At 47.2% G+C, this 576,716-nt stretch overlaps 1 protein-coding gene across 3 annotated transcripts; it reads left to right on the forward strand.

Moving 5' to 3' along the window:
* Positions 1-3,219: 3,219 nt before the first annotated feature.
* On the forward strand, positions 3,220-476,442 carry LOC144817763 (transcription factor COE3-like). Of its 3 annotated transcripts, XM_078674554.1 has the most exons (17): positions 3,220-4,051; positions 162,163-162,319; positions 166,632-166,695; positions 168,963-169,018; positions 185,339-185,412; positions 188,867-188,935; positions 349,950-350,031; positions 368,350-368,467; positions 370,279-370,412; positions 371,419-371,545; positions 406,002-406,090; positions 449,402-449,467; positions 455,589-455,766; positions 462,881-463,066; positions 465,914-466,117; positions 466,895-466,970; positions 472,138-476,442. In XM_078674554.1, the coding sequence occupies exons 1-16, from the start codon at positions 3,918-3,920 to the stop codon at positions 466,963-466,965; spliced, it is 1,809 nt and encodes a 602-aa protein (XP_078530680.1). In that variant the 5' UTR covers positions 3,220-3,917; the 3' UTR covers positions 466,966-466,970; positions 472,138-476,442. The 3 variants fall into 3 exon arrangements, with proteins under 3 accessions (XP_078530680.1, XP_078530681.1, XP_078530683.1); XM_078674555.1 differs by lacking the exon at positions 466,895-466,970; XM_078674557.1 differs by lacking the exon at positions 466,895-466,970 and having other exon boundaries at positions 370,282-370,412.
* Positions 476,443-576,716: the final 100,274 nt, after the last annotated feature.

The following is a 576,716-nucleotide window of genomic DNA, read 5'->3' on the forward strand; positions in this document are numbered from 1 at the left end:
TCATAGACGGGGTGCCGAAGCACCTCGTATAAACTGCTGCAAAAGTTTTTCCCCAGCTTTCACAGTCAGCTAGTTCAGGAGTAATATCCTTCGGTAGAGTAATCGTCAACATTCTATGTTTATCAGCAGGAGTAGAATTCGGAAAAACCGCCTCCAGTTGATCAAACTTCTCTGCTAGCCAGAATGGGAAGTCATCGTTGTCAACAGGACGCGCACCAAAAACCGAATTTACCATCACTGGATTGAGACGCATTCCGCCTCGTTCCATGGGAGCGGCCGCACCCCCCTGGGGACCACCAGGAAGATGTCGACCAATGTATTGCACTAAAGCACGAATCACGGAAATGGAAACTACATGTAGCCTGCGAATTTCTGCCAGGGTACAAGCCCCGTGATTCGGGTGCGGGGTAAAGCCACCCAATGCAGGCCAATTAGTACCTGGAATTGAGAGTGGACCTAACCTCGCACGGGACAAAGAGTGGGGGAGGGCGCCATCAAACCAAACTCGATGCTGCCAATGATCAATAGGTATTTCCAATGCCCTGTATGGCGTATATTCAGCCGGGACATCCGAGGCGGTGTAGGAGTGGTACAAACCAGAATTAGCGTCCACAGCCGGAAACGTAACCCAAGAGTAAAACAACTCGTAAGGAAACGCCGGATCTGCACTTACCACGAAAATCACAGCCATCCCATCTACTGGGACCTGGTACGTCTGAAGATGGTTGCGTACCGCTACGCGACTATGCTGTGCAATAGCCACCGCAGCCGCCATCACAGAATCGGAAACAAGAAAACACAAAGAATACTTTGTAGCACAACTGGGTAGTAATTCAAAGAAACCGTTTAAGTAAGAATCAAGCTTGAATAAAGACCTATTTCAAAAAATAGGTAGGTTTCACCAACACCCCGTTTTCCGGAAACGGACGTGAAGGGGTTAAGGCATGAACGATAAACTACTCGAGTGTCATGATATAAGACCACCGAAACCGTTGGGCGCCATGTTGCAGGGTTTCTGTACTCACACAGAACTGTGCACAGAGGAGTGGAACCTCGGCAAATTAGGATGTCCCAAAACTTACCTTAGCAACCAACTCACCCCTTACCGAGCTAGCTACAGTGTCTCATTGGACATATCAAACACCCAATGTTTAGACAAACCAGAACATGAACTTACAGTACCTCAGGGTACGTGGGACTCATGAACACTCTTTCGTTATATTATCATTACAAACCAGAACATGGAGTAAAGAAGACACATGTGCATTTGAAATGTTTATTTACTAATGCCTTCTTCTCAGGCGCAGTATCTTTGATAATACAAGTATACTTATTATCAGTAGCAAAATTATCAGCATAGTTACTAAGACATAAAAAGCGAATGGTGACAGCATGTTAACATGCTGTAATGAATAAGAGTTAACAACACTTATATCTCACCCTCCCTGACACATATATTATATTATTAGCTAAGAAGGTCTCTTTGGGTTGTTTTAGGGCGGGCCCATACCTTAGTGTCCTAGCATGAAGGAATCACATCAGCATACACCAGCTCTCTCTGCATGTGCACCGCATCAAGTGTGTTAACAATTCTCGTGCAAAGCAATATCAATCCCGCCTCAAGCCCAAGTTGGCAAAGGCTGCACTTGTGTTATGACTATGAAGGCGTGGAGATCAGACCTCATAACAATTCCATATCGTGTTGCTCCTGAAACTTCAGCACTCTCCGTGCAGACATGGTTTATTAAACAAAACTGATATCAGAGCAATAACATATTATTCTCACATACACCACGGCAAACCACTAGGTTGAAAGCTAAGTCAACAATTAAGGGTCGTGTGCAGAAGTTGCAAGAAAGGAAAAATGGCGTTTAAATCTCAAATGTACCTATGCTAACTTAACACGATATAAGGATATATAGGAGCTATACAACAAGGGATACGAGTGGATATACTCTAAGAGTCACATAGGAATGGTGGTGAGTACAAAGGTCTACTGCATATACTAGTGATTAGAGTTATCTCTATATACATAAGGAAGGGATACGAGTGGATATACTCTAAGAGTCACATAGGAATGGTGGTGAGTACAAAGGTCTACTGCATATACTAGTGATTACAGTTATCTCTATATACATAAGGAAGGGATACAAGTGGATATACTCAAAGAGTCACATAGGAATGGTGGTGAGTACAAAGGTCTACTGCACATACTAGTGATTAGAGTTATCTCTATATACATAAGGAAGGGATACGAGTGGATATACTCTAAGAGTCACATAGGAATGGTGGTGAGTACAAAGGTCTACTGCATATACTAGTGATTAGAGTTATCTCTATATACATAAGGAAGGGATACGAGTGGATATACTCTAAGAGTCACATAGGAATGGTAGAGAGTACAAAGGTCTACTACATATACTAGTGATTAGAGTTATCTCTATATACATAAGGAAGGGATACGAGTGGATATACTCTAAGAGTCACATAGGAATGGTGGTGAGTACAAAGGTCTACTGCATATACTAGTGATTAGAGTTATCTCTATATACATAAGGAAGGGATACGAGTGGATATACTCTAAGAGTCACATAGGAATGGTAGAGAGTACAAAGGTTTACTACATATACTAGTGATTAGAGTTATCTCTATATACATAAGGAAGGGATATGAATGGATATACTCTAAGAGTCACATAGGAATGGTGGTGAGCACAAAGGTCTACTGCATATACTAGCGATTAGAGTTATCTCTATATACATAAGGAAGGGATACGAGTGGATATACTCTAAGAGTCACATAGGAATGGTAGAGAGTACAAAGGTCCACTGCATATACTAGTGATTAGAGTTATCTCTATACATATATATACAAATAGTAGATTTTCTCTGGATTCCATGTCACCAGCGGTGCGGGTGCTCGTGGGGTCGGGACCAGCCGCCCCTTCCCTACCCCTCTCGGCCGGAGGGGGCGCCCGGCCGCTGCTCCGGGAGGATGGATGGATGGAGGGGGGGGGGTGGATGGAGGAGGGAGGGGCCGGGTGAGCTCCGGCAGCAGCAGCAGCAGCGGCTCCAGCTGCAGCTACCCAATCCCCGGCTCCCCGGGGACGGGCGGCTCGCAGAGCCCCGGCCAGCCCAGCCTCCTCCCCCCGAGGCGGCAGCAGCAGGCTGAGCCCTGCATGGTAATGATCGGCGGCGGCAGAGCTGCTCCGCACTCCTCCAGGCAGCAAGCACCTCTCCCCGCTCCCCCTCCGGGCACAGCGCCCCCCGCCGGCCGCAGCACCCCTGCGCCCGCACACTTCCACAACTCTGGCCCAACTTCCCCGCCAGGGTGCCGGCGCGTTATCCCAGGGGCACACAGTGCGTCTGCGGACAAGTTCTGGTCCGGAGGAGCGTGAACGTGGTCTCCACGCCCCACCCAGCAGCCTTGACGCCCCCTCGGAGCCACCCCAGGAGCGCTGCTGAGACATCCTGAGAGCACGGGGCAGCTGAGACCTCCAGCGACCTCCAGAGACCTCTGCAGCCCAACCCTGGTGCCCCCGGGGCACTGATGAGACCCCCGTGCAGTGTCCGGAGACCTCAGCAGAGCAGGCTGGAGGCGGCCAGGGCGCGATCCTAGGACCACCACAGACTGCTTCGAGACCACCGCCGGCAGCCTTGACAGCTCCAAGACCTCCTCGTCCAGCGCCCTGAAGACCACCGGGGCACCTCGGCGCGCTCCCGGAGGCGGCCCCTCGTCCGCCGTGGAAAGGATCTGGGTTGGCTTTGGGTGGGAGAGACGGGGCCGCGCACAGAGGGGACCCCGCGCGCCCGGACCGTCCTGAGTGCGGAGTTCACCCAGGCGCTCTCTTCTTCCTTTGTGGGATTTGCTTCTTGGCGCTACTTTGGTTCACTCGGAGACACGACCCCGCTGGTTTGATGTTCTCTCTCCAGGATACTCTTCCCCGAGGGGGGCTGACCATGAAGGAAGAGCCGATGAGTGGGGGGCTGACCTCCGTCCGCTCCTGGATGCAGAGCAGCGGGATCCTGGACGCCAACACCGCCGCCCAGAGGTAAGGACTGCGGAGCCCCCCACCCACCTCCCGTGGGTGGGACCCTCACGGCGCCCCGTGTGACCTGTGAACGGCTCCCGCTGCACGTCACTCCACGCCCAGACCTGACAATACCAGCTTGAAATAGCAATGTGCATAGAAGTGGAAGGCGCTTTCTACTTTAAGGCGCTTTGCAGGGCATTTTCCTGCCTGGGGTCACGTATTCACTATTATCTTTCAGTAACAGAAGAGAGGCAGAAGCTCTGCCAACTTCATCCCAAACTATGCACTTGTTTTCCCTTTTGATATATTTGACCCACTGTTAGTATTTTCAGAACAAATACATTGCATTTATATAGCGCTTAATAACTCTGACCAAATGTTGGAGCGCTTTGCAGCGAGCAGTAAGCTATCCAAGAACTCTTTGCCGCTCTCCATCACTTTGTGTGTAGTTGATAGGCTGAGCAGATCCGCACCGCCAAGAAGCCAATGTCACCATAATCTAGCGCTTAAGCACAATACCATCGTAACCGAGCGCTTGAGCACAATGTGGTCAAAACCGTGTGGTTTACGCTATAGTATGTGCTACACACACTGATTTGATTGCGTTTCTTTAATATAGCCCCTGTGACCTCCTTGTCGGTGCTTCAGTGCGCTAATCTGTAACATTACTTGGCAAAAGAGCAGTTGACTCGAGCGTTATAGTTTTCTGTAAAATTAAATGACTTTCTCTATTTCAGTAAAAAATTAAAGAATAAAATCATACAAAATAAATTCTAAATGTGTAGACACTGTCTACAAAACAGTGTCGGTGAAGAAGTTATCTGAATTGTCTGGAGCTCCGCGTGTCTTGTGCCCGCAGGGTCGCTGCTGTCCCGCGCGCCTCTCCCAGAGCTTGGCGAACACATCTCTGGGAGTCTAGCGCTGCCGGCGGCTGCAAGAGGCTGCCAGGCGCTGCTTCTGGAAGGCATCAGACTTCCGCCCCCCGGAGCGGCATCGCGTCTGCTTTATTAGGACCGCATCTTTCAGGCAAAGTCACTTTTACTTGTTACAGCTCTGTCGGCGCTATACGCGCGCCGACATCAGCGCCACTCGCTTCAAACGTACATGAACGGAGCAAAGCATCCTTAAACAAGCGTGGCAAATGCAGCAGCCTTCGTCCAGCACATGCAACACAAGGGGGCAAATGTCACGAATCGGGTGGAAAATCCGCTGCAGCACTAGGACTTCTAGCCGCTTCTCGTAACAATCTGGGGCTCTGGTTCCAAGCAGCGAGGTGTGTTCCGGTCCTTTTACGCTCGCCTCCAGCAGTGAGGGGCAGCTGCGCGGTACACGGGGGGGGCGCTCTCTCCCTTCTGGTACCCCCAGCTTCTCCTAGTTTGTGGGCAGCTCAGGTTGAGCTGATTCTTCCAGTGAGAGAGAGTGATGTGCGCGGATTTCTGTCGGTTTTGCGCACCTCCCGTTAGAGCGCAGGCACTGCGCGCCCGCGGATGCTCCCAGGAAGCCCGCCCAGGGACGCTCACTTTTCGGGACTGTGAGACTGTCGTGACTGACGGACCCTTCGGGGGTCCGCCTGGACGGAGCGCCCCCCTCTGCGCCGGCCCTGCGACGCGCATCTCAAAGAGAGCGCAGGCGGGGGGTGGGTCTGAGGGGCGCTGTCCAGGTACAACTGCGGAAGTGATATATCTGATGATGCCACTTTACCGATGGAGTATAAATCAAGTGAAACGTTTCAGCCTCTCCAAGTCACTACATCAAGGGCGAGGCGCGCAGCCGCCCTGCGCGCCGAAGATGGGCTGAGGGGTCCGAGCGCTGCCTCTGACAGAGCACTCACTGTGCGCGTCTGTCGTCTACCCTTGTGTCCTAAAGAAGTTTTGAGTGTTGCTTGTCATGTTTGTTTTGTATAGTGCTTACTTTTGGTAATTAACGGGTTTCTAAGCACTCCTTCAGCACTTCAGAGGAAAACTGGTGACCGGAAATGAAGGAAAGTGGTTAAGATCACACGATAAAGTAAAATTAGGAAGCTGGGATTAGAAATCAGCCCCCCACGCCGTTGCACAGCTGGAAACGTCACCGCTTCTTCTCCCAGCCTGTGCCCAGAGGCTGTGAAGTCTGTGGCGGGCGCTGCACCCGTGGACGCGCTCACTTGGCTGGCACACTGCGCGCGTGGGGACCTTTCACTGCAGGCTGCCCCCCTGCACCGCTGTGCCAAGCACGCCCACCGCTGCATCTCACCAGCACCCGCTGCTTGCTGCCGGCATTGCACTGGACGGGACCTATTATAGCTAGGTCGGGGCTAGCAGGCAAGGGCGCGTCTTCAAACCCGCTGCATTTGCCCAGAGCGCCGAAAGTGCTGCTGAACGCTGCGTACTACCCGTCCCTCGCAAACAAAACCCGTCCCTCGCAAACAAATACACCTTTACAACGTAAATGCCCGTGGACCAAAATGCGTGTGCCCGCCAGGTAGTTGTACACGGAAGCAGCCTCGCTGGCACGTGGCGCTATAACAAACACACGAACTTTTAATTAAATAAATCAAATTCTTCAATAACACTGCAATGTGTGTAAACACAGTGCTCCATGTTCAGTGCACAATTTAAAAAGACGGCAGATAAAATGTACAACGTGGGAGTAAATTAATGGTGCCCATGCGCTATCCAAACGCTTATAAATTCACTTCGAAATAAACAAACAAAAAAGTCTTTCGCGTGGACTATTTAATCCCCACTGGACATTGCAGCGCCTGCATACCTTGCATTTGAAGTAACTGTGCTTCTATGCGCTGATCTAATGATTTTTGCTACACGTAGCGCTCAACCGCCAACCCAGCTTTGTTTCTAAACACTCTCAATTGCTGCAAATGAAGCCCGTTCATGATGCAATTTGCCCAGGATCACACCATTTTATAAGCAGGGAAAGCCGGGATTGGAGGTCCTGTTTGCTCGACTCCCTGCTGACAACATTCTCCCATGTTTTACTGCTTTACAATTATTGTCAGGGTAACACGAACAATATTTTGTTAAGAACAGACGTGCAATGGGGAACCCGCGAGCGAGTGAACAGAGTATTATTGCCGCGACAGAATGGGGGCGCTTACATAGTTTAGAGCGCACGTCCACCCCACTCTTAGTGAAGTAGGGGTGTTCTTTGCACCCCTCCCCATCCTGCCAGCACCCCAGTAAAGCATCTCAAACTTCGACACTCAGGGGATTCTATCCAGAAAAAAAGTTTCTTGAGCTCAGAGGCGTCGTTTCATCTTCACCCTTGTACAACTCCCTAACGGAGTGTGATATATAAAGGGATACCACCCTTCATAGCGCACACCGCAGCACTTCAGCGCATGTAGGCGCTTCAGGGAGATAACCAGATGGATTCGATGCAGGTGCCTGGCACAGTGCATTGACCCTTCGCCCTTATGTATACATTATTTTTAGCGGCACTCATTTCATCATTGGCAAAAGGATGAAAGGTGAGTTGGCTCTGACTGAGTTCAGACCTGGGGGCTGCACGCGCCCCCTCGGCGGCGGGTGCTGATCAGAAGCAGCCCCCTGGCTCGGAGGGCACCCCGTGCCCCCGTGTGTGACTGGCACAGTCCGTGCCACACTCCGCTGCCTCTGGAGGGAGCCCTGCGCCCCCGCGGACGGGCAGCTGTTGCCATTTCACACCGGAAGAAAATACCAAACTCGTCCTTTTAAAACGTCCCACAACATTTCTGAAAAGTCGGCAGTTCGCAGACCGACCCGTAATTTATTTACTTTAAAAGACAAGCGAGGGGCGTACTTGCATCTGTGAGTGCGGGAGACCAGGACCTCAGAGCGCCCACTGTCCGGGCCGAGCTGCTCTTTCGGGCTTCTAGGCGCCAGCGGACCCGCTCTGGGATTCGACTGGATACAGAGTCTTGTTTCAAGCATTAACAGCTGCCTTTATATAGCGTCTCACACCCCAGTTCGAAGCGCTGTAAATATCATGCGTTACACTTACCCAGCTAAGGGGCCTGCACCTGCTGACCTTGGAAGCATGGACGCCTAAGCAGGCCCCGCCTAAATGTAGAATGTGCAGCTCAGTCACTTCACCTCACTGAAGTAACCTGCCAACTTTAGAGCCGTAGAGTCTACTGGTGTGCCCACGTGTGTGTGCGCCGGGACCACCGTGCCCCGTGGTCGCAGCCGCGCCTCGGTCCGGGGAGGGTTCAAGCTCTACAGTATTCATGGAGCAATGCGCCTCGCAGACACGGAGACGTTCTTAGCGCTGGCTGCAGTCATTCTGCCCGTGGAAAACATGTCTTACCCTCGCCCTCTGCCCACAAACATGAGTGCACACAATGGTTTGTTGACGAGCAAAATCAGCAGTTTGCTTTGATAATTTCACATCTGATATCTGATTCACAGACTCTGGATTAGGGGAATTAAAAAAATCTGAAGTTTCACTCTGCGGCAGTGGATGAGGCCCAGCGCAGCCTTCAGAACCCAGGGCCGCCCGCCCGCCTCGGCGCCGCTTCAACATCGTGTGATTCTGGGCACATCACTTGACCTGCCTGTACCTCAAAGCGTGCATTTTAATGCACGAGCTGTATTTGTTTGATGTACACAATCTAATCTTCCACCCCCCAGTAATGCAGCGTCCTCTTAGGCAAGAGACGTTTTTGGAATCCCTGGTAGTAGAATTTTATTTTGCATCTTGCTGAAGCCACCAAATAAACTTTTAGAAAGGGTTCACACAAAAAATGCTGAAATACCTGTATCCAAGGGACCTAAACAAATCTTAAAATAATTCTAGGCAAATAGAAGCAGGGTCAGAGCTAGGCAGAGAGATGGGGAGAGGCGGAGATGAAGAAACAAAGGTGAGCTGGAGCGGGAGGGGGTGTCCTTTCCCTGGGGCGGCCCTTGGAATGTGGGGCCCGGGGCATTTGCCCACTTTCGCCATGCCTTAAAATGTCTCTGAAGTAATGTACAGTGCTTCATTTGAGCCGGGGGCTGCAGTTGGGACCCACCGGCTCTCATGTTTGGGGGCCCAACTTTTTTCCTCCAGCAGAAGAGAGATAAAAACACAGAAGGAAGAAGAGAATGACAGAATAACGGAGACACAGAAAGGAAATAGGAGTGAAAAAGAACCTAAAAGAATGAGTTAAAGGGGCAGTGAGTACCTGATGGTGGGTGAACGAAGGATGACGTGGAATCCAAACTCCCCAGCCTTAGTATTCAGCACCCCAGACATCCAAAAGCCCCGGCCATTTCGGAGTAAAGCTTTGAGCCCTGGTATGAATTATTTTTTTACAAATAAAGCACTGCCGACCCCCTCATGTAATGTATAGAGCTCAGTTATTTCTGAGCTGGGTTTGCTCTTTATATATATATAGATACCAGTGCACACAGGGGCAGAGTTTCCTATGTTTACAGCATAGCAGAAGTGGTGAGGTTAACTTGATTCTGAAAGGTGTAGGGGGCAGCCAGGTGAGTTGACAACGTTCACAAACATTTTACAGGTTGTCTCTTAGGGAGTGGGGCAACCCTATGGTTCACAGGACAGCTGTATAAAGGGGTTCTCGATAGGGAAATGTTCCACCGTGGAGGCAAGTGCACTGCCATGCGTCATAATCACCTATAGATTTTCCTCCTGGTGGAAAATGCACTCAGCTACATTTACGTTTGTGCAGTTCTCTTGGAAATCTGTGGCTGATACAGGTTTTCGGGGGTACCCTGGCAGTCCTTAAATACATTTCACAGAGCTTTTTCTGTGAGTTGTGGTTATTCCATGCATAGGTGTCACATACTCCTGAATTTCCAGGAGTAAAACAGAATTATTCACAGCAAACAGCTTTGTGAGTCAGCGGCCTTGAGCACGTGACCCCCCAGGCTGCGGTGGGACTCGGCTCCTCATAGGAACGGGTTTTGAATCAGGCTGGGCGGTCAGGCGTAAATCACACCTGAGGCAGGAGGAAACCCAACTACTCACACCAAATGCTTTCTGAGTTTGGCCTTGAAGTCCAGGGGTTCGTCACACCTAAGACAGAGCAGCGACTCAGAACCAGTTCCAAAATGTAGAATACATTGTAATGGAACACTGATCCCATATTACGGCCTATAGGTCCCTGTCACACTCAACACCCCCACAACAGGACTGCAGTTTATCAGAAGTGTTGAGTGACAGAACAACTGAAAGTTATTTTATAGCGTAAAGTACTCTCTCCTGGGTGTCTAGGCGCTTTACAAAATATATGAATCTGTATAACAGAAATTCTGTTATTCGCGGAGATTAAAAATATTTTTATTGACAGCAGTACAAGGAAGTCAGGAGTCAGGCCCGCACGCCACCCCCAGGGGTCGCACAGGTTCCTGCAGCAGGCGCAATAGCCCGCTGCACTATTTTACAGGCAGGATAAGTAGTACACCCGTGCCACCAAGAACGCATACATGTCTGCATTAGGTGGACTAGCCCGCTGCGCTAGTCTACAAACAGGATGAGTGCACACGTGTCCGCTTCAGGTGACTCGCAGTGCTCTGCAGCAGGAGCACTAGCCCACAGCACTATTTTACAGCCTGGATGAGTGCGCTTGTGTTAGCTTCAGGTGACGCACTCATTTCTGCAGCACGTGCGGGAGCCCGCTTCACTAGTTCACATGCAGGATGAATGAACTCATGCCACCTTCAGGTGACGCACACATTTCTGCAGCAGGTGCACCAACCCGCTGCACCATTTTACGCACAGGATCAGCGCACTCGTGGAATGTCAGCCGCTGCAACCAACTACAAGCTATGGAGATCGGAAGGCGGAAGTGACGTTCATGTAAACAATAACGCTGTCGAGATTAAAGCATGAGATGAGTAGCAGTAGGTAATGTGAATACATGATTGGATGAACCAAGTGTGTAGTGTCTGGCGCGGGCCTGTCGCTGCCACAGGGCTGCCACCCTTGTAGAGGCACTGGATACCCAGGAAGTTTCTGCCCCCAACCCCTGCACACACCTTTGGTGAAAGGCGTGACGGTGCTGTTGTAGGAAGTGACGTCAGAGGCCCCTCTGGGGCAGGGACCGGGCAGCTAGGGGCCAGTGCTGACGGAGGAGCGCCCCTAGGGGTGAAGCTGTCCCTCTGCAGGGCGGCTGTGCGCAGCGGGAGACCCGCACACGGTGATGACGCGTTTCATATTATTATTACTTAGGGCGATTCAAGACGGCCCCGCTCTTTCAAAGTCCAGACTCAGCCCCAGCCCTGAAGAGTTGGACAAGGCCTAGTGTCTCCTACGTCTTACAGAGCAGTGCGACAGCGGTGGAGGCCAAAGCGCTTCGAGGCCATGGGGCACAAAGCGCTGCAGGAGCCTGCTGGCCTCGCCCCGGTCTCCCGCCTTTACACATATAAGATGCAACCATTTGTGTTTACATTTAAACTTCATATATATAGCGCTTACTAACCCGGACGACCTGGCTTCACAGCACTACAGCGGGGCCTGCAATCATGTTCACATATGCACGTCCATATATTCATTCTTCACCCTGTCCAACATTGCTAGTGTAAATAATATCCATCCATCCGTCCGTCCGTCTGTCCGCCCATTATCAAGCGGGTTTTCTATCTAACCGCCCATCCGTACACCAGCCTGGTAGTTTAGCTGTCCACCCTTCTGTCCATGTGGTTAGCCTGCCTCTGTCTGCTCACCTATTGCAGCCTTTGTCTGCTTGTCCGGTTCGAATTCTATCTACCAGTTACCTATCCGTCATGCTTCTGCCTGTCTGTCTGCTCATCCACCTGTCTGTCTGCTCATCCACCTGTCTGTCTGCTCTTTTGTTTGTCTGGACTTTGGTCTATCTGTACCGACATTTGTCGGTCTGTCCATCTGTGTATCCCTCCCGTTGTTTATGTGCCTATCCATCTAGCTATTCACCTGCCCGTATGTCCACCCGTCTGTCTACCCGGTCCGTATGTTGTCTGCCTGGCCATTTATCCATCTGATCATTCACCTGCCCGTATGCAAGCATTGGAATTATGCGGCAATGGATGGCCACACTACTTGGCAGTGTTGAGTAAATTATACGGAAAGAAAGTGAAAATTATGCGACGTAACGCGGTACATTTGTTGCTAATAATACTTCATTATTTTGTACTTTTTACACTTGTCACCAATGCCTGGGCATTGGGTGCAGCTCATTAGTTCCAGTTTAACACCAAATATAGCAACCGTCACCAAGGGCCTTCCACCGCAAGGCAACGGATTTTTAGTAACTTTTGAACTGTTTGAGCTAGAAATTTTTTTTTGTGTTAAAATCTGCAGATTATGCAGCAGATGATGGAGTAAGTAGCAACTGCAGGAAATCTATAATTATGCAAAAATCACCACACAACTGCATAATTCCAGTGGCCCTGCCCATATGTCCATGTGTCTGTCAACATCATCCTTATTTAGTCTGTCTGCCCGTATGTCCACCTGTCTCTCTACCTGGTCCATATTTTGTCTCTCTGCCCATCTACCCGTCTGGTCATTGATTTGTCTGTTGTCCGCTTTGTCTTTCCGCTGCCCTGTCCACCTCTCTCTTCCGTTGTGTATTTCACGGCTGTTGCGGTGCCGTACCCTTTTCTTGTAGTAGACATTAGATTCGGTCACACCTGGACCGAGGCCCGCAGAGAGGAGCATGTCCTGTCTGGACATCCTCCCGCTGACCACAGAAATAAACAGAACACTTGACGCGTCCAGGAAACTGGTCGCTCACCTATTGGGCGCAGTACCGGAATATTGTAACCGAACTATCGTCTGTCAGAAATATTGTGTCCTAAATATTGTTTACAAAAAAATCACAGCATTTGAGTTAATAATAGAAAATCTACTCTTAGGCCCTGATTACGAGTATGGGCGCTGTTTATCGCACCTGATAAATTACATTACCACGGGGTACGTTATTTAACGGGTGTGATAAATAGCACATATTACGTGTTTTTGGGGAATAACATGCAGATTTTGGTGTTGAACGCAGTAGAATCGGTGAGATATAGTAAATATTGTTCGCCCTTTCCACCATCAAATTTTGGCAGGTTTGACCTACTGAAATTTAACGTAAATTAAGGAATTTAACACATCCAATAATTATCAGATATATTAAATACCTAACAACTCGTAATTCCGACCCATACGTAAAAAAGCCTTTGTGCGTGGGTCAGAATACACCGACCAATTCGTAACCGAGGCCTCAGTGGGAGGACGCTTTAAGCCAGATGTTTGCTTCGCTAAGGATATTCTGGTGTACCACCCACCGCGGTGCTTCGTGTGTACCACATAGTGCCTTTCTTCTCCTAGCGATGGGGCGGACCTCTCTAAAGCTTGGCCTCATGCAAGCACCACTGGACCCCCCCATACACGCCCCTCTCATGGTCTTAGGGATCTAAAGGGTTCTTAATTCTACTGACTTTCACCCTGCTCATTACCTCTCTGCTCTGATTCGCTCTTTCACCCAGCCCCTCTCATCCTTCCATCTCACTCTCCCTCACTTCACCCCATTCTATAGCTCTAATTTCAACTCCCCCTGTCCCCTCTACTATTCCTCTTTTCCTTCCCCCATCACTCATGTAACACAATATTTCTATCTTCTTTTTAATTTTACTGTTCATTGTCAATTATATATTGTATCTTAATATGTTCATGTTTATCACTATGTAAAGCGCTCTGATACTCTTGGGTCCAGCAGCGCTATCTAAAACCTTTTAAATAAATAAATAAAAATAAAAAAGAAATGTCGCGGAGCCTGAGCACTTCGGCCCATCTCATCTGGAGCAGCACGTCATAGAAAGTGGAATCACCAATGAACGACTCCCTTAGGGTTCGACTGACAAGTGTTTCTGTGAACAGCTGTGTCCTACTTCTGACTAAGGGTATCATCACAAAACCCCTGTTTTACTGACAAGTGATACAAGTGGGCACTGCAATTAAGCTGCGACAAGGGCCAAATTATGTGGCAGGGTTGAGTAAATTATGCTGCAAGAAAAGAAAAATTATGTGGCATTATGTATCACATTTTGGGATAGTACTACTTCATTATTTTGTCATATTTAAACTTGTTAAGACTGCCTGGAAATTAGTTTCAACTTATTAGGACCAGTTTAACACTCAAACAAAGCAATAAGCTACAGAGAAGTGACCAATCAATCTTTGCAGAGGGTCTTCCACTGCGCAGGAACATATGTCGATTAATTTTTAGTAACGTTTGAACCGCTTGAGCTAGAAACAAAATGTTTTCTGTTAAAATCTGCAGATTATGAAGCAGAGGATGGATTATGTGGTAAATGCGGCAAATTATTATTATGCCAAGTCGCCACGGCCGCACAATCACATAATTCCAGTGGACCTGGTGATACAGCACCACTAAAAACAATACCATTTTATTCTCAATTTGCCTGTTCAAAATCGGGCATACCGTGCGGAATTTGAGGTTTACTCGCCGCTACTGCATATTTTACCCCTTCCAGTAGTTTTCTCTGTTGGCATTTCGCCTGGTTTGTTTTTTGGGGTGAAATGTAAACTGCGGATATTCCCGGATGCTCATATTTTCCCGCTCAAGTTACACTTCCCATTCATGTGCAAACTTATGCTCTCCAATGAGACCCTGAAGTGTGACAGGCGCAATTTGTCCCAGAAATAAGTTACACAGAGGTATATTTTATTTAGATACTATCAACACGTGTACCTAATGTACTAGAAGTGCTATGCGTCTAGTTAGACACAGAGGCAACCGAGAAGGGGTGGGCAGTTAAGGGTATGTACTGATTGCTACATACCATTGCACTGTGCATATTAGGGTCAGACTGGGCCAGAATATTGGCCCGGGCGGCAATATAAAAGTGGCCCCCATTAGTAAATCAGAAAGCTAGTAGAAGTGGCCCAGGTGTGCAAATCAGGGCTTTTTTTATACTTGTAAAAATATGCTGTATAGGTGCTTTACAAGGTATAGGATAAAATGCAATAGTGCTTGCAGCATGCAATGCTTGTTTTAATATCAGAGGAATCAACAGTAAAAGCTGGCCCACCAGATCACAAAACAAGCCAACAAACCACCAAAATGAGACCAGCCCTTCTGACATTGCCCGACTGCCTTAGGCAGGGCCACTGGAATTATGCAATTGTGTGTCTGCTGCAATGCTTGCATGGTTCGCGTTTTGCCGAATTTGCAACATAATTCATCCTCTGCAGATTTAACTAAAAGAATTGTTTCTAACTCAAACAGTTCAGAAGTTACTAAAAATGGTGCAACACGACAAGTGTTACTGCACGGTGGAAGGTCCTTTGCGAAGCTGGGCTGGTCATCTTTCTGTTGCTTATTGCTATATTTGGGTGTTACACAGGTTCTAATGAGGTACATCTAATAGCTAGACAGTGTTATCAAGTTTAAAAAGGACAAAAAACCAGAATACTTAAAAAAAATATGCCATATTATGCTGTATATTTTGCCTTTTCTTGCTGCATAATTTACTCCACCCTGCCGCATAATTTGTCGCTCTCCTACCGTAAAATTCGAGGGGCCCTGCTGGAAGGCCAGTCCGATCCTGACACTCAGCTGGGGCAAGGGCTGCGCTGGAGCGGGTGAGAGTCTTACAGGGGCTTAAAAGAAAAATAAACACCTGTTTGGCTGAGCCAAAGCTTGCACCCTGCTAAAACCAGAATCACAGACCAGCTCTGACATCCGCCCCCCTGCCCCACCGGGAAAGAGTGTCAGGTGTAAGCAATACCGAGCCCCCAGGCTGAGCTGACGTCAGCTCAGCGTTTGATGAGCAGCGTCACAGCCAGGCGTGGGGTCACAGGTCATGCGTCGACAAATAGCGCCAAAGCAGCCACGCCCTCACCCCCATGGTTTCATAAGCGATACACGGGTCAGGGTCTGGATACCCAGCAGCACGCGAGTCTGGTGCCCCTCCTCTCTTTCAACAATTACCACCAACAACATGGTCGTGCCGTGGCCAATCAGGGCCACAGACAGGACCGGCGCCCCCTAAACTCTGGACAGCAACACCAACCGGCCCAGAGTCAGCTCTTTGAATAGCATCACCAACAACATGCCAGGTACCACGACTATACTTCCACCAATCAGCATCACAACCAGGCCTGATGTCATGTCCACCCATTGACCAGTCAGCATCACAGCCAGGCCTGATGTCATGTCCACCCATTGACCAGTCAGCATCACAGCCAGGCCTGATGTCATGTCCACCCATTGACCAATCAGCATCACAGCCAGGCCTGATGTCCTGTCCACCCATTGACCAATCAGCATCACAGCCAGGCCTGATGTCATTTCCACCCATGGACCAATCAGCATCACAGCCAGGCCTGATGTAATTTCCACTCATTGACCACCAGCATCACAGCCAGGCCTGATGTCAGTCCACTCATTGACCACCAGCATCACAGCCAGGCCTGATGTCATGTCCACTCATTGACCAATCAGCATCACAGCCAGGCCTGATGTCATGTCCACCCATTGACCAATCAGCATCACAGCCAGGCCTGATGTCATTTCCACTCATTGGCCACCAGCATCACAGCCAGGCCTGATGTCATTTCCACTCATTGACCACCAGCACCACAGCCAGGCCTGATGTCATGTCCACTCATTGACCAATCAGCATCACAGCCAGGCCTGATGTCATGTCACCAATTGACCAATCAGCATGACAGCCAGGCCTGATGTCATTTCCACTCATTGACCACCAGCATCACAGCCAGGCCTGTTGTTATGTCCACTCATTGACCAATCAGCATCACAGCCAGGCCTGATGTCATGTCCACCCATTGACCAATCAGCATCACAGCCAGGCCTGATGTCATTTCCACTCATTGGCCACCAGCATCACAACAAGGCCTGATGTCATTTCCACCCATTGACCAATCTGCATCACAGCCAGCAGGGGCGGCCTTAGGCATGTGCAAGCTGTGCACCTGCACAGGGCCACCAAACCACGGGGGCCACCATACCAATATTTATCCTTAATATAATAATCCTCTGAGTATGGATACATATTTGCGTGGCGGCCTTCGGCTCTGTTCCACTTCCAAACACACTGACCCCACCCCTCTTCACTGACCTCCTCGCTCCGCCCCACCCGGATCCCCTCTTCTGGGGCCCCCTACCTACGCTCCCTGCCCAGGGCTGCCATGAGCCTAGAGCCGGCCCTGCAGCCAGGCCCGGTGTCACCTCCATACTTTACAGAAACAGCACCACAGCCAGCGGAGTTGTGACTCCACTCTTTAAGCAGCACCCTATCCACCCTGTCGTGATTACAGGAGGCGATGGGGATTACACAAGGGTGTGTGTGTGCTGTTATCATCCTATACAACAGCACTCATTTTATCAGCCTTCCTAGGGGTCCACCCGTCGGGGTTTGGAGCCTGTTAGTGTTAGCTGCAGTTGTTTTATTCTTTTCTACCTCCGAGGCGAGGCTAACTTTACACGTTTTCACTCACTTTCTAATGGAGCTGCGAGGCGCGATACACACATTCCCTATTGTCAAGAAGCGCCGAATCAGCGCCTATTTTTATATTTCATATTATTATTTTATATGGCTGGGGTCTGACAAAGGCCACATATTTTTCTTTTTCGTTGATGCTGACACTAACTGCAAAATGCAGTTGTTAAAGCCCGGAAGAAGGCCTATTATCCCTCAGAAAGCGTCCCCGCCCTGGCTAATGAGGCTATTAAGGTAAAATGTAAGTCTGGGAGTCCTGGTGGTTTATGAACCAGGGGGGCAGGAGGCGAGGCCGAGGCTGTAATTGCCTCCGTCCGCTCCTCGCCCAGCACTTTATCATTCCTGCCCTGGTCCCGGAGGGCCCTCCCAGGAGTTTGCCGCATTATTTGGTGTCGGTCAATTAAAGTTGGGCTTGGCAGTGTGCGCTTAACCAGGTGGGATGCTGGGAGCTTTTTTTCTCGAGAGTGAGCGGGATTTTTACACCTTGAGCAAGTGATTCATGCCTTGGCCAGCCAGAAACCTACTTCGGAGTCCTACCTCAGGATGACGAGGTCAGGGCGACGGACAACAGACAGGGGTTAATTTGTAAAAATATAAGTTCCAGGGCCCACGTCAGTAGAACACTGCAGCTTGCATCACCCATTGCCCTGCCAGCGCTGCCAATGAAAGTACCAACACAACTACGAACCATCACAGACCTACAAGTGTGACAATTCAGACTTTTCCAGCCCCCCAAAGCTATAAGAATATCTTTGGTGGCAGGAAATTTCAAATTAAGAACTGTGGCAAGAATTTTCTTTGGTTACCCTGTGGTTGAAAAGAAATGAGAACTGTTTTGCCCAGAAGAAACCATGAAAAAGGAACAATAATAAAGAGAAGAAAAGAAACTCAATATGACTGAAGAAAGTCTGTTATTGATATGTACATTGATTTGTGCTAGCTTTGCTCAGATTGGAAACTATGATGGTGGCAGGTAATAGTCATTTTTAACGTCTAGTGAATTAATAATTAACTGTTGTTGTGGTCATTTCTAAATTAGCCAGACGGTGCCATCTTGTGGCAGACTGTCAGAAGCACTGGTGTAACCAATTAAGTATAGGTGCGGAGCACCGGAAACCACTGGCTCAAATTAAGCACTGACCACAGTCTAGCATGTCTGGCCTGCTGTCAGGGTCTACCACCTGTAGGTTGCTGGCTAAGGACTTCCAAATGTCCTTAGAGACCAAAGTCCCTCATTGGGAACGGTACCGCGGGTAATGGGTGCGTTTGATTGTCTTGGCTCTATGTTGACCTTGGTTGTCTCGGCTCAACTTTGGGCTTCGTGAGATATGATATTGATGCTATTTAAGGTGTTAAATCCACCCGGAATGTTGCTATCTTGGCTCAATATTGATTTGGGGATCTTGGTCAATATTGCGCTTGGGTGTTTTGTACCAACTTGGGGGTTGGTGTTAGCGCAGCATTGAGTTTTGTGGTCTTGGATTGAGATTCAGTTTGGTGGTTTCTCACTAGCAGTGGGTGGTGGTAGTTTAGCTTGTTCTTGCATGGACACTGACTTTGGTGGTGTTAGCTCAACATTTAGTTTGATGTTCTTGCACCAACACTGGGTGTGTTTACTTCAGCATGGAACTTGCTGGTCTTGCACCAACACTGGGTGTGTTTACTTCAGCATGGAACTTGCTGGTCTTGGACGCGCACTGGGTTTGCTGGTTTTTGGTATGACAAGGTGATTGCTGTTCTTGTACAGACACAGTTTGAGGCCAGATCCAATCCTGAGGTGCAAGGTCTTTGATCAGCCTGGAGTTGGTGTTTTTGAGCACCCCGGTTCATTTTCAGGAGTTGAGGTGGCTTATTGGATCACTGCAGGTGATGTTTAGATGAGTTTTTGGATCCTTAAAGATCCCTTATTCACCTCTGGCAGTAGCAAATATGTCAACGCCTCCACCAAGGGCCATATTTTCGCCAGTGGAATCAGGAGAGCCAGGATTCTAATCCCAGCTGTAACATTTTGCCTAGTTGCGTGATCCTAGTAAAATCACTGGAACTTCGATTAATGGATAGGCAACTTTTAAAGCGCGAACTTAGCCCAAGGGCATCAAGGCGCTAAAACAGACATCATGCAGGCAAAACCAATTCCCAATCAAACCGACCCTCAGGGGAACAACCATGTCTTAAGGGCTTTACGGAAAAGTGAGTGTTCCAGTTGCCCGAGAGAGAGTCCGGGAGAGAGTTCCAGGCACCTGCAGATGAAAAGGCCCTCCAGCCCCATCTCATCTTTTTAACCCTATTATATCTGCGTACCTCAGTTTTCAAATGTGTGAGCCTTTGTAGAGAGGTCAATCAGTGGTATTTAGCAAGATAGGGGCTGTAAATATATGGAGGAACCCGCGGCCCCCCTTGAACACTCGCGCTAGCTCACTGAAAACATTTTCTTGATAAATTGACGATAGTTGCAGAACTGCCTTCATGTTTCTTTCTGATCACAGCCAGACAGAAGACACAGGCCTTGAACCACCGAGAGCGAGAGAGAGCACAGACATATCTAACACCATAGAGTGTCAGAGACTGCAGAATGAAACTTTAAACCGTAGGGTGTTAGAGACTGCAAAAAGTACAACTAAACCACCATGGTGTCTCATATCCCAGAGAGAGGCCTTAAACCACGCCAGGGCAACAGCGCGAGCCCCGCAAGAAGAGAGCGAGAGGCGACAAAGGGTGTTCGTAGATCATGTGCTTTCAAAACAATAAGATAAGATCATGTTTTATTGCACAATGACTTAAAATCATCGCAATCATGTTGGGTTAAAATCAAAATATCAATTGCATGGTGTATGACAGTATTAGGGGTAGGCAAAATTTGCGTAATCGCGTTACACAAATCTCTGCAAAACGGTAAAAAATCTCTGCGAATACGCAGAAATTCAGCGAACACGCGTAATTGCTTGTTCGCGATGCTTTTTTACTGTTTGCGATTGCTGTTTGCATGCTCTGGGGGAAATATCTCACGAACATGCATTTTGAGAAACCGAACAAGCAAAACATTTTGCAAAGTTGCGGAACGCAGAATTTTGGCCAATTTCACGTTCTCTGCGGAACGCAAAATTGCACAAATTCCGCAGGCAGAATGCAATTTGTCACCCAGGCCTAGACAGTATGCTTTCAAAGCAATACTTAATTCATAGAGTGAAAGGAACTGAAAAGAGTTTGCCATTAAAAAACAGTCTCGCGCAGAACCCTCAAGGCATGGAGTGTCTATTAAATCATGGGGTGCTATGGGTAGCAGAGAGCACCTTTGAGGGACAGCAAAGAACTCCTGTAACCCCTCCTGGGCCACAGACTGCAAAGAGAGAGCCCTCTTAAACTACAGTGTCAGAGACTGCAAAGGCCACTCTCACATGGTGACCCCAGAGGCCAGAGAGAGAGCATCTTCTAACTATGGACCAGGAGGCGGCAGAGAGTCCTTTCCGTAGAGTGTTAACGGCGACAGGAGACGCCGGCGTATATGGAGAGAACCGCTTATACTAAAGCGCGTCATACCTCACAGAAATCACTGTCACTATGGTGTGTTTCCACCGCAGAGAGCACACTCAAACCACAGAGATGCACGGACTGCAGGAAGCACACATACCATAGAGTGCTACAGACCACAGTGAGCCCCTTTGAATCATAGAGTGCTATGGACACCAGAGACCATACGTAAACCATAGAGCACCTGGTGTTGCAGGAAGCGCACATACCAAAGAGTGCTACAGACCACAGTGAGCCCCTTTGAACCATAGAGTGCTATGGACACCAGAGACCATGTTTGAACCATAGAGCACCAGGTGTTGCAGTAGGCTCCCATACCATAGAGTGCTACAGACCACAGTGAACCCCTTTGAACCATAGAGCACCTGGTGTTGCAGGAAGCACCCACACCATAGAGTGTTACTGACCACAGTGAGCCCCTTTAAATCATAGAGTGCTATGGACACCAGAGACCATGTTTGAACCCTAGAGCACCAGGTGTTGCAGTAGGCTCCCATACCATAGAGTGCTACAGACCACAGTGAGCCCCTTTGAACCATAGAGCACCTGGTGTTGCAGGAAGCACCCACACCATAGAGTGTTACAGACCACCGTGAGCCCCATTGAACCATAGAGCACCAGGTGTTGCAGTAGGCTCCCATACCATAGAGTGCTACAGACCACAGTGAGCCCCTTTGAACCATAGAGCACCTGGTGTTGCAGGAAGCACCCACACCATAGAGTGTTACTGACCACAGTGAGCCCCTTTGAATCATAGAGTGCTATGGAGACCAGAGACCATGTTTGAACCATAGAGCAACTGGTGTTGCAGGAAGCACCCATACCATAGACTGTAAAGACCATGGTGAGCACTCTTGAATATAGGGTCACCAGAGACCATACGTAAACCATAGAGCACCAGGTGTTGCGGGAAGCACCCATACCATAGAGTGTGGAGACCACGGGGAGCCATTTGAATCATAGAGTGCTAGGGACACCACAGACCACCCTTTCAATCTTAGAGTCAGGACCGTTGGGATTATGTGGCAGGGATGGGTCAAATTATGCGGCAGGGCTGAATAAATTATGCAACAATAAAAGGCAAATTATGCAGCGTAATTCAGCATATTTTTTAATAGTAATATTCCATTCTTTTTTTCATTTTTACCTTTAGTAACACTGTCTGGGCATTGGTTGCACCTCATTAGTACCATTTAACACACAAATATAGCAATAAGCTACAGAAAGATGACCAGCCGAACTTTGCAAAGGGCCTTCCGATGGGCGGCAGCTTATCACAGTGTTGAACCGTTTGAGCTAGAAACTGTTTTTTGTGTTAAAATCTGCAGATTACGCAGCAGTTGCTGGAGTATGTGGCAAATCTATAATTATGTGAAAAATGCAGCTGCGGCACAATCACATACCAGTGACCCAGCCTAGAGTGGTGGGAACAGCAGTTATAACCCTAAAGCCACATAGTGTCAGGGCCGGCAGAGTGCACACCTCAGCTTCAGTCTCTTTTATCAACTCAGTACAACGAGAACCTCATCCATTGTACACTCTTACCTGCTTTTTTTTAATATATATATATAGTTTAATTCATTTAAATAACATTTTACCTGTGCTGTATAGAAAGATACACAAACAGTAAGTAAACCATATGTCCAAATTAAAATATGACAAATAGAATGGGAAGGAGAGAAGTCTCTTTGTACTCTCTGAAGATGCGTTTGTGCATTCCTCTTGTAAGGTATATACAGTCCACTGGAATAATGCAATTCTGCAGCTCTTTTCAAACACGTTTGGTTTTGTCACATTTTCCACATAATCCATCATCTGCTGCATAATCTGCAGATAATAACCAAAAAAAGTCGTTTCTAGCCCAAAGGGATAAAAAGTTACTAAACACATGGAGAAATGCGTTTACACACAGTGGGGGGGGTGGCGTCACACAGAGTTAATGGTCACATTTCAGATATTTATTTCTGTATTTGATTACTAAACTGGTACTAATGAGGTGAATTATTTACCCAGAAAGTATTACTGTGTGTAAAAATGACGAAATAATGAATTATTCCTCCCAAAAAGTGTGCCGCATAATGTGCCATTTCCTGCTGGATAATTTAGTCAACCCTGCCGCATAATCTGGTGCTCCCCAGCCGCATAATGCCCTTGACCCTAGATATATAGCTGAAGACATATTTAGGAGTGGGTCACTTTTTATTTTAAGCTAGCTGCTCCTAGATTTGTTGACATAAAGATAGAACAAAGGATTGAAATACAACTCATAGAGAAATAGAAGTGAACAATTAAAAGAGTGAAGGGTAGAGGAAAGTAGGCAGGCAAGACGAAAGATAAAGCATAGATAGAAAGACAAGGTAAACAAAGGACAGAGTCAGTGTGGAAAGTGTGTTTGTATGCATGAGGTGTAAAACATGGAGGTCCCTGCAGAATAAACTGGAAACAAAAAGTAATAAGATGACATAGGAGGACAAAGGAGAGAGAAAGAGCAGTATATCAAGTAAGAAAGCTAGAAAAAAGAAATTGATAGAAAAACAAAGAGTAAAATGACAATGTCTACATAAAACAACAAGCTTTTGTAATGCAGGAGGTCTCGCATTTACGCAAGTTTAAGCTATTGCCATTGTAAATGACAATGCCTTTTATTAACCCCTTGCATGCTGGTGACGAACCCCAGCCGTCACGCTCCGCGGTGCTCATGTGCGGATGACGGCTAGGGTTCGTCACGGCCCCGCCCTGTTCGTTTGTTTACCGCACAGCGGCGGAAACGGGCCAGCATCGAAGGGGTTAATGCTTTAAAACGAAAACAAAAATAAAAGGCAGTTATTTGCAATGTCAATAGTACAAACTTGCGTAAATGCACGACCTATTGGATTGCAAATGCTTGCTTTGTTTGCACCCATTAGTTCGGCTAGTTTCCTCTGTACATTCTCAAGTCGGCCAGTGCTCTAACACCTTCGGGCCAAGTTAACGCTATATAAAACTGCATTATCCCAGTCCTTAGTTTTTCTTGGTGGTTGAAATTACACGATTATTGAGTGGCAAAACAATTCATTTTGTATTGTGTGCCTCACAAATAGCCCTAACTAGTGCAACACATCAACCAACATAAGTGGAATGCTTTACATATAAAATGCTTTAAATAGGCATTTTATCCCGAGTTAAACCCTGGACCGAACATATCTTGCTGTCCAGAGTTTTTGTACAACCATTATAACACACATACTCTTCACCTTTCTTATTCTTAATAATGTAAACCACTTTAATGTCTGGCTTTATCTCTTGATTAACTTGTTAAGTCACAAGGCAGTGCTCAAGTGTGTTCCCTGTAATAGGATAGAAGCAAGGACATGACTGTCCCGGGTTGTGCTCCCTTAGACTTTGACACCTGCTCTTACCAAGGGCCCAGGTGACAAAATGAATTACTGAGTTGTGGTGCAGTTGTGGTACTGCACGTTTTCATCACTGTCATGTGGACTAATGAAAGCACCTGGGCCCCAGCAACCATTTGGGCACCCTTAATATTCTGTACCCTGATTTTAGGCTGGACTGGAAACCAAAGCCAGCCCTGGCAAAAATGTTTTCACCAGTTCCACACTGCAGGAGGCTGCTACTAAAATTGTGTAATGGTGGGATCATAGCAGCCCTTCTAGCTCTAAAAAAACGCTCCATAGGCCGAAGCCGACTTCCACAACAGAAAGCCAATCAGCGCACAAAGCCACACCAAGATACAATCGCTCAACCCCTGGGTCAACAAGATCCACCGCAGAAAGCACAGGGAAACTCTAATGCCAATCCCCACTCAAAGGGAAATAAAGGAGTCAGGGTGGTGGATTTTTTTAATCTACTTAATGGGAAGTAAACCTTCCAAAAACTACTTGTCATGTGAAATTAGTTTCGCTAACACACACATACTAGGATTTATAATTTGTTTTATTGGAGCTGCCAATTAAAATGAATGTTCTGTAACGATCCTAACGTGAAACTTATTTTTTATTTGGAAAATATATCTGAGGAGGAGTTTGAGGTTGCCTTGGTTGTGACGTGGTGCATTTTTAAAGAACGTGTTTCAGTTTGTTTTTTAATCTCCTCGTTATAATGCCTGGCGTCTATCGATATAGAGCCGATACTGTAGATAGGGTATCTGTTTCACTAGGACTGACACCCGTCAGCTACAGGTTTCACAGCAACAAGTGCAGTGGCTGCATTCATCCACTCCCTACTTCGATTAGAACTTGTTATCACCAGCTTACACTCTGGTCTCATTTGGTGGCGTTTAGGAATTCATCTACTAGTCCGATACTCAGCAGAATATACTCCAGTCAGACGTGACCCGGATAATTGCCCCATGAGGCCCTCATTATTTTTAGTAAGGGCTATGCCTTTAAAAAATATATTTAAATAAACATTTAGCCATGCTTCGGAACAAGGACGTAATAAATCATAGAGCACACAGCAGGTGGAGGATTGTAAAACAAGAGAAGTGCAGCAACAGTCATTATATATTTTTTTCATATATTTCTTTATTAATTTTATTCGTGACATATATCGTTCACCGTAACATATGGCAGTACAATCGTGGAGTTTAATCTGACCCAGATGTTCCGTCGCTATTGTATCCATATAGTACTGAAAGGAGAAACATCATTCAATGTTAACACTAGCATCAGAACCATGCATCTAAATAAGGAAGAAACAATGATCAACAATACAATCACCTTCGCTCATCTTCCCATCTCACCCCCTCACCCTAATTCCCAGTAAAAGAAGAGCAATATCACTCTAGCGGCATACAACAACGCCTCAAGGGCATCAGCGTTGGAGATCCTGGCTGGGCCTCTGCAGGCTGTTCGGCAGGGCGCCAGTAAATCTACATTGCGTTGTTTCTCTGCGCTATATCTACTGGCGTTAATTGTGTGAAAAAATATAATGAAGCAAGAAAAGGAAAAAAAAACTTCGATCTAGCCGGAATCGTATAAGGGATTGGTGTATAGTTAACATGTTTGTGGTGGGGAGGGTCCGCCTGTATTTCTCGAGTGTATTCACCCGTGCAACAAGAACACGTCAACCAGGCCAAACCTAAACAAGGCAGCATGACGAGTTGCCATGACAATGGAAAGCACGCGTTCGGACAAAAAATGTGTGTGCGTGTGCACAGCCCTAAGCTAATGAAAATAAGCAAAGATGGAGTCGGGCTGTCCACATGTGCGTGAATTTTTTTGTCAGTACGCGTGCATGTTTAGCGTGGTGGATGGCGAGAGCAGCCATTTTTGTCCATCTGGACGTGTGTGCATTCAGCTTTGGCTGATTACAAAAGGTCCTCCTATGGCGAGGACAGCGCATGCGCTGCTTTCGCCCGGCGAGACCTAAAAATGGAAACTCAGTGATATTGAAGGTGTGAAGTAAAGAGTAGTTAATCAGAATAAAGATCTGAAAATATTGAGAAAGAAGTGATAACAAGAGCATAAGAGAAAAGAAAGAAGATTGAAAAAGGAAAAAATAAACAAGAGCGGTGAGAAGAAAGAGAAAAGAAGGAAAGAAACAAAGAAGGAAAAAGTGAGTTCATGAAGAAAGAACAGAGGATGAAAAAAACATAATATTTAAGAAAGTGCGAGATGAAAGGGAATTAAATAGGAAGAGGAAGAAAATAGAGTGAATCAGAGTGAGGGAAGTATTCAAAGAGACCGTGGGAAAAAACCAAACATGAAAGAGGATTGTAGTGAAGGAAGAGAAAAACTAGTAGAAATGAAAGAGGGGTAAAGGATGGTAGTACAAAAAACAAGTGAAGAACGGGAGAAGACAGGAAGAAAGAAAAACAAACGATAAAAGTGGATTCAGAAAAACAGATGAAAGAGAAGTGGACTTGAGGTTATGGAAGGGATAGAAATGAATGGCTGGATAATCTAGAAGAGAGACATGCTAGTCGAAAGAAAGGAAACCGAAAGATAGATACACATGATGAATGAAATCTGACTGAGGAAACGTAAAAAGCGAAAGTCAAGGAAGAAAATAATGAACAACAGGGACGGGCAGTGGAAGGACTGAAAGAGAAATATAATTGAAATACGACAAAATATTAACGAGAAAAGGTACGAAGTGTAACGATAAGTAATTAAAAACAGGCTACAATATGGAAAGGGAGAAGGAATATTGAAGCAAAGAAAAGGAATTTAAGAAAAAAAGAAGAAAACAGGTCGAAAAAGCAGTAGGAGAAATTAGAGAAAGTAAAACATAAAGGAAGAAAAAGAATAACAAGAGTGAAGGTGGAGTGAAAAGAGAACGTTAGCTATCATTGCCTTCATAAAGCCGCTTAACACCAAATAAGGGCTGTTCTTTCTGTGTATTTATTTATTATAAAGCGCTGCGAGTGGCTAATAAGTGACATCTATATAATGTGCTTCTTATGTAAGCCCCCCCGCCCACTTCAGGAGCTCCCAGAGCCGAGAACCGCAAAACACAAACCAGAAACGAAACACCCAAAATATGTCTAAACGCAGCGTGTCTTGTCCTCGGGAATAAAGTTGTCGCGTTCCCAGTTGGCTAATGAACTGGGGCGCGTGGAGCAGCCACCCCACCCCCCTCCTCACCCATCTGTGTTATTGGGGAGGCAAGAGAGGGTGGTCTCGATTACGTTTTTCTTTGAAAATAAGAACAGCATCTGCAGCCCCTCCCCCCTTCCAGCCACCCGTTAAAAATCCAGTTGCAATAACTTTCTGAGTATTACGATAACCTGCGGAATTTGGAACAAATAAGGAAAGGAGAAGGAAGGGAAAAAAGACAACGAAACGAAGGAAGAAGAAGAAATAAGACGAAAACATGTGCAAAGAAAAATAAACACATTATGACATGGCTAAGAAACGTGGTAATAAATGAATTTAAGAGCGTTAACAGAGCACACATTGGAAACATATGGAGCACATGTGAAGAGAGGAGTCTACAACAGCAGGAGAAGGAGAGTCATACATGGCAAAACAGACAAAGAAATATACGAAGAAAGCAGGGTAAAAGACCGGCACGCGGGAACTATGAGAAAGAAGGCAGCGAGTATTCAAGAGGAAGGACAAGAAAGAAAGAAAGAGGAAGAGAGACTGAAAGTAAGAGATAGAGAAGCAAATACACATAAAGCAGAGGAGAAAAGAAAGTAGAGGAATGAGAAGAAATGAGACCTCGAAGAGTGAACGGGTGGGAGTTTGTTAAAGTGGCGCACACGGCGCATTGAAGCCGCCTGTTTAGGAGCTGCTGGGCTTGGCCTGCTAGGAAGAGCGCGCCGTGAGCTCTGGGGCATCTTCGGTCGCGGGTCCTAGAGTTTACTTTCGCTTTTAACGATCCACTGTGTTTCTGTTTATTTCCAAGTACTCGCCATGAATACACACCGCCGGAAAAACACAGAGAAATACAAAAGAAACAGGGAGTAGGAGAAGAGAAACGGTCACCCACTTCGGATCTAAATCGTGGGAAAAAACATGAAAGCCCGGGTACATCTAGGTGCAGTAGGGGTACCCCCGTACACTGCACGGTTTTCCTCCTCTCGGTTATCCATAAAGCCACAGGCCTGCTCCAGGGACTGCCTCCCTCCCCAGAGGCCCGGCGTGTGCCTTTCAACGCCAGCCTACGACGGGCTGACTCGAGGTGCAAAGGTTAGAGTAAAAATGCAATCCGTTCCTTTCTTTTCGTCAACTTTGAAAATAATCTCTTAAAAATGGGGAGTTCTTTCCTAAACTGTTGCATCACTTACGCTAAATAGGTGAAACTTTTAAAGTACGGTAAATAGGAAATGTTTGTGAACACACTACAATGTTGCGACTTTGTCAGTGGCACGCCTGTCCCCTTTTGCATCCAACACATTTTTGTGGCTGTGAAACATCCCTCCAGCAGGTGGGATTCCCAGAGTGAGGAGACCTGCGGCTGTAGGGCTCTGTGATAGGCGTTTAGTGACTCAGGATCTGTCGTTTGTGGGGGTCACATTATGTGTGAGACGTCTCAGGCACTGGGGCAGAAGCTTCAAAGAATCAGACTGGTGAAGTGTTTATTTACAGACAGTTCTTGTTGACTAGCATCTCACCAGCTCATTGGTGGAACCGCTTAACATAGGTAGTTCTTGTTGACTACCACCTCACCAGCTCAGGTGTGGGACGGCTCAACATAGATAGTTCTTGTGGACTACCACCTCACCAGCTCAAGTGTGGGACCGCTCCACATAGTTCTTGTTGACTACCACCTCAGCAGCTCAGGTGTGGGACCGCTCCACATAGTTCTTCTTGACTACCACCTCACCAGCTCAGGTGTGGGACCGCTCCACAAAGATAGTTCTTGTTGACTACCACCTCACCAGCTCAGGTGTTGGACCGCTCCACAAAGATAGTTATTGTTGACTATCACCTCACCAGCTAAGGTGTGGGACCACTACACAAAGATAGTTCTTGTTGACTATCACCTCACCAGCTCAGGTGTTGGACCACTCCACAAAGATAGTTCTTGTTGACTACCACCTCACCAGCTCAGGTGTGTGACCACTCCACAAAGATCGTTCTTGTTGACTATCACCTCACCAGCTCAGGTGTGGGACCGCTACACATAGTTCTTGTTGACTACCACCTCTCCAGCTAAGGTGTTGGACCGCTCCACATAGTTCTTGTTGACTATCACCTCGCCAGCTCAGGTGTTGGACCGCTCCATATAGTTCCTGTTGACTACCACCTCACCAGCTAAGGTGTGGGGCCGCTCCACAAAGATAGTTCTTGTTGACTACCACTTCACCAGCTCAGGTGTGGGACCGCTCCACATAGTTCTTGTTGACTATCACCTCACCAGCTAAGGTGTGGGACCACAACACAAAGATAGTTTTTGTTGACTATCACCTCACCAGCTCAGGTGTGGGACTGCTCCACAAGCCCTGTGGGACTTACGGACAAGACATACCTGTGGCCCTCTGGAGACAAGGCCCTGCCAATTCAAACACCCGATACTCAGGAAGAAACACGCTCTGGTGGCAGCCATCGTCACCTAGGCATAGTTTGAAATCTGCCTTTTTGTCGATTTATACTCCTAAAATATTATCATCGATTTTCAGAAACATAGTAAGTTAGTAATATTAATGACAGAAAATATTGACCGTAAGCATGCCTGCCCCTTAACCCTCAATGGCTGATGACGAAGCGGCTCTGAGTTGGGTACCTCGGGTCTAAGGAGCCCACCGCGATGGGCAAGTAGAGTTTCATCATGTTAGGTCATCGAGGAAGAAGCAGTCTTACCTCCCAGGACATCTCCCCTCTCTCATTCTCACGTCCTACCTGTCTGCAGTGAGGGATTCCTGATAACTGTCTCTTTGAAGTGTGGTTCCCATCCCTACACCTGCTCTCCACCCCTCAACCTCCTCTACCTGTCTTTTATCTCTACCACCTGACATTGCTTCTTTCCCTCTGCTCTCTGTAAATTTGTAAAGTCTCTGATACTCACAAGGGGCAAACTATCAAAATAAATAAATGAACATGCTACGAACGTGAATGTGGACGCCCACCTACTCCCTGTAGGATCTTATGCTGCCCTACAGACTCCTGAGGACCTGCTCTGGTCTGATTGTCTTCTCTGTACATTATATCTAGTTTATAGCACATGCCTTCCCCGTGCTGCTATAGTGTACTGTAGCTGCTCGGTAACAGGCTGGACATTCGTTGCTATATATTTATTATAAAGAGGCCATCTAGAGAATGATGTCATGTTACATTTTAAAACTCAAGCTGACGTCATCAACAAGGCCACATTCTAGAACGCCTTTTGCCGGTGATTGTTAGAGATGCAGGCGGTTGATATTAGTTGTGTGTAAATAATTTGCATAATTATGCAAAATTGTGCAAAATGACACGTAATTACAAAAAATGCTAATCTGTCATTTAGATCTATATTTGAGCACACAGTGATTCCTTGCATCATTTTAAAGGAAATGTAAGTCTAAAAAAATAGTGCAAAAAACAAACAAAAAAACAGAGCATCCTGTTGTTTCTGCGCGCTCGTTGTACATTTTCCCTCTGAATGGCACGTATGGCAAAGTTGCATAATGATGCGATTTCTGGAATTTGCATAACAAGGAATTACACAATTCCTAAAATGACGTAAATGATGCCAACGTAATTTAAATTTCTCCCAGACGTATGTGATATCCGGTTGCTGCTACTGTAGGTATGGTACATGGGTGCTTCTGTGGTTTACTGTTAATGTAATGTTACATTGTTTCTGCTATGGCATATCATTTCTGGTCTTATACATTGTTGCTGCTGCGGCCACAGTGGTACACAAGCTTGCTACTATGTCCTATTGCTATGATACATTGTTACTGCTATGGTATGTTGATGCTGACACTGTGTGTTGACGCTATTTTTGTATGTGGTACGAGTTTGTAACTGCTGGGATGGAGCTTGATCTTACTGTACTCTTTGGCAGCCCTGGTATTTTATTGCCGCGCTGGTGTAGGGCTCTTTCCACGATGCTTTGCTGCTAGTATGGTTTATGACTGCTGACACGGTATCCTGCTTCCCCTAACAAATATAGCTGCTGTTGTTTGCTTTTATGGTACATTGTTGCTGTCAGGGAATATAGTTGTTGCTTTGGTTAATTGCTGCTGGTATAATATACGGCAGCTGCTATGATACATTGTTTCAGCTATGAGATATTGTTTTTGTTGTGGTAGATGGCTGCAACTATGGCATACTTCTGCTCCTGTTTTGTATGGTTGATTCGTTTTTATATTGTTACTCCAATTGTTGCTATGGTATACACTTGTTGCTATGGTACAAGGTGGATCTAGCGTTTTAAATATTGCTGCTATGGTACGAGGTGGATCTAGCATTTTAAATACTGCTGCTATGGTATACACTTGGTGCTATGGTACAATGTGGATGTAGTGTTTTAAATATTGCTGCTATGGTATACACGTGTTCCCATGGTACAAGTGAAATCTAGTCTTTTAAATATTGCTGCTATGGTATACACTTGTTGCTATGGTACAAGTGAAATCTAGTGTTTTAAATATTGCTGCTATGGCATACACTTGTTGCCATGGTACAAGTGAAAGCTAGTCTTTTAAATATTGCTGCTATGGTATACACTTGTTGCTATGGTACAAGGTGGATCTAGCGTTTTAAATATTGCTGCTATGGTACGAGGTGGATCTAGCATTTTAAATACTGCTGCTATGGTATACACTTGGTGCTATGGTACAATGTGGATGTAGTGTTTTAAATATTGCTGCTATGGTATACACGTGTTCCCATGGTACAAGTGAAATCTAGTCTTTTAAATATTGCTGCTATGGTATACACTTGTTGCTATGGTACAAGTGAAATCTAGTGTTTTAAATATTGCTGCTATGGCATACACTTGTTGCCATGGTACAAGTGAAAGCTAGTCTTTTAAATATTGCTGCTATGGTATACACTTGTTGCTATGGCACAAGGTGGATCTAGTATTTTAAATATTGCTGCATCAGGCGTGGTATATTGTTGGCCCAGACAAAATGTATATAAAGTCAATGCCATTTGCATATTTTCAGTAATTTGCATTACACTTATTACATGAGATTCCTGGAATTACACCATTATGCTACATTGAGTAATTATGCCGTACTTTGTGGCAAAATTATAGAAAGACAGTGTGGGACCAATGCCTGAACGTGAGAGGGTGTGGTACGCAGCAATTGGGATTTTTGCACTGTGTTGTACTTCAAAAGAGTCCTCCGGTCAAAGATTGACACGAGGAGGCAATTCATGCTAATATATAGCACTAAATGTCAGCTTTCTTTTTTGCATCAGGTCCGCTTAAATTTCAAGTAATTTTCCCCAAATTTCACACTATTACTGGAAAGAAAATAACTCCTGTGTCACACACTTCTAGTATCTCTCTGATGCTGTTCTTTAACGTATTAATTTTAGTATCATTCTGCGTGCAAATATTTTATGGAAATGTCTTGAAAATCTGGCATGGATCTGGCCCTCCAGAACTCATTTATTTTGTATTAATTTTATGGATTTATAAAGCACATGGCTACCCTAAGGCTTCTCAGCACTAGAGAGACATAAGCAGAACACCAGAGTGAGAAGACTGCAGGGAGAGATTACTGAAGGAAGAGCCGGTGCCTTGAGCACTTTATGTTGGACACTTGGGATGAGAAGATGCTGTTCCTGCCACTTTAAGGCTCCTTATGACTCTGTAGACATACAAAAATGCAAACACAAATGTGAATTTAAATTAATTGTTGCCTTGGTGGAGGGTACATAGTCCCCCTGGGGGACCTGGTCTTCCCCCATCATGCTTCTAGTAAAGAGTTGAGGGTTTGTGTATGTGGATAGACACCGGGATCAATCCCTAAAGCCACAATCACTCCTGACGGTGTTGATCTGTGGCGGCCAGGGACCATGAGCAGTTGGTACACTCTTTAGTCTTATAAGGCTGTCTCTATGATGCCCACCATCCCAGGAGATCTCAACACTGACAACATCCTCCTTACAAGCCAGAAATGGGTGGAGATGGGGAGGAAGGTCGGGCAAGAGAACACTGTTTTATTTTTTTCTTTATTTTGCTGTTCACTCATTTACTTCTTGTCATATATTGGGCTGGACTCAGGTCTTTAAAGAGGACCAGGAGCCCCCAAAAGAATGCTGGCCCAAAATTAAGAGTGGTGGCTGTGAGGCTATGAATTTGTGGCGGTGAGAAGAGAAATCAATGGCTGTGTTTGTTAAAAGTTTCATCTGAAAAGCTGTCCAAGGAGAGAGGAGACCTAGGCCCTCACCAGAGTGGGTGTTCTTAATGAAAATTTACAGCAGATGAGGGGAATTGGGTGGGTGAAGGGGGGGTCAGTGGAGGCCTTGAATGCAAGTCCTGGTTATTACTTTCAGTGGACTGCCTTCTAATCAGGACAACAGGAATTATGCAATTGTGCGGCTGCTACGATTTTTACATAATTATAGATTTACCACATTTACCACATATTACATCATCTGCTGCATAATCTTCATATTTTTACTAAAAAAATTGTTACTATCTCAAATAGTTCAAAAGTTACTAAAAATGCAGCAAAATGTGTTGTTGCATAGTTGAAGGCCCTTTGCAAAGCAGGACTGGTCACCTTTATGTTACTTATTCCTATTTGCTATATTTGGATGTTCAACTGGTACTAATGAGGTGCAACCAATGCCATGCAGTGTTACCAAGTTTAAAAATGACGAAATAATGAAGTAACAGTATTACAAAAATGTACCATATTATGCCACATCATTTGCCTTTTCTCGCCACATAATTTACTCAACCCTGCCGCATAATTTGCCTCTCTCCTGACGTGTAATTCCAATGATATGCCGATAGGGAAATAAGTAGATTTCTGTAGGACCCCCCGCAGGCTGGTATTATACGGCTGACATTAGGTGCCTGCCTATCAATCAATCAATCAATCAATCAGGTCATTTGTATAGCGCACTACTCACCCGTAGGGTCTCAAGGCGCTGGGGGGGGGGGGTGCCGCTACTGCTCGAACAGCCAGGTCTTGAGCTTCTTCCTGAAGGAGAGGTGGTCTTGGGTCAGGCGCAGATTGGTCGGAAGTGAGTTCCAGGTCTTGGCGGCCAGGTAGGAGAAGGATCTTCCTCCTGTTGTCGCTCTTCGGATGCGGGGGACGGCGGCGAGGGCGTGGTTGGTTGATCTGAGGAGGCGCTTGGGAGTGTAGAAGTTGATCCGGTTGTTGAGGTAGCTCGGGCCTTGGTCGTGTAGGGCTTTGTGCGCGTGGGTGAGGAGCCGGAAGGTGATTCTCTTGTTGACCGGGAGCCAGTGCAGATCTCTCAGGTGTCCGGAGATGTGGCTGCGTCGGGGGATGTCGAGGATGAGTCTCGCCGAGGCGTTCTGGATTCGCTGGAGTCTCTTCTGGAGTTTGGCAGTGGTTCCGGCGTAGAGGGTGTTGCCGTAGTCCAGTCGGCTGGTGACGAGGGCTTGGGTGACCGTCTTCCTCGTCTCGGTGGGGATCCACCGGAAGATCTTACGTAGCATGCGCAGGATGTTGAAGCATGACGAGGAGACGGCGTTGACTTGTCTGGACATGGAGAGGGAGGAGTCCAGGATGAAGCCCAGGTTGCGTGCGTGGTCCGTCGGTTTGGGTGCGGTGCCCAGGGCGGGGGGCCACCAGGAGTCGTCCCAGGCGGAGGGCGTGGAGCCCAGGATGAGGACCTCCGTCTTGTCTGAGTTCAGTTTCAGGCGGCTGGTCGTCATCCATTCGGCTACGTCTCTCATCCCTTCGTGCAGGTTGGCTCTGGCGGTGGCGGGGTCGTTGGTCAGGGAGAGGATCAGCTGGGTGTCGTCGGCGTAGGAGATGATGTTCAGGTTGTGTTGGCGTGCGATGGCCGCGAGGGGGCTCATGTAGACGTTGAAGAGGGTTGGGCTCAGCGAGGATCCTTGGGGTACGCCGCAGATGACTTTGGTGGCCTCTGACTTGTACGGTGGTAGGCGGACTCTTTGTGTTCTTCCGTCGAGGAAGGAGGTGATCCATTCCAGTGCCTTCTCCTGGATTCCGACGTTGCTGAGGCGCTGTACTAGGGTGCGGTGGCAGACAGTGTCGAAAGCCGCGGAGAGGTCCAGGAGGATGAGGGCCGCTGTTTCTCCGTTGTCCATCAGAGTTCGAAGGTCGTCGGTGGCGGCGATGAGGGCGGTCTCGGTGCTGTGGTTCGCTCGGAAGCCGGACTGTGAGGGGTCGAGGGATCCATTCGTCTCGAGGAAGGCGGCCAGCTGTTTGTTGACGGTCTTCTCGATGACTTTGGCCGGGAACGGGAGGAGCGAGATGGGACGGTAGTTCTTGAGGTCGGTGGGGTCTGCTGTGGGTTTCTTGAGGAGAGCGGTGAGTTCGGCGTGCTTCCAGCTCTCAGGGAAGGTGGCGGAGTCGAAGGAGGTGTTGATGATGTCCCGCAGGTGGGGTGCGAGGACAGCGTCGGCCTTGTTGAAGACGTGGTGAGGGCAGGGGTCAGTCGGAGATCCGGAGTGGATGGAGTTCATGGTGCGGATGGTGTCTTCGGTGCTGATCGGGGTCCAGGTGCGGAGGGTGGTGGATGGTGGCGTCGTTGCGGTTGTGGCTTGCGTTGGTTGGTTGTTCACCTGTATCAACGTCCTATGTGGTGAAAGCAAGGATACCCCTCCAGCCCCACAGGTGGGCATCAAGCATCACTTGGTGTAGTCTGCTTTGAGAACACCAAAACACATCCCTGCCTCTATGGTAATTCTGTCTCATTACACCTTATTTTATTCCCCTACTCAGAATCTCTTCAGGTTTCTTAGCCCCATCGCGAAGAGTAACAAGCACTTTGTGTTCACTCTTCTCACCCAGGCCTGAGGCTGATTTCCCTCGTGAGCAGCGTCTGGTGAACGTGCGTCACTCAAAGATGAGGACACATCAAGGGTTAGTTTAAACTCCCTGAGACGTCTGTAAGATGGGGGAAAGACACAGGCTGACTGGCAACACACAGAACTAGATATAATATCAATCTCATTCCAAATTATAGTTATCAAAGCAAGTCAAAGGCAAAAGACCATCGTTTAAAATATTCCTAAAAACTCGACTAACACATTGAGGGCCATATGTACGACATTTCCATTTTGAATTTCCTAAATAGTGAATCCAAAGAAATCGCTATTAAGGAAATGCAAACTGGAATGTACAAGAATAGAGATTTCCTATTTGCGATTCCTAAAGTAGGGATCACTATTCAGGAATTGCAAATTAGGAAATGCAAAACTAAAGTTGCATATGGGCCTACGGCCCCCCTTAATGCACCCCCAAAAAAGTGGTGCACATGTAAAGCACATAAATGCCCGTGGGGCATGTGCGTGCTACATGGCACTTTTAAAAATGCATTCTGGGTGCATTTCTTTAAATTACACATGGTTACCATGGACTTAGAGTCAATGGTAAAATAATTTACTAAATTCCCATTTCGCATTTAGGAAATGCTTCGTAGATGTGCTTAGGTTATTGCAAATAGCAAATCCCTATTCGCGATGTCGTATTTAGGGAATAGCAAAAATTAGATTTCTACAGAGTAGAAATCGCATTTTTCTATTCCTTATCTGCCTTTGTACATATGAAAAGGCAATTTAACATTTCTTAACGGACCGGAAATGCAATTTAGTTTGTTAAGAAATGCTAAATCCGTTCGTGGACGTGGACCAAATGCTTTAAAAATACAGAAAATGCTGAGGATAATTCCATAAAACATTCAAACACTTGGAAAAAAACACAGTTCATATTCAGTACACAATTAAAATATTCACAGTTGCAGCCAACTCAACAGACACAATATCAGTCATACACGCAACACAAACGCACCACAGGGACAGGAGGATGCCGGATACACACCAAAGGGCAAATTAACCCACAACACCCTATGTAAAAAAATCCTGTTACACGATCTTTAAAGAAATAATTTTTTTAAAATAAATGAACACAAATTATGCTGCATCCCTACTGAAATGTGGGCATTCTCTAACATCTGCCACGCGGGTCCCACTTGGGCCTGACCCCTTTTATGCCAATTGCAGCACAGCTCCCCTTTTTTCCACCGGGCAGTCCCCTAAAACATGAATTTTGTCCTGTTGATTGGGGTTTTTATTAACATTGTTATTGTCTTCTCTGAAGTGCACTGTTACCCCTATAATCAGGGACCCGATTTCTGTTACATTAATAAAATAGCAAATGAAATGAAAATAGAAGAACCCTATAAATTTGGTTTGTTAACACGGATTCATTACTTTATGAGTCCAGGTCATTCCCGATGCAGCCCAGCAGATTACTCCGAATAAGGGGCAGAGATGTACTCATTGGACCATCAGTTACTGCAAATAAAGCCTTTTTGAACATACAAACCAACTTTTCTGATTTTGTACCCTATTACCGACTCACAAAATGGGTTGGAGATTCAATATTAGGAAAGGGCGTTTTAAGGGCGTCCCGTCCTAATAGCGACTCGCAGTGGAATGTGTGCATGTTTTGTGAACGAAAAGTGGTTGCAAAACATACACATTTTACCATCTACTTCAAGCAGGTGGTAACCCATTTACAAATGCTTTGTAGATGGTTTCAATAACATTGGTTTCAAGAGCAGGCTGTGATCCCGCAGACCACTGCCTTGTCTTAAAAAATACAAACAAAACGTTTCATTTTTTATTGTTGAACCGCATCTCAACTAGAAAAAAATACCTTTGTTAAAACCCAATCACAGACATGTTGCTCTTCTGACCCCAGCAGGCCACCATCCCTGTGATGGCTGCGAATCCTAATGTGTAGCAAACTGTGACCTACCTCATTAATAGTCATGAGGTAGATCGGTGTGCGACCCACAGGAATCACAAGTATGAAACAAAACGTTTCATACGTAAGGAACAGCAATTTCCAAATAGCAATTCGGATGAAATCGCTATTCCTGTTCTATGGACATGTGGCCCTAAGTGTGATGTGCACCTGGGGCCAATGCAGAGTGAGGCCCTGAAGGGGCCCCTGCAGATCTGGTGCTTGTTGACACTGGTGGTAGTTACGAGGCTATGAGGCTGATTTATGTAAATCGTTCAGAAATTAATTATGCCCAATGGGATTTTTTGCAGAGAAATATTTAGTATTGGCTAATTTACAGGTATTTTTAAAGAAAGCCCACTAGACTCATAACAGCCCCATTTGTTGATATTTAAGAGGTCACTACCGAGAATGTACCATATTCGAAATTGCAGGTGTTTCTTTTTTCAGAGATAGCAGTAGGTTCCTAGGGGGTCATTACAATGGCAGGAAGTCTGCCACCGCCGGGCTGGTGGTGAGGACCACCGGCCCGGCGGACTTCCCGCCATCACCCTGAATATTGCCACTGCCAAATTAGGATGGTGGTCGGAATGGGAAACGTACCGCGGCGGACGGAAAGACCATTCGCCGTGGTCCCGCAAGGCGGGCCTTTTCCACCCGCCTTGCGGGACCAGGTACAATGGGGTAATGCACCGCCATGGGTATTAGGATTTCTGTCTTTTGCGGCGGAGTTTCTGCCGCAAAAAGACAGGCAGAGAATGCCTTTGGGGGGCTGGTTGTGGGCCCCCGCGGGATGGTGGGTGCGGTGCTGCACGTGGGGGTACCTATGGTACCCCCCTGCATGTGCATGTAAAAGGTGGCAGGCTCCGCACTGTGCCTGCCACGTTGTACATGCACATGCAAACCTGTATTTTTACATTTTGGCGGGTGCTGCCACCCGCCGCAATGTAAACATACAGGATGCGCCTGCCAGTGTGGTGGGCACATCCTAATTCGTTTTGCTGGACCGCCGCACCTATGGCGGGCGGTCCCTTTTGCACCACCGATGGCGGGCGGACAATCGTAATCGGCCCCTATGTTTGTAAAGATGGATGAGGGTTCTAAATGTGCAGAGCAGCACCCCTTCTTTGAAATGTGTTCAGTGCACACCATCCTTGCTTTAATTAAACAGCACCCCGCGCATGACCACATCACGTCAGATAGCGCCCCTGGACAGACGCCTCCACTCTGACATGTTCTCTGCGTGGCTTTCTGTCCTGCAAACCCTCCTCTTAATTCTATGTTTCCCGTACACATGCACATGGTCGTCCGTGGGGGGGCAAGTGGGCTCTTGTCCCCCCATGGATTTTTCACTTGCCCTTTAATGACTATGCCCCCACCATTTGTAATTGTCAAAAAGGGTCGAAGGATAGATAACATTAAAATGATGCCCCCCTTGAAAAAATGTCTGCACTCACCCATGGACATACACCTTTTGTATGGGGATGGCATATCGATTGCCTTGTACATGGGACACCTCCCTCCCATTCATGGCACCGAAATGGCAGCCTAAGGGCCAAATTGTTGTTTGTAGGTACAAAATATCACCTCAAACCATATTTATTAACTAAACAAAACAAATTCAAATCTAGGCATCACATACGTTGGCTTGTAACACAACTGCTACACAAATTCCTTTCCAAAATACATAGTTTTTTTTTTTTATTTAGAAAGTTTTATATAGCGCAAACATGACCCTTGAGGGTATTAGATCGCTTACAAATGGTCAGAAAAGAAAGGAGTAGAGCATAACAACAGCATACTCGCGGAAGGTACAGTATGTAGCAACACCCAAGGCGAAGGAAGAGAGTCCAATAAGCACCAGGCTGGCAAATCAACAAACAAGAAGATAACCTGCGAGTGCTAAACATGGGTGTAGACACCACACCACGTTGTGGCCTGGAGAGTAGAGTTTGTGGGTTCTTGGTCAGAAATATGTTTATCTGTACCACTTTAACTTCTTTTTTAATGCAGCAGATGAGGGATTCAGTCTAGTTTCAAGGGGCAGGGAGTTCCAGATTCTAAGCTAGTAAGCTAGACATCGAGTTAACAACAAGCCAGTCCCTCCCTAAGCATCAGAACATTTTTGTAAACTTGTGGTTTGCCTTTCCACCTGGGCTCCCTGGGACCCACAATCCTTCAGGGCCCACAACGACCCCCGAACACAGACCAAAAGAAGCAGGGCCGGACTGAGAACCAAATCTCCCCTGGAAAACGCTCGGCCGGCCCCCTGGGGGTGCGACCGAGCTCTTTGTTGGGCCGGTTTTCGGCCGATTTTGTTACAGGGCCGCTTTTGCAGCTATGCTGCAAAAACGGCCCTGTAACAAAAACGGCCTCCTGGGCCCAAACCCGTCCCCACCCTTGCGGCGCACCGGGGGAATGCCTGGTGCCCGCAACGGCCAGTCCGGGCCTGAAAAGAAGTCTGCTCTTATGCGTACCCAATCTCTTTTCACTTATGCTAGAGGCCCAGCGATGAAGAGCCACCCACCTGGGGTAGACCCAGCACCCACCAGAAAGATGGTCTGGGCAACGGGGCCGTAACTTAGTACCATGGTGCAGCCACATTCTTCACCACCCAAAGCGCCATAGAAAGTTAGAGCGAAGAGCGGGCATTGAAGGCTGGTGAGGGCTGCATAAGTGAGTGACTCAACCCCCCCGGCAAAAGTGCAGTGTGATGAATATGCCCCCTTTGACGTCCTTGTAAAACTTCTACTCTATGGGCCAGATGTAGGTAATCTCGATTTACCTACTCTTAAATACCGAATCATACCGATTCGGTATTTAAGAGTAGGTAAATGGGATGTAGGTAATTTCTCTTTTTAAATTACCGAATCGGTAAGATTCGGTAATTACCGAAACGGTATTTACCGATTCGGTAATTGCCATTCTTTCCTATGGGCCTGCAGGCCCATAGGAATGAATGGCAATTACCGAATCGGTAAATACCGTTTCGGTAATTGGGGGAAACATTGAAGGGTGGCAGGGTGTCACTTTGACACCCTGTTGCACCCCTCAATCGTGTATGGGTGCACATGATGCAGACATACATGCCCTAAGGGCATGTATGTCTGCAACATGGCAGCGTTTGAAAAGCAAAAAAATGCTTTTTCAAGGCTTTTCATTATTTACCACCAACTTCTAGTTGGTGGTAAATAACGAATTCTTAAAGCCCTGTAGCACTGATTACAGTGCTACCTACATCTCATAATACAGATTCGGTAATTTTAAATAATCTGTAATTTTACCGAATCTGTAAAATTACCGAATCTGTAAAGTTACAGAATCTGTATTTTAGGTGGCCCTACATCTCATTTTCCAAATACAGGTCGGTAACGGCCGAAATTACCGAATTTCGGCTGTTACCGACCGGTATTTGCCTACCTACATCTGGCCCTATGTGCCTTATGCCGAGTGAGATGGCAAGGGGTCTCGAAACCCATGAAATCACTTTACCCCATTACGACAAGAGGCAGAAAATATATCATACAACTTTTTACGTGCAAGGAACACATATAAAACCTATTACCTTTAGTATACACCCTAAAGACTCTGTTATACAAGGTATATGTGGGTGGGAACAAAGGAATACCCCGTCCACAGCTGCTTTCGAGTGACAGCTGCAGGAGTCACATCGGCTGCATGTGGCAGCACGTCGGCGACGAGGGCAATATTAAAGAGACAGAGCCCTCTGTCCGTGTAATTGTATTTAAATAGCATTTGCTACTCCTGAAGGACGTCGAAGCGTTTTTTGGCAAGTAGCACGCTACTCTGGAACCCAAAAAGAATTTGTTGTAGATTAGTATAGGGAAATATGAGTTAATTTGATCAGAGGACATGTGAGTATTTTTAGTTGGATTGAATAGGTATACATCCTTTACAACGCAACTTTTACCACGCAGTGCCTTTACGACGCAATTTTTACAACGCAAACCATTACAACGCATTGCGCTGGGGGGCGCTCTAGGATAGGGAATAGGTTTAATGTACTATCCTACACCTTCCCTACTATCCACGGGGACTGGAGTTGGAATAGTAAATTAAACTATTCACTATCCAGCGCCCAAAAGCACTATGCGGTGTAATGGTATGTTTTGTAAAACGTGCGATGTAAAGGTAGGCGTTGTAAAAGTATGCGTTGTAACGTCATACATCCGATTTAATAGGATAATGAAGGGAAGACTCTAGAAAGTATTATTTGGGAGGTCATAGTAAGATGAGGTTTGGGATGAGTCAAATGTGAGACGGAAGAGGGAAGAGTCTCTAGAACGGGGTTAGAGAGATGATTGTAGTAGAATGAGCTTTGGGATGTGTCAAAGGAGTGATACACGAGAGAAGAATTTAGAACGGTTTGTTTGGGAGATCCTAGTAGCACAATGAGGTTTGGGTTCAGCCAGGGAGGGATAGAGGACAGAGAGTATAGAAAGGTTTTTCTTAGATCATAGTAGTAGAGTGAGGTTTGGGATGAGCCGGAGGAGAAGCGTGGCTCAGTGGTTAGAGGCGGCAGACCCGGAAGCTGAGATCGACCATGGACCAGGGTTCGATTCCCCGCCTCGGCGGGTCTCGGGCTCAAAAATTCCACGGACTCGACAATTCTCGCTCTGGTGCCTACTCAACTCACGGGGTCACACTCTGCGACTCTGGGCAATAGCTTGCTTAATCTCCACTACGGCCCCTTGCGGTGGGATGCCTGGCTTTCACCTTGTGGACACCCTGCCGGGGTTTCTCACAGGGGAATACCAGGACGGGTTCCCTAAGCAAGCGCCGGGACGCTTACGGGCAGCCGTGCGCTTTACAAGTCCAATACATTTACATTTACATTTACAGAGTGGAGGTAGATGATATATTGAGAGGTGTATGGGGTGAGACATAGAATAGTGCATTGGAGAGAGTCAAAGGTTCCCCCCCTACTTCTACAGTAAGAGTAAACTAATAAATATATAGAAACATAACTACATAATAAGGGTATACATGTATAAGGAAGATATTATATAGAGACAGAATGTTGTATTGTATAAACTCTGACTTTCAAGTGTTGCTGTACTTGAAGTTAATTTATATGTGTTTTGTATACCAGTTTTTTTGTTTCATCATTTCCTCAATATGTCAATAGTGAAGAACTTGTAGATAAAAGAGTTATGATAATATTTGCATATTGTAACAGATAAATCAAACAGAGAACCATAAATATTCAATAAAATAACTTATATGAAAATTATGCAGTGACCTACAACCATAGAATCATAATATATATGTAGCCAAACGTGATGTATACATTGTTAAGCAGACCTAAGAAGCATCTTTATATTTTAAAATCCATAGTTAATATATTTGCACAAAGAAATATGCATATCTGGCTACATACATATAATCAAATTGTAAATTCTTACAAACACTGGTATGCTGTACATTAGTGTTGGCGTATTATGGTTATGTAGGAAACAGACAACTCTTGAGTAGTCTTCTGAAAGATGAGATCGTTCTCCTTGGATCTGATGCTTGGGGTTATAAACTTCATAATCTGGCTGCTTGAACGGAGAATGATGTAACACCCCTTTGTGTTTTCTTATATTGTGGGTTTTGAAGTGATATGGCAATCTTCAGTGGGGGTTCCATTGCTGAATGTATGCTGGTGATTTTATTCCTGATGAAAAGCAGCCCTGTATTGTTTGTGGTGATACAAGGTGGATTAAAGGTGGATCTTCTGGCAAAAGGAAACCAATGTAGGGCCCTAAAGGCCTATAAAGGTGGGGGGAGACCACACCAGCGCTTAATTTGAGCCAGTGGTTTCTGGTGTTCGGCAAAGGCACTTCATTGTCAGCACCAGCGCTAATGACAGTCTGTCACAAGGTGGCGCTGTCTGACCAATTTCGAGATGACCACAACAATAGTTGTTTATTAATTTAATCTACATTGAAATTACTATTACTTGCCACCCAAGCCATTCTTAAGAGCTTTGGGGGCTGAAATAGTCCATATTGTCACACTTGTAGGAGTGTGATGGTTTGTAGTGTGTTGTTACTATCCCGGGCAGATCTGGCAGGGGTGATGTGTGGTGCAAGCTGCTGTGGTGATGAGCCCTGGCACTTGTGTTTTTTACATATTGAACTCTGGACCACGCCCTGCCGCCCCCAGCTGTCTCAGGACTCCCACTGAACCGGAAGCAGGGTGGGCACCAGGTACAGGATGCTCATCCTTGCTTGCCCCATCTTGCCTCTCCCAGCCCGCTGCACCCTCCAGAGCGTCAGCTCTCCCCATTCAGAGTGTGTGCTCTTGGACATGCGTGCACACATCTCTCCCACGTCACAGTGCATCCCCTGTACCTCTAGCAGGGCCCCTGCCTCATGGTTTATATCCATCAATGTGTCTTCTTCTACACTTTACCTGTGTCCCACGTGATTGCAGCAGGTGATTGTACAATGAAGTGACGGCGCGGGGTGTTTCATCCTGAGTACGGTGAAAGTTCTGTGGTTGATGGTCAACGCACTAGCAGTGTGTGTGACTCAGTGGCTTCGGTGAAGGTGTCTGTCTCCCAGGTGATTACAGCAGAGGTGTTTGTGACCTACAATGAGGGTGTCCCTGTTTTATCCTGCGTACAAGTAGGACAAAGAAGAGAAAAACTATTATCTTTGAAATCTGTGAATAATGAGAAACTCTATGTGTTAGGTTTAACTATGATGAAGTAATATTGAGTCTAATTACTCTATACTGCATCAAGCAATGAGTTGCATGTACATATGGTGTACACATTTATATGTTTTGTGTACATAGATGTTGTGTATAAACTAATGTGTTGTATATATAGAGATTGTGTTTAGATAAGAATTAAGGGGAGGTGATTATATTTTTGAAATGAAGGAGATTCTTATTGTGTATATCTAAAAGTGAAAATAACGAAAAGTTATAAGTTTCAAGCCCAAGGTCAAATAAAGATACTATTGTGGCAACAAATAAGTATTCAATCTATGGTGTCAGAGGTATCATTGTTTATAAAATAATGTTAAAAATTAAGATGGCCGTTTGTACCCAGTGTTATGGTATCAAGTATTGATTGTGGGGTTGTTTCATGGGGGCGGGGCTGGGAGCATCCAAGGGGGTCCGGGCTCTACAGTGAAAGTGTTAGTGGTTCCTCGTGATACAACAGCTGCGGTGTAGTCCAGGGCACAAGTCCTAAACAAGCATTGAAAATGCAATAGGTCTCGCAATAGAAGAGTTTGACATTTTTCGTTTTGCATATAGATGAGTGGCGTTGCGTGGATGAGTGGCGTTGCGTGGATGAGTGGCGTTGCGTGGGTGAGTGGCGTTGCGTGGGTGAGTGGCGTTGCGTGGGTGAGTGGCGTTGCGTGGGTGAGCGGCGTTGCGTGGATGAGCGGCGTTGCGTGGCTGAGCGGCGTTGCGTGGCTGAGTGGCGTTGCGTGGCTGAGTGGCGTTGCGTGGCTGAGTGGCGTTGCGTGGCTGAGTGGCGTTGCGTGGGTGAGTGGCATTGCGTGGGTGAGTGGCGTTGCGTGGGTGAGTGGCGTTGCGTGGGTGAGTGGCGTTGCGTGTGTGTGTGGCGTTGCGTGTGTGTGTGGCGTTGCGTGTGTGTGTGGCGTTGCGTGTGTGTGTGGCGTTGCGTGGGTGAGTGGCGTTGCGTGGGTGAGTGGCGTTGCGTGGGTGAGTGGCGTTGCGTGGGTGAGTGGCGTTGCGTGGGTGAGTGGCGTTGCGTGGGTGAGTGGCGTTGCGTGTGTGAGTGGCGTTGCATGTGTGAGTGGCGTTGCATGTGTGAGTGGCGTTGCATGTGTGAGTGGCGTTGCATGTGTGAGTGGCGTTGCATGTGTGTGTGGCGTTGCGTGTGTGTGTGGCGTTGCGTGTGTGTGTGGCGTTGCGTGTGTGAGTGGCGTTGCGTGTGTGAGTGGCGTTGCGTGTGTGAGTGGCGTTGCGTGTGTGAGTGGCGTTGCATGGCTGAGTGGCGTTGCGTGGCTGAGTGGCGTTGCGTGGCTGAGTGGCGTTGCGTGGTTGAGTGGCGTTGCGTGTGTGAGTGGCGTTGCATGTGTGAGTGGCGTTGCATGTGTGAGTGGCGTTGCGTGTGTGAGTTGCGTTGCGTGGCTGAGTGGCGTTGCGTGGCTGAGTGGCGTTGCGTGGCTGAGTGGCGTTGCGTGGCTGAGTGGCGTTGCGTGGTTGAGTGGCGTTGCGTGGTTGAGTGGCGTTGCATGTGTGAGTGGCGTTGCATGTGTGAGTGGCGTTGCATGTGTGAGTGGCGTTGCATGTGTGTGTGGCGTTGCATGTGTGTGTGGCGTTGCGTGTGTGTGTGGCGTTGCGTGTGTGGCGTTGCGTGTGTGAGTGGCGTTGCGTGTGTGAGTGGCGTTGCGTGTGTGAGTGGCGTTGCGTGTGTGAGTGGTGTTGCGTGGGTGAGTGGCGTTGCGTGGGTGAGTGGCGTTGCATGTGTGAGTGGCGTTGCATGTGTGAGTGGCGTTGCATGTGTGTGTGGCGTTGCGTGTGTGTGTGGCGTTGCGTGTGTGTGTGGCGTTGCGTGTGTGAGTGGCGTTGCGTGTGTGAGTGGCGTTGCGTGTGTGAGTGGCGTTGCGTGTGTGAGTGGCGTTGCATGGCTGAGTGGCGTTGCGTGGCTGAGTGGCGTTGCGTGGTTGAGTGGCGTTGCGTGTGTGAGTGGCGTTGCATGTGTGAGTGGCGTTGCATGTGTGAGTGGCGTTGCGTGTGTGAGTTGCGTTGCGTGGCTGAGTGGCGTTGCGTGGCTGAGTGGCGTTGCGTGGCTGAGTGGCGTTGCGTGGCTGAGTGGCGTTGCGTGGTTGAGTGGCGTTGCGTGGTTGAGTGGCGTTGCATGTGTGAGTGGCGTTGCATGTGTGAGTGGCGTTGCATGTGTGAGTGGCGTTGCATGTGTGTGTGGCGTTGCATGTGTGTGTGGCGTTGCGTGTGTGTGTGGCGTTGCGTGTGTGGCGTTGCGTGTGTGAGTGGCGTTGCGTGTGTGAGTGGCGTTGCGTGTGTGAGTGGCGTTGCGTGTGTGAGTGGTGTTGCGTGGGTGAGTGGCGTTGCGTGGGTGAGTGGCGTTGCGTGGGTGAGTGGCGTTGCGTGGGTGAGTGGCGTTGCATGGGTGAGTGGCGTTGCGTGGGTGAGTGAATGGTTAGCTGTTGCTTATGCGACGTATAGCACTTAATACTAAAGTAGGCAGACCTTCTTAGCCTTTGTGAGAATAATAGCAAAATAAAAATAAAAACCAGATCAAGTCAAGGACGCAAACGGCACCATGCTATTGTTTATTTACTCAGATGATTTGCATAAAAATGTAACTTGTGAGCACGTTTCTCTAACTCTCCAATAATCCCATTACAACACTTTGTACAAATGAGATTGGGACTCATCCTTCCGAAGTCGAGAAAAATGTGCAACGCTGTGTTGAAGTTAATTTTTTTAATTAACAAAATGCAAATAATGTGGAGAGATTTCAAGTGATTCAGGAATGGGCGCCCTTGTAAAGAGAAAGTACGGCCGGCCTGGGCAGTGATAGGGGAGGAGGGAGGAGAAATGCGAGTCACGGCAGCAGCAGCCTTTGATGTGCCTGCCGGCCGGCCGTGAATAATTAGGGGGTGAGAAATGCGCTCGGAGGGCTGCCTTTGATGTGGTAATGCGAGGCAGGCAGGCAGGCGGCTGGTGGCATTGTGCACGCGCTTTTTAGGGCTTGCGCAAGCGCAATGACCTAAAAAGCACATGCACTTGAAGGAATCGCCAGTGGAATCGCCAGTGGATAAACACTGGATAAGCCCCTATAGAGCTTCGCCAGCTATGCGCTGAAGCGCATCAGCAGGCGAGCCCTAAAAAAGAAGTGGGGGGACGCTGCCGCCGGAAGTGACATCACGACAGGAAGTGACGTCACGGAAGGTGCCGAGCTCCTCGTCCCAGAGAGGCCAAAGAGTGAAGTCCAGCTGCTTGGCAAGGGGGATGGTGTCCCCCCGGTAAAATAAGTGGAGAGACGCCGTCCACCTGCGTGGTACCCCGACTCGTGCCCTGGTGTAGCCTCCAATAACCCTCCCTCCCCTCCCCCTGCCAGCACGTGAATCTGTGTCCAGCTGCCCGGGGTGGACAGAGGCATTTAGGGTTAGTGACTAATTCTTGCTTTTTGTACCTCAGACGCCCGGGACTAGACACGGCCGCCCCGAGCCAGGACTTCACGGTTTTAATTTTGAGCCTTCACTCTCGCCCCCCCCCTCCCTCCTCTTCTCCTACTTGTCGTTCACTCCCATCCCGTCTCTTCTTTCTCCTTTATACCGCCCTTCTTCTCACTTTTCATCCTCTCTCCCAACACCACAGCCATTCCCTTCTCACTTTTCTTCACTCCTATCCGTTCTCTTTGCCAGATATGTTGGCTCAGTGGACTATAGGAATTTGTTTTTGACAGTTTTGCCACATGTTAAATTCTGAAGGGCCGCTCCGCCATTCATCTTTCCGAGGTCGATAAAAAAAATACCATTGAGCTGCGGAACAATAAACATCTGGTATTCCATCACCCAGAGGCGAACGTGCGCTTCACCAATGCACATATTATGTTTATATTCTCAGCCCTCCGCTAATCTTCTCATTTTTTCTCACTCTCATCTATTCTCTCTCAATGTGTTCCGTTCCTCTCCTTCTAGGCGCTTCTTGAGCACAGCCTCTCTCCTTTCACTCCACCCCTCCGCAGCGTCTTGGCTTCATCAGTAACTTACTTTACGTCCTTCTAGGCGCTTCTCGAGCTCAGCCTCTCTCCTTTCGCTCCACCCTTCCGCTGCGCCTGGGCTTCCTCAGTAACTTTACTTCCTTCTAGGCGCTTCTCGAGCTCAGCCTCTCTCCTTTCGCTCCACCCCTCCGCTGCGCCTGGGCTTCCTCAGTAACTTTACTTCCTTCTAGGCGCTTCTCGAGCTCAGCCTCTCCCCTTTCGCTCCACCCCTCCACAGCGCCGTGGCTTCCTTAGTAACTTTACTTCCTTCTGGGCGCTTCTCGAGCCCAGCCTCTCTCCTTTCCCTCCACCCCTACACAGCGCCGTGGCTTCCTCAGTAACTTATCGTCCTTCTAGGCGCTTCTCGAGCTCAGCTACTTTTCCAAAGCTGCGAATAATTTTACATTTTACAACATTCGGAAAGGTCTTTGGAAAACTTTGTAAGGTCACAAAAACTGAAAAGCATCACGATCACATATATTCACATTAAACTAGAATAAAACAATAATATATAATTCCAGCAAAAAAAGCTTTCTTCTCCTCTGCAATGACTTTATGGATAGAAAAGCTTAAAAAAAGATAAACTTGTCGAGAATAATTAATTTCATTTTCGCAGTGCAGTCATTCACTTCTGTTTGTACCAGCCCCAGCAGTTATAATCAGAATCACCATCGTCAGCGTATCGAGTCACTAGTGTGAATCACAGCAGGACTGACTCCACAGTTCAGCCTTCTGAAGATGACAATATAAGTGCATTTGGCTTAGAAAATAGTAATTTTCTGGTCCACGAGGGCATAACATTAAAGACTGCGATTAAAAGCCATCATCTTTCACTACTGTGCCCTTCTCCAGCAGTCTTAGTCCATCCTTTTAAGTTTTGAAAAATAGAGATTTTATTGAAAAGAAAAAGAAAGAAGAGAGGGGGGGGTGAAGGGAGGGGAAGATGTAGCAAAAATGCATACACATTACTTCATTGAAATCTTAAAAATACATGACTAAGAAATCTTATAACAATATACAGAAGATATATAAGTATAGAATACAAATCTGGTCAAGAAACTAAAAATGCAAAAATACAGTGAAGATGTCAGTATAAACAGTAATATAAATAAGAACAAAACAGAATGTCAAGGAGGTTTCGACACTTCTTGCTTAGAAACTTTACACGTGTACTGAATTTCAGCTTGTAATAGCTATTTTGTCAAATTTATGATGTATGACTTTGACAAGTTTTAAGTTTACTTCTTTTAAGCTGCATACAAGTAAGCACGTGTGTCACTGCTGATTCCGCTGATAGCTCAGGATTATGACTTCTGAACCAAAACTGTTATGTGGTTTCTATATTGTTACGTGAAAAATCTGGGAGTGGTGCTTGATGATGATCTCTCCTTTCGCCCCCATATCATGGGGATATCTGGGAAATGTTTTGGCATCCTCAAGATGCTGAGGAAGTTTCTTCCTCTGCTGTCCCTACAATATCGGAAGACAGTAGTCCAGGCGTTAGTCGGATCTAGGTTAGATTACGCCAATGCGCTCTTTGCAGGTCTGCCCAAGTATCTTTTGGCCAGACTGCAAATTGTCCAAAATTCAGCGGCCAGAGCTATCTTCGGCCTGCCAAGGAGAGCCAGCGCTCAACTGCTTCTGAATAGGCTGCATTGGCTGCCTATTTCTAAAAGAATCAGATTTAAAATTCTTACGCTGGCCTTCAAAGCCCTTCATTTCATCGGTCCTAACTATATTAGGAAGCGGGTGGCTTTCTATGTGCCGCGGAGGGTGTTACGATCTGCCGATTTGGCTAAACTGGAGGTGCCCCCGGCTAAGCGTGTCCGGATGGGAGAACGATCCTTTCAATTTGTGGCAGCTCGATGCTGGAATGAGCTCCCTCTCCCCCTACGCAAAGCTACGAACCTCCTGGCTTTCAGGAAAGAGCTTAAGACTCTCCTCTTTTCTGTGTAATTTTGTGACAGCAGTGCTGCTTCCCTTTATGTTTTAGGTATCAGGCCTCTTTGCCAAAGTGCCGGGACGCCCTTTTGGGCAGCCGTGCGCTCTAAAAGTACGGCCTTAACATAACATAACATAACATACTTGGTGACTTTTTTCCGTTCCTGGCTTTAATAGTTTAACTACACAAATTGTGCTGGAAAACGCATGAGCTCGCAAAGTCGTAAATGTCTCCCTCTCCAAACTGCATGAATTTTTAAAAATGTTTTTACTTGGCAATCTGTGTGAACTTCACAAAGGTTTAAAGCTGAAAATTAAAAATAGTGAGGCAAAAAACAAAAGACTTGCCAAATATGAGGGCATATTATCAACAAATAGCGATATTTATCGCTAAGTAGGTTTAGCGGCAATTTTTTTATCGACACGCATCACGGGATTTTATTGCTGAGATAACGTGCTATTAGCAACGTTTATCTCAAAAGCGATAATATTCCCGGCGATAGCGGCAAAATCCGTGAATATCGCTGATAATACAGAGATATTCACGCATTATCGCTAACAGGGTCTTAGCCATGTTATCCACCTCCCATTGGATATAATGGCTAAGAACTGGTCTGAGCAGGTGTTAGTTTTTGGCGATATTCACGCTTAGCACAAATATTTCCATCGCTACGCCTGTGTTGGCAATAGGGGATAGCGATGTTAGCGACTGCTAACAGGTTGGGTACGCCCACTTTGCATGTCATTAGCGATAAATATCGCTGACATGCAAAGCGGGCCCCAAACCGCTCGCTATTGCCTACAAGCTGTCGCTAACCCACTGTTAGCGACAGCTTGCTAATAGGGCAATAGTATTATCGCCGCTTAGCGGACGAAAACGGCCGCTAAAGCGGCAAAAATTGCCTATCAACCCCCTTGATAATATGCCCCATGGTTTGTGGGAAAAATCCTTATCCCCCAAAATGCAACTTTTATTAAAGTTTTCAACTAAAAAACGTTTAAAAAAATATATATATATTCTTGCAAGTGTTTTAGCCGGCAGGCGGAATCCTACACAATTCATGAATTTGGCACACTTGTGTGGATGCAGTTTGTCACCTTCATTAGACGTTCCTGACAAAGGACCATTTTGTGCATCACCCAAGTTAAACAAGACAGGTACAGTTGTATTTTGTTATGTTAGTGGCACTGGTGTCACCCATAGGGTGCTTCACGTGCTTTCTGGTGTCGTTTGTTAATCAGTGTGCCCTCCATATGGTTGAAAGATTTAAATCGCAGATCACCGTCTGAGCGGCCTTATGTGACGACATTTGTTCAGTGTCTCTGTTCTAGTCAGCCTCTCGCCTCTGTACCAATATCTAATTCAATGAACTGGGTATTGTGTGTCACTTTATGGCTGTAGTGATGCTGACGCGTAGCTTAGGTTGATCAATAAAATTAGATGCACCTTGGAGGTGATGGGAAACAATACAAATATTTTTCCGTAAGGATCCAATAAGTTGACTTAAATCCCAGTTCACCCATTTCTTATAGAACACAAAGAAAAAAAGTTGCTCAGTGTATCTTCACAAGGTTTATTCTTCTCAGATTGACATCAGATAATCTTCACAGCCAGCCGACGTGTTTCAACCACACCTCTCTTTTTCAAGGCACCTGATGATGAGCTCAAAATATGCAGGGTACAGCCTTAATTCTGCAAATCTCTATTATTTATTAGCAAACACCACTTGTAAATGTATTGTATTTATATAGCGCACTTCTACCCAGAGGCCTCGTAGCGCTGTATTCATACCGCTGTGGAACCCATCCTGGCTTTCCTTTGAAATGTCCACTCCTGGGCACCCCCAAGGTGAAGCCAGGCATCCAAGCGCCGTTGTGGAGATTAAGCAAGCTATTGCCCAGAGTCACAGAGTGGGACCCATGATTAGAATAGGCACTGAGGCGAGAATTATCAGGTCCGGGGAAATTGAGTCCAAGAGCCGCCGAGGCGGGAATTGAACCCTGGTCCCGGGCCAGCCCTCTGCATCAGTGTCTGCCGCTCTAACCATTGAGCCACGCTGAATCTTCTGTCAAGGGCGTAGGAAGGGGGATGCAGTGGGTGTGGGGCGCTGCGGGTGTCATCACTGAGGGTGGTTACAAAATGACAAAAATATGTGTTTTTAAAATGTAAACATTTTTTGCGGGGCTCACAACAGTTTTTGGGGAAAAATAATATTATTTAAAATGAGTTTAATAACTTCGTCTGACAATTAATTAACCTCAAGTGGGGGTGACAAGACATTTTCTGCACCGGGTACCACCCGACCTTGCTACGCCATTGTCTTCTGTTTTGTCCTCAAGTAGGATCATCCATTTGTAACTCTTAGAAAGCTTTGAGTTTCATCTTCATATTAATCTATATCTGTGATTCAAGCACTGGAACGCCTTGCAGCAAGGGGGCCTTTTGGCGTCTATCAGTGACGGGAACATACTTTACAATGCGTATGTTACCCCGCAGTGCAGTTACGACGCGTCTTTTACAACGCAAGTCGTAACCACGATTTGCGCTGGAGGGAGCTCTAGGCTAAGGAATAGTAGATTTACTATTCCAACACCTTCCCTACTGTACGTAGGCTGGTGTTGGAATAGTAAATTTAACTATTTCTAAGTCCAGCACCCCTACAGCGCAAGTCGTTGTAACGACTTGCGTTGTAAAAGACGCGTTGTAAAGTACCGCAATGTAATACATCGCATGGTAACAACGTACATCCATCAGTGACCACATTTTTTTCCAAATTGCATTTAATTTGATTAATACTACAATCTCGCCAGCGGGTAACTATCGATTTGGGAGGTGAAACACCATGTTTTTTCTTGGTTTACCCCACTGGGTTTAGTAAACGCAGCTTTGGTTGTTAACCTGTTCATTGCCCGTCTGTTATTGGCAGTCTAGACCTAGAGTTGATATCTGTGTGCCGTTGGATCAGGCCGACTAGTAACCGCGTGTGCTGTCTGTTGCGAGAAATAGTGTGGGCGAAGAACATGCAGGGGTTGGGATCCAGCCCATTGCTTGCAATTGGGTGACTTCCTTGTCAATCTCTTTTGCCTATTTCCTATTGATTGGCTTGCCATGTCCTTCTTTTGTCTGTCCTTCCCATGGAGTATTGCCAATTTACTTGTGTCCTTTCACTGCTCACTTTGAGGGACTTACTTTTTTGTTTTCTGTTGGGTATGCCATGAGAGTGCATGTATTTTCCAGCTGTCTCCTCAGTGTGCTTCTCTTCCCCCTCTGTGCTCAGTGTTGCGCTCTCTCGCCCATGCACTTCTCCAGCCACCCTTTCCACTCTGCTCTCTCACCCATTGCTCCCGCCCACCCGTGCCCTGGCTCAATGTTGCTTCCTCAAACCCTTCACCGCCTTCTCTCTCGCTGGTTGCTTCTCCTCTCCACCCTGCACCCCTGCATTCCTTGCCTGTGTGCCTCTCCCCTGCCCACTCCACGTTGCTCTCTTGCCCATTTTTTCTCACCCCCACCCCCTCCCTCCATGTTGCTTCACCCACCCACACCCTCTTGCTCTCTCTCCCTTGGTTTCCGCCTCTTGCGTTGCTTCCCCCCACCCGGCCCTCCATGTTGCTTGGCCCCGCTCCAGCTCTCCGTGTTGCTTGCCCCCCACCTCCTCCCCCTGCGTTGCTTCCCCCCACCCAGCCCTCCATGTTGCTTCGTCCCACTCCAGCTCTCCGTGTTGCTTGCCCCCCACCTCGTCCTCCTGCATTGCTTCCCCCCACCCGGCCCTCCATGTTGCTTGGCCCCGCTCCAGCTCTCCGTGTTGCTTGCACCCCACCTCGTCCCCCTGCGTTGCTTCACCCCACCCAGCCCTCCATGTTGCTTCGCCCCGCTCCAGCTCTCCACGTTGCTTGCCGCCCACCTCGTCCCCCTGCGTTGCTTCCCCCCACCCGGCCCTCCATGTTGCTTCGCCCCGCTCCAGCTCTCCGTGTTGCTTGCCGCCCACCTCGTCCCCCTGCGTTGCTTCCCCCCACCCGGCCCTCCATGTTGCTTCGCCCCGCTCCAGCTCTCCGTGTTGCTTGCCCCCCACCTCGTTCCCCTGCGTTTCTCCCCCCACCTGGCCCTCCATGTTGCTTGGCCCCACTCCAGCTCTCCGTGTTGCTTGCCCCCTACCTCGTCCCCCTGCATTGCTTCCCCCCACCCGGCCCTCCATGTTGCTTCGCCCCGCTCCAGCTCTCCGTGTTGCTTGCCCCCCACCTCGTTCCCCTGCGTTTCTCCCCCCACCTGGCCCTCCATGTTGCTTGGCCCCACTCCAGCTCTCCGTGTTGCTTGCCCCCTACCTCGTCCCCCTGCATTGCTTCCCCCCACCCGGCCCTCCATGTTGCTTCGCCCCGCTCCAGCTCTCCGTGTTGCTTGCCCCCCACCTCGTCCCCCTGCATTGCTTACCTCACCCAGCCCTCCATGTTGCTTGGCCCCGCTCTAGCTCTCCGTGTTGCTTGCCCCCCACCTCCTCCCCCTGCGTTGCTTCCCCCCACCCAGCCCTCCATGTTGCTTGGCCCTGCTCCAGCTCTCCATGTTGCTTGCCCCCCACCTCGTCATCCTGCTTTGCTTCCCCACACCCGGCCCTCCATGTTGCTTCGCCCCGCTCCAGCTCTCCGTGTTGCTTGCCCCCCACCTCGTCCCCCTGCATTGCTTACCCCACCCAGCCCTCCATGTTGCTTGGCCCTGCTCCAGCTCTCCGTGTTGCTTGCCCCCTACCTCGTCCCCCTGCATTGCTTCCCCCCACCCAGCCCTCCATGTTGCTTCGCCCTGCTCCAGCTCTCCGTGTTGCTTGCCCCCCACCTCGTCCCCCTGCATTGCTTCCCCCCACCCAGCCCTCCATGTTGCTTGGCCCCGCTCCAGCTCTCCGTGTTGCTTGCACCCCACCTCGTCTCCCTGCATTGCTTCCCCCCACCCAGCCCTCCATGTTGCTTGGCCCCGCTCCAGCTCTCCGTGTTGCTTGCCCCCCACCTCCTCCCCCTGCGTTGCTTCCCCCCGCCCGGCCCTCCATGTTGCTTGGCCCTAATCCAGCTCTCCATGTTGCTTGCCCCCCACCTCGTCATCCTGCTTTGCTTCCCCACACCCGGCCCTCCATGTTGCTTGGCCCCACTCCAGATCTCTGTGTTGCTTGCCCCCACCTCGTCCTCCTGCGTTGCTTACCCCCACCCGGCCCTCCATGTTACTGCACACCGCTCCAGCTCTCCGCGTTGCTTGCCCCCCACCCTCACCCCGTCCCTCTGTGGTGCAACTTCGTGTTGCCTGCCCACCTCCACCCCCACCGGGCATTTGAATAAAAACAAATCTCTTGTGTCATTTTCTAGAAGTGCTCATGCGTGGTGCAAAATTACTTGGTCTCTGCATCATAGTGCCTTTTAAAGTTTCTTTCCTTTAGCCATGCTCCATAGCCTCAGGGATGCTCTGCTGTACGGCTAAAAACCATTGGCAAACCCAGAGGTTTCAAAGGCGAGACCTATTGGCTTTGTCAGTGCTTGTTTTTAACCTGTGTTGTACACGTGTGTTGTGTTACGAGAGGGCTGTGCTCTAAAGGTGTATACGAGAGTGTAGGGCGTTGTGCCTAATGTGTTCTGTTAGGAGTCTGCGCGTGGTGTATCTTACTAAGTGCTGTTGGCTTTAAAATGGAACTGGAAAGAGGGGAGGGGTGTAAAAAAACACGAGAGACGAAATTAGGCGAGAGGGAGACGGGTGACACTCGAGGGTAGAGGCTTGGCAGAGTTTGGACTCACAGTCCACCAATAGAAATACTTTTCGGGAGGCCATAGAACGATCCCGTGGGGGTCAGTGTCCACCTCTCTGGCTCCAGAGTGTCATAAACCCTCTTCTCCTGTTCACACATTTAAAGGATTCAGAAGGCATGGAGGGTGCCAGAACCTTCCTCCCTGACCCAGGTGTTCGGGCCTTTAGAAGGACAGGTGTCCTGGGGTTAGGACAGGAGTAGGCCTGGGCGGTAAATTCCGTACCTGCTCGCAGAATATGTGGAATTTGGGGAATTTCACGCTCCGCGTAGAACGCAAAATTGCCCAAAATTCTGCGTTCCGCGACTTTGCGAAATTTTTTGCTTGTTCGCGTTATAAAAATACACGTTTGCGAGATATTTCCCCCAAGCACGCAAACAGCGATTGCAAACAGTAAAAAAGCATCGCAAACAAGCAATTCAGCGCGTTCACGGAATTCCTGCGTGTTCGTGGAGATTTTTACAGTTTCGCGGAGAGTTGCGCAACGCGATTACGCAATTTCCGCCCATCCCTAGACAGGAGCCTTCTGCCGGGGGCTGATGGGTGGGCCTACAGTGAGCTGCCCCTAGCTCCCAGAAATGAAGGCCTCAGCCCAGGTGTCCACACTGGCCTTTTCAGAGAGGCTACCTGTGCTTACCCTGCACAGGACGAGTGCTTTCATGCACAGGGCACAGAACCCAGCCCTGTACACAGCAGGATTTCCAGGGTGCAGCAAGTGGGCAGATTTGGCAGACCTGGAGTTTACCAGTGCTTAATTAGTAAATGAACAAGTGCCAGGGCCCAATGTATGACTCAGGAGGTCACTGAGGGTGCACTACAGACTGGAACTGCCATTGCTGCCACATGCCAGTGTAAACACTCCCTACTAAACATCACACTCCTATAAATGTTACAGCTTGGACTCTTCCAGGCCACCCAAAGCAGTAAAAATGGCCTGGGCGATCTAGAATTATTTGCATCTAGAATTATTTTTAATCGTGCATTTAATTGTTAAGGTAATGTGCAAAAACAGACAGACAACGCCACCATGTGGTGGGCTGCCATAAGTAAGTGCAGGTATTGACAAGTGCCACACAGGTAACCACCATCACAAATTAAGCACTGGTGCTGATGCTGCTCAGACTTTTGGCACAACTGAGGGAGGGCATAATTTTGCAGTACGACATTCCACAATGAAAGGGACTTCATTGGGTTTAGTGATATACTGGTCCAAGGAGCTAAATCTAATCTGAGGACCATAGATTGCTTTGAGGCGCTAACACTGCTATGAAAATATATCACTGGTCTGAGGAGCTAGCCATGGTCTGAGGAGCTAGCAATGGTCTGAGGAGCTAGCAATGGTCTGAGGAGCTAGCAATGGTCGGAGGAGCTAAGAATAATCTAAGGTGGTCAGACTTGTCTAAGGAGTTAGAACGGGTCTAAGGTGCTAGGGCTGGAACAAGGAGCTATCAGTGGCCTAAGAAGCTAGCAGTGGCCTACGGAGCTATTACTGCTCTGAGGAATTAGCAGTGGTCTGAGGAGCTAACACCGGTCTGTGGAGCTAGCAATGGTCTGAGGAGCTGGCATAGGTCTGGGAAGATAGCATTGAAATGAGGAGCTAACGCAGGTTTCAGGAGATAGGACTGATTTGAGGATAGGACTGGTCTGAGGAGATAACACTACTATGAGGAGACAACACTAGTCTAAGAAGCTAGCAGTGGTTTGAGGAGCTAGGATTGGCCTACGGAGCTATCACTGCTCTGAGGAATTAGAAGTGGTCTGAGGAGCGAACACAGGTCTGAGAAGTCAAGACTGGTCTGAGGAGTTAACACCGGCTCAGGGGATGGGAATTTTCTGAGGAACTTTAATTGGTCAGAGGAGCTAAGACTAATCTGAGGGACTAAAACACCTTTGAGGAGGTGGGACTGTTCTGCGGAATTAGAACTAGGCTGAGGAGCATGGGCTAGTACTGGTCTGAGGAGCTGTGCTTGGTCTGAGGCGCTAACACTAGTCTAAGGAGCTCGGATTAGTCTAAGAAGGTAACACTGTGGAGCTAAGATTGTTCTGATGAGGTAAGACAGGAGTCTTACCTCATCAGAGGAAGGATTGCACTGTGGAGCTACAATAGTCTGAGAAGCTCAGACTGGACTGTGGCGCTAACATTGGTCTGATGAGCTAAGACTAGTCTGAGGAAGTAGAACTGGTCTGAGGAGCTAGGGTTGGTCTGAGGAGGAAGGACTGGTCCGTGGAGCTAATATTAGTTCTCCCTTTTTTATCAGACAGTAGCAGGAAAACGGTGGTGACAGCACTTGTGCTGTCCCGCCTTGATTACTGCAACAGTCTACTTTTGCAAGCCCAGCAAGGTCTCCTTACTAAACTTCAGACGTTGCAAAATGCAGCTGCGCGATTAATGTCTGGCTTGCCTAAGTTTGCACCGGTTGCACAGGAACTGAGAAAATTGCACTGGCTACCGGTACGCAAGCGGATTATGTTTAAATCACTGTGCATGGTGTATAGGGCAGCGAATGGACTAGGTCCTGCATTTCTCCAACAACACTTTCAACGATATACACCGAGTAGACAGCTAAGGTCGGCTAATAAAGTTCTAGTTAAGACCTGTAGGATTAGGAAAGCACGATGGGGAGGCCGTAGTTTTATCTCTGGAGCCTCCACCATCTGGAACAAATTACCCCTGGCCTTGAAACAAAGTACTACTGTGATGGCCTTTAGGAGAAACATCAAAACCTGGCTTTTTAGCCTTTAGAAATCTTTGGACACCTTTGGGGAGATATTCAGCGCCAGGACACCGCCCGGTAACAGCGCGCTTAACAAGTGGTATAATAAATAAATAAATAAATAAATAAATAAATAATGAGCTCGTACTGGTGTAAGGAGCTAGGACAAGTGTGAGACGCCAGTACTGGTTTGGGGAGCTAACAGTGGTCTAAGAAGCTAACACTGGTCTGAGGAGCTAGGATTGGTCTGATGAGCTAGGATTGGTCTGAGGAGCTAGGATTGGTCTGAGGAGCTACGACTGTTATGTTAAGGGGGTTCTTGTAAAGCGCACCGTCACCGTGGGTATCATGGCGCTGAGGGGGTGTTAAGAAGAAACAGAGGGAATTTAGCTAGTTTGTGGAAAGAGCCAGGTTTTTAGAGATTTACGGAATTGGATAAGAGTACCAGAGATCCTAACTGAGAGAGGGAGGGAGTTCCAGAATTTGGGGCCGAGGAAGGCGAATCTTCGACCACCAGATCTATAGAGTTTAAAGGAAGGGACCACCAAGAGATGTAAGTGAAGTGATCTAAGATTACGCGGAGGACAGTAAGGTCGAATAAGGGATTTCAAAAAAACGGGACGAGAGCCAGAGAGAGACTTAAAAATAAGGCAACCAAGCTTAAAGGCAGCCCTTAGGCTGACAGGGAGTCAATGCAGTTTGGTGAGGAGGGGTTTGGCAGACTGCCACTTCGGAATCCCGACGGCCAGTCTCGCTGCCTGGTTTTGAATGATTTGCAGCCTGTAGATGGAGCATTTGGGCAAACCATAATAGATGGAATTCGAGAAGTCCAGGCGGGAAAGAACGAGGGCCATAATGACTTGCAACAGGGCATCGGTGTGAGGAGGTAGGCCACCTTCCTAATCCTGCGTAGCTGGAACATGCAGGAGGAGACCACCGTCCCCACCTGCGGCCCGAGAGAAAGCCCAGCGTCGATAGTGACCCCGAGACTTTTCACCGAGGCCACCGGGGTAGGAGGGGAGCCAAGCTCTGCTGGCCAGAAATGTGGACCCCAGACTGATCTGAGGAGCTAGGAATGGTCTGAGGAGCTACGACTGGTCTGAGGAGCTAGGATTGGTCTGAGGAGCTACGACTGATCTGAAGAGCTAGGATTGGTATGAGGAGCTAGGATTGGTCTGAGGAGCTACGACTGGTCTGAGGAGCTAGGATTGGTCTGAGGAGCTACGACTTGTCTGAGGAGCTAGGATTGGTCTGAGGAGCTACGACTGGTCTGAGGAGCTAGGATTGGTCTGAGGAGCTACGACTGATCTGAGGAGCTAGGATTGGTCTGAGGATCTAGGATTGGTCTGAGGACCTAGGGTTGGTCCGAAAAGCTAGGATTGGTCTGAGGAGCTACGACTGGTTTGAGGAGCTAGGATTGGTCTGAGGAGCTACGACTGATCTGAGGAGCTAGGATTGGTCTGAGGAGCTAGGATTGGTCTGAGGAGCTATGACTGATCTGAGGAGCTACGACTGGTCTAAGGAGCTACGACTGATCTGAGGACCTAGGGTTGGTCTGAGAAGCTAGGATTGGTCTGAGGAGCTACGACTAGTCTGAGGAGCTAGGATTGGTCTGAGGAGCTACGACTGATCTGAGGAGCTAGGATTGGTCTGAGGAGCTAGGATTGGTCTGAGGAGCTACGACTGGTCTGAGGAGCTAGGATTGGTCTGAGGAGCTAGGATTGGTCTGAGGAGGAAGGACTGGTCCATGGAGCTAATATTAGTCTAATGAGCTCATACTGGTGTAAGGAGCTAGGACAGGTGTGAGATGCCAGGACTGGTTTGGGGAGCTAACAGTGGTCTAAGAAGCTAACACTGGTCTGAGGAGCTAGGATTGGTCTGATGAGCTATGACTGGTCTGAGGAGCTGGGATTGGTCTGAGGAGCTACGACTGGTCTTAGGAGCTAGGATTGGTCTGAGGAGCTACGACTGATCTGAGGAGCTAGGATTGGTCTGAGGAGCTAGGATTGGTCTGATGAGCTACGACTGGTCTGAGGAGCTAGGATTGGTCTGAGGAGCTACGACTGGTCTGAGGAGCTAGGATTGGTCTGAGGAGCTACGACTGGTCTGAGGAGCTAGGATTGGTCTGAGGAGCTACGACTGATCTGAGGAGCTAGGATTGGTCTGATGAGCGACGACTGGTCTGAGGAGCTAGGATTGGTCTGAGGAGCTACGACTGATCTGAGGAGCTAGGATTGGTCTGAGGAGCTAGGATTGGTCTGAGGAGCTACGCCTGGTCTGAGGAGCTAGGACTGGTCTGAGGGGCTACGACTGGTCTGAGGAGCTAGGATTGGTCTGAGGAGCTACGACTGGTCTGAGGAGCTAGGATTGGTCTAAGGAGCTACGACTGATCTGAGGAGCTAGGATTGGTCTGAGGAGCTAGGATTGGTCTGAGGAGCTACGCCTGGTCTGAGGAGCTAGGGCTGGTCTGAGGGGCTACGACTGGTCTGAGGAGCTAGGATTGGTCTGAGGAGCTACGACTGGTCTGAGGAGCTAGGATTGGTCTGAAGAGCTAGGATTGGTCTGAGGAGCTAGGAGCTAGGACTGGTCTGAGGGGCTACGACTGGTCTGAGGAGCTAGGATTGGTCTGAGGAGCTACGACTGGTCTGAGAAGCTAGGATTGGTCTGAGGAGCTAGGATTGGTCTGAGGAGCTAGGATTGGTCTGTGGAGGAAGGACTGGTCTGAGGAGCTACGACTGGTCTGAGGAGCTACGACTGGTCTGAGGAGCTAGGATTGGTCTGAGGAGCTACGACTGGTCTGAGGAGCTAGGATTGGTCTGAGGAGCTAGGATTGGTCTGAGGAGCTAGGATTGGTCTGAGGAGGAAGGACTGGCCTGAGGAGCTAGGATTGGTCTGAGGAGCTAGGATTGGTCTGAGGAGGAAGGACTGGCCTGAGACGCTAACACAGTGAGTGATGGTAGAGTCACTAAAGGCCTGTGATTTCTAGATACCGGGGGCGCATATAGCACCAAAGGCCAGTCTTGGAAACCACCTCAGCTACGTGAAATAGGCCGGACTCTAGGCAAATGTAGCGATTTCAGCACAAGACGAAACGCTTAATGGCTAGGAGGGCTGGGGCAGAGTCATAGACAGGGAACAGTGTGATTTTAATATAAGATATGACCTCTACCATCCAGTAGGGCTTCGGAAAAAAAGACAGCTATTTTATCTTTTAGAAAGAGACAATTTTTAGGGTTGTTGTCTGGTAGCTTTGCAATATTCTGTTTGTTGTAATGCACGGTAAAGGAATAGTTATTTTCAAAGTTCTTTAATGCGAAAAGGCGTCATATTTTAATAATTGTGGGTCATATTACCTAGCAATAGCGATATTTATCGCTAAGCAGGGTTAGCGGGAATAATTTTATCGCCGCGCTACGACGATTTTTATCGCTGAGATACCTTGCTATCATCAAGTTTTATCTCAGAAATATAAAAATCATTCGAAATGCGTGAATATCGCTGGAAATACAGCAATATTCACACATTATCGTGACAATGCTCTTAGCCATGTTATCCACCTCCCATTGGATAACATGGCAAAGAACTGCTCTGGGCAGGTGTTAGCTTTTGGAGATATTCGCGCTTAGCGCGAATATTTCCAAAACTACGCCTATGTAGGTAATAGGAGATAGCGATGTTAGCGACTGTTTTCAGTCGCTAACATCTTGGCACGCCCTCTTTGCATGTCATTAGAGATAATTATCGCTGACATGCAAAGCGGGCCCCTAAATACTCGCTATCTCCTACTAGCTGTCGCTCACTGGTGTGAGCGACAGCTTGGTAATAGGGCGATAAAATTATCGCCGCATTAGCAGGAAAAAGTCCCGCTAAAGCGGCGACAATGACCCCTGGTAATATGCCCCTGTGTTCCTCTTTTCAACGCTCCTATTTAGCACTGCTTAAATAAATATCGCAGAATTACAGGCCTGCTATTAACTGGCGTTCATTTCCACCATATTCGAACCATTTCTAGACTTTGGGGGATTATTTATCAGGCCAGGCTGCAGGTCTTTCAACCAAATCTTCCTCTGCGCTGCAGCGTATGTGCCTCGATATCTAATCGATACCCTCCATAAATACAATTACTTCACAATACTGTATAATAAGCAATGTTTCTGTCGGTCATTAGCACAAAGCTGCCTGGCGAGAAAAGGCTGCCACAGAGCTGAGAGATTTCCGGCTACAGCCGAGGGTGTGGCCTAATACCGGCACGACTCCGAGTCATTTCCAGAAATGTTTGTATCATTTCAAATTGCCAGTAACCCAATTAACAGACACTTTCCCTTTCTAGCACTACTGGCATGATTAGAATGAAGCTCTAAAGCATTTTTGTGGATTTTAGATTCAGAGTATGTTTTATGCTTTTTCCGGTTGGAATAATGCCTTGTTTTCAAGGGTGGTGGTGCTTGCTTTGGATTTTATCCCAGACTATACTGCACTCAACGGTGTGACGTCATCTTGACAATACTGCACGCAGCGGCCTGACGTCATGCACCGCCCAGTGGTGACGTAATTACGGCACCCCTAATGTTTATAGTATCACCGGGAAAGAGCACATGAAAAAAAAGAACTTTTATGAAACATCATGTTGACTTAAAAAATAGTAAACTCATTTTGTTGCCAAGTTTGTTGCCAGCGTCTGTGAGATCAGGAACTGGGCTCCTGGGGGCCGAACGACAAAGTCATTTATGTTTACAAGAAGGGGTTCAAAAGGAGTACTCGTTAGGTACTCTTAAATTTCTTTGTTGATTGGTCTTCAACTCCATTTTAATAAAGGTGCAGAGAACACAGCCCTTTCTATTTTTATTAATTTTATGTGAGTATTTCCTGAATAATAGCCTTTAAAATGTGTTGGGGCCAATTTACACGGCATGTACGAGTAAGTTAACAGGTATTATGTGCGCCAACATACCTTTTTGAATTGACTCCCTGAATCATTGTCCTCCAATCAACCCTCTTGATCAATTGTGTGATCTTTGGCAAGCTAAAGATGTGTGTTACCTCCCTCTGCCTTGGTTCCCGTATCTGCCAAAACTGTGTAACCAGGTCTGGATTAATGTCAGTGTTAAATGGCTGACTACATTTACCTAAATCGGTAGAGCTTTAATTAATTTTTGTGCTATCTTAAGCACCTCTGTGGCAACAGGGTCACCGTGTTCGTCTGAGCGCCTTTTAGGATCAGAATAGAAACTGTGCTTGGTTACTGTTTGTTCACCACTTACCACTGGCTTTCAGATAGTGGCAACTGTCCAGATTTAACAGGAGAAATAAGCATTGGCAAAGCCATTAGTTCACACGTTTATAATTCGAGTAATGAGTGGTTGGGTTTGCCAATGTTTGTTTGTATTGTATTGTTTAAAAAAGGTAAATCAATTCTAAATACTGCAGGAAAAGCATGTGCATAGCATAAGGGATTTAAAAACTGTACATTGAGTTCAAAGTTCTCAATTTTTTATAAATGACCTGATTGACTTTCCAAATAATTTTTGCTCAGGAAACACCAAACAGAATTAAAATAAACAATAAGGGTGTCTCAGAATGTAAAGGGAAACACTTGTCAAGACCTAATTAACTTTCCTCAAGATGTAGCCATTTGGCCCTCTGCAGTAGCCCAGGGAGCAGATTTATGGGCCTCAAGGGGAGGAACGTATGAATAATGAGCCCAGTGTCTGGGTTCTTGGACCTGTCTTGTTTCTTGACCGGAAACAAAATAATATTTGATGTGGTCAGAAAAGAAAGAAAAAATGTCTTTCTTGAGTCCCCTCACTCACCGGAGTTTCCTCACGGTGACATGCTTCATCATTGGGGCCATCCCAGTTCTCTACGAAAAGGGGCGTGCTGCGACTTGCGAGTTACGTAGGAGCACTGTAATGTGAAGGACTATGTGTGGTGCAAAAAAGTGTTGTGGGGTGGAGTGGGTGAGTAAGTGAATTAAAAATACTGTGCTAGTGGGCCTCAATTTTTTATTCTGCTCCTAGACTGGTATATTAAAAATGGGGTGATACTGTGGACCGATCAGTTATGGAGGAGGGTTCAGTATGTGGTCAACATGTTTCACGCTACCCCGAGCGTTTCTTCAGGACCATACAGGGACCAGCGCTGTATTTTCCACTCCTAAAAACCTAAATTCAGGTTAAGGGTTATTAACAGATAAGGTGGTGATAATCGCTGTTCACTAGGTAAACATGCGGAGGTTCAAATAACATTCATACGTGGTAAACTTACTGACGTATTTGTTGTTCACTGAAGAACATCTCAGGGTGCTTATTGGCACTTCATGGTCTCAGAGAGGGCGGCGTCGCTTCCGTGGAAGCAATGTTCCTAATCAGCAACGCCGTACGGAAATACCTATCTGCTTCCCCTCGGACCACATCAAATATTATTTTGTTTCCGGTCAAGAAACAAGACAGGTCCAAGAACCCAGACACTGGGCTCATTATTCATACGTTGCTCGAGGAGGACGACCTGCTCTTTATTACCTCCTTTTTCCCTCTGTTTTTCACATCCTCAAGGGGAGGAGTCATGCTTCTGCCTCAGCTGCCTGGAGAGTGAGTGCTTAGATGGCCCTTCCACAGCGCTATAAAAGCCTCTGTGTGCGGAAGCGTGTGCTTCTCTGCAATATGTGCAGTGCTAGAATACGTTGGCTCTGCAGCCGTACACGGATAAAATATCCCTGTTGTTGTCCTTTTACAGACAGGGTGTGACGGGTAGGGAACAAAACAGTGTTGATGGAGACAGGTAGGGGGGAAGCAGCACACGGGTCAGAGAGCTAGAAAACACATGCACTCTTATGTAGTGCTGAATGGAAATGAAAAAATAGTTCCCTAAATGTGAACAGTGGAAGGATACATGTAAACCAATCAGAAAGATTGTAAAGAGGCTCCAGGGGAGGGGCAAACACAAGAAGAGGAAGGTATGCCATTGAACAGGAAACACATGAGAGTGACAATAAAGCCGGCCAATGGCAATAGCTGGGCGGGCCGAAAGCCCACTGGAAGCTAACAACAGGTTGTTTGCAATCCGAAGCTTGCCCTGTTTGGAAAGGTACACCTAATGAGTTAATATTAATTGTAAAATGGGTGTCAATACATCTTAGTCCTCTTTCTTTGTCATGATCTGTAAGTCAAGTGGAAAAACCATGCAAGCTTGGACCACAAGTACCGCCCACGGGCATTATTTTGCATGTGACATCACCGACTAGGCATGAATGACTTAAAAACATTAACCGCCAGGCACGTGCTTTGGAATGCTACCAGCTGTGAACTTTTGGAGTACTTCTGAGAAGTTATTCCCTGACTGCTTGTCATGTGATTATTTCTGGCATTAAATCTACCAGGGGCGGCTCTAGCCTCATGGCAGCCCTGGGTAGGCAGCGTAGGTAGGGGGTCATGGAAGAGGGGGTCCGGGCGGGGTGGAGCGCGGAGCCAGTGAAGAGGGGGTGGGGGGGGTCAAGGTGTTAGGAAGTGGAACAGAGCAGGAGACCACCAAACCCCTGCCAGGGGCCGCCACGCAAATATGTATCCATCCTCTGAGGGTTATTATATTAAGGATATATATTGGCGTGGCAGCCCCTGGGGTTTGGTGGCCCTGTGCAGGTGCACAGCTTGCACACGCCTAAGGCCGCCCCTGAATCTACATTTAACATTACTTTTCTTTTTTACTTGAATTGCTGAGCCCTTTCCAGTTGTTTCTTTATTGTGTGCAGCTACACTACTGGTATAATTGTGCCTCACACAGGCACCCTAGAGCAGGTGGTCTGCTAGTGATAAGAAACACCTAGCTCCAACTTCTTGCACCAGGATCAGAGCCTGATAGTATTTTGCCACCAGCTCACACAGAGTGTCAGAGGTAAACTAGTTCAGCGGTTAAGTCAGTGCAGTTAATATTGTGTTACCGTCCTTTCCATAGTGCACACATGCTGTCCGTGGTATTGCGTGTTGTGTACTGTGTTGTGGGTGGCCAAGCTGTGTTCAGTGTGTAGTGTGACATGTCCACTGGATTCATGAGTGGGCATGACAGACGGTTGGCAGGCAGAGGTGGGCCACTGGAGGTAGTGTTTGCAGGGGTAGAGGAGGGAGCAGAAAGGAATCCCTGTTCGTGGAGGCTTGAGGTTCGCATGCGATGCGTGGCCGTGGAGTGTGACACTCCGGTAGCGCAAACTACAAAATCATATCTATGAGGTCACACATGTTGACAAAACTATACGCTTCCTCAGCGGAGGCACAATTAGGAAAGATAACTTTATTTCTCCTCATTTGTTTCTCTTACCATGTGTGTTGCATTATGCAGCACGCATAGAAAGAGGAAAAAGCCTCCCAGGATTGCTTTTTTTGCAGGAAAGTGCCCCTTCCTACGCAAAAACAATGCTGCCACTAGACAGGCACCATGGTGCAAGGGTGCCCGAGTTAACGCTATGCTGTTGAAACAGCGCAAGGGGAAAGGACATGAATGCTCCACATTGGATAAATACGATGGACTACTGCCCTTTCACTTTGACGTAGGGAAGCACAGCATGGTGACTTGGTGGCCTGCCCTGTGCCAAAACCCCATAAATGCGGCCCACAGTGCCTTATTGTTTGAGTTGTGAGTTTGTATCAATATTCTGCACGTGTGACTAGAGTTTTCTGTTTCTTTTGTTACTTCCGGGTTTAGTGGGGGCAGAGCTATCATAGTGCCGCAGGTGCAGTGGCACAGAGTGTGAAGGGCCATCTGCACCCCAAAGAAGCTGCCAATCTATGGACGAAAACCACATTTTCATTGCTTGAATTAAGTCCCATGGCAGCTTTGCTACGTCACTAGTTGAGTGTGTATGTGGGGGGATGGGGCTGGTTGTTGGGTTTGCACAACTGGTTAATTTATTTTCATCTCAATTGCTTTTTGCGTTGCCATGGGAACGGGTGACTGTCAAACAGAACTCCGTCCTTAGTGGGCCAATGGCGCAGGTCCAATCATCTGTGGTGTTATGGACTGGGTCGTATAGGGCAGACGAGGTGCTGACATTGCAGAGGGCCTAGAACCACCCTTCGAGGAGCCTCTCAGTAAATTGATACTTGTATAGAGCACTACTCACCCGCAAGGCTCTCAAGGCGCTTGTACGAATACCGCTGTGGAACCCATCCTGGCTTTCCCTGTGAGGTGTCCACTCCTGGGCACCCCCAGGGTGAAGCCAGGAATCCTAGCGTTGTTGGGGCCGTTGTGGAGATTAAGCAAGCTATTGCCCAGAGTTGCAGAGTGGGACCCATGATTAGAATAGGCACAGAGGCGAGAATTATCAGGCCCGCGGAAATTGAGCCCAAGACCCGCCGAGGCGGGGAATTGAACCCTGGTCCCGGGCTAGACCTCTGCATCAGGGTCTGCCGCTCTAACCATTGAGCCACACTTCTCCACCGAGGGCCTCTCAGTGGGCGCTGCCTTTGACAAGGTGTTTGGTGGCCGCACTGTCCACCACTGATTGGTCATTGAGTCTTTCCTCTGGAATCAGAAAAAGTAAAGGTGTGAACTTCTATTGGGCCATGATGCTTGACCTCGCCCGTGACCTTGCTCTGGTACGCTTTGCTTCCCCTGGGTGCAGGGTTTGCAAAGCAAGGCAAGAAGTCAGTATCTCGTGTATGTCTTAGACATGTTTTTGCACCACTGATGCATTTCATGGATCCAATTTTTGTTGCACACTTTTGCTAGCTAACATTTGTCGTGCAGATTATTCAACTTAATTTTTGCTCCTTTTTTATGTCAAGCCTTAGAGATAGCTGTCTTGCCACACTATTATTTAAAAAAATAAAAATAATAATAAGTTACATAATTAGAGGGACTTTTGGTCATTAGAAGTCATCCACTGGTCTGTTGAAGTGTCATTCAGATTCTGCTTGCACCCACCACTGCTAATAGTGTGGGCGAGGAGTCAGCCCACTTTACCCATTGGCTTTCTTCTCTTTGAGTGACTGCATAAAGCTTGTGCACATTGTTCAAATCCACTCAGAAATAGTTTCTTTCAAGTCAGACGCAAAGCTCTTTCGAAGTATTGTTTTCAGTTTCATTTTTATACAGTCCTTAAAAATTGCTATTTATTTTGCTGCCACTCAGATGCCCAGTTAGATAATGATTTATGTCCTGCCTCTTTTTTCTGTCTGGTATTAGCCAAGGCCTTTTAATTTTAATAAAATGATACGTATCATATAATTTCTGATCACTTTCTTCATTCATTGGTCTGTTAGTGAGTCATTTACATTTTAGTTCTGCCCATCGCAGCATACAGCATGGGGCACAGGGTTAGCCCAGTTGAGCCAGTGACTTACCGCTCAGAAAGGGACACCATTCTACTCTATCACAACGTGCACTAACCCACAAAGAGTAGTGCCCTCACACAGTTTTACAAAAAATATTTACAAACATTAGCAAATTCAAAATCCGTCAGGCAGTGCAGACCTATTGGCTTTGCCAATGCTTGTTGAAGTTACTGTTAATATGTTTTTATGTGAGATTGTAGTTACCTGCAATTTGAGTGCTTCAGTGGGTGATGATTTCTTCTCACCTTCATGAAAATGAATAGTAACATGCATGGCCCACCCGAAAGTTGTTTATTAAAAAAAAAAATACTAAAATAGTGATATCAGTAATTTAAAAAAAATTTCATTTAACATTTTTATCACACAAATATTGTGACCACATTTATTTGGAAGTCTGTATTCTTTTCTTTCTTTTTATTTTTGTGGCATATGCTTGCTATAATAAATGTATATGCCTAGCATTGGTTTTGTGCTGCAAGGGCCTGCGTAGACATACTTTGAAATGTTCCCATAGGTGAAATGAAACCATTCCTCCTGGCCTGCACCTGCCTCCAGGTGGTATTGTATGACACCAAGCCCTGTCTACCATTGTTAATAGATCGGGCTTTGCATCAGAAAGCCAAGGGCCTCATTTATGAGGCCTTGCATCAGTTTTGCGCCGCCGGTGCGTCACTTATTGTGATGCACCAGTGGTGTAAAAAATATGCCTTGTTGCGCCATATTTAAAAAGTGACGCATCTAGGTAGATGCGTCACTTTTTAAACCCCTGTGCCACATTATACCTGCGTCAGGTATAATGTATGCAAAGGGGGCGTTCCCCCACAAAAAGCCTCGTAATAGTGACGCAGTGAAATCTATGAGATTTCACTGCGTCACTTTTAGGACGCTGTTGCGTTAAAATCTTGCGCCTGCCTCACAGCAGGCGTAAGACTGATGCAGGCCCTTTCACTTGGGGCTTGCCCCATGTGAAAGGACGCATTGCTGGAGTTGCGTCACTTTTGTGACACACTGCAGCAGTGCGTCACTTTTGCACTTACAGATACGTCAGAAATACTGACGAATCTGTAAGTCCTTGCGCACTGATGCGTGATATTGTAAATATGACGCATCATTGGGGTCGCAAGGAGGGCGCAATGAAAAGTGACGCATCACTGTTTTCTCGCAGCGATGCGTCACTTTTCATAAATAAGGCCCCATGGGCGGTAGCCTGGGAATGCCCATGTACCACGCAGAGGGCGCCCTTTTCTCACAAAGCAGCACAAAGCATGCAAAGCGCTATTCGTGTTACTTTTTGGGCAACTTTCTGGTGCAAAAATTGTTTTGCACTGCAAAGTAAATGGATAATCAAGACTTTGCACCAGTTTGTGTCTCTTTTTGTGACTTTGCAGTTGTGCAGATTCTTGATTATCCCGCCTTATTGTGAGCATGTTTTCGGAATGTTGTCTGTGCACAATGCTGAGATTGTGTGTTGTTTACTTGTTTCTTTGGGAGCAGTGGGGCTTGATTCATCACATGAAGCCACCACTTGCCAGCCATACCTGAAAGCAGCCTTCTAAAGAACACTCTGCTGACCAGGATCCTAACGCTGCCCATACGGGAATATAGGTTAACCCCGGGCGTAGTGGGCGTAGCGGGCTACGCGGAGGTCCACGGAGTTGCAAACAAACTCCGTGGAACTCCGCTACGCCACCCGCCTCCACCCCCCTGCATTATCAATTAAATCTACATTACATATTAGTAAATTTAAACCACTTACCTGGCGTGCGGTGTCCCCGGGCTGCCCACCTCTTCTTCCTCGCAGGATCGGTAATCCTTGAGAAAACTGCGCATGCATGCACGTCCCCCCACATGCATATTTCTTGTGTGAAATTCGCATGCGTGGGCGCCCGCACATTTTTCTCAAGGATTATCGATACGGCGAGGAAGAGGAGGAGGGCAGCCTGGGGACACCGAATGCCAGGTAAGTGTTTTAAATTTACTAGTATGTAATGTAGATTTACTTGATAATATAAGGACGGTGGAAGCGGGGCTGGCCTACTCCGCTGCTCTGCGGAGTGTGCGGAGATTTGCCTTCTGCGCGTTCTCCGCGTAATGCGGAGGAGACAAACAGCTAGATTCATCAAAGACCCGTTTTGCGAGTCTTTAATAGCGATTCATAAGGAATCGCTATTAAGGACTTGCAAAACGGGATTCATGTAGGATTTGCAAAATATATTGCGATTCCTACATCTTCCTTATTTGCGATTAGCAATTTGCTAATCGCAAATAAGGAAGCGATTTCAAGGGTGCCAGGGGTGTCCAAAGGACACCCTGTAGCTCCCCTGAAAAGCAAATGTAGCCAGATGTTGCGCACACACATGTCCAAAGGACATGTGTGTGTGTAACATACCACTCAGAAAAAGGCACTAAAGTGCATTTTTCTGAGTTTTTGCTATTTACACGAAGTTACAATTCGTGGTAAATAGCGGCTGGATATTGCGAATTCGCATATTTTAAAAGTTTCATGAATTGCATTTAAGGAATCTCAAATAGAGATTACTTAAATTCAATTCCTCGCAAATATGCGATTTCGCTAATAGCTTTTTTTGCATTTGGGATGATGCATCCCAAATGCAAAAATTGCGTTCGCAAAGGGCCAGATTCTGCGAATCTGGCCCTTTGCGAGACGATTTTACGTTCATGAATCTAGCTGAAAATCTCTGCACACTCCGCAGTCGCAGCGAAGGTCTCCGCCCAGGGTTAATATAGGTCTCCCTGGAAGAGCATTCCCCCAGGTCATGGACTGTGCAGGCCATGTTAATATCCCTCACAATCGGCAGTGCACCTTGTATGTTGTTGCTGTTGCCCTGCACTGCTGCTTCAGAGGCGAGTCCAAGAGCAATTTTTCTGCAAAATGCTATAAGAGCATGCAAAGAGGCCCTGACATATATTTCACATCAGTTGTCCCAATGGAACCAGCATCGATCAGCAAGTTTTTTTGCTATTGCTCGAAAGCTTTTGCGAGATGTCCACCCACCCTTTGGGAGGGCCGCTTGACGGCCAAGTATGAAGTTAGAATGACATTGATTGATATGATAGATAACCTGGTGCTTTGCACTTTGAAAGAAATGATTGTCTATAAGCAGAGCCGCACCTTCATTATGTCTTTAACAAGCTGTGTTTGTTTACAAACCTCTGAGCCAGCATGTGGCACTTTAACGACATAGCACCCGCGTCCTGCAAGCGGCTGCCCCAAGGCGCGCTCCGATTTGACTCACCTGATTGGTTTTGACATCGCGGCACTGTGCACTTTGACTGGTATGCACGTTTACAAAGCGCTCTTGCCCCAGCACGTGGCACTTCAGCAAACAACTCTACAACTTGGCTCCTCGTACTTTGCAAACATGTGCACGCTTAAAGATTGCTCTTGCACTGGCGCGTGGCACTTTAGTGAACAGCTTCTCAAACTTGGCTCGTTCTTCCTAGTAAACATATGCTTGATATGTGACACCCTGCACTAGGCACTTTGAAAGAAAGTCTTGCTCACAGTTGTTGTTGAATCTTCACGTAACACTTCAGCGAGCTTGCACTCTTGTCACTTAGGTCGAAATCTGAAATCATTTGAAAATGCCCTCCCCTGCTGTTTCTTAAAGTGTTAGTGCGATACACTGTGGGGCATATTACCAACGATTAGCAATATTTATCGCTAACTAGGCTTAGCAACACATTTTTTATCGCTAAGCATAGCCGGAAATTATCGCTGAGATAACTTGTTATTAGCAAGGTTTATCTCCAAAGCGATAATTTTTCTGGCGATAGCGTGAATATCGCTGAAAATACAGCGATATTCACGCATTAGTGACAAAATGTCCTTAGCCATGTTATCCACCTCCCATTGGATAACATGGCTAAGAACTGGTCTGAGCAGGCGTTAGTTTTTGGAGATATTCGCACATAGCGCGAATATTTCCAACACTACGCCTGCCTTGTTAATAGGCGATAGCGACGTTATCGACTGCTTCCAGTCGCTAACGGGTTGGGTACGCCCACTTTGCATGTCATTAGCGATAAACATCACTGACATGCAAAGCGGGCCCCAAACCGCTCGCTATCGCCTAAAAGCTGTCGCTCACATCAGCTAGCGACAGCTTGATAATGGGGCGATAGAATTATCGCTGCTTAGCGGCCGAAAACGGAAGCTAAATCGGCGATAATTGTATATTGCCCCCCTTGGTAATATGCCCCTAAGTTTTGTGACTCCTGTTGTTGGTCTGGCGACTCAGGAAGTAGGTATTCGTCGTGCGAAGTTTTGAGCCACTCGAAAAGCTCTGACCATCTGGCACTTACACTTTAAATATTAAGACTGCTTTTTAAGCTCTACCTGAAATGTTTACTCCCTTGTGTTGTTATTCTTTTGTGATGTTTATTTCATAATTTGCTGACCAACAGACCCTCTGTACTATGCACTTTAAAAGAAATGCTTGCCTACAATTGTTGGATCTGCACATGTCACTTTTGTGAACTTCCACTTGTCACTCATGCCGAAATCAGAAATTATTTTGGATGTGCCCGCCCAGTAGTTTCTTAAAAGGCTGTTGCGTTAGATTAAGTATTGCGATTCTTGCGGTTGGTCTTGCCACTTATTCTAAGTTTTGAGCCACTCGAAAAGCTCTGACCATTTGGCACTTTTCCCTTTGAACATTATGCCTGCTTCTTAAATCTTATCCAAAATGTTTACTCCCTTGTGTTTTTAATCTTTTGTGATGATCAATTTTATGACTTGCTGACCAATGGGCCTATGCCCTATGTGTTGCCAGTTTTTTTTAGAATCTCAGGGTCCGAGTGTCAGGGCCTCATTGCGATGCCGGTGGGTCACTTCTTTTAACCCCTCCCATGCTCATGATGAGCTGAGCTCGTCATGAGCCACGGTTGCGCTGTGCTCATGATGAGCTGAGCTTGTCATATCGGCCGCGGCGCTCACACGCAGGGATAATTCACCCGCTGTGCTGAGTGTTCTGAGGAAACGGGCGTGGCCCTTACGGGCTCAGCTCGTCATGAGCACAGCGCCACCGTGCTGTGTGATGAGCTGAGCTCGTCACGAGCACCGGGGCGCTGTGCGCGCCCTCCTCCCCCCAGCACAGCGGGGGAATTACCCCCGCGGCCAAGGGGTTAACGCACCGGGTACACAATCGGCTTGCCCATATTGACAAGACCACGTAAAGTCACCCGGCGTGACTTTTCATGGCCTTGTAAATATGGTCCCCTTTCATGCATTACTCTGCGTGAAAGGGGCGTTCCATGAGTGTTGCTGTGGGTGTTCCCATAGAACCTGACGCGTTCCCAGATTCACAAAGTTTTGTTAAGGTGGGAATGCGTCAACATCCTATGCTTCCACGGGGGAGGCGTAAGGAGGCGCAACCAGGAGAAATACTTTTATTTCTCCTCCTTTTTTCCCCTTTCTATTCCTGCTACGTTCTGCAGCGCGCATAGAGAGAGGAAAACACCATCAAGGATTGTTATTTTTGTGCAAGAAGGTGTCCCTTCCTAGATAAAAACGATCATCCCCGCAGCTCAGGCCCCCCTGCAACATGACACAGGGGTGCCTGCGCTGCCGAGCGGCAGCCAATCGTGCGCCAGCACTAAGGGAAATCACACCGATACGTTGTATTGTTGGTAATACGATGCATGCCTGTGCTTTTAAAATGACGCAGCTCGGCGCAGCAAAATGGCTTGTCATTTTGTAGTAAATGAGGCCCTTGGATGGGTGTTTCATATCAGTGGTATATTTTATTCCAAAGGTGATCATTGGCCCTCTGATGGAATTGTAAAGTTTGTAAGTAATCACACAATAAAGCACTAATGACTGACTGACTTTCATGTGTTCCCTTGTGCCGTCCTTCTTTCCTCATTACACTCGGGAGATAGGTATGGGTTGCTCACTGTTGTTCACTATTGATGAAAGGTTGGGGAGAGGAGTTGGCCTAACGGCTAGGGTGCTCGACCTCGGACCTGTGGATCTGGGTTTGAGTCTCGGTAACGACGCCAAACCTCCTGTGATTCTGGGCAAATCACTTAATCTCCCCGTGCCTAAAGATGAAAGTGTAACGTAACTGGAAAATATGTAAAGCGCTCTGATACCTGATTCGGTTTGGGTCTAGTTCGCGCTATATAAAACTCTGCCCAAAAAAAAAAAAAGTGCCTGAAATCGACCTTTCTCACTCCCTAGAGAGTGCCTCGAAGTCCCTTCACTGGCTGCAGAGCACTGGATGCACAGCTGTCACTAAATCACAATAAATGGAATCTCTTAATGTCTTTCTGACTGAGTGAGTGTCTCTTTTGAGTGAGAGTTTCTGTGACGTACGGAGTGTGGGCTTGGCTCCCTCAGACTGCACCGGTGAATAGAATATAACATAACATAACATGTGTTTTTGTAGAGCGCACGTTCACCCAGGGGCATCTTGACGCTGAATAACAGATGTTTGTTGTTACCCAACTCAATGCTACTCATTTTATCGACCTCAGATGGATGTAAGGCTGAGTGGACCCGCCGGCATTTGAACCTGTGACCATGAGGTCGAACACAGGCCCCTGCAGCAGATGCATTAGTCCACTGGGCCACCAGACCGGTGAATAGAACAGCTGGATGGATGTCTGACCGAAGTCAGTGAAATGTCTGGATAAAGATTTGGCTGAATGTTCACAGCCTGAAAGTATAGCCAAGAAACTGAATGAAAGGATCAGCCTTATACTGACTGAAACCCGGTGTAACTAACACCTTTGAGTCTGAAACTAAAAGCAACATTTCCCTTGCAAGAACTATTAAATTGACAAAAACAAACTGATGAAGACAAATAAAAAAAGATAAAAATGAGAAATGGTTATGTAGCACAAGGGTAGAGAATTTAAGGAGGAAATAGAAAGTAGCCACACTGGGCTCTTAATTAAACAAGCATTAGAAATGCAATCGGGCTCGGATTTATTTGAGTTTGAGCTAATGGCATTGTAAATGCCAATGTATTGTTGCTATGTGTTATGGAATGTGTTCATGTGGTGTGTACTGCCAGTGATCTCCTATTGAAATCCAAATAGATCTGTTCAGGAAAAAGCATCAGGTCACTTGATTGTGTTGGATGCTACACTGCTGCCAAGCTTCTTGGAAGAGTTGGCAAGGCTGACCCTGAGACTGCACGGCTGTGCCCTCCTCCTCCTTCACAATTGTGGAACACTGTGTTCCACGAGGGAGACAAGACTACCACACCGAAGGCAGACGAATGTTCGCTCTAGAAGGTTTAGGGAACTGACAGCTTCCAGTGATTTAAAAAAAAAAAACTCAGACTAATAAATGTCTACCATGCTTGGTATCCATGTTGTGCACATTTACTGATGCAAAGAACTCCGATACCGTCGGGTCTAGCTAACATTATACAAAACTCTAAAATAAATAAAAATGAATAAGTTAAGTAAACGAATGGAAGGATGAATAACAACAGAAAAAGGCCTACAGTGAAATTGAACCGACTCCAATACTTTGAATATGGGATATATGTATGTGTGTATATATATATATATATATATATATATATATATATATATATATATATATATATATATTATATATATATATACACACATACACACACACACACACACACACACACACACAGATGTGAATGGTGTTAAACTGAAATACTAAAGTGCTGGCCTTCGTAGTCCGATGCTGAACATCGATGCTATAGTGTAACTACGTGATTTTATTTATTTATTTTGCTCTTCCAACACTTCATCACAAACATATAGCACCAAAAAAGCAGCTGGGCGCTATACAGAGATCGTGTCTCTTGCTGCAGGAACCAATGTTGGGACAGAGTACAGTATCCAGTGTGACATTTTCAGCTGAGGCCCCATACTAGGGGAAATACATATGAAATTGGGAGAGTACAGGAATATGCAACAGGGCAACTGTAGAAGGTGCTGTTTACATTTAGTGTGGGTACTACAGTACTACATTTACATAACACAATAACACATATTTCGAAATGTGGCAGTTTAAGTGATGTGCCCAGATTCACACATTTGTTACTTGGTCAAGCGGTGAAGCCGGAATTAGAACTGCGGTCCCCGGGCCCCCGGACCAGCAAGTTAGCCACTGGACGGCATCTGTGCCATAATTCCAAACCCGTGGGCGCGAGCAGGAGCACACAGGGCCCTTTCGGTGCAGGCCGCAGTCCGAGGTGGAGTCTGCGATATTTGAGGATGTGAAACAGACCCGCACAGTTCTGCCTGAGGCCATTTAACACAAGGCTGCTTTCCAGGCACGAGCGCGAGGGCACAGAGCTCGAAGTGTGAGAGGATAAACAGCGAAAAGGGACTTATCTGTGTTATTAATGCCTCCTTATATGAGGCTGAGGGCAATACCTGGAAACAGCATGTTAAATATCACATTAACGGATGAGTGCGAAATACACTGTCTGTAGAAGAAATATTCACGGAGTTGAGGACTAAGAAGGGTTTCCCTGCAAAAAAAAAAAGAAAATGCGCTCACCCACAAGCCTGGAAACATTTCAAGAGGGCTGCCAAGTGTGGGCTCAAAGTTCTACCTTCACCAGAAGAAACTGCCTCTGAATTGTAAAGAAAAGAAGTCGACTTTAGACGGAAACAATGCTGCTCGCCGCTCGGTCGCCCGTACTCTGCAGAGAGCGGCAGAGCAGCTCCCCGGGCCGGCAGGAAGGAGCCGCACACGGCGTATATGCCTGTGTGCACGTAAGGAGGAGGACGCGCGCCCGACAAACACACTGCTAGATGGTGAACGCGCGCGCACCATCTGCAATGCATTACACGGCCACCCTGACAGCTCCTAATTATAATTAATGTACTTCTTTGCGCGAGCACGCACGAAATATGCCTCAAAATGGCGGAACAAAACTACATTTACCCTATCACTTCAAGCCTATTAAAAAGAAAACACAAGGAAGACGAATCACTGACCAGATGACAGAAAACGCTAAGGAATGTCTGGAATTTCTCTCTCCAAGGCCCTCTTCTTCTTTTTTTTCTCCTTTAACATTAGTTCTCAAACTCCTCCCCTTCAGGGGGAGGAGTCCGAGCCCTAAAAACTCTAGGGCCAGGTGTAACGTGCGTAATGTAGCATAATTAGGCAAAATTAAAAGACAATTATGCAAGATTACATCGATTTACTTGAGGAATGTAACCCAGCATTCAGCGCTATTTTTTAGCGCAATGCGGACCCTGGACCTGGGGGTGTATCTTGTGCTAAGTAAATAGCGCTAAATGCGACAGAACTGAACCAACAGCAGCTATCCGCTGCTTGCGCTCGCCAAGTTTGTTGTTCCTGTGCCCCTGCGGTAAGATTTTTGTGAAAAATTACTCACAATTACGGGTATCATCACGTAATATTTGGTACATTTGCAGAGTAATGCAAAATTACCGAAATTACTCCAAGTTCTCTGGTATTAGTACAATGTTGCCAAGGCCTTCTAAAAAACATGAAGCCAGGGAGACTTGGGTCTATCTATCCCCTCTCAATTAAAAAAAAAAAAATAGCTTCATGATGGTATTAGTCCGGCTCCAGATCTACAGAGGATCACAAGGATCCAGGATGGGGTGGCGTCAGAGGACGGGATGGGATGCCGTCAGAGGTCCGCAAGGCCCCGGGCGGGATGACGTCAGAGGACGGCCAGGACCCGCGATGGGATGACGTCAGGGGTCCGCAAGGCCCCTGCTGGATGCCGTCAGCCCCCCTCTCTGCTCGCCCCTGCGGCCGCCTCTCCCTAAGAGGCCTCTTAGCGCCGGGCCTGTTCCGGGCAGAGCGCGGCCAGAGACGGCTGTAATTGCATCAGACGGCTCCTCGCTCCGCGCCGGAGAGGGCCCGAGCTCAGGAGGCCGCTGACGGTAACCGCCGCGCTCATTTCCCGGCCTCATTTACGAGGAAACGCTGCGATGAGCTTCAATAATTAATGGCGGGCCCATCACCGCACTCTGAGCCCCCGGCAGCAGATGCTGTTACTCCAGATGTATCTGCGATCCGAGCTCTCTGTCCCCCACAACCCCTGTCTGCAACCCACCCTGGTGCTGTATCTGCGATCTGAGCTCTCTGCATCCCTGGCCTCCATCCCTCTGGTCCCTTCCTTCTGCGATCCGATCTCCCTCCATCCCTGGCCTCCATCCCTCTGGTCCCTTCCGTGATCCGAGCTCTCTGCATCCCTGGCCTCCATCCCTCTGGTCCCTTCCTTCTGTGATCCGAGCTCCCTGCATCCCTGGCCTCCATCCCTCTGCTCCCTTCCTTTCATGATCTGAGCTCCCTGCATCCCTGGCCTCCATCCCTCTGGTCCCTTCCTTCTGTGATTCGAGCTCCCTGCATCCCTGGCCTCCATCCCTCTGGTCCCTTCCTTCCGTGATCCGAGCTCCCTGCATCCCTGGCCTCCTTCCCTCTGGTCCCTTCCTTCTGTGATCTGAGCTCCCTGCATCCCTGGCCTCCATCCCTCTGGTCCCTTCCTTTCATGATCTGAGCTCCCTGCATCCCTGGCCTCCATCTCTCTGGTCCCTTCCTTCCGTGATCCGAGCTCCCTGCATCCCTGGCCTCCATCTCTCTGGTCCCTTCCTTCCGTGATCCGAGCTCCCTGCATCCCTGGCCTCCATCCCTCTGGACCCTTCCTTCTGTGATCTGAGCTCCCTGCATCCCTGGCCTCCATCCTCCCCTGGTCCTTCCGTGATCTGAGCTCTCTGCATCCCTGGCCTCCATCCCTCTGGTCCCTTCCTTCTGCGATCCGAGCTGTCTGTCCCCCACACCCCCTGCCTACAACCCACCCTGCGCTGTATCTGCGATCCGAGCTCCCTCCATCCCTCTGGTTCCTTCCTTCTGTGATCCGAGCTCCCTGCATCCCTGGCCTCCATCCCTCTGGTCCCTTCCTTTCATGATCTGAGCTCCCTGCATCCCTGGCCTCCATCCCTCTGGTCCCTTCCTTCCGTGATCTGAGCTCCCTGCATCCCTGGCCTCCTTCCCTCTGGTCCCTTCCTTCTGTGATCTGAGCTCTCTGCATCCCTGGCCTCCATCCCTCTGGTCCCTTCCTTCCGTGATCCGAGCTCTTTGCATCTCTGGCCTCCATCCCTCTGGTCCCTTCCTTCCGTGATCCGAGCTCCCTGCATCCCTGGCCTCCTTCCCTCTGGTCCCTTCCTTCTGTGATCTGAGCTCCCTGCATCCCTGGCCTCCTTCCCCCTGGTCCCTTCCTTCTGTGATCTGAGCTCTCTGCATCCCTGGCCTCCATCCCTCTGGACCCTTCCTTCTGTGATCCGAGCTCCCTGCATCCCTGGCCTCCATCCCTCTGGTCCCTTCCTTCCGTGATCCGAGCTCCCTGCATCCCTGGCCTCCTTCCCTCTGGTCCCTTCCTTCTGTGATCTGAGCTCTCTGCATCCCTGGCCTCCATCCCTCTGGTCCCTTCCTTCCGTGATCCGAGCTCCCTGCATCCCTGGCCTCCATCCCTCTGGTCCCTTCCTTCCGTGATCCGAGCTCCCTGCATCCCTGGCCTCCATCCCTCTGGTCCCTTCCTTCTGTGATCTGAGCTCTCTGCATCCCTGGCCTCCATCCCTCTGGTCCCTTCCTTCCGTGATCCGAGCTCCCTGCATCCCTGGCCTCCATCCCTCTGGTCCCTTCCTTCTGTGATCTGAGCTCCCTGCATCCCTGGCCTCCATCCTCCCCTGGTCCCTTCCTTCTGTGATCCGAGCTCCCTGCATCCCTGGCATCCATCCCTCTGGTCCCTTCCTTCCGTGATCCAAGCTCCCTACATCCCTGGCATCCATCCCTCTGGTCCCTTCCTTCCGTGATCCGAGCTCCCTGCATCCCTGGCCTCCATCCTCCTCTGGTCCCTTCCATCTGTGATCCGAGCTCCCTGCATCCCTGGCCTCCATCCTCCCCTGGTCCCTTCCTTCCGTGATCCGAGCTCCCTGCATCCCTGGCCTCCATCCCTCTGGTCCCTTCCTTCTGTGATCTGAGCTCTCTGCATCCCTAGCCTCCATCCCTCTGGCCCCTTCCTTCCGTGATCCGAGCTCCCTGCATCCCTGGCCTCCATCCCTCTGGTCCCTTCCTTCTGTGATCTGAGCTCTCTGCATCCCTGGCCTCCATCCCTCTGGTCCCTTCCTTCCGTGATCCGAGCTCCCTGCATCCCTGGCCTCCATCCCTCTGGTCCCTTCCTTCTGTGATCTGAGCTCCCTGCATCCCTGGCCTCCATCCCTCTGGTCCCTTCCTTCCGTGATCCAAGCTCCCTGCATCCCTGGCATCCATCCCTCTGGTCCCTTCCTTCCGTGATCCGAGCTCCCTGCATCCCTGGCCTCCATCCCTCTGGTCCCTTCCTTCCGTGATCCGAGCTCCCTGCATCCCTGGCCTCCATCCCTCTGGTCCCTTCCTTCCGTGATCCGAGCTCCCTGCATCCCTGGCCTCCATCCCTCTGGTCCCTTCCTTCTGTGATCTGAGCTCTCTGCATCCCTGGCCTCCATCCCTCTGGTCCCTTCCTTCCGTGATCCGAGCTCCCTGCATCCCTGGCCTCCATCCCTCTGGTCCCTTCCTTCTGTGATCTGAGCTCCCTGCATCCCTGGCCTCCATCCTCCCCTGGTCCCTTCCTTCTGTGATCCGAGCTCCCTGCATCCCTGGCCTCCATCCCTCTGGTCCCTTCCTTCCGTGATCCAAGCTCCCTGCATCCCTGGCATCCATCCCTCTGGTCCCTTCCTTCCGTGATCCGAGCTCCCTGCATCCCTGGCCTCCATCCTCCTCTGGTCCCTTCCATCTGTGATCCGAGCTCCCTGCATCCCTGGCCTCCATCCTCCCCTGGTCCCTTCCTTCCGTGATCCGAGCTCCCTGCATCCCTGGCCTCCATCCCTCTGGTCCCTTCCTTCTGTGATCTGAGCTCTCTGCATCCCTGGCCTCCATCCCTCTGGTCCCTTCCTTCCGTGATCCGAGCTCCCTGCATCCCTGGCCTCCATCCCTCTGGTCCCTTCCTTCTGTGATCTGAGCTCTCTGCATCCCTGGCCTCCATCCCTCTGGTCCCTTCCTTCCGTGATCCGAGCTCCCTGCATCCCTGGCCTCCATCCCTCTGGTCCCTTCCTTCTGTGATCTGAGCTCCCTGCATCCCTGGCCTCCATCCCTCTGGTCCCTTCCTTCCGTGATCCAAGCTCCCTGCATCCCTGGCATCCATCCCTCTGGTCCCTTCCTTCCGTGATCCGAGCTCCCTGCATCCCTGGCCTCCATCCCTCTGGTCCCTTCCTTCTGTGATTCGAGCTCCCTGCATCCCTGGCCTCCATCCCTCTGGTCCCTTCCTTCTGTGATCCGAGCTCCCTGCATCCCTGGCCTCCATCCTCCCCTGGTCCCTTCCTTCTGTGATCCGAGCTCCCTGCATCCCTGGCCTCCATCCCTCTGGTCCCTTCCTTCCGTGATCCGAGCTCCCTGCATCCCTGGCCTCCATCCTCCCCTGGTCCCTTCCTTCCGTGATCCGAGCTCCCTGCATCCCTGGCCTCCATCCTCCCCTGGTCCCTTCCTTCTGCGATCCGAGCTCTCTGCATCCCTGGCCTCCATCCCCCTGGTCTCTTCCTTCCGTGATCCGAGCTCTCTGCATCCCTGGCCTCCATCCCTCTGGTCCCTTCCTTCCGTGATCCGAGCTCCCTGCATCCCTGGCCTCCATCCTCCTCTGGACCCTTCCTTTTGTGATCTGAGCTCCCTGCATCCCAGGCCTCCATCCCTCTGGTCCCTTCCTTCCGTGATCCGAGCTCTCTGCATCCCTGGCCTCCATCCCTCTGGTCCCTTCCTTCCGTGATCCGAGCTCCCTGCATCCCTGGCCTCCATCCTCCTCTGGACCCTTCCTTCTGTGATCTGAGCTCCCTGCATCCCAGGCCTCCATCCCTCTGGTCCCTTCCTTCTGTGATCCGAGCTCCCTGCATCCCTGGCCTCCATCCTCCTCTGGTCCCTTCATTCTCTGATCTGAGCTCCCTGCATCCCTGGCCTCCATCCTCCTCTGGTCCCTTCATTCTCTGATGCGAGCTCTCTGCATCCCTGGCCTCCATCCTCCCTCTGGTCCCTTCCATCCTTGATCCGAGCTCCCTGCATCCCTGGCCTCCATCTCTCTGGTCCCTTCCTTCCGTGATCCGAGCTCCTTGCATCGCTGGCCTCCATCCTCCCTCTGGTCCCTTCATTCTCTGATCTGAGCTCCCTGCATCCCTGGCCTCCATCCTCCCTCTGGTCCCTTCCATCCTTGATCCGAGCTCCCTGCATCCCTGGCCTCCATCTCTCTGGTCCCTTCCTTCTGTGATCCGAGGTCCCTGCATCCCTGGCCTCCATCCCTCTGGTCCCTTCCTTCTGTGATCCGAGCTCCCTGCATCCCTGGCCTCCATCCCTCTGGTCCCTTCTTTCCATGATCCGAGCTCCCTGCATCCCTGGCCTCCATCCCTCTGGTCCCTTCCTTCTGTGATCCGAGCTCCCTGCATCCCTGGCCTCCATCCCTCTGGTCCCTTCCTTCCGTGATCAGAGCTCCCTGCATCCCTGGCCTCCATCCCTCTGGTCCCTTCCTTCCGTGATCCGAGCTCCCTGCATCCCTGGCCTCCATCCCTCTGGTCCCTTCCTTCTGTGATCCGAGCTCCCTGCATCCCTGGCCTCCATCCCTCTGGTCCCTTCCTTCCGTGATCTGAGCTCCTTGCATCCCTGGCCTCCATCCTTCTAGTCCCTTCCTTCTGTGATCCGGGCTCCCTGCATGCCTGGCCTCCATCCCTCTGGTCCCTTCCTTCTGTGATCCGAGCTCCCTGCATCCCAGGCCTCCATCCCTATGGTCCCTTCCTTCTGTGATCCGGGCTCCCTGCCTCCCTGGCCTCCATCCCTCTGGTCCCTTCTTCTGTGATCCGAGCTCCCTGCATCCCTGGCCTCCATCCCTCTGGTCCCTTCTGTGATCCGAGCTCCCTGCATCCCTGGCCTCCATCCCTCTGGTCCCTTCCTTCTGTGATCCGAGCTCCCTGCATCCCTGGCCTCCATCCTCCCCTGGTCCCTTCCTTTTGTGATCCGAGCTCTCTGCATCCCTGGCCTCCATCCCTCTGGTCCCTTCCTTCTGTGATCCGAGCTCTCTCCATCCCTGGCCTCCATCCTCCCCTGGTCCCTTCCTTCTGTGATCCGAGCTCCCTGCATCCCTGGCCTCCATCCCTCTGGTCCCTTTCTTCAGTGATCCGAGCTCCCTGCATCCCTGGCCTCCATCCCTCTGGTCCCTTCCTTCCGTGATCCGAGCTCCCTGCATCCCTGGCCTCCATCCTCTGGTCCCTTCCTTCTGTGATCCGAGCTCTCTGCATCCCTGGCCTCCATCCCTCTGGTCCCTTCCTTCTGTGATCCGAGGTCCCTGCATCCCTGGCCTCCATCCCTCTGGTCCCTTCCTTCTGTGATCCGAGCTCCCTGCATCCCTGGCCTCCATCCCTCTGGTCCCTTCCTTCTGTGATCCGAGCTCCCTGCATCCCTGGCCTCCATCCCTCTGGTCCCTTCCTTCCGTGATCTGAGCTCCCTGCATCCCTGGCCTCCATCCTCCTCTGGCGCCTTCCTTCTGTGATCCGAGCTCTCTGCATCCCTGGCCTCCATCCTCCTCTGGCGCCTTCCTTCTGTGATCTGAGCTCCCTGCATCCCTGGCCTCCATCCTCCTCTGGCGCCTTTCTTCAGTGATCCGAGCTCCCTGCATCCCTGGCCTCCATCCCTCTGGTCCCTTCCTTCTGTGATCCGAGCTCCCTGCATCCCTGGCCTCCATCCTCCTCTGGCGCCTTCCTTCTGTGATCTGAGCTCCCTGCATCCCTGGCCTCCATCCCTCTGGTCCCTTCCTTCTGTGATCCGAGCTCTCTGCATCCCTGGCCTCCATCCCTCTGGTCCCTTCCTTCCGTGATCCGAGCTCCCTGCATCCCTGGCCTCCATCCCTCTGGTCCCTTCCTTCTGTGATCCAAGCTCTCTGCATCCCTGGCCTCCATCCTCCCCTGGTCCCTTCCTTCTGTGATCCGGGCTCCCTGCATCCCTGGCCTCCATCCCTCTGGTCCCTTCCTTCTGTGATCCGAGCTCTCTGCATCCCAGGCCTCCATCCCTCTGGTCCCTTCCTTCCATGATCCGAGGTCCCTTCATCCCTGGCCTCCATCCCTCTGGTCCCTTCATTCTCTCATGCGAGCTCTCTGCATCCCTGGCCTCCATCCCCCTGGTCCCTTCCTTCTGTGATCCGAGCTCTCTGCATCCCTGGCCTCCATCCCTCTGGTCCCTTCCTTCCGTGATCCGAGCTCCTTGCATCCCTGGCCTCCATCCCTCTGGTCCCTTCCTTCTGTGATCCGATCTCACCATCCCTGGCCTCCATCCCTCTGGTCCCTTCCGTGATCTGAGCTCTCTGCATCCCTGGCCTCCATCCCTCTGGTCCCTTCCTTCTGTGATCCGAGCTCTCTGCATCCCTGGCCTCCATCCCTCTGGTCCCTTCCTTCCGTAATCCAAGCTCCCTGCATCCCTGGCCTCCATCCCTCTGGTCCCTTCCTTCTGTGATCTGAGCTCCCTGCATCCCAGGCCTCCATCCCTCTGGTTCCTTCCATCTGTGATCCGAGCTCCCTGCATCCCTGGCCTCCATCCCTCTGGTCCCTTCTTCTGTGATCCAAGCTCCCTGCATCCCTGGCCTCCATCCCTCTGGTCCCTTCCTTCTGTGATCTGAGCTCCCTGCATCCCTGGCCTCCATCTCTCTGGTCCCTTCCATCCATGATCCGAGCTCCCTGCATCCCTGGCCTCCATCCCTCTGGTCCCTTCTTCTGTGATCCGAGCTCCCTGCATCCCTGGCCTCCATCCCTCTGGTCCCTTCCTTCTGAGATCCGAGCTCCTTGCATCCCTGGCCTCCATCCCTCTGGTCCCTTCTTCTGTGATCCGAGCTCTCTGCATCCCTGGCCTCCATCCCTCTGGTCCCATCCTTCTGTGATCTGAGCTCCCTGCATCCCAGGCCTCCATCCCTCTGGTCCCTTCCTTCTGTGATCCGAGCTCCCTGCATCCCTGGCCTCCATCCCTCCCTCTGGTCCCTTCCTTCTGTGATCTGAGCTCCCTGCATCCCTGGCCTCCATCCCTCTGGTTCCTTCCATCTGTGATCCGAGCTCCCTACATCCCTGGCCTCCATCCCTCTAGTCCCTTCCTTCTCTGATCCGAGCTCCCTGCATCCCTGGCCTCCATCCCTCTGGTCCCTTCCTTCCGTGATCCGAGCTCTCTGCATCCCTGGCCTCCATCCCTCTGGTCCCTTCCTTCTGTGATCCGAGCTCTCTGCATCCCTGGCCTCCATCCTCCTCTGGTCCCTTCCTTCCGTGATCTGAGCTCCCTGCATCCCTGGCCTCCATCCCTCTGGTCCCTTCCTTCCGTGATCTGAGCTCTCTGCATCCCTGGCCTCCATCCCTCTGGTCCCTTCCTTCTCTGATCCGAGCTCCCTGCATCCCTGGCCTCCATCCCTCTGGTCCCTTCCTTCCGCGATCCGTGCTCCCTGCATCCCTGGCGTCCATCCCTCTGGTCCCTTCCTTCTGTGATCCGAGCTCCCTGCATCCCTGGCCTCCATCCCTCTGGTCCCTTCCTTCTGTGATCCGAGCTCCCTGCATCCCTGGCCTCCATCCCTCTGGTCCCTTCCTTCTGTGATCCGAGCTCTCTGCATCCCTGGCCTCCATCCTCCCCTGGTCCCTTCCTTCTGTGATCCGAGCTTTCTGCATCCCTGACCTCCATCCTCCCCTGGTCCCTTCCTTCTGTGATCCGAGCTCTCTGCATCCCTGGCCTCCATCCCTCTGGTCCCTTCCTTCCGTGATCTGAGCTCCCTGCATCCCTGGCCTCCATCCCTCTGGTCCCTTCCTTCTGTGATCCGAGCTCTCTGCATCCCTGGCCTCCATCCCTCTGGTCCCTTCCTTCTGTGATCCAAGCTCCCTGCATCCCTGGCCTCCATCCCTCTGGTCCCTTCCTTCTGTGATCCGAGCTCCCTGCATCCCTGGCCTCCATCCCTCTGGTCCCTTCCTTCTGTGATCCGAGCTCCCTGCATCCCTGGCCTCCATCCGTCTGGACCCTTCCTTCTGTGATCCGAGCTCCCTGCATCCCTGGCCTCCATCCCTCTGGTCCCTTCCTTCAGTGATCCGAGCTCCCTGCATCCCTGGCCTCCATCCCTCTGGTCCCTTCCTTCTGTGATCCGAGCTCCCTGCATCCCTGGCCTCCATCCCTCTGGTCCCTTCCTTCTCTGATCCGAGCTCCCTGCATCCCTGGCCTCCATCCCTCTGGTCCCTTCCTTCCGCGATCCGTGCTCCCTGCATCCCTGGCGTCCATCCCTCTGGTCCCTTCCTTCTGTGATCCGAGCTCCCTGCATCCCTGGCCTCCATCCCTCTGGTCCCTTCCATCCGTGATCCGAGCTCCATGCATCCCTGGCCTCCATCCCTCTGGTCCCTTCCTTCCCTGATGCGAGCTCCCTGCATCCCTGGCCTCCATCCCTCTGGTCCCTTCCGTGATCCGAGCTCTCTGCATCCCTGGCCTCCATCCCTCTGGTCCCTTCCTTCTGTGATCCGAGCTCCCTGCATCCCTGGCCTCCATCCCTCTGGTCCCTTCCTTCTGTGATCCGAGCTCCCTGCATCCCTGGCCTCCATCCCTCTGGACCCTTCCTTCTGTGATCCGAGCTCCCTGCATCCCTGGCCTCCATCCCTCTGGTCCCTTCCTTCCGTGATCCGAGCTCCCTGCATCCCTGGCCTCCATCCGTCTGGACCCTTCCTTCTGTGATCCGAGCTCCCTGCATCCCTGGCCTCCATCCCTCTGGTCCCTTCCTTCAGTGATCCGAGCTCCCTGCATCCCTGGCCTACATCCCTCTGGTCCCTTCCTTCAGTGATCCGAGCTCCCTGCATCCCTGGCCTCCATCCCTCTGGTCCCTTCCTTCTGTGATCCGAGCTCCCTGAATCCCTGGCCTCCATCCCTCTGGTCCCTTCCTTCTGTGATCCGAGCTCCCTGCATCCCTGGCCTCCATCCCTCTGGACCCTTCTGTTAAAACCTGAGGCGGGTCGGGGGCAATCGATATTTGCCCGGCGGTATTGCCTCTGTGACCCTCTAGTTATTTAATCAATGAAGAGGCAGGCGCTGGAGACTGGAAAGCAGGAAACAAGGTTTTTATTCTCTCCGGAGGAGAACACAACGAAACGGACAGAAGGTATCGTTCTGAGGTGCTCTAGATACATTTCTGAGGCCTGGCCTCTTATACCCTGGTTTATGACTTTATTGTAAATTACACATTCATGTTAAAGCTTTGATGTATGGAAAAGACATTCCCGGAACTCCCCGTCGGGCCCGTTCCCACACACATTTACAGTTGAAGTCCCCACCCTAGTCACAACAGGTGACGAGTATCACGCAGCTGGATATTCCGCCGATTCACGGGATGTGGGGGGTTTGATCGGATCTCATGGAGTGGGGGCTTTGATCAACCCGGGGATCCTTTGATGGGGGAAGCTTTCTATTGTACGGGGAGGGGCAAGGAATGGTATCGGCAGAGCTGGGTGTCGGCCTGGGAACGGGGAAGACAAAACGGGCACACGGGGAAAAAGGGGGTTTGCATCTAAGGGCCGGAGATCATGAAAGGGAAGCAGGGAGGTGTCGCGCTGGGAACAGGATGAGGGCCTGGGGCAGAGCAGCGCCGAAGAGGGGTTTATGACTCAGGGCAGGTGCAAGCAGGGGGGGGGTCAGCGTGCAGGCTTAGTGAAGGCGAAGGGCTACGTCAGGGGCTAGCAGCATGCAAAAGGGTTCGTTCTGATCGGGGCATCTTAAAAAAATGGCGGGCGCGCACGACAAAAGTGTGGCATCAGGGGAAGAGACAAGATGGCGCAGATAATGTTCACCAAAACGTACTAATTTTCAACAGTCCTCCCTTTAACATATTCAAGACATCTTGCTGGTTCATTTTCTACTCGGTTCTATTGTGGTGGGTATGAGAAAGAAAACGGTAGGAACCTTAGAGGAAAAGAGTTGTAAACAATACATTTTAACATTTCTAGTTTTTAGGAGGTGGGCCTATTTGATAAACTTTGATCAATTTGTTTAGCAGGAAAGTCATAGGAGTGTAATACAAAAACGATTCTGTAGCGAGAGCAGCAAGCATATTTCATACTGGCAGGTTATTACATATATATCAGGTTCGGATTGGAGCATGATCAATATAATGGCGGCTGGGAGAGAAATGAGGTCGAGCAGAAACGGCGATTGGGGATGTCAAATGTTCGAAGTTTAACAAGTTCTCATCATTCTTTGTTGCCTTTCGTTGGCGCTGTTGAGCACCGGCGGTGGAGCTACAAGTCCAGCTCTGTTCTAAGTTCTGCGTTGCAGGGCACGACCCTTTCCTCGCGTTTCTGGTCGGAAAGGTCCTTTTCGCCCTGTGTCCTTTGAGGTGATTGTCAGAAAGTTCGGATGGAAGAGGAGCGTACAAAACAGTCCATAGGGTAGGTCAGAGGAAAAGGGGGATGGAGCAAGGCCAAATTGGGAACAAACTAGGGGAACGAGAGACTTCAAATAGGCGGGCGTGTGACCGAATTCAGAGAGCGGGGACTTGTCGACAGGCACTGGACATCGAGCAGGGGCATCAGGTCGACCCTTTCTTCTCATGTTGTCGAAAACAGTGCCTCGTCCTGCAGCTCTTTTCTGTCGTGGTCTCGCCTTGGCTAATGTCGCAGGTGTTCCTTAGTCTGCAGTCAGGCCTCGTGCTCCCACATCCGGTCCTTCTCTCCTCCAACAGCAGTACCCTTAAACAAGTTTGAAAAGACAGTTCTTTAGAGAATTTGCAGATGAAGATAATCAAAAAGTCTATTTCTCTCCCAGCTCCAGGCAAAGAATGAAAATGCCCGTTATATTAGTGTTCACAACTGGCATATGAATGACCGGTGACGGGCTTGTTGGATTTACTATGACTTTCCTTTACAATTATTTACTACACAGGTATTTTGCTGAGAGACGAACATGGCTAAACATTTCCTTTCTATTGATGCATCCTGCTTTTCAACTACTACGGGGTTCATTTTGATGATTTCTTTACCTTGGATTAGTCTGTTAAAAACATCATTCTGGATCCTACGTAACCTTTTACAGCCCGATTACTTAATTAGGAAGGACAGGGGTTTTATGGGAAACAATCAGGGACATAGGAAACTTGTGGTAAGGGCATAAATCGACCCATCTCTCACAACCGGAAATGAGGGGTAGTTTCATAATTCCAGTTTTGGGCGGCTGATACAGGGGAGGTAACCGGGGTAATCATTTTTCCGGTTTTGGGTATTGCGACAATTCGGGGAGGGGAGGGTCGCGTATTCTGAGGTCCTTGTTTTATACCATAGGAGCCGTTGACATGTAGTTCCCTTATTTCGGGTCAGATTAGGGAACCTCTGTCGTCTTACCTGTCCTTTCCCTTACGGCCCAACCTCGGTTCATTGACTTCTAGCGGAAAAGGAGAGGTAATGACGCGGCCTCAGGGTGATTGTATTAAAGACAAGTTTTTGTGCAAATACTGACGGTATTTGAAGCCAATTAGGTGGTGTGCTAGGGGTGGCAGTCTGCCAATTTTGGGGCTAATCACTCGGAAGAGTGGGAGTGCAAAAATAGAGGGAGAGAGAGAGAGAGAGAGAGAGAGAGAGAGAGAGAGAGAGAGAGAGAGAGAGAGAGAGAGAGAGAGAGAGAGAGAGAGAGAGAGAGAGAGAGAGAGCGCAACGGCAGGCTAAATAGTACACGTGCAACAGAGAGGGTGGCAGTGTATTCAAGAAAGGCTATTTAGTGCATTACACAGTAAAGGGCATTCACGGGTCTGCGTTAGAATCTTGTAATCATGCAGTTTGAGCATTAGACAGGGTAGAGGGGACATGCCTTGAGAAAAAGGAAAGAAGAAAGGAGGTACCATTTTGTCGCACTTTCTCGCATTCTCGGTCCTTCGACCAGTTGGGCCAACGCCTCAGTCACACACACACACATTCCCTCATAGTTTCGCATCATACGTGACATGGGTTCATTCGTCCGGTCTGGTTTAAGGGTGATCACTTTTTATCAGGTTGTGCTAATTTTTCGGGTTTGTTCGATACGTGAGTAGTTTGCAGGCGTGCTTAGACACCACCTTGCGGCGCTAGTCCGCTTCGTGTATTAGACATGGCAAGGCTTCAGATCTTCGCCACACCTCGGCTGTAATCTCTGATGTAACCTGCAGAGGGAGGAAAAAAAGGGGGGGTGGGGGAGACAGCATTCGCGCATATTCAAATACATGGATTCATAAGTTCTTTACTTACCTCTTACTCGTCTTTCCTCCTCGGGGCAGAGTCCCCGGGGACATGGTTTCTGGAGTCGGGGGGGTAGTGCGCCCATATAGGTCGTGTGCGGGGAAACGTAAAAAGGAAACCAGAGGTGCCTAGTGCGAGGTATCTAGTCAAAAGGACGTATCTCGCTATCGGGATCCTTAAACCTCTTTCAACGCTGTGGCGTTCTAAGGTTCTTCGGTTCTTGGGTCAGCTCCGTTCCCTGATACTTTGGAACGTTGTACTTTATCACATTTACATTATTTCATTTCACCCTCCTTCTACATTCCCTCATTTACACCGTTCGTTTTACCCATCCTTGGAAGTCAAGGTCTTCCTCTACGCGAGAGTTCATGAGTCAGTCGCGTACTTTGAAGGCGGAGTGTCGTGTTGTCGATCCGATCCGTCCTCCAGGGCTGGGCAACCATCTTCTTTTAACCTTAAAGAGAGAGCAGAGTAGGGTGCACAGAAAAGAACTTTCCCACCGATCCCACATTTTTTTTAAAATAAAGCATGCAATACCCGTCGATAGTTTCAAAAACTTTATTTTGCAAAATCATTTCAGCATGAGGATTATGAGGGTGCAGTCGTATTTGGCCGGTCGTGGCAATGGCTAAAGTGCGTACAGTGGGGGGGGGTGTCGTTTGCAGCAATAAAAACATCGGAAAGTTTTACTCATTCATTTGTAAGAGACTAAAACGTCTATTAATTGGCGGGGGGTTCGGGGGCATTTATTTTCATAATTTAGAAGCATAATCATAATAGTGGTAATCAGATTTCCTATATGCATACCGTACGTGTGCGTCGTAAATGAGGTTTACATCAGTTATAAAAATATAATACATTGTACATTTGTAATCAACGTTTGTAACGGGGATCCTTTCATACTGTTCGTCGAGTGAGTTCTCCTTGTCTTTTCTAGCCAAGTGTACAAAGGATCATATAAAATCTCAGAACATCAAGTTTATATTAGTGCGAAGGAACACCACGAGGTGTTCGTAAGTTCCGATTGATACCAGCGCCATTTTGGGCGGGGCCGGCTCAGTCCGGAAGCAGCATCAGGGGGAAATGTTTCCCATTACTGGCAGTTTGGACCAGAGTCCTTTTCGGCAGTTCTAGAATTCATGCTAACAGAAGGAGTGGCAATGTCATGTTTGTTTCGTTGGCGATCGAGGCAGCCGTCCCTTACCGGAAGCCTGCAAAGGCCGAAGGTTCCGCCGGGGACCTTTTTAGGATCTTCAAGGCTGCGGAGATGCTGTCGGAGATGGGGGCTCGTGCTCCAAGGGGCAAATGTTCGAGTTATATTGCTGGTCAAAGTTACTCTAGTGGCCGGGGCCCGCCTTCCAGCGGACCCAGACGCCATTTTGAGGCCCTACAGGGGCCACTCTCGTCGAGTTTGCAAGAGTGGGAGAGATCCTTCGGAGTGAACGGAAGAGGTCCCTGTTGTGTGAAAGCGGGACGTTCAGCTGGGGTGCAGCTGTGATGCCCCCACCTGGGGGGGGGGCGAGGGAGACTCGTTCGCGCCGTCTCCTTCTCCCGGTGCACTCCATGCCGTTCCTTTTCATCGCCCCGCATGAAGGTCTCTCCACATCCGGCATTCCCCAAGTCCTGTGCTCAGTGCTGTGGGAGCATGGCCACCTGTGGCGCGCATTCGGCGCGGCACGAGTATCAGTGCAGTCATTGCAGGTTCGGTGTTCCGAAAATATGGTCACCATTGCACGTTCGGTGCTGCGCAAGTACTGGGGTGCCACCATGGTGTGTTCGGTGCTGTGGAAGTATTGGCACCATCGCCTGACTGGGGGTGTTCGGCGTCGGGCCGGGGGCTGGGAGACCTCCTATCGGTGGAGGTGGGAGAGGCTCGTCCGCGTCGCCTCTCCCTCCCAGCCCAACTTGGACAAATTGTTGTGGAGGTACGTGCAGGACATCCCGCCGTCCAGAGCTGCTGCGGCTGTTACGGAAGAGAAAAGGAAAAAAGGTGCCTCGTTCTCCTCTGGACATGTGGCGGGACTACTTAAGTCTATCCAGGCCCGTTGCGGCTGGCTGAGGAGACATGTGGCGGGACTACCTACAACTGCCCGGGCTGCTGGCTCCTGCCTCTCCTCCGGCTCCCCCATACGTTAAGATTTCCTGACCAAGAGTTGGCGGCCGGGCCCGCCTTATATGGGTTGCCGTTGGTTGGGCGTAGCCGTAACCCTGCCCTACTTTGGAAGGTTCCAGAATGAGGGGGGGGCGAATGTTCTGTTTGACTTTCATTTTCTACAGTTTACCGTTATTATTCCTTGTTTGTTGTGTTAAATTAAAAGTTCAAGTTCATTAATGGTCTACGGATTTTGTTTTACCATTTCTTTCTTTTCAGGTTGTTTTTATGCTAAGTTTCTGCTAACAGAGGTTGAGTAACACGGAAACACGTGTAGAGGGATGACGCAGATTTGTACATTACATACACACAAACTCAGACGGGGGACAGTACAAGTACGACATACAAAGACCCAAGACGAATATAAAACAGTTATTGGTTATAATTATCTCTTTCCGTCTGTGAATTTGAAACGAGGCTGGGTTCCCGTCTTGTCGTTGCCCGACCTAGGAGAACTTGAGCATGCCGCTGAAATTGTCCTGGCGAAATCTGTGCCATCGGGCATAATCAAACGTGGTGGTTCTGTCTGGTCTGTCTATGTAAGTCGGGTTCTTCTTTGTCTCGCGCTTTTTCTCGTACTGCCGGTCTGTCGTTCCTGTCGGCCCTTTGCCTTTACTCACGCTCAGTAGAGTCGGGCATTGGGCTTTCCAGTGTCCGACATACCTACAAAAAGCGCATTGGTCTGGCCCTAAGTCTGGTCGTCTTTTGCATAGTGTCGGGGGATAAGTCGTGGGTAGCGATGTCCTGGGGTTGTCCTGTCGGTATATTTCTCTACTTGGTTTGTCCTCGTCTTTTCTCTGTCGTTGCATAGCCTCTCTACGCCACATACCGAGACTGTCGAGCATAATTGGCGTTGTCTTATTATTTCGAAGGGCTATTTCTAACGTTTCTATTTTATCAAGGTCAAAGGATCCTGCCAGTGGCCACTGTTTGTCTTGACTCTCTTCGGTATACCTGTGCCACAATTTATTATAGGCTATGGTGACTAATCCATAGTTTATGAACATGTCCTTATTAGGGGTGCCTTCTAGTGGAGCTATATGGTCCACCTCTAATACACGGTCCGGGCTAAACAGGCTATTAATCAGTGGGGAGAAGACAGACATGACGGCTCGTAACGAGGGACTAAAAAGTCAGCACTGCCTATCTTATCACTAGGTGCAAAGACTGGACAGAATATTTCTATTCACCGTTGTTTGCAGGCAGTGAATACCTCATGGATCAAAAATAACAAAAAGACCAATAAATAACAATGGGGAGAATGAGTAGGTCCGCAAAGATCTGCGTTACCTACCCTTTTCACTATCTGCAAAAAGGGTGGTCTCTTCCCTGTTTGCAGACAGGGAATCTCCAGGAAACAATAGTTTTGCGAACAACAGTTCAGTTTCAAGTAATTATTGAGTGGGGGAGAAAAAAATAAGCACGGCTACTGCCCTACCTATCCTCCACTGCTTGCAAAGAGAGAGCCCGTTGTTTCTCCGTTTGTAAACAGTGAATCTCCAAATAAATAAAGAGCAATACTAGTATTTTTAAACAATCAAGCAATCAAGCAATTATTTCGCAACTTGTCGTGATTACACGACCTTACCCGGACCATGTGGACAGTTTCCTGTCTTCCGAATCCAGCGCCCGATCGTCCTCTTTTTCTCGTATTTCTCACGGCACTCCTGATGGTCCCCAGTCAGGACCGTAGATCACTCGAGAGAGGTCTGTTCGGAACTAGTGAAGTTCGGATGATCGGCTGCCAGACGAGGGTCTATTGGGCAAGAGCTCTCCCGATCGTTGCAGTCGTTCACTCTGTCGTCGGGACCTCTCCCACTGGATCCACGAGTCGCTGATGGGCCCCACGCTTGGGACGCCAATTGTTAAAACCTGAGGCGGGTCGGGGGCAATCGATATTTGCCCGGCGGTATTGCCTCTGTGACCCTCTAGTTATTTAATCAATGAAGAGGCAGGCGCTGGAGACTGGAAAGCAGGAAACAAGGTTTTTATTCTCTCCGGAGGAGAACACAACGAAACGGACAGAAGGTATCGTTCTGAGGTGCTCTAGATACATTTCTGAGGCCTGGCCTCTTATACCCTGGTTTATGACTTTATTGTAAATTACACATTCATGTTAAAGCTTTGATGTATGGAAAAGACATTCCCGGAACTCCCCGTCGGGCCCGTTCCCACACACATTTACAGTTGAAGTCCCCACCCTAGTCACAACAGGTGACGAGTATCACGCAGCTGGATATTCCGCCGATTCACGGGATGTGGGGGGTTTGATCGGATCTCATGGAGTGGGGGCTTTGATCAACCCGGGGATCCTTTGATGGGGGAAGCTTTCTATTGTACGGGGAGGGGCAAGGAATGGTATCGGCAGAGCTGGGTGTCGGCCTGGGAACGGGGAAGACAAAACGGGCACACGGGGAAAAAGGGGGTTTGCATCTAAGGGCCGGAGATCATGAAAGGGAAGCAGGGAGGTGTCGCGCTGGGAACAGGATGAGGGCCTGGGGCAGAGCAGCGCCGAAGAGGGGTTTATGACTCAGGGCAGGTGCAAGCAGGGGGGGGGGTCAGCGTGCAGGCTTAGTGAAGGCGAAGGGCTACGTCAGGGGCTAGCAGCATGCAAAAGGGTTCGTTCTGATCGGGGCATCTTAAAAAAATGGCGGGCGCGCACGACAAAAGTGTGGCATCAGGGGAAGAGACAAGATGGCGCAGATAATGTTCACCAAAACGTACTAATTTTCAACACTTCCTTCTGTGATCCGAGCTCCCTGCATCCCTGGCCTCCATCCCTCTGGTCCCTTCCTTCCGTGATCCGAGCTCCCTGCATCCCTGGCCTCCATCCCTCTGGTCCCTTCCTTCTGTGATCCGAGCTCTCTGCATCCCTGGCCTCCATCCCTCTGGTCCCTTCCTTCCGTGATCCGATCTCCCTGCATCCCTGGCCTCCATCCCTCTGGTCCCTTCCTTCCGTGATCCGGGCTCCCTGCATCCCTGGCCTCCATCCCTCTGGTCCCTTCCTTCCGTGATCCGAGCTCCCTGCATCCCTGGCCTCCATCCCTCTGGTCCCTTCCTTCCGTGATCCGAACTCCCTGCATCCCCGGCCTCTATCCCTCTGGTCCCTTCCTTCCGTGATCTGAGCTCCCTGCATCCCTGGCCTCCATCCCTCTGGTCCCTTCCTTCCGTGATCTGAACTCCCTGCATCCCTGGCCTCCATCCCTCTGGTCCCTTCCTTCTGTGATCCGAGCTCCCTGCATCCCTGGCCTCCATCCCTCTGGACCCTTCCTTCTGTGATCCGAGCTCCCTGCATCCCTGGCCTCCATCCCTCTGGTCCCTTCCTTCCGTGATCCGAACTCCCTGCATCCCCGGCCTCTATCCCTCTGGTCCCTTCCTTCCGTGATCCGAACTCCCTGCATCCCCGGCCTCTATCCCTCTGGTCCCTTCCTTCCGTGATCTGAACTCCCTGCATCCCTGGCCTCCATCCCTCTGGTCCCTTCCTTCTGTGATCCGAGCTCCCTGCATCCCTGGCCTCCATCCCTCTGGACCCTTCCTTCTGTGATCCGAGCTCCCTGCATCCCTGGCCTCCATCCCTCTGGTCCCTTCCTTCCGTAATCCGAGCTCCCTGCATCCCTGGCCTCCATCCCTCTGGTCCCTTCCTTCTGTGATCCGAGCTCTCTGCATCCCTGGCCTCCATCCCTCTGGTCCCTTCCTTCTGTGATCCGAGCTCCCTGCATCCCCGGCCTCCATCCCTCTGGTCCCTTCCTTCCGTGATCCGAGCTCCCTGCATCCCTGGCCTCCATCCCTCTGGTCCCTTCCTTCCGTGATCTGACCTCCCTGCATCCCTGGCCTCCATCCCTCTGGTCCCTTCCTTCCGTGATCTGAACTCCCTGCATCCCTGGCCTCCATCCCTCTGGTCCCTTCCTCTGTGATCCGAGCTCTCTGCATCCCTGGCCTCCATCCCTCTGGTCCCTTCCTTCCGTGATCTGAACTCCCTGCATCCCTGGCCTCCATCCCTCTGGTCCCTTCCTTCCGTGATCTGAACTCCCTGCATCCCTGGCCTCCATCCCTCTGGTCCCTTCCTTCCGTGATCTGAACTCCCTGCATCCCTGGCCTCCATCCCTCTGGTCCCTTCCTTCCGTGATCTGAACTCCCTGCATCCCTGGCCTCCATCCTCCTCTGGTCCCTTCATTCTCTGATCCGAGCTCCCTGCATCCCTGGCCTCCATCCCTCTGGTCCCTTTCTTCCGTGATCTGAGCTCCCTGCATCCCTGGCCTCCATCCCTCTGGTCCCTTCCTTCCGTGATCTGAACTCCCTGCATCCCTGGCCTCCATCCCTCTGGTCCCTTCCTTCCGTGATCTGAACTCCCTGCATCCCTGGCCTCCATCCCTCTGGTCCCTTCCTTCTGTGATCCGAGCTCCCTGCACCCCTGGCCTCCATCCCTCTGGTCCCTTCCTTCTGTGATCCGAGCTCCCTGCATCCCTGGCCTCCATCCTCCTCTGGTCCCTTCCATCTGTGATCCGAGCTCCCTGCATCCCTGGCCTCCATCCTCCCTCTGGTCCCTTCATTCTCTGATCCGAGCTCCCTGCATCCCTGGCCTCCATCCCTCTGGTCCCTTCCTTCCGTGATCCGAGCTCCCTGCATCCCTGGCCTCCATCCCTCTGGTCCCTTCATTCTCTGATCCGAGCTCCCTGCATCCCTGGCCCCCATCCCTCTGGTCCCTTCCTTCCGTGATCTGAGCTCCTTGCATCCCTGGCCTCCATCCCTCTGGTCCCTTCCTTCTGTGATCTGAGCTCTCTGCATCCCTGGCCTCCATCCCTCTGGTCCCTTCCTTCAGTGATCCGAGCTCCCTGCATCCCTGGCCTCCATCCCTCTGGTCCCTTCCTTCTGTGATCCGAGCTCCCTGCATCCCTGGCCTCCATCCCTCTGGTCCCTTCCATCCGTGATCTGAGCTCTCTGCATCCCTGGCCTCCATCCCTCTGGTCCCTTCCATCCGTGATCCGAGCTCCCTGCATCCCTGGCCTCCATCCCTCTGGTCCCTTCCATCCGTGATCTGAGCTCCCTGCATCCCTGGCCTCCATCCCTCTGGTCCCTTCCTTCTGTGATCCGAGCTCTCTGCATCCCTGGCCTCCATCCCTCTGGTCCCTTCCTTCTGTGATCCGAGCTCCCTGCATCCCTGGCCTCCATCCTCCTCTGGTCCCTTCCATCTGTGATCCGAGCTCCCTGCATCCCTGGCCTCCATCCTCCCTCTGGTCCCTTCATTCTCTGATCCGAGCTCCCTGCATCCCTGGCCTCCATCCCTCTGGTCCCTTCCTTCCGTGATCCGAGCTCCCTGCATCCCTGTCCTCCATCCCTCTGGTCCCTTCATTCTCTGATCCGAGCTCCCTGCATCCCTGGCCTCCATCCCTCTGGTCCCTTCCTTCCGTGATCTGAGCTCCTTGCATCCCTAGCCTCCATCCCTCTGGTCCCTTCCTTCTGTGATCTGAGCTCTCTGCATCCCTGGCCTCCATCCCTCTGGTCCCTTCCTTCAGTGATCCGAGCTCCCTGCATCCCTGGCCTCCATCCCTCTGGTCCCTTCCTTCTGTGATCCGAGCTCCCTGCATCCCTGGCCTCCATCCCTCTGGTCCCTTCCATCCGTGATCTGAGCTCTCTGCATCCCTGGCCTCCATCCCTCTGGTCCCTTCCATCCGTGATCCGAGCTCCCTGCATCCCTGGCCTCCATCCCTCTGGTCCCTTCCATCCGTGATCTGAGCTCCCTGCATCCCTGGCCTCCATCCCTCTGGTCCCTTCCTTCTGTGATCCGAGCTCTCTGCATCCCTGGCCTCCATCCCTCTGGTCCCTTCCTTCTGTGATCCGAGCTCCCTGCATCCCTGGCCTCCATCCCTCTGGTCCCTTCCTTCCGTGATCCGAGCTCCCTGCATCCCTGGCCTCCATCCCTCTGGTCCCTTCCTTCCGTGATCCGAGCTCCCTGCATCCCTGGCCTCCATCCCTCTGGTCCCTTCCTTCCGCGATCCGTGCTCCCTGCATCCCTGGCGTCCATCCCTCTGGTCCCTTCCTTCTGTGATCCGAGCTCCCTGCATCCCTGGCCTCCATCCCTCTGGTCCCTTCCTTCCGTGATCCCAGCTCCCTGCATCCCTGGCCTCCATCCTCCCCTGGTCCCTTCCTTCTGTGATCCGAGCTCCCTGCATCCCTGGCCTCCATCCCTCTGGTCCCTTCCTTCCGTGATCCCAGCTCCCTGCATCCCTGGCCTCCATCCTCCCCTGGTCCCTTCCTTCTGTGATCCGAGCTCCCTGCATCCCTGGCCTCCATCCCTCTGGTCCCTTTCTTCCGTGATCCGAGCTCCCTGCATCCCTGGCCTCCATCCCTCTGGTCCCTTCCTTCCGTGATCCCAGCTCCCTGCATCCCTGGCCTCCATCCTCCCCTGGTCCCTTCCTTCTGTGATCCGAGCTCCCTGCATCCCTGGCCTCCATCCCTCTGGTCCCTTCCTTCCGTGATCCCAGCTCCCTGCATCCGTGGCCTCCATCCTCCCCTGGTCCCTTCCTTCTGTGATCCGAGCTCCCTGCATCCCTGGCCTCCATCCCTCTGGTCCCTTCATTCTCTGATCCGAGCTCCCTGCATCCCTGGCCTCCATCCCTCTGGTCCCTTCCTTCCTTGATCTGAGCTCTCTGCATCCCTGGCCTCCATCCCTCTGGTCCCTTCCTTCCGTGATCTGAGCTCTCTGCATCCCTGGCCTCCATCCCTCTGGTCCCTTCCTTCTGTGATCTGAGCTCTCTGCATCCCTGGCCTCCATCCCTCTGGTCCCTTCCTTCCGTGATCCGAGCTCTCTGCATCCCTGGCCTCCATCCCCGTGGTCCCTTCCTTCTGTGATCCGAGCTCCCTGCATCCCTGGCCTCCATCCCTCTGGTCCCTTCCTTCTGTGATCCGAGCTCCCTGCATCCCTGGCCTCCTTCCCTCTGGTCCCTTCCTTCCGTGGTCCGAGCTCCCTGCATCCCTGGCCTCCTTCCCCCTGGTCCCTTCCTTCTGTGATCCGAGCTCCCTGCATCCCTGGCCTCCATCCCTCTGGTCCCTTCCATCCGTGATCTGAGCTCCCTGCATCCCTGGCCTCCATCCCTCTGGTCCCTTCCTTCCGTGATCTGAGCTCTCTGCATCCCTGGCCTCCATCCCTCTGGTCCCTTCCTTCTGTGATCCGAGCTCCCTGCATCCCTGGCCTCCATCCCTCTGGTCCCTTCATTCTCTGATCCGAGCTCCCTGCATCCCTGGCCTCCATCCCTCTGGTCCCTTCCTTCCGTGATCCGAGCTCCCTGCATCCCTGGCCTCCATCCCTCTGGTCCCTTCCTTCCGTAATCCGAGCTCCCTGCATCCCTGGCCTCCATCCCTCTGGTCCCTTCCTTCTGTGATCCGAGCTCTCTGCATCCCTGGCCTCCATCCCTCTGGTCCCTTCCTTCCGTGATCCGAGCTCCCTGCATCCCTGGCCTCCATCCCTCTGGTCCCTTCCTTCCGTGATCCAGGCTCCCTGCATCCCTGGCCTCCATCCCTCTGGTCCCTTCCTTCTGTGATCCGAGCTCCCTGCATCCCTGGCCTCCATCCCTCTGGTCCCTTCCTTCCGTGATCCGAACTCCCTGCATCCCCGGCCTCTATCCCTCTGGTCCCTTCCTTCCGTGATCTGAACTCCCTGCATCCCTGGCCTCCATCCCTCTGGTCCCTTCCTTCTGTGATCCGAGCTCCCTGCATCCCTGGCCTCCATCCCTCTGGACCCTTCCTTCTGTGATCCGAGCTCCCTGCATCCCTGGCCTCCATCCCTCTGGTCCCTTCCTTCCGTAATCCGAGCTCCCTGCATCCCTGGCCTCCATCCCTCTGGTCCCTTCCTTCCGTGATCCGAGCTCTCTGCATCCCTGGCCTCCATCCCTCTGGTCCCTTCCTTCTGTGATCCGAGCTCCCTGCATCCCCGGCCTCCATCCCTCTGGTCCCTTCCTTCCGTGATCCGAGCTCCCTGCATCCCTGGCCTCCATCCCTCTGGTCCCTTCCTTCCGTGATCTGAACTCCCTGCATCCCTGGCCTCCATCCCTCTGGTCCCATCCTTCCGTGATCCGAACTCCCTGCATCCCCGGCCTCTATCCCTCTGGTCCCTTCCTTCCGTGATCCGAACTCCCTGCATCCCCGGCCTCTATCCCTTTGGTCCCTTCCTTCCGTGATCTGAACTCCCTGCATCCCTGGCCTCCATCCCTCTGGTCCCTTCCTTCTGTGATCCGAGCTCCCTGCATCCCTGGCCTCCATCCCTCTGGACCCTTCCTTCTGTGATCCGAGCTCCCTGCATCCCTGGCCTCCATCCCTCTGGTCCCTTCCTTCCGTAATCCGAGCTCCCTGCATCCCTGGCCTCCATCCCTCTGGTCCCTTCCTTCCGTGATCCGAGCTCTCTGCATCCCTGGCCTCCATCCCTCTGGTCCCTTCCTTCTGTGATCCGAGCTCCCTGCATCCCCGGCCTCCATCCCTCTGGTCCCTTCCTTCCGTGATCCGAGCTCCCTGCATCCCTGGCCTCCATCCCTCTGGTCCCTTCCTTCCGTGATCCGAACTCCCTGCATCCCTGGCCTCCATCCCTCTGGTCCCTTCCTTCTGTGATCCGAGCTCTCTGCATCCCTGGCCTCCATCCCTCTGGTCCCTTCCTTCCGTGATCTGAACTCCCTGCATCCCTGGCCTCCATCCCTCTGGTCCCTTCCTTCCGTGATCTGAACTCCCTGCATCCCTGGCCTCCATCCCTCTGGTCCCTTCCTTCCGTGATCTGAACTCCCTGCATCCCTGGCCTCCATCCCTCTGGTCCCTTCCTTCCGTGATCTGAACTCCCTGCATCCCTGGCCTCCATCCTCCTCTGGTCCCTTCATTCTCTGATCCGAGCTCCCTGCATCCCTGGCCTCCATCCCTCTGGTCCCTTCCTTCCGTGATCTGAACTCCCTGCATCCCTGGCCTCCATCCCTCTGGTCCCTTCCTTCCGTGATCTGAGCTCCCTGCATCCCTGGCCTCCATCCCTCTGGTCCCTTCCTTCCGTGATCTGAACTCCCTGCATCCCTGGCCTCCATCCCTCTGGTCCCTTCCTTCCGTGATCTGAACTCCCTGCATCCCTGGCCTCCATCCCTCTGGTCCCTTCCTTCCGTGATCCGAGCTCCCTGCATCCCTGGCCTCCATCCCTCTGGTCCCTTCCTTCTGTGATCCGAGCTCCCTGCATCCCTGGCCTCCATCCTCCTCTGGTCCCTTCCATCTGTGATCCGAGCTCCCTGCATCCCTGGCCTCCATCCTCCCTCTGGTCCCTTCATTCTCTGATCCGAGCTCCCTGCATCCCTGGCCTCCATCCCTCTGGTCCCTTCCTTCCGTGATCCGAGCTCCCTGCATCCCTGGCCTCCATCCCTCTGGTCCCTTCATTCTCTGATCCGAGCTCCCTGCATCCCTGGCCTCCATCCCTCTGGTCCCTTCCTTCCGTGATCTGAGCTCCTTGCATCCCTGGCCTCCATCCCTCTGGTCCCTTCCTTCTGTGATCTGAGCTCTCTGCATCCCTGGCCTCCATCCCTCTGGTCCCTTCCTTCAGTGATCCGAGCTCCCTGCATCCCTGGCCTCCATCCCTCTGGTCCCTTCCTTCTGTGATCCGAGCTCCCTGCATCCCTGGCCTCCATCCCTCTGGTCCCTTCCATCCGTGATCTGAGCTCTCTGCATCCCTGGCCTCCATCCCTCTGGTCCCTTCCATCCGTGATCCGAGCTCCCTGCATCCCTGGCCTCCATCCCTCTGGTCCCTTCCATCCGTGATCTGAGCTCCCTGCATCCCTGGCCTCCATCCCTCTGGTCCCTTCCTTCTGTGATCCGAGCTCTCTGCATCCCTGGCCTCCATCCCTCTGGTCCCTTCCTTCTGTGATCCGAGCTCCCTGCATCCCTGGCCTCCATCCTCCTCTGGTCCCTTCCATCTGTGATCCGAGCTCCCTGCATCCCTGGCCTCCATCCTCCCTCTGGTCCCTTCATTCTCTGATCCGAGCTCCCTGCATCCCTGGCCTCCATCCCTCTGGTCCCTTCCTTCCGTGATCCGAGCTCCCTGCATCCCTGGCCTCCATCCCTCTGGTCCCTTCATTCTCTGATCCGAGCTCCCTGCAATCCTGGCCTCCATCCCTCTGGTCCCTTCCTTCCGTGATCTGAGCTCCTTGCATCCCTGGCCTCCATCCCTCTGGTCCCTTCCTTCTGTGATCTGAGCTCTCTGCATCCCTGGCCTCCATCCCTCTGGTCCCTTCCTTCAGTGATCCGAGCTCCCTGCATCCCTGGCCTCCATCCCTCTGGTCCCTTCCTTCTGTGATCCGAGCTCCCTGCATCCCTGGCCTCCATCCCTCTGGTCCCTTCCATCCGTGATCTGAGCTCTCTGCATCCCTGGCCTCCATCCCTCTGGTCCCTTCCATCCGTGATCCGAGCTCCCTGCATCCCTGGCCTCCATCCCTCTGGTCCCTTCCATCCGTGATCTGAGCTCCCTGCATCCCTGGCCTCCATCCCTCTGGTCCCTTCCTTCTGTGATCCGAGCTCTCTGCATCCCTGGCCTCCATCCCTCTGGTCCCTTCCTTCTGTGATCCGAGCTCCCTGCATCCCTGGCCTCCATCCCTCTGGTCCCTTCCTTCCGTGATCCGAGCTCCCTGCATCCCTGGCCTCCATCCCTCTGGTCCCTTCCTTCCGTGATCCGAGCTCCCTGCATCCCTGGCCTCCATCCCTCTGGTCCCTTCCTTCTGTGATCCGAGCTCCCTGCATCCCTGGCCTCCATCCCTCTGGTCCCTTCCTTCCGTGATCCCAGCTCCCTGCATCCCTGGCCTCCATCCTCCCCTGGTCCCTTCCTTCTGTGATCCGAGCTCCCTGCATCCCTGGCCTCCATCCCTCTGGTCCCTTCCTTCCGTGATCCCAGCTCCCTGCATCCCTGGCCTCCATCCTCCCCTGGTCCCTTCCTTCTGTGATCCGAGCTCCCTGCATCCCTGGCCTCCATCCCTCTGGTCCCTTTCTTCCGTGATCCGAGCTCCCTGCATCCCTGGCCTCCATCCCTCTGGTCCCTTCCTTCCGTGATCCCAGCTCCCTGCATCCCTGGCCTCCATCCTCCCCTGGTCCCTTCCTTCTGTGATCCGAGCTCCCTGCATCCCTGGCCTCCATCCCTCTGGTCCCTTACTTCCGTGATCCCAGCTCCCTGCATCCCTGGCCTCCATCCTCCCCTGGTCCCTTCCTTCTGTGATCCGAGCTCCCTGCATCCCTGGCCTCCATCCCTCTGGTCCCTTTATTCTCTGATCCGAGCTCCCTGCATCCCTGGCCTCCATCCCTCTGGTCCCTTCCTTCCGTGATCTGAGCTCTCTGCATCCCTGGCCTCCATCCCTCTGGTCCCTTCCTTCCGTGATCTGAGCTCTCTGCATCCCTGGCCTCCATCCCTCTGGTCCCTTCCTTCTGTGATCTGAGCTCTCTGCATCCCTGGCCTCCATCCCTCTGGTCCCTTCCTTCCGTGATCCGAGCTCTCTGCATCCCTGGCCTCCATCCCTCTGGTCCCTTCCTTCTGAGATCCGAGCTCCCTGCATCCCTGGCCTCCATCCCTCTGGTCCCTTCCTTCTGTGATCCGAGCTCCCTGCATCCCTGGCCTCCTTCCCTCTGGTCCCTTCCTTCCGTGGTCCGAGCTCCCTGCATCCCTGGCCTCCTTACCCCTGGTCCCTTCCTTCTGTGATCCGAGCTCCCTGCATCCCTGGCCTCCATCCCTCTGGTCCCTTCCATCCGTGATCTGAGCTCCCTGCATCCCTGGCCTCCATCCCTCTGGTCCCTTCCTTCTGTGATCCGAGCTCCCTGCATCCCTGGCCTCCATCCCTCTGGTCCCTTCCTTCCGTGATCTGAGCTCTCTGCATCCCTGGCCTCCATCCCTCTGGTCCCTTCCTTCCGTGATCCGAGCTCCCTGTATCCCTGGCCTCCATCCCTCTGGTCCCTTCCTTCTGTGATCCGAGCTCCCTGCATCCCTGGCCTCCATCCCTCTGGTCCCTTCCTTCCGTGATCTGAGCTCTCTGCATCCCTGGCCTCCATCCCTCTGGTCCCTTCATTCTCTGATCCGAGCTCCCTGCATCCCTGGCCTCCTTCATCCCTCTGGTCCCTTCCTTCTGTGATCCGAGCTCCCTGCATCCCTGGCCTCCATCCCTCTGGTCCCTTCCTTCTGTGATCCGAGCTCCCTGTATCCCTGGCCTCCATCCCTCTGGTCCCTTCCTACTGTGATCCGAGCTCTCTCTGGTGCAGTGTGTCTCAGCCTCCTCCTGTCTGTCAGTGCAGAGGGCTCACGTACAGTGTGTGCCAGTCTCTGGTGTCTGTCACTGGAGTGGACCCAGAGTCAGCCTGTTCGGTGTCTGTAAAATGTGACATCTGCAGGGTGCACCGGGTGCGAGGACCATGGACTGCACTTTTTCGGAGTAGGGGGGAGGGGCGTTGGGATGGGGGTGTGAGTTGGTGGGAGTTCCCCGGGGGCAGGGGGGGGAGGGGGTTCTGCAGCTCGCCCGCGCTCTCCCTTGGCTCCCTTGGCACAGACCCGGCTCGCCAGTGCCCCCCAGGGAGAGCTCGTTCTCACGCGCCGCCCCCTCCTTTCCCCTGAGAAGGCCTTGGGACGAGGACATGCAACGGGATGTTTACATGACCCCTGACCCCGACCGGCCGCCGAGCAATGAAGGGGGGCTTCGAGGTGTGGGAGGGGGGGGGGCGAGGGGGCCAACTCGAGGGTCGGCATGGGCATCCTGCCAAACGACGCTCTAGGTTCTGGAGGGGAGAACACCCCGGGGCTGTCGGAGCCCCCGGGACAGTGTTTACAAAGGACAGGTTGTGCCCAGTACTGAGTACCAGCACTTTCCAGCACTGCTGCAGGACATTTAATGGGGAGTACCTGCACTTCTCAGCACTGCTGCCGTACATTTACTGGGAGAGTACCTGCACTTCTCAGCACTGCTGCCGTACATTTACTGGGAGAGCACTGGCACTTCTCAGCACTGCTGCAGTACATTTACTGGGAGAGCAGTGGCACTTCTCAGCACTGCTGCCGTACATTTACTGGGAGAGTACCTGCACTTCTCAGCACTGCTGCCGTACATTTACTGGGAGAGTACTGGCACTTCTCAGCACTGCTGCCGTACATTTACTGGGAGAGCACTGGCACTTCTCAGCACTGCTGCAGGACATTTACTGGGAGAGTACCTGCACTTCTCAGCACTGCTGCAGGACATTTACTGGGAGAGTACTGGCACTTCTCAGCACTGCTGCAGTACATTTACTGGGAGAGTACCAGCACTTCTCAGCACTGCTGCAGGACATTTACTAGGAGAGTACCTGCACTTCTCAGCACTGCTGCCGTACATTTAATGGGAGAGTACTGGCACTTCTCAGCGCTACTGCAGTACATTTACTGGGAGAGTACTGGCACTTCTCAGCACTTCTGCAGTACATTTAATGGGGAGTACCTGCACTTCTCAGCACTGCTGCCGTACATTTACTGGGAGAGTACTGGCACTTCTCAGCACTGCTGCAGTACATTTACTGGGAGAGTACTGGCACTTCTCAGCACTGCTGCAGTACATTTACTGGGAGAGTACCGGCACTTCTCAGCACTGCTGCAGGACATTTAATGGGGAGTACCTGCACTTCTCAGCACTGCTGCCGTACATTTACTGGGAGAGTACTGGCACTTCTCAGCACGGCTGCAGTACATTTACTGGGAGAGTACCGGCACTTCTCAGCACTGCTGCAGTACATTTACTGGGAGAGTACAAGCACTCCTCAGCACTGCTGCAAGACATTTACTGGGAGAGTACTAGCACTTCTCAGCACTGCTGCAGTACATTTACTGGGAGAGTACCGGCACTTCTCAGCACTGCTGCAGTACATTTACTGGGAGAGTACCGGCACTTCTCAGCACTGCTGCAGTACATTTACTGGGAGAGTACCGGCACTTCTCAGCACTGCTGCAGTACATTTACTGGGAGAGTACCGGCACTTCTCAGCACTGCTGCAGTACATTTACTGGGAGAGTACCGGCACTTCTCAGCACTGCTGCAGTACATTTACTGGGAGAGTACTGGCACTTCTCAGCACTGCTGCAGTACATTTACTGGGAGAGTACTGGCACTTCTTGTAAATTTAAGGGGAGAGTACCGGCACTTCTCAGCACTGCTGCAGTACATTTACTGGGAGAGTACCGGCACTTCTCAGCACTGCTGTAGTATATTTAATGGGAGAGTACCAGCACTTCTTGTAAATTTAAGGGGAGAGTACCAGCATTTCTCAGCACTGCTGCAGTACATTTACTGTGAGAGTCCCTGCACTTCTCAGCACTGCTGTAGTATATTTAATGGTAGAGTACCGGGACTTATCAGCATTGCTGCACTATATTTATTGGGAGAGTACCAGCACTTCTCAGCATCACAGATTGCGTACAGGGACATACCAACCAAACCTTCCCTGAAGTGGCTTGGGCCCAGTACCGTGAAGTGCCTTAAAGGCTATACACAACGACTTGAACAGTATCCTTCGGCTCACCGGGAGCCAATGAAGCTCAGCTGTAGCCTGGGAAGTTGACGAACCCCGAGGTCTCCTCAAGACCAATTTTGCTGCTGCCGCCTGAATACTCGATATTAAGTACCTGGGGGACTCCAGCAGCAAGGCATTACAGAAGTCCAGGCGGCTGAGGATGACACTCCTAACCACTGTCCCTCTAGCCTGGGGGGGTAACAGTGGTAGAACCTTCCGGAGTCCTCTGATGAGCATGAAGCAGTTCCTGACTACCTAATTAACATGCGATTCCAGGTTGTTTGTCGTTAAAACTGACCCCCAGATTATGCACCATGCTCAACGGTCCCATAGGGCCATCTGTGGGGAAAGGCCAGAGATCCGAAGGTAAAACTGAGGGCACTCTGCCCACCCCGCAGTGCAGGATCTCTGTTTTGTCGCTGTTAAACTGCAGTGTATTGTCTTTTAACCACAACACCATTTCCCGCATACACTTGTGGAAGGTTTTGTGGGAATCCGCCTGGTCACCATCCAGGGACACTATTAATTGGGTGTCATCAGCATAGTTAACCAGACTAATATTGTGGGCTTTGATGACATCCAAGAGCGGCCGCATGTACACATTAAATAGTATCGGGCTGATAGATGACCCCTGCGGTACCCCGTGCCTATTATTAGTAAAGTCTGACTGTAAGGGAGGGAGGGCAACGGCCTGCCGTCTATCTGCCAAGTAAGACTAGAACCAGCTCCAAGCCGTATTTGTCACCTCCACCTCCTCCAGTTCCGACAACAGTGTGGCATGGTTTACCGTGTCGAACGCGGCGGACAGATCTAACAAAATCAGAGTCACAGCATGTCCCCGGTCCGCACGCATCCGAAGATTGTCCAACACGGTAACCAATACTATCTCAGCCCCGTGTCCTGGTCTGAACGCAAACTGTTCATCCCCCAACTTATTATTGCCTTCCGGAAAGCTCGATAGTGTGTGGCTGACCAGGCGCTCCACTATTTTCACTGGATATGGCAGTAGGGAGATTGGCCCATAGTTCTTAAGACATTTGGGATCCAATGAAGGTTTCTTCAAAAGGGGTGAGACCACTGCCATCTTCCAACAGGGAGGCAAAACTCCACTACTAAGTGATTGATTACATAGCTGGTGAAGCAATGGGAAGACCTCAGGGCCAAGCTCTTTCCAGAGTGTCTGGGGAATTGGGTCCAGCGGTGAGCCAGATGAAACCCCAATAGCCACCTTAATAAACTCTTCTTCCGAAGGCAGTTCCCAGTGATCAAGGGTTATTTCCTGACTCCTTGATTCAGCCCCTGTTTCCCTAGTTTCACAAACCGTAGGTGTTCTAAATCCAATATTTCCGGTTGTGACCAGAAGGGTATCAGAATTAAGGCCTTCAATAATCATATCTATCTTTTCCTGAAAGAACGCTGCCAATCCGTTGCACAACTCTTGTGAGGGCACAATCTTATTCCTTGTGCACTCAGGGTTGGTCAGATCTCTCAGTATATTGAAGACACATTTGGTTCTATTGGAGGAGTTGAGAATAAGGTCTGCAAAATATGCAGCCTTAGTCCTGGTTATAGCTTTTTTGCACACGGCTAGAAGTTCCCTCCATCTGATTTTAGCCTCACTAGCGTCCAAACTTCGCCATTGCCTTTCGGCGTGCTTACATTCCAGCTTAAGCATCCTCAATTCATTAGTATACCAAGGGGCGGATGGTTTTCCCCGCAGCCTAATATTCTTCAGAGGAGCAAGCTGGTCAACCAATCCGGTTAAGTGATTACAAAAACCAGAACAGTTCTCCAGGACTGACTTTCCAAGGTCAAAAAGAGACTCTAAGTTAAGTGCCCGACCTGAGTTGGTTTTCCTTAGAAAGGCCTTCCAGTCCCTGCCTAGAAAATACCTTTCCTCAATAGATGTGGGTCTGGTCCGTATAACATGGCTAACTCTAAATTCGACCAAATAGTGGTCTGACCAGCCCACTGGTAGGATCCTGTCCATAATTATTGAGTTTTCACCGGCAAATACCAGATCTAGCACGTACCCCTCTATATGGGTCGCATCTTGGACCCATCTCAGCACTGCTGTAGTACATTTAATGGGAGAGTACCGGCACTTCTCAGCATTTCTGCTGTACATTTAATGGGGAGTACCAGAACTTCTCAGCACTGCTGTAGTACATTTAATGGGAGAGTACTGGCACTTCTCAGCATTTCTGCTGTACATTTAATGGGGAGTACCAGAACTTCTCAGCACTGCTGTAGTACATTTAATGGGAGAGTACTGGCACTTCTCAGCATTTCTGCTGTACATTTAATGGGGAGTACCAGAACTTCTCAGCACTACTGCAATGAATTTAATGAGAGAGTACCAGAACTTCTCAGCATTTCTGCTGTACATTTAATGGGGAGTACCAGAACTTCTCAGCACTACTGCAATGAATTTAATGGGAGAGTACCAGAACTTCTCAGCACTGCTGCTGTATATTTAATGGGAGAGTACCAGAACTTCTCAGCACTGCTGCCGTATATTTAATGGGAGAGTACCAGAACTTCTCAGCACTGCTGCCGCATATTTAATGGGAGAGTACCAGAACTTCTCAGCACTGCTGCAATGAATTTAATGGGAGAGTACAAGAACTTCTCAGCACTGCTGCCGTATATTTAATGGGAGAGTACCAGAACTTCTCAGCACTGCTGCAGTACATTTAATGGGAGTGTACCAGAACTTCTCAGCACTGCTGCCGTATATTTAATGGGAGTGTACCAGAACTTCTCAGCACTGCTGCCATATATTTAATGGGAGAGTACCGGCACTTCTCAGCACTGCTGCAGTATATTTAATGGGAGAGTACTGGCACTTCTCAGCACTGCTGCTGTATATTTAATGGGAGAGTACCGGCACTCCTCAACACTGCTACAATATATTTATTGGGAGAGTCCCAGAACTTCTCAGCACTGCTGCCGTATATTTAATGGGAGAGTACCAGAACTTCTCAGCACTGCTGCTGTATATTTAATGGGAGAGTACCAGAACTTCTCAGCACTGCTGCCGTATATTTAATGGGAGAGTACCAGAACTTCTCAGCACTGCTGCCGTATATTTAATGGGAGAGTACCAGAACTTCTCAGCACTGCTGCCGTATATTTAATGGGAGAGTACCAGAACTTCTCAGCACTGCTGCCGTATATTTAATGGGAGAGTACCAGAACTTCTCAGCACTGCTGCCGTATATTTAATGAGAGAGTACCAGCACTTCTCAGCACTGCTGCGGTACATTTAATGGGAGAGTACCGGCACTTCTCAGCAGTGCTGCAGTATATTTAAGGGGAGAGTACCAGCACTTCTCAGCACTGCTGCGGTACATTTAATGGGAGGGTACCGGCACTTTCCAGCACTGCTGCAGTACATTTAATGGGGGAATACCAGCACTTCTCAGCAGTGCTGCAGTACATTTAAAAGGAGAGTACCAGGACTTCTCACCACTGCTGCCGTATATTTAATGGGAGAGTACCAGGACTTCTCACCACTGCTGCCGTATATTTAATGGGAGAGTACCAGAACTTCTCAGCACTGCTGCCGTATATTTAATGGAGAGTACCAGAACTTCTCAGCACTGCTGCAATGAACTTAATGGGAGAGTACCAGAACTTCTCAGCACTGCTGCCGTATATTTAATGGGAGAGTACCAGAACTTCCCAGCACTGCTGTAGGACATTTAATGGGAGAGTACTGGCACTCCTCAACACTGCTACAATATATTTAATGGGAGAGTGCCAGCACTTCTCAGCGTTGCTGCAGCACATTTATTGGGAAACGCTAGTCTTCTCCAGTTTCCTTATCAATTCTGTGGAACGAGAGCAGGTAATACATGTTTCGCAGAATGAAAGTTTGGCTTCTTCAGGGCTTAAACGGTTCCTCGTCGAGATCTGTATCGCTGCATCAACATGTTATGAATCAAAACTTTATCAGTTTATTAACGGGCTATAATGTTATAATATTCCCGGATTTATTATAATATAAAATTCCTGGACGCCTTAGATTGATACAAAGTTTAGGCCTCGTTATAAGGTAAGCCGCCCCTCCAGACTTGGGAATGCAACCGACACCAATAGTCAAAAAGGCGGTCAGTTGTATTGATTTGATATCAACTAGAACCCTGTGTCGAGGAATGACCCCCGGGGGTGTCTGCCCAGACTCAGCCCAACCAGCACAGCTTTTGTGCTGATCCCAGCTGAGAAATGCTGTGTTTCAAGTGTTGCTAAAGATTCGGTATTCACAAAACATGAATGCGCATTTCTGATGTTTGGTAATCACGCCTCATAAATGTTATCACACTGTGGTCTAGTGATATATGTAAATAAACCAACCCAGAGGGGGCGACTTGTGGGAGTCAGAGGGTGGGGGTGCTTTGGGAGCTGGTAAAGGCCCATAACCTTGGGAACTTGCAGGATTATTTTCATTATTATTATTTTATTTTATTTTTTATTATTATTTTCATCAATATTTACAAGCACATTCTCTCCCTGAATTGAGATGAACAATTAATCATGCCACAGACGTTTGTAAGTGCAAACCTGAGTGAGACTGGGGAGAGAACATCCCAGACTGGAGAAAAAGGAGAGGAAAACATTTCTCAGATGAATCACATGAAATTAAAACTCAGCAAGTAAAAATTCACTCCTGCTAAGTATTTACATGTGTGTAAGTGTACACCATATGGAAGTAAAATGACAATGCTGCAATTTCCCTGGGGTGATCCTATTTCTTGTGAACTCCAAATAAAGCTTGATTTTATTTCAAATATAAGGGTAATCATTCAGTGGTTATTTTGTCCTTGTGATAAGGGTCTGTGAGCTTTATAGTGGATCATTGACCCACATCTAAATGTTTATTTCAGATGCATTCATTTTCTTTTTACATTCATAGAGTAATTTTATACAACATATAAGTGGTGGGCAGAACTTGCGGAGTTACATAAAAACGATGCCAGATTCTGTGGAGTTCTGTGAGTGGATGGAATTCTGCATGCCGTGCTGCTCACGCCGATTTTTAGCACCTGAAGCTTGTTTTGTGCTGTGAAATCTGCGAGAACAGCACTATGCAGCACGCAAGATTTCGCTGCATCTTTCTGCTGCTCGAGTAGACGATCTACTAGAGCCGCGGCTTTCTCACGTGAACAGTCGCGAGCTGCCGCAACCACCCACATGAAGACGTCTCGCCAGGAGGCACTCTAGCAACTAAAAATCATGCTAGGAGACGGAAATTCGCGCTTGCCAATTTAGGGACAGATTTTGATGTTGTGCAGAAAGCCTACGACCAACAGTCGGAGTCTCCTATACAGTGTTGGAACCCATCCGCCCGACCGATTACGATGTTCGCGGTCGGAAGGGAAACTGTTCGGTCAATCCGAATCAGTTCCCACAGGCTCTATGGGAAACCTTTTCAGTCGGAGCCGCATCGTGCACCTCTACAGACAGTGTTCTGACTGAGCGATTACGATGTCGGATCCCAACAGCCTTTCCGAGTTGGACTATCCAAAATGAAAAGGCTGTCTGAAACTGACTTTGTATGCCCCTAGCAGGCCCCCCTTTATCCTGCGGCCTCCGGTTGGAGGCCAAGGGGGCACCCATGGGACCCCCCTCTAAAACCATACACTGTGTGACAGACATCATGGCGTGCCCGCGACAGGGTGCAAGCTTTCCTACAAACACCCTTTTCTCCATAGGGGTCAGTGTTGTCGGTCGGATCATGGGCTCCCATAGAAGTCAATGGGACTCTGACCGAACAATATTCCGTCATATCGACACCGGTCGTGCGGAACTGATAATCGCAAATTGGTCAGAACCAATTCCGAGGAGTTGGGCAAAAAGTTTAGCAGAAACTACTGGGTGAACAGGAGAGTTTTAAGAAGACTCCTAAACCTGGTCTCCGACTTTTCCAGCCTCAGAAAGGCCGGGAGTTTGTTCCAGTTTTGTGCAGCTAAGAAGCGAAAAGAGCGACCGCCCATTCTTGCTTTCTTAATCCTAGGGATTTCCAGCTGCCCAGTCCCATCAGATCTCAAAATTCTACCTGGCACATACCTAGTGACCAAGTTCCCAAGGTACGTCGGAGCCTTGTGCCAGAGAATGCGGTGGCAAATGAGAAGGGATTTAAACAGCACCCTCTTCTTGACAGGGAGCCAATGGAGAGTTTCAAGCGCTGACTTTGATGACGCGCGCCCGGGTAGTTTCAAAATCAGCTTCCTGTGAGTTGTGGCCATCTCCTGGTTGTTGGCAGTTGTCCCAAAGACATGGTGCCAACACGCCAGCAAGAAGCTGGTGCTTTGAGTCACAGAACAGGTGATGAACAGGAAATATGCCATCAATGAAGCCCAATAAACATGAGGGGAATATCTTTTGAAAGTTCATGCAGTGTAGAGCAACAAGCAAAGTTGCTCCGCTGCGTTACATGAACAGGAGAGAGCTAATCAGCAACATATCTACAAATACTCTTCAGTTCTCTCCCTGCACTGGTGTACTTTAGGCTGCCTAGCGCCAAAGCAAAGGTACCTATGTTATGGACAGGGTTGTCTTAGTGAAGGAAGACTGACACTGGAATCTAGGGATCACGGTTCGATCCCCGGCACCGGCGGCAGATTAGCCCAACACCATGTGACTCTGGGCAATAGCTTGCTTAATCGTCCCAACGGCCCCCAGCGCCTAGAGACCCTTACGGGTGATTGTGCACTTTACAAATGTGGATTATTATTAATATTATTCTTGTGCAAAAACAATTACTAGAGGTATTTTCATCTTTCTATGTGTGCTGCAGAATGCATCACGTATAGAAAGAGGAAAAAGCGAGGAGAAATAAAGATATCTTAGTTCATTACAGTTCTGTTGGGCAGATGCACCGTTCTGGTGCAAATCCAAGTTTAAAAGCCTTGGTAAATCTGTGTTTGCATCCAAAATAAATGGGTGGATGCACAGGAACACCAATGCTCCATCCAAGTAACGCCGTCCTAATGCAAGGTAACGCAAGGCAGTGATATGCACTGGATTACGTTTCATGGTATTTTCTAAACCACGCAAAGCCACCCAAAGATGGCTTTTTCGTGGCTGAGTAGATTCCATAAAGGTTTTTGATTCGGCTTCCCCACAAAAGTGAAGCAGCCTTGATTCAAAACCCTAGTAAATCTGGCCCTGAATCAAAGAGGTCAGTCTAAGAAATCACCAGAAATCACAATGCTTATCTGTGGAAGAGAGTCAGTCTCCTCTCTAGAAGGTTACACCTTTAGAGCTTGTGCATGCAGTGGTGCCTCGAGAAGTGATTTTTTAGGGGGTGACACTAATGTGATTTTTAAGAAGGCACTCTAAGGGCCAGTGAAAAAACTTTTAGGGCTCCCTATAACAGACAAACAGAGTGTTTGCATGCATGTGTGCATGTATGAGTGCTTAATTTGAGCTGGTGGTTTCCGGTGCTCGGTACCAGCACTTAGTTGTCAACATCAGCGTTTGTGACAGTCTGCCACAAGGTGGCGCTGTCTGGATAATTTAGAGATGACCACAACAACCGGTAAAAAGAGGATGTGACCTAATGGCTAGGGGGTGGACCTTGAAGCTGTGGAACTGGGATTGAGTCTCGGCAGGGGCGCTCAACATCCTGTGATTCTGGGGTAATCGCTTAATCTTCCTGTGCCTAACAAAAATGAATGTGTCTGTATGTAACGCAACTGGTGCTCATGTAAAGCGCTCTGATACCTTTGGGTCTAGTTTGCGCTATATAAAACTCCCAAGAAAAAAAAAATCTATATATATTATAAATGACTACTACCTGTTGCCAAAGCCATTCTCATAGCTTTGGAGCCTGAAATAGTTCGAATTTTCACAACTGTAGGAGGGTGATAGTGAGTAGTTGTGTTGATATTACTATTGGCAGCATGTGTGGTGCAAGCTGCAGTGGACTCCTGACGAGAGCCCTGGCACTTTAATTTTTTTTAATTAAGCACTGTTTGTATGTATTTACATATTTGTGTTCTCCTTCTTTCTCTATTATGATATTTTTTCTTTTTTGTCTTTCATTTTTAAATTTTTTCCTCTCCTTTCTTTTTTAATTTTGATCTCATATCCCTATTTTCTTTACATCTTGCATTTTCTTTACATTTCTTCCCCTACAGCACCGCTCTGCATCTTCCTGCAGGTGCTGCTAAACAGCTTGAGTCACTTTTTTTCTTGCCTTATATATCTGGTGAGGGGGACTCGTACGGAACGCAGCAGGGCCTGGGGCCCCAGTTGGCCCCATAATGATCAGAGGGCAAGGTCCCAGATTGACACCTCTGGCGATTGAAGGGAAAACCAAACTCCTCCAATCACTGGTTCTGCCACACAACTACCTAAATGGCAGTCATGCCTGGTAGTCCCAGTTGTGATTCCATTTATTTATTTTTTGTGTGAACTGAGGTGGTGAAGTGAGCTAAAGAATGATGATGGATTTAACCCAGGTCTGTGACTGGGGATGAGTGTCTGAAAAGTTTCAGCGCTCCGTCCATCATCTCTGTGTGTTTGCTTTGTTCGCCCTAAGTTGGCAGGGTATGCCCAGATGTGGGTCCCTTGCTCACTTTGCCACTGGTTTCAAGCTAGCCTGGCTGATGAAGGGTGTTACCCAGAGACCGGTCCTAGGATGCTTGTTTCCGGTTCAGGGAAGACCTGGCTTGGCAGTTCGGGTGGGCTGTGCCCATGAGACACAGGGTCAAGACAGATTTGCATAAAACTGGGTCTGAACTGAGGTGGCAAAGTGAGCTAAAGAATGATGATGGATTCATTTCTGATCTGTGACTGGGGGTGAGTGTCTGAACAGTTTCAGCGCTCTGTCCATCATCTCCTTGTGTTTGCAAAGTTGCCACTTGTCATGTACTAACTGGGGTGGCACTGCTGACTCGGTTAACATACATCAACTAGAAATTTGCTGGGTGTTAATGGTCATTTAACTCCTTGTGTTGATTTGAACTGTGACCCAGAGGTGAGAGGTTACTGACCTTGCACCAAACATGTGATCAAACCAGGCCCTTTCTGAGCCCTGCAGACTGGTTAATGACTCGGAACATACTTCGGTTTATGCAGCTACAGTGCTTAATTTGTAAAGAGATACTGTGCCAGGGCTCAAAGTTTTGCTCAGAAGCCTGAGGCAGGTGCTATTGAATGTCGTGGCACTGAATACCGAGGCAGCACTCTTCTCCATGCCACTTTCATCCATTACCAGACTCTCCCTGCCCCTTTATCTCATTCGTGCCTCTCTCATCCACCACCAGACTCTCCCTGCCCCTTTATCTCATCAATCCCAAGGATGTCTACTCTGGATTCCACCTCGTGCCTCTCTCATCCACTACCAGGCACTCCCCGCCCCTTTATCTCACTCGTGCCTCTCTCATCCACCACCAGACACTCCCTGCCCCTTTATCTCATCAATCCCAAGGATGTTTACTCTGGATTCCACCTCGTGCCTCTCTCATCCACCACCAGGCACTCCTTGCCCCTTTATCTCATGAATCCCAAGGATGTCACCTCTTGAGTCCGCCTCGTGCCTCTCTCATCCACCACCAGGCACTCCCTGCCCCTTTATCTCACTCCTGCCTCTTTCATCCATCACCAGACACTCCCTGCCCCTTTATCTCACTCCTGCCTCTTTCATCCATCACCAGACACTCCTTGCCCCTTTATCTCATGAATCCTAAGTGATGATCTCACTCTTGGAGGTGCAACTTCACCCCTGGTTTTTTCTTTCTCTCTGTTTTCTGCTTTTCTCTTCCTCTTTCTTGCCCCTTGTATGTTTTTACCTCTCTTGCTTTTGGTCGAAGTCTGATGAGGAAAATTATGTGTCACTCTCCTAAAAATGAGGGCCGATGGGCCCAACAACCGTCTCAAATGAGGCACTACGGTTACTCTCAGACCAGGAGGAGCATGCGAGCCAAAATCTTAGCATAATAAGTAACAATGTTGCTTCAAAAATGTGATGTTGTTGGAACATCTGAATGACAACATTGGTACCAATATATGGCATTCCTGATTAAAACAATTGTTATTATTGGTCCAAATGAGTGAAAACCTTGGGTTTTATGAATGTTCCTTGTCCAATGAGTGACATTCTTTGTCCAAATGAGTGACATTCTTTAAGCAGATGAGTGGCATTCTTGTTCCAAATAAAGAATGTGCTTCATCCGAAGTAGTGACATTGTTGCAACAAATGTGTGACATATTTGGTCCAAATGAAAGAAGTCTTTGATTGAAAAGAGTGCCACTTGTAATCCAAATGTAATCCAGATGGGTGACACTTGTGTAATCCTTGATTGAGATGTGCGACATTCTTGAGTGAGACATGCAACATTCTTGAGTGAGACATGCGACATTCTTGAGTGAGACATGCGACATTCTTGAGTGAGGCATGCGACTTTCTTTAGTGACACACGTGACATTCTTGAGTGAGACATGCGACATTCTTGAGTGAAACACATGACATTCTTTAGTGAGACATGTGACATTCTTGAGTGAGACATGGGACATTCTTGAGTGAGACATGCGACATTCTTGAGTGAGGCATGCGACTTTCTTGAGTGACACACGTGACATTCTTGAGTGAGACATGCGACATTCTTGAGTGAAACACATGACATTCTTTAGTGAGACACGTGACATTCTTGAGTGAGACATGGGACATTCTTGAGTGCTACACATGACATTCTTGAGTGAGACACGTGACATTCTTAAGTGAGACACGCGACATTCTTGAGTGAGATACGTGACATTCTTGAGTGAGACACGTGACATTCTTGAGTGAGACATGGGACATTCTTGAGTGCTACACATGACATTCTTGAGTGAGACACGTGACATTCTTAAGTGAGACACGCGACATTCTTGAGTGAGATACGTGACATTCTTGAGTGAGACATGTGACATTCTTGAGTGAGACACGTGACATTCTTGAGTGAGACACGCAACATTCTTGAGTGAGACACGCACATTCTTGAGTGAAACACGCGACATTCTTGAGTGAGACACGTGATATTCTTGAGTGAGACACGTGGCATTCTTGAGTGAGACACGCGACATTCTTGAGTGAGACACGTGACATTCTTGAGTGAAACACGTGATATTCTTGAGTGAGACACGCAACATTCTTGAGTGAGACACGTGACATTCTTGACATTCTTGAGTGAGACATGTGACATTCTTGAGTGAGACACGCGATATTCTAGAGTGAGACACACGACATTCTTGAGTGAGACACGTGACATTCTTGAGTGAGACGCGCGACATTCTTGAGTGAGATACGTGACATTCTTGAGTGAGACAAGTGACATTCTTGAGTGAGACACGCAACATTCTTGAGTGAGACACGCAACATTCTTGAGTGAGACACTTGACATTCTTGAGTGACACACCCGACATTCTTGAGTGAGACACGTGACATTCATGAGTGAGACACGTGACAATCTTGAGTGAGACACGTGACATTCTTGAGTGAGACACGCAACATTCTTGAGTGAGACACGTGACATTCTTGAGTGAGACACGCAGCATTCTTGAGTGAGACACGTGACATTCTTGAGTGAGACACGCAGCATTCTTGAGTGAGACACGTGATATTCTTGAGTGAGACACGCAACATTCTTGAGTGAGACACGTGACATTCTTGAGTGAGACACGCGACATTCTTGAGTGAGACACGCAACATTCTTGAGTGAGACATGTGACATTATTGAGTGAGACACTGACATTCTTGAGTGAGACACGTGACATTCTTCATGCCAAGCCATGTCTTTTCTGGACCGGAATCAAGCATCTTAGGACCGGTTTCTGGCTATCAGTAGTCTTCAGCCAGGATAGCTTGACTCCAGTGGCTTAGTGAGCACGGGACCCACGTGTGACTGGGGGTGAATGTTTTGCCATTGTGCAACATTCCGTCCATCATCTTGTGTGTTTTGCTGTTTACCCTATGTGGGAAGGGTATGCCCAGACGTGGGTCCCGTGCTCACTAGGCCACTGGAGTCAAGCTATCCTGGCTGAAGGCGGCTGATAGCCAGAAACTGGTCCTAGGATGCTTGATTCCGGTCCAGGGAAGACATGGCTTGGCAGTTCGGGCTGGACTGTTCCCATGAGGCACAGGGTCAAGACTGATTTGCATATGGCCATGTCTGAACTGGGGTGGCTTGGTGAGCAAAAAAAACGATGGATTAAACCCAGATCTGTGACTGGGGGTGAATGTTTTGCCATTGTGCAACATTCCGTCCATCATCTTGTGTGTTTTGCTGTAATTGGAAATGTAGACACACTTTGTGAATTTCACGTAAGGAAAAATTCACGTATTTCACGAACACCACATGCACAGTTTTGCTAAAGGACTGTGTTAATGTGTTACTACATACAGCGTTAGCACAGTAGCGCAAAGTAAGGCGGAGGCGCCAGCAGAAAGAATCATAGTTGTAAAGTGGGCCTATTTGCCTATTGTTCTATAAAAAGCTCTTCTCATACCCAAGGACTGCTTCAGGGCACTGTGATTGCCCTACCGCCCCACCCATTCATAAAATAAATTCCCATCCTTTTACATTACGTATGATGCTTCATGCAGATCATGGCAGTCCAAATAGGAAGCTAGGGACATGTAATTGATAAATCAGAGTACAATATGCAGTGCCAGAGTTGGACAGTTGGACACCCATCTGAAGAGTGCGCTTACAGAAGACTGCCTCTGTGTGGAAGCCTCTTCTGCAGAATGTCACTAATGGACGGTTCCATCTGTATGATCAGGGGGGCATTGTCTAGAAAGAGCATTTATATGTCTCACTCAGTAATAGCTGCCCATTGGGTGCTGACCAGGAACGGTGAGGTGTGTCCGGTGACGGAGCCACCGGTTCTCCATCCCTGTGCACCATGGCCTTATTTTATCCCTTGAAGTACACACACTCAGTGTAGTGGGAATGAATTATTCCATTCAGGAAAGGGGGAATCTTTCTTCACAATATTTGAATGTTATTGAGTATGTATGTGGCTTCTGTATAGTGAAAATTGAACTCAAGAAGCAGCGGGGCACGGTAGCGAGTCAAAAGCAAAGATGCAGTCTATGTGTGATTGGAGGGGTTCCTGCTCTGTGGACTGTTACTTCGTTGTGATGTAGCGTTTGTTCTGTAGAGAGGTGTGCCTTCCGCTCTCTCCCACATTGGTTCCATGCATACGAAATACTCAAACAAAATAAATATAGCCACAGTCAGTTCTATATTCAATTTGACATGTCCAGCCGGACAGAGGTCTCAATCTTTACTCATTGAGAGATGCACGTAAAAGATTCCTTCAGCAATTCACCGTAGTGGGGCACAAGCCTGTACCCAAACACATAAAGATCAATACAGTGAGTGGAGCAAAGAACAGAACAGGGCTTTTAGGCAAAAGTAGCAATTTTCTGTAGTTTTACAGATACACAGGTCGCATTGCAAAGGAAGTTACTACAGCCGACTGAACCGGCACTTCCATTTTACCGCGCTTTGACCCACCAGTCATCGCGGTCCAGACCTGCACCTGATTGTGGGCTGCATACTCCTTATACCCAGCTAGGTTGCCTACACGAGGCAGACGTCCGGCTCAACACGAGCCCTCCGAGGCTTCTACCTCGGCAATAGAGGCTTTCTATTATTAGGCAATTAAATAATGTCCTGATGATGGTCCCGATGATTTAAAAGCGGGACCGAAACGCCGTTGACCTTTTGAGCACTTTACGCATAAAAATGTTATGTATTATGAATATGTGAAAGTGCCTGTTTGAAAACTCTGTGTATCTGTAAAACTACAGAAAATTGCTGCTTTTGCCTAAAAGCCCTGTTCTGTTCTTCGCTCCACTCACTGTATTGACTGTCGCTATATTTATTTAGTTTGAGTACTCCGTATGCATGGGACCACTGTTGTTTTGAAATAATATGTTCCCCGAGGTCCTGTGCTGACTCGTTTGGGGTACCCTTGTTGACTTTAATATATATATATATATATATATATATATACTCTCCCACATTGGAGCATGGTTGAGGCGCTCCTGATGGATACAGGGATATCTTTCCAGCTCCTGGATGCATAGCTGTCCTGTTCTTTCTTTTTTTGCACTTCTTTGCCATTAGTCTGCTGTTGCCCTGTCAGCCAGTGTGCCAAGAGTGTCCAGAGGTGGTCAGCTGGTCAGCCAGATATGTGTGGGTGCCAGCCAAGATGGCTTTTCAGATGATGCATCTGGCTTTGAAGATAGAGCGGGTCGGCCAGGGAAGCCACTGGAGTTCCATCAGATGGGGGTGATAGTTCTCCATGCCTCGGAAGTAAAACCCACCAAAAATAAGACAATACAAGAATGGGAGATAAATGGCAACAGTAAGAAAATATGAAGCAAAGGAGTAGGGTCTGCGTGCAGAAATAAAAAGATAGCTGTGCACAGTCATCAGAGCAGTAAATAACGCATGATGCGACCAAGCGAGCAGTTCCCGTTGCATACAATATACAAAGCGGAAATTCAAATAAAGTTTATAAGATAATTTTGTTAGTTATAGAGAATTGCTGATTTTCTCTTGTCGCAAGGCCCTGAGTAAGATTTCCAAATCAAATAAAAAAAAAATCTTGAATTTTTCTGTTGGATTTTGCTATTTCTGATTTTGCTATTTGCTATTTCAAAAAAAGCATGTCTGTGAGCCAGCCCTTGGTCTGTGCCCTGCGAGGGAGTCACACATCCTTAAGCGTTGCTCTTCAGCCGCCATGAAAGCATGATTTACCCCTGTGAGTGAGTTCCTGTGAGTGAGTTCCTGTGAGTGAGTTCTTTCGAGTGTGGGAGTTGGTGATTCAATATAGGAAGTCTTTCTTTCATGTCTACTCAAAAGGTGCTTCTTCATCACAGGAACAAAATGTGGGCAATTGTCACCCACCTTAGCAGATCCCTGGGGTTTGTTCCGAATACCCACAAAGTTAAAGGAATTAACCTGATTGCCGCTCGCTTTATCTTCCCTTTAAAGGGTTGCACGAGAAATCAACAAAAATGAAATTTATTGAAACATCTCCGAGATTCCTTGCTGTCAAACAGATTTCCTTGAAATTCTCATCTCAAATGGTATTCACCAAGATGATGAACCCAGTCTGGCGAACCCTTACGCTGATGAAAATTGGCGTGTGCCACAACTGTTTTACCACAATTTCTGTTTGGGTCATTTTAAGGTTTGGTGTACTGCACTTTACCACTCATGGACCGCATACTCCATTGTATTCCTACTTTAAGGTGCTTTGGTTCAGCCTCCTTCAACCATTGGCCTCTTTTGCTCTAAAACCTTTAGTCATTGGTTTGAGAAATCGGTCCATTAGAGTATTTTACTCTCACTGTTTTCTATTGGTTGTTTGGGACCAGTGATGGAAAGTAGGATGATCATGCCGGATGACGCTTCCCGCGGGTATTTCTGGGCCAGATCTGGGATCTAGTCGACCCAAAGAAGTATGCTAAATTCATCCTGGTCTTATTTTCTGACATCAGGACCCAGCTCACCAGCGCCGGAACATTGTATGTGTTAAATTTTGTGCAGCAATGTGCTGGCAGCAAGGGAGCTTCCTTATTTCTACTTCTAGCCTGGCACACACAAAGGCCTGATTTAAAGGGCCCTGGGCCATTCTTTTGTTTAGGTATCACCCTGGCTGGGAGCTGTCTCAAATCTATGACCTACAGGCCAATGCAAAGGAAGGAAACAAAGGCACATAGCTCATCACTTCACAAGCATTTGGGAGAAACTGGGACTTGGAGGCAGGCTTTTGACTTTGTTCAATCCTCCCCTGTAAGAGATGTCTATGCACTAAAAGAATGAAAATGTATCTGTGTGTTTGAGTAATTAGATTAATAATAGTTTAAGTCACTCACATTAATTTGTTTTTATTTAGTTCTTTTATAGCACCACTCATCCCTGTGTTGGGTGTTAAAGCTCAGTCTATCACACCAAGACACAAAAAATTATACACGTGTGTAAATCCAGGGACAGAACATGTTACATAAGACAATGTGTTAAAAGTTGTGGTAATCACATATTGTAAATACTTGTAGAATTTTTATGTTAAGAGTGAACGGTCGAGAGAAACACAAAGTCAGGATATGAAATGTAACAAAAGATTGGGGTTATCTGCACTAACAAAACTTTATTAATTCCCAGAAAAGGCCTTCTTTGCAATCTTAGAATAATGACAGATTGAGAAAAAACAACAAGGATCTAAACCCAGGACTTACAGTCCGCACGCAGCTTCTTGATGTTGGTTAGAGATCTCGGTGCTAACTAGAAGGCTTGCAACTTATGAACTGGAAGTAACAAAATGACCTCCGTGTCAAATGCAGTAGCCCGCTTACCCATCTACATAAAATACAAATCTGTGATCTGCATGTTGCACAGTGTGCTTTGCAGCAGGCACATTAACCCTCTATGCTACTTTAGGAGTCAGAGTTGTGATTTGACAAAACACAGACCTCTCCCAGAAGTGCATTAACCCCCAAAGTTATCTTATGATTATTATGAACCCCTAAATATTGCTGGGCCCACAAACATCTCTGCAGCAGGTGCCTTAACCCTGTAAGATATTATAAAATGCCGCCTCTTTGTGACCAATTAAGTAACTTAGAACAGATTCACGGCCACATTTGTCCTTTTTCCATTTTCTTTGCAGCAGATGTTTTTAAACAAATAGTATAAGTTGACTATCAGACTCTGCTTGTCAAGCTCTGTCCCTCGTGACTCCAACCCCCCTTCCTCTGCCACACCTTGACCCCCAATTTATGAGTTCCAAAAATATTTTTTCCAATTCCAGCTTTGTTTGGGACTGAGGCCAAAGGAGTATACTTTTGTTTACGGCACAGAGTTACCCTACTCAGGCGCCCTCTGGTAATGTGTGATAGGGGAACCCTATACAAATGATGCTCCAGGAAACACCTGAAAATAAACTGTACAAAGGTGCATGTGTAGTGTGTGCCTCGGCATATGTAAACAAAAAAAAGTATGCAGATTTCTTTCACGCATGATGTGTAAGAGGGTGGAACGAGAGTGCTTAGATTAAGCAATATGTCATCTGGCGTAGAAGCTTGTTTCCTTACCAGTATAAGAATTGGCTTGGTAGTTTGGTTTGCCCTGTTCCCATCATGCACTGGGACAGGAACAGACTAATTTGCATATAGCCAGGTTCTGAGCTGGGATGGTGCATTGAGCTAAAAAACGGCGATGGATTAAAACAATGATCTCTTGACTTGGTAAGAGTATTCTGCATCATTCAGAAACTCTGTCCATCACCACCCCCCTTTTCCAAAATCGGTTTATCCACACTATGTGTGGGAGGGTATGCTCAGACGTGAGTCCCTTGCTCATTGCACCATCAGGTTTCAAGCAAGCCGGGCCGAAGAAGGCTGTGATGCCAGAAACCGGTCCCCGGAAGCTTGTTTCCTTACCAGTATAAGAATTGGCTTGGTAGTTTGGTTTGCCCTGTTCCCATCATGCACTGGGACAGGAACAGACTAATTTGCATATAGCCAGGTTCTGAGCTGGGATGGTGCATTGAGCTAAAAAACGTTGATGGATTAAAACAATGATCTCTTGACTTGGTAAGAGTATTCTGCATCATTCAGAAACTCTGTCCATCACCACCCCCCTTTTCCAAAATCGCCCACTTACCCATCTACATAAAATACAAATCTGTGATCTGCATGTTGCACAGTGTGCTTTGCAGCAGGCACATTAACCCTCTATGCTACTTTAGGAGTCAGAGTTGTGATTTGACAAAACACAGACCTCTCCCAGAAGTGCATTAACCCCCAAAGTTATCTTATGATTATTATGAACCCCTAAATATTGCTGGGCCCACAAACATCTCTGCAGCAGGTGCCTTAACCCTGTAAGATATTATAAAATGCCGCCTCTTTGTGACCAATTAAGTAACTTAGAACAGATTCACGGCCACATTTGTCCTTTTTCCATTTTCTTTGCAGCAGATGTTTTTAAACAAATAGTATAAGTTGACTATCAGACTCTGCTTGTCAAGCTCTGTCCCTCGTGACTCCAACCCCCCTTCCTCTGCCACACCTTGACCCCCAATTTATGAGTTCCAAAAATATTTTTTCCAATTCCAGCTTTGTTTGGGACTGAGGCCAAAGGAGTATAAATATTTTAATGGCACAGAGTTACCCTGCTTAGGCGCCCTCTGGTAATGTGTGATAGGGGAACCCTATACAAATGATGCTCCAGGAAACACCTGAAAAATAAACTGTACAAAGGTGCATGTGTGTGCCTAGGCATATGTAAACAAAAAAAAGTATGCAGATTTCTTTCACGCATGATGTGTAAGAGGGTGGAACGAGAGTGCTTAGATTAAGCAATATGTCATCTGGCGTAGATTCAGAAGTCTTAACTTCATATTACTGCTTGCTTGCTGTGTGATCTTGGGCATATGGTTGGTCTCTCATTCTGCATCAGCTTCTCAACCAGAAGTTGGGAGCATTTTAAAGCGACCTTTAGGGAATCAAAACATGGAAATCCTTGAGTAAAACCTGCTGAGCTCTTCTTCGAGAACTGAGCTGCGTCCCGCCATGCCTTCTGTGGGATATGGCACAGTCCCAGAAGAGACGGAGCACTGGAAAGCTGGAAGCCAAAAACATATTTAATCAGGCCAAGATTTTTTCCTGCAAATAGATGTAAAGCCAGCTCAGACCACATGCTTCCCATTCCCAGGCCCACGGTGGGGCGAGTTACTTCTGTGCACAGCAGGGGTCTCAGCTGGGCCTGAAAGGTGGGGGCTCTGGCGTTGGAGGGGGTTCAGAGAGCCCAAAAGGCTACAAGAGGTATGCATGTCTATTTATTAGTTACTGTTGCCTTGCTAACTGGCACTCGAAATATGCATAGTTTGAGGGATGAATGGCTGAGGTGGCCCTGCTTGGATTCAAACACTTGCCTTCCAAGACATACAAGCACTAGGGGGCAGCACTTAAGCCAGTGAACCATCTTGCCTATCCACAAAGCAACATTCAAATTGATTTCCACAACCGAGCTTCCCCTACACCTCTCTTCAACTCTCTACAGCCACCTCTCTCATTTTAGAAACGAGGACCCCGTCTCATCCTCTAGTTGCTGTCTCGGCTTAACGGACACTTCCCATACGATCGACATCTTTGCCCCTTCTTGTGCCTCCCTTACATTATGCAGTTTTTAGGTCTTGTCTGGGACAGCGCATGCACTGTCGCTTGCAAGACATTTTGGTTACTTGCAAAGGGTTAGAGCCCGCCCATTGCTTATCATTGGCTGGCTTCATCGTCACTCTCATTTCCTTGCTTCTCTTTGGTGGCTTCCCTTCCTCTTCATATGTTTGTCCCTCCCAGGAGCACGCCCAAAGTATTGCTTCATTGGCCAATGTGTGTCCTCACTGGTTTCGCTTTTGGAAGTACCTTTTTTTTCTTTTACCTTGCTCCAATCCTTCTCACCCTTTTTCTAACCCTCAGATATGCTACCCAGCCATGCTGCTGTACTACATGGCTCGAGTACATAGACAAATTCAATGCTCTCACATAGGCACTACCTATTTGCTTTGCCGATGCTTGTTGTTTGAGGCCTCGTGGTTACTGCTGGGCATTGTTTCTGATTCTTCTGATGGGCGATTGGTCAATGCATGCCCCGTCTTTCGCCCCTCCTCCTGTCCCCCACATTGTGACTGCTAGTACTGGGGGCTCATTTATGAGTTTTTGATGAGGGGCAGATCAGCAGATCCCTGTGCTGTACTGCCCTGTGCCAAAAGGTAAGGGCAGGACTGCACTGTATTTATCATATATGGCGCATTCCGGTCCTTTCCCACTGTGCTGGCTCCATTCTGACTGCCGTGCGTCAACGCAGGCACCCTTGCCCCATGGGTTTCTGCATTGTTGGCAGGATTGGTTTTGTGCAGGAAGGATACCTTCCTGCACAAAAAGAATCCATGGAAGCTGTTTCCTCTTTCTATGTGTGCAGCATCTGCACCACACATAGAGGAAAAATCGAGGAAAAAGAAAGTTATTTCTCCTCATTTCGCCTCCCTTGGGGAGGTGTATAGTTTTGACGCATTCCCAGATTTGCATGTCCATGTAAATTGGGGAATCTGTCAAATGCTATTGCTTTTGCATGGGTAAACCCACTGCAATGCCCATGGACCGCCCCGTGGTGCAGTGTAAGGCAAAGCAGCGACTTGCACTGCGTTGCCTTACACCGTATCTATGAGGCCGTGAAAAGCTAGGCAAAGCGGCGTTGAGTGGCCTCATTGATGTGGGTCTGCACTCTGCGCTGTGTAGTGTCAAAGAAAGTGATGCGCCGGCGGCGCAAGGGGCTTGTTATTAATCCCCTGGGTGGAGTTGAGGAAGCAGCCTGTTTTCTATGTTTATTCTTTCTACCAATGCTCTTCCCCAACATCTCTCTCCTATAGCAGATATATTTGAATTATTAATCATCTCCGCACATGACTTACACTTTTAAAAACTCATTATTTAGTCCCACTGTTTCAATGATGTCTTTATAATTCTGGAGACAGGGGGTCACAAAAGTCGGGGGCCCTCCCAGATGCATTTTCAAATTAAACACAGGCCACTTGACTTATGCGGGAGCCCAAGACTTCAGTAAGCGGCAGCATTGACCACATTGTATGGCAAGGAAAGTCACATTTTATAGGGATCACGCGGCATGTCTTTCCATTAAGTCTGCTTTGCTGAATGGTATATAAACAAAACCAATCCAATCCAAAAATTCTTTATTTCGGTCAATAAGACCATAAAAGATACATAAGTATACATTTTAACAACCATTTAAAAAAAAAAAAAGGGATACAATTCTACATACACGTTACATAAAATGAGTGCGGGTCGTTCCAAACATGATGAGATGATGATGATGTCAGCGATGTTTATCGCTAATGACATGCAAAGTGGGCGCACGCAACCCGTTAGCGACTGAAAGCAGTCGATAACGTCGCTATCGCCTATTAACAAGGCAGGCGTAGCGTCGGAAGTATTCGCGCTAAGCGCGAATATCTCCAAAAATTAACGCCTGCTCAGACCAGTTCTTAGCCATGTTATCCAATGGGAGGTGGATAACATGGCTAAGAACATTTTGTCGCTAATGCGTGAATATCGCTGTATTCTCAGCGATATGCAGGCTATCGCCAGAAAAATTATTGGAGATAAACCTTGCTAATAGCAAGTTATCTCAGCGATAATTTCCGGCAATGCTTAGCGATAAAAAATGTGTTGCTAAGCCTAGTTAGCGATAAATATCGCTAATCTTAGTAATATGCCCCAGTGTGTATGTCTCGTGCAACATCCTTAGAAAACGTTCTTTTAGATGAAAACAGGATCTCACAAATTCATATGCCACAGAGATTATTTGCAGTAATATTAGTGAGCTGCAGCTGTGCTGCAATATTGAAAGCACAGGTCACTATCCCAGAATATTAGAATTTAGAAATTTCCCTGTGCACTGTCAGTGACCTGGCCGAAGAAGGCATAAAAGAGCTGAAGCTAGACCATTAATTCAAAGCTGTTCTGAACAGGGGCCCCCAAAATATGTTTGGCCCCAAAATCCTTAACATGTTCCAGCGGCCGCGTCTTCCGGGTTGCTGTAGGAGCAACGAGGAAAGAGATTTAAATAAATGTCTGGAGTTCTGAGGTCCCGCCAAGTCATGCGGCTGCAAGGGCGCCGCTGGCCGACAGGTGGCGCTGTTCTATTAAAGGTTTCTTCTCTCCTGGGCCTGGCTGCCTCTTGCTGCCGCCCAGCAGAGCCCTGCACGCGGCGCCGGGGATACTTTAGCTGAAGTGCACCCTGCAGGTGTCGGTGCACAAAGACGCAGGAAGGTATCTGATATAGTCAGATATTGGGGGAGAAGAGCACGAGGCAACTCTGCAGACGTGCTGGAGCAGTGAAGGCTCACGGTCACGTGCACAGCTCATTTGTGGCTTCCAATCCTGCTGGGTCTGTGATCGCCGAGAAGCTTCTTTACAGTGCACAGACAGCCTTTGAGGGGGTGCTGCTGCTGCGAACTGCAAACAGGACGGGCTGTCAAAGGGCGTGCAATGTAGACACAAACCATTGGCAACCCCAGAGGGTAACTGATTCCCAAAGGAGAGGCTGACCCTTTGGAAATCTCGTCAGCGGCTTTGTGGACACAGACAGCCCCCCCCCCCTCTTCCAAACTGTGAAACATGTTCATTTTAAAAGCAGCGCCTGCGCCTTTAAGACTCAGGAGGCTGCTTTTAAGAAACATGCTCTCCATTTAGCAGATAGAATGCAAAGATCAAAGTCTCCACCAGGCACCTGTGACCAATCACAGTGGGGCACAGATTGGGACCTATCTAATTAATTTTCATTAAGCTTCTGGGATTTATGCCCCATCCCATTGGCACACAGGTGGCATCACAAACTGCATTCCTATCCGTAAACTAGCCGGAGTCCAAACTTCATATCCCTGGATTGCAATTTGGAAGAATATCTGTGACCCCAAGTTCTATGCCACCCTGGCATGCTGGGCCTCAAAGTGTCCTTTCCTACTAAACCAGTGTCAACCCTTCATTTTCGACTCCAATGCATTTTCGATTTGAGGTTTTAAGTGCAGGGCCGATGGAGGGTTGTATTATAGACTTAACCAGCTCATGGAAGAAGGAAAAACGAGAGCCTTGTTTTACAAAGGCAGAGAAGGCGCCATCTGACATTTACACCTGTTCGGTCACTCCCATATTTAGCTCACTTTTAACTATTCAGGTATTCGCAAAAACTCTCAGAAGTAAAACTCACACGGGCAAAATTTCCATCAGGTGGAAATTGTGACTCAAAAGTGCCGCTGCACTTTCAGCTTTTTTTCCTGTTTGCAATAATAGGAGAGAGTGAAGCGAAATAACTTGTGATGTCTATCTGTGCTGCCCACGAGTGCACGAGATCTAAGCTGCCTTCTACTCACAAGATCTTAGCTGCCTTCTACCCACAAGATCTTAGCTGCCTTCTACCCACAATATCTTAGCTGCCTCCTGATCACAAGTTCTATGCTGCCCTCTGTATTGTCTTGATTCCACCCCATGACTTGCTCTCACCACCCTTTACTTCCTATCTCTTTATCTCATGAATGAGTCTTTCTAGTCTTGACTCCACCACACACCTTTCTTCCACCACCCTTTACTTCCTTTTTCTTTATCTCAGGAATGAGTCTTTCTAGTCTTGACTCCACCACACACCTTTCTTCCACCACCCTTTACTTCTTGTCCCTTTATCTCATGAATGAGTCTTTCTAGTCTTGACTCCACCACACACCTCTTTCTTCCACCACCCTATACTTCATGTCCCTTTATCTCATGAATGAGTCTTTCTAGTCTTGATTCTACCACATGCCTCTTTCTCTCACCACCCTTTACTTCCTGTCCCTTTATCTTATGAATAAGTAGTCTGTCTTGTCTTGAATCCACCATACGCCTCTTTCTTCCACCACCCTTTACTTCCTGTCCCTTTATCCCATGAATGAGTCTTTCTAGTCTTGACTCCACCACACACCTCTTTCTTCCACCACCCTTTACTTCCTGTCCCTTTATCTCATAAATGAGTCTTTCTAGTCTTGACTCCACCACACCTCTTTCTTCCACCACCCTTTACTTCCTGTCCCTTTATCCCATGAATGAGTCTTTCTAGTCTTGACTCCACCACACACCTCTTTCTTCTACCACCCTTTACTTCCTGTCCCTTTATCTCATGAATGAGTCTTTCTAGTCTTGACTCCACCACACACCTTTCTTCCACCTCCCTTTACTTCCTATCTCTTTATCTCATGAATGAGTCTTTCTAGTCTTGACTCCACCACACACCTTTCTTTCACCACCCTTTACTTCCTGTCCCTTTATCTCATGAATGAGTCTTTCTAGTCTTGACTCCACCACACACCTCTTTCTTCCACCACCCTTTTCTTCCTGTCCCTTTATCTAATGAATGAGTCTTTCTAGTCTTGACTCCACCACACACCTCTTTCTTCCACCACACTTTACTTCCTGTCCCTTTATCTTATGAATAAGAAGTCTGTCTTGTCTTGAATCCACCATACGCCTCTTTCTTCCACCACCCTTTACTTCCTGTCCCTTTATCCCATGAATGAGTCTCTCTAGTCTTGACTCCACCACACACCTCTTTCTTCCACCACCCTTTACTTCCTGTCCCTTTATCTCATGAATGAGTCTTTCTAGTCTTGAGACCACCAGACGCCTCTTTCTTCCACCACCCTTTACTTCCTGTCCCTTTATCTCATGAATGAGTCTTTCTAGTCTTGACTCCACCACACACCTCTTTCTTCCACCACCCTTTACTTCTTGTCCCTTTATCTCATGCATGAGTCTTTCTAGTCTTGACTCCACCACACACCTCTTTCCCCACCACCCTATACTTCATGTCCCTTTATCTCATGAATGAGTCTTTCTAGTCTTGACTCTACCACATGCCTCTTTCTCTCTCCACCCTTAACTTCATGTCCCTTTATCTCATAATAAGTCTCTTTGGTCTTGATTCCACCACACACCTCTTTCTTCCACCTACTGTACTTCCTGCCCCTTTATCTCATGAATGAGTCTTTCTAGTCTTGACTCTACCACATGCCTCTTTCTCTCTCCACCCTTTACTTCATGTCCCTTTATCTCATAATAAGTCTCTTTGGTCTTGATTCCACCACACACCTCTTTCTTCCACCTACTGTACTTCCTGCCCCTTTATCTCATGAATGAGTCTTTCTAGTCTTTACTCCACCACACACCTCTTTCTTCCACCACCGTATACTTCATGTCCCTTTATCTCATGAATGAGTCTTTCTAGTCTTGACTCCACCACACACCTCTTTCTTCCACCACCCTATACTTCATGTCCCTTTATCTCATGAATGAGTCTTTCTAGTCTTGATTCCACCACACACCTCTTTCTTCCACCTACTGTACTTCCTGTCCCTTTATCTCATGAGCAAGTCTCTCTAGTCTTGAATATTGTGTATTGCTTCTGGATTCAGGGTAGACATATTCTGTGTCACAGAGAGCCACTGGCTCTCTGTGAGGAATCGAATAAAATGTAAGGCACTGTGCATTGCCTATAAAGCCTCTCGAAACTTAGGTCCACAGTTCCTACTAAACTCTCTAGCCATCCATACCCCCAACAGGCCACTCCGATCTTCCAATGCATAACTTCTGTCAGTGCCACGGACCAAAACTGCCTCTTGGGGCGATCGACGTTTTGTTGTCTCTGCGGCAAATTTGTGGAATTTTTTTCCGTTGGTGATCAGATCATGCCTAAACTTGTTGGCCTTCAGAATAAAAATAAAGACCTGGCTGTTTAATCAATAATTCTGTTTCTCTCTGTCATGTCCGTAGCGCCGAGACGCCCCTGGGCATTTGCACACCTTTACAAGTTTCATATAGAAATAAACAAATAAATAAATAGAGTTGAAATAAATTCATTATAAAATTAATAAATCCTTTGTCTGGCGGTTTGAAGAATGTGATAATTTCCAGGACGTATCTATTAGAAATTCTGCTTAGGCTAGGGCCTCTCGCGGGCAGTGAAAGCAATCTGGTCTTGATGTAGATCATATGAGCTGATCTGGTCTCCACCAATAATTTGTTGACCCTGGCTCAATTTGATCACAGAATTCTGTATCATGGATAAAACTAAACCCACCAGAACCCCAAATAATCTTTAAATAAAAAACATTTAGTTGTGAAGTCCTGTTCCTCTTGTACCACTCTGGAATACTCTATCGGAACACCTAAAATCCTGCGCTTCATTGATCGCTTGTCGCAAACAGCTCAAAACGTGGCTGTTCTGATTCGGCAGGACCTGAGTCACCTTATCCGTTGCTAAAGCGGCGGGAAACCCCATGTTGGGTAGCTATTACGCTATATAAGCTTTCAAAATAAATATGTAAGCTTTCTAAATAAAAAAGACATATCAATCAAAACTATAAATACAGAATGGGCCTAAGATGCTGGCTGTCCTTCAGCTCGGGGAAGGACAAAGCAGGACCACAAATTATGATTGAGCAGCCAAAATGGGTCAGTTCAAAATGGTGGTTTTGTTACTGGATGTCCATCAAAGAGGCAATGTAGTAAAAGTTCCACTTTATTGGGAAGGACCAGCGTTGAACCCGATGTTCAACTTTTGGCTAACAGAACACTTGAAAAATAATACATTTGAGAAAAAGTCGACAAAACTAAATATAGAGCTGGAGTTTAATTTGCTCAGACTTCAAAAAGGAATCTGCAATGGAGTATAATAATTCTTCTAAAATATTTAAGAATAATGCACTGAGCACAGAATGACATTAAAATGTTCAGATACTAACACCAACAGGAAACTGGACTAGTTATGAGGATAAAGTGCCGGTAGCGCGTGTCTTTGTCCCTGAGGAGAAGCACTGAATTTAATTCAATCCCCACTGTAACCTTTGTTTCCCTATTGGCCTACCTACTCAGTGCTTAATTTGTAAAAAACATAAGTGCCACGCTTCGCCTTTGCAGCTAGCACCACACATTGCCACTGCCAGCACTGCCAATGATAGTAACAACACAAATACTAACCATCACACTCCTGCAAGCATGACAATTCAGATAATTTCTGGCCTCCAAAGCTGTAAGAATGGCTTGGGCGGCAGGAAGTAGTCATTTTGAATGTATTTTGAATTATTAATTAACAGTTGTTGTTGTCATCTCTAAATTAGCTAGAAAGTGCCACCTTGTGGCAGACAGTCACAAGTGTCAGTGTGGACAATTAGCTGCTGGTGATGAGCACCGGAAACCACCGGCTCAAATTAAGCACTGCCTACATATGTATGTGAGAACAGGGCTGTCAACACTCATGATCTTAGACATGTAACATGCACTGGATTAGTGTCATAATAAGATCGCCACCTCATGGATGATGTCAATATCTTCAAAGCATAGATTTTGAACTGAGTCACCCTCAGGTGTTTATAACGGTAATTATTGAGCGCTCTTGAGTTGGGGCTGAGGAAGTGTGAGTTTCCTACATTGCATGTCAGTGGGTCAAAAAGGTGTTCAAAACACATGCTCATCTAATCCTTGGCATCTCTGCAGAGTGCACAGAGCAGTGGACACATATTCCAGTTCCAGTTGTGTCTGTACAAACGTGTGACGGATGACGTCAATCTCTACAATGCCCGGCCACAACCTGTAACAGGAAGCTGTCATTGGCAGCTTTTTTTCCTGTCAAATGTACCACCATGTGACTGCCATTATGTGGGCGGGGGTTTGCTTATTTTTTGTAATCGGTGGAGGTTTGTTTCAACTCAGATTGCTCCTGGTTTAGGCCCTGGCTCTCTGGAATGCATACATAGCCGTGGCAGCAATGAAATGCTGTGTGTGCATTCCAAGTAACCTGAATCTCATCTGGGGAAACAATCATAAAGTCTTGGAGACCCTGGTTCCTGTCTTCCTGTAAGAGTAGGAAATGGGGGACAGAAAAGGAGAGATAGGGCCAGGATACCCTCGCGGGGTACTCTCCCGGGGGGGACACAACCTTTACAACGCAGTCATCACATCGCACTACCTTTACAACACAGTCATTACATCGCAACATCCTTTACAACGCATGTCACTACAACGCAACCATTACATTGCATGTCACTACAATGTATGACATTACAACACATGACAGTACAACGCAGGCATTACATCACATGTCATTACAATGCATAACATTACAACGCATAGTACCCCTACGCTATTCAACACTTACCCTACTGTTACCCCACTTGGATTTAGAATAGTAATGTTTACCCCTACACTATTCAACACTTACCCTACTGTTGCACCCCTTGGGGTTAGAATAGTAATTTGTACCCCTACACTATCCAACATTTACCTTAAATGCAATGTAATGGTATGCGTTGTAAAGCTATAATGCAATGTAAGGTAATGCGTTGTAAATGTAGTTTAAAGAAATTTGTTGTAATGGCATGCGATGTAAATGTATGCGTTGAAGGGATGTTGCAGTGTAAAAACTGCGTTCTCAAGGCATGCGTTGTAAATGTATGCATTGTAACATCATACATTCCCTCGCGGGTAATAGTGCGCTTTACAAATGCACATACAATAAGGCGGAAGAAAGTGAAGAGAAAGCTAATCGATGAAAAGCACAAAAAGGCAGAGATGAAACGAAAGGGCTTTAAATGGGCCGGGTCTCTCCTCCTCTCTTGAACCCAGTAGTAATTAAAAACAGACATTAAAACAGGTCCCTATCATTTCCTATATTCATGTCCACAAGTTTACTGACAAAAACACTGATTTATTTCTGAATAATGAATGAAACTAGTAAAGGTAACCCATGTCAGCGATTTCGTTTCTGTTTATATTTCACATGCTTTACTTAATATTGCGTCCCTTAAGTGTGTCAGCAATTTCCAGGGTGTTGTTTGTGTATTTTTTCGTGCAGCATGTCACTCTTGTATAGTGTGTATTTTGATGGCCATGATTGAGTGCACGGAGTTGGGGCTGTAGAAAGTGCGAGTTTCCTACGCTGCCTGTCACTGGGTCAAAAAGGTGTGCAGAATTCATGGTCATCCAATCCTTGGCCTCTCTGCAGAGCACACAGAGCCACAGCCAGGTATTCCAGTTCCAGGTGCGATTCTGTACAAAAGTGTGAGAAGGAGGTACACACTAGTTGACAAAATATTTGAGAAGGCGAAAGTTAAAGAAAATGGAGTTCTTACAGGCGAGTGGGTGTGCTGTGTGGCAAAGTGAAGGAGATGTGGGGAAGAGCATTAAGGAGAGAGTGAAAAAAGGGCGTTGAAGAGGAAAGAGATGAGGTGTATCTGAGGTGCAACTGGAGTAATCGAGAACTACTGAAGACCACTACCCCTTCCACAGGTCTCAGTAATGTTTAAGTTACAGTCTCACAATTTCAGAGTTCAAACATCTTCAAAATTATTTACAAATCATCATTATTATGAATGTATTTTAAGCAGAGAGCAACTACTGGCAAAGCCAATAGTCCTGGCTGGTTTTAGGTTTACATCAGTTGTGTTATATATCTCGATAAACAAACAGAAAGCTCATAGACATACCAAAAAATACCAGTCGGAAGACACACTATAGGAATCACAGAAATGTAATTTCCGTGTTTAAGTCACACCCCTTAATTGCATAGGCCACACCTCTTTCAGAGACCTCCCACTTTTTTTTTTATCCCACTAGAAAGAATTTAAAACAAGGAAGATTTATTTAGACAAAAAAAAAGGGCAGTTCATTGGTTTTAAATTGCATTCTACATTAAATGTGCCTTCATCTAAGGTCTTTTCGGGGAACCTGTATATGCTTAGATGGAAATTTCCCATTCCTCCCATCTTTCAATACCTTTACATCCACTCGCTTTGAAGCAAAGCCTGTGTAATGGAATCTGAAATAAAGTAGCTTTTTTATAAATATATTGCATCAGAGATGCTGATCTTTCCCCCGAAGGAGATCATGAATTGTCCCTTAAATAGTAAATTAAGGTTAGGCGGTTTGCTAAGACCCTATTGTAGATACTATACACTGTGCTCTATTGCTCAGTCTCTTGTTTTGATTGGTGTTGGACCCGGCCTCGTGGCGTGGTTCGCCTCCGTCCCTCCCCACCCTGTGAGCGCAGGCCTGTACCCCGATTCCCCTGCGCAGCCTCCCCATTAGTGTAGCCTGCACCCCGAGCCTGGTCGTCCTACTCCCGTTAAGCCCCGATCCCCCTAGAACCTCGACCAGGCCTGCCTTTCCTGCTCCACGCCCGGCTCCGAGCGCCTAACCATGCATGCCCCACAAGGCCCGGACGCCATCTTCCCTTCCCGGCATCCCTGTCTTCCTGGGCCTAGCGTGACCCCGGCCCCAGCGAAACCCAGACTCCAAAGGCGCGCCAGTCCCGGATGGGGGGTAAGGGGCTCCCCGAGTGAGGAGTTTCGATGGCACCTCCAGCCTCCCCCGCGGGGCTGGTATCTATCACCCCTTTGGCCCTTCCCTGTGGCCCAGTTTCGATCACCCCTCTGGCCTCCCCGAGGGCTGGCTCCAGACCCGCTGGGCGTCTGGGAATTCCCGGACCCACCCTTCAAAGGGATCAAAGAGCCAACCGCCGGACCTCGCCAACGGCCAGCCCCCCGGGCAGGAGACCTCTGCCTGCGAGGGTCCGGAGATCAAAGAGTCAGAGGACTATAACTGGGCCCGCCCGACAGCTAGCGGGCAGTTGTATCTTGGACCTGAAGCCCTGCTGATCTGATCGCGGCTGACCCTAAGACGAACTCATCTTGAACCTCTGAGCCCTGCTGACGCTGTCGCGGCTCCTTCTTCGCCTCAAGGAACTGAACCACCTGAGCCCTGCTGACGCTGTCGCGGCTCGATCTCTCTAAGACCACCGGAGCCCTGCTGACGCTGTCGCGGCTCGTCCTCTTGTAACCCTCAGAGTCCTGCTGACGCTGTCGCGGCTCGATCTCTCTAAGACCACCGGAGCCCTGCTGACGCTGTCGCGGCTCGTCCTCTTGTAACCCTCAGAGCCCTGCTGACGCTGTCGCGGCTCGATCTCTCTAAGACCACCGGAGCCCTGCTGACGCTGTCGCGGCTCCTCACGAACTTCTCCAGATTGAGCCCTGCTGACCTCGTCGCGGCTCGAGGAGTACTCTGGTCCGGCTGGACCATCGAGACCACCATCACGACCGAGCCGACTCTACGGAGGTGAAGCAGCAGTACGACCACCATCCCGTACCCCCCGGCTCGAGGATTGAGAGCTGTGCATAGGGTACGCCTCGTACTGAACCAGAGACTAAAGACTGTCCCGCTTCCCCCTTCCCGAATCCTCAAAGACTTTGTGGTCCCTCGATCACTGTGTACATAAGAGTGCTTTCTTCATTTATTGCTTATATAAAGAACTTGTTACTAGAATCCAACGGTGTGGTGTCTGTTCGTAGTGTGGTGTGAGCTCCGTGTGTGAGATCCTAGACTCGAAGTCCTCCCCGGTGAAGGACCTCACAATCAAGACTCGGCAAGTTCTGTGGAAGAGGTGGGTCTTGGGGTGACTGGGTGAGCACAACCTGGCCCTCTGAGATCGCCCCTTCTAACAATTGGCTATTTTGAAGAATATATATTTGTTATTCCTTCTTCTTTAAACCACTATTGTTGTAAAGCTTCGTGTTACTGTGCTCCAGGCTCCTGGAGGGTGCCTTGGGTTCACTAAATGCAGTGGGCGTGGAACTGTTCTATGAGTGCACGTGTACGTGAAGTGGAACTGTTCTATGAGTTAACGTGTATGTGAAGTGGAACTGTTCTATGAGTGCACGTGTATGTGAAGTGGAACTGTTCTATGAGTGCACGTGTATGTGACGTGGAACTGTTCTATGAGTTCACGTGTATGTGAAGTGGAACTGTTCTATGAGTTCACATGTATGTGAAGTGGAACTGTTCTATGAGTGCACGTGTACGTGAAGTGGAAATGTTCTATGAGTGCACGTGTACGTGAAGTGGAAGTGTTCTATGAGTGCACGTGTATGTGAAGTGGAACTGTTCTATGAGTGGACTTGTATGTGAACTAGAACTGTTCTATGAGTGCACGTGTATGTGAAGTGGAACTGTTCTATGAGTGCACGTGTATGTGAAGTGGAACTGTTCTCAGAGTGCAAGTGTATGTGAAGTGGAACTGTTCTATGAGTGGACTTGTACGTGAAGTGGAACTGTTCTATGAGTGCACGTGTACGTGAAGTGGAACTGTTCTATGAGTGCACGTGTGTGAAGTGGAACTGTTCTATGAGTGCACGTGTATGTGAAGTGGAACTGTTCTATGAGTGCACGTGTACGTGAAGTGGAACTGTTCTATGAGTTCACCTGTATGTGAAGTGGAACTGTTCTATGAGTTCACGTGTATGTGAAGTGGAACTGTTCTATGAGTGCACGTGTATGTGAAGTGGAACTGTTCTATGAGTGCACGTGTACGTGAAGTGGAACTGTTCTATGAGTGCACGTGTGTGAAGTGGAACTGTTCTATGAGTGCACGTGTATGTGAAGTGGAACTGTTCTATGAGTGCACGTGTATGTGAAGTGGAACTGTTCTATGAGTGGACTTGTATGTGAAGTGGAACTGTTCTATGAGTGCACGTGTACGTGAAGTGGAACTGTTCTATGAGTGCACGTGTATGTGAAGTGGAACTGTTCTATGAGTGGACTTGTATGTGAAGTGGAACTGTTCTATGAGTGCATGTGTACACGAAGTGGAACTGTTCTATGAGTGCACGTGTACGTGAAGTGGAACTGTTCTATGAGTGCACGTGTACGTGAAGTGGAACTGTTCTATGAGTGCACGTGTATGTGAATTGGAAATGTACTATGAGCGCACATGTCTGTGCAGTTTAACTCTTCTATGAGTGCACGTGTACATGCATTGGAACTGTTCTATGAGTTCACATGTACGTGGAGTGGAACTGGTCTATGAGTGAACGTGAAGTGGAGTGGAACTGGTCTATGAGTAAAAGTATGTGAGCAGACCTCTTTTATGAGTACATGTGTATGTGAAGTGGAATTGCTCTATGAGTGCACATGCATATGATCGGACCTCTTTTATGAGTACACATGTACATGAAGTCGAACTGTTTTATGAGTACATGTGTATGTGAGGGGACCTCTTCGATGAGTACATGTGTACGTGAAGTGGAACTGTGCTATGAGTGCACGTGTATGTGAGCGGACCTCTTCTATCAGTACACGTGCTTGTGAAGTGGAACTGTTCTATGAGAACATGTGTACATAAGGTAGAAGTGTTCTATGAGTACACGTGTATGTGAGTGGAACTATTCTATGAGTGCACATGGACATGAAGTGGAACTGTTCTATGAGTACACGTGTATGTGAGCGAACCTCTTCAATGAGTGCACGTGTTTGTGAAGTGGAACTGTGCTATGAGTGCACGTGTATGTGAAGTGCAACTGTTCTATGAGTACACGTGTGCATGAAGTGGAAGTGTTCTATGACTACCTGTGTATTTGAATGGAACTATTCTATGAGTACACATGTATGTGAAGTGGAAGTGTTCTATGAGTATACATGTATGTGAAGTGGAATTGTGCTATGAGTGCACGTGTATGTGAAGTGGAATTGTGCTATGAGTGCACGTGTATGTGAAGTGGAATTGTGCTATGAGTGCACGTGTATGTGAAGTGGTACTGTTCTATGAATACCTGTGTATTTGAATGGAACTATTCTATGAGTACACATGTATGTGAAGTGGAAGTGTTCTATGAGTATACATGTATGTGAAGTATATTTATGAATACTGAATGGGCCCTTGAATCCGCCATACACATGCGTTACCCAGACACTGTTCAATGAGTAGACGTGTATGTGAGCAGACCTCTTCTATGAGTGCACATGTACGTCAAGTGCAAGTGTTGTATGAGTACATGTGTATGTGAGCGGACCTCTGTTATCAGTACACCTGTATGTGAAGTGGAACTGTTCTATGAGTACACGTGTACATGAAGTGGTACTGTTCTATGAGTACATGTGTATGTGAGTGGAATTATTCTATGAATACACATGTATGTGAAGTATATTTATGAATATTGAATGGCCCCTTGAACCCTCCATACACATGTGTGACCCAGCGCTGCTGCGCCGCAATATATTGTGAATAAGGCCCTAGGTTTATTATTCCCAATCTCAGTGAAGATCAGATGATCAGCACTGCAAGGATGAATGTCTGGATTCAAACGTGTGATCTGCAAGTTCGACAGAGACTACAGCAGATGTTGAACCAAATGTGCCAACTCTAAAACTTTTAAAGCTAGAAAAAAAGCCTTACATCAACTGTGTTATAATCCACTTTTGTCTTAAACTCCTCCAATCAATGGAAGCGAGCTCACCATATTAGGAGCTACTCAAAATGTACATATGGGAAGCTCGTGCTCTTCGACTCTGTCTCTGGGGTGAATCCGAGACAGGCTCTTTGTATGACACTCTGTCTCTCAGAAAGCAGCAGAGGCGTGACCGCGTGCCTCTGTTCAGCAGCTATCTCCTTGCTAACAAGCTGTTTGGCCTTTAGAAATGCAGCCGATTTAAATGCTGCAGATGTGAAATTACTGAGCTGCACGAGGGCTGCCATGATTTTTATAATCACAAACATTGCCTAACCTGTCACTTTTTATCTGCAACATCAAAGGTGCTTGTGCAAACAGATGTGCTGGGTGTGTGAAGCAGGTTGTCTGGGGAACACATTAGCGGGTTCTTGTATAATTATACACAGCAAACATTTATTTTATTGCTCCAAAGGGCACCAATGAAGTTTACACCCTGTGCAGAGGACTACACGGTGCGTTTGCCTAGAAGCCGTAAGCATATTAAAAGTCCTGTAGGAAAGGGAAGGCAAGGGGATTGTGAGATATCACAGACTTGTACCTGTTGGCTTAAATGCAGACGCGGAACAAGAAAGCGTTTTATGAGGTTCTTTGGTTTCATCGAAGGTATTTTGAGCTGAATATATATTTAAATAATCTGCAGTGCATTATTGATTCGTTGGCCATTGAGATGACTTTCTAGTGATGAATGTCCTCCGAGAGCCGCGTCTCCCCACACTCGTGTGTACCTGCTTGCCGCAAGCTGTCGGATGCTGGGATCTGCGGGTCTCTGCTTCTGCTGGGCATTAAAAATGAATGCCCTGTGCCAGATCTGGACAGCGCTGTGCAGCCGCCCGTTTGATTTCCTTTGACAGATGTGCTGGGTACATGCCTGGAGGTGAATACGCTTTCTCAGGCCCTGAGCAAGAGGTATCCAGAGGAACATGAACCGGCCCACTGTACTGATAAACAAGGTTCAATGGAGCAATGGACCAGCACAGGAGAGGGGCTTAGTTATTGCAGAATAAATATTGGACTGTTGAGGGATTTTGCACACCTTTGCAAGCAGTCAAAATTCACTGCAAATATGTTTTCGCAGGAAACTTGAAATGCTATATCTTTTAATTACTAAGGGATTCTTATACATGTGTGAATTCCTAGTAAATTTAAATCTTCCAGGAATTTTCTCCGGCAAAATAGATTTTTCCTTGATTTTTGTATTAACTGTGCCAGCTTAGTGAACGCCAATCTGTGGGCAGAAGTGAAGTTGGGTTGCGCGGCATCATGATCGACTAGGCTAACCGTGCCCCGGTATTCTTTGATGGCTCTGTAGTAACACGGTGTACACTTTCTTGGCTTCTTTTCCAACCTTCCTTAAATTGTCAGACTTTTTTGAACTCTAGCTGTGGAAAGCTCTCTGTCTGTGTGGTCATTTGCGAGGTAGTGTAGTCATGAGAGTCACAGTAGTTGTACCTCTGTTGTAGGGTAGCACACCTAGAAGGGATCCAACTTGTGTTGCCCGATTATTGTACAACAATGTGATTAAGATCAAGAAGTTGACGGCATGAACATTGCTTCCGTCAGTTGCCTTTGTTGGCACTCTTACTTCCTTCATGTTCACTAACTTGCATTCCTCTTCTTGTGTTTTGACGTTCCCATTAACCCCTTCGCCACGGGGCTAATTCTCCCGCGGTGCTTGGGGGACAGGGGGAAGCGCGCAGCACCACGGAGCTGTGCTCATAACGAGCTGAGCTCGTCATGACCACGCCCGTTTCTGTGGAACGCTCAGCACAGCAGGGGAATTATCCCCGCGTGGGAGCGCCGCGCGGGTCATGACGAGCTCAGCTCGTCGTGAGCACAGCGCCACCATGTCTCATGAGCTCGTCATGAGCACACAAAGTGATAATGTACCCTCTTTACTCTCCTTTGCTTAGCTGACTTGTATCCTTCCACTGCTCACATTTAGGGAACTACTTCTTTCTTTTTCATTAAGCACCCCAAGAGAGTGCATGTGTTTCTTTGTTCTCTCTTGTGTGGTGTTGCTACACCCATAACACACTCGCCTCAGCCTATTGCCGCCACTTCACCAGACAGACCCCCAACCCACTCTGCAACTGCTCCCATGTCCCTCACAGTAATGGTGGTTTTAATGCCGTGCCAGGCAGCTGCTTCTTTGCCCCTTGACGACACCGATGCTTTTCCTCACCCAATGCCCCACCTGGCACAGTCATTCTTTTGGGGAGGGCCTGACGCCCCCATTTCCTGCTGGGCCGCACTTCTATATGAAAAGTGCTTTTGCACAAATATACATATTTGGTGAGATGACAAGGAGAGGCCGGGCAGAGACACGGCCTGGATTCCGGTATCTGCCTTGTGGGGGTTCAGGCTGCTGGGGGGGCACGGAGGGGAGGGGGGGGGCTGTATCCCGGTTCACATATTGCTCTATTCCTTGGACGCTCCGCCTGTCTCGTGCCCAGATTCCCAGCTGGCCCCTCTAATGGGCCGCGCAGTGTTCCCCTGGCACGCGCGTCCTAATGTGTAGACAGTGGGCACACTTTAAAGTGTCATTAGGAAGATCTCGGGGCCGTCTCGGGGGCACCGGGCGGCGGTCCCTGCTGTCTCTGCCGTTTTATGGCTTTTTAAGTGCGTTAGCGCTCGCTCTGAAAGGCTGGGGAGGGTAATTGCACCGCGCGCGCCCCAGGGAGCGGCAGAGAAAGGTGAGGAAAGGCTCCATTTAGGAACTATTTGGATAAAGTGCTGCCGCGCGCCCCAGATCAAAGCACCCTCGCCCCGAGGGACTGGGGGTCGTGGGTACAATTATTAGAAAGTCTGCTGTGGCTTTCACACTCGCTGCTGCGCTCATGCTGAACCAGGGGCGAGCACCCACCTCCGGGGAGGGGGGGCACCGACTCTCTTTCGAGGAAGATATCTGACTTACAGGCGGTGCTGCTCCGGTATTCATGCAGCATTAGACATGCTGCGGTATTCATGCAGCGGTATTCATGTGGCATGCATGCAGCATTAGACATGCTGCGGTATTCATGCAGCGGTATTCATGGGGCATGCATGCAGCGGTAGACATGCTGCAGTATTTATGCAGCGGTATTCATGCGGCATGCATGCATTGGTATTCATGCTGCGGTATTCATGCAGCGGTAGACATGCTGCGGTATTTAAGCAGCGGTATTCATGCGGCATGCATGCATTGGTATTCATGCTGCGGTATTCATGCAGCGGTACACATGCTGCGGTATTTAAGCAGCGGTATTCATGCGGCATGCATGCAGTGATAGACATGCTGCGGTAGACATGCTGCGGTATTCATGCGGCGGTACACATGCTGCGGTATTCATGCGGCGGTAGACATGCTGCGGTATTCATGCGGCAGTAGACATGCTGCGGTATTCATGCAGCGGTAGACATGCTGCGGTATTCATGCAGCGGTAGACATGCTGCGGTATTCATGCGGCGGTAGACATGCTGCAGTATTCATGCAGCGGTAGACATGCTGCGGTATTCATGCGGCGGTACACATGCTGCGGTATTCATGCGGCGGTACACATGCTGTGGTAGACATGCTGGGGTACTCATGCGGCGGTAGACATGCTGCGGTATTCATGCGGTAGTATTCATGCGGCGGTAGACATGCTGCGGTATTCATGCGGTAGTATTCATGCAGCCGTAGACATGCAGCGGTATTCATGCGACATGCATGCAGCGGTAGACATGCTGGGGTATTTATGCAGTAGTAGTCTCTCTCCCCTAATTTGCCCTGGTGATTTATGATCACACATCGTAGTAGCCATTGCCCCACACGCATTCCTACTGCACCTCTTCCCTTCCTGGTTCTATTGATCTCATTGCGCCAACACCCCCGGGACCGTCTCTGTTCTCTCCCGACCCCCGGTGCCAGCGCCAGAGTCCGCCATGCCTCCAATCCCCTTTTCCACCCCTTTCCCAGCCTTACCTTTTCCCTTCCTTCCCTGTACAGCACCGTTCACCAAGTGCAACCCGGTCCTGAAGATGATCCCAAGTTACGAGGATCGAAACGTCGTCGACCACACAGCGCAATAAATGGCGCAGCCCCCATTGTGGCTCATCTGAATTATTCCTTCCAAATCAAAAATTACTGCTTTGTAATTTATCTTGAGCTACATTGTTCGCCTGATTCACTGTATATATGCTTACACGTACACACCTTGCGCCGTTCACGCTGTCCACAATCGTCACTTGCATCGCCACTTTATGGGTCACTTGTACATACTTAGCACCAAGTCCAATTCGGGTTGTTTTGTTACTCATTTATGTACAGTGCTGCTACAACTGTGTTTCTCACTTTTCTCTAAATTTTACGATGCCATGAGCACGGTTTAAAACGAATTGAGTCTCCTTGTTTCCTTTCAAGTAATGCTTTTCGCATACATGTTTAATTGTCTCCACAGTAATACCAGTTGGGATATTGTTTGTTTATTCTAAAGCGGTATTTATGCAGCGGTATTCATACGGCATGCATGCAGAGGTAGACATGCTGTGGTATTAATGCGGCGGTAGACATGCTGCGGTATTTATGCGGTAGTATTCATGCTGCGGTAGACATGCAGGGGTATTTATGCAGCGGTATTCATGAGGCATTCATGCTGCGGTTTTTATGCGGCGGTATTCAGGCGCTATTCATGCTGCGGTATTCATGCTGCGGTATTTATGCGGCGGTATTAATGCAGCGGTATTCATGCGGAGGTATTCGTGAGGGGGTTTCAACCATGGTCCAATTTAGTGCCCTCTCCATTCCAGATCGGAGTAGAGATGGAGAGATATACATGTCCTGCCTCTGCTGCTTTCAAATATTCTCTGCCAGACAAGGACAGTGAGGGGGCGAAAGCTACCAGGTAGACGTGTTGCACAACTTTGCCAATTCTTCGGGCAGTGTGGCACAGAAAGCAACAGAGGAGAGGCTGTATACAGCTGTGCCAATTCATAGGGGCAGTGTGGCACAGAAAGCAGCAGAGGAGAGGCCGTATACAGCTGTGCCAATTCATAGGGGCAGTGTGGCACAGAAAGCAGCAGAGGAGAGGCCGTATACAGCTGTGCCAATTCATAGGGGCAGTGTGGCACAGAAAGCAGCAGAGGAGAGGCTGTATACAGCTGTGCCAACTCATAGGGGCAGTGTGGCACAGAAAGCAGCAGAGGAGAGGCTGTATACAGCTGTGCCAACTCATAGGGGCAGTGTGGCACAGAAAGCAGCAGAGGAGAGGCTGTATACAGCTGTGCCAACTCATAGGGGCAGTGTGGCACAGAAAGCAGCAGAGGAGAGGCTGTATACAGCTGTGCCAACTCATAGGGGCAGTGTGGCACAGAAAGCAGCAGAGGAGAGGCTGTATACAGCTGTGCCAACTCAGAGGGGCAGTGTGGCACAGAAAGCAGCAGAGGAGAGGCTGTATACAGCTGTGCCAACTCATAGGGGCAGTGTGGCACAGAAAGCAGCAGAGGAGAGGCTGTATACAGCTGTGCCAACTCATAGGGGCAGTGTGGCACAGAAAGCAGCAGAGGAGAGGCTGTATACAGCTGTGCCAACTCATAGCAGGAATTTGTCCATTAGGAATCTTTTGGCTTCCAGTTTGAAAGCAGTCATTACTGAGATTCTGATACTCGCGGTGGAAGAGAGTTCCATATCTTTGGGGCCGTGCCAGAGAAGGCTCTGTGACAAGTTCTCTTTTTGCTCAGGATGGGTGGTTTTAGGAGAAAAGTGTTAGCGCTTCTTGAGACTTTCCCTCCACAGGATAAATCAAGCACTGTTCCATCATGTGATGCTGCTCTTCTTTACCGCATTGTGGGCCCCCTTCGTAGCCCGTATATACCTGTTTTTTGTGTCACTTTCCTTTGTGTCATTTGTCTGTGAATCATGAGATTAATCATGTTTTGTATTCTTACTTAATGTAGATATTGGGTTTTTGACCTTCCTTCCACCCTTTTGTAAAGCGCTCTGATAACCTTCGGGTTCTTGTTCACCCTATATAAAACTTTATAAATAAATAAATAGGGACTGTGTGACACACAAGTGCCAATTCATAAGGCCAGAGTGGCCCACAAGTGACAATTCATAGGGGCAGTGTGGCACAGAAGTGCCATTTCATAGGGGTAGTGTGGCACAGAAGTGCCAATTCTTAGGGACAGTGGCCCACAAGTGCCAATTCTTAGGGACAGTGTGGCACACAAGTGCCAATTCATAGGGACAGGGTGGCACACACCTGTGCACATAGGAACAGCCTGGCACAGAGATGCTATAGGAGAGATGCTCTGTATTGCTGTGTAAATCCACATGGATGGCCTGGCACAGAGAGCCATAGGTGAAGGGCACTGTATAGCTGTGCCAACTCATAGAGGCTGACAACCATGGGGGCGAGGGGGACATAGCCACCCATAGGATAAAGGATGTGTACATCTGTACCAATTCAAATAATCAGCCCGGCGCAGATAGCCGTAGGGGAAAGGCCCTGAAGAGGGGGTGCCAAGTCATAGAGGAAGCCTGGTATGGACATCCACGGAAGGAGAGGCTTCGTACAGCTGTGCCACTTCATAAGGTCAGCCTGCCTGGAAATAACCATACAGGCAGCCTCTGTACAGCTCTGCCAGTCCATATGGGCAGCCTGGCAAAGACACCCACAGTAGAAAGATTCTGTAGAGCTGTGCCAAGCCATAGAGGCAGCCGGGCACAGCCAGTCATAGAGGGAGAGCCCGTACAGCTGTGTCAGTTTATAGCACCATCTTGGTACGGACACCCATAGGGTACAGACAAGTCTTAGAGGCAGCCGGCACTTGGAACCACAGCGAAGCGTAGACCCACAGACAAGTCACAGAGTCAGCTGGCACTTAGAACCAGAGCGAAGAATAAACCCACATACACCCACAGGGTGCAGACAAGTCATAGAGGCAGCCTGCACTTAGAACCACAGCGAAGAATAGACCCACAGACACCCACATGGTGCAGGTAAGTCATAGAGGAAGCCATCACTTGCAGCCACAGTGAAGCATAGACCCACAGACACCCACAGGGTGCATACAACCCCTGGGCGTAGTTCGCGTAGTAGCACTACACGTAGCTACGCGAAGTGCACTTCGCACTACGCATAGCTACGCGAACTGCGCAGTGCACTGTGCAAAATGCTGTTCACACTGATTGCACAGTGCCGAATGCTTGTCCGCACTGTGCAATCAGTGCAAACCGCATCTTGCACAGTGTAAGCGGGCGTTTTCTGCCACTCGAGTAGATTTCTACTCGAGCAGCAGCTTTCTCAATGCGGATTTGTAGTTTGTCATCACGAGCGGTCGTGAGCATACGCGACCTCTCGCAATGAGAAACCTGACCTCCCCGCGTTGAGAATCACGCCGGGAGGTTTATTTTCCACGCTCGCGATCAGCCACTTGATGTTGCTGATCGCGAACGAGGAAAAAGTCTCGCCGGGATGTCATTTTGCTCGCTCACGGTCGCCAACTTGCCATTGAGCACCACGAGCAAGCAAAAAATGACCACTGCACTATGCTATGCGTGTTTGCATTTTGCTACGTGCAATTTGAGTAGTGCGAAGTAGCGCAAACTTCACAAACTACGCAAGCGTAGTGTAGTACTTTGCCCAGGGTTAGTGCAGACAATTCATAGAGGCAGCCGGCACTCAGAACCACAACGAAGCGTAGACCCACTGACACCCATAGGGTGCAGACAAGTCATAGAGGCAGCCAGCACTTAGAACCACAGAGAAACCTGGACCCACAGACACCCAGCAGATAGGCAGTGTAGAGTTGTGCCAAGTCATGGGGGCAGTCTGGCACAAACACCCACAAGAGGCCCAGTGTCGAGCTATTTCAAATCACAGAGGCAACTGGCAGCTCAAAACCTAAAGGGAGAGGCCCTGTACAGCTGTGCCAATCCACATGGGCAGCCAATCCATGTACCTAAACATAAGAGGGTCCTCGTGCCAGTTTATTGGGCTCTAATGCCCACTGAGCCCTAAAGCAGCAAGGCTCTCTCACCTTGTAATAAGATACAGTGATATATAGGCTTTTTTGAGAAACCATTGCATCAGTGTGACAGCCAGGCCTATTGAGAAGTGTTGTATGTGAATTAATGCCAAAACGAAAACTGAGAAACCACACTGGAGGAACCCAAACCATGAAAACACAACTTTCTGGAAAGACTATCTGAAGGAAATACAAATAAATCAAACATTAAAGGAATCATTTTAAAGGGAAAATAATTTTGAGGAAACATTCAAAATCACACATTTGGGTGAAGATTTGGGCTAGTTATGGTTATTTGGGTTCAGGAATTTAGGAGTGATGTTTAGGGGTGATGACGGGGTTTTAGGTATCAAGCTAGGGTAGAGTTTAGGGTGGTGAGGGGTTTCTCGGGCTCAGGCATGGGTGCAGTATAGGGTATGAGGTTTATCAGGGTTCACGGATGAGTGGAGTTTAGGAGTTGGTGAGAGGTTTTTAGAGTTCAGGAATGGGTGGCATGCAGGGGTGCTGAGGTTTTTAGGTTTTACGTCTGGGAGGAGTTTAGGGCTGTGAGTCTTTTTAAGGTTCACTCATGGGTAGAGTTCTTCGGGTGGTGAAAGGTTTTTAGTGCTCGGGAATGGGTGGATTTAAAGTAGTGTGGGGTTTTAAGGGTGCAGGGATAGGTGGAGTTTCCATGTAGAACGGTTTTTAGGGTTCAAGGATGTGGAAGTTTAAGGGTGGTGAGGAGTTTCAGGTGGCATGAATGGGTGTTCTTCAAGGGTTTCTTTAGTGTTCACGGATGAGTGAAGTATAAGGGTGGTGTAGGATTTTAAGGGTTCGGGGAATGGGTGGAATTAAGGCATAAAAAGGGGACTTTAGGAGCAGAAAGAGCTTTAAGGGGTTAGGGATGGTGGAGTTTAAAAGTCAGAGATGGGTGGAGTTTAGGTGAGATGAGAGTTTTTTAGAGTTCAGGGATGGAAGGGGTTTAATAGGTAAGAAAGGGGTCCTACAGTTCAGGGATTTGTGGATTTTGCGGTCAGGACTGGATGTAGTTTATGTGCGAGGAAGCATTTTTAGGTGGTAGAAAATGAAGGTGTTTAGGAGCGGTGGGGGTTCAGCTAATTAAAAGCATCCAAAATAATTGTTTGACAATGTAAAATATATAATTCTGAAATAATATCCACTGACATAAAAGATTGAATAAATATGCTAGCCAAAAATGTTAACTTAAAATAAGACCAGCTAATATTTTATTTACACCTTAAAACTTTAGAAAGAAAAGACATTCTATGAATTGGTTTCTATGAAATGGTAAAGAATTCATCCTGAAAATTTGCATTAAACCATTTAGATGAAATGGTTTCACAGAAATGGTATTCCATTCCAATGTTTTTCTATGAAATTACATGTAACCATTGAGAAAGCATAGTGACAATTAGGCTTACCAAGAATTAATAGTGCCTGTGTGACAATTAAAACTATCAAAAAGTAGAGAGAGGCTCCTTGACCCTGTGCCTGTTCAATGTGTCAGCAGGAACCACAGCTCACAAGAGAAGGGAGGATAGCGAAGCTTTTGCTAATTCTTAGGGGTAGCCAGAGACATGGAGGAGACTGGATTGGTAACCTATGCCAGTCCATAGGAGCAGTTAGACCCACTGACCCCAGTATTTATTCCTATTGTTTTTTGTTCTGTATCCCTGCGGCAGTCGAGGGAAGCAGTACAAAGAGATGGAGATGTGAAGGCGTTCTCTTGCACTTCATCCTAGCACGTTTTACAAGTAGCCGCACACATTAGTTATGCGAGCTCCTTTCAGGCGGGCACATCCTCTTTCTGTTGGGTGTTGCCATGCCCAGTCTCTGATCCATAGAAGTTCCAGTCGTACCAATATCAGCGCCTGCCCTATCGCCCAATCCCGCCTTTTATGCACTCCTGGCCCCCGCTCTTCTCTCTTTCCACGTCCATGTCTCAGTCCGCTTGCATTTGTCATGCCTCTTTTGAACATGAAATATTCATAGCGCTGCTCGCCCTCCTGGGAGGACTCTGTGCACGTTTTCCCCAGTTGACTGCACTCCTCTTTCACCACTTGATTAGTCGTATCATCAAAGGAGACTGTAGGAAGGGGACAGGCTGCACCTCTAAATGAACATTTGCTCATTTGCCCGCTCCTGATCTCTGTTTCAATTTAAAGGAAAGCGCTACACTATTTTACCAATGTATGCAAAATAAATTTGTTTTAGATTGAAGAGCTGGTCGATAAGTCTATAGATTACTCTAAGTAAAATCATTATTTTATTAGAATGCATTTATTTCCATAAGCTATAATTCATCTGTACAATGTGACCAAATTGTCATTGAGCTTTTCCTGAAGGATCTTGTCCAATGACCTACTTTCCTTGATAAATGCAGAATTGTTTCCATTTAACTCCTCTAGGAAGATATTCACTAAAGTATTTTAATTCTTCAAAAATGTAAAATGACAAATGACTACCAAATATTTAGACATGGTGTGATATGGCCTCTTGTCCAAACCAAGAGGATAATGGAAGCTCTGATGATAATTTGAGTAGGAAAGAGTATTCGTTTGAGTCGTTTCTGCTCTGCAGGAGGCCACTCATGGTCAGTTTCATCGCGCTGCACGTGATATTTCTTTAAGTCGTCATTTTATGCACTTATTGTTTGGTATTGCAACCAGATCAGAGGATACCAATAAAATAGGAGATTGATCCGTGAGAATGTTCATTTGCCTGAAGCTATTCCTTTTGTGAATTGTTCACCATATGTCTTGGATTCAGAAATCAGTACTATGTGTACAGGGGGCCAAACAGCCTTGCAAACATTGCTTTTTTTCTATTTTGGTGTACAGTACAATGTATTCCAACTCAGTGCCAACCATCTCAAGCAGTGGCCCCTGCTTTCTCTCCCCCAAAAACAGTGACAATGTCCACCGCCCTTATGCAAAGTCTTTCTTGACTCCGGCTGTGACCACTAAGACTGATGTTTAAATTTATTTGGATAAATACGGGGCTTTATGTGATGAGGCGTCCACTGTACAGTAAGAGTACACTCTGGAGAGTTATGACCAATCAGTGGTTTCCTGCTTCAGAAAAATCTACATATCGATAAAGCAGACAATGCAAATAATTTGGCATTCCACTCAGATATTAATCAGAGGTACTGCCTGAAAAAATGTATCTTAATTTTTTATCTTTAACTGGTTAGGGCAATAAGCTGAGTTAAGGCTGTGATGGAACATGAGCCGTGCACATGGCCACAATGAAGTCAAATCATATTCAAAGACGGTTGCCACAATTTGTACATTTGAAAGCGAGTTTATAGCTGCCTGGAACAATTTTAACAGAATAGAAGGGTACCTTCTATTGCACTCACATGTCAGCGTTTCACAGAGAGTCAATACTTTACTATCGGCCTATTACAAAAATCTATAAGTCCATTGCATTAGATTTAATTGTTCCCAGTAAACAGTTATCTATCTACTCGCTTCGTTTAATTTTTTACTAGCCATGGGCAATTGGTTAATTGGCCTGTCAGAAGTCCTTACTCAGTAGTTTCACGAGCTTCGACAACACGGTAACTGCATTAAGTGCTCCTTTTAAGAAACCTAACATGTATAATTCAGGATCGCAAGGAGTGTGGACAAACCACTTTAAAGAGGTGCCTCCTAGGGGAACGAGGACTGGTCCTTTTAAATATCCACTTGGATTTACCATCACGCCTAGACTTACGAAAGAAGCACTCACCCTCAGAAATGTACTGATAAGGCGGGAGTCACCTGTATTTTGATGTAGGTAGGGGTTTGGGACAGCCTTGTGGGCTCCATGTGAAAATAGAGACGGTAATATATATATTTATGATAAGGAACCTGAATGATGAAGTCACGGATAATACAAATTAAGCATTCTAGGTTAGTGTCAATATGAGGAAAATCCATGATAACAGCCACAACCCTTGTCCTTAGCCTGGCACTTACGATATCCTAATCCCGTGCCCTAAACCATAGCCGTTGCTAACCCTAAATTTAACACGAATGGGAACCACGTCCCTAACCTTTTTGCTTCCTTAACAGTAACATGTCATTTAGTCAAGACCATGTCGTGTCCTTGCCTTAACAATAACCCTTACTCTGGCCCAAAACCTTAATTTAACCCTTACAAACACTAAGCCGAACACTTACTCTAATACTATCTGTTAAGTAACCCTAATCCTAGCACTAGACCAAGGACCCAAACTCTTAACCATTAACTTAAAACTAATCCTCAAACTCACACTGGCCCAAACCCTTAATCTAACCCTTCCACAAATACTAACCCTGTCACTTACTCAAATACTCTTTGTAAAATAAATCCTAACCCAGCCCAAACTCTTAATGTACCCTTTGCCTTAAAAATAACCCTAGTCCTAAATGAAATCCTGAAACTAACCCTTATTCAAACCCCAACTGCATCCCCAATCTAAACACTAATCTTAGCCTCAGACCAAAGGCACACGTGCTCAACTACCCCCCTAACCTTACACTGTCTCAAACTCTTACTTTAACTCTTACACAAACCCCAACCCTGTCACTTACTCTAATGCTAATTTTAAACCTAATTCTAACCTACCCAGACCCAAAGGCCCATACTCTTAACTTAACCCTTGCCTTAAACTAACCATAACTCTTACACTGGCTCCAACCGGTAATTTAAGCCTCACTCACAAACCAGCCATAACCCTTGTTTTAACCCAAGCATTTACCTCAATCCAAACCTGTCGTCTAGCCCTTATCCCGAAGCCTAATTTAGTCCTAATGTTAACGCTAACTTCAACCTCGCCTTGTTACTTCTCCCAGCATTGCAAAATGTACTCTAGGTAGGACCTCACCAAAACCATATTTTAACACCAGCCTTAACCACTGCCCTATGCCTGACCCTCGACCCACTACTTACTCTAGTCCTGATCTTAAACTAACCCCAACCCCGTTAACAACCATTGTGAATTTAACAACTCATGAAGCTCAGCATTTATTCCTCTTGCCATTATTACCTAAAATAACTGACCAGCCATTATCATTGTTTTTTTTGTTATTTCTGACCGTCTTAATATTGTTTATTTTTGCCTATTTTCACGTAATAGGCTCACTGCAAATCGTGCTCTGAATTTTCCCCTTCTTTTGACGTAATTCCAGGAGCCTTGGTAAAACATATCTCCACACTAACCTATGCAGTCCATGAAACCTTTGGGATATATGCGTACTGTACACATCACTTAACCTAACATAATCTAACTTAACATAACATAAAATAAAATAACACAACAGAACATCTTGTTTTCGATTACTTTACTTACCTGGTCCACCTGCCCTCTCCTGGACTGGCAGACCCTCGTGGCAGCAGGGCACTAGCCTAAATAAAGAAGTGAGGGGACTAACCAGGTTAGCCAGTGAAATCATGACACGTGACATCACAGCGCACAACATCACTGCGCGTGACACTGCATGTGACATCACAGGAAGTGACCTCACTGGAAGTGACATCACAGGAAGTGACATTAGATATAAAACCCGCACATATCAGGTATATCATGAGTACATTTAAGCGCCAAAAAAGTGGCGTAATCCTGAGGCAAAATCTGGGCTTCAACTAATACTTTTTTTTCACCCTGCCACAAAGAAACTGGCAACAAGGAGAAGCATGGCAGTAGATCTGTTATGCTTAATTGGTTGAAAAGTCTACATTTTAAAATATTTGACTGGTTTAAGGCATCTGCTGTAAAGGTGCCCAGTAAATCTCAGGGAACAGTAATAATAGTGAGATAACTCAGGAGTTTAAAGCATTTGTTGGAGAGACCTGTGTTTTATGAAGTGCTAGATTTGAATCAAAGTAGTTTAAGGTTAATGTGTCTCCTGCAGAGCACATGCAGATGGCAGATTTTTATTTTATGTAACAGGGTAAGTGAGTTACTGCTTTTAACACAGAGATCATTTTGTTACCTGCAGTTCATAAATTGTAATCCTTGTAATATAGCACAATGAGCTATGAAGGACATGTGACTGCTACACCTTGTAAGCCTCACTGTCTATTGCAACTTATCCTGTACATTGATTTACACACGTACATTATTCATTGCCATTGTATAATGTGTTACGTAAAGAGCTCTGACACCCTGCATTGGGTTGCATAGGGCTATAAAAGAAATAAAATAGTGGTATTGAACTTGTTATTTTTGTAAATACTGGGACAGACAGACACACCTGACATTCTTGCAGTGCATGCAACTCTTATATACAGAGACTGAACAAAGGAAAAAGCATGTATCTCAAGTTCTTGTGAAGAGATAACAAGCTGTGTGCCTTTGTTTCCCCTCTGTGGCATTTTCATTTAAGTGTGAGGTTCCAGGCCGCCTCCAGTCAGGAAATTCAAACAAAAGGAGGCGGGGGGCTCCTGAACTTCGGCTCAGCTGGAGGTGAAAATCGTACAGGCGCTGCTGAACGTGTCCCGATGTCTGAAAATTACACCAGGACAAGTTCAACAGGGTTCTGTGGGGCCAAACGTCTTGGCAGGGGTGACAGCGTCCACCCTGTGAAAATTATGGGTGGATGCCTTGTACCTGCGTGTACCCCGACTTGTGTCCTGTGTAGCAGAGTTTCGACCCACTCACTACTAGATTTCAAATTACATCTGCTCGAGGCTGAGACCCCCAACACTGACACATGCTGCCCCCACACCTGCACACCTGCCGTGAGGCTTGTTTCCAAAAGTTTACAAGTTGACAATACTCAGGCACCTGAGTCCAGGTGTTTTGGCGATGATATGCCCCTCCCACTTTAACAAATACCAACATAATGGATCAAAAGTTAATGGATCACCAGTTACTAAAAACGTGGTGACGTATTTGTACACAGTGGAAGGGTCTTTGCAATGGTGAACTGGTCATCTTTCAGTTGCTTTTTTTGTATTTGTTAAACTGGTACTAAGGAGTTGAAATCTTTGCCCAGATCGTGTTACCGAATAAAAAAATTTACCACATTATGCTGCATAATTTGCCTCTTCTTGCCGCATAATTTAGTCAACCCTGCCACATATGTCCAGTGGTCCTGACTGTGAACCCAATTCTCTTGTTTTCCCCAGTTCTAGTGGAGTCTGTCACATGCACTCCCCAAGCTTGAGATGCTCAAACATTTGTCGTGCCCACCCCCCGTGAGCCTCTGCGCCAGCCCTGTAACTGGGCCCACAGTTGGAGTAGTCATTTTCTGCTGAAGGAAGCCCCCCTCTGTGCTGTGTAGGCCCAGGGAGTGGCTAACCACAGCCTGCCTTGTTCTCTGAAGTCATCTGCTGAGAGCCTCAAACACTCTGTGGGGCACAGTGGGACTTTCATCTTGCAAGTGCAGTGCTGGGAAATGATTTGTGTCGTCTGGTGTTAATCCTTTCCCCAGCTCCCCAGGGCATGGCACCAGCTTCCAACATTACAGTTTCTCTCCGAGTAGGGGCGTTAGATGCTTTTCTGGGCATTAAATGTGATTTTACTTTGCTTTCGCTCATCTTTTTATGCGACACAAAGAAAAGCAAAAATTGGTTTGAACGTTACAAGGTCAATGACTGGGTACAAAGCCAGGAGGTTTATATTAGTAAAAGGGGACAAGAAAAAACCCACTCCTGTTGGTAAAATGTGTGCAAATCTGTACGCCTGAGCACATCACAGCTCAGCCTTTCATCGCTATGCCTCAGCCGGTTGAGCTCCTGCTGCAGCTGTACAGGTCTATGCATGTAGCATGCAGGCAGTCCCTCGTCCCGGCAAGGTACCTCTCCCCTCCATCCACCAAATAAGTCCCGTAAGTTGGGTATTGATAACATTCAAGCGCCAAGCGACATATAGGTTTATAGTGAGCGCTACCAAATTATAAGGGCTTATGATTGAAATGCCTCCTCTATATCTCGGAGTACCTTGAGCCCCGGAGGACAGACGCCCCCTTACACTGGGATATGACACAGATCTGGGCTCAGTCACCACGCTACTGGAAGACGGAGAAATGACCGGAAATGAACAAAGTACAGCGGCCCAGTGACCCTCCCAGAACAAGCACAGACAGCGCCAATACAAGCCAAATATCTAATCAAAAGGAAAAAAGGTATAATACAAAACACATTTCCTTAGCGTACATTCTCAGATGTTGGTGTTCATGAGGAAATATTCATTTGCCATTTTTGGTGAGGATCCAAACATTTTTACTGCAAATGCTCTTAACACGTTCCATTTCTGATAAGTGTTTGGGTAGTGGCTTGAAGTGAGTCATGCATGCGCTACCCTTGTCAATCTAGGTATCTCTCGTGACCGTGGGGAAGGGGGCAGTGGGGAGGGGGCTCTTGTCCTTTCGCAATAGGCAATAAATGGCAACTTATGTCACCAGACAAAACTTATATAGTATTGGAGCCTTTTGTTTATCGGACACTCTGCCTTTTTGGGTGATTGCATGGAGATGGGCCGAGATATGGTCGGTGAGGAACAGTTCAGGAAACTACATATATGTGTCATATAAAAATAGCAGACCATGGTGTGTCATGGTGTTTAATTCCGAACATCATTGTGTCTTATTGTGCGTTACTGAGAACATTCAATCAATCAATCAGTAAACTTGTAAAGCGCACTACCTACCTGTGAGGATCTCAAGGCGCTGGGGGGTGGGTGGGGTGCTGCTACCGCTCGAAGAGCCAGGTCTTGAGGTGTCTCCTGAAGGTCAGCAGGTATTGGGTCTGCCGCAGATGGGTGGGGAGGGTGTTCCAGGTCGTGGCGGCGAGGTAGGATAAGGATCTGCTGCCGGAGGTCGTTCGTTGGATACGCGGGGACGGCGGCGAGGGCGAGGCTGGCGGAGCGGAGCTGGCGGGCGGGGATGTGGAAGCTGAGTCTGCTGTTCAGGTAGGCTGGTCCTGTGTTCTGGAGTGCTTTGTGTGCGTGGGTGAGGAGCTTGAAGGTGATCCTCTTGTTGACGGGGAGCCACTGCAGGTCTTTTAGGTGGGAGGTGATGTGGTTGCTCCGAGGGATGTCGAGGATCAGGTGAGTGGAGGCGTTTTGGATGCGTTGCAGTCGTCGTAGGTGATTGGTCGGGATTCCTGCGTAGAGTGTGTTGCCGTAGTCCAGCCTGCTGCTGACAAGGGCTTGGGTCGACGTTATTCTGGTTTCGGTCGGGATCCACTTGTAGATGCAGCATGCGGAGGGTGTTGAAGCAGGAGGAGACAGCGTTGACCTGCTTCAACATGGAATGGGAGGAGTCGAGGATGAATCCTAGGTTGCGTGCGTGGTCCGTTGGTGTTGGTGCTGTTCCCAGTGTGGTCGGCCACCAGGAGTCGTCCCAGGCAGAGGGGGTGGGGCCGAGGTTGAGGACCTCCGTCTTGTCTGAGTCAGTTTCAGGTGGCTGCTCCTCATCCACTCGGCGACGGCATTCATTCCCTCGTGGAGGTTGGTTTTGGCGGTGTGCGGGTCCTTGGTGAGGGAGAGGTTGAGCTGGGTGTCGTCTGCGTAGGAGATGATGCTCAGGTCGTGTTGGCGGGCCACTTGTGCGAGGTGGGCCATGTATACGTTGAACAGGATCGGGCTGAGGGATGAACCCTGGGGTACGCCGCAGATGATGTCGGTGGCTTCGGATCGGAAGGGTGGGAGGCGGACTCTCTGGGTTCTGCCGGAGAGAAAGGACGTGGTCCAGTCCAGGGCCTTCTCCTGGTTTCCGGCTTCTTGGAGGCGTGTCCTTAGTGTGCGGTGGCAGACCGTGTCGAAGGTGGCTGACAGTTCCAGGAGGATGATGGCTGAAGTTTTGCAGTTGTCTAGTTGGCGCCTGATGTCGTCTGTGGCGGCGATGAGGGCTGTCTCGGTGCTGTGGTTTCGTCTGAATCCGGACTGGGATAGGTCTAGGGTGTTGTTGTCCTCGAGGTATCGGGTCAGTTGCGTGTTGACGATCTTCTCAATATCCTTTGCCAGGAATGGAAGCAGGGAGATGGGCCGGAAGTTCGTGAGGTTCTTGGGATCCGCCTTGGGCTTCTTGAGGAGGGCGTTGATTTCGGCGTGCTTCCAGCTTTACGGGAAAGTCGCTGTGTCGAAGGAGATGTTGATGCTCTTCCATAGTTGGGGTGCGATGCTAGCGTCTGCTTTGTTGAATATGTGGTGTGGGCCGGGGTCTGATGGTGATCCAGAGTGGATGGAGTTCATGACCTTGCGAGTCTCGTCGTTGTTGACGTGGGACCAGGAGGTCATCAGGTTGGTGCAGGTGGTGTTCGGGGTGGGGTCTGGCATAGTCGGGGCGGTCGAGGTGTTGAAGCTGTTGTGGATGTCAGTGATATTGTGATGGAAGTGTCCTTGAGTGTCCTCGCGCCGCACCGGGATCTCCAGTGTATCCCTCTATGTCGAACTGTGTCATTGTGCGGAAATGTGCAGTATTGTGTATTATTGTGCCGAACTGAGAACACCATTGTGTGCTGTTGTGCTGACCTCCTAACATCATTGTGTCATTGTTCCGAACTGGGAACCCCATTGTATGCCTCTATGTCAAACTGTACCATTCTGCCGAAATGTACACCATTGTGTATCATTGTGCCAAACTGAGAACACCATTGTGTATTATTGTGCCTAACTGACAACATCATTGTGTCGAATTCAGAGCACCACTGTGTACCACTGTGATAGACTAAGAACTCCTCGTGTGTCATTGTACTGTTCTAAAAAATATAATTGTGTGCAATTGTTCCAAAATGCGACCACTATTGTGTGTCATAGTATTAAACTGAGATCTTCACAGAGTCATTATGCCAAACTGTCACACCCGTTGCCGCACTGAGTAAACCATTGTGTGTCATTTTACTTCATTTACAATAATTCCATTGGCAGAATTCTGATGGTGGATTGTAGTAAATGGTAGCTGTAAAAGGGTGGGTCTCACTATTCCAGGAAATGGATTCTGAGTACCATGCCTCTCTTGGCTCCGTCCTATGGGATATTCTTTTACTTCTGATATAACCTGCCATCCAACCAATCACAACACACTCCTATTAGAAAGAGGAAGCCTCATTGACCTCCTGCCAATGAGCTGAATAGACATGGGTAAACAGCGTATATTTCAACATAGGCCACATTAATTTGATGCTCTGCATCTGTTGGTCCAGGTGCAAAGCATGTAACATAAGGGTAGAAGATGTGACGTATCGGTCAGAGCCAGTGACTTTGGAGTGTGGGAACCAGGTTCGGTCTCGGAGTCGGCTCAATATCCTGTGATTCTAGGCCAATCACTTAAACTCCCCATGCGTGCCAAAAACATGAATGTGTCCTTGTGTAACATAACTAGTGCTCATGTAAATCACTCCAACACCTTTGGGACTAGTTTGTGTTGTATAAAACTACAATAAATAAATTAGTAAATCCTGCATATCTGTCTTCGATGTTTCAGACGTCTCTCAGGGACACCTGCCCCATGCGCTATGAAAACCTCTGCACTGTGCTGTCTTACAATTTTTATGTTGGCCTGTGGCTAGTGTGTTGTAGGAGCCTTTCCCATGTGCTGTCATATAGTCCTCACGTTTGGCCCATGTATTACAAGAACCTTTCCTGTTTTCTTCTCTTGCAGCGGTGTGGGTCTGGCCAGAGCTCACTTTGAGAAGCAGCCTCCTTCCAACTTGAGGAAATCCAACTTCTTCCACTTCGTCTTGGCCATGTACGACCGCCAGGGGCAGCCGGTGGAGATTGAGCGGACGTCCTACATAGACTTTGTGGAGAAGGACAGGGTAAGAGAATGGTTCAGTTGCCCTTTGTTCTTCCCTCAGTTTCTTTTTTTAAAACTTTTTTCTGGAAGAATATTTTTGATATTAAATCCCTGTCTACAGCTATTGGGGTTTGCAGCTACCCGAGAAGCATGTCCAAAACCAGACCAAGTTCTAGAAAAGCACATAATGACTTGACGAACTATGCTAAACAACATAGAAAACACAGTGTTGCATTAAAGGGAAATTAAATGCACACACAGTATTATCATTAAATTGCTTTCTGATAAGGGTTGCTAACTAATCCTGCACTGGAACACTTTAAAATGTGCCTCCATCTGTTGTCAGTAAACCCTCTCTAAAAACAGAGACTTGTGGTAAATTAACAGAAATCAGCTCAGACATATGGTGAAAAAAACTGGGCTGTCTTGGCAAAACTGAGGCGCTGGTCACCCTAAACCACATGTCTTCAAACTTTTTTTGGTCAAAGCTCACCTTGAACAACATTTTTTAGTGTGATCCTACTCCCTTTCAAAACTTTACAGTCAGAAAGATTGTGAGGAAAAAGGAGACAGACTTAACGCATTAAATAAGGCTGGTAGGAGAACTTGTAGACAATCTGCTAAAGCCATTATTAGGTCTCAGCTCAAGCCAGTGCATGCGCTGTCTCAAAGAGACATGTTGTATATACTTTGTTTACTTCATTCCGCTCATAGATTTCCCATTTGCTGGCTCCATCATCGCTCTCCTATTCCTTCTCCCCATTTGTCCATAGCATGCATGTGTCATACCTCCTGTGTTTGGCCCTCCCAGAGAGCATGGACAAATTACAACTTTCCGTCCACTGCTCCTATTTTAGCAGCTGTGTAACTGACTACTTTTTTCTTTGTTAACCCCTTCCATGCTGATGACGGCCCCCAGCCGTCATGCACTACGGTGCTCGTGTGCTGATGACGGCTGGGGGCCGTCATAAACCCGCCCACTCGCGATTCTGCCACACAGGTGCAGAATCGCGGGCGCATGGAAGGGGTTAAAGAGCACTTAACACAAGCGTTTGTGTTTTCACTTGCTCAGAGATCCGTTTCTGTAAAGAGGCCTGTAAATCTTATCCTTATCTTGTCACATTTGCTATGCATTCAAATACCAAGGTCAAATGTCAGGAGCTGTTTTCTGAGGGTGCCTGTTTACTTTTCTTTCTGTTTCTCAAAGTGAGAGAATTTGCGGCCCATGGACTTTGTCTTGTATTATTTGTCTTGCTTATTCTGGCTTTGTAAGGCGCTCATGCCATCTTTTCCCATTTACATTCGACTTACGCGGTTAAATACGCTTAAACGATCTTGTGGATGACGGGTACTGCCATATAACTAGACTTTGAAGCAGACTCGCTGGTCTCATTTTCATGCGTTTACATACACATACACTTCAAAATGAAACATGGGTCCTGTATCCTGTAGGTGAACGAGTTAGACACTCATTTTACATTTGATTTTCTCATACGCTTAAATGCTTAGATGGATTATGGTAACTGTTGCATACAGAGGTTTTGAAGGCGGACTCGCTGGTTTTGTTTCCATCAGTTGATATATGCTTAAACGGAAACCTGGGTCCTATGAAATATTAACACAGTATATACTTATTAGAGACTCTTTACCTTTCAGCTTCCCTTTACCAAATATGGGTGCCTGCACTTAGCTGTGCTTTAGCTTCACAAGCCGCTAAAGTTTTCTATATTCTGGAAATATGTTTACAGATTGACTGATAGCGGCTTGAGTTGTGTTGCTTGACTCGCCCCATGCTGTCTTCCTTGACCCAGCCCTGCCTTCTAGACAAAAATGCGCTAGGACCCGGCCAGCGCTGGCCACATCATAGCACTGTTTTTAAGGGCTTTCAGCCGTGATGAACAGCAGCTGTTGAGAGCACGAATAACTCTGGCATGGCTGAGATCTATTGGTTTTGCCAATGCTTGTATATCTTTGAAATAAAAACTTAAAATATCAGGTGTTTCTGAAGGGATTTCTTCTTGTAGGTCAGTGCTAAATAATCTACCCCTCAATGCCTACTATGGCAAAGAGATGCAGTACTGAGACCTACAAAAGTATTCCAAGCTAGGGCATAATCCCCCCCCCCCAAAAAAAAATAAACTTTTGGGTCTCCATGGAGAGTATGATTCAGGTGTTCAGGATCATGGAGAGTGAGACTCAGGATTTCTGGATGATGATCCTATTAAAATCAATGAAAGTCCAGAATTTTTAGAAACCTGGAGTGAGCTTGTGCGAGGCTTGTCCTTGTTCGAAGGTTGATGAGACTAAGGTTGGCGACGCCCTCACCAAAAGAGGGTGAAATGAGATATGTGCATGATGCTCTCAGCCCAGGGCAACAGAGACAGCATCCATCTGCAGGCAGAAAAAGCAGACCTCAGAGCTGTGTCTGTTCACAAAGTGCTTTCTAATTTGTAGCATGTTCTGTGTGTTTACAAAAATGCCATTGAACGAAGTTCTCTAACCACAGCCCTTTCATATAGAAACAGCTCAGACCTGTCCAGTCATACTTCTACATTTTTGAGGCGTGCTTCTTTTGTGTGTTTCTTAAAGCAACCAATCTTCTGTTTCAGTTAGTTTTTTATTAGAAGATTTGCTGATGTAGAGTATGTTGCTCTTAGCTGGGACAAGGTGAGATGGGGTGCTGCAGCAGGCAGGATCTGCCCATATCTTGCCCCTCCCACCTCCCCTGGTCCACAAAGTGGGCAGTGCCCTTTTCCTATTTGCAAGACATCACAGTGAGGCCCCCTCCTGCCTCTGCCACATTGCTGAGAGGATCCAGCATGCAGTGTCTTTCTAGTGAGCTCACACCTCGCCCCTCCCTTTGCACCTAACTCATCTCCCATTGGCCATATTAAGTTATCACAGTCTAGAAAATGGGCAACTGAGTGCTGGATGAGTGCCAGTGCTTGCCCAATGGGGCAGCAAGCTCAGCCCCCCCCCCTTCCATCATTGTGAAAGAGGAGCTAAAGACTAAATGGAAATACCAAAGAAACAAGGCCACACTTCCAGGCTATATTTACAAACAATGGCAAACCGCCCTACGATACCACCCCCCCCCCACTACCTTGTGAGTCTTCTAACTTTCCTCAGGGGCAAGCACCCTCTGGACATAGCACCGCAGCCCTCCCGGGGGGCCAAAACCTAGTTTAAAGACATTTGCAATAAACTGATGCCCTAATAAGTGAAACATGGTAGTTCCAAAAGTCCTCCTGGTGAAGCCCTTTAAATTGCTCATTCAACGTGTGATCGCAACATGCTGTACAATTAGTAGCGGCTTCTGCACAACTGATAATCTGTACATTTAGGCATCAATCTCTCTCCTTTATTGTGGCTGCATACTGGGTGGATACATGCATACAATCACTCCTGTGCCACTGATGATCATGACTGTGTTATGGTGGATGAAAATGTTCAAGTTTGCCTAAAAAGTTGGCAAACAATTCTTAACATGTCCGCTTTGCAAAATTTCACCCGCATGAGTACATTTTGCTCACAATTATTTTGTGCAAGGCAGCTTTACTCCTACATGTGGGATTTTCCTGAGACTTTTTTCCATATCACCTATTTTTGGAAGATGTGTTGCATACGGAATCTTTCTTGTACACCAATAATATATGTTTCTTGTATTCGTGTGGATATATTCTTTGATGCTTATATGTCATTGTCAATGAATGCCTATATTTGAATGTGTGGCATTGCGTAGTTATCTGCAGGCTTCTTTTATTTTGCTGCTGCATTCCAAGTGTGTGTAAGCCTCTGCATGCAGTTGTATTGCTGTTTGCGGTATTTTTTTTATAATTGAACTTCTTCCCATGTCCGTGTATAGGTGTCTAGCTGCAATTAAGGGTGGTTATACCAGGCCCAAGCACATTTTTTCTATGTTGGTATAATCTTGCGTTTATTTTTGAAATTCCTGTTAGGCCTTATAGGTGAAACTCCTGAAATGACCCATTTATACCACATAATTTTAACACAGGAGCACGGGAACATTGCAAATGACCAGAATGTGAACAGCTATTGTTCGGGCCCTTGTGTGCACATTTATTTTGTGCAAAACATGTCCTCAAGTCCAAAATGGACACATGGACGCAATTCCATCTAAACTGTAGTACTGAATACCGGTTTTTCATTTTGTGTAATTTTGCATTCTTTTTGCAGAATTTCCTGCCATTACGCAAAAGTAAATTAAGTGAATTTTGTACACCCGTAATGACTACTCCACCCCATTGTGTGTATAGTTTTGACCACTTTCATACCTATTCTTCAGTCATGTTGTCCTGTCTGTATTTTTTCAGGAACAAACGGGTGAGAAGACGAACAACGGCATCCACTACCGGCTGCAGCTCCTGTACAGCAACGGTAAGACGCGCGGTGACCTGAGCGCGTAGGCACGGCGACCCGTAGGTATAGCATTTACTCTAATCCTTCTGGGAGTTTCTCCTGCAGAGATAAACTTTAATGGAGGAGCACCTCAACACTTGAGGTGCAGGTAGAGCGTGTGCCTAGTGCCGTGCTACCAGAACACCATGGGGCATATTACCAACGATTAGCGATATTTATCGCTAACTAGGCTTAGCAACAATTTTTTTATCGCTAAGCATCGCCGGAAATTATCGCTGAGATAACGTGCTATTAGCAACGTTTATCTCCAAAGCGATACATTTTCCGGCGATAGCGTGAATATCGCTGAGAATACAGCGATATGCACGCATTAGCGACAAAATGCTCTTAGCCATGTTATCCACCTCCCATTGGATAACATGGCTAAGAACTGGTCAGAGCAGGTGTTAATTTTTGGCGATAGTGGGAATATTTCCATCGCTACGCCTGCCTTGCTAATAGGCGATAGCGACGTTAGCGACTGCTTTCAGTCACTAACAGGTTGGGTACGCCCACTTTGCATGTCATTAGCGATAAATATCGCTGACATGCAAAGCAGGCCCCAAACCGCTCGCTATCGCTTAAAAGCTGTCGCTAACATCAGTTAGCGACAGCTTGCTAATAGAGCGATAGAATTATCGCTGCTTACCGGCCGAAAACGGCCGCTAAACCGGCAATAATTGCCTATAGCCACCCTTGGTAATATGCCCCATGTTTTTAGTCTTGCCCTATCAATCGATGACCTAATGCTTTGTAGCACCTGTGGGCGTGGTCTGCTTCTGTTGAACCAATGCACCTGGGGCCAGATCTATGAACATTCACATTTGCGAGTCGCAAATTGAGTTGAATTGCGACTCGCAATTTGCGACTTGCAAAAGCGAATGTTTCGACTCCCAATGGGGTTGCTAATTGCATGCCTCATTAATATTCATGAGGCAGTAGCACATTGCGACCCCATTGGGAATGGCTAGCACTCACAGGGAAGGTGGCCAGCTGGGGTCAGCAGACCACCACGTCTGTGAATACTTTTTTAATAAAGCAGTTTTTTTTAAATGCCGCCCGTTTTCCTTACAGGAAAATGGGTTGCATTTAAAAAAGAAAATTTAAGGGATTCCTTCCTGTTTGAGAGTGGTTACCACCCTTTTGAAAAGGATAATAAACTGCAAGTGTTTTGCGACTGCAAGTGCGGTCACAAAACAATCATACATTGCAGTCAGACTCGCTATTAGGAAGGGACGCCCTTGGTACGCCCCTTCTTAATAGCGAGTCGCAAACCCTATTTTGCTAGTCGTAATAGGTTAGGGACTCGCATAATATGGTTTGTACATGGGGCTGACCAAATTTGCAGTCGCAAAGGGGCCGAATTCCCGTTTGCGACCGCACAATATGGTAGTACATCTGGCCCCTAGTAATTTGTATCAGAAAATCTCAGGACTTGACACATGGGCTTATTCACAATGGCATGTAGGAACAAGCAAAAGGGTACCCCTGTTGCACTCTTTTACGTACCTTTACATGTCTTTATGAACTTGCACCAAAACATGGGTATAAAATGTGATTATAAGGGACTATTCATACATAATTAGCATTGATAGAAATTACTGCGCCATTTGGCACTTTTATTAATGTGGAGTTTAATGTTTTGGGGGTGATTCACAAAGGCGTGTAAGGGTACATAAAAGAGTGATCCTGTACTACCACTTTGCGTACTCATTAATGCTTTTGTGAATTTCCCTCAAGGTTTCTTTTTGACATAAAGTGAGGTGACAAGCTTTGGTAAAAGCAAGAGTAAGTGCATTAGGTCTTGATCCGTCTTGTGTCAGAGAGCAGGAGTGACATGGGTGCTGGCAGCCATACAGCGGTGGAGAAGTTGTGTCTTCTAAGAAGTCACAAGTCTAAAGTGTTTGGTGAGCTGTGTGTGGGTGTTATGGGGTGAAGATTAGAGTTGAGGTGCAACACCAAAATGCACTGAGATCCCAGAATGGAAAAAGAGACGCCAGTGAAGCTCGGGATGACTATCACATTTTTTGGGACCTTCTTCCCCTTAATGCAGATATTCCACAGTTTTAATGGGTAGAAAATCAAGAATTGATTAAAGACTTTGCATAATATTGGCCTCTGTGCGTGGCCATAAAATCATGGGTTTTAATTATTCATCTACATTAAAGCAGATCATCTATCTGAATTATCGTGAGTTTCTATTCCAACGGGAAGTCTGATGGAAGTCTCCTTTTGTCGCCTTGCAGGGATCCGGACGGAGCAGGACCTCTATGTCCGACTCATAGACTCGATGTCCAAGCAGGTAAGTTCAAGTGACGCGCCCAGCTCAGCTCGGGCAGGATCTTTCCAGCCAGGGATATCTTAAAGATTTGGGGGCCCTGGGCCAAATGTATTTAGGGGGGCCCTGTTTTGAACAGCGTTGAAATTATTTTCATCTCTCTCAGGCCCTCTTTGGCCATTTCACTGATAGTTCACAGGCAGCCAGCTCAAATTTCTGAATGGTTTTTCATCTAATATTCAGGGATAGTGAGGTTTGAATCCAATATTATTACACAATAGCAACTCACTAGCATTACTGCAAATAATCTCTGTAACACCCTCTCATTTCTCATGTGTAAGGTTCTGCTTTTATCGACAAGAACATTTTATGGCTGTTGCTTGAAACACAAGCATATTTCTCTGCAAAATGTCTGTAATAAATTCTCACATATGACTCTAAAATAAATTAAAGGAAAACGGTATTTAAAACAATCTGTTTAAGAATGATTCCAAGTCATCAGGGCAAGACTCTGTAGAACAGAGCTGGCTCTATTAGGGCCCCCTTGCAAGGCAGGGGCCCTGGGCCGGAGCCCTCTATGTCCATGCCTTAAATTGTCTCTGATTCCAGCAGAAGTTCAATAATAACACCATAATTATATGGTACCCGACGACTTTCACCTTCCATTTAGGATCACGAGCAAGCGAAGGAGTCTCTTCTCATGTCCGGCCACTCAATGGGCATCTCCCCTCTAGGAAAGGCCTCAAAGCCTGACAGTTGTCTCAAATATCTAACAGCTGGCCTGCTTTTCATAGCTTTGTTTAGCAGGACAAATGTTAAGACACTCTTTTGGCTACTATGGTACTAGTTTGCAGGTTTAACCCCGCTGTGCTGGGGAGAGGGGGAGCGCGCACAGCGCCCCGGTGCTCGTGACGAACTCAGCTCATCACGCAGTACGGTGACCGTGAGCTCATGACGAGCTGAGCTCGTCACGGCCACACCCGTTTCTGTAGAACGCTCGCACAGCGGGGGAATTAGCCCCGCGTGCGAGCGTAGCGGCCGTTATGACGAGCTCAGCTCGTCATGAGCACGCGGCCACCGAGCACCTATGTGGTTAATGCTACAAAGCCAGTCACTTCAAACCACTTTCTACTGACACTTTTCAAAAACTCCTCCAGAGAGGGGTGAAGGGAGGATACACTGAACCCAAAGGTTCAGCTTTGTGGGGGCACAGACAATATTTTGCGTGTTTCATATGCGCCATACCATAGCTGGGGGTCCTGTTAGGAAACCTGCAAACATCATGATGAGCACTCTTTATGAACAGTGTGTAGGACACAGTTTCTGGTGATTTAAGAAGCGATTGGACCGATGACATTAATTCATATTGTACATATAGATCGGTATATATCAGGAGGCCAACGAAGGCTCCTGCAGCGCAGCGGGACCCCAACTTTTCAAGGGGGCCCTTCCATCATTCCAAGGCTTATGAATATTAGTGAGATTTGTGAGACTCAGAGGTCCCCCTCATCACATTCTGCAAGGGGTCATCAGTTTGTGTTATGGCACTGTAACATATAATAGTAAACACCATGGGCGCTCACAACCATTATCCGAGGGGCCAAACTTTTGGTCTGTAGTGTGACCAAGGGCCGCCCTAATGGCAGCAAGGCAGTGGTCGGGCAGAGGTGGTAAGGTAGTTGTGGGGGGAGCTTAGCATGCACATCTAGAGGCTGAATTGAATAGCACAATGTGGAACCAGAAAGCCTGTGATCAATCCCGGCTTCCCCACTAGACCAAATTATGTGATCCCATGCAATTGTTTTTTATTACTTTCCCTTCTCTTTCCTCATTATCACACATAGAAGGAACTAGGAATACCTGAGTTCAGGGTGTGTGTTGTACAAAACCTTCTCCTGTGTTTCATTTAATAAACTATAATGTTGTTCATATATAACAGGTACTCAGGCCACCCAAAGGATGCACATAACATCCGACCTGCCTCTTAGTTAACTATTGACATTGCTGTAGGGTGGGGGGGAAGAATGAATGTTTCTAAATATATGTTAAAAAACTATCACTTTAAGAAAAATACTTCTGACTGCACTGATATAAATGTATTTACTAAGTTGAAACGGTTCTGCATACTAATGAAATACACTTTTTGAATTTTGAAGAGACTTTATCATATTTTTACGTTTGCTGCAAAATGTCCTAAAAAATGAAGGTGTTCCTAAAGTTAAACGGTACAGCACACTAATTACTTCCTTTCTTTAACTGCAATTAACCTTTAAATAAATGCTTGCCCGTTTATTTAACATATATTTAATGCTAGTGCTGAGTGGGATAAACAGCATCTCAGGGCCCCTGTTGACCAGGGGGCCACATGTAATGGTCAGGAGGGTCACGTGTGCCCCATGTTCACCTTTGAGTATCACTGGCTAAGACTTTTTAAGAGGATTTTTTAAATAATAGATTATTTACTGGCATCAGCATACCTCTTCCAAGTCAGGACAGACAGATCCACAAGGTTGTTACTAAGAAGGAACTCTGATAAATTTGGAACTTTCTGGAGTGTGAGAACTGCTTAAGGGTTACATTATTTCCTGAGGTTTAACACAAGGTAAGTGAGCGAAAAAGGCACTTGGGACGTTGGACTTATCAAGCGTAACATGAAGTTCCCAAAGTTACATAAAATACACCTGCGTGGTACAATTTCGTCCAGGGCTATTGATGACCTGCAGGAAAAGGAAATACAAAATAATGCAAGAGGCAAACTCTGAATATCAGATGTGTCTATGCAATGGGTCTTGGATCTCACCAGGTTTTACTCCCAGAGAAGAATCTTCCCTTGGTAAAAAACAAAATACAGAAAAATGCAAACTCACCCTCTTCCCCTGCACCCTCAGTCACTGTTAACCGCGGAAATTCCTTTTATTTTTATTTTTTTTATTTATAAAGTTTTATATAGCGCAAACTTGATCCCGGAGGATATCAGAGCGCTTTACACTTTGAGGCAAAGGTAACAAATCAGAGCATTAGTCTAACATGGGGAATCTAATGGGCATTGAGATGGTAAGCCTTGGACTAGTGCAAGTGCATGTGTTTCCAGGGTGGGGAACTGCCTGTATCTGGTTTGTGGGTGCTCCAAGTGCAGTGCGTTTGTGGGTTCTTCTATAAGGTACTCCTTACAGAAGGCCATATTTGCATCATTCACTGTACTGGCGGATTGACCATCCGAATAAATGTGCCTTCATGCTTCTTAGCAGCAAATTTATGTGTGGTGTTGTGGCCTCTTTTGGGGGTTGAAAGGTCTCTAATGGGCAGCATTAATTCCTTTCAGTTGAAGGCAATGCCTGTAATAGCATTAATGCTTCTAAGTCTGATGTAATGTATTTCAGGGCCTTTACAGATGATTTTTAGCAGGGCTTCCACACCATTAACAGACAGTATTAATGTTACATAGCAGGTCAGCAACACATTTAGAAGGCAATATTACCAGGACGGTAATTCTTTTAGTGTGCTGCATTAATGGTTCATAACTTGACTGCAGTGCCTATAATGGACAGTACTAAGGCTTCTTATAGGGCTGCCTCAACTTTATTAGAAAGTATTAATGCTTCTTATAGGGCTGTAACACATTTATTAGGGAATATTAATGCTTCTTACTGGGCTGCCGCAATATTATTAGGAAATATCAATGCTTGTCACAGGGCTGCCACAACTTTATTAGGAAATATAAATGCTTCTCACACGGCTGCCGCAATTTTATTAGGAAATATTAATGCTTCTTACAGGGCTACCACAACTTTACTTAGAAATATTGAGGCTTCTTACACGGCTGCCACAACTTTCTTAAGAAATATTAATACTTCTTACATGGCACCCACAACTTTATTAGGAAATATTAATGCTTCTTACAGGGCACCCACAACTTTATTAGGAAATATTAATGCTTCTTACAGGGCACCCACAACTTTATTAGGAAATATTAATGCTTCTTGCAGGGCACCCACAACTTTATTAGGAAATATTAATGCGTCTTGCAGGGCTGCCGCAACTTTATTAGGAAATATTAATGCTTCTTGCAGGGCACCCACAACTTTATTAGGAAATATTAATGCTTCTTACAGGGCACACACAACTTTATTAGGAAATATTAATGCTTCTTGAAGGGCTGCCGCAACTTTATTAGTTAATATTAATGCTTCTTGCAGGGCACCCACAACTTTATTAGGATATATTAATGCTTCTTACAGGGCACCCACAACTTTATTAGGAAATATTAATGCTTCTTACAGGGCACCCACAACTTTATTAGGAAATATTAATGCTTCTTACAGGGCACCCACAACTTTATTAGGAAATATTAATGCTTCTTACAGGGCACCCACAACTTTATTAGGAAATATTAATGCTTCTTGCAGGGCACCCACAACTTTATTAGTAAATATTAATGCTTCTTGCAAGGCTGCCGCAACTTTATTATGAAATATTAATGCTTCTGGCAAGGCACCCACAACTTTATTAGGAAATATTAATGCTTCTTACAGGGCACCCACAACTTTATTAGGAAATATTAATGCTTCTTGCAGGGCTGCCGCAACTTTATTAGGGAATATTAATGCTTCTTTTAGGGCAGCCGCAACTTTATTAGGAAATACTAATGCTTCTTGCAGGGCACCCACAACTTTATTAGGAAATATTAATGCTTCTTGCAGGGCACCCACAACTTTATTAGGAAATATTAATGCTTCTTACAGGGCACCCACAACTTTATTAGGAAATATTAATGCTTCTTACAGGGCACCCACAACTTTATTAGTAAATATTAATGCTTTTATAGGGCTGCCACAACTACATTGGGAAATATTTATGGTTCTTACAGGGTGGCCATCACTTCATTAGGTATTATTAATGCTTCTTGCAGGACCGCCACAACCTTTTTAGGAAATATTAATGCTTCTTACAGGGCTGCCACAGATGTATTTGGGAATAATAATGCTTCCTAAAGTGCTGTCAAAACTTTATTAGGAAATATTAATGCTTCTTGCAGGGCTACAACAACTTTTTTAGGAACCATGAATGCTTCTTACAGGGCTGCCACACCTTTATTAGGGAATGTTAATGTTTCTTACAGGGGTGTCACACATTTATTAGGGAATATTAATGCTTCTTACAGGGCTGCCTCAACTTTATTAGGAAATATTAATACTTCTTACAGGGTTGCCACACATTTATTAGGAAATATTAATGCTTCTTAAAGGGCTGCCACAACTTTATTAGGGAATGTTAATGTTTTTACAGGGGTGTCACACATTTATTCGGGAATATTAATGCTTCTTACAGGGCTGCCTCAACTTTATTAGGAAATATTAATACTTCTTGCAGGGCTGCCACAACTTCATTAGGAAATATTAATACTTCTTGCATGGCTGCCACAACTTTATTAGGAAATATTAATCTTTCTGACAGGACTGCCTCAACTTTATTAGGAATTATGAATGCTTCTTACAGGGATGTCACACATTTATTAGGAATCATTGATGCTTCATACAGGGCTGCCGCAACTTTATTTATCATGAAGTATTAAAGTTGCTTACAGGGTTGACACAACTTTAATGGACACTAGTTCCTTTTGTGGACTGTAATAATGCTTCTTACAGAGTCTTTTTACAGCTTTATTAGGAAATAATAATGCTTCTTAAGGGCCTGCCACAACTTTATTAGGAAATAGTAAAGCTTGTTACAGGTCTGCAGCAACTTTATTAGGAAATATGAACCCTCCATACAGGGCTGTTGCAACTTTATTAGGACATATGAATGCTTCTTACAGGGCTGTAGTACCTTTATTAAGAAATATAAAGGCTTCTTACAGGGCTGCCGCAACGTTAATAGGAAATATGAATGCTTCTTACAGGGCTAATGCAACTTTATTAGGAAATAATAATGTTTCTTACAGGATTGGTGCAACTTTATTAGGAAATATGAATGCTTCTTGAAGGGTTGACACAACTTTAATGGGCACTAGCTCCCTTCGTGGACAGTACTGATGCTTCTTAGGGTGACACACATTTTTTATGGGCACTATTTAATGCTTATTACTTGGCGGCACCCCTTTAACAGACATTATTAATTTTGCTTAGCAGGTCTGAAGCTCCTTCGGTGGCCAGTACTGACGCTCCATTGCAGGGCTGGCCCAGTACTGCTCAGAAAGGCTGCAGCACCATGGATGCCCTGGGAGTCTCAGCCTGGCAGGCAATTGGTTGGAGGGGACAACAGTGCCTCCTTGGAGTGGGTAGTCTGCAGCAAATGATGCTTGCTGCCACCCCCCCCCCCCCCGCTCCACTTCTCAGTCCGTGTGTACTCTGAAACAAGGACTGTTGCCTGGGGCCCCTCTGGCCAGGGCCCTCTCAGGCATTGGGCTCTGAGGAAGGGACTGTTGCCTGGGGCCCCTCTGGCCAGGGCCCTCTCAGGCCATGGGTGCTCTGAGAAGGGACTGTTGCCTGGGGCCCCTCTGGCCAGGGCCCTCTTAGGCCGTGGGTGCTCTGAGAAAGGGACTGTTGCCTGGGGCCCCTCTGGCCAGGGCCCCTTTAGGCCGTGGGTGCTCTGAGAAAGGGACTGTTGCCTGGGGCCCCTCTGGCCAGGGCCCTCTCAGGCCGTGGGTGCTCTGAGGAAGGGACTGTGGCCTGGGGCCCCTCTGGCCAGGGCCCTCTCAGGCCATGGGTGCTCTGAGAAGGGACTGTTGCCTGGGGCCCCTCTGGCCAGGGCCCTCTCAGGCCATGGGTGCTCTGAGGAAGGGACTGTGGCCTGGGGCCCCTCTGGCCAGGGCCCTCTCAGGCCATGGGTGCTCTGAGGAAGGGACTGTGGCCTGGGGCCCCTCTGGCCAGGGCCCTTTCAGGCCCTGGGTGCTCTGTGGAAGGGGCTGTTGCCTGGGGCCCCTCTGGCCAGGGCCCTCTCAGGCCATGGGTGCTCTGAGGAAGGGACTGTTGCCTGGGGCCCCTCTGGTCAGGGCCCTCTCAGGCCATGGGTGCTCTGAGGAAGGGACTGTGGCCTGGGGCCCCTCTGGCCAGGGCCCTCTCAGGCCGTGGGTGCTCCGTGGAAGGGACTGTGGCCTGGGGCCCCTCTGGCCAGGGCCCGCTCAGGCCATGGGTGCTCTGAGGAAGGGACTGTTGCCTGGGGCCCCTCTGGCCAGGGCCCTCTCAGGCCATGGGTGCTCTGTGGAAGGGGCTGTTGCCTGGGGCCCTGCTGGCCAGGGCCTTCTCAGGCCATGGGTGCTCTGAGGAAGGGACTGTGCCCTGGGGCCCCTCTGGCCAGGGCCCTCTCAGGCCATGGGTGCTCTGAGGAAGGGACTGTTGCCTGGGGCCCCTCTGGTCAGGGCCCTTTCAGGCCCTGGGTGCTCTGTGGAAGGGGCTGTTGCCTGGGGCCCCTCTGGCCAGGGCCCTCTCAGGCCATGGGTGCTCTGAGGAAGGGACTGTTGCCTGGGGCCCCTCTGGCTAGGGCCCTCTCAGGCCATGGGTGCTCTGAGGAAGGGACTGTGGCCTGGGGCCCCTCTGGCCAGGGCCCTCTCAGGCCATGGGTGCTCTGAGGAAGGGACTGTGGCCTGGGGCCCCTCTGGCCAGGGCCCTCTCAGGCCGTGGGCTCTGAGGAAGGGACTGTTGCCTGGGGCCCCTCTGGCCAGGGCTTGTACTTCATGAAGAGCTCGGATGCTGCATGCAGTCCGGGCGGCCGGGCCCCCGCTCTGAGGGTGTCTGAGAGCAGGGCGCTAGGATCATATTTCTTGATAAAGGCGCTGTCTTGTCTCCTGACAAGCTCTAATCGCTTCCAATTTGCTCCTGACCTCCTGCGTTCAGCCCTTTTATTGTTAGCCATCTGTTTCCAGCTCTGACTGGCACTTGGTAAGAGAGAGCCTGGCGCAGAGGGGGGGTGGATAGGTGTGGCAGTGTGTGTGGAGGGGGTGTTTGATTGTGGAGGGGAGTGTTGTACTGTGTGTGTGGAGGGGCTTGAGACTGTGAGTGGAGTGGAGAGTTGGATTGTGTTGGCTGTGGAGGGGAGTGTTTGACTGTGTGTGGAGGGGATATCTGACTGTGTGTGGACTGAGGAGGGGAGTGTTTCACTGTGTGTGTGGAGGAGTGTTGTACTGTGAGTGGAGTGGGGTGGGACTTTTTTTGGAGACAGTGTCTTCGCTGTGTGTGGAGGGGATATCTGACTGTGTGTGGACTGTGGAGGGGAGTGTTTCATTCACTGTGTTTGTGGAGAGGCTGGCACTGTGTTTGGAGGGGGTGTGGAACTGTGTGTGGAGGGTAATGTTTGTGCAGGGAGTCAGACTGTGGAGGGGAGTGTTGTACTGTGTGTGTGGAGGAGTGTGGGCTGTGTGTTGGGAGTGTTTGCCTGTGTATGGACTGTGGAGGGGTGTGCTTCACTGTGTGTGGAGGGATGTGGGACTCTGTGTGGAGGGGAGTGTTTGACTGTGTGTGGACTGAGGAGGGGTGTGCTTCACTGTGTGTAGAGGGATGTGGGACTGTGTGTGGAGGTGAGTGTTTGTCTGTGTGGAGTGTGGATGGGAGTGCTGTACTGTGTGTGTAGGTGAGTGTGGTCTGTGAAGGGTAGTGTTTGACTGTGTGTGGAGGAGAGTTATTGACTGTGTGTGGACTGTGGAGGGGAGTGTTTATATGTGTAGAGCTGTGGGACTGTGTGTGGAGGGAAGTGTTTGAAATGAAATGATTGCGCACTTGTATAGCGCACGACTACCCGTAGGTGCGCACGACTACCCGTAGGTATCTCGGCGCTTGTACGAATACCGCAGAGGAACCCTTCCTGGCCTTTCCCTGTGAGGAGCCCACTCCTGGGCACCCCCAAGGTGAAGTCAGGCATCCTCAGTGTTGTTGGGGCCGTTGTAGAGATTAAGCAAGCTATTGCCCAGAGGTGCAGAGTGGGACTCATGATTAGAATAGGCACCGAGGTGAGAATTATCAGGTCCGAGGAAATTAAGCCCGAGATCCGCCGAGGCGGGAATTGTACCTTGGTCCCGGCCAGACTACTGCATCAGGGTCTGCCGCTCTAACCATTGAGCCACACTTCTCTACCTTGACTGTGTGTGGAATTGTGAATGGGGGTGTTGAACTATGTGTGTGGAGGGGTGTGGAGCTTTGTGTGGAGGTGAGTGTTTGTCTGTGTGCTGGCTGCGGAGGAGAGTGTTGTTCTCTGTGTGTGGAGGGATGTGGAACTGTGTGTCGAGGGGAGTGTTTGACTGGGTGGGGATGGAGTATGGTGTGTGTCTGGAAGGTTGTGGGTCTTGCTCTGGAAGGACTATGGGAATTTTGAGGGGCACTCTGGAACTGCTTGAGGAAGGAGTATGCTGTTATCCCTGAGGGGGGCTTGACCGGATGTGGAGGGACTGTGGGGCTGATGTGGAGGGCTGTAGGACTGGGAGTATGGTGCAGGCTAATTGGGGTATAGATCAAAGCATGGAGTGTGTGTTATGTTTGTTGAGACAGTAACAAGCTTGTGCAATTCCGTGGGTGTGCAGGGTGGCCGCGGTTTGTGAGAAGGAGGTGTGGTGTGGGAGCATGTGCAGAATGAGACTAGTGCGAATGGTGTGTAGGCGTTCTGTAAAGGGTTCTGGCTTGGAAGCAGAGAGGGACTTGTGAGAAGGCTGTGTGGGGTTGGTGTGAAGATGATGTAGTACAAATGTAGAAGGAAAATGTGGCTGTGTGGAGTAAGCACTGTCGAATGGGGAACAACCTTTACAACGCAACTTTTACAACGCACTACCATTACAACGAAACTTTTACAACGCAACATCCATTACAACGCATGCTTTTAGAACGCATGACACTACAACGCACACCACTACAACGCATGTCATTACAACGCAGTCATTACAACGCATACCATTACAACGCATAGCATTACAACACATAGTACCCTTACACTATCCAATACTTACCCTACTGTTGCACCCCCTGGAGTTAGAATAGCAATTTTTACCCCTACACTATCCAACACTTACCCTACTGCTGCACCCCCTGGAGTTAGAATAGTAATTTTTACCCCTACACTATCCAACACTTACCTTACATGCAATGTAATGTAATGCGTTGTAATGGTATGCGTTGTAAATGTAGTATGCGTTGTAGTGGAATGCGTTGTAAAGGTAGTTTCAAAGAATTCGTTGTAATGGCATGCGTTGTAATGTAAATGTAAATGTACCGGAATTTATATAGCGCAAATCACCAAGCGGTTTCTAAGCGCTTGCTTAGGGAACCCGTCCTGGTATTCCCCTGTGAGATAACCCCGGCAGGATATCCGCAAGGTGAAAGCCAGGCATCCCGCCGCGAGGGGCCGTTGTGGAGATTAAGCAAGCTATTGCCCAGAGTCGCAGAGTGTGAACCCGTGAATCGAGTAGGCACCGGAGCGAGAATTGTCGAGTCCATGGACATTTTAGGACTCAAGACCCCGCCGAGCCGGGAATTGAACCCTGGTCCCGGGCTGACCTCTGCTTCCAGGTCTGCCTCCTCTAACCAGTGAGCCACACTTCTCCACTATGTAATGGTGTGCGTTGTAATGGATGTTGCGGTGTAAAAAATGCGTTGTAAAGGTAGGCGTTGTAAAAGTATGCGCTGTAACGTCATACATCCCTGTAGAAGATTAAGTGCTGGTGCCGAGCATCGGAAATCACTGGCTCAAATTGAGCACTTGTCCCACCACAAGGGGACAGATTCACTGATGGAGAGAGGGTCTTATGAGTTACGTATCCATGGGCATAGCATCATTCAACCCACTGAAGCACATTGATTTGTAGGTACACCGCATCCCTCTAGAATCTCCGCTCACGCATCCACTCTCTTCAGACCTACCAGGCTCATCTATTCTGCCTGTCCTGGTGGACCCCGCCACACATTTGGCTAATACCAGTCCTTCTCAGGCGGTAATGTATTACCCCTCACGCTTCCATTCCGCAGAGGCATGACTCCGCACTTGGTTTCCATAAATCGTCGCTGACGCACTTTTGCCCACTCCTCAAGCGGCCTTAAATAAATGCCACCTTCCAATTTCACTTCCAGGATCTCGCTCTGCGGACGCCACCGCGGTACCTATGCGACCAGGGCTCATGTAAAACAAGGACGTGACGTGATGGGTTTCAAAGATGGAGAAGAGAATAGAATTGTTATTTGAGTTATTGATCGAACCGCAATCTGTGAGAGATAGAAGCATGGGTTTCGTGGCTGTCCTACGCATACAAAGCGGCAAGTATCCAGAGCTTCTGGAACCAGTGTCTTCCCTGGTGGAGTTTAACAATATGCTGGCAGATGCATCAACGTAGCCTTTTGCTATTGCTAAATAGCAATTTTTAAGGAATCGCTATTTAGGAATAGCAAAAGCCTATGCATGTAGGAATCGCTATTAAAATAGCGAGTCCTAAACATTCCTTAATTGCTACTCGCAAATTGCTAGTCGCAATTAAGGAATGCTGTACCATTCATTCCTATGGGCCTGCAGGCCCATAGGAATGAATTGGAGATTGCATGAGCAATTTGTGAGTACCAGTAGGTACTCGCAAATTGGTCATGCAATTTCAATGGTGTCAAAATGACACCCTGTTGCACCCCTGAAATTGATCTCTGCACATATGTTGCACACACACATGCCCTTTGTGTGTGCGCAACATGAAACTTTGAAAAACACACAAAAGTGCTTTTTTCAAAGTTTTAGCAAATTACCATGAAGTTCAACTTCATGGTAATTTGGTACTCCTATTAGTGAATTCACTATTTTTTTGACTTTCATGCATTGCATTTAAGGAATCTCAATTTGGGATGCCTTAAATGCAATCACAATTTAAGGAATCTCAATTTAGAGATTCCTTAAATTGCAATTTTTGCAAAATACCGGTCGCAAAGGGGCAGATTCTGAGAATCTGCCCATTTGCGACCGGTATTTACTTTGATGCATATGCCTGATGGTCGCTACATACATGACCAATGCAATTATGTGGCAGTGGACGATCAATTTTGTGAACAGGTTGGCTAAATTCTTTAGCAACGAAAGTCAAGGTATGTTCTGTCTGTGGAATTACTTCTCTAGTTTGACTTTTTAACACAAGCTAAATTGGCTTCTCTTGTGAAGCCTGATTACAGCAACGAATAACTGAAGTTAACCATTACCTTTTTCAAAGCATTTGGCAAATCGTTACACCTCATGGGCATCCATTTTAATAATCTTTTCTCCATTTAATTCCTAAAAAAGTTTTCATTTCATATGCCATGCCTGGTGGCTTTGTAGACTACTGCATCCATTGTAAGGGACTGTGTTCGACCTCATGGTCACAGGTTCAAATCCCAGTGGTTCCACTCAGCCTTTCATCCCTCTCAGGTTGATGAAATGAGTACCATTGAGTTGGGTAACAATAAACATCTATTATTCAGTGGCAAGACACCCTTGGGTGAACGTGAGCTTTACAAATATGCATGTTATTGTTAAAATGTGCACATTATGCAGAAGATTTTAATTATATGGCAAGTATACACACAGGAAACTCAGTGGCCACAAAATTACTTTTTTTTCCTCATTGGCCCTGATTGTATTCCATCATGCTACAGGGAAGCAAGGTATGTTTCTGGCTTCAAAGTCCGGAACGAAAGTGCCTCTTGAAAAGTCAGGCACATTTGTACAGCTTAATTCTTTGGCCATTGAGTCAATTTTTTGGAGCTTTTAAGGTGAAAGAAAAAAAAGTTCAAAATAAAATATATTTAAATATATCTGTATATAGATTTATATATACAGGTTGTTATTCTACCATCTCAAGATAGAGCATAGTGAAACGTTGTGTCTACATCGCCAGGCCCACCCTAGGGGTGGTATTGGCTGAATTTTGGCACACCTCTTCATCTAACTAATATTATCGCATTTCATCCCACCTAAAGTGGAGAAGGACAGGGAGGATGGCATCCTTCACTATCTGCAGCTGCCTGGGTTGCACTTCAAAGGCTGCATCGCCTTTGAAGATTCCCACCCTATAAGGCCACCCCGGCCGGAAGGAGGTGTGAAGCACCCCCGCTCAGAGCAGGCTTTGTTCCTGGCCCATGAGAGCCCTGGCTCTCACCCCATGAGGTCGGAAACATGTCTGGTGGTGGCAGGTCAGCTAGGACTAGTTAAAGACCATACCAGTGCTTGGTAGGTTTTCACGGGACCCTCTATGTGTACATAATAATAAATCCGTCACTGAGGATTTATTTACAGGAGGTGGTTTATACCAAACATCTTAGGGTACAATTCAAAACACCACAATGGTACAGCACCCCACACAGTGTGTCTTTCACAATAACATTAAATACAGTGTTCCAAAAAATACTTCAGTAGGACTTGAGGTTCTTTTCTTGCTTTTATTAACAATCTTCCAGTTAAAAAAGAAACGTAGCCAACGCGTTCCGTCCGTAGGACTTTTTCAGGGCGAAAGGTATTCCTACGTATTTTTTCAAAGTTTTTAATCAGAACTTTTTGTATTAGGCGTTTTCAGATACGGCTGTGAATATCATTAACGGCCTTATTATTTGTGGCTGTAGCAAAGAATCCCTTTTTATTATAATTTTAAATGCATCAACAAAAAGTACAGGGCATAAGTGGCCTTGTTGTGAAGGATAGCAGTCATATCCTTCTGTATATCATAATCACAGGGTCATTGAAGACGTATATATTCACTGTCCACACCCCATCAGTTTTCAAAAACAAGCCGCGCCTGCCGTCTCCCTCGATCACAGTAGGTTTTCACGGGACCCTCTATGTGTACTTAATAATAAATCCGTCACTGAGGATTTATTTACAGGAGGTAGTTTATACCAAACATCTTAGGGTACAATGAAGCCATCATGGAGCTAGGAAACTCATGATGACAAGTGTCCAGCCCATGTACACTCTATGGCTTCCCTCTGCACTTAAAATATCCAAGAAAGGATTTGATATTGCTTGGTCATATTTGGCCATGCATATATGTCCACCCCTGCAATATAGTGCACCCTGCCTTACAGCTAGAAGGCTTGCTGTAGGGGTGACGCACCTATATTTCATGCAGTGTCTGTGGGCATGGCACACAGGGATGTGTGCCATGTCTACTCTTCGGGTTTCTCTGCACCAAGGCATGCAGCCTGTAATGGCTGTGCGCATGGTTTGGCGAGGGGTCCCAAGGGTGGCAGAATTTATGCTGCAGCCCCAGAAAACCCTCTTCAGTGCCTATGCCCTAGGAACCATGGGCACCATGGACTAGAAACTTGTAGAGGTGACTGAAGTGGTACCAATTGTGGTACAATTTTGGTGAAAGAAAACTATAATGGGAATCTGGTTGGCAGTGACCCAGCGCACTGCCGTCAAAGTTGCATCAAAAACCAGGCACATAGTGGGGGAGTGCTGCAACAAGACAGCAGTTTCTCACAATGCCTCTCAGAGTGGGTCTGTGAGTGGGTGCAAGAGTCTCTGAACGAGTGGGTGAGTGGGTGCATCAGTGTCTGAGTGGGTCTGTCAGTGGTAGTAAGAGTGTGTGAGTTGGTCTGTTAGTGGGTGCATTTGTTTCTGAATGGGTCTGTGACTGGGTGTGTGAGTGTCTGAGTGGGTCTGTGAGTGGGTGCAAGAGTCTCTGAACGAGTGGGTGAGTGGGTGCATCAGTGTCTGAGTGGGTCTGTCAGTGGTAGTAAGAGTGTGTGAGTTGGTCTGTTAGTGGGTGCATTTGTTTCTGAATGGGTCTGTGACTGGGTGTGTGAGTGTCTGAGTGGGTCTGTGAGTGGGTGCAAGAGTCTCCTAACGAGTGGGTGAGTGGGTGCATCAGTGTCTGAGTGGGTCTGTCAGTGGTAGTAAGAGTGTGTGAGTTGGTCTGTTAGTGGGTGCATTTGTTTCTGAATGGGTCTGTGACTGGGTGTGTGAGTGTCTGAGTGGGTCTGTGAGTGGGTGCAAGAGTCTCCTAACGAGTGGGTGAGTGGGTGCATCAGTGTCTGAGTGGGTCTGTCAGTGGTAGTAAGAGTGTGTGAGTTGGTCTGTTAGTGGGTGCATTTGTTTCTGAATGGGTCTGTGAATGGGTGCGTGAGTGTCTGAGTGGGTCTGTTAATGGGCATATGAGTGTCTCTCTGGGTCTGTGACTGGGTGTGTCAGTGTCTGAGTGGGTATGTGTAGGAATCTGTCTCGTTATTTAGTGTACTAAAATGAAGTATGCTCTGTAGAGAGTCCAGTGGATCCCTTATAGGTAAACAGAATTAAAAGTAAATAATACTTACACTCTTTTTGTGATCGTATGGGCAAGCAGTTAGGCTTATCAGAAGGTACTGCTAAGCATTTGTTGTACTCACAGATGCAATAAATAAGAAACACACTCAAGAATAAATCTGAGACCAATTTGTAAAAATAAAATCAATTTTTATATAATTTTTCAGACCAAGAGCTAAATTCTAAGGTAACTAAATTTTAAGTTAAGATTTTTCAATTTCAAATTTGACAAACCTTAGAAATTCACTTAAAAAACAAAGGTTACGGGGATGTTACAGTAAGGAAATTTCTATTTAAAAAAAACAAAGAAATTCACGAAAAAAAACAAAGGTTACAGGGAGGTTATAGTTAGGCTCAGACAATAACTGACGCCCCCACAATGCAATGTTTATTACCTCACACATTACATCACTCATGGCAGTGTCAGTGACATCACTGATGACATCATCAAGTGAGTGTAAGTGTTTTTAAGAGTTTATAGGTCTCAAACATGTATACTAACCTACTGCAAAAGTAAAATTAGTATACGAGGTGCACTACTACTGAGTAATGCTACTTCTAACATATACTATGTGAATGGCTCTGTGACTGTACCTATCCTTGTGTATATAGGTGTGTGAGTGGCTGTATGGGTATAGAAGTGGGTGAGTGAGATGCTGTGTGATTGGTTGTATTGGTGAGTGAGTGGGTGTCTTAGTGTTTGTGTGGGTGAGTTAGTGGCAGTGTGAGTGGCTTTATGGGTGGGTAAGTGGATGTGAAGTGACTGTATGGGTGAGTGATGCCACATGACACTACAGGTGGTACAGCTGAGATCTGTGACTGACACCTCGATAGGGATAGTGCTGGGAATGTGTGTTCAGTCCCAAATGTTGTACATTTCCTTCCATGCGCAGGAATAATTCTAAAGGTGGATCTGTATGCCTTTTTTGTGAATCTTGCCCAAGATATGATGAAACTTTTCTTAACTGAAATTCACTTCTCTGTTGTCTAGTTGGCCTTCTACAGCATGGGGGGTCCTCTGATTGGACAGCGTTGGGTTCCAATCTGCGATCCAGTGTATTTTGCTGTCTTACCTTCTTGGGGTCTGCTTCTGACCCATTTGGTCTCTCTTGGCAGGCAATCATCTACGAAGGACAAGACAAGAACCCCGAGATGTGCCGGGTGCTCCTCACACACGAGATCATGTGCAGGTGAGACGCCTTCGGGGGGGGCATAGCGCTTCCATCTTAAGGAGACTTTGAGTGGTATCAGCCAACGATCTAGTCGCTTACTTTATCATAAAGAGCTTTTAAATGTAAGGTATATCTAATGCAAGGGTATCCAAGGCAGGTGCTGGGGGACGGATCCAAGCCACATTTACAGGATAACCTTGACAAATCATCTCTAATAAAATGTCTACTTTATTTATAAATTAGACAAATATATTATGTCTTTCTTTCTTTAACCCCTCCCATGCTCATGACAAGCTCAGCTCGTCATGAGCCACGGTGGCCTTGTGCTCATGACGAGCTGAGCTCGTCATAACGGTCAGAACGCTCGCACGCGGGGTTAATTGCCCCGCTGTGCTGAACGTTCTACAGAAACGGGTGTGGCCGTGAAAAGCTCAGCTCGCCATGTGCACACGGCCACCGTGGCTCACAACTAACTGATCTTGTCACTAGCACCAGGGCACTGTGCGCTCCCCCCGCCCCCCAGCACAGCGGGGGAATTACCCCCACGACCAACGGGTTAATAAATGGTGAGATTTTTTATGTGAGATGAAGTATATTTTAAGCGTTAAAGTTTAGATTAATAACAAATGTATGAATAAAGTATGACTTTGACATTGACTTCCATTTGTTGTGTGAACATAAACCCTAAGTGGATAACATGAAACCTCCATTGGATCTTGTTCACCTGGGCTTATGTTGGACACCACTCGTCTAGTGAAGAAAATTAGTCCTGGGCAAAAAGTGCATTACACTGGCATCGAGAGCATAATTTTGTGTTACTCTTTTTATCTGACATTCCAGAAATGACACTATTATGCCACAACGTGCAATTTTGAACAATGGACAGTGAGCGGCGGTTGTTTGCAATGCTTTTGTTTTTTTGTACTATTCGTTAGTATGAAATGAATCCTTGTGTCCAAAGTGGACACGTGAACGTTTTTTGTGCTAAAATATAGCACCAAATGCCAGTTTTGCATTTTAGTGTAATTACCCGTGGTTACACATAATGTTGATAACATTTAACAAAATTACCCAAAATGAATTGAAACGAATTTTGCACGCCCCTAAATAAGATTTGGCCTGCACCAGAGGTATCCCTATCCTCTATCAGTCCACAAGGGAAGAGTCTTGCCAGAGTGTACTGATCACTGCTAACTATGTAAAACATCTCCATTAGTTTGGCAGAATGCATACCCATCTCATACTGATATTTAGAAATTCTGGCCTGGATCTGAAATCCTAGAAGTAATGGCTGAACTTCCACAAAGTCATCATTTTGTGCAGTTTTGCAGTTGTTACATCTACACTATCTGGCAGATGCATCAACGTAGACTTTTGCTATTCCTAAATAGCGATTTTTAAGGAATCGCTATTTAGGAATAGCAAAAGCCTATGCATGTAGGAATCACTATTAAAATAGCGATTCATAAACATTCCTTAATTGCTACTCGCAAATTGCTAGTCGCAAGTAAGGAATGCTGTCCCATTCATTCCTATGAGCCTACAGGCCTATAGGAATGAATTGGAGATTGCATGAGCAATTTGCGAGTACCAGTAGGTACCTGAAGTTGCTTATGCAATTTCAAGGGTGTCAAAATGACACCCTGTTGCACCCCTGAAATTGATCTCTTCACATATGTTGCACACACATATGCCCTAAGGGCATGTGTGTGTGTGCAACATGAAACTTTGAAAAATGCACAAAAGTGCTTTTTCCAAAGTTTTAGCAAATTAACACGAAGTTCAACTTCATGGTAATTTGCTACTCCTATTAGCAAAGTCGCTATTTTTTGGACTGTCATGCATTGCATTTAAGGAATCTCAATTTGGGATTCCTTAAATGCAATCGCAATTTAAGGAATCTCAATTTAGAGATTCCTTAAATTGCGATTTTTGCATTTGGGATGATGCATCCCAAATGCAAAAATACCGGTCGCAAAGATTCTGAGAATCTGCCCATTTGCGACCGGTATTTACTTTGATGCATATGCCTGTTAGATCCCAAAAGACTGTTGTAATTGTTCAGGTTGGACGTAGGATCAAGGTATCGTGCTACTGATTTTCAGTGGAAAAAATAAAACATAATGGGCCATATGTATCAAGGCCAAATGGGTTCGCAAACGCCGAAATTCGCAGAATTTTGGCGTTTGCGAACCCATTTTAGCAAAATGGAATGTATCAAACAATTTGGGTGCAAAATAAGGAATCGCAAAATTTGTCATTCCTTATTTTGCGATTGCATTTAAGGAATTGCAAATTTTGCGATTCCTTAAATGCAATGTATCAACGGGAAAATACATTCCAAAATGCCCTTAAGGAATCGCAAATTACCACCAACTTCTAGTTGGTGGTAAGTTGCGAATTCCTTTAAAAAGCAATTTTTTTTTAAATCAAAAGGTGCCATGTGACGCTCATACATGCCCTTGAGGCATGTATGTGCACCATATGCGCCCACATGTAATTTTCAGGGGTGCAGCAGGGTGTCCTTTGGACACCCCTGCACCCTTGAAAATATTCTCAATTTGCGATTAGCAAATTGCTAATCGGACATTTCCCCTTCATTCCTATGGGCCTCCTGGCCCATAGAAATGAATGGGAAATTATTCCTTAATTGCGATTAGCAATTTGCTAATCGCAATTAAGAATTTTAAGGAATCGCTAAAGAGAAGCGATTTTCTACATACATACCATTTTGCGATTTCTAAATAGCAATTCCTTAAAAATCGCTATTTAGGAATCGCAAAACGGAATGTTGATACATATGGCCCAAAATATTTTATGTGCTGATGATGGTCAATGTTCCTACATTTCCCTCTGTGGATTCTTTGCTCCATGGACAATAGTCAGGTGTCAATGGAGGAACTCCTGAGGATATTGATGATGCCATAAATCTCTAAGAATTATGCTTCTGATATGTAAAAACGTAATATCACATCACCATCACATCTAGGATAATTTTCATCCAATTGACTGCGAAGAGCAGCGATGCTTACCCATTAGACGTCTGTGGACCCCCACTGAATCTTTACTGGAAACCATGGACCCCCATTGAGTCATTACTGGAAGCTGGGGACCCACTGCCTCTGCAATTTCAATGATTTGAACCTCAAAACAATACACACAAATATAGAAACAAGTATAAGCGAACAAATGCTCCAATATTGAAATATTTAATTCACAACCAAATAAAGAAAAAGTTTTAGAATTTTAAATTTTGCTTCTTTACTTTATGTAATTCATGAACTTTAATAATTTTTTTTCAATATTATTTGAATTTGGGAAACAGTTGTGGAGCCCCTAAGTAGGTCTTCCGGTCCCCCAGTGGTCCTCGGAGCAGAGGTTAAGAATCACTGGGGTGGAGAACAAACTTGCACTGGAAAGGTTGAAAGCCATTTTCTCTCAATAAACGACATCCTACCCTTTTCACTTGCAGCCGATGTTGTGACAAGAAGAGCTGTGGAAACCGGAATGAAACACCCTCTGACCCCGTCATCATCGACAGGTAGGATGCTGCCTATCTTCACTTTCTGAGAGAGCATGTTATTTCACCAACACGATAGGCTACTCTTTCAACCAATCAGAATAGAACCTTGCACAAGAACCATTTCTATTGGCTGCTGGAAGTCAACCACAATAGCTATGATAATTACTGCCCTGACTTGAATGTGGCCAGCAGATTCACAGTGATTTGTGGGGCACTGATATATACTGGCTGTTGTTCTCACAGTTTTTTCAGTAAATAGTAACCACATTTGCCCTGGAATTCGGTTCTGTTTAGCACCATCTAAAGCACCATCTAAAAAAAATTGTTGAGCCCTATCCATTGATCCTTGGGGCAGATGGAGGCTTCTGTACAATATGGCCTGCCACTAGTAGCTTCTGCTGCTTCCTCCTTTCCTCAACCTGTCTGGCAGCTAGATATGTTGTAGAGAGCTTTACGCAATGTAAAGATCATGGCATAATATTGACAAAACATGTGAGAGGTAGGTACAAAAAGGGACCACAAATGCAAACAATTATAAAACCTCTGTTTCATTTAATAGATACACAATTCTCCATGTTAAAAACAAACACTAAATAAACATAGATTCAGACAAAAAGTTCAAAAAAAAAATAACTACAAAAAACCAATTATACAATTTCCATACAATATAGTCAATAAAAAATTCTAAAACGGTGGCAATCAACATTTTTGTTGTTGTACTTTTTGTCTGAATCTATGTTTATTTAGTGTTTGTTTTTAACATGAAGAATTGTGTATCTATTAAATGAAACAGAGGTTTTATAATTGTTTGCATTTGTGGTCCCTTTTTGTACCTACCTCTCACATGTTTTGTCAATATTATGCCATGATCTTTACATTGTGTATTTCCCTGTCTTAAGAATTTACATTCCGAACAGGGGGTCCTTGTTATTTACATTGTAGAGAGCTTTACGTCCATAGCTGTGGTGGAATATGTCAAAGCTAGTAGGAGAGACCGTAGGAGAGGCCAGATGCCAATAGAGTCACATTTCCTACAGTCAGGTACAGGATGGAAATTTGGAGTAGAGAACGTTTCGACTCCGCAGTGGGCTTCTTCAGGATTTTGCATTTTACTATTGTTACAAAGTGTGTTTGAATGTAGTTCCTAGAGAGCTACATGATAAGGACGTGTACATATCAGTGACCCAACATCCTCTTTTCTTGAATGGCGGTTAGTAGGAATGTCTGTATTTGATCAATTTCCTTAGCTGTCGGTTTACCTCATAAGAACTGTGAGAATGATATTTAGTGAAAGTATTGTGCATGTTGCACTAAAAGTGCTTTGTTGCAATATTCAAGCTTATAGCTTACAGTGCCAGGAAGCGCTTACATGGGTATGCTCTACCAATATTCTATAATAATAATAATAGTGACTATGGGGAGAGATTTTTTCACACCGCCCCCTTTATGTGATCTCATTTTGGGTTCAGACATTCTTGATGTTGTTAAGTTCCCCTGTCATTATTGTTCTCAAACAAGCGAAGCATTCCAAGTGTAAAACTTTGGGTCTGAAGTTTGTGGTGGTGCAGCCATTATGTCTTCAGTCTGTCCTTTCTCACCCTGTGACCTCAGTGAAGACACAAAAGGACAAACATCTTAACCTGAGAGACAGAGGGGAAGTGGGCATGGATTACATTACCTGTGTACACTTTATAGCTGTTTCTGCTTTATTTGACCCGGTCTGTTAGGTGAATCTCGGCCTGCATCACGTAGGTGTAGGCAGTTTTTCTAATTTGTTAAGTGACAGTCGTTTATAACATGATTTGTCCTCGATCAGCTGACTAGGAAGTAAGGAATGTGGGATTCCTGGTTTGTCTGTTGACTATGATGTGTTGTGATGCAAGGGCTCGCCTCGGAGCTAAGCAGAAGAGTTTGACTAAGGTTATTACACCTGTAACTGCTAAAGAACTGTATTTGACAACTCAGTGCATTCTGGGTGTTGTAGTCCTGGTTTGCCTTAATTGTAATAAGGTTCTGCAATACTGTGGCTTGTAACAAGAAACTGGGGACAAGAAAATGTTGCCATTGATAACATGGGGTCATGTGGTGATCTCAGAGTAAGGCATATATTTTATATTAAGCTAGTAACCTGCACTGCATGAGTGTGTGTGCGTGTGCACGTGAGTGACACAAGTGCGTGTGTGTGTTATATATATTTATATATAACACACACACACATATCTATAGCCAAACATCCCAGGACAGTTCATTTCGAAAGTCGAAATGCTTCAGCAGAGGTCTAAAGCAGGGAGTCTCCTCTGCTGTGAAACCACAGGAGGGACAGCCAGCTAAACTCTAAACTAGCAACCTTTGCCCAGGTGATTGCTTGCCTGAAAGGAATGTAAATATGCGCAACCAATTAATCTGCAAATGTAAAGGCTGCTTGAGAGCCCTTATTGGCTTTAATTGATGGAATCACTTGAAGCTTCCTGATGGCACGGTATTATTCTTTTTGAGTGGCCTTGCAAGAGCATTAGCAGCTGAGCTGAGAAGTGTGTGATTCTAAAGAACAGCTATAAAAACAAAACTGCCCTACGTACAGTCTGGCTATTACTAAAAGGTATATTTTGGTTTCAGATATCTTTTATCTTAAACCTTTTTGCACATTTTGTAGCAGCCTATCCTATACTGTGTGTAATGAAAATGTAAAGCCCTGACACATATTCACAGTGCTTTCTGTCACAGACTGGGACCTCGTAGCACTGGACACACACAAGTCACTGTTCTCCACTGCACCAACCAGGATTCAACTCTGTGGCTCCCCGTTTACAGACACAGACCGCTCTAGTGCATTAACTAATAGAGGTTTTCATACAGTACTATAGTGCATTTAACTTAAGTCGCATTTATTTATCATGTTGTTGCCTAAATGTTAAGGACTGAAAACATTTACAGAAAAATCTTTTTTTAGCCATGCCTTTGACCCTGCCCTCCCTCACACATCACAGTTCCCATACTTCATTCAATGCACTTTAACCGCTTGGGATGGTGTGTGTGTGTGTGCGTGTGTGCGCATGCGTGTGTGTGTGTGTGCGCGTGTGAGTGAGTGAAAGGAGAGTAACAGAGGATGGAATGGGTGGATGGAACAAAGCGCTAGTGAAAAGGGGCTCGGGAGAAGGATGGGTTCAGCATGTTTGCCAGGGCTGCTTCTGGTTCCGAGTCCGGCCCTCAGACCTCATATGGAGCTCCTTTGTATCCAGTCCAGTCTGAGCCCTCACATTGCTCTGTGCAGGTAACACAGCCCCAGGTGTGAGCAGTCCCTGCTGCAGGTAGCGCAGCCCCAGGTGTCAGCAGTCCCAGGTAACACAGCCCCAGGTGTCAGCAGTCTCTGCTGCAGGTAGCGCAGCCCCAGGTGTCAGCAGTCCCAGGTAACACAGCCCCAGGTGTCAGCAGTCTCTGCTGCAGGTAGCACTGCCCCAGGTTTGAGCAGTCTCTGCTGCAGGTAGGTAGCACAGCCCCAGGTGTCAGCAGTCCCTGCTGCGGGTAGCACAGCCCCAGGTATCAGCAGTCCCTGCTACAGGTAGCACAGCCCCAGGTGTCAGCAGTCCCTGCTGCAGGTAGCGCAGCCCCAGGTGTCAGCAGTCCCTGCTGTGGGTTGCGCAGCCCCAGGTGTCAGCAGTCCCTGCTGTGGGTAGCACAGCCCCATGTATCAGCAGTCCCTGCTGCAGGTAGCACAGCCCCAGGTGTGAGCAGTCTCTGTTGCAGGTAGCAGAGCCCCAGGTGTCAGCAGAGCCCCAGGTGTGAGCAGAGCCCCAGGTGTGAGCAGTCTCTGCTGCGGGGAGCGCAGCCCCAGGTGTGAGCAGTCTCTGCTGCAGGTAGCGCAGCCCCAGGTGTGAGCAGTCCCTGCTGTGGGTAGCACAGCCCCAGATGTCAGCAGTCCCTGCTGCAAGTAGCACTGCCCCAGGTGTGAGCAGTCCCAGGTAGCAAAGCCCCAGGTGTCAGCAGTCCCAGGTAGCACAGCCCCAGGTGTCAGCAGTCCCTGCTGTGGGTAGCACAGCCCCAGATGTCAGCAGTCCCTGCTGCAAGTAGCACTGCCCCAGGTGTGAGCAGTCCCAGGTAGCACAGCCCCAGGTGTCAGCAGTCCCAGGTAGCACAGCCCCAGGTGTCAGCAGTCCCTGCTGCAGGTAGCACAGCCCCAGGTGTCAGCAGTCTCTGCTGCAAGTAGCAGAGCCCAAGGTGTGAGCAGTTCCTGCTGCGGGTAGCATAGTCCCAGGTGTCGGCAGTCCCTGCTGCAGGTAGCACAGCCCCAGGTGTCAGCAGTATCTGCTGCAGGGGAACATCCTTTACAACGCAATTTTTACAACGAAGTACCTTTACGACGCAACCATTACAACGCACCTTTTACAACGTCTTGCGCTGGGGGGCGCTCTAGGATAGGGAATAGTTTCCAACACCTTCCCTACTATCCACGGGGACTGGAGTTGGAATAGTAAATTAAACTATTCACTATCCAGCACCCCCCAATGCATGTCCGTTGTAACGACTTGCGTTGTAAAACTTGCTTCATAAAGGCATGCGTTGTAATAGCATGCGTTGTACCGTCATACATCCCTGCTGCGGGTAGCACAGCTCCAGGTGTCAGCAGTCTCTGCTGCGGGTAGCACAGCCCCAGGTGTCAGCAGTCCCAGGTAGCACAGCCCCAGGTGTGAGCAGTCTCTGCTGCGGGGGCTCCACCGGCCTCTGATTGGGCGGGCAGGACTCCTCTGCCCTGCTGCCAGGACTCTCTCTTGACTGACAGGTCTGAGGCCGCCGTGGGATAGACGTCTCTGTGATCAATAGACTGCGGGCTTTGTTCAGCGTGAGAGCCTCGTCTCGGGGGCCAGGCCGCGACTGGAGGCTGATAAACCCCTCTCCCTGTGAGGGGGCGACGGGAGGGCAGACGAGGAGGGCAGACGAGGAGGGCAGACGGCGGCGGGGTGTGAGCGAGGGAAAGAGGCACCGCGAACGGGAGGGAGAAACAGACAGGAGGGAGGGAGAGAACTGGAGAGAGACACAAAGGAGAGACAGGCCCCGGGCAGAGAATAGAAGGGACAGACATGGGGAGAGCTGGATGGAGGCAGAGAGAAGGGAGAGAGAGAGTAGAAGAGAAACCCAGGGAGCTGGAGAGAGGCAAAAAGAAGAGACAGAGCCCTTGCCAGAGAGACAGGCCGAGAATAGAAGAGACAGACCGGATCCAGCAATGTGTATATATATTGATTTTTCCCATGTAAATAGTTGTTTTGTATGTAAAATGTTTTGAAAATGAATTTAATAAGATATAAAAATGATAAATCAAAAATATATTTTTTATATTTTGTTCTGTGTATTTCGATTGAATAATAGGTCACCAGGTCATGAGTTTCAGCTAAAAATATCCAGCACTGGACCCGGTGCAGCTTGTTTTCCAATAGCCCTATATCTGCCTGTCCTGTCGTGCATTGACCTCTACCCTGGTGTCGCTACCCTTGGGCGAATCCTGGAACCTGTATGTCTGTCTGTCTGTTCACTTGCATCTCTACGCCTAACCACTGCTTAATGTCTCTGGGCCCGATTCACAGAACTAACTTAAGACAAAATCCTAAACTTACTACCATTTAAGTATTCACAGAAGGCACTTACTCATTTAAGTATTCACAGAAGGCACTTACTCATTTTGGTATTCACAGAAGACACTTACTCATTTCGGTATTCACAAAAGTTAGGACTCCTAACTTTAGGACTCCTAAATGCATTCTGTGAATACCGTAAGTCTTAAAATTAGGATTTTTCTCAATTTAATAGTACTAAAGTTAGGACTCCTAACTTTAGGACTCCTAAATTGAGAAAAATCCTAATTTTAAGACTTACGGTATTCTCAGAATGCATTTAGGAGTCCTAAAGTTAGGAGTCCTAACTTTTGTGAATACCGAAATGAGTAAGTGTCTTCTGTGAATACCAAAATGAGTAAGTGCCTTCTGTGAATACGAAAATGGTAGTAAGTTTAGGATTTTGTCTTAAGTTAGTTCTGTGAATCGGGCCCACAACCCCTACTATTCACTACTACCTTCAACCTTTCTTTACCTCCTCCCCCTCTATGCACTGTAGTGCGTCTTCCTCTGTCTGTACTCTAGCCTCTGTACCCCTAGCTGTATCATAGAATCTGTCTGTCTGCTCCTGTGCTTCTCTGCTCCTACACGTATTTTAGTTCCTCTGCCCCTACTATTCGCCAGCAGCTCTGACCTTACTTTACCTGCTACCCCTAAGTATACTGCACTGTTTCTTCCTCTGTCTGTACCCTAACACCTCTACCCCTAGCTGTACCCTAGAACCTATAGGTCTCTCTATTCCCTTGCTTCTCTACCCCTACTTATATCCTTGTCACACTACTCATACCTATAATCTGGTACCTCTACTCTCCCCCCTCCATTTACTCCAACACTTTTCAATTTTCTTTCTTTGTGTCCCATTTTCTGATGTTTTTATTTTCTGAATTTCATCAATTTTTTCAAAGAAAATAGATAGTTTTACGTCTGAAACTCACAAAAAAGTGTTTCCCCTGCCTGGGGGTCAGGCAGGTGCTCTATATTTAGCATTCTTTGCTCCAGAACGAGGGAGAGAGCAGAAAACCAGGCATGGCATGAAAAAGGGGGTGGGGCTGGAGGGGTACAGAAAGGAAGGGTGGGTGGGGGAGCAGGTCAGAGAACATGAGGGGCGAGAGGAGGGAGCAGGGGGTGTGAGCAGAGGAGCAGACGGGAGAGGCTGTGGTGCAAGCAGGGGCACACGTACAATGTGCCAGGGCAGGAATGGGCTGGAGGGTCAGGGTGAGACCAGGGGGGCGCCATGCTGTTTTTTCCCTATAAATTTCTGATTTAACTAATTGCGAAGTTTTGGGTTCACCTAGGCCCAAGTAAATTTTTCCGAAATGTGAGATCATTTTCACCATACAACGCAATCATTTTCATTGGAATTTATCCCATGCACCCTACACAAATGTATGTATACTCTGTAAGAGAGAAATGGAAAGACAAAACGAAGGAGCGAGAGTGAGAGAGAGAGAGAGAGACAGGAAGGGGAAGACAAGAGAAAGAGAATCGTAAAGGAGTTAGGGAGAGGCAGGGAGATGGAGTGTCAGTCAGAGTGGGAGCCTGAATAAGAGATATGTATATTGAAAGAGAGACTTTTCTGAACGCGATACGGCCGGTATACTAGGGAAGTCGGCACCGGAGGACATCTGTTGTAGGAATAAAAAGCCACAACCACACAGTACTCCGGGCCCAGAGTTAAACCACAAAGCATTATTTGACCCGTATTACTTTAATAAGGTTAAATTGGTTACAACTCCGGCACTATATATATATATCCTGACCGGTGATCGCGAATACATGAATATTGTTGAATAAACATGAAGATCTAACAACCAGGTGACACGATTTACCACTAAAGGAAATAAATTTAAAAGAATTGATATTTTTGATTGGAAAGAAAAGATTTTATTCTCAACATCACAGAACCTTCCTTCTTAAGATTAACCCAAGGAGCACTCTTTCATTCAAGTGCGATTGCACTGGTGATACTATGCAAAAGGAGATTAATATTACACATGTCCTGAAGAAGGTGGTTTTATAGACACAACACCACCGAAACGCGTGAACGCTTTAGTTCTTGTTATATTCGGGAAGACCATCAGTTTCATGGTGATAGGGAATTAAATCTCTCGCTTTCTGTGGTCCTATGTGTGTCCGAAATAACACTCTCAAGACATAGTTTACTGTCTACATGTCTCCTGTAATTGTCTTTATTTTAATTTAATGGTGTTTAGAATTCTTTTATGGAATTATATTTATTAATGAACTTGTGTATTAGGGATCACTGTTGTTTTTAAAGAGAAATACATTTTGTGATATATTTTAACATAGTTGTTTTTCTTTGCAAGTGCTTTATTGTTTTTTAAGGGGGAATCTACACGCTTGTGGGTTGATTGATGTGGCATGACCGATTTTCTAGCAAAGAGATCCTAAAGGGCAACCTTTTTTTTTTTTACCATATGGTATATGGGCGCTCCATTCCCTTTAGCTGAATAGAGCCCCTCTCCTTGTCTTTTGATATTGAAAGAGAGAGTCAGAGGAAACATGATTCTGAGTGAGAGAGGGGCAGATTGAGAGAGTCTAAGGGGGCAGATTGGGAGTCGGAGACAGGGAGTGCCTGAGTGAGAGAGGGGTACATTGAGAAAGTGTGAGGGGGCAGGTTGGGAGAGAGTCAAAGAAAGGGAGTGTCTGAGCAAGAGAGGGGCAGATTGAGAGAGTCTGAGGGGGCAGATTGAGTGGGAGTCAAATGAAGAGACTGTCTGAGTGAGGGAGGGGCAGATTGAGAGGCTGAGGGGGCATGTGGAGAGGGAGTCAGAAGAAGCGAGTGTGTGAGTGAAAGTAGGGCACATTGAGAGAGTCTAAGGGGGCAGGTTGAGAGGGAGTCAGAGACAGGGAGTGTCTGAGTGAGAGAGGGGCAGATTGAGAGAGTCTAAGTGGGCAGGTTGAGAGGGAGTGAGAGACAGGGAGTGTCTGAGTGGGAGAAGGGCAGATTGAGAGACTATGAGGGAGGGCAGGATGAGAGAGAGTCAGAGGGAGAGAGTGTCTGAGTGACTGGAAAAGATTGAGAGAGAGTTCGAGGGACCAAGAGCCTGAGTGAGAGAGTTAGGGAGACTAGGGGGCATATTATCAAGGGGGTTTATCTCCGCTTTTTTGGCTTTAAAAGCCAAGAAAGCGGAGATAAAATTATCTCCCTATTACCTAGCTGTCGTTAACACCAGTTAGCGACAGCTAGTAGGAGATAGCGACCATCTTGGGCCCCACTTTGCACGTCAGTGATATTTATCACTAATGACATGCAAAGTGGGCGTGCCAAGATGTTAGCGACTGGAAACAGTCGCTAACATCGCTATCTCCTATTACCAACTTTTGGAGATATTCGCGCTAAGCACGAATATCTCCAAAAGCTAACACCTGCCCTGAGCAGTTCTTAGCCATGTTATCCAATGGGAGGTGGATAACATGGCTAAGAGCATTAGCTCGGTAATGCATGAATATCGCTGACTTTTCAGCGATATTCATGCATTGCGGCCGTTTTTTATCGCATTTGCGATAAACCTTGGTAATACCAAGGTTTATCCGCGATAAAAATCGCCGCAGCTCAGCGGTAAATTTTTGTCTCTAACCAAGCAATAGCGATAATTATCGCTATTGCTTGATAATATGCCCCTGAGAGTCTGAGTGGGCGAGAGGCAGGTAAAGAGAGTCAGGAGGGAAGAGAGACTGAGGGAGGAAGTGGACCCAGACTGCCCCTTCCTTTGCTGTGGGTTTCATTCCACTCTGGAAAGCGTTACTCATTTTTCTCCCGCGGCCTCCGAGGAGCTTCGATCTCCTCCCGGCCTGATGGATCTTTTACCATCGGCCCTGCCACCTCAGAGGTTATTTATTAATTTCTTTTATTTATTAAGATCTGTATGTGGGGTGCCTCCATTTAGCAGATGTGCACCGGTTTGCAGGAGAGCCCGTTTTCTTCCACGTGAATCTATCCATCTCCGCGCATCGCCCAAGGAGCCGCGTTGCCTGAATACAAACTGTGAGGAGTGAAATCAATCGGCTCCTCTTCCCAGGTGACGGCCGCAAGCGAGCTGCTAACAAGCACTGGCCAACCCTCCGCGACTGGCACCGCTTGTTCAAAACTCATCTGCAAGTGGATATGTTGTAAGTACGCCCACAGGAGATGTCGGCACAACAGTGAAACTTTGCAATGGCCACATCTGGCGAGGGATTACTCTACCCTGGAAGTTGAATAACATTGATAACGACCCCTGAATACATGCCGCAAGCAACAATAACCAGTAACATTAACCCCGGGCGGAGCAGGCGGAGTTGTTCTACGTGGAGCTCTACGGAGTTTGGCAAAAATTCCGTGGAGCTCAGCTCCCCTCTGCTCCACTCTGCTCCACTCTGCTCCACTCTGCTCCACTCAGCTCCACACTGCTCCACTCAGCTCCACTCTGCTCCACTCAGCTCCACTCTGCTCCACTCTGCTCCACTCTGCTCCACTCTGCTCCACTCTGCTCCACTCTGCTCCACTCAGCTCCACTCTGCTCCACTCTGCTCCACTCTGCTCCACTCTGTTCCGTGTCTCCCACCCCCGCAATAAATATCTTTCTCCTATGTCAGACGTACGTCATGGCAGGACTGCGCATGCATGCATGCGCAGTCCTACCATGACGTACTTCTGATTTAGGGAATTACGGCAAGAAGGGCAGCCCGGAGACGCCGTGCTAAAGGTAAGTGCGCTTTTCTTTACTTTAATTGTCATTTTTATTTGAATAATATTTATTGAGGGGTCGGGAGGCAGGAGGGTCCAGGGCTGAACTCCGCTCTGCTGCGTAGTCGGAAGTTTCGTAGGAACTTCGCGTTCTCAGAGGAACACGGAGTATGCGAAACTCCACAAACTCTGCCAGCGGAGCGGAGGTCGTGGCCCAAGGTTCATTAAAAATACACAAAGAACAAAATATCAAATCTCGCTACTGATGCTCAACTATCAGAAACCAACCTTACTCTGTGACACAGTTAAAGAGATCTGGGCACAAAGTTGCCCCAACGGTGACGTCAACTCACGGGCTCACTAATGGGATTATGATGCTTTATAAATCTCTGTGACAGTTATATGATGGAACCCCACCTGCGATTACCATGCATACCTTTACACTGCAATCAGTACCCTGTCTGCAACTTTGCCATGCAGGTCGTTACAAGGACTTGCCTGAGGGGGGCCCTGGACTTTGGAATAGTATATATCACTTTTCGAACTCCAGTCAGTGTATAAATAGGGAACGTGTTGGACTTAAAATCCAACAAGAGTCCAACACCGCATCCCCGGCCTAAAGCAAGTCGTTGGAATGACTTGTGTGGTAAAGGAACTCGTAGTAACGTCGTAGTAGGGGCACTGATTGCAATGTAAAGTCACCTCGTGGCATTGACTGCAGTGCAAAGGATGTTTCCCATCTGGGACATACATGACAAATTTGTTCATGTTATGTTCTGAAAGTAAAGATGTTGTCACGTTTGTACAACTCTAGCGGCCATTATAAAGGCGCTGTAGCAGTATCTCATGTTGAACTGGGAATGCTATTGTTCCTTAGTATATATTGTTTGTTGCAGGTTTGTCGTAGAAGGGTTAGCAATCCAATGTTTAGCTTGAAAGTAGTTTGCCGGAGTTTGAAAGTAAAATAACTCTGACCTCGGAGGTATCACTGGGATTTTACGTCTCTAGGTGGGTGAAAACGTATTTCCTGTTTTATCTCTGGATTGGTTGGCAAGTTGTCCACTGCTTGTGCAGTGCATTGTATAAAAGCATCTTGTGGTGTCATATTGTGAGTGTACCTAATGTTTATGCTACTTTATTTGTTTGTTTCTGGTGTGCGTTTTGGTGTGGGGCATGACACAGCCGCTGAGCTGCCAAGTAGAAGGTGCTGCTGCTGTGTTGTGTGCATTATGGGGAAAGGGATCTGTCAAGTGGGTGCTGGTTGTCAATGACCCTATGGTGCAGTGTGGTGTCACTGATGGGGAGGGGCAAACACAAACTTCAGTGCTGAGCTCCCTCCACAGCAGCACACAGTGACGTGAACTGAAGCTCCTTTGAGTCGTGATAGAGACACACAAATATAATACAACAAAAAGCGAGAATGTACTAAGTACAAACAAATTAACTCAAAATAAAGTAATGGCGATCAAACATAACAGATCCTATGGTGTGGTCAAAACATCTTGCCTTCGAGTAAAAAGTTTGTTGTAGGGGTGGGCGGAATTTGCGTAATCACGTTATGCAAATCTCCGCGAAATGGTAAAAAAATCTACGTGAATATGCAGAAATTCCGCGAACACCGGAATTGCTTGTTCGCGATGCTTTTTTACTGTTCTCAATCGCTTTTTGCGTGCTCGAGGGGGAAATATCTTGCAAACACGCATTTGAGACCGCGAACAAGCAAAACATTTTGCGAAGTCGCGGAACGCAGAATTTTGGGCAATTTCGCGTTCTCCACGGAAAGCGAAATTACCCAAATTCCGCAAATTCCACAAGCGGAACGGAATTTACCGTCTAGGCCTAGTAGAAGGCCACAGAGTCAATGGAAAAGTTGGGAAATATCTCAGAAAATATCTCGGAAAAGCTATGCAAGTGCAAGTAATTCAGAAGACTACTAAGGCCTTTAGTTTGAGTGGTGCAGTAATGGGAGAAGTGCACAGTGAAAACGTTTCTACATATTCCTACCTGCACATTGCTACCTGTCCAGTGGATTAAAGCATTGTACCACGCGAAAGGTGCCTGGCTCTCACCAGAAAAATACGGATGCTCAGAAATGTTTTTTTTTCTAAATAAAGTGAGGTTAAATCAAAAAGGTTGGGGCCTGGCCGATGGAGCCCAGGGTTTTATTCACTTATGGAATTAGCCTTGGTCGCCAGTCCTTTTACATGATGAAAAGACTTGCAGAGCATGTGAAGGTTAAAAGTTATCACGGTGTAGGATCTGCTGGGCATCTTTCTCCGATCTTCCCTGATTTGTTACTTACGATGCCCCTAACAGGTCACTCAGATCTATCTTCCTATCTATTCTTGGCCACCGTCCCCGCTGTTAGAAGAGCCAGAACTTGGGGACGGTCTTTTAGTTTTAATGTGGCCAAGCTTTGGAACTCCCTTTCCTTGGCTATCTGATCAATGGACAACCAGTTTTGTTTCCGGAAAGCTCTTAAGACCTGATTTTTTAAGAATTGACTTTTTAGTTTCTTTCTCTGACCTCAGTGAGATAGCTTCTTTTCTCAACCAGCGCTCGGATGCCTTCGGGTCACCATGTGCTCTGTAAATCTCGTAGCATAGCATAGCAACTTCCATGTCTACCTGTCTAGTTTATAGACATGCAACCCATGTGCCCTCGCTCCATCACAGGTTCCACCATCCTACTCCATTGCTCCTCTCCAGTTTTTCTCCACCCACTCTTAGCTTCTCTTCCATGGTCCATATTCCAAGGAGGTCTCCAATGGAAGTCTGAACCTGTCTCCGTCAGCTGAATCTCACCTGTCTTCGATGTCTGCTGATGTCTGGTTGGAAGGTTCGGCTCAAAGTTGTTTTTTTTCAGAGTTTTATATAGTGCAAACTTGACCCGAAGGTATCGGGTATCAGAGTACTTTACATAGCATCAGTTGCGTTACATGTGGATACATTCATTTTTGTTAGGCACGGAGACATTAAGTGATTTGCCCAGAATCACAGGATGTTCAGCGTCATTGCAGAGACTCGAACCCGGTAGCCCAGATTTGCGGTCAACCACCCTAGCCATTAGGCCAACTCCTCTCCCCAGTTTGAAGTTTTGAATCCCCTGCCCCTTTATATGTTTGCATAAGGTGACTCCCAAATGCTCCTGTGGTGATCCTTTTTCTTTTTACAAATATAAAAATTTTCCACCCAGAGTGCTTATGACTGCTGTAAACTCCTAAGTGGCGCGAAGCTGGTAACGTCCAGGTTGTAATCAAAGCCCAGAGGGTGATCAGTGACTCAAAGGGGGTGCCATCCCCTGCCACCCGCTGCCTTCCTCCAGTTGTGCCCGTGCATATGAGCAGGGCATGCAAAAAGAAGCCACCTACCCCCACGCCCGGCTCAGATTTACCGGCTGACGGGCTGCGTGCATTTGCATGCCATTCACCCCATAAAGTTGGCCATTCGAGGTCTGGACACCACGTGCACTGGTGATAAATCACTAGGACGAGCGAGCCCTGCAGCCACGGTCCATACAAATTGTTCGCCTCATCTGCTGCCCGGGGAGCTAATGGCCACGTCCATTGTCCGTTGTGTAGTAAATCACACACAAGGCACGTAGAGTGGTCTGTGCAGGGACATTTTGTGCAGTTTTATATGGCGCGAAGTAGACCCGGAAGTATCGGAGCGCTTCACGCGAGCACCAGTTACATCACCAGTTACGTTACAGAAGGACACATTAATTTTTTTTTGTGCACGGGGAGATTACGTGAATCCCAGAATGTTGAGCGTCCCTACCGAGCCTCGAACCCGGTTCCCCAGCTCCGAGGTCGACCATCCTAACCGTTAGGGGGCACTTGCAAAATATATTTTGGGGGCCCCTGTTCAGAACAAGGTTGTATTTATGATCCAGTTTCATCTCTTTCACGCCCTCTTTGGCCAGGTCACTGACACTGCACAGGCAAACTACAAATTCTGAATGTGTTTACATCTAATTCAGGAATGGTGATGTGTGTTTTCAATACTGTAAAACAGCAACAACTCTCAGACACCCTCCTGTTTTACATGTGAGCTTCGTTTTGATCTAAAAGAAACTTGTTTATGCATGAAACAAACATCATTTCTCTGCAAAATGTCTGTAATCGACTCTCAACACATCACCCACCTTTTGAAAATAAAATGAAAGGAAAACAGTATTTAAAACATTCTGTATAACCTCTTCTGTGCTCATGACGAGCAGAGCTCGTCATGAGGCACGGCGCTCCGGTGCTCATGACGAGCTCAGCTCCTCATGAGCCGTGAAGCGCTCGCATGCAGGAATAATTCCCCTGCTGTGCTGAGCGTTCCACGGAAACGGGTGTGGTCATGACGAGCTCAGCTCGTCATGAGCACACGAGCACTGTGCCGCTCGTCATGAGCACCGGGGCGCTGTGCTCGCCCCACGCCCCCCAGCACAGCAGGGGGAATTACCCCCGCACAGAAGGGGTTAAGAATTATTCAAGGTCATCAGGGCAAGACTCCCTGCAGAACAGAGCTGGTTCTACTTGGGGGCTCCTGAAAGTCTAGGGCCCGAAGCCAGGGCCCCCTTTGCCCATGCCTTAAAATGTCTTTTAGTCTGTGGCATAAACTCCTGCTTTATGCCTCTCGGCGCTGTGTGCGCCTCTCCACAGGGCCCTTGTGGGGCATAGTGACCCGCGTGCCACATGCGACTGCTGCCGTGGGCAGGAAGACATGTGGTATGCACTTGACTGTTGACAAAATTAGGCTTGTAGCTAGAAGAAAACATGTCTGGTGTTTGTGTGTGCATGTGTAGCTGTGTGTGTATGTGCATAGACATGTCACTGTGTGTGTGTGTGTGTGTCATTGTATGTATACAAGTCCTGTCATTGTGTATGGCCTCGCTTGCAGTGTGTGAGGGGGTGCTGAGGCCCCGTCACTGTGTATGTCTTCGATAAGCGACAAAGAGAGAGATTCGACAGTGTGTGTGTGTGTGTGTGTGTGTGTGTGTGTGTGTGTGTAGTCTCCTGTCACTTTGTATGATTTAGCTCAGGATGTGTGTATATGTGCGTGTTTATGTGTTTGCATGTGCGGGTCCCCATTACTATGTGTAATTGCTGGTTTATGAAGACTGTATGTGTGTATGTGCATATGCAGATCAATGTCACTGTTAATTTGCGTATTTGTGTGCATGTGTGTGGGTATCTATGTTTCTGTGTGTGTGCATATAGAGGTTACTATGTATGTGTCTCAGTGTGTGCATTATCACTCATGTGTGTATTTCCTTGTGGGTACACAGGAACATGATGCACTGTGTTTACATTATAACATGCAATGGCTTCCATGTGAAGACATGTTAATATGTGCGTTTGCATGGTTCTTAGAATAACTGAATATGTTGTTGTACATGTAAGACAACGACATTGAGTGGTACGTGTTCTACTGTCTGCTATCCTGTGCAAAGTGTATGCAGACTCTTTTATTTGGTTTGAATATGTTGGCATTAGACTATGTTGTGTGGCACACTGTGGGTGCATGCCCATGTGGAGGGGTATTTAATGGTTGTATTATGAGTCTTAATGTTGAAGCATTCGTATGTGGCGTGGTGTATAAGGGTTGGCATGTTATTGCATTATTATTTTGCTTAATGTGAAAGCATTCATATGTGGTGTGGTGCATAATTGTTGTCATGTTAATGTATTGTGTGTCTTAACGTGGAAGCGTTCATATGTGGCATGGTGTATAAGTGTTGACATGTTATTACATTGTGGGTCTTATCGCGGAAGCGTTCATATGTAGTGTGGTGTATAAGTGTTGGCATGTTATTGTATGGTGTGTTTTAATGTGAAAGCTATTTATGTAGGGTAGTTTATGAGTGGTGGCATGATATTGTAGTGTGTGTCTTAACTTGGAAGCGTTTATAGGTTGCTTGGTGTATAGGTGTTATCTTTTTAATGTATTGTGTGTCAATGTGAAAGCATTCATATGTGGCGTGGTGTATACCAGGGGTGGGCGGAGTTACTACACGGAATTCCACGGAGTTCCCGAAAACCTCTGCGGAATTCCGCTCCGCTCTGCCCCCCACATGCGGCATGTTGCAGGCAGCAGATCTGCAGGGTTCCTGGCCCCCACCTGCCACCTGCTTGGCTTACCTGGTGCGTTCTCTGCTGTGCCCGGGCTGTCCTCCTCCTCCTGGCTGCCTCTTCTCCTCGTCCGTGCAAAACCCCTACACTGTGAGTATTGTATTGTATTGTTTTGTATATTGCTCTTATATAGCGCAAACTGCCACCCTACGGGTATCCTGGCGCTTTTAAAAAAACCTAATCAGATGGAAACGGCAGATAACGGGCTGAGTAATGGGCGCCGGAGCCTCAGATTTTAGCAAATAGCCAGGTCTTTAGGCTCCTTCTGAAACATATCAGAGAGTCTTAGGAGGACTGCGCAAGATTGCACCTACACTGGCCCCACAAGGGCCCTCGTCGTGTCTCCATCCCAGACTAGTATTCCTTGTCCTTGGAGGGCCCTTGTAGAGGCACGGTCTTCACAGGGCGGACCGCGCCCCACGGCGGTGCTGACCGCAGGGTGGCGGTATCAAGCGGCGGGACGGCGGGCCCATGTCTTGTCCAGGGGCCAGCGTTACAGCCTCCACAGGGGTCTCCACACCAACACGAAGCACCGCAGTTTCGAGGTGATGTCAGAGGGTTACAGCCAATGTGCGCCTCATTGATACCCCTTGATTACCATACAAGGTATGGAAGTGAGGCTGCTAGTGGAGACCCAGAGGCAGGGCTTTAAGTGGGCCGGGTCTCACCGGTGCTGAGCACGGCAGTTTTTAAGGGGGGCTCGACACGGGTCTCTATCGGGCTCTGTTTTGTGCCCTGGCACAGGCGGGCCGTTTTTTTTCTTCCGTGACAGCGGGCACATCGATGTGCGCTGCTCACACTGCCCACTTCTCACTAATGGAGAAGTTACAGCATGACGTCAAGCCAGGTGAGCATTGGAGGTGAAGAGCAATCCTTTAAAGAAAGTCATTTTCTCTCTGGATTTCCCTTATCTTTTTAAAACTCTGGAGCAGCAACATTGTCTGATGTCACCAGGGCTTTAAGTGGGAGCTTTTTCAATATTATATACAAGGCATAGTTGCTGCTTATTTATCTTATGCAACTAAAGCCAGTAGTCCCTGACTTGTTGTAGGCATGAAGTTGCTTGTTGTATCATATATATGGATGCAATGACAGAAACAGCAAAATATAAGTCACAGGCACACTATGCCAAACACAGATTTTTAGCTTAAGTGTTTTTAAGCCAAGCCCTTAATTGCATTGGCCACGCCCCTTTGAGAGACCCGGCAGTTTTTTCATCCCACTTAAAACCCTGCCCAGAGGCAATGGTCAGAAATAGCTAAGCAGCCATAGCAGTCTTCACAAGTAAACTACACTCACCTGACCTGTGAACAATAAACATACCAATCCCAGGGGGGGGTCAACGTGAATACAAATTATTTATTTATTTATTTGAATAGTTTTATAAAGCGCGAACAAGACCCATACGGGTGTCAGAGCGCTGTACAGACATGGCAAAATGTATTTATTTATTTATATCATATATAGTGCGCCTGAATGACCCCGGGTGGGGTATCTCCACGCTGAGGACGTGAAGAGGAGAGGACCGGGAGCTAGAAAAGTGATGTCTTGAGTTTTTTCCTGAAGGTCAAGTAATTAGTGCATTGTCAGATCTCTAGGGGAAGTTGGTTCCAGATGTGAGGGCCTAGGTAGGAGAATGCTTTGCCTCCTAGTCTGGTTTGTTTTATCCGCGGTATGGTGAGAAGACCTTTCCCTTCAGAGCAAAGGGAGCGTGTAGGGGAGTGCCTGACCAGTTTGTCCGACAGATATGTGGGGCTCATCTGAGTAAGAACTTTGAACACCAGACAGCATAGTCTAAATTGTATTCTCTTATGTATGGGAAGCCAGTGCAACTTGTGGAGAAGGGGGAGTGTGGGGTACGAGGAGGGGCACTGGTTACAAGGCGCGCTGCTGTGTTCTCTACCACTTGTGGACTATTTAACAAAGTTTTTTTGGCAGAGATCAGCAAGGCATCAAGGCATTGCCGAAACCTAGGCGACTGACTACCAGGGCGTGTACCAGGGTTTTGCGTGTGGAGGAAGGGAGGAATTGCAAGACTTTCCGAAGCAGGCCCGTTTGGTTGTGGTTATGTGCTCATCCAGGTTTAGTTTGTTATCTATTAGTACTCCGAGACTCTTGACCACAGTCTTTGGAAGAGGGGTAGGCCCTAGTTCCTCTGGCCACCAGTTGGGAGACCAGCTGGTGGTGGCGTTTTTAAATAGCATTATTTCTGTTTTGTCAGCGTTCAACTGGAGGAAGTTGCTACTCATCCAAGATGTTATTGTTTTCATGCCTTTTGAAAAGATATTGCAGATGTTAGGGTGTTTTTGTCAAAGGTGAGGAGAAGTTGCGTGTCGTCCGCGTAGGAGATGGGGGTAAACCCCATTTTCCTTAGAAGTGCTGATAGAGGGGCGACATAAGTGTTGAACAACAAGGGGCTGAGGCAGGAACCCTGATGTACAAACACAATGGGACAGTAGGTGAAGTTACAACAAAGGGGGAAATCGTTCAGGCTAAGAGTTGGAGGTATCAGCGGTGCCCTAGAGCACGAGAGCGTAACAGCATACAATATAACACACCAGGGAAGTGCAACAAGAATCAGGGTATTAACAAAAACAAGACCAAGAGCACAAGTTGATGCAGTAAAGGTGCCCTGGAGCAAAATAACATGAAAGCATAAAATAAAACGCATCAGTGTAGTACCACAAGGATTAGAGTACTATGATGTCAATGGGATGCTTGTGCTAAATACGATTGCAAAATTAAGCAAGATTTTGCCTCTCGTCAACAAATGTTTCGCAGATGTGACCTGCTTCTTCAGGGCTTCACGTATCGGATAAAAGTTGACCACAAAACGAGCAAAAGTTTGCACCTATTCTGCTCCATCAAAACAGGCCAGCGGCAAAGCCTTGCTGACTGTCCCTCGCTTCAGAAAAGCTAGAGCGGGGGAAGGTCTTTTTCCTATTTGGCCCCCTCTGACGGAATGAACCACTTTACCACAGTTCAGTTCTCAGCTCCTCACTTGTGGGGTTCAGCTGTCAGCGTCTCACTTGTTGGGTCATCTGCCGGGGTTCACTTGAATATTCAATCAATCAATCAATCAATCAAGAATTTGCAGAGCGCACTACTTACCCGTGAGGGTCTCAAGGCGCTGGGAGAAAGGGGCACTACTGGTCGAACAGCCAGGTCTTGAGTAGCCTCCTGTAGGTCAGCAGGTTTTGGGTCTGTCATAGGCTCAGTGGGAGGGTGTTCCAGGTCTTGGCGGAGAGGTGGGAGAAAGTTCTGCCGCCGGTGGTGGTTCTTCGGATGTGAGGGACAGTGGTGAGGGCGAGGTCGGCGGAATGGAGCTGGCGGTTGGGGATGTAGAAGATGAGTCATCTGTTGAAGTAGGCTGGGCCCATCTTGTGGAGTGCCTTGTGAGCGTGGATGAGGATCTTGAAGGAAATCCTCTTGTTGACGGGGAGCCAGTGCAGGTTTCTCAGGTGGGGGTGATTTGGCGTGGTACGTCGAGGATCAGGCGTGCAGAGGCGTTTTGAATGCGTTGCAGTCGTTTGATGAGCTTGGCCGGGGCTCCCGCGTAGAGGGCGATTCCATAGTCTAGTCTGCTACTGACTAGGGCCTGGATGACTGTTCTTCTTGTATCTGTCGGGATCCACCTGTAGATCTTGCGGAGGGTGTTGAAGCAGGAGGAGGAGACTACGTTGACTTGCTTGGTCATGAAGAGTGTTGAGTCGAGGATGACTACGAGGTTGCGTGCGTGGTCGGTGGGTGTCGGGCTGCTCCCAGTGCCGTAGGCCACCAGGAGTCGTCCCAGGCTGAAGGGTTGGAGCCAAGGATGAGGACCTCCGTCTTGTCCGTGTTCAGCTTCAGTCGGCTGATCTTCATCCAGTCGGCAACGGCCTTCATTCCTTCGTGGAGGTTGGATTTGGCGGTGAGGGGGTCCTTAGTGAGGGAGAGGATCAGTTGAGTGTCGTCGGCGTAGGAGATTATGTTGAGGTTGTGCTGTTGGGTGACTTGTGCGAGCTGTCGTCGGTGGCGGTGATGAGGGCAGTCTCTGTGCTGTGGTTGGTGCGGAACCCTGACTGGGATGGGTCCAGGATGCTGTTTTCTTCGAGGTATCGGGTTAGCTGTCTGTTTTTGTGGGTTTCACGTGTTAACACCTTATTTGTATGGTTTGCTTGTCAGTGTTTCATTTGTGGGGTTCACGTTCATCTGTCAAACCCTCACTTGTGGGGTTCAACGATCAGTGAATCACGTGAGGGTTTACCGGTCGGCACCTCACTTGTGGGGTTACCCAGCTCGGCCTCAGTTGTGGGGTTACCCAGCTCGGCCTCAGTTGTGGGTTACTCAGCTCGGTCTCTCTCAGTTGTGGCGTTACCCAGCTCGGTCTCAGTTGTGGGGTTACCCAGCTCGGTTTCAGTTGTGGGTTACCCAGCTCGGCCTCAGTTGTGGGGTTACCCAGCGCGGCCTCAGTTGTGGGGTTACCCAGCTCGGCCTCAGTTGTGGGGTTACCCAGCTCGGTCTCAGTTGTGGCGTTACCCAGCTCGGCCTCAGTTGTGGGGTTACCCAGCTCGGCCTCAGTTGTGGGGTTACCCAGCTCGGCCTCAGTTGTGGGTTACCCAGCTCGGTCTCAGTTGTGGGGTTACCCAGCTCAGCCTCATTTGTGCGGTTACCCAGCTCTGTCTCAGTTGTGGGGTTACCCAGCTCGGTCTCAGTTGTGGGGTTACCCAGCTCGGCCTCAGTTGGGGGGTTACCCAGCTCAGCCTCAGTTGTGGGGTTACCCAGCTTGGTCTCAGTTGTGGGGTTACCCAGCTCGGTTTCAGTTGTGGGTTACCCAGCTCGGCCTCAGTTGTGGGGTTACCCAGCTCGGCCTCAGTTGTGGGGTTACCCAGCGCGGCCTCAGTTGTGGCGTTACCCAGCGCGGCCTCAGTTGTGGGGTTACCCAGCTCGGCCTCAGTTGTGGGGTTACCCAGCTCGGCCTCAGTTGTGGGGTTACTCAGCTCGGCCTCAGTTGTGGGGTTACTCAGCTCGGCCTCAGTTGTGGGGTTACCCAGCTCGGTCTCAGTTGTGGCGTTACCCAGCTCGGCCTCAGTTGTGGGGTTACCCAGCTCGGCCTCAATTGTGGGGTTACCTAGCTCGGCCTCAGTTGTGGGTTACCCAGCTCGGTCTCAGTTGTGAGGTTACCCAGCTCAGCCTCATTTGTGGGGTTACCCAGCTTGGTCTCAGCTGTGGGGTTACCCAGCTCGGCCTCAGTTGGGGGGTTACCCAGCTCAGCCTCAGTTGTGGGGTTACCCAGCTCGATCTCAGTTGTGGGGTTACCCAGCTCGGCCTCAGTTTTGGGGTTACCCAGCGCGGCCTCAGTTGTGGGGTTACCCAGCTCGACCTCAGTTGTGGGGTTACCCAGCTCGGCCTCAGTTGTGGGGTTACCCAGCTCGGTCTCAGTTGTGGGGTTACCCAGCTCGACCTCAGTTGGGGGGTTACCCAGCTCTGCCTCAGTTGTGGGGTTACCCAGCTCAGCCTTAGTTGTGGGGTTACCCAGCTCTGCCTCTGTTGTGGGGTTCAGCTGTTACAGCCTGGGTTGGGGGTTTCACATTCCTATTCTGACTTGTAAGATTTAACTACCCTGTGTCTCAATTGCTGTTCTGTCCTATGTTGTGTGTTGTTGCAAATCAGAATGTGGGATGCAGCGCTAGTCTTGACTGTTTTTGCTGTGTTTGTGTGTGTTTTGGGTGTGTGTGCTCAGTTTGCGTGTATTACTACGCAGTGTGGGCCTCATTTATGAGGCCTTGCATCAGTTTTGCGCTTCCGATGCGTCACTTTTTGTGACGCATCGGCAGCGTAAAACATGCCTCCTGTTGCGCACTATTTACAAAGTGACGCATCTAAGCAGATGCGTCACTTTGTAAACCCCTGCGCTACATTATACCCGCGTCAGGTATAATGTATGCAGGGGGGGCGTTCTCCCGCAAAAAGCCTCGTAGAAGTGACGCAGTGAAATCTATGAGATTTCACTGCGTCACTTCTAGGACGCCGTTGCGTCAAAATCTTGCGCCTGCCTCACAGCAGGCGTAAGACTGACGCAGGCCCTTTCACATGGGGCTTGCCCCATGTGAAAGGACACATTGCTGGGGTTGCGTCACTTTTGTGACACACTCCAGCAATGTGTCACTTTTGTGATTACAGATACGTCAGAAATACTGACGTATCTGTAACTCCTTGCGACATGATGCGTCATACATTAAATATGACACATCAGGTATGTCGCAAGGAGGGCGCACTGAGAAGTGACGCATCGCTGCTTTCACGCAGCGATGCTTCATTTCTCATAAATGAGGCCCTGTGTGTTTTGTTTAATGTATGTGCATCAGTGTCTCTGTCTGTCCTTATGAATCATGGGCCTCATTTATGAAAAGTGACGTGTGGTGTTATGGCACGGGATGTTCAGTGTGTTGTTGTGTAGTTTGTCTTGTCTGCAGTGGTTGTGTGTGTTTCGCAATATGCTCTGTCATCTCATGTCACACGGTGTTCTTGTGTGTTGTGTGTGCTGGTAGTGGTATAATGTGCCCTGTGTTGTACACCACGTCCTGCACCCAGGCCCCACTTCCGGTGCGTCCCCTGTCCCTGCTTCCGTGTCTCCCCTCTCTCCTCCACAAAGAGGCGGATTCCTCACGAGCCTCCCTCCCCGCCCCCCGCCCCTCCCGCTGGCCCTAAATCAGCCCTAAGGAGCCCGGGATGGCGTGCCGCCACTTAGGGCCACCAGGCGGGTAATTGTGCGCACATTTAAGCGATGCAAAGACAGACGTGACAGATGGTGAAAGTGACATTTGCCGTCAGCGCAGCGCCTCCTCAGCAAATACAACAAATAAATAATACAAACAACGTCTCGCGGCTCCCGTCAGCCAAGTGTGGGAGCGGGCCCGGCCGTCTGCCACTCTGCTGCGCGCAGAGCCGCGCGCACAGATGCGCAGGAGCGCGCAGGAGCGCGCGGGGCAGAGTGAGGCACGCAGGGGGGGGAGAGGGGGGGCACAGGGGACAACACACAAGGACAGAGAGGGCAATACAGCACAGGTAACACAGGAGCACACAGGACACACGCCCATCAACACACCACAGGCAACACACCTGCACACAGGGCACAGGCAAGCGAGGAAGAACAGAGAGGGCAACACACCACAGGCAACACACCTGCACACAGGGCACAGGCAAGCGAGGAAGAACAGAGAGGGCAACACACCACAGGCAACACACCTGCACACAGGGCACAGGCAAGCGAGGAAGAACAGAGAGGGCAACACACCACAGGCAACACACCTGCACACAGGGCACAGGCAAGCGAGGAAGAACAGAGAGGGCAACACACCACAGGCAACACATGAGCACAAAGTGCATAGGCAGGCGGGAAGACACGGTGCCTCATTTATGAGAAATGACGCATCGCTGCGTGAAAGCAGCGATGCGTCACTTCTCAGTGCGCCCTCCTTGCGACATACCTGATGCGTCATATTTAACATATGACGCATCATATCGCAAGGAGTTACAGATACGTCAGTATATCTGACGTATCTGTATGGCGCAAAAGTGATGCATTGCTGGAGTGTGTCACAAAAGTGACGCAACTCCAGCAATGCTTCCATTCACATGGGGCCAGCCCATGTGAAAGGGCCTGCGTCACTCTTACGCCTGCTGTGAGGCAGGCACAAGATTTTGACGCAATGGCATCCTAAAAGTGACGCAGTGAAATCTCATAGATTTCACTGCGTCACTTCTATGAGGCTTTTTGCGGGGGAATGCCCCCCCTGCATACATTAAACCTGACGCAGGTTTAATGTAGCGCAGGGGTTTACAAAGTGACGCATCTCCTGAGACGCATCACTTTGTAAATAGTGCGCAACAGGAGGCATGTTTTATGCCGCCGATGCGTCACAAAAAGTGACGCATCAGCAGCGCAAAACAGACGCAAGGCCTCATAAATGAGGCCCAAAGTGCATAGGCAGGCGGGAAGACACAGAGCGGTCCAGCTGCCTGCAACTCTGCTGCGCGCAGAGGCGTGCGCATAGATGCGCAGCTTTGCTGGGGCGCGCAGGGCAGAGTGAGGCACAGGCGGGGTGGGAGTCAGGGCACAGAGAAGTAGACAAACAAGGACAGAGCGGGACAACACACCAAAGGCAACACATGAGCACACAGGGCACACACCCAGCAACACAACACAGGCAACACACGCGCACACAGGGCACAGCGGCAGTCAGGCGTGCACACAGATGCATAGCTTTGCTGGGGCACGCAGGGCAGAGTGAGGCACAGGCGGGGTGGGAGTCAGGGCACAGAGAAGTAGACAAACAAGTACAGAGCGGGACAACACACCAAAGGCAACACATGAGCACACAGGGCACACACCCAGCAACACAACACAGGCAACACACGCGCACACAGGGCACAGCGGCAGTCAGGCGTGCACACAGATGCACAGCTTTTCTGAAGCGCGCAGGGCAGAGGGGGCACACAGGGGACACAGAGGGGGCAACACACCACAGACAACACGTGAGCACACAGAGCACAGACACAGGCAGGAGGACACAAAGCAGGCAACACACAAGAACAGAGAGGATCAACACACCACAGGCACAGCAACACAGGAGCGCACAGGGCACAGAGCAGCAGCAACACACACCATACAAGAGCAGAGAGAGGGAACGCAGCACAGTCACAGCAATACAGGAGTGCACAGGGCACATAGGGGCAGAGGGCACAGACACACACTGACACACAGGAGTGCACACGGGCACCCACAGAGATCGTACAGAGAAGTAAACGTGCACAACAGAAGGAACACACAAACTCAAACATAGGCAGACAGGGGCGCACTCCGCAGAGACAAACAGGAGCAATCAAAGGCAAACGTCATTAGCAAACACAGATGCAGACCACACACAAATGCACACAGGGTGGGAGCAACATACGAGAGCAGACAGAAGCATACACAAACACAGCCAGGTATATTGACCATTCAGCACCCACAAACAAGCACCCAGGAGTACACAGGGGCAACAGACAGGGGCACACACAAACACAGATACCCGTACAAAGGAGAAAAAGACAAGGGTCTGCATACACATGCAATCAGAGATGCACAGGAGCACACACGGGCAATAAAGACACTTATGCAGTTTCAGGGACTCACAGGGAACACACAAACACAGCCACTCTGAGGTACACAGGGGCAACAGACGAGGGCACACCCTTACATGCTAATACAGTCACACAGGAGTGCTTACTACCAACAAACAGGGATACACAAACCCTCAAGAGTGCACAGGCACTGAGACACACAAACAGAAGCTCACAGGCTTAGGCACACACAAACACTGCCATCAGGAACACAGATGATACCGACAAAGGTACGCACAAATCCCGGTGCATAGGAGGGAGCATTGGGACACAGAAACACAGGTGCCCAGGTGCCACATAGGAAACAATCATAGATTGAAGTGGGCGGGATTGGTGGGGCATGAGGTGCCTATACTTTTTTGATTCATGAAAAACCGTTCCCCTACGTTTTGTAAGAAGACAACCGTCCTTGGACGGTTAATTCCAATAGTTAAACCCTTGTCTGCGGGGCTCATTCCCCCGCTGTGCTGGGGGGAGGGGGTGGGCGCACAGCGCCCCGGTGCTCATGACGAGCTCAGCTCGTCACGGCCACACCCATTTCTGTAGAACGTTCAGCACAGCGGGGGAATTAGCCCCACGTGTGAGCGTTGCGGCCGTTATGAGGAGCTCAGCTCGTCATGAGCACGCGGCCACCGTGGCTCAGCATGGGAGGGGTTAAATGCTACAGCTGAAGGGTCATTCAGGGAGTCTCCTGTGCTGTGAAACTGAAACTAAGCAGACAGTCTTCCTGCCAGGGTGCCTGCTGCCTGAAAGAAATACAAATGTGCGCAACAAGTTAATCTGCAAATGCAAAGGATGTTCGGGAGCCACTACTGGGTTTAATTGATTCAACCACTCAAGTTCTCTGATGACAGAGATTTATTCTTTTTAGGTAGCAGTGCAAAGATTTAACAACTGAGCTGTGAAATGCCTGGTTTTATTTGTAATTGTATAGATGTAGCTCTTAGTACCCTTACAAAGTGTTGAAGGGACAATTATGCAAAGTTGCCTCACGTACGGTCTGGGTATTACTAACAACATATTTTGGAAGCACCGTTTCATCTTAGCCTCTTAACTGCGCCGAACGTTCCGCGCTAGTGCGGAACGTTCTATTGAGCAGGAGGGGCCGTGACGGCCAACGGACGTGCGCAGCACTACCGAGGTAGTGCACGCGACAGCTGTTGGCCGTCGGCAGCAGCGATGAGGCTATACCTTTTTGTGCATTTTGTAGCTATCTTATACTGTGTGTAATGCAAGTTTAATAATGGCATATTCACAGTGATTTCTGTCACAGAATGTGACCTCTTACTACTAAACATACACAAGTCACTATTCTCCACTGCACCAACAAAGATTTTATTCTGTGGCGCTCTGGTTACACACAGACCCCTGCAGTGCAGTGCATTAACTAAAGTACTATACTGCATTTCACATTGAGTAACAATTTTTTCATTTATTTTTCCTTTAAACTCCGTGTTATTTTATATGTAGCTACCTGGCGGTGAAAGACCAAAAAAACTTGCAGAATATTTTTGTTATTTTAGCCACACCTTTGACCCGGCCCCCATGCTTACTGACCCCGCCCCATTGCATGTAGAATCACAGTTCCCATACTTTTTGGGTCTCGCTGGAAAAGCATCCGTAAGGATGCATCCAGCTGGAGACCAGTAGCGATCACTGTGGGAGGAATGACGGACCAGAGGGTGCACTAGCATTTTCTCTCCTGGATTCGTCTGCGCGAACGCGCACGTCGCGTCCGCGTCCCGCGCCGTATACATCGCAGACAGACACTCGCTCACACACACACACCCCCTCCCCCACAGTCACACACACGCACTCCAAGACACATACACACACACACACACACGCACGCACACACGCACACACACACACACACACACATACACAGGCCGCCCCCCCCAACCGCGCGCGCGCGCGCGTACATGCTCGCTCCCCCCCCCCCCCGCCCGCCCGCAGCTCAGCAACGCACTCACCGGCTCTCCTCAGCTGCAGGGCCCGGCAGCAGGACTCTACTTCCCTCGTTAGGCACCGGGGCGCAGGGTAGGCTCCTGCCTGCTCCGGTGCACGGCTCCAATCGCGGCTCTTCCGTGGGAGGCGGGGTAGGCTCCCGCCCTCCTACTTCCTGTTTCCTGTTGTCGCGCCGGCCTGCCTGACTTCCTGGTCGCAGGCCGGCAGAGTAACGAGGATGTTTTGCGGTATTTATTTATTTAGTTAATTATGCATTTTTATATAGCGCAGACTTTACCCGAAGGCGGTATTTATTTATTTATGTATTTATGCATTTTTATATAGCGCGGACTTTACCCGAAGGCGGTATTTATTTATTCATATATTTATGCATTTTTATATAGCGCGGACTTTACCCGAAGGCGGTATTTTTTTATTCATGTATTTATGCATTTTTATAAAGCGCGGACTTTACCCGAAGGCGTCGGAGGCTTCACAACAGGAACAGAAATGAAACATAATGAGAAACATTACAAAAGAACAGGTTGCAAAAACATACGTTACTTACATAAGGTAATAGTGACAATTGTGAGCAAACAAAATACATGAGGTAGTCAAAAGTGCACCAGAGGAAATGAAAGTGACAAGTGTGCAGTTATAAGAGAAAACAGAGTATGATTAGAGGTATAGTCCTGCAATAAGTGCTAGACACTCAGGCTCAGGAACAAGCGTTACATGGGCAAGGTGGCACTTGTGCAAGTATCAAAGGTAGCCCGGAATACAGTACCACTGTGATCACAAAATTCTTAAGCACCCTGCAACACTGGGGATTTACAGGAATCCAAACACCAGCGTAAAGTACTCGAACAACAATAACATCTGTCTTATAAATGTCACAAAAAAATGTTAATATTTCACTTCTGTTCTTGGATTTTCGTGAAAATACAACACATATTGCATTGCAAATGCTATAGGTGTCACATTTGTGAAAGTTAAAACTATTGGCATTGTAAATGACAAAGCTATTACTTTAGCTATTACTATAGCTATGTTCACAACCAACACATAAATAAAAAAAATGTAATTCGCAATACCAATGGCTCAAACTTTCCTATTGCGAGACCTATTGCATTGCAAATGCTTGTTTAAATACTCTTTAACCGCTGGCAACAAACATGGACCCACACAGGTAGACAAAATGACACAGGAGCATAGAGGGGATTGGGAGGGGCGCACACAAACACAGACAAAGAGGAGAGCATAGGAGCAACAGACAGGGGCACACTGACACAGGGACACAAGAGTGCACAGTGGCAACAAACAAGCACACATGAGCACTACCCTTGGTGCTGTAGTGGTCAGAAATTGTGCCAATCTTTGCCTTCGATCAACCAAAACTCATTCTCTTTGGAAACCTTCAGTGAACGGTCTCAGTTCTGAATGCTCCACCCTCTCTCAACTATGCTAATGGGCTTTCAAAGTGATGCCTCTGTGGGTACTCCTGAAACCCAAACTATCATGTCGCGGATGCTTCCATATGTTACCCAGCAAAGAAAAACATTCCAATGGGTGATCAGTGGAGCTTGGACAAAAAATAGCAACACGATGCACGGACTCCGTCCTCCATAACTGGCAAAACTTTGATCTGGGAGTCCACAGGCAGAACATTATCTGTTGCTAAAAGCGCCTTGAAACCCTGAATGGGCAGCTATTGCGATATATAAGCTCCTTAACATAACATAACATAACATAACATACCATACCATAACCTAACATAACATAACATACCATATTCAGGAGTGTGGGTAACATGTCTGGATGCAAAGATTATATCCTTCAGGCCTCGGTTGGAATGTATGTAGAAAAGGGGCATTGACAGGACCCAAACTAGCATATAGGGGGACATCAAATGCGATCAGACCAGGCACTGGCCAGAGAACTGAAGAGCCACAGAGAAGATGGGGCAGATCCTTCCTAACCAACAGAAGGGGACTGACAACATATCCTCTGAGAACATTTTAATTATTGCAAGAAAGTCGTAATTGGCGAGAATCCTGCAAAAATGATTCTTTCGAGGGTTCCGAGCAGGCGGGTGTTATTAGTCTACAAAGTGTCGAAAGGTTCTTGTCAAGATAATCATAACTCCCCAAATCACTTTTCTTTATAATTTTATTGGCATTTTCAAAGAAAAAAGAAAATCTTCCGTGTCTTACACCAAAGGCTAAGAGACACAGAGTAATGCAGCATCAGATATTTCCAGTAATAGTAATATTAACAAATCATCAGAGCGGAGTGAATAAAAGCCATGTTAAGCTAAATTTATTAAAGCTGCTAAACACTTCTCAATAATGTTGGGCCTGATTCACAGAACTAACTCAAGACAAAATCCTAAACTTAACTACTTTTGGTATTCACAGAATTTAGGATTTTCTCTTAAGTTTGTCTTAAGACAAACTTAAGACAGACTTAAAAACAGACTTAAGTTAGGATGTTGTCTTAAGTCTGTCTTAAGTCTGTTTTAAGACAAACTTAAGACAAAATCCAAACTTCTGTGAATACGAAAAGTAGTAAGTTTAGGATTTTGTCTTAAGTTAGTTCTGTGAATCGGGCCCGTTGTCTTTTAGATTGGGAGGGTTTTACATTTTTAAAAAGTGAGACCAAATCGCATTACAAATGGTTCCTTTTCATTACTTGTCCCAAAAAATATTAATTTCAACTTCAAAGTAACACATATATATATTTGTAATTTTTTTTCTAGGCTTATAACATTATAGAGTTGAAAACAGGGTTGGAAATCATGAAACGAGCAAGAGTCGTATTGCCTTATCTTATCATTACTTCAGAGTCGTTCTGCAGGAATCGAAGCCTGGCGCTTAGTAATTATTTGTAATACATTCAAGTCCTTAAAACTGAACATTAATTGCTAAGTGGGTTCGATGTCCAATTTACAAACCAACCGCTCTGTGCATCTCTCTCAAGGTCGGACTAAACACTAACATCCTCTGGCGTTGGAAGTTGTCCAAACCTATAAAGGATAAAAGATCTTCGTGCCTCCTGGGAAATTAAAATATCCAGATAATTAGGGCAACTTTGTGCCCAGTAGGCATCCGTGTATTTCTTGAGAAAAAAAGGTTTAAGCAGCAGCGTCCATAACCACAAATTCCATAATGTGAATGGCTTGAGCACACTTAAAAAAGAAACAGAGCATTTAATAAAATGTTTAACCGTTTCACATCGATATGAAACAACTCGTGGCGTTGGTTCTTTTTTTAGACAATGAGATATGCAGGTTACTCACTGCACAATATGAGTGGTGAAAATAGCTCAGTTGCATTTATAGAGCGCTTACTACCCCTGGCGAGGCATAAATACATTACAATAAGAGAGGGAGCAGCAGTATCATCTTTAATGCCCTGCTATGATGGGGCTGCTGATCACGCAATAACTACACTCCACGCATTTACTTGAAGCGTAAAAGGCCATGTATTAGGATTGTAACGATACAGCCCATTCTCCAAGCCATCCTCAAACCATCTCACCTGTTTCACACCCCCCTTTTTACTCTACGACCTCTTCTCTATCCCCATTCTCACCTTCACTTGCCCTCCAAACATCTTCTCTTGAAGTTCCTCTATTGCTCATTCCATCCCGTGCCCCGCCCTCAGTCACCCGTGTACCCTTCTCCCCCCGAGGGGTGGATCCGCCTCTATGTGACTCATCAACCCTCTATAGTACAGCTGCTCCTAATGCCTCGCAACATGTCCTAAACTGGCATGCTAAACCATCACCCATACCCCTCTCCTACAACCTGTAGGATGAGTGGGTAGCCTAACTTAAAACTACCCTCCCCGGTGGTGCTAGGTGTCAGGAAGAGGTTGGATCCTCCCCTCCTGACACCTCTATAGCCCACCCTACTCCCGCCTCTCATCCCACTCCCTTCACCCCCTCCCCAGCTTGTCCTTCCGTCTAGCGCAAAGTTCCCCTGGGGAAGACTGGTCTGGGGAAGACTGGTCTGGGGCCTTCACTTCCCCCAGGGCCCGGCAATCTGCTGTGAGCGCAAAGGGACCGGCAAAGTGCCACTAATCACAGGAGCAGATTGTGAACATGCGCTGTTTGTGCAATTCAGAATGGGAACCAGCTTGCTTCATTAGCACATTATTCCCCATTCCAATTTTTCTATCGATAATCAAGTGCAAACTGCTCACCTGCTAACTTGCACTATCACAACTTAGTTGGGGTGCAATTTCTGCCCAATTTTTGTGGTCCTTTCCCAATTAGGCTCTTAGCTGAAGTTTTTCATGAGGTATAATTTAAATGGAACATAGTGGGGCTGCTATATAAATGCAAATGTGACCGTGGATTCACAGTTGCACGTGGGAAAAAAGGAGGATGTCCTGAACCCTTGAGGTGGAATCCCCCCATACAGTGAGCATCCAAGGTCATTTACACTCAGGACATGTTGGAATAAGGGACTCTCCTTAAAATGAAGTGTGAAAGTAGAGCCAGCTCCTTTTAAGGTGAATACCTTAGACTCTAAAAGAGTAAACTTTCAAGGAACATGGGTTTTATTAATGAGACGCTATTATATGAAGGCAGGGTTGATGGTGTGAAAGAGTACTAGGTTAAAAAAAAACAGACTAGGAATTTATTTTGGTAGGCAAATACCTAGAGATAAAAGAAGTTTAGAGTGGTCCTTAAAAAACAGTAGGGACGAGCAAAGTTGCAGACTTAATCTGGGCCTAATCACTCATTCATTTCCCTGAATTTTTACTGAAAGGAAGTTGGAAAAATGTAATGACTTGGTAACCACCGATGTTATGTTATGTTATATGGTATATTATGTTAGAAACAGCTTGTATCACATCAGACCTAGTCTTGAGTGACAACAGAAGACGGGTCAAATGGTCGAGGGTCATAGCTGATCAGGAGCTTGTCTGTCAAATAGAAGAACTGGTCCTAGGTACTAGTAATAAGATGAGTGCAGTATCACTTAATGATAGGGAAAAGCCCACTATTGTTGATCTCCACGAGGCATGTTTTGCGGCCATTAGGGAACTTCTCACTCGGCCATGTAGAAAACAGAAAGAGAAGCAATTCAAGGGTTGGTATAACAAAAAGTGTAGAGAAGCGCACAGCATTCTAATTGCTGCTGTTAAATCTAGAAATACCCCTGACATTAGGATAGCGAGGCAGGCCTACAAACATATCATTTGGGAAGCCAAAAGGGAATGGGATGATTCGTATTGGCTTGATCTTCTCAAAGCCTGTGAGTCGTCCAACCAGATTAAGTTTTGGGAGCTAGTCAGATGGGGCAGGGGTTCCGACTCACTAACACCCGAAAATCATGTTTCCGCTGTTGATTGGGTGGAATTTTTTTCCTCTCAATTTAAAGATCCTAATATTGTTCAGTTGGCAGATGAGTCCGTAGTGGGGACTACACAATTATTTTATGGGGATAGGTTAACCTTTTGTACCTCGGATACCAAACATGCTTTAGGCTTAATCCAGTCTGGGAAAGCCCCAGGTATAGATGCAGTACCAGTCGACCTTTTTAAACTGAATTTAGAACTATGGGTCCCTTACATAACAACTTTAGCAAATTCTATTGCAGCGGGCGCAAGGGTACCACAATCCTGGAAAGGGGCTGAAATACTTCCAGTTCATAAGAAAGGGGATCGATCTTTACCTAAAAATTATCGCCCCATTAGTCTGATCGACACCATTCAGAAAGTGGTATCAAGAATGGCCCTAGCTAGAATACAGGGGTGGATCGAGCAGAACAATATACTCTCCCCCATGCAGGCAGGGTTCAGATCAGGCACCAGCACCCTAGATCAGGTGTTTCGTTTAACTATGTTGTATTGGTAGGTTGTCTTCTTGGGCGGCGGTGTCATCTACGCCGCCTTTGTCGATCTTAGGTCGGCATTCGAATTGGTCGCAAGGGCTAAACTTTGGGATGCCCTTGGACTCATGGGCCTCCCTCCCGAACTATTAGAGCTAGTCAGGCGCTTACATGAGGATAACTTCGCCCGTGTAAGATGGGGGAAACAGGGTCAGGTGACCGCTAGCTTCCCTGTCGAACGTGGGGTACGGCAGGGTTGCGTGCTAGCCCCTACCCTGTTTCTCCTATTTATCAACCGGGTGGTTGCATTCCTTAGTGAAACACAAACAGATGCTCCCACCCTGGGGGGCTCAAAGTACCCCATGTTAATATTCGCCGATGATACCCTGCTCCTTTCCAGGACTCGGAGTGGTTTGCAAGCGGCCCTCAATAGATTTGCAGAATTTTGCACAGAAAATGATCTTCAGATTAACGCTGAAAAAACTAAATTTATGGTTTTTAATAGAAATAAACAAGTTAAAAGTTCATTTTTATTAGATGGTGTCCCTATTGAACAGGTCAAAGTCATGTCCTACTTGGGCGTGACTCTTGACCATCAACTTACTTGGAACCCACAGTTGGAGGTATTAATTCTTAAATTTGTTCGCCTTACAGGATGCTTGCTGAAGGAACACAAAAAAACCTTTACCAAACGCATTACACCAGCGTTAAAAATCTATGAGGCCAAGGTTAATGCAGCTATCCTGTATGGTGCGGACATATGGGGCTACAAAGGCTTGTCAGCACTAACTATAGCTCAGAATAGGTTTCTTCGGAATCTAGTGGGGCTTCCTCAATCGACACCCATAAAACCTCTGCTTTTAGATTTAGGTTGTAGACCACTGGATGAGATGGCACAGTATCGCCTTGTTGCTCTTTGGCGTCGCCTTTGGACGACCGAAGAGCTTAGTCTTTTCGCTCATGAATTGGGCGAGATTAGATCATTGTGGGGTGCCCAGAAAATTCCATGGCTGCGGGAGGTCAAACAAATCTTGCACTCTATGGGCCTCCCCGAACTATGGTTACATCCCGAATGTTCTAGGTTCCCATCTAAAGTGGAATTTAAAGAGTTATTTTGGGCTGCAAAGAAATCTGCACTGGTCTCCCTTTCATCAGAAAATAGCCTAACGGGACTGTTTTTAACACACAAGATTATACCGTCCCTTGAGCCCTATTGGGATTTGATATGCAAAACACTTGACCGTAAGCTGTATCATCAGTTTCGGGTGGGCACTTTGCCGATCAATTCCTTTACCGCAAAGTGGGCAAAGAATACAAGTACAAAATGCCCTTTTTGTCCTGACCAGGTTGAAAGTGTTGGTCATCTGTTTTTTGCATGCCCAGCATATCGATTGCCTCGTCATAAATGGTTGAAACCAATTTGCAAAACCTTTAATTGTGAGGGGAATCGCACAGCCCTGTTGAAATTACGTGATATGCGTACTGAAAAATCCGTGATCTGTGTTTCCAAATTTTTGGGGTGGATGTGGCTGATTCGTGTAAAGAACTTGTAACCCCTTTTTTCATTAACTTGACTATTTTTAACGCCTGTATATATTTTGACGGCAATCTTTTTTTAATACCTGGGGTTCCATTGCAAAATGTAAAAATGTAAAAATGCTGAAATGTTGATGTTTTTTATATTTGTTGTCTTTTATGAATTTTATTCGAAATAAAGACTATATGAACTGAACTGTTATGCAGATTTGTAGGGCACACTATTACCCAAGAGGGTATCCCGGCACCGAATGCCTCACAGTCAGTACCATGTTTATCTAAAGGGATGTACTGACAGACCCTCCCACCCCTGTGCACAACATGGAGGTGCTGAGTGTGACTCCCAGTGTTTCTAGGCACGCTTCCAAGCACTGCACCTGCAGTATTTATTTATCAACATTTATTTATTTAGTATTTTATTTAGCATGAACATGACCCTTGAGTGGGGTATCAAAGCGCTTTACATTTGCATATCTATAAACAGTTTTGTTACCAAGTCAACAATAATTGTACAAATGATTTTGCGAAAAACATTAAAGCTTAAAAACATATATACAGTACCCCAAAGAGGTGAATGTTCGATGAGAGGTAGCATGCGTATGATCATGTTAGATCAGTGATAATGTCAAGTCTGCTGCGATTATGGGAGATATTTGCTTATGTAAAAAGATTTGGCTTCAATTTTGAAAGCAAAGATTGATGAAATTTTTCTAATGTTTGGGGGGAGAGCGTTCCAAATTCTAGGCGCTGCACCAGAGAAAGCTCAGTCATAAGTTCTTTTCTTACGGAATCGGGCAGGTTTCAGTAGTAGCCCTCCTTGACTCTGGGAGGCACGACAACCTCCTGATAGTGTGATTTTCTGGGCTAGGTCCGCTGTTGTTTTGTAGTGTATCGCTTTATGGTAATACAAGCCATTTTTAGTTGCATTCTCGCTTCGTAAGGCAGCCAGTTGACAGGAGATGTGCAAGGCACGTGCACGCACGTTGGCGTGACACTGTGAGAATCTCCAATGTGGACCCTGCAAAACTGGAGCCCCCTCAGCGACAATACTGCTAGGCCGAAGTCCCAGTGCCCCACTGACGCTGGCGCCCATGGCTAGGGGTGAAGCGCAGGGTGGCATTTTTTCAGTGTGTTCAGTACCTGAGGTGGAGGGGATTGTCCCTGGCAGATTTTGAGAGGGGTGGGGTAAACACCCTCAGTGAGGGGCAGCAGACATCCTTAAGTCTGGGCTTGCACTCACGAAAGAGGTGTGTGCCGACCATGTACTTAAGGCAGAGCCTTGATGGAATTTGCACATACGGTTCCCACCTGGCCGGGGTGTTAACAGCATGATCAGTATTTTAATGTCCCAGCTGGTACAAATATTAGGAATATTACCTAACATGTACAGTATTTTTTCTCCTTATCAATACATAAGATAAACAGTAAATATAGGAAGGAAGCATATTTTAAAATGCGTTCAGCAGTTGTCATAATGATCCCGGCTGATCATTAAAGTAAACAAAGGCAGAAAGGCCATGTTAAAAAAAATCTATAACGTTGTATTTAAAGTCATGTCCAGAATCTTAAAATGTGAACAAAATGGCTGGCATTTTTCTTTAAGAATTTTGGCTAACCTACTTAGGGCCTGATTAAGATTATGGTGGTCCACGGCAGCGGTGCGGGCACCGCCGCACCAGCGGTTCGACCACCCTATTACAAGTTGGGCGGTTGGACTGCCGTCCTGACTCGTGCAGAAGCGGTCGCTCCCCACGCTCCCTGGTCACCTGGTATCGTAGCGCTTTACTGCTCATTGCTGCCAATACCTTGTGCTCTGCTCTCATTGATTGGAATTATTGTAGTGCCTGATTAATAGCGTAACGCTATATTGCATATAGTCCACATTGCGCGCATTATCATTAGTGCTTGTTTGATCCTGTAGCGCTATATTGTAAAGTTGGCATTGCCTGTTGATATAATCTGTGCCTGATTGTGCCGATGCCTCTACCCACATCATTGTGATATCCCTGCTTGTGCCCCAATCTCGTCCTGTTTCATTTTTGTTTTGCTGCCATTTTTGTTGTTGTGCCTCCCAGCCCGTCTCTCCACCCCGCTCCCGCCTGCCAGCTGCCCCTCCCTCGCTCCGCCCCCCCACACTATCCACTTATTTCAGAACAGCTTACGCGCAGCATCCAAGCGCAGCGGACGCGCCCTATGCGCGCCGAAGGCGCGCCAAAGGTAAGCCCGTCTACGCCCGTCCGCGCCCAGCGCCAGACCCCCTGGCCCACGCAAAATCCACTCCACCTGCATAACGTACGACGCCGCAACCCTCTCAGCACTCAACTCCGGCAGTCTCCCAGACTGCTACCAAGCCGCCCTAGGACACACCCATGGACCCTTCACCTGCCACTCCTGCAAGTTCGACTGCATCAGGACCCACACCAAATCCACAAACTCCAAACAAAGCTCCGTAACTAACCACTTGAAGTGTATCCTGCTCAATACCCGCTCGATCCACAAACACGCAACTGAACTATGGAACCTACTAGACACCACAACACCGGACGTCACCTTTCTTACAGAAACCTGGACGAACGCCTCATCAGCGCCCGACATCGCCATAGCCATCCCGGACGGTTACAAGATCATCCGAAAGGACCGCATCAACCAAACAGGAGGAGGCATCGCCATCGTCCATAAGAACACCATCCGCATCACGACCAGTTCCTTCGACACCCTCAAAGCAGCCGAACACCTTCACTTCCAGATCCACACCGACCCCAAGACCACTCTCCGAGGCACCCTCATCTACAGGCCACCAGGACCCCACACACAATTTAGCGAAGACATCACTGACTTCATTAGCCCACACGCCCTCCCCTCCGAGGACTACATTCTACTGGGAGACCTCAACTTCCACCTGGAAAAGAACAACGACAGCAACACCACCACCCTTCTGGACAACCTCGCCAATCTCGGACTCAAACAACTTGTAGACACCCCCACCCACTATGCCGGGCACACGCTCGACCCAATCTTCTCCTCCAGCAAGCACATCTCCTTCAATCACGCCACAGGACTCCATTGGACGGACCACAGCTGCGTTCACTTCACCTACAAAAAGACCACGACCCACAACCACCCACAACCAATTCCCCGCAGAAACTGGAACAAAATTACCACCGACCAGCTCTTCACATCACTTCACCAAAACCCTCCTGCCAAATCGTCGGACCCTAACCAAGCAGCCATCAACCTCACACAATGGATCACCCACAGCGCTGACGATCTAGCACCCTTGAAAAACCATCAAATCAAGCAAGGTAGCAAAAAAGCCCCCTGGTTCAATGATGACCTTAAGAATTCCAAGAAGATCTGTCGCACCCTCGAGAAAGCCTGGCGAAAAAACCCAACCACTGACAACCTGGCCACCTTCAAGAACGCCACCCGCAAACACCACCAACTCATCCGATCCACCAAGAAATCTGCATTCAAGGATCGACTCGACAACAACGCCCACAACAGCAAGTAACTATTCAACATCGTCAAAGAGTTTACCAACCCCACCGCCGGCACCAACGACATCACTCCCTCTCAAGACCTCTGCGACTCTCTAGCCTCGTTCTTCCACAACAAAATCGCTGACATACATAACAGCTTTGGCGACCAGTCCACCCCACCCACCTCCGAACCAAACCCCCCCTCCAACAACCTCTGCGCCTGGAACCCAATCACCACTGAAGACACCATACGCTTGATGAACTCCATCCACTCAGGATCGCCAACCGACCCATGTCCCCACCACATTTTCAACAAAGCAGACTCCATTATCGCACCCCATCTCAGAAATGTCATCAACTACTCCCTCAACTCCGCTACCTTCCCAGAAAGCTGGAAACATGCCGAACTCAGCGCCCTCCTGAAGAAACCCACAGCAGACCCCACTGAACTCAAGAACTACCGCCCCATTTCGCTCTTCCCATTCCCTGCCAAAGTCATTGTGAAAACCATCAACAGTCAACTCGCCGCCTTCCTCGAATCCAACGGCTCCCTCGACCCATCACAGTCCGTCTTCTGAGCCAAACACAGCATCGAGACCGCCCTCATCGCAGCAACAGACGACATTCGAACGCTACTGGACAACGGAGAAACAGCTGCCCTCATTCTACTTGACCTCTCCGCAGCCTTCGACACAGTCTGTCATAGCACCCTTATACAACGCCTCAGCAACGTCGGAATACAAGGAAAAGCATTGAACTGGATCATCTCGTTCCTCGCCGGAAGAACCCAGAGATTCCGCCACCCCCCCTTTCAAATCGGAAGCCACTGAAGTCATCTGCTGCGTACCACAAGGATCATCACTCAGTCCCACCCTCTTCAACGTATACATGAGTCCCCTCGCATCCATCGCGCGCCAACACAACCTCAACATCATCTCCTACGCAGATGACACCCAGCTGATCCTCTCCCTCACCAAAGACCCAAACACCGCCAAAACCAACCTACACGATGGGATGAAAGAAGTGGCCGAGTGGATGAAGAATAGCCGTTTAAAACTGAACTCGGGCAAAACGGACGTCCTCATCTTAGGATCATCCCCCTCCGCTTGGGACGACTCATGGTGGCCACCGGCCCTGGGAACGCACCCAAACCAACGGACCACGCACGTAACCTGGGTTTCATCCTGGACTCCTCCCTCTCGATGACCAGACAAGTCAACGCCGTCTCATCATCATGCTTCAACATCCTACGTATGCTCAAACAAATCTTCCGTTGGATCCCCACCGAAACAAGAAAGACGGTCACCCATGCACTGGTCACAAGCCGACTGGACTACGGAAACACCCTTTACGCCGGAACCACAGCCAAACTACAGAAAAAACTCCAACGCATCCAGAACGCCTCAGCCAGACTCAGTCTAGACATCCCCCGCCAAGCTCACATCTCCGGTCACCTGAAAGACCTCCACTGGCTCCCCGTCAACAAAAGAATAACGTTCCGTCTCCTCACCCACGCACACAAAGCCCTTTATGACCTAGGACCCGAATACCTCAACACGCGCCTGACCTTTTACAACCCCACCCGCCAACTACGATCGTCCAATCAAGCCCTCGCCGTAATTCCACGCATCCAAAGATCCACCATGGGGGGAAGATCCTTCTCCTACTAAGCGGCCAAGACCTGGAATTCTCTTCCCACCCACCTCCGCCTTACACAGAACCACCTCTCCTTCAGAAAACAACTAAAAACTTGGATATTCGATAGATAGCGTACCCCCCTCCCTCAAGCGCCTTGAGACCCTCTGGGTGAGTAGTGCGCTATACAAATTCTAACTTGACTTGACTTGACTGCCATAGGACCACTGTAAGCGCCAGGGATCAGCGATGTTGGGGCAGTCTTGAGGCCATAATATGCTTGGCAGTGGTGCTCCGGCACCACCAAGCATATTACAAGTTTCCTCTCTTCAGGTTTTCATGGCGGTGCGACTGCTATGAAAACTGTGGTGCAGAAGAAACAAAGGAAAGGGGTCCCTAGAGGCCCCCTGTTGCCTCAGCCATGGGGTGCATGCAAGGGGGAACATGATGTGACCCTGTGTACCTGCACCCCAGTTCCTGCATGGCATGGACGGCACCAGTCTATGCCATACAGGAACTTGCTCGGATGCTCCTATTGCGGTGCCTTTTCATAGGCACTGCCGTGGGACAGCCAAAGAACTGCCCGTCAGAGACTAAAAAAGTCGTAATCTGGTGGGTGGTGTCAGTATGGCTTTGGCGGTCTTGGAGCGGGGCGGCAGCGTGGCAGCCCTGCTCCAAGACCGACAAAGTCGTAACTAGGCCCCTAATGTGCAGAGGGCCCTGACGCAATTGCCATCCGTCTGAAAATATTTAAAGGGTTGTTGGCAGCTCACCCGTACAACCTAACCAGAAAGGATCTGGGGACTGAGGGGCTCATTAGGATGATGGACGGACTGGAGTCCATCCGCCATCCCTGTGTAGACCGGGACTGTCCGCCATACATGCAGCGGTCCCACACCACAAATTAGGATGCGACTGCCATGGCGGACGCATTCTGATGTTAAACATTATAGCGGGTGCTGCTGAAAGCAACACCTGCCACGAAGTGCAAATGGCATGTTGTGCATTTCACAGTACTAAGTGGCAGGCACCGCACAGTGCCTGCTACGTAGTGCTGTGAAATGTAAGGGTACCCTCTAAGTGCACCCTCACCACCCCCTACACAAGAGCGGCATCGCTGCCATGGAAAGGCCTTTCAAAAACAGCATTATAATTTGGTGGACGGTGCCTGCTAGGCACCGCCCCGATTTGATGCTCCCTGCACCGTCCGCCAGGCAATCAGAACGATTGCCTTTGGCGGCTCTATGGCGGACGGTCTTTGCGTCTGCCGCGGCTACCACCGCCATCCTATTTCGGCAGTGGGAAAATCGCTGTATGATGGCGGAAGGACCGCCACCGCCGACGGCCCTGCGGTGGCTGTCCTTCCTCCATCAAAATCGACTCCAAAGTGCATCCATGCCACGTGACCTGATTCAGGCGTGAGACTCCGGAATTGTCAAGCCCAAAATGGCTTTATTCTAGGTGTCTCTCGCCTAAAATCTCCTCTGTTTCTATGTAAGTCAAGGAGGAAAGTCAATACCCTTGTGCTTTTTTTTTTTTAAGTCTCCCTCTTACCAGGTTCAAAATGCTGGTATGCATGTAAGTGTGGAAGTAGTTCGCTCTTGTAAAAACTGGGGGAAGGGATGAGGCAGGCAAGATTGGAAACTGCAAGCCAGGCAGCCTGGCTCAGGTGGGAGGAAGAACGGAATCACGGGTGGAAAGAGAAGAAAGAGCCGAATACCTTGGGGGTCGCGTGCCTCAGGATTCATGGCAGCATGGTTCACAGGAGGAAACTCATGCCAGACAAATCCAATCGAGTTCTTTGCCTCGGTCGCCAGGGAAATCAATCAAGGCAGAGTGATGGATGTGATCTACTTAGACTGGAGGAGAGCCTTCGATACAGATGACTTGTAAACAAGCTGAGCATCCTTGGGATGGGAGCCAGGCGGGGGGAGGGGCTTAGGAACTGGCTGAGTGATGAGAGACAAAGAGTCCTGGTGGAGGGAGTTTATTCTGAGGAAAGGAAGATTGCAAGAAGGGTGCCAGCCTTCTCCTACCTGGACTTGCAATGGATGAGTGAAATTGCCATTGATTTGGGACAGAATGTTATTTTTCCATCACTTTTTATTGGCCAAATGATGTAGTTATTTTTCATTTTTTTTTTCGTTTTTCTATTCTAATATACTGTAATTTACCTTTAATGACATTGTCGCATTGGGCTTTTTTCTGAATGTCTTTCTGCGATTTGTGTGCTTTGTATAGTGCCCGATACCCACTGGGCCTTGTAAGAGCTATATATAAGTGTGCGAAATAAATACATGTGGCGCTTCGTAGATTATCCAAAAGGGGAAGAACAGTTTTAAAAATTAAATATTAGGAAGTGTGCATCAGTGAAAACTCCAATATCAAGCGATATAACAAGGAAAGTGTTGGAGACTATCCCCCATGTGCATCAAGAACCCATTTTGCTATTCCTTAATAGCAAAAAATAACGGTTCGCTATTAAGGAATAGCAAAATACAATGCATGAAGAAATCACTAAAAAAATAGCGATTTCTTAAAATTCCTTAATTGCGCAACATGAAACTTTGAAAAATGCACTTTAGTGCATTTTTCAAAGTTTTTGCAAATTACCATGAAGTTCAACTTCATGGTAATTTGCGATCCCTATTAGCGAAATCGCTATTTTTTAAACTTTAATGCATTGCATTTAAGGAATCTCAATTTGATATTCCTTAAATGCAAGTAATCGCAATTTTTGCATTTGGGATGATGCATCCCAAATGCAAAAATACCAGTCGCAAAGGGGCAGATTCTGAGAATCTGCCCTTTTGCGAGCGGATTTTACCTTGATGCATCTATGCCTAAGGACCTTATTATGACATTGGCGGTGCCGCAGAGGGTTGCCATGCCAGAACACCACTCCCACACCACCAAAGCCATAATCAAACCACCTGCCGGATTCTGACTGGATTCCAGGTCGGCGGGCCTGCGGCGGCTGTCCCACAGCGGTGCCTGTTTAAAGGCTCATAGGAGAACTGTAACAGGCACCTGAATAGGAACGCCATTCCAGGTTCCTGCAGAGCATGGATTGTCAAGACCATGCCCTGCAGGAATTGGGGGTGCTTGCAGACCTGGGAGCACACCATGTGGTCCCTTGTTTCCTCTGTGCCAGTGGATGGATGCATCCATCCCCTGGCACAGAGGCAACAAGGGTCCCTGTTGTGTCCCCCATGTTTCCTCTCTGCCACACTTTTCAAGGCGGGCTCACCACCATGAAAACCGAGGCAGAGAAGAAACTCATAATATGTGTGGCAGGGCCAAAGAGGCCCCACAAAGCATATTACAGCCTCAAGACGGCCGCAACACCGCCAGGGATCTCTGATCCATGGCAGTTGCGATGGTGCCAATGCGGTCCGACCGCCCAAATATAGTGGTCCAAAATATCATTATTAAATAGGTAAGTGTTTTGAATTTAAATTATTTTACATGATATTAACTTTTTTTTATACTAGAAACATTAACAAAAATATGTTGAGAGCCTATATAAATAAATGTTGTAACTAAAAAATCAAATCAAAATATAAACTTTAAAATAAATGTAAAAAAGTTATAAACATAATATAGAAATGAATAAAATATTAAACAATAATGAATAATAAAATTTAAAGAGATATTAATGATTGTGAATTATTGTAAAACACGATATATGAAAAGTTATGAAAATAAATATATGCAATCAAATTATTACATTAGAATATTGGACCAATAAAAATAATATCGCGAACAAAATAAAAATATACAAGAAATCGATAAACTTTAATTTAAAAAACTTGTAATATTAAAGTGCAAAAATAATCTTACAAAGAAAACAAAAAAATGATTCCAATAAGAATATAATTACCCTTTGAAAGGGTGGAATTCACTGTTCCCACCCGAAATGGAACATCAGTAGAGAAAATGTTAAACTTTGAAGGGGTCATATTTAGTACTTCCACTTCACCCTGAACAACAGGAGTGTTGGACTTTGCAGGGGAATATTTATTATTCCTACTCCAATAGGGACAAAAGTAGGGAAAGTATTGGACTTTGGAAGGGTCAGATTTATTATTCCTACTCCCATATAAAAATATATATATATAAGGAAAAACAGACATTAAATGTATGAAAACAAATACATAAAAAAGTATATTTTACCATTATATATTTAATTTATATAATTCATTACTATGATTGAAAACTGAGATTAGAATATTAAAAGTTAAAGGAAATAATTTTTTAAGTGCTTAATAATTAAAAACATTATAAATACATTTTTAAAACACATTTCACTCTACTACCCTAAGAACCCAGGACCCGCAAAAAGACAAATAAAAAAATACAAGAAAACCAAAAAACACATACATTGAAAATAAACAATAATATAAGATGAATTATTATAATTAAATGCTAAAACATAACATTCTAAATATTTGAAATAATCCATTAATTTACATATCAATGATTTAATTGAACAAGTAACAACCAAGACCGTTTATTACCAATGTTTTAAATGTATCTATTAAATAGTTCATAGATACAACAATTAACATTATTGATAAAGAAAATTATAAAATTGAATTGTATAAAATAAACAATTTATAAACAATCCTAACACTCTCTTATAAACCCAACGACCCACAATTGAATGAACAAATTCAAATTAAATCTAAAAAAGTTCTTTAAATATATCACCAAAGCAAATATAATAAACTATATTGAGAAATATTTACATATAATGACAATGAAAATAGTAACAAGTTATAACGTAAACATGCAGTGCAAGAATAATGCTAACAATATTAATACTAATAATCATAATTGTCACAACAATAAAAATATACTAATAATGTTAATGATAATAATAATAGTAGCAATAATAATAACATTAATAATAGTATCAGTAATAATACTACTATTACTACTACTAATAAAAGTAATAACATTACTGCTAATAATTATTCTACTAATAAGTACAATAATAATAATACTACTACTAATAATAATTAATCCTAGCGTAGTTTGCGAAGTTTGGGCAACTTCGCACTACGTGAACTGCACATAGCACAGTGCGAACACGTGTAGTGTAGTGCAGCGGTCATTTTTTGCTTGCTCGCGGTTCTCAACGTCAAGTTGGCGACCGGCGAGCAAGCAAAATGACATCCTGCTGAGACTTTTTCCTGATTCGCGATCAGCAACATCAAGTTGCCGATCGCGAGCATGGAAAATAAACCTCCCGGCGAGATTCTCAACGCGGGGAGGTCAGGTTTCTCATTGCGAGTGGTCGCGTATGCTCGCGACCGCTCGTGATGAGAAACTACCAGTCCACGTTGAGAAAGCTGCTGCTCGAGTAAAAATCTACTTGAGCTGCAGAAAACTATAGCTGGCACTGTGCAAGATGCCGTTTTCAATGATTGCACAGTGCCGGATGCTTGTCCGCACTGTGCAATCATTGAAACGGCATCTTGCACAGTGCGAACATGCTACTATGCAGTTCGCGTAGTGCTACGCGTAGCTCGCGTAGTGCGAAGTGCACTTCGCATAGCTACGCATAGCGCTACTTCACGAACTACGCCCAGCCCTAATAATAACAACACCAATAATAATGATAATAATAATACTATTAATAATACTACTAATAACAATAATAATACTAATGAGCACAACGGTCACAACAATAAAAAAATACTGATAATACTAACAATAATATTAGTAGTAGTAATAATAATAATAATAGTATCAGTGACAGTAATATTAATAATAATATTAGTCATAATCATAGTGATAATAATAATACTAGTAATATTAATGCTAATAATAAAAATAAAAATACTAGTGATAACAATAATACTGATAATAATACCAGTACTATTACTAATACTGTTACTAATAATAATAACAATACTTATGTTAAAAACAATACTAATAACAATTATTTTACTAATAAGTATAATAACAATACTACTACTGCTAATAATAACACTAATAATGATGATCAAAATAATACTATTAATAATACTTATAATAATAATAGTAATAATAATAATGGCCACAACAATAAAAATATACTAATAATACTAACAGTAATAATAGTAGTAGTAGTAGTAGCACTAATAATAATAATAGGAGTACCATTAATTTTAATAATAGTTATAGTAGTAATAACCATCATAATAGTAATAATAATATTAATAATATTAATAATATTATTAGTACTAGTGATAATAATACTAATATTAATAATACTGATAATAATAACATAGTAACAGTAATAATACTAATAATAGTAATAGTAATAAAACACTACTATTACTAATAGCAATAATTATTCTACTAACAAGTATAATAATAGTACTAATGTTGATAATAATACTATGAATAATACTAATAATAATAATATGAATAACTCTAATAAAAATATTATTAATAATAATATTAATAGTAATACCAATAAAACGACTAAAATACTACTAATAATTATTATACTAAGAATAATACAAATACAAATTGCAATACTAACAATAATACTAATAACACTAATATTACTAATAATAATAATAACAATGATACTAATAATAATACTACTAAAATACTAATACATTTAATAATACTAATATTAATAATACTAGTACTAATTGCAATAATGATAATGATAAATATGTGGATATTCCTTTGACTCTGTTGTGTGCTCATGTATTCGTCTGCCTCAGTCCTGTTCTTTCTCTTCAGACACCTATCAGAATCTCTGGCCCTCTCTGCCCCTCTCCCCTTCTTATTCTACCCTTTTCTCCACCCTTCCCGTGGTACAAATATGGGGCTTTGTTTTTCACCCTCCATTTCTTTCTCCAAAGCTCTGTTTTTTCCCCCTGAATTGTGTCCTCTCTCCTCACCATCCACTCCTTCCATACCTCTACCTCACCCTGCACCTCTCATCACTTCTGCCCAGATGTCACCACCTCTCTGCCTCTCAGGTCTACCCATCTTCCCATACCTCTACCTCACCCTGCACCTCTCATCACTTCTGCCCAGATGTCACCACCTCTCTGCCTCTCAGGTCTACCCATCTTCCCATACCTCTTCCCCACTCTGCACCTCTCATCACTTCTGCCCAGATGTGACCACCTCTCCCTGCCTCTCACGTCCATCCATCTTTCCATACCTCTACCTCACCCTGCACCTCTCATCACTTCTGCCCAGATGTCACCACCTCTCTGCCTCTCAGGTCCATCCATCTTTCCATCCATCTTCCCCACTCTGCACCTCTCACCACTTCTGCCCAGATGTCGCCACCTCTGCCTCTCAGGTCCACCAATCTTCCCATACCGCTGCCCTCATGTCCCATCTCTACCCGTGGCTCCCACTTTCTTCCCCTAGGCCACTCTCTCCCAATATGTGTCACTCTCCCCTCACCTCAGCCACTCTCTGCCCTACTTCCGGTCCCTCTGGCCTCATCTCAGTTTACCTTTGACCCTCTTTCGGCGCGCGGGGCCCCAGTCTCTGTCTCGACCCATCATATCCACTCTCTCCACAGCTCACTTTGGGGCATATTTACAATAACTGGCGCATCCCTGCAAATCAGCAGGGATGCGCCAGTTATTGTGCGTCACAGCTCCGCCATCATGGATGCGCCACATTTACAATGCAGTGCACCATGCAGAAATGGCACAGATGCGTGACACATCTGTGCCGTAAAAGTGGCGCATTGCTGGAGTTGCGTCGCAAGCGCGACGCAGCTCCAGCAATGCTCTGGGGGCCTATCTAGTTAATGCTGCGTCAATCCTTACGCCTGCTTCAGGCAGGCGCAGGGTTTTGACGCCGCATGGGCCTAAAAGTGACTTAGTAAAATCTTGTAGATGTCACTCAGCCACTTTTAGGAGGCGTTCCTGCGCCAGAACGCCCCCCCCCCCTGCACAGGAACGCCTACATGTGGCGCAGGGCATTACAACGTGACGCATCTCCCAGATGCGTCACGTTGTAAGTACCCCCGCACCATGGAGCAGGATTTGCCCCGCCGCTGCGTCACAAAAGTGACGCAACGGCGGTGGAAATTAGGCGCAAGGGGCTTGTAAATCTGCCCCATTGTCTCTTTCCATCTCGACGCATCTCCCACCTCTCACCCCTCTCTGCCTCAGCCCCCCATCTGATGGGGCTCCTCTCTCCATGTGAGCCCCACTGCCCCATACCCCCCCTGGACGCCTCGTCAGCCATTGCACCCAGATACGTCCCGCTCTCCCTATCTCAGTCCACTCTCCCCCTCAGCCCCTTCTCTCCCCACCTGAGCCCCTCTCTCCCCTCCCCCTTTACTTGTACCCCCCCCTCCCAGGCTCTCTTGTAAGTTGTATTTGTTGTGCTTGATCCAGCTTTCCTGCGCGGCTGTTTGGAAACCCGAGACAAGGCGGCAACACAATCCTTTCATATATATTTGATGGCTTTTTCTGATCATCACACCCCGCGGCAGCTCCTGCCCCCCGCCCCCGCCCCCCCGCGAGGCACAGCCTCGGGGAATCGATATTACTTTATAATTCAGGATCAGTGGCGGCCGGCTCTGGAACCAGTGTCTCCGGAGCGTTTATAAATATTACAGCGTTATTGACTGCGGACGTGGCGGCCGCGCGGGGACGCCTCCCCTTCTCTTTTTAATTTCAGGGGCGGATTTTTATCGAGGAGTCTGTTGTGGGAGAAGCAGACCCCGGAGCGCTCGCCTCCTGCCCTCCGCAGATCCGCTCCTCCTTTCATCTCTTTCTCTTCTCCTCCGTGTCCTGATCGTCCTCCACTCGCCTCACTGCCCTCCCTCCTCTCCCACCCGAGAGCACAGATTCCCACCCCTCACGCTCGATTCCTGGCCTGTGAGGAGCTGCAAGCACGCGCTGCAATCTGTGGAGCACGTGCTGCAGTCTGTGCAGCCATACTGCCCACTGGGAAGCCATGCTGCAATCTGTAGAGTACGTGCTGTTGTCTGTGGAGCCATTCTGCCCACTGGCGAAGCGCATGGTGCAAACTGTGGAGCACGTGGTGCAGTCTGTGGAGCCCTGCTGCCGACGGGTGAAGCGCATGGTGCAAACTGTGAAACACGTGCTGCAGTCTGTCACCATGGAGCCATACTGCCCACTGGGAAGCCATGCTGCAAACTGAGGAGCATGTGCTGCAGTCTGTGGAGCCATACTGCCCTCTGGCGAAGCACCTGCTGCAAACTGTGGAGCACGTGGTGCAGTCTGTGCAGCCCTACTGCCCACTGGGAAGCCATGCTGCAAACTGAGGAGCACGTGCTGCAGTCTGTCACCAGTGAGAAATACTGCCCACTGGCGTATCACATGGTGCAGCCTGTGGAGCATGTGCTGCAGTCTGTGGAGCCATACTGCCCACTGGGAAGCCATGCTGCAAACTGAGGAGCACGTGGTGCAGTCTGTGGAGCCCTGCTGCCCACTGGTGAAGCGCATGGTGCAAACTGTGGAGCACGTGCTGCAGTCTGTGGAGCCATACTGCCCACTGGTGAAGCGCATGCTGCAAACTGAGGAGCACGTGCTGCAGTCTGTCACCATGGAGCACGTGCTGCAGACTGCCTTGCACAGGTCACGGATCGAGTGGCCTCCTCTCTCCATATCTTTACAGACACGGTTTCCAGTCCTGGGCTTGTGTGTGATGCCTCATGGAGTCTGGGTGCTGTGATTGGTGCTGCTTCCCTTGAACTGATAAGAATAACTCACCTGAACTCAATGACTTGCAGGTGAAATCTTCAGGACTGGAGGCAGAGTCTGCAATGACCTAGAGGGAGGCGGTCACCTGGTCACAGACGTGCCTCATGAGGGGGCACTGGAGCATGCCTGCAGACTGGGGAACATGCGACGCACACACTGAACCAGATGAGTTAGACTGCAGGGCACGTGCCGCAGACTGGGGAACATGTGACACACACACTGAACCAGATGAGCTAGACTGCAGGGCACGTGCCGCAGACTGGGGAACATGTGACACACACACTGAACCAGATGAGCTAGACTGCAGGGCACGTGCCGCAGACTGGGGAACATGCGACACACACACTGAACCAGATGAGCTAGACTGCAGGGCACGTGCCGCAGACTAGGGAACATGTGACACACACACTGAACCAGATGAGCTAGACTGCAGGGCACGTGCCGCAGACTGGGGAACATGCGACACACACACTGAACCAGATGAGCTAGACTGCAGGGTACATGCTGCAGACTGGGGAACATGCGACACACACACTGAACCAGATGAGCTAGACTGCAGGGTACATGCTGCAGACTGGGGAACATGCGACACACACACTGAACCAGATGAGCTAGACTGCAGGGTACATGCTGCAGACTGGGGAACATGCGACACACACACTGAACCAGATGAGCTAGACTGCAGGGCACGTGCCGCAGACTGGGGAACATGCGACACACACACTGAACCAGATGAGCTAGACTGCAGGGCACGTGCCGCAGACTGGGGAACATGCGACACACACACTGAACCAGATGAGCTAGACTGCAGGGCACGTGCCGCAGACTGGGGAACATGCGACACACACACTGAACCAGATGAGCTAGACTGCAGGGCACGTGCCGCAGACTGGGGAACATGTACAACAAATTGCATAGCACATGCTACAGAGTCGGGACATGTACAACAAATTGCATAGCACATGCTTCAGACTGTATGTAGATCACGTGCTGTAGACTGTAGAGTCATGTTGCACAATGTAGCACATGTGCTGCAAGTGACACAGACTGTGCAGCACATGATGCAGGAGTAAAAGCGACTTTGGAGCATGGATGAAGAGTGTCAGGCACATACTTCCAGCTCTGGAGTACATGTTGCAGTCTGTGTATCATCGGTTGGAGACTGTGGAGCACATGTTGAGGACTCTCTGCCACATAACCCCAGCTTTGGGGTACGTGTTGCGGACTAGGTAGCAGCGGCCGCAGACTGGACAGCATATGATGATGTTGCAATTTTGTAAAAGCGATTACAGCCTGTGGAACACGTGTTGAGGACTCCTGGCCACATACCCTCAGCTTTGGGGTACATGTTGTAGACTGTCTATCTCCGGTTACAGCCTGTGGAACACGTGTTGAGGACTCCTGGCCACATACCCTCAGCTTTGGGGTACATGTTGTAGACTGTCTATCTCCGGTTACAGCCTGTGGAACACGTGTTGAGGACTCCTGGCCACATACCCTCAGCTTTGGGGTACATGTTGTAGACTGTCTATCACTGGTGAGAGACTGTGGAACACGTGTTGAGGACTCCTGGCCACATGCCCTCAGCTTTGGGGTACATGTTGTAGACTGTCTATCACTGGTGAGAGACTGTGGAACACGTGTTGAGGACTCCTGGCCACATACCCTCAGCTTTGGGGTACATGTTGTAGACTGTCTATCTCCGGTTACAGCCTGTGGAACACGTGTTGAGGACTCCTGGCCACATGCCCTCAGCTTTGGGGTACATGTTGTAGACTGTCTATCACTGGTGAGAGACTGTGGAACACGTGTTGAGGACTCCTGGCCACATGCCCTCAGCTTTGGGGTACATGTTGTAGACTGTCTATCACTGGTGAGAGACTGTGGAACACGTGTTGAGGACTCCTGGCCACATGCCCTCAGCTTTGGGGTACATGTTGTAGACTGTCTATCACTGGTGAGAGACTGTGGAACACGTGTTGAGGACTCCTGGCCACATGCCCTCAGCTTTGGGGTACATGTTGTAGACTGTCTATCACCGGTTAGAGACTGTGGAACACGTGTTGAGGACTCCTGGCCACATGCCCTCAGCTTTGGGGTACATGTTGTAGACTGTCTATCTCCGGTTACAGCCTGTGGAACACGTGTTGAGGACTCCTGGCCACATGCCCTCAGCTTTGGGGTACATGTTGTAGACTGTCTATCACCGGTTAGAGACTGTGGAACACGTGTTGAGGGCTGCTGGCCACATACCCCCAGCTCTGGGGTACATGTTGTAGACTGTCTATCACTGGTGAGAGACTGTGGAACACGTGTCGCACCCCGTGAAGCAAATTTGGCAAACAAAGAAAAATGCTGCAGACCACAGCATGAATGCTTCATGCAGGGCATGTGATGTAGACTGTGAAGTGCATGCTACATGTAACCTGTGAGACATATTCTGTAGATTTAGGGCACGTGCTGCAGTCTGTGTAGCACATGCTGTGGACGGTGGAGCAGGTACAACCGCCTGGTCTCACCTCAGAGGTGGGTGCCTGCAGCTGAGCTCTGCACGCCTCCTCTGCTCCTGATTCTTGACTGGTGTGGGTTTATTTGCAGAGTCAACATCATTGCACCACCAGACTCACTTACCCTGTATGAATGAATTTCTTTATTGTTTAAGTTAATTAAAACCATAACAATATCATAATACAAATATAATGTCCCTATAAAATTGTTATTAAAAAAATTATATTTTAAAAACATGAACAAGCATATTAATTATATAATTCCAATAGAGCAACAGCAGTGTCCTTCTCATGATGTCAATTTAAAATTTGTCTCATAATACAGTAAGAATTTCATTATTTTACAAGTCAGCTGAGGGTCTGTCGTGCCGAGTCCTTTAATTATTGCACCTCTACACGTTCGAATTCCTCTGTCATTAAAGGCCTTTTTCAGTAGTCGCATACGTTGCATTTTTAAGTTGGGACAGACGCATATTAGATGTATGATGTCTTGCCAGGCTTCACCACATAAACTTATACTGTATGGTTTTTCAGGCAGTAACCCCAGCAGCTCCTCTGGGCATGCATTTCAAACAGTGCCCAGCTTTTAGAAGACTGTTGGTAATCTTAACCCTGCTTAAAGGGATATCCAGTGTAGAGCAGACTCTTTCCACCCCTCACATCCCTAAATTAGAGTTTAGCCCTATGTAAAGAAACTGACATGAACATGGCTGCTCCCACTGGCTGGGCTCGCCCACGTGACTGCATTCAGAGCCTGGAGACCGGCTCCTGTGGGTCTGACGTCTGCTCAGTTGACTAGGTGGCCACTCAATACTTCTGTCAATAACTCTGGGAACGCGGTGCCGTCCGCACCCTACTCGATACAGCACTGTCTTATCTATCTTCGAGGAACCCCAGTCATGATCTCATAGCTCATGGTATTTCAGGCGAGAATCAACTTGGCTTCTAGTTCTACTTCTAACACAAGCATTGGTAAAGCCAATAGGTCTGGCGGTGGCTTACAGTCTTTTGTCTTTGCCAATGCTTGCTTCATCATAGTTTTTGTACAACTATATTATTCTAAGACCCTTCTGGAACTCCAAAATATTGAAAAAATACATTTTATAAAAGCATAAATGTTTTAGGTCTCAACATACACACTTTGCCATAGCAGTCAAATGGACTAAAGGAGATTACTTTTGGTGGACGCCCTCCTTGTAAAAGGACCAATCATTGAAGTTGACTGACTCACTGCTTCTTGCTGCATTCTGTAGTGGACACAATTAAAATGTGAATAGCAGAACAGCAGACCAATGGATGAAGAGGGCTTGCTGCAAACCCTCACAAAAATATATTGATATGTGTATAATTTTAGTAAAATCAAAAGGTCTTGGCTAATGCTTGACATAAAAAGGAACAATAGGTTTGTCAATATCCTTTCTGTCATCTATAACCTAATCAAATACAAAATGCACACCCTTCCGTTAACTTCACTTAATGGCTTGAAGAATGGCTGTTCTGCAATGTGCAGCGCAGCTGTTCTCTGATGCATGATTGGGTTTGGATTCCAGAATGTCCCTCTTTTGAAAGATGCAGACTGTCCTTGTGTTTAATGATGCCTGGTCAGTTCTTGGATACCAGAATGGCGCCTCGTTTGTTGATGGTTGTATGGGCTTTGGATTCTAGACTGCTGCTTTGTTTGATATTTTCTTTTTCACTTTGATTTCCAAAATGTCCTATGTTAGGTGGTGTGCTTGGGTTTGCATTGCAGAATCTTCTATGTTTGGTGATATCTTGTTAAGCGTTAAATTCCAGCATGTTCTTTTCAATCAGACATGGATTCCAAAATGATCCTGTATTTGATTACGTCTGGCTGGGATTTGGAATTCAAAATGTGGCTTTGTTTGATGATTTCTGGTTGGGTTTTGGATTTAATATTGTCCTTTCATGTGATTATGGCTGGTTGCATTTTGGAATTTGATGTTTGCTATTGCATGCCGGTGTTTAATTGGGTTTAGAGTCTGGAATATTCCTTTGTTCGGTACTTGAACTCTAGATTTTTCTTTTGCTTGATGATGTGTGATAGGTTTTTGGATTCCAGAATGTCTTTGTTCGATAGTTTCTGATTGGGGTTTTAGATTCTTGAATGTGCCTTGCTTGTTGACATTTGGGTAAGTTCTAAATGCCAGACTGCTGCTCTAATTGAGGATGGCTGGTTCAGTTTTGGGTGCCCGCTTTCCCTTTTGTTTAATGGTCACTAGTTGAGTTTGGAATTCCAGACTGTTCTATTCTTTTATGTCTAGTTGGACTTTCAGCCCTATTGTGACCTCTTTTACCGATGACCCCTTTAAATTATTTATGGAAGATACTCCCTTTTTTCCAAGAGAGGAAGATGCCGGGATGTGGTTCTTCTAAGATTTTGTAGAGTTTTTCAAATCTTGAGTGATTTTCACTAAGGATGAAGAGTTTTGAGAAAATTTGAGGATCTGACTAAGATTTCTAGCTAGTGAAAACATGATTTGATTAAAAAAAATGAATTAATCTTTGCGTGACAGAAAGCGTTTGGAGGTTTTCTCTTAAGTACTCAGATGATATGGATTGGTGTCTGTGGTTCTCACGTGCCTTCCGATAATCTCTGGGATAAATCTTGATGCAGTCTGAGGTCCCAGAAGTTGTAGGGAGACATTCTGCGGTGCTCAACAAAACCCTATTTTCCCATATTGTAATCTTTAAACGGTTGGTCTGCCTCCAGATGGCTGGCTCCTTTGCTCTGTTTTGGTCGCACATAGATTAATGCACGTACGTGCAATATAGAGCTTGGAAACCACAATTGTGGAAAGGCCTGCCTTAGAAGTACAGTTCCCTAATAAATGCGTATCTGTAAATTCATGGTATGACCTCCCTGTATCATCTTAGTCTAATGATGCCAGCTTGACTCTGCTCTGTTCCTGAGAGTTATAAAGCTCTCCTATTTCTTCTTAGATGTCACTTCTATTGCAGCCCTCTTTACTTCATTGGTTTTTCTCCATCTACTGCATCTTCTCTCTTTCCTCTATTATCTTTTTATTTAGTCCTCCCTTTCTTCCTTCCGTCAAACATTCCTTTGTCCTTCTTCTCACTTCTCATCTTCTTCCTTCCTCTCTTCCTCCATCTACTCCTTCATCTTTTCTTATTCTCTTTATTATCTCTTCCTTGGTTCTCCCTTCTTTCCTTCCCTTCATCTGATCCCTGATCACGAACAAGAGAGCCACTTCACAATTCTTCCATACTAATTGCGCCCTCTGACTTGGGCTTCTGTCCCACTTAGGGTTGGGTAGGCTCACCTTGCCCAGGCATGGCCACACACTTTACTAGTGTAGCGATGTTTAAGGTGATTCTCTCAGCATTCCACTGCTTGGCGGAAGTGATATAGTCCTGAGATACCAATCTTCGTTGGGTTTTCCAATTCTGGCTTGATCTAAGTGTCATCAGCTCAGTTGTAGCCTGTCTAGTTGGAGGATTAGATGAGGTCTGTGGTGGGCTGAGGCTGGCACTGAGGAGGAGTGGTGCAAGAATGGAGCCTTTCGGTAAACCTGTTTTGATGCTGAAAAGTGATGATGTGAATATGGCAGCTAGAGAATACTTTATCTGCCGTAGAGATGGTAGGAGACACAGTCAAAGTGGTTTTCCTTGATCGCAAGCTCCTCTAGCCTATCTAGGAGGGAATTGTGGCGTACTGTGTCCAATGCGACTGACAGGTTCAGTACTATAAGTGCGACTCCATTTTTGCCCGTGGCAATGGTCAGACCATCCCAGACGAAGAACAGAGTAGACTCTGTACTTCTCCCAGGTGAAACTCAATTTGTTTATTTTAGAGCAAGGGATTTCCTTCGAAGAAGTTGCAGATCTGAATAAATGCAGCTTTTTCGATCGATTATCCTAGAAACAGTACATTCAAGGTTAGTCTGTAGTAGGTCAGGTCTGCTGGATCTAGATTCTTCTTCTTGATGAGAAGTTTTATGAGGAATATCTTGAGGTCAGGGAGTTGTTGACACTGGTTGTAGCCGCCGTCCTGCGGTCACTGATAGATCTCGGTGATCCTGGCTCCGATGGTGAGCCAGAAGCTCCTGTGGGCATGGACCTGATCATAGCATCACTCAGAGGATGACCTGTAGGAAGCAAATGTTCAGGGTCTGTCAGTCAATCACGGTCTGGGGTTGCTGAGGGTGGGCTTCCTGTTAGTGAAGTATAGTTCTGGCATCATTCCTTTGGCCACAAGGTGGACTGTGATGTAGTTGCAGAAAGCCTGACAATGTGAGGTCTCGGTGGTGGTGCACTCCAACTTTGGGACTTTAATCAGAATCCCATAGAGTTCCTTGTGAGCTCATCTGGCATTGAATAACTGCTTGTAGTGAGGAAGCTTGTTTGCTTTCTTGGTGGTGGTTTTATGTATCCAGTTTACTCACTGGAAATGGATTTGCGTGGGTGCTTTGCTGGATTTTATCCATTAGCATTGAAGTGCAGTGGTTGCTGATTTTATCTTTATCTTATGTCAGCCTTAAGGCGCTTGAATGTTTTGAACGGAATGAGTTTGTCGCAGACTCTACTGAGCGACTTGTACAACTGTTGATGTCTTTTCTGTCGGGCAGTGAAATCTCAAAGCAGTGCTTGATTTTCAATAAAGTGCATTCCAGGCCCCTCATCAGGAGGCCAATGCAGCTGGCACCACCCATTGCCCCTGCAAGTTCCGCCAGTGAAAGAACCTACACAACTACTAACCATCAAACTCTACAAGTGACACAATTTATACTATTCCAGGCCCCTAAAGCCATAAGTATGGCGTGGCTGGCAGGCATTTGCCATTTTGAATGTAGCTTAAAGTAATAAACAACTGTTGTAGTGTTTATGTCTAATTTAGACTAACAGTGTCACCATGTAGCAGATTGTCATAAGCGCCGGTGTTGACAATTAAGTGCTGGTGCCGAGTACCGGAAACAACTGCCTCAAATTAAGCACTGTCTCTGAGAGCTGGGAGTCAAATACAAAGGGCATGAATTTGTTTCAAATTTTGTAGTAAGCTGAGATCCGGGTTAGTGTAATCTTTGTTTTGAGGGTGAAGGAGTTGAGGTGGAGGTGCCTTCAGAAGGAAGGCAGATTTCCTGTGACCATGATGAGTTCAAGCATGTAGAAGATTACACCTAGAGTGCGGATGTCTGTGCATCTAAATCGTGTGATAAGGAAAGAGTTTGCGGGTTTGAGTTCACTCCTCTTGGCTGAGCACAAAAGGTTGGTTGAACCAAACGACCAGTATATCGAGGTTGTGGTTGGCCGGTGAGGTTGGTTATAGTTAAATGTGACCAATAGTAAGGGCTCATAAATGTTTTTCGGATTTAAGTGACACTTGATTAAGTCTGTTTGGATAGGTATGACGGATCCTTCCTTATCTGCCTTCCTTGCCTTCCATCTTTCCACCTAATGTCCTTATTTCTTTTGTTCTATGTTCCTCCTTGCTTCCTCTCATCCTTCCTTCCATACATTCTTCCCTCAATTCAATTCTTTTTCCCTTTTATCTGTCATTTCTTCATCCCAAATTCCCTCTCTTCACCTCTCTGCTTCTCTATCTCATGTACTCCCTGCCGACACTACTTCCTTAGTTACTTCCTCTTTCCTCCCTGCTTACTTCCTCCTTTGCTTCCCTTCTTCTCCCCTCCTGCTCTCGTTTTGTCTTAATTATAAGAGCTCTGCGTTACTTTTGCACCATGTAAATGGGTCCATGCATGAAGCAGGGCTCTCATTTCGATTTTTGAAGCCATGCAAAGCCACCCTGCAGTGGCTTTGAGTGGCCTCGTGATGAGTAAGGCGATGCAGCACAATTCACTGAGGGCGATGCAGTGGGTTTTCCCACTCAACACCCCTGGATTTTGACGCTGTCCTAGATTTACAAAGTCATGTAAGCCTGAGGAACTGCCAAAATCATAAGCCTCCCAAGGTGAGGCATAACGAGGATAAAAATCTCTATTTCTCCTCGTTTTTATCTCTCCATGGGTGGTGCGTTCTGCAGCACACACAAAAAGAGGAAAAAACACTTTAACCCCTTCGATGCGGGGCTGTTTCCCCCGCTGTGCTGGGGGGCGGGGGAGCACCCAGAGCGCCCCGGTGCTCATGACGAGGTCAGCTCGTCATGAGCTACGGCACTCCGGTGCTCATGACGAGCTGAGCTCGTCATGGTCACACCCGTTCCCATGGAACGTTCAGCACAGCAGGGGAATCAGCCCAGCGTGCGAGCGTTCCACGGAACGGGCGAGGTCATGCTCGTCATGAGCACCGGAGCACATGAGCACCGGAGCGCCGAGCTGAGGTCGTCAATGGCACCCAACGGGTTAAGATTGTTTCTGTGCAGGAAGCTGTCACTTCATGCACAAAACAATCCTGCCTGCAATGGATGCACCCTTGCACCTTGCAAGGATGCCTGCATTGGCAGGCAAAAAGAACAATAATGCACCTTATTGCTTAAATACGGTACATTCCTGCCCTCTCACTTTGGTGTAGGGTCCTTTGTTTCTTTCCTTGTTCCCTCCTTTACCTCTAGTTTTCCTTCCTCCATCCATACTTTCTTCCCTCTGGCTCTTCTTTCCCCAGCCGCTGGGGGCGCACAGTCATTAATCTGTCTCCAGCTCCCCCCTGCCTTCCCCTTTGCCTGTGTTTGCTGTTGTTTTAATTGGTTCACATCCGCGCCTCTCCAGTTGCTGCTAAGTTGTTGCGAAGGCAGCTCTCAAGGTGAGGAACACATTACGAAGAGGAAGGTTGACAATTAATTTTGTGGGCGTCGGGGTGCATTGTGGGTAGCGATAGGAGCCCAGCTGTCAGTTTGAGAAATGAGGTCTGATGTGGGGAGCCAGATGTGTGAGAAATAGAACCGCTCATTAACTAATTACTTATGCAAATCACTGGTCTCATGCCTCTTTTGAACTGTACTGCGGTGCCGGTGGGGAAGAGGGGGAAAAAAAAGTTTCAAAGTTTTAAATATGCAAATGAGGCCCCCTGCCTCCCTGGCACGCGGGCCGGCATGCCTGTAAGGCCTGGCCTTTGTCGTGCGAGGGGCGCGCGAGGGGGCTCCCCGCTGCCTCGGCGAGCGCGTGCCAGCTGACGGTGCCAGGCCTGCCAGAGACGCGCCAGCCGAAGCCGCCACAGGACAGCCTGCCCGCCTGCCAACCGAGCTGGCTGTTTGCAGACAGAGGGCTGGCGCGTGGATACTGGCGGTGGGTTACCGCTGCCAGGGCCAAAGCGTCAGCGGTGGGTACGGTGCCCGCAGCAGAATGGCAGCGCTGCCTGCTCTGGCGGGCAGGGGGTTCGATAGTAGGGGCACCGCCAGGCAGGGTGATGGCAGGGATAACCGCCTGGGCCCAGTGCTGGCGGTGGCACAGAGGTCATGATGTTACCACAGGCGTACTACAAAGCAGCAGTGGCCATGGGGTGCACGCAGGCCGGAAGGAAGGTTGGCAGGGACTGCCCTGGTATCCTGCAGAGATGAGATGTGCAGGGCACAGTCCGAGGGATGCAGGGCACCAGGGGGTGCCCCAAGGGGCATCATTTTACGAGAGAGTTTACTGGTGAAGTCCTTAGTATGAGTTGATGGATTGTACGTCACTGTACACACCATCAGGAGTGGGTCTACCACTCTTCTCAACACCAGGAGTGGAACAACCACCCTTCACAACACCAGGAGTGGAACAACCACCCTTCACAACACCAGGAGTGGAACAACCAATCTCTTCACAACACCAGGAGTGGAACAACCACCCTTCACAACACCAGGAGTGGGTCTACCACTCTTCACAAGATCAGGAGTGGAACAACCAATCTCTTCACAACACCAGGAGTGGAACAACCACCCTTCACAACACCAGGAGTGGAACAACCAATCTCTTCACAACACCAGGAGTGGGTCTACCACTCTTCACAAGACCAGGAGTGGAACTACCACTCTTCACAACACCAGGAGTGGAACAACCAATCTCTTCACAACACCAGGAGTGGAACAACCACCCTTCACAACACCAGGAGTGGAACAACCACCCTTCACAACACCAGGAGTGGAACAACCAATCTCTTCACAACACCAGGAGTGGGTCTACCACTCTTCACAACATTAGGAGATAAACAACCACTCTTCACAACACCAGGAGTAGAACTACCACTCTTCACAACACCAGGAGTGGAACAACCAATCCCTTCACAAGACCAGGAGTGGAATTACCACTCTTCACAACACCAGGAGTGGAACAACCAATCTCTTCACAACACCAGGAGTGGGTCTACCACTCTTCACAAGACCAGGAGTGGGTCTACCACTCTTCACAAGATCAGGAGTGGGTCTACCACTCTTCACAAGATCAGGAGTGGGTCTACCACTCTTCACAAGACCAGGAGTGGGTCTACCACTCTTCTCAAGACCAGGAGTGGGTCTACCACTCTTCACAAGATCAGGAGTGGGTCTACCACTCTTCACAAGATCAGGAGTGGGTCTACCACTCTTCACAAGATCAGGAGTGGGTCTACCACTCTTCACAAGACCATGATTGGGCCTACCACTCTTCTCAACACCAGGAGTGGAACAACCAATCTCTTCACAACACCAGGAGTGGGTCTACCACTCTTCACAAGACCAGGAGTGGGTCTACCACTCTTCACAAGATCAGGAGTGGGTCTACCACTCTTCACAAGATCAGGAGTGGGTCTACCACTCTTCACAAGACCAGGAGTGGAACTACCACTCTTCACAACACCAGGAGTGGAACAACCAATCTCTTCACAACACCAGGAGTGGAACAACCACCCTTCACAACACCAGGAGTGGAACAACCACCCTTCACAACACCAGGAGTGGAACAACCAATCTCTTCACAACACCAGGAGTGGGTCTACCACTCTTCACAAGATCAGGAGTAAAACAACAACACTTCACAACACCAGGGGTAGAACAACAACTCTTCACAACACCAGGGTTGGGCCTACCACTCTTCACAACATTAGGAGATAAACAACCACTCTTCACAACACCAGGAGTAGAACTACAACTCTTCACAAGACCAGGAGTGGAATTACTCCTCTTCACAACACCAGGAGTAGAACAACAACTCTTCACAACACCAGGGTTGGGCCTACCACTCTTCACAACATTAGGAGATAAACAACCACTCTTCACAACACCAGGAGTAGAACTACCACTCTTCACAACACCAGGAGTGGAACAACCAATCCCTTCACAAGACCAGGAGTGGAATTACCACTCTTCACAACACCAGGAGTGGAACAACCAATCTCTTCACAACACCAGGAGTGGGTCTACCACTCTTCACAAGACCAGGAGTGGGTCTACCACTCTTCACAAGATCAGGAGTGGGTCTACCACTCTTCACAAGATCAGGAGTGGGTCTACCACTCTTCACAAGACCAGGAGTGGGTCTACCACTCTTCTCAAGACCAGGAGTGGGTCTACCACTCTTCACAAGATCAGGAGTGGGTCTACCACTCTTCACAAGATCAGGAGTGGGTCTACCACTCTTCACAAGATCAGGAGTGGGTCTACCACTCTTCACAAGACCATGATTGGGCCTACCACTCTTCTCAACACCAGGAGTGGAACAACCAATCTCTTCACAACACCAGGAGTGGGTCTACCACTCTTCACAAGATCAGGAGTAAAACAACAACACTTCACAACATCAGGAGTAGAACAACAACTCTTCACAACACCAGGGTTGGGCCTACCACTCTTCACAACATTAGGAGATAAACAACCACTCTTCACAACACCAGGAGTAGAACTACCACTCTTCACAAGACCAGGAGTGGAATTACCACTCTTCACAACACCAGGAGTGGAACAACCAATCTCTTCACAAGACCAGGAGTGGGTCTACCACTCTTCACAAACACCAGGAGTGGGTCTACCACTCTTCACAAGACCAGGAGTGGGTCTACCACTCTTCTCAACACCAGGAGTGGAACAACCAATCTCTTCACAACACCAGGAGTGGGTCTACCACTCTTCACAAGATCAGGAGTAAAACAACAACACTTCACAACACCAGGGTTGGGCCTACCACTCTTCACAAGATCAGGAGTAAAACAACAACACTTCACAGCATCAGGAGTAGAACAACAACTCTTCACAACACCAGGGTTGGGCCTACCACTCTTCACAACATTAGGAGATAAACAACCACTCTTCACAACACCAGGAGTAGAACTACCACTCTTCACAAGACCAGGAGTGGAATTACCACTCTTCACAACACCAGGAGTGGAACAACCAATCTCTTCACAAGACCAGGAGTGGGTCTACCACTCTTCACAAGACCAGGAGTGGAACTACCACTCTTCACAAGACCAGGAGTGGAACTACCACTCTTCACAACACCAGGAGTAGAACTACCACTCTTCACAAGACCAGGAGTGGAACAACCACTCTTCACAAGACCAGGAGTGGAACAACCACTCTTGGAACTACCACTCTTCACAAGACCAGGAGTGGAATTACCACTCTTGGAACTACCACTCTTCACAACACCAGGAGTGGAACAACCACCCTTCACAACACCAGGAGTGGAACAACCACCCTTCACAACACCAGGAGTGGAACAACCAATCTCTTCACAAGACCAGGAGTGGAATTACCACTCTTCTCAACACCAGGAGTGGAACAACCACCCTTCACAACACCAGGAGTGGAACAACCAATCTCTTCACAACACCAGGAGTGGAACAACCACCCTTCACAACACCAGGAGTGGAACAACCACCCTTCACAACACCAGGAGTGGAACAACCAATCTCTTCACAACACCAGGAGTGGGTCTACGACTCTTCACAAGACCAGGAGTGGGTCTACCACTCTTCACAAGATCAGGAGTGGAACAACCAATCTCTTCACAACACCAGGAGTGGAACAACCACCCTTCACAACACCAGGAGTGGAACAACCACCCTTCACAACACCAGGAGTGGAACAACCACCCTTCACAACACCAGGAGTGGAACAACCAATCTCTTCACAACACCAGGAGTGGGTCTACCACTCTTCACAAGACCAGGAGTGGAACTACCACTCTTCACAACACCAGGAGTGGAACAACCAATCTCTTCACAACACCAGGAGTGGAACAACCACCCTTCACAACACCAGGAGTGGAACAACCACCCTTCACAACACCAGGAGTGGAACAACCAATCTCTTCACAACACCAGGAGTGGGTCTACCACTCTTCACAAGATCAGGAGTAAAACAACAACACTTCACAACACCAGGAGTAGAACAACAACTCTTCACAACACCAGGGTTGGGCCTACCACTCTTCACAACATTAGGCGATAAACAACCACTCTTCACAACACCAGGAGTAGAACTACCACTCTTCACAAGACCAGGAGTGGAATTACCACTCTTCACAACACCAGGAGTAGAACAACAACTCTTCACAACACCAGGGTTGGGCCTACCACTCTTCACAACATTAGGAGATAAACAACCACTCTTCACAACACCAGGAGTAGAACTACCACTCTTCACAACACCAGGAGTAGAACTACCACTCTTCACAACACCAGGAGTAGAACAACAACTCTTCACAACACCAGGGTTGGGCCTACCACTCTTCACAACATTAGGAGATACACAACCACTCTTCACAACACCAGGAGTAGAACTACCACTCTTCACAACACCAGGAGTGGAACAACCAATCCCTTCACAAGACCAGGAGTGGAATTACCACTCTTCACAACACCAGGAGTGGAACAACCAATCTCTTCACAACACCAGGAGTGGGTCTACCACTCTTCACAAGACCAGGAGTGGGTCTACCACTCTTCACAAGATCAGGAGTGGGTCTACCACTCTTCACAAGATCAGGAGTGGGTCTACCACTCTTCACAAGACCAGGAGTGGGTCTACCACTCTTCTCAAGACCAGGAGTGGGTCTACCACTCTTCACAAGATCAGGAGTGGGTCTACCACTCTTCACAAGATCAGGAGTGGGTCTACCACTCTTCACAAGATCAGGAGTGGGTCTACCACTCTTCACAAGACCATGATTGGGCCTACCACTCTTCTCAACACCAGGAGTGGAACAACCAATCTCTTCACAACACCAGGAGTGGGTCTACCACTCTTCACAAGACCAGGAGTGGGTCTACCACTCTTCACAAGATCAGGAGTGGGTCTACCACTCTTCACAAGATAAGGAGTGGGTCTACCACTCTTCACAAGACCAGGAGTGGAACTACCACTCTTCACAACACCAGGAGTGGAACAACCAATCTCTTCACAACACCAGGAGTGGAACAACCACCCTTCACAACACCAGGAGTGGAACAACCACCCTTCACAACACCAGGAGTGGAACAACCAATCTCTTCACAACACCAGGAGTGGGTCTACCACTCTTCACAAGATCAGGAGTAAAACAACAACACTTCACAACACCAGGGGTAGAACAACAACTCTTCACAACACCAGGGTTGGGCCTACCACTCTTCACAACATTAGGAGATAAACAACCACTCTTCACAACACCAGGAGTAGAACTACAACTCTTCACAAGACCAGGAGTGGAATTACTCCTCTTCACAACACCAGGAGTAGAACAACAACTCTTCACAACACCAGGGTTGGGCCTACCACTCTTCACAACATTAGGAGATAAACAACCACTCTTCACAACACCAGGAGTAGAACTACCACTCTTCACAACACCAGGAGTGGAACAACCAATCCCTTCACAAGACCAGGAGTGGAATTACCACTCTTCACAACACCAGGAGTGGAACAACCAATCTCTTCACAACACCAGGAGTGGGTCTACCACTCTTCACAAGACCAGGAGTGGGTCTACCACTCTTCACAAGATCAGGAGTGGGTCTACCACTCTTCACAAGATCAGGAGTGGGTCTACCACTCTTCACAAGACCAGGAGTGGGTCTACCACTCTTCTCAAGACCAGGAGTGGGTCTACCACTCTTCACAAGATCAGGAGTGGGTCTACCACTCTTCACAAGATCAGGAGTGGGTCTACCACTCTTCACAAGATCAGGAGTGGGTCTACCACTCTTCACAAGACCATGATTGGGCCTACCACTCTTCTCAACACCAGGAGTGGAACAACCAATCTCTTCACAACACCAGGAGTGGGTCTACCACTCTTCACAAGATCAGGAGTAAAACAACAACACTTCACAACATCAGGAGTAGAACAACAACTCTTCACAACACCAGGGTTGGGCCTACCACTCTTCACAACATTAGGAGATAAACAACCACTCTTCACAACACCAGGAGTAGAACTACCACTCTTCACAAGACCAGGAGTGGAATTACCACTCTTCACAACACCAGGAGTGGAACAACCAATCTCTTCACAAGACCAGGAGTGGGTCTACCACTCTTCACAAACACCAGGAGTGGGTCTACCACTCTTCACAAGACCAGGAGTGGGTCTACCACTCTTCTCAACACCAGGAGTGGAACAACCAATCTCTTCACAACACCAGGAGTGGGTCTACCACTCTTCACAAGATCAGGAGTAAAACAACAACACTTCACAACACCAGGGTTGGGCCTACCACTCTTCACAAGATCAGAAGTAAAACAACAACACTTCACAGCATCAGGAGTAGAACAACAACTCTTCACAACACCAGGGTTGGGCCTACCACTCTTCACAACATTAGGAGATAAACAACCACTCTTCACAACACCAGGAGTAGAACTACCACTCTTCACAAGACCAGGAGTGGAATTAGCACTCTTCACAACACCAGGAGTGGAACAACCAATCTCTTCACAAGACCAGGAGTGGGTCTACCACTCTTCACAAGACCAGGAGTGGAACTACCACTCTTCACAAGACCAGGAGTGGAACTACCACTCTTCACAACACCAGGAGTAGAACTACCACTCTTCACAAGACCAGGAGTGGAACAACCACTCTTCACAAGACCAGGAGTGGAACAACCACTCTTGGAACTACCACTCTTCACAAGACCAGGAGTGGAATTACCACTCTTGGAACTACCACTCTTCACAACACCAGGAGTGGAACAACCACCCTTCACAACACCAGGAGTGGAACAACCACCCTTCACAACACCAGGAGTGGAACAACCAATCTCTTCACAAGACCAGGAGTGGAATTACCACTCTTCTCAACACCAGGAGTGGAACAACCACCCTTCACAACACCAGGAGTGGAACAACCAATCTCTTCACAACACCAGGAGTGGAACAACCACCCTTCACAACACCAGGAGTGGAACAACCACCCTTCACAACACCAGGAGTGGAACAACCAATCTCTTCACAACACCAGGAGTGGGTCTACGACTCTTCACAAGACCAGGAGTGGGTCTACCACTCTTCACAAGATCAGGAGTGGAACAACCAATCTCTTCACAACACCAGGAGTGGAACAACCACCCTTCACAACACCAGGAGTGGAACAACCACCCTTCACAACACCAGGAGTGGAACAACCACCCTTCACAACACCAGGAGTGGAACAACCAATCTCTTCACAACACCAGGAGTGGGTCTACCACTCTTCACAAGACCAGGAGTGGAACTACCACTCTTCACAACACCAGGAGTGGAACAACCAATCTCTTCACAACACCAGGAGTGGAACAACCACCCTTCACAACACCAGGAGTGGAACAACCACCCTTCACAACACCAGGAGTGGAACAACCAATCTCTTCACAACACCAGGAGTGGGTCTACCACTCTTCACAAGATCAGGAGTAAAACAACAACACTTCACAACACCAGGAGTAGAACAACAACTCTTCACAACACCAGGGTTGGGCCTACCACTCTTCACAACATTAGGCGATAAACAACCACTCTTCACAACACCAGGAGTAGAACTACCACTCTTCACAAGACCAGGAGTGGAATTACCACTCTTCACAACACCAGGATTAGAACAACAACTCTTCACAACACCAGGGTTGGGCCTACCACTCTTCACAACATTAGGAGATAAACAACCACTCTTCACAACACCAGGAGTAGAACTACCACTCTTCACAAGACCAGGAGTAGAACTACCACTCTTCACAACACCAGGAGTAGAACAACAACTCTTCACAACACCAGGGTTGGGCCTACCTCTCTTCACAACATTAGGAGATAAACAACCACTCTTCACAACACCAGGAGTAGAACTACCACTCTTCACAACACCAGGAGTGGAACAACCAATCTCTTCACAAGACCAGGAGTGGAATTACCACTCTTCACAACACCAGGAGTGGAACAACCAATCTCTTCACAACACCAGGAGTGGGTCTACCACTCTTCACAAGAGCAGGAGTGGGTCTACCACTCTTCACAAGATCAGGAGTGGGTCTACCACTCTTCACAAGATCAGGAGTGGGTCTACCACTCTTCACAAGACCAGGAGTGGCTCTACCACTCTTCACAAGATCAGGAGTGGGTCTACCACTCTTCACAAGATCAGGAGTGGGTCTACCACTTTTCACAAGACCATGATTGGGCCTACCACTCTTCTCAACACCAGGAGTGGAACAACCAATCTCTTCACAACACCAGGAGTGGGTCTACCACTCTTCACAAGATCAGGAGTAAAACAACAACACTTCACAACATCAGGAGTAGAACAACAACTCTTCACAACACCAGGGTTGGGCCTACCACTCTTCACAACATTAGGAGATAAACAACCACTCTTCACAACACCAGGAGTAGAACTACCACTCTTCACAAGACCAGGAGTGGAATTACCACTTTTCACAACACCAGGAGTGGAACAACCAATCTCTTCACAAGACCAGGAGTGGGTCTACCACTCTTCACAACACCAGGAGTGGGTCTACCACTCTTCACAAGACCAGGAGTGGGTCTACCACTCTTCTCAACACCAGGAGTGGAACAACCAATCTCTTCACAACACCAGGAGTGGGTCTACCACTCTTCACAAGATCAGGAGTAAAACAACAACACTTCACAACACCAGGGTTGGGCCTACCACTCTTCACAAGATCAGGAGTAAAACAACAACACTTCACAACATCAGGAGTAGAACAACAACTCTTCACAACACCAGGGTTGGGCCTACCACTCTTCACAACATTAGGAGATAAACAACCACTCTTCACAACACCAGGAGTAGAACTACCACTCTTCACAAGACCAGGAGTGGAATAACCACTCTTCACAACACCAGGAGTGGAACAACCAATCTCTTCACAAGACCAGGAGTGGGTCTACCACTCTTCACAACACCAGGAGTGGGTCTACCACTCTTCACAAGACCAGCAGTGGGTCTACTACTCTTCTCAACACCAGGAGTGGAACAACCAATCTCTTCACAACACCAGGAGTGGGTCTACCACTCTTCACAAGATCAGGAGTAAAACAACAACACTTCACAACATCAGGAGTAGAACAACAACTCTTCACAACACCAGGGTTGGGCCTACAACTCTTCACAACATTAGGAGATAAACAACCACTCTTCACAACACCAGGAGTAGAACTACCACTCTTCACAAGACCAGGAGTGGAATTACCACTCTTCACAACACCAGAAGTGGAACAACCAATCTCTTCACAAGACCAGGAGTGGGTCTACCACTCTTCACAAGACCAGGAGTGGAACTACCACTCTTCACAAGACCAGGAGTGGAACTACCACTCTTCACAACACCAGGAGTAGAACTACCACTCTTCACAAGACCAGGAGTGGAACAACCACTCTTCACAAGACCAGGAGTGGAACAACCACTCTTGGAACTACCACTCTTCACAAGACCAGGAGTGGAATTACCACTCTTGGACCTACCACTCTTCACAAGACCAGGAGTGGAATTACCACTCTTCACAACACCAGGAGTGGAACAACCAATCTCTTCACAAGACCAGGAGTGGGTCTACCACTCTTCACAAGACCAGGAGTGGAACTACCACTCTTCACAAGACCAGGAGTGGAACTACCACTCTTCACAACACCAGGAGTAGAACTACCACTCTTCACAACACCAGGAGTGGAACAACCACTCTTAACAAGACCAGGAGTGGAACAACCACTCTTGGAACTACCACTCTTCACAAGACCAGGAGTGGAATTACCACTCTTCACAAGACCAGGAGTGGAACAACCACTCTTCACAAGACCAGGAGTGGAATTACCACTCTTGGAACTACCACTCTTCACAAGACCAGGAGTGGAATTACCACTCTTCACAACATCAGGAGTTCAACTACCACTCTTCACTACACCAGGAGTGGGTCTACCACTCTTCACTACACCAGGAGTGGGTCTACCACTCTTCACTACACCAGGATTGGGTCTACCACTCTGCACAACATCAGGGGAGAAACAACTTCTGTTCACAATATCAAGAGTGGGCCTACTATCCATCACAGTATTAGTAATATGTCTATCACTCTTCACAACACCAGGACTGGGTTCATGTTACTGTATTATAACAATATTAGGACTGGTTATACCACTAATAGTACTACTCCCATAACTGCTAATACTAGTTTTACTACTACTATAGTACGATTATTACTACTACTACCGTTAGCTCTAACACTAATATAATTAGTAGTAATAACAATACTCATAATAATATGACTAACACTACGACAGCTCCTACTACTAATACTAGTACTACTGCTACTTCTACCACTATTATTGATACTGATGATAGCATCAACAATAATAGCAATAATAATGTTGGTAATACTACTACTATTAGTACTGCCAATATTGCCACTGCAACCATTAATGCTGATTTACTATTAGTACAACAACCATGACTACTAATATGGCAAATAATAATAACAATAACAATAACAACAATAATAATAACAATAACAATAATAATAATAATTATGATTATTATGCTTCTCATGATGATAATAATAATGACAATACTAATGATAATAATGATGATGATGCCAATAATGATAATAATAATAATAATAATAATAACAACAACAACAACAATAATAATGATAATATCCTTACTGCCGCGGCGGACATTCCTCCGGGGTGCGGCCGAATCCAACGCGTGCGAAGATCGGACAGACCCCGGCCGTGCGACGCACACGCTCACTGTGACGTTGGACAGCCGGGGGCTGCCCAACGCATCGAAAAGGATAACAATAACAATGATGCTGATGATGATGATAACAATGATGATAATGATAATATTAATAATTTCAGGCGAGCCTCCGCTATATCCTTCATCCCACACACTTCACACACAATGCTCACCCTCACACATGCAAACACATCACCTGCACTCTGCATTGTTGTGCGGCCAATACAAACATTTTATCCAGATCCCCTCGCCATCTCTCAGCGCCCACCCTTGTAACCCACACTACACTCATCAAGACAGGCTGTTGATGGCACTCCCTGCTGCAGACATAGCTGTGAACAGGACCACACTCGGAACCGGAGTAACCTGCGTCACAGAGACCTGGCTCACACCCCATCTCTTCAGGTCATCGACATCCTAGCCCCCCAGGCCACGCATTACAGCACCCTCGCTGTACTCAGGAGGGAGTGCTCATGGCCATTGACCCGCTCGAGACTCAGCAACCAATGGCGCTCCCAGGGCCGGACTGGCTACCGGGCATTTGTGTGTGCTGCCGAGCTGGGGGCTAATTTCTCTGTGGTGGGGGCTTATTTCGTTGATGGAGACCTGCGTGCGCTTTGAAATAAAAAAAGCAAAACGAATTTCGTTTTGCACACACAGGTCCCCATCAACGAAATCATCCCCCTGCTCGGCAGCACACACAACTGCCCGGTAGCCAGTCCGGCCCTGGGCGCTCCTCAATGCCACTTCCCACTGGACACGTCCCAGTAAGCCCGCTTCCAGTAAATTTATAGATCCTGGATCCAAGAGAAATGTAATTGAAAAGATACCTTGCCTCATGACCACCTCCTCCATCCTTTGTATCATCAAAAGACTTCTCAGACCCTTCAGGTCCCTGGTGACTCAACCGCAAGAGAATAGAAGAAGGGTGCATTGTCCAACCCTACACCGGGACCATCCACTCCGAAGGCGACACCCTTGGCTAGTTCGCTAGCCAGGCACCTGATCTGATTCCACACCCTGGCACCCATCCCACAACACATCACCCACTCCAAAGGCGACACCCTCGGCCTAGTTCGCTAGCCAGGCACCTGATCTAATGCCACACCCTGCTATAAAGGACAAGGGAACCCAATTCGAATGGTCAGGGACCTTGGGTAGTAATGAATTTTAGACACACTGGTCCCTAAACAAGGACAATAGATGCGAAGAGAGATGAATATAGACTCAGAGTCAGTACTATATTTAAAGCTGTCCCGCCGGACAGGGATAGTTTTAATTTGTAAAGTGAACACAAAAAATAAAGTGGGACACAAGCCGGCATCCACTCCAAAGGCAGCACCCTCGGACTAGTCCACTAGCCGGGCCACTGATCAGATTGCACACCCTGACATTTCTTTATAATGCTTTGTGGTGCACATTGTTGGAGTAACACCAAGCTAGTTGCTGGAAGGCATGCTATGTAAAATAATAATTTTTATATAATTTGGCGGCGAGTCTCCAAGTGTTGAAGTCCTGAAGGCTTTCCACGTTTCCTCAGTGAAGCGCCCTGTGATTGGGCGTCGTCTCTGCCTTTTAAACCTCAAAGCTTTACCTGCTCACCCAGGATTAGCAAGAGACATAGACCGGAGGGATGTAAAGCATAGCATGTATCTGTGTAACTTTCCCATGTCCATGACAGATGAGGATGGAGGGGTGAGAGGAAGGTATCTGGAAAATGGAATCTTTGTAACCCAATCAGTCATTAACAAACAACAGCATTGGAAGTTACTATGGGCAAGATTGGAATTTAAAGTGTAATTCAAGAGTAGCTTTATTCCAGGAGATACTGTGCCTGTTAGAGCTCTGTTTGTGACGCCTAACCGTGCCCTTTTCCGGGTCCTGTGATGTGGGTATGTACTTCGCTGTGGAGTGGCTTTAATCAATGCACCGTAGAGTGGTTTAAATGAATGCACAAAGCTTGCCTGTTTCTACGGTAGATGCCTGTAGCCACGATTCTAGAAGGTGTCCCAGACTCTAGTTCATTCAGTGTCTCTTCATGCAATAGTCACTCTCCATACACTATTTAGGGTAAAAGGCCACTTATTAGGACAGGGTTGCAAAACAGCTAATCAACTGTAGGATAACATTAACCGCATGCGCGCTAGCGGTTTTCCCGCTGCGCGCTGCGTTTAAAAAAAACCCGCGTTACGTGACAAGCTCAGCTCGTCATCCGCGTAGCGCAGGTTACGCCCATGACGAGCTGAGCTCGTCATGAGCGTAGAAGGGGTTAAACATAGCGTCAAAAACATCTTCACCCCACACTCCAAGGGGCTTCGCGGAGTGGTTTCTTCAGTGAGCACAGTAACTGAGTGATCAGCCATTTTGTCAGTGAGACCGCTAATGTTTAGCGCGCATTATAGCCCCACCCTCGTAGGCACTGCCAGGCACTGCACCTCAAGGCCATGCGTTTGATGGAAAAGTAATTGAGGGGGCATTCAGTGGCACAATATTTGCAGGGCAGGTAATCTCTAGCACTGTGAGCAGAGGTCAGCTATTCTGTAACACGGTGACTGAAGGTCAGATATTCTGTAACACAGTGACTGAAGGTCAGATATTCTGTGGTGAGGTGTCTCAAGGTCAAATATTATGTGGTACAATTACTGATTGTCAGATATATGGCATGGCGATTCAGGGTGAGATATAATGTGGCATGGTAACTCAAGGTCAGATATTATGTGGCATAGTGACTGAAGGTCAGATATTCTGTGGTGCGGTGACTGAAGGTTAGATATTCTGTGGCATGGTGGCTCAAGGTCAGATATTATGTGGCATGGTGACTAAAGGTCAGATAATATGTGGCATGGTGACTCAAGGTCAGATATTCTGTGAGATGGTGACTGAAGGTCAGATATTTTGTGACATAGTGACTGAAGGTCAGATATTCTGTGGTGCGGTGTCTGAAGGACAGATATTCTGTGGCATGGTGACTGACGGTCAGATATTCTGAGGCATGGTGACGGAAGGTCAGATATTCTGTGGCATAGTGACGGAAGGTCAGATATTCTGTGGCATAATAGTGCTGAAGGTCAGATATTCTATGGTGCGGTGAGTGAAGGTCAGATATTCTGTGACATGGTGACTCAAGGTCAGATATTATGTGGCATGGTGACTCAAGTTCTGATATTCTGTGGCATAGTGACAGAAGGTCAGATATTCTGTGGCATAATAGTGCTGAAGGTCAGATATTCTATGGTGCGGTGAGTGAAGGTCAGATATTCTGTGACATTGTGACTCAAGGTCAGATATTATGTGGCATAGTGACTCAAGTTCTGATATTCTGTGGCATGGTGACTCAAGGTCAGATATTATGTGGCCTGGTGACTGAAGGTCAGATATTCTGTGGTGTGGTGTCTGAATATCAGATAATATGTAGTACGGTGTCTCAAGGTTAGATATTCTGTGGCATGGTAACTGACAGTCAGATATTCTGTGGCCTGGTGACTCAAGGTCAGATATTCTGTGCTAAGGTGACTGAAGGTCAGATATTTTGTGGCATGGAGGCTGAAGGTCAGATATTCTGTGGCATGGTGACTGAAGGTCAGATATTCTGTGGCATGGTGACTGAAGGTCAGATATTCTGTGCTAAGGTGACTGAAGGTCAGATATTCTGTGGCATGGAGGCTGAAGGTCAGATATTCTGTGGCATGGTGACTGACAGTCAGGTATTCTGTGCTAAGGTGACTGAAGGTCAGATATTCTGTGGAATGGTGACTGAAGGTCAGATATTCTGTGGCATGGTGACTGAAGGTCAGGTATTCTGTGCTAAGGTGACTGAAGGTCAGATATTCTGTGGAATGGTGACTGAAGGTCAGATATTCTGTGGCATGGTGACTGAAGGTCAGATATTCTGTGGCATGGTTACTGAAGGTCAGATATTCTGTGGAATGGAGACTGAAGGTCAGATATTCTGTGGAATGGAGACTGAAGGTCAGATATTCTGCGGCATGGGGCCTGAAGGTTAGATATTCTTTGGCATAGGGCCTGAAGGTCAGATATTCTTTGGCATAGGGCCTGAAGGTCAGATATTCTGTGGCATGGGGACTGAAGGTCAGATATCAGTTAGATCAGTATTTAGTGGTGCAATGCATGGATGTCCCCCTGGTGGGTAATAAGAGGGTGCCGGCTTGTTATATGCAGATGACACTATCCTCATAGCTTGTACAGCTAATAGTTTACAGCTTTTAATTGCTTTTATGATTTTCTGGGCGGCTTAGCCATGAAGATTAACTCTTCTAACTCTTTTACTATGGTGTTAGGGCCAAAGAAAACGAAAACGTGAACCCATGTAATTAGGGGTCAGCAGATTAGGAGTGCAGATAATTGAAGCTATTTATGCGTCCGGATAGGTGCGAAATTAAAGTGGGATTTCCTAATTAGGGCCCATGTGCAATCTTTTGACAGAGTGACTCGTTGCATTGATGCATTTGCAAGAAGATTGGGAAATCCACATGTTAAATCAATATTGTCTCTTTATGGAGCTAGGTGTGTTCCCACAGTATCCCTTGGCGCAGAGGTTTGGGGATATAAGCCTTGCCACCCTGTTCATGTGGCAGAGAGCAAGTTCCTCAGGAGGACTCTGAGGTTACCGCAGTCGGTACCTGCAGAAGTCGTCCACGAAGACCTTGGTATGGGTTTTATCTCAGATTACATTCAGATCCGCCCTGTTCTATTATAGTTATCTGTCTGGATAAAAAAAGACTTGGGGGCAGATTTACAAACCCCTTTGCCCACTTTTGCGTGATTTTTCCCATGTTAAAAATTACGCAAAAGTGTCGCAAGGGGCTTGTAAATCTGCCCCTTGGAATTCAATAGAGCTCTTTTGAAAGAATTGTTTGGGGTTGGGATATGGCCATTTAAGTCCATGGGTACAGTACCTCAAAGAAATGCTGAGCGTCCTCGGTAGGCCAGAGTTGTTCTCTCACCCGGAGACACTTTCAAGATCCGGTGTGAGTTGGGTGAATGAGACGTTTCAGCGGTACAACCAGGAAATAAGGGTAACTAGGTCTTCGTTGAAAGAAGCATGTCGGCATCACGCGACAGGCAAACTTTCAAGCGAGTGTGAATTGTAACTAACACATCACATGTTGGTCTTTCATAGGTGACTTTTGTCGCATTTTTGCCAAAATCTGTTCCCCCAGGTGCTAGTCGGATGGTACAGACCTTCAGAACCTGAAATGTGCACTTGTGATAATGTCACTGCACTTGACAATTTACACATTGTCGTTTTTATTTGTCCCATTTAAAAAACCTCCGATCTAAGTATATCCACTCTTTATTGCGGCCATTGTGTTATCCACCAGCGAGGCCGGCCTTACTTTACCTGCAGTTTCAAGAGAGCTATGCAGTTTGTTTCCACTTATCATGGTTTTTAGCTGGAGTTTTCCGTGCCTCATGATAAATGGTTATGATGATTTTTGCTGTTCTTAATGATTATTAATTGTTTGTGCTTTTATGATTTATTATGATGAATCGAATAAAGTGATTTGAACTGAATTGAGCTGACTGAAGGTCAGATATTTTGTGGCACGATGACTGAAGGTCAGATATTCTGTGGTACGGTGACTGAAGGTCAGATATTATGTGGAATGGTGAATCAAGGTCTGATATTATGTGGAATGGTGAATCAAGGTCTGATATTATGTGGAATGGTGAATCAAGGTCTGATATTATGTGGTACAGTGACTGAAGGTCAGAGATTCTGCGGCATGGAGACTGAAGGTCAGATATCCTGTGGCACGGAGACTGAAGCTCAGATATCCTGTGGTGAGGTGACTGAAGGCCTGATTATCCTGTGCGAAATCCCAAAATACTATCTCCATGTAGAGGTGAAAAACTGACATAACAGCTCTAAAAATAGTCAGTGATTGCAGAAGATTTCGCACTCTTTGGACGCGGGTAATAGTAGGACACAGTATGAAGCACCTAGAACCCCCCTTTATAAGTAATATTAAATATGATTTAATAAAAGACTAAACAGACAAGTCAGTATATGGCGAAGGAGGTTTATTTGTCAAGAAATACCAGACAGGCGGCTACTGCTGAATCTCGAGCTAAGCCAGCAATGGGAAAGCTTCCTCGGGACTACTTTGTCTCTTTTTCATTACTGTTAACCCTTCCATGGATGTGGTTGGGCGAGGAGGCATGCTCCCAAGAGGGGTCTTTGTTCAGGTGGTCCGCAGCCGCTCCCTGTGCCCTGATTTCCTCAAGATGCCTTTTTGCTCTCAGACAATACAAGTCCCGCTTCCAGGAAGGCGGCGGGCTACAACTGAGGGAAGCGCGGCTACGCGCAGTGAAAGAAGAGGTTCCGGCCGTCAGACTGACAGCTGGCGCGCAGGCCCTGATAGCACTTGGCTGACATTTCCCCGCGCTTTTGTCCATGGTGATAGCCATCTGACGCGTCAAGAGTGGCGGGAAGGCTGGCTGTCAGTCAGCCACCGAAGCGGGTGTGGGCGGTGCTCGTGGACAGGCGAGCGGCTGTCAGGAGGCCAGGGAGATTACAGAGAGGAGAAGAAGGTCTTGGCGCAATCTCTCCTGCACCGTCATTGTGTGGTCTTGTCGCTCCTCTGCCATGCTACTCCTGCGCGTCCTTGCACGGACCGCTGGGGCAAGGCTCTGACGCAACACCATGGAGGTAGTCAGTGCTTCAAGTGGAAATGTATAAGTGCAGGTACTCACTAGTTAGAGTACCTGTTTGCTCCTGAGGAGTGCTGGTACTCAGCCATTATATGTATTGTAGCAGTGCTGAGAAGTGCAAGTACTCTCTCCTTCAAATGAAAGAAGTGCAGGTACCCAGTACTGCCCATTTAAAGCACTATAGGGCTTCTTTACAAGCTCCTTTCTCTGCCGTTACCTCACTTTTTCCCATATTAAAAGCGATACATGGGCTTCACTTTTTCCCATATTAAAAGCGATACATGGGCTTCACTTTTTCCCATATTAAAAGTGACACATGGGCCTTACTTTTTCCCATATTAAAAGCGACATATGGGCCTCACTTTTTCCCATATTAAAAGCGACACATGGGCCTCGCTTTTTCCCATATTAAAAGTGACACATGGGCCTCACTTTTTCCCATATTAAAAGCGACACATGGGCCTCACTTTTTCCCATATTAAAAGCGACACATGGGCCACACTTTTTCCCATATTAAAAGCGACACATGGGCCTCACTTTTTCCCATATTAAAAGCGACACATGGGCCTCACTTTTTCCCATATTAAAAGTGACACATGGGCTTCACTTTTTCCCATATTAAAAGCGACACATGGGCGGTGCAAGGAGCTGTGCATAATCTCCTAGATGTAGTGAAAAGTGCAAAATCCCTTGATGCATGTGCCCCATAGACTATAAGGAACTTTCCCAATGGAGAAAAAGCATTCAGAAGACGACGTTAACGTGTTCCCGCTGCGGACGATTCTCCCACATTAATGCTCAGTTCCAACTCTGAGCCTCTCCTCTGTGGGCCAAGCAGCATCTTACCCCCACCAGCACCAGATGTGTGGGGATCAGTCCCCCCTCCCCTCACCCAGTGACACACAGTGGAAGAACAGCCCTAGCTTCTGCTGCCTGTCAAGCCGCAACCGCCTGCCTTTTCCCCTCCTCTGCCTCTTTCACGAGGACACATGGTATTTGTTCCATTTCCATGTTGTCGAGGACCCTACCAAATAGAGGTTCAGTAACGGGGGGACCTTAGCAGCAGAGGACCCTACCAAGTAGAGGATCAGTAACGGGGGGGCCTTAGCAGTAGAAGACCGAGGACCTTACCAAGTAAAGGGTCAGTAATGGGGACTTTAGCAATAGAGGGCAGAGGACCCTACCAAGTAGAGGTTTAGTAACCAGGGACCTTAGCAGTAGAGAACCGAGGACCCTAATGAGTAGAGGTTCAGTAGGGGGCCTTAGCAGCAGAGGACCGAGGACCCTACCATGTAGAAGGTCAGTAATGAGGGGGCCTTAGCAGTAGAGGACCGAGGACCGTACCAAGTAGAGGTTCAGTAACGGGGGGCCTTAGCAATAGAGGGCAGAGGACCCTACCAAGTAGAGGGTCAGTTACAGGGGGCCTTAGAAGCAGAGGGCCACATCTGCCCACACTTTGACAATGTCATAGGACCACCCTTCCGGAAGTTGAGAGATATCGGAATCATGCTGCAATCTGTCCAAACAGAGAATTCAAACATGGAAGTAACCAGCCTGTGGCTCTGCTGAGCGGACGCCAGTCCGTGCACCAAACTGTACCCTGGACTCTCATTCAAGTGAACTTAGGTGCATGAGCAGTGGTACAAGTGTCTCTAAATCAACTACACCATGACTGGGAACTGATTGTCGTATGAAAAGTTCATGGCAGATCTCTAGTTACTGTAAACACTTTTTCATAAGGAAGTTATGGTATTTTACTCAAAAGCAAAATATCATTGTTAGTAAGAAAATAAAAAATAAAACAGAAATTCTCTTTAAAAAACTCACTCAACAGGATATTTAAGTTATGGTCCAAAAAGTAAATATCACATGAATTCTCCACTTATGGATGAGCAACGCAACCCCACCCGTGTCCCAGATGCATTCCACCAGACTCTTCCTACATATACTACTCTTCTCTCATTATTTTCTATCCACATTGGTGAACAATTTCATTACTTTTACAGATTTTGAGGATTTACTCCCATCCTTTTGCCCCACAAATTATTTACATTTTATTGTGTCCCAACATTATTTTTTGCTAAGTCAACAGCCATTCTTTGATCAAATCTATTTCAAGGGCTTACTCATGAAGTGATATTGTTAGAGTCCATGACCAAAAAACTGAAGTCAAAGTAGTACTTTCGATTACACATGTCTTTTTGATTTTTGCTATCTTTGACAATGATTGTGTAAACAATATGATAAACAGCTGTTGCCTGATATGTCCACTGCAGCCTCTTCATTTCAAATTTGATACCAAGACATCAACATAAGACCCTTAGTAGGGTATCAGAGTGCTTTACAATTCAAAGCAGAGCAGAGAAAGTATACAACTTTAACAAGGTTCGGCAGATAGCAGAGACGATAATAGAGATGATTTGTTTGGTTCAGTATGAACAAGTTTGAGTACGAGTGAGTTATAGAGGCGAGGGTGTTATGAAGGGAAGTGTGGAAACAAATTTGAAGTAGTAGACTGGTTCAATGCATTGCAAGTCAGTGAGATAGCTGGTGTGATAGTATGGCCCCAGACGGTGAGGAATGTGAGGATTCAAGGGAGGAATTTGCTCATCGGGAATGATGTGGATTCCATCTTGAATAATGGTGTTGAAGAGATTTTTCTGATGCATGGAGGGAGTGAGTTCCATATTCTTGGAGCAGCTCTGAATGCTCTGTCAGAAGTTTTTTCTTGCTGAAGCCTGAGGGTTTCAGGAGTAGATTGTCGGAGCTCCTAGAGTGTCTGTTTCCTCCGGATAAACTACTTTTCTGGGATAGGCACTGGGGGGTATTGTGGTGTAGAGCTTTATGAGTGATGCAGGCCATCTTTAGGTGGACTCTAGCTTCGTAGGGTAGCAGGTTGAGCGCCTTCAGGTGTGGCGATATGTGGTCAAATTTCCTAGATCCTGTTAGGAGTCTTGCTGCTGCGTTGAGACAGGCTTTAAAAGGGGTTGTTGAGAATTTGCGAAGCCCAGAGAGGGTGTCACATCCATACTCCAACCTCGATATGACTAAAGCCTGAACTGCAGTTTTGTGGTGAGGGTTCTCGATGAATGGTTTCATTTTTCTGAGATAGCTGAGGTGAAAGTGGGCATTTTTAGCCAACAGGTTGATGTGTGTTTGCATGTTAAGGTTCTTATCCAGTGTGATTCCAAGCAATTTTGTGGAGTCCACCAGAATCGGCATGCAATTCAGAGCAGTGATCATCTTGGTCCATTCCTTTATCTCCAGAGAGTTTTTAGGAGGGGGATATTAAAAGAAATTCATTTTTTTGCGAGTTTAGCTTGAGGAAGTTGGTCATTAGCCAGTGGATGGTCTTTCTGAGAGCTTGATTCATTATCTTTATCTTGTCAATGGAAGTGTTCTTTTTGATGTAAAGTTGAGTGTCATCGGCGTACATGTGATTGGAAATATTCGCCTGCGGTAGTAGTTCGGTAAGTGGTTTGACATGAATGTTGAATAGAGCGGGGGATAGGGTTGAGCCTTGTGGTACTCTTAGTAGGTTAGGGGAAGAGGGAGAAAGATTTGTATTCACCATGAACGATTGGGTTCTGTTTTCCAGAAAGGATTTGAACCATTGAAGGACTTTGCCAGATTGAACCATCCTGTTTTCCAGTCTTCTTAGAATTTTGTCGTGATTGACAATGTCGAAGGCTGATGAGAGGTCGAGCAGGACTTGTAGACAGGTTTCATTATGGTCAAGAGCGAGGAGGGTTTCGTCTACTATATGCAGAATCGCTGTTTCTGTGCTATGCCCGGGTCTGAAACCCGATTGGCAGTCGTTCAGTAGTTTGAAATCCGTGATGTGTTGGTTCAGTTGTTGCTGAACACATTTTTCCAAGACCTTGGCTAGCATGGGAATGTTGATTATAAGTCGGACGTTATTAGGGTCGGAGGGGTTATCTGTTGGTTTTTTTAGGATAGTGATGAGTTGACCATTTTTTAGGCAATCCTGGATGTGCGCTAGCGAAGCATTGATGATATTGGTTCAGAGAGGGGAGATAATAAGGTAGATGTGGGGTAGGCAGTTTGAGGGGAAAGGGTCATTGAAGTGGTTGTTGGGTTTGATAGTTGCCACATTTTTAGTAATATCACTGAGATCATAAAGTTTGAAGGTAGAGCAATGAGAGTTATTTTTAGGCAAAGGTAGAGTAAGTTGTTTAGGATTTTCAACTTGTGTGTTCTTTAGGGTAGATGAGTTAATTGCTGCTGTCCTGAGCTGGGTAAGGGAAGATTTGTGCCCTCATGGTGTTTGTGTGGGAAAGGGAAGATGTGTACCCCACTTTGTGTGTGTGCTGATGGGTATTTGTGGGAGGGAAGATGTGTGTCCCAGTGGTGTGTGTGGGAAAGGGAAGATGTTTGTCAAAGTGGTGTGTGTGTGAGAAAGGGAAGATGTGTTCCCCAGTGGTGTGGATACTGGATGGCTCTGTATAGGAGGGAAAAGATGTGACCCAGTGGTGTGCGTGTGCTGGATGTGTAAGTGGGAAAGGGAAGATGTGTGCCCCTGTGGTATGTGTGTGGGAAAATTGAAGATGTGTGCCCCAGTGGTGTGTGGGAAAGGGATGGCGTGCCCCAGTGATGTGTGTGTGCTGGATGGGTATGTGGGAAAGGGAAGATGTGTGCCCCATTGGTGTGTGTGTGCTGGATGTGTATGTGGGAAAGGAAAGGTGTGTGCCCCATTGGTGTGTGTGGGGAAATGAAGACATTTGTCACAATGGTGTGTGTGTGTGGGAAAGGGAAGATGTGTGCCCCAGTGGTGTGAGTGTGCTGATGTCTAAGTGGAAAAGGGAAGATGTCTGCACCATTGGTGTGTGTGTGCTGGATGTGTATGTGGGAAAGGGAAGATGTGTGCCCCATTGGTGTGTGTGGGAAAGGGAAGACATTTGTCACAGTGGTGTGTGTGTGGGAAAGGGAAGATGTGTGCCCCAGTGGTGTGTGTGCTGTATGGCTCTGTGTGGGAGGGAAAAGATGTGACCCAGTGGTGTGTGTGTGCTGGATGGTGGGAAAGGGAAGATGAGTGCCCCTGTGGGATATGTGTGGGAAAATTGAAGATGTGTGCCCCAGTGGTGTGTGTGTGGGAAAGGAATGGCATGTGCTCCAGTGGTGTGTGTGTGGGAAAGGAATGACATGTGCCCCAGTGGTGAGTGTGTGCTAGATGGGTATGTGTGGGAGGAAAGATGTGTGCCCCAGTGTTGTGTGTGTGTTGGATGGGTATGTTGGGAAAGGGAAGATGTGTCCCCAGTGGTGTGTGTACGGGATGTGTATGCAGGAGAGGGAAGATATGTGCCCCCGGGGTGTGTGCTGAATGGCTCTGTGTGGGAGGGAAAAGATGTGACCCAGTGGTGTGCGTGTGCTGGATGTGAAAGTGGGAAAAGGAAGATGTGTGCCACTGTGGTATATGTGTGGGAAAATTGAAGATGTGTGCCTGTGTGATGTGTGACCTGTTCTCAGGACACCCCGCGCCGCAAGGCCACCAGCTGTGTGTGTGCCCCTCGCTGCTGCTCGCAGCCTCGTTGTGCCGTCTGCCTTGCCGCCCTAGCTGCCTGCCTCGCTGTCCCCTGCCCCAGCAGTTCTGCCGTATTTTCGTGGTATATTGTGGTTTTGTTGTATTTTTATTGCCTTCTGTATTAACTTTGCTGTTGTCCCCCTGTGCCTTTGCCGCCCCGCTCCCCGCTTCCCGCCGCCGTTCACGTGGCCACGCCCCCTTTTGTTTTGTGTCCTGCCCGCTCCCGCCTCCCAGCTGCTCCTCCCTCCCACTTAGCCTTAAATGGCAACCGCGCGTACGTGCAGCGGGCGCACCGATTGTGCACCGAAGGCGCGCCAAAGGCAAGCCCGTCTGCGCCCATCCGCGCCTGGCTGCACCCAGTGCCAGGACCCCTGGCCCCCACCGACGCAAGACGACCCGACAGACCTACGACGCCGCTGCCCTCAACGCACTCAATGCCGGCCGGAACCCCACCTGCTGCTGGGCCGCCCCGAAACGCACTCACGGACCCTTCACCTGCAGAACCTGCAAGTTCACCTGCCTCTGAACCGGCACCGCACCCGCCAAGCCAAGCACTAGCAGCAACCACCTGAAGTGCATCCTACTCAACACCCGCTCCGTCCACAGACACGCCGTGGAACTCTGGAACCTCCTCTACACAACATCACCATACATCGCCTTCCTCACGGAAACCTGGATGAACACCTCCTCAGCCCCCGACATCGCCATCGCCATCCCGGACGGGGACAAGATCATCAGGAAGGACCGCGTCAACCAGACTGGAGGAGGCATCGCCATCATCCACAAGAACACCATCCGCATCACGACCGACTCCAACGACACCTTCGCCGCCGCCGAGCACCTCCACTTCCAGATTCACACCGACCCAAAGACGACCCTCAGAGGCGCCCTCATCTACAGACCCCCGGGACCACGCACACAATTCAGCGAAGACATCACGGACTTCATCAGCCCGCACGCCCTCCCCTCCGCCGACTACATCCTCCTAGGGGACCTCAACTTCCACCTGGAGAACAACAAGGACCGCAACACCGCCGCCCTGCTGGACAACCTCGCCAACCTCGGACTCAAGCAACTGGTGAACACCCCCACCCACTACGCCGGCCACACGCTTGACCCCGTCTTCTCATCCAGCAAGCACATCACCTTCAGCCACTCCACCGGACTCCACTGGACCAACCACAGCTGCGTCCACTTCAGCTTCAGAAAAACCACAACCCACCACCACCCGCAACAGGTTCCTCACAGGAGCTGGAGCAGGATCACCGACGACCAGCTCACCACCTCCCTCAGCCAGAACCCACCTTGCAGCACAACGGACACCAACGAAGCAGCCCGCAACTTCACGCAGTGGCTGACCACCTGCGCCGACGACCTCGCACCACTGAAGAACCCTCCCAGCAGACCCAGAAACAAGAGGGCCCCCTGGTTCACCGACGAACTCAAGGACTCCAAGAAGACCTGCCGCACCCTCGAGAAAGCCTGGCTCCTCGACCAGACCACTGACAACATGACCGCCCTCAAACACGCCACCCGCAAGCACCACCAGCTCATCCGCACCACCAAGAAGAAATCACTGAAGGAGCGACTGGACAACAACGCCCACGACAGCAAGGAACTCTTCAGCATCGTCAAGGAGTTCTCCAACCCCAGCACCGGCAACAACAACATCACCCCTTCACAAGATCTCTGCGACTCTCTCGCATCATTCTTCCACCGCAAGATCGCCGACATCCACAATAGTTTTGACACACCATCCACGCACCCAACCGTCGAACCAACGCACCCCACCGCCACCCTCCGCACCTGGACCACGGTGACCACCGAAGACACAGCCCGCACGATGAACACCATCCACTCCGGATCTCCAACCGACCCCTGCTCCCACCACGTCTTCAACAAGGCCAACTCCACCATCGCACCCCAACTCCGAGACGTCATCAACACCTCCTTCAACACCGCCACCTTCCCGGAGAGCTGGAAGCATGCCGAGCTCAGCGCCCTACTGAAGAAACCAACAGCGGACCCCACCGACCTCAAAAACTTCCACCCCATCTCGCTCCTCCCTTTCCCTGCCAAAGTCATCGAGAAGATCGTCAACAGACAGCTTGCCGCCTTCCTCAAGACGAACGGATCCCTCGACCCCTCGCAGTCCGGTTTCAGAGCCAACCACAGCACCGAGACCGCCCTCATCGCAGCCACCGATGACATCCGAACCCTGCTCGACAACGGGGAACAGCGGCACTCATCCTCCTGGACCTCTCTGCAGCGTTCGACACTGTCTGCCATCGCACACTAGTCCAACGCCTCAGCAACACCGGCATCCAAGAGAAGGCACTGGAGTGGGTCATCTCGTTCCTCGCCGGAAGAACACAGAGAGTCCGCCTCCCCCCGTTTCGATCCGAGGCCACCGAAGTCATCTGCGGCGTCCCGCAAGGCTCATCACTCAGCCCCACCCTCTTCAACGTCTACATGAGACCTCTTGCTGCCATCGCACGGCAACACAACCTCAACATCATCTCCTATGCCGACGACACCCAGCTGATCCTCTCCCTCACCAGAGACCCGACACCGCCAGAACCAGCCTACACGAAGGGATGAAAGACATCGCCGAGTGGATGAAGAACAGCCGCCTGAAACTGAACTCAGACAAGACGGAAGTCCTCATCCTGGGACCATCGCCCGCCGCCTGGGACGACTCCTGGTGGCCCCCAGCCCTGGGCACCGCTCCCAAGCCAACAGACCACGCACGCAACCTGGGCTTCATCCTGGACTCCTCCCTCTCGATGACCAGACAAGTCAACGCCGTCTCCTCATCTTGCTTTCACACCCTTCGCATGCTTCGCAAAATCTTCCGATGGATCCCGACCGAAACCAGGAAGACGGTCACCCAGGCCCTTGTCACCAGCCGACTGGACTACGGAAACACCCTCTACGCCGGTACCACAGCCAAGCAACAGAAAAAACTCCAACGCATCCAGAACGCCTCCGCCAGACTCATCCTGGACATCCCCCGACGCAGCCACATCTCCGGCCACCTGAGGGACCTGCACTGGCTCCCCGTCAACAAGAGGATCACGTTCAGGCTCCTCACCCACGCACACAAGTCTCTCCACGACCTGGGCCCCAAGTACCTCAACGACCGCCTGACCTTCTACACGCCCACCCGCCAGCTACGGTCCACTAGCCTCGCCCTCGCCGCCGTACCACGCATCCGAAGAGCCACCGCCGGAGGCAGATCCTTCTCCTACCTGGCAGCCAAGACATGGAACTCCCTCCCCATCCACATTCGGCTGACCCAGGACCACCTCGCCTTCAGGAGACAACTCAAGACCTGGCTGTTCGAGCAGTAGCGGACCCCTTCCCCCAAGCGCCTTGAGACCCTTCCGGGTGAGTAGTGCGCAATACAAGTGTTATGATTGATTGATTGATTGAGTGGTGTGTGTGTGGGAAAGGGATGACATGTGCCCCAGTGGTGTGTGTGCTGGATGGGTATGTGTGGGAGGAAAGAAGTGTGTCCCAGTGTTGTGTGTGTGCTGAATGTGTATGTGGGAAAGGGAAGATGTATGTCTCAGTGGTGTGTGTGCTGGATGTGTAAGTGGGAGAGGGAAGATGTGTTCCCCAGTAGTGTATGTGCTAGATGTGTATGTGGGAGAGTGAAGATGTATGCCTCTTTCATGTGTGTGTGATGGATGTGTAAGTGGGAGAGGGAAGATGTGTTCCCCAGTAGTGTATGTGCTAGATGTGTATGTGGGAGAGTGAATATGTATGCCGCAGTGGTGTGTGTGTGATGGATCTGTATGTGGGAGAGGGAAGATGCATGCCCAAGTGGTGTGTGTGCTAGATGTGTGTTGAGGAAAGGAAAGAGGTCTGCCCAGTGCTGTGTGTGCTAGATATGTATGTGGGAGAGGGAAGATGCATTCTCCAGTGTTGTGTGTGCTAGATGTGTATGTGGGAGAGTAAAGATGTGTACTCTGGGGGTGTGTGTGATGGATGTGTATGTGTGAGAGAAAAGATGCATGCCCCAGTGGTTTGTGTGATAGATGTGTATGTGGGAGAGAGAATATGCATGCTCCAGTGGTGTGTGTGATAGATGTGTATGTGGGAAAGTGAAGATGTATGCCTCATTCATGTGTGTGTGATGGATCTGTATATGGGAGAGGGAAGATGTGTTCCCCAGTGGTGTATGTGTGCTGGATGTGTATATGGGAGAGAGACCTGAAGTCTGGGGGTTTGTGTCAGCACAGCTGCTGTTCAGTATGAAGAGAGGAGGCTGGGTAGTGGATGGTTCATGCATTGTGAGGTAGTGTCCTTTAAAGAGGTGTGCCTTCAACTCTTTCCCAAACTGCAGCAGCACTGGGGAGTTCCAGATCGACACAGAATGTTGGTCCAGATCCTGGGTGCCTAGATGGAAAGGTCTGTGTCTGTCTTGTTTTTTCTTTTTTAACTTCTTAGTCTGCAGTCTGATGGTGTTCTGCTTGCTGGTGTGCTCGGATCCACCAGAGATCCTGAGCTTGTCTGCAAAATAAGCAGAGTGGTGGTCATGACTGATAGTTTTGTATCGCGACCAGCTGGTTTTACGATGGTGCAGGCTGGCAGGTGAAGCTAATGGAGTTCCGTAAGGATGGGGTGGTTTGATTATATTTCTTCAGGCCCTGGATGAGACACTCGGTGGTGTGTAGGCGCCAGTGTGAAGCCTGGGAGATCCTAGAATAGGGAATTATTGCCGTCCAGATGCTAGAGTACAAGGGCTGGAACAGCAGTACTGAAGTAGCTTTGACTTTCTTTAGAAGAGAGAACTGTACGAGGCCGTCTTTGTTTTTTAGCATTGTGTTCTTTGGGAGTTAGGTTGGTGTTGAAAGGGAATCCAAGTGACTCGTCATTCACTGTAAGTTGGGTTTCAAAGCCATCAAGGTTCCTGTCACTGAGCCAGGTTTGTACTGTATCTTGTTTGTTGTTCTTGGCCAATAACAGAAATTCTGTCTTGGTTGGGTTGAGCTGCAGGTGGGCGCTGGACATTCAGGTCTCGATGATGTGCAGGCAGTGTTTGCGACATTGTATGTCTGAAGCAGAGGAAACTTTCAATTAGAGTTGCGTATTGTTGGCATGTTAGTGAATCTTATTTATTTATTTATTGGGCTTGTAGAGCGCGACAGCTACCCAATGGGTTTCCCGGCGATAAAAGAGACAATGAGCACTAGGAAACTAAGAATTATTGATTAAACAGTCAGGTCTTAATGGCTCTACGGAAACGAACGTAGCAGGTCTCAAGACGGATGTTAATGGGAAGGGAATTCCAAAGTCTAGGGCCTAGAAAGGAGAAAGACCTTCCACCCATTCTTGCAAGTCTGTATTTAGGCATGCAGAAAAAGCCCTGTGATGAAGAGCGGAGAAAGTGTGCAGGTAAGTAGGTTTTAACAAGAGATTGCAGGTAACTGGGTGCACAACCTGTCTTTATTTTATGCATTTAACTCAAGGCTTTGAATTTGACTCGATTCTCCACTTTAAGCCAGTGGAGGTCTCGGAGGTGCCCTGTGATGTGATCAGTTTTGATGCTGTTAGTTAGTATAGAACCGTACACACCGAGGCAAAAGATAGTAAAGGAGGTAGACTAAAGGGAGGCCTCTGTACATATATTGCAAACACTTTTAATTTTATTAAAATTGAATCCAGGCTAGATAACACCTTTTTCCAAATCATTAATATTAAGATCGATAGCAAGCGATCAATAATTCTGATTAATTTGTACAATAACATTCCCACGTCTGATGTAGAAGCAGTTTTTAATGAGTTAATAACTGACGTCCAATATCTATGGCATAAAAGTGTCTCTGACACTAGGATCCTTTTCTTAGGAGATTTTAATTGTGGTTTATGTCCTATCGTTGATTCAAATGTGTGTGGATTTGATGTGGAGGAAGGGCTCAGTTGCACGCATTTTTATCATTCAAAAGTCGGGGAGCGGATAAATGAGGTGTTATGCACCTTGGACGTAGGCTTTGTAAATGAAATGTACCTGGAACCAGTACCCATGGGGTATACTTTTAGTGGGTGGGACCTATATTCTACATTTCATTTTTTGTTGCTGTCGCTATGCCGCTCAAGTTAGCTCGTTTCACATTGGAGACATATCATTGAGTGACCACTTCCCACTGTGCGCAACATTTAAAGGATGTTTAAAAAGTTCCGAAAGGGGTAAAATTGCTCCACTGATTTTGGAGTCACTGGCACGAGACAGAACGAATGGCTACACATTGAAATGGGCTATGGTTGATCCCGAATGTGTTCTAAAAATTGTGGTGTCCAAGTGCCAAGATGAATTTGATACTTGAACTAGCAATCTAGCTGACCCAGGTAGCATTTTAGAGGCTTTTGAGTCAATATCAAGCACTGTGAGGGTGGCCCTTTCTGTTCATAGATCCAGGAAGGCAAAACAAATGGGTTGGTTTGACACACAATATACGAAAGCACACACAAATTTAAAAAATATTCTTCACACTATCCCGAGAGATCGTGAGGCCATTAGGGAGGCAAGGAGAACATATAAACTAGCAATTAAGGAGAGAAGAGACAGCCTGAAAAAGGAAGCCTGGGAGTCCCTCAATTCGGCTGCCTTAAGTAGGGATAGTAATGCCTTCTGGAAGGCGGTAAAAGCACCTTTTCTGAAACCAGACGGGGGCCCTTCCATTGAGATTGCCATTTCAGAGGAACTGTGGGTTGGGTACTTAACAGAGGTCTTGAGGGGGATTGATCGGCCTGACAACGACACCTTATCAAGTAATAAATCATTTATTACTGACCTTAAATTCACCTTAGATGAGGTGTTGATGGCAATCTCCAATACCTGTGGAGGAGAGGCGCCCGGTCCAGACGAGGTCCCCAGTGACCTCTTTAAGTCAAATGTATCTCTTTGGGGTCGATCGTTACGCAAGTAGCGAATGCTAGCTGCCACGTACCATTCCCAGCAACCTGGACAGAGTCAATTATAGTTCCCATCTTTTAAAAAGGAAACCGTCAAGACCCAAGATGCTACAGGCCCATCTCATTATTCGACTCAATGACAAAAATCCTAGGTTGTGTAATTTTAGTAAGACTAAAAGCCTGGGCATCTGATAATAAGATTCTTTCCGATTTACAATATGGATTTCACGAAGGAGTGGGCACTGTCGAGCAGTCTCTTAACCTTGCCTTATTGGTGGAAAAATATATTCGTGTGAAAAATAGTAACTTGTTATTAGCCTTTGTAGATTTGACAGCTGCTTTTGATTCGGTACGACACATTAAACTGTGGGAGATTTTAGAAAGGATAGGTGTGGATCATCAAATTATCCACTTTTTAGGGCGGTTTTATTGCAATGCCCAAACCAGAGTCTGCTTTGATGTTAAGGGTGGGACTACAACTCAAGTCCTTGCACCATTCCTTTTTAACTTGTACATAAATGATTTGGAGGGTACATTACTTGAGCAAAAGAGTGACTTCCCTAAGATCAATGGTCGTCCAATCCCTGCCCTTTTATACGCAGACAATGCGGTTTTAATGTCCAGAACCCAACTCGGCTTGCAGAGAGTTTTGACTGGTTTTAACGATTTTATGCGGGATTTAGGACTAACTGTGAACACGTCTAAAACGTACATAATGAGCTGCAGGGTGGGGAGTAAAAAATGTTGTGAAGTGTTCATTGCGGATCAAAAGATTGACACAACAAAAACTTTCTCATATCTGGGTGTTATGTTCCACCAATAGGACATGTGGGCACAGGCAATAAGAGTTAAAACACTTAGTTTTGCTAACACTATAGCCGCACTCACCCAGTTCGCGAAAAGATTAGGGTTACAACCACCAGTGGAACTTTTACAAATTTATCAGGCAAAATGTACTTCCACCACAACTTACGGGTCTGGAATCTGGGGTATTGCAAATACTAACTCCTTACAAGTAGTGGAAAATAAATGTGTAAGATATTTATTGTCTGTACCAAGAACAACACCTGCCCACATATATCATGCAGAATTGGGATTAACATATCTGATTGACATCATTAAACTTGAGCCAATTGTATTGTGGCATCGTGTATTGTCTAAAGAAGAACCCACATTAAAAAGGGATGTTTTAAAGGATATTTTAAAATTGAAAAAAGTTTTAAGGATTCCCTGGATTCACTATGTTTTTAATTTTATGCATAATCTGGGTTATCCTGAGTATTTTACTGACCCTGAATCGTTGCACTCAGTAAGCAGGAAGGAACTGAAAAAAAGAAGGTATTGCTGTGCTGGAAATGATAAAGCTGACAACGGAAAGCCTTAAACCCTCGGTACTAGCTAACAAAATGATTTGTATTGTTTTTAAAATATAGCCCTATCTAGCCATAGTACCAGAGCGGGTCCGATAGGTTCTTACTAACAAGATTTCGACTTGGTATATTTCACAGACTCACTAGCTTTCCTAATATGAAAAATTGGAGTCGCACTCTGATAGCTTGTCCTTGCGACATTTGCTCATGTCAATCTACCATCCATGTTATCTTTTTTTGCGGTTTTTACTCTGAAATGAGAAAAGTGTGGATTCGACCAATGTTAAAAATTATGGGACTTAGGACTTGTCGACCTGCGTATATTGCACTGCAAACCCTCGACAATGCTTATATGATCTGGAAAATTGCGATGTTTTTGAAAAGGATGGTCGCTTATAGGAAGAGCTTAGTGTTTTAATTAAATGTGGATGCCAAGTCTGTTATCCCGACTATATTTATGTCTTTTTAACTTTCATATATGTTTGATACCAATGGAGTTACTTTTGTTATATTGTCATTTTGATGATATCGATGTATGTACTGCTTTTATGATTGCACAATTTTACAATCGAATAAAGCTTCCTTTGATTTGATTTGATTTGATGCTGTTAGCTGTAAGTAGAGCCCTCAGTGGCTCCATGTTGAGGTTGAAGATCACAGGAGACCAAACTGGTGTTGATTGATAAAGTAGGAAGAGAACAAGGAAATGACATAGCAGATGAATCCCATTTGAGACCTGGATGAGTAGGAGTGTGGGAGGGTGAACTGAGCCAAAGCCAGCTGAGAGGCCACACAGTATCAGGAGGCAAGGGTCAACTTCATCTGTGGTCAAGGGAGCACCTTCTATAATGTGTAATAGTGATCTCTGTGCTGCAGCTTGATCTGATGACATATTGGCAGTCATGCAGGAGATGGTCAGCATCAATGTGATCTGGGCTTTGAGTGCAGGCTGCTTTTTCAGGGATCTTGCCGATGAATGGTAGGTGAGGGATGGGCCAGGTGTTGACAAGGCCGTCAGGGTCTTGTGCAGGTTCTTTTAGGAATGGTTAGATCCGGCCTGTCTTGAGAGCTTCTGGGAACATTCCTTGAGTGAAGGAGGCATTGACAATGGTGAGTAGAGGTAAGAGAGCAAACCCAAAGACAGCTTTGGTGAAGGATGATGGGAAAACGTATTCTTCATTCTCTCCTCTTTCTCTCTCTGAAACTATTTTTTCCAGGGATAGTGAGTAATGAAGCTGCAACACCTCAGAGTCCACAGGCTTCAGTCTGGTGGCAATACTTTTAACATAAACAAAGAAATGATCCAAGGACAGAATTTCATGTGGGGAGCACTGGCCTGACTGTGCTGGGTCTGCAGCTTCCAAGTCTGATCAGGGTTCCACAATGCAGAACTCTGTAAAGTGACAAAAAAACTCTGCCGCATTCCTCGGAGATCCGCAAGCAAAGTAGTAAGGTGAGTTGCACTACTCCTGCTGATCTTTAGTGCCAGGTGTTTGTCTCACACTGTATAATCAGCGGGGATGGCTCCACCTGCAGCACAAGAGGGCGCTGCTTCTTTCTGCCATTCGAGAAGATGTTCTACTCGAGCGGCAGCTTCCTCAGCGCGAGCGACAGGTTTCTCAACATGAGCGGTGCTGACCTGCCCCGACCGCCCGCATTGAGAAATCTCACCAGTAGGTGGTCTAGCATTGGATTTTCCTCGCTCGAGCTCCCCAACTTATCATTGGAAAACCGCGCGAGAGAGGAAAAACTCTGCTCCACACACCTGCCTGGAGTTTTTGGGAACTCCGCGCTCTATGCAGAGCATGGTGTGGCAAAATCTCTGCAAACTCTGTGAGCGGAGCGGAGTTTACTGACCAGGTCTAATGCCTATGTCTTAGAAAGGCATGTGCAGCTTTTTCAGATGAGAGAGTTGAAAAGGTAAAAGTAATATATGCCCGATGCCATCTCTAATAATGGATTAATAAAGGGATCATCTAAGAGTTCTGTCATGGCAAATTCAAAGAGAAGCTGAGGGTGCAGCAGGCTGGGAGCATTTGTATTTTTGACTACCCAGGTCTCAAATATCATTCCACAAAAATACTGTCTCCAGGATATCGACTACCATCACATCTTGACCGTAAGTATATAGCGTGGGATAGACGTATTATTCTTAACTCCATACTACTTAACTTGATGATGTACCTACAAGATACATAGAAGCTGGGCCCAGATACAACTTTGATTACACCACCGTAATCTTGCGAAAATTCCTGTCATTTCAAGTTAGAAGCGTATGGACAATATGAAGGAACAGAACCTGGATAGCTTTTAGTCACAGCAGATATGAGTTCGTACTTTTTTTAGCATGGACCCAAAATGGGTGTGAGAATACATTTTGCACAAACAAATAGCACAACATGGCAGACAGTGATTGTTGTATAATGATGCGTCATTTCATGTATTTCTTAGGGGCATTTTGCATTAATTGCACAAAGAAATGCTGTGAATTCCGCCCAGACCTAGGAGAAATTTCCTTGGATGATAAATATACAAATATCTTCAAAGTATCCAGTTAGGGAGTTAGGAATAGGAATCTATACTGACCTGCATATACTTAACTTCCCCACATAGTGGTAGTCGATATTATGCAGTCAATATTTTTGAAGGTTGATGAGAAACAGTAGATATTTTGGTAATACCACCCTTGGCGCGAGTTACAGGTAGGGCAGAAGGACAATTTGTGTGCCTTAACCCCCCCCCCCCCCCACACACACACACACACACAAACACAGGAAACACTATCACAGAGCAGCACATGTGGCCTGGCGTGCTCTGAGACACCATGATGTCCCACCGAGAGACAGCACAGAGCATCCTACAATAACTGCTGTCCCTTCTCCTCCTCTTCTTCAACCCATTCACTAGGATGCTCCCAGGGAGGGGGATGCTTGCTGAAAGGAAAGAGGGGGAGGCCACGTCTTCTTTGTGGAGCTGTGAGTCAAGTGTTGCACAGTGTGCTGTTGTTTCATGCCAGAGGGGCTGGATGACTTGCACCCACCATGAGGGTTTGATGCAGTTGATGATGGGAGAGAGGGTATCCTGGGAGCTGAGCGAGGGTGCAAGCAACCTAAAAGGGTTGTCACAGATGAAAGCCTTCCCGGGGGGTACACAGAGGACAGAGATTGTAGGTTGGAGCTCCCTGTTTTTAATTAGGGCCCAGCCCTGGATCAGTGTGGGTATCCACCCTCCAAGCTGCTGGTCTCTTTTCAATTCCTAAGCGTCCTTACTTTCACTTTCTCCCATTAGTTATTTACCTTTTTGTTTCTGGTTAATCATATCCTCCCCATTCACTTTAAAAACCCTTCTTGCCGCCCCTTATTTCTTCCATGTTCCTGTCATTGTTTCACTTTTCCTTTTTTTCATCAATATTGTGTTGCAGTAACTTCAGCCAGATTACTTTTTAATATCTGCTTCCTTTTGTTTTTTCTATTATTCCTGCTTGCCTAGTCTCCCCCTTGTCATTTGCTTGTCCTGTACTCCGTTCCTTATTCCCTACCTTTTGTTTGTTCTTTCCTTTGGTTCGGTTTTTCTCGTGTTGCATTTTTCCTTCTATTTCTTCTTTCGTACTTTATCCTGTCAGTCTAGTTTTCTTTGTTTGATTCTTTTACTTAATGTATTTTTTGTACTTCTATCTTTCATTCACTCTTTGTTCTCTTTTTTTTACTTCTCTTCACTGCTTCTTATATTTATGCCCTATGGAGGTGTAACTATTGGTCTTCCTAATTATTGTTACCATAAACACATTAGTCTGTGCCTTTGGGAAAATTATGTTATTTCCTTCTTTCTTTTTTCTTTCTTTCTTTTGTTTTAATTTCTTTACATTTCATTTTTACATGTTTTCTGTATTTCTCTTTTTCTTATTTCTTCCTATTTTTTTGTATTACTCCATGAAGACTATCAATTGAACAGACATCATGTCCACATTTTTATCTGCAGAGTAATTAGTGAGCTGTTTATTTGTATCAGTCTATCTCTTTCTCTCTTTTCTTTCTTTTATTTTCTTGATCCTCTTTCTTTTTTGTTTCTTTCTTATTTTCCTTTTTTCGTTTTATTTCATTTTCCCTATTTCCTTTCCATTTTTTCTTTTTATCTTATGTTCTTTCGTTTTGTCCGTTCTTTCTGTTGTTCTTACTCTTGCTGTCTTCTGCCTCTCCTCCCCCTCACTTCTTCATCTTCCTCCCTTCCCTGTCTATTCCCCAGTGGAGGTGTAACTCTTGGCCTTCTTAATTATTGTTTACAGTAGATATTTTAGTCTGTCCCTGCAGGGAAATTATCCGGTTGTTTGTTTCTGTGCCCCGAGGTGACAGTGGGGCCTTGGGGAGAAGGGAATGTCGGGGTGGGGGCTGGGGTGGAAAGTAATTCGAAAACATCAGTTTAATCATAATGAAAGGGAGGAGGCCTCGTCAGAGCACCTCATTTATTCCTGTATTTTTCATCGAGCTCCCCCTAGCCTTTTGTAATGAGAGTTCATTCATGGGTGGTCTTGGTTTCAGAAGCCCCCCTCTGGGGCGGTGCAACACTATCACTTTCAAAAGTGTGTTTACATTTTGTTAAACGGCTCAAAAAACAATGGATCTAAAATCCACTTCCCTACATTAAAAGCCATGGTAAAATCCGTTATAAACATTACAATAATGCGCTTTAAAAACCATCAATTGTAATGCATTCTACACCCTGAACTGATTATTTGCTAGGCACCTCAGTTGCAATTGTTCCAAAAGTTCTCCACTGCAAAGTGTTCAGGATTGTCCACCATTGGGCCATAAACAGCAGAGCTGGCAGGCAAGGTGGAATATGTTTCACTAAAAATACAAATGGTAAAACATTGGACTTGGAATTCAATAAGAAAGAGGTACATTGACAAAACATGTTCAAGCGACTGACAGCACAACTGTGGAATGACCACACGCAGGCAATAATCGGAATATTTTTTCCTAATTCTCTGCTAACATAAATTCTGAGCTTTAGAAACATTTGAAAAACATAAAGGCTGACTAGAATTTAGGTGCAGGGATTTCAGGCAGATATCTGTGTTGGCCTCTGATGTCATGTGACATCACTTCCGTCAAGTAACGATGAGATGTAAGGACATCGGAGAAATGTGGCTCAATGGTTAGAGCAGGCAGACCTCGATGCAGAGCTCTGGCCAGGGTCCAGGGTTCGATTCCCGCCTCGGCGGGTCTCGGGCTCATTAATTCCCCTGACCGGATATTCTCGCCTCAGTGCCTATTCTGATCATGGGTCCCACGCTGCAACTCTGGGCAATAGCTTGCTTAGTCTCCACAACGGCCCCCACAACGCGAGGGATGCCTGGTCTGCACCATGGGGGTGCCCAGGAGTGGACATTTCACAGGGAAAGCCAGGAAGGGTTCCCTTGCGGTATTCGTACAAGCGCCGGGAAACACATTGCGGGTAGCTGTGTGCTATACAAGTACAAAAACATTTACATTTACATCTGTTGGTTTACATGGCACCTTCCTTCATAAGTTCCTGACATAAACAAGGGTGTGATGATGCTCCAGACAGACCTGGGATGAATATCAAATGACCATTTATATTCTCCTTAACGCTCAACTATCAGAATTTGTGAGCCAGGGTTGGAGTACACTTACTCAGACCCGTCAGACGTTGTTGTGCTTTATTTTATTTATTTATTTATTTATTGGATTTATAGGGCGCTACAGCTACCCAAAAAGGGTTCCCCAGCACCATGGCAGACAGGGAGCAGAAATCGCAAGGCAGTCGGATGGATTTATTGATCAAATAGCCAGGTCTTAAGAGCTCTTCGAAAGTAGGTGTAAACAGTTTCTTTACGGATGATAAGGGGTAGAGTGTTCCAGAGGGATGGACCGAGGTAGGAAAAAGATCTTCCCCCTATCCTGGAAAGTTTGACCCTGGGCACAACAAAGTTGGCCATGGTTTCAGACCGCAGGTGACGGGAGGGAACATAGGGGCGGACAAGTGATTGAAGGTACTGAGGTGCCGTACCTGCCTTGATTTTGAACATATAGCTCAGGGCTTTGAACTTAATACGGTTCTCCACCCTGAGCCAATGTAGGTCACGTAGATGTCCAGAAATAGGGGAAGCCCTAGGAATTCTGCAGAGAATTCTAGCTGCAGAATTTTGGACTAGCTGAAGTCTGCGTGTCACGGCCTTGTTTGAGCATAGGTAAAGAATGTTACCGTAATTGAACCGTGAGGTGATAAGGGCATGGACCAGGTTTTTTTGGGTGGTGACTGGCAGCATCCATAAGATTTTCATTAGCCATTTTCAGATGGTAAAGCATAATGCTGTGACCTTGACTGTTTGCTGGTGCATGGACAACGAGTCGTCAATAATGACACCCAGGTTCCGAGCATGGCTAGAGGGCTTGGGAAGATTACCCATCTCAGCCGGCCAGTGAGAGGGGCTCCAAAGATCTTTCTTCTTACCCAGAATAAGAGCCTCAGTTTTCTCGCCATTCAGCTTTAGGTGATTTTGAGTCATCCAATTTGAAATTCTACTAAGGCCTTGTTTAAGACAGGAGGGTACGAGGGGGTCGGAATTAGAGAGGGAAAAAATAATCTGGGAATAGTTAGCATAGGTGAAAAGCATTAGACCAGCTTGATCCGCAATGTCTGCCAAAGGTCTGACGTACAAGTTGAAAAGCAGTGGGCTGAGAATTGAACCCTGAGGTACACCATGAGGTGATGAGTGAATTTTAGAGCTAGCAGTGGCCGAGAAAATTTGAAAGGTGCGGTTGTCCAGAAAGGACGTAATCCAGTCCAGAGGAGATCCGCATATGCCTAAGGACTTCAATGTGTGGATTAGCAGGTGATGGGAAAAAGTATCAAACGCCGTACTGAGGTCTAACAGTACGAGTGCAACTGTCTGTCCGGCGTCGAGATAATGACGCAGCCTTTCGGTGACTCCTAATAGTGCTGTCTCAGTGGAAAAGCCTGTACGAAAACCGATTGAGAGGGGTGGAGAATGTTGTTAGTTTCGGTAAACTGTGAAAGATGGGAATGGATATGTCTTTCAAGGATTTTAGAAAAGGCTGGAAAAAGAGAAATGGGTCTCTAATTGGAGAGAGTATCAGGGTCTGCGGTGATTTTTTTTTAGGAGGGGGGGGTCACCATTGCATGTTTCCAGTGTGCAGGAACTATGGATTCAAGCAATGAAGAATTCAAGGCATTTAGAATCACCTGAAGATGAGGGGTACCCAGCTGTTTCATAGTGGAAATTGGGAGGGGGTCCTTGGGCGAGCCAGATTTGACTTTATCTAGAATAGTTTTGAGTGAGTCAATATTTAGAAGTAGCCAGGAATCTAAATATGGTATGAGGGTGAAGGACTCCGAGGTGGGCTCGCAATGTGAGGTAATAGTGATGTCAGCGAGGGGTGGAACACAGGTCAGGGTTGCAGATAGGGACTGAGGAGGAATACATACTTTACCTTCCTCAGTCGATGGTCCAATTAGCTTGGTCTAGGGCCATACTGCAGTCGTGCCTGAATAACGTACGCAATTCTCGCTCAGTAGACTGGCATTATGGGAGATCATAAAACACAACTATAATTCAATGTACTAACTCCTTCTTAGCTCATTAGTCTAACTCCAACGTTATGATCACCTGGATACATAACACCAAGGGAAGGGCATGGATTGACTTGGTGGCAAATGCTAATGTATTATCATTGTTAATGTAAACATCTGACTCTGCACTACAGCTCATAGACAGACCTGCTATAACTTTTAGTAGTTACCCCCTCAAAACTCTAATACACATTTGAGTCATGGCATAACTACTTTTACTTGTCATGGCATAACTACTTTGGTTAGTGCATTTCTTGATTCAATGCATTTATCTTTGCACACAAAACATGAAACCGGGCCCACTGCCCCCCTAATCATTAAATGTTTGGGACACTCTAGTGTACAATATTCCATTAAGAACTTGCAATGGGTCAGCCAGGCTTTCCAGAATATAGTCTGGGTAACATTGCATCAACCAGCCTTTGCAGACTTATCTTGTTGGTAATGTCAGATCAACCAGCATGTCAGAGTTTGGTTGTGGGACACATCAGGTCAACCAGCCTGTCCAGAGTTCGGCTGTGGGTAATGTTAGGCCAACCAGCCTGTCCAGAGGTCTGCCATGGGTAGCGTCAGGCCAACCAGCCTCCTGCATTTAAGAAAAAAAGTACTTTTAAAAAAAAAAGTTTGGCACGCCTTCCCAGTTGTCCTGTGCACTACTGCCCGCTCCCAAACACACTTTTCTTTTCATTGACAAAGGGGAAAGGGTCCCCCAGGGACTAGTCCCCCTTTGCCAATTAGTTCCAACCTCTTTTGAGGAGTTGTAAATTTCAATGGTTTGCAAACGAAATTGCGGTCGCAAACCAATCATAGATAGCTTTTCGATTTCACAATTTGGAATGGTCTCACTATACACCTCCCTTTCAATTTGCAATTCCTTACGCATCTCTAATCCCATTGTGCGATCCAGTGAGCACTTAACAAATTGGATTTAGTACATTTAAAAAGTGTTTTAGCGGTTGAAAACAATGTGATTTAGCAAATTGCAGGATTTGTGGCATCTAATTGGCTTCCTCTGGTTGGCCCATACCTGTTTATCAGATTCCTACTGGCCAGTCTGTCCCCCTCGTGGTTGTGTGTCAAAATATTATTATAAAAATGTCATCTGCCAGAAATATTGTGTCTTAAGTATTGTTATTGTATCTCCTTTATGGGTTTAGATTTTATATTATTATTGCCAACTGGGTAACACATAGGACACTATATCTGTCAGAAGAAATTTTGGTTAGAATAATCTGGTACTATGCCCCCATATGCCCTTACTCAACTCTACCACATTTCCTACACAACAAGCAATGGTTACTACAAATGTGGGTAGCATTGCTCTGTTGCTACTGACAACAACCCTCTTCTTCTTGGGACATTTCTCCACTCCATCAATACTATCACTTCATAAAGATAAATTAGACCTAGCGTAAACATGGGAGGCTCTGCAGATCTTGTATACCCGAGGTGTGTACCTGGATGAGGTAAGTAGTTTAAGGTGACGGCTGCTTTGGCCCAAACTCTTGTGGCTGTGTGCCCAACACTCACCTCTGCATTCCTAGGTCTGGCATTTCCTTAAAACACTCGGCTTACCTTCCCGCCTCTTATTGGACAAACTCCTATTGTTGGCTTACGACTGTCCGTAAAATGACTATTACTGCATTGCCTCTCAGTAGACCACTACCCATGAGACAAAGGCTTAGTGACCCTACTCCCATCACAGTGCCCTCTAGGATGTAGAGGCGTCTCTACCGTCTATTGAGGCATCAATCCATCCAACCAGACCTCTCACCTCCCTCAGCCAACATGCCTTGTGTTGGTAAAATCACTTTCCTGCCTTTTTCTAAGGAGGTGTCTTAATTTCTAAACCCTCTTCTCGTGCTCCTAAATGATTGTGTCCATTTCCGGAGCACAGCGATGCGTGCTTAAAGTTTGAGTGATGCATGAAACAGAGTGTGCTCAGCAATTCGCGCATTCGTGCGAGACTGCATTCGTGCGAGACTGCATTCGTGCGAGACTGCGGTCCGTCACCTGGCTGAGGTGTGGTGGCCATGCCAAACAAGTCACCGCCTGTTTTCCCTGGCCAAGACGAGCCACACTGTACCCTTGGATGGGATGACATCACGTGGTGTCAGGATAACTCAGCATGGCGGCGGGCCTAAAGCGGGTATGTCATTGCGTGGTTTTCCAGTAATTGTGTCATTTGCATGTCCTGATCTCACTGTGGGAGTGAACAAAGTATATTAATCACAGAACAGTAGCACACTCATCATGAGGTACCATCCCCACACACGCCGGTGCCATGCACTATTCTCCGAATGCCCACATTGGGGGTCTTAAATATAAGGAATTGGTGTAGGGCAGCACCGCAAGTGTTCTAACTGCAATGCGAAAGGGCAGGAATGCACAATATTTATGTGTATTTACGGTGTATTCCTATCCTTTCCTCCTGCGCCAGCGCCCAGCTTGCTTCCTAGTGCCAACCTAGACACCCTTGCACCATGGTACATGGTGCAAGAACCCTTCCTGCTCAAAAACAATCCCGAGAGGTGTGTTCCTCTTTCCATGTGTGCTGCACAATGAAAGAGAGAAAAAACGAGGAGAAATAAACATATTTCTCCTCATTACGCCTGCTCTGGGGAGGCGTAAGGTTTTGGCACTGTCCCAGGTCTATGTGGTTAAGTAAATCTGAGGCAGCGTAAAAATCCATGGGTGTTGCGTGGGAAGACTCACTGCAATGCCCATAGAGCACCTCCTTGACGCAGAGTAAGGCAAGGCAGTGACTTGCGCTGCTTTGTCTTACTCCATATCTATGAGGCCATAAAGAGCGACGCAGAGTGGCTTTGCATCGTCTCATAGACATGCTTGAGGGGCTTCTGCCGCCAGACCCTCAAAATAGTGACGTTTCAGCAGCGCACACCCCCTCTCCCCATAGCCTTGACCAATGAGGACAAGAGAATTGCCTGTTTTGCACCAAAGACTAGACAACAGACAACTATCTGAATTGTTGCTACAACCAGTTCAGCTCTCCTCCTTTCTGCAATGAAAGAGGAGCAGCGAACCTAGTGGACATTTGTCGAGTATGTTTGCACTGTCTGAATGCGCCATGGTGTGTTGGCACTGTCTGAATGCGCCATGGTGTTCAACCTCGCCCCGATCTGCCCTAGATCTCCTACCTTTCTTTGCGGTTCCCTTAACAGGACAAATGTCATGTATGATGACACAGAGGGAATAAAAAGTCCCTCAAGACTTCTTGGCCAATGCTTTTCTAATTACTTCTGCTGAATGAAGTGCATTCTTGGGATGAGGTGCCGTAAACACACATCTACTAACAGTTCTGGACCATAAATTCTCATGTACCTCCAAGAATTACTCTGACATGGTGGTCAAAGTCTGAAGTAATATTGGAAGGACAATATCTGCATGGGTCAGTTATCCTTAGCAACAATGTCCACACTGGGCAGGCTCCTCTCCTCCAGCAGTGACTGAGGCCCGGTCTAGCTTGGATGGGTGTCTGCATGTTCTCGCTGTTGTCATCTACCACGTATGTTGCTGTGTGTTCCCTGTGGATGTAGAATGCATGAGTAAGTGTACACTTTTCTGTGATGAACAGGCCGGTCCTTCTACAAATGTGGTGGGATGTCCTCAGCACAATATTTTATTCTGAAGATATAATGAACCGTCCGCATGGCAGTGTGGTGGCCTTCTGCATGTACACTGGTGAGCATGCAACGTGGCTGGATCAGGGTTACCATAATGCCATGCCATGCCAAGACGTCAATCCGTGTATCTAAGAGTGTAACACCAAAGATAATATGTATGATCCAGTTGGGTGCTCAAAAATGACTAAATATAGGCACACGGAAACTAAGATCTTCCAGCTGGTGCTGCGAATAGGTAAAACCTTCCTCTGGCTTTAAAGAAGAGTAAATCCCTATGAGCTGGATTAGGCATAGCCTGTGTTCTATTCCCCAAGGCCATATAACATGGAGGCTAAAGATGTGAGGAGCAGTGTGACAGGCCCAATAGATGGAGAAGAGGAATGACAGAGGGAACAAACACAATGTTGAAACCATCAATGCCCAATTCTCCTTCCACTGGTGGGAAAGCAGCCCAGCTCTCTTACCTGACCTCCTTCTTCCTTCCTCTCACCTCTTGACCATCTTTGAGATCTCAGATCTTGGCTGGATGTCCTACGGTTGGCCACTGGAGATGGAGACAAGCCAGCTTGCCTCCTACCCCCATACACACTTCTCTGCCACCCGCTCTCTTCAGCTGGAAAGCAACCCATCTCCCTTAGCTGACCTTCTTCTTCTTTCATGTCACCTCTTGACCATCTTGAGATCCCAGATCTTGGCTGGATGTCCTACGGTTGGCCACTGGAGATGGAGACAAGCCAGATTGCCTCCTAACCCCATATACACTTCTCTGCCACCCGCTCTCTTCCTCTGGTGGGAAAGCAACCCATCTCTCTTAGCTGACCCTCTTCTTCTTTCATGTCACCTCTTGACCATCTTGAGATCTTAGCTGGACATCCATTGGTTGGCCATTGGAGAGGGCTAGAAGTCTACTTGCCCCCCACCCACATACACACCACTCCTGCCACCCCGCTCTCTCCCACGCCCAACCCCGGCGCTTTAGAGAGCTCGGTAAGTGCCCTATCAACATGTTAATCAAATTACTTAGGAGCCAAAATTGACGCTTTTCATTAATTATACAAGATTATTCTAATTGCAAATTCAAATTTATGCACTCCGAACAGAAGGTGCTCAGCAATGTTTCAGGGAATTTGCATATTAAATGGGGAGAGCGCTGCATTATGTATGCTAATGTATGCGCATTGTCTTTATTTTTAACTCGCGGGCCATATGCACGGCTGCCGCCTAAGTAGGTGAAAAAGTCCGACGTGTTTCATTTTGCTTGGCCAACATGGCGGAGCGGCTTGTCAGGAGCAGTGTGCTCGGTGTCAGTCTTCATTTGTTGGTTTTTTTAGGTTGGTTTTTTCGCATTCCCCGCCCCTTCCCCTCCATTTTGATTACCACCTGGGAGGATGCTGGTCTTTTGCTCAATCCTCGCTGGAAGCCCTTCCCAGCGAGGCGGCTCTCAGATTATACAGTCACTTATTATGCTGAATTTGTGTTTTTTCATGTTTGATTGGTAATGATGAGAGGGATCTTATTACAAAATAATGTGCAGCGTTTTGGGCTTTCATTCCCCGCTACCACTCCCCTGCTGCCTCCATTGGCCGCCCCCACATGCCCTAGGCGCAGCCCCCCCTTCCCATACTCAGCTTTAAACAAACTTTATTGTTTCCAATAAAAACATAAAGCAATAGCTACAAGGATATGTTTCAAATAATGACTAATGCACTGCAGTAGCACATAAGAGATAGATTTAAAAAGGGCAAGCAAGCAAGTACATATCATAAGCTGGTTAAAAATGACAAGCAAGCAAGTGCAGTCCGACTGCAAAACCTATGTAAACATACCCTTAGCCCACTACAGCTTCCAATTAGCAAACTACAACCACTATCTCCCCGCCCACAGTTGCCCCTTGCCAAGCTGCCATATGTAGAGTGCCACAGAGAGCCCTTTTTACCCCGATTGGAATACCACGATTCTGTGGGTGCGCGGTCCATACATGTACAATAAATGTAACACACACGTGTTCCCAATACACACTGCCACCAAGAGGTTGCCACGCCACAGGCAGTCTCACACTTACCACAGAAATACTGTCCGTTTATGTGCCCATCCACAAGCATTGCTATTTTTATTCCAACTCTACGGTATGCATTGGGTTATAACAGCACCTTATGTTTAGAACACTGTCTCAGACCGTGGGAGTACCACACTCCAGTGTGCCTAGAGTTTAATCGTTTTCATCACCAGAAACACTGTCACTAGTGTTTCTTCTATTTCTAGTAATAAGGGTTCAGGTGGAAGTGAATGCACACCTCCATGTTTAGTGCAGCTCCAGGCAGCACTGGAGGTTGCCATGTGAACCTCCCTGCTACATCTAAGGCGCGAAGCATGCTAAGACGTTATATGTATATGGGCTTGTTTTTGTGGTTTTTTTTTTTTATTGCCTTAGTGAGGCAAAACAAACATGGCGGTGTAGTACTTAGTATAAAAACATTGTTCATAACACATACACAGTTGACTATAAAATAAAATAGCATGACATTATGAGTTTTCTAGGGAGTTCTAAAGCGGTGCCCATCTTCCTTCTCTTCCCATTTCTCATCTCAGAAATGTTAAGTTCATGGAAAGTGAAGAATCACTGAACTCCATCATTCTACGCAGACTTTGTGCTGAATGTCAAACAGGTATAACCGTAGCCTGGTCAGGAGGCCTGTTGTCCGCTTATTGTCTAAGTCTTTCTTCACTTTCTTTGGCTGAAGGCTTAGAGTGATGCTTCACATTTGTTCTACTTTGTATTGTCCTTCTGCACAATAACACCACAATCTTTAAACCAGGGCTTTCAATCTGGTCCTGAAATAACAATGTCCATACATTTTCAAAAGGTAATGAATGTGTTAATGTCTATATTATATTAGAGCTCCTAGTTTTATGATATATATTTTTTAACATTTCAGTCTGTATTTGCCCATCTTTATATTTTGGCCATCTTATTGGTAATTATCCATATTTATGTTGTGTTTTGAGAATAAATGGAGGCATAAAATGGTATATTTCCATATCTATTTAACTCATACTTTGATGCTTCTCTTGTTTTAGTAAATTAAGGAGTCAAACATAACATAACACGACACCCACATGTAAACACTAGCATTGTATACAAATATATGTTAACATACGGCTATATTACAAATATATACAAATATACGTTAGCATATGCCTGTATTTAAAGAAATCCTGTCCTGTTTTTTCAACTCCCCATGCTGTATATCTGCTCAGGTTTTGGCCTGGAATTCATGAAGGACAGCATGGAGCAAATTTTTTGTATTTTTCCACTTTGTAAAAATATAAACAGACAGAAAACACATTGTTTTCTGTCTGTATTTATCAGTAAAAATGGAAAACTGGGAACCTTAATTATATTGTATTCGCTCATACAAAAGTAAAAATCTCTTGCCAACATGTGTTTCGTTCCAGCAGCGTACATCCATGGTACTTCATCAGGGCTTACAACCAGTATTCCAAAATGTATCAATACAAGATTAAAAACGCTCAATTGGCATCTCAACATAGGTACTGTATGGATCAGCTGTGTACTCAATATTGCGAAATCATCCATAGTGGCCAACTCACATCTGTATGTCAGTTGTACCTCCTGACATCGCCTTGAGGCCCTCACAGGTGGGTAGTAGCGCTTTACCAACCCTGACTGATTGATTGATTGACATCATGGACGCCACAGACCCGAAGCCAGGAGTATGATATGACCCTAGAGGGCAATACAGATTATGTAATAACTTGAGTTTTAAAATGCAAGATTATTGGATGTTGAACAGCCTGGTTTCAGCTCCTAACTGCAAATTTCACCTCGGTGTAATGACTTGTAAGCGTATCCTGTAGGTTGTGCAGATTATAGCGTGTGAGTTGCAAATTGAGTCTTTAACATTAGTCAGGGCTTTAAGTGGACCGGGTCTCACCGGTGCTGAGCACCGGCAGTTTTTTAAAGGGGGCCTCGAAACGGGTCTCTATCGGGCGCTTTTTGGGCCCTGGCACAGGCGGACTGCAGTGACAGCGGGCACATCACTGCTCACACTGCTCACACTGCTCACACTGCTCACTTCTCACTAGTGGAGAAGTTACGGCATGACGTCATGCAAAGTGTGCGTCATAGAAGGGAAATCCTTTAAAGAGAGTCCTTTTCTCTCTGGATTTCCCTTCTCTTTTTGAATCTCAGGGGCAGCAACATTGTTGTGTTGTCACCAGGGCTTTAAGTGGAAGCTTTTTCAATATTATATACAAGCCACAGTTGCTGCTTATTTATCTTATGCAACAAACAACCATTGACAAAGCCAATAGTAGGTATGATGTTACTTGTATCATGTATCTGGATGCAATAACAGAAACAGCAACATACAAAAGCACAGATTTTTAGCTTACGTGTTTTAAGCCACGCCCTTAATTACATTGGCCACGCCCCTTTGAGAGACCCCACAGTTTTTTCATCCCACTTAAAGCCCTGACATTAGTGCTTCTTCTAGATGTGTGTCCACTTCTACGGGATTATTCAAACTTGAAGCGTGTCTCCTTTCTTATAGTTTGTATTTTGAACACATGGCGGTTATCGTTCTAGTCTTTCTTTTTTTCAATTGGTAAAGACTTACAGAGATGTGTTCATACCAATTACCTACAGAGTATTCATTTATTCATTCATTACTAAAGGCAAATGTGCCAAGTTGGGACTTTTCCTTTATTTAAAATGATTGTACACATACGACTGAACGAAATCAAATTAGTTTGAAAAGTTTGAGTGGGAAATTGAGAACTCAAACAAATTTGGAAAAAATACTAATGGCGGAATAAACGATAATTCGACATTACGTACAGGGAGTGCGTTGAGAGGCGCATGGAGATAGGTGGTCTGCAAAAGATAAAGAACTATGGGGCATATTACCAACAAATAGCGATATTTATCGCTAAGTAGGGTTAGCGGCAATATTTTTATCGCCGCGCATCACCATTTTTTATCGCTGAGATAACTTGCTATTAGCAAGTTTTATCTCAAAAGCGATAAAAATCAGGCGAAATGCGTGAATATCGCTGAGAATACAACGATATTCACGCATTAGCAACAAAATGCTCTTAGCCATGTTATCCACCTTCCATTGGATAACATGGCTAAGAACTGGTCTGAGCAGGCGTTGGCTTTTGACGATAGCGGGAATATTTCCATTGCTACGCCTGCCTTGCTAATAGGCGATAGAGACGTTAGCGACTGCTTTCAGTCACTAAAAGATTGGGTACGCCCACTTTGCATGTCATTAGCGATAAATATCGCTGGCATGCAAAGCGGGACCCAAACCGCTCGCTATCGCCTAAAAGCTGTCGCTAACATCAGTTAGCGACAGCTTGCTAATAGAGCAATAGAATTATCGCCGCTTAACCGGCGATAATTGCCAATCGCCACCCTTGGTAATATGCCCCTATGGGCCTGGCATCTAGGGGAATGAAGTGGTACAGAGTTAACCAATGAGGAAGGTGATACTAGGTGCCCCCCATTTTGAAAGAAATATGTTGATGGAGAAGAAAGGAGTGATTGGGGCAAGGGTCAGGGAAAAGTAAATAGGCCTGATAAGGGGTTCAGGGGTACGAAGTGGGACAGAGAGTGGCATGGTGGTACGTGGTTCCCCACAGTTCTTTCAGAAGCATGCTGAGGCAGTGAGATAAGGGCACACAATAAAAACAAACAACAACACAAGACTCAATGTTTACAAATTGAATCTTAAAATTCGAAATAGGTACTTACTCATCCTGAAATAATGCAAAAAGACAAACGGAAAGCCATTAAAAGGTAAATGACAAAACGTTTCTGGAACTAACTGCATTCATTTGGTCCACGCTTTACAGATGCAAAGGGCAGGCACGGCGCTGACCAATCAGCAGTTCTGGATGTGGTGTAGAGTGGGAGTATCTTAATATTCCTCTGACTGAGCCAAGAGAGGAGTTGAGTTTGTCCCAGCGGAGAGGGTCAGTCACTAAAACTCGCCTGACTCCTGGGGCCCTGAAGTTTGTTTAGGGACCCTAGGGAGGGGAGGTTGTTCAAGTGGGTGGAGTTAGGGCTTAGGGCTCAGGCAGGGAAGGAGGCAGGGAGAAAAGTGGGTGGAGTTATGGCTTAGGGTTCAGGCAGGGAAGGAGGCATGGAGAAAAGTGGGTGGAGTTAGGGTTTAGGATTCAGGCAGGGAAAGGGGCAGGGAGAGAAGTGGGTGGAGTTAGGGCTTAGAGTTCAGGCAGGGAAGGAGGCATGGAGAAAAGTGGGTGGAGTTAGGGTTTAGGGTTCAGGCAGGGAAAGGGGCAGGGAGAGAAGTGGGTGGAGTTAGGGCATAGAGTTCAGGCAGGGAAGGAGGCAGGGAGAGATGAAGTGGGTGGAGTTAGGGCTTAGGGCTCAGGCAGGGAAGGAGGCAGGGAGAAAAGTGGGTGGAGTTAGGGCTTAGAGTTCAGTCAAGGAAGGAGGCAGGGAGAGAAGTGGGTGGAGTTAGGACTTAGGGTTCAGACAGGAAAGGGGTGGCAACAGGGAAAGTGGATAGAGTTAATGCTTATGGTTCAGGCAAGGAAGGGGGCAGGAAGAGATGTTTAAAGAGTTAGGCTTTGGATGCCAAGCAAGAAAGGGATGGAAAAGGGGACAGGGTAGGGAAGTGGGCGGACCCTGGGGGGTGATGTTCAGTGGAAATAAAATATATTTTTTTAGCAATTGTCAGATGATGGAAAGACATTTTGGAGACTTCTCTGACTTGGGAGTTTAGGTCGAGGTAGGCGTTGAAGATGGTGCCTTGTATTCAGACATTGTTTTTGATTTGCACAGTCTCTCCACGGAAGTTGGGGTGGAGGCAGTTTTTTAGGTGGCGAGGGTCAGGCTTTCAATCATGAACACAATATGGTTTAGACTGTTTTCCCGGTTGATGTTTTATTTGCTTTTTGGCCAATTGAGAAGTTTGTTCATTTGTTCGCTCCGTCTGTGACTGGTAGATACATTTGTGTATCACCAGCAGAGCACAGGAGAGGAAAATACGCAGGGGCTTATTTACCTGCCCCTTGCGCCAATTTTGCGTCATTTTTCCCATGTTAAAAAAGCCCGCAGTGCTTACAAAGTGCTTAAGAAACCCACCATGAAAGGGGTGCTAAATAACATCAAATATATCTCCTACCAACAAACATTTCAGGTTAAAAACCCTAAACAGACAAAAAACATACTGCACTTCCATAAAATAAAAAAACACACAATATCCCCAGGACTACATTTTTTTTAGAATGAAACAAAGAAAATTCAATCCTTTTTCATTTTTTTTTAATAAACTGTCCAAAAATTCACACACCCCTCCTTTGAATGTGATATCTTAATGTGATAACAGAGTACTAGCAGGGTTCTCTCTGAAGCACAGTACAGAGATGTTCAAAAGTGTTGGGTGTCCAGATGAACCTTAGGTTGTGTGGACTGATTTAGCTGATGTGCGTAGATTTCTGGGGAAACCAGCTGCCACGGGAAACTCTTTGTCACGTGGTGTGTGTCGCTGGTTTCATTCCTAGGAAAGAGCATTGTGTGGTTAATGCACTGTGTTCAAGGAACACATAGGCTTTTTTAGTAGCCCATTGCAAAATAAACATAGAAATTTGAAAGCAGAGGGTTTTTTGCCTTCTCTCTCTGTCTCCAAAACAGTATCCTTGAGTTTTTCATCTGAACCTCCTGTCCAACCCACTCTAAACAAACTTCCATCTAGATCCCCAAAGCCTGATGGGTTCCCCTACTTCTCACTCCCATTACAAGAAGGGCTTCCCTGTCAGTCGCAGCTGTCTATTGCTGTGACCGTTGCATTCTGGGACTTGCAGTCATATGGTTAATATGAGAAAAGCAAAAGCAGCATTGCATAAGCTACTCACAGCTGACATTGACCAGCTTGAGAGCTCAGCTGTGCACACAAGCAAGGAAATCTGCTCACAACCCCTGTGACCTGCCCCACCACCCACAGCTGTGCCAGGGGCAATAAATCAGAGGTCCCGTCCGGATACAGATTTGGGTGAAATGTCGAAACAGAACTGCACTCAGACCGTTTGCTCCAGTTGTTCTATGCACATAGCTGCTGCTGGGCCCGCACGGCTAGATTTAGCAGGAAGTAGCTCTGTCAAGAACTTCACTTCCGGTTTGAGAGGTCAAAAGGAAATGCAGGATTCCAGATTCAAAAAACTGGATATCCCTTTAAAAGAGACCTAACACATCTCATCCTCTTATCTCTCGTAGCTGCAGATCTGTGGAGCCGCAGGCCCTGACTCAAATGGCAGAGCGATTGTCTCTAATTTGGTTTCAATAATGTGGAGCCGCGAGCTCGTCGCGGCGGCCACCTTATTAAACACTACAGAGCCTTCATTAGCTTTCAGATGCCGAGGCCGTAACACTCACCAGGAGACGCGCTAATGTGACGGGCGCTCCAGGCCCACCGACAGGGTGCTCGCCAAGGACCGCGCTCCGGCTAATGAAATGATGGTCGCTCCTGAGCGGATCCACCCCACTACTGATCTGGTGTTGACGCGGGAGTGGAGCCTGTTCTGAGGTGGCCGTTTATTAATGGTTGAGATCAATGATGGCGGGTGAGCTGCGCTACCTCCAGTAGAGCATGAGGCATAAGAGCGCTTGAGAATACAGTCTTGTTACCGACTGGGGCCAAAGGTCACACATGATGATGAGGTGACCACAGCGTAGTCATCTCAAGTGGTGAACACCACTGCCGCAGCACATGCAGAACAACACCTTATTGTACATAACTAGGGTGACCCCCTCACCCAGTATCATCGCGGACACTTATCCCACTCTTGAACTTTTGACTAACAAAATCGTGGCTAACAGGTGTTACGGTCTATTTAGTTCAATGGAACCAAACTAAGACCACAATACCCAGAAGGCATTAGGTTGACACTCGTAAACCCAAGACTGGAAACCGTGTCCTTGAAAACATGAATTCACACTAGTTGGGACTGAGGATTTGGGATAGTTTCCTGTAGCCTCAGCTAAATGCAAAGCCACTCAACTTGGAGGTGGGCCTATGGAGCAGGCATTATGATTATGCTCCCCGTTTTATGGTATTTATTTTTTGTACATTTCTGCCTGTATTCATCCATATTTATTTTTTGCTAATTTTATCTGTATTTATCCATATTTATTTTGGGTTTTGTTAAAAAGTGAATCCTAAATGTGTATATTTCTACATTTATTTGACCAATAAATATGCACTCATGCCTGAACAACTGACAGGTTTCAGGGATATAAACACACTCAGTTGATAAAATATGCTCTTATAGGGAAACATACACATTTTAATATCAAGGCTGTGCATACCTATTGCTGTTTAAGGCTCTTTACTAAAATTCTTTACTTTTTTTTACCCCCTTACCTTTTGATCAACAGAGCTATTGGCCTGGTAGTCATGATTGAGAGTATTTAGAATAACTCAAAAAACAACCAAATTTCCATTACTATCCACATTTTAAAATAAATACAGACAGGAAAATAAATGGTTTTATGTCTGTATTTATCCGTACAAATCTGTAAAAATGGAAAACGGGGAGCTCTAATTATGATTCTGAGTTAGTGACGGAGACCTCAGACGGGGTATTGGGTGTCCAGAAATCTTGAGAAGTAAAGATATGCATGCGTGAGAGCACAAGCAGTGTTTGACAGTTCCCTATCATGTTGTTGCACAAGAAGGAGGAATATTCTCTTCAGCACAAGTTGGAACAAGCATTGGCAAAACCAATAGGTGTGGCTTTAATATGTCAAGGCACGTAAACATAGGCATTCACAAATGCTGTTTACATGTTGTTTCTAACAGACAGCCCTATTGACTTTTCTGTCAGCCAAACAAAGCCAACATGTCTGGAGTCTTTGTGGCAATGGACGTAATCCTAGGTATTCACTAATACAGTTTACGTATGTTAAGCCAAATGTTTATCAGATTAAAGCCTGCTGTATTGACTTTGCCAATGCAGGGGAAAAAATGAGGGAAAAGGATTGCGCTCTGTATAGAATGCGCATGGGATATAACGAATTAACTGTCACAAAACATGATGATTGAATGTACTTTTCATGTGTGAAATAGTCCCCAATGCTTTCCACTAGAAGTAGTCAAGTCAAGTCATTGTTTTATTGTTTGATTAATTAAAATCATTACAATTCCCCCCCGATATAGATAAAAATCATACAAAGAAATATCATTACATTCCCGATTTAAAATGCACCTGATTTTGACACGATACCGTAATTATTTGACAAGAATACAAATGCTTATCTTTTAGTTCAAACGTTAAAAGCTCGTGTAGAAGTACTTCCTGTAAGGTGGAATGATACACCTATCAGCCAATAGCATGACCGCTAAACCTAAGCGAAGACGAACGTTGAGAGCCCCAGAGAGGGATGCATAAGTACCATTCTTGAGTAGATACAAAATGAATAACATGAGAAGGAGACATCGACGGGGCGGTACGAAATTGGCGGAACACGCCTGACCCAGTCCCGAATACACCTCCCTACATAGGCAGGAGATATGGCTATGAGGACCGTGGACCTCAGGCGGTTATGGGATCTGGGTCAATGGAAGACATCTTGGGAGAAGAAGGTTGGTTGGGCCTAGCTGAGGCACATTGCTCATCCGCGCACTTCTCATCACCTGGAGTTCACACTGCCTTTTTCACGCACACCGCCCTGGGATCCGAGGAACTACATGGAGGCGTGGAGTGCACATCAAGAGACCTTCACACGCGATGGATGTTTAGGGCAGGGCTTTAAGTGGGCCGGGTCTCACAGGTGCTAAGCACCGGCAGTTTTTTAAAGCAGGCTTCCAAACGGGTCTCTATCGGGCTCTGTTTTGTGCACTGGCACAGGCAGGCTGGTTTTTTCCGGACTGCAGTGACAGCAGGCACATCGATGTGCGCTGCTCATACTACTCACTTCTTACTAGTGGGGAAGTTACGGCATGAAGTCATGTCAGGTGAGCATTGTAGGGGAAGGGAAATCCTTTAAAGAAAGTCATTTTCTCTCTGGATTTCCCTTCTCTTTTTGAGCAGCAACATTGTTGTGGTGTCACCAGGGCTTTAAGTGGGAGCTTTTTCAATAATATATACCAGCCATAGTTGCTGCTTATTTATCTTATGCAAGTAACAACCAATGACAAAGGCAATAGTCCTGACTTGTTGTAGGTATAATGTTGCTTGTTGTATCATATGTCTGGATGTAATGACAGAAACAGCAAAATGCAAGTCGGGCGGTACACTATGCTTAGCACTGATTTTTAGCTTACGCGTTTTAAGCCAAGGCCCTTAATTATACTGGCTACGCCCCTTTGAGAGATCTCCCAGTTTTTTCATCCCACTTAAAGCCCTGGTTTAGGGGATTCACTTTACATTGTGCCTTTGCAGACCCTCACCTCCAGCCCAGGGCCTGAAGTTAGGGCCTTTTAGCGCGTGTCACAGAGGAGGTGACCGTCAGAAGCAGAGTCCAACCCTTCACGGGTCCGAGAGGCCTCCCCGGGGCCTGTACTGTGTCTTACAGCTCACAGGAGGCTCCCCGGGCCAGTGCCACGTCTTACAGCCAAGGCAATCTTTATCCGCTGAGTCCCACCCTGCGCCCTCAGTTCAGGGTCCGTGAGGCCACCCCGAGGCCTGTACCCCGTCTTACAGCAGGGGCGACCTCTACCAGCTGAGTCTCACCCTGCACCCCTATATTCAGGTCCGAGGAGCCACTCCGGGGACTGTACCATGCAGGACTATAAGTGGGAGATAAAAAAACAGGGGAGGGGGGTCTCTCAAATGGGTGATGAACTTAAAAGCTTTGATTAAAAACTCGTAAGCTAAAAACCTGTGCTTTGCATAGTGTGCCTCAACTGGTATTTTGCTGTTTCTGTCATTGCATCCAGATATATGACACAAAAAGTAACATCATACCTGCAACTAACCAGGATAATTGGCTTTGTCATTGGTTGTTAGTTGCATATGATAAATAAGTAACAACTATGGCTTTGTGGTATATAGTATTGAAAATGCTTCAGTTCTGAAATTATGAGACTGCGAAATAACCAGTGCTTGAAGTGGGTAAATACAAGTGCAGGTACTCTGTAGCAGAGTACCTGCTTGTTTCTGAGAAGTGCCAGTACTCTCCAATTAAAAGTATTGCATTTCTCTTGAGAAGTGCCGGTACGCTCCCTCTTAAAATAAAAAAAAGTGCTGCCGGACAGTACTGGCCCATTTAAAGTAAAGTCCACATTTGTAAAGCGCACAATCACCCGTAAGGGTCTCTGGGCCGTCGGGAAGATTAAGCGAGCTATTGCCCAGACCGTCGGGAAGATTAAGCGAGCTATTGCCCAGAGTCATGGTGCTGGGCTAACCTGCCGCCGGAGCAGGGGATCGAACCGTGGTCCCCAGATTCCAGCGTCAGTCGCCCTGGCCGCGGCGCCACACCTCTCCCCTTTAAAACACTGGAAAGAACTATAACGAGTCTCTTTGAAGTTATCTCAAAGGCAGTGAAGGGCGGTACGGCTGCAGAGTTATGATGCTGAGCACTGGCAGTTCCCGGCCCACTTAAAGCCCTGGTACAAGGACTTACAGCCCCGAGGGGCCACCCCAGGGACTGTACCACATCTTACAGCTGTGCGGGGCCACCCCGGGTCCTGCACTAAGTCTAGAGCCCAGACTTCCATCAGCAGGGTGCCCCCCTGCCTCCACCGGGCCCGGCCTGGCCCCCCCCCTCTCTCAGACGCACAAGTGTCCCCAGCCCGGTTCCTCTGTCTTCATTAGCGCCGCGGAGGCCGGCCCCCGTGGCGGGAGTGATGGAGAGCTGCCCCCCTCCGTCATCACCTCCCCTCCGGCGGCTCTGATTGGCTGGTGCACACTCAGGCAATCATCACTCAATCTAGCACCGGCCGTCAGTCCTCACGGGGGGCGCCACTCAGTGCGGCTTAGCCTCTCGCTGTGCTGCCTAGCCCTGCTGTGCTTCCTTTTACATGGCGCTATTATCAGCTTCATGGCGCTGTGAAGTGCTTACAGAGTGGTGCCGATAAATCTAAAGAGTCACCACATCTTTATAGCACACACACCTAACTCGAGCTGCCTTTTTGCCCTTAACACCCCTGCTCTTTGCTTCTTTGGCCCATTTCCCCCGTTCTCTTCTTTTTTATTATTATTCTGTGTATCTCTGACTTATCGCCCCTTCTCTTCCTTCTTTTTTACTCTTTGTGTCTTTGGCCCATTTTTCATATTTGCTGTATTTACTTCTTCACTCATGTATTTTGTTTCTTTAGCTGGTTGTTCTAATTTCTTTTTTTTTCACTTTCTTTGTGTTTTTTGACTGGTTATTCTCGTTTCCTCCTTCCCATTCATTCTATTTCGTTCTCTCTGTCCTTTTTCTTCTACCATGTTCTTTTATCCTGCCTGATTGGTTAGTTTCTTTATTTGTATGCCTTTTTTTGTCTTTTACTCTTGCCTTATATCTGTTTTTCTCTCCCTCTCATTCCACCACTCGCCCCAGCTCCCTCTCCACGCATTCTCTCACACTACCCTCTCACCCTTTCTATGTGTGCCCACTTCCCATCTCCCATGCTCTGAGATGTCTCCCTCTGTATCTCCTGGTGCTGGTCGCCCTCTTCCTGCCTCTCTCGTCCGCCCTCTCTATCCTAAAAGCCCTCGGCTTTGCCAGGAAGGGACGCCGTCTCCTATACCCTGGCACAGGGCTCTCCCGGGTACTAATGTGCTGAGGGCCTCTTGCCAGCTGCCTTTATGTCCTGAGATGGAGTCTTATGCCACTTCCTGCCACCAATGTGCCATTCGAGGATGACATAAGGGGCAAATTTACAAGTCCCTTGCACCACCAGTACGTTACTTTTTGTGACGTACTGGCAGCGAATTTTTCTGGATCATATTTACAAGGACAGGAAAAGCCACCCTGGGTGGTTTTTCCTGCCCTTGTAAATACGGCCCCTTTGCTTGAAAGGGGCCTTCCATGGGTGTTGCTGTGTGTGTTCACACACAAAACCCATGGAACCAGACACAACTCCCTCCAGGCGGCGAGTCGTCCTACCCCAGCCCACTTGCCCGTTTTCACCAACTGCGTGCTTTTACCTTACATCACCACTGGCAACGTTCTTTGGTGCCTGAAAAGGTCGCAGTTCATTCATCCACATAACTTTAAACATTTCAACTGTTCATGGTCATATCCACATTTATTGTCCATGTTATATATTTACATCTATTGCTCTTTATCCCCTTCAGTGCGCATGACAAAGCCAGCTCGTCATGGACGTTACCTGCGCTACGCGCATGACGAGCTGGCTTTGTCACGTAACGCAGGTTTTTTAAAAATCCAGCGCGCAGCGGGAAAACCAGCTAGCGCGCATGCGGTTAAGCTTTTCTCTTGCATTATGGACCCCCCAGCCTCCTCAATATCCTGGGAGGGGAGGGGCCCCTTTTCTTGGCTTCCGATTCACTGGTCTAGGCTTCAGCTTGCTTCCGAGGGGAGGCGTAGGGAGGCACAACGAGGAGAAATGTATTCATTTCTCCTCATTGTTTTCCTCTTTCTATGGGTGCTGCATTCTGCAGCATACATAGAAAGAGAAAATCACCTCTAATGATTGTTTTTGTGCAGGAAGGTGTCCCTTCCTGCACATGAACAATCTTTTAAATAAATTACGTTTTGAAAGTTCTATGTGTGCTAATGCAGCACAAATATAATTTGGAAAACGCCATTTCTGATTGTTTATGTGCAGGAAGGAAACCCTTCCTGCACATAAACATCATCCCCGTGACGCCGGCATCCTTGCACCATGGTGCCAGGGTGCCTGTGTCGGCGCACGGCAGTAGTTTGTGCGCCAGTGCAGGGGGAAGCACAGAGATGCAACATATTGTTGTAAGTATGTTGCTTTCCTGTGCTTTGAAATTAACGCAGCGCAGCAAAATGACTTGCTGCACCGCGTTGAGTTAGTTTATTATAAATTTGCTCTGCGGTGTCTGGAGTGCAGAGATAGTCAGTGGATTGAGTTATTCTGCCAATCAATCAATAAATCAGGGCTTGCAAAGCGCGTCTACGCACCCGTGAGCGTCTCAAGTCGTTTGAGGTCCTTCCTGAATTGGATCAGTGACGCAGATTGCCTTCGGTGAAGGGGCGGGGTGTTCCTGGTCTTGGCGGTAGGAGTAAGATCTTACTCCAGTTCTGGTCTTGTGGATCCTGGGAAGGGAGGTGAGTGGGAGGATCAGAGTTGTCTGGTGGGTACGTGGAAGGTGAGGCGGTGGTTCAGTTACGCTGGTCCCTCGTCGTGTAGGGCTTTGTAGGCGTGAGTGAGGCGCTTGAAGGTGACTCTGTTTTTGACTGGGAGCCAGTGCAGTTGTCGGAGGTGTCGCGTGATTTGGCTGCAGCAGGGAATGCCGAGGACCAGTCTGGAGGATTAGCATCACTTTGAGTCACTTTGTACTGGTGCAAACAGCCTAGTAAATCCGGGCCATGGTTCATTCCTAGTTCCGCGCTGCCGGGACACACAGCTACATTGTGGATTCTGGCTATTGAGGAGGAAGTTTTAGTTCCAGATTGTTGAACCCCTCAACGAAGCCCCAGGTCCTCATTGATAAACTTACAGGTCTGTGACATGACAAGAAAGGCGATGACTAGATATATGTTTTATCACTGTGGGGTGCCGCTCGTAGTTGCGAGTGGGAGGTCTGAAGGTTCCAAGGAGCAGTTTGCCTGTGACTGGATTCACCCCCGTGAGAGCAGCATTTCCCGGAGTTTGTGTGAACGGCAGGCGGCAGGAACGGAGGGACTGCGAGTCCCAGGATCTCTAGCGGCTTCCCCAGCTGCCGCACCTGGAGGCTCTTCCCCCCTGACCCCGCCTCCCTCCTGGGTCAGCAAAACCGCGACTCGCGGCGCCCGCTTTGCGGGCGCCGCTCGTAGTTGCGAGTGGGAGGTCTGAAGGTTCCAAGGAGCAGTTTGCCTGTGACTGGATTCGCCCCCGTGAGAGCAGCATTTCCCGCAGTTTGTGTGAACGGCAGGTGGCAGGAACGGAGGGACTGCGAGTCCCAGGATCTCTAGCGGCTTCCCCAGCTGCCGCACCTGGAGGCTCTTCCCCCCCTGACCCCGCCTCCCTCCTGGGTCAGAAAAACCGTGACTCGCGGCCCCCGCTACGCGGGAGCCGCTCATAGTTGCGAGTGGGAGGTCTGAAGGTTCCAAGGAGCAGTTTGCCTGTGACTGGATTCGCCCCCATGAGAGCAGCATTTCCCGGAGTTTGTGTGAACGGCAGGAACGGAGGGACTGCGAGTCCCAGGATCTCTAGCGGCTTCCCCAGCTGCCGCACCTGGAGGCTCTTCCCCCCTGACCCTGCCTCCCTCTTGGGGGTTCTGCCCTACTATTAATTACAAAACTAGCACGAGGTACACGCATCGCGGGACGCGCGCGGGCGGACGCCGGGCTAAGCCCGGGCAAAGGGCGGGCCGTTTGAGGCCGTTAGAGAACGGCAGAGATCGGACCGGTCCACCCCTCTTTTGCCCTCACCCCAAGGCCATCACAAGCTGACTAATACTCCATGGCAAGCAGAGAAACCAGAAGTAAGGCTGTCACTGCGGTTTCCGGAACTATGGACAAATTTTTGCGCAAGGCCAACCTGGTGATCACAAAGGGCATCGCAGTGCTAGACAATACTAATGAGGAGGGAGTGGAAAACTCGTGTTTATCCTCGCCAGGCCTCTCAATGTCTACTAGCACACCGCTCTTGCTTGATGCCACCCACCTATCCCTGTTGGACAGTATAGACTAAACAATAGAGTCTGTACTCCAACAGTTGAGGACACCATCATCCTTGCCTAGAGAAAGAGACACATCACTCATCATTAGTGATGTGGATCTCTACCCGGCTGCTGAGCAAGTACCACCAGGGGAACAGGGTGTGGTTGATATCTCGCCGGAGAACACGGCCCCTAAAGAGGATCGTGTATTGAAAAGGAATAGATCTGGAAAGCCCAAAAGTATCAAAAGGGCTAAAACTGAATCTGTTCCATTAACTCGAGGCGAAAAACAGGGCCCACAAGACATTCTAGGTTTGGGGAAGGAGAGGGTATTGTTAAGTGTTCCTTCCTCTGCATCCACTCCCGCACTTTCCCAACCATTTATTTTCGGTGGGGTCAGCCCTAACGTCACAGATTCCCTCATTGCTCCACTCACTGCTGTTTTTAAAAGTCTGTTGGATCCTCTTTTTCTTAAACTGGATTCAATAGAGTCAAGATTAGCTGCAATTGAGAGGTTTAGTGTGGGCACTCTAGGCCAGTCTGGGACAGGAGCAAGCTCAGAAGGGTTATCTATAGGGGCAGTTGGAAATTTGCATCCCCCCCGGCCATTACGATTCAGGTTCCACAATCTTCTATAACCTCAATTGGGGAAAATAGCACTCACAGTACAACTCCTGTGCCTCAAACCGCACCAGTTCCACTGCCCAGGCTATTGCCTCCGATCCCCCCACCTAGGAGGTCGAAGCAACTAGTTCATGCTAACCTACCCTCAACGGGGATTCCACCAAATACGCTAACTAGCAGCTTTACCCACCAGCTCAGTCCCAAAACACGGCGCAGGGCAGTGACCTTGCCACCTGAGGCAGCGGGTTACACCGTTATACTGATGGGGGTACCTGAATTGGCTAGTGGGGTAACAGAGTCTTTTGAATCCTTACGAAACCAGGTCATTAGCTTGCTTAACATACATAGGCCCCTTCCATCCAGCCTAAAAGGAGAAGCCCTTATGGTTAGAAGGGTTATGTGGGTTGGTTACACCGTCAAGAAAAGTGTGGGGGACTGTGTAATTGTTAGTTTCAAGAATCCCCAGGTTGTCTCTTACATCTGTAACTGGTTTGGTAATTCTGCCAATACATCAATCAAACTCGTCCCTCTCTCATATTTCTATCCTAACGCTAGTAAGTCTTCTATGAGAAGGGACGAAGAATGGACAAAGGTGGGCTTTGCTGTGGATGGGTCCAGATATAGGCCTAGGTACAACACCCATTTTGCCAACGCAAATTATGTACATCCAAACAGGTTTAATTGCCTTGATGAAGTAGATTGACTTCGAAGGGTTTTTCCCTTACAATCCTACCAAGTCAATGAAAATGAACCTGTGGGGCAGGGCACGGGAATTGAAGGGACTGACATCTTGGACAGACAACTGGATCTACCCCAGGACGGTAGTTTGAAATTCCCGAGCACCAGGGTCATTGCAGATAATTAATCCCAGAGTCAAATGGCTGGTACTTTACCCTCCCAAGCGCTGTGCTCTCCTAATGTAACATCTTCTGCTAAATCCACCCTGGGAATGCAAGATTGGATCCTCGTATCCCCATCTATGGGCTCTACTCTTGAAACAACTGAAGGGCCCACTCCTAAATTGACCATCGAAACTCTAAAGGTCCTCTCCTGGAATGTGGCAGGTATTGCAAATAAAATACATACAGCTGACTGGGATCTTCTAATAAGTACCAGTGATATCTGTCTCTTCCAGGAGACGTGGGCCAGGGAACCATTTACCAGTGTGGGTTTTGCTGTCTTTGAAACCCAGGCTAAATGGAATGGAAAGGGGAGACCTTCGGGGGGTTTGGCGATTTGGGTAGCCAGCCACACTGGTTGTACTGCGGAGAGCGTTCCCACGTTCTCTGAAGACATCCAGTGTGTACTTCTTGGGTGGCCCAATGCGGCAAAACTGGCAATTATAAATGTATATTCCCGTCCAGTTAGCGTAACTAAGGAATCGCCTACTCTAGAAGATCTTGCGTCCTTTCTGGACTCACTGCCTAGCGATTATAAAATCGTTCTTGGCGGAGATTTTAATTGCCATTTCGAACCCCTGGAAGGCTTAAGGGAGGGTGCCCTTACCACCGAAGATGATTTTTGGGGTGTCCCACCATGTTCATCCCCTTACCCCAAATCCTGGTCACCACTCGTTGTGCAAATCATGTCCCTCACTTTAAACTACGCACTGAGGGCTTGTAACGGCCACACCCCGTCAGATTGTCCCTCATCGTGCACCTTCAATAGGAAGGGTCACGAATCCAGGCTGGATTACATTCTTGTCGACATTGGGTCATGGTCCAGGGTTCAGGACTTTAGAGTATCTCCCAGAACTGATAGTGACCATAACGCTCTTATATTAGACCTGAAACATCCAGCACCTTCTGCTGACTCGCTATCTACTAATCACAAGGATGACCCGGGATATCTGGCCCTTAGCTCTAACAGGCGCAGGGTAAAATGGGGGAAAATAGTCAGTACCGAAGAAAACATAAAGCAAATCTTTGATATTGTACTCCCGAAGTTTGTGGAATTGGATGAATTAATTAATCAGTCTAGATCCACGGACTTCAATCTCAAACTGGGCCTGATACACGCAAATCTAGTAGGCTCCCTATCAGAGGTTTTCTATCCTGTGGCAGTTCCACGGTGTAAAAAGACACGCACCTCAGCTTGGTACAACTCTTCCTGTCGAAAGGCCAAGAAAGAATTAATTGCCAATATCAAGGCAGGGTCAGATAAGGGTACGGTCGCCAAACTCAGACGGAATCACAGGGATGCCATTGCGTTGGCAAAAAGGGAGTGGGATTGGAATCACTGGCAGGATCTCTCCTCTGCATTAGAAACCAGAGACTCGAAAAAATTCTGGTCCCTGGTGAATAACGGCACTGGAGAGGTTAAAGCTGCCGTGGAGCCAAATATTGCGCCATCTGTATGGGAAGCCCACTTTGGCAAACTGTACCAGGACAGAGTATTGCCCGACAATGAAGTGGCTCCCGATGATATAATCACTCCTGTAGCTGGTTTAGAATTCAGTCTTGGTGAGGTAGTTGGTGCAGTAGAGAGATTGGCAATGGGGAAGGCCCCGGGTTTGGATAGGTTGCCCGGTGATCTTTTCAGACAATATCCTGAAATTTGGGGCCCGTACCTCCTTATTCTTTTTAATGCCATCCTGGGGGGTATGGAAATCCCCTGCACTTGGCTGGGAGCAGAGATAGTGCCAATTTACAAAAAGGGCTCTCCTCTTCTCTCAGCCAACTACAGGTCGATTAGCCTCATAGATGTGCCCCAAAAACTCTTCTCTCGTCTCCTTTTGGACCAGCTCCTTGATTGGATGGAGGCAAACTAAATCCTTAGTCCCCTCCAGGCTGGCTTCAGAAAGAACACGTCCACCATGGACCAGATCTTCCGCCTCATCCTCCTGTACTGGAAAACGGTGAGGATCGAGGTGGGGAGGCTATACATGGTGTTCGTGGATCTGAGGTCAGCCTTTGACTTGGTCCCACGGAAAAAACTATGGGAGGTCCTAAAGAAGCTGGGTGTACCAACCCAGCTGCTGCATGCCATAATTAGGCTCCACAATGGCAATTATGCGCAGGTTAGGTGTGGGAGGGATGGAGCGCTGTCCTCAAGGTTTCCTGTTCTCAGGGGGGTAAGGCAGGGTTGCGTCTTGGCGCCGACCCTGTTTTGTCTCTTTGTGAACAGTGTTATATCCTACCTTGAGGACGTAAAAGATAATGACGCCCCTTCTCTGGCAGGTAGGAGGGTGCCAGCCATCATGTTTGCCGATGACACCCTCCTGCTTTCCAAAAGCCCGATGGGGATCCAAAGGATTCTGGATGGATTTGGTCTTTTCTGTAGTCAACATGGTCTAGAGATCAATACAGAGAAGACCAAATTCATGATTTTCAACCCATCACCAAAGAGAAGACCAAATCCCACCCTGGGTACAGCTAGCCTAGAAAGGGTTACAACCTTTCAATATTTGGGGGTGACTCTGCACGAGAACCTATCTTGGGACCCCCAGATAGCGAAATCCCGGCTAAAGTTGTCCCAATTATCGGGTGCTATCCTGAAGGTTGCAAATACTTCAACCTTCAAACCTACAAGTCCAGCACTGGAATTGTATAAAGCGCAAGCCAAATCGGCCGCAATGTACGGCAGTGAGCTATGGGGGTATAGAGCAGGTCTAGATCTCGCCAGAGTAGAAAACACCTTTCTCAGACGCCTACTGGCTCTCCCCCGTGGTACACCCTTGATTCCTCTGAGATTGGACGTGGGTTTACCCTCTATCACTGCTGAGCTGGAGTCTAAGCCAGTAAGATTCTGGCACAGGCTCTGGTCCACCAGCGAGCTTGAACATTATAGGAGTGATCTTACCCATGTATTGGCCCTGAATCAAACGAGACAGAATTCCTTGGCTGGCCTTCGTTAAGAAGGAACTGTACCGTTTAAATCTGTCTGAACTCTTGGAAGCTCCAGCATCGGGCTGCCAAAGGTTATCCCGGAAACGTTTAGTCCAAGTTTACAAGGAAAAAAGTCTCGATTCACTTATGACTTTGACCAATAACGGCACCCTAACTGAACGTTTCCTGCAATCCAAATTTTTTTACAAGTTTGAGGATTTTATGGATATTATTTTCCCAATTCTTGCCAGGAAGCTGTTTATACAGTGGAGGTTTGGCACCTTACCCATCAAAACTTTTACCTCCAAATGGCTACAGAGGGATGATAAATCCTGTCCGGGTTGTAACTCCCATGATGAGGAAGAAACCCATCTTTTTTTCTTTTGTCCTGCATATTACAGACCTAGGAAATACTGGTTGGTCCCTTTATGCAGGAACTTGGGTTTCAGGAGCCACATAGATGCTTATAGAGTTTTAAGAACTAGTACTCTGCCTCATGTAGTTTTTGCTGTGGCGAAATTCATTATGGCTATGTGGCTTATCTGGAAAAAACTGTTAATTGCACAAAATCCTAAACTATGAATTTGTCCTTATAACCATGGACTGTGCTTTTTAATAATTCATGTATGGTCTTCTCCTGATTATGAAATGTATATTTCCTCCCTCATCATGTCTGGAACGACTCGCTATTTATTTTATGTAAATGTGTTTTTACAATTCTAATTCCTTTTTTAAGTGTTGTTAAAATGTACATATTATGTATCTTTTATGGTCTTGTAGACCGAAATAAAGAATTTTTGGATTGGATTGGATTGGATTTATTAAATTAGTGGACCCACTAAATAGGTCACACACTTCAAGTAAGTTAAAGAGTTAATAGCACTCCTTTCACGGCACAAGCGTGGTAGACTGTTCCGTCTTCTCACTCTCACATCTTCTTCTTTTCTGACGCCCTCAGGAAACAAACAAAAAGCACGCAGCTATTAGTATAGTATACTGTGTTTTAGTGGTACTCCACCAGTCACCACTGTGGAAGAAGGGAAGTCTAGGTCAGTGAATTTCCTTGTCCTCTGTTCCAAACCCTGGAACTTCCTTGTCCTCTACAAGGAGCTGGAGGGAAATTATTAGGGTCTCTTTCTGCTCCTTTCTGTCTCTTTCCTTTGAGCCCCTGTGTTATCACCCCACACGTGCTCTTTCATACAGTGTCCCAGGGACCCATAACATGAGTCCCATTGGATGGAGCTACTCATGCACAGACAGTACTTTCCTGAGGCCGGGACTCCTGACCGGAGTCACGGCAGCCCCGTCCAGCACGCCTTCCCTTGGGTTCTCGCGACATTGGTAGGCGGTCCGGTCCTCCTCTTCGGTCCTCAGATCCAGGTCCGCAACTCCCTTGAAGTCCGTCACTGGGATTCCACTCTCCGCTTCAATTCTGATGCCAATGGTCAGTTCATCCAGCCCTACCTCGTCTTCCGAACCCCCTTGTCCTGTGTCTCCGGCTCTAAATATTCCTCACCCTTTTTGTCTACCCAGCCCCGATTTCCAAACCGCCTCGGGCCGTAAGGGTACTTCCGGGTCATACAGGAACAAAACTATGTTCCGTGCCTCCGGGGGATCGGCCCTTCGTCAACTCCTGCTCCCTGCCACAAAGAAGACCCTAAAAACTTGACTCTTTAGTCAAGGCTGGCTCCACTGGTTGGCCAGACCTCTGCTGTAATACTCGCTTAGCACCGAGACACCTCTGTTTGTTTGAGGTAGCTGTCGCGCTCTATAAATGCTTATTATTATTATTAATAAGGTCAATTCTAGTTTCACATTAATAGTGAGTTGTCACAGAACAACCAACACAAGTACCTACAACAAGGCAGGCATATCAGCTTTCCCATGCTTGTTAGCGGTATCAGACAAATGAATAACAACTATTTTGTTGTGAGTAATTAGAAATGAAAATGTTTCAATTCTGAAAATAGAAAACTGTGAATTAAACCTTATTGAGGTCTGTAGTGGGGTAATAGCCTTTTGAGGGCCTCGGACCCTCCCGTTCACCCCTTCACACCACTCAGCGATCTCTCACTCTATTAGACCGTTGCACTCTTTTTTTCTCCAGACAACTTTTCTGAGATGCTCCATCTGCATATCAACAACATGACCAAGTCTGAGAATAACTTCCGGGTCATTGATAGCATGCTGACATTTTTACCCCCAAGGTCATCACAGATGCTTAGCACTTTAAGTTGGGGATACTGGCCAAGCAGTTACACTTTGCTTTAGAAATGAGGTTCAGAGGGGAGAGTCATTGAGGATGTCCTCATGAAAATACAACCACACGGTTTCAGATCACGTAGGGGGCCATTGTTGGCTGTTAATTCACCTAATTGTCTCTACACCAGAAATGTCACTTCTGGTCTAGGGTGGAAGATGTCTCCTGGGTGAAAGGTGATGTTGACGTTGTGCCCTGTCATTCAGTAGCGCGTGTAGTGCGCGTGGTGTGCAGACCTCTCACCCTCCAACCGCGCTCAAGTGACATGTTTAATCTGGTGACGAGCGTTGGGCGCATTCTAATGAGCGTCTAACAATAGGCCAGATGAGACAGTCCACGCCGTGCTCTCTCCTCCAATGAAATGCTCGCCAGCCCACCACGCTGAGCTGCCATGATGAACTGAGGCCTGGAGCCCCGAGACCTCATCAGCATGAGAAGCAGGGCCTCCCCTGTCCGTCTCTGCCCGGCATTGCAGATTAAGGGCCTTATTTGATGTTTGGTGGACGGGATACCCATCACAAACATGATGGATAGCCCGTCCATCATATTACAAGCGCCAGCGGTTGTAATTAAGTCTCCCAGGTTTAAATTTTTACAGATTTTTACAGATAAATGCAGACCAAACAATATGTTTTTTTATCTGTATTTATTTTTAAAAGCAGAAAAATACAGAAAATTGTGTTTTTTGTGATTGACTCTAGGATTTCTTTCATTAATTCCAGGCCTACAGTTGGGCAGATAAACAGCATGGGGAGTTAAAAAACGTGCATTTCCTTCAATACAGGCATATGTTAACATATCTTTGTATATAATGCTAATTTTTACTAGTTGGAGTAGTGTTTTGTTATATTTGGCTGCTTAGTTTGCTAAAACCTGACTTGCATCAAAATATGAGCGCATGTTTATTAGTTAAATAAATGTGGAAATATTCCATTTTACAACTCTGTTTATTCTCAAAACACAAAATGAATATGGGTAAAAATGCCAATAAGATGTGTAAAAAATAAATATGGATAAATGCCAATATGAGTGTCAAAAAATATATATGAATAAATACAGATGGAAATGTTAAAAAATAAACACCATAAAACAGGGAGCCCTACTTATAATGCACTTGTACTAAGGAGGAGTACCCTGTCCACAAACCTGTAATTAGGACCTAAGTTTTGTTTATGGTGCAGAAAAGACTGACTTTTACGGGTAGACTGCCCTGTGAGGAAACATAGATTTCTGGGGAAGCCTGGGCAGGGTTCACATGTCTTGCAGTCATGCCATGATCCCCGCTCTGTGGCTCTTCAGAGCACCGCCTTGTTGGGAAATTCAGTGATTACCCTATAGGCAGATCAGCCTTTTCCCTACCTGCAGTGTAGCAACTCTCAATCTCAACACCTTTCAGGGGGATGGCTCTTCTGGCCAGTGATCTTATTGGCTGATTAACACAGCCACCTTTACCTCTGCTGAAGAAGGCCAGAAATGAAAAGGTGTAGGTTTGAGCCGCCACACTGCACATGAGTTGGTGGAAGGTTTGAGCCGCCACATTGCACACAAGTTGGTGGAAACAAGCTTGGTTGAGCAGCTGACTGACTAGTTTATATGCTGACTTTCCAGCCAGTGGATTATTTTGAGTTGGTCGAGAGAGGGCGATGATTGGATGGAAGGGGCACTCACAACTGGCCTTCAGAGATTTCAGATAGAGTTCCGAAAACCCATTCCTTGGGTGAAGCCTTTGGCGTCCAGTGTATCACCATGTGTCCACCATGTACAAATGTAATGCCCCTCAGGAGGAAGTAAGGGCTGCAGCTGATGGTGCTACCCTTGTGTGTGCAGTACTTGGAATACAGCCACCCATTCCTGCCAACAAGGGAGCATGCCTTAGGACTGGAATTAGGTTTCGATGGACGGGTTACTCTATCACAACGGTGGCGGATATCCCTTCCACCATAGTTTAAATCCCATAGGATATAATGGGATTTATATTTTTCGGCCGACGGGATAATGGTCTCCGTTGTGATGGAATTACCCGTTAGCCGAGATCTAAATCAGGCCCTTAGCTTTCCATACTGTACATTCTGTTGAGGGAGGTGCACGTGTGTGGGACTTAGGATCTAAACCCAGCTCCTCTAATTCGAGCCATGATCTTGATCTAACCACTTCAAGTGCCTCAGTTCTATATCTGTCCACACCGGAAGCACTTGCGAAAAAGCCAGTAATAGTTACTGTTCTTATCACTGCCCTTACAACATGACGACATAGTAGAGTCGTAATATCAGCTAGGTGAATCGTTCGCCACCCAAGTGGCGTTTGCTCCTCATCACTGCTCGGGTGTAACCAGGAGGAAAAGAGAGTGTTTGTGAGCTGTGGAAGACAGAACCAGTGTGGCGGTCACTTGTGAAGTGGCTGTGAGTGAAGCAGTCTGTAATAACCTCGTTAGGCTGTAAATGTTCCAGGCAGACTGAGACAACGACGATCTACAGATGGGCACTGCCAGGGCCTGGCACTCTGCCCACTGACTGATGTAACACAATAGACTTTATTTCTTCTCCATTTCTGTCTTTGCTCATCAAGTGCTCCTTACACTGATAGCCGCTGTTGTGCAATTGTAAACTGTGCACCACGGGGCCTATTCCTCTACACTTGTGTTTGTGTGTTCTTTTTTAAGAGCTTGTATGTAGTGGGCACCTATGTAAGGGTACTCTTATATATTAATTTCCATATGTATAATTGCATGTATTTGAGTCTATAACTATTTTTGCTATGTACTCCTGTGTGTATGTGCTATTGTATGTTGCCTCAACGTAGCTATATGCCTGTATTCGTTGGGTGAGTATGTACGGCAGTCCTGATCTTGCTGGATCTCTCAGCGGCCTTTTACACGGTCGATCATAACATCCTGATCGACCGAGTCACTGCTATGGGCATACAGGGTAAAGCTGCGGAGCTCCTGGCTTCTTTCCTGTCTAACAGAGAACAGTCGGTAAAGATGGGGAGCTTCTATTCACCAACGTTTGTGCTGCCCTGCGGAGTCCCCCAGGGATCCTCGCTAAGTCCGACACTCTTTAACATCTATGTGTCGGACTTGGCGAGGGTCATTAAAACCCATGGAATGGGAGTGACTTTGTATGCCGACGATACTCAGTTGGTGCTAGCGGTGCATAAAAATGGGAGTGAGGTGGCAGCCAACTTTCAGTCAGGTATGAGAGCCATTAGTCACTGGATGGACAGTAATTGTCTAAAATTAAACACCGATAAGACCGAGGTAATGGTGTTTGGAGACCTAAAACCATCTTGGTCCCCGGTCTGGTGGCCACCAGAAATGGGTAACCCACCCACCCCAGTTTCAAAGGTTAGAAACCTGGGAGTGTTGTTTGACAACAAACTAAGCTTTACCAGTCATGCTAATGCAGTAGTTTCCTCTTCCTTTTTCACGTTACGAAAAGTGAAAAAGTTGTTACCTTTCCTTCCCCTGTCTGCGGGAAAAACCCTTATGTCCTCCTTGGTGTTATCCAAGGTGGATTATTGTAATGGGCTTCTGCTGAATGCCCATTAGCAGGTTTTCAAAAAACTACAAATAGTGCTGAACGCTGCTGCACGAATTTTGACCAAAACTCCCAAGTTCGCATCCATCTCTCCTATTGTTTACCAACTTCACTGGCTCCCAGTAAAAAAGAGAACCAAATTTAAGGCTTTATGTATCATCTATAGAGCATTGAACAGCCTAGGTCCTGACTTTTTTAGGGAATCACTGTTGGTGTATGTCCCTAATAGAGCTTTAAGATCCGCTTCATCCGCATCTCTATGCATTCAACGGGTGAGAACGGTTACATGGGGAGACAGACGCTTCCTGGTAGCCGCCTCGAAGCTCTGGAACACCTTGCCCCACCATATAAAAAGCAGTTCCTCACTGATGATTTTCAGAAAGCAAGTGAAGACATGGCTATTCATCCAATAATGCACAGGAGGTGCCTCTCTGTCTGCCCAGCGCCGAGACAGCATTCGTGGTATTTGTTGCGCTTTATAAGTTTAAAAAATAAATAAATAAATAAATAAATACTTAGACACATACCCCCGTGTACAATAGTGTGTATCTAAATGTCTGTGTTTGTACCTCATTGTGCCAATGTTGTGGGTACTGTATTGTGAAGGTGCCAGTGTGTGTATGTGTCACTGTGGGAGTACGTATGTGTGTGTGTGTGCGTGTGCGCCTCATTCTGCCAGAGCAAATTGTGTGGGATGGAGAAGGGAACCTACAATGGACAACATGACCACCCTCAAGCTCGCCACCCGGAAACACCACCAACTGATCCGCGCCACCAAGAAAAATGCATACAAGGACGGGCTGGACAACAACGCACACAACTGCAAGGAACTCTTCAACATCGTGAAAGAGCTCTCCAACCCCAACGCCGGAAACAACGACATCACCCCATCGCAAGACCTCTGCAACTCCCTCGCCTCCTACTTCCACAACAAGATCGCGGACATACACAACAGCTTCAGCATCCAACCGACGCACGCCACAACCGCAGCAACGCCACCCACCACCACCCTCCGCGCCTGGACTCCGATCAGCACCGAGGACACCGTCCGCACAATGAACTCCGTCCACTCCGGATCTCCGACCGACCCCTGCCCTCACCACGTCTTCAACAAGGCCGACGTTGTCATCGCACCCCACCTGCGGGACATTACCAACACCTCCTTCGACACCGCCACCTTCCCTGAGAGCTGGAAGCACGCCGAACTCAGCGCTCTACTCAAGAAACCTACAGCGGACCCCACCGAACTCAAGAATTACCGTCCCATCTCGCTCCTCCCGTTCCCGGCCAAAGTCATCGAAAAGACCGTCAACAAACAGCTGGCCGCCTTCCTCGAGACGAATGGATCCCTCGACCCCTCACAGTCTGGCTTCCGAGCCAACCACAGCACCGAGACCGCCCTCATCGCTGCCACCGATGACATCCGAGCCCTGATGGACAATGGAGAAACAGCGGCCCTCATCCTCCTGGACCTCTCCGCGGCATTCGACACTGTCTGCCACCGCACCCTAGTGCAGCGCCTCGGCAACATCGGAATCCAGGAGAAGGCACTGGAATGGATCACCTCCTTCCTCGACAGAAGAACACAGAGAGTCCGCCTACCACCGTACAAGTCAGAGGCCACCGAAGTCATCTGCGGCGTCCCTCAAGGATCCTCGCTGAGTCCCACCCTCTTCAACGTCTACATGAGCCCCCTCGCGGCCATCGCACGCCAACACAACCTCAACATAATCTCCTACGCCGACGACACCCAGCTGATCCTCTCCCTGACCAACGACCCCGCCGCCGCCAGAGCCAACCTGCACAAAGGGATGAAAGATGTAGCCGAGTGGATGACGACCAGCCGCCTGAAACTGAACTCAGACAAGACGGAGGTCCTCATCCTAGGCTCCTCGCCCTCCGCCTGGGACGACTCCTGGTGGCCCCCCGCCCTGGGCACCGCACCCAAACCGACGGACCACGCACGCAACCTGGGCTTCATCCTGGACTCCTCCCTCTCCTTGACCAGACAAGTCAACGCCGTCTCCTCGTCATGCTTCAACATCCTGCGCATGCTACGGAAGATCTTCTGGTGGATCCCCACCGAGACCAGGAAGACTGTCACCCAGGCCCTCGTCACCAGCTGACTGGACTACGGCAACGCCCTCTACGCCGGAACCACCGCCAAGCTCCAGAAGAGACTCCAGCGGATCCAGAACGCCTCAGCCAGACTCATCCTCGACATCCCACGAAACAGCCACATCTCCGGACATCTGAGAGACCTGCACTGGCTCCCCGTCAACAAAAGAATCACCTTCCGTCTCCTCACCCACGCACACAAAGCCCTACACGACCAAGGCCCGAGCTACCTCAACAACCGAATCAACTTCTACGCTCCCAAGCGCCACCTCAGATCAACCAGCCACGCCCTCGCCGCCGTCCCCCGCATCCGAAGAGCGACAACAGGAGGAAGGTCCTTCTCCTACCTGGCCGCCAAGACCTGGAACTCCCTCCCGTCCGACCTGCGCCTGACCCAAGACCACCTCTCCTTCAGGAAGAAGCTCAAGACCTGGCTGTTCGAGCAGTAACGGCACCCCCCCTCCTAGCGCCTTGAGACCCTACGGGTGAGTAGTGCGCTCTATAAATGTCTTGATTGATTGATTGATTGATGTGCTTGAATGTGTGCAATATGTGTGTCTGTGTGTGTATGGTTTTGTGCTGGTTTCAGCTATCTATTTTAAACAAAGTGAAACCCTAGCTCCCAGAAGCCAACGCAGAACTACTGTTCAAGGCCTCATACTCACGTATTTGAATGGCGAGAGTGCCTTGGTGTATGGTCTCCCAGACTGCACATGGGCACCCTTTAACCCCTTTGGAGCAGGGGTAATTCCCCGTGGTACAGGGGAGAGGGGCCACGCGTGCTGCGGTGCTCATGACGAGTCCAGCTCGTCATGCTGCCCAGTGGAGCTGGGCTCATGACGAGCTGGACTCTTCATGACTCCGCCCAATCCAATAGAACGCACGCAGTGGCGTGGAATTCACCGCGTGGGGGAGTGCCGCGGCCGTTATGATGAGCCCAGCTCGTCATGAGCACAGCTCCACTGTGCCTCATGATGAGCTGGGCTGGTCATAAGCATGCAAGATGTTAAGGGCATCCTACAAACTGCAGCACACATCATCTGAGGCCTGAAGAAATGTGATCACATCACCTCCACCCTGATGGAATTCAATTGGCTCCCCTTGCCAGCCGGCACCATCCCGAAACCAGCGGCATCATTTGCGTACGCCATTGTGACCGAGCACCACCATCAAGTGGCAGAGTAGCTTACCACCTCCAATGGTCTCGGGGCACCTACTGCCAAGACACCAATGGACTGAGGCCAGGAAGTGCAAAAAGAAACAAGCATGGCAAATCCAACTGGTCTGGGTTGAATGTGCATGTGTTACCACTTTCGGGTGAGGCACACAGGCGGAAGCAAGCAGGCAGCGGGGGGAATATCGATGTAAAATAGTCCCTCCAGCAGTCCACTGCAATCACTGAAAAAGAGGCGGAAACATTTACCGAAACAGGCAATAGAATCAGGTGAGACGTGAATACTCTAATGGACTGACCCACACTGTGACTGTCAGAGTCTGAAGCCGAACGTCTATAGTGAAAGAGGGTGGAGCAAAGCTCAGATTTCTGTATATTGTTAGCAATAGGTCATTCCCAGACCTAAAAACAAGGAAGCATGCCTGCCCCATCTATTCACTCGATCTGGAACAACATCCCTGTATCCACCAGGTCCACCTGAACCGTGCTCAAATTTAGGAAAGAGTTGAAGACGCTCCTCATTAAAGAACACTGCAACAACCTGTAGTAACCATCTACTCCTGTGCTCAGAACCCAGCTACTGCGCCAACTAACCACCAAAAGGTTGTGCCTTGGATATGTGATGCAGGTTTAAGGCAGCAGGAGAGCTCAGGCACCATTCCCATCAGTCTTAGTTCTGACTCTGCCCACCTCCCCCTTTCCTTCCCCTCCCCAACCCCTGATCACCGCCGGTGTCCCAGCGCCAGAGCACTGCCAGTCCACAAAGCATATACATAGAAAGCCCCAGTGGAGAAGCCAGAGCACTGCCAGTCTACTTAGAATATTCATAGCAGCTGCAGTGAGGTGACCAGAGCACTACCAGTCTCCATCGCATATACACAGCATCCACAGTGTAGCGATCAGAGCACCGCCAGTCCACATAGCACATACATAGCAGCCCCGTGGGGCGACCGGAGCACTGGCAGTCTACATCGCTTTACGCAGCCCGTAGTCAGTCTCACAGGCCCCCTCACTGAGCACCACCAGCCTCAGAAGTCCCCGCATAGAGCACAGCCAATTTTACACAGTCCCTGGCAGAACACTAAGAGGACACAGGACCCCACACATGGTATTACCAGTCTTGGGGGGACTTGAAAAGTGTACTGCCAGCCCAGGCTGCCCCACAGAGCACTGCCATCATCACTGAGGTGGGCAGTGAAGAATAAGTGGAGCTTCTTGCCAAGCTGTGCCCAGTCATTGGCCTACCTCTCTCAAGGGAAACTGCTTCTGATTTTGATTGACATGGTAGAAGTGGACAGGAAGGACAAACAAGCATTGGCAAAGCCAATTGGTCTTGCTTTGTTACTGCTGGGAAGCTAATACTATCGACATTGCCAACACTGCATGCGCTTAAAGTGAAACTATAGAAAACATTGTTTTGACACAAGTGGAGTCTTTCTTGAAAGTATAGAAAGTAGTGTTTTCACAGTTTCTCAGTGACTGTCAGATTGCATAGTGCAATGTGATGACGCACTGTGGTACCTATTGAGAAAGTAAAAAACACTGTCTTCTGTAATTTGAAGATGGCCACCGCACTGTGTGACATATCTTGGGGGCATAGACAACAACATCTTCTATACTTTCAAGAATACAAAATAATGTTTTTATAGTCTTCCGATGGCTGTTTGCCCCTGTGGGATTTGCCAATGCCGGCACATTTTAAATGCGTCCAGCAATGCAATACAATACAATACAATACAATACAATACAATACAATACAATACAATACAATACAATACAATACAATACAATACAATGGCATTTGTAGAGCGCACGGCTACTCCTAAGGGAGCGTCCCGGCGCTTTCATATCCAACTTGCATATCCAATAGTGAGTGTGTGAGAGAGAAGCAGCAGGGAAGGTGAGAAGACAGGGAAAAGGTCCAGCACGAAGCACAAGAAACTGCTGCCGGACAATACCCTGAGCATCACCGACTATCCCATTCGGCACCTGCACACCGCAGACCACTCTTGGGAGGGAGTAAAGGAGGGGCGAGGCCGCGTGGGCAGCTTCGGGGCTGCAAGGCAGCATCTAGTGCATGACCAATCACGGCACTCGATGCCTGGTATGCAGCAGAGGATTACCGGGGGGGGGGGGGAGGCACACCCCCACGCATTAAAGCAGAGACTGAAGGAGGGCATGCATAGAGTGCTAATCAGGGCTTTAAGTGGGAAGAAGAAACTGGGTGGTCTCCCAAAGAGGCGAGGCCAGTGTAATTAAAGACGTGGCTTAAAAACACGTAAACTAAAAATCTGTGCTTAGCATAGTGTGCCGCGCGACTTGTATTTTGCTTCATACTTACAAGTCAGCACTGTCTGCTTTGTCAATAGTTTTTAGTTGCATAAGATAAATAAGCAACAGCCATGGCTTGTATATAATAATGAAAAAGCTTCCACGTAAAGCCCTAGAGACACCATGACAATGTTGCTGCTCCTTTGTTTCTAAAAGAGAAGGGAAATCCAGAGAAAGAATTACTCTCTTTAAAGGACTTCCCTTCTCCTACAACGCTCACCTGGCATGACGTCATGCCGTAACTTCTCCACTAGTGAGAAGTGAGTAGTGTGAGCAGCGCACACCGATGTGCCTGCTGTCACTGCAGTCCGGAAAAAAACGGACTGCCTGTGCCAGGGCCCAAAACAGAGCCCTGTGGAGATCCGTTTCGAGGTCTCCTTTAAAAAACTGCCGTTGCTCAGCACCTGTGAGACCCGGCCCACTTAAAGCCCTGGTGCTAATTAAGAAATGAAATAGAGATAGAAGTAGTTCCATGATATAAACATTGGAAGGATACACATTATCCAATGAAAAACAAGGGTCAATAAACTATGCTGCAAACACAGAATTCAGAGGAAAGCCGTCCAATAAGGAGCAGAGAAGGGAGACAGACAAGAAAGCTATCAAACCACGAGCCATGGGCTGGCCCTCCACCCACTCCATGCCACGGTGTGCACGAGGCTGCCCGCTGCAGCAGCTGAAGCGTCTGTAGTGGTATTGATTTAACCATCCGCGCTGCCCAAGTGCTGCTAATTAGTCCTGGCTGAGAAGCGCCCGAGCTCTGTGAGGCCGAAGCGAATGCTCTGGAGTGCAATAGAGGCAGGGATGTTTGGAAGGTGCTTGACAGGTAGTAAACAGCCTGAAGCATATGGAGTTACTGGCTGCAGGACAGCACTTCATCGCAGTTTAAGCTGCACTCAATGGTGAGCTTAGAGCATAATATGGGGGAGTCTTGGGGGGAAGTATAGGGCTGTATTGTATTGTATTGTAATTGCATTTATATAGCGCTTACTATCCGTGACGAGGCGTCAAAGTGCTTTTTCCGCGAGTAGCACGCTACTCCGGGACCCATAGAGGATTAGTGTTGAATTAGTATAGTGAAACATGCAAGTACATTTTAAGTGGTGGATAGGTTAGTCAGTTCATTGGATTTGGAATGACGGCAGAAGGATAGAGGAGGACAAAGGTTTGTATTTATATAGCGCTTGTTAACGCACGCTATTCAGGAAGCATACAAAGGATTAGTGGTCAATTAATATGGTGAAATATGAAGTCATTTCAGTGGTGGATATTAGTCAGTTACTTGGAGTGAGAAGGATAGTGGAGGGATAGAAGGGGAAGAAAGATTTGCATTCATATAGCACTTGTTACCCCTGATGGGTGTTGAAGCACTTTTCTGGCAAGTAGCACGCCACTCCGGAACCCATAAAGGATTACTGTTGAAAATGAGTATAGTAAAAAAATATGAAGTAATTTGAGTAGTGGATATGTTATTTAGTTATTTGGGTAGTATATTAGTACAGTTTAATATGGAATTTGAGAAGTGAACATGTTAGTCTGCTAATTTCGATTGAAAGGGATAGAAAGAGGAATAGACCAGACCCGTTGCTGTGTTTTAAGAGGGCCAGAAAACAACACCAAAAATAATATACCCCACCTGGAGTGTTGATCTAACCTAGTGGAAGAGACATATAACCCTTCTTCATCCGGGAGCCCGCATATACACTAAAAATACACTGAGTTTGTCTTAGTACTGAAAGTTCAAATCCACCTTGCGTTCAGCAGGGTGACTCCCCCCGAGGGGTGGGCAGGAACACAGCCATGCGTGCAGCACATTTATACCCAGGAGAAATGCCAATGCATAGGCAGACCACCAGAGGGCACAGCTCCTTGCAGGAGGAGCCTGGCACAGCGATTATTAACCCTGTGGCCTTCTAAGCACTGCAGATATCAGCAGTGAGCGTTAACTCACTGAAATGCCTTGTTGAACAACTATCTGTGCCATTACAATAACCTTAGACCTCATAGAGAGCAGGTGCATTGAAATATTAAGTATAGCCCAGCTAAGCAGCCTCCCCCGAATACAGTCCGTAACTGCTGTTATTGGACTTCTCAGGCACATCTACAAGAACACAGCTCATGGGAACCCGAGCAAGGAGGGGAGGAGTGCTGTTGGAGGGATCAGTGGAGAGGGAGGAAAAAGAGCAATGGGGCGGCATTTCTGGCACACTCATAGGACAATAGCTTTGCCAGGCTTGGAATCGGTCAGTAACACGAGTTATTGGCCCTTGCACACTTTATGTTCCTTTGCCAGCAGCCCCAGGCCATGAATCTAGTGAAGGGCAGTACCTACTGGTATCTACCTTCCCCACAGCCCCCAGTGCTCCTGAGAAGTGCTGCCACTGTTACATTAAAAATATACCCCCCCCCCCTTCGGAAAGGCCCCAAGCTCTCAGTTAAAGCACGCCAGAAAAGCTGCAAAGCTCTCAATTAATATAAACCGCCAGTGCAGAGAAGTGCTGGCACTGTCTCATTGAAAGTGCTGCAGCACTACTGAGAACGTTCAAAACCTCTCAGTTAAAGTATAGCCAAAGTGCTGTGAAGGGCCGGGACTGTCCCATCGAGCTGAGAAGAGCTAGTAGTGTCTCGTTGAAAGTGCCCTCTAGCCACTATCCTTTACAACACTCTACACCACCTCACTCTACTCCAGTCCCTCTTCTCGTTGCCACTCCAGTGTATGCCACTCGGCGCGACTCCACTCTACAACACTCTACTCCACTCTTCGCCATTCCACTCTACGACGACACTCCACGCCACTAACTTAGAGCCGTGCTAAGCAGCAGCCGTGCTGGCATGCAACATGGCGAAAACATTGGGCAAAGCCAATAGCTCATCATAGGCAAGGCCTATTGCCTTAGCCAGTGCTTGTTTGCCTCCCTCCCTTCACACACCCCTCTCCTCCCTGCTGTCTCTCGTTCTCCTTCTCCCCCCTCTCCATCACACCTTCTCCCCCCACCCACCTCCCCGGGTCCTATAGGGGACGGATCCCCGGCTAGGGTTCCCTGATTTATTGTATTCTGCAGCAATAAAGCCCATTAGCTGCCTGCATTGCAGACGGATCAAGTCTCAATCAATAGTGCTGCGCGCGCGAGGGAGGCTGCGGGGGGGCGGGGCCTTAAAGGGCCAGCGCGGCGGCGGCGAGGGCTGAGCCGAGGCGCTCTCCGGGATCCAGGCCCGAGCCATAACAGCATCTTCGAGAGCACATAACACCGCGTATCCCTTTAATTAAAAACACGCGCCCCCCCAGCACCTGTCTGCTGGCTGAGCCTGTGGAGTCCGCGCAACACGGGGAGGCAGGGGTACAACAGGTGGGGGAGCTTGAGGCGTCACTTCTGGGAATGGAGGACAGCAGAGCTGCCCCTCCTGCCCACAAGGGTCTGACATTACAATAGCAGAAGACACCGGCATCAGATTCACAGGTCGATTACAGCTCCTTGAAGCGCTAAGACGGGGCAGGCATCAACATTCAATTCACCTCCATCTCAGGAAGGCAACTACACTTGGCGTTTCACCATACAACACACAGCCGCTCACTCGAGTGTGACGACGGGGCGTTTCACTTTCACTATGTGGCTGCCCGAGGCCACGCAGTGGCCATTAGGAGGGCGGCCCCCTAGTCACAGTGGGCTTCCCCCGCCCCCTTCTAGCACCCTCTCCTAACCGGGGCAGGAGGAGTCCCGAAGGGAGCGTAGGAGGAGCTGTGTGGTCACGTCCGGTGCGGCAGGCAGGGCGAGGGGTACTTAAGTCCCCCTCGCCATTTTCCATGCCTCTTTGCCGCACCGGACGCGTCGTGGTGACCTCGCCAGCGGGGACACACATTTACAGGGCGGAGTTACAGGGCGATCCGGAAGCAGAGAGGTGCAGCACTGTACCTCAGCGGGCACATAGGGGTGCCAGAGCCTAAGACCTGGGGCCTCAGGGGAGGTTCCGGGAATCTGTGTCGGCGCCCCAGTAGTCCTTCGGGCGGTTGTGGGCCTGTGCAACCGGGGGTTTGCCTAGCTACGCCCCACAAGGGGCGTAAGTATAATCATTACCATAAGGGGCAGCACATAGGTGGTTCGCCACGGTGCTGCCTGGCTCAGCAGGCGGGCAGGTGGCGAGAATGCGGCCTGCTTTGGATTGCCCGTAAGATAACCCACTATGATTACATAACGTTGTATGTAATAAACCTGCAGCAGTTTTTCCCAATCTAACACTGGTGTCTAGTGTGTTATTTGCGGGATGCATGCTTATGTTGTGGGGTGGGGGGTCCTGTTGCCATGATGTGTCTATTATGTTCGCTTGTGTTGCACAGAAAGTCTTTTGGCAGGAGAGATTTTGAGGCAAATGTTGAGGAAATGCAACTATTGTGTGATGAATGTTTGGTAAAAGGTCCCCTGCTCAGACTGCAATTTTACTGCATTTTCTCTGCTTTCCACCTGTGTTTTGTTCTGCATTTTCAGTGCATATATCGTGCGCCTGCCCTGAGAAAGTTTTATTACCTCAAAAGTTCACTTGCAGCTTGGATGTCTACAGAATGCTCGTTTTCCCACCTCGATGGACCGGGCACAGGAGCGAGGCGAACCTGGCCCCCCTGGCTGACACACTCAATGGACCCGACCACTGGACCGAGGTGGACCTGGCTCCCCTGACTGACACTCGATGCACCCAACCACAGGACCGAGGTGGACCTGGCTCCCCTGGCTCCCCTGGCTGACACACTCGATGGACCCGACCACAGGACCGAGGTGGACCTGGCTCCCCTGGCTGACACACTCGATGGACCCGACCACAGGACCGAGGTGGACCTGGCTCCCCTGACTGACACTCGATGCACCCGACCACAGGACCGAGGTGGACCTGGCTCCCCTGGCTCCCCTGGCTGACACACTCGATGGACCCGACCACAGGGCCGAGGTGGACCTGGCTCCCCTGGCTGACACAGTCGATGGACCAGACCACAGGACCAAGGTGGACTCAGCTCCCCTGGCCCCCCTGGCTTACACACTCAATGGAACCGACCACAGGACCGAGGTGGACCTGGCCCCCCTGGCTGACACACTCGATGGACCCGACCACAGGACCGAGGTGGACCTGGCTCCCCTGGCTGACACACTCAATGCACCCGACCACAGGACCAAGGTGGACCTGGCTCCCCTGGCGGACACACTCAATGCACCCGAGCACAGGACCAAGGTGGACCTGGCTCCCCTGGCTGACACACTCAATGCACCCGACCACAAGACCAAGGTGGACCTGGCTCCCCTTGCTTACACACTCAATGCACCCGACCACAGGACCGAGGTGGACCTGGCTCCCCTGGCTGATACTCTCAATGGACCAGACCACTGGACCGAGGTGGACCTGGCTCCCCTGACTGACACTCGATGCACCCGGCCACAGGACCGAGGTGGACCTGGCTCCCCTGGCTCCCCTGGCTGACACACTCGATGGACCCAACCACAGGACCGAGGTGGACCTGCCCCCCCTGGCTGACACACTCGATGGACACGACCACAGGACCGAGGTGGACCTTGCTTCCCCTGGCTGACACACTCAATGCACCCGACCACAGGACCGAGGTGGACCTGGCTCCCCTGGCTGACACACTCAATGCACCCGACCACAGGACCGAGGTGGACCTGCCCCCCCTGGCTGACACACTCAATGGACCCGACCACAGGACCGAGGTGGACCTGGCTCCCCTGGCTGACACACTCGATGGACCCGACCACAGGACCGAGGTGGACCTGGCTCCCCTGACTGACACTCGTTGCACCCGGCCACAGGAACGAGGTGGACCTGGCTCCCCTGGCTGACACACTCGATGGAACCGACCACAGGACCGAGGTGGACCTGCCCCCCCTGGCTGACACACTCGATGGACCCGATCACAGGACCGAGGTGGACCTGGCTCCCCTGGCTGACACACTCAATGCACCCGACCACAGGACCGAGGTGGACCTGGCTCCCCTGGCTGACACACTCAATGCACCCGACCACAGGACTGAGGTGGACCTGCCCCCCCTGGCTGACACACTCAATGGACCCGACCACAGGACCGAGGTGGACCTGGCTCCCCTTGCTTACACACTCAATGCACCCGACCACAGGACCGAGGTGGACCTGGCTCCCCTGGCTGACACACTCAATGGACCCGTTCACAGGACGGAGGTGGACCTGGCTCACCTGGCTGACACACTCAATGTACCCGACCACAGGACCGAGGTGGACCTGGCTCCCCTGGCTGACACACTCAATGGACCCGTTCACAGGACGGAGGTGGACCTGGCTCCCCTGGCTGACACACTCAATGCACCCGACCACAGGACCAAGGTGGACCTGGACCCCCTGGCTGACAAACGATGCACCCAACCACAGGACCGAGGTGGACCTGGCTCCCCTGGCTCCCCTGGCTGACACACTCGATGGACCCGACCACAGGACCGAGGTGGACCTGGCTCCCCTGGCTGACACACTCGATGGACCCGACCACAGGACCGAGGTGGACCTGGCTCCCCTGACTGACACTCGATGCACCCGACCACAGGACCGAGGTGGACCTGGCTCCCCTGGCTCCCCTGGCTGACACACTCGATGGACCCGACCACAGGGCCGAGGTGGACCTGGCTCCCCTGGCTGACACAGTCGATGGACCAGACCACAGGACCAAGGTGGACTCAGCTCCCCTGGCCCCCCTGGCTTACACACTCAATGGACCCGACCACAGGACCGAGGTGGACCTGGCCCCCCTGGCTGACACACTCGATGGACCCGACCACAGGACCGAGGTGGACCTGGCTCCCCTGGCTGACACACTCAATGCACCCGACCACAGGACCAAGGTGGACCTGGCTCCCCTGGCGGACACACTCAATGCACCCGAGCACAGGACCAAGGTGGACCTGGCTCCCCTGGCTGACACACTCAATGCACCCGACCACAAGACCAAGGTGGACCTGGCTCCCCTTGCTTACACACTCAATGCACCCGAGCACAGGACCAAGGTGGACCTGGCTCCCCTGGCTGACACACTCAATGCACCCGACCACAGGACCGAGGTGGACCTGGTCCCCCTGACTGACACACTCAATGCACCCGACCACAGGACCGAGGTGGACCTGGCTCCCCTGGCTGACACTCGATGGACCGACCACAGGACTGAGGTGGACCTGCTGACATGGTTGACACACTCGATGGACCCGACCACAGGACCGAGGTGGACCTGGCTCCCCTGGCGGACACACTCAATGCACCCGACCACAGGACCGAGGTGGACCTAGCCCCCCTGGCTGACACACTCAATGCACCCGACCACAGGACCGAGGTGGACCTGGCCTCCCTGGCTGACACACTCAATGGACCCGATGTCGGGATTGTAAGTAGAGCAAGAATAAACGCGCGCCACTAACCTTACTCGGATGTCCAGCAGAGACGATCAGACGTAAGTCCCCTCGACTTTGCCCTACGCAACACCCAGCAGTAGATCTACAGCCACTCCCTGAGCGTGTATAGGAAGAAGCCGGGAGGTGGGAAGGTAATAATATGATCAGGGTTTGCTGCACTCTCATCATGGTCTGGTCTGGAATATCCACGAAATCTCGGTTGAAGAAGGTACATCAACACCACAAAAGTGGATTCATGCGATGTTGTGATATTGTTCCCTTCCCCAAATCAATGGAATACACTGAAGAGGGAAGTTAATGTCACTTTCCTCTATAGAAAATAGTTTGTCCTGAGGGACGTATCCAGCCTCCTGATCTAGGAGATACAGTTTTGTAACCAGATGCAGCGTTTATTGCCCGTCTCTATTTGCCCACAATTACTCTTGGGAACAAAATAATTGCAAAACGGATCTTAAAGAAAGGTTCCGGAATATCCTTCAAATACTCGACATCCAATGTCAAAAAAGGAATCTTAATGCGAGGAAGAAACATAGGATGCGCAATCGCGCGGTTGGAGTTCAATCAGGAAAAAAGGTTTTGTAAAAGAAGAACGAGCCCGTTCTCCTTTAGCAATACTTGCGGCTTGCAGCAGGAAAGCCGATCCTCCTCTGACCTCGCAGGCTCTTCGTCGGCGCTGGGACACACACTCTGACCTCGCAGGCTCTTCGTCAGCGCTGGGCTTCTCGGTAATAAATCCGGCGGGGACAACACCATCCGCCATTACCTGGAACACCAAAACAATTGTCAAGCACCTTGCTGATGCATGGGAGGAGCCTATATAGGATCAGCCCGTTTTCCTGCTTTCCATCGTCGCATTGCCCTCTGGGACATGTAGTCCGTCTGGTATGGACGCCCTATGCGACGTGCCTTTCTCCTGGCTGTGACGGCGAGGGAGATCGCGACAGTATCCCCTCTCGAGGACAGCCGACCCGGCGGTCAACCCGGTTTTACCTGGGAACCGCTCGTGGAAGAGAGCAACCAAGTCAGGGCAATGCAGGTTATCCACAGGTTCCCATGTCCGATCCTCGGGTCCATACCCTTTCCAATCGACCAGGTACTGGATTCTGCCATGCACCATACGCGAATCCAGCACCTTACGAACGTCATACTCTTCCTGACCTTCAACCTCTAAAGCTCGAGGACGCTCCGGCAAACGCATACCCAGCGGACAGGGCCGGAGAAGAGACACATGGAATACAGGATGAATGGACCATGAGACAGGCAGGGATAGCCTCATCGCTACGGAATTCACCACTTCACAAATCCCGTATGGACCGATAAACTTAGGTTTCAGTTTGTTGATCCCTTTCAAGTGTAAGTTGCGTGTAGAAAGCCACACCTTGTCCCCCACTTTATAAGCAGGTTCCTCGGATCTCCTCCGGTCAGCAAAGAGTTTGTGAGCAGCTTGAGCGGTTTCCAAATTATTCCGAGTATCGACCAAAATGGCTCTTAAATGAGCGTGATGTTCGTGTATGGTAGGAACCAACGATTCCGCAGGCCAATCGAATGGAAGCATATGTGGATGGAAGCCGTAGAGGCAGAAGAAGGGAGAGCACCCCAAAGTGGTGTGAACAGCATTGTTATATGCGAATTCCGCTAACCACAAAAGGGTGGTCCATTCTGTGGTGTTTTGCAAGGTAAAACAGCGGAGATATTGTTCCAATGTCTGATTCAGACGTTCAGTTTTACCGTCTGTCTGAGGATGGTAGCTAGACGATAGTCGCGCGTCAATCTGCAAAATGGCACAGAGAGCCTTCCAAAAGTGGGACGTGAATTGTGTTCCTCGATCAGTTATCAGCACACTCGGCAATCCATGCGCCCGCACAATGTGTTGGAGAAACACTGTAGCCAACTCTACGGACGTTGGTAGACTAGGTAATGCTATAAAATGTCCCATTTTTGTGAGGTGGTCTACCACTACCAAAATAACAGTCTGATTGCTGCAGGGAGGCATCTCCACGATAAAGTCCGTAGATAGTGTATGCCATGGTTTGGGAGGAATGGGCAAAGGATGAAGTAAGCCCGAAGGTTTAGTATGGACGGATTTGCCTTGGACACAAATCGCGCAGTTCTTAACGTATTCTTTTACATCAGCTCGTACACCCTTCCACCAAAAGGAACGTTCCACGTTCGCTGTGGTCTTATATTTTCCCATATGTCCTCCTAGTACGGAATCGTGTGCCCACTTCAACACCTGTTGTTGTAACTCAGACAGGGGTATGTACAAAGCATGATAATGGTATGCCAAGTCGTCTTTTGTGTGTCGGTGTTCTGGTGCCTCCTGTACCCATGAGGGAACATCGATGTCGGATAATGCAATTTTCACATCTTCCAAAAAGTCTTCAGAAGTGATCAGGGCAATCGAGGTTTTAGGATCCTCTGCTATCTTAAGGATACAAGGGGGTTCTTCAGGTTCGACTGTCTCCTCCTCTCCCAACCGGGATAAAGCATCTGCTTTTCCATTACGGGATCCAGGTCTATACTTTATCATGAAGTCGAAGTCGGAGAAGAACAGGGTCCATCTGAGCTGCCGAGGAGTCAAGGCCTTAGCTGTCTTTAGGAACAACAAGTTCCGATGATCCGTAATGATTTCAACAGTATGCAAAGCCCCCAAAAGATAGTGTCGCCATTCTTCACACGCTCTTTTAATGGCAAGGAGCTCCTTGTCCGTGATGGTGTAATTCACCTCACAGGGTGTGAGTTTCTTCGAATAGTAGGCCACCGGGTGGAGCTGCCCTGTAGTAGGATGCCGTTGAGATAAGACCCCTCCGAGGGCAAACTGAGACGCATCGGTCTCTAGAATAAATGGCAACTGAGGATCCGGATGTCTGAGAATGGGGGCTTGAGTGAACCTCTTTTTCAGAAGTTGAAAGGAGGCTTCTGCTTCTGCTCCCCATAGAAAAGGTACGTTCTTCCTCAAGAGGGCTGTGATGGGATGTATAGTCATGGAAAAGTTCTGAATGAAACGCCGATAATAGTTGGCGAAGCCAAGAAAACTTTGTACAGCTTTAACGTTCATCGGAGTCTTCCAGGTAAGAATAGCATCGACCTTGCTCATGTCCATCCTGAACCCTTGGGCATCTATCACGTACCCCAAGAAGGCGACTTCTTGGACATGGAAGAGGCATTTTTCCAGCTTCGCATACAACGAATTCTGTTGAAGCCTGCTCAACACGGTCTTCACGTGGATGATATGATCTAGCAAGGTAGATGAATAGATCAAAATATCATCAATGTAGACCACGCAAAATGACTCCAAACATCCTCTTAGTACCTCATCCATGAAAAATTGAAAGGCGGCCGGGGCGTTACAGAGACCAAAGGGCATTACCCTATACTCAAAAAGGCCAAATTTGGTCCTGAACGCCGTCTTCCACTCGTCCCCCTTCTGTACTCTCACCAGATGGTACGCTCCCCGGAGATCGAGCTTGGTGTAATAACGTGCCCCTTTCAATTGATCCATCAGGACAGGAATCAGGGGGAGAGGATAACGGTTCTTTATCGTTACCTTGTTGATAGCACGATAATCGATGCAGGGTCTTAGCTCATCGCAGTCCTTTTTAGCCATGAAAAACATCGGCGAGGAAGCAGGGGAGGTAGAGTGCCTAATAAACCCAGTTGCCAAGTTGTCGTCAATGTATGTTTTCAGATATTGGGTCTCCTTTTCCGTCAGTGCATACACCCTGCTGCAAGGAATATCCGCTCCCGGTACCAGGTCTACACGGCAATCATAGACCCTATGGGGTGGTAACTGGGTAGCCTTTTGTTTGTCAAACAATGCGTGGTACTCTTGGTATTCCGCAGGCAGAACCGTGGCACAACAGACCTTCTCGAGGGTGCATGCATTCGCCAAGTAGGTGGCTGGTGAGGGTTCAGTGGCTGAGGGAAGGAATACCTGGTTCTTGAAATGTTCCTTGCAATAGAGTGAAGTCATACTGACTGTGCGGGAAGACCAGCTCACTAAGGGGTCATGCAGGGTGAGCCATGGCATCCCCAGGATAAGACGAAATTGCGGTGCATCGATCAGGTCGAACTGAATATGTTCTTGATGATCCACCCCAAACTCCATCAAAAGCGAAAGGGTGTGATATACCACCGGGCCCGATGAAAGGACCGTTCCGACCACCGCCTTCACTTTTTCGGGTTTCAGCTTCTTTTCGCAAGGGATTCCCATCCGTAATGCGAAGGTTTGGTCGATGTAATTCCCGGTGGCCCCGGAGTCCAGAAGGGCCTCGATCTGTACACTATGTCGAGAAGCAATCCAGAGAGACACACTAACATTCATGTGGGCCACTGCTGGATGATGGGTGTTGGCTAGAATAGGGGAGATCATAGGAAGCTGGCATCTCAAATCAGAGACCTCCTTCTGATATGAGATCTTCAGTTTTCCGACTGGTCTTCGGCCTTCATCGTGGCCTGGACTCGAGGAAGGGAAACACGTCCAGGAACGTAATTGCGAGCACGGCATTCTTTGATAAAATGCCCTCCTTTTCCGCAATATAGACAGAGCTTAAGACGTCTTCTTTTCTCCTTTTCTTCGGTGGTGAGGGGGCCTCTAATTCCTCCTATCTGCATAGGTTCCGGCTCCTCTGGTGTCTTGGCTTTTTCTTCTCCTCGTGGTCTTGCTAGAGGATAGGAGAATCGGTTCTCCCCCCTGGATCTATCCCCTTTTCTTTCCAGCAAGCGATGGTCTAGCTGGACGGTCAAATCAATGAGCTCCGTTACTGTTGTCGGCAATTGTACCACTTGAGCCAACACGTCCTTTAATTCTCCTCTCAAACCCTGATAAAAGAGGGAAATCCGTTTCTCCACAGGCCAGTCAGTTTCAACTAGGAGGCAATTAAAGGTGGTAATATAAGACAAAAGATCTTGCAAACCCTGTCTCAATGTCATTAATTCACGGTCAAGAGTTAGCATGTAAGACTTTCTGTCGAACAACTTCCTCAACTCGAGACAAAAATCAGGAAAATTATGTAACACTGGATCGTTCCGTTCAAGCAATGGAATGGTCCAGCTCGATGCATTCCCTCCCATGTACGACATCATGAATGCAGTTTTCGCTGCTTCATCCTGAAAGACCGCTGGCTTGCACAAGAAATGGAGACGGCACTGATTAAGAAAGGTCTCAAACTTCCGAGGGTCTCCATAAAATCTCTCAGGAGGAGCAAGAAGTATTCCAGTATTCTGGATTATCTGGACCGTAGGTAGGGCCTCTGTAGATGTAGGCGGAGGAGACATAGGCACAAAAAAAAACCCTGGTCTAAACGAAGGAGGAGGGGGCAGTGTGGCAGGTTTGAGTATAGGTTTCACCCCGGAATCCTGATGCGCCAAATCAGACAACTCCTTGCGCATTAGAGACACTTCTTGATACAACGCTTGGTTCTCTGCACGAGAGGTTTGGACCTCCTGTTGTAAGTCCGAAAAACTTTCCAATAACGAAGCAAAAACCATATTGGTATCCATCGTCTGGGCTGGGCGGTATTCTTGGGCTTGACAATCTGTCGGGATTGTAAGTAGCGCAAGAATAAACGCGCGCCACTAACCTTACTCGGATGTCCAGCAGAGACGATCAGACGTAAGTCCCCTCGACTTTGCCCTACACAACACCCAGCAGTAGATCTACAGCCACTCCCTGAGCGTGTATAGGAAGAAGCCGGGAGGTGGGAAGGTAATAATATGATCAGGGTTTGCTGCACTCTCATCAAGGTCTGGTCTGGAATATCCACGAAATCTCGGTTGAAGAAGGTACATCAACACCACAAAAGTGGATTAATGCGATGTTGTGATATTGTTCCCTTCTCCAAGTCAATGGAATACACTGAAGAGGGAAGTTAATGTCACTTTCCTCTATAGAAAATAGTTTGTCCTGAGGGACGTATCCAGCCTCCTGATCTAGGAGATACAGTTTTGTAACCAGATGCAGCGTTTATTGCCCGTCTCTATTTGCCCACAATTACTCTTGGGAACAAAATAATTGCAAAACGGATCTTAAAGAAAGGTTCCGGAATATCCTTCAAATACTCGACATCCAATGTCAAAAAAGGAATCTTAATGCGACGAAGAAACATAGGATGCGCAATCGCGCGGTTGGAGTTCAATCAGGAAAAAAGGTTTTGTAAAAGAAGAACGAGCCCGTTCTCCTTTAGCAATACGTGCGGCTTGCAGCAGGAAAGCCGATCCTCCTCTGACCTCGCAGGCTCTTCGTCGGCGCTGGGACACACACTCTGACCTCGCAGGCTCTTCGTCAGCGCTGGGCTTCTCGGTAATAAATCCGGCGGGGACAACACCATCCGCCATTACCTGGAACACCAAAACAATTGTCAAGCACCTTGCTGATGCATGGGAGGAGCCTATAAAGGATCGGCCCGTTTTCCTGCTTTCCATCGTCGCATTGCCCTCTGGGACATGTAGTCCGTCTGGTATGGACGCCCTATGCGACGTGCCTTTCTCCTGGCTGTGACGGCGAGGGAGATCGCGACACCCGACCACAGGACTGAGGTGGACCTGGCCCCCCCTGGCTGACTCACTCAATGCACCCGACCACAGGACCGAGGTGGACCTGGCCCCCCTGACTGACACTCGATGCACCCGACCACAGGACATGGTAGACCAGACTCCCCTGGATGACAAACTCGATGGACCCAACCACAGGACCGAGGTAGACCTGGCCCCCCTGGCTGACACACTCGATGGACCGACCACAGGACCGAGGTGGACCTGGCCCCCCTGGCTGACACACTCGATGGACCCGACCACAGGACCGAGGTGGACCTGGCCCCCCTGGCTGACACTCGATGGACCGACCACAGGACTGAGGTGGACCTGCTGACATGGCTGACACACTCGATGGACCCGACCACAGGACCGAGGTGGACCTGGCCCCCCTGGCTGACACACTCAATGCACCCGGCCACAGGACCGAGGTAGACCTGGCTGCCCTGGCTGACACTCGATGGACCGACCACAGGACTGAGGTGGACCTGCTGACATGGCTGACACACTCGATGGACCCGACCACAGGACCGAGGTGGACCTGGCTCCCCTGGCTGACACACTCAATGCACCCGACCACAGGACCGAGGTGGACCTGGTCCCCCTGGCTGCCACTCGATGGACCCACCACAGGACCGAGGTGGACCTAGCCCCCCTGGCTGACACACTCAATGCACCCGACCACAGGACCGAGGTGGACCTGGCCCCCCAGGTTGACACACTCGATGGACCCGACCACAGGACCGAGGTGGACCTGGCCTCCCTGGCTGACACACTCAATGGACCAGACCACAGGACTGAGGTGGACCTGGCCCCCCCTGGCTGACACACTCAATGCACCCGACCACAGGACCGAGGTTGGCCTGGCCTCCCTGGCTGACACACTCGATGCACCCGACCACAGGACCGAGGTGGACCTGGCCCCCCTGGCTGACACACTCAATGCACCGACCACAGGACCGAGGTGGACCACGCCCCCCTGGCTGACACACTCAATGGACCGACCACAGGACTGAGGTGGACCTGCCCCCCCTGGCTGACACACTGAATGGACCCGACCACAGGACTGAGGTGGCCCTGGCTTCCCTGGCTGACACACTCAATGCACCCGACCACAAGACCGAGGTGGACCTGGCCCCTCTGGCTGCCACTCGATGGACCGACCACAGGACCGAGGTGGACCTGGCTCCCCTGGCTGACACACTCGATGGACCTGACCACAGGACTGAAGTGGACCTGGCTCCCCTGGCTGACACACTCAATGCACCCGACCACAGGACCGAGGTGGACCTGGCGCCCCGGCTAGCGCGCTCGACCTCGAACCTGGGGATCTGGGTTCGAGTCTCGGTAACAATGCCAAAACCTCCTGTGATTCTGGGCAAATCACTTAATCTCCCCGTGCCTAAAAAATGAATGTGTGTACTCATGTAACGTAACTGGTGCTATGTAAAGCGCTCTGATACCCGATTCGGTTCGGGTCTAGGTCGCGCGATATACAACTCTGCAAAAAAAAAAAAATCCTTGCATATCACCAGGGATGCGCCACTTATTGTGCGCATTGCCTCTGCCACCATTGATGCGCCGCATTTGCAATGCGGCGCACCTTGGGGCAAAAAGGCACAGATGCGTGACGCATCTGTGCCGTAAAGGCGGCGCATTGCTGGAGTTGCGTTGCAAGCACAACGCAGCTCCAGTAATGCTCTGGGGGCCCTATCTTGTTAATGCTGTGTCAAGCCTTACGCCTGCTTCAAGCAGGTGCAGAGTTTTGATGCAGCATGGTCCCCAAAGTGACTGAGTTAAATCTTGTAGATTTCACTCAGCCACTTTTAGGAGGCGTTCCTGTGCCGGAACGCCCACACCCCCCCTGCGCCGCAACGCCTCCTTCTGGCACAGGGCTTTACATTGTGACGCATCTCCCAGATGCATCACGTTGTAAATACCCCGCACTATGGCACATCTTTTGCACCGCTGCTGGGTCACAAAAGTGACACAACGGTGGCGTAAAAGAGGCGCAAGGAGCTTGTAAATCTGCCCCTTAGTATTTTTTTTTAATTTGTTTTGGGCTAACTCCATAAATCTGAAAGCACTTACTACTTTCCGATCCCAGCAAAAAAGTTTGAGCCTCAGCAAGTGCTCTGACGTCAGCTCCAACGAATAAAGAACATATAAACGTCCTTCTCTTGAGGGCAGTTCAATATTAAGTGTTCCAGAGATTCAATATTTAGATTCAATAACCCGGTCCGTCTGTTGGAGCTGAGGTCCTGTCCCAGCCCAATGATTTCCAATACAATAATGGAATATAAGCCCCTCTTTAAGTAGCCGTATTGTATGTCCGACTCTTACAGAGGGCGAGAGATAGAAGTAGCATTCGTTGGAAAAGCCAATAGGTCTTGCCTTTATAATTCCATAGCTAATTTAGTGGCTATGCAAATGCTTGTTTGTAAAGCATTGTAAAAATAACATTTTGAAAATTTTTCAAAGATCAGAGGCCTTCAAGCCATGCTTTTTGTTTGAAGAAACCCGCTTCGGCAGGTCGGCGCTGGTATCATACACAGACGATGCGCAGATAGTCATTGCATTGTCACCGGATACCAAAGTCCGGGCATATTAGCAAGGAACAGCGTTAAAATTATCGCTGCTTAAGTGGCGGGAAACTGCCGCTAAAGCGGTGATAATGGGCTTGATAATATGCCCTTTAGAATTCCCATAGAAGTCCATGTTCTGGTGTTAATATGGGCTTCTTTTGGAATTCTCTACGGCATATTATCAAGCCCATGATCGCCGTTTTAATGGCAGTTTCCTGCCGCTAAAGCGGCGATAATTTTAACTCAGTTTCTTGATAGTATGCCCCATCATCTCTATGACGCTCACTGCACGTACGGATCAGGTGGTTAGCTGGATGGCGACAAGTTTATTAAAGTTAAATAGCGATAAAACGGAGGTGCTGTTTGTCGGCACTAACTATGTGCAGGTATGTAGCACAGGCCCCTGCAGCATGCTCGGCACAAGGGGGCCCAAACCATCAGCGGGCCACAAATCTTTCAGGGAGCACCCAATTCTACTGAGAGTCTATGAATATTTGCGAGCTATTGAAGACTCGGTGGCCCCAAATCACATTCCGCAGGGGCCCCCCCATCATTCTGTGTTACACCACTGGGTATGTGTCATACTTCACTGCAAGGCAGGGCACACGCATGCTTTAAGACGCATCAGCGGCCATATTGGTTTTATGTCAGTGGCGTAACAAAAAACCCTGAAGCTCCTGTAGTGCGGGGGCCACACGCTCAATGGGGGCCCCTCAGCATATTAACCTGGCCTGAGAGCTCCTGAGTGAGTCCGGAGTGGGGCTCCTCCATGTACTGTACAGGGGGCCCCCTCAAGTTTTGTTACGCCGCTGCTTTATATAATCTACCTTTCGAGGCTGGTTTAGGGCAATTTTAGACCGGTGGCATCATGTCACGGTGTGGCCCGGTTGCACCAGCATCATGGCGAGGACCTGAGTGTCCATTTCGCCTCTCTTGTATTCTCACCAGGGGGCTATGGGCTGGTTTCAGACCTGCTTCCTGCCAGTAGTGGCCTCCCACGATGTGGGGCTGGTTTCTAAATTTTTGCTACAGTTGAGGATCCTTTCGAGTCCTGCCCTGTGCACAGTGAAAAGGGGGTTGGGCGGGGCTTTAAGTCGGCAAAAAAACTGGGAGTACTATAAAAGGGGCGTGGCACATTTCTTAAAGGGGTGTGGCCTATCTGAGTAGGGGCGTGGTCTAAATCAAGATAACTAGCCTTGTGTGCTTAAGAAAATCATGAAGTCGCATCCAGCAAAGGATAATAAAATTGGCAAAAAAGTATATTTATTAAGTATAAGCCATAAAATACCAAACATTTGCTATTTCCAAACTTAGAATTTAAAAATCATCTTCACTAAAGGATGTGTCACTAAATTCTGAGTTCAGGCAGAGGCGCAACTAGAGCCAAATTTCGGGGGGGGGGGGGGGTAAAAAAAAATTTCGGGGGGGGCTGAATCTTTAAGCAATAGTCAGAGTGGAGCAGTAGGGCTCTTAGAAGGGGTGCGACAACAACAAGTATTCATTAATATGCAAATGGTCTTTTAAAGACCTGTGAAGTGCACAGGTGTGGCTGTGTGTGTGCCCGGGAAGTGTCTCATCCTGGGCTGCCACACATGATGGGGGGGGGCTGAAGCCCTTTGAGTCCAATGGGTGTTGTGCGCCTGAGTTCAGGGATACCAGATCCCATATGTCTATCTTGCTGTCATGGGAAGAGATGTAGGTAAACATGTTACACAGCATTCCCCATGTTATCCTATGGGAAAGATAGCCTTTCAATAGTGAAAAACGAAATTGGCACTGTCAAGACATGTTACCCACACTAGTAACACCCAAAAAAACGGGAAGTCTGCTCACCCTACCTTTGACCTTTGAGGCCCGAAAATATAACCCCCTTTCGAGGCCCTCCAAAAAAAAACTGGGGGGGCTCAGCCCACCACAGACCCCCCCCCCCTCCCCCACTTAAAGCCCTGGGGTTTTGGTTTGGTTTGGGCATAAAAAGGGAAAGCAAAGGAGAGAGGAAAAACACATGCACTGTTATGGTGAAAAGGAAGGAAAAATAAGTTCCCTGATTTGGAAGCAGTGAAAGGGTGCGCTCATCCAATCAGAAAGACAGTAAAACAGCCATTACCAGCTCACGGTACCCAGGAGGGCCTAAGTGCCTCCTGACACAGTGAAGTGCTACATCCATGAGGCCTTTTGACGTGACGCCATTTCCAAGCCAATAATCTAAGGGGAGAATCGGCCAATCACCGCACTCATACAAAATACCCCAGCTCTTAACGAGGATCAAAGGGCTCAAGGAAGCTGCATACTTCTGTAGAGGACCCCCTCCAGCGAGGTGAGAGGAAAGGAAGAGGGTCAGTCCTTCAGTGAGTCTGAGGTCTTGGAACAAGAGAGAAGTGCCTGGTGAAGTGTAGTGTGTGGTGGATGTTGCCACAATCCCCTTTGTGAGCCACTTCAGAGGCTGTGCCCTGGCTAGCGTGTGCCACAGGGTAGGCGTCAAGGCACTTCAGAGGCTCTCCCCTAGCTAGAGTGTGCCACGGGGCAGGCGTCGAGGCGCTTCAGAGGCTCTCCCCTAGCTAGTGTGTGCCACGGGGCAGGCGTCGAGGCGCTTCAGAGGCTGTGTCCTGGCTGGCGTGTTCCACAGGGCAGGCGTCGAGGCGCTTCAGAGGCTGTGTCCTGGCTGGCGTGTGCCACAGGGCAGGCGTCGAGGCGCTTCAGAGGCTGTGTCCTGGCTGGCGTGTTCCACAGGGCAGGCGTCGAGGCGCTTCAGAGGCTGTGTCCTGGCTGGCGTGTGCCACAGGGCAGGCGTCGAGGCGCTTCAGAGGCTGTGCCTGGCTATCGTTCATCCCCACCCACAGAGCCCTGGTTCGCATCCCTGGCACCACAGGGCGCACGCCTCTTGTTTTATTGTATTTTACTCAGGATTAAAACCCTCTTTCTAACGATGCTGTGGGGGTCGATTGGAATTAGTGAGTGAGAGACAGATGAGAGCTCTCTTTTGAAGACTTCGATCCGCTACAACGCATCTCCCGCCCTCCGGCGCTTCCCACGGCGGCCATCTTTAGACGAGCGACTATCCTGAACTTTGGCGGGCCGGACTGGGCGACGATGAGGCACAGACCACGGAGTCCGGACAGTGAGGCACGGGCCACGGAGAGTGAGGCACAGACCACGGAGTGAGGCACGGGCCATGGGGAGTGAGGTACAGACCACAGACATTGAGGCACAGACCACGGACAGTGAGCTGGAAACGCCGTCAGGGCTATACGGAGTCAGTCAGTCCAATAAGGCAGAAAAGGCAGTGAACAGTAGAGCCACGTGGGTGCGCAACAGCCAACCAAGAAATCTCACTGGAATGTGATTGACACTCCAAAGTCATGAGGACATTTCCGAAGCATTAGCCCCAGGAAATCCAGATATTACATGTAATTGCATTCTTATAGCGCTTACTACCCCTGACCCCTGAATCGAGAAAGTGGTAATCAGCAGAGAAGCATCCTTTCCAAAAGCCACCGGCGCATGAGTGAAAGTTGGAGACTGTGACCACTGCCCCATATCAGACCGTTCACTGCCACCCTGGGCTCAGCCGTGTGCCAGCTCACCCTTCACACGTGACGTGACCCCTGCCCCATATCAGACCCATCACTGCCACCCTGGGCTCAGCCGTGTTCAAACTCGCCCCTCACATGTGACGTCTGCTCCATGTCTAACCTTTCACTGCCAGCCTGGACTCAGCCCATGTTCTAAATCACCACTCGCATGCGCCTAGAGCCACAGTTTACTTTTTGTCGGAGTTTGGTAAAGCGGTGAGTGCGCTGAGGTTGAGCGCGCAGAGCCCTGTGTTCTTGTGCAGCTGGTGCGCTAATATTCTTCACTTATATCTTGTGTGCGTGAACCATCGGTCACTATGGGTTCAGCCTCATTTTTCGAATGCACTAGACGGCACAGCCATTAAAATACACTATGTCATGATACACGATTTCTATATGGCGCAATGTTCACCAATCACATTAGGTTCACAAGGCATTCTCATCAGAGGTCTGTGGTTTGAGGGCTGTCCCAGGGAAAGCCCTGTAGAACCCCAGTACTCAAGGCGCACCGTGATTGGACGGCAGACTGTTCCCTCTGACGTGGGCACCTCTTACAAGCCCCATGAAATCTATTGTCTCAGATCAAGAGAGTGGGAGATTTTACACCCTGTCTCGTTCTCCCAGATACAGCAGTCACTCACAAAAGGGCACCTGGACCCTAAAGAAAAAGAGAACCGGCCAAAAATCTATTATCTTCCAGGGGTATCCAAAGATTTTGGCTTAGACGCCTCACTCATCGTGACATGCTTCATCATCGACGTCTATACACACTTTGGTAGGGTAATACCACCAGCGCGGACTCTGCGAGTTCTTAGATAAAATGAAACTGGACAGCGCAGCAATCCAGAAATGTGTGGTAGGTAGTGAGTTAAAAATACCTGACAGTTAATCCCAAAGCAAATCCTTTATTAGTAGGATACTGTAAGTTTGGTTAAAAATATGAGAATAACAAGGTTATAGTTTAGAGTTATTAATCAATTAACCTTCATTTAAGTGAGTGCCAACATGTTTCGGCCCTCACAATGAGTCCAAAAGTATCTGGGGCCTTCTTCAGGGCTGAAGTTCAATCCCTGCATGGAACGGCTAAACATTCTTTCTATATGTGTGTAAGAGGCCTATAGCTCTCACCTAAGATTATAATCCATCTGTGGATCATTACTTAATTGTGGGTTATTTAGGCATCATGTGTATCTGGCGCCATCCTGTAGGCACACTTGTGTCAAGGTACTGGCACCGCCTATAAACCTAAGGGTTCCCGCTGCTCAGATTGCCTCCGACTCTTCCAGGGTGTGGATAGGCGCAGATGATAAAACATGTCACGATAAGTGAGTTAGGTGTCGAATCCAAGGTCATTGGATGGATACCCCAGGAAGATAATAGATTTTTGGCCGGTTCTCTTTTTCTTCATGGTCCAGTTGCCCTTTTGTGAGTGACCCCTGAAATCTATGTCATTGGCTCGAATGCACCAGAAGTGAGAGGAAGAGTGGAATTGGAGCAACCAGGGGGGTTTAGGCCTGGCACCTTGGTTTAGCTTCCTAACATAGAAGTAATATCAGTGCAGCATTTTACTGGCACGCACCTTCAACCTCAAATCACTGACGGTCACCAGCGTTGTTGTTATTATCCCAATGAAGCAATACTAATTTTATTCACAAATATACCTACCTAGCTATCCATGTTTTTATCACTGTCGGACTAGCCATTTCTTTGGACTGTGCACAAGTGCCCAGGGGTTCCTCACAGGTTCAAATCCCGCTGGGTCCACTCAGCCCTTTATCCTTCTGAGGTCGATAAAATGAGTACCATTGAGTTGGGTAACAATAAGCATCTGTTATTCAGCCCAAGATACCCTAGAGTGAATGTGCACTTTATAAATACACCTTATGTTATGTCAGAATGAAAGTATAATGCAAGTAACAGTACGGAGGATAGATAACAGTCGAGATGTAGGTTGAGTGCTATGCCAGCAGCAGGTTCTGAACCCACTGACTTACCCTACCTACTGTCAGGGAAAGGTGATAGACAGGGGTGATCTGTTCTTCATCTGTTCAGAGTTACTGGCAGCCACCTCTCTCTGGCTCCAAACACGCCAGGAGTTCGGTGCAATGCCAGATGTCTCAGCACAGGTGTTTTACATATATTTATTTTTGAATTAGAGGTTTTGGAAAGTGGAAGGAGTGAGACTGAGACACACAGTGAACGAATCGGCTGAAAATGTATGTTTGCAAATCATAGCTAAGGTTTACACATATGTGGAAGTGTCATATTTTCTCTGGTTCACGTACATTTCATTTTAACACATGCTGTTGATACTGGTAGACCAAGGAAATAGTAATATTCCATTCGGTTTTCAGTGTGAATGCGGAGACCCACAAATTCTTACCACAATAAGACACCTCGATAGCACGTCCACGCGAGGGTGGGACTGGGTCGGTGTTAACCCCTTGCCTGCGGGGCTGATTCCCCGCTGTGCTGGGGGGAAGGAGGGCGCGCACAGCGCCCCTGTGCTCGAGACGAGCTCAGCTCGTCATGAGCCACGGTGGTCGTGTGCTGATGACGAGCTGAGCTCGTCATGACCACACCCGTTTCTTTAGAACGCTCGCACAGCAGGGGAATTAGCCCCACGCGTGAGCGTTCTACCGGTCACGACAGGCTCAGCTCGTCATGAGCACACAGGAACCGTGGCTCATGATGAGCTGAGCTCGTCATGAGCATGGGAGGGGTTAAACCTCAGTTTCAGGAGCTCGTGTGCCCTGAGCCAAGGCACCAAACAGCACATCAAAAGGGCAGTTAATTAAGCAAGGACAGGCTCAATATATGAGTTCTAGGACAGAATATAAAACTTAAAAAGATTTATTACAAATTTAATATGGTACCATACAGAAATCATAAGTGCCCATTTGCCATGAAAACTCAGTAATACAGCTAAACAGATTAATAAGCACACTCAGAAAAATTCTAAGTCCCAATGAGCAGCAAAATCAGTAAGAAATCGGACAGCATACCGAGTGGCAGCGGAAAGGTCTCCGGAAAGTTGGAGCTCACCCCGAAAAATTAAGGGTTTACATAGGAAATCTTCTAATAGAACATAACTAAAACTGCAAATTCATCACGGTGTGAGCCAAAGAATTACAATTTTGGATAATCATAGCACCGTTTTATTAAATGTCTCATTACTTTACCTTCTAAGCGCTATCCCACTATGACCATTGATTCAGCCCTTCTATGGTAATGTCATTCAGAGATGGCAAGACAAATGAGTTACAAAAACGACACAAACTATAGTGAATGAATGCAGAACAGTGAGGTAGTGGAAGAGAATTTGAATGGTTACATAATTACTGAGCCCATGTTGGAAAAGTTTTCTCCGAGAACAGTAACACAAAATGTCAAAGGAAATTAACAAAAATAACTTTGCTTGACTGTTTGCTGCAAAAATAATAGCAATGAACATTCACGGTGAGACATACATTTTGAACAAGATGGCGTCAAGGCCAACTAAGGCCTAGTTAGCATAAGCCAAGAAGAGGCACTTGAACAAGCCACAGTGAAATTGTTTAAAAAAAAACAATAGCATAAAATAATTGTACACATGTAAATTCAAGTGTAGATGTTATTAATGCACACTTTTATATCATCATCATATTTCCTTTATTTCGGTTCAATAGAACCATATAAGGCACATTGTAAAACATTTAAAATAAAGGAGCAATAAAAACATACAAATTCAGAAATGCAAACTTTGGGGCCCATTAGGATGTCGGGCGGATCACCACCGCCCGCATGGCTGTGGCGATCAGCCCGGCATCCTTTGCTGCCCGCCACCCATTTCCCCCCCGCCATATCAGTATGGCGGGGGGACCGCGGCGGACGGAAAGTCCGTCCGCTGCTAATTCCGCCTCGGTCGCCTTGCAACCGGGGCGGAAAATGTTTAATATGGTTGCGGTGTCTATTAGACACCGCCAGTCATATTATGATGGGCTTTGGGGAATGCCTTTCCGTGGCGGCAATGCCGTCATGGAAAGGCATGCAGAGACTCCCTGCGGGGGCCCGTTGCGGCCCCCTGGGACTCTGGGGCAGGGTGTGGGGTGCACATGGGGGTACCTATGGTACCCCCCCGCATTTCAAAGTGCAACATGGCAGGCACCGCGCAGTGCCTGTCATGTTGTGCTTTGAAATGCACCGCCCGCTGCAATGGTAAAAATACAGTGTGGCGGGCGCATCCTAATGGCCAAGGCGGGACCGCCGCTCCGATGGCGGGCGGTTCAGTTTTGCACGGGGATGGCGGGCGGGCATCATGAGCCGTGGTATGCTCACTCGCGGGGATAATTCCCCTGCTGTGCTGAGCGTTCCACGGTAACGGGTGCAGCTGTGACGAGCTGAGGTCGTCATGAGCACCGGAGCGCCGTGCCTCATGTGCTCATCATGAGCATGGGGGTGCTGTGTGCGCCCCCCGCCCCCCAGCACAGCGGGGGAATTACCCCCCACAGCAAAGGGGTTAAAGTCCCCATGGGACCCCGATCTTGTACAAAAGCCCCCAAAGTTTGGCCGTATGGACACGATCAAACGCAGCAAGCAGATCCACAAAGGCGACATACAGCGACCCCCTATCAATATCTACTATCTTCCACTCGATAGACAGGAACCTCACATTTATACATCCACAAACACTCCCATATAAGGATATCTACAATGAAGATGTATGAGGCAGATTTATAGATAATGACCTCTAGTGGACGTCGGGGTTCTTAGTGACCTCAAAGACAAATCGAGCTTCACTCTCATTGTCTATTTGATGCCATTTCAAACCCCTCGATGAAAAGATTCCCTTTTATTAACAGTTACCCGTCTATAATTGTATATGTTGAATAAAGCGCTCTATTTTTAGTTTTTATAATTGTATATGTTGAATAAAGCGCTCTATTTTTAATTTTTATAATTGTATATGCTAAATAAAGTACTCCTTCTCGATTAAATTAGAGACTTGCCCCCTCTTTAAACATCACGCAGGAAAGTTTATAAATCTAGCCCTCACCTGCCTCCTCTGTGCTACTAATGGACCGCTATTAGGAAAGACCAAAAGTCCTGTTTCTTCAAACAGTTTCCTGAAGTCGATATGTCCCTCTCTCTCCTGGCAATGAGTTAGTGGCTTTCCTAGGTCTGAGGGAATTTCTGAGGTTGGCATTTTTTTCAAGTTTATCAAGTAAAAGTTGCCCAATTGTATTATGTTAGTAAAGATTAAAAAGCACACAGGTCAAAAAACCTGCTCGACTGTGCAGCTCCTTGCGGACATATTGTTAACAATGATATCAAGTATGCGTAGTGCGGGGTTTGGTTTCGCCCAGAGGAGTATTACTCACTCACCGTAGGCTACTGACTTCTTGGTGCCTCATTCTGACCTCAAGAAAGTCCTTCTGCTGGAATCTGAAAAGTACACTCAATCATCATGTTCTTTCTTTATTTTCTATATGCATTATATGTAGAAAGCAAACCTGTATTTGCTACTTTTTTCCAGCACTGGCAAAGCCGATAGGTGGATTTAACTTGAAATACAGCATTTTGTGCATACAACGCATGCGAACAGCAATTGTGAGTGTCTGTGTTTACATGTGTTTACATGTGTTTTCATATTAAAGCAGGGCTATTGACTTTGTCAACACAAAATACATTTACGTAGGTGCTATAAATACCACTGCAGCAATATGTTATCTCTTTAGCTAATGACTAGAAGAACGACATTTTGGAATAAAACGTTTTTTGATTGGATACATTTCACTTTTTGTACAGTGTTAGATGCCTTGACTTTATTTCTACAGATGTATTAATCGCTCTTTGAAGGGCTCAGTACAAAAAGTCTGTTTGACAAAATGTCCTAATGACATCATGAAAGTTGTCGTATAGATGAAATAGGCCTCTGGCCCGGTCACTGGTCACAGACCGTCTCTATTTAAGGTGCCATGAAAGAGGAGAGCTGTGACTGCGCGCACAAGCTGCTTCTCTTATTACAGCCATTCAGTCTCCTTTTGTGTCCTAATTTATTAATGAGGCAGAGTAAGTGGTCCCCAGGAGAAGGTGGAGGGAGGGAGAAAGGGAAAGCTAAGGACAGGAGGCAGGCTGGCATGAAGAAAGCATCTCTGACTCTTTAGTCCTGCCGGAGAACCCATAATCTTATATTTGTTTTCCCCCTCCTTGTCTCAGGTTCTTCCTCAAGTTTTTCCTGAAGTGCAATCAGAACTGTCTGAAGAATGCTGGAAACCCCCGGGACATGAGACGGTTCCAGGTATGTGGACAGGTTTACAGGCATGTTAAACTGCAGATAGCTCAACAGCATGGGGAACCTGGGAGGTGATAATGGAACTAAAAGAGAAATGCCATACAACCTCAGACATGTTACAGGTCCAGGTATGTGGAGTAATTAAATTGGAAGCATGCTATACTCCAGGTAAACGGACATCATGGGAGCATCAAGTGGGGATAATGGTAATATCTGAAGAATGCAGGAAAGTACCCCACCCCCCACCAGACATGAGGTAAGTCAAGATATTTTGAGACGCTTACAGACATGTTAACCACGGGCAGACCCTTCAGGATTTTGTGAGTTTGTGATTTGGAAAACCCATCAAGAAACTGGGACTTTTGTTAAAATCCAGCCATTTTGTTTGACCTTTCTTGTACTGATACTCACTGTTGCTGGGCCAATAAAAAGTGGGTCGGGCGGAGCCAGATGTTTGCTTCCTCCTTCTCCTGTGTTGCATGGCCTCTGATTCCACTACAAGCTAGCCTCCAACAACCTCAACATTTGCCACCAGCACAGAGTGCTGTAGACTAGAACGCAGAAGGTATGTGAAAGTCGCTGCCTCCTTTAGGAGTGATACTCCTGACTCCCTGTACGTCTGTGGCACTCTTCCTCCTGCGGCCCTGCCCCGTGCCCCTCATCCTCCTGCCCCCTTCACCTGTGGCGCATGTCCTCATGCCTCCCTCCCCCATGGCACTTGCCTTTCTGCCTCTCCCTTGTGGGACTTGTGCTTCTAAAACCCTCATTATGTCACCCTTACTCTTGCCCATCCCTCCACCTGTGGCAGACTTTCCACTGCCTCTCCCTCCACCGCGAGGTTCCTCCGCCTTGACCCCATGCCCTAGGCAGCACGCGCTCTCCTCTGGTCATACAACCACCTCTCAGGGCCCCTTTGACCACTTGACATACATGGTGCTTGAGGGAGCTGTCACTTTAGCCCCCTTTAGCCACCTTATAGTAACATGGCAGGTGTATGAAGGGGTCTAACATAAGATCTCCCTCCAGTAACATGTCTACATCTCACGTTGGGGCTTTTCGGAAGCAGGATGTCAGGGTGGAGCTAGAGAGAGCCTTTAAATTGAACCCTGCCCACTATCACCGGACATCCCTCTGTCCATCTGTCTCGCGGTGGTGCTTTGCTGGCTTAGCCACTAGACCTTGATATTTTTGTGAGAGCCACATTTAGTGCCTGTTGCAAAAATGCTGCACATTTTGCCTTTTGAGCTGCAGAGTTTATGCTTTGGCAAACTGGGCAGTCAAATTCTGTGAGGTCTGCATAGGTAATCCAACTTCCTAAGAGCTCTGGGCAGGGCATAATGGAACTATCTGGAAAATGCAAGCAACTCCAAGAAATAAGGGGGTGCCAAGCATGTGGAGAAGTTTACAGACATGGTGTTCCACAGGTAACACTGTGCCTCTGGGGAGCAGGAGCAAACAGGATGGGGCTGTTGGAAATATGCAGCTAATATGAGGTACAAGGAGTGTTATAGGTATGTGCAGAAGGTTACATTTATTTCATGCTTCAAGCGGCCCCGTGTCACTGGGACACGAAGTTAGGATCAGGGCTGGAAGTGCAATGTGGGAGTTGTCATTATGCACATTCAGAAATAAGGTGGGGGAAAATTCACAAGAGTCAAGCACATTTTCAGTCCATCTATCAAATTACTTTTCAAACAATTAAGTAAATTATATGGGATAAAGTACCCCCTGCCTTACATTATAAGCATTTTGCCGGACACCGTGGAGTTCCATAACCATATAGAGGATCAAGGTTGAAGGTTAAATTCCTTTATACAGTCATGAACGTCCACAGTGACTTACAATGTCTTTATAATATATGGTGGGGTACTTTATTCCTTGTAATGCATGGTCATACTATCACCTTTCCCTCATGCTATTTTCACATAAAAAAGAGAGGATGTCTGAAGACATGAAGAATCTGTAGTGTAAAAATAAAAAAAGCAGTTACATATTTGTTTCATGATACAATGATAAAAGAATCAGCTAAATGTAGGTCAGATTTTAAGAACGCTCTAGCTCAAAATGTGTAAAAACACATGCTAAGAGATTCTCACTTTCCGAAAATTACATAAAGTAGGCAAAAATAAACATATGGCCATACACATCTTTCTGCTAATCTCACAAAAAGAAAAGCACGTTCTCATTTTTGTTGTTAAAACTGCAGCATTAGTTATGCTCTGTTCTCTTCCTTTGCTCTTGGGTGCTGCCTCTGGCAGCCAGTTTGTGACGTCAGAAATCAGCTGTAATAACTTATTGCAGGTGGCCAGCTTTTCTTTTATTACAGGTGGCCTCTCATCTCACCTATAATAAGGGGGTTAGAGATGGGTTTTCACTTAGGGATTCCAGAGAGCTCATTATTATATATCTCACAATGAGGACCAGCTGCCAGGAACTGAATACATGTTCCTGTCTCTTGGAGTGTTGTGACCTGCGGTGTGTACCATGTCCCATGCAGCTTAATGTAACGTGGGTGTGTTTGTGGTTAGTGGAAAACAAGAGTGCCAGCTAGCTGTCCTGAAATGAGCTTATATCCAGTCAGGCATATCTGCCCTGAGTTGTGGAGAAAGGGTGGCTTCAGGGGAGTTCGTGCAGAACCCCCAGCCTGGTGTTGGATACATACAACAAGATGTGGTGTATGGGGCCAAACCTTTGAAAGGCAGCCAGCAGCTGACATGTCACGCCTCTCTGCAGCAAAGTAACAGAACGCGTCGTTGGGGACACGCTAGATGCAGGAAGCATGCATGCAGTACATGGAGTTTACTGCCTCCACCTGCACAGAGGCAAATGTTAGTGCCAATGTGCATCAAACTATGTGCACGCTGTCCAGGGAGCCACCAAACAGTGCCTCCCTTTCCCTGGAACATGTTGGTGATCGCAGTCAGGCTACAGGGGCGGCCTTAGGCATGTGCAAGCTGTGCACCTGCACAGGGCCGCCAATCCCCAGGGGCCACCACACCAATATATATCTTAAATAAAATAATCCTCTGAGGATGAATACATATTTGCGTGGCGGCCCCTGGCTCTGTTCCACTTCCAAACACCCTGACCCTCCCCCCTTCACTGGCCTGTTCCTCCGGTGGCCCCCTACCTATGCTCCCTGCCCAGGGCCGCCATGAGCCTGGAGCGGCCCCTGCGGGCTAACTGTAGGAACCTTTGTATCCCTGGATATGAGGTGGACACAAGCGAGTGTTTGACTCCACAGTTGGGTAAGAGAGAGAAGGAGAGCAACCCCGCCAAGAAGGTGACGCCAAGGTGGACCAGGGCGAGGGAGCTTGCACCCAGCAGACAGGCCCATAATTCTGGATGAATTGATCACAGTGCATGCCCCAGCCAGTTAACAAAGTGTTTACAAAGGGCTTCATAGCAACACAGGTCCGAAGATTTAATAATATGTGTTGCCATATTAAAGATTATGGGGGCATATTAGCAAGGGCCCTATCGCCACTTTAGCTGCACTTTTTGCCGCTAAAGCGGCTATATTTTTATCGCCCTATTAGCAAGCTGTCACTAACAGCAGTTAGCGGCAGCTTTCAGGCAATAGCGACCGGTTTGGGGCCCGCTTTCATGTCAGCGATCTTTATCGCTAATGACATGCAAAGTGGGCGTACCCAAACTGTTAGCGACTGAAAGCAGACGCTAACACAGCTATCGCCTATGCAAGGCAGGCATAGCGATAAAAAATTCGCTATAATCTAACGCCTGCTAAAAACATGATTTACCTGTTTATCCAATGGGAGGTGGATTTTCAGGTTAAGTCCCCATTGGCGTTAATGCGTGAATATCGCTGGATTTCCAGCAATATTCACGCAATTCGCCACTATCGCTAGATATTTTAGCACAATGGAGAAAAACGTTGCTAATAGCAGGTTTTCTCCGCTAACATAACCAGCGATAGGCAGCGATAAAAAAAATGCGCTAAGCGCATTTAGCGATAAATATCGCTACTTCTTGCTAATATGCCCCTATATTCTCCCACAGTGCAGCTGAAGTGGGTCTGAATATGAACTGTCCCAGCAATTCCCCCTGGTTATATCGTGAATGGGGCACCCGTGACTCTGCCCCGATGACATCGTTTGTTTGTCTGTAATCTGCAGGCGTTGGGGCTGTGCTGGTTTCCTGGTTCTGGCTCTAAGTCTCATTGTCTTCCCTTGTTAGAGAGTACCTTATCTCTGCCCCTGTTCTCTTGTGAGTGTCTACACCTCAATACACCCCCTCAGCAGGCTAGTAAGGGGATGGGTCAGACGCCTCAGTCCTGCCCTGGTTGGTTTCTATCCACCAGTGGTGGTGTCTTTAGAATAGGGGTGGGCGGAATTTGCGCAATCGCGTTACGCAAATCTTGGCGAAACTGTAAAAAATCTCCAAGAACACGCTGAAATTCCGCGAACACGTGGAATTGCGTGTTCGCAATGCTTTTTTACTGATCGCAATCGCTGTTTGCATGCTCGGGGGAAATATCTTGCGAACACGCATTTGAGAATGCTAACAAGCCGAAAATTTTGCAAAGTCGCGGAACGCTGAATTTTGGACAATTTTGCATTCTCCGTGGGACGCGAAATTACCCAAATTCAGCAAGCGGGATGGAATTTGACGCCCATGCCTACTTTAGATCTTGCACCATAGTCTTCTGCCTTCCAGGCTGTCTCTCTGCTGTCCCTCACCCCCTTCCCCCGCTCGCTTCTCCCCAGGGCGGGGGCGCTGTGAAGCCCTCTCCAGTGTATTATATTTCCTCTGCCCCATTTAGAGCACGTGCCTTCCCAGCAGGGCTGATTACAGAGCAGCGTCCAGGAACTGCCTCTTCACAGTCTGATGCAATTACAGGCGGAGTGCGAGGCGCGTTCACGAGACCCCGGATGTAAGGTGGGGGGCGATCGACGGCCGATGGAAGCTCTGGCAATAACTATCATTAAAATAAAAATCATCATCATCATAATGGCAATAACAGTAATAATATTAGCAATGATAGCAATTATAATAATTATAAGAAGAAGAATAGCAATAACAATAATAACAACAATATTAATAATAACAACAATAATAATAACAATGATAATAATAATAATAATAATAATAACAATAAATATAACAATAACAGTAATAATAATAAATACAACAATAACAATAATAATATTACCAAAAATGAAAACACCAATAATAATTATGGTAATATTTATAACAATAATAATTGTAATCGTAATATTGGGAGTAATGCTTTTAGCAATAATAGTAATTATGGAAATAATAATAATAGTACTACTACTACTAATAATAATAACACTAATATTAATAATGGCGCGATTGTTAACAATCATTCTAATAATCATAACCAATGATACTGCGGATGCCACCGTCTGAATGATTTCAAGGTTGTAATCACAGGTGCCATTATTTATGTTACTACAGGTCCGGCTCTTGTAGGTGGTGCCGGGATAGTAGTAGTTCCAAAACTCATAATTCGTGATAATGACACCATGCCTGTGAATTATTGCCTGTTATCATGTAGTAATGTTATTCATTCGAGTCACAGAGTTTTAAACATGGAAGGCCTTAAATGACAGAGACTAGATATGCTGAACAGCACAGACTCGGGTTTGTGGCGAAAGCCTTGAGACCGGAGCAGGGAGGTACCAGAAACAAATAGCGCCGCAAAGCCATACTAGTGGCAATGCAGCACTGTACAAGTCTCCTGTGACATAACATAACATAACATGGCATGACATGACATAACATATATTGTGATTTTACAAAAATGTCTTCGGTTTCTGATGAAATTTACAAAACTGGTTTCCCGTCGCCTTTTGTGTGCTTGACGTGATGCTCCAAGTGACCCCTGGTATTCACAGTCGTGGTTCCCTTTTTCCCTGTGCCGCTGGAACCAAGCTATGCCCGGCTGAAGGCCCAATAAGGCCAAAACTGGTTTTGGGCTGCTTGTGTTCCGGTCCAGAGAGGACCTGGCTCCGCTGTTTGGGCTGGACTGTTCCTATTGGAGCAGGACCACGGTTGTTTTGCATATGGCTGGCTCCAATCTGAGGTGGAGCGACGGGCAAAAGAATGATGAGTCAGAATGATGCCCCGAGCGATTGTCAGTGGTTAGACAAGGTGCAAGCTTCCTCCCATCGCAGTTGTTTGTTTGGGGGAGGGCCCAATACTCATCAGCTGTTTCGTTGTCTGCCTTGTCAACCTGCAGGGCTGTGGGAGGAGCTCCCACAGGAAGGCAGACGTGTTGCCTGGTCTTTGGTACATCAATGCTATAGTAAAGAATGAGTTGGAATGGTGACGCACCATGTGGGCACATGCTCCAATCAGCTGTGTTCACTGTTGGACACTTTCCTTGTTTTCTGCGTCCTCTTCTGGCTTTTCTTTGTCCTCTCCGCATTACATGGATTGTGTAAGAAACACACAATTGCGCTCCAGTGTAAAGGGGCTTATATTGTATTGTATTATAATTGCATTTGTATAGCGCTTACTACCCCTGACGAAGCGTCAAAGCGCTTTTTCAGTGAGTAGCACGCTACTCCGGGACCCATCGAGGATTAGTGTTGAATCAGTATAGTGAAATATGAAAGTAAATTACGTGGTGGATAGGTTAGTCAGTTATTTGGATTTGGAAGGATAGCATATTGCTGTCACGTTGCCAGATACCACGTCTGACACCATCAGCCCGGTCTGTATTTCTGAGCCAACGTCACTTTACAACTCAAAATGCTATTTCCAAGGCCAATGTTCTCCCCCCATACCAGATACGGGTGATTCAGAGGCCCAGAAGCTCTTAGTGCTATCTGGGGCAGCTCCACTGTAGGTCTCTCCTGCCTTTGCTACTAGAATCCTTCTTGTACCACTCACCGCCTGATTGCAGGCAGCAGGGGGTAGATGGTGCCAACGTCGCGCATGATTTGAGTTTGACGATACCAGCGGTTACGTGTCACAAGTCCTTGCTGTTTTCAAAGATCTCTTCCAGGAAGGACTTATTCCAGACTTGGGGGGTTCCCAACTACCACTAAGGTCTTCCGAAGATGTCGTTTTTATGTTTTCACAATCTTTGCACTTCACATAGCTTGGGAAGTGTAAAAGAACGCTATTTCCAGCTGTGAGTTGGCCACATTTTCAATGTGATGCATAGAGCAGTGTCCTGGCAGCAGAAATGAGGGGTTGAGTGAAGGCCACGCCCCTGAAGAGTTTGTGTAAAGAGTACTGACCTCAACGGCCGACATTTTGGATTGGTTTTAGAATAACCCTGGTCGTAGTTCGCATACTAGCGCTACGCGTAGCTACGCAAAGTGCACTTCGCACTACGCGAGTTATGTGTAGTTACGCGAACTGCGTACTGCACTGCGCAAAATGCTGTTCGCACTGTTTGCACCGTGCCGGATGCTTGTCCGCACTGTGCAATCAGTGGAAACCGCATCTTGCACAGTTCAAGCGGTCGTTTTCTGTCACTCAAGTAGTTTTCTACTCGACCGCCAGCTTTCTCAACGCGGACTGGTAGTTTCTCATCGTGAGCGGTCGCGAGCACACGCAACCACTCGCAATGAGAAATCTGACCTCCCCGTGTTGAGAATCTCGCCGGGAGGTTTATTTTCCATGCTCGCGATCGGCAACTTGATGTTGCTGATCGCGAACGAGGAAAAAGTCTCGCCGGGATATCATTTAGCTCACTCACGGTCGTCAACTTGACGTTGAGGACCGCGAGCAAGCAAAAAATGACCGCTACGCTACGCGTGTTTGCACTGTGCTCGTCTGTCTCTGACCGCTTTTGCCTCTAGGACATGCTTCATGCTCTACACTACTCGCCTTTGTAGACACTTGCAGCCACATGCATCAAGCTAAAAACCGGTCGCAAACGTGCAGATTCTCAGAATCTGCCCCATTGCGACCAGCATTTTTGCTTTTGGGATGCATCATCCCAAATGCAAAAATCGCAATTTAAGGAATCTCTAAATTGAGATTCCTTAAATGCAATGCATCAAAGTAAAAAAAATGTGCGATTTCGCTAATAGGAGTAGCAAATTACCATGAAGTTGAACTTCATGGTAATTTGCAAAAACTTTGAAAAATGCACTTTTGTGCATTTTTCAAAGTTTCATGTTGCGCACACACATGCCCTCGGGGCATGTGTGTGCGACATATGTGGACAGATCAATTTCAGGGGTGTAACAGGGTGTCATTTTGACACCCTTGTACCCTTGAAATTGCATGAGCAATATGCGAGTACCTACTGGTACTCGCAAATTGCTCATGCAATCTCCGATTCATTCCTATGAGCCTGGAGGCCCATAGGAATGAATGGGACAGCATTCCCTAATTGCGACTCGCAATTTGCGAGTAGCAATTAAGGAATGTGTAGGAATCGCTATTTTTATAGCGATTCCTACATGCATAGGCTTTTGTGATTCCTAAATAGCGATTCCTTAAAAATCGCTATTTAGGAATCGCAAATCCTTCTGTGGATGCATGTGGCTGTTGGTCTGCAGTTTCCAATCCCCTTGCCTCTCATACGGATCTTCGGGCTTCCATCACACTCAGTGCTTAATTTGTAAAAGAATAAGTACCAGGCACAAAGGCTTGCCCTGAACCCCGCAGATGATGCAATCAAAGGTTGGAGTGATGAATGCCAAGGTTGTGTAGTCTTGGTTCCACAATCCACCACCAGAGACTCCCTGCCACTTTACCCAACTCCTGTGCCTTTCTTCTTTTCCATCCCCTCTTTCTCCTGGTCAGTGTTTTCTCATCTTTCCAAACCTCCTTTTGCCTCCTTTTGTAATTTTCTCTAAATTGCTCTGGTTCAAAGTTTGTTGAGGAAAACAAGAGCCAGTCCCCAAAAATGAGTGGCAATGGGCACAACCTGCAACCACTAACCCCACTCCTACAAATCACTCAGGCCCACCGGACCGGTTAGCCAACAGTTGCCCTGTGCCCATTTTTCACTATGATTTGACATTGTTGGAGAGGTTGATGGTGCAATAGTTCCAGCTCTTCTAGCAGCTACATAGTATCTTGTAGCTCGAAGAAGCCCCTGTGAGGGTGGCCGTGTCAGAGATCCTTCCCGTACAGGACAATCTCAGACAGGGGCTGTTTCCAGGAGCTATGAACACTCTGCTTTTACCTGATTGAAGAGCTGCTCCCCATACGGTTGACCATGCCAACTTGCCGGAGCATCGGCTGGTACATGCAGTCGTTCATCATATGGCTCTTGTCTGGATCGAGTCAACAAGCATTGGCTTTTCCACTTGTTGGCTCGCTTGCAGTCCATGTCGAGCGCAAGACTCCGTCCCATCACTGGCATTTCTTTAGTGCACATAGGGCCATATGTATCAAGATACCCATTTAAGAAATCGCTATTTGAGAATCGCAAATGGGTATGTATGTACAAAATCGCATTTTTCAGTGATTTCTTAAAATTCCTTAATTGCGATTAGCAAATTGTGAATCGCAATTAAAGAATACTTTCCCATTCATTTCTATGGGCCAGGAGGCCCATAGGAATGAATGGGAAATTATTCTCAATTTGCGATTCGCAATTTGCTAATCGCAAATTGAGAATAGTTTCAAGGGTGCAGGGGTGTCCAAAGGACACCCTGTTGCACCCCTGAAATATGCATGGGTGCACATGTGGCGCACATACATGCCCTAGGGGCATGTGTATGTGCTTCACATGGCACTTTGAAAAATGCAAAAATGTGCATTTTTCAAGGAATTTGCAACTTATTTGCGAATCCCTAAGGACATTTTGCACATTTTTTTTGCTTCATACATTGCATTTAAGGAATCGCAAAATTTGCGATTCCTTAAATGCAATTGCAATATAAGGAATCGCAAATTTTGCGATTCCTTATTTTGCACCAGATTTTGCTTAATACATACCATGGAGCAAATTTGCATTCGCAAAGGCCCAAATTCAGTGAATTTCGGCCTTTGCGAATACGAATTTGCTTGATACATATGGCCCATAGTCTCCTCTTCGCTTAGGTTACTGATTTCATTCAGGTGATTACATCGCCAGTACACAGAGAATGGGAGGCAGGGCTTTGTCTATGCAGGCTTATGCTTTCTGTAGCGGTGTCCTCAAAGTCTATGGCCAAGGCCCATCTCATATTATTTAAGTGTCTACTGAACACCCATGTATTACGGACCCTCTTATCACCAATGCAACGGTTAGATTTCCTCTGCACCAGGAGGCCACGTGGAGAAAAAGCTAATGAAATAACATGGGGGCTTATTTACAAGGCCAGTGTACCACCGGAACGGCACTTTTAATGTTATCCCTGCGGTGCACTTTGCTTACCCATGTCTACGAGGCCACGTGAAGCCACCCTGCATGGCTTTTCATGGCCTCATAGATATGGTGTGAGGCAACACAGCATGCTGCAAGTCTGGGAATGTGTCAAATGCCATGGGTGTTACATGGGAACACCCACCACAAAGTCCATGGCACGCCGCCCCATCACAGTGCGGAGCAACGCAGTGGCTTGCGCCCCATTGCCTCACTCCATATATACAAGGCCATGAAAAGCCACGCAGGGTGGCTTCACGCGGCCTTGTGGATATGGGTAAACCCAGTGCACCGCTGGAATGTCCTTAAAAGTGACGTTCCGGCAGCGCACTAGGCTTGTAAATAAACCCCTTGTGTCGGGGATAGGGGGAGCTTCAAGGCATATATTGTTGAGTTTTTGGCACACCTCATTATCTTCTTTGCACCCCAGTAGTGGAGACATCACTAGTGCCGGGCTTCTGGGCGGTGAATGAGGGGTGTTCCAGGGCCCTCTTCTGCCCACACCCCCATTTCTTGGGTTCACACTCCCCCACTCTGCCATGTCTCAGCTCCTCCAGGGCTGCGCTCCCCGCGCGCCGCACAGTGGCGCTCCCAGGTTCATTAGGGGGCCAGGTACAGCTGTGCTAATTAAGACATTTTTGCATGATTAGCTTGGCGCCTCATTTGCATAGTATGATGTCAATACCAGGGAAAGGATCCCCTTCTTGTGGTGAGATAGCAGCGCGGCTCGGGCACCGGGGTCCTGCAGGTAGATGCACTGAGCCACGGGGGGGCGGAGTCTCATGCCTCCCCGCTCTGTAGTGGGGGGTCAGTCTCCCCCCATTTTTATGGGGCTCCATAAAGATCTATAATGATCACTCTTGGTCTCCCCCACACTCTATTTCATTATTTTTTCATTACATTTAATGCTGTCTGGAGATGGTTAGTTTTGTTTTGGCAGCAATGACAAGGGCGATGGGAGGTGCAAGCTGCAGTGGCCTCCTTGTCATAGCCCTGGCACTTAATATTTTACAAATTAAGCACTGCGCGTAGGGATGGCTGGAACCAGTGGTTGATTCAGTCATTAGCTATAACGAAAACTGTGTTCCTGGTTAAACGCAAAGAGTGTTGATTTGCACTGAGCAAAACACGTGTAAAGTACATGTCCACCCTGAAGGGGACATGAACGCTGAATGACAGATGTTTATTGTTACTCAACGGTACTCATTTTATAGACCTCAGAAGGATGAGTGGACCCGCCAAGAGGTGAACCTGTGACCATGTGGTCAAACACAGGCCCCTAGAATGGGCGCATCTACTAGGCCACCAGACCCAGCACAAATACTGGCTTGCCCCTCACCCCCTTTTCTACGTCCCGAAAGCGAACGTGAACTTTTCTGGATTAAAGCCAGAATGTTGAATTCTTTCTAAAGGCAGACGAATGTCCATACTTTCTGGTGGCTTCTGTTTCTCTCCCCCAACTGTTCCATCCTGCACTTCTCTCGGGGCTAGATAGGTTTTAGGTGATCACATCTTCACCTGTAGTAGACGTGATTTCTAAGTCCGGCTTCCCCACTTAAGTAAATTGTGTACTCCTGGGAAAATACTTGGGGCTCATTTATGAGGCCGTGCGTCACTTTTACGCCGCCGCTGCGTCACTTTTTGTGACACTCCATCAGCGTAAAAAAAGTGCCTTGTTGCACCATATTTACTAAGTGACGCATCTAAGTAGATGGGTCACTTTGTAAACCCCGGCGCTACATTATACCTACGCCAGGTATAATGTATGCAAGGGGGGCGTTCTGGCGCAAGAAAGGGTCATAGAAGTGACGCAGTGAAATCTATAAGATTTCACTGCGCCACTTCTAGGACACAAATGCGTCAATTTCTTACGCCTGCCTCACAGCAGGCGTAAGACTGACGCAGGCCCTTTCACATGGGGCTTGTCCCATTTGAAAGGACACATTGTTGGAGTTGCGTCACTTTTGTGACACAGTCCAGCAATGCGTCACTTTTGCGCCATACAGATACGTCAGAAATACTCCTTGCGCCATGATGCGTCATACTGTAAATATGACGCATCACTGGTGTCGCAAGGAGGGCGCAGTAAAAAGTGACGCATCACTGTTTTCACGCAGCGATGCGTCACTTTTCAAAAATGAGGCCCTAGCTCTTTTTGTGCCTCAGTATCCATGTCTACAAGTTTTGGTGAAATGGGTTTCACATGTATTCTCAATTCTTGCTCCTCTCCGTCCCTGCACCCACTCCCCTCTCCAGAGCCCCCCCTCCTCCCCCCCCCGGTAACCTTCAATACTTGAGGCCTGGTCACTTTCACCAGCTCTCCTTGACTCTCCTCAGTGGAGCACAGAAGCCGCCTTATTGCAGCCACTGACCAATCTTCATCTCTGAGACCATATCTAGCCTCCCTCTTGCTTCGGGCTCTCTTGTTATGTTATGTTTTGTTATGTTATGTTATGTTGAAGCTACTTGTAAATCCCACCAATACCTGGAGGTGACCTGGCACTATCTCTACTAAACAGGTTATGGGGGAATTACTAATTGCAGAAAAGCCTGGTTTTTAATGCTTTTCTAAAAGATAGCAAGTAAAGGAGCCCATGCTTTAGCAGTGCAAGTAACAGTGGGGCATATTAACAAGGCCTTTATCTCCGCTTTTTTGGCTTTAAATGCCAAAGAAGCGGAGATAAAAATATCGACCTATCAACTGGGTGCTAACATGCAAAATCGCATGTTAGCACCCTTTTTACTACATTTCCCTTTCCATCTCTAATGAGATGCAAAGTGGGTGTTCCAGAGCAAAATAATAGGAGAATGTCGCTAAGTGACATTTCTCCTATTATCAAGCTTCACTCTAACCCTGTTAGAGACAAAAAAGCAGCGCTAACCACGGTTAACCCTGCTTTTTTACGTCTGCTAATTTTCAGACTTAGCCATGTAATCCAATGGGAGGTGGATTACATGGCTAAATCCCCCATGGGCTATCAACAAGGATATCCCTATCCTTGTAGTTTTATCACTGCATTACCAGCGATAACCTCCCAAAATGCCGCTATCGCTGGATTTTTTTTTGCCTAGGCGATTAGCGTTTTTAATAACATGATAACCAGGCGATATTATCCAGCGATAGCGGACGTTAACAAAATTATCGCTAAGCACCCTTAGCGTTAATTTTCCCTGTTCCTTGTTAACCCGCTTCTTGCATCGAACGTTCAGTGCTGAACGTTCTAAGAAATGGGTGGGTCCGCGTCGGCCGTTGGACGTGCGCAGTACTACGGAGGTAGTGCTCGCAACGTCCAACGGCCGACGGCAGCACTAAAGAGGTTAATATGCCCCTAAGTTTCTTCTGTCCCAAGTGGAGCGTTTGACTCTGGGGACTATGACATTTCTGGCCCGATGAGCTCAGCATCCTGCTTGGCTCGTACTGTTTAAAGCTGTGTCTCAGATAATCCGGGCCAGAATCAAGCAGTTCTCTATAGGCGATACACAAGGCTTTGTACCTGATCCGTTGCCTGATTGGAAGTCAATGTCGTTTTTGGATCTCTCTTCGACAAGAGGCTTGCGTTTGCCAAGATTGAGACCCACCACACGCATCCTGTAGCCATCTTCCCGGTATCCATAAGGATGAGGGATTGGGTCTGCTATGTACTCATTTGGCACAGCCATGAAGCATGACTAGGGGTGAGGCTGCCCCTCTAGAAGCTCATTCCCTGGGCGCAGAAAGAATAGATTTGGAGAGAATTTTAGAGATATTGGGAATCACTAAAGGCAAAAAATGTCCTTCTGGAGGGTTTGTGCCTAGGGAAGATGGTTTAGTGCTGACCACCATTACAAGTACCCATCCCATAACTTGGTGGAGGAGGTGAGTTGCACAATCATGCTATAGAAGTGTGTTCAAGGTGTGAGTGCACATTTGTCCCTGCGCACTGCCCGGCGGTCAGTGGACAGCATTAAGTCCAATCTGTGAAATTCTCTATGGGTTGTGAATCGTCATTTCAGCATAAAAAGATATGGTGGCGAGTGATTCTCCCAGTAGCTTGTTTGCAGCCATATTGTCAATTCCTGTTAGCTGGAACAGTTCAGCATAGAAAGTACAGCTAGTTCTCAGACCATGTCACCCACACCATAAACATCACATCTACCCCCTAATGAAGTTGCACCAACACCAATGATAGTGCCGCTGTCTATGAAGCACGCACGCCAGAGTCAGAAATGCTATCTCTCCAGGCCTGCGTTTACACCATAGTCAGCAATGCTATCTCTCCAGGCCTGCGTTTACAGCATAGTGAGCAATGCTATCTCTCCAGGCCTGCGTTTACACCATAGTCAGCAATGCTATCTCTCCAGGCCTGCGATTACACCAGAGTCAGCAATGCTATCTCTCCAGGCCTGCGTTTACACCATAGTCAGCAATGCTATCTCTCCAGGCCTGCGATTACACCAGAGTCAGCAATGCTATCTCTCCAGGCCTGCGTTTACACCATAGTCAGCAATGCTATCTCTCCAGGCCTGCGATTACACCAGAGTCAGCAATGCTATCTCTCCAGTCTTGCGTTTACACCACAGACAGCAATGCTATCTCTCCAGGCCTGCGTTTACACCATAGTCAGCAATGCTATCTCTCCAGGCCTGCGTTTACAGCATAGTGAGCAATGCTATCTCTCCAGGCCTGCGTTTACACCATAGTCAGCAATGCTATCTCTCCAGGCCTGCGATTACACCAGAGTCAGCAATGCTATCTCTCCAGGCCTGCGTTTACACCATAGTCAGCAATGCTATCTCTCCAGGCCTGCGATTACACCAGAGTCAGCAATGCTATCTCTCCAGTCTTGCGTTTACACCACAGACAGCAATGCTATCTCTCCAGGCCTGCGTTTACACCATAGTCAGCAATGCTATCTCTCCAGGCCTGCGTTTACAGCATAGTGAGCAATGCTATCTCTCCAGGCCTGCGTTTACACCATAGTCAGCAATGCTATCTCTCCAGGCCTGCGTTTACACCATAGTCAGCAATGCTATCTCTCCAGGCCTGCGATTACACCACAGACAGCAATGCTATCTCTCCAGGCCTGCGTTTACACCATAGTCAGCAATGCTATCTCTCCAGGCCTGCGATTACACCAGAGTCAGCAATGCTATCTCTCCAGGCCTGCGATTACACCAGAGTCAGCAATGCTATCTCTCCAGGCCTGCGATTACACCACAGACAGCAATGCTATCTCTCCAGGCCTGCGTTTACACCATAGTCAGCAATGCTATCTCTCCAGGCCTGCGATTACACCAGAGTCAGCAATGCTATCTCTCCAGGCCTGCGTTTACAGCATAGTGAGCAATGCTATCTCTCCAGGCCTGCGTTTACACCATAGTCAGCAATGCTATCTCTCCAGGCCTGCGATTACACCACAGACAGCAATGCTATCTCTCCAGGCCTGCGTTTACACCATAGTCAGCAATGCTATCTCTCCAGGCCTGCGATTACACCAGAGTCAGCAATGCTATCTCTCCAGGCCTGCGATTACACCAGAGTCAGCAATGCTATCTCTCCAGGCCTGCATTTACACCACAGACAGCAATGCTATCTCCCCAGGCCTGCATTTACACCACAGACAGCAATGCTATCTCTCCAGGCCTGCATTTACACCACAGAAAGCAACGCTATCTCTCCAGACCTGCATTTACACCACAGACTGCAGAGCTATCTCTCAAGCACTTGTAGGTACAGTATGGACAGCACATCTACATCTCCAGAAGAGGCACCTTCACCATAAACAGCACAGCTATCTCTCCGGCACTTACATGCACACAATAGGCAGCATGGTTTTCTGTCCAGGCTTGCACTCGTGCCATAGACAGCACAGCTATCTCTCCAGCAGTTACATGCACACGATAGGCAGCACAGCTATCTCTCCAGCACTTACATGCACACGATAGGCAGCACAGCTATCTCTCCAGCACTTACATGCACATGATAGGCAGCACCGCTATCTCTCCAGCAGTTACATGCACACGATAGGCAGCACAGCTATCTCTCCAGCACTTACATGCACATGATAGGCAGCACCGCTATCTCTCCAGCAGTTACATGCACACGATAGGCAGCACAGCTATCTCTCCAGCACTTACGTGCGCACGATAGGCAGCATGGCTATCTCTCCAGCACTTACATGCACATGATAGGCAGCACCGCTATCTCTCCAGCCCTTACATGCAGACGATAGGCAGCACCGCTATCTCTCCAGCACTTACGTGCGCACGATAGGCAGCACAGCTATCTCTCCAGCACTTACATGCACACGATAGGCAGCACAGCTATCTCTCCAGCACTTACATGCACATGATAGGCAGCACCGCTATCTCTCCAGCACTTACATGCACATGATAGGCAGCATGGCTATCTCTCCAGCACTTACGTGCGCACGATAGGTAGCACAGCTATCTCTCCAGCACTTACATGCACACGATAGGCAGCACAGCTATCTCTCCAGCACTTACATGCACATGATAGGCAGCACCGCTATCTCTCCAGCACTTACATGCACATGATAGGCAGCATGGCTATCTCTCCAGCACTTACGTGCACATGATAGGCAGCATGGCTATCTCTCCAGCACTTACGTGCACACGATAGGTAGCACAACTATCTCTCCAGCACTTACATGCACACGATAGGCAGCACAGCTATCTCTCCAGCACTTACATGCACATGATAGGCAGCACAGCTATCTCTCCAGCACTTACATGCACATGATAGGCAGCACAGCTATCTCTCCAGCACTTACATGCACATGATAGGCAGCACAGCTATCTCTCCAGCACTTACATGCACATGATAGGCAGCACCGCTATCTCTCCAGCACTTACATGCACATGATAGGCAGCACCGCTATCTCTCAGGTACTTAAATGCACACGATAGGGACCACAGCTATCTCTCCAGCACTTGCATGCACACAATAGGCAGTACAGCTATCTCTCCAGCACTTACATGCCCACAATAGGCCCCACAGCTAGCTCACCGGCACATAGAAGCAGACGATAGGCAGCACAGCTATCTCTCCAGAACTTACATGCACACGATAGGCACCATAGTTAACTCTCCAGGACTTACATGCTCACGATAGGCAACACAGCTATCTCTCCAGCACTTACATGCACACGATAGGCAATATGGCTTTCTGTCCAGGCTTGCACTCGTGCCATAGACAGCACAGCTATCTCTCCAGCACTTACATACCCACGATAGGCAGCACAGCTATCTCTACGGCACTTACATGCACACGATAGGCAGCATGGCTTTCTCTCCAGCACTTACATGCCCATGATAGGCAGCACAGCTATCTCTCAGGTACTTAAATGCACATGACAGGCAGCACAGCTATCTCTCCGGCACTTACATGCCCATGATAGGCAGCACAGCTATCTCTCCGGCACTTACATGCACACGATAGGCAGCACAGCTATCTCTCCGGCACTTACATGCACACGATAGGCAGCACAGCTATCTCTCCAGCATTTACATGCCCACGTAGGCAGCATGGCTTTCTGTCCAGGATTGCACTCGTGCCGTAAACAGCACCGCTATCTCTCCAGCACTTGCCCATATGAAGTTCTGTGAGGCCGCCAGGCAATAAGCTTGTGTTTCACAAGGGTGGTACAAAGACACATCAGGCTGGCCATCTGGATTTTGGTTACTGTTGTAAATGAAAGACGCCTGGTCCAGTTCTCTTTGCCAAAGCGCCGGGACACCCTTCTGGGTAGCCCGTGCGCTATAGAAGAGACCTAAACATAACATAACATGTAGATTATGTAGGTTGATTTATTAAGATAGATGTTATCATCAAGAGCCCACGAGGAGCAGCCTTCCTGTTGCTCAGCCCATCTTCCTACTGACTCTCTCACACATCCAACATTCCACAGCATCACGTCACCTACACCTCACCATCAAAGTCACACTGGCTGAGGGGCAGGTATAACAGTCACCCAGCGCTGTCCTTCTGAGCCTCGTGTGGTTTTGTCCCCCAGGTGGTGGTGTCGACGACAGTGAACGTGGATGGCCATGTCCTCGCAGTGTCCGACAACATGTTTGTGCACAACAACTCCAAACATGGCCGCCGAGCACGTCGCCTCGACCCGACGGAAGGTAGGACCTTTCAAACCTCCCCTCCAATCAGGTCTGACTTCCAGTCTCTCTCTTTTGATTCCCGCTTTTTCTTCATGTCTCATTTTTTTTCCTTGCTCTACTTCTGGTGCCTCCCATCTCACAGCCTCTCTTCTTGTCTCCTGATTTACTTTTTTACCTTGTTCACCTCTTTTATTTATTTATTTATAAAGCGGCAGAGTTTTGACCCCCGTAGGGGTATCTCTGTGCTTGGGCGGGCGGCATATGGAGGACTGTATGCTGAAAATCAAAAACAGAAGAGCGACGTCTTGAGCTGTTTCCTGAAATGGAAGTGATCCGTGCACTGTCTCAGCTGCAAAGGAAGCTTATTCCAATAGCGAGGACCCAGATAAGATAAAGACTTCGTATCCAGTCTGGCCCTTTTGATTCTAGGTACCTCAAGTATGGATTTGGATTCTGAACGGAGTGAACTCCGAGGTGTATAGGGGATGAATTTGTCAGCAAAATAGGTACGACCAGAGTTGAACAGGGCCTTGTGTATAATGCAGCAGACCTTAAACTTCACTCGCTCCCGTATAGGGGGAGCCAGTGGAGCTGATAAAGCAGGGGTCGGGAGGCAGTCCTGGGAGGGGCATTGAGGATCAGGCGGGCTGCCTGTTCTGAACAACCTGCAATCTGTCAAGAGCAGCCTCGTTGGCAGAGACCAGCAGACCATTGCAATAATCCAGGGGACTTAAGATAAGTGCCTAGGTCAGTGTCTTCCGTGTCGAATCCGGGAGCAGAGGGAAAATACGGCGCAGCAAACCCAGCATATGAAAACAGGAGCCGGCTGTCTATGCATCGTGCTCCTTCAAAGTAAGGGCCTGTTCAAGGCAAACGCCGAGACTTTTAACACAGGTTTTTTCGGAGTGGGGGAGGGGGGTGCCCAAATCAGTTGCCCACCAGTTAGGACTCCACAATAGTTGGACCTCACCGAAAAGCATGATCTCCGTCTTTCCCACATTGCACTGAAGAAAATTGCTCCTCATCCATTGTGAAATAATTCTCATACCTGAGGAGAAGGTCACCTACACTGATGGAGTGAACTTTTCAAATGGAAAAAGCAGCAGAGTATCACCAGCATAGGAGCTGGCAATAAACCCACACATCTTTAACAGGTTGGCCAAGGGAGCCATATAGATATTAAACAGAGTCGGGCTCAAGCAGGAGCCCTGAGGTACTCCCTTGGTCAGAGCTGTTTCGTCCTCTATTATTCTCCATTTGTCTTCGTTTTTCTCTTATGTTCTCTTCCATGTCCCTTGTTTATCTGCCTGCTCTACTTGCCTTTCTTCACAATACGTTCTGCTCTTTCCCATTCCTATTGTTTCTGAATTCATCTCTTAATTTGTATTTCTCTCATGTGTATCAGCTTCTTAATTCTTTCCTCTGCTCTGTCTTCCTGTTCCTCTCTTCCTCTTTGTTGCTCTTCTCTCATCTTTGCTCTCTGCACTGTCTCTTCCTTGGTTTCATCCACCTCTGGAAGCCCTCACCTGGGTGTTGAGTTGTGTTGTACCTTTGCTTGAGGTGTTTGTAGCGCTCTGACTTGTGCTGTGTTCCTTGACGCCCTCTCAGGGTTCACGATGGAATAGGGTGCTGGCTGTAGGGTTGCCTACCTGGGACGCATTGGGTGTGGTGTATGTGATTGGACACGTTCTCTAAACATGTGCGACGGTGTCATTGCGCCAAGTGTGAGCGTGGACACAGTCCCACCAGTGGATATTGCCTATCACTAGGTAGGCCATTCATGGAGCTCAGTACTCACTTCTTGTTCCTTGCCTCCTCTCTGTCTAAAGCAGCCACCCCTTGCATCAAGGCCATCAGCCCGAGTGAAGGCTGGACCACTGGAGGTGCCACCGTCATTGTCATCGGCGATAACTTCTTCGACGGCCTTCAGGTGGTCTTCGGCACCATGCTGGTGTGGAGTGAGGTAGGTCTTACAGCGTAAAACACTCACTAAGCTGCGCATGCTCATGTTTGGTTTCATCGCCTTATTTTCAAAGTTTAAGGCCAGGCGGTGGTAGCTGTGGCTCCCTAACACTGGCCTGGTAGCCACCCTGCTGCCAGCTGGTGGTCGGTAGAAGATTGTCTACCCTGTGGCACCATGCCCGACCAGCAGTTGATGCTGAGGGGGTCGATACGCTTGTTCTTGTAATCCTCTAACAGAGTTTTGCAATTGTGGATAAAGATAGGTAAGAGGTTCAGCTTAGATTAAGAGTAAGGCTCCCAGTTTTCAGTTGTTACTGATTTTTACAGATAAATACAATGTGTTTCCTGTCTGTATTTAATTTTAAAAGCAGAAAAATACTGAAAATTGTGCTGCTTGTGAGTGACCGGCCATATTTTCTTTTGTGAATTCCTAGTCAGCAGCAGAGCAGGTGGACAGCATGGGGAGTTAAAGAACGGAATGAGATTCCCTTTAGTACTGGCATATGTTAACGTATATAGGAGTATAATGGTAATATTTACCAGTGGGTGTAGTGTTGTGTTATAGTTGGCTGCTTAATTTACTAAAACACGAAAGGCATCAAAGTATGAGTGCATGTTCATCAGTTAAATAAATGTTGAAATGTACTATTTTACGACTACATATATTCTCAAATTTCACACTAAATACCAATGAGATGGCCAAAAAAGAAATATGGATATATATAGATAGAAATGTTAAAAAACATAAATGCCATAAAACTGGGAGCCCTAATTACGAGTAAGTTATGACTCCCTGCCTCAGGTGTACCCAGTTTCTGAGCTCTGCTCCCGACTCACAGAAGAGCCGGCCCATGAGACTGGCCGACACATGTTCTAGTCGCGGCCTAGAGGTTACGGCCCACCTCCGTTTCGCCTTCATTTGATACGTCTGTCCCTGGCCAACCTAATGATGTCCTGGTCACCTGTGTATAAAGGTTTCATGGTGTCCCCTCCCTGTATCCCTACAGCTGATCACGCCTCACGCCATCCGAGTGCAGACGCCGCCACGACACATCCCCGGCGTGGTGGAGGTCACGTTGTCCTACAAGTCCAAGCAGTTCTGCAAAGGAGCCCCTGGACGGTTCATATACACAGGTAAGGAGCAGGAACAGAAGCCGTTCTCACACCTGAGCTAACATACACTGAAGAGCTGACACATATCAGCAGGCGCAAACACGCAGCGACACACAAAATACACGCACACGCACTCCCGCGAGATGAGCACTTTGATTTCTCTGTTTTTTTTATCCTGGAATAATTTGCAGAAATCTGGTTATCTTTCTATATTTTCTTTTACATTCTCACTGATAGGTGTATGTCAGCAAACCTGCCCACTTCTAGACGCTTTTGTGGTGCAGCAAACCGCTGCAGGTAAAAAACAAGATTCATTCCCCATGGTGGGAGTGTCAACCAACAGACAGGGCAGCTGCTGTGACCAGCAGGGCACAAAGGAATTATTTTATCCTAAAGTGCCACATGCCAAGGTGTCAATAAGCTGGAGCTCTGGTCGCCAGTTCCAGAAGTCATTGCTGTAATCCACCTGGTACTATAAGAACTGACCTTCTGGCTCTGGTGGCTTAGTGGACTAACGCCCCTACTGTAGGGGCCTGTGTTTGACCTCATGGTCACAGGTTCAAATCCTGGCAGGACCACCCAGCCTTTCATCCTTATGAGGTCGATAAAATGAGTACCGTTGGGTAACAATAACCATCTGCTATTCAGCACCAAGATACCCTTGGGTGAATGTTTGCTTTACAAATATGTTATGTTATAACTTATGCAGGTGTTGACGCTTTTCCAGAGATGTCTGAACAGTTGTGACAATTTCGTAGGTGAGAGTAACACGACACGCCTTTCCCTCACAAGGATTGAGTTACTCACTCATGAGGAAAAGTGAACACGTTTATTCACTCGCATAGAAAATTCACGGCAGATTGTTTGGACACAGTTTCGCAGTACTTGTGAGGAAAAGGTATATATATTTTTTGATTTGATACATACATGTGATGGACAGACTACTCGACCAAGCCTGAGGGACAATCAGGAAACTATGAATACTAAATGAATGTCTGGAATCAGGAATGTGTTAAACTTTTGTCCCAGAATAACATTTCTGCACACCCCTAGTGCACATTCCCAGTAGGTGGTGACGACCCAGGAACCTACTTTTTAGAGGGTAACCTTGCTGTCCCTTGTCCTAAGAGCCTTGAAGGCATCCCTGTAAAGGGCTGCTTCAGGTCTTTCTGTGTTCCCACAGACTGTCCATCCACCACAAGTCCACCTACATAGATGTGTACTCACAAACCCAGTGTTACAATCAGCAGTGCATGCAGTGTGAGGAAACAGCAGGTTTAGTGTATGTACAAGGGACAACAGGAGGCGCTTCTTGCGAGAGACACTTTTTTTCCCAGACTTTGTGAGTTACGGGTAGGATCCCTGGAATTACGTTGCAGAAGTTGACCAAATTATGCAGCAAGGTTGACTAAATTATGCGTTACCAGGTGCAAAAAATGTCAAAAGAATGAAGTAAAACTATCACAAAATGTGCCGCATTATGCCACATAGTTTGCCTTGTTTTGCCGGATAGACCCGAGAATCTTTACCTTTTGACTTCTGTAGAACCCCACTTTAGTGGAATGCGGGGAACGCCAGTGAATCATTAAGAAGATTCAGGGGTTCCTCAATGAGCCATTACTAGAAGCTGGGAACCCCGGCTTAAGTAATTTTGATGATTTCAACCTCAAACCAAAACACAAAAATACAGAAACAAGTATTCATGAAAAAAATACTTGATTAAATGTTTTCTTTAATTCACAAACAAATATAAAAAATGAAAATGTGCATTTTAGTGGGAAAGATGGGGCTTTTCTAAATTCAACTGAGGCCGCCCATTCTTCGACACTATGGGGCATATTATCAACACAGGCGATAAAATTATCGCTGTTTTAGCGGCAGAAAACTGCCTGTTGTGCCTGTCCTGAGTTGGGGTGCACGTGATGTGTTCTTCTGAGGCCCTCTGATGCACCGTCTGACTTCCGATACACCCCTGTCTTGGGGTAGTGTGCAGGTCTATCCCTGTCACCAAGTATGCATTACTGTGGCTTGCAATTTTATCCAGTTTACAGAACATGCAGGGTGCAGTCCTGTGCAGGGCATGCAGTTTGCAGTGTGGATCTCCCAGATAGAGCCTGCATTGCTGGGTTGTGCAGTCTCATACAGAGCCTGCATTGCTGGGTTGTGCAGTCTCATGCAGAGCATGCAGTGTGAGGTGCTGATCACCCCTTCAGAGCCTGCATTGCTACAATTTGCAGTCCAGTGCAGAGCATGCAGTGTGCAGCTCTGATCTCCAGATGCTCAGTCACATACAGATCCTGCATTGCTATGCTGCAGTCTCATACAGAGTTTGCATTGCTGTGCTGAAAACATGCAGTCTCATAGAGAGCCTGCATTGCTCTCATACAGAACCCGCACTGCTCTGCTGCAGACATGCAGTCTCATACAGAGCCTGCATTGCTGTGCTGCAGACATGCAGTCTCATAAATCTCATACAGAGCCTGCATTGCTGTGCTGCAGACATGCAGTCTCATAAATCTCATACAGAGCCTGCATTGCTGTGCTGCAGACATGCAGTCTCATAGAGAGCCTGCATTGCTCTGCTGCAGACATGCAGTCTCATACAGAGCCTGTACTGCTCTACTTGGTAAGCAAAACTGCAGACAGTGGACCACTCTGATTCCAAGCACCAACCCCAATATCTCCAATAAAATATACAAGCAAAAAGTACTGGCGTGCAATTTTCAAATGCCCCCTGTCCCCAAGGGCATATCCAAAAGGGATTAGAAGTAATCTGTATTGTTCGTAAATGAAAAAGCACCGCTAGAAAATTAATTGTCCAATAATTCGTTGGAGAGTAATAACTCGTTAGGCCACATGCATGCAGACGCTGAATCACAAATGCTGTTGGAAAGATATGTGGAATTCAGTGTTCCTTTATTAGTCCATACAAACACCAGCCAACGCGTTTCGTTCCGTAACCGGAACTTCTTCAGGGCTATATTGCTTCCTAGACGCAAGGTGATATTAATTCGAAATCCTCTTAGGTAATAATTTCCTGGCTATTTTCAATCCATTCTTATATATCAAAATCCATTAGGAAAAACTTATATGTCTCGTACCATGGCAGGTATTAGCCTTTTTTGATATGTGTAGAATTAAAATCTTCAATTTTGAATATTTCCCTTTGACTCGATTTTCAATTTCAGTAATAACTAAGGTTGGATCGCGCTGGACGCTGGTGATTCGGGAAGACAGCTCTGTTCGGTGGTTTATTGACCACACGGGTAAATACCGTCTTGTGACATTATTACTGAAATTGAAAATCGAGTCAAAGGGAAATATTCAAAATTGAAGATAAAAATTCTACACATATCAAAAAAGGCTAATACCTGCCATGGTACGAGACATATAAGTTTTTCCTAATGGATTTTGATATATAAGAATGGATTGAAAATAGCCAGGAAATTATTACCTAAGAGGATTTCGAATTAATATCACCTTGCGTCTAGGAAGCAATATAGCCCTGAAGAAGTTCCGGTTACGGAACGAAACGCGTTGGCTGGTGTTTGTATGGACTAATAAAGGAACACTGAATTCCACATATCTTTCCAACAGCATTTGTGATTCAGCGTCTGCATGCATGTGGCCTAACGAGTTATTACTCTCCAACGAATTATTGGACAATTAATTTTCTAGCGGTGCTTTTTCATTTACGAACTGTACTGCTCTACTGCAGACATGCACTCTCATAAATCTCATACAGAGCCTGCATTGCTGTGCTGCAGACATGCAGTCTCATAAATCTCATACAGAGCCTCCATTGCTGTGCTGCAGACATGCAGTCTTATAGAGAGCCTGGATTGCTCTGCTGCAGACATGCAGTCTCATACAGAGCCTGCTTTGCTCTGCTGCTGACATGCAGTCTCGTACATCTCATACAGAGCCTGCATTGCTGCGCTACAGACATGCAGTCTCATAGAGAGCCTGCATTGCTGTGCTACAGACATGCAGTCTCATAGAGAGCCTGCATTGCTCTGCTGCAGACATGCAGTCTCATAAATCTCTTACAGAGCCTGCATTGCTGTGCTGCAGACGTGCAGTCTCATACAGAGCCTGCATTGCTCTGCTGCAGACATGCAGTCTCATAAGTCTCATACAGAGCCTGCATTGCTCTGCTGCAGACATGCAGTCTCATAAATCTCATACAGAGCCTGCATTGCTCTGCTGCTGACATGCAGTCTCATACAGAGTCTGCATTGCTGTGCTGCTGACATGCAGTTTCATACATCTCATACAGAGCCTGCATTGCTGCGCTACAGACATGCAGTCTCATCCATCTCATACAGAGCCTGCATTGCTGCGCTACAGACATGCAGTCTCATAGAGAGCCTGCATTGCTGCGCTACAGACATGCAGTCTCATAGAGAGCCTGCATTGCTGCGCTACAGACATGCAGTCTCATAGAGAGCCTGCATTGCTCTGCTGCAGACATGCAGTCTCATACAGAGCCTGTACTGCTCTACTGCAGGCATGCAGTCTCATAGAGAGCCTGCATTGCTCTGCTGCAGACATGCAGTCTCATACATAGCCTGCATTGCTCTGCTGCAGACATGCAGTCTCATAAATCTCATACAGAGCCTGCATTGCTCTGCTGCTGACATGCAGTCTCATAAGTCTCATACAGAGTGTGCATTGCTGTGCTGCTGACATGCAGTCTCATACATCTCATACAGAGCCTGCATTGCTGCGCTACAGACATGCAGTCTCATACATCTCATACAGAGCCTGCATTGCTGCGCTACAGACATGCAGTCTCATAGAGAGCCTGCATTGCTGCGCTACAGACATGCAGTCTCATAGAGAGCCTGCATTGCTCTGCTGCAGACATGCAGTCTCATACAGAGCCTGTACTGCTCTACTGCAGGCATGCAGTCTCAGAGAGCCTGCATTGCTCTGCTGCAGACATGCAGTCTCATACAGAGCCTGCATTGCTCTGCTGCAGACATGCAGTCTCATAAATCTCATACAGAGCCTGCATTGCTCTGCTGCAGACATGCAGTCTCATAAATCTCATACAGAGCCTGCATTGCTGTGCTACAGACATGCAGTCTCATAGAGAGCCTGCATTGCTCTACTGCAGACATGCAGTCTCATAAGTCTCATACAGAGTCTGCATTGCTTTGCTGCAGACATGCAGTCTCCTGGAGCCTGCATTGCTATGGGTTATAACCCTGGCAGTCCCCACTCTTTGCTTGTTTGTAGGTCCACGGATGGTAGATTGATGGTCCCAAAACTACCTTTCTCTCCATCCTCAGGGATACCCTCTCTCTCTCCTCTCCACCCCCACCCCCACCCCCTGGGAGCAGCCCTTCCACTCTCCTTTGTTAGCTATGATGACTCCACTCACTGAGCCAGTTAACCTGCCTACACTTTGTCAATCTCAGTTTAAAGAACATGCATTTTCAATGAGCATTGATCTGGCAGCCAGGAGGTCTGGCAAAGTAAGGGGAGGCATGGTGGGAGGCAGAGGGGGAGGGTGGAGGGAAGGTGGAGGTGATGGAAGAAGGGAAGGAAGAGAGAAGGGGGCAGAGTTGCAAAAATATTGGAATAGACCTTGGTAGAGAATGGTGGGGGGAGGAGGGTGAGGTAGATGCTGGTGTGAGAGAGTGGAGGGAAGCTTGTTTGCAGAGGTGGGAGTTGAAAGGAGTGTCTTTGGGTGTGAAGAGAAGAAGGCTTGTATTGAAGGAGAAGAAAGGGAGATGAGAGTGTTGTGGGCAGGTTTAAGGAGAGGGAAGCAGTGGGCGAGGAACGGTGAAGAGGGGGTGCTGGGATACCAGTGGGCGAGGGAGGGTAAAGACAGAAGGAATGTTGGGGGTGAGAAGAGGCGAGAGGACAGAGTGTGATGCTCACTTGTGAAGAATAATTAAAACCAGAGATGGGGAAACGTAATAAGAAGTATAGAAGGTGGCTTTAGGAAGGAGAAAGACTGTTGAGGTGAGTGACGTGGGGTGTGAAAGGTTTGCAGTAAGAGAGGCTTGGACTGCTGGAATTGTGGTTTCATTATGTTGTACCTCTCTTTTCCACCACTTTCACATTTATTTCTTTGCAATTTTACTTACCATGTCTCCAGCACTCCTTCTGCCTTCCTTTGTTCATTTTTTTTTCTCTCTCTTTTTCTTACCCTCCCTTTCTTATTCACTTTCTTCTGCACGTCTTGCTTATGGTTCTTTGCACCTATGACACACACACACACACACACACACCTCTTGACCTGGCCCTTACCGCTGCGTCCCAGAAGCCCATCCCCTTCATTTGACCTATCGCCAATGGACAGCTTCGAGGTCCACGTGAATTTATTTATTTATTTATTTATTTATTTATTAATAACATTTATAGAGCGCAAACAAATGCCCATGGGCGTCTCGGCACTAGGCCAGGCAGGAACACCATGATCTGGAACCCATTTATTTATGTATTATTTTAAAAGTTTTATACAGGGCGAACATGACCCTTGCAGGTATCAGAGCGCTTTACTCATGTTCAGAGAACAGAGACATATGGAACCAACAAAACTCCCCAGATATGGGAGGGATCTCCTCAATATATTAAAACAACTAGATACGAAAGTACGAAAACAACAGCAAAAACAATAACAGCGTGCAGCAGTCATGAGAGTAATTTACGAGTCAAGAGAAGTACGGAGAGAGGCGAGCCTCGGATCTAGGGCATACATTTGTTCAGGAGTAGTACTTTAACCCCTTCGCCGCGGTGGTAATTCCCCCCCTGTGCTGAGGGGCGGGAGGGCGCGCGCAGCCCACTGGTGCTCATGACAAGCTCGGCTCGTTATGCAGCACGGTGGCGCTGTGCTCATGACGGACTGAGCTCGTCACGACCATGCCCATTTCCATAGAACGCTCAGCACACCGGGGCAATTAACCCGCCTGTGAGCGCCGCGCGAGTCATGACGAGCTCAGCTCGTCATAAGCACAGTGCAACCGTGCCACGAGCTGAGCTTGTCATGAGCGCGGTAGAGGTTAACTTCTTTCTTGAAAAAGCAGTTGAGGGATTCAGTCTGATTTCAGGGGGAAAGGAGTTCCTAATTCTCGGGGCGATCCGAGAGACAGCTCGGTTGTAGGTTTTCTTTTTGGAGATTCTCTGTGGTTTCAGCAGTAAAGTGCTGAAGCTTCTGGAGCACCAGCCGCCACCAGAACGTTCCAGGTTCTGAAGGTGGGTATCTCAGGGTATTATAGTCTAGGGCTTTATAGGGCACGCAGGTAATTTTTAGCTGAATGCTTACTTCATATGGGAGCCAATTGAGGGATTTCAAATCAGTTTTTGTTGTTGTTTTTAGTTTTATATATCGCAAAATTGACACAAAGGTGTTAGAGCGCTTTACATGAGCCCCGGTTGCATTACAGACGGACACATTCATTTTGTTAGGCACGGAGAGATTACGGGATTTGCCCAGAATCACAGGATGTTGAGCGTCCCTGCCGAGACTAGAACCCGGTTCCCCAGCTTCAAGGTTGACCGCTCTAGCCATTAGGCCACATCCTCTCCTTATATGGTTGTTTCATTTTGATCCCGTAATGAGTCTTGCAACAGAGTTATGGGAGGCCCTTAGAGGAGCCTTTTTGGGTCAGGGCAGGCCGCAGAGGGTTGCAGTTCCTTAGTCTAACCTGGTAATTGGAAGAGCTCACGCTGCAGATTTGAAGCCACTGGGGGTGGTGGAGGGGTCTCCTAAACTTCACCTGTCCTCTCAGCAACACCTAGCTAGTACAATAAATGGCCTTCACCCCCCACCCACACGAGCTTCAATGTCCCACTCCCCACTCTGCAGTTACCCAAAACCAGTGCTTAACTTGAGCAGGTGTATTCCAATGCTCGGCAACAGCACTTAATTGTCAACACCTGTGCTTGTGACATTCTGGCACAACGGGGTGCTGTCTGTCTAATTTAGAGATGACCACAGTTAATTATCAAATCAATATACATTAAAAATAGCCATTGCCTGCTACCCAAACCATTCTTACAGCTTTGGGAGCCTGAAATCACCTGACGTCACACTTGAAGGCATGTGATGGTTAGCAGGGCCGGACTGGTAAGTCCGGGCACCGGGCAATCCCCCGGTCGGCTGGAGGGGGTGGGGGCCGCCGGTTTTGAGACAGGGGGCCGGTTCTGGTGCTGGGGCCGATTTGGCCGGTGGAACCGACCCCTGCGTGAGTAGAAGACAGTCATTAATTTGAGCAGCCAGACAGCACCTTCTCTTTCCTCCTTGCGTTGATTTGCTTTCCTGTGAAATGGATCAAAAAAACAAAAACACCTTTGCTGGAAAGGAGGTTGCACCCATTATAACACCGCTGCTGCAGGCCGGCCGGCCAGGGGTATGGCATTCACGTGATGCGGTCATGTGATTACAGTGTATCCATAATCACCGAGTGTGTGCGGCAGTTATGTTTTTTTTTACCCGCGCCGTGATTCCTCGCACCACTGCAGGCTTGCCTCCGCCTCCTGAGGCTCACCAGGCCCCACCAGCGTTGGCAACAGCTGACTCAGTTGTGAGCCTGCTGCCGCCCTGTAGCGATAGCTGCTACTCTTTCGGCCCATACTGTCATTAAAATAAAGATCCCGTGGACTAGGGGTCAACCAACTGGGGCCCGACCGGAGCCTGCTGGCGAGCTGTGAGAGCATGTCCCAGCCCGGGGGGAAGGTTCCTATTGCCATGGCGCAGTCTTCACTCGTCGCCTGCCTCTAATTAAAGTAAGTGAAAACGCTGAACTTGTGTTCTTAAATAAAACGGATGTCCCTTTACTCATTTGATTTGGCCAGATTTGTAACGGCGGAGCAGTCAAGGAAGCGATTAGGTAAAGCTTGTTATTTTATTTACATTAGTCGGAACAGACGAAATTAAAGAACACCTGCTCAAAATTTCGGTAGTTGAGTCTGCAGTCCACTATGGCTACCTTCCGTACCCCAGCGAACGTTGATGTGTGCTTTCAAGTGAGGAGACCCATGGAAAACAGAGGTGACGTCACGGAAAGCTCAGACATCCCTACCAGGCAGGAGGGGATTTCTAAATGTAGCAGGCTGTCCCATCGGTAGGTCAGTCTGGTAGGTCAGACTGCGGGGTTAATGCACGCTTAATAGAGGCAGGTACTACTGCGTTTTATGTTTCCAGCATAATTTTACCCCCTGATTTATTTTTATGATGCTTGTCAAATATATTTTAGTGTTTTCAGCTTGAAGGAAACATGCCGCCTTCTCGCTTACTGGATTTGGAGCTTTGTTACCCAAGGATATGCTGCTGTTTCTTTTAAAGTTTTTTTTTTAAAGTTTTTTTTATAAAGCACTTTTTATAAAGCACTGTTTTCGTGTTTCAAAATTTCGCGATCTTGTAGGTTTGCGTCATTCAAATTTGCTGCCAACTTGGTAGTGTTAAGACAGACCCAGCCAAGGTGGAAAGAAAGTTCCACAGCACTTCAAACATTCGGTCCGATAGCTATGTTGCGTTTGTGTTCTGCTGCAGAAATTTGTTTTGAGGTTTCAGACAACCCTTTGTTCCCTGAATGAAAAAGAAACAATAGCTCATGTTATTTGTAGCTCAATGAAGGTTCAAGAGTGTGGTAACAGATGCTACATCACACAGGTTTTTAGGTCTTGGCTAGACAGCGACGAGGCTTTTGTGTTCAATATGTTGGCTTCAGACGTCTATACGCTTCCCATTTGCTGGCTCCATCATCAGAGGCCTGGCCTCTAAGAGCTTGCAAGTGGAAATGTTCACCGCTGGTTCATAAGCCCTGTAAAAACACAGAGCAAGCAGATATAACTTTACCTAAAGAGCATCCTGAGACAACGAAATTAAACAGTCCTTATCTGCCTCCCTCTCTGTTTAATCCCCACTACAGCAGTCATGGTATTCTCTGTGCTTCAGGTGAGCAAGTGGCAAGCAAACGGTGCAGTTTTTTGAAAAAACGAATTTAACCCCATTACAATAACTGACTGCAAAAGTGTACAGAAACATTCTTTTGTTTGCAGTGGCGCGGCGCACACTGTAAATGACTGGGGCAGTCCTGAATCCTCGTTTTGTTTAATAGTATGATCAGCTTAGAAGAGAACTAGGTGCTTCAGTTTCTGGTGCTTTGCTTTCCAGCAGTTTCAACATCTTCTTAGAATGTCTTGTTGCTCAAATGGGTTTAACTGCTCATATTGATATGTTTTCCTGGTTTTCATTGCTTGATTTTGGTTGCGACAAAGTGTCACTCAGTTGTTGAAATGTCACACATAATTACACTGAATTTATGAAAATGTCGCACACAGCAATCTGTAACCTTGGCAGCTATGAGGAGTGCGTACGCACCACACCACGTCTCGCCTTGTAAGGATGAAAGCGGCGTGTGCAAGGTCATCATTGATCAGTAATGCCAATACCTGTGAGGGACAAAGGATGTGGTATTTTATGTCATCACATAGCGGGGAAAGCAAGGACTTTAACGAACGTCCCACTGCCAGCCCTCATGGGCAGCACGTGCTGCACCCCTGCGAGGCAGGGAGTGTCACAGCGGATGCTGCAGGCGCCCCACAAGAATCAGACTAGCCTCTAAGCGGAGGATGGGCCCAGGAAGAGGGGTGCAAGCATGTGATTTCTCTTTTCATAGTGCTTCCTCAGACATATTCGGCTGTTACTCTCACTGTATCCAGTGCAACGCCTTATGCCTTGGATCTACCTCTGATTCTTTCATGCCATTTTTCAGTGCCGGAACGTGTTCCAAGTTAATAGCGTAGGGGGTGGCTTAGGGAGGAAGATGTAAATGCTGTTGTTGGATAAGATGCTCTACATTATCACCCATAGGTCCAAGACCAGGATTTAAAAGTCACTGGCTGTTTCCAGTTCTGCTAGACATAGAGCGCTTTTCGCCCACCTCCCTAGCCTGTGATGCAGTATGGATGGAGTGGGCAGGTGAAGGCATGGGTGCTTCAGATGGAAAGGGATCCTGGGGTGAAGGAACGAGTCCTGGCTGTATATACCGTGCTGGACTGAGAGACAGGTCCCTGTGTGAAGCCCTGGTCTTTTCTAGCCCCTGGTCCAGGCTGTAGCACGATCAAGAGTGTCTTTCCGAAAAGTGTGCCATTCCTACTACTTGCTCATGACCAACACACTTCTCTGTGGTCCTGGAGGCCCCACTTCCCCTATATGATGAGGGCCAGTGGCCTGCACTGAAGAAAGTATGTGAGGCCTAAGGATGCAGAAACGCCACCTAATTGCCTCCAACTTAGGACTGCTCCCCTTCCCCAGCCAGAACTCAAGCAATGCTGTTTAAGTCGTTCACACTCAGACACACTGTATGTGTAGTGGAAAGCTGGTCTCTTAGGCACTAACACACTACATGCCCTAACGGTGCTTTGAAATTTGATGCAATTGAATATGTAATGAAAAATTGTCTGTAAAATTCACATTTTTGATCTGTCTTTTTCCAAACCCCCGAACACCCCCAAACCTCCCTAGTAGTGGTCGGCTCGCTCGCTGGCTCGCTATGGGCCGGTTGGGGCTGGTCTGGAAAAATTTGCCAGGGCTGCTTTAAGTTCCCAGTCCGTTGTGTTGGTACTTTCATTGGGAGCAATGTGTGGTACAATCTTCAGTGGCCTCCTGACGAGTGCCTGGACACTTATTTTTTTAATAATTAAGCACTGAAAATCGTACTTTTTGAAGCTTTAGAATTTGTTCACTGGGCTATTCAAGGAAAAGCACCTCGTCTCTAAATTCCACCTTCTTCACCCTCAGTACACTCTCCGATCCACTGGCCAGTTTGTGTTGAATTTCCCTAAAATCAGAACAGTAACATTTGGTGACAAAGCCTTCCCAGTGGCGGCTGCAGGGGAAGGGAGAGAGCTTCCAGGCCAGCTCCTGTCTACCACCTTATCGCTTCTTTCGTAAGGTGTGGACGGCTTTACTTTTACACCAATCCTAATAAATTGATGTTTTTTTTCTGTTCGTCACTGTGTTGTGGTTATACTTGGAAGAAATGTTTGTTCTGCCAGAGCAATCTGAGTAGTTTTAGTAATTATGCATAACTATTTGGGCGCGAATTAAACAAAATTATGCGATTATGCCATCTTGAGTAAAGAAGAAGAAGAAATTTAGGGTAAAAATCCTACCGCAGGAGCACAAGAACAACGGGGCATATTACCAACAAATAGCGATATTTATCGCTAAGTAGGGTTAGCGGCAATATTTTTATCGCCAAGATAACTTGCTATTAGCAAGGTTTACCTCAAAAGCAATAAAAATCAGGTGAAATGCGTGAATATCGCTGAGAATGCAGCGATATTCACGCATTAGCGACGAAATGCTCTTAGCCATGATATCCACCTCCCATTTGATAACTTGGCTAAGAACTGGGCTGAGCAGGCGTTGGTTTTTGGCGATAGCGGGAATATTTCCATTGCTACGCCTGCCTTGCTAATAGGCGATAGCGACGTTAGCGAGGTTGGGTATGCCCACTTTGCATGTCATTAGCGATAAATATTGCTGACATGCAAAGCGGGCCCCAAACCGCTCGCTATCGCCTAAAAGCTGTCGCTAACGTCAGTTAGCGACAGCTTGCTAATAGAGCAATAGAATTATCGTACTCTGAGCGAGTGAGCCTTTTTTTCGTTCGAGTCTGCAGGTTATACAGTAGATGGTGGATTATGTGGCAAATGCATAATTATAAGGGAAAAGGCTTTGGTCACAGAATCACTTCACTCCAGTGGAACTGGGTTTAGCATCAAGCGCTTACTTGAGTCTCCAATGTCCTTCCGCCCTTCTTGTGTGGTAAAGGCCTCCTAGAGCTCCTGCCACCCCCTCCCCCAGGCAGGGCCGTTCTGCACTCAGGCGGGAGGGGGGGGGTACCAGCCTGATAAAGCGCCTCTATGCAGCTTTTGCACTAGTTTTCAACGCAGTCCACACCCACCGGGTGGTCCACACACTCCAACAGTATTAGGCATTCTCCCAGCACTCAGTGCCAGACCCCTCCCCAATGCAAACCCCCCTGCTCGACTCATACCTGGCAGATACCTTTGCAGAACACACCTGCTGCTACAAGTGCTCCTTGAAAACTGTACCAACGCGTGCAGATGGATACACGTGTGCTCTGGAAACAGAATACGGCTGAATGTGTACATTAAGATGTCCGCCTGTGTCTGTCTGTCCGTGCCCCACAGCCAGGCCCACAAAGTACCCCAAATATCCATGCTGAGCTGCCCCGTATTCATTGCAGTCTGCAATTTCCTGGGGAAAGGACGCTTGTGCTCCAATAACTCAGTAAACACTGCCCACCTGTCTCTGCCCCCATCATGTGGTACCCTGGGGGTGGGGAGGAGGAGCGTGGGGGGAGTGCACCGTCTGTGTCTATGGAGGTCTCTGCTTGCCAGCCTCTGCCCTCTTCCTGTGGTACCAGTTTTATTTATTTTATTTATTTAATGCGATTTTCTATAGCGCGAACATTACCCGAAGGTGTCAGAGCGCTTTACATAAGAACCAGTTGCGATACATAAGGACTTTGGATGACATGCGTTACATAAAAGATACAAACAGAAAAAAATTGCAAATGTACAAGTTGTAAAGTCACTCAAGGAAGAGATAGAAATAGAAAAAAATTGCAAATGTACAAGTTGATAAGTCACTCAAGGAAGAGATACAAACAGAAAAAAAATGCAAATGTACATGTTGTAAAGTCACTCGAGGAGGAGATACAAATGGATAAACTCTAAGAGTCACACATGAATGGTAGAGAGTACAAAGGTCTGACTACTACATTTACTATACTAGTGGTTAGAGTTATCTCTATATACATATATATACAAATAGTATGAGGGGGCAGATCGTGGGGGGGGGGTGCACAAGCCGTGTCTGAGGATCACTGCCCGCCTGATGCTGCCCTCTACCCCCCTTCCTGGGGTCCCACGGATGGAGTGCACTGTCTGTGTGTGTGGAGGTGGCTTCTTCCGTGTACACTCCCATCTCCTGGGATTCCTGCGGCGCTGCTGCCCTCTAGAGGACAGAGCCGGCCTGTGCAGTGGCTGGCTGCTGTTCGCTCCTGTTGAACAGGTGCCACGCGGGCACAGATGCCACCAAGCCTGTGTGCATGCATGTATCATGCAGGGGGGTGACGGCAGCTCTCCCGCACCACTGCACCCACGGACGGGCGTCCTGCCCTCCTGGAACCAGTCAAACAGCCCATCTTCGGCATCGGCGAGGGCTTTTTAGCCCCTGTGATCTTGCTCTGCCAGGGCAGGGTTCATACTGTGCTGCTACGGGCAGCGTGGAGGTGCAGGTGAGTGCATGCCTTTACTGCTCAGAACTACGGACGGCATATTAGATTGTTTAAACGTGTTTTACAGGAGTGGCTGTTTTATAGCAGAAACAGCAGCACTGTGTATACCAGACCTGTAGTCTTCTTGCTTTATATTGTCTGGAAATGGCACACCTCTCCATAGTTACATACTCAAGAGAATGTGAAACCAGGAACATTAGTTCTACAGTCTGATTTCTTTCTCACCGCTCAAATTGTGTGTGTTAATTTGTGAGTGTGTTTTTTGGTAATATTTAAGTTAGTGTCACGCACACATCTCGTCTTTCCACTACTTGTAGGCTTTTTTGGCTCAAAGGTGAGACCTTGACTTCTGCCCGGCTCAGAACCAGCTGGTTCAGAAAGTCTGTGGGCGGGTTGGGTATATTCGTAGTTTCTGTCCCTTGATTATAAATAGGGCTCCCGGTTGTATGGTCTTTATTTTTGGGACAGTTCAGTCTGTATTTATCCATCTTTATTTTTTGTCAACTTTGTCTGTATTTATCTATATTTATTATGGGTTTTGTAAAAAAATAAAGCTAAAACTGGTATATTTCCACATTTATTTAACCAATAAAGGTGCATTCATACTTGAATGCCTGCGAGGTTTCAGTGACCTGAGAATCCGCAGAAGACAAATCAATGCACTTATATGAAAATATACACATATCAGTATCAGCCTTGTGCATATCTACTGCTCTTTAAGCCTCTTTATTACAATTTCTTTTTTTTAACTCCCTTTCCTATCAATTCACACAGTTATTGGCCTTGCAGTCATGGCAAGGTATATTTAGAATCACTTAAAAACGACCCAATTTCCGTTTCTATCCACATTTAATAATAAATACTGACAAGAATATAAATGGCTTTCTGTCTGTATTTATCTGTAAAAATCAGCAAAAACGGAAAACAGGGAGCCTTAGTTATAAATGAAGGGGTCCGTGGGGGGTCCTGCGGTGACCGTCCTGCCTTCATCTGCAGAGGTCGCTCCCACCACGCCCCTCACCTAACCTCCAGCGGTATTGTAGCTTGTGACGACGCTTGTGCCCACGCTTGCCTGCACTCTGCTACCCAGCCTAACGCTAGCGCTATTGTGCCTGCGCTTGATTTGTACTACTGTTTGTGCGCTAGCTTCGTATCCTCGTTTGGTGCACTTGCATTTAAAAAACGTGACGCCAGTTGCATTTTTGCTGTCTTGTGTGTATTTAGACCAGATCACTTCAGCCTGAGTAGACCGGCGACTCTGCCCACCCCAACCCCGTCGTCCCTGCTTCCGCTTTGGCTGCCATCTTGTTGTTGTTGTTATTGTCCCAGCCTGCAGCTCCACCCCGCATCCCGCCTCCCAGCTGACCACCCCTCCCACAACAGAGTACAGGATCGTATCCCCCTAGGAAGCGCTGTGACTGTCCTGCCTTCATCTGCAGAGGTCGCTCCCACCACGCTCCTCACCTAACCTCCAGCGGTATCGTAGCTTGTGACGACGCTTGTGCCCACGCTTGCCTGCACTCTGCTACCCAGCCTAACGCTAGCGCTATTGTGCCTGCGCTTGATTTGTACTACTGTTTGTGTGCTAGCTTCGTATCCTCGTTTGGTGCGCTTCTTGCATTTAAAAAACGTGACGCCAGTTGCATTTTTGCTGTCTTGTGTGTATTTAGACCAGATCACTTCAGCCTGAGTAGACCGGCGACTCTGCCCACCCCAACCCCGTCGTCCCTGCTTCCGCTTTGGCTGCCATCTTGTTGTTGTTGTTATTGTCCCAGCCTGCAGCTCCACCCCGCATCCCGCCTCCCAGCTGACCACCCCTCGCCCCGCCCCCTCCACTAACTACTTATGGTAGAGCTTCTGACGTGCAGCGTCCACGCGCAGCGGTCGCGCCCCAGTTGCGCCAAAGGTAAGCCCATCTACGCCCATCCGCGCCAGGCCCGCGCCCAGCACCAGACCCCCTGGCTCCCGTCCATCCCACCCCACCCGCATTACTTACGCCGCCTCCACCCTCCTAGCCCTCAACCCCTGTCGACTCCCCAACTGCCCTCAAGCCGCCCCCGGACACACCCATGGCCCCTTCACGTGCAACTCCTGCAAGTTTGACGCCACCAAGACCAACTCCACATCCGCTAACACCAAACAAAGACCTGACACCAACCACCTAAAATGCATCCTGCTCAACACCCGCTCGGTCCACAAACACGCCATCGACCTCTGGAATCTTCTAGACACCATCTCACCGGATGTCGCCTTCCTAACGGAAACATGGATGAACGCCTCCTCAGCCCCAGACATCACCATTGCCATCCCGGAAGGCTACAAGATCATCCGAAAAGACCGCAACAAGCAAACTGGAGGAGGCATCGCTATTGTCCACAAGAATTCCATCCGAATCTCAACCAGCTCAGACGTTAACCTCGCTACCGCCGAACACCTTCACTTCCAGATCCACACCGACCCCAAGACCACACTCTGAGGCACCCTACTCTACAGGCCACCAGGACCCCGGGCACAATTCAGTGAAGACATCACTGACTTCATCACCCCACACGCCCTCCCCTCCGAGGACTACATCCTGTTGGGAGACCTCAATTTTCATCTGGAAAAAAGTAACGACAGCAACACCACCGCCCTTCTGGAAAATCTCGCCAACCTCGGACTCAAACAACTTGTTAATACCCCCACTCACCTCGCAGGTCACACACTCGACCCTATCCAGCAGACATATCTCCTTCAGTCACACCACAGCTCTCCATTGGACGGACCACAGCTGCGTTCACTTTATCTACAAAAAGACCACATCCCACAACCATCCTCAACCCACTCTGCGAAGAAACTGGAACAAAATCACCATCGACCAGATCTCCTCATCGCTTCTTCAAAACCCCCCTGCCCACTCATCGAACGCCAACCAAGCAGCCACCAACCTCACTCAATGGCTAACCAACTGCGCCGACAACCTAGCACCCTTGAAAAAACGTCAAAGCAAACAAGGCAACAAAAACGCCCCCTGGTTCAACGATGATCTTAAGAAATCCAAGAAACTCTGTCGCTCCCTTGAGAAGGCCTGGAAAAAAGACACAAACACCAACACCAGAGACGCCTTCAAAAACGCCACCTGCATACACCACCAACTGATCCGAACTGCCAAGAAAGCCGCTTTCAAAGACCGACTTGACAACAACGCCCACAACAGCAAGGAATTATTCAACATCGTTAAAGAATTCACCAACCCCACTGCCAACTCCAACGACATCACTCCCTCTCAAGACCTCTGCAACTCCCTAGCTTCGTTCTTCCACGACAAAATCACAGACATCCACAACAGCTTCGACAACCAACCCGGAGACCAACCCACCCAACCTTCTACCACACCTTCACCCCCCTTGAACATCCTTCTTGACTGGAACGCAATCTCCACGGATGATACCATCCGCCTCATGAACTCCATCCACTCAGGATCCCCCTCTGACCCATGCCCTCACCACATCTTCAACAAAGCAGATTCCATCATCGCACCCCACCTCCGAGATGTCATCAACTGCTCCCTCACATCCGCCACCTTCCCAGATAGCTGGAAACACGCCAAACTCAGCGCCCTTCTGAAAAAACCCACAGCTGACCCCACCGAACTCAAAAACTACCGCCCCATCTCACTCCTACCATTCCCGGCCAAAGTCATCGAGAAAGCTGTCAACAACCAGCTCGCGCCTTCCTCGAAACAAACAAATGTCTCGACTCCTCACAGTCCGGCTTCCGAGCCAAACACAGCACTGAGACCGCACTCATCGCAGCAACAGACGACATTCGAACTCTACTGGACAATGGAGACACAGTCGCCCTCATCCTCCTCGACCTCTCCGCAGCCTTCGACACAGTCTGTCATAACACCCTGCTACAACGACTTAGAAACATCGGAATCCAAGGAAAAGCACTGGAATGGATCACTTCTTTCCTTGCCGGAAGAACTCAGAGAGTACGCCTCCCACCATTCATATCAGAAGCCACTGAAGTCATTTGCGGCGTGCCACAAGGATCTTCACTCAGCCCCACCCTCTTCAACGTATACATGAGCCCCCTCGCGACCATCGCACGCCAACACAACCACAACATCATCTCCTACGCTGATGACACTCAACTGATCCTCTCACTCACCAAAGACCCTAACACCGCCAAAACAAACCTACATAAAGGAATGAGAGAAGTAGCCGAATGGATGAAGCACAGCCATCTGAAACTGAATTCCGACAAAACAGAAGTCCTTGTCTTAGGTACCTCCCCCTCCGCCTGGGACGACTCGTGGTGGCCAGATTCCCTTGGAAAAGCACCCATCCCAACGGACCATGCACGGAACCTGGGCATCATTCTGGACTCTTCACTTTCGATGACCAAACAAGTCAACGCTGTTTCATCGTCTTGCTTCAACATTCTTCGCATGCTCAAAAAAACATTTCGCTGGATCCCCACTGAAACTAGAAAAACGGTCACCCACGCACTGGTTACAAGCCGCCTGGACTATGGAAACACCCTATACGCCGGTACCACCGCAAAACTTCAGAAAAAACTCCAACGCACTCAGAACGCATCAGCCAGACTCATTCTAGACATTCAGCGTAAAGATCACATTTCTGGACACCTGAAAAACCTCCACTGGCTCCCCATCAATAAAAGGATAACATTCCGCCTTCTAACCCACGCACACAAAGCACTTTACGAACTTGGACCCGAATGCCTCAACACACGACTTTCCTTCTACACCCCCTCCCGCCAGCTACGCTCCTCCCACCTAGCCCTTGCTGCTGTACCTCGCATCAACAGAACCACCATGGGAGGAAGATCCTTCTCCTACCTGGCGGCTAAAACCTGGAACTCACTCCCCACTCACCTTCGCCTCACGCAGAACCACCTAGCCTTCAGAAAGCAACTTAAAACCTGGATATTCGACAAGTAGCTCCCCACCCTTCTCCAAGCGCCTTGAGACCCTCCGGGTATGTAGCGCGCTATATAAATCATTGAATTGAATTGAATTGAATTGAATCAACCCACCCTCAGGTGTACTTGAGGAAAGGCATTTACAGCACTTCCCTGGTATTTGGTTGTATCATTTGTTTCCCGGAGTCTTTCATCCATGTTTATTCTGCATCATTTTTCATTGTTTTTTCTAAGGGCTAAGGGAAAGAGGACTTCCTTGTTGCAGGGAACTTTCCAATGGCATGAGTAACTGAAATGCAAACACTAATTGTAATGCAGCTGCTGTTAGCAAAGAAACCTCCTTGCAAAGAGTATACATGAAATAAAGGCTGCTGCGGTTCTACTCACCAGCAATACATATCGTCAAAGACATGAAAAGAAGTAGAAAAGTTTCAGTACAGCGGTTCACAGACAGATATCCTCACAGGGAAAGGACAGAGGAACAAGTCTGTATTTCCACATTCCGGAAACAGATGTAGAAAACAGCAATTGTATGTGCCTCCAGGAATGTAATCAATAAAGCTGATTGAAAATTGATATGTCATTTCATTGCCAGTTCAAATGTCACCTCTGTACACAAAGAATAAGGCTAGCTATATATAGCATTATAGACAAGGCCACTGGAATTATGAAATTCTGCTGCCCCTGAGTTTTTTCCATTGTTATGGATTTGCTGTATTGGCTACATAATCCATCATCTGCTGGAAAATCTGCAGATTTTAACAGAAAAATATTGGGGCATATTACCAACCATTAGCGATAATTATCGCTAACGATGCTTAGCAACAAATTTTTTAACGCTAAGCATCGCCGGAAATTATCGCAGAGATAACTTGCTATTAGCAAGGTTTATTTCAGAAGTGATAAAAATCCTCGCGCTAACTGCCAAATGAGAGATTATCGCTGTAAAACCAATGATAATCTCTCGAAGTTTGGCGTTAGCTTGATGATAGGGGCTCACAATCTTAGCCATGATATCCACCTTCTATAGGATATCATGGCTAAGTCAGGAAAATACCAGGTGTAAAAAAAGCAGCGCTAACCGCGGTTAGCGCTGCTTTTTTTTATTACTAACAGGGTTAGCAAAATCCTAGATAATAGGAGAAATGTCGCTTAACCACATCTCTCCTATTATTTTTCTCTGGAACGCCCCCTTTGCATCTCATTAGAGATCCAAGGGGAAGCGTAGAGAAAAAGGGTGCTAACATGCGAATTTGCGTGTTAGCACCCTGTTGCTGATAGGGAGATAATGTTATCTCCGCTTTCTTGGCTTTTAAAGCCAAAAAAGCAGAGATAAATCCCTTGATAATATGCCCCATTGTTTCTTTGAGGTGAAATTGGTCTCGCATTTACAAGAGTTTGAGCTTTTGCCATTGTAAATGACAATAGCTTAAACTCTTGTAAATGCGAGACCTATTGCATTGCAAATGCTTGCTTTAAGTGGTGGGCTGGAAGAGTTTGAAACTAAGCCTGACAAATACCTCTCCCTCCAAGTGTGCTCAGGACGGATCAAAAGTTGATATAAACGTGGCACCATGTGTTCCGGAGCAGTGAAAGGCCCTTTGCAAACGGTGACCACTCAGCTTTCAGTTGCTTATTCCTGCATGTGGTTGTTAAACAGGTACTAATGAGGTGAAATCTTTGCCCTGTGTTACCAAAAGTAAAAATGACAAAATATTGAAGAAATGCTGTCACAAAATGTGCAGTATTATGTCGCAAAATTTGCCTTTTCTTGGCGCATAATTTAGTCAACCCTGCTGCATAACTCAGTCCTTTCCTGCTGCATAATTCCAGCGGCCCTGCTTATAGACAATACTTGTAGTTGGAAGGCTGCAGTAACACGGTCAGCATCCATAGGTCTTTGCAGTGGGCGTATACAAACCTGTAATCCCACTGTCAAGACACAGATGTGTGAGAGATCAATTACAGCTTCACTGCTGTCGTTGGTGACCACCAGAAAGGGACAGAAGTCTCGTCTACCGCATTAAGAGTGACACTGACATTAAAACACTCCTAATATGGCCGGCATTTTGGCAGATGTCCAGGATCCACCAAACCGTAAACAAAGCCCATTGTTTTCATACATAATACTGGAGGCTTCGGGCCTGATTTAGATCTTGGTGATTGGTTACTCTGTCACAACTGTGATGGATATCCAGTCTACCTTAATATAAATCCCATGGGATATTATGGGATTTATATTTCGGTGGACGGGATATCCATCACCGTTGTGATGAAGTAACTTGCCCGCCATGATCTAAATCAGGTCCATTGTGATGGAGTAACCCATCCACCAAGATCTAAATCAGGTCCATTGTGATGGAGTAACCCGCCCGCCATGATCTAAATCAGGTCCATTGTGATGGAGTAACCCGCCCGCCATGATCTAAATCAGGTCCATTGTGATGGAGTAACCCGCCCGCCATGATCTAAATCTGTGATGGAGTAACCCGCCCGCCATGATCTAAATCAGGTCCATTGTGATGGAGTAACCCATCCACCATGATCTAAATCAGGAACGTTGTGATGGAGTAACCCATCCACCAAGATCTAAATCGGGTCCATTGTGATGGAGTAACCCATCCACCGAGATCTAAATCAGGCCTTTAGTAATCCTGCACCAAGTTCCAGTCCTTCTTCCATCAGAGCCCTCTATGCATGGCTGAAGGCAGTGTGCAACAGCTTCTCTGGCCAGTGTGAGGAACTCACCTCAGCCCTGCGCCCACCCCTCTGCCTCCAGTACCTACCGGGCATGGCAGATTGCGTCAGGCAGACCAGAGGGGGGAAGGGACTTCAGGGGAAACAAGCAGTCAAAGTGAAAGATAGACAAGACTGTGAGCACCATTAAGAACAATGTCCGATGTCCGGCTGGGCAGGTGAAGGCCGAGGGGGTGAACCCTAGCCAGACTCCTCTATAGCTGCATAGGACAGCTCCACCGTGTAACGGCCAATAGTACTCAGGTTCAGCGGTAATTACAAACAGATTCTTCACCCATGGGGCATCATCATAGTTCAATCGAAATCATCGGTCCTGGTGTGATTGGGAAACACCCTCCGCTTCGTCCTCCCGCTAGCCTAAGTCTGTAGATTGTGGGACAACCCATCGTTCTTGCCTTCAGGCCTCTAGTCTATAGATCTAGGACCACAGTCAGTAAATGGGGTAGCCCTACCGTGTCTCCAGGCTGGAGGCACCCGAGCCAGGAGTAGTACGTGTGTCCAGGTCCGTCCAGCGAGCTATTGCACCCTCAGGAATTCCACACTTGGGCACCACACCATTTATGCCGCTTTTTTCGGTGGCATGCATTCGGTGTTCTGCTAATGACACGGACCTAGAACAGGGAAGATGCACACCTCTCCACCGGTCGTCCCTCTTCACTTTCTGCTCTTCCAGAAATCACTGGGTCAAAATGGGCCTGCTCCCCCGCTCCATATGCAAGCACTGAGCACCTCTCAGGCACCCTAGGGCTCCCACGGCTCACAGATAGCCCTGGCCCTGCAGCTGGATTCTCTGTGCCAAGTCTGCACAATGCCTTCTATGGATGGGGGGCCGATATAGGCCTCGGTAACACTGTGCAAATAGGGAAGCGGTAGCCTTCCCTTCCAGTGACTACGTATCCACTGATCAGCGCCCGCTGTTCACACACGTCTGCCAACCAGCAGCGCTGGGTTGTAGGCCTCCCTAGACACAGTTCGCCTCCATCCTGTAGTTGCTACCCCACGCTGTGCAGCCTAAATCAGTCCCCCAGCGAGGTTATCACTTCTCAGGCGGTCACCCATATACTGTCGGCTCTTCATCTATCGGGACGTGGGGGGGGAAATGCACCCCCGCCTTCCTTTCAAACTGCTACCAGCTTGCCCCTCGTCTCAGCACTCCTGCAAGGCCTTCAAATCACTGGTCACGGTCTCCCCAAATCAGATCTCTCCTTACCGGGCAGCAGAAGCAGATTCTCTTTCCCCACAGCTTGCACCAAGGGACCGCCCATCTCAACTGGGTGCCGCTTCCGCCACAGGCCTCTCCGCTGCTCGGATGTGGCTACAGCCCCTGTCACTGCTCTGCCGCACCATGATGATAGGGTCTTCCGGGCTGTCCGTCAGCTCCTCTCCGGTTGCGGAGTCATTGCTCCTAGGTCACTATGCCAATTTTACGCCTAAGAGCCTCAGCCCCATTCGGTCAGCTTTCAATCGCACCTCCGCAGATTAACTGCTCCACCACTCTATGGCTGCCATCTTGCCTCGCATAGGGCAGCTCGCCGGCCGGACGCAGTCGGGCACTCACTTAAAACCCACCCAACCACCCTGAGTGCTAAAAACTACCCCACCCCAAAAAACTACCCCTCCACCCCAGAACCCGGCCCCAACCCCACTTACATCACCCTGACCTCTCCTGTTCCTTCCTCCTCGTGTCTTCCTGTGTCCGCTCATCTGCCCTGCACCTAGACCGGGAATTGCCTTAACAACCATATGTGTTATAAAGGCATATGCGTGGTTAAGGCAAGCGTGGTTTGGCTTGCGAGGAAATGGCACGGGTGGCTGAGCACGCGTTGTTAAGGCCTCTTCCCTTCTCTGCACCTGTAATTACCAGTACCATGCAGTGAAGCACCAGCAGCACCGTACAGTTACGAGTTAAGCTCCATGGAATGCAGGATAACTCTGCTTATCCAGTTTTACCATGCATTAGACCACACAGAATTCCCAGTTCTGAGGAGTTTAATATCTCTATTTACCACCTGCTCTGATAATGTGGCAGATGTGAGCAGGAGCTTCTGTGTCGGGTGGGGAATGGAAGGGGATGGGTAGGGTAAGAAATATCCCGGTGGTGGAAGCATTACGGGGAGCATTGCATACTCTCTTCTTACCAGAGAAGGAGATTGGAAGGGGCCAGTCCATTAAGGCCTACTGCTGTAGCACCAAACGCCGATAACAATTTTACAGGATACGTTTTCCAGCTGGTAAAATATCGGGTCCGGTGTTTCAACACTCAGGAAGAACAGGTGCAAAAACACCTGACCATATGGGAATTCCTCTCTGCCAGACTCAGAAAGAGGACCTCCCCCTTCCTCCCCTCCTCCCGACTTCTTTCACCCTTACTTTCCTCTTTCAATGTGTTGCTTATTTTTGACGTAATGTGTAATTATCATTTTCTGTAACATTGTGTAACCGAATGTAAAGCGCTCTGATACCTACGGGTCTAGCCTGGGCTATATAAAACTCATTAAATAAAATAAATAATAGCTTTTTGGGAGTGTGCCAGTGCTTAATTTGAGCCGGTGACTTCCGGTGCTCGGCACCGGCAATTAATTATCAACATCGGTGCTTGTGACAGTCTGCCACAAGGTGGCGATGTCTGGCTAATTTAGAGATGACCATAACAACAGGTAATTATTAATTCAGTATACATTAAAAATTACTATTACCTGCCTCCCAAGCCATTCTTATAGCTTTGGGGTCTGAAATAGTCTGAACTGTCACACTTGCAGCAGTGTGATGGTTAGTAGGTGTTTTGCTACTATCATTGGCAGCATGGCAGGGGCAATGCGTGGTGTATGCTGCAGTGGCCTCCCGACGAGAGACCTGGCTCTTATTTTGTTACAAATTAAGCCCGGGCTGTTCTCGATAGAGGCAGCTTGATTGCCGCAGTTCTAGGTTTGAATCCTTAGCTCCGTGCCAAGGGAAGGCCCTGTTCGTCAGTGCGAGGCACAGACCATACTCTGCAAAGATATATGTTCCCTCATTAGGATTCTGACCTTGCCTGTGAGGTTTCCCACAGCACTGAGATGGACACAGCAGAACAACATGTTCCCTAGTTAGAAGCAGAAGTCCCACATGTCACTAAAAAGAAAGACACTGCTCTTTGCTGCCTTCTCTTGCTTCTAAAAATGCCCTGAATCACTCAAAGGGGTCTGTCCTTGAGCCTCAGGATGAGCTGATTTCAGTCAGACTTGCCTTCCGTTCCTTGGACCACCCAAACTTTGCTACTACAGGGATATATATTGGGCTGGGATGCGGGCCTGAGTGATTACCCCTGGCTGAGATGAATTCAAGCATTCCATCCATCACTTTTTTGTATACTTTAGTGCGTCACTTTAAGTGGGGCAGGTATACCCAGACGTGAGTCCCTTGTACACTGTGTCACTGGAACCAAGCTGTACCTGGCTGATGAGCCTGGGGTTCTTGTGTTCCGGTTGAGGGAGGACCTGGCGTAGCCGTTTAGTCTAGGCTGTTCCTATTGGAGCAGGGTCAAGACTGATTTGCATATGGCTGGGTCCAAACTGAAATACAAAATAATGCGGACCTAAGTGAATTACCAGTGGCTGAGATTAATCCAAGCATTTCATCCATCAATTTTTTTTATACTTTTGTGTGTTGCCCTATGTAGGGCGGGTATGGCCAGACATTGGTACCATGCACACTGTGGAAATTAAGCTTTAGCTGGCTGATGAGTCCTATCTATGGCTAACCCAGTCCCGAGTTGCCTGTGCTCTGGTTCTGGGAGGTCCTGGCCTGGCTGTTTGGTCTGGACTGTTCCCACTGGAGCAGGGTGAAGACTGATTTGCATATGGCTGGTTCTATACCGAGCTTTGAGCGCAGTCATTTATGCCCAATGGAAATTATAAGTGCAGGAATGTTCTTATATTTATTTCAAATGAGGCTTTTGGGTTGTACATAACCTGACATTTATCCCATGTAGAGTGCGGGCTCAGGAACTTTTTTCCTGATTGTCCACACTAAGGGCTGTGTGCTCAGGTGTATTCCAAAATGCATCTCAAATAAGGATTGTAGGCACACATATTTAAAGCTGTCTCCAAGAGAACTGCGAGTTCAGACATATCCTGAAATGTATCCCTACTCAAAGGTTTGGTCTCCGGAATATCAGAATGAGCGGTCCCAGGAGAATTGGGGTGCCGCTGTACCACCCCGAGAGAGGACTGTTGGCTCAGGCGCATCCTGGCGATTGTCACAATTGTGAGTTTAGGCTCATGGAATGTATGACGTTACATTGCGGTCTTTACACCGCGATACGTCTACAACGCAGTCATTACAACGCAAGTGGCGCTGGACTTAGGAATAGTATGATTTACTATTCCAACTCCAGCATACGTAACACTAGGGAAGATGTTGGAATAGAAAATCATTCTATTACTTAGTGTATAGCGCCATCCAGCACTTGCGCTGTAATGACCACGTTGTAAACGTATTATGGCGTAAATACCGCGTTGTAACAGGTGTTTCCCAGGCTCATGCTGAGGAGAGGAGGACATATCCTGATGATTGTCCCCTGATAGTAGAGCTCAGATCGAGTCTGCTGCTGATGACCTATGAGGATTGTTGACTCAGGGACATCCTGACCTCATCCTTGCCTATACTCGCCCCTCACCTGCCGCCTCACCCTGTCCTACACTGCCCCTCTCCTCCCACCCCACCCTGTCCTACACTGCCCCCTCTCTTTCCACCCCACCCTGTCCTACACTGCCCCCTCTCCTCCCACCCCACCCTCTCCTACACTGCCCCTTCTCTTCCACCCCACCCTGTCCTACACTGCCCCCTCTCCTCCCACCCCACCCTGTCCTACACTGCCCCCTCTCCTCCCACCCCACCCTGTCCTACACTGCCCCTTCTCCTCCCACCCCACCCTGTCCTACACTGCCCCCTCTCTTTCCACCCCACCCTGTCCTAAACTGCCCCCTCTCCTCTCCTCCCACCCCACCCTCTCCTACACTGCCCCTTCTCTTCCACCCCACCCTGTCCTACACTGCCCCCTCTCCTTCCACCTCACCCTGTCCTACACTGCCCCCTCTCCTCCCACCCCACCCTGTCCTACACTGCCCCCTCTCCTCCCACCCCACCCTCTCCTACACTGCCCCCTCTCCTCCCACCCCACCCTGTCCTACACTGCCCCCTCTCCTCTCCTCCCACCCCACCCTGTCCTACACTGCCCCCTCTCTTTCCACCCCACCCTGTCCTACACTGCCCCTTCTCTTCCACCCCACCCTGTCCTACACTGCCCCTTCTCTTCCACCCCACCCTGTCCTACACTGCCCCCTCTCCTTTCACCTCACCCTGTCCTACACTGCCCCCTCTCCTCCCACCCCACCCGGTCCTACACTGCCCCCTCTCCTCCCACCCCACCCTGTCCTACACGGCCCCCTCTCTTTCCACCCCACCCTGTCCTAAACTGCCCCCTCTCCTCTCCTCCCACCCCACCCTCTCCTACACTGCCCCTTCTCTTCCACCCCACCCTGTCCTACACTGCCCCCTCTCCTTCCACCTCACCCTGTCCTACACTGCCCCCTCTCCTTCCACCTCACCCGGTCCTACACTGCCCCTTCTCTTCCACCCCACCCTGTCCTACACTGCCCCCTCTCCTTCCACCTCACCCTGTCCTACACTGCCCCTTCTCTTCCTACACTGCCCCTTCTCTTCCACCCCACCCTGTCCTACACTGCCCCTTCTCTTCCACCCCACCCTGTCCTACACTGCCCCCTCTCCTTCCACCCCACCCTGTCCTACACTGCCCCCTCTCTTTCCACCCCACCCTGTCCTACACTGCCCCCTCTCCTTCCACTTCACCCTGTCCTACACTGCCCCTTCTCTTCCACCCCACCCTGTCCTACACTGCCCCCTCTCCTTCCACCTCACCCTGTCCTACCCTGCCCCCTCTGCTTCCACCCCACCCTGTCCTACACTGCCCCTTCTCTTCCACCTCACCCTGTCCTACACTGCCCCTTCTCTTCCTACACTGCCCCTTCTCTTCCACCTCACCCTGTCCTACACTGCCCCTTCTCTTCCACCTCACCCTGTCCTACACTGCCCCTTCTCTTCCACCCCACCCTGTCCTACACTGCCCCCTCTGCTTCCACCTCACCCTGTCCTACACTGCCCCCTCTCTTCCACCCCACCCTGTCCTACACTGCCCCCTCTGCTTCCACCCCACCCTGTCCTACACTCCCACCTCACCCTGTCCTACACTGCCCCCTCTCTTCCACCCCACCCTGTCCTACACTGCCCCCTCTGCTTCCACCTCACCCTGCCCTACACTGCCCCCTCTCCTCCCACCCAACCCTGTCCTACACTGTCCCTTCTCTTCCACCCCACCCTGTCCTACACTGCCCCCTCTCCTCCCACCCCACCCGGTCCTACACTGCCCCTTCTCTTCCACCCCACCCTGTCCTACACTGCCCCCTCTGCTTCCACCTCACCCTGTCCTACACTGTCTCCTCTCTTCCACCCCACCCTGTCCTACACTGCCCCCTCTGCTTCCACCCCACCCTGTCCTACACTGCCCCCTCTCCTCCCACCTCACCCTGTCCTACACTACCCCCTCTGCTTCCACCCCACCCTGCCCTACGGCCTTCCCCACTGTCCCCTGTGCTCAGCGGTGAGCACAGCTATGGTTGTATTAGAGGAGTGAGGTGTCACGCTCACCCGCTCCGCCCCCCAGGCGGGGGGGGGGGGGGCAGTAGATGGGGGGGGCAGTAGAGGGGGGGGCCACGGCTGTGAAATCAATACAAATTACTGAGGAGAGCGCCGGGGGCCGGGGGCTGCGTTGCGGCATATGTTTACGCTAAAGCAGGCAATCTGTCTTCATCTGAGCTCGGTAATGGAGCGGGGTGACAGTCCGCGGGGGGGCCCGGGGGGGGTCATGGGGTCGCACAAGCTCGCTCTCCTCATGCAATTACTCAGCCTCCTAGGGAGGAAACAGGTTATCGATTGGCTGCTGGGAAGAGATACCTCGGCTCGAACCAATTAAAATGGGGTTGTTGAAGATGGGGTGGGGGCACCGGGGGAGTACCGGGAAAGGGGCCCCTGGCTGTGCGCTCTCTGCGCCATCCATCGCCCGCGGAGCTACGGAGGCCTGCGAGGTCAGCAGCAGAGGCCGGGACCAGGCATCAGCCCCCAGCTGCGATTGTCCAGTTATCACACCTGGAAGAATCCAGTCCATTGATTCAAAGTAACACACCAGAGGTACAGGAAGATGAAACCGACCTGCCCAGGATCACACTGTGTTGTAAAGTAATGAAGCGGGGATCACGTGAACTCTGGACTAGACACACTACACGCGCTGCTCCTTCCAATGCACCCGAGGTCACCGAAGCCCCTTGGGGCCCTCTGCTGTACCCCTTGGGGCCCTCTGCTGTACCCCTCGGAGGTCCTCTGCTGTACCCCTTGGGGCCCTCTGCTGTACCCCTTGGGGGTCCTCTGCTGTACCCCTTAGGGGGGTCCTCTGCTGTACCCCTGGGGGCCCTCTGCTGTACCCCTGGGGGCCCTCTGCTGTACCCCTCGGAGGTCCTCTGCTGTACCCCTGGGGGTCCTCTGCTGTACCCCTGGGGGTCCTCTGCTGTACTCCTTATTTCACTCTTTAAGGGCATCCAGTGCAGAGAAAAACACTTCTCTTTCCCCAGCCCTGCATCACTCCACTCACCACCAATATAGGCGCTCAGAACGCTGCTTTGTTTGATGATCTCACCTGGTGATTGACACCTCTGTGACGTCACTCGCTGGATGGCTCCTCCCACAGGCTCACTGTGTTCCTTCCGGGGGAGGGGCTTGGCAGGGGTTAGCTGAGCAGGAAAGAGCTGACAGTTCTCATTAAAAACCCTGCTTTCTTTGTATTAGATCGAGCCCTTGACCCCGCATCACACAAATAAACCTATCAGCGTGGGGCAGGGACAGGGACAGGGACAGGGGCAGGCCAAGTGACAGGAGACAAAGGGAAGTCAGTCTGGCTTGAGGGAGGTGGGGGAGGGTGGAGGCCTGTGATAGGGTATCCCCCCTTCTCTTCACTCCATGCTTAAGGGCTGCCAGGGGTTTATCGTGACACCCAACATCCACCAGCTAAAATCGATGACTAGAGAAGCCACTTAATTAGCCACCTGAAGCGTTTAAGCGCCTTGGCGGAGGTGTAAAGCGCTATATAAATGAATCGGCACAATACAATGGCCTTTAGAAAACAAAAACCGAATTATCTCTAAGGCTACTGACAGCCACCGTCCAGTTAGTCACCAACCCCAGCACAAACGGTGCTCACATCTGGTTTTGTACTAGACTTACTCACGAGCTGAGCGTAAACAGCGCACACTCGTTTGAGCTCATTCTATCAGCTGGAAAAAATGCAAGAACACAACTGAAAGCTGCTTATATAGGCCCATATTTATGAAGAAGTGGGGCAGCGCAGCACTTGCTGCGTTGCATGACAGTGTTGTGCACAATGCGCTGCCTCGCGCTAACGCAGGCGACCTGTCACCTTGCGAAGGAGGCAGGATTGTTTTTGTGCAGGAAGGGGCAGAAAAACAACCCCCCCGAAGCATTTTCCTTTTTCTATCTGCATCATACATAGAAAGAGGAAAATTGGAGGAGAAATTAGATATTTCTCCTCGTTACGCCTCACCTCAGTAGTCGTAGCGTTTTGTCTCATTCCCAGGTGTACCACTTCTGGTAAATCAGGCAATGCTTCGAAATCCATGGGTTTTGCGTGGGAACACCCACACACCCTTTCTCTCTCATTTGTTTATCAATGGTATTTCACCAAAGGGGTGGGAGGGAACTCCTGGTCCCCTTATATCAATGATTTACAACAAAGTGGAGGAGTGCCCCCAAGAGGTGGACTAATATCTCTATTCAGATAGATATCGATGTGCGTTTATCGTAACCCAAAGTAGGACATCCTTTGGTACCAACGGGGCTCCCGCACGGATACCTGCATAGGCGAATCTGCCCTCAGAATCAGTCCACAAATTGTGGCCGCGATCTCAAACGCAGGAGCGGGGACGCCCATGAAGCCCGTAATGAGAGCGCTTCTAGTTTTTTTCCGCCAATCAAGGAGAAGAACATCCTTTTAAACTAATCACGATTTTTGTGATTTAGAATTTCCTGCAGGCGAGGGCAGGGTACGCCTTAGCGTGCGTACACCACCCAGCCTGCTTCACTTTGGTCCTGACGAAAACCTCACACTTGCACGTACGTTGAAACATGTAGACCTCCTTTTAGAAACACGACACGACTCGTTTGACACCAACAGCCCACCTAATTGGGCAAAGGTGCCCCATATTATTTTAGCTTTGTCCAAAACGCTCCAGAATAAATTCTACGAGTGGGTAGTATTGGACAATTTTAAATACACTTTTTTATTACTTCTTCTGCACATATAATAAACCAAAAAACAGCTCGACTGAAGCCAGGTGTTGCAGCACACCTGGATGGCACTCGGCTGTCCAGGTGGGACCCCGATGATGGAACATGTCACCAACTAGGTTGGTGAGTGAGGGGTCTTCTAAGGACAAAGAATGTCCTACTTTGGGTTACGATAAACGCACATCGATATCTATCTGAATAGAGATATTAGTCCACCTCTTGGGGGCACCCCTCCACTTTATTGTAAAATACCCACACACCACCCATAGAACTTCTCCCTTGGGCAGAGTAATGCAACTCAGCAATTTGCGCTGCGCTGCGTTACTCTAGACTTATCAAGTCACTCAGGGCCTAGCAAAGTGCCATTGCATGACTTGATAAATCGCATTTTAGAGTTGGTCGTGCATGCACCCCACTGCTTGGTGCAAACGCGATGCAACGCGTACATAAATATGATCCTAAGTGTGCTCAAGATTGGCTCGAGCACCGTTTCAGCAGGGAGCCCCAATTTACCACCAGACCGCTCATACACCTATGATCTGTCAGTGACCCCCAAGAACCAAGAATGACCCCAAGTAGCACCCGGCACATCCAGGAGACGCAAACATCTGGCATCGTAGCATAAACATACACAGACTAGTATGCCGTGACTAGGCCTGGCCAGAATTTCCTTTTTTAATCAGATTTACAGATAATTACGCGATTACTACTCCTTGCACAGTTAAGAGTAATTTTGGCGTAAAAATCCAACTAAAGAGCACATTTAATGAGCATGAGTGGCCGCCCGACTATCTGTATTCTGATGCATTTTGCGCTAAGAAAAAAGTGCTAAATGTAAATTGGGGAGAAATCCTATGCCAAGAGCGCATTTATCGAGTGCAAACAGCTGGTCACACTCGCTGTTCGCGTTCTGTGGCATTTGGCTCTATTTCTTAGCTTAAAACGCATTCTTGTGTCCATTTTGGATGCAAGGGTTCATTTTTGTGATAAGAAATAGTGCTTGATGCAGAATTACTCTTCTGGTGTACTTCAAGCGTACTCTCATGGAATTGAGGTCATTCTGCGTGATTTCGCAATGCAGAATTACCTAAGTATCGCCCACCCCTACCTATGACACCATAGCCATTACCCCAAATATAAGGGAGACAGTGAAGAGGCATTCTGCAGTCTTGTCAGATGTCCATGCCACCTCTCGGTTGGCACGGCGGGGGCACCGCTTAGTGTCACCCTGCCAGCCTCAGCCAACAGTAGGCCAACTCGCCCTCCCCCATCAACACCGGTAGAGTGGCATCATTAGGCGAGCCCATTAATGCGGGAGGGGGGGGGAGGAGGACTGTGGGGGCTCTGAGGCTGTGTTTTCCTGTCTGCCCTGCTCTTGCCAGCAAGTCCCTGGCAGGAACAATACAATATTTTCAGCAGTGCGAGGGAGGGGCATTGATTTTGGAAATAATAATAATAATCCACATTTGTAAAGCGCGAACAATCACCCGTAAAGGTCTCCAGGCGCTGGGGGCCGTCGGGAGGATTAAGCAAGCTATTGCCCATAGTCACATCAGGGCCACAAGAACCCCCCGCCCCACAATGCCCAAACCCGCAAATAACACACAGACACAAGTGTTAAGTTTGGGAAAAATTTGCTGCAGGTTTATTACATACAACATATGTAATGATGGTGGGTTATCTTACGGGCGATCAAAGGGCAGGCCGCATTCTCGCCACCTGCCCGCCTGTTGAGCCAATCAGCACAGTGGCGAACCACCCAACTGCTGCACACTTATTATAATTATACTACTCACGCCCCTTGCGGGGCGTGTCTAGGCAAACCCCCGGTTGCACAGGCCCACAACCGCCCGAAGGACTACTGGGGCGCCGACACGAGTTCCTGCACCTCCCATGAGGTTACAGGTTAGGCTCTGGCACCCCTATGTGCCCGCTGAAGTACAGTGTTGCACCTCTCTTCTTCCGGATCGCCCTGTAACTCCGCCTGCAACGAAAAGGGAACACATTAAAGCTCCCACAGGAGCCCCCCCTCAAACAGACACTCTGGGTTCGAGGAAGGGTGGGAAAAGAGTGTCCCGAGCTGCAGCGCGACGTCCGGAGCGGCAAAGAGGCCTCCACAATGGTGCAAGGGGGGTAAGTACCCCTTGAGGCTCCTCCTAGCCGCCCCGGACGTGCGTCAGCGACCTGCCTCCTTCTCACCGGGCAAGGCCTGCCCTGGTGTGGAGTGGCTGGCACATGAGTGGGCGGGGGCAGCCCTCTGCGACTAGGGGCCCGCCCTCTTTATGGCCACTGTGTGGCCTCGGGCAAGCGCAGAGTCACATGGTGCTGGGCTAATCTGCTCCGGCGCCAGGAATCGAACTGTGATCCCCAGATTCCAGCATCAGTCGCCCTGGCCGCAGCTCCACACCAACAAAAAAGGAAATGCCAGCTAGCTAGCCATGGTGCCAGGGCCCAATCGGCTGCTAGGGATGCAGGAATTTGCCAAACTGCTCCTGACGTGTTAGCCATGCGGGCACTTTCACGGCACGTCTGGTGGCGAGCTTTACATATATATATCTTTGTTTTGGGTGTTGGCGTCTCCGGGGTGGGGGTGGTGGGGGGTTGCCACACGGCTGGGGTAGGGGGCCTCTCCTGCATAGCTGATTGACAGCCTGGCGTCCACCTGTCAAATCAGGCCTGGCCCTGTCAGTGCCTTGTAAGTACCCCGTGAGACAAAACCGAGGACTTGTCCAAATATTAGACTGCGTTGTAAGTGTGACACCATAAAACGATGTGTCCATCGTCTAGACACAGCTACTCCTATCCCCTGACACAAAAGCACTTACTCCACCCTGCAAAGATAACAAGCTGGGCCAGCCCTGCTTTGTCTTTGACCTCTTGGTTACTCACAGGACTTTGCATTAGATGTATACATGAACGTATTTAAATGATTGTCTGAACACAGTTATGCAGGAGTGAAGTACAGATGGGCCAGAAACTCACAAGTAACACTAGAGATACATGCCTACGTGATGACTTCATTGTGCGGCTTCCCATTCGTTTACTAAGTCTGTCTTTCTTTTCTTCTGCTCCCATTTGACCAGCACTGAATGAGCCCACGATTGACTACGGTTTCCAGAGGTTACAGAAGGTGGTCCCGAGGCACCCGGGGGACCCGGAGAGGTTACCGAAGGTAGGACCAGCAGCCTCTAACTTTTACCACCAGAGGGCGCCCGTGCCACCCTTCTTTACTCCAGCACTGTACCTCAAATTGTAGAGAGATGTCCTAAAAAACACCATGGCAGTGAAATAAATGTGATGATGGGGGGCAGGGAGGGGTGGGGGGGTCTCTGGTGCATGAGGATGAAGACATTGAGGCAACAAGTGAGAAATATAATTTTAAAAACTGACTACAAAAGTAAAAAACAAAAGAAAAGAAAGGAAAATGGCGACTGACATCCATTGTGAATGCAGAAAATAATTCAATATGGTTGCGTCCTGGAGCCCCGCTCATTCAGTTGAAACTAGGGGTGGGCGAAATTAGCAAAATTGCCTTTTGCAAACTTCTGCGAAACGGCAAAAAATCTCTGCGAACACGTGGAATTTTGCGTGTTCGCAGAGATTTTTGGGGCGGGGCTTATTTGCGAGTTCATTGTGCTTTTCCTACACTACAGCTGTGTACAGGGCCAGAAGAGTTGTCTCTCCAGTGACCATGTGTGTGTAACTTTGCCATCGCCACGAAAGGCGCCGGGGTCCCTTCAGTGAACTGTCCATCATAGTGGGTAAAGTGCGGGAAGAAGGTGCACACCGCTAGTGTGTTGGGGGGGGGCAAGCAGGTGGGCTTCTATGCGAGTTCACATGCCTCTTGTGTTTATAAAAGGTCAGAGACCGATCAGAGCAGCAGATGACGAGAAAGAAGCTCCTGGTCACAGGAACTACATGGGGATTGCGCTCGTGAAAGTCAAGAATGCAAAGGCCTCCATCAAGCATCACAGCTAATTTCCGACGGTAGATATGGGGAGAAAGTACACCTGCCCAGCCTCGACAAAGCTCACGATTTTTTTGGGCTGATTAATGAGTTACTGAATTTGAGCTTCAACTCGGGCACCTGCTTTATTTTTATCTGTGCTTCCTGTTGAGGTTTAATTTTTGTGACAGGAGCACTGTGCCAGAAAGAACCCTGCCCTGCATATTTATCTAAGAAGACGCCACCGTTGCAATACAATTCTGTTCCGCTGCGGATCGAGGAAGTTTTGACATGTCCGCATTCCACGGGGAACACGAAAATGCCGGAATTTCGCAAATTCCGCGAGCAGAACGGAATTTGCTGCCCACCCCTAGCTGAAACCCATTTTTATGCAGTTCATGAGTGAGCTTCTGAGAAGTAGCCTCGAAATTCTCCGCAAATGACAAGACAGTATCTGCCATAATGTTTCTATTCCTGCAACAGGGCCTACCGAGCGAAGTGGGGACACCACGTAGGGTGTCCATCAGTGGTGTCTGGCAGGAAATGGCGGTGTGAGGCGGAGGGGGAGAGAGTCAGGGGGACAAAAAAATAAATAAAAAAAAGCACTCACCTTGTGCCGGACTCTGTCTCTCCCCTTCGGTCCCTGCACACGCCGCCTTCTCCTCTGCCTCGGTAGCGGAAGGAAACAGGAAGTACACAGGCTCCCTCCCCAAAGCCAATCACAATGGTGCAATGCAGCATTGTGATTGGTCTGAGCGCCGTGGTGCGGAGCTCAGACGTGGAATGGGACGCTGGACATGTTCCTCACCAGACTGTCCATTACAGTCTATGGTGGGGAACATGCAATGTGTGCATGACTGTTTGGTCGACCCAAGAGCGCTGGCCAAGAAGTCATGCGCACTAGGAGTGTGCAGAGTGTGCAAAGCACTCCTCCCCCTGTAACGCCTGCCCTAACCCAGCCCGTGGTGAAAAATACAATGATAATAACATGATCTTAAAGCAGTGGGGCGGTGCTCCTCTGTCATAGCGGAGGAGCCGCCACTGGTGTCAATGTCTCCTCTGACTCAGTCCTTGCATTGTCTTCGGTGGGTGCGCTCTGTGCCATACTGATGTCCTAAACAGGCGAGGACTGAAGGCTGCCTGGTGACAGCCTGGGGAATGAGAGAGGCCAGGACAAAGACAGAGACTGCATTGAGCGAGGGGTGAGCTGTAGACGAGTCTCAAATTGTAAATGGCCTGTTTTAGCGTAAAGTGTCATTGTAATTTGTAGATTTATATAGCACGGCTTATCACCCGTGGGGGTATCCTGGCGCTGTCTGTGGGCACGGGGAGACCAAGTGATTTGCCCAGAATCACAGGATGTTGAGCCGACATTGAGATACAAACCCGGATCCCCAGCTCCTGAGTCGGCAGCTCTGGCCTCTGCACCACATCCTGTCACCCTAAGAAGGGGATTAATCATGCAAAAACTGGGCTTAGATCCAGATGAAACCTAAGACCATCCATAGTTTAAACACCATACCGCCTTCATTGGTGATTGGCATCTTGGTGCTGGTGCAAGCAGTGATTAATTTGCGCTGGTGGCTTCCAGCGCTCGACACCAGCACTTAATTTTCAATGCTGGAACTTATGATAGCCTGCCACAAGGTGCCGCTGGCTATCTAATTTAGAGATTAGAGCAAAAACAGTTGTTTATTCATTCAATATACATAAAAAAAATACTACAACCTGCCGCCTGAGCCATTGTTATAACTTTGGGAGGCTGGAATAGTCTGAATTATCACACTTGTAAGGGTGTGATGGATAGTAATTTTGTTGGTAGTGTCATTGGTAGTACTGGAAGAGGCACTCAGTGGCAGAAACTGCATTGACCTCCTGACGAGGGCTCTGGCACAAATTAAGCACTGGCCACACAAGAGCCTGGCGACCTACGTTTTTGACGAACCTGCAACACAAATGTTTGATGATTCGTGCTTGGGAAGAGCATGTGGCCATTTTCAAATATGGCACCTTCTGTGTGTGGAGTGAGGAGATCTTACCTATGGCACCATGTGTGATGATGGCGCCACAACCACACCACACTGACCCAACACACCACTCCATCATGCAGCTGTGCGTCATTCTAGATGCTGTATCGTACACACAACACATCACTAAGGACACTGTGTGCGCCTCACAGCCTGCACGGACGTGGCGTGGTGGTGAGAACAAGTGCAGTCCTGGGCGAAGCAGATTTCTGATGCAGAGAACAATATGTGGAAAAACATTTGTTTTTTTTCTCTGCACTTCAGTGGAACATTATTGGTTTTCAAACAAGCTTTTATCCGCGCTGCATGAAAAATACATGTGTACCCTCATACAAAATACATGGTAATGGGCTCATTTCAGAACAACAGCTTCCTAAAGACACGCCACACCGCACCGATATCCGTGACTTCACACCCACCAGCCTCCTCGCTGCCTGACAGGCAAGCATCCCTATTCCTCCTTCGTATCTGTCCTGGGGTCGAAATAGCCGAGGCATTTGCCAGCATGTTTATGAACATCTGGGCACAGCTGCATCTCCTGCAGAACATTGAGGGTGCCCCGTAGGCCTCTTCCGTGAAAGACCCCCTCACCAGGGCCGGACTGGCCGTAGTGGGCACCGGGCATTCCCCCGGTGTGCCGCACCACGGGAGGGGTCTGTTTGTTTTTTGTTACAGGGCCGTTTTCTGCAAAATCAGCCAGGTAACAAAATCGGCCGAAAACCGGCCCTGGCAAAGAGCTCGGCGGCACCCACAACCCCCCCCGGGTGGGGGGGGGGGGGCAGGGGGTGGGGGGGGGGGGACGGCCGAGCACTTTGCCGGGCCTGAGTTCTCATTGTAGTAATACCTGCATGTCATTCTCCTCACACAGTAGCTAATATCCGTTTACAGATGCTGAACTATTCCGGTGCGAGGCTCGAGCTTCATAAATACCTCCCATAAATACAATTCATAAAGAGCGCCCCTCCCTAGGGATAAGTGGCGTTACTGTGCTTGTGGGGTGTATAGTGACACTTCCATACTCACCGTAAGCCGAAGAGCACAGCGTTGTCCTATGAGCTGCCTTGGATACGTGGGCGTCGTCCCGCGTGCCATCCATCGCGTGCATTGGTCAAAGGAGTATCCCCAAAAGAGAGTGGGGTGCATTGGACAAAGGCATCACCCAACCAGCTCTACACTGGACAAGGAACCAGCACCAAAAGCCTGTCTAATGGGGTGCATTCAGCAAACAAGCATTGTCCACCCAGGAGTCTCACTGCTCGCACTGGACAAAGGAGTAGTATCCAGCTGGCAGAAGTGTGGGACGCCCTGGACAGAGGAGCATCACATACTTGAGTACCTTATGTAGGCCTTAGTAACAAAGCATCTGTATATGAACCAGTATACGAATGGTGGTGAACAAAAGAGCAGTGTCCAGCACATCAGTCCTTAGGCCGCCTGCACGTCAGTCCTTAGGTTGCATGCACGTCAGTCCTTAGGCTGCATGCACGTCAGTGCTTAGACTGCACGCATGTCAGTCCTAAGGCTGCATGCACATCAGTCCTTATGCTGCATGCACGTCAGTCCTAAGGCTGCATGCACGTCAATCCTTATGCTGCATGCATGTCAGTCCTTATGCTGCATGCACGTCAGTCCTTAGGCTGCATGCACGTCAGTCCTTAGGTTGCATGCACGTCAGTCCTTAGGTTGCATGCATGTCAGTCCTTAGGCTGCATGCACGTCAGTCCTTAGGTTGCATGCATGTCAGTCCTAAGGCTGCATGCACATCGGTCCGTATGCTGCATGCACGTCAGTCCTAAGGCTGAATGCACGTCAGTCCTTAGGTTACATGCATCTCAGTCCTTAGGGTGCATGCACGTCAGTCCTTAGGCTGCATGCACGTCAGTCCTTAGGTTGCATGCAGGTAAGGCCTTAGGTTGCATGCACGTCACTCCTTAGGCTGCATGCACGTCAGTACTTAGGCTGAATGCACGTCAGTCCTTAGGTTGCATGCACGTCAGTACTTAGGCTGAATGAACGTCAGTACTTAGGCTGCATGCACGTCAGTCCTTAGGTTGCATGCACGTCAGTCCTTAGGCTGCATGCATGTCAGTCCTTAGGCTGCATGCACGTCAGTCCTTAGGCTGCATACACGTCAGTACTTAGGCTGCATGCACTTCAGTACTTAGGCTGCATGCACGTCAGTTCTTAGGTTGCATGCACATCAGTCCTTAGGCTGCATGCACGTCAGTCCTTAGGTTGCATGCACGTCAGTCCATAGGCTCCATGCACGTCAGTCCTTAGGCTGCATGCACGTCAGTCCTTAGGCTGCATGCACGTCAGTACTTAGGCTGCATGCACGTCAGTACTTAGTCTGCATGTACATCAGTCCTTAGGTTGCATGCACGTCAGTACTCAGGCTGCATGCACGTCAGTTCTTAGGTTGCATGCACATCAGTCCTTAGGCTGCATGCACGTCAGTCCTTAGGTTGCATGCACGTCAGTCCATAGGCTCCATGCACGTCAGTCCTTAGGCTGCATGCACGTCAGTCCTTAGGCTGCATGCACGTCAGTCCTTAGGCTGCATGCACATCAGTCCTTAGGTTGCATGCACGTCAGTCCTTAGGCTGCATGCACGTCAGTACTTAGGCTGCATGCACGTCAGTACTTAGGCTGCATGTACATCAGTCCTTAGGTTGCATGCACGTCAGTCCTAAGGCTGCATGCATGTCAGTCCTTAGGCTGCATGCACATCAGTGTTAGAAAGGCGACCCCGGGGGAGGCAGAAGATGTCTGACTGACCACCCCTAGGTCCACCTCTCCGTCAAGACGTAGCCGAGCGTTACCGAGAGGCCTCCTGGGTGAGGGCCCTCTCCTAGGATCGTACAGCAGAGTAATCACAACACTACAAACGGACACCACACAGGAGGTCAAGTTCTCAAGCTTTTATAAGGAATAAGGGTTGCGGATTCTTGGCAGTATGTACAGGCGGATCGAAGGATCCGTAAAGTCTCGAAAAGGGGGGCGAGGTAGCGGGACAGTCTCGCTTCTGGGGGGAGGAAGGGATACCCTGCGCACAGCTCTCAATCCTCGAGCTGGGGGGTTCCGAGAGGTTCGAGCCGCGGCCGTGCCAGCAGGCTTACAGGATAGTTCAGCAAGGTAGGCCGCGGCAGCGCCAGCAGGCTCTCAGATGGTTCAGCAAGGTAGGCCGCGGCAGCGCCAGCAGGCTCTCAGATGGTTCAGCAAGGTGGGCCGCGGCAGCGCCAGCAGGCTCTCAGATGGTTCAGCAAGGTAGGCCCCGGCAGCGCCAGCAGGCTCTCGGATGGTTCAGCAAGGTGGGCCGCGGCAGCGCCAGCAGGCTCTCAGATGGACGACGGGTTACAGGAAGGATGAGTTCGTCTGGTGTCGGCCGTGACAGCGTCAGTAGGGCTTCCAGTCCAGGATACAACTGACGTCCTACTCCGGGGCTGGCCCAGATATAGGACGGAGGTCCTTTGATGTCCGGACCCTCCCGCCTGGGGGTCAGAGGGGCCGGGGTGATGGTGTCCAGACACCCAGCAGGGGGGTGGAGCCAGCGCCCAGGGAGGCCGGAGGGCGATCGATACCAGGCGTCCGGGGACGGCTGGAGGGCCATCGAAACTCCCCTCCCTCCGGGATCTGTCGAGTGGCCACTCGACCACCTGGGAGGATCTTGGTGTATCGATGTCGGGGCTTCGCTGGGGCCTGGGCCTGGGCCGAGGCCACGTGGTCGTGACGTGGGGGACCCAAGATGGAGTCGGGCACGGCCTCGTGCTTAGGTCGTGATAGGCCTACGCAGGAGCCAGGCTGGTGATGGGGATCCGGGATGGCAGCCGGATCGGTGGTGTTGGGGCGTGCGGGGTCGGGCCGAAGGGGCCGCCCGAGGTCCGGAGGAGGGTTGGTGTCGTCCGGGGCCCACCACGCGGGAGGGGTAGGACCACGCCATGAGGCCGGGTACAACACGCGTCCCCCCCAGCTGAAGGCAGGGGAGAGTCACCCATCTTCTTGGGGATTCTCCTCGCCGAGGCGGAAGAATCTGGACAGGCCGTCAGCATTGGCGTGGTCGTTGCCGGGGCGATGCTCCACAGTGAAGTCCATCCCCTGCAGAGAAATGGACCAGCGCAGCAGTTTCGGGTTCTCTCCCCGCATCTGCATTAACCACCGCAGGGGCTGGTGGTCGGTCTGGACTCGGAAGTGGGTGCCGAAGAGGTAGGGCCGGAGCTTCTTGAGTGCCCACACCACGGCAAAGGCTTCCCTCTCGATGGTGCTCCATCGCTGTTCTCTTGCCAGTAGGCGTCGGCTGATGAAGGCCACAGGCCGGTCGATTCCTTCGGGGTTAACTTGGGACAGGACCGCCCCGATGTCGTGCTCCGAGGCGTCGGTTTGGACTACAAACTCTCTACTGTAGTTGGGGGCCTGGAGCACAGGGGCGGTGCACATGGCAGTCTTTAAAGTCTCAAAGGCTGTTTGGCACGCAGGGGTCCAATGCACCTTCTGGGGTAATTTCCTGGAGGTCAGTTCTGTGAGGGGCCCCACAATGCTCCCGTAGTCTTTTATAAATTGCCGATAGTATCCGGTGAGCCCCAGGAAGGCTCGGACGGCGGTTTGGGTGACCGGGGGCTCCCAGGCCCAGATGGCGTCTATCTTTGGTTGGAGGGGAGCTACTTGGCCGCTCCCCACTTGGTGTCCCAGATAGGTGACGGACCCTTGGCCTATCTGGCATTTGCTGGCTTTGATGGTTAGTCCGGCCCGCCGGAGGGCCGTCAGGACCTCCCAGAGGTGGGTCAGATGCTCATCCCACTGAAGGCTGTACACCGCAATGTCATCTAGATAAGCGGCGCTGTATTCCTCTAGTCCGGCCAGCACCTGGTTCACTAGTCTCTGGAAGGTGGCCGGTGCATTTTTCATGCCGAAGGGCATCACTTTGAAGTGATAGTGGCCATCAGGGGTCGAGAAGGCCGATCGCTCTTGTGCACCAGGAGTAAGGCCGATCTGCCAATACCCCGCCGTGAGATCGAAGGTGCTGAGGTATTTGGCGGCCCCTAGGCGATCGATCAATTCATCCGCCCTGGGGATGGGATGGGCGTCGGTCCTGGTGACTGCATTCAGTCCCCGGTAGTCAACACAGAACCGGAGCTCTGGAGCTGTTCCGGGGGAGGCGGCCTTAGGGACCAGGACAACGGGACTGGCCCAGGGACTGTTGGAGGGTTCGACTACCCCCAGGGCCAACATCTTGGCCACTTCTGATTGGATGCAGGCCCGAACCCGGTCGGGCACTCGAAAAGCTCGGTGTTTTACAGGTGGGCTGTCTCCGGTGTCCACATCGTGGACACACCACCGGGTGACCCCGGCGTGAGGGAAAACAGATCCGCAAACTGCCCCAGCATCCTCCGGCAGTCTTGTTGCTGCTCTGGGGTCAGGGTAGAGGAGAGCCGGACCCCTTCGAAGGAGCCGTCTTTCTCGGTGGTGCTGAGGAGATCCGGTAGTGGCTCGGAGTCGTCTTCAGCTCCGTCATCGGTCGCCAGCAGCAGACTCAGTTTAGTGCGGGCAAAGTGCGGCTTGAGCCGGTTAGCGTGTAGAACCCGGAGGGGGTTCCTGGGGGACTCCATGTCTACCAGGTAGGTGACGGGGCTCTTGCGCTCCACCACTTTGAAGGGCCCCGTCCATTTGTCCTGGAGGGTACATGGTTCAACCGGGGACATGACCCAGACTTGCTGGCCCGGCTCGAACTCGATGGAGGAGGCGTTCTGGTCATACCAGCGTTTCATCTCCTCCTGGCTGGCCTCGAGGTTGGCCTCGGCAAGTTCCCGAAACTTCCGAGTCTGATTGCGGAGGGTCAGGAGGTACCGGTAGACATCCGGCGGGGCATCTCGAACTGCTGTCTCCCAGCCTTCCTTGACCAGGCTGAGGGGGCCTTGAACCGGGTGTCCGTACAAGAGTTCAAAAGGGCTGAACCCCATAGATTTCTGGGGTACCTCTCGGTAGGCGAACAGGAGGCAGGGCAGCAGGACATCCTATTTGCGCCGGAGGGGCTCTTCGAGGCCCTTGATCATTCCCTTCAGTGTCCTGTTAAATCGTTCCACTAGTCCTTTTCCTTGGGGATGATACGGGGTGGTGAACTTATAGGCAACCCCGCACTGTTGCCATAGGGATCGCATATGCTTCGAGATAAAGTTGGAGCCCCGATCACTCACGACTTCTCGGGGGAAGCCGACTCGGGAGAAGATGCTCATGAGGGCTCGGCCCACCACGGGGGCCGTGATGGTTCGGAGGGGGATGGCCTCAGGATAGCGGGTGGCATGGTCCACCAGGACTGGGATGAAGCGGTGTCCCTGCGAAGTGCGAGGGTCCAGGGGCCCTACGATGTCTATTCCTACTCGCTCGAAGGGGGTGGTCACCACGGGGAACGGCTGGAGCGGGGCTTTGACTTTCCCCCCCGCTCTTCCCGCTGGCTTGACAGGTCGGGCAGGTTCGGCAGTGGTTATGCACATCGGTGCGCATTCTTGGCCAGTAGAAATGGGTCACCAGGCGGCTGTACGTTTTGTCCTGCCCCAGGTGCCCGGCGAGGGGCACATCATGTGCTAAGTTCAGGAGGAAGTCTCTGAATCGGAGGGGTACGACCAGTACCCGGCCGGCCCCTAGCTCAGCAATCTTCTGCTCACTGTAGAGGAGGTCGTTGTCCCAATAGACCCAGTGGGACCCCGCGGGGTCTCCAGCGGCTTGAGTAGCGGCTTGCTGTCGAATCCCCTCGAGGGAGGGGCAGGTTTTCTGTTCCTGCCGGAACTGTTCGCGGGTGGGGCCACCTTCTTGGCGCCACTGAGCGAGTTCTGGGAGGTGGTTGAGCTCGGTGAGGTCTTCTTGGTCGGGCCCTTGTGGGCCGTGTTCGGGGTCGGCGTCCTCGGGGACGACGGGTGGTGGAGGTGCGGGCCACTCGGGTTCCTCGGTCGGAGCTCCCCCCGCGGGGGTGGAGGCTCGGGCGGACATGGAGCGGGTGGTCGCACAGACCCACTCGGGAAGGCCTAGCATCCCCAGGTGCTCTCTTCGTTCGACGCCAGCCCATGGGGAACTTTCCAGGTCGTTCCCAAGGAGGCAGTCCACGGGGGCATCGTCGCGGACAGTCACTTTCAGTATGCCCGACACTCCTCCCCACTCGAAGGGGATGCGGGCCATCTGGCACAAAGTCTCTGAGTTATCTGCGGACCGGACTGGGCACAGGACGTTCGGAAGGATCTGTTCTGGGGTCACCAGATGGCAGCGGACCGCTGTCACGCTGGCTCCGGTGTCATGGAGGGCTTCGGTCCGGCGACCATTGATGGTGACCCACTGGCGGTATTTCTGAGTGTTGCCGGGGATCGGACCTCGAGGGATCAGGTCGTGGGTACACAGGCATGCCAAGGTCATGGCGGCGGGCTCCCACTCGGCCTGTTCGTGGTCGTCGTCCTCTTCCTCACTTCTTTCTGCACCCAGGGCAGCCGCCGCGATCTGGCGGGCTGGGGGCCCGGTGGTGCCGGGTCGCTGGTTCATCGGGCAGAGGGGGTCATTCGCATAATGACCTTGTCGCTGGCACCTATGACACGTAACGTTTGGGCGGGGCCCCGGTCTGGCTGGGGGGGCCCCCCTCCGGCCCAGGGAGGGCGACGTGGAGGAAGGGGAGGACCCCTGGGGGACGTCTCGACCCCGGCTCTGGCCTACCCCGCCGCCTCGTGGTCGGTGGTTCCCCGGGGATCCCCGGCCATCGTCTCCCATCGTGCTCCGGGGCACTCGGGTGCTCGCCCATCGATTCGCCTCGACAGCGAGTTTTCGTGGCTCCGTCAATTTGCTGTCGAGGAGGTGCTGCCGAAGTTCGATGAAACAGTTATTGGACAGATGTTCCCATAGAATGAGGTCGACCAACTGCTGGTAGGTGGTGACCTGGCAGCCCCGAGTCCACCCCTCGAAGGCTCTACTGTAATAGTTCACGTATTCCACCCACGTGGTACCGGGGATTTTTTTGCAGTCTCGGAATCGCTGCCGGTACATCTCGGGGGTGAGTCCGTAGCGAGTGAGGAGGGCGGTCTTCATGTGCTCGTACGAGGTCCTCTCGGTATCAGGGAGCTCCAGCAAGGCGTCTCTCCCTTCGTTGATAAACTTCCCCCACAGGCCGGCGCCCCAGTCCTTGAGGGGTACTCGATGGGCGGCCATGGCGACCTCATAGGCTTTGAACCACTGTTGGATGTCGTCGTTCTTATAGTACTCTTTGATGACATCCTTGGGTATGTGCACCTTCGTGTCCACCGGCGGGGGTGAGGTCTTACTCCCGGCGAGGGCAGACTCGTTTGCCTTGGCTTTGAGTTCTATTTCTTTGAGGACGCGCTCGTGCTCGAGCATGAGTTTTTTTTCCTCGAGGGCTAGCTTCCTTTCTGCCAGTTGGATTTCTCCTTCTTGTCGGAGACGAGCCAGATCCAACTCGTGGAGCCGGTTCCTCTCTCGTTCTCGGGCGTCTTCGGGGGAGAGGCCCGTGTTTGGGGTTGCGGGTCTCCCTCCCGCTGGGTTCACCTCAGCCTCCGGGCGTCCGTTCGGGCCCGGGTTATCTTCACTCGGAGGTGGCGCCTCGCCGGCGTCCACCCATGCCTGTAGGGCCGATTTAAAGTCTTCTTTGGTGCTTAAGCCAGAGGTAGCGATGCCTAGGTCTTTGCAGAATTGCTTTAGCTCCTTGTGACTGTAGTCTTCCATTTTCTCTTTCTGGAATTCTGTGTTCATTGTCGCAGTGGGTTTCTCTTGGTAGCGAGTGAATCACTCTCTGTACGATCTACGTGGGCTCGGGTCCCGGCGCTTGCCACCAATGTTAGAAAGGCGACCCCGGGGGAGGCAGAAGATGTCTGACTGACCACCCCTAGGTCCACCTCTCCGTCGAGACGTAGCCGAGCGTTACCGAGAGGCCTCCTGGGTGAGGGCCCTCTCCTAGGATCGTACAGCAGAGTAATCACAACACTACAAACGGACACCACACAGGAGGTCAAGTTCTCAAGCTTTTATAAGGAATAAGGGTTGCGGATTCTTGGCAGTATATACAGGCGGATCGAGGGATCCGTAAAGTCTCGAAAAGGGGGGCGAGGTAGCGGGACAGTCTCGCTTCTGGGGGGAGGAAGGGATACCCTGCGCACAGCTCTCAATCCTCGAGCTGGGGGGTTCCGAGAGGTTCGAGCCGCGGCCGTGCCAGCAGGCTTACAGGATGGTTCAGCAAGGTAGGCCGCGGCAGCGCCAGCATGCTCTCAGATGGTTCAGCAAGGTGGGCCGCGGCAGCGCCAGCAGGCTCTCAGATGGTTCAGCAAGGTAGGCCGCGGCAGCGCCAGCAGGCTCTCAGATGGGCGACGGGTTACAGGAAGGATGAGTTTGTCTGGTGTCGGCCGTGACAGCGTCAGTAGGGCTTCCAGTCCAGGATACAACTGACGTCCTACTCCGGGGCTGGCCCAGATATAGGACGGAGGTCCTTTGATGTCCGGACCCTCCCGCCTGGGGGTCAGAGGGGCCGGGTGATGGTGTCCAGACACCCAGCAGGGGGGTGGAGCCAGCGCCCAGGGAGGCCGGAGGGCGATCAATACCAGGCGTCTGGGGACGGCTGGAGGGCCATCGAAACTCCCCTCTCTCCGGGATCTGTCGAGTGGCCACTCGACCACCTGGGAGGATCTTGGTGCCTCGATGTCGGGGCTTCGCTGGGGCCTGGGCCTGGGCCGAGGCCACGTGGTCGTGACGTGGGGGACCCAAGATGGAGTCGGGCACGGCCTCGTGCTTAGGTCGTGATAGGCCTACGCAGGAGCCAGGCTGGTGATGGGGATCCGGGATGGCAGCCGGATCGGTGGTGTTGGGGCGTGCGGGGTCGGGCCGAAGGGGCCGCCCGAGGTCCGGAGGAGGGCTGGTGTCGTCCGGGGCCCGCCACGCGGGAGGGGTAGGACCACGCCATGAGGCCGGGTCCAACAATCAGTCCTTAGGCTGCATGCACATCAGTCCTTAGGCTGCATGCACGTCAGTCCTTAGGTTGCATGCACGTCAGTCCTTAGGCTCCATGCACGTCAGTCCTTAGGCTGCATGCACATCAGTCCTTAGGCTGCATGCACGTCAGTACTTAGGCTGAATGCACGTCAGTCCTTAGGCTGCATGTACATCAGTCCTTAGGTTGCATGCACGTCAGTCCTTAGGCTGCATAGTTTTAAAGCACGTCATTATCCCAAATAATGTTTCAGAGTGTTTCTTCCATGTCTGCGTTCCCTCTCACTGTAATTGTGTCAGTAGAGTTGTTCAAAGACTCTTTGTGGGCGGTGACGTTTTAGGAAGTTTGTGAATGTTGCTCTTCGTGAACTGTACGAAGTTTCACAAACAACCTTTGCCTTCACACCTGCAAAGTTTTTCTTTGAAATTCAAGATAATTGCATTACACAATCATGTTCGCAGGAGCAGAGCACTGTTTTTCCCTGAAGTTCAGCTCAGGTAGAACCATCCCGCTCTTGTACTTCTGCCTGTATATATGTATATAATATATGTATATTAGCTCCATTATTCACCTGAGGAACTGTACCGATATGTTACCATTTAGGAAAATGCTCAAAACATGGTTGTTCTAGTCTCACCCTCAATCTCTCCCACTTTCAGGATAGCAGATAGCGCCAGGACACCCACGGGTAACAGACGCGCTTAATAAATCAATTAACATAACATAACATAACAATGCAGACACATCTCAAGGCTGCTGGTGGAGGTACTAGTCTCTTCACTGCCTTCGCAGCTCAGATTATCTTGCTTTGGCTTGCCATACAGCTGCTGATGCCATGATTGTTACCCTTTCATGTTGTTATTTTTCATACCCACATAACTGCTGCAGGGTTTCATTTGTGGGGCCTACCAAACCTGGACACTCAGTTCAAGGCTCTCTTGTTAGCTCAGTGGCTTGGGTTTCAAAGGTGAGGTATGTTTTTTGGTTGTTTTTTCTGCTTTGAGTGCTTAACTATTCTTCATGTTTTCTTATGCACAAAGGATGTGGGACGTACCACTCTGTTTGCGTTCATCAGTCATTTGGCTTGGCTTTCTCTCCGTAGAGCAGAATGTTTGGACAAAATGTACCTGCATGGTCCCCAACCTCAAATGTTGTGCCCTGAGGACTCTTATGCCTGTGTATTCATCAACACTTATCACAGTTCACAGTTAAGGTTGATGACACATTGCCTCTACCCAAAGCTTGCAATGCCATGTCACTTTGTAGAGTTTCCATGGTGGACAATGTCTTTACTGACATTTGTGTTGGATGACCTTAGAAGCTCGCAGAAGATCCCAGCAGTGGTGGCAAGGCCATAGGGGAGCGGTTTGTACCCGCTGAGGTCCATGTGGGTGATGCACACGGTATATGAAACCTCCGAAAGTCCTTGTAGAAGATATACTACCTCTTTAGTAAATGTACTCTTCCATTTTAATCTTTAATTTAATTTAATTTAATTGAGTGCTGCTTCGCCGCCTGTATACTAATTTGTCTTTCTCCAAATCTTGTTTCATTTTGGGAGGCCCTGCGGGTAGTGCATTTGGTCAGCCCTGATTACAGCCATTATCGAGGGAATATCATGCAGATATTGAAAATGGGGCACAGGAGAAAGAAAGAATCCCAACCCTTCAAATGTGTCCCTGTGAACAATTAGGCTCAACACTTCAGATACACTCGGGTTAACAAGTGGTGCGAGTATTTCAATTTCCCTTTTTGGCTTTTTGTTCTGTGAACATATTTCAACCGGGTGACCTGTGCTCAGATTTCATGTTGCATAAACACTTTCTTTGCACTGTAAATTGATTAATGCATTCACATTAATCTATTTATTCAACGCGAAGTTTGTCAATGATCTGACCCAGAAGTGAACATGGTTAGAAGCTGCTCACTTTTATGCTGTATAACATCAAGTATCGGCTATCGTGTACGCGACACATGCCTTCTTCTGATTAGCTTTATTACAGTCAGTCATTTGCTGGCTGTGTAATTAAACACTACACTTGCCATTTTTTAAATTGATTAATTATGTAATTGGTTATCCTGGCGACTGAGTGAATCATTGTGTTTAAGTGGCTCAAGCCAGGGGGAAAATACTATACCCGGAAGAGGAGGAAGTGAAATGGTGTTTTGAGCTTTCATCTAGCGCTTGCATCACTTTGCAGCCGTATGAAAGTGCCTAGAAGGGTGAAATAAAAACTTTTGGGGCAGAGTGAACGATCTGCTGATCACCACTCGTTGATGTTAGTGCTGTCAGCGAATATGAAGCCAGGAGTGAAGCGCACATTAGGATTGTAACTATCTTCTCCCACCCTGAGTTGGGGAGGGGGTTCCCTGAGGGCTCAGCCATGTAGATATGGGCCTCTCCCCCAAACCTAAGGTTGCTTTTTGTTGGTCTAGTGGTTTGCGTGCCAGAAGGGACAAATCAGGCTTTGCAGGTCACTTTTGTACTCCAGCATGCAGCCTCTCATCTGAATGGAAACCAGTGTTTTACCTTGACCTGTTTCTTGCCTTCCATGGCACCGCCCCCCATTGCTAAGGACGCTCAGTTCAGCTTTCAAGTAAAAGGTATAAAAAGGGGGCCTATTCCTTGAAACTACTTGTGAACAACCCACCAGGAGGAGGATCATTCTGACAATATCGTCATTCAAAACTATCAAGCCTTGAAAAAAGCCAAGCGCGAAACACGTGTCGGCTGTTCACAATCAATTTTGGATTATGAAGAAAGTTAGGATTATTTTCAAACTTTGGGGTATGCACCCCATCTCTTTCTGGACTTGAATATTATTAAGCAGTCCGTTGCAGATGCTAAGAGGTGCGTTGCTTGGCATTTTAAGCAACAGACTGGCACAGAAAGAGTTGACAATTGTGTTTTTTCATTTTTTTTGGTAGTGGCCCAAATGTTTTCCAGCCATGAAATAAGTGCATTTGGGTAGGAAGTGGGCGAGCAGTGGGTGATGCTTATGATGCCATCCTGGAGATGTGTGGCTCAATGGTTAGAGCGGCAGACCCTGATGCAGAGGTCTAGCCCAGTACCAGGGTTCAATTCCCGCCTCGGCGGGTCTTGGGCTCAATTTCCTCGGGCCTGATAATTCTCGCCTCTGTGCCTATTCTAATCATGGGTCCCACTCTGCAACTCTGGGCAATAGCTTGCTTAATCTCCACAACGGCCCCAACAACGCTAGGATTCCTGGCTTCACCCTGGGGGTGCCCAGGAGTGGGCACTTCACAAGGAAAAGCCAGGAAGGGTTCCAGAGCGGTATGCGTACAAGCGCCGAGATATTTCATGGGTCGATTTGTGCGCTATACAAGTACTACTACATTACATTACATTACATCCTAATGGTAGGACCTGATGCCATAGGGATTGGTTCTTGACCCAGTGCACTTCGATGTATGCATTGGTGTCAGCGTCTGCAGAAGTACTGCTATGTGGGCTGGTGGCTATCGGCTGAGGAATGGGTTTGATATTCTACTAGGGAGATTGTAGCGTTTGTAGCGCCTTATGACCTCTTGAGTCACAATACAATGCTGCTGTGAGCAGGAGAGGATGCGGAAGGAGAAAGCAGTGTACCTTTAGAGGCGTTCTAGAAAAAAAAAACAGTTCTCCATATCGAGCCCTACATCACTAACCATCACCACGGATAGGTTTCTAGAATGTTGTTTTGTTTGATGACGTCAGCTTAGGTTTTGAGATGTACGTGATGTCATTCCATGGATGGCCCTTTTAAGCAATGGAACACCTGGGCAGCATTACAGGATGGGAACTGAAGGGCCATATATGGGCTGCCGCCAGAGCTGCCGACTTTGCAACTTAGGAAACAGATTTGAGTCCTGGCGTTGGCTCAACATCCTGTGATTCTGGGCAAATTGCTTAATCTCCCCATGCTTAAAAAAATATGAATGTGAACTTGTGTAATGTAACTGGGGCTCATGTAAACTGCTCCAGTGTCGTGGGGCCAAGTTCATGCTATATAAAATCACAGAAAAAAAAACACAAGACAGAATGTGAAATTATCAAACGGTAGCTAGACCTGGGCGGAATTTCAATTACACCAGAGTAATCAGAGTAATTTTGGTAATTCTGCATTCTTTTTTTCCCAGAACTACTGATAATAATCTTATTACACCCGTTCATGTAGACAGGAGTAACTTGGGGGCAAAAAAAATCCCACCACAAGCGCTCATGTAGTGGGCACGGGCTGCTGCTGCCGCCGCTGTTTATGTATTGCTGCATTTAGTGCTATTTCCTTAGCGCAAAATTCATCCTCGTACCCATGTTGGATGTGAGGATGCATTTTGTGATGTGAAACTAGTGCGAAATGCTGGGAGTAAGTTGGAGGAAAACCCTATCCCAAGTTCACATTTAGTGAGCGCCCACTGTTCATGTTCTGCTGCATTTAGTGCTGTTTCTTCGTGCAAAATGCTTTTGCTGTGCCCATTTTGGGAATAAGGTGATATGTTTGTGCTAAGAAAATACCGCTATGGGGAATTCCGCGTAATTACGCTAAACAGAATTTACGCAAGTTACGCACAGGATACACTGGAAGTGTATAAATCATGAGGCAGCCATGAGGAATGTTGTGTTGCCCAGGGAGAGAAAGAAACAGCTGGAAAGGGTAATTGTGTTACCTCTTTACACATTGCTAAAAAGACCTTCGGATAGCCAGCTCGGTTCTGCTGTTCACATCTGAGTTGGATAAAATTAAGACCACTGGAATTATGCGATTGTGCTGCGTTTTTCGGTTAATTGTAGATTTGCCGCCTTTGCCCCATAATTCATCATCTGCCGCATAATCTGCAGAGTTTAACAACAAAAAGTAGTTTCAAGCTCAAACGGTTCAAAAGTTGTTAAAAACTCAGCAAAGCATGTTGCCACGCAATGGAAGGCCCTTTGCAAACACTGCCTGGCCACCTTACTGTATCATATTGCTACATTTGGGTCTCAATCTAGTACTAATGAGGTACAAATACTGCCCGACAGTATTAACAACCTAAAAAAATGACAAAATAATGAAGTAACACTGTAACAAAGTGTGCTGCATAATTTGCCTTTTCTTGGGGCATAATTTACTCAATACTGCCGCATAATTTGACCTTCCCCTGCCGCATAATTCCAGTGGCCCTAGATATACTGACTGGAGACAGTTCAGAGACGCCAGGACACGTGTTATATGTGATAAGCACTAGGCAGAATGACGTAAAACCCAGAAATGAAATATAGATTTCACTGTACAAGTTGTGTACCAGGAGTGGATGGACTGAGTAGGTGGGCCTGTGTGACGTGTCTCTTCCACAGTCCTGCCCACGCCCAGTGCGCGGGATCCTAACGCCTACCAGCCGTGGCAGTCGGCGCTTTGTACATCATCCGTCGCGTGGCTCCCGGCGCGCCGCCGCCGCGCCGTGTGATCACGGGCTCTTTCTTGCCATTAAATTGAGTGACATTGTTTAGCGGCGGCGGGAGTGTGGCCTGATTGACTGGGACTCTCAGAGGGTGTGATTTTGCTGGGGGCGCCCCCTCCCTCCTGTCCTCGCCGGGGAGGCACCGGTAATGACCCCGGGCAGGAGCAGGTTGTCTGGGGAAGCGGGGCCGGCTGATCAGGAGTGGCAGCTTAAAACAGCTGCCAAATTGAAACCATTCATCACGGCGTGACAGGCCAGCGCCCACCACAGAGGCCCCGCCTCGGAGCGCCTTTTCAAGCTGCTGCTGCTTGTGATGGGGGTGATTGATAGCTGCAGGGGGTCTGCAGCTGGGGCCCGGGGTGCTGCAGCCGCCCCCAGTTTTAAATGACATGGCTCTTTTGTATAACGCCGGCCACAAACTGGACCTTAAAAATGGCCAATTGTTTATCAACCTCGAAAGATGGAATTCAGACGGATCCAGCCCTGTGTCAGGTACTCAACCCGCTGAGCTGTCTCACGAGCTTACTAGAACCTGTCTCTTGATAAGTGACGTCATAGGCCTGTCAAAGGTGTACTGGTAGCTCCACTTACGTGTTATTATAAGACAACATCATTTCCATTCCCCTCTCTGGTGGAATAAACGGGTAAACATTCACTAGAATTTTGACACAATGATATTAGCAAACATATTTGAGGACCAAAACGTGCAGTTGCAATATGACTTATACACGCTCTGTGTGCGTGTACGTGCAGACAGTATATGCAGACGCACACAGATTATTCACATGCAATTTATTATACTAAAGGCCTCGTGAGGACGCACTACGTTTTTTTGTTTAGTTCTAGAGTGGGATCTGTACGTGTTCAGCAGTGTTTTATGAAGTTGTTAACAACTGAAGTAACAAATGATGGATCTGTGCTGACTGCTGCACTTGCTCCAAAAACACACAAGCACAAAATATCACGTACGGATCTGCGCCGCCGATGCATAAACCCACTGTGCTTTGTTACTGAGATTAAGCCAGTGACTGGCTGGGTACACACATCTCTCTGTAGAAGTCGCTGCTGGCTCACCTCTTCAGCAGATGCAAGAAGTACCAAGAGCTGGTGCCTTCAAATGTTACCTTTTCATGGTTCTAGCATATGACTGACTCCGCCCCAGCCCCACTGGCCGCGCACAGGGGGTACCTCTCTTGAAACACCAGCCCAGATCTGCAAATGTAGACGAGGGCCAGAGAGGATGATAGGAAGAAAGCAGTGGGCGTTCGTTTTATTACACAGAATGAATAACCAATTATAGATTATAAAAGGGGTCTTACCTAATAATAACAACAGGGCCCTCGATTTGTAATATAGAAACCATTTGTCTATGAAGCAAAAGGTTGAATTGCCAACCCCAGCTTCGATTGGCCAGCTGGAGTTTGAGTGGTCAATTTCCCATCCTTTTAGTTGACTTGTTTCTCATATATATTTTTTTGCGTCTTTAGAGCTGAATATGCTCCCTTCCACCTGGAATTCTGATTGGTCATAAGGATGGCCCATTAATAATTTTGATTGGTCGTTGGGATGTCCAATTAATAATTCTGATTGGTCGTTGGGATGTCCCATCAATAATTCTGATTGGTCGTTGGGATGTCCCATTAATAATTCTGATTGGTCAGTCAATCCCTTTACACTTACTTTTTATCCAAAAGTCTCTTTGGGTCTGAACTCTGGAAGGATGGTCATTTTACCGATGTTGGTGAATCAAAAATAAATCTGGAAGAAGGACATTGCCCTTGCAATAGGGGAAAATATTTGCTGAAAGCAAATAAAAAGAGCAATAAACTTCCCTGCATCTGGTAGGAAAATTACCACTGATTATACAAATTAAGAATATCTAAAAAAAAATCAGATAGTGACGATTCCAAAAATAAGATCAGCCATGAGAAGGCCTAGTTTCAGACCCCTGCCCAGACCCCACTACTTGAGGTGGAGGCTTGGCAGGAACACTACTCATGAAGGTAGTGATAATGCAGTGTTTTCTCAAGCCGTCGTGCCACGCACACTTGAAGTCACATTTTTATTTCTAGTCCGGATATTCGCCACCGATGTCCCAAATGAGTAAAAGTCAAAACATAGGACCCAGGTTTACTAAAATGTGAACAGCGCTGCGTGAAAATGTCCATTTCTTCGTTGCACCAAGGGAGAAAATTGGCGCAGCACCATATATAGTAACAGAGGTGTGTAGTAGTTGTGATCAGCTGCACTTGTTCAAAAAGGGTATATTCTTCAGACACTAACTGTTGTGCTGCGGTGCAAAGGTGCGTCACCACTGTCTTTTGTGTGTTTTGTATGAGGTACACGCACGCTCCAGTACAAAGCGTGAGACTTGTACGCAAAGTACACACTCCAGTACAAATTTCAACTCAAAGACAACCGTCCAAGTGTAAAATTTGGAAATTTGCAATAAAAGTTTACAGAATATGTGTAAAAATATCTCACACTATTCAACTTTATTAATCTGTCCTAATGAGAGCATAGTTAAGGCCCGACGACATTACATCATCCCAATTCAATTAAAGTGTAACGCTTTCTCTGCTCAAGATTTAATTACATTGTGTAACTTTCCGGTTAATGAATATGTCTGTCATAATCTGTTTAAGTTTTTAAAAAGCTTTTTGAAGCTGTTTTAAGCAAGAAGTACAATTCGAAGATTTTATTTGACCAAATTCATTCTAATGCTGTTTGAGTTGGTGGTTGAATATCGTCACTGACCATTTCGTAGTGAGCCTAAAAAAGCAAAAGTGTTTTAACTAAGCATTTTTATGAGTATTTAAAATTATTCTAAATTTTGTATTTGTTGATCTCAGTTGAGGTCTGGATCAAATAAAGTTTACTGTACTGTACTGTAATCGGTACTGACCTTTACCACCTTAGGTGACATCAAACGAGTGCCCCTACTGATGTATAGTGAACTTGGCCCAGATATTCTGCCATTGAATTTTACCACAAGTGCTAATACCGTGCCCCGGGATACCCTGGCACACTCACCTGCTGACATTTACCAACTGGTATTTCATATGAAATGGGCTTCTGTAGTCTAAACTCAAAACCACTCGAGCAAAATTCTAAGTGTTGATTCACAACTGTGATTGAAAACAAGGATCTCAAATTCTAATTGTTTAGCAATACAACAATAAGACAAGGGCAACTAAGGGGGTTGGGAAGAGGCTTCAGGGGTTGTCAAAGTGACAATCCTTACAGGGGGTTCATCAGGAAGCAGAACATGGGGTGATAACAGAGAGACCTGAATAAAGAGAGACAGAGATGGGGAACATATTCAAAAGATTAAGGAAAACATGGCAAAACGACAGACAGCTAGAGAGAGAGAGAGAGCGTGTGTGGTTGTGTGTGTGTGTGGCTGTGTGTATGTGGCTGTGTTTGTGTGTGTGTGTGTGCACGTGTATATACAAATCTATTGGTTCAGCAGCAAGAGAACCTTCAGGGTTGTGTGCTTAACAAATACATGTTATGTATTGTTATGTTATGCTTGTGTTCCGAGAGAGCAAGTATGTCTGAGAGAGTTTATGTTCTGATTGTCTGTAGTCGCATGTATGAGAAAGGGAGAGAAAGCGTGCCTGTAAGCATGTGTAAGTAATAGAAAAAGATGATAAAGAAAAGGGGACAGATTCAGAGACTCAAAAAGGATAAACAGAAGGCAAGAAAAGCTGAGTTGAAAGAGAGATATGCAAAAGAAGTGTGAGGAAATTAAAGAAAGTTTGGAAGAATGGTTACAGCAAGAAATAGAGAAATAAACTGACCCAGAAGAAGAGATTTTTACACACATAGTAAGTGAAAAGGGCTTGATAGACAAGAAATAGGAAAGAAAAGTCAGAATAGAAGAGAAAAAAGAATGAATGAGATGAGTTGGGAGATGCAAACAAGGATAAGCAGCACATGAGAAGTTCCAGAAGTAAAAAATATATAAATGAGAGATAAGAGGGGTAGAAAAGGTGCCACAGCCCTTTGTGCAAGCAAAGAAAATGGAGTTTCCCCTCGGGCGCCCTAAGACAAAGACATTGTGAGCGACAGTGAGATGTGGCCTTTGTAGATAAACTATAGACCAATATTCTAATCCTGGCTTCAATGCCTTACTGCAAATTGTGTGATTTGTGGCACGCCACTCAATCTCCATGAGTCTAAAGGCTGTAAATATGTGTAATGTAATTCAATGATATATTTAAAATGCATGGATCGCCATTTGATGTGCACCACCTTGCGTCATCACTCAGCCCCTCCCACCCCCAGTTAATGTGCAGCACTCAGTGGGTCTCTAGAAAGTCAGTACATTATAAATACCAACTGATACACGAAACTGAGAAAAATATCCGTTTGTTTTTGCACACTTCTTGCTACCAGTGTTATGCATGTTTGGAATAATAGTTACTGTAATTCTCAAGACACTGGTCAGTTGGAGTGTAGACATTTCTACAGCAGGTGCATTAACTTGCTGATGGATATTATCCGAGCTAAACAGTATGATAAAAAAAAAAAACTCACAAGCCCAGATTAATACATGAGGGACAGAGAAGCAAAAAACAAGGACAACGGAGGAGATATACATGGGGGGAGGGACAGGGGGGGTTGAGTTTACAGAGGAGATGGCAGATGTAATAGAGAGACAACCAAAACTGAGGTACAAATAGAGAGAAAGGGTTCATGGACAGCTGAGAATTACAATAGTGAACAACGAAATAGACAATGAACTGGTAGATGCTGAACATTAAGAACGATAGAACCTGGGGAAGGCGAGAAAATGATAAAAAAGTTGTGATCAGTGGGAAAAGATGGAGATGGATAAATTGTAAGACTGAAGCGAGTAAATGGATAGAAAACTGAGAGCAATAATAGGACTGCAGCAGGGAAACGTAAAGTAAGGAAGGCGAAGGAGAACATTAAAAAAGTAGAGCTTAAAAGAGCCAGTTCAGAAGAAAAGATAAGACAAAATGGAATGTACAAAAATGAACTGGAGATAGAGCTTAAAAACACTAAAGAGAAAGAAAGAGGATATATGCAAAGAGAGAAAAAACTCCAAGCGAGAAAGAACATGGAAATTAATTGAGAGGAAAAGGAAGAGAAGGATAGACACGAGACAAAGAATAAGATTGAAGTTATAGAGAGAATAAAATAGATAAAGGGGGGTGCGGAATACGGTAAATACAGGATGTTAACAATTTGGCATTGGGATAGATCATAGAAGAAAGATCACATAAAGCCAGCGAGGTAGTTTCATGGGATAACGCGCATGGTTTAGGGATCTATGTGTAGTTTGTAGGTCAAAGGATCCAGGCCAGGCACAGCCTACTCAGAATTTCATCCTCCGATTAACACCACTGCTTTGGTCCAACCTTAGAACCTGCTATGTTGTTGCTCGACTCAGTTTAATTCGTGATGCACACTTAGTGACTAGCTTGCATCTGGTCACAAATAGAATAAAAGTTCTAATGAGGAAAACTGTAAAAAAACAATGAGCGACAAAGTGAGCTAGGCGATAAAAAACACATATAAAGAGAAGAAAGGAGACTTATAAAAAGTGACAGAAGGGCAATAAACGCAGGGATCTTGGGGAGGGGGAGGTGCGCGGCCGGAGCCCCAGGATTGCCATGAATACGATCTGCGCCCCGCGGCCCCAGGGGGCTCCGCACGGACGCGAGCCCGCGTCTCCGGGCGGCGCTCCACCGCAGCCTTTATTAGAGCCGACAGGGACGCGTCTCCATCCGCCGCCCACGGGGATTGGCTGGCCCTGCCAGCGCGTCGGTTTCTCGCGGCGCTCCCATTGGTGGAGGCCGGCTCTCCCTCCGCTGCGGCGCGGGGCGGGGGGCGGAGGCAGGCCGCGGCCATTCATCATGGTTAGGCGAGCTGTCTGCGGGCGGCCGGGGCTGGCCTGACGGCGATCACTTGTAGGGCGGTAATTGGACACCTGAAAAATGAGGCCCTCTCACCTCTGCACGGCCGCCGAGGAAGGCATCCTCGGATGTGAGCACAGCAGAGGCTGCCTGCCCCTGGGGTGGAGAGGGGAAGCAGCCAGAAACCCAGCTTTAATGCAAAAAATAGCATAACGCCAGAAGAGCTACAGATATGACTCTTTATCTGACCAGTGCTCGCTTTATTAACTCTCTGGAGATTAACCTCTATCATTAAAAGCACACCTACAGCATGTAGTAAACCTGCCCAGCTACCTTACTGTGCCATTGTTCCACGCCCCATTTTGGTACCGCCCACTCTACCGCTGAATTTCCTTCATGGCCATTTTACTGTCTGACTTATCACCATCATGATTTTCTTCAGCAGATGAAAATTAAAAGTTTACATTCATCCTAACTATATTCTTGAAAGTCACAGTGTTTCTGTATTTAAGTTATATATTTCATACAACGCTGTATGCTTTCCGGGGTCCTTATAATCTAATGTTATGTTATGTTATGTTATGTTAAAGTGCATTTTTATAGCGCACGGCTACTCTAAAAGAGTGTCCCGGCGCTTTCCACAGGCAACTTACAGTATCAATCAACATAACAGATAAAACAAAACCCGAAACGAGAAAAAGCCACCTAAACAGAATGATTAAAAAGCCAAGTCTTCAAATTCTTCCTGAATTGAAGCAGGTTGGGAGTGCTGCGGAGTGCCAACGGAAGCGCATTCCACAGCTGGGGAGCCTTAAGGCTGAAAGAGCGCCCCCCAATCCGGGCTTTCCGCACGCGTGGGACCACCGCAGTGAACAGGGATTCAGAGCGCAGCGAGCGAGCTGGGCGATAGAAGGCCAATCTTTTCTTCAGGTATCCTGCGCCAGAGCCAAACAAAGCCTTGTGCACCAGCGTCAGAGATTTAAAAACAATCCGCTTCCGGATTGGAAGCCAATGAAGCGTCTGCAACAACTCCGAGGCCCGCGCTCGTCTATGCAGACCAAAGATTGCCCGGGCTGCCGAGTTCTGCGCCACCTGCAGGCGCTGAACCAAATAGTCCGGGAGGCCTAGGAAAAGGGCGTTAGCGTAATCTAGCCTGGATCCGATAAGCGCCTGCACCGTGATCCGTCTGTGCTCCGCAGACAATAAGGGTAGAAACTTGCGAAGCATTCTGAGGATGCCGAAACAGGTGCCGGACAGGCTAAGGATGTGCGCTTTCAGAGAAAGTTTATTATCGAGCTTAACACCCAAGTTCTTGGCGACCACGGACGATTGAGCCGGAGGGCACATGGCGGCCGGCCACCACTGTCGCCACTCGGGATCGAAGGCACAGCCGAAGAAAAGAACCTCCGACTTGCTGGAGTTGGCCTTCAGACAGTTTTGCTGAAACCAGCTGAAGACCCTGTCCAGGCAGTCCCGGATTCTCTCCCCGTCAAATGTCTGATCTTTTTGACACGTGAAGAGGAGTTGTGTGTCATCGGCGTAAGACACGATCTGGGCTCCATAAGCCTCAACCGCAGCCGCCAGAGGGGACATAAAGATGTTAAATAATGTCGGGCTCAACACCGAGCCCTGTGGAACCCCAACACCCAATGGCGGCATCTCGGCGGAGCTCTGGGAAACCCAGACCGTCTGGCGGCGACCCTCCAGGAAGGATGTAAACCATCTGAGCACCGTCCCCCTTAGGCCGATGTCATAAAGCCTGGCAAGCAGCGCCTTATGGGGAACGGTGTCGAAAGCCGCCGACAGGTCCAACATGACTAGCATGGCCTTGCCACCCCCATCCAAGGTCTCCCTGATGATCTCAGAGACCTCCACCAACGCTGTTTCCGTACTGAAATTCGGACGGAAACCGGATTGGGATGGATGGAGCAGATTGTTAACCTCAAGGAAGTTCGACAAGACGCCATGCACATGTTTCTCGGTGATCTTGGCCAGAGCCGGGAGAAGTGAAATTGGCCTATAATTGGCCAAAGCCTCGGCATCAAGACCAGGCTTTTTCAGGAGGGGGATCACCATCGCCCTTTTCCAGGCGCGTGGGACACTCCCCGCCCTCAAGGAGGCATTGAGGATCGGGTTGACCAGGGGATTCACCACTGCCGCCATCCCGGCCAGAAATTTGGCGGGGCAAGGGTCCAGTGGGGAGCCAGATTTAAGACTGGCTAACAAAGTCCGGGACATGTCACTGGAGACAGGTGGAAAGTCCTCCAGGATAGCCACATGCATGGCCGATGTTCCAAGTCCCACCCCAAGATCGCAGCAACCCTCCTCCGTACTTTCCGAGAAAGAAGCCTGAATAGCCTTAATCTTGTCGGTAAAAAAGGTGGCAAGATCACGCGCCCACACATCAGGTGCTGCAGGCGGAGGTGAGTAAGAAGTTGGAGACGTGAACTCCTTCACAATCGTGAAGATCTCCTTGCAGGAGTTTGCCGACGCCTCAATCCTCCTGGCAAGATATTCCCGCTTGGCACCAAGAACATCACGGTGATAGGCCTTCACCGCCGCCCTATAGACTAGTTTGGCCTCCCCATCATATTGATGGCGCCAGGCCCGTTCAGCGACCTTACATTGGCTGCGCGCCACATGTAACGCCTCTGTAAACCAAGGCGCAGATTGCCGTTTCGCCGAGGACCGGGGGGTTGTCTTAGGAGCAAGGTCATCCAACCTCTCAGTCAGCCAACGCTGCAGGGCCTCCGTGTCTCTTTCCGGATCCCCCGAGAGAGAGCAAGGATGTTCCGTGAGCGCCTGCTCTAACATAGCAGGCGTCACTCTGTGTAACGCTCTTGAGGCCGATCTAGGTACCATGGAGGCACAGGAGTCGAACCGCCCATTCTCTAATACAGAGAACCCGATCAGCCTATGATCTGACCAGAGCACAGGCCACGTATCGATGTCAACAATAGGGACAGAGGAAAACACTTGATCAAGGGTATGCCCTTTCTCATGTGTCGGCCCCGACACAAACGGTGTCAGGCCAAGCGGAGATGTAATATCCAGCAATCTTACCCCATCCGGATCGTCCGTGACATCAAGATGAAAATTGAAGTCGCCTGCTAGCAAACAGTGCTGTGCAGACAACGCCAACTCCGAGATAGCTGTCTGAAGGTCCTCACAAAAGGAGCCCACCGGGCCAGGAGGCCTGTAAACCAACAGACCCTTAAGCGCTTGGCCTGGAGACAGCCTCAGCATAAAAGCCAGGGATTCAGAGCCCCCAATGGGGTTCACGGGGAGAACAGAACAAGAAATGCTCTTCCTTACCACCACCGCGACTCCGCCCCCCCTGCCCTTAGCTCTGTCTTGGCGAAAGATATTATAAGTTGGGGGGATTGCAGAAAAAATGTCCGGATTGGACGCCTCTCCCAACCAGGTTTCGGTCAAGAGTAGACAGAGAGGATTATCCCTGACCAATAAGTCATAGATGTGCTGCGCATGTCTTCCTACCGACCTTGTATTGAGCAGCAGACAGAGATGCTTCGCAGGCACCTCGGTGGCCCTAGGAGCGCCACATAGCGTCCCCGTAGGCGACCAGCCGCAGGCCGGACAGCGTCGTTTACCCTTGTATCGTCCAGGGAAAACTGAGCGGCACTGACAAGAGATAGAGCGCAAGGCGCGGAGCGACGCCGAGGTATAATGAATCATTTCGCCCACGCCTGGCCAAGAGTCCTACGCCGCCCTGCCGCCTCCGGGACGCTGACGGGCGCAGACGGGCAGGACTCCGGCACGACTCAGGCTAAGCGAAAGGCGTCCACCTGCGCGTCCCGCTGCGCGTGGGGAGCGACTTTAAATAGGCTCTCCAATGAGCCCTTGGCGCGCGCGACCGTTCCAAAATGGCGGCCGTCGCCAAACAACAATCCCCAACCAAAGATGGCGCCTGAAATGGAACCCAGGAACCCGGACCCACCAAAGTGGTGGTGCTTTGAGGCACAGAGGTGCACTTATTAAATGCGGTAAGGGGAGCGAGGCGCTAGCTGCAGGCAGCAGAATCTAAAAACAGGGGTAAATAAAGCAAGCAATAACTAAGATAAAAAACGAGGACAGCTTAAAATCAGCCAGCGCTTCTGCAGCGCAGTCGCAGCAAAGTGGTAGATGGTATAGTATGGTAATGGTGTGTATATATATATATATATATATATATATATATATATATATATATATATATATATATATATATATATATATATATATATATATATATATATATATACATATCGCTTGCTACACCATACAAGGTGTTAAAGCGCTTCTATATGCTTACAGCACCTGTGTTAATATACATTTAGCTAATGTTGCCTAATTAGAAGCAGTATATTATCAGATTCAATTAAGAAACCATTTTTTTTATGGAATTCTGTTGACATCAGCAAATAAGTGACGATATTTTACATTTTTAAGAACACTTTCCCACTCGCCAGTCTCCATCCACCACCGATCAGACGCCTAAGGTCAGCCACGCATAACATACTTGTCTAGCTTAGATACATATAAAAACATGTGTGTGGAGCTAGGCCACTCCACACACAAGGGTCCTCCCTTCGAGTCTCCTCACATCCACATCAGACTTGATTTACACGAGAGCTGTCAATTGTCGTGTGCCCCCAACAAGAATAGCTGGCAGTGCCACAGCGCTCTCTGAAGGATAGCGTTCTGACTTCTCCACTATGTCTCCTATTGGGTAAAACACGAGCGTGAAGTGGCGTGACGGGTAAGTAAACTCTGCCGATTACTGAATGAGATATTTTTGTAATAGACGTTGTTACCGCAGTTTACACTGCTAGTCACTATTGTGTTAATTTATGGAGGTACATCTTCAAAAAAAGATATAAATTCAGGGCCACAGGAATTATGTGGCACGAGAGGGACAAATTATGCAGCAGGATCCAGTAATTTCTGCATCAAGAAAAGGCAAATTATGCGGCATAGGGCAGCACATTTTGTATTAGGATTACTTCATTATTTCATCATTTTTAAACTTGGAAACACTGTCTGGGCATTGGTTGCACCTCATTAGTACCATTTTAATACCCAAATATAGAAATAAGCAACAAAAAAGTGACAAGTCCAGCTTTGCAAAGATCCTTTCAGTGCGCGGTAATACGTATCGCTGCATTATTAGTAACTTTTCAACCATTTGAGGTAAATACATTTCTTTTTGGTAAAATCTGCACATTATGTGGTAGATGATGCAATGTGTGGCAAATGCGGCAAGTCTATAATTATGCAAAAATCGCCGTGGTGGCACAATTGCATAATTCCAGTGGCCCTGTATATATTCAAAGCAAAGCATATGTATCTCGGGTGGTAAACCGTCCCAAGAGAAACGCCTCTACCCGTTGCATGGATGCTATTGTTCCTGGTTCCCGACAGCCCACTCCACTCGCGACGCTGGCTGCAACTGATTACTTTTAATATGTACCATGAGAATTTTTTGCTTCCTCACTGCTCCATCAGGCCAACGGGGAATCCAAGAGGAATGCACTTTGGAGCAAAAATGGTCTCCCTGCATTGTCTGTTTCAAGTAGCAGCTTCCCAGAGCACAGCATGTTCCTTCTAACCCCTACTATGACACGAGGCGTGGAAACAAAGGTGGGGGCTGGCCACAAAATGGATGTGGAAAGATGATGGCTGAGGGCCAGGTTGTGGAGCACAGTGATTCCTGGGAGAAGAAGGCTCGCTCTTGGCACATTGCTTGCACATTTCTTTCAGATGGCGTCAGCTTCAGAACTGATTGCGCTTTCCCAGAGGAGACGGAGGTGCAGCTGTCAGGACACATTGGTAGGCTTGTCACGGGGCAAATCTAGGCTATGGGGCCACTGCTTTTAAATAAATACCCCAGCAGTTTATCCAGTTGCAGCAAAGTCTGAGATTTCTCAACAGGAAGAGGTCTGCAACACACTATGGGGCATATTAACAAGAAACGTAGTTAAAATTATCTCCGCTTTAAAGCGGCCATAATGGGCTTGATAATATGGGAAACATCGTTCAGAACGCGGTGTTTACACCGCAGTGCCTTTAGAACGCTGCCATTACAACGCAAGTCGTTACTACGACTTGCGCTGGATGGCGCTGTTGGGCAAGGAATGTTGTTATTTTATATTCCAACACCTTCCTTACTGTTACGTGGACTGGTGTTGGAATATAAAATTATAAGATTCCAAAATCCACGCCCTCCAACGCAAGTCGTTGTAACGACTTGCGTTGCAATGCCCGCGTTGTCAAGTACCGCGATCTTTTAGATCGCGTTGTACTGACATACATCCGATAATATACCATTGAGAGTTCCAATAGAAGCTCATGTTTTGGTGTCAACATGGGCTTATCTTGGAATTATCAAGGGCATGTTATCAAGCCCATTATCGCTGCTTTAGCAGCAGATTTCTGCCGCTAAAGTGGCGATAATTTTAACTCCGTGCTTGATAATATGCCCCTTGCTGAGCTGGGACATGTGACTGACTCCCCCCAGCCCTTATCTACTTCAGAGGAGTGTGCATATAGAAGTCTCTTTATTGCTATTTACTGCCTACAGACAGCTTTCAGAACAATGTACACACCAATTATATAATACCAAAATGTTTACCTTACATAAATATCACCTGACAAAAATGTTGACCTAATGCTTAAACCCACTATCACGCTGTACCCCCAGCCAAGCTAGGAATGGAGTTCTGGCCCAGGACTACAAGGAGGGCTTCCCGTTTAATGGTATTTATTTTTATAACCTTCCCGTCTGTATTTATCAGTATATTTCCAGATTTATTTAACTGATGAACATGCACACATACTTTGATGCCTGTCGCGTTTTAGTAAATTAAGCAGCCAAATATAACACAACACTACACCCACTGGTAAATATTACCATTATACTCATATATATAGGTTAACATATGCTTGTATTAAAGGAAATCTCCTCCTGTTCTTTAACTCCCCATGCTGTCTGTTGGCTGAACAGTTGGCCAGGAATTAAAGAAAGAACGCATGGCCAGTCACTCACAAGCAGCACAACTTTCAGTATTTTTCCACTTTCAAAAATAAATTCAGCCAGGAAACACATTGTTTTCTGTCTATATTTATCTGTAAAAACCAGTAAAAACTGAAAAACCGGGAGCCTTAATTGCAAGTGACCCAGGAGATCTGGATATATGCGGTAACTCCTATTACCGGCCTAATTGGAATTAGGACTAGTGCGGCTAACGCTGCACCCTCACATCTGTCACAAGGTAAACTTTGGTAGTTTAAACCTACTGATCTTTACAAAGGAAAAATGCCTGTTATATACAGAGGTTTGCAGATTTTATCACATTAAGCACCAACATCTGCATGTTGTGCCCATTTATGCGGCCAAAACTTGGAAAAGAAAATGAGGATCGTACCTGATAAATTCTGAATACCCCAGTCTCAGGTTTCATCTGGTGGGATAACTAGCCCATCCGACATAGGGCACTGGTCATCGAGGTGTAACTAGTAATTGACCCAGTCCAGTTATATGTGAAAAATAATATTGGCTGATTTTGGAATTTAATAAAAATCAAGATTTTTGTAGAGAAATATACATGGAAGGTCATTATTTTAGCAATTTATAGACTGAAGCCCATATTTTTTCAAAAGATGCCTTTTGTATTTTTTGTTTTCACGTTAAACTGTAAAAGTTTGTATAATATGTAAACCGACCTGTCCTTGTCACCACTATCCTGTCCCATACTGCACCGCTAAGCATAGCATAGCAGATCCTGTGACAGTGTGGACAGCTGCATATGTCAGTAATTATGTGATTCTGCGGCTGCTGCGATTTTTTTGTATAATTGTGGATTTGCCACATTTGCCACATAATCCATCATTTGCTGCATAATCTGCAGAGTTCAGCAAAAATAATAGTTTCTAGGTCATACGGATCAAAAGTTACAAAACGTTTGGTGACTCGGGTTCCTGCGCCCCAGACTTTTTGCAACGGTTGGCTGGTCATGTTTAAATTGCTTATTGTTGTATTTGGGTGTTGAATTGGTGCTAATATAGGTGAACTGTTTTCTCAGACACTGTTACTAGGTGTAAAAATGACAAAATAATTAGGTAATACTATCACAAAATATGTCGCACTTTGCACATAATTTGCCTTTTCTTGCTGCATAATTGAGTCAACCTTGCTGAATAATCTCGTCCTCTTCTGCCGCATAATTCCAGTGGCCTTGAATATAGGCTGACAGGAGGCTGTCAGCTGCCATCTGACCTGAGACAACACTTCCTGGCTGTAAACATGTCAGCTAGTTGAGGTGACCACTTCCGGCTTCCTGTGGCCTCCTCCCGTGCACTTTGACCTGCGGCTGTCTCGAGCACCGACCACTGGGCCTGGCTCTCGGAGTAATGTCAGCGTGGGGGGCAGCCAGGGCTCGGTACGGTGGCCGGGAAGGAAGACATATTATATCGCACTAACTGGAAATAATTCTGAATAAAGGGCCGCCTGCCGCGGAGCCGCCGCCAGCAACAGGAACCCTGCGCTGTGTTACTGGATCGATGGGGGGGAATTAGCGAGGCCGGCAGAGCACACATCTGTGATTGCCAGCACTTAACTTGACAGCAATCCAATACCGGCCCCTGATGTACAGGCCTGGGCCTGCAGCCGGCCTGGGTCACTGCCAGGGGGGGAGGCAGGGAAAGGGGGCGCTGCCCCAGCTCCGCCCCGGGGGTCCTCCCGTCTGCCTTGGCTGACGTTGACGGATGGCTGACAGTCACGGGGGCTGCTCCCTTAATTAGCCGAGAGCCCCTCCAAGACAGGAAGTCGATACTCTGCCCAGTCCTACTGGTCGAGGGTCACACTTCAGTGCGCTGCTGCGCCGGCGAAGAACTTGACCTTTAGCTAGGGAAGGAGGGGTGCTGGTGGGTGGGGGATAGAGACGAGTGTGGTGGGAGGGGGTGGTGTCAGCCTTGGCCCGGGCCATCTGTAACACAGCAGCATCTCTCAGTAAAGAGCCCTCCCCAGTGCTTAATTTGTAAAAAGCATAAGTGCCAGGGCTCTCGGCAGGAGGCCACTGCAGCTTGCACCACCCATCACCCCTGCCACAGCTGCCAACGATAGTAGCAACGCAACTACGAGCCATCACCCTCCTACAAGTGTGACAATTCGGAATATTTCAGGCTCCCCAAGTAGTTCGAATGTCTTGGGTGGCAGGCAATAGTCATTTTGTAATGTATATTGAATTAATAATTACCCGTTGTTGTGATAGCCTCTAAATTAGCCAGACAGCGCCACCTCATGGCAGATTGTCTCAAGCACCAGTGTTGACAACTAAGTGCCGCTGCTGAGCACCGGAAACCACTGGTACAAATTAAGCACTGGTTCACCTGTTCTAAAGACACCCCTACCCCGGAATGAGACGTACATTCAACCACTGGCGCATGATCAGTGTGTGAAAGGCGCCTTTAAAATGGTGAATCTGCCCTTAAAAACAATACTGCAGACGGCTATTGCACCTTGCGAAACTATTGGAACAGTGAAATAATATATAAAGACACCCCCTCTCCTTCTCTAAATTCATTGCCCCTTCTGGCCTGCCTGCCTCTCTAATATCGTGACCCGCCTGTCCCCCTGAGACTCACAGGATGCTGTAGTCCATCTTTACCTATCCATGATCTAGACTCCAGACTTTATCACTTACGGGTTCTATTGGTCCGAATGTCCATTGTTTACAAGTTAAACTTTGCTTCCTGGATTTAATGTTCCCTCTGTGTCCCCAAGGACATGCATCACTTCCTATTTCCCAGACATTACACTCCATCCTGTCCTATCCCAGGTCAGTTAGTCCCCATCTCCAATCCCTACTGGTTTATCTCTCCATCTCCATGTACTTCCGGTTCAGATCTTCATCACCACTTCCTACAGATCTGACTTCACTTCCGGTATCTCTTTTGGCCCAGGACCTACCTCTATTCCTCCTGATCATCTCCAGACCCACCAGCCCATGCTTCCTTAGCCCATACACGCCTGCCCATGCTTCCCTATCCCAGATCCACCAGTCCATACTTCCCTATCCCATACCCTCCAGCCCATGCTTCCCTAGTCCAGACCCACCAGCCCATGCTTCCTTAGCCCAGACACGCCAGCCCATACTTCCCTATCTCAGACCCACCAGCCCATTATTCCCTAGCCCAGACCCATCAGCCCCTGCTTCACTGTCCTACATCCGCCAGACCATGCTTTCCTAGCACATACCCACCAGCCCATACTTCCCTAGCCCAGACCCACCAGTCCATGCTTCCATATCCGAGAACCACCAGCCCGTGCTTCCCTACCTATGACCCACCTGTCTGTGCTTCCCTAGCCCAGACCCACCAGCCCATGCCTCCCTAGCACAGACCTACCAACCCATGTGTCCTTAGCCCAGACCAACCACCACTTGCTTCTCTAGCCCAGACCCACCAGCCCGTGCTTCCCTATCCCAGACCCTCCAGCCCATGTTTCTCTAGCCCAGACCCACCTGCCCATGCTTCCCTAGCCCAGACCCCTCAGCCCATGCTTCCCTAGCCCAGACCCATTAGCCCCTGCTTCACTGTCCCAGATCCTGAAGACCATGCTTCCCTATCCAAGACCCACAATCCATGCTTCCCTATCCAAGACCCACAATCCATGCTTCCCTATCCCAGACCCACCCACCCATGCTTCCCTAGCCCAGACTCCCCAGCCCACGCTTTTCTGTCTGAGACTCCCCTGCCCATGCTTTCCTAGCCCAGACCCACCAGCCCATGCTTCCGTATCCCAGACCCACCAGCCCATGCCTCCCTAGCCCAGACCCACCAACCCATGCTTCCCTAGCCCAGACCCACCAGCCCATGCTTCCCTAGCCCAGACCCACCAGCCCATGCTTTTCTATCTGAGACCCACCAGCCCAGCGTCCCTAGCCCAGACCCACCATCCCATGCTTCCCTAGCCCAGACCCCTCAGCCCATGCTTCCCTAGCCCGGACCCACCAGCCCATACTTCCCTATCCCTGACCCACCAGTCCTCATCTCCTCCTTTTCCTACTGGTTCGACCCTTCACCTCCAGGTCCTGCCGGTGCAGCTCTCCACCTCCTGTTCTTCCAAGTTTTACATTATATTGTGGATCTAATGTTCCTTTTTTCCCCCTACAACACTTAACACTCCTCTGAGACCCTTCCTGAGCTACCTGTCGTCCAGAGCCTGCCACGAATATCACCTTCAACACTCCTGCGTCATCCCTTTCCTAAACAAGTAAAGGTAACACCCATCCTTAACCAGAAGTGGGGGGAGTTAGAAGAATATTTGGAGTCCCTTCCCTTTTGCCACTGAGTTCCAGCTAATATATAAGGATATAAATGAAAAAGATCTACCGATGCCCCCTTACAGAGCAGCTTTCTGTCACTTATTTATTCATCTTAAAACAAAGCACTGTTATCAGCATAATGCTTCTTTTGGCAAAAGCCTGGTAACCCCCCTCCCACCCCCGCCTCAATAGAGGCCTCCTTTGGGGGGGGCCTGCCCCCCAGTTTGAAGACCCCTGTTGAACAACTTCCATCCTTCAGACCAACAAATATCATTCTGACCACGTCTTCCTTTTTCTTTTTCAATGCAAAATCTATCCTTGGCATTCTCTCCTGCATGTGGTTAATCTGCCCTAGGCCTTCTCTCTGGCTCATGCATGTGTTTAATCCGTCCTAGGCCTTCACTCTGGCTCATGCATGTGTTTAATCAGTCCTAGGCCTTCTCTCTGGCTCATGCATGTGTTTAATCCGTCCTAGGCCTTCTCCCCAGCTCATTAATGTGGTTAATCCGTCCTAGGCCTTCTCCCCAGCTCATTAATGTGGTTAATCTGTCCTAGGCCTTCTCTCCGGCTCATGCATGTGTTTAATCTGTCCTAGGCATTCGCTCATGCATGTGTTTAATCTGTCCTAGGCATTCACTTCGACTCATTCATGTTTGGCCTTCTCTCCGGCTCATGCATGTCTTTGTCCTTCTCTCTGGCTCAAGCATGTGTTTAATCTGTCCTAGGCCTTCTCTCCGGCTCATGCATGTCTTTGTCCTTCTCTCTGGTTCATGCATGTGTATAATCTGTCCTAGGCCTTCCCTCCTGCTCATGCATGTGTTCAATCTGTCCTAGGCATTCTCTCTGGCCCATGTGTTTAATCTGTCCTAGGCCTTCCCTCCTTCTCATGCATGTGGTCAATCTGTTAAGGCATCTCTTCTGCTCATGCATGTTTGGTCTTTTCTACTGCTCATACATGTGTTTAATCTGTCCTAAACCTAAACCTTTTCTCTGGCTCATGTATGTGTTTGGCCTTCTCCCTAGCTCATGCATGTGTATAATCTGTCCTAGGCCTTCCCTCCTGCTCATGCATGTGTTTAATTTATTTAGGCCATCTCTTCCGCTCATGCATGTTTGGTCTTCGCTACTGCTCATACATGGGTTTAATCTGTGTTTAATCTGTCCTAAACCTTTTCTCCGGCGCATGCATTTGTTTGGCCTGCTCCCAGCTCATGCATGTGTTTGGCCTGCTCCCTGCTCATGCATGTGTTTAATCTGTCCTAGGCCTTTTCTCTGGCTCATGCATGTGTTTAATCTGTCCTAGGCCTTCTCTCCGGCTCATGCATGTGTTTAATCTGTCCTAGGCCTTTTCTCTGGCTCATGCATGTGTTTAATCTGTCCTAGGCCTTCTCTCCGGCTCATGCATGTGTTTAATCTGTCCTAGGCCTTTTCTCTGGCTCATGCATGTGTTTAATCCTGCTTTCAAGAATGCCCCAGCAACCCTTACATCACTTGCAGTGCCAATGGTGTTCAATTTCCCATAAATCCTGGAGCATGCTCTTCAGCTCCATCCGCCCTTGATGCACACGGTTGGATTCAATGTCACTGTCAATGAGACAGTCGATCTGAACCAGGATTGTCCACCTCAGGATGCTTCCCTCTAAATCTGATGTTGTAAGTCATGCACTCAAACAAAAAGAACTCAAAAGTTTCAAACAAGTCCCATCTGGAAGCCTGTGTGCTATCCAAACATATTGGGAATCACTCCATTGTTAGCTAAACCTCCCCCCACAACACTTCCAACAGATACGGTGAAGACCCACCACGCCTTACAATCAACTTTAGTGCACCTTTGTTCTGGTAAAAATCCTATCGCTGGTGCATGGCAACAATGCGAAGGAACAGAACGCAAGTGGCTGTTGTTTGCATCATGAGTGATTTTGTGCTTTATTTTAGTGTGTAAAGCATCCTCTCATCCTAACGATGCTAGGATGCAAGGTGCACTAAAAAAGTAATGCAGGATACTGGACCAGCACTTTGTGTAACATCATGTCATTTTTCTGCATTTTTCATAATTTCCATGAAGAAAATTATGCAAGTTTCATCCAGGGTCAATTATTATCCACTTGGTCCTGAAAAAGGACTTCCCTGAAATTGCTAATTTACAAGCAAATGTATATGTTCTGTTAGATGTTGGTAATTCCCCAGCTCCAACTTCTCAAACCTTCAGAGCCTATTCTAGACATCTCAACATCACCTGTATCTCTGAAGACTCCCTTATTCCCTCGCCGCTCCGCTCCAGACACTTCAAACCCCAGGAACTAAGAGGAGTCTCTGCTGGAATTAACCCAACATGACGGCCCCCAGCTCCATCTTGTCAATCCTCAAAGCCTATGCTAGATATCTCAATGTCACCTGTATCTCTGAAGGCTCCTTTATTCTCTCCCCTCCATGCTTCTACTGAGACGCTTTTTAGCTCAGGAACTAAGAGGAGCCTCTGCCGGAACTAACCCAACATGGCGGCCCCCAGCTCCATCTTGTCGACCCTCAAAGCCTATTCTAGAAATCTCAATATTACCTGTATCTCTGAAGAAGGCTTCATTATTTTCTCCTCTCTGTGTGTCTACAGACACACTTGGAACCTCAAGAACTAAGAGGAGCCTCTGCCGGAACTAACCCAAAATGGCTGCCCCCAGTACCGCGCAGAACCTTCAGAGAATCCTCAAAAGGATGATGGCCGCGTGGTCCTTGGGCAGTAATAGGGGAGTGGATTGTTCATACTGCTCTCCCATCTCTGAGGAATTCCTCTTCCAAGCTCCTCCCATTGCAGGACTGTGCAACCTCCCTGGAGCTTTCTTACAGTCGCCTCACCTCAGGCGCGCGGACAGATCATTGCATGACTCTTGGCACTATGACAAAACATCCTCCGACATACCTCAGTTGTTGGCGGGTCTTTGTTGAGGAGATAAGTCAATGGCCGTGGGCGGACCCTGAGTCCCTTTTCAAGGTGTCCTTCCTTAATTACCATGAATCATCACTCTGCATTCCCAGCCTCACCATTTGTATCACTTTATTCATTCATCTATGTTACCATTAGTCATTTAGTGAACAATGTATAGCTTCTTGGCGCTGTAGAGACATAGCCAATAAGAAACACACAAGGGAGCATGGGTCAATGAGGAGACACTATTGAAAAGTAATACTTTTAAAAGCTTTCTGGATGTTGGTGAGTTTCGTTTGCTGCTAAAGGAAGGGGCGGGGTTCTCTTGTTTTGTCGCTGCCACTGAGAGCGCTCTGTCGCGACGAGAGGCAGTCGTGATCTTGCCACTCGCAGTAGAGATCCGTTTTCTCATTGGAGACACACTTCTGGGAGTTGGTTGCCCACATATCATGTGCACGAGAATTTACTTCTTTGCGTGGTACTGTCAGTGCCTTTCATTCTATTCGCTGTTAATGGTTGGTCGATGCAGACCTGTGTATTACAGAAATGTATCTCTCTTACTAAACATCAATCTAAAAATTCAGTCCTGCCAAATCAGCAGCCTGACAGATCCCTACCCCCCACATACGGCAGCTGGTCCCTGATGTTGTTTCCAAACACCTAGCTGAGGTACGCAATAAAGCGATTGACTGGCGTATTACTGTTAGCCAGGAAGAATTGATTTTAACCATAACTACATTGTGCCACATGCCAGTAACACAATGATATTTTGGTATAGATCTCCTAAATTTAACCATAGATCTCCTGATTTTAACCATAGATCTCCTGATTTTAACCGTAACTACATTGTGCCACATGCCAGTTGCACACCGGTAGTTTGGTATATATCTCCTGATTTTAACCGTAACTACATTGTGCCACATGCCAGTAACACAATGATTGTTTGGTATAGATCTCCTGATTTTAACCATAACTACATTTTGCCACATGACGGTTACACAATGGTAGTTCGGTATAGAGCTCCTGATTTTAACCAGAGTTACACTTTGGTAGTTTGGTTGAGGATCTCCTTAATTTAAAACCAGATATAAAGTTCACCAGTCACCACTGAGGCCTAAGGGAACTGCTAAGTCCACAAAATAAAATCTCCTCAACATGAGGGCTTTAGGAAGTCCTCCCCTCCCCAAATACCCTACCTCCCTCCCCCAGCACTCCTCATTCACTGCACCCGGTGTCCTGGAGTTATTCTAATAAACTCACCGCAAAGATAAATAAAAAAGCTGCTCTCCATCCTACACCCCCGAGGACCACGTGCTTTCATTAAGTTTTATTTACCGCCATTCCGCAGAGAGCGCGGGATCGCAAAAACGAAATAAATAAATAATGGGTGAGACCTAATTAACTGATGCACACTAATTAAAGCCCTGCTAATGAACTGAAAAGTGCAAGCAGGAAGAAATGAGAGGCGTCTGATTGTCCAACCTGCTGTTCTTTGAATATGGATGGGGCTGTGTGCCGCGCGGCGTGGGGTGGAGAGGTAGGGAGAGGTGGGCACTGCCAAATGAGGAGAGCTGTGGTGCGGAATGTGGAAAAGTGCCCTTTTTGTACAGTCACCCCCACACTGTATTCCGCAATGCTGATAGTTTTGACTCTCAAAGTGCACAGAGACCTGGTCACCAGGCCCCCAGTGCCAGTGTTCTCTCCCTAAAATATGATGCATGTGAATTGGTAACCACAAGGACTTTCACCTCCCTTATAAATCCCTGGTAAGTGCAGGGCATGGGAATTAAAGGGGTCACCAGCGCCTGAAGCACTGTTTGTGCCACCCTGAGGGACCCAAGTAAAAAGATGACAGCAGGCTGCAGGAGCAGTGCAACCTGCTCAAACTCGATTTTGCCCTCACCATTAGTGGCAAGGTCACTGCACTGTTTACCATATATGCCAATAACCCCTAAGGAAGCCTCCTGAGCCCAGGAGGCAGGGTGCATTGCATTACAGGTGTGGACATATGAATGCAAGCTTATATGTCCCTATAACGTCCTCCTTCCATTAAGGACTAGTATAAGTGTTCAGGGGGACATAGGATAACATGGGCTGGCACCAGGGCACCCCCAGGTGGCCAACTCCATTATGGCCCCACTGAAAAGTGTAATGTTTTGTATCAAACAACTTGTCTCATCAAACGCAGCCTTTTTCTAAAGTCGGATTTAATGTGACATGCATCCAGGCGGCTTCCTTAGACGTTGACCACCTGGTTGCTCTAGCCTTTCCTGCGCCCTGGCTGATGGCCTGAAGCTGCTGCAGCCAAGACTGGAATCTGACCCCCTGCCATGAGTTGTGAACTCTGTTAGGAGGCACAAACGAAGGCCTTCATGGGCATGAGGTGTCGCATCCCTCACTGACAGGATGGCACATCAAGGCGGTGAGCTTCAAAGCACTCACTGCCTCTGATATGCAATCATGCTTCCTTCCACAGGAGGAAAAAGCCAACCCCCAGCCAGATTTACAACACCGGTGGGAGACGTACACCCCCAGAAGTCTAGTCACACCCCTAGGGTGGCCTACCTGGTCTTTACAGCCAGAGAAGGGTTCTGCCATAGAGGCTTCTGGGTGGAAAAGGTGCCACCCTTCACAGGATGTTGTCACCTCAGGAGCGAATTAGCGGCTGGGGCTAGTAGCTCATTTGCTACTAGCGTCCGCACCCCTAGATGTAGGATTTAAGGGGCTCCCCTAGGATTCAAAAATCAGATTTGATCGACTTGCAACCAAAGACAAAGAAGAGACTGGCCTCTGCGACTTTAGGACCTGCGCAAAGCAAAGGTGCAATAACCTACACCTGTGGCAACCACCCTTCAACTGCACGACTTCGACACTTCTCGGACCAGAGACTGGCTCCAAAGGCAAGAGAAACCCCTCAGAAATCCAAATGCAACACCAGACCTCCCTTGGACTAGAGTGTACTAGTACCCTGCAGCCGGCAGATAAAACCCGATCCTGGGACCAAAGAAGAACTGGCCATCGGCCCACTGAAAGATGGCATAAAAAGAAATTGTGCACCCAGTGTATTGTGGGTCCTGACCTCCAGCAAATTTCAGGCAGCTACCATTTTCTCCTAGATGTCGAAATACCACAAGGCTGAGCTTGCCGCTGCAAAAGCTTGTTGGTGGCCAGTCCAGCTACCGCTACCTTTGTTCAACACTATGCCTCGAGGGAACTCTGCAGCGTCTGTAACCTGCCACCTCAGTGGCCCTGATGTCGAGTTTTTGCAGCACTTTCCTCCAGGGCCGGACTGGGAACTACAACCGGCCCTGGCAAAGTGCTCGTCCGGCCCCCCTCCCCATAAGTGGGTGGGGGGGGGGGTTGGAGGTGCCGCTGAGCTCTTTTCCGGGGCCAGTTTTCGGCCGATTTTGCTACAGGGTAGATTTTGCAGCTATGCTGCAAAAACGGCCCTAAAACAAAAACGGTCCCCAGGGGCCCAGAACCGCCCCCCATCGGTGCGGCGCACCGGGGGAATGCCCGTCCAGCCCTGCTTTCCTCACCAGCACCATCTAAGTGGGTAAATCAGCAAACCTGCGGCTCCCACTTCAGCATCAGGGACAGCCAGGACAACTCTGCACCTGGCCCTACAAGCCGGGTAAAATTCAACTGACAGTCGGACCCTGGTCCCGGGGCCCACATCACCTCAACCCCCAGTGGGTTCCACTGAAGTGGACCTGTATGTGCCTGATTGTCACAAGTGTTTTTTCCCATTGACCGTAATGTTAAAGTTTTGCTAGAGTGAAATTCACTGATGAGTGAGAGAGCTAGACCAGGCAGAGAGGTAGACCAGGGAGAGCGATAGACGAGGGAGAGAGCTAGACCAGGGGGAGCGATGGACGAGGGAGAGCGGGTAGATATCTAGACAAGGGAGCAATGCGAAGAAGGAGAGCAATAGGCCAAGAATGGAGGGTTAGGATGAGATGCACTCAGAAGAGAGACATGTGACAGAACAAACCAGGAGTGATAGTGAGCTGAAGAGGTGTGACTCAAGAGATGTAAGTAGACACAGAAAAGAGGAAACTGTTGATCAGGAGCAGAAGAGAGAGTACTAGGTGCCATGAATCTCTTCATCGAGGCACCAGCAGAAGCTGTAACTGTGCAATAAAATCATATCTCTGCACCCTCCTCAACTAAACACTGATATCTCTCAAACCTGGTGAACATGCATAGACAGACATGATCCACTACTAACCAGGCTCTCACCCAAGTCATGTGTCATGAGAGTGCCTGGTAGCACACGCAGACCTGCAGATCTATGGTGTATACTATAGCGCATAGAAAACTTCCTTGATGAACGTCAAAAATGACTAACTATGTGAAAGTTTGCCAGTGGAAAAAACTATGCATGTCCCTAAAAAGTCCTTCTGTGGGGCTAGGAAAGTCTGTGTGATACAGCTCAGGATGTCCCGCAGAAGGCTGCTTGATTACAAAGAGGAGGTCGAAACGTTTTTTATACATTGCCCAGCTGGGGAGGATGTACCTGAAACGATCCACAAGGGAGAGTCTGTGATGTGATAATTTTATCAGGAAATGTTACCTGTTTTCATTGGGATGACGCAATGATTGTGGGGTTGTGTGATTTGCCAACTGTCATACCAAGGTGACCGCTTACCTGTAGATCCCCATAGAGCCGCAATCCTCAGGGCTTACGTAGGGCAACATGTGGCGTACAGAGTTATCATGTGACAAATGTACTGTGTCCTAAAAGTTGGTTATTAAATCATCCCTTTGTCTGTAGAGCTTTTCTTACTAACCCCAGTGGGGCAATACATTTGCAAATGTTATTGAGGATGCAAAATGTATGTTAGTGAACGTTCTCACTGCCATTTTCCGGTACCACACCTTTAAGAGATGTATTGTGCAGGCTCGCCTTGTGCTGCCTGCGTCACGATGACAGTGCAATGCCAGTTTCACATGGTATGTTTTGTGTCCTTCACAGGAAGTCCTGCTGAAGAGAGCTGCGGACCTTGTAGAGGCCCTCTATGGGATGCCACATAATAACCAGGTACGTGATACCACACAATAACCAGGTGCTGGATACGGTGAAATCACCAGGTAGAGGACTTCACAAAATGACCGGGTGCACGGTGGCACACTTGAACAGGTACTGGATGCCACACAAGACACTGAAACAGGACTTCACACCATGACCAGGTGCATGGTGCCACACAATGAGCAAGTGTCTGATGCCACACAATAACCAGATAGAGGACTTCACACCATAGCCAGGTGCATGGTGCCACACATTAACCAGTTACTGGATGCCACACAATAACCAGGTACAGGACTTCCCACAATACCCAGGTGCATGGTTCCACACAATGACCAGGTATCAGATGCCACACGACAAACAGGTGAGGGTACAAACCAATAGCTAGATAGGGAATTCAACATATTAATACAATGTGGCTGAAAATGCCAAAAAACTATGCAGAATACAATATTCAGGTACACAATTTGACACAATAATCAAGCACACAATGCCACACAGTGGCCATTTGTGGGTTGCCACAACAATAAACAGGCGTGTACGTTTGTGGGACACCAAGTGATACACATGTGCTAGAGATTATCTGGGTACTGGGCACTCCATCCACAGCAGTGACTATGCCATTTGTAGTTTATTTATTTATTTATTGATAAAGTTGTATATAGCGCGAACGTGACCCACGAGGGTATCAGAGCGCCTTACAGTATAAGAACATAAATGGTTGAGGTGATATACATACATTCAAAAGTGTCAATTCGTACAAAAGAAATATAAAATATTTGAATAACAAACATAAAGGACCGTGAAACTGCAGGACGTTGTACAATAGACAGTTAACGAAAATTAGGTGAACGTACATATTATAACCTCGATCGATTCACAATGGATATAAAGTGTATAGATAAAACCAAGACGGACCCACCACCAGAAAGCTTTACACTACATACAGTTAAAGAGCAATAAGGGCTGTGATATTAGTCTTCCATAAAATAGACTCATCCATTCCACCTGAGATAGGCAATGGTATTCAGATCATAAAAATGACTCGGTGACATCCTAGAATTAAAACTTAGTTGCTTCCACCCGGCTTTACTAGGCATAGCCTTACTGTGCAGCTCTCTGCAAGACCTGTTGTTACCAATTTTTTAACGTAGACCCAGCGTGGTCTTTGGCTCCTCCCACAGCAGTATTACCCTCTTACCTCATGCTATTGACTGTTTGGTGTATCATTCCATCTCCTGTGAAGTGTTTGCATTGCAATGCGTGAGGGACTATTTTACATCACAAAAGTACACCGGATCATCATGCATTAAATTATAAATTGCGTTGTACACAGAAATGAATCACATTCTGTTATTTCCACTGCAGCAGGTTTTTAAAAAAATATTTCAGACAGTAAAATGCCAGCCAAACCTATTTGCTTTGCTTGTTAGCTTCAGAGCTATGATGTAGTAATGTCCAATAACAGACTCTTTGTACACAACCCCTTCTTTTCTCTCATAGTGCTCGTGATTTTAAAATGTTGGACCTCCCGTAAATACTGCTTGAGAATCCCATTTCTTATAGGGCCACAGAGCAGGCTGCATTCGTATGTGAGTTTTTTTGTCACAACAGCCCTTTCCAAGCTACAAGCTCATGGTGGGCGCTGATGGCTTCCCACCCGGAGACACAACTAAGCAGAGGCTTTCTGCTGCAGCTGTGGCTCCCCCCTACCCATATTGGTTTTATGCTACTTACCGCCCCCCAATGTGTCCCCCCACATCACACCCGGATAAATTGCTTGCCAGCACATCACCCATCGTTTCAGGAAGTGGGCGCCCCCTCAGAGCCACTTTCTTTTATTTTTCTTATTTTTTATGCAAGTTAACCTTTCTCATATTTTTTCTTAAAAGTAATTGTTGTGCTGAGGCAATGTAGTGGAAGTGATGTTGCAGCAGTTTACCTCCTTGTTTTACTCATACCCAGACGTGGGTCCCATGCTCTCAATGCCACTGGAGTCAAGCTATCCTGGCTGATGAGGGCTGAAAGCCCGAAATCTGTCCTAGGATGCTTGTTTTCAGTCCAAGGAGGACCTGGCCTGGCAGTTTGGGCTGGACTGTTGCCATTGGGCGCAGGGCCAAGCCTGATTTGCATATGGCTGGGCCCAAACTGGAATGGCATGGGGAGCAAAACAACTATGGATTCAAGCCCAGATCTCTGTACTGGAGTGAATGTATGACATTGTTCTGCATTCTGTCCATCAATTGAGTTGTACCGTCATACATTCGCCCTGCTGGGGTCAGCAGACCACCATATCTGTGATTGCTTTTAAATAAAACAATGGATTTTTTGGGGAAATGCAGCCCGTTTTGCTCTTGCTGTCTTTGCACAGATGTGTCAGTGCCTCCTCGTGGCAGCTTCCTGGAATGGCAGTTTCAGGTGCGAGTCAGCGCCCCCTTGTGGTAGCTCTCCTAGCTGGCAGTCTCTCCTCTCTGTGTCCCTGCAGAGCTGTGAATCAACGCCTCCTTGTGGCTACTCCCTGGAATGGCAGTCTGAGTTGTGAGTCAGCGCCTCCTCCTGGCTGCTTCCTGGAATGGCAGTCTCTCCTCTCAGTGTGTCTGGACAGCTGTGAGTCAGTGCCTCCTTGTGGCCGCTCCCTGGAATGGTAGTCTCAGGTGTGAGTCAGCGCCCCCTTGTGGTAGCTCTCCTAACTGGCAGTCACTCCTCCCGTTGTCCCTGTACAGGGCCGGCCTTAGGCATGTGCAAGCTGTGCACCTGCACAGGGCCACCAAACCCCAGGGGCCACCACACCAATATATATCCTTAATATAATAATCCTCTGAGGATGGATACCTATTTGCGTGGCGCCCCCAGGGATTTGGTGGCCCTGTGTTCCACTTCCAAACACCCTGAACCCCCCTCTTCACTGGCCTCCGCGCTCCACCCCGCCCGGACCCCCTCTTCTGGGGCCCCCTACCTATGCTCCCTGCCCAGGGCCACCATGAGCCTAGAGCCGCCCCTGCCCTGTACATCTGTGAGTCAGCGCCTCCTCGTGGCCACTCCCTGGAATGGCAGCCTCAGGTGTGAGTCAGCGCCTCCTCGTGGTAGCTCCTGGAATGGCAGTGTCAGGTGTGAGTCAGCGCCTCCTCTTGGCCACTCCTGGAATAGCAGTCTCAGGTGTGAGTCAGCGCCTCCATGTGGCCGCTCCCTGGAATTGCAGTCTCTGCTCTCCTTGTCTCTGTACAGCTGAGTCAGCGCCCCCTCGTGGCCGCCCTCCAGCCCTGCTGTCTCTGCTGAGGCCTGCTCATGATGCTCTCGTCTAGAGGCTCTCAGTTGAACTCCCTCTCCCGGCCGGAGCCCCTGTCTCCTCTCGGGCGCTGCCTGCCCGTGTCCCTGTAGGGGCATCTCCCGCCCTGGCCACGTCTGCCTCTTCATTAGCCCCAGCCCCGGGCGCTGCCCCTTCCAATTACCGCGCGTGAAAGGTCGCGGTGGTCGCCATGTCGTCCAGGGGCTCGCGCTGTCACAGGAGCTGACGGCGGCACGTGGCCCTAGTTACATATTCATTCATTACTTCTTATGTGAGGCTATTATCCGCATATTGACTGAATGCAGCGAGCTAAAGAAAAGAGCTTACTTACCCCATGCCCAAGAACACGCGTTTTAGTATGTCGTGTGCAAGCAGTTGCCACTTGGAATGTTGCTTTTCCCTTCTACTTACATGTTGCTGGTTTGATAAAGACTACGATTTTTCAATTTTTGGCAAATCATTTCTAGGCATTCAACATTATTTTAAAAAATATAAATTCTAGATTTTTTTTTTGCATTTATTTTTTATTGCGAATAATCGTCTGGAATATGTGAAATCGAATAAGCTTTACATTTTACGTAGACATTATGACAGCTTTTTAAAAGGATTTTACAGCGTCTAAGCTATTTTTCATTTCAATAACATATTTATACCATTTCACAGTATGTCTAAATATACAACATCCCACAGAAAATTCAATTCAATAGGAACCGACGTTTTCTTGACAATTTCACTGATATTTTCTGTGAAAATATCCACGGGAATATTCCTAGATCTGTACACAAAAAATCCTCATTCTGCTGAAACTTTGAACGGATTTTTCTTGAAAGAAAGATATATTTGGGTAACTTCTGTGAAATCTCTTATGGGGAAATGTTTTTCTATTCTTGGAAAGTGCCTGCGAAATGTAGTCTCCAGGATTTCTGCACAAATGTCCCTGGAAACTTTCATTGAAACATTTGCCAAAATCTCAAGAAAAGTGGTTTGTCATTCCATTAAAGTTACAACAGAATGGAGAATTTTTAGCAACTCTGTGAATGACTTTAGTACATTTTATTGAAATTTGTATAGAAAATGGAATATTGCTAAGAAAATGACACATTTCCTTGGAAATGTTTTCCTAGTCAGGAATTCCCACAATGTCATCAGTAAAAATGTTTTGCATCCTGTGCCATTAAGTGATCAGAAACTTGACAGTGACTAACAATGCCCTAATCCTGAATGCTTAGGAGCAATCCGGCCCCTGTATGGATACCCAGATATGTCTGCCTCCATACACAGATGCAGCAGAACTGACTAATGGTTTAATATGAGATGCTTTGCATTGTGATGGCGTTTGTATACAGATTTGTTCCCCCTGATGAGTAACAGGCATGTTAACATACAGAATAATACACCCAAAATATGCCACTAAAGTAAGTAGAACTACAAAAAAGACAAGCTAAATTTAAGCAGCCTTTTGGAGTAGCAGTCAATGAGAGATAAACCATGTATCATTTAGACAATATAACTTTAGCATACACTACACCTAAGGTTTACAATTAAATGAACCTTTTGACGAGAAACAAACTGTTTGACATAATTTATTTTTCTAAGGATCTTTTTTGTGGCTTGGTTTGCCTGTTTCCTTTAGGTAGTCTTCAGTGCAGTTATTTGCACTCAATCTCTGTTGAGTGCTTTGTGGCCAAACATTTGTCCTCAATTCATTCACAGAGTGTGAGGGCTTCAGGTTGCGAATTCTTGAGAGAGCAGAAACATTCACTTCACCTGTTCACTCTTTATGTGAACAGGTTTGGAGACTACATGAGCCTCACCCATCTGTGGAACCCATGGGCAGCCATTTTGCCTCAGGTTGTGAACAAGGTTTTTTGTTTGAGAAGGCCAGAAATATCTGATTGATGTCTAAAGCATAGGCCCATAAAAACCTACCAACATACTCTAAAATATGGAAAAAAAATTAAAGTTTATATGACTGCTATTGGTGGGAGCAGTAAAATGTTTCATCTCAAGGCAGATTGTTCCATTCCATGGTAAACATGAACCAACTCGCTCTTATGGGGTATCCACGGTGCCACATAATTAGGAGTCCCGGTTTTATGGTATTTTTATTTTTTACATTTCTGTCTGTATTTATCCATCTTTATTTTTTGGCCATTTTATCTGTATTTATCCATATTTATTTTGTGTTTTGCGTATAAATGAAGTTGAAAAACTGTACATTTCCATATTTATTTAACTGATAGACGTACACACATACTTTGATGTTTGTCATGTTTTAGCTATTTAAGCTGTCAAATATTACAATACAATACATCCACTGGTAAATACTAGCATGATACCATAAATGTTTGTTGACATATGCCGTTATTTAAATACATTTCATCGTGTGTTTTTATTTCCCATGCTGTCCATATGCTCAGCTGCTGGCATATAATTCATCAAAGACAGCATGGAGAGTCACTTTAAAGGAGCACAATTGTCTTTAATTATCCACTTTAAAAATAAATGCTGGCAGAAAACACATTGTTTTCTGTCTGTATTTCTCTGTAAAAATTCGTAAAAACGGAAAACAGGGAGCCTTACACATTATAGTCTTGTTACAGTTGTGATCCATCAACATATATTAATGTACAGACCCCCTTCCCAGTCCCTGTCAGTGTGTCTCCTATTCCTCTCTTTGAGTGATTCAAAGGTATACATTATTACATGTTAGCCTTTTACAGTGTTTCACCTGTCAGTCATAGAAATTGTCATAGAGTTCGTACAAGGGGCCAAAATGTGCCATCTTTTGAGTTGTGTTCTGGACTCCAGGGATGGAGCGGAGCTCATTTTTTGCCTCTCCCTTTGCAGGACCACCTCTTGAAGCGAGCAGCGGACATTGCCGAAGTCCTGTACAACGTGCCGCGCAACACCAGCCAGCTGACGTCCCTCACCGGCAACCACGCCCACTCAGGAATGATGGGAATCAACTCCTTTGGAAGCCAACTGGCCGTGAACATCGCAGAAGCAAACCAGGGTACGGATCAAGGTGAGCGCACGCGTGTGTGTCTGATGGTGTGTCATGGCTAAGGCGGGCGTAAATCTGGGTCTGGATCAAGGCGAGCGCATGTGTGTATATTTGATGTCGTATCATGGCTAAGGCTGGCGTAAAGCTAGGTCTGGATCAAGGTGAGCGTGTGTGTCTCATGTTGTGTCATGGCTAAGGCTGGTGTAAAGATGGGTCTGGATCAAGGCGAGCTCATGCATGTGTGGCTGATGTCGTGTCACGGCTAAGGCTAGCGTAAAGCTGGTTCTGGATCAAGGCAAGCGCATGCATGTGTGTCTGATGTAGTGTCATGGCTAAGGCTGGCATAAAGCTGGGTGTGGATCAAGGAGAGGACAAGCATGTGTGCCTGATGTCATGTCATGGCTATGGCAGGTGTGAAGCTGGGAATGGATCAAGGTGAGGGCATGTATGTGTGTCTGAGGTCGTGTCATGGCTAAGGCTGCCGTAAAGCTGGGAATGGATCAAGGTGAGCGCATGCGTGTTTGTCTAATTCCGTGTCATGGCTAAGGCTGCCGTAAAGCTGGGAATGGATCAAGGTGAGCGCATGCGTGTTTGTCTAATTCCGTGTCATGGCTAAGGCTGGCGTGAAGCTGGATCTGGATCACGGTGAGTGCATGTATGTGTGTCTGATGTCATGTCATGGCTAAGGCTGGCATGAAGCTGGGTTTGGATCCAGGTGAGTGTATGTTTGTGTGTCTGATGTCATGTCATGGCTAAGGCTGGCGTGAAGCTGGATCTGGATCACGGTGAGTGCATGTATGTGTGTCTGATGTCATGTCATGGCTAAGGCTGGTGTAAAGCTGGGAATGGATCATGGTGAGCACTTGCATTTGTGTCCAATGTTGTGTCATGGCTAAGGCTGCGTAAAGGTGGGTCTGGAACAAGGTGAGCGCATGCATGTGTGTGATGTCATGTCATGCCTAAGGCTAACGTAAATGTAAATGTAAATGTGTGTGTCTTGTAAAGCGCACGGCTGCCCGTAAGCGTCCCGGCGCTGGAGACCGCTGGGGAACCCGTCCTGGCTTTCCCTGTGAGATGGTCCCTTCTGGGTATCTCCAAGGTGAAACCAGGCATCCCCGGCGTCTGTGGGGGGCCGTTGTAGAGATGAGGCAAGCTTAATGCCCAGAGTTGCCAAGTGTGATCCCTGGTTAGAGTAGGCGCCGAGGCGAGAATTGTCGAGTCCGCTGACCCTGGTCCACGACCCTGCCGCGTCGGGAATTGAACCCTGGTCCCGGGCCGTTCTCTGCTTCCGGGTCTGCCGCCTCTAACCAGTGAGCCACACCACTCCACACGTAAAGCAGGGAATGGATCAACGTGAGCGCATGCATGTGTCTAATGTCATGTCATGGCAAAGGCTGGAGTAAAGCTGGGTGTGGATCAAGGTGAGTGCATGTATGATGTCCTGTCATGGCTAATGCTGGCGTGAAGCTGGGTGTGGATCAAGGTGAGTGCATGTATGTGTGTCTGTTGTCGTGTCATGGCTAAGGCTGGCGTAAAACTGGGAATGGATCAAGGTGAGCGCATGTGTCGTGTGTGTGTCTACTGCGTTATGGCTAAGGCTGGCGTGAAGCTGGATCTGGATCAAGGTGAGCGCATGCATACGTGTCTGATGTCGTTTCATGGCTATGATGTGATAAAGCTGAGAATGGAGCGAGGTGAGCGCATGCATGTGTGTCTGATGTCGTGTCATGGCTATGTCTGGTGTAAAGCTGGGTTTGGATCAAGGTGAGTGCATGTGTGTGTGTCTGATGTCATGTCATGGCTAAGCTGGCATGAAGCTGGGTGTGGATCAAGGTGAATGCATATATGTGTGTCTGATGTCATGCCATGGCTAAGTCTGGTGTAAATCTGCGAATGGATCAAAGTGAGCAAGTGTATGCATGTGTGTATGTGTGTTTGTACCCAGGGGTCCTTAGATTCAGTTGGCATATACTCACCAGATAACATATCTAGGCAAGGAATAGAAATAAATAGGACACTGATAAAGGAGGGTGCATACACACATGTCTGTTATCAGGTCATGGCAAGGGCTAGCATGCCACGGAGCATGCGTCAAGGTAAAGTGAAACAGATTATTCTCCCTACTAGTCAAGTCAGTGCCCACTCCAAAGCTGAAAACAGGGGAAAGGCAAGACTATGCATGGGTGTGTGTGCGCATGTTTGCGTGTATGTGTCTGCTGATAGATCTCATGCAGGATAAGAAAAAAACAGGACAGATGCATGTGAGTGCACCTCAGCAGGTGTCTTTTGACATGGCTTGGCCCCAATTTAATGTAAGCGTTTGAGCCTTCGTCTGGTACCAGACTATGCAGGCCTGCGCAAACAAAGTCTGTGGTGAGGGGACTCCATATGTGTCTGCCTGCTGACTGAGCCTGGACAGAACTGGCAAAAGCAGGTTAGGCATTGAGTTAAATCGATGAATGTGCGCATGATGGGCCCGATTCACAGAACTAACTTAAGACAAAATCCTAAACTTACTACCATTTTGATATTCACAGTAGGCACTTACTCATTTCGGTATCCACAGAAGTTAGGAGTCCTAACTTTAGGACTCCTAAATGCCTTTTGTGGATACCGAAAGTCTTAAAGTTAGGATTTTTCTCAGTTTAGGAGTAGTAAAGTTAGCACTCCTAACTATAGGTCTCCTAAACTGAGAAAAATCCTAACTTTAAGACTTTCGGTATTCACAGAAGGCATTTAGGAGTCCTAAAGTTAGGACTCCTAACTTTACTACTCCTAATTTGAGAAAAATCCTAACTTTAAGACATTCTGTATTCACAGAAGGCATTTAGGAGTCCTAAAGTTAGGACTCCTAACTTCTGTGAATACAGAAATGAGTAAGTGCCTTCTGTGAATACCAAAATGAGTAAGTGCCTTCTGTGAATATCAAAATGGTAGTAAGTTTAGGATTTTGTCTTAAGTTAGTTCTGTGAATCGGGCCCGATGAGATCGTTACCGGGACCAGTGCAAGGGTAGGATTAGAGCTAGTTGCTGCGCCTCCCAGTTGACAGAGCAACAAAGTGCTCTGTCACACGCCCCGTCAGCTCAGACCCATTTTTCTAGGGGTCTCAGATCGCCAGGCCAACTAGGACCTGGATCTATATGCAAGGCTGGTTACCATCACATCACACGAATTTTCAACCAGCATTGCAGTAGTGCTAGAGTTGAATAATTTTACTAAATACGGTGCTGATGATGTGCCGCTAGTACCGCTAAGGGCTACCACTGGCATGAAACATGTCGACCAACGTCCATTACACGTGCCCAGTAGGATCATTATATCCACTCAGGGTCACTCTCTTTTAATTAGGCTAGTGCGCCCTAGGAATAAAATATTAGAAAGAGTTGTCCTAGACCTATTTTAAAATCACTCATACACTCACCGCACTATCTAGCCCACACGCCTGCACACACCATACGGCTTAATCAAAAAAAGATCTCCGCCAAAGAGCCCCATCCTGGGTGCCTGTCGGGCATTGCAGCTCTGGCCCGATGAGGAGCCGGCCCAATGATGAAGCATTACATCTTTCGGTGTGTGTGAGGGCACTTTTTAGAAAGACGTGAATTTTACTTCACTTCAAGGAACTGCATACCCCCTTAATTACATGCATGATGAGAGATGCCAGCACAAACTGGCACAAAGACGGCTAGATTCCAAGATGAGATCATGCATGACGGCAGGAGTAGTCACAGATATTACACCCTTGTATTTTTTAGTGACCCATGTTCACATCTTAAATTCTCAAGCCCCATTTAGAGGGATTTTGCTCTTAAATGTTACTTCAAAGGATTATCAATTGTAAAATAAAAATTGCCTCTAACATGCTCTACATGGCCCTATTTACCACTCCAAAGTGCTCCCAATAACATTGAAAGTTTCTTATTAATATTTGATTCCAAAAATCCAGTATTAAGCTTCAGAATTGGTGCTCATTGCCCCAAAAGACCTTGGCTGTGATTTAGAGCCAGCCACATTTTTTGGCACCAGCCCTGTCCACCCAAACCTAGAGTGTATACAATGTACAGACTCCATATCAAGGGTGTACAGGACATCTGCCAGTTTATGGCCAGTGGCACCCATCTGCCATAGGGTCTTTGTATAGAACGCATCTACTGAGGTGGGCGTTAGGCAAGTGTGCAACGCTCACCCAACAGTCACAAAAAAATACTTTAATGCACAGGCTCTCACCCACGGTGCTCTCAAAAAGAGGGGAGAAACACCCTACTCCACCAATATCCAATCCTAGGATTGACACACAATGTTTTGACGCTATGAGGCACTCGTCATTATATCAAAACGTAGTATCTAGTACAGTATACAGTACAGAAAGAGAAATGATTCTTGGTGATATGACTTTATTATTTGGTGCTCCGACCTCTTCTTAAGACAATCCCGTAAGCTTGAGCCAACACGTGTTTCGCCCTATATGGAGAGGTCTCCCCATGACTTTCTCAAGGCTCTTAGATTCCGGAGATCCTATAGATGGTCCTCAGTTCCTGTTGCATTTACACCTCCAATATTTAATGTCCAGCCTGAGTGTGTCTCACTAGAAATGTAAGCGTCTGAGTCAGTAGGCTGGAGACCAGCATTTGTCCCGGACTTTCTCTATGGAGGACTCTCCCGGTCACTTATTTACTATTGGACAGGATGGCAGATATTCTCACATCTAGAGACCAGGTAATTTTATTGCATACTGCATAGATCAGATATTGGACCTTTTAGGGTGGCAAATATACATACACAATATTGAGGAGGGCAATAGGAGGCGATATTATTGACAGTAGATTATTTTTCTGCAGCAAACATAATACAGAACACACTACAAAACTTATATTCTGGGCAGACTCCACAGAAAATTCTGCTGCTTACATTTCTAGTGGGACACACTAAGGCTGGAATTAAATATTGGAGGTTTAAATACAACCAGGACTGAGGATCTTCTATAAGATCTCATTTATCTAAGACCCTTGAGAAAGTCGTGGGGAGACCTCCCCATATAGGACGAAAGACGTGTTTGGGAAAGCTTTCGGAATTCTCTTAAGTGAACAATAAAGTTTTATCATCAAGAGACCTTTCTCTTTCTGTATCGTACATTGTACTAGATACTAAGTTTTGATATAATGACGAGTGCCTCATAGCGTCAAATCTTTGTATAGAACAAATCCCTCATCTGGTTTCACTTTCCCGCTGCCATCACTGTCGCAGGATGTTTCACAGGACAGTAATGCTTTGTTGTGCCACATGTGCCTACCCAATAGTAGGTTAACAGGCCAGTGACATGTAGAAGGGATAGCTGAACTAAAGCAAGGAGCTATCCATCCCATATGCAAATCCTTTGAGGCCATTGTCACCGTTAGCCACAGAATCCTACTTTGGCACCTGGAGACCATGTTCAGACCAAAAAAAAACACAATGGGATGGTTCCACCTATTTCTTGACACATGTTTCTTGCCTCTCCTCCCCAAATGTATCAGTCACCTGTGTGTCTTTCACTTGGTCTCTTCACATCAAGACTATTTCTCTCTGCAGAGGACTAAAGACTACTTGCCTCAATTGGTAAAATGCAGTGCTGTCCACTGTCCACAAGGGGAGTTCTTATAGGTTTGTAAATACATCTGCCTGACCTCAGATATATACATAATCACAGGGTACCATGATCAAAAATAGGATTATAGGTGTGACAAGTACTCCAGTAGTGTCATCATCCTGGCACCAAAGAATCCTCCCCCACTGCTAGTGGCGTGCTTCATCATAGCGTCTTGTCCACATTGAAGGCACATACTTGCCTGAATGGGCTCTACCAACTTGGAGGTCTTATTGACGTTGCACTAAAGGATCCAGTTGTATTGTTAAAATTATCAAGCAAGTCACCCAGATAATTTCTTTGCAGGTACCACTGATAAGATAAAAGACCTAAAAAGATAGGATGTTTTCAAATGTTAATTATGTTCACAGTTTTATGTCAACATGTTTCGACCAACCCTAAAGCCTATACAGGTCAGTAGCCTCCCTCAGGATTAGAGATCGCTAACACTCGCTCTAGTAATAATTTTGATATCTTCAAATAAAAATAAAGGATATAAATATATAATATTTGTCCTTATCGTCAAAACCATATGATGTAAGTCTAGAATTTCTCTGCATACTTTAACTGTAACTCACCGTGCCCAGGTGTGCCTTTACACGTTACTGAATACTCCCTGTCAGGGCTTGTTTATCCTTCATACAGGGGCCCCTGTTCTTTCCAAGATCTTAACTGATGGAATATACTGATTCACTGATGGGATAAGATGAAGGAATAGATAGATGGAGGATAACTAATGGGATTTACTGATAACTAATGGCATCCACTGATGGGATAAAATGCTGTATAGACACAAGATTAAACCGAAAAGATTTACAGATAGATTCGCTGAGGAGATAAGATGCTGTATAGATGGACACAAGATTAAACCGAAAAGATTTACAGATAGATTCGCTGAGGGGATAAGATGCTGTATAGATGGACACAAGATTAAACCGAAAAGATTTACAGATAGATTCGCTGAGGGGATAAGATGCTGTATAGATGGACACAAGATTAAACCGATAAGATTTACAGATAGATTCGCTGAGGGGATAAAATGCTGTATAGATGGACACAAGATTAAACCAATAAGATTTACAGATAGATTCGCTGAGGGGATAAGATGGATGTATAGATGGATGGAGGATTAACTGGCGAGATATATATAGAGGCCTATTCACTGATGGCATACAATGGATAGAGGATTACACTGATGTGATATACAAATAGATTCACTGGTGGGATAAGATGGATGTATAGATGGAAAGAGGATTAACTGGTGGGATATACAGATAGATTTACTGATCACAGAGAATTTGATGAATACTTATAAGTGTGAAATATTTGTGTATGGGAAGGTATGAAATCTGAGTGAAATATCCCACCTTTCTTATCCTGATTATCTCTCCTATATTTGTCCCAACATTGTTCCATGCTCCTCCTACCTCTGAATCCCTCCTGTTTCTCCTTCACTCAGTGACACAACTCACACTACACCTCTAACTCTTTTGCTTCTTCCACTCTCACAGGCTATTCTAGGAACACGAGCAGTGTGTCGCCCCGGGGGTACGTGCCCAGTTCCACCCCACAGCAGTCCAACTACAACACCATAACGTCTAGCATGAATGGCTACGGCGGGGGTGGAATGACTGGCCTTGGGGTGCCCGGGTCACCCAACTTCTTGAACGGATCCACTGCCAACTCTCCATATGCCAGTAAGTTATCTGCCACACTCCTGAAATCTAGCATTTTTTGCCAGTTGTCAGCCATGGATTTAGGATCCAAAAGTTGGATAAATTGTTCCATAGCTCAGAAAACAAAGATGTTCTAAGTCCTGACATGAGTCGGGGAAAAGGATACCTTGCTCGTAAGTTCACATTTCCTCCTCCTTGCTCTAAAATGGCTTCTCCTGCCTCATAAGGTGATGACAACCACTGACTTTGGGAACTGTGAGGCTATTGGGAGCTAGAGACAATTTCACAAAGAGGTCTAAGATGTGCTATAACATTACTTGGTGCCCTGCTTGTAGTGGTTGGGCCACAGCACTTGTGACGGGTGCATTGAGTGTTTATCAACGATGATGTGCATTACTCTGCCATTTTCCTAGAGATTCATCTCATGCAACTTAAGATTTCTGGCAATAGTTATTTTTAATTAAAGTGTTTGTAATTACTTTTTTGTTGTTGTAAAGAACTGCTTCCCACCCTAAGGTAAGCTTGCAGAGTTTGCAGAGCTTTCCCCACTCCGCGCTCCCTGTAGAGCGCGGATTTCTGAAAAAACTCCATCTAGTGGAGTTTTACCTCTCTCACTGCTCAAGAAAAATCCAATGCTATACCACCTCCCGGTGAGATTTCTCAATGTGTGTGGTCTTGGCAGGTCTCTACCGCTCGCAATGGGAAATCTGCCGATCACATTGAGAAAGCTCCGACTCGAGTAGAACATCTACTTGAGCGACAGAAAGAAGCAGAGCCCTCTTGCGCTGCGCATGGCTCCGTTCGTGCTGAATTTACAGAGTGGGTCAAAGGCCCGGCACGAAAAATCAGTGCAACTTACCTCACTCTGCCGCTTGTGGAACTCATGCGGAGCTCGTAGGAGTATCTTACCCCACAAACTCAGCCCAGGCCTACCCTAAGGCCATTTTGCAGAGCTCAAGTGTGCAGGGAGGATAGCAAGCTGAGCAAGGTCAGGTAAAATCTGCTCAGAAGCGGGATCCTCAGTCCAGTATTTGTTAGTTTCCAGTCGTAGGGCATTACACAGTTGGTTGACTATCTGAAAAATCAGTATTATCAAGTTTCCTGAATCGCGCGTACTTTGGTTCAACAGAGAGTGTTGGGCCACAAGGTAGGGCTGCGAAAAGTTTATATGTCACACACAAAGTTTTTAACAATTTCCAAGCATCACACTTCACAAATATTTGCTGTAGAATACTGGAAAAAGATGAGTTTTTGTTAATATTTTTTCAGCTGTAAAAGTTGTGCGTTATGTGGGTGATAGTCTGAGCTGTTGCTGTCATCGTGGCCTATTCACAAATGCCCATTTGGTTATAAACTTACATTTGTAAAGGAATTTTAATTCTTTACGCCATCTAGGAATGTCAAAGGCGTACCTGTAGGTGTAAACAATTTCACATGTGTGGATTTATCTAACACAAGAGCAGAGAAACATTTACCTGGGAAATCCCATTCAAGGAGTAGGAAGAGGGTGTTCCAGGGTTGGTTTGCCTGGAAAGTTTAGGAATGCCCATAGGCATGTACGGTTGTGGGCATTACAGAACATTGGTTCAATCCTTAAATGGTCAGAGATTTACTCCTGTTGAAGAAGGAAATGGGAATAGATCACCCCATATTTAGGGTGCGGGGGTAAGAAAAGGGCTTTCCCAATGAAGAAAAACATTTTCCCTGTAATAAAGAAATTTGCGCTTCCACAGAAGGATCAATTCCTCCTGTATGGATTTCTCCACTTTAGAGAACTCCACACAGGGGGAAAAGGAGACCTTTTAAAAAGATATCTAACATCTTTAATAGTATGCCTGGAGGTCTGTGCCTGACTCCGCTCTCTAAACATACTACCAGGAATGTTAGTAAATAAATGGAAAGTACACTCCGGTGGGGGAGTAACAGCCAGATTCATCAAAGCAAAATCGGCTCGCAAAGGGCCAGATTCTGAGAATCTGACCCTTTGCGAGCGCTATTTTTGCATTTGGGATTCATCATCCCAAATGCAAAAATCGCAATTATAGAAATCGCTAAATTGCGATTAATTGCATTTAAGGAATCTCAATTTGAGATTCCTTAAATGCAATTCATGAACCATTTTAAAATTGCGAATTCGCAATCTGGGGCCGCTATTTACCGCAAAGTCTAACTACGTGGCAAATAGCAAAAACTTAGAAAAATGCACTTTAGTGCATTTTTCTAAGTTGTATGTTACACACACACATGTCCCTTGGACATGTGTGTGCGCAACACCAGTTTACATTACCATTTCAGGGGTGCAAGAGGGTGTCCTTTGGACACCCTGGCACCCTTGAAATTGCTTCCTTATTTGCGATTCGCTAATTGCTAATCGCAAATAAGGAATGACTCCCCATTCATTGCTATGGGCCTTTAGGCCCATAGCAATGAATGGGAAAGCCATTCCTTATTTGCGATTAGCAATTAGCGAATCGCAAATAAGGAAGCAGTAGAAATCTTAAAAAATATTGCGATTTCTAAATGCATCCCGTTTTGCGAGTCTTTAATAGCGAATCCTTAAAATTCGCTATTAAGGACTCGCAAAACATGACCATGAGGAATCTGAGGGTAAATCTCTACATGTACTTTCAGGTTTATTCTCATGGATCAGGCCTATTGCCTTTAACTATTTATTGGTCAGCTCTTGTGGTACATCCTGTTTCTTGATACCCAGTGTTCTGTTGACATGGCTGCTGAAAACATGTTCGGACCAGACTTTATGGACCAAATGTTTGTACCTCCATAACCTGCTGCATTGATTGTTGACTGACACATGAGCATTATTACCAATGTTTCAATATTATCTTCTTTCTCCATGTCTCTATCAAGTTATGCCCTCAAGCCCACCCCTCGGTGCTTCCTCCATCACACTTCCTTCCAGCGGCAATTCCTCCGCGTCGGCTGGCGTCTTCTCCTTCTCGCCGGTCAACATGATCTCTGCCGTCAAGCAGAAGAGCGCCTTTGCCCCGGTTGTCAGGCCGCAGACCTCCCCACCACCAACGTGTACCAGCACAAACGGAGGCAGCCTCCAAGGTGAGTGCAGCGGTGTGAGGTTCTACTTTCAGACCAGGACTGGGCCCAGATGTGATGGTCAACAGCACTGGTCAGCGAAAATGCCCTGCAAGTGTATTGATGCTGCTGGCCTAGCGGGTGAGGGGTCACACGATCTCTCCAGAACCTTCAAACTCTGTGTCGCATTACCTAATTGCCTGTCCTTCACATCTAGACTTTCACTGGGGTCAGTTTGTTATTTTATGATTTTGTAACCAAACAGTGGGCAAGGAAGTTCTATTTCAGTATACCTATAAATCTTAGATTGACCCATTTTCACTATTGTTTTTATATCCTGTTCTTTTCCTAATCCCCTTTTGCTACCTTGCTGATGCAATCTCCTCTGCATGTTCACCATTCTCTCTTCTCCTGTGTTTTTTCTGGCCACAGCTCTTCTGGCCTCTGCCCTTTGCCCCCATGCTCCTTATTACACTTCCAAACTGTTTAGTCTGTGATCCACACTCTCTTCTTTTCCCAGATCTGGATACTCTCCATGTCTCCTTGCCTCCCTCTTTTTTTGAATTGTTATTCTTTTTTGTTATCACTACTTTTTCCTTACTTTTTCCTTTATTTCTTTCTTTTTTACTTCTCCTCTCACATTCCTTTCTTCGTCAGTCCTTTCCCCCAACCCATGCTGCTCTCTTTCTCTGTTCCTTCTCCTAAATTCTCCCTCTGGTGCCTCCACCCTTCCTTTGTGTTTGACACCTGTTTCTTTTTCTCCCTTCTCCCAATGCCGCTCTCCATTGACCTGCTCTACAGACCAGTCTTTTGAGGACTCGGACAAGTACCACCCTCCTGCTCGCTCCATGCAAGGGCTGACCTATTCCTAAGCACAGTACGTCTCTCTCTTCCTCTCACTGTTCCCCTTTCACTGCCCTAGCATGCTCACCAGCGCGCCCTGTAACATCTAACAAGCCGGACTCAATGGGCTCATTCCATTGGTGTAGTCAACTAATCTGGCTCCACCCATGTAGATGTCAGAGCAATGGGCTGCATCGATTGGCTTTATCAATGGCCTTGTTTCTGTTTTAATGTGCTGTGCATGGAATCACTCTCAACTTGAATAACGCGAATCGGGAGACAGCCATGACAACACGGGCTTTACACCGCGCTGCCATTACGACGCTGCCATCACAACGCAAGTCGTTATAACAACTTGCGCTGGATGGTGCTAGATAATAAGGAATAGTAGATTTACTATTCCAACACCTTCCCTACTGTTGTGTAGGCTGGAGTTGGAATAGTAAATCATACTATTCCAAAATCCAGCGCCTACAGCGCAAGTCGTTGTAACGACTTGCATTGTAATGGATGCGTCTTAATGGCATCGCGGTGTAAAAGCCTGCATTGTCATGACGTACATCCCACTAATCTCTTGGAACAAGGGCGTGCTAGGGCATCAACAATTCAAAATGGCCACTCGCTAGAACTCCAATTCATCAAACAAAACATGCGGATCAGACAATGGCAAGTACCAACCAACTTCATCTCCCCATAAATTGAGAAGACATTCCTAATTGCTGGCCTAAGCCTCATTCTTGGCCTCCATCCTTGAAAGTGTGTACAAATGGGCCTGAAAGACACCTGCAGTTATGGTGTTGTCATTCACATCATGGATTCTGAAAACCTAGTACAGATTCTTACCTATCACTCAGAATTCTGAGGCAAAAAAGGCCATAGAAAGCTTACAAAACTATTGCGGGCAGAAGCCCTTAGTGGGACACACAGGGCCAAAGAATCAGTTTCCTTGCTATTTTTCTTCTACTCCTAAAATTTGCCAAGTTTGCTGTTGCATTGTTACACGGAACATTTGAGAAAACTACGCAAAATGATATGTAATTACACAAAATGCAAATCCTTCATTCATTGCTATTCTTATAACGCAAAATACATTCTTGGTCAATTTTTTAAGGTAAGACTCATTTCATGTTTATGATGAAAGTTGAGATTTCTTGGCCTCCTTAGAAAAGAAAATAATGAAAAAACTCTTCCCAGAGATGGGTTGTCTGAAAAATGTATGGGCATATTACCAACGATGAGCGATAATTATCGCTAACGATGCTTAGCAACGAATTTTTAACGCTAAGCATCGCCGGAAATTATCGCAGAGATAACTTGCTATTAGCAAGGTTTTTCTCAGAAGTGATAAAAATCCTCGCGCTAACTGCCAAATGAGAGATTATTGCTGGAAAACCAACGATAATCTCTCGAAGTTTGGCGTTAGCTTGATGATAGGGGCTCACAAACTTAGCAATGATATCCACCTTCCATAGGATATCATGGCTAAATCAGGAAAATATCAGGTGTAAAAAAAGCAGCGCTAACCGTGGTTAGCGCTGCTTTTTTTTAAATCACTAACAGGGTTAGCGAAATCCTTGATAATAGGAGAAATGTGGCTTAACAACATTTCTCCTATTATTTTTCTCTGGAACGCCCCCTTTGCATCTCATTAGAGATGCAAGGGGAAGCGTAGAGAAAAAGGGTGCTAACATGCGAATTTGCGTGTTAGCACCCTGTTGCTGATAGGGAGATAATTTTATCTCCGCTTTCTTGGCTTTTAAAGCCAAAAAAGCGGAGATAAATCCCTTGATAATATGCCTCTTAGTTCCTTTTTTCTCCTTTTTCCTATTAACGGCTGTGCAAGTAACATCAACAATTCAAAAAAATTCTCTGGAGCACCTCTAGACCCATATGCTATTAAATATTGAGACTTCCGTTAAACTACGTTACCCCCCATTATCCCAAGGTTGAGGATTCTCACATGAAACATGCAAAGCTTTAAGATATTGGGTAATAGACGCTTTGTTGGTGAAGAAAACTTTTTTTGCTGATCTAACTATCAACCAACAGTTCCGCTCCTTTTTCGGGTTAGAATTGATGAAAGTTTTGCTACCACTCAGTTAACACAGTTTATTGTATCCTGTAACATCTTGGATTCTTTCGGTCATCAGACAGCGCTGAAACTGTTCTGACCACAGTCGCAAACGACCTCCATTGGATTTTGGACAAAAATTGAACTTCTGCGCTGATTTTGTTTGATTTGTTGGAGGTGTTTGACGCCATAGCCTACGCTGTTCTTAAACGATGGCTTAGGGGTGTTGGTGTGAAAAATCAGTCTCTGCGTCGGTCCATCTCCATTTTAACAGAGTGTCTCTTTGGCGCCTTTCATCTCAGAATTAAAAAATGACTATTTGTGGAGGATTGGTACTTAGCCCTACCCTGTTCAATATCTAAGTGGCATCACGAGCTGCGCTAACACTCGCTTTGAGAGTAAATGTTTACAGATAGGCAGATGACACCCATCTGATTGTGTGTTTGGACTGCACTATTGATCACTCTTGTAATACATTTAAAGAGTACCTTAAAACTGTAATGTCATGGATAATGAGAACTACTTTCATGTCAATACTGACAAAACAAGGGTGATCATTTTGGAAAATTCGTCCTTCTGATCGGCCCCTTGGTGTCCAGACGAATTCGGTCCTTACCCTGTTCCGTCTACACCCTCCTGAAATCTAGGTGTAATTTTTTTATAGAAATCTTTTGTTTATAATTGATACTGCTGAACTCTCAAAAAACTAAGCCTTCATTTTATGCACTTTGAGGAAAATTCTTCATCCTCTCACAGACACACAGAGAAAATCAATAGTCCAGGTGCAAGTGAATTCACGCCTGGACTATTGCAATTCTCTTCATTTGGGGTGTCTTTCTTATCTTCTGCCTCAGTTACAGCATGTCCAGAATGCATCTGCATGATGTATATTGGGTCCAACAGAAAGATCACACTTGTCTCTTCATGTGAGGTCACTTTATTGGGTTTCTGTCAATAAAAGATGCCTCTGCAAAGCGTTGTGACTTCATCAATTCATTACCTACATTCAAAATCATTGTAAAAGAAACATGTCCACAAGAACCCATAGAGTCCATAAAGTCGGCTCTACTTTCTATATACTTACAGTGAAGGCCTGGGCATCTCTTCCTCAAGAACTTCAAACTACTGGTGTCCTCCTGTGCATTCACAAGCTTCTTAAAATCCAACTCTTTCATACTGCTCTTTGAGTAATTGTTTAATAGTTTCTGGATATTATCTCAGGGACCTCAGGTTAATCGTCACAATGTCTATGACAATAACTCAACCAAACTCGGTTTGTAGGTAAGTGGACTCAGTTCCAAACAGGAGGCATCCTTGTAGAAGGAGACTCACATTACAATGGTATTTGGAGGAATTCCCACTACATATCACCCTGCGATCTGCAAGAGGCATAGGAAATTTGAATTTTATGCAAAAATTGAGCTTCCCTCCTGCATACATTTTTAAGTAAATTGTGAGATTTGGTCTTGATAATGGCACTCAGAGACCCATATATATTATCCATATGCTTTTGACTGATTCTTCTCTACTTGGGAACACATTTTAAAGTTATTGGTTAATATAATATTACTACAGATAAACAAGGCTATGTGTGTGCTAATTGTAAGACTAGACATACAGCGTAAGTCATTATCCGCATATCTCGCCAGCTGATTCTTGGTCAGTGGACCCACCCCCAAACCACTTACACAAGTGCTGAGCAAACAGGTAACATGTAAAATGTTTAACAATAGTGACAGGACCTATGTAGGTGTCTGACTTTCCATGGATCCTTATGACATATAATCCTGTTGGAGAAAAAGAATGGAACTGCTTTGAAACATAGAGATGTAAGTGGGGTTTTCTAAAGTGTGCACCCATTTTGTACAATATTAAATCTCCTCGGAGAGTTTAGTGGCACCTAGAACAGGACAGATAAAGGTTTCAAATTTCATATGAGCCGTCCACGTGGGTGGGGTTTGGACATATCTCCTCCGGAGTGTCTACTTAGAGACGATGAAGATACTTCTGTGTTCACCTGTGTTTGAGGAGGTTCCTGGGGAGATCCACTAACTTTTATTATTAGTTCATCTCTGGAACCAGCATACAGCCTGTCGATCAGCAGTTCCCGCCATCTCCTCGGGCTGGCAGAATATTTAAGACTAAGAGGATGATCCTGTACTAATTTCAAAACATGGCATGGCCTTCCAAAAGCATCCTTTCAATGTATATAGAATCCCTGCCTGGTCTTCTGGCTAAATATTTCTATATATGCCTGAAAGAATTTCTATATATAACTAATAGAAGATGCTCAATCAAGAGAGCCTTATGTGTTTAGATCTGAGGAATAGGAGGAATAGGAAGAGCAAGAATCCATGCTGCACAGAGAAGAAATATAGCCTTATTGCATGCTGCCGAGGGCTGTAACAGTTGTTAAAGGCCCTGAACCCGAGTTATAGACCCAAGACGCAGGCGAGGGCCTATTACAAGGGAGAGGGCCTTTAACAACCGGTAGAGCCGAGGCAGAAGGGCTTTAAGGCTATTATAAAATTTCATCCACTAAGGGTAGAATGCTCTAAGTTAAAGAGGGAGAAGCATAATGACAAACATTGGAATGTTGGAGCTGAAGGCCTATACCAGCCATTATAAGCCCTAAGCGACTCCATTGTGTTCAATGGAGCACTCAACATTCCAATGTTCTGATTATATTCTTGACTATTTCTCTCCCTTTGTTACTTTTCCTTGCATTCTCCCCCTCTTCATTTTTGATGGTACATTTTAGTAAAGCAATTGTGATCTGCTCTCCACAGACCTCTCAACATTTCCTATGGGCGGGGGGGGGGGGGGGTGGGGGCTATTATCTTCTTTCCGGGAAACAACTGTCTGACCCCAACTTCTTTCCAAACAGATCTTTTGTAAATTGACAGACTTCACTTCTGCTACACTTCAGTTATGTATTCCTCTGCCCACTGCAAGGTGGCTGGGGTGCACTCTCTTCAATCTGAGATGGTTTTTAAATCTTTAATCCTTATTGACATCAATTAAATAATTCAGGAGTTCTCAATGTATCTTGCCTCCTGCAAAGAAATACCCAGCTCTGATTATTTATACATGGGCCTCAAAGTAACCGCTGTATCTTTCTATCTTACAGCCCTGTCCGGTCTTCTCGTGCCGCCGATGTAACACCAGGAAGAAGCGATCCAACACCGACCGACGGACCAATAGGGACACATTCCAACAATGACAATGGACAGAGGGTGGGGAGAAGTGCCCTGGACTTGCCTTGAGGTGGAATCTTGGGGTTTTAATGAAGGACTTGCTTCTTGTTTTGTAAATCTGGGAAATTTGGCCAAGAAGGCAAAACCTTTTCGGTGGGCATGTTTGTAAAAATAAATACGCATGAGGATCCTGCTGTCAACCTCAAGCCATGAAATGGAAAAGAGAAGAAGGACTTCATCGAGATGCACAAGCCATGAAATGGAAAAGAGAAGAAGGACTTCATCGGAGATGCACAAGCCATGAAATGGAAAAGAGAAGAAGGACTTCATCGGAGATGCGCAAGCCATGAAATGGAAAAGAGAAGACGATGGACGTCATCAGAGACCTTCTTAGGCAGTGGGGCTTTCTTGTGCTTTCACAACCCTTTGTTGGGAGTGACCAGGCAATGTTCTGTTCCTTCCTACCACCCCATGTTTTTTAAAAGGGATGTTAGGTGATGCACACTTGTTTCTCGTGGCACAAGGCGACAAAGACTGACGTCAATAATATATTCCAAGCAAGTGCAATACAGTCTCTATCAGCCCTGTAACGCTCTTATGCACATTGTGAACTGGAGGTGCACATGCAGAACTGCTCCCACGCGCATCAGACTCGAGAAGAGCAGACCTAGAGTTTGTAAAAGTACTCTGGTGAGATGCGTAGGGTATCCTGATTCATGTCCATGGAGGATCCGGCAAATCCCAAAATCACAAATATGAGATGACATCAAGGAATGTGGCTGGTGGCAGCTTCTGCAATGTATGCAGAGACGAGTGTCTGTGAACCACAGTCCATTCTATCAAAAAGTAATGAAAGCCTATCTAAAATGAGCATCATTAGGGCAGTGACAATGGGCGTGTTTGTGGTTTGACCCTTATAGCCAACATCAATTTCCTCCTTGATTCTTTGATACTGGTGTTGAGTCATCAGTATTGGTCTAGAAGCACAATACCATCCTGGACACAGGCATCAGTGGCGGCCTGTCTGGGATCTCCGTCCATTATGAAACATTGACCACTCGTGGCCCCTGGAGGCTCTCTCATGGCACACAACTGAGGTTTGGCCCTTGGAGCCTCTCTCATGGTACACAGCTGAAGTTCTTCCTCCACCTGTATTTCAACGAGGGGGTGCACTATAACAGCAGTAGAGCGGGTTGCGGGACATTGTGGGTGTAGTTGGCTAGGGTTTGAAGTAGGCACAATGTAAACAACCTATATAGCCTTGTAGGATGTGAAGCTTCTGAGCCACGGATCGAACGAAGAATAGATCAAGATTGAATTGGAAATGAAGGACGTGGTTCCTACGCTTTGAAGGAGCTAGATATACCTTCTGGCAGTTTACATTTCCCATATGTAGTTTAGTTTTTAAGGCGACCAGCACTTCAATCAGCTAATTTCCCTAACAGCGTTAGCTTGAGGGGGGTTTATTTATTAGAACAGTGAGTACAATGTCCTAGCATTCTTGGGACTATGAAATCCTAAAACCAAATCTGGTGATTGACACACACATTTCTTCCAGCTTGCTTCCCAAAAGCAAGGTAGCAGGTAGGTTCTCAATTCAGCACACAGGATCTGTAGTGCACACACCTTATGAAATTCTATGTTAAAATTCATATGTCAATCTGTGGCTGCTGTGACCAGCAGGATGGCCATGAATCCCTAATGTCATGGTCCATAAGGTCTGTTACTACTGCACTTTATTCTGTATACCTATCACACTGAAACTAAAGACGAGTCTGCGGACTCCTCCCCCGCTCAGCGAATGAGCACGTCTTCCGCTACACCTGTCCTATGGTGTGATGAGAGTGAGAAGCTTGAAGCAGCAGCTACCTGTGAACATAAGAAACAAAAAAGAAATATCCATTCATTTTTCTGGCCCAGATCAGCACATTTCTACCTGATAATGATAAAATGGGAACTTGCAGTTCTAGTCTTTCTTCCATGTCTGTTGGAGCCTTCCATTTGAGACAAAACATAGGAAGACATGGTAGGCAAAAGTAAAATGGCAAAATGATGTACATGGTGACAAACAACAGGCCTATTAGAGTTATTGGTTCAATTCAAAGTTAGAGAATGTAGTCATAATAGAAGATGTTGACTTAGCAATAATATCCAGGAGCTGGTTTAGTCACACGGTAAACTTGTTTCTGCTGCATTCCCGCTAGTTAAGCAGTGTGGTTCTCCTGGTTAGATCCACGATGATCTTCCTTCTTGTTCATCAAACCACCACCTATGGCAAGAAGCACATTTGGTAAAAAATCTAAACCTGTTCACATCTTTCAAGTTTTGCTATAACTGTCTAAATGATGTGTTCTTGACCTAGGGCATGATGTAGATTTCGGCAGACGGTTTACTTTATGACAACGGCAACTGATATCCCGTCCGCTGAAATATAATCCCATAATATCCTATGGAATTTATATTTCGGCAGACGAGATATCCATCACCGGTGTGACGGAGTAACCCATCCACCGAGATCTAAGTCAGGCACTTATTTTCATAATGTTTTATTCCCAAATAACACATGTTTTGCCTTGTACTGAGCCTTCATCAGGGATTGAGTGACAAGCCCAACATGTTGTTTATGAGTCGTTTACTTCAACATGTGCATTGAAAGTGCAACAAACTTTTTTAGTCATTGGTGTTGTTTCAGATAAACGGTGTGGGATTTGTGGTCATTCAACTGCTGGATTCCATCCTACATACAACCCGATAGTTCAATGATTCTACAAAAGTCCAAGAGAGTGTAGTAGATGCCAAGAAAACACAACAATCAATAAATCATGTAAACAGTGTATTTTTATGAAACAATGCTTGAGGAGAGAATGCCAATAGGAAGAGAGCAAGGGTTGAAGGGTTGTCAGTGGTTGGTTGATGCTTCCCATTTAAAAGCTGAAGAAAGACAACAAGTCTCACAATGCACGCTGAAGGAGGGCGCAAGTTAGTACATCATACAGCCGTCTGAGGACGTAAGCCGCAGTTCACACTTATAGTGAACTCTGAACTGCCAGAGTAGAGCTAAACAGTTTGATTAGCTGAATAAAATAGCCAAACAAGTTGTTTATTGTTGCCCTGGGAGTTTGTGGTTCTTTGCCAGAAAAGAGCTTTTGCCTTCCATGTCACAACTCAGGACCAGATTACGATCTTGACGGACAGGGTTTCTCCGTCATAAACATGACGGATATCACGACCGCCTAATTACAATTCCATTATATCCTATGGAACTTGGTATCCCATCCGATAAGATTATAATCAGGCCCTAACATCTCTGGGAAAGGGAGGATGCAAGAGCGGAAGTGCCCTCAACTTTGCCCACGTGCTTCCTGTACAGTAAATTCCTTGAACATTAGGTACGCTAGAATCCATTGCATATGCCATGCTCCTGTGCATTTTTGTATGTAATTTATAAAAGACACAACTTTTACTTTCTTTATATGCAAGGAGGTTCCTGGGTGGGAGGTGGGGCGGGGATTAGATGGGGGGGTGGCCAGAAGGGTAGAAGCTCCCAGCCCGAAGGACAGGCAGTTTAAAATGCGCAAGCACCTGTTGATGTCTTTTTAGCAACAAAATAAAATCACTCTTTTTGTAATAAAAAATAAAATGACAAAGAAATAAGGGAAAATAATGCAAGAAACAATAGGCAGCGAAACAAAAAAAAGAATCAGTAGCCTAACCCCCCACAACCTTCATTTTAGGGGGTGTGGGATTGATAGCAATTTTGTAAGAAAAAATAAAAACACAGTTGAAAACAAAGACAAAAAAAGAGAGAGAGTGTGAAAAAAAACTTTTATCTAAGTATTTATCATGTTATTCGGAATTGCTTCCTGGATCATTTTTTTATGACTGTTATTACTGTTCTGTCTGTTTGTGTGTTTTGTGATGACCGTAAATATATGATCCCAATGTTTACTTCATGCACTGTTTAAATGTAAGCACATGTACGGCAAATATTAGCCTGTTTAACGACTTATAGGAAACGACACTAGAATATATTTCCTGTATCTGCCTTCTAAGGAGCTGTCATTCTTTGGGTGGGGGTTTCTGTTCTTCTATAAAGGTATTTGCCATTGAACAGGAGTAATAAGGCAACAGTTTTTTGTATCATTTTAATAGGTTTACATCTCAAAGCCTGTTCTTGTACATATTTTATGCATCACGAAAATGTGTGTTTATTAGTAAAGTATTTGTTTACATTTGGATATGTCCGGATTGTGCCACTCGAACATATTCTTCTAGTAAATTTATTATTTAAGGTTGGAATTTTATGTGTGAGCATCTGAAACTTAAAGAAAACTCGCCTTAGTTGATGTGCCCCGTTTCAGTGAATTTCTCTTCGCTTGGTACTGTGATAACTGATTTCTTGATGGGACTGAGCCAGGAAAGTCTTCCTTCTATGTCTATGAGAGAAGGAGGAGGAATTAGAGGCTTTCATGTTAGTCCATCTTCTATGTTCATGCCAGGAGCAAGTTGCTTTTGGAAGATGTCATTCTTGATCAGCTTCTGTTCTTCCACAAGTTAGAGCAACCATAGTGAATTGTGTAGACAGGTTCATGTTAGACTGGATTATTCCACTTTACTTGAGCATAAAAAAAGAGCTGAGAACATTTCTCCAGAAACCATAAAATGCGAAGATTCTAATTGTGTTGTACCTCAGGAAACCTTACAGCAGATGGACTAAGACAAATGTGTTGGTTGCCCCCTGAGGTTCTAAGAAACCTCAAGATTGCACGCCTCATTCACAGGACCAGTCATTGGCAGGCAAGAGTCCACCTCTGTGAACATTTCCAGAGATACCCAAACTCCTTCCCTTCACCCTATTATTTTATTGGGAACTCTGAATACAGTCTTTTTCAACGAATGTCTTACTGGGAACGTCCAAGTTAATAAGCAGCCCAACTGAGACCTGTTTCCACCAGGATAGACTAATGTGTGAGGTAAAGTGCCGCACTTCGCACAGCCCACTTGGCTGCCATTTTGAAAGACTTCTGTATTGGCAGCCGCCTGTGCAGAGCCAAGCTGTGCTAGCTGTCTCCTCTCCCTCACATAAAGTCTGGAGGCCTCCAACACCAAAGTCTACAAAGCTGCACCACCACCATCTCCTTGGAAAGCCTCATTCCCGAGAACCCAAACACTATATACACTTTACTCTTGTTAGAGCCTGAACAAGCTAGTAGGGCACTTCACTGGAAAACCAATCTCTAATTCACTGACATGTCAATAAACTACCCTCACATAGATCACACGTGAGTAAGGAAAGGTCCCCCCCGAGCAACACTTCCGAAGGCACCATAACATCTTACTGGTTATATATGGTGTAGGTGTTCAAGATTGGGCACTTTTTTACGAGCCACAATGCCCTAGAACACAAATCGCAGACTGACCAAAGGTTCCATGTGAGAAGGTAAGGAAACTCCAAAGAGTCATAACAGCATCCCTATAGGTTGAACTTATTTTAAGGGATGCGCTCAAGCTGGAGTCTTATCTCCTTGGTCCTACAATCCTCTTCTTCTTACACCCTCTTCTTTGAGGCCACTTTTGTTTTCTCGTTATGTCCTACGTTTGTAGTTGCCATTACATCATGCAGTCTGATATTCATTTGCGAATGACATTCATACTAATTTTGTCTAGACATGGACGAAACATTACGCTCTGCCGGCAGAGTTTGCAGAGTTTTTCCTACTTCGCGTTCCACTTGGAACATGGAGTTCTGACGAAACTCTGCCAACCGCTACATGGCTGAGTATTTTCTTGCGCGCGTCTTGCCAGCATTAAGTTGGCAAGCGTAAGAAAGAATAATGTACACCCAGCGTGATTTTAGGGTGCGAGAACACCTCCCAGTGAAATTTCTCTATACGGACAGTCGCAGCAGGTCGCGACCGTTCGCGTTGAGAAAGCCGCTTCTCGAGTAGAAAATCTACTCGAAGGCAGGAAGAAGTAGCACCCTTTGGCATGCCGCGTGGTGCAGTTCGCACTAATTTTACATCACAGAACAAGCTACCGGCACTAAAAATCAGCATGACATGCTAAATTCCACCTGCTCACGGAACTCTGCGGAATCTCGCAGAGTTTTCATGTAACTGTGGAATTCCAAAGAATGAAAGTCCATGAGTTCCGCCCACTCCTAGTTTTGTCTGGATGGTGTTAAAAATGATTGCTTCACTGCTTAATTTGGATCAGTGGTTGCAAGCCAGTTTGCTAAAGCTCAGTGGGAACTAAACCGAGGTAGGATTGAATGCCTGTTTTAATCTTAAAGCAGATGAAAGCCTGATTTATTTGGCTTGCCAGTGCTGGAAAAAAATTATGAACAGAACTGTTTTCTGTGTTGAATACATTTAGGAGATGAAGACTTAGACATTAACAAACAGCGTTATGTTTGCTTGTTCTTTTAAGATCTTATTTAGTCCCTCATGCATTCCAATGGAAGCACTTCCTGGAATAAGAACTGACACAGTAAATAGCCAATAGAATAAGGTGAGAGAGTATTACTCTTCTGGATGGAGACAAATCCTACCCTGTGTGTTTTAAAGAACTGATAACAAAATGTTTTGCGAACAGCTGCACTTTTTTTGCTATTTGAATATTAGGATCAAGGGTGTTCCACTCCAAGCAGATTTGGGTAATCTGGAAAGGTATCTTGCCCACCTCTTTCCCAAGTGCTTCCAGATTTAGCCCGGAGAGATATCATTCTCGACTGTACACAAAGAACAGGCCGCCCATCTAATCTGCGAGGCACACCACAAGACAATCTAACTTGCTTCCATAACTATTGGCTAAAGGAAGCCATAAGGACAGCAGTCCTCACTGAATCTCATTCACGGGCGTAAAAGTGTGGCTCTACCAGGACCTGCCCCCTTCATGCCTCAGCGGTGCGTCTCCTTCAGAGCGGCCACTACCTTCTTACTGAGCAAAGGATCAGGTGCAAGCAGGGCCGGACTGGCCGTAGCGGGCACTGGGCAATCCCCCGGTACGCCGCACGGGTGGGGGGCCAGTTTGGGGCCCCTGCGGGCCGTTTTTGTTACAGGGCCGTTTTTGCAGCATAGCACTTTGCCAGGGCCAGTTTTGGTTCCCAGTCCGGCCCTGGGTGCAAGTTCCGTCTGATCATTGTCAAGAAGAAATAAGCACATATGGTCTGCATCATGGAGAAGCGTGCTCCATCCTGGGACTGCAGCCTCATACGACGACTTAGAACATAGTCTGCGGTCCGAGACTCCTTGGCACGCAGGACAACTGCTTGAAGAGCCCAGGGCCCCTCCAGGAAAGGTGCCCAAAAACCAACCACAGACAATATCCATAGAGAAAGGGCAGCATTACTGCAACAACTTCAGAGCCATAATGCTGCTCAGAAGCACAACACCAAGGGTCTCATTTATGAGCCCCTGCTTCACTTTTACACCCCCAGTGCGTCACTTTTTGTGATGCACAAGTGGCGTAAAAATGCGCCTTGTTGCACCATAATTACAAAGTGACGCATCTAGGTAGATGCGTCACTTTGTAAACCCCTGCACCACATTATACCTGCGCCAGGTATAATGTATGCAAGGGGGGGGCGTTTTGACGCAAGAAAGGGTCATGGAAGTGACGCAGTGAAATCTATAAGATTTCACTGCGTCACTTCTAGGACGCAAATGCGTCAATTTAATAAAGCCTGCATACAAGGCTGTCATAAATATGGGGCAGCACCAAAAGTAAGACCAGAGAAAACTGGTCTTAAACTGGCATAATAATGAGAAATTATTAATTTCTCCTCGTTCTTGCTGTTTTTATGTGTGCTACACATAAAACCAGTAAATCAGCATTAGTGATTGTTCATGAGCAGGAAGGTGCACATAAACGATCATTACATAATGACGTGTTGCAACTTCTGTATGTGCTGCATTCTGCAGCACACATAGAAGTTAAATAGAAGTTAAATCGCCATTAGTGATTGTTTATGTGTAGGAAGAGATAACTTCCTGCACATGAGCAATTATTCCCAGCAATGCAGGTACCCTTGCCCTATGGTGCAAGAGTACCGGCATTGGCACTAAGCAGCTAAATTAAGCGCTAGGGGAAATTGAGGGGTGCACTGTATTATCATAAATACAGTGCATCCTCGTGTTTTCAGAATGTCGGAGTGCAGCGTTACCAATTGTGACGTAACACCGTGCTCCGCCTTTCTATTGTTAATATGCCACACAGAGTCTAGTAGACCCCAAGCAAGCTGGATTCATCCCAGAAACGAGCTGCAGTGACAATACTATATGCCTACTCCACCTCATAGACAAAGCTGCATGGTCCTGAGTCCCCGCACGACTCATGTCAACAGACGCAGAAAAAGCGTTCAACCGTGTGCACTGGCTATTCCTCTGGCCTGTCTTAGATATGGGGTTGGAGAAAAGGTTCCTAAGTGGGTTTGAAGTAGATATTCCAACCTCAATGCCAGGTGAGAGTCAATGGGTTGACCACGTGGACCACAGCAATCGCCAGAGGCACATGCCAGGGGTGCCCTCTGTCCTTAATTCTTCTTGCCTTATACATGGACCCACTCGCAGAGTGGATTTGGACGGACACACAGATTAAAGGAATTGTCCTAAGCAGACAGGAACATCAAATAGCTCTCTATGCCAAAGATGTCGTGATTGCCCTGCCTCAGGCACACTCCTCACTGCCGGCCCTTCTGAGTGAGCTGGATGCATTTGACAGGGTCTGTAGCTATAAAGGTAACATCTAAATAAGCCATGCCTTCAACTGCACTATCCTGCAAAAGAACAGAGCCAAATTGGAAAGCCTCTTTCCTTTCCTGTGGTGGAGTCAGAGGGTGACTTATCTTGGATTGAAACTTTACTCCTCCTTCGAGGAAAAGGTGGAATGTAACTATGCCAATCTGATCGCCACGGCTCAAACAGATCTGCAAACCTGGGAGCCTCTCATGGATAGGCCAAAGAGCCACTGAGAAAAGGACCCTGCTCCCCAAACTTCTGTACCCTATGCAGGCTTTTCCTTCACAGCCACTTCCTTACGTAATAGGCAAGCTACAACGCATGATGGAGACCTATATCTGGGGTGGTGAGAAACCACGTTTAGCTAGGAAGTGGACCTACCTACCCACAACAGATAGAGGCTTGGGCATCAGTGGTGTAACAAAAGTAGGCCTGAGAGGTGAACTTCGCTCAGTTTTCGGAGTTTTCTGCACTCCGTACCCCGCGGAACTCGCGGAGTGGGATGTATGACGTTACAACGCAGGCTATTACAACGCCTGCCTTTACAACGCGGTTTTTACATCGCAAACCTTTACAACGCATAGCGCTTAGAGGTGCTGGATAGTGGTAAGTATAATTTTCTATTCCAACTCCAGTCCCCGTGGACACTAGGGAAGGTGTTGGATAGAAAATTAAACGTATTCCCTATCCTAGAGCGCCCCCCAGCGCAATGCGTTGTAATGGTTTGCGTTGTAATGACCGCGTTGTAATGGTAGTGCGTTGTAATAGTTTCGTTGTAAGGGTTGTTTACCGCGGAGTGCAGAAAACTCCACTTCGCGATGGGCAGCAAAGTTTTTTCCCCGCTCACGATCGCGAACTGTAAGTTTGCGATCACGAATAGTAAGTTCGCGAGCGCAAGCTGTCGCTCGGATAGAATTTCTACCCGAGCGGCAGAAATACCAGCACAAACTGCAGTTCTCACTGCACTCCGCCACTAGCGGAACTTCGCAGAGTTTTTCTTGTAACTTCACGGGAGTTTCGCATAGCAAAACTCAGCAAACTATGCCCAGGCATAAACAAAAGCTCACGCCCCCCCATGATGCAGGGGCCCTAGCTCCAGGGGCCCCTACCAGCACTGTGCACAGGTGACAGGCCCTTGGCCTGACAGCTCCTGACTGGGTTTGGAGTCTGGGGGGGGTCCTCTACATGTATTTTGCAGAGGGCTTCTAGTTTTGTAACGCCACTGTTGGGCATCCTACATCTAACCCCCTACTGTCTCGCAACTCAGCTGGGATACATGGTAGGCCACTCTCGGAGAAGCACTGGTGTTTCATCGACCCATCAATAGGGGGGATTCATATTTGCAAAATCCCATGGCTCTATAAAAATGCCATCCCCCAGGAGTCTATATCACAACGGTTACATGGGCGATAGTGGAAGCCTGGGAAAAGGTCATGATAGCAAAGGGACTGTCATCACATACCTCTCCTCTCATGCCCATCATTGGCAACCCCATGTTTCTGCCAGCTAAGTCAGGCACTGAATTCCATATCTGACAAAAGGGCCAACTTCAAACAAATTGGCAACCATTTCGATCACAACAGAGTCATGAACTTCCCATACATTTAATCCAACTATGGCATCCTAGCCAATGAACCCTGGCGCTACACAGCTATCAAACATTGGATCACTCAACTCTTGATCCTCCGCCACGCCAGCGGACAACTTACCAAATTCAAGAAATGGCCGCTCTCTAGGAAGGACGACAAGGGCCTACTCTCGGACACATAATAAACTCTAGAAAATCTCCACCCCAGAGACGATGGAAGACCTAGTTGGGGTGTTCTTTTACCTCCAAGGAGTAGTCCAACATTTTTCACAGAGCCCGCAACTTCTCCTTCAGCACCACAGGGAAGTAAGCTATGTTTGAGATGACACACAATTGGTACTACACTCAGGCTGACTGGCGCAATGGAAACCCAACAGCCCAGATGTCTGCTGGCGCAACTGCAGCCCCTCTGGCATGCCCACTCATCTTCTCTGGCACTGTCCAAAATTTAGGAGGTGCAGGGAAGAGGTGTTCAAAGAAATAATTTAAATCTTTACACTAAAAATCCACTGTCTCCCCATCTATATATGACTAGGGCTCAAAAATGCGTTGACCTACTAATTGCACTCTAACAAAGGAAAGGCAATAACAATGGATCTCTGTGCAGCCAAACAATCGGCCACCTCTAAATGGGTCACAGATGCAGCACCCGTCCACACTGACTACACAAGCAATGGGATGTTATACCAATGGAGAAACTTACTGCCTCCTTGGAACACAAACTACCACAATTTGACCCCGCATGGGGTCCCTGTATCGGATTCCTTATGCCCTGTCTACCTCTGAGTGCTCTGACTTACAGGAGGCGAGGAAACGACAGCACCACAACATGAAGATTGACTGCACTGGATCAGACATGCTCCACAACCCAACCCTGAGGCACAGAATACTTCATGAGAGATTCTACCCGTGTGAGGGGGACCACCCTTCCGCCATCAGTATGTACCTCCGCACAACTCATCCTCAACATCCCTCGCCACAGCCACATATACGCCCACCTGAGAAACCTGCACTGGCTCCCTGTCTGCAAGAGGATCACGTTCAGGCTCCTCACCCACGCACACAAAGCGCTACACGACAAGGGCCCCGAATAACTCAACAACCGCCTCTCGTTCAACATCCCCACCCGCCAGCTCTGCTCCGCCAGCCTCGCCCTCGCCACCATCCCACGAATTCGCAGAACCACCACCGGAGGAAGATCCTTCTCCTACCTGGCAGCCAAAAGATGGAAGTCCCTCCCCGCGCACCTACGACTGACCCAGGACCATCTCACCTTCAGAAAACACCTCAAGACCTGGCTATTCGAGCAGTAGCGACACCCCCCCTCCCCTCAGCACCTTGAGACCCTCACGGGTGAGTAGCGCGCTCTATAAATGTATTGACTGATTGATTGATTGTAATATACCAAGCCCCTCACCACCTACCCTCACTCTCAAAACCCTCCTCCCTCCTTACACCCTTTGCTTCCCATTGGTAACTCTCACAGGATTCTAGGTGAGAGTGTGTGTTATCAGCTAAAAATAAAAAGATTTGAACCATAAATGAAATCAGGCAAAGCAGATCTGTCAGTTTTTAAGACAGCTCTTTTAGTGATAGAAAATATTAGCTGCTAATTCTGTGGGAAAATGAGTACAATTATCACATTGGTTTTGGAGGTGTGAGAAGTCTCCCAGCTTTCATTCATCAGAAAACAAGTGGATGTTTACCTATCGGTTTACCATCAGCACAAAGGTGTTTGTCTGAAATTGATGGTCCTATAGGAAGAGCCTTCAGTGGCTGCAAGATCGTGAAGTATAGCACGAAAGGGATATCTGCTCGGACTCAACTGACTCATTTCCAGACCTCAACCAGACCTCACTCCCCAAATAGATTTATATCAGCAGCTTTAGAAGAACATGGTGCCTAGGAACTTTGGATGAGACAAAGAGGGCTTCTAAAAGTCCTGGGATGCCCCAGGAAACCCTAAGATCTTCCAGGACTTAAACTGAAGAGACTGTCGGACTGGTTTAGATCTTGGAGGACTGGTTGGTCCGTCACAAAGGTGACAGATATCCCGCCTGCCAAAATATAAATCCCACTATATCCTTTATATTTCAGCATACAGGATATCTTTCCAGTTGTGATGGAGTAACCCGTCCGCCGAGATCTAAATCAGACCGAGTTAGGACTTGGTCATGAGAAGTTCCTGAGGAATTCAATGAAAGGGGTAGAAAATGAGAATAACTCTAGAAGGGTGAGGCCCAAACCCTGAGCTCTCCAAAAAAAGGTAATATGCCATTTTGAACAATTCCTAAAATCAAGAAAGTTTTGCCTGAAGAAAAGAGGCTGACGAAAATTCATTTGAAATAAAAATAAAAATTAGGAAATATATTTTCAGTGAAAATATACAGTGTTTTTTTGGAAAAGGTATACGTTGAGGACAGCGTGCCAAAGAAGTAAGAAGGAAAAATAGGTGGGTACCCTTGACAAGGCTAGCGTAGAAGGGGAATAAGGGTTGTGTGAAAAAAGGGAATAAAGCGGAAGTGGGATTGAGGTGATTGCAAAAATATATCGGATAAAGCAGAGGGGTAGTGAAGTTTTTTTAAAATAAAGAAGCACAGCAGGGAAGGGGGAGTCAGGGTTTGGGAAAAATAAAAAGAAACTCTGGAGGGGGAGTAAATCATGAGAGTAAAGGTGGAGTACGTGGTTAAATAATAATAACAGGGAGTAAAGCAGGATGAGGCGTGGGGGATTTTAAAAAAAACTGAGTTAAACAGAAAGGGGAGTTAGGGGTTTGTTAAGAAAAGGGATTAAAGTGGGAGAAGAACTAAGGGGTTTGGATAAAGTGAGTAAAGCGGGAGACGGAATAAGGAGTTTGAAAAACAAAATGTGTGTAATGCAAGAAGGGGAGTAAAGCAGGAAAAGAGTAAGAGGTTTGGAAAATAAATGGAGTAAACCCGGAGTTGGAGGCTGGGGAGGGTGTAACAGATTTGATAAAAGGGAGTAAAGCAGGAAGGGAGTCAGTAGTTTGTAAAAAAAAAAAGGAGTAAAGCTTGAGGGGGAGTAACGGCTTTGAAAAAGTGTAGTAAAGTGGGAGTAAAGGGATTGTAAACATATGTGATTAGAGCAGGAGTGGGATTAAGTGGATTAGAAAAAGGAAGAACAGCAGCAGAGAAAGTGACAGGTATGTAAAAAAGTGAATATTTTAGGAGGAGTATGGGGTTGGGTAGAGGGTCTTGAAAGAAAGGGCGCTGGTATAATTTTGGGTAATTTTGATAATTTCTTTCTATACAAATTCCCGGAATTGTGCTATTTTGCCACATTACGTAATTATGCACCATTCACAACCAAAATGTATCATGAGTGCACATGGACAACGCAAATGACCAGTGGCTGCTCGGTGCTGCGCTTCTGTTTTTGCGCTAAAGGAAATCACCAAATGGCAGTTTTTGATTTCTTGTAATTCTGCATCTTTTTTAAAAAAAAGTAAAGCTTCTGCATAATTACACTAATTTCTTACACCCCTAAAATAAAAATAAAAAATCCATGTCAGCTGAGCTGGGGGGTGAGATCTCATTCCTCCCATGTAAATAGGGGACATCGTCAAAATCAATGGGAGTTGCGGCGGAACACCCACTGCAACACCCATTGCCCTCCTCTTGCACGCTAAGCATAGCTTGAAAAGGGACTGTATGTGCAAGGCTGTGTTGAGTGGCTTAACGCTGCCTTGTTAATAAGGCAAAGCCCCTATCGCCACCACAACGTCATGAAAACCGATGATGTGATGGCGATAGGGGCTGTAAATATGCCCTAAATTATCTTCCTCTTGCTCAGCTCTTTTTAGAAAGAGCGGGAGGAGGATGGAGCAAGAAAAAAAGATATTACAGTAGCTCTTGTGTAAAAAAAGTGAACATATGCATGGCAGTGACTCGAAGGAGGCACAATCAGAGAGAGCGAGTGCGAGCAAGGAGGACATTCCTGGAGAACTGGGCCTAGTATGCAAACCAGTCCTGGTACAGGGTCATGTGCCTTCATCTGTAAGTTTGCTGCTGATACCCCAAATAAACTAAGTTAAACTAAAACAAGTCAGCAAATTGAAAGTTACAAACAATTAAGAGGCATATTCTCAAGGATCTATCGCCGAGTTAGTGGCACTTTATTACAGCCAAATTGGCAATAAATGTATCGCCCCATTCACAAGCTGGTGCAAACAGCCGATATCACCAGTTTTCCGGCGATAGCATCCTCAAAAAACATCGCCACAGATTACCCCGGCAACTATCGCTAATGAGATGTAGAGTAGGCGTTCCCGAGGAAAAACCAGCGATAATACCACACCTCAGCATTTTCAATGACCAGCCAGATCAGCGATAAGATCACAAAACACGCGATAAGGCGCGTTAGCAGCAGGAAATTAGCTCCTGCTCTGACCTGGTGCAAAGTCGGACGACAACCAGCACCAGAAAAGGGAGCCCAGACCTGAAGACCAAAAGATGCCATGGAGCCACTGATCATGCAGTTCAGGGCCCCAACAGGGCCACACCACCCACAGCCACCACCCCCAGAATGGCCACCCCCGTTCCCTCCCTGCCCCCCATCGGACTACCACAGAGGCAGCGCAGAGCAAGACAGCGTACCTTCAGAAAACGCACCAACCACACAGACCCAAACCCAAAGAAATTCATTGCCCACTACAGGCTCAAAAGGACAACCATCCTACGCATCCTGACCACCATTGCCCACAGGCTGACGGTAGCAACACAGTGGACAACCAACATCCCTCCACAGACAAAGCTGCTGGCTGTGCTGCACATGTTGGCCGCTGGGACCTTCCAACCAACAACCACCACAGTTGGAGCAGTCTCACAGCCAACCCTATCAAAGTTCATCACAACGGTCTTGGATGCCATCATCAGCTTAGTACCCCAGTACCTATACTCCCCCCACACTGTGCAGGAATAGCTGGAGACCAAGCAAGGACCATACACCATAGCTGGCTTCCTGCACGTGTTAGGGGGCAATTGACTGCACACATGTCCTTCTCGTGCCCCCTAGTGACACTGCACACAATTACCTCAACAGAAACCACACGTATTCCATCAATGTGCAGGCAACAGTGGACCACCTGGGAATCACCACCAACGTCGTCTCCAACTACCCAGGCAGTGTGCATGATTCCTGCTTCAACCGACAGTCCATCATCAACCTGCTCGTTGGCAAGTACCAAATGAACACACCACACCCCCCAACTCCACCATCATGCAAATCACAACTCTGGGAATGCACATGTCACAGACTTACATTCAACATGCCAAACAACATTCCCACCCACCAGACACAACAGCATAACTTACTGTGGCAACCTGGCGCAACCTGGCCATGTACATGAGCCATCAACGGCATGGCACCTCAGCCACACAAAAGCAGAATGTGGGGAAAGGTGGGAACTAGGCATGTGTGATGGAGGCAAGTGACCCATAAATGAGAAGGTACACAATGCCAAGTGTGGCGGAAATGTGCTGGGCAGACTGCTGTATGCAGACCACAGACATATCCATGTCCACATGTACTGCTGGTGTATGGAGTGTAGAAGACAGTGGATCTGACCATGTCACCCCAGCCAGGGGGGGAAGATCCCGTAAATGTAGCTTGTGACGTATCCCCCTGTAAGCGTGAGCGGAGTGGGCCAGCCCAGCGTATGCCAGGCCAGCGAATGGGTGTGAATAAAAAGCATGTAGCTCTGTGCGTTGTTCTCTTCTGCAGTGCCCAATGTGTCTGCCAGGGCGGCGCCTCCCAGCCCACCACGAGGCTGTAGCCGTGAGCGTGTTGCCTACCGTCCTGTGCGCCTGCTGCACCCCGGGCTGCTGGTGCCTGACCCATCATGCCCGCCCCTGCACAGCCAGGCCTCACTGCGCACCTGCCGACACTGGCGTGTGTCAAGGAAGGCCCACCATGTGCTGGCGCAAGCCCTGAGCCTGAGGCCTGCGAGCTTAGCAGCCTCCTCAGACCATCACAGCCTCCGCGACACAGGCCCGCAGTACTCCTTTCTCATTGACATACTCCACCGGCCTACACAGCTGCCAGGTCGGTCACACATTTGGAACTGAGTCTTGATTACGCAATGGCAGACTACACACTTTATGGCATAGTTCATAACACTGTACTCCCTTGGATGTGGTACCACCAACTTTCTGCATAGCATCTGCACGACACCTGTCTGTGGTCCCTTGATGACTACTGCATCGGCCTACACTGCAGTTGATTAGATCACACAGTTGGAACTGAGTCTTGATTTGTGTATTGAGTTCATATCATTGAACGCATGGAGAGGAGTAAGAGGAAGACGTGGTGCAGTTCGGAGAAAAAAAGGATCCTTGTTACGGAGGTGATCGGACACTGCCAACAACTGCTCTGGTGTCACTAACTATGTGCATCGCGAGTCAAAGACACGTGGCTGTGGGCCCCTGCTGACCGCTGCCTTGGGCTTTCACTGCAGTCGAGTAGGGCACACATTGGGAACTTAGGGGCATATTGCCAAGGGGGGCGATAGACAATTATCGCCGGTTTAGCGGGCGTTTTCGGCTGCTAAGCGGCAATATTTCTATCGCCCTATTAGCAAGCTGTCGCTAACGCGAGCAGTTTGGGGCCCGCTTTGCATGCCAGCGATTTTTATTGCTAATGACATGCAAAGTGGGCGTACCCACTAGCGACTGTAAGCAGTCGATAACGTCGCTATCGCCTATTAACAAGGCAGGCGTAGCGTTGGAAATATTCGCGCTAAGCGCGAATATCTCCAAATGCTAATGCCTGCTCATGCCAGTTCTTAGCCATGTTATCCAATGGGAGGTGTATAACATGGCTAAGAGCATTTTGTCGCTAATTCGTGAATATCGCTGTATTCTCAGCGATATTCACGCTATCGCCGGAAAATGTATCGCTTTGGAGATAAACGTTGCTAATAGCACGTTATCTCAGTGATATTTTCCGGCGATGCTTAGCGATAAAAAATTTGTTGCTAAGCCTAGTTAGCGATAAATATCGCTAATCGATGGTAATATGCCCCTCAGTCTTGATTTATTTATGGCAGCTTTTATATCATTGTACTGGCCTCATCGCAGACTGCATACCCCTTCAGCTCCGGTGCCACTAAGTCTGTTCCCGACAGCCATGGACACTTGCTGTTTGAACTTTGGTGGTGACTGAGTCTATGGACTGGGGTAGTCTTCATCAACATGTCGGTGATACTGATATTTAGGCGTAAACGAGGCTGTAGCATTCCATTCCTCCATTTGCCGCTTCCAGATGGCTTTTACCCTCTGCACCATGCCCTGAAGGACATCTTCCACTGTCACCCGCAACCCTCCGCCACATTCACCTCGGACATCGATGAGGACCCGCTCAGCTCGCAAGGCCCATCTCACTTCACCGCAAGTCACCGTCCCGTGGTGGTGTGTCTGTGCCGGCCGCAGTGCATCACGGGCCACTAACTCTGTGCAGCTCCAGTCAGGGACCCTGTCTGGTGAGATATTGGATGGCATCTAAGACGATGGCCCGGGGGTCCTTAATGCCATGTATCTGTGGCCCTGCACAGTCCGCTGCCTCCAGCCTCAACTCCGGTCCACCAGGGATCACACATCAAATCGAGTTCTGACCGGCCTGGACGTTGCATCGCCACAGGAGGCGCATGCCAACACTGCCAGAACCACCTCCAAATGCCAACTGCCAGAGTCGAAACAGTCGTACTGTCAGACTAACGGAATTGCTCACACCTGTGGTGGAAGCCATCATCTGCCTGATACCCTGCTCAGCACTCCAGGTGCCACTAACTCAGTGCACCACAACTCATGGACCATTTCTGATTTAGTTGTGTGCTGTGGAAAGCTCACGCAGCAATGTCACCACGGAGATCAGGGACATGATCCATGCTACACATCTTTGTGCATGTGTGAAATTGTGCTCATCTCCCCCTGTCTTCCCAGGCCCTAGTCGTTACTCACCCTGTTGATGTTGTGTCAGGTCCTATCGAGCTGTGTCTGGACTCCCAACTCCTTGCGCCGTCTCCACCCTGATGACTGTGGCCTCCATTTCCTCCAGCTCCTCCTGTGGTGCAGAACTCCCACCTCCAGTCTCCGTTGCTGCCTTCCTGCTGGCCGTGGGTTTGTGCTTGGTTTGGCTTTCCACATCATGCCAGCCCCTCTTGTCCTCCTCCATAGACCTCCTCGACACTCCGACTGCATTCACGTTCGTCATTTTGACGTTCAGTGGATGGTAATGTTCTGTCACCTCCGTGACGCTGATCTGGTTTTCCTGCAGACTGCACCCCGTCTGCCTCTTACTCTTCTCTTTGGCCTTCCCCGGCCATGAGGTTCCTTGTTGGTGGTCTGTGGTGCTTGTGGGGTTCGCTTTGGCCTCTGCACTCGGCCCAGGTGCATCCATGGTGCTGCGCAGTTTCTTTTTTTCTCCCTTTTATAGTGCATTTTCCCGCATGACACGTGGGAATTGCAGGCCTGTCGCTGATTTTCGCAGATTTTTATATCAAGAATGGCCTCATCACAGCTTTTTTGCGCACGGGTTTTGCATTTTTGCAGCATCGCGTTGACTTTATCGTGGACATTTGATGCGTTATCGTGAGCCTATAGCATGGTACCGCGGGCTTGAGAATACCACGTTACCACAGTGTTTTTTCCCCGCGATAGACTGCAATGTGCAAAGTTGCGTTAAGCTAATTTTGCGATGATTATCACACGTTCTTGAGAATATCCCCCTAAAACTTTCATTTAGGCAATATGAAATAGTTATTATGTTTTTAACGAATCTATAATAAATTGTTGTAAGAAATTTGACCTACACTGAGTATATATGATCACTCATTTTATTTTAATTTATGTTCTGTGATATTATCTGATCATGGGTATATTCGTAGGTGAGTGAAGTGAATGTTCTTTCCAAAGAGGAATCTTATTTGTTGCCCTTGGACTACATTGGTGCCCTACCTCTTTGGTATTAAAGGGCCCCTCTCTTTTATTGAGATATAATGAAACATGACCAAAACTTTGAATTAAAGAATACTTATTTCAGCTGAAATAAGGGAACACCAAGAAAAGAGGTCTTCTTGCCCCCAGTATGCGATTTTACATGACACTGTTCAAAGGACATTGAGGCAACAACCACAATTCTTGTCAGTGTGAACCACTAAAGATACTAAATGAACCTGCGCGTAACCCTCTGGTAGCTTGGCACAAGGCAGTCAGGCTTAACTTAGAGGCAAATTGTGAATAATTTCTGCAGCATGAAGTAAAAAAAGTGAGAGCAAGAAAAATCCCATTTTAAAAACATTACTTTAGAAAAAGAGAGTTCATTTTTATAAATAAAATGAGACAACAATGACAAAAATCTAATCAGTAGAACCGGAGATATTCAATTTTAAACTTTTAGGTACTTATAGCACCTAAATACACAAAGCACCACTTGTGGTCATCTAGTCGTGCTAGACTGGGAGAAAGTCACAAGTTCAGATCAACTTGAAAGAGCGCTCACTGGATACAGGGGAATCACTGACTAAATATTGGCAACAAAAATATAGAATGGACAGAATATCAACACAAAAATATCGAAAGTCAGAATACCGACTCCCTATATACAAACAGGTAAGTAGAAAAATATCGAAGACAAAATGTTGTTGGAAAAAAATTGAATTTTTTAAATATGTCAAAAGTAGTAGTAACTTAATTAAATAATCAATATAATGATATAAAACATACTTAAAATTAATAAAAAAATATTTACATTATTAAATAATATATGTAATTTCTAAAAATAAATTTACATCACCATTGGATAGGGGTAGGGTAAAATGTACTATTCCCACTCCAGTGAGTGCAACAGTAGGGAAAGCGTTGGATAGCGGGAGGGTAAAAATTACTATTCGCACTCCAGTGATTGCAACAGTAGGGAAAGCGCTGGATAGCGTAGGGGTATAAATTACTATTCCCACTCCAGAGAGTGCAACAGTAGGGGAAGTAATGATTTAATTTTTAAATAAAACTAATTAATTATCAATACCAATAAAACATTTATTAAAATGAATTACCAATTAGAAAATATTTAATCATTAATTAATTAAAAATACCAATACATATCATGTATTAAAAAATGTATTACCTATTAATAATTAATTAACAACCAATTAATTTTCAATACCAGAAATGTAATAAGTAATAAAAACTTTACCAATTAATAATTAATTACCAATAAATTAATTATCAATACACATAAATAATTTCAATAATTACTTAATTACAATTAAATGACTTCCCACCCTATTCCCCTATAAACCCACAACCCGCTCTGAATAATAAATGAATACAATTAACATAATTATCAATTAATCAATTAATAAAAATTAATTACCAATTAATACACATTAATTACCAATTAATAATTAATTAACATTACATTAATTATAATACCAATAAATAAAAAGTAATATTTACTTAATTACTATTAACTTACTTCCCACCCTATTCCCCTATAAACCCACAACCCGCTACAGAACTAAAACGCAAAATTAAATTAAAAATAATTAATAATTCCTAAAAAGTTATATTTAATTTACAATAATTAAATTACTTCCCACCCAATTCCCCTATAAACCCACAACCTGCTACGGAATTAAATTACGCAAAAATGAAGTAACATAAAATCCATTACTTAAAAAATAATAAACATATACTAACATACAAAACACTTTAAAAAATCAATTTTATTTAAAATTCTATGTCTTTTAATGCCTATATTATGTACTTCAAATGTTGACAGTCGATATTACTTACCTGCATTTCAATATTATTAACCACTATATTATGTCCATTCGATATTATGTCCATTCTATATTTTGAATTCGATATTCTGTCCATTCTATTTTTTTTTTAATTGTGTCTAGTCACCGATACAGGGACCAAGTTAATCCCGCAGAAAATGTTTCCTTCTCAAATTACGGCGCGAAGAGTCTAGTTGGTGGTGGAGATGACTGTGAGGAGAAGGGATAGTGTTGCATATGGTCATCGCTGTAGCAGGAAGAGCAGGTCAACCATTGTGGCTGTCATCACTGTAGTGTAATGAGCCAGTTGAGCGTCGCGGGCAGTCATTGCGAAGTTGGGGATCACAGTAGGCTGTCGTTGCCAAGGTGCAAAGTGCAGATCTTCTGTTTGTTAGTCGTCGCTGGCAGTTGCTTTAGATCGAAGAGTGGTTCAGTGGAGCTTCTCGCTGGCAGTCGTCATGATCAGCAGATTCTCAATGCAAACAGGCCAGTTCGTGGTCACTAAGTGCCCAAAAACATCAGAAATTCACCTTTTCTAGTAGAGGATTGCACTCTACTACAAGCCAACATTCTAGGACCTGGGGAGGCACTCCTTGGGGATCAGGGGTTCACTCCAGCGGGTCTCAAAAAGGTCCAATTGCAGCAGGTTAGCTGGGCAGTGGCAGGGAGGCCTCTGGAGCTTGTTCTGTCCCTGTAGCGCAGAACAATAGGTCAGCCAGCTGACCCATGGAGGCACTGAGGTTGGCCTGGATGAATGGAGCAGGACCAGTCTTCCTTCTGAGAAAGCAGGGCAGGCCTCAAGCAGCAGAGCAGTATTCCGGGGAACAAGGCAAGCCTAAAGCAGCATGGCAGACCTCAGGAAAACAAGGCAGTCCTTCTGTAATGTCCATAAGTGTGCTGATGAGTGGTTCAGGAGGTCTAATATTTATACCTGATGCCATTCTTTGTGTGTGTGGGGGGGGGGGGACGCCCTGTCCAACCCCTACATCTGGTTCTGGAAAGTTCTTCCCTTCCTCTGTCAAGGCTTCAAGAACTCTGGGGTTTGTGTGTGCCGGATGCTAGCCCTTTGAAGCATAAGTGGGGCAGGGAACAGCTCTGCCCCCAGCCATCCTGGCAGGATGCTCTATCCTATCAACACAAAGTCCAGCAGCAGAACCATTCACAGTCATGTGGCCCAGGAGATTGGCAGCAGACACCAAAGTTAGGACAAGAAAGTGCCCACTTTCTTAAAGTGGCATTTTCAGAATTGTGACTTAAAATCCGAGTTTACCATTAAAGAGGATTTAAAATTGCAATTCATTGGAGAAATATGCCTTACAGTAGTGGAAAACTAATGTAGGAGTTTTTCACTACCAAGACATGTAAAACTTAAAAACACATATCCTTCTTTGTAAATACAATGCATCCTGTCCAATGAAGCTTTGGGGCCCACCTCAGGGGTGAATTAAATGTACTGCAAAGGAAGATATAGGCCTATCAAAAGGCTTATTTTGCAAGTTTGAATTGGCCACTTGAAACTGCACTAGAGACTGCAGTGGCAGGTCTGAGATGTGTTTTTTTCAGAGCTACTATAGTAAGTGGCACGATGAGTGCTATCGGCCCACTAATAGCATTTAATTGACAGGCCCAGGGTACATGTAGTACCTTATAGTAGGGACCTTTAAGTAAATTAAAATGCCAACCAAGCATACACCAATTTCACCATGTTTGAAGGAGCGAGCACAAGCAGCTTAGCACTGGTTAGTGGTGGTGTTGTCCTAAAGTCACAAAAAGGAATTCAGCAAAGGAGGAGAAGTGAAGGCAAAAGGTTTGGGGTGACCCTGCAGAGGTACTGTTACATGGAGCTCTGCTAGTTTACAAACCACTCTGCTATTGTGCTTTGTTCAATAATTTTGCTACCTCTTTGCTTACAAAATAAAATGGAAAGACTGTAAGGAAAATAGGAGTCTCTGGTTCTGGTAAATAAGATTTTACAGATATTATCTCAGTAGCCTGTTGCTCAGTACTTTGTCCGAACATGGTTGGCCATTGAACATTTTTGGCCATATCTGGCTTGCCTCGCATGGCAAACATTGGCAGGGAAAATTAGTGCCGGCGGTCAGGTTTTTGATAGCGTGGGGTGAACGACCACCACTATGACCCAGAAGTCTTGTGGCAGATGGACCTCCAGGTCAGGGTCACCTACAGTAAAGACACCCGAGACTCCACTCACTATAATCCAGTACTTTCCTAAAGTAGGGTGAGGGAAATGCAGGGAACTGCAGATTTGGTGGGGTGGGAAGATTGTCACTTTCCGGCATCCTTCCCTCTTTTCCAGACCCTAACTGAAGCCCTCCCTACTTCTCATTCTCTCTCCGCTGTCCACCAGTTTTGTTGAGAATACTTGGATTCAGTGGCACTCTCCAAGACTTCAAGCAGTCACTCTCTCTCCCTTTAAAGCTGTGGTTCACTATGATGCCCATTTGATTTCAGGCATCTGAAAGTTTGATCACATTCATTCTTTTCTCACTTACTGGCTGCCACTGCTCCACTGGATTATTGTCCAAGGCTCTTAATTGACTAAACGGCCCCACAAAATCTTCAAACAAGACTAACATGTAAGGGTACCTTAGTACAAAAGGGAAAAGTGGTAAGGATGCCGCACCTCCTGCTGAGTGTATCCTGCAAAATCAAAGGGGATGATGGACGGAGTGTTGAACAATGCAAGCACTCACCCCCAGTCAACTGATCTGGGTTTAATCCCCCATCATTCTTTATCTCACTCCACCACCCCAGTTCAGACATGGCCATGTGCAAATCAGTCTGACCCTGTGCCTCATGGGAACAGTCCAGCCCGAACTGCCAAGCCATGTCTTTCCTGGACTGGAAACAAGCATCCTGGGACCGGTTTCTGGCTAATCAGCCGTCATCAGCCAGGCTAGCTTGAATCCAGTGGCAAAGTGAGTAAGGGACCCACGTCTAGGCATACCCTGCCAACTTAGGGCAAAGAAGCAAAGCCAAAGAGGATGATGGACGGAGTGTTGAACAATGCAAGCACTCACCCCCAGTCAACAGATCTGGGTTTAATCCATCATCATTCTTTAGCTCACTCCACCACCCCAGTTCAGACATGGCCATATGCAAATCAGTCTGAATCTGTGCCTCATGGGAACAGTCCTGAGTGTATCCTGCACATTTGTTTCTACACCTCTCACCAGGTATTTACTATCACCTCCTCTTGTTTAGGGCAGTCATTAACTCTAGCTATCAGACTGTCCTTCTCTCTTAGGGGCATATTAATCAATATGTGATGCAGCACAGCAAGACCGGTGCTGTGCTCCATGACAAGGAAAGGGCAACAAAGTGCCATATTCAAAATAATGCGATGCATTCCTGCCTTGTGCTGGTGCACAAAGTGCTGCCAAGCACCAATGTAGGCAATCTTGCACCATGGTATAAGGGTGTCTGTGTTACATTCAGGATTGTTTTTTGTGCAGGAAGGGACACATTCCTCCACAAAAGCAACCCTTAGAGGCATTTTCCTCTTTAAATATATGCTGCAGAATGCAGCACACATAAAAATAGGAAAAAATTAGGAGAAATAAAGACATTTATCCTCATTGCACCTCCCCAGGGAATGTGAAGCATTTTTGATGCATTTCTAGATCTAACACTTATGGCAAATCCATTGGGAGCACCCAAGCACCCCCCATGGAACGGCTCCCTGAGGCAGGGTAACGAAACGCAGCGATTTGCACTGTGTTGCGTTGCGCCAGATTTATCAAGCCATTCAGGGCCACTCGTAGCGGCCTTGCATGGCTTGATAAATCGCAATTAAAGGTTGCGGCATGCATAAACCCTGATGTGTTGTGCAAAAGCAACAACACGTCTTTAATAAATGCGGTCCTTATTGTTCGGCGAATCCCTTAAAACTCTGTTTAGACAAGAACCTCTTGATCTAGACTGCTTTGCCTCCTCCTTGTAATTTCAATGCTTTGACTTTGCTTCTTTTCTTTTTCCTCTTTCTAGTATCCCTGCTTAACCCTTTGTGTTTACATATTTGTTTTATAGAATAATTATATCTTCCTGGCTTTATTTTTTGCCAAATTCTCGTACAGCACCCTACTTCCTCCAGGCGAGGTGGTGCTTTATATGTTTTTTAAATAAATACAATTGTAGCACTGTTGATTGAATGAAACACATTGAAAACATTGCTCTGCAACTTCCAAGGTCATGTGCAGAACTATGAGAAAAGAATTTGGGACACTGTCCACTGTTAAAAATAGTTCACTACCATCTCCAGTTGACAGATCGAGATGCCTAGCAGTCGCCCCAAGGGCCTAAAAAATAATTTTTGCACTGTGGGTCAGCATAAAAATCAGCAGTGATAAATATTTCCAGCAGTCCCCTCCGAGCAGCGGCATCATTTGAAGCTTTCGCTGAGATAAGCTTCTGTGCCTGCGTCATTGGACAGATTACTCAGAGGCTTGTGTTATCCTCTAGGATCTCAAGGGCTTATTTACAAGCCCCTTGTGCCGCTGGTGCATCACTTTTTATCACATGCAAAGGTGGGTTTGTGGCGCACGGCACCGTATTTCTGCGCTGGTGCCAAGCAGAGGAAGGAGAGTGTCATAGTTATGTAAATATGGTGCTCTCTTGCTCTCTCTTTCTCAGGCAGCACAGCATTTGCGGCCGCTGCACTGCACTGTGTGATAAACTAGTTAATCTGGCCCCAAGTGTCTGCATCAGCCCTGTCACAGACCCAAGTAGACTGTGGTGGGATGTCATCAAACATGGGGACCTTTTGAACTAATTGCAAATATTTCATCCAGAGTTTCGATGCAAAATGTAGGGTTTATAATGTACCAGATATGGAATTAAGTACTCCTTACTTTTCTTTACAAGGACTCTGCAAGTCATGGAGGTGGCCTGTGAATGTTTCGAAGTAAAGCTTTAATCTGATGTGGTAAAGGGGTCATTGATTAGGCCTGGTCTGTAAACTCCGTTCCACTCGCGGAATTTGGGTAATTTCACGTTCCACGGAGAACGCGGAATTGCCCAAAATTCCGCGAGCCACGGCTTTGCGGAATTCTTTGCTTGTACGCGCTTTCAAAATTCGTGTTCGCAAGATATTTCTCCCAGAGCATGCAAACAGCATTCACGACCAGGAAAAAACCATTGCGAACAGGCGGAACAAGCAATTTCGCGTGTTCGCAGAACTTTTGCGTGCTTGCAGAGATTTCGCCGAGCTTTGCGTAGCGCGACTATGCAAATTCTGCCCACCATCCTTGGCGACGTCTTTCGAAGACAAGTTCACATTTTCATCCTTTCCCTAATACTGGTTTAAATTCAATCTCTTGCTCCTTGTACTAACATATTGTAGGATTTATACATGAAGCATCATTCCCTTGAGGAGGTCACAAAGCCCTTCGATTTGCGTCAGCTTCTCTGCACCCAATGGAATGCCAGGCTGATGTGTTTTTTTCATGTAAGAGAGGTGTTGTGTGAGGACAGTGCAATTATGATCACCCAGATACAAGCAGATGTCCAACCCCTGGAGACATGGTTGAACAACCAGGACATATATATATATGTACCCCATGCAAGCTTCACCCTGAAGCAAGCAGTTATCCAATCAATGGAGACACAGTTAAGCCAGTGGGTGGTATACCAATTAAGTGGCCAACATGAGGCAAACAGAGGTACATCCCCTGGACATACTGTTGAGCCACAAGTGTAAATAACCTCAGAGATTCACCCAGAAGCATGCTGATGTACATTCTAGGCAGACACTGTTAAATAACCATGGTATGCATCATGCAAGCACCATCCAAAAGAGAATATGTACCCAAGCTGGAAGCATTGCTAAACAACTGTGCATATACCTTGTGGGGTCAACTCTGAAAAAATAAATGTTCAACTCGTTCAACTATTGTAAAGTCCTACAGTTCAGCTCCATTTTATATATGCCCAACTCCATCTTAGATAATGAAGGCTGCCTTCTTCTCAAATTTAGGCAAAGGGAGTCCCCATTTTCCACAAATTTTTGCAGAATCACTATCATTTCTGCCATTAAAGCTGATGTTGTCTGGCCTTATCTTTCAAAGAACTTTGAAGGTGTCAAGTCATTCGACTAATGGACACTTGATGCAATATCAATCTGGGACTAGCTCCTACATATCACCATATGAAGGTCAAATTAGAACAAATGCAGACATATAACCAAAATTGTGTATTCTGAATTGACGTCTGTAAGAAATTGCCCTCTTTCTTGCATGGTATGCCCCCACTTTTTGCTGAATTGCTGATGTTCTTTGACTGAGTGTGCCCTGGGCTCCAGTTAATTAGGTACTCAGGGCCTATGTTCCTTCCCTAAAACTGCATTGAAGCTTAAACCCAATTGGCATCGCTGGCCACATGTCAGCCCCTGGTAAATGGTACCCTAGGTACCCAGGGCACTGTGACTAGAGTAGGCCTCTAAGGGCTGCAGCATTTACTTTGCCACCCTTAGAGGTCCTGTACCCTGACACTCACACCCTGCCTTTGCAGGCTGCGTGTCTTGGTGCAGAACAAAGTGAAGAGTCGACATGGCACACACCCCTGTGTGCCATGCCCACAAACCACTGCCCTGGCATACATCAGTCACCCCTCTAGATGGGTGCCCTATGCCAGTAGGTACAGGTGCATGAGCCCTGTACCCCTACAGTACCCAGGTCCATTCCTGGGCACTGTAAGTGCAGTGCTGCCATTAAGAGTATATGGTGCTGGGAGTTTGTCATTACAAACTCAACAGCACCATAATGGCTACACTGAAAACTGGGAAGTTTGGTATCAAACTTCTCAGCACATTAAACCCACACTGATGCCAGTTTGGGATTTAATGTAAAATGCACCACAGCTTAGAGATACCCCCTGAAACTCGACCAACTTCTAGTGACCTGACTGAGTGGCTGCTTAGGCTGCCACCACCAGACATGTTTCTGGACCCCTGAGTTGAGAGCTGCTGCTCTTGGGGGCCTGAAACAATGCACATCCTGGGACAAGGTGCCAAGCCTCCTCCCCAGGATGGGCAGGGTTCACGAAGGAGAAGCTTTAAAGGCATGCCGCCTTTGTTAGACTCTCAAGACCAATTGCTGCTTTCAGCAACTGGTCCCCACTGGTCATATCCCCCCCACTTTGGGTGGGAGTTCCGGCGGGAAAAACAAGTGAAGAAGAGAGGTGTGCCCACCTCTGGCAACTCCACCCCCAAGGTGGGGGAGGCGAGGTGAAGCACAACCTCGAGTCCCCACCATCTTAAGGATGCGGGGACCCAGACAACCAGGGACAGGCTCCTGCCCCCTCCCACTGGAGAGTGGCAAAATAGAGGATGTACCCACCCCAGGGAAGGGACCCATTGGTCCCTGCCTTTATCTACCTGTAACACCCCATAATTTACTATTTAGGGGCACCCTGAACCTTCCTTCCTCAGATTAGAAACCACAAGAATAGAAGATAAGAAGAAGGACCGAAGAGCCGTGCAGAGCTAACAAGAGGACGCCGCCGGCTGACTTGGCCACAGCCCTACAGGCCTGTCTCCTCTCGAACCTGCTTATGGGAAATCCCGGTGTGTCCTGCAGCCAGCAACCTCACAAGCCCCAGAGGACCTGCCTGCCTTCACTTCCATGATTCTATCTTTCGAGAACACCGTACGTGTTTAAACTGCAGCTTCTGGTTCCATCCAGGAACCGCAAATCCAGCACACTCTGAACCCACCGACCCCGGCCTGAGCTCGAGTGCACCAATACCACAAGGAGGTCCCCCGGCTATCCTGACCCGAGATCTGGTGACCCCTGACCTGCCGCAAGCCTCCAGTGGATGCCTGCAGCCTCAATCCAGAGGACCCCCTCTACCGCAACCAGAGCGTGTAAGAAAATCAGAAGCGAAAAGGCACCCCTGCACCCGACGCCCCACGGCCTTGTGTGCACAAACCAGTAGTGCCAAACCTGCCCACGACATCACACCTTACTCCTCAAAGTGCTGGTCGCACCCTGAAGCTCTTCATCCAGAGCCTGCAGCGCTTCTTCAAACTGGAGGCACTCCATAGAAAACCACAGGGCACCCAACATCAAAACAGCACTCTGCTCCTGGCCGCCCCAGTGCTGCTGAGGGGTGCACTTTCTGTGCCTACTTGTTTCCCTTTTTGCCCTGACATAAACTCCAGGAGCTTTACTCCCACATCGTGTGGCCTGCTAGCCAGCAGCCACCAACCGGAGACCCCCTAGCCTCCGTAAGATAACATACGGCCTCAACACTCTGCACCCGGCGGCCCTAGTGCATCACTGACCCTTAGGGACACCTGAGGCTAACCCCAGAAACTTAACTCCCACAGTCGTTTACTTACCTGCAAACCGATAACCTGTTTTTCTTCTATAGAATAACATGGACAATTTTCTTTCGAAAAAACGACTGTGTGGAGTTTTGAAAACTCAAGATATTCTTTAAAAATCACAACTATCACCTAAACACATTTTCTCAACTGTTTTCAGGAAATGTCCCAGTGCTGAATCTAGGCATCCAGCACTGAGTTAGAAAAAAGTATTGTAAAAGTTACTTACTTGCAATTATTGAAAAACCCCATTCATTTGAATGTACTATACCTGCTAAGTGTGCAATCTGCTTCCTTAACTGTAAACCAAAACCAGTATAATTTCTACTGCAATTTTGAACTGTGTCCACACAAGTAATTTATTACTGCAAAGTATTTTTATTCTTACCTGTGCCAGGCTTGCTTGGTTCTAGCAAAAAAACAACAGTATACTTTTTTATACAAAAACAATTGGCCTAAAGTTCAGTTCTTGAGTGTGTGAAATCATTTGCTGACTGAGTGTGTACATCAAATGCTTAACACTGTCCTCTGATACTGCCTTACTGCTCGACCAAGCTACTACTATTAGAGAGTAAGGTTCTATCTAACTTTAACCTCTGCCTACCTCTGGGGACACTTGGGGCCTCATATATGAGGCCTTGCGTCAGTTTTGCGCTTCCGATGCGTCACTTTTTGTGACGCATCGGCAGTGTAAAACATGCCTCCTGTTGCGCACTATTTACAAAGTGACGCATCTAAGCAGATGCGTCACTTTGTAAACCCCTGCGCTACATTGTACCTGCGTCAGGTATAATGTATGCAGAGGGGGCGTTCCCCCGCAAAAAGCCTCGTAATAGTGACGCAGTGAAATCTATGAGATTTCACTGCGTCACTTTTAGGACGCTGTTACATCAAAATCTTGCGCCTGCCTCACAGCAGGCGTAAGACTGACGCAGGCCCTTTCACATGGGGCTTGCCCCATGTGAAAGGACGCATTGCTGGAGTTGCGTCACTTTTGTGACACACTCCAGCAATGCGTGACTTTTGCGCTTACAGAAACGTCAGAAATACTGACGTATCTGTAACTCCTTGCGACATGATGCGTCATGCTGTAAATATGACGCATCATTGGTGTCGCAGTGAAAAGTGACGCATCTCTGTTTTCACGCAGCGATGCGTCACTTTTCATAAATGAGGCCCTTGGACTCTATACACACTATACCTCATTTTGGTGTAGTATATATAGAGCCAGTTTCTTACAACGTTTTTTCACCTTATATATTCATAAGGAAACATCTGGGATGCATACCTTGATACACATTATCTACGTGAGACGTTTCGAAACTTCTAACAGGCATTCCAAATTTCTGATAAGATTTAATATCTAAGGGCTGCCACTTGTCAGGAGAGGTCCGTCGCCCAGATTATCTCACAAGATTTTGCCAGAGATGGTCTCACCTACTGCCAGTGTACCTCAAAGATGCAACACCTCATCTGCTAGTGATAAAGCCGAGTCCCTGAGATAACAACAGCTTTTGCTGTGAAAAAGGTATGCAGTGCATCTCTTCTACCCAAGGAACTCTAGACTGCAAGTTGCTCTACTTCCCATGCTCTCTCAATGTAGCGCATACAAGTATGTTTTAGGGTGTATGGTTTTAAATTACTCTTTTAACATGTTAGAAATGTTTGTTTTGTTCTTGTTGATCACAACGTGCCTTCTTGATGTTTTTATGATATACTGTGTAGTAGTTTTATGTGCTGACTGAGAAACAGGTTGATCCTGTAGTAACAAATACTTTTAGTTAAAAGTGTCAATTCTTCCTAGTGCGGTGTGTGTGACTTTGTGAATACCTAAATAGGTTTGTTTCTGTTGCCTCAGTGCCCCTGCTCCCGTTGCAGGGATTGTTACTAACAATCCCTGCAACGGGAGCAGGGGCACTGAGGCAACAGAAACAAACCTATTTCATTACCTCTACCCCCCCAAGGTATTGGGTGGGGTTATGTATTTCTACAACAACCGGTCTTTCACACTCTGCAGTGGTGCAGTGATCTGAATTTTACCATGTCACCTGAGGGTGGGGAAGCAAACCTTGTAGAACCATACTAGAGTCATAGTTTACGTAACAAAGCAGAGTACTTACCATGTACGTCCCACCCAGAAATGAACGGAGATACATCCCACCCCACCCTCTAAGAATCTAGGGGCAGATTTATGAGGCCCTTGCGCCACGTTTAAGCCGCTGTTGCGTCACGCAAGGTGGCGTAAACGTGGCGCAGCCCTACGAACGATTTACAACGTGACGCATCTAGGCAGATGCGTCACGTTGTAAAGCCCTGCGCCGCTTGTGGGCGTTCCGGCGCAGGGTGGGCGTTCCGGGGCAGGTGCGCCTCGCAAAAGTGGCTGAGTGAAATCTATAAGATTTCACTCAGTCACTTTCAGGCCAATGCTGCGTCAAAAGCCTGCGCCTGCTTGAAGCAGGCGTAGGTCTTGATGCAGCATTGGTCAGATAGGGCACCCCCGAGCCTTGCTGGAGCTGGAGCTGCAACTCCAGCAATGCGCCGCCTTTACGGCACAGATGCGTCACGCATCTGTGCCGTTTTTGCCCCATGGTGCGCCGCATTGTAAATGTGGCGCACCATGGGTGGCGGAGCTGTGGCGCACTGTGGCGCACATTACCTGGCGCATCCCAGTTAACATAAATCTGCCCCACATTCTCCTGCTCACGACCCTTGGGGGAGCTGGTGATTGGTCTCTGGAGCCAGGAGACTGCACCTTGGAGCTCAGATGTTAAGCAACTGATCATGGTCCCCCAACTGAGTCTTTGGCCTTCTGAACAGTTCAAAAGAACAAAAGACTGGTGTCAAGAGCTAACAGCACCTGTTTTGATTCAACACTTTAGCAACCACAATAAAAACTGAAAAGCTCTGGACAACCATGAACTGCATTTATCATAATGCACATGGGGAGCACTGGAATAGACCTGTGACCACTGTGCGACTCCACCGCACAGCAATAGAGGTACAACCCTGTCTGGTGAGGGCTGCTGGATCTTAGGTAGTCTTATGGGAGAGAGCGAGTTTACAACATAACACAAAACATCTGGCTAAAGATGAAACGTGGAGCTTGAAATTTGCTACCAAATTATACTTTAAATATTTTAATATAAGCTATTTTCAAAACCAGCTTGCGTATAAATGTGGGGGAAATATAGATTACCTCTGCTTTTGTGTGATGCACTTCAGCTTCATACTAAATAAACTTAATGTAATAAATGCCTATTTATTTATGCATGATTAATTAAAACCATAGCAAATTGATAAAACAATAAAATATGATAATAAAACAGTCTATAAGTGGTTACCAAACCATGGCCTTGAATACTGAAGTACATTACCGTTAGACTACACGGTTTGACAAAACAGTTCTTAATTATAAAAATTGAGTATATCAAATGCTTAAACATGTATGTGTATTAGAAATACAGGCCATGGGACAACTAATATAATTTTCATCGATAATAATAATTCTATGGTGATAAAACCATTTTTACTAATACAGAGAGGTAGTTTCCCAGTATATTGTTCTAGGTTTAATGAACAGAATACAAAAATCTAAGGGCCTTATTACGAGTTTGGGGGTCCATTGGACTGCTGAACCCATGGTGGTGGTCTCTGGACCGCCGGACTGGCGGTCCACCCATTGTATTGCGACTACTACAGTGGGACCGCCACAGGACTATGCTACCATCGGATCCTTCATCCCAAGGCCGTGGCCCAGCAATCAGAGGTCCCAATATGCTGGCTGTGCAGCTGCTGCACTGCCAAGCAAAATATGAGTTTCCTCACTGCCACAGTTTTCGTGTGGCGGTGAGGAAACTAAGGGGACCCCACAGGTCCTCCTGTTACCTCAGGGCCTGGGGGTGCATGCAGGGGGGCACATTGTGTACCACCCCCCTGCAGGTATGCACCCCTTGTTCCTGCACGGCAAGGACTTTTTTCCATGCCATGCAGGAACGCGCTTTGGTGCTCCCCTTGCGATGCATTTTAAGGCTTAAATACACGGGGCCTCATTTATAAAAAGTGACGCATCGCTGCGTGAAAACAGCGATGCGTCACTTTTCATTGCGCCCTCCTTGCGACACCAATGATGCGCCATATTTACAGTATGACGCATCATGTCGCAAGGAGTTACAGATACGTCAGGATTTCTGATGTATCTGTATGGCGCAAAAGTGACGCATTGCTGGAGTGTGTCACAAAAGTGACACAACTCCAGCAATGTGTCCTTTCACATGGAGCAAGCCCCATGTCAAAGGGCCTGCGTCAGTCATACGCCTGCTGTGAGGCAGGCGTAAGATTTTGACGAATTTGAGTCCTGAAGTGGCGCAGTGAAATTTCACAGATTTCACTGCGTCACTTTCATGACCCTTTCTTGCGCCAATACGCCCCCCTTGCATACATTATACCTGGTGCAGGTATAATGTGGCGCAGGGGTTTACAAAGTGACGCATCTACCTAGATGCGTCACTTTGTAAATATGGTGCAACAAGGCACATTTTTTATGCCACTGGTGCCTCACAAACAGTGACGCACCGGTGGCGTAAAAGTGATAAATGAGGCCCAAGCCTTTTAAAAGCACTGCTGTGGGACCACCAAAGCAGAACTGCCTGACCTGCATTTAGTCGGACTCCAGTGGGCGGTCTCAGTACAGGTTTGGTGGTGTGGCAGAGGGGCTCTGGCATGGCCGCCCCCTGTCACACACCCAAACTCATGATAAGGCCCTCAGTGCCTGATTTAGAGTCTGGGGGTGCATGCAGGGGGGCACATTGTGTGCCACCCCCCTGCAGGTATGCACCCCGTCACCCTGTCGTTACTCCGTCTTGGAGGAACTGATCCCTCTGTCTGGCTGATGATATACCACCCGTCGTATTTAAAGGTAATGCTGTAGGCCCACCGAGATAGCATTGTCTACACTCAGCACTGAAGGCATTGTGGGAATTCCAGGTGGAGTGGAGACTTGTATGTCGAAATAATACTTTAAACCTAACCAATTCACCCTCTCTCCACTCTGGGTGCCCTATTCTCTCACTCAAATCTCTTCACTAATTGCAGCCTATTTGCAAAACCATCAAACATGTCTGTAACTACTAAATACATGCCTTTACTATTCACTGTATGAAAGTGAATTTTTAATGGTGGTGGGTGGTAGTCCTCTGGAAGTAATCAAGTCACTGTTATGTGCAGTCAAATGTTTCAAAAACATACACATAAGCTCAACCCCTTTAGGTGCAGTCAAATGGCTCTATAATTTAAATGTGAGATCAAACCCTTGCAGCTATGGGAGAGAGCAGACTGGCATAACTTAATGATAGTGTGTAGCATTTAGAAGTAACAAAACTGTTAAAAAGTCAAAGACACAGCACACAAAAAGCACACTACTATTTGTAAAAACTGTTTAATAAGCAAAATGTCACCAAAGTTACAAAAGTACAAAAAGTGGAGCCAGAGATTAGAATTTTTAAAGTTAAATATAAATATGGCACCAAACTACCTAATTTGCCAGTCATTAGACCGCGTGCTGGGTATGACTACAATGGAGCAATGGCCATATTCATGAAGGGAAGGGTTGGTCATGGTGAAAGTATGGAAGTCAAAAATGTGCACAACAATATTCAAGTTCCAATGCAGAAATGGACTTAAATGTCAAAAGAATTTCTTAAAAAATTACGAAAGGGTCATTGTGATGGCGGTGGACCCACCACTGACAGGCTGTCATTGGCGGGTTCAACGCCATCATGAGGCCATTTCCCGCCGGCCTTATTATAATGGCGGGCAAGTCCGTGGCTGTCGAGAAATCCAACCACCATGAGCCGACAGGTTCCTTGAGCCCGCCAGTCCCGGGGAGGCCTTCCCATCCCCAAAATGGTGGTGGTGCCTACCAGGCATCACTGCAGGGATTAGGATGTGCCTCCCCGCCAGCCTTTCCATGGTGGTTCACCCGCCATGGAAAGGCTGGCGGGGATGGACTTTGGGGGTCCGTTGCAGGCCCCCCTTGAGCAGGGGCAGTTCAGTTTTGCACTTGGGGGCACCTATGGTGGCCCCCTACATTTTCCTGCACCATGTGGCAGGCACCTCGTGGTGCCTCCCACGTAGTGCAGGGAAATGCAAAACTTGCATTTTTTCCATTGCAGCATTTGCTACAGCCAGCAGCACCCGCCGCAACGCAATACATACAACACAATCCTGTCCACATTAGAAACATCTTTGCACCAACAAGATCTCTGTGGTCGTACACCACCATCAACTGTGGCCACTCTTGTTCTGGCTCCTGTGACAACCACAGCCATTACAACTGCTGTTCAGCCAGGACAGACAATACCTGTGGTCACCAGGACAAGGTTATAGGGTTGATTTGACAGGGCTGAGGTAGGATCAGCTGCTGGAAACACGGCTAAGAGTGCAGCAACACACGTTAACACCAAGAGCCAAACCCTGATGCTTGCAGCTACATGGCAGGAAGCACACATTGGCCAGATTATGGAACTTCTAAGGGCCAGGAATGATTTCCTGGGGGCCCAGAATGAGATCCAGAGGGCCCGATATGATCTACTGGAGCAGTACAAGTGTCTAAACTGTACATTTTGTGGCGGTGCAGGGTGGTATTAGATCATTGTCTATAGCAGTGTCCAATTTAGCTGAACCTTTCTGTGATCAAGCAACATCTGCTCCCAGCTTGGTTCCAAAAACATCTCTAAATGACAGCCCCATACAAAGGGGACACTTTTACCACTGGAGCCACCTGCAACCTTCTGCCCAGGTGACACTCAGGCCACTTCAATGGCCTTTAGGACAGTCGTCCATCTGGCCCAGTTAAGAACAACACTCAACAACCCGCTGCCAAGAGTTGCAAAGAATGGAATTCTACTGTGAGTGTTTGAACTATTCATCTTGTCCACCATCTTTCCTTCTTGCAATCCACTCATGGGCTGTTCACTGGAATATACCTGTAACCAATTGCAGGCTTGTTTTTAATTTCTCATACACCATTTCTGTTTGCTCATTTTTAAAAATGAAGAATTGTTTACTATTATCTTTTTGATCTAATAAAAATAACATTTATAAAAATAATGTTTTTTAGGATATTTTGCTAATGCTAAAAAATGAAAAAATATTTTACAAATACCTAATGTATGGCAAAATTATTAATTGAAACACAATTATATTGGCCACACAGAATACACAGTTCAACACAAATATTAACACAAAACATGAATCTTAGCACATTTCCTTTCAATTCAGCTATTTGGATTTATTATATTTTTATACATATGCTATTTATGGTTTCAAAATCCCCATCAAGGGAGAAGTATCCATCATCTGAGCCTACATGCACTTGGCAAAGGGTAAACAATGACGATAGGACACAGCGTTAGGACGTACTTAAATCACAAAAGATTTACAGCCTTATTCATCAACGGGCCGTTTTGCGAGCCCCTAATAGCGATTCATAGCGAATCGCTATTAAGGACTCGCAAAACGGTATTCATGTAGGAATTGCTAAATAAATAGCGATTCCTACACATTCCCTATTTGCGAGTAGCAAATTGCTAATCGCAAATAAGGAATAACTCCCCATTCATTGCTATGGGCCAAAAGGCCCATAGGAATGAATGGGGAGTATTCCTTATTTGCGATTAGCAATTAGCTAATCGCAAATAAGATAGCGATTGAAAGGGTGCCAGGGGTGTCCAAAGGACACCCTGTAGCACCCCTGAAATGCAAATTGAAACAGGTGTTGCGCACACACATGTCCAAGGGACATGTGTGTGTGCAACATGCAACTTAGAAAAATGCTTTTAAAAGCATTTTTCTAAGTTTTTGCTATTTACCGAGAGGTCTGACCTCTCGGTAAATAGCGGCCCAAAATTGCATTTTCACAATTTTAAAATGCTTACAGCCTGATTCATCAAGCTAAATTGCACTTGCAAAGGGCAAGATTCTCAGAATCTTGCCTTTTGCGAGTGCAATTTTTGCATTTGGGATTCATCATCCCAAATGCAAAATTCGCTAGTAAAGAATTCGCACATTTGCGAAGAATTGCATTTAAGGAATCTCTATTTGAGATTCCTTAAATGCAATTCATGAAGCATTTTAAAATTGCGAAATTGCAATTTTGGGCCGCTATTTACCGAGAGGTCAGACCTCTCGGTAAACAGCAAAAACTTAGAAAAATGCATTTAAATGCATTTTTCTAAGTTGCATGTTACACACACACATGTCCTTTGGACATGTGTGTGCGCAACACCAATGTAGATTACATTTCAGGGGTGCTACAGGGTGTCCTTTGGACACCCCTGCACCCTTGAAATCGCATCCTTATTTGCGATTAGCTAATTGCTAATCGCAAATAAGGAATAACTCCCCATTCATTCCTATGGGCCTAAAGGCCTAAAGGCCCATAGGAATGAATGGGGAGTTATTCCTTATTTGCGATTAGCAATTTGCTAATCGCAAATAAGGAACATGTAGGAATCGCAATATTTTTTGCAATTCCTACATGAATCCCGTTTTGCAAGTCCTTAATAGCGATTCCTTATGAATCGCTATTAGGGGCTCGCAAAACGGGAGAATGATGAATCAGGCTGTTAATGAATTGCATTTAAGGAATCTCAAATAGAGATTCCTTAAATGTAATTCCTCGCAATTTAGCGAATTAGCAATTACCGATTTTTGCATTTGGGATGATGAATCCCAAATGCAAAAATTGCGCTCGCAAAGGGCCAGATTCTCAGAATCTGGCCCTTTGCGAGCGCAATTCGGCTTGATGAATCAGGCTGTTAGATACACAATGAATAAGAAAAAGGTGGACAATACTCACTAAAACACAAATTGTGAAGAAATAAGTTATTGTTAAATTATTTTAGCATCTGGTCCTCCATAGGCATCTCATAAACCAGATCTTTACTCTGAGACAGACACAACATGCTAAAATTACCTCAGATTAAACTCAGTAACAGTTGCATCACTCCACGGCTGAGAGAGCGTGCACAATTATTATCCACAAACACATCACATCAATGTTGAGGCAACTTGCAATGGAGATCTCTCCTTCATCCGTTAATGTGGTGACCACTATTTACCCACCGGTGACCTGCTAGTGCTGCAGGAGATGACTGGATGAGATGACCTAGGAAGGAGTAGGCAGCCATATTAATGTGTTGGTGAAAAGTTTTTACCTTCTAAAATTCAATGAGAATGTATTTTTAAAGTTAATCAGCGACAGCTATATTATTTACAATCTCACATAACCAGCCAGCCCATCTTTATATGTCATTTTGCAAGTATATCAGATGTTTTTTCATGATAATCGGACTATAAATTTGTTTTTATGTGTGAGCCACAAGTGTTTGCAACATAACCCGCAATAAAATCTTGGTATTGGTAGTAAACATTGTAACAGAGGATATGCACCTAGTGTAGTTCTATATTGTCTATGTACTTCAATGCACTTACTATCAGGCAAATGTATTTCAATGAGTTCACGCTTGAGGTCGCTGTCTTCTTCATCACTTTCACCTTGCTGACGCTTCTCAACACCATCACCCTGGGGTTCCCATTGGCAATCATTATCAGAGATGACGAGGATGTTCCGGCACAGGTCAATGTTGTGCAGATTACAACACATCTATTTGTCAGGCCTTTCTAGGAGATTTGAGGAGGGCACCCTCCAAACTTGTCCGGGCACTGAAACCGGGCCTTCAGGAGCCTAAAAGCCATCTCCATTGGTCCTCTTTTAAGTGTTGTTTTTAATGTAGGCGTTAAAAATATCAATGTTGCAAATGTTGCATGTAATATTGTTTGCAAGTGTTCTATAGTATTTCATTTTTTTGGTGTTTTTTATTTTATGTTTATTATTTTTTATTTGTGCTTTTAGTAAGATCATTTATTAGTTATGAAATTGTTGAAATTTGAATTTTTAGTTCTATTACTGTTTATAAATAATAGTTTTAAAATACTTGTTAGTAGCAGGGTTAATGGGAGGGGAGTTTTTGTTTAAAAAGTTAACATTTTAAAGTACATTTTATCTTGAATATTTTAATGATATGGAACTTCAAATTTTACAACTTTTAAGTGTATTTTGTAACATTAATATTTTCAAATATATTTTAATTGGTAAGCAAATAAAAGATATATTAATGGTATTACATTTAAAAATATTTGAAATATAAAACAAAAATTTCAATTATATAAATATGTTATATGTTTATTTAAAGGTGCCCATATTTTTGTTTCCCATATTTGTTTTTCAATATAGGTAAAAATCGATAATTCAACAATGATATTTGTGCCCTCGATATTTGTCGTTTTACTAGTTAAGAATAGGAAGTCGATATTTTTGTAATTGCTATGTTTTTATATATATTTGTGTTTCGATATTATATGCATCAATATTATGGCATTGATTTGTATTAAATGTCACATAAGGAACATTGTGCATAAGTTTATGATGTGGCACTTTGTGATTTACACACACGTTAGGGCAAAACTACATTTTTATTTTACCTTGTGTTTCTAAAATTTGGCACAGGACAAGTGGGTACATTTATTCATGTGAAAAAATATATATGTTGTTCATAGCCATTATTTTCCGTTTTCAGGTTGCAATATAACATCACAATATGCAAAAGAATAATGAAGTTCCTAATAAAATGCCATAGTATATAATCAAATTTTGCCCAGATTTAGAGTTTGTCAGACACCTAATCTGTCACAAATGTGTCAGAAATCCCACCCACCTAATTAGTATATTATTATACTAAGGCGTAGGGGATGCCTGTCACATTTGTAATGTGGTAACAAAGCCGTTAACTATAAATGAGGCACGTTGTGACGCAAGGGTTCTTGCAAATTTACTTATGGAATATCTGATACTGATGTGTACTGCCCTTACACAACTTGCCTCCTACCCTTTCATCAAGTCGTTCATGAGAATCACTCTTCTGTGGTGCACAAAAACAGTTTTGGACATGATATATCAATATTAAAAATGATGCCTTGACTAAATTGTGCTATTTATAACATTAAGGGGGATATTCACAGAGACGGGCGATAACTATCGCCATCGTCAGTCATTGCAAGGAAAGTTAACGCTGCCTAGCCCGATTAATATCGTCAGATTGGCAGGGTATTCGCAAGCCCGCGGTACATGGCGATAGTAACAGGGAAGGGGTGTCAAAACCCACGTACTTATCATCATGATGGCAATTTAAAATCCTGCGTTAGCCGGCGATACGTTGTGAATGGTCGATAATCGGTTTGTCGTTGGCCAAGGGGATAGCCCTTTAAAAGTATGGCAGCACATGCATACACCGTTTTCCAATCAGTTAAAACATATTAAACTCATAATGTGTGGGTCAAAATGTATGTCAGATTTTGCTTGTGTATCTCCCACTATCAAACTTTATAGATGTGACACACGGTTTGAGATTGGATTACAATTGTGAATACACTGGAACATTTAGCTTTTCTCGAAATTATCTATGACATGTGTGACCGTGCCACGGGTCTCTGAAATCTGGCCCTTTGTGATGTTCCACTTGTGCCCTTTGATGAGATTATGATAAAATATCTAATATTGAACCTCTTTTATGGGTGTATCTGTTGCAGTTGTAAGTGTAGTATATAACTAATGTGGCTGCCTACGGAAGAAGCGATGGAGATGCTGGCCTGACTTTGGGGGACCAGAAGGAGAGTCACTGGGAGTCGGAAGGTGGAGCCACTAACACCAAGGCAACCGGTGACCATGAGGGTGATGGGACTGGCCAGGAGGCCACTAGCACATTGAATTCTGAAACTTCTGGCTTGGAACAGCTCTTCGTGGTGGTGATCAAAACAACACCGACCAGAACATCTGTTCCTGTGGCCACTACCTGTACTGACCATCAGCACCACCCTCTCTCCTGTTGCCCCTGTTACCCTCACAGCCATCACCCAGTTTAAAAATGGGTTGAGGTCTCTTTCCTCCCTCTCCTCCTGCCTCATCCCAGTAGCACTGACATCAGAAGAGGCACTGGAAAATCTAAAGTTGGTGGTAAACGCCATTGGTGCATGCCATATAGCAAATCCCACAAGTGATTGGCATCTTGGGTGACATACCATCTGCCCTCTCTGCATCGCAGAGAATTTCTATCTCTGATAGTAACTCCGCTGACACTAGTGTTCCTGGTAAACCTGCACTAATTCCTTCTATTGCCCCCCAGTCCAACCCTAGACACCATCACACCACCAGTCCTGTTCAAAGCACTTACCATGTTCCAAAGCCCAGCCCATTTCTTCTTCTTACCCAGCCCCTCGGCCTCCCACCTCCATTCACTGTTCCTACTTCCCCCAAAACACACTATACCCCTAAACATTCCCTTATCCCCAAACATTCCTATACCCCAAACACAAATCTCACCATCTCTGTTGTCATCGCTCCCCAGAGCTCACTGGTCCTGATCTACCTAAAATCATCCTATATACTTCAGGGCATATTAGCAAGAACCTCATTAAAATTATCGCTGTTTTAGCGGCATGAAACTGCTGCTAAAACGGCGATAATGGGCTTGCTAATATGCGTTATAGAATTCCAATAGAAGCCCAGGTTAGATGTCCTGCACATCTAACCTGGGCTTCTATTGCAATTCTATAACGCATATTAGCAAGCCCATTATCGCCGTTTTAGCAACAGATTCCTGCCGCTAAAACGGCAATAAGTTTAACGAGGTTCTTGCTAATATGCCCCTTCAACCCTCTCCCTAACAGTAGGACACTGGACATCCATATGCTGGCGGATGGAGAGCTCTATGAGGAGGAAACTGCTGCGAAGTGGAGGTAAGATAAAGGCCTGGAGCTTACTATAGGCTGTGACAGGACCCAATGCTGATAATGTATGATTATTTACTTTTTTTATTATTATGGCAGATGTCATTCATTCACTTTCACATGTTTGTTGAGGGATGTGGGAGTGCTGTTGTCAGGGCCTTGTGTGTGTGGCATTTAGAGTAGTCGTGTGAGTGACTACATTTAACTTCTTTTTTTTGTGGTTAAATGTAGAAATACCTTGAAATGTTGGGGTTCCCATATAGACCATGCCATACTTTATGTATACTTACATGTAGGATATGTATATGAGTGAACTGTCTGGCATCTGAGTGTGTGCTCTGCCATTGATATTATGTGTCAGACTTAAACACATAACATATCAGTGACTGAGTAGTGGAAATAAGTTCTTGGGATATTGGTTGAATCGTATGGTCGTGGTGCATGTTGTAAGTGAGCAGGGTGGGATGAGGGTAGACTCAGGATAGTTGTGTGATTATGTTTAACACTCTGATCTACAGATACTATCAGTATAACTTCATTTTGTAAAGCATTTAAAACTGCTTAGTTTTGGAGTGTGCTTATGCGGAGGTGGAATGGGCCCTCTTCTCTACCCCCCTCCGTGTGATCTTTTTAAGGCGCTTAAGAAACAAGAGAGTTCAGTTCAGTTCAAATTAAAAATTACAGTACAACCCATTTGGTCACACAATAAGGCTCAAAGTCAGGGATACATTTTAGCAGGGATTTATTGCAAATTCAAGCCAGAGCGATGTAAATCAATCTCAGAAACATCACATTCCAAAAGGGTATCTGAAGCGGCGCACAGAGTTAATCCTCAACAACAGAAAATATATGTGGACTTTGGTTAGAATGGTACACAAAATAAGAAATGCAATATGATGTTGAGCATGAAAGTTTCTGAACTCCTGCCTACTGTGCATGGGGAAGTCAGCACCTCGAGTAACCTACTCTATAAAAGTTCTAAAGAGGAATCCTAGTTAGATCTTTAAGAATAGAAGGTGTCAGCAAAGTACTACACAGCATGAAGCCATACAATGAGAGCAGCGCATAGAGGTCTGTACCTCTCTTAGCAGCAGATTTAGAAGGAACTGACGCATCTGCATAGCTGTTTATGTTTTTTTGCGTCAGGGCTGAATGTCCTTGCGCCACTATGGATGCGCTGTATTTACAATACAGTGCTCCATGGCAGAAATTTTGACGCATATGTTGGCACAAAAGTGAGGCATTGCTGGAGTTGCTCATAAAAGTGACGCAACTCCAGCAATGCGCCACAATAGATGGGTGAGTCCCATTCAAAAAGCCCTGCTTCATTCCTTACGCCTGGTCCAAGCGGGCGTAGGAAGTTTGACGCAGTAGAGTCGTGGTAAGCAACCATGACAACGCGGGCTTTACCCCGCGCTGCCATTACGACGCTGCTATTACAACGCAAGTCGTTAGAACGACTTACGCTGGAGGGCGCTGTTGGTAAAGGAATAGTTTAATTTTCTATTCCAACACCTTCCCTACTGTAACGTGGGCTGGAGTTGGAATAGAAAATTAAACTATTCCACAATCCAGCGCCTACAGCGCAAGTCGCTGTAATGACTTGCGTTGTAAAGGATGCGTCGTAATGGCAGCGCAGGGTAAAGCCCGTGTTGTCATGACATACATCCGAAGGCGTAGAGTGAAGCACTTAAATCTTGTAGATTTCACTGCGTCAGTTCTTTATGGCTTTTTGCATGGGGACACCCACCCTGCATACATTGTACCTGACGCAGGTATAATGTGACTCAGGGCTTTACAACGTGACGCATCCCACTAGATGCGTCACGTTGTAAATGGGCCGAAACATTTACGCTGTGGCTGCGTCACAAAAGTGACGCAACAGCGGTGCAAAAGTCATGCAAGGGGCATGTAAATCTGCCCCTTAGTCTGGAAAGGATCTCTGCCCATGTCAAGGAGCATCAACTAGTTAAACCCACAAAAGACCTTTCTAAATCAATCACAGAGTCCAGTTAGTGACCACCTTCAAATAGTTTTCTCGTGTCAGGCGCACTCGGATCGTTAATTATTATCGCCTTCAACTCCTTTCACGCTTCTTTATCTTTTCACACAATGAGCCTCCCTCCATTTGTTAGATCATCGTAGCAGCTACCTGCAGAGGGTAGAAAAACACCAAACTGAAAGAAAAACATTAAGTGATGATTAAACATTGCGAAATCCAAATGCTTAAGGTCTTTGATCAAGTTAGCAAGGCTAAACTCCATCCCACATTATAACCGCATAATATGAAAACATAGGTAGTCACATTATACGTGTAAATGCAACTTCTGATGAATACATGTTCCATACATAACATATGCAGAATACTCTTAAGTAGATACAAATCCAAAAATGAGCATGAAACACCCCCAATAAAAACCAAGATAAATAGCAACATACATTAAAATTATCTAAAAATTGCAAATACAATAGGGCTGGTTTTGGTTGCTTAAAATTCAGGGGCAGAAGAAGAGAACAAACATACTTATATCATAGGCCCACCCACTTGGCCAGATAAAAACAATATGTAAAGTGTCTAATGCAGAGACCATGTCACATGAACATGGGGTGCCACCCCACTAATATTTGTGGAAACAAGTTCAAATGAAAATGAAAATACATTAAAATTCTATTTTGCTCATAGATTTCACCAATGCATATTGTGTACAGAACCTCTTGGACTCTTAGCCTATGGCCCTTGCTTCTTGAGTATAGCCCAAATAGTCTCCCTTTACCCATGCAATATCTGATTTAGAGCATCAACTTTGCCCAGTTCTCTGAGAATTGTTTTTATGTAACTCAGCTGTGGTATGTATTGATTCTGATCCATGCTCAAACAGTCTTTTAAGATCTTCCTATTGAACTCTAGGTCTCTTTTAAGCCATATGGAATACCTTAAAATGATGGGGCAAATTCGTATGTAATCTGCAATAAAACCTGCATCCAACTCTTCGGGCACTGACTCTGCGGGTACACTCTGGGGGAACTGCAACATTCTCCTAAAGTATTTTTTTTTTTTGCTACATTTTGTTTCTTTCTTACATTTGTCTTGTAAAGCGCTCTGATACTCGTAAGAGTCTTGTTCACGCTGTATAAACCCTCAAAATAAAAAATAAGGCTTATATCCCCAGCTCTCTGCCCTTAAAGAGGCACTTGGAACACATTTCATATTATAGAGATATAATAAAGATTTAGGGGCATATTTACAATAAGTGGCGCATCCCTGCATATCAGCAGGAATGCGCCACTTGTTGTGCGCCATGCCTCCGCCACAATGGATGCGCCGCATTTACAATGCGGCGCACCATGAGGCAAAAATGGCACAGATGCGTCACGCATCTGTGCCGTAAAAGTGGCGCATTGCTGGAGTTGCGTCGCAAGTGCGAAGCAGCTCCAGCAAGGCTCTAGGGTGCCCTATCCTTCAAATGCTGCGTCAATCTTTACGCCTGCTTCAAAGAGGCGCAGGGTTTTGACGCAGCATTGGCCTAAAAGTGACTGAGTGAAATCTTGTAGATTTCACTCAGCCACTTTTAGGAGGCGTTCCTGCGCAGGAACGCCCCCCCTGCGCAGGAACGCCTCCTTATGGCGCAGGGCTTTACAACGTGACGCATCTCCCAGATGCGTCACGTTGCTAATACCCCGCACCATGGTGCATTTTTTGTGCCGCCGCTGCGTCACAAAAGTGACGCAATGGCGGTGCAAAAGAGGCGCAAGGGGCTTGTAAATCTGCCCCTAAATATGGTTATAACATAAGCCCCTAGAGAAAGCATTAATACTGTGGGCTACCCTGTCAAAAGATTGGACATGTGATCTCATCAAGGGATCCCAGTTAATTTTATGATCTAACAAAATGCCCAGGTAACAATAGGTTGGGCTGGACTGTTCCCATGAGGCACAGGGTCAGACTGATTTGCATATGGTCATGTCTGAACTGGGGTGGTGGAGCGAGCTAAAGAATGATGATGGATTAAACCCAGATCTGTTGACTGGGGTTGGCTGTTTGATTTTCTCAATACGATGATGCTTAATTGACTATGCTTTAGTGTTGGTGGTTTTCGTACCTACTGTCATGGTGTAAGATTTAGTTTAATCCTTTTTCAGATCCAAATTTTCCATAAAGTCATAAAATGGATCTAACAGAAGCTGTAGGCCATTAGGTGTATGTGCTATAAGGATGGAATCGTCGGCAAACAGCAGGGTTGGACCTACTCTATTTCCTATCTTTGGTACATCTTTGCAGTTCTCTCCTAAAAACTGATCCGGCCAATTAAAACCTGTCTTTTCTGTATTCAGACAGGGACTGTTTATCCCTGCCTTTCTCTACTGTCTTGCTCATTTGGGGCTTCAGGTTATCTCCCTTTCCCCCTCCCATTTCTCCCTACTTCTTACTTGGTTAGTATCTTAGCAGGGGACACACCGGGGGGTGTAAACATGCGCTTTATGAATGGTTAAAATAACATAAATCTAAAGAATAAAAAGCGTGGGACCCAATATGCATCCCTGCCGGACCGCTCTCCAAAGTTGGAAGTGCGTAGGGCATTCTTCCATTGGCCCAGATGTTACGGAGGCTTCAGGCCCCGTGTGCAAATCATGCAAAAAGTCTACAAGGCCATCATCCACTGCCACGTCCTTCAGCACTGCCCACAGTTTCGATCTAACCACTGTGTCAAACACTGTGCTGGCTGAGGTCCATGAAGGCCAGATGACTGCTTGTCCTTCTAGCAACTGTATATTTGGTAATTTAAAGATAAAGGTTCAGATTTTGTTCTACTGTTCCTCATCTAAAAACCATAGTGACTTCTTGAAATGGGGTTCTTTCTATTTGCCTGTTCCATTAGTCGATTAAGAAGGACCCTACCCAAAACTGTCACTTCAGCGTCTATCAACAAATTTGGTCAATATCATGCCAGGTTCGCTCGATTCCCTTTTTTAAAATTGGGACAATAACTGATTGCTTCCATGATGTGGGAATGAGGCCTCGAGCTACTGCATTTATATGTTGAGTGATTAGTGGGGCCCAGAGGTCAGTACATGATTTACAAAGCTCCCCGGGTACCCTACATGGGCCAGGCACCTTCTCAGCTGTAGGTGCCACTTTACCTTCCCTCACCGCAGCCAATTCTGATTGTAACTTTGTCTCCCTATCAGAAGGTGCAATCTGAGTGGGATCATTATTGCTCTCATAAATATATTCAAAGTGAGCGAATCATTTCTGATATGATATGGTTTGACCCATGTCCGGTGCTGCTACCTCAATAAATAGTGGCTAATTCACAGCTTTCCAAAAAGCTGAACTATCTCTAGAGCCACAGGCCTCCTTAAGCTCTTCCCAGGCATCCCTCTTAAAGACTCTTTTTCGATTCCTGCTTGCCTGCCCATATATCCTTCTGGCCTCTTTTTCCTGCTACTTTCGATCTTTGCTTGTGTTTAAGAGTAACCCTGGGCAGAGTGCGTGGAGTTGCGCTACGCAAAACTCAGGGAAGTGGAAAAAAAACCTCCGCAGTGCTACACGGAGCTCCGCAAGTGGCAGAGTGCGATATAAAAATGCAGTTTGCAGTGATTTTCAGTGCGGGATGCTTGTCCGCACTATGCAATCATTGTGAACGGCACCATGCACAGCACAAGCGGGCGCTGTTTTCCATTCTGCCGCTCGAGTAGATTCTTACTCGAGCGGCAGCTTTCTGAACGCGAACGGGCAGTTTCTCAACACGAGCTGTCGCAAGCATATGCGACCACTGGCAATGAGAACCTTGACCTCCCCCTGCGTTGCGAAATCTCGCAGGGAGGTTTATTTTCCGCACTCGCGCTCGCCATCTTGATGTTGACGATTGCGAACGAGGAAAAATCTCATTGGGAGGTGGATTTTCCTCGCTTACGCTCATCAACTTGACTTTGACGAACGCGAGCGAGGAAAAAACTCTGCTCCGTTATGCGGAGCTGAGTTTTTTGGAACTCCGCAAGCTCCACGTAACACAGATTTCCGAAAACTCTGCAAATGGAGCGAATATCACCGCTGAGGCTTATTTAAGAGCTGACCTTAATTATTTATAAGCCTTTGTGCAGCTCTATTTGAACCATTTAGAGCCATATCTATTTGACGTTAGACATTTCCTAGTTAGGACAGGATGGACTGCTTTACAGATGTTATAAAATGAGTCCACGATAGCTTGATCGGGGGAATCAATTATTTTCAGGCACACCTCAAAATCAGGACTACACACTTGTACCAGATCCCTCATAAAATCCTCTGGGCTAATCCTACCCCATCCAGTTTGTGTGCATTGCTCCTTGGTTAAAAGAAATCCTTCATATGTATTGCTAATCTTAACCCTAAAATCATACCAGCCAAACTCAGCTAAGATTGGGTTGTGGTAACTAAAGATGCTCCACTCTGTCCTAAACTTGGTGAGGAATGAGACCAGGCAATGAGACACAAAGATAACATCAATTGATGCTGCCCTCTACCCTTAATGTAGGAACTAAACTAGAAGAAGTATACTCATCTTTGGTTGAAAGATTAATAACATCCAATTCAGATACCATAAGATTTAAAATGTCTCCCTGAAGGAGTGACTAGTGTGAACCTGCTCTGGCTTCTGATACTGACCTTGTTCCTTCCTCTTGGTAGTACATGAGACACACGGATATATATGAAAATCCCCTACTAGCAAAATTATAGGCAAAAAAGAACAATTGTGCGGGGTCTTTTCCCAAAATGTTCTTCACTCTGCTTCCAGTGCTACCTCTGATGAGAGTGAGTTATACATGTTCATTATCAAGGTCTGACCTTATGTGGGAAGGATAGTAGGACTTCCCTAATTCCTGGGTCAAAGGATACTTGCTCCATATCCCAACCTAACCCTAAGCTCACGAGTGTCGCCAAGCCCCCCTTAGCCCTACTGTGCAGGCAGTGACCCCATCCGTGAAAGAAGCCCCCTCTATGTTCCAGGTCTCCTGGGAGCACAGAGTCTCATAGGATTTACATCGCTCCAGCCCGTGCTCATCAGCTAATAGTGATCTTATCCCTGCAGCATTCCGGCTGAGTACCTCCAGTTTATACTTAGAGGTCCCCATAGAAGCCCATTCACACTTCGGTGCCTTTTTTGTAGTAGCCTCCACCGAACTCACCCTTTCCGCGGGATCAGCCAGAAAAGAGCTGACATCCACTTTATTGAGTCAATCTATGCCTGCTAGGACATTAAATTGATTATAAGTGGGAACCCGGAGGGGGCTAGCACGACCAATGAAAGGCAAGTGGCTCAGAGACTGGACTTGTAAAAATATCCCAGGGGCAATAATACAATATTACGGATTTCAAGCTGGGTACTCATATGCCTAAAATGTAAGCTTTTAGCCAGAAATGGTGAGTTGATATTGACAATAATACAACTCTTTTGGAGATCCACCGGCGCTGTGCCAATCCAACCCACCCTCATTGTTAGCAAAATGTTATTGGCCAAATCGTCTATGACGACCCAACCAATTCACAGTCTTATTGAGTAACTCTCCATGGGTCTCCTTTTGACCCTTCCCCAAACCAGGAACTCTGGCAAGGAGTAATATGTATGGTCAGGAGGCTGGAAACAAGCCTATGACTAGCTGTGTTCCCACTTGAACATTCCTCCTTCCGCCATTTTCCCCCGCTCTCTGGTCTGACTCATGTCGAGGTGTTCCCTTCAGATTGAGTTCTGTTGTTACTTTCTTCAGTCTCCCCATGACTGTGAGGCTTATCATGAGTGTTTGAGTGGTTGTACCAGCACTAAGCCCGGGTGGAGTCCACGTAGCCACGCTATGCTGAACTCCGTGAAGTGAAAAACCGACTCCAGAGTGCTACGCGGAAATCGGCTAGCATGCGGAGTCACATAGCATGCATGCACTGAGGTACTTGTAACGTCACCACACACCACACCACTCAGCAGCACTCCTCTGCTGATTGCCTCGTCAGCCCTGAGGTCCCAGTGACCCCCCACCGGCTCCATTTTCAAATGCTATACTTCAGCGTTCCACAGCAGTTCAAAATTGGTGCAGGCACTCAACTTTGCATCTTCAAGATGCCAGGGGCCAGGCACTCTCGCATTCGCCCTGAACCCGTAACATGCACAATTTTCGCCACTCATCACTGCTCTTCATGGAGCAGATTGACCTTGGTTGCGGTGTCCTCAGTTGTGGCCTGCACCGCAGCTCTTCTCCTGCACAGGCGACATCCCAGGCCCTTTCAGTGCTTCACGCAGCCACAGTGCCCGGGCTGGAACTTGCCACAGGTGCACTGCCAAACGTCTACTCTGAACCCTCAGAATCTTCTTGCAGCGTGGCTCAGATCCTTCCTAAGTCCGTCACTGGAGGTGTCGTGAGTCACGTGACCTGGTGGGACCAGAAGTGGTTGTCCTCCGCCCGCGCCTGGCTCCCTTGGCAACGGCAATCAATGGTGGACGGTGGTTAAAAAAAACTCTGCTACGTGGCGGAGTCGGAGTTTTGCCAAATCTCCGGGCCACATACGGCGGCACAGAGTGATAAACTCTGCTAGCTCCGTCCGTGGAACAGAGTTTAACGCTCACACTTAACCAGCTCTTGGAATGTCAGGCGTAGAATTTACGGTGGGGGTAAACAATCGGAGGGAGTGATGTCCCTTTAAATTAAGCTCTTGTGTGCATGAAGGGCCTGCTCTCCAGTGGCAGTCACAGCTGAATAACAATAAGCCCGTTCCAATACATCCTTTAACTTTTTACGATCCAGTAAAGCGCGGTCTATGGCATCCAGTTTAGAAAACATCTGGACCAGCTCTGCCTGCAGGATCTCTGGGCCATATTTTCAAGAACAGCGATAACATTATCGCCGCTTTAGCAGCAGGAAACTGCCGCTAAAGCGGCGATAAGGAGCTTGATAATATGCCCTTGTGAATTCCCATAGAAGCCCAGGTTTGATGTCCTGCACACCAGAACCTGACTTTGGCCAAAACCTCCCTGCCTGGAATCCTTGGCCCACCAATGGCCCGCCTCTTCTTATCCGATTCATGCCTCGCTGCCAACAGGGTTGGGTCTTTTGTGGCTGGAGGGGTGTCAGGGCACATTGGAAGCTGGGTGCGCTGAGTGATCTTTTTACTGACTTAGTGCGTTTTGCCTTCCTGCGTAGATGCGGCTGCTTGAATACAAAGATGTTACACCTGTGTTTGGCACGGGGAAGACTGGGATTAAATGCTCTTGGGTTTTCAACGGGGGAATCTAAGTACAAGGGGAGACAAGGTGGATAATTTTAAAATCTAGCCGTTGCGGTAAGGAACAGTCTCCTTTCCGTGTGGTCTATTTTTTTTTAATTCTTTTTATTGACTACCAAAGAAACGACATTCATAATTACAATCAGATGGAAAAGTCAAATTTTTCATAGACTTACACACATAGTGCTGTGATACTGTATAATACTGTGAATGTTATTGTAAGATCAGCTATGGCGTATCTGGATCTTAAAGAGAGGGGACACATGGTGGGACACAAAAATTACCACGATATTCATTCCATTTGCTCCATATAGAAGACCATTTTTTAGGGCATCCTCTCACAACATATACCATTTTTTCCAATCTATTGTGTTATTAATGGCTATCATAGCGTGCTGAATCATTCTGTCCAGTGAGGTAGGTGCGGAAGGAGATGGGGCCATGCTCAAGCCCGATCTCCATCTGATCTTATCGCCTCACGCGCCAATAAAGTCAAAGCGCAGGCCCCAGGTGTGGAAGATTAACAGAGCAAGGGCCCCATTATGATTCCGGGCGGATCGCCACAGCCTGTATGGTATTGGTGATCCGCCCGCAGAAAACCTCCGCCCGTACTCAATTCTCCCCCCGCCACATTACTATGGCGGGGGTGAGCCCGGCGGACGGAAAGACCGTCTGACAGTTTTCCGCCCAGTCGGAGATTCGACCGAGCGGAAAAGCTGCTAACATGGTGGCGGTGTCTCCCAGGCACCGCCATCCATATTAGCATAATGGCGGGTAGATGCCTTTCCGTGGCAGCAACACCGCCACGGAAAGGCAGGCAGAATTCACTTGCTGGGCCCGTTGTGGGCCACCATGGATTCTGGGGGGTGGGGGTGCGCATGGGGAGGTACCTATGGTACCCCCCTGCATTTCAAAACACAACGTGGCAGTCACCGCGCGGTGCCTGTCATGTTTTGCATTGAAATGCATGATGTGCATTTTTAACATGTGCCCCCAAGAGAGGTGTCCCAGCCACTTTGGGACTTTGACGGCCACTGACGGGCCTGCCCTTGGCTTGGGCTTTGCCCGGGCATGGCCGCACCCGCCTGCCTCCCACGCTGCGGGAGTCCCTTGTCACTTTTACAGCATCAGCACCTAGCCCCTCCTCCTCTGCAGTCCGGGTGAATGCTGGGGGGACCGAGGCCCACCCCAGCAAGGGCACAGGCAGAGAACCACTAAACAGGTTGCAGGCCTCGGACACACACAGCATCTTGTTACTGCAAAAGTAGCATTAGTACACACACATTTAAATGTTGAGATTACATAGCAAATGCACTTTGTACATAAGTTTAACCCCTTCCGTTCTCATTTCGAGCTCAGCTCGTCATGAGGCACGTTGGCCATGTGCTCATGAGAGCTAGTCATGACACGCGCGGCACTCACACGCGGGGCTAATTCCCCCGCTGTGCTGAGCATTCCATTAAAGGGGCGTGGTCATGACGAGCTCAGCTCGTCATGAGCACAGCGCCACCGTGCAACATGACGAGCCGAGCTCGTCACGAGCACCGTGGCGCTGCGCGCGCCCCCTCTGGCCCCTGCGCCGCGGGGAATTAGCCCCGCGGCGAAGGTGTTAAGTGCAATCGACTCCACTAATCATGTTATACTACATGAACACATAAGGCCTTTAAAGTACATATAAGTGGCCTAATCGATAACAATATAGGTGGAGACACGAGTGTGCTACTGCAAGTGTTAGCATTATATGTTTGTCTAAACATACAGATTTGTAAAATCTAAACTCAGATCATCCCTGTAAATAAGTGAAATGAATGTATAAATGCGCGAGGGTAAAAATCCCCAATTGTTGTGCATCATCACACACATTCCCCACAATGCACAGCGCTCTGGTGGTCTCCACCGAGGTGTGCCCTATATAAACAGCAACACATACATACACACATACGTACATACATGAAGGGTTTGCCACCCTCACATGTAGGCGCTGTGTCCTGCTGCTATGTGCAGCACTCCGCTGGCACCTGGGGCTAGGATTGTTCTTTATAAAAACCAGTCCCATAATACTGGTAGGAGTTTACACGTCTTTGAGCTGATATACATTTAATTCTGGCCTCCACCAGATTGGAGCGGTGGCGCCGCTGTTAGCCCTGTCCTTGCTTCAGCTGTGAGTGATATCAGTTTTGTCCTTGCTTTGCTAGAACAGATTCAAGCACAAACTTGGAAACATAACATTTTGACTTCATTTTTCTATGTAGGGAAAGAGAGAACAATAAATCGCGATAACATGAGTTAAAAATGCACAAGTAAACAGACGGAAATATTTAAACCAAATACCATGAAACCGGGAGGCTTAGCATGACACATTCACATGGAAGCCGGGACCTCCGCCCCCTTAAGGCTGTCACATTTAATCAAGTAAACACGTGTAGTTCTCGCAGGCATGGGCCAGAGAGCTGAACAAACAGATGATTCAAGGCGAGGGAGGGGCCCGAGGAGTTCCCATTGTTCGCCGCCCACATCAATGCGCAGATCTTGGCGCGCCCGCTGACTCGGGGGTGTTGGGTGCTCCTCGCCCAGCTCTCCTCTGGCCTGGCCTGCCAGGGTGCGTCTCTGCTGGACTGGAAGCAGGACACGGGTGGGGATGGCCTTACCCTGGCTCTGACAGGACCGTCAGCCTCCAAATATGTATTGAGGCTCAGTTACAAGGGATCCATATTCCGCAATTAGTAAACACATGGGGGCCTCATTTATGAGGTCATGCGTCACTTTCACGCCACCGGTGCATCACTTTCTGTGACGCACCAGTGGCGTAAAAAAGGCACCTTGTTGCACCATATTTACAAAGTGACGCATCTAGGTAGATGCGTCACTTTAAACCCCTGCGCCACCTTATACATGCGCCAGGTATAATGTATGCAAGGGGGCGTTCTGATGCAAGAAAGGGTCATAGAAGTGGCGCAGTGAAATCTATAAGATTTCAGTGCGCCACTTCTAGGACACAAATGCGTCAATTTCTTACGCCTGCCTCATAGCAGGCGTAAGACTGACGCAGGCCCTTTCACATGGGGCTTGCCCCATGTGAAAGGACACATTGCTGGAGTTGCGTCACTTTTGTGACACACTCCAGCAATGCGCCACTTTTGTGCCATACAGATACGTCAGAAATACTGATGTATCTGTAACTCCTTGCGCAATGATGCGTCATACTCTAAATATGACGCATCATTGATGTCGCAAGGAGGGCGCAGTGAAAAGTGACACATCGTTGTTTTCACGCAGCGATGCGTCACTTTTCATAAATGAGGCCCATGAGTGCTTATTTACAAGCCCCTTGCGCCAATTCTACCTCATTTTTAACATGGGAAAAATGATGTACGGTTGGCGCACGGGGCTTGTAAATAAGCCCCATGGTATCGGCTTCTATGATTGCCCTAACACCTCACTGGGGACCCCTTCCCTGCAGGTAAGTGTGCCTGTGCTGATGAATTGGAGAGCTGCAGAATCCTGCACTTGTTTTTAGGTCTTGCCTTGCATACAGCTCTCAGCTCTCATCGAATTTCGTAGCGCACCCTGCATCACATTTTGCGATGCAGGGCGCGCTATGAAATTCGTTTTATTAATTAAATTGTTTACTTACCTTCAATTATCCATACTCCGGTTTTTAGCACCCCCCACCCCACCTCTCTGCCCCCCCGAAACATCCTCCACGGGCCGCGGCTGAATAGAGGACTCTCATGCAATGCATCTCTCTCCCAGGCCTGGAGTAAAGTGAAGACTCCGGAATTAGAGATGGCGCTATGTCACTCCGCACCTGATCTCAGTAGTGACATGGAGAGGACTGAGGTAGGCAGCACATATTTGGCTTCAGGCAGGGCTGGAGAAGGGAGCTCCCCGGGAAGGACTATTAAAAATAATCGTACTTGCTCTGCACCTTGGCTCTCCAACTATTTTTTTCTTTGTAATCTCTATTCGGTTCATTACAAAATAAACCATAAAAACACCATATCATATATCATAAAATCATAAAAACACATTAATCTACAATCATTAAAACTGCATTGCATCACACACAAAAAATCATATCAAAGCTGTGAATACATAACATTGAGATTAAAATTTCTGCAGCTAAGTACAAATAAGCCACATCATGTGTATTTGCATAGAAGCAGCAACTAAACACATCCCAAGGCCATTTATGTAGGTGCAGAGAGAGAATATCGACTTCGAAATTTCCTATTGCATAAATATCGAGTCAAGAATATCGATGGTGGAAAATATCAAGGTCATTTTTTTTCGTTGTTTAAAATATCGATTTTTGTGTAATGTAAAAATATCGATGTTGTAAATATCGATGGCAAATATATTGTTGTAAATAATATCGAGTTTATTTTCTTTATTGTTTTAAATTTTTTTATTTGGTAGTAGTTATTTCATACTTTTCAATTCATTTTTTATGTGAAAATGTTTGTTTTTATTGTAGTTTGATTTATTTTTAGTAACTGGATGTTGGGTTTATAAGGGATAAGGGTGGAGGAAATGGAAAATATTTGTTTAAAATGTTAAATAATTTTAACATTTTGTAAAATTTTAGGAGCAGGATGTTGGGTGTATAGGGGATAAGGGTAGGGAGCAATTTAAAAATATTTATTTAAAATGTTAATATATTTTTAATTTTATGTAAAAATTTAGGAGCAGGATGTTGGGTTTATAGGGGATAAGGGTGAGGTGTAATTTAAGAATTGTTGGTTAAAAATAAATTGTAATACAAAAATCTTGAAAGATATAAATAATAAAAAAAAATGAAATGTAAATTATTTTAACATTTGGATTTTTTTGAGGTGCTAATATTTTCTTGCAAATTGTGTAAAATATTTCATAAATATTTTGTTTAATTACAAAAATAAGTAAATACATATATTATCAGTTTATTGTTAGTAATTTTGTTTCCTTTTTATATTGTTTTTTTTTTAGTTTCAATCATTTTTATTTTGTTTTAATTATTAATTCTGATTTAGAATTAAATGTTATATATTGTTTGTGGGGAGAAAGGGGTGTTTCAAATTTTTCATATTTTTTTTAAATATTTGTATTTTTAATCCTTAATTATTTTAAGTGTTTCCTTAAAAAATTTTTTAGTAGCAGTGTAGATTTGATAGGATATTAAGTGTTCATTTTTGTTATAGTTAGTTGTTGTTTTGGTAGTTTAGTGTTTTATGTATTTGACATAGTGTTGGATAGTTATGTGTTGTTAGTTATGTTATGTTGTATTTAATGTTAATATTAATGCTTGTGGGTTTGTACATGTTACTGTGGGCGGGTGTTCTTTTTTTTCTTTACAGGTATTCTATTTTGTGAACGGATGGTGCTGATGACACGTTTCTTTTTTTAAAAAACAAAAATTTATTTGAAATAAGAACATTTTTTACATTTCCTTTTATTTGCTGGATTGTTTGAGCGTTTCATTTATGCAAATTGTCTGATTTTTGAGGGTTTTGGTGTTGAGAGGACTGCGTCGTTGGAGCATTTTTTCTACAGTTGTATTTTTGCATTTTTTTGGGGCTTTCTTTTCAAATGGATTCGCCTTCGATTTATCTACTATGGATTTGTTCATTTTTTGAGGACTCTCTAATGCAAAATAACTAAGTTATTTATTATTGTTATGGGTGGGAAATGTTTTTGGTTACATTTGGTTTATTTGTTTCTGCATTAAATTATATTATGCCATATATTTATATGTATGTTTTACATTTTTCAATGACATAATTTCAATGATTAATTAAAAAAATGTAGCATTGTGTAGTTTAAATGTTTTGTGATTTTAAATGCTTATGATGTTTAGGATCGTTTTTTGTTTATAGTATCGATTTAACAATCATGCCTAGGTATTATAGCCCTTTGGTGTTTGGAAATAGACAAGTTTAATGTTGTAGGTATTCATACATTGTTTTTGCTTGATTACTGAGTTTAGGGCAGATTTTAGTTAGGGTTTGCTCTAGTCTTAGCTCTTGATAGCTCTGTTCTTTTTTATCGCTTCTATTAGTTTATGTAAGGTTGGTTGTTCTCTTCCTATTGTGGCTTGGAAGGCATTGTGCCATCCTTCCACCGCAATATTAGTTTGAGCCTTTTGAGCTAGAGTGCTATCATAGGCGTTCCATCAGGGGATTTGTAACTTTGGTTGTCTACGGTGCCCTGACCTTTGTAGCCTTCCCACCCAAATGTCTACAAAGTAGTCTAGGAGGGGAGTTATTTTATTTTGTTTGTTTGGTAGAAAGGGCTTTCAAGAAGTATTTTATAGTGGTTGGCTACTTCAGTTATTGGTACATAGGCCAGGTCTATCCATTTTTTGATTTGATAGGCAAAGTTGCTATTGGTGGTGCAATCTATACTTAGATTAGATTTTTTTAGCTCTATGTAACGGCCCCAGCAACGCCGGGGATGCCTGGCTTCACCTTGGGGTGCCCTCTCACAGGGAAAGCCAGGACGGGTTCCCCAGCGGTATATAGCGCCAGGACGCCACGTAACGAGGTAACAGTGTGCTTTACAAGTATACATACATTACATTTTGTAGGTGGTATTTTGCTTATTAGATAGTGGTGCATATATGAAGGGGATGTTAGTGTCTTCATATTTGCCATGGATGGTACATAGTTGGTAAAAAGGCTTTGGGCAAACTTTGAATGTGCCATCCATCATCCACATTTTGTAGTTTTTAGTCTTTGTATTTTGTTGTCGGTGGCAAAGAGGAAAATTCATTTTTCATGACTGTTATTGTCATGAAGAAAGATTTTTTATCTTTGTGGGTGACAGTGTATTCAGGTAAGATTTCTATTTCTGCAAAAGTTTGGGGGATGGGTGTTGTTTGAACAGTAGCTCTTTTAGTTCCGGCTATTAATCTATTTAGAGTGGGGATGGATGTTAGTTGTCCTGTGAGATGTTCAGGGACCCTAGTTAATACGTTTTTTAGTATTTGTATATTGTTTTTTAGGAGCTGGTGCTTGCTTCTCTGATTTTTTCTGGAACATCTCTGACCTCGATTTCTGTCAGGGGGAAGGTTTTATTCCCTGACATTAACTACATTTGTTTCTACTGTTGTGGCTCTCCCATAGCAAGAATTGGAATAGTATTTACTACTTTTCCCATGGGTTTTGTTTCCGGTTATTTTTTCTTGCACATAAGTGTAGCCCAGTAGCCCATGCAGCACAGAAGTAGTTTTCCCTTTGCTCCTTCTACCATTTTTTTGTCTATCTGTGATTATATGTATATGTTTATTTATTAATTATAAGGTCATGAATAGTAAACATGTTTGTATAATTGTTATATTTGAAAATAAAATTACATTTGTCTTGCTTTAATTTTCTTGTTGGATATTTTATCAATGGTCGTGGTTGATTCACTGGTTTCTTTTTTTCTGTTGGTTTAAAAGCAAAATGTAATTTTTATTAAAGTTTTACATTTAATTTGATTATTTTGTTTATTTAGTTTCTATTTCTATTTAGTTGAGAGAAAAAAATACTTACTATTTTTAGTTGATGAAGTTTATTTTGTTGATGGTTGTTGTATGTTGAAGTTTGTAGAAGCTGTGAAGAGAAAAGTATTTGTTGGTTATATTTTGTTTTTTTCCAGATTTTTTTGTTTATCAGTTTGCTCTATTTTTCGGTTAATTTATATACTTTGTTTTATATTTGTCTTTAATGTTGTTTTTGTCCTTGTTTTCGAAGTTAATTCTTGTTTTGAGTTTTTTAGGTGGAGTTTTAAAGAAGTGCAATCTGTGAAACACAAAAGAAAACGTTATAGTTTTAGTTAATTTGATTATTTTGATTATCAAGGGGTCCATTAGGATTTAGGGCGGATCGCCACCGCCCGCATGGCGGTGGCGATCTGCCCTACATTGTACCCCGACCGCCACCCATTTCCCCCGCCATATTAGTATGGCGGGGAGGACCCTGGCAGACGGGAAGACCATCTGCTGCTTTTTCCACCCGGTCGATGAGTAGACCGGGCGTAAAAGGGTTTAATATGGTGGCGGTGTCTTCTAGACACCGCCATCCATATTAGTATGCAGGTGGAGAGCAGCCACGGAAAGGTATGCGGAGCTCACAATTGGGAGCCCATTGCAGGCCCCAGGTAGTAGGGGGGTGGGTGGTGCACATGGGGGATACCTATGGTACCACCCTGCGTTTGCATGCACAATGCGGCAGACACCACACGGTGCCTGCCAGTTTGTGCATGTAAATGCACAACATGCATTTTTACCATTGTGGCGGGTGCTGCTGAAAGCACTGCCCGCTGCAATGTTAAAAATGCGTGATGCGCCTGCCAGTGTGGAGGGTGCATCCTAATCCCCCCCCCCACGGGATCGCCGCACATATGGCGGGCTGTCCCGTTTTCCGTCCGCCCGCCATCCTAATGATGCCCCTATGACTCTACTTTTATTTTGTTAGAAAAAAATGTGCTTACTATTTTTAGTTAATGAAATTTATTTAATTGATGTTGTGATTTGTTGACTTGAGTAGAAGGTGATGAAAGAAAAGATTTGTTAGCTATATTTTGCTTTTTTATTAAATTTATTAGTTTTATATCCTTTATTTTATTTGTTGGCTATTTCATATACTTACTTTGTTATATCATTTTTGTAATGTTGATTTTATTGTTGTTATGGACGTAAATCTTTGTATTGAATTTTCTATGTGGATTTTTAGTGAAGTTTAAACAGTGACATGTAATGGAAAACATGTTATAGTTTTAGTTACATTTGTTTTAATTATTTAGTTACAAAGTTTTGTTCTTACCTTTAATGAGATATTTTAAAGAATAGTTGTTTGTGTAGTTCTTTTTTGTTCTCTTTTCTGTTCTTCCTCTGTGTTCGTCCGTTATACGGTTACCTTTGTGTTAATTAATTCATTGTTTTTATAGTTTTTATTTAATTAGCTAGAGTTTTTCATTGGTTTGGGTTGGTGTAATTTAAATTTATTAGTGAAGATAGCTTTTTGAATTTTTGAGCAGTTATCTTTTAATTTGTTTAATATTTATGAGGTTTATTTAATGTTTGCTTTCATTTTGTTTATTATGGTTATTTAAATGTATATGTATATAAATGTGATATAATTTTTTTAATATATGATATATACATTTATGTTTGTTTATTTTTGGGAGTTGTGATTTTTTTTATGTTGTATTGTTTGTTTATTTATTTGTTTCCGGATTTTTAGTGTATTTGATTTATTTAATGTTACTAATTTAGTAATTTTTTAGTGTGTGTTTAAAATGTTTTGAATATGTTATTGTATTATATTAGTGAAAATAGTTTATTTTTATGTTTAAATGTTATTTTCGGTATAGTTTATATTTATTTTATCAATGTTTGTGTTGTCGATATTATTTATATCAATTTCTTTTGTTGTATTTCTTTTTATTTTAATGTTATCAACATTTTTGTGTTTTTATTTTTGTTGTCGGTATTTTTGTCATCAAGATATTTTGAAACAATGATTTTTTATCAATGCTTGTGTTATTTCTGTTTTGTGTATTGGGTGTCATTATTTTTGTATACAATATTGTTGACTCGATATTTTTGTAGTTCGATGTTACAGGAGTCGATGTAGTATCAGTGATCCATATATGTCATACCTTTCTCACACATATGACAGCAATAAGAAGCTTTCTTACACCATAACGACATTAACATCTTTTTAAGGAGGAAACTTTTAAAATGTCTTCCTATAATCAAAATACGTCTCTATAAAAATATTACTTTTAAAAATCAATCCTAAAAACAGGTACAATTTACATTAAAGTACTATGTGCAGTAATGATGTATAAATCTGTGGACACATGTGAGTTTCACAATTTTAAAACCCCAACAGCCCCCTGTCAAAAGTACAGACTATATTAGGTTATACTAAAGAGACTTCAATCTAAAAGTACTCAACAACATATATAAATATAAAATTAGAACTGCCAAAACACCTCCAATTTCCAAATATGTCAGAGCTTTTCTTGCACGTAGAACATTAATAAAGAATTTTGCTACAGCATACAGTGGCATTTTTTACATCACTTAAGTATTGAAATGTGTCCCGATAATCAAACAATTTCTCTCTTAAAAATAATGGTTTTAAATACTGTTTCCTATATGCAAGATAACATTTACAAAAAAAGCGCTAGGTGCAGTGTTGGCTGAATAGATCAGTTGTCACGGGGACATTTCAGGTTATAGGGTCCCCACAGCCCCTTTTCGGTAATGCAACAAGATGATGGATGATAGAGTATAGAAAAACAGAATTGAGTTAGAAGATATTGGTGGTGCACATTGTAGACCATACTAATATAAGATTGAAACCCTGGATGTCTTTGAAGACATCTAGCTCCTCACAGAAATTGTAGTCTGGTCTCTCAAATGCCTTTTCTCAAGCTGGTGACGTAATCTTTTCAGCCTCTTTTCAAGAGCAGTACAATATTTTCTGGAGTATTCTCGAGTTTCCCATCTTAATTATCGTGTCCCATTATAATATTGTAAGTAAAGGCTATACAAGGAATTGTATGTGCCTGGTCCAAGGCTAAACAGTCTTTAAGAATTGTTTTGGTAAACTCAGCCTGTTTTGGACTAGGCTGAGTGCCATAAAAGCAGTGGTAACCTCTATTATATCTATTAAAAAGTGGACCCATAATTCCATGTGTAGAACAGTCTCAGGAGTTGATTGTGGTACTGCAGGGAGTCTTCTCAGAAACATATTCTCTTACTTTTGTAATATTATATTGTTTCCCCTCCCCATATTCCAGCACAGTATGTTGCTGAAGCAACTGTTTTGGGGCTATAGTTGGTCATCCTTTCTGTTATCAGCTTGGTATACCTCATTTTGTCGTGAATCTAAAAAGCCCTTTGTTATTTCTTAGTATAGTGGTGGAAACAAGTTTTCCATGATAATTCTAGCCATCAGCCGATGAAAATCGTAGGCCTACATAACTTACATTTTTAGTTTTAAAATTTTTCTCCCAATTATACTAAAGGGAACTTAGGGCCCGATTCACAGATTGAACTTAAGACAAAATCCTAAACTTACTACTTTTGGTATCCACAGAAGTTAGGATTTTGTCTTAAGACAGACTTAAGACAGACTTAAGACAGACTTAAGACAGAATCCTAATTAAAGTCTGTCTTAAGTCTGTCTTAAGTCTGTTTTAAGACAAAATCCTAACTTCTGTGAATACCAAGAGTAGTAAGTTTAGGATTTTGTCTTAAGTTAGTTCTGTGAATCGGGCCGTCACTCATTAGCAGCTGGATAAAGCTTGTAAGAAACTTGAGTGTGGAGAAAACAAGGTTTACCAGTGGATTAGGCGAAATATAAGGAGTAGAATGTTTCATTCTGCCGGCGGTATTGGCAGAACTTAGGGGCATATGTATCAAACTATTTTTTTGTCGAAAATGCTGCGAATCGGTAAAAAGCAGTGTTTGCGACAAAAAAAACGGAAAATGGTATGTATCATCTATAACGCATCGTAATATTAAGGAATCGCAAATTTTGCGATTCCTTAATATTGCATAAGCATTTAAGGAATCGGAAATTGCGATTCCTTACATGCTATGTAAGAAGCAATCAAAGTTTGCTAGTTTACACTAAGAAATCCCAAATTACCACCAACTTGTAGTTGGTGTTAATTTGCAAATTCTTTTACAAATGCACTTTTTGGCATTTGTAAAGGTGCCATGTGGCGCTCATACTTGCCCTTAGGGCATGCATGTGCGCCATATGCACACACATGCAAATTTCAGGGGTGCAGCAGGGTTTCCTTAAGACACCCTTGCACCCTTGAAAATATTCTCAATTTGCGATTAGCAAATTGCGAATCGCAAATTGAGAATAACTTCCCATTCCTTCCTTTGGGCCTCCTGGCCCATAGAAATGAATTGGAAATTATTCCTTAATTGCGATTAGCAAATTGCTAATCGCAATTAAGGAATTTTAAGAAATCGCAAAAAAATTGCAAATTTTTACATACATACCATTTTGCAATTCTCAAATAGCGATTCTCAAAAAATGTTGATACATCTGCCCCTTGGACACTGTGTTATCTTATAATGTGCCATTCCGGCCAAATTCCACCAATCGGTGTGTGGTGGGAATTGTTTTTCCTGCGAGGCTCCAGAAATGTGAGCTGGCAAATGCGATTAAGATTAGGCGTCTCCTAATGCGATTTTTTGTAATGCAAACAGTTGCAGGCGGTCACGAGCGGTTGTGGTCAGAAGGCTGTTTCTAACACAGATTGCTGCCACTCTAGAAGATTTTCTACTAGAGTGGTAGCGAAGTCAAGTCGAATGGCGGAACACTCTTGCACACCACATGGTGCTGTCCAAGCTTACTTTACCACATTGCTCATGCTACCTACGATAAATTGGAGCACGAGCAGCACAACATGTATAGTATCTTCCTGTTGGTGGAACTCCATGGAATCTCTTTGAATATTTATGTAACTCCATGGAATTCTGCAGAGTGAAACCTTGAGAGTCAGTCCCTCCCAACCCTAATAAGGAGGAGGTAAGGAAATATCACATGACCGTTACAAAGCCCCATATTTTGAAGGTAAAATTGCCAGTGCCACAAATGTCCATGCAACATCTTCAAAATAGTTTTTTTTTTTTACACCCAAAGACTTTACTCATCCCATTACTGCCTCCTCCAAATTATGCGACTTGTCGAAATTTTTCATTGTGAAAATTACTAAAATAGAGGCTATCCTTCGAGCACCAACAGACATCTCAAAAGTGGAGCTCTTCCGCTTCGTGAGCGGAATTGGAGTGAGACGGTCGCCCTCTGCCGCAGTCTCAAGCAATAGCTGAGACGTCCCTTGAACAGGATATATGTTCACCTAGTGCCTTGAAGACAACCTCAAGGACCAGCTCCTCATCAGCATCCAGTGTGTTTAGTCGGCTGACAGACACATGAAGACAATGCTCTCTAAAGAATACTGAGAAGGCTGTCTATTTTATCCAAGTCCTGATGAAGACCCGCCCCTGATGCACGTAGTCAGCGCATCAACATTAGGGTCGAAACGTCGACACACCATATTTGAGATCTAACTGTACAAAGTCTGTTAGGAACAAAAGAAATTATTTTGCCTAAATGACTATTGTGTTTACAGTTGACCACCTGTAATATTTGAACTAGTGTGTATTTATGTATGTATGTTTTTAACCTGCACTATTTTTATCAAACCACGTTGTTTTGTATTGTATATGTTCATTTGCCGTTTGGACAGCAGAACTAATGTCTGAAAAAAATTGAATACATTGAGAAAGTGTAAGACTTAAGAATCACTTTGTCTACCAGTTTGGTCAGTGTGTTTTTATAAAGTGCTACCATATGTTTACAGGGACATGGACATATCAGTGTAGACACAGACTGGAATAGTGACTGGTTAGTCAAGCAGGAAGCTGGTCTGGGATTGGTGAGACATCACCACTAAATCACGTTGTCATTGGTTGGTTGCTGACAGAGATGCACTGTGATAAGTTGACGCTTGCCATAACCACACTGGGAATGGTTGTTGTTCACTAACGTGTTTATTGTTATTTTGAGCAAATGTTTATAAAAAATAATGTGGAACGTTTTAAAAAAGCTTGCAGATTCTGTTGTGCCTGCCCTAGAGGTTAAGAAAGTACCTGAAGAGGGAATGCCTGCATACAGAATGATAATGGATATCGGGTACTATACTTGTACCTGGATTTCTAAATGGCATGATTACACAGAGAAAGGTAAAAAGAAAATGTCAAAACAAATGAAGGGATCATTCAAACAGTGGTTACAGAGAATGCAGGATTAACAGGAACAATTCTGGAGGGAAGTTGTGATGGATGGAGAGAGTGAGAGTTTATTCTAATATAGTTAAGGAGACAGAGTACCAAACCAAGACTACAGGTGTAAAAGAAACAGAACAAGGATTCTGATGAGGAGGATAATTTATTTAATGATCTGTTGAATTCTAGACTCCTCCGTATACTGATACAGCAGCAGGAATGGGTGGTACTGATACTGATTTCGGCACTGGTTTTGGTTTGAGACATGACATAAGAGCAGGAGAAGATGGTAAAGCTATGCACGCTCCTACATCCTTAGTGTGAAGCGTACTAGCTGAGACAGAATTTAGAACAATGCCTAGCAGGGATGCTCAGCCTGTCATTCAGGCTCAAATCGACTCACCTGAAACATAGTGGTGGTCGAGGAGCTTCCAAAGGCTATTAACATTGGTGTTTTAATCCCTCCCCTGCGGGGCTAATTCCCGTGCTGTGCTGGGGGGTGGTGGGGCATGCGCAGCGCCGCGGTGCTCATGACGAGCTCGGCTTGTCATACAGCACAGTGGCGCTGTGCTCATGACGAGCTGAGCTTGCCACGACCACGCCCGTTCCAATGGAACTCCCAGCACAGCAGGGGAATTATCCCTGTGTGGGCGCGGCACAATGGTCATGACGAGCTGAGCTCGTCATGAGCACAGCGCGACCGTGCCACATGACGAGCTGAGCTCGTCATGAGCACGGAACGGGTTAAAAATCGAACTTGCTGAAATGTTTCAGAGAAACCTTGGGGCATATTATCAAGGGCCTTATTGCAGCTTTAGCGGGACTTTTTCCCGCTAAAGTGGCGATATTTTCATCGCCCTATCAGCAAGCTGTCGCTAACAGCAGTTAGCGACAGTTTGTAGGTGATAGCGAGCGGTTTGGAGCCCGCTTTGCGTGTCAGCGATATTTATCGCTAATGACATGCAAAGTGGGCGTACCCAACCTGTTAGCGACTGAAAGCAGTCGCTAACATCGCTATTGCCTTTTATCAACGCAGGCACAGCGATAAAAAAATGTGCGCTAAGCGCGAATAACGCCAAAAACTAATGCCTGCTCAGACCACTTCTTAACCTGTACATCCATTGGGAGTTGGATATTCAGGTTAAGACCCTATTGGCGTTAATGCCTGAATATCGCTGGATTTCCAGCGATATTCACGCATTGAGCCGCTATCGCTGGATATTTAATCACATTTGAGATAAACGTTGCTAATAGCACGTTATCTCTGCCATAAAATCCGGCGATGTGCGGCGATAAAAAAAATATCGCTAAGGTCATTTAGCGATAAATATTGCTAGTTGTTGATAATATGCCCCCTTGATTTAAACAGACAGGCTGCTGACATATAATGCTGATGCAAAGAAGCAGCCAGATGTGCAAATGAAGCACATGTAAAGCTAGAAGATTTAGCTGATGAATGCAAAGTTGATATCAGCAAAATATTAGATGACATTTTCAAAATGCATTTGATCAGAGAAATGGGCTTGATTACTTTCAGAGCTCATATTATAGATTTGATTGAGAAAACAAGGGATTTGAGTCATTTGATGTAATACAAAGAGACAAGGAAGGAAGGGACAGCGATTAAAAAGAAAGCAAAGCGAGCGAGGCAAGGTAAACAGCAAATGATTCAGAAGCTGGGATGGGAAATGTTCTGGAGTTTCCTTTGAGATAACTACATGGAGGGAATTTTGTGCATGTGCCATGGACGAGGGCTGATCTTTATGCTTTCACTACAAACTTTCCTAAATTGGGAAAGGAGCCAGAGAAATGGTTTGAATACATAGGTTGACAAGAATATCACAAATGCAGTGGACTGATTTGAATTGATTATTTGAAATGATGGTTCTCAGTTATTTGAGCGCAGAGTGCAAAGCAGTGATTACTTGGGCAAATGCAAAACAAGCTAGAGTTGCTCCTTTTGAGGAAGTAGCCACTCATTCAGTATCCGTAAAAGAGAGAACCTGAAAAAGATCTTAATTGGGTAAAGATTTTAGAAACTTCACAAGAGCCAAAGGAGTTGGTCACAGTTTTTATGAGAGGCTTATGCAGACTTTCAAGAAACACAGCAGACCCCAAAAAGATGTTGCCAGTGGATTTGTTTCTGCTTTTGTAATGGATTTGAGACCACAGCATAATAATCATAGGCAGCAGAGTGAATTCTGTTTGCAGACCATCTGGCACATGCATCAAGCCATGCTTTTGCAAGTCCTTAATTGCGATTTTTAAGGAATCGCAATTAAGAAATCGCAAAAGCCTATGCATGTAGAAATAGCTTAAAAATAGCGATTTCTAAACATTCCTCAATTGCGACTCGCAAATTGCGAGTCGCAATTAGAGAATACCTCCCCTTTCATTCCTATGGGCCTAGAGGCCCATAGGAATGAATGGGAAGACATTCTCAATTTGCGATTCTCAATTAGAGAATCGCAAATTGAGAATGCAATTTCAAGGGTGCCAGGGTATCAACATGACACCCTGTTGCACTCCTGAAATCTGTATATGAGTACATCTTGCACACACACATGTCCTAAGGGCATGTGTGTGTGTGTAAAATGGAACTTTGAAAAATGCACTTTAATGCATTTTTCAAAGTTTTTGCAAATTACCATGAAGTTCAACTTCATGGTAATTTGCCCCCCCTATTCGCGAAATCGCTAATATTTTTACTTTAATGCATTACATTTAAGGATTCTTAATTTGCGATTCCTTAAATGCAATCACAATTTAAGTAATCGCAATTTAGAGATTACTTAAATTGCGATTTTTGCATTTGGGATGAAGCATCCCAAATGCAAAAATACCCGTCGCAAAGGGCCAGATTCTGAGAATCTGCCCATTTGCAACCGGTTTTTCTTTTGATGCATGTGCCTGAAAGAGTATTGGTGAGATTTTGGAGATGACCAAGTATAGTAGTGATTACTTTGATTCAAAGCAGAAGATAATTAAGGAGAAGCTCATGATTGCTCAGATAAAACAATTCAAAAAAGGATCTCAGAACCAGATAGGTTCAAATGTGAATTTAGTCAGTCTGGAATTATTCAAATAGCTGGTATAGCAATAGGAATGGTGCAGATGGAAGGAGATGGGAGAGGAATGGTGAAGGGATGAATACGAGTGTTAACTTGAAAATAAAATCTGCTTGTCACTACAGTGAAAAAGTAGGGCACTGGAAGCAGAAGTGTCAACTCTATTCCAATAGACCTCAGGTTAATGGTGTTCCCCACATGCAAATTCAGGGAAATATGATATCCCCAGGGGCTTCAAATCCTGAACAGGGTCAGAGAAAATGCTTTCAACTCCACTGATGCAGCGGAACATCAGAGACAAGATGCCATATTGTGCAAGGTAACAAACTAATCCATTGATTCTGAATGACTCAGCAGAGAGCCTTTCACAATAATGGTGCCTGCGGGTGAGGTTGATTGCTTACTTGGAACTGGTCTAGAGGTAGACCAAAGTGGCCCATATGTTGACGGTAAAGTCAATGGCCATCTTGCCAGCACGTTCAAGGCCCTACCCACATCCGGGGCCACACCCTGGATCAGATCTGGACACTTAACATTCCAATGTCTACTCCTATCATTTCGCCCTGTTCCTGGTCGGATCATTCCTTACTTACCTTTTCCCTGGACCTGAGCCATACTACATCTCCTCCTCTTCCCAAAAACACCTGGGCTAGGAGTTGGCACAAAGTCGATATCCCTTCTCTTTGTAACTCGCTAGCTGCCACCTGCCCAGCCCTTTCGGGCCCGGACCCACGCTTACAAGCCGCCACATTAGATCAGTGGCTCACTAATGCCTGCGACCCAGTGGCCCCTTTGAAGCGCACTACCATCAACCGCACCCATAATGCCAACAAATGGTTTAGCGCCGCTCTCAAAGCTAAGAAATTGGAACTAAGGCAGGCTGAACGAGCTTGGAGAAGAGCTTATTGCCCCGTCCGTAGACAACTCTTCATCACCATGCTCAATGAATATAAAGCTGCCATTTTGACAGCCAAGACCGAGTACTTTTCGGAGCGTATTTTGGCGGCCGAATGCCAATCTCGCAAGATATTTTCCACCATCCACGAACTAGCATCTTCGGATAGAACCTCACCCATGATCCCCCCCTCCCAGGTCTTATGTGACTCGCTCAATGAGTTCTTTATTGATAAAATTGCCCTTATTAAAGCTAACATTCCCCCTCCCACCTTCTCTCCCCCTCAGCCCCCCGACAATACTCGCTCCCTTACCACCATTCCCCCACTCACAAGAGAATCCCTGCTTCTGCTACTCAGGCGTGTTAAATCGGGCTCCCCAGATGACATCGGCCCGGCACGCATCCTCTGTCAGCTTTTCTCGGCGTACCTTCCCCCGCCATTGCTCTTTTGAACAACTGTTTTACTTCTGGCATTGTTCCAGCCCCCTTCAAGACTGCTATAATTCTTCCTATATTAAAAAAACCAGGTGCCGACCCTTCTCTTCCGGCAAACTACCGCCCCATATCCCTTCTCCCCTATTTGGGAAAGGTAGCAGAGTCCCACGTCACCCAGGCACTTAGCTCCTTCATAGAGAGCAGCAACTACCTCGCACCCTGCCAGGCGGGCTTCCGCCCCCGGCATTTCACTGAGAAGGTGGTCATCTCAGTCATGGACCAGCTCATGGAGGGACTCGACACCAACATCCCCCAGGCCCTGGTTCTCCTTGACCTGTCCGCCGCCTTTGACACGGTAGACCATTCCATCCTTCTGTCTCGTGTCAGGGCGGCGGGCATAGATGACCAGGCTCTTACCTGGATAGGATCCTTCCTGGAGGGATGCACACAGGCGGTCCATCTTGCTGAATTTTCGGCCCCACCTACCAGGGTGAAATGCGGGGTCCCACAGGGCTCCTCTCTCTCCCCCCTTTTATTTAACCTTTATATATTCCCTCTTATTTTTGCACTTCAACAAATGGAGGTCTCAGTATATAATTATGCTGATGATCTTCAACTCATTTTTGATTTTTCCGTCCCTTCTTTGGGAGCCTCCCGCTTCCAGTCTGTCTTGCTGTTCATCCGGGCTTGGATGAATGCAAACCATCTCAAACTCAACCCGGATAAAACGGAGCTGATACTGACTGGAGGCGGTAGGAACCCCTGGTCGCCTTCCTTCTGGCCCCCTTCCTTTGGTCCCCCTCCCACTCCTTCCCATTCCGTTAAGACCCTTGGAATTACGCTCAATCACAACTTAACACTCCACACCCATATCAGTTCTGTTGTCTCCTCCTGTTTTTTTACTTTACGTATTATCAGGAAAGTTTCCCGGTTCTTCCCCCCCTCAGCACTTGAATTGATTGTTATGGCCATGGTCTTATCCAAGATCGATTACGGGAACATCATTTACAATGGAGCCCCCGCCTATGCACTCCAACGCCTCCAGACGGTGCAGAACCAGGCAGCTCGCCTGGTGCATGGCCTACCGAAACACCATCACTCCTCCCCCCTCCTCATTGCCCTTCATTGGCTACCAATCAAACAGAGAGCCCTTTTTAAGCTCGGCTGCCTCACCTTCAAAGCCCGAGCGGGCACTGCTCCAGCATTCATTAATTCCGCTATCATCAATTACTGCCCTGTTAGAGACCTACGCTCCTCCGCCAAATCCCTGTTAGTCATGCCCCGGTTCAAGAAAAACCGTTCCGGTGGCCAGAAATTTTCGGTACTTGCACCCACCTTCTGGAACTCCCCCCCCCCACCCCCCCTCAGATCCTCCCCCTCCTACGAGGAGTTTCGCAAGGCTCTTAAGACCTTCCTATTTCAGCAAGCTTTCAGCCCATAACCCTCAATGTCTCCCTCAGTTTGAAATCCTATAGCGCCAAGAAACTGCTCAGTGAATGTGCGCTCTTCAAATAACTAAAAAATTCAAATTCAAATTCAATTCTTGTTTCATTTTTAATTTATAAGGGGCAAACTGTTCTACAGTTCATTCTGTAGGAGTTACAAACCTACCCCTCATGAGAAAATAAGTCAAAGTTGATGGGATTGAGAAGACTTTCAGCTCGCGACCGAGATGGCCGCGTTTTAGCTCGGCTCCGTTCAACCGCCTGTTTCTCTTCGTTTATCCTGTATTACTCCTGCCCCGGGAAGCCCTCCTTGCTGTGTGTCGGTATTCAAGTCGCTTCGCGGACACTTACCCGTTGCTCCGGTGATCCTGAGTGCTGTCGATCCTGTGCAGCGATCCCGCTCGGAGCCTCCGGGGCGGACTGGCCGGACCTCATTGCGACGCCGGGACGTGACGGAGCATGATGCTCGGCCCTTGCTGGCGCTGTGGAGCTGGACGCGGAGGCTGATGTGCGAATTGGCCGGCTGTGCCCGTTGGCGACCCGACTGGCCTGGGCCCAGAGGTACGAACGCTGCCCCTCGCGGGAGAGCCTACTCAATTGTCCGGCTGGGTCCCCCTTCTGTTCCCCGGCCCGGCCATTTTGAATTTTTCCGCCCGGGCTCGGAGAACGGGGCCGGCGGCACGGGGGGACCGACGGACATCCTTCTTCTGTTGGCTCTCCTTCCTGCCTTGGGGCGCCTTGCCGCAGTTCGGCTGACCTTCTTTTGCTCTGGTGTTACCCCGGCCGGGGTCCCCGACGACCGAGGACTTGCTGGGCTCCTAAGATGGCGGCCGGCCCTGGGAGTCTCTGCCGGGCCTGGGCGAGCACTGGGGGCCCGCCGCATGGCCCGGATGTCGGATCTTGTACAGAGTTTCCTACGCTTCAGGTTGTCCTGGATGCACTGAACTCCTGGCGGACTACCGTGGCTGCGCCTGTTTCCGCTGTGGGGGCGGACCCTCATTTTCAACTGTGCGGGCCCCCGTCATCGGGTTTGGCCTCCTCGTTGCTGGTTGCGGCTGGTGTGCTCCTGGACTCTGTGCCCCCGGCGGGGACCGCATCCTTGGGTCGGAGAGTCTCCGGCGCCCCTCGTCATCCTGTCCGGTTGCCTCGGCCGCTGGTCTGCGGTCCGCTTATATCCTGGCCTGGCCTCGATGATCTTTCCAGTTTTTCATCGCGTCGACTCCCCGGCCTAGAAGCATGTGCCGGCCCGGCTGGGCTTGCCTCGTTCGCACTGTCCTTGGAACTCAGCCTGCGATGCGACTGTTGTGCTATGCCTTTCCTGGACCTTCAGTATTTTCTTTCACGTTTCTTCTTAGGACTGCCGCGGAACTTACTCCTGTGCCCTGTGTCCCTCACTGTTTGCTCTTTGTTTGTTCGGATGGTTACAACTTTGGACAAAAGCGGACAGGGCTGAAACTACTTTTATATGCGGTAGTCTTGCTTCTTTTGATATGTGACTGACAAGTGCTGTTGTGATGTTGTGTACTCTCATGGGACTCCTGAAACTTATCCTAATATCATTGACTTTCCGTGGGCTCTACCCCTCCCTTGTAGCAGGTGGCGGGATGGAAGCAGATGATACTGTTTTTTCGCCCTCCCCCCGTGTGCGCTGTTCTTTCCCTTCCCCTGTCCCTTCCCTTTTGTCTTTGTTTCTACCCTGTTCCTTTCTTCTACATTTCGGGTTCTATTTAGGGCGACAGGCACGCTGCCGGGGGGTAGGCCGTAGCCCTCTGCAGGGGTGTAGGGAGGGCTTGTGGGGTGGGTGGGAGGGTCTGTTGTTGTTTTTGGAGGGGGCTTCTTTCTCCTCCTCTTTTTCTCCCTTATTGGTTCTATGGCCCTTGTGTATCCCCTTTTTCGGGGCTCTGTCTCGCCGTCTATCCCCCTGGTGTCTTTCTGGTGTATTTCTCCGGTATTACAAAGATGGTGATTTGCTATGTCTGTTTTCCTATTTTGTGGTCGATTTTGTACCGGAATTTAGTTTTTCCTGTTTTGTCACCTGGGGGCGGGTGCTTGGGTTGGGGTCCCTTCCTTTTCTTTTTTCCCCTTTTCCCTTCCCCCTCCCCCCCCCTTTTGTGGGGTTTTCTTCTACCTGGGGGTGCGTTTCGTATTGTTTTGGTATTTGGGTCCTTTATTGTGCTGATCGGTGGGATGGGTGGTGGCTGCGGTGGGCGGGCAGTGGACAGTGTGCGCAGTTGCCTTTCCTCATGCCCGTTGTTTTGCCCGGTACTTATTGGTATACCTCTGTCGTATTTGCTTCTCCTGTGTCTTTAAGATCGCTGTGTTGCTGCCCGCCGCGACCCCGCCCCTCTGGTTTGTTTCCCGGCCCGCTATGCTCCTGACCTCCCAAACCCGTTCTTTCTAAAAGAAAACTACCTTTCTATTTGTTTGCTCCTGAGACTGCTCTAAGATGCTTGTTCTTTCCCCTGATTCGTTGCCTTTGTATACTGTGACAATTGGTATATGACTCCTGATACTTTTGCTATGTGGTGGCCAGCCCTGGTGGGTTGTAGGCCCGTATTTGTGAGCTTTCTCTGTCCAATAAAGGTTTTCAAAAAAAAAAAAAAAAAAAAAGTTGATGGGATTAGTAATAATTACAAATTGTTAGTCAGTTTATAATAAATGTCCCAGTTAGAATTGGTCAATTGGATAATAAATGCAGCTCATTTTGTGTGATTCAAGTTCTGTGAATCTGCTTAGAAGATACTTATAATGTAAAATGAACTGTGTGATTTATTACACACTGGATGATGTTGCTTTTGAAACACAAGATGAGGACTCAGTGTTTAAAAAAAGTTGACAAAAGATTACCTGCCTCCTCGTTTAAGAAATTCTGTCAAGGATGAGGTATGGATTTACTTTGGAAAAGAGACTGGAAATGTGATGAGCCAGTTAAAATAAAAGTGAGATGAGATGCAGTTTTCCTAGAACTAAACAGTATCATTTTACCAATCACTCAAAAGAGTTAATTAAGTCAGTAATTGGAAAAACTGGTTGAGCAAGGAATTCTTCGGGAGGTACTTGCTAGTCCTTGTAACTCCTCCGTGATCCGAGTGAAAAAGCCTAATGGGATATGGAGTATTGTGCAAGATCTCCGTAACATCAATAAAATTGTCATTCCATGTTTTCCTGTAGACCGTATCGAGCAGTGATTTTGTTTCAAATTCCATCAGATGCAAAATGGTATACTTTCATCAATTTATGCCAAGAGTTCTACACAATTTCTTTACATGAGGACAGCCAGTTCCTTTTTGCGTTCCAATTTTTACATTAGATACTTGCGTGGTATAGCATTCCACAATGGTATACTGAAAGTCATTAAATGTTTTGCCAAATTCTAAAAAAAGTTCTGGATAGTTTGATGGTACAGTATATAGAGGATCAACTTATTGTATCTCAGACAAGAGAGATTTGTAAATTTGAAACTACTGCATTGTTGAATCATCTTACTGAAAGTGGACATCAGGTCTCCCCAATAGAAATGCAGTTCTTTAAAAAGGAAGTGATCTATTGTATTCTATTGTAATTGCATTTATACAGATTTACTACCCCTGGTGAGGCATAAAAAGCTCTTTTTCGGTGAGTAGCATGCTACTCCGGAACATATAAAGGATTAGTGGTGAATTAGTATTGTGAAAATATGAAAGTAATTTGAGTGATGGATGTGTTCTACAGTTATTTGGATCCAGACATCAAATTGAAAATGGTGAAAGGAAAGTCTCAACAGAATGTAATTCTGCAATTGTGAAAATGAGCCCACCAACCACTCAGAGCGATGTTGAAAGGAAAGTCTCAACAGAATGTAATTCTGCAATTGTGAAAATGAGCCCACCAACCACTCAGAGCGATGTTCAGATATTTCTTGGAATTGTTGGCTACTGTTGTCAGTGGTTTCCAAGCTTTTCATTAATTTCAAAACCTTTAGTAAGGTTGACCCATAGTGATGAACAAAATCTAGTGCCAATTGATGAAGAATGCACTAATGCAGTTACATTTTTTAAAGAGTGTTTGTGCTGTGTACCAGCACCGGGAATGCCAGACTATCAGTTAACATTTTAGCTGCCATGAGAAAAGTGGATGTTCTTAGTAATTTCTGACCCAAAGACATGGTGGTCTAATGCGCCCAATAGCATATTTCTCAGCTGTATTGGATCCAGTAGCTGTGAGTCTTCCAGCATGTTTGAAATCGGTTGCAGCGGTTTACTTTGCCATAAAACAAAGTGAAGGAATAGCGAAGGAATAGCAATTGGAAATGAAATAATTGTATATGTTCCTCTGTCAATTGAGATTTGTTGATGAGAACCAGAACACATCATTTGACCAATAGCAGATTGACTCGTTAATTATGAGCAGGTCATTCTTGCAGCTGAGAATATTTCAGTCAGGATGTGTAACTTATGAAATATAGCAACTTCCTAATTCAGACAAGCCGTAGGATGGAAGGGCAGATGATGAAATTGATGATGAATCTGGGCAAGACTTTATAGCGATTACTGAGTTATGCACAAAACCAACAACAGACATAAAAGAAACTCACTTAGAAGTGGCTGGCCTGACATTGTCTGTTGATGGTTCTTGTTTAAGACACCAATATCGAACTTTGGAAGCTGCCTATGCAGTATCTTCTAGTTCTGAGAACCTTGAAGTATATTATCTGCCAAATGTAATTTCAGCACACATGGCATAGATAATAGCATTAACAAGAGCCTGCTGGCTATCTAATTAATTGAGAGTGACAATGTATGCAGACAGCCAATATGGTTTTGGAGTTGTGTATGACTGTGGTTGACTGTGGTCACAGAGGAGCTTTATGACATCTTCTCGAGCTCTCATTAAAATGTGTGTTTACATTTGGATTTGTTGGAAGCAATACAGCAGCCAGTGATAAATCATATTGGCAAAACAGAGGGCCCATCAAGAGAGTCCAAGCAGACCTTATGGATATGCCAAATTGTAATGGTTTGAAGTACATCTTAGTTATTGTCGGTTTATTCTCAAAATGGGTGAAAGCATTCCTCACAGAGAAATCAGATACCCTTACAGTTGCCAAGATTTTGTTGAGGGACTTGGTACCAAGATATGGTCTTCCATCTTCAGATGAGACAGATCGTGTTACCGATTTTAAAAATGAAATTTTGACATGCATTTGTACAGCCTTTCAGATACAGCAGAAGCTCCTATGTAGTTATAGACCACAATCTACAGAGGTGGTTGAAAGGGCAAATGGCACTCTCAAGAACAAACTGGCAAAAGTGTGTGCTTTAATTGGCTTGAAATGGCCGGACACACTTTCTTTTGTCCTCCTGATGGGCTTGAGAAGCACTCCTGATAAAAAAGACTGGTTATCGCCCCATGAGATGCTCATAGGAAGGGCAATGATGCTTGCATACATACACTCCTTCAGCTGCACTCATTTCAATACCTGATGAAAATATACTGGAGACTGAAAAGGCCAGGCTGTTATGGTGAAATCAGTCTCTTACCAGGTGAATGTCTCACCAGAAGAGACAAAACACATTGCTTGTCTTAACATCAACCCAGAAGACTGGATTCTGAACTGAAACCACGTAAAGAAAAATTGCTTAGACAAGAGGTGGCGTGGTCTATTCCAAGTCATTTTGCAAGCCAACAAAGACATGAAATGTGCTGGAGTGCTAGAGTGCTGCAGTATATCCATGGTGTACATATGAAGAAAGTGTGATCAGCAGAAGAAGTGGTCAATGCAGCCACGGAATCAAATGCAACATCGCAAAGTCAGGCACTTGTGAGTGGTATCCACACCCAAGTCCACATTTTCAGCATGTATCTAGCGGCGGTGGGAGGGTGAACATTTTGGAATGGGTGAAGAAAGACATGGAGATAAGCATGGACCTATAACGTTTCAGGTCAGTAAAAGATCTGAAGAAGAAGGACTTGAAAATTCCAACGTCCAGCTTCCAAACAGTGATCGGAGTAACAAGTTGTTATTGTCCAAAAACTAAAAGCATGGGTGATAACAAGAAGAAGTTGTCTTTGATCCAAATGATGAGAAAAGCAGTTGAAAATTCAAGCTACTCAAACCCCCAGAGGAAGAAAGAAGTTTGCAGTAAATTGACTTGAAAAGACTGATCAAAGTAGAAGTCAAAGTTTGCAAGTGCAAGCTCAAGTTCAAGCTCCAGATCAAGCTCCACAAAGAGTAAAGAGAATCTCAAAAAGACTGTTGGTGAACAGAATAGAGTTGGAGAAAACATCCAGAGAAAAAGAACTTGTGAAAGAAAGCACTGTGAACTAGAATTGTTTGAGAGACCAATACAATCTGAAACTAGTGAGAGTGAATCACCAGTTATCAAGAAAACAACAAGGAGAAGAGTAGAAAACTTCACTTGAAAAAAAATATCTGAAGACAGTCTCAGAAGTAAAAGATGAAAAGGAGTTGGAAAATTACTAAACAGTGAACAAATGACAGTACACATTTGAGAGTGAAAATGAAACAGAAGAAGCATCACCTTGTACTAGTAAATAGAGGTAATCTTTCTAGACAGACAAGATAGAGTCAGTTTCTGAACAAAAATAAAAAACTGAAAACAATTTAAATGAACTATTGATTGAAATGAACTTTTGAAAAGAATCTGAGAAAATGAATGATGCTTTCGTTTTGATTATTGTTTTAATGTAATAATAATAGGAAATATTTATTATTGTTTTAAAGAAACGTTTTGTTGCTTTAACGTTTATGAAGTACCAGAATACTTTTTGTCCAAATTTAAGATGGATTACAGTAGATGCTGCAACATTACAGTATTAATGATGATTTTGACAATACTAGTAATCTTAGTGGGACTGCAGTTGTGCTTGCTCACTCCAGTGGGTGATCTTTCTAATCACATGGAATTTACTACTATAAAGAGTGGATTAACTCATAATGTACCAGTACATAAATAGGGTTTAGTTAGTGGCTTTCAGAATAATATTAATGCTAAAGTGATTCACAAATATGTCATGATATTGAAGATTCAGAGATATTTTGTCTGTGCTTTCCTTTCTTCTTCTACTGGAGAGAGTACAACTTATGTGCAACTTCCGATTTCATATGCTCTTTTGTGTAATGTGTATGTTGCTATATTTTACCATGATGATTTTCTTTCCCCCTACTTGACTCATTTTAATGTGTCTCTACAGGATTTACTCATAAGATTAGATAATCCTACTGTTAACTATAACAAACTTCTGAAAGTGTTTGCACAAGCCAGGTATGATGCTAATATTACTAACCAAGTAATGTGTGTATTTTGAGAACTGAGGGGTATATTATCAAGGGGTTTATCTCCGCTTTTTTGGCTTTAAAAGCCAAGAAAGCGGAGATAAAATTATCTCCCTATTACCAAGCTGTCGCTAACACCAGTTAGTGACAGCTAATAGGAGATAGCGACAATCTTGGGCCCCGCTTTGCATGTCAGTGATATTTATCACTAATGACATGCAAAGTAGGCGTGCCAAGATGTTAGCGACTGGAAACAGTCGCTAACATCGCTATCTCCTATTACCAACTTTTGGAGATATTCGCGCTAAGCGCGAATATCTCCAAAAGCTAACACCTGCCCTGAGCAGTTCTTCACCATGTTATCCAATGGGAGGTGGATAACATGGCTAAGAGCATTTGCTCGATAATGCATGAATATCGCTGACTTTTCAGCGATATTCATGCATTGCGGCCGTTTTTTATCGCATTTGCGATAAACCTTGCTAATAGCAAGGTTTATCTGCGATAAAAATCGCCGATGTGCGGCGATAATTTTTGTCTCTAAACAAGTTAGAGACAAAAATTATCGCTAGTTGTTGGTAATATGCCCCTGAGTGTATAATTCTATTACAGAATACAATGAAAGAGGAGCGAAGATTGTGAGAAATGTAGGAGAAGGAAAAGCTCACAAAGGAAGAAGAATTAAGGTTGTCGGGTTTGCATCCTAGATTGAGAATGGAGCAAGAAAGAAGGGGGCTTATTTATGAGCCCCTTCTACCACCGGTGTGTCACTTTTTGTGACACACTGGTAGCATAAAATATGCACCACTCTGCAACATATTTACAATTGAAAACAGACACAACTCCAGCAATGTGTCCTTTTACATGGGGCAAGCCCCCTGTAAAGTGGCCTGCATCAGTCTAAAGCCTGCTGTGATGCAGATGTAAGGATTTGACACAGTGGTGCCCTAGAAGTGTCACAGTGAAATCTCATAGAGTTCACTACAACACTTCTACCAGCCAATTTTGGGGGGGACGGCCACCCTGCATACATTACACCTGATGCAGGTATAATGTAGCGCAGGGCATTACAAAGTGACGCATCTTCTTAGATGTGTTATGTTATAAATATGTTGCAGTGTGGTGCATATTTTACGCTGCTGGTGCGTCACAAACGTGGCACACCGGCGGCGCAAGGGAATCATAAATAAGCCCCCCAGGAGATTTCACTGCAACACGTCCAGGACGCCACTGTATCAAATCCTTTTGCCTGCTCACAGCAGGTGTAAGACTGATGTAGGCCCTTTCACATCGGGCTTGCCCCATGTGAAAGAACACATTGCTGGGGTTGCCTCTGTTTTCAGACACAGCCCAGCAATGCACCACTTTTGTGCCTACAGATATGTCAGGAATACGGACGTATCTGTAACTCCTTGCGACATGGAGCGCCATACAGTAATTACGGTGCATCCATGGTGTCGCAAGGAGGGCGCACTGAAAAGTGCTGCATCGCTGTTTTCAAGCAGCGATGCAACACTTTTCTTAATTGAGGCCCAAGATGGAAGTTGTGTGTGGTACAGTATATTTCTTCACAGGGAGAAAAGGCTGAATTTATTGGAGAAGGTTTTTGTGATAAAACCGATGAAGTGAGTGGGAAATATTTACTGGGAGGAGAGCCATTTCTGAGAGGTAATTATAATGGCTGAGGAAAGGTTACTTATTTTAATTTACTGTGAAACTGGGTTGGCTCTTGTTACTTGGCTTTAATAACGCCTAGAGTTTATCATATGATTGAAAAAATTGTGAAATTAACATGAAAAACACAGCTTTGGCCAAGTAGTTTGAGATATATTAGCTGCTATAATTCCTGCATTAGGAGAGACAATCAATGATGTAAAAATGGGGGAGCAGATTCACAAGAAAACGTCGGAATGCGAGCCGTGCCAAATTTGGCAACGCTTCGCTCCGACATTTTCAAAACGTGGGGATACGTTTTATTGACAAAAATACTGTAGTGTAGTTCCTATATTCCCAATAGGCTCTGCGCATTGGCATAATAAATCCTGGAGTTTAGACGTAGGACTAAGGTGGACTAGCTCTCTACCGAATATATTAGACTTAATTTTGAGTGCCAGCTAGCTCAGAGGTCACTAGAAACTTTCTTGAATTCACAAGAAAGGGATTAGTTTCTGACAACCGCATATGTTTCCCAAGAATAAGAAATCAATCTCTAGAGTCGCGGAAACAATAGATAACTATTTTACTCAGTCAATCGTGCATGCTTCGTTTCACCAGCGGTACTGAGAAAATAGAGAGACGGGCATTTTCAATAAAAAGTATTTATTGAACAGTCTTCTTTCTCAAGCATAAGAAATGTACTGCTACAGTCGTAATACGGGTTATAAAGTACAAGGCATATAATACAAAAAGTATAATAAAGTAGTACTGTAAAAGCATGATATGGTTTCTAAGCCATAAGTTGCCTAAACCATATAAAATACATACAGTGATAAAATAATGACTCAATTGGTGCTTCTAAAATATGCCTACCCCGGTGTACCTGACTTAAGTCTAGTACGGGGGAAGAAGTAAGTGAGGAGTAGCTTAAGTTTAGTATTTCTCTGCCAAAAATCTATCCAAGAATTCTCTACGGGTCTAATCAGCTCCGTACCTTGGTTTAGAATGAAGGAGATCTTGTATCTCTATCTCAGGGCTCTAATTCCCAGCAACCCGCAAGGGTAGCCTGGAAACACTGGAGCTGGATTTCTCGGCAGGAGAAAAGACAGCATCTCTCAGTGCGTCAGCTGGAGGGTCGGCTTCCTTCGGCACTTGCTGCTGCAGTGCGTCGGGCAAGGAGTAAGTCTATCTGCTCCAAACCACTGTGTGTTTGTCTGGGCAAATCTAGGCATATTTATACTTTGAATGTGCCGAGTTTGACGTGTGATTGGACTTAATAACGTCATCAAAGACTCAGTTCTTTGAAAAGTCCATGATTTCCTAGATAAATTAGTATTCAGGCAAGGGGAAGTCCCTAGCTGCTGAATGCGGGTTTCTCTAAGAAATCGTTGTTGATTCTTGGAATTTAGTGGAAGTAGCCATGCCGTATTGGGGCTGCATAGGCTCAGTCTAAATATGGTAATGATTTCTATGCCTATATAAGGATCGAACACTCTATACCTAAATAAGGGCATGAATCAGGAAAAATTACACTAGAGTTCTAGATTCATTTACAACACCCACTCCACGATTTTAAGTTCAATACGTAGAAGCACTGACATATCTAAAGCTAGTGTTTTACAATCCCACCCAAAATACAAAATACAATTTGCATTTGAAAAGGCTTGTTTACATGAAACCAGTATAATTTGTATGAAAAAGACAGTTCTCAACAGATATGAAGCATGGCATGAGTGCATACATTCTAGCATGAAACATAAAATTGCATTCATGAAATGTCTCTTAAGTTTCAGACTATCACATAGTATTATATTTAAACCGTTTTGTTATGATGATTTAGGCAAAATATTGTCATTGGGAAGTTTTTTCAAAATAAATATTGTTCTCTGAGAATAGTTCTACTTTAAGCAGATTACTCTGTACCAAAAGTTCTATTTTGGAAAAAGTTGAGGGAACGCTGTGTGCATGAATCAAAAGTTATTCTCGGAGTCAGGATAAAACATCAGATCATCTAGGCTGGCAAAGAAACCCTCTACCATAGTAGGTGGAAGTGGAACCACTTCAGTCAGCAGATCAAAAGTGCAGAAGTGTGGATCATCGCCGTCAGCGTTTGATGCATTAACAATGTCCGCAGTAGATGGTACCTGTGTGCCTGTAGTGTCTCGTATCTCACCCTCAGTTAGACTTGCCGGTGAGACCTCAATGAATGCCGTCATCAGAATGGGCAGCCGTTGGGGGCAACACGATGCATGAGTCATTACTGGACTGAGCAAAGAGTCAACATCTGATGGCAGTACTGATGGAAGTGTAAGACAAATGTCCAACCCGCATTCCTGTTCGCAAATCAGGCATCGTAGAACAGGTAAGATGCAATCTTGCCAGATTGGTCTGAATGATAGAAACCAGGTTGTGTTCAGATCTCTTAAACGAGCCAAGCCAAGAATCTGTGAAATTCTCTCACGATACCTCATGGCAAGGAGGCATTGTTCCATGGTAGTCTGGGTGTTGCTGGTGACCGGACTTGCCATATCGGAGCAGAAGGAATAAAAATAGAATTCCTGCTACTAGTCCCAAGATGAGAGGCAGGCAGGCCGCCAAACACAGAGTGCACGAAATTTGGAAAAATGCCGCGGACTGCTGTTAATGGTGTTAACCCCTTCCATGCTCATGACGGAACGGTTCCGTCATCAGCGTCGGTGCTCCGGTGCTGATGACGGAACATTTCCGTCATGAGCCAATACGCTTTTAAACCCTTCAGCACTGCAGCGAAATTCGCGCAGCACTGAAGGGGTTAACAGTCCCGAAAAAATCGTCAGTGGCACAGTTTTTTGTAAAAGAATGACTTTCATTCTGCTTAAAGTATCAATTCGTATAGAAGAGATATTCAGTGAAGGCCATAATGCCGCCCCCCTGTTTTTTTTTTTGTATTGGATACAATACTTGCATACAACAAGTGACCATGGACGAGACACTGACTAGATATGCTTTTCCTGGCAACATGCCACAACAGCTGTGATCGTTGAGCATAACGTAACTTGCATTGGATAGCTGCCTGAAAATTGGTTCTATTACTGCGGAGGGTGTGACATGCAGGTGGCAAGAGAGGTTATTTGCAGAACCTTCGCAGGCTCCGTGTAAATTAATATCTTTGTACAAAAGTGTACCACTTAGTGCGTTCTTAATATTTTTACCACTAAGGAATATCTCCTTTCCCTTATTCCAACATTAATGTGTGTATGGTAAAGTCCAGGTCGACTTAATGTATTCTTTACCCAACCTTTCATACAGGCCCGCTGTTATATGCTGTAGACAATACTGAAATTGGAAAATCGTCACTGGTATCGTGATAGTGCCATGTATTATCCATTCAATGACAGGCTTCTCAGAAACTGTCAATGGTAATCTTTCCAGTTTTTCAATGCTCAGCACCGTATAGTCTGCTCCTTTTTGTGCCAAAGAGATTTGTTTATCTGTAAGGTTAAATACAGAAAACAATGACGTGGTGTGGATTAGACACCAGGGCACATAGCCTGAACGGAGATTTTGCAACGTCCAGCCTAGCAGCATTATAGAACGTAATTGAGACTAGCCATTTTGTAACATTAGCAAGTCTTGTTCTATTATGTCAATTGCAGAGGATACAATGCTGTCCAAAGAATATATTCTGGAGGACAGAGTCGTTAACCTGTTGTCCACTACAGGGAGAGCTTTCTCTAAATTAATACGAATAATTTCTCGTATCCTTTCTGCAGTTTCCGTTTGCGTTATTTTCCAAGCTTCGTTATACGCAGCGTATATACCGGCGTATATGAAACGTTTTTGCCGTGGTTTGCGAGGCCCCATTAAGAAATCTCGCAAATCATTGCCTTCTTTAAGTAAAGATAAGTGTTGTTTGATTTCTGGAAGTGTAGAATTCTGTAGCCACTCAAGGCATAGCCTTCCTACACTGTAAGTAATAACTATCCCTGAATGTTGTCTCTGGGAATATCTTGGATCTGGCCGATTTACTGTGAACCCTTGTGTTTTGTTCAGGAATCTATTTTGACAGTTATTCGTGTCTGTGGGCCAGATTTACCATTTTTTCCAATCAGGATTAGTTCTGTTTTGTTTTCAAATTTAGGGTACGTCTACCTCCTCTTCTGTAGTATCATCACTGTCAGATGTGGGTTTAGGTATAGTCGGTTTGTTTAAATCTTTTATCTTAGCCAGGCAAAGACAAGAAGTTTGTTGAACAGTGTTGTAGGAGAGTAGGGTCTGCTTTCCTATGGTCACCCCATTTTTTGCTTTTTGCTTCACTGGTTTTCGACTTAATGTGGCTGTGGGCCTGCTAATCAGCCCTGCTGTTCTCTCTCTAATTTCACACCATGTACTTTAGGTACATCACCAATTGGGATTTGGGTCACTCTTATGAGTCCCTGTACAGTGTACTATAGGTACCCAGGGCATAGGTGCATCCAAGGCCTACCAGGGGCTGCAGCATATCTTTTGCCACCCCTGGCTGGCCAACCAAACTGACACAACTGGCTGATCACTCAGCTGGGGCAAGGTCGTGTAATCACTCTTGCTTAGATATAGTATACCTATGTCTAACCTTATATCTGGACACATATATACCTATAAGTCACTCCTATGGCAGGCCTTAACAATCCTGAAGCCAGAGTGCTTGGTTTTACGTGAGATGGTGCTCTAGCATGAGCTGAGCCTGTCTGCAGCTTTCAGAACCATGTCCTTATAGCTGTTCCAGGATATTGCCATACCATATACTCTTAAGTGCATTATGTACCTTGCGGTCAGATGCTAACTTTGGTTTGGCTTTATCAAAACATGTCATGTAAGGTGTCATACGCTTTGGAATACTACCCCCTCGCCAGTCCTGGTGACAGGGGTAGCATTCCACCCCTCTAGAGGGAGAAGACATGTTACTTCCATTAATCCCGGTTACAGTTAACCAGAGCCTCAGCATCACAAAATGGATGCTGCGGCCACAGACACAAGTCTGACCTCCTGCTGCTGGGAGTCTTCCCAGTGAGGGAGGCTTGGACAATAGGTTTCCTGTCACATGGAGGTGCTAGCACCACCCCAGACAGGCTATAGTGTATTGGGGCAGGGAGGGCTGAATGAAATGAGACACTGCCTGGGGCACACAAGGTGTCCCATGCATAGTCCAGTTCAAACCGGTGCTGGGGCACTCCAGCCCCAGCTCTGGCGTGAAACTGGACAAAGGGAAAGGGGTGTAACCACCCCCTTCCTGGGTCTCACCAATAGGAGGGACCTAGCAGGTAATCCAGCCCCTAGATTTGGTATATAGGTAGGAGCTGTGTCCTTAGACTTTAGATAGTCCTGACTGAAACTCTGATATGAAACTCTGGACCCTTCGACATCCTACTCGACGTAGAAGACTGAAGAATCTCCCTTGTGGTCAAGGAGTGACCACCCTGTGCAAGCAGGCACCATCAAGCGCTCAACACTTAGCTTTGTCATTGCTCCCGCTGGAGCTTGAACACAGAGCCTGACAATACCCAGACTTCCAAACATACAACAGCCCGATCCACAGCCACAGCAAAGCTGAGACCCGTGGAGGTGACGAGAGACGTGGGACCGGCCATCTTGGAAAGTCAGCAAATTGCTTTCCGTGCAACTTCTGAGGCACCCATGGAGTTGTGCATTGGGGATTGAGAAGCTCCAGCCCCGACCACCAACTGCACCGAAGATCACCTCTCCACACTCACCGAGTGCAGCGTGGGGCCCTTTTGCATTTTCCTGCTTGACGCGTCTGTCCGGTCACTTGCCCATTGGCTAGTGGCCTCTCTGACGACAAAATATGAAATCTACACCATTGGTCTGCTTGCTCCAGACTGGCCCTTGCTTCCCTGTGAAGGAAAAGCCCCTCAGTCCTTGCTGGCCTGAGTAAGAAGCCATCTTTGATTCCTGCATGGGTTGCATTTGCCAAGGCCTGTTGACTCCGAATAGAGCACCGATACAGCCGACAGCGAGCACCTTAGTGGGACAGTTTGTATCCAGCTCCTGGTTGTTGTCGACACCTCCTGGTCCACGTGGCTGCAGAGACAAGCTTCACGACATCACCTGATTGCTTCTCGACATCGCCTGGTTCCTTCCTCGTTCCATCCTGGTCACTGGCTAGTGACCCAGACTCTGTCCCCTCTGCTTTCAGGTACTCTTCATCCTCGATCCACCCTTGGATCCAACCGGACTCTTCTCTCTTGGTCGCCTGCAGCATCTTTTCTCCAAGGCTCTATAGAACTCCACGACGAAACCCGACACACATTGACACCTATGCACCCGCTTCCTGTGGGTGAGGTAACGCGAGTACTGCGGTGCTCCTGTAAAGAGTAACTCTCCTAGTGTCCTAGTTTCAAGTGGTTAGTTTCTAGTCCAGTCAGAAGACTCCTAATTCTTTAACTTTCTAACTTTACGCACCCATTGACTTCTATGTGTGCACATGTGTGCATTTAGACACTGCACCCGCATCCCGTGGGCCTCCTGCTTCCTAACAACTGTTAGTCCAGTGTAGCCCCAGCAATTCTTAAGGCCCTAGGCCTTATCATTGTTCGTGACGTGGTTCTTATAACACTAATTTAGTATATGGTTTAGCGGGCCTATCCATATTTGTGCAACTTTTGTATGCTATATTAAGTAACTTGTTATGCGCTTTTGCTTCTGTGCTCATAAAGAGTACATAGGGTTGTTTTAGAAATAAATACATATATATTTTGAATATATAACCTGTGTGGTGTTCTTTCATTTGGTATTAAAGAGATAGCATATGGTAAAACAGCTGGCTTCACATGCCCTCTTGAGTTAAGCCTAAGACTGCTTTTGTCCATGCTACCACTAGGATAGCTGGTCTATAAGGTTGACTTTACAACCATCACCATAAGGGTTGTTTGGACTGGTGCAAGGTGCTCACTAGAATAGTGAACATCATATACTAGGCCAACTTCTCACAAGTGTCATTTAAAAACATTATTTGTTCTGGTATAATGCAGGCTCTGAACAGGGCTTCTAAACCTTGCACCTGCCAGTCTTTTGTGACCCAGACAGTTTTTGTCTCGAGATTGTCTTGCCAAAAGTCAAAACCTAATTTAGATAGCTGAGCATAAAAGCTTGCAGAATAAATTTGTTCAGTATTGGTCAACATTGTTTTCATTCCTGTCTTCTTCTCATTTTTAAAATAAAACGTTTCTGGGTTTGTAACATTAAACCCTGGGAAGTACGAACACTTTTCATAAAATGTGTTTGTGCTGCCCTTTGGCGGTGTTGGACAATGTTCCCATTGATTGTAAGTAAAAACATTCTTGGGCTTGCAGATTTATGCAAATAATGGTGACCATAATGATTAAAACAATACATTTGTTCATAATCTGATGAACCTTCTAAGTATTCATGTTCTGTAAATTTAGCTGACACTTCTAAATCTGTCATCATGTTATTAACAGTTTCAAAGTCCCAATCATCAGAAAATGTGCTGGGTGAGACAAAGTCACTCAAAGAAACCTTGAACTGGTGTAGAATCTTCAGCAGTTCCACCGGGCCATAGATGTCATAATAATTTCTGTCCCATGCTATACCACCAGGTATAGGAACGGCTATGATGTTCACTGATGACAGGTCTCTTCTTTCACGATGAGATGATTTGTGAGGTTTCAGGACCAAGTTGATATTCTTACTTGATATGTCCATTGTACTGTATTTTTCATCTATCATCCTTCCCAAACTTAACACCAGTATGAGCCAGAGCAGGAGGAAAATACACCTAGCACAATCCAAAATTCAACCCATGGTGAAACCAGATATGTTTTTCCAAGTTGATGAAAGAGTTCTGTTATTTTTTTTTTGAAAGTTTTATTTGCTGGCTTATCTTCAGGTTCACTGGGATCCTCGGAGAATGTATCAAAGTTTATGAAATAGCCAGAGGCAGTTCTGTCAATTGTTGGAATTGCATCAGGATTGTTATTAATCTTTGGAGCTGCTTCTTCCTTTGTCATATTTGTATAGTCAGACGCTACATCATTGTAGACAGGTGTTTCTTGACAAACTGTTATTTGGGTATCCAGAGGCACAAGTTCCATGGCTTTGTTGCATAGTCCTTCCTTTCTTACTGTAGGTTTATCAAAGGTGATAAGTTTTTCAGTTTGAACCTCTTGGATTGTAGCAAGATTTGGTCTTCTGCTACATCTTGGGAGTCCACTTGGCCGACTACTTAATTTTGGCCACATGATTGTGGTTTGACCAGGTCGATGGACACAACTCTGTTCTCCCTTTTACCAGCAAGGGGCGGAAGTACTACTGATCTTGTTCAATGGATTGCCAAGATAGGTACTGCTTTTCTGTAAGAAGGCCCAAATTCCTTCTTTACCGCGATCTTTTCCCAGACTAGATCCCCAATCTTTGGAATCTAGACAGGTCTTGCTGAGACAGGTGTTTTTTCTTCAGTGATTGTTGGCTTCTGTATCGTGTTACTCAGACTTCTTCTTGTTTCAGTTAAGTCCTGTAAGACAGCCAAACGATCTTTGACATCAAAGGCTTTTTGTTCCACCACTGAAGTTTGACAATCAATGTCTTCGATTAACATTCTAGTACCAAACAGTAATTCATACAGAGTGTTTCCACCCAGAGAATTTCTTGGCAGATTGTTAAGACTACGTTGGACACTTATTAGATATTTGACCCACCCATCACCCGAACCTAATACCTTAGCTGTTATGGATTGCTTCATGTCACGTTTTTTTCTTTCCACAACTGCTTTACCCTCAGGATGGAAGGGACTAGAATACCGCAATGCAACGCCCAGGCTAGCCATAGCCTCCTTGTAAGCTTGAGAGCTAAATTCAGGACCCTGGTTAGAATGTAGCCTGCCGATTGTGTATGCGCTGATAAAGACTCGCAAATCCTTTATAACAGCTCTGGCGTCAGCCGAGCGCTGGGGCCACATCCAAAGAAATCTTGTCCTAGTAGTTGTGGGACCGCATTCGTCCATTATGACGTTTGCGTGTAGATAGTCTAATGCTGTCTAACAATGGTGTCTGAACTGGGCTGGCTACACTGTAGTCAGGTATCTGGTAGTGTTCAAAACTATGATATCCGTAACAGGTATCACAGTTGTTTCCAAATTCGTAAACCTGGACACTCATAACTAGCCATCAGTACATCTCTTCTAGTTCTATTAAAGATTCTAAGATCCCTCGATGTCTCAGACCCTCTCCCATATGTGCTTCGTGTACCAAAGCAGCTCTTTGATTCCTGTTTGGAATTACTCTGTCCCCCACTCCATGGATTCGAGCAAAAGGAAAGGAGTTTGCATCAATTATGTATGTATTACAGAGTGGATAGTTTAGAGGTAACGCTGGATAGCTGCCTTCCATTGAGGCTTTTACTGCTAGTAACGTTTCACCGTCTATTACTCTTTTCGAGCGATTAATTGTAGCTATGGAAGCCGTTTGCACAGCTGCCTTTGCGGCTTCATCAGCCAATGAATTCCCTGCAACGTGAACGCCATCACGCTGATGACTCAGTGTATGAATCATGAGAGTCTTTTTTAGTTCTTTCTGTAAATTAACTACTTGTTCCCAAAGCATTTTATGCTTTAATTGTGCCACCTTTTGTATTTCTGAAACCGTTTTGAACCTAGTTCTGCAAATGCTTGTTGTAAGATTCGACGCAGAAATACGAATCGTACACTATTAGTGTGGGGAATTCGCGATCGGTATTCTCAAGCACCACCTTGAAAGCCTGGAGTTCAGCTTGCTGAGCGGTACAGTCTCTGAGTGATTGAGTTTTAGTGACCATAGGTCTAAATTTACCTAAATTTACCTTCGCGCCAGCGACCTTTAACAATCGCGCAAACAGCACTATAGGCTTGTTTACCCCCAACTGCAGGCTGCGCTGATCCGTCTGTATAGTTTATACATCCGTAATGTTCTAGAGGCAGAATCTCGGTTGGCAGAGGACATTCGTATTGTAGGAATTCTTGTGTCTTTAAGCAGGGGTCAAAAACGTATTCAGCGTCTGCTGCAGCAAGAGAAGTAACCCATTGTATCCATCTCAGATGTAAAGCCTTAGCATTGGGAATGCTTGCTTTTGTCACTGCCTCTAACGTGACGATCATTATGCGTTTACCCTGTGTGAGGGCTCTCTCTTTTGCTACTGCAGTTTGAGCCACTGTCAGAATTTTTTCTGTAGAAGTGAATTTCATTTCAGCTTGCGTGTACAAGTGTGATTTGTATGCTATTGGTACCTTTTCACCCTCATTAAAGGTCAGGTATGTGAATCCGCATCTCCCTGGGATGATTCGGATCACAAGATTGCGCGCATTATCGCGTGTTTCTAACCGTGTTTTTGCTAACATGTCTGTTTGCACTGAACGCAAAATCTCTGTATGGTTTTGAGTCCAATTTGTTGGTTTGAAATCAGGTTTGATTAATTCGTAGAGAGGTTTAACTCTTTCTGCGTCATTTAGAACATAAGTTCTTCCAAAATTCAGGAAACCTAGAATAGATTGTTCTTCAGCGTTTTTGGAGGTTGCAGTAGCGCACATTTCTCTAGAAAGTGTGCTGCCAGGCGTTTGCCTTCACTTGATAACTCGTATCCTAAGAATAGGACGTTGAGGTGGGCAATTTGTGATTTCTTAAAATTGAATTTGTACCCTTCAGATGCGAACCCGAGTATTATGGTGTTCACTCTTTTCAAGTGCACGTCCAAATCATCTTCTGTAAGATAGATGTCATCGACATAAGATAATGCCTCATCATCGTACATTTGCAGTAACTCTGTTACTCTGGCTGAAAATAACCCTGGACTATTCTTGAATCCTTGGGGGAAACGGCAGAATGGTCGTTGTGTCCCGAAAGCGGTCAAATGCCTGCTTTCAGGTGCAATGTTTTGACAGAAAAACCCATTCGAAATATCTAATGTGGTTTTATAATTTTTACGCACAATGTTATTCATCAGTGCTGCACTATGCGCATTTTGTACTGCAAATGTTTTGCAACAGGAGTTTAGATGTCTGTAATCCAAAACTAGACGATATGAATTGTCTGGCTTGGAGGCAGGAAACAAAGGATTGTTCATTGACGAGGTGCATGTTTCAATCACCCCTTGGTATTCAAGTTGATTTAAAATCTCCCTGACTTGTTTTTTAGCTTCTTGCTTAACTGGATACTGCCTTTGTGCAGTAGGTTGATTATTTAACTGAATTTTATGGTGAGGAGAGTCCTCATCCCATCTCACATGATTTTTATATAATGCTGGAGCCTGGGCCACAGCCCATTTTCTGGCATAGGTGTATTTTTTAAGAATAGGAATATGATTTGAGAAGGCTGGCATAATTATCTCTTCGCCATGTGGGCACTCCCTGACAAATTCAGGTCAGTCTCGTTCAGCTAGAAGAATGTCATGACCCTTAGAAAGCTTATCCCAAAAGAGTGCCTTTATTTTTCTAGGTATGTCCCCCTCCATCCGGAGTGTTATTTCATATAACTTGTGGGGTACACTAACCCTGGTGTGGGCAGTTTCAACTTGAATGCATTCATTCAAGTCCACTGTCTCCAGATGATCCATCAGGATCTTGCGAGCTATGGTCACTTCTGCTGCCCTGTCTAGCATTGTTTGGGCCCACTCCCCGTTCTTGAGTTGTGTCCTCAAGATCCTCGGCATGTCTGATCTTTATGCTTGCTACCTTCTTCTAGGGGAATTGAGTTTTCTTATTTTTAGGAACGTGCTGTTCATCTTTGGACTTCACGCATTCTTCTTTTTGTTCTGATCATCCTCTCCTCTCGGACTTCTGCGAGGAAGTCTGAAAGGTACGAGAGGAACATGTATCAGTATTTTGATTTGATATCTATCAGGTTTTCTTAAGTTATCCCTGTTTCTAAGGTTATATCTTTTTTCAGAAGTCTCCCGTTGGGGAGACCTACCTCCCCGTTGGGGAGACCTTCCTCTGGACTGGGAATGTTTCTTTTTAGGAAGTGTTTGTTTAGTGTTTTCCCACTTCTTTTTAGATTATTTTTAATAACAACTTTTTCAGGATTTTCAGTTAGTTGAGGTTTTAATGGTTTCCCACCCAAACTATCTCTCCCTAGTTCGTCATATGATTTTTCAATAATTCTTGCAAAATGTGGAAAAGTAAATTTTGCCATGTTCTGTGTCCCTACGTGTTCCCCATCTTATGTTATGTGTGCATGATTAATATGCATATGTATTCCCCATGATCGATTAAAGACGCAATTACAGTTGTGTCCATCTCTAGTATGCCAGTTCCCAGTTTTCGTAAATACAACGAATATCAGGCCTATGTAAAGCTATGTTGCCACGTTTCTCAGTGTGCACGTTATTTCATTGTAAAGTCCCCGTTTCTAGGCCTCAAAAGGGCCCGGACACCAGATTCAGCTCCAGCCTCCTGAGCCCTCGCTGAGGAGCGATACAGCCCCCACCTGTATCCCTGACCCTTCACTTACTTCCTGCCTCACAGTGCCCGGCTCGGCCTGGCTCTGCCTGCCAGTCTGCCAAGAGTATGTTATGATTCTAGTTATCAGTCCAGCCCTCCTTCTCTGCATTCCTAAGCTACTGAATCGCATCAATAGTTTCCGTCATGGTCTAGCCTTTACGTCTCCATGTAAGAGAAATACTGTATTAATGGTCATTTAATATTCCTCAATACACACTACATGTAGAATAATGCATGCACCAGTCTTAGAGTCTGTTAGCCTTTACCCTGATAACTTTTGGATTCTATCAACATGTTCTCTAAACATCAGATACTAGATAGTGTTTAGGTACATGTCGCTCTGACTCTCCAGACTTCAGTCTCTGCTTCTAGCGCAGAAGTCATAGCCCCCAGCTTCTCCCTAGTCACACGTCATCGTCAGTTTGCGCGCACCACTAGGTTAGAGGTCCCGGCTCCTTAGGTAGCCCCCTCCATGTTTCCGCCCCATTTATGACATATTCTGTTACGTTTACATCACATGTCTATGTATACGCCCTGTTCACGCCTCTTGTTACACCTACTTTCACCCTTATCTTTCGCGACTGTTACAGGCCGCACCCACTGCCACGCCTACTGTATGCATTGTAATGCAATTGTTTTAGTATATATGCTTGTGCACTGTTATTAAAAGTTGCTAGCCATCCCAGATCTTGTCCGTGCAGGTTGTCCTGTTCCTGTCCTTATGCTGTATTAAACCTGCAAACTCCTACTACCTCGAATCTTGACTCTTATTTATTGAGCTATCTGTTATTGTTAAATCCAGTCAAAAATAGAGGTATTATTTATTTATTTACCACATAATGGCGCCCGAATAGGGACTTGCCCTTTCCCCACGCGCCGGAGAAGCCACACAAGCCCCCTGATCCTCTGCAGTCGTGACGGAACCATCCTGCGCAGTGGCAGATATTTCTGCTTCAAGTATCCCTCAGGCCCACGGAGGAGACGGAGGTTGCGGTCCAGCATCCAGACGAGGCGGTGGAGGAACGCGGCGAGTCCCGACCAGAGCCCAAGCCGAGAGTCCAAGGTCCGAGGTATCCGGAGGCCCACCCGTAACAGAAGTCCGAAGTTCGTCCGTCCGGCGTCGTAGCAGTCCAGTCCAGTCCGAGGCCTTCCGTTCTTGCTGCCCGGTGAGTACCGTTGCTGGGGTAGTATCTAGACAGGGTCAATTTAATTGTCTCTGGTCCGTGGGTTTGGGGTACACAGATCCAACACGAAGTGTCCACTTAGGTGGATGCGGGTCCTGACGTGTCTCTTTATGAGACCGGTAAGTTTCGTACTGTTTTAGCAGTGCATCTAGTTTCTGTTCTAGTCCGTTCTGTTCTCGAGAAATTCATGTATTCTGTTCTCAGTATTCCAGGTAGTATTTTGTCAGAACTGTTATTTTAAATGTCATTCATGTATTTCAATGTCGTGGTATGAAAGTGGTGTAATTATTGTGTTCATTGTGTATTGTATTGTGTCTAGGCTCCAGCCCAGTCATGCCTTTGTTTTCTAAATTACGTCAGTTAAGAACTAGAAAAGGTCTGCTCGAAGAAGCAGTTCCTGTCCCGGCTAGGGACAGTCCAGGTCATTTTATGTATCAAAAGCATGGCATAAATGCCATATTATATCTAGACTTATGGGTGGAGTACACCAAGGAATTAGAGGAGAAGTATAGATGGCCCGTATCAGGTACGTGGGATGCCGAGTGCATCATGCGAGTAGAAGAAGTATTGTGGAAAAAGAAAGCCCGACAGTCACAGAAAGATGCCATCGAGTTATGGCGCGAAGAATCTCATAAAAGAACCGAAAAAGAAATCAGAAAGTCAGAATTAAGTAGGGAATCCTCAGAAAGAGCCCAAGAAAGGGAACTAATCGAGATAGGTGAACGAGTTAAAACCGAACAGTCAGACAGACAGAAAAATGCCCTCATTAAGGGTATGTATCCTCTTCTTGCCGAGGGCTTGCCAAAGGCGACCCCGGAAGCATCCAGTAATTTTCCGCCACCGTTAGTTCCGACCAAGCTACGTCACAAACCGACCGCAGCTGATATTTTTCTCTCGTCCTATTTGGACGACACAGTCCCAGAATATGCAAATCCTGTTCTACCAGCTCCTGTAAATCATGTAATTCCTGCTTCTCCAGACACCGGGGCACCTTTTGCAGTACCTGTTACGGTACCCCCGGTCCAGCCCGTAGTACAAATTCCCGCCACATCAGTCACTCTGCCAGCACGAAGAGTATCAGTCGATGATTCCAGTATAGGGGCCGCGGGAGGAGGTCCTCCTGGTACCCCGCCGCCAAGTAGACGTTTAGGACCAGTCGAGTTACATGAACGTGCGTTACAGCGTACGCCCAAATATAAGTCCGTTGCAGAAATCAGGCGAGCTCTTACTGAATGCGGTTATGATCCAGTCCCAGGCGAGGATAGTATGGTTATATATTCCGTACGTATAAGGCAGGTGTCCGAGTATTTGGTCACCCTACCGAATATGAAAGAAGATCTAGACAGAATGTATCGTTTCATTCGTACAGGACAAGATCCAGAAAGTATTGCTGAAGTCATGTCTCTCAGGAAATCTGAGATCCAGTTCATGTTATTAAAGTTTCTGATCAATTGTTTAATTAGGGAACAAGATTCCCCGACTAAAGATCCGGTTGAAATGAGAATTCTGACAAAGTGGAGTGATAATATAGCCGAGGGTAAGCACAAGACACTCAATAGTATAGAGCATATGTACAAGAAAATTCGTAAAGAAATAATAAGGTTACATGAACAACGTCAAGAAGCACAAGTAAGCGAGAAAGAAAATGACTCTTCTACTGAAGAGGTAGACGACGAGAATACCGCCAGAATAGCGTATGTAGGTAAATCTAGATTTCCAGACCGACATTTACGCCTAGAACACAAGAAAGTCTTTCATCATCCAGCACCAGAGCAAGGTTCTCTGGAACAAGTATTTCAAGCTACCGATCAAATTCTGAAATCACGAATCGGTTATAGTGAATTAAGTACCATGCATGAACAAGAACTAGCCCGATCAGCAGTCCGATGGATTACTGATTCCACCACTTTTCCAGACGAAATAGTGGCACAAATGTTTCTGAAACTGCCCCCAGCCGAGCAGCGACTGGTGGGTATGTACATGATCCAGCACCTCATCACTCTGTATGAGGGTCAGCATTCCGATCCAGGTCCGTTACATGATATCCTGAACGAGTTACTCCAGTATAGATGGAAAGGTTTAGGTACCGATTTAATTAGTGTCATTCTAGAACAACGCCATAAATATAGAACGTTTCTGAACCCGCATTTTGTTCATGTCTCACCTCCAGAAAGTAAACCGTTTCACATAGACAGACAGAATCCGTTACGAGAAGTACACCCAGTTAGGACAGCGGGTGGTGAAATGCAACGAGTATTTGTTTACACCCCAGTTACCAAGATGGAACTCTTAGAAATGAAGAAATTAATTCCCTGTCACGACAAAGATCCAGCAGGGTTCCACCGAGAATTAAAAGACATGCTCCGTATGGGAGAATACACGTATCCAGATATTATTAAAATGCTAAAAGTCCTGTTGCCTGCGGGCACATATGAAAAACTCAAGGAAAAAGATTGGGAGGTGGGAGAGAAAAAGATCGATTGGACAGCTCTAGAAGCTGAAGAAAATACACGTGTACCAGGTACCGGTCTAGGAGGTAAATGTAAAGAATTACCTGAACTATTAATACAAGTCTTGCCAAGATTATTAGCCACTAAAAAGGAAGACTGGGATGCAATCTCAGCCTGTAAACAGAAACAAGACGAAGACACTAGTGATTTTTATTCTAGATTCGAGAAATGCTTTAGCATCAACAGTGGGCTCAAGACGAGTAGCGAGTCATACCCTCATCTTTTTGTTACTAAACTAGTCGAGAATTCAAGTCCACAAGTTAAAAATCGAGTTTTGAAAGTCGAAAGTACATGGCAAGCTAATACTCCGTCCCAAATGCTTCAGATGCTCCAGTATCACCAGAATAGAATCAGGGAAGAGCAAGAACACGAGAGAAGACGTATGAAAGACACGAAAATGAAAGTACTAGTTGCACAATCTGTTCCTCAAGACAGTCAGAAGAGGGGTCCGAATCAAGCCAGTCACCCTGCAGCTCCCGTTAAAGGGACATGCAATTACTGTAAACAGCCAGGTCATTTTATAAACGAGTGTGCAGTTCTGAAACACAATATAGCTACCGGTAAGACTAAAGAAAGACCACGTCCGCCTAGACAAGAACAAGTTTCACAGACTTCTCAGCCACAGAATGCACAACAGACAGTTCCAGCACCGCAGCCTATCGCTGCAACTCAGCATGTTACACAGCAGGTGTACCAGTATGCACAGTCCGAGTATCCAGAGTACCAGCAGTATTCATGAAACAGCCTAGAGAGGGAGGTAGGCTTGCCTCTCATCGAGATACCTGTAGATCAAGAGGGTCCCTATGTTCACAGTCAAGTGTTAGGGAAAGACAGAAAGTTTCTGATTGATACAGGGGCAAGTAGGACGACTATAAGTCACGACGAGGTTCCAGGGGCTCCGCTCTCAGGCTCAAGAAATGTTTCCCTTGGATTTTCAGGAAAGCCTATTGTAAACGAGATATCAAAACCAGTTACTCTAGAAGTAGGTCCATTGTCCCGAACTACTGATCTGTTACTTACGAAATCATGTCCAGAAAATTTGTTAGGCATTAAGACACTGAAAGAATTAGGTGCAGTTATTTGTTGTTCCCCAGAGGGTATACGTTTGTTTTTACGTGACTTTAAGGGTCACTATGTTTTACGAGATTTTGATCCACGATTGTCCAATGTTCCGCAGCATCTATGGGCGCAAGGTCCAACTGATGTCGGTTTTATGCAAATCACACCCCATCGTGTGACTATCAAGCCAGGTGTAGTGTTACCACGAATCAGACAGTACAGATTGCCACCTGAGGCTGTAGCAGCCTTATCCAAAATTATTGACGAGCTCATTGCTCAAGGAGTAGTTGTAGAAACTGACTCCAATGTATGTAATTCTCCTATCATTCCAGTCATGAAACGTACTGATCCAAATGCACCCCCAGTATATCGATTAGTGATCGACCTTCGAGAACTTAATAAATGTATCATCCCCCAGTATCCAGTAGTCCCAGATATTTCTTCCCTATTGACAGCCATTGATTCTGAAGCCACATTTTTTACAGTCATAGACCTCAAGAACGCATTTTTCAGTGTCCCCATTCATCCAGACAGCCAGTACCTTTTCGGTTTTTGTTTAAATGGAAGGAGCTATAAATTCACACGAGCTCCTCAAGGTTTCACAGAAAGTCCTAGTATTTACAGTCAAGCACTTAAAAGACAACTAGACAATATTCACATGCCAACTGACACTGCCCTGCTCCAGTATGTCGATGATCTACTGATCACAGCCCGTTCTGAACGTGACTGCGAGCGAGCATCACTTACAGTTCTGTACTTCCTAGCCGAGATGGGGCACAAGGTGTCCCCTTCGAAGCTTCAATTCTGTGTCCAGCAAGTGATCTATTTAGGCCACTTACTGTCCAAGTGGGGTAGGCAGTTGACACCCGATCGTATCCAGTTAATTGCGAGTCTTCCTCAGCCCAAGACCCAGAAGGAGGTACGTGCTTTTATTGGACTCACTTCTTATTGCTGACAATGGATTCCTCAGTATGCATTTCTAGCCAAGCCACTGATACAGTTAACGACACAGGAGGCAGCCGTATCGACTGTCCTCCCTTGGACATCTGAACATACACTTAGTTTCAATGAGTTAAAGAAAGCTTTATGTCAAGCTCCTGTTCTAGCTACACCGAACTACAATAAGCCTTTTACACTTTTTGTCACAGAACGTGATGGTACAGCATTATCTGTTCTTACACAAGATCAAGCAGGACAATACAAGCCCTGTGCTTATTTTTCGAGCACACTAGATCCTGTAGCCCAGGCTCTGCCTGCGTGCCTCAAGTCAGTTGCAGCCACAGCACTAGCTATCAGACAAAGTGATTCCATAGTATTAGGACATTCCCTGACAGTACAAGTTCCACACTCCGTGGAAGTTCTTTTAAACCGAACACAGACTCAACACTTGACAATTGCACGTTTAACAGGTTATGAACTGACACTGTTCCAGCCACACATAGAAATCAGACGCTGCAATGTTCTGAATCCTGCTACACTGTTACCGTCAGTTACTTCCAGTCCTGCCACACATGACTGTGTGAAAGTAGTTAACACCATGACCAAGCCAAGACAAGACCTGACAGATATTCCATTACCAGATCCTGACCTGACACTTTATGTGGATGGTTCATGTATGAGAACAAGTACAGGAGATCTAGTAGCCGCGTATGCAGTGACTACTGACACTAAAGTTATTGAAACACACCGTATTGACACCTTGTCTGCTCAAGCAGCAGAGCTAGTCGCTCTGACACAAGCCTGCATACATGCCAAGAACCTGAAAGTTAATATTTACACAGATTCACGTTACGCATTTGGAGTCGTACACGACTTTGGAGTGCTCTGGCAGGAGAGAGGTTTCATGACTTCTCATGGAACCAAGATTCAGCATGGTCTCCTTATTCAAGCTCTGTTAGATGCAATACATTTACCGACAGCTATCGCTATTATGAAATGCAAAGCACATACTAAAGTTACTGACATTATTTCTCAAGGTAATGATCTAGCAGATCGAACAGCCAAGCTTACAGCACAGACACCAGACATACCCGTTAACAAGACACCGACATCCATTCTAGAACAGACTACTTGTATGACAGTTAAGGACCCTACTCAAGATGTCATAGATATCCAGTTACATGCTACTCCCGAAGAAATCAAGAAATGGTCCGAACAAGGAGGGGTCCAGACAGATCAAGGATGGTTGACGAAGGGAAAAGCCACATGGTTTCTCCCCGACTCAATGGTTCAAGTCATTATTAATACCGCACATAGTCCTGCACATTTAGGAGAAAAAGCCATGTTAGACAGTATCCAGAACATTTGGTTGAACAAGCATTTACGAGCTGCAGCCAAGCAGAAAGTCCGTACCTGTATGATATGTTGTCAGTTTAATCCAGGTAAAAGTGTCCCGGTGGAACAAGGTGGATTCCAGCCCCCTGACCACCCTTTTGAAGTCCTCCAGATGGATTATATTCAGATGGAGCGATGTCGAGGTTTCAAGTATGTCCTTGTAGTTGTATGCGCTTTGTCCAGGTGGACAGAAGCATATCCAGTCCCAGATTACACAGCCGCGACCACTGCCAAGCAGTTGGTTCGTGAATATTTCCCCCGCTATGGACTCCCTAGGGTCGTGTATTCTGATAACGGCCAGCCATTCTCATCTGAACTAATGAAACACGTTTCCCTTTTGTTAGGGTACCAGTGGAAGTTTCATTGTGTACGCCATCCTGAAGCAGCCGGTCTCGTAGAGAGACATAATCAAACCTTGAAAATACGTATTGCCAAGGTCTGTAAAGAGAAAGGTGTAGACTGGTTAGTTGCCCTACCAGTCGCTCTGTTTTATATGCGCATGGTCGCACATTCCAGATCAGGTCTGTCCCCTTATGAGGTCGTATTCGGCCGCCCCCCAAAGATGTGGGGTACACCTAGACCCCGAAGTATTACAGATGTTTCCAGTAATATGCTGACAGATTACCTAGCTTCCTTGATGTCTGCCCTACACTCTTGTCGTTCACAGGTTGCCGCTGCATTTCCAGACAATACCGAGGTGAAACCGCATGAAATCGTTCCAGGAAGCTTGGTTCTCGTCCGGAATTTCGATCGTTCAAGTCCGCTGGAGCCTCGTTGGAAGGAGCCGAAGCAAGTCCTCCTGACCACCCGTACTGCCGTCAAGCTGGAAGGCAGGAAGGGGTGGGTCCACCTGTCTCATGTTAAAACATTTCACGGACTAAAACCTAAAAACATTTCCAAGGATTGCCAGGATTTTAAGGACTGCCAAAATACTATTCTCAAGGATTGTCCCGCAAATGACATTGATACTAAGCCCTCCCTGTTAGAGAAAACTCCGCAGCAGGAGTATAAACGTAAGCTCCGGTCTAGTAAAATAAGTCAGCCAGTTTAATTGTCTAAGTCCTCCCCTAGGTGAAACGGTTAGACAGGTTTCTGACATGTATAAAATAGACCCCCATAGTGAGAGAGTTAGTCAAAACTCAATCCGATGTATCATTTTTCTGAGTTTCATATTATTTTTGAGTTTGATGGTTACCTGCACGAGCTATGCATTGCATTTATGTTTTCCAATTTCTCATGTAAATAAGTCTTCTAATGCTACAGTAGAGCACACGTTTAGTGATCTGCCTCCTCATGAACTATCTTATCGTCTTGCTATGCGCAACAATACCTTTATCCGTATGTTACATTATTCACACCAGACCAGCAATGCCACAAATTGTTGGGTGTGTGGTCGACTCCCCCCTTTTCAGACACCGAAGGGGGTTCTGCCACTCTTTCCTTATCCATTTTCACATAATGGTTCATGTGGAGCCTGGTCCACGTTAACGTCATCCTCAACTGATATGTCCTTTCTAAACAGTACATGTTTTCCAGACAAGCAAGGTCTTCCCCACAGAACCGGGTTAGATCTAGAAAATGAAGTGTATAATTTAGGTAATTATTCTTCGAGTTTCATGGTCCTGAATGTTCAGTCTGATCCTACTCCAGACTTACCTGCTATTTCAGTACTACCAGTCAAAGGCGAATTATGTGTCAGAAATAATGGTTTCGTACATGTAGGACATAGTGATTGTACTACTATTGTCAAGTATAGTGACAGTGGGAAATCTATTTTCAAAGCTTCACGTCATTCTTATTTTGTTTGTGGTCAGACCGCATATGTTCGTCTGCCCCTCGATTGGGAGGGAACCTGTTACATTGCCTTCCTACTGCCACCAGTTTTCCTAGCCCCGTCCGATTATCATAGAAACACACATCTAGTACACATTAGACATAGAAGAGAGATCGAGTCCCCGATTGTTGATCAGACTGAAACTGCTCTAGAACAATATACAGATTTCAATAGAGGATTCTTCTTCTTTATAGGCCCTATCCAGAATAGTAAGTTAATACGTAGATTAACCAGAACCCTTGAAGCAGTAGTGAATGAGACTGCCTCTGCTCTAGGTAACTTAACCGAAGAGCAATCTGCTATGAGATTTGTCGTGCTCCAAAATCGTCTCGTTCTTGACGTCATACTGGCCGATAGAGGAGGAGCATGTAGAGTCATCGGATCTAGTTGCTGCATTTTTATTCCTAATAACGCACCGTCTGTTTATTCAGCTATAACCAGACTTCATAAAATTGCCCATCAGTTACACCAGAATCCAGGCACCTGGACATGGTCCGGTTGGTTCTGGAGTATAATTTCTGCCTGGGGATGGAAAGTATTGTCATTCCTAGGTATTGCAGTAGCGATCATATTCAGTTGCTGCCTCTGAATACAATGTGGCCCTGCGATTTGCGGCATTTGTGCTACCTCTTGTATTCCTAGTCCCAAGTCCCGTCCTAAATCCCGTTCCAAGACAATTCGAGACGAACAAATGATACTGTATGAAATGATAGATGGTATCATGAATATTGATGTTTCCTGATGGAAACGTAGTGACAAGGAGGGAATGTGGAAAAGTAAATTTTGCCATGTTCTGTGTCCCTACGTGTTCCCCATCTTATGTTATGTGTGCATGATTAATATGCATATGTATTCCCCATGATCGATTAAAGACGCAATTACAGTTGTGTCCATCTCTAGTATGCCAGTTCCCAGTTTTCGTAAATACAACGAATATCAGGCCTATGTAAAGCTATGTTGCCACGTTTCTCAGTGTGCACGTTATTTCATTGTAAAGTCCCCGTTTCTAGGCCTCAAAAGGGCCCGGACACCAGATTCAGCTCCAGCCTCCTGAGCCCTCGCTGAGGAGCGATACAGCCCCCACCTGTATCCCTGACCCTTCACTTACTTCCTGCCTCACAGTGCCCGGCTCGGCCTGGCTCTGCCTGCCAGTCTGCCAAGAGTATGTTATGATTCTAGTTATCAGTCCAGCCCTCCTTCTCTGCATTCCTAAGCTACTGAATCGCATCAATAGTTTCCGTCATAGTCTAGCCTTTACGTCTCCATGTAAGAGAAATACTGTATTATTGGTCATTTAATATTCCTCAATACACACTACATGTAGAATAATGCATGCACCAGTCTTAGAGTCTGTTAGCCTTTACCCTGATAACTTTTGGATTCTATCAACATGTTCTCTAAACATCAGATACTAGATAGTGTTTAGGTACATGTCGCTCTGACTCTCCAGACTTCAGTCTCTGCTTCTAGCGCAGAAGTCATAGCCCCCAGCTTCTCCCTAGTCACACGTCATCGTCAGTTTGCGCGCACCACTAGGTTAGAGGTCCCGGCTCCTTAGGTAGCCCCCTCCATGTTTCCGCCCCATTTATGACATATTCTGTTACGTTTACATCACATGTCTATGTATACGCCCTGTTCACGCCTCTTGTTACACCTACTTTCACCCTTATCTTTCGCGACTGTTACAGGCCGCACCCACTGCCACGCCTACTGTATGCATTGTAATGCAATTGTTTTAGTATATATGCTTGTGCACTGTTATTAAAAGTTGCTAGCCATCCCAGATCTTGTCCGTGCAGGTTGTCCTGTTCCTGTCCTTATGCTGTATTAAACCTGCAAACTCCTACTACCTCGAATCTTGACTCTTATTTATTGAGCTATCTGTTATTGTTAAATCCAGTCAAAAATAGAGGTATTATTTATTTATTTACCACAAAGCTCATATGATTAATCTGTTATATCTGTTTCTTTTAACTTCTGGTGGATTGCCACTGATGCTGCTTCACCTTTGATGTTGGCTAATAGTATATCCGAGGCCTGTTTGAAATCTTTCAGTAATTTCATACCTAGATTCAAGGCCGGTTCTGGACCGTATTCAATTTGAATCTGTCTCAGAACGTCTGGTATTACCGCCATAGACGGAACAACCTTTTTTTTTTGTATATTGAAGCAAATACTGTACCCCAAGTGTCACAGTCCTCCAAATGTGGTGCTATCCCCATTGGTAAACGGATTGTCAGAATTCTGTGTTTCTCATGAGGTGTACTATCAGGAAATGCTGCCTCTATCTGAGTCATTTTTTGTGCTAACCAAAACGGAATTTGTTCCCTTTTGGCAGGCAGTTTACCAATGACTGATTGTATAGTCTGTGGTGTGATTGTGTTTGTGTTCCCCTGGTGAGGGGTGTGCTGTGGAATCCTTACAGTAGGTTGGACTGTTAAGGTTCGCATGACATATTGAACCAATTGTCTATGTATTTTAAGTAACTGTTTCAGCTGCGCTAACAGTTCTCGACCTGTCATGTTTTCTGTCAGGATGTGGTGTATAGCTGGCTAGTACCGGCCATGTAGCTCCTGGTCTACCTAGTGGACCAAGCCTGGTAATATGATTTTGATGTATTTAGGGCGCCTTTAAACCAGAGCTGATGCTCTTGGTAAGTTAATGGAATTTCAATGTCCTCGTAAGGAACGTATTCCGTTGGAGGTTCCTCTACTTTGCAGTAGTGAAACTCGTGTGTGTCACCATCCGCTGGAGGAAAGTGTATCCATGAATAGAATACCTCTGTCTGCCGTTATTCATGTGCCTCTATAACAAAGATTACTTTACCACCTCTCAATGATACTCCATTATTTATCAGTTTGTAAGTTATAGTTTTCCTTACATTTACCGGGATGATTATAGCATCCGGGTCATTCTCTAGGAGATTTCTGTCATCTAAGGCTGATTGAGCTGTTGCTGCAGCTCTTTCTAATTCTTCGTCAGTAACCATTATTTTTACTGATT

This window comes from Lissotriton helveticus, chromosome 2_1 (assembly GCF_964261635.1).
Source record: "Lissotriton helveticus chromosome 2_1, aLisHel1.1, whole genome shotgun sequence".
In the NCBI taxonomy this organism is placed as follows: Eukaryota; Metazoa; Chordata; class Amphibia; order Caudata; family Salamandridae; genus Lissotriton; species Lissotriton helveticus.

Excerpts from the sequence above, each read along its gene's own strand:
- LOC144817763 (XM_078674554.1), top strand. The coding sequence starts at position 3,918 with ATGTTCTCTCTCCAGGATACTCTTCCCCGAGGGGGGCTGACCATGAAG. Across the intron at positions 4,052-162,162 it reads GCCAACACCGCCGCCCAGAG|CGGTGTGGGTCTGGCCAGAG; the intron begins GTAAGGACTGCG and ends CTTCTCTTGCAG. Across the intron at positions 169,019-185,338 it reads TAGACTCGATGTCCAAGCAG|GCAATCATCTACGAAGGACA; the intron begins GTAAGTTCAAGT and ends CTCTCTTGGCAG.